General features: G+C 47.5%; 21 protein-coding genes and 2 long non-coding RNA genes across 45 annotated transcripts; 14 read left to right on the top strand and 9 right to left on the bottom strand.

Moving 5' to 3' along the window:
• The first annotated feature begins 3,936 nt into the window (after positions 1-3,936).
• LOC138807680 (MTRF1L release factor glutamine methyltransferase-like) lies at positions 3,937-14,000 on the top strand. Its single transcript, XM_069993461.1, has 11 exons — positions 3,937-3,999; positions 4,361-4,746; positions 5,356-5,447; positions 5,754-5,847; positions 9,390-9,524; positions 9,854-9,918; positions 10,465-10,514; positions 11,973-12,081; positions 13,033-13,128; positions 13,291-13,404; positions 13,593-14,000. The coding sequence occupies exons 2-11, from the start codon at positions 4,516-4,518 to the stop codon at positions 13,633-13,635; spliced, it is 1,029 nt and encodes a 342-aa protein (XP_069849562.1). The 5' UTR covers positions 3,937-3,999; positions 4,361-4,515; the 3' UTR covers positions 13,636-14,000.
• Positions 14,001-19,375: 5,375 nt separating this feature from the next.
• LOC138807679 (cytokine-inducible SH2-containing protein-like) lies at positions 19,376-26,212 on the bottom strand. The gene is made up of 3 exons (XM_069993460.1): positions 25,749-26,212; positions 21,559-21,779; positions 19,376-20,601 (listed from the first exon to the last, which is right to left on the bottom strand). The coding sequence occupies exons 1-3, from the start codon at positions 25,766-25,768 to the stop codon at positions 20,075-20,077; spliced, it is 768 nt and encodes a 255-aa protein (XP_069849561.1). The 5' UTR covers positions 25,769-26,212; the 3' UTR covers positions 19,376-20,074.
• Positions 26,213-34,325: 8,113 nt separating this feature from the next.
• LOC138807678 (MAP kinase-activated protein kinase 3) lies at positions 34,326-63,360 on the top strand. Its single transcript, XM_069993459.1, has 10 exons — positions 34,326-34,629; positions 53,004-53,143; positions 54,508-54,572; positions 55,963-56,042; positions 57,694-57,817; positions 59,146-59,221; positions 59,964-60,088; positions 60,778-60,863; positions 61,483-61,563; positions 63,084-63,360. The coding sequence occupies exons 1-10, from the start codon at positions 34,402-34,404 to the stop codon at positions 63,234-63,236; spliced, it is 1,158 nt and encodes a 385-aa protein (XP_069849560.1). The 5' UTR covers positions 34,326-34,401; the 3' UTR covers positions 63,237-63,360.
• Positions 63,361-84,132: 20,772 nt separating this feature from the next.
• LOC138807677 (dedicator of cytokinesis protein 3-like) lies at positions 84,133-271,183 on the top strand. 8 transcript variants are annotated; one of them, XM_069993454.1, is made up of 54 exons: positions 84,133-84,214; positions 108,290-108,373; positions 125,774-125,814; positions 137,365-137,420; positions 139,298-139,394; positions 156,867-157,015; positions 164,190-164,274; positions 167,095-167,136; positions 168,537-168,691; positions 177,802-177,883; positions 181,395-181,455; positions 182,795-182,942; positions 189,206-189,294; positions 192,337-192,462; positions 202,717-202,841; positions 204,685-204,847; positions 205,343-205,449; positions 205,869-206,040; positions 206,406-206,503; positions 209,157-209,240; positions 210,313-210,413; positions 213,166-213,247; positions 213,748-213,918; positions 215,173-215,365; positions 219,434-219,561; positions 222,597-222,743; positions 224,533-224,631; positions 226,850-226,944; positions 228,796-228,871; positions 229,266-229,366; positions 229,620-229,678; positions 232,440-232,588; positions 234,599-234,684; positions 237,269-237,295; positions 237,416-237,511; positions 239,378-239,438; positions 239,947-240,040; positions 240,496-240,644; positions 245,396-245,482; positions 247,058-247,162; positions 249,448-249,589; positions 250,257-250,423; positions 250,575-250,661; positions 251,099-251,278; positions 251,852-251,935; positions 252,058-252,174; positions 254,814-254,935; positions 256,177-256,315; positions 256,833-256,980; positions 262,268-262,386; positions 263,744-263,831; positions 267,390-267,512; positions 268,047-268,129; positions 269,358-271,183. In XM_069993454.1, coding segments are annotated over exons 1-54 (6,180 nt in total). In that variant the 5' UTR covers positions 84,133-84,213; the 3' UTR covers positions 269,868-271,183. The 8 variants fall into 8 exon arrangements, with proteins under 8 accessions (XP_069849555.1, XP_069849556.1, XP_069849557.1 ...); XM_069993455.1 differs by having other exon boundaries at positions 84,140-84,225; positions 222,597-222,701; XM_069993456.1 differs by having other exon boundaries at positions 84,140-84,225; positions 256,240-256,315.
• A 2,009-nt stretch (positions 271,184-273,192) lies between these two features.
• Positions 273,193-277,072, top strand: LOC138807695 (mesencephalic astrocyte-derived neurotrophic factor). The gene is made up of 4 exons (XM_069993477.1): positions 273,193-273,324; positions 273,938-274,065; positions 275,469-275,610; positions 276,636-277,072. The coding sequence occupies exons 1-4, from the start codon at positions 273,240-273,242 to the stop codon at positions 276,818-276,820; spliced, it is 540 nt and encodes a 179-aa protein (XP_069849578.1). The 5' UTR covers positions 273,193-273,239; the 3' UTR covers positions 276,821-277,072.
• Positions 277,073-278,775: 1,703 nt separating this feature from the next.
• LOC138807675 (putative RNA-binding protein 15B) lies at positions 278,776-281,775 on the top strand. Its single transcript, XM_069993450.1, has one exon. It carries the CDS (start codon positions 278,861-278,863, stop codon positions 281,624-281,626), a length of 2,766 nt encoding a protein of 921 aa, XP_069849551.1. The 5' UTR covers positions 278,776-278,860; the 3' UTR covers positions 281,627-281,775.
• A 1,188-nt stretch (positions 281,776-282,963) lies between these two features.
• Positions 282,964-342,139, bottom strand: LOC138807674 (DDB1- and CUL4-associated factor 1). Of its 4 annotated transcripts, none has more exons than XM_069993449.1 (24): positions 342,063-342,139; positions 332,283-332,400; positions 328,136-328,212; positions 326,270-326,343; positions 323,984-324,097; positions 322,889-323,026; positions 321,594-322,106; positions 321,206-321,307; positions 317,823-317,981; positions 316,478-316,657; positions 314,872-315,081; positions 312,936-313,105; positions 311,136-311,260; positions 308,987-310,250; positions 308,095-308,293; positions 306,303-306,385; positions 304,907-304,991; positions 301,318-301,551; positions 299,045-299,138; positions 298,470-298,574; positions 298,172-298,245; positions 297,603-297,704; positions 287,789-288,041; positions 282,964-284,510 (listed from the first exon to the last, which is right to left on the bottom strand). In XM_069993449.1, exons 2-24 carry the CDS (start codon positions 332,390-332,392, stop codon positions 284,452-284,454), a joined length of 4,524 nt encoding a protein of 1,507 aa, XP_069849550.1. In that variant the 5' UTR covers positions 332,393-332,400; positions 342,063-342,139; the 3' UTR covers positions 282,964-284,451. The 4 variants fall into 4 exon arrangements, with proteins under 4 accessions (XP_069849550.1, XP_069849549.1, XP_069849548.1 ...); XM_069993448.1 differs by lacking the exon at positions 342,063-342,139 and adding an exon at positions 339,140-339,224; XM_069993447.1 differs by lacking the exon at positions 342,063-342,139 and adding an exon at positions 339,073-339,155.
• On the top strand, positions 338,514-343,759 carry LOC138807676 (uncharacterized). 2 transcript variants are annotated; one of them, XR_011366232.1, is made up of 3 exons: positions 338,514-338,740; positions 339,857-339,979; positions 343,203-343,759. It is a non-coding gene; the product is annotated as an uncharacterized lncRNA (long non-coding RNA). The 2 variants fall into 2 exon arrangements; XR_011366233.1 differs by lacking the exon at positions 338,514-338,740 and adding an exon at positions 339,547-339,771.
• Positions 343,760-347,405: 3,646 nt separating this feature from the next.
• Positions 347,406-409,632, top strand: LOC138807673 (helicase ARIP4-like). Of its 2 annotated transcripts, none has more exons than XM_069993444.1 (22): positions 347,406-347,584; positions 364,615-364,863; positions 387,162-387,363; positions 388,203-388,342; positions 389,616-389,732; positions 390,603-390,829; positions 391,891-392,073; positions 392,210-392,343; positions 392,981-393,177; positions 394,382-394,724; positions 395,589-395,766; positions 396,430-396,681; positions 396,856-396,974; positions 398,433-398,551; positions 399,716-399,815; positions 400,438-400,643; positions 402,337-402,509; positions 403,422-403,618; positions 405,433-405,632; positions 406,084-406,173; positions 406,784-406,876; positions 408,570-409,632. In XM_069993444.1, exons 2-22 carry the CDS (start codon positions 364,725-364,727, stop codon positions 409,562-409,564), a joined length of 4,404 nt encoding a protein of 1,467 aa, XP_069849545.1. In that variant the 5' UTR covers positions 347,406-347,584; positions 364,615-364,724; the 3' UTR covers positions 409,565-409,632. The 2 variants fall into 2 exon arrangements, with proteins under 2 accessions (XP_069849545.1, XP_069849546.1); XM_069993445.1 differs by having other exon boundaries at positions 347,488-347,513.
• Positions 409,633-416,565: 6,933 nt separating this feature from the next.
• LOC138807672 (testis-expressed protein 264 homolog) lies at positions 416,566-450,032 on the top strand. Of its 5 annotated transcripts, none has more exons than XM_069993440.1 (7): positions 416,566-416,659; positions 417,540-417,618; positions 422,132-422,424; positions 429,468-429,689; positions 444,370-444,538; positions 449,462-449,740; positions 449,979-450,032. In XM_069993440.1, the coding sequence occupies exons 3-7, from the start codon at positions 422,167-422,169 to the stop codon at positions 450,008-450,010; spliced, it is 960 nt and encodes a 319-aa protein (XP_069849541.1). In that variant the 5' UTR covers positions 416,566-416,659; positions 417,540-417,618; positions 422,132-422,166; the 3' UTR covers positions 450,011-450,032. The 5 variants fall into 5 exon arrangements, with proteins under 5 accessions (XP_069849541.1, XP_069849543.1, XP_069849542.1 ...); XM_069993442.1 differs by lacking the exon at positions 416,566-416,659 and adding an exon at positions 417,032-417,196; XM_069993441.1 differs by lacking the exon at positions 416,566-416,659 and adding an exon at positions 417,196-417,214.
• A 2,845-nt stretch (positions 450,033-452,877) lies between these two features.
• Positions 452,878-463,934, top strand: LOC138807694 (metabotropic glutamate receptor 2). 2 transcript variants are annotated; one of them, XM_069993476.1, is made up of 6 exons: positions 452,878-452,952; positions 454,918-455,456; positions 457,858-458,695; positions 460,731-461,806; positions 463,357-463,537; positions 463,823-463,934. In XM_069993476.1, exons 2-6 carry the CDS (start codon positions 455,007-455,009, stop codon positions 463,894-463,896), a joined length of 2,619 nt encoding a protein of 872 aa, XP_069849577.1. In that variant the 5' UTR covers positions 452,878-452,952; positions 454,918-455,006; the 3' UTR covers positions 463,897-463,934. The 2 variants fall into 2 exon arrangements, with proteins under 2 accessions (XP_069849577.1, XP_069849576.1); XM_069993475.1 differs by having other exon boundaries at positions 463,357-463,576.
• Positions 463,935-470,679: 6,745 nt separating this feature from the next.
• LOC138807693 (IQ domain-containing protein F6) lies at positions 470,680-471,989 on the bottom strand. The gene is made up of 2 exons (XM_069993474.1): positions 471,902-471,989; positions 470,680-471,109 (listed from the first exon to the last, which is right to left on the bottom strand). The coding sequence occupies exons 1-2, from the start codon at positions 471,971-471,973 to the stop codon at positions 470,741-470,743; spliced, it is 441 nt and encodes a 146-aa protein (XP_069849575.1). The 5' UTR covers positions 471,974-471,989; the 3' UTR covers positions 470,680-470,740.
• A 7,398-nt stretch (positions 471,990-479,387) lies between these two features.
• On the top strand, positions 479,388-481,160 carry LOC138807692 (IQ domain-containing protein F3-like). Its single transcript, XM_069993473.1, has 3 exons — positions 479,388-479,478; positions 479,988-480,032; positions 480,704-481,160. Exons 1-3 carry the CDS (start codon positions 479,461-479,463, stop codon positions 481,097-481,099), a joined length of 459 nt encoding a protein of 152 aa, XP_069849574.1. The 5' UTR covers positions 479,388-479,460; the 3' UTR covers positions 481,100-481,160.
• A 1,971-nt stretch (positions 481,161-483,131) lies between these two features.
• On the top strand, positions 483,132-484,873 carry LOC138807691 (IQ domain-containing protein F2-like). Its single transcript, XM_069993472.1, has 3 exons — positions 483,132-483,220; positions 483,408-483,497; positions 484,440-484,873. The coding sequence occupies exons 1-3, from the start codon at positions 483,203-483,205 to the stop codon at positions 484,821-484,823; spliced, it is 492 nt and encodes a 163-aa protein (XP_069849573.1). The 5' UTR covers positions 483,132-483,202; the 3' UTR covers positions 484,824-484,873.
• A 926-nt stretch (positions 484,874-485,799) lies between these two features.
• LOC138807689 (IQ domain-containing protein F5-like) lies at positions 485,800-486,222 on the bottom strand. Its single transcript, XM_069993471.1, has one exon. It carries the CDS (start codon positions 486,220-486,222, stop codon positions 485,800-485,802), a length of 423 nt encoding a protein of 140 aa, XP_069849572.1.
• Positions 486,223-491,540: 5,318 nt separating this feature from the next.
• LOC138807690 (uncharacterized) lies at positions 491,541-492,929 on the bottom strand. The gene is made up of 3 exons (XR_011366235.1): positions 492,861-492,929; positions 492,617-492,718; positions 491,541-491,973 (listed from the first exon to the last, which is right to left on the bottom strand). It is a non-coding gene; the product is annotated as an uncharacterized lncRNA (long non-coding RNA).
• Positions 492,930-497,305: 4,376 nt separating this feature from the next.
• LOC138807671 (U3 small nucleolar RNA-interacting protein 2-like) lies at positions 497,306-503,871 on the bottom strand. The gene is made up of 14 exons (XM_069993438.1): positions 503,785-503,871; positions 503,466-503,554; positions 502,550-502,662; positions 502,055-502,122; positions 501,911-501,952; positions 501,187-501,313; positions 500,121-500,245; positions 499,936-500,028; positions 499,411-499,511; positions 499,175-499,309; positions 499,032-499,094; positions 498,392-498,617; positions 498,136-498,209; positions 497,306-497,564 (listed from the first exon to the last, which is right to left on the bottom strand). Exons 1-14 carry the CDS (start codon positions 503,869-503,871, stop codon positions 497,471-497,473), a joined length of 1,437 nt encoding a protein of 478 aa, XP_069849539.1. The 3' UTR covers positions 497,306-497,470.
• A 1,536-nt stretch (positions 503,872-505,407) lies between these two features.
• LOC138807688 (G-protein coupled receptor 62-like) lies at positions 505,408-510,274 on the top strand. The gene is made up of 5 exons (XM_069993470.1): positions 505,408-505,475; positions 507,449-507,485; positions 507,612-507,707; positions 508,251-508,337; positions 509,153-510,274. The coding sequence occupies exons 1-5, from the start codon at positions 505,408-505,410 to the stop codon at positions 510,272-510,274; spliced, it is 1,410 nt and encodes a 469-aa protein (XP_069849571.1).
• An 835-nt stretch (positions 510,275-511,109) lies between these two features.
• Positions 511,110-525,995, bottom strand: LOC138807670 (poly(rC)-binding protein 4). 2 transcript variants are annotated; one of them, XM_069993437.1, is made up of 14 exons: positions 525,977-525,995; positions 524,418-524,509; positions 517,392-517,536; positions 516,937-516,960; positions 516,814-516,846; positions 516,511-516,627; positions 515,973-516,104; positions 514,911-515,039; positions 514,609-514,683; positions 514,140-514,184; positions 513,978-514,041; positions 513,532-513,584; positions 513,247-513,416; positions 511,110-512,143 (listed from the first exon to the last, which is right to left on the bottom strand). In XM_069993437.1, exons 3-14 carry the CDS (start codon positions 517,470-517,472, stop codon positions 511,858-511,860), a joined length of 1,209 nt encoding a protein of 402 aa, XP_069849538.1. In that variant the 5' UTR covers positions 517,473-517,536; positions 524,418-524,509; positions 525,977-525,995; the 3' UTR covers positions 511,110-511,857. The 2 variants fall into 2 exon arrangements, with proteins under 2 accessions (XP_069849538.1, XP_069849537.1); XM_069993436.1 differs by lacking the exon at positions 525,977-525,995 and having other exon boundaries at positions 524,418-524,586.
• Positions 525,996-526,455: 460 nt separating this feature from the next.
• On the bottom strand, positions 526,456-531,267 carry LOC138807668 (putative protein-lysine deacylase ABHD14B). Of its 2 annotated transcripts, none has more exons than XM_069993435.1 (4): positions 531,220-531,267; positions 530,084-530,327; positions 527,762-528,003; positions 526,456-527,452 (listed from the first exon to the last, which is right to left on the bottom strand). In XM_069993435.1, the coding sequence occupies exons 2-4, from the start codon at positions 530,292-530,294 to the stop codon at positions 527,273-527,275; spliced, it is 633 nt and encodes a 210-aa protein (XP_069849536.1). In that variant the 5' UTR covers positions 530,295-530,327; positions 531,220-531,267; the 3' UTR covers positions 526,456-527,272. The 2 variants fall into 2 exon arrangements, with proteins under 2 accessions (XP_069849536.1, XP_069849535.1); XM_069993434.1 differs by having other exon boundaries at positions 530,084-530,345; positions 531,220-531,264.
• LOC138807667 (protein ABHD14A-like) lies at positions 531,086-538,141 on the top strand. 2 transcript variants are annotated; one of them, XM_069993433.1, is made up of 5 exons: positions 531,086-531,160; positions 534,726-534,925; positions 535,327-535,442; positions 536,876-537,111; positions 537,820-538,141. In XM_069993433.1, exons 2-5 carry the CDS (start codon positions 534,732-534,734, stop codon positions 538,000-538,002), a joined length of 729 nt encoding a protein of 242 aa, XP_069849534.1. In that variant the 5' UTR covers positions 531,086-531,160; positions 534,726-534,731; the 3' UTR covers positions 538,003-538,141. The 2 variants fall into 2 exon arrangements, with proteins under 2 accessions (XP_069849534.1, XP_069849533.1); XM_069993432.1 differs by lacking the exon at positions 531,086-531,160 and adding an exon at positions 533,304-533,405.
• Positions 538,142-540,038: 1,897 nt separating this feature from the next.
• LOC138807665 (aminoacylase-1A-like) lies at positions 540,039-548,214 on the top strand. 3 transcript variants are annotated; one of them, XM_069993428.1, is made up of 16 exons: positions 540,044-540,116; positions 540,965-541,184; positions 541,258-541,366; positions 542,227-542,291; positions 542,371-542,475; positions 542,732-542,826; positions 543,457-543,533; positions 543,630-543,719; positions 543,807-543,863; positions 544,801-544,874; positions 544,964-545,013; positions 545,346-545,490; positions 545,821-545,889; positions 546,577-546,656; positions 546,748-546,808; positions 547,924-548,214. In XM_069993428.1, exons 3-16 carry the CDS (start codon positions 541,273-541,275, stop codon positions 548,086-548,088), a joined length of 1,227 nt encoding a protein of 408 aa, XP_069849529.1. In that variant the 5' UTR covers positions 540,044-540,116; positions 540,965-541,184; positions 541,258-541,272; the 3' UTR covers positions 548,089-548,214. The 3 variants fall into 3 exon arrangements, with proteins under 3 accessions (XP_069849530.1, XP_069849529.1, XP_069849531.1); XM_069993429.1 differs by lacking the exon at positions 540,965-541,184 and having other exon boundaries at positions 540,039-540,116; XM_069993430.1 differs by lacking the exons at positions 540,044-540,116; positions 540,965-541,184; positions 542,227-542,291 and having other exon boundaries at positions 541,279-541,366; positions 547,924-548,212.
• Positions 548,215-549,065: 851 nt separating this feature from the next.
• On the bottom strand, positions 549,066-552,808 carry LOC138807666 (large ribosomal subunit protein eL29-like). Its single transcript, XM_069993431.1, has 4 exons — positions 552,745-552,808; positions 552,344-552,388; positions 551,633-551,697; positions 549,066-549,826 (listed from the first exon to the last, which is right to left on the bottom strand). The coding sequence occupies exons 2-4, from the start codon at positions 552,378-552,380 to the stop codon at positions 549,185-549,187; spliced, it is 744 nt and encodes a 247-aa protein (XP_069849532.1). The 5' UTR covers positions 552,381-552,388; positions 552,745-552,808; the 3' UTR covers positions 549,066-549,184.
• Positions 552,809-561,918: the final 9,110 nt, after the last annotated feature.

Below are 561,918 nucleotides of genomic sequence, written 5' to 3'. Positions count from 1 at the left end.
TACCACACTGAGTTATAGTATCACTTGCAGAGTTTAGCTGGGAGACAGAGTCTTAGGGATTTTTTAGCCCGAGCTGGCTTTGAACTGAAATCTTTGCCACAAAAGCCCTTTATTATTTTCAATTAAAGCAACAAGGAGATCAAGTAGAATAAGTAGAGCTTACCTGGTTCTTATCAAGAATTGCCAACAAATATTCTGAAATGACAAAACTCATTAGATGTGATGAAAATTTTAGCATAAATATGCCCAGTATTTAGAACCATGTAGTCAGTAGTGGAATACACAACACAAAACAAAAAAGGCAAAACTCAAAACCTAAAATTTTGACAACATTTAGACATCTTTGCTAACAAAGCACATCAGATGGTTGGGCCTCAGTTACTAGGGCCTGTGAAAACAGCAACTTGTTAGCAAGGCACCTTAGAATAGATGGAGTAGTAAACTTAGTGGAAGGTTAAGGGTCAGATGGGGCCAATCCCTTAACCCACCACGTGGCCAAGATGGCGGATTCAAGATGGCGAATTTCTGAAAGAATGCAAAGAAAGCCTGAATAGATTAAGCCTACATTGGCTAGCCTTTGAGAGGGAACCTAGAGGGGGGTCCCTGGGACCCAGCCTGCGTCGCACTCTTCAAGGCACAAGCCAAAAAGTTGTAGAAAAAAAGGGTAGAAAGTTGCCCATGAATGGCAGAGAGAGCAAAGAGCCTGAAATTAAACTTCTGACCATTTACCATTGCAGTAGCAAAAACTGTGCTTCTGAGAATGGCATAAAAATGAGGCTCTCTGGCTTTCCAGGGAGCGCGGGAGACATTTCAAAGGGGTTTCACGGCTCAGGCGTGATTCGTAGCACCCCATTAAATGAGTAGAGTCAGTCTGGTGAGTGAAGGAGAGCTGACCAGGCAGAAGCGGCGTCCCGAATTCCCCCAGAGCCCTCTAGAGAGAAATGGCCAAGCCCCCAAAGCCAAGCATCCTCAGTTTCAGAGGTGACCGCCTTTCAGCTAAAGGCCGTAGGAGCTCTCTGGCGTGGCGCCACGTCTGGACAGAGACTGAGTGACAGAGAGCCGTAGAGTAGTTTCACTCACCAGAGTAGAGAAGTGTGGACATGGATGTGAAGGCAGCAATGGTATCGATGCGTTGATTCCGCCACAGACAGACTGGTTCGCAAAAGGCCGTCAGAACTGCGGGTATTCCTCAGAGCAAAAAGGGAAGAACAAAAAAAAAAAAAAAAAAGGAGGAAAAAAACAGAGAAATCCCAGCTATCCTGACTTTAAGCCTTTATCCGAGTCACGGCACCATTTATGTTAGGTTTTTAAAAAGAGGTAACCGAGTTAGAACAGCACCAGCACGCACGTGGTATTCAGATAAGGGGTTTATTCAGTAGACCTGCTGGGACCAGGCAAGGGTGGCACTCCACGTGGCTGGGAAAGGCCTGGGAATGAGAGAGAGCTGGGAAGAGAGGAAAGAGAGAGAAAAGAGCAGAGAGAGGGGTAAGAACAGTAGCACTCACGTGGTATTCAGGTAAGGGGTAGACCTGCTGGGACCAGGCAAGGTTGGCACTCCACGTGGCTGGGAAAGAGAGAGAGCAAGAGAGCAAGAAAAGAGCAGCAAGAGCTAGAAACGAACAGAGAGAGAAAAAAGAGAGAAAGAGTCTGGGCCTGGGCTAGCCCTTATGTAGGGTATGGGTGGGGAAAGGTGTGGCCACATCAAATTCAGATGTGACCTCAGCAGATGCAGACGTGACCTCTTCCAGGTGTCCCAGTTGCCTAGGTAACGCAGGTACTGGGTGGAGACTTTGCTGCGAGGAGGGTGGAGTCTGCTCGCCATCCAGGAGAGGACCTTACAGGAAGAAGCCCATGTTATGCGTATCACAAAGAATAAATTGTTTTCAAAGGAAAAAAATAAAAGCCCCCAACAAAGATTTGTTCTTCCAAGCCGGGCGCTGGTGGCTCACGCCTGTAATCCTAGCTACTCAGGAGGCTGAGATCTGAGGATCGCGGTTCAAAGCCAGCCCGGGCAGGAGAGACCGTGAGACTCCTATCTCCAATAAACCACCAGAAAACCGGAAGTGGCGCTGTAGCTCAAGTGGTAGAGCGCTCGCCTTGAGCTGAAGAGCTGAGGGACAGCGCCCAGGCCCAGAGTTCAAGCCCCACGACCGACCAAAAAAAAAAAAAAAAAAAAAGATTTGTTCTTCCAGTCCTGGAGCTTGAACTCAGGGCCTGGCCATTGTCCCTGAGCTGTTTTTGCTCAAGGCTAGCGTTCGGCCACTTGAGCCCCAGTGCCACTTCTGGCTTTTTCTGTGTGTGTGGCGTACTGAGGAATGGAACCCAGGGCTTCCTGCATGCTAGGTGAGCGCTCTACCATGGAGCCACATTCTCAGCTAGGATGATTTCCCCCCTAAACTCACATGGCCCTTCCTCAGATAAATAGGAAGTAGGGGCTGTGGTGAAAATGAAGAACAAGTCTGGGTCACACAGAAATACTCTTCCCACACCCCTAGTTGAAGTTTCTCTTCTAGCATTCGGGGATGAGAAAGGGAGAGGGGAGTCCCGAGAAAGGAGGACCAAGAATGGAGGCCCCCTGAGCCCCACAGCCTCCCCCACACAAGTGGTCCTCCGGATTCCGATCTTACCTGACTCAACATGGAGTCTCCACTGTCTCCCCACCCCTGCAAGGCTCAGGGTCAAATAGAAGTCAGCCCTGGCCTCAGCCCATATCCAGACTGGAAGCTTCTAGTCCCAGACTGGCTTCTGCCTCTGACTGCCCCGAGTTAGGCCAAACCTACCACTCACCACTATGTCGGTGGTGATGTCCTCGGAGTCCACACGGATGGATTCCAGGAAGAAGGTCTAAGGCAAAGAGCAGAAGCAGCAGGGTAAACAGGGCGGAAGGAGGCGGGGCGATTGCTCTGGGATCTTCCTCCTTGGAGCTCTCCCGTCCAACCAGGGCCATGCTGACCCGAAGCCTTGGCCTGGGGTGATTCAAGATGGAGGAGCATGGGACTAAAGGAGGTACTGCTTTATCTTGGAGCACTTGAAAATTCCAATTATATTTGGCCCATGCCAATCCCAAACCCTACATGCAATGCCTTTTCTTGTTGCTCTCGGCCATGAGCACTATCCCTGAGCTCTTTTGCTCAGGGCTAGCTAGCTCTATACCACCTGAGCCACGGGGCCACTACTAGTTGTCTGGCCGTTCATTGAGGATAAGAGTCTCGCATGTGGGGGAAGGAGAAGGATTGGGATTGGGGGGGGGGAGGCTGGGAAGGGATGTGAAGGGTAAACAAAGGAGGAGGCTGCAATGCTTGGTAAGAAATGTATGCATTATCCTGCCCATGTAATTGTAACTCCTCTGTACAGTATGTTCACAAATAAAATTAAATTAAATTAAAAAAAAAAAAGAGTCTCGCATGCTTTCCTGCCTGGGCTGGCTTGGAACCACAATCCTCCAGATCTCAGCTTCCTGAGTAGCAGGTGCTATGTGCTGAGTCCTTGAGAAGAGAGGGTCGGGCTGTTTTTCAAAGGGTGCTGTGTGCCAAGTCTTTTACATAGGGTGCTGTCTGCTGAGTCCTTCAAAGGGTGCTGTGTGCCGAGTCCTTCAGTGGGCCCTATATGCTTAGTCCTCCACTGGGGGCATTCTGTCCTCCGGCCCGAGCTCCTCCTGACTATTCAGGGTGGCTGACGTCTGAGGCACGCGGTTCGGAGCCGGCCGGGGTGGCAAAGTCCGCGCGACCGAGAGTGGAGCCGTGGCCCCACGGGTAGAGCGCCACGCAGCCCAGCCAGGGGACACACCGCCTCCGGAACGCGGGTGCCGAGCCGCCGGGCCCGCCCGAGCCCTCTTCCCGACCGCACCGACCGGAAGTGCGGCTCAGGAGGCGCGCATCCTCGGCGGCACGCCTCCGGAAGTGGATCCTGCGGCGCCAGTTTCCCGTGGCCCGCGGTGCGAGGAGGAGGAGAAGGAGGAAGGGCGGCCGACTCCCACCTGTGTCTCCCAGCTGAGCCGTGGTGGGCGACCCCTTGAGCCACAGCGTCACTTCCGGTTTTCTGGTGGTTCATTGGAGATCTGAGTGTCACAGTCTTTCCTGCCCGGGCTGGCTTTGAACCGCGATCCTCAGATCTCAGCCTCCTGAGGAGCTGGGATGCCAGGCGTGAGCCCCGGGCGCCCGGCTGCTTTGTGTTTTTAAGCTGGCAATTTCTGCTAATGCCTGGGATTAGGGGTCCAATGAGAGGGACGATTTCAGCCGCCAAACGATGATGTTCAGAGTGGCCCAGGCAGAGCTCCCAAGCCAGATCGTCTCCTGCTCTGAACGTCGTGCCTTGACTGCCTTTCTCTGGCAGCTGCTGATTCTCCTCCAACTCTCTCTAGGGTGACCACCACGGTGGAGGACATCGTGGGGAGCAGAGATTGTGACCTCTCCCTCCCCAACCTGCCAGCTGTGTCCAGAGACGATTCCCAGCACCTGCCCTGGAATCTGGGAGATTCAGAGACCCGGGAGCCCTCCAGGATCCTCTCTCTGCAACATGAAACTTGGGGGCCGGATGTGGTGGACCCTCCTGTCTGGCCCCAGGCGGAGGAGAGGAGACCCCTTGAGCCGGGCCTTTGGCTCACAGCAGCCTCATTCACACCCGACCGGGGAATCAAGTGCCACAGAGCTGGTCCGCCGCTGGACAGAGATCTTTGAGAAGAGAGGCATCCCAGAGGCCCAGGAATCCAGCCAGTACATCGTGGCTCATGTCCTTGGAGCCAAAACAGTTAAGAGCAGTGGTATCAGGAGGGCGGGTAGAGGGAGGAGGAACTGTGGAAGAGCTATACAAGGTTTTGTCCCACCTCACTGAGGATGCTTAGCCGAATGGGACGGGACTTTTCTGCAGTACTGTCATAGACTGATGCTCATTTATTTCTCCAACAAACAGTTACGGTGTGTGCCAGGCTCCAGAGGGTCATAGACAATGAAAGGTTCCAGGGCCAGTTCCACAGCACATGAAGAAACCTTGGTTTGAGCTGGATGCCGCTGCTTCACGCCTGTCATCCTAGCTACTTAGGAGGCTGAGATCGGAGGATCGAGGCTTAAGGCCCAGACAGGAAAGCCTGTAAGACTCTTACCTCCAATCAGCTACCAAAAAGAAAAAGCCAGAAGTGGATCTGTGGCTTAAGACTTAGTCTGCTAGCCCTGAGTAAAAAGGCACAGGGACAGCACCCAGTCTCTGGGTTCAAGGCCCGGGACTGGCAAAAAGAGAGAGAGAGGAGAGGGAAGGACGGAGGGAGGAAAGGAGGAAAAGAAGGAAGAAGGGAACACGCAAGCCTTGGTTTGGAGTCCCCAGATCAAGGGAGCCAACCATTCACAGCCTCTGTGGGGACAGTTTCAGAGCCTAAAGCCAGTATGTAGGACCAAGCCACTGACCCCTTCGCAACTTCATGACATCCACGAGCTGTGTAGTCTCCGACTGCAGAGGTAAGCAGCCTCGGGTACACCCTAGAGCTCTGTGTGGGTCACAGGGTCTCAGTCTCCCCTGGCCCCACCGAGTATATATGGTCAGAGAAGAAGAAAGTGTCTGAGGGCTAGGGAGGTATGGGGTGAGGGAGTGTCGAGAGGGGGGGGGCCGAGGGATAAGTGGGAAGATGAAGAGGGAGGGCGATCCCAGATCAGGTGTCTCAGGACATCGGAGCCACGACCTGACAGCCTAGACCACGCCACACCGCTAGTAAAAGTCCTGCACCTTGGGTCCACTATTGACCACCTGGCTATGGTCCACCACAGGATGCCCGTGCAGTACATCCTTGGAGACTGGGACTTTCGTGGGCTCAATCTGAAGATGACCCCCCCGGTGTTCATTCCTCGGCCAGAGACAGAGGTAAGCATGCCCACTGGCTCAGGACAGCCTGGGAGTCAGGGGACCCGTGTTGCTCGGAGACTTCCTCTAGGGGGCGCTAGCGCCCCATGGCTGCCATTCTCAGAGACAGAGGTGGGTCTCTTTGCTGGCTCAGCCTTTTCTCTACAGGGCAGAGCTGGGATTCAGAGAGGACAGACTGAAGGTGGGGCAGGGCTGGGAAGAGGCTGGTGGGAAGATCAGAGGCACTGGGCTCTGAGCAGAATGTTCCTGGGATGGATCAGACCTTTTCACCTTCCCGATAGAGAGGGACCTACAAACTCCCCCCTCCCCCCATCTTGATAAGGTCCAGGAACCCTCAGTAGGAGATTGAATTTGAACGTCCTGACTTCATGTGTGGTGGGTCCCATCTAAGACCGCCATGATCTAGGACATAGAGTACAGAGACTCAGAGCCGGCTGGGGTATTCTGCGAGTCTCCAGTATTATGCCTGAGCTTTGAGCTCCCGTGTGCCCACCCGCTTCCCTTTCTTGGGTGGGTCTATGCTAGAAAAAGCTTGAAACTAGGGCCTGGGTCCTATCCCATGTCTGTTATGCTCCAAGCTAGCACTCTACCATTTGAGCCATTTGGTTGTTTCATTGAAGATAAGGGTCGCATGGACTTTCCTGCCAGGGCTGACAGCTGACTGCAGTCCTCAGGTCTCAGCCTCCTGAGGAGCTGGGATGGCAAGCATGGAAATACATCTTTGGCTGGGTGCCAGTGGCTCACGCCTGTCAACCTACTACTACTCAGGAGACTACTACTACTAGCTACTCAGGAGACTGAGATCTGAGGTTCACTGTTCAAAGCCAGCCTGGGCAGGAAAGTCCATGAGACTCTTTAACTCCAATAAACCACCAGAAAACCGGAAGTGGCGCTGTAGGCTCAAGCGGTAGAGCGCTCGCCTTGAACTGATGGTGCCCAGGCCCAGAGTTCAAGCCCCACGACCCATAAAGAAAAAGTAAAACATCGTTGGCTGCAAGAGATGGTGAAGGGGTTGGGGGGGTGCTGTGGTTGGGAAACCAGATGCTGGCCTCAGTGCACAGACATTTCTAAGAACTCCTCAGGTTTGCCCCAGTGTGAAGCCACAGCACAGTGGGCGGTACCTTACCAAGAACTCAAGAGGACGTGGCCTGTGGCCACGTGGCCTGTGGGCGAATGGGTGCAGGGGTGGGATCGTAGTGTCTATATTCTCTCCATCCATTGAAGGATGGTTTTGGATGCTGGGTGTCAGAGTCTGAAGTAAAGCATTGCAGGTGGTTTGTGGCCTGATGAGTCGAGTTTCCCCTGGTTCTAAGAAGGTCCCTGAAGCCGGGCGCTGGTGGCTCACGCCTGTCATCCTAGCTACTCAGGAGGCTGAGATCTGAGGATCAGGGTTCAAAGCCAGCTTGGGCAGGAAAGTCATTGAGACTTTATCTCCAGTGAACACACCAGGAAACAGGAAGTGGCGCCGTGGCTCAAGTGGTAGAACGCTCACCTTCAACTGAAGAGCTGAGGGACAGCGCCCAGGCCCAGAGTTCAAGTCCCAAGACAAACAACAAAAGGGAAAGGTGGCTGAGTGTTCCCCAGAGCAGTGTGTACAGTAGGTAATGCCATGCTGGGTCATCAGCCATTCGGGATGTGTGAGAGGCTCCGAGTAGTGTCTGCAGTCGGTGTGAGGACAGTACTACCACCCTCTCGGGGGTGGCATGTGATCCGAATGGAGGGTGTTCAGAGTGCTCAGAGACAGCTGCTCAAGGACTTGTGCTGTCCTTGTGTTTGTGTATGTGTGTGTTTAGAGGTAGAAGATCTGGGCCTTCCAACTCAGGGCCTGGGTGCTGTCTCTGAGCTTCTGTGCTCAATGCTAGTGTGTTGCAGGGGCTGGTTTTGAACCATGATCCACAGATCTCAGCCTCCTAATAGCTAGGATAACAGTGCTGGCCGTGTGTGTGTGTGTGTGTGTGTGTGTAGAAATGGGTTGTAACAAGGAGGGCCGGACCGTGTGTGTGTGTGTGTGTGTGTGTGTGTGTGTGTGTGTGTGTGTGTGTGTGTGTGTGTGTGTGTGTGTGTGTGTGTGTGTGTGTGTGTGTGTGTGTGTGTGTGTAGAAATGGGTTGTAACAAGGAGGGCCGGACCCTTTGGTAACTTCTGAGAGTATGGCCAGCACATAGACAGGATGCCAGCCCTGCTGGTATGGAGTGCACCAGGGGAGGTCAGACTCCAGGTCTTCTCATCATGATGTCTGATGGGCGAGGCCAAGCCTATTTTAAGTCTTGACCTGTGATCTTCAGATCTCAGCCTCCCGAGCAGCTAGGATTATAGGCATGAGCCTCTGACACCCGGGCCTCTGGTCCTTTTAGGTACATTAGGGTTTGAACTCAAGGCCTGATGCTCGCTAGTCAGGTATTCTACCATGCGAGCCGATCCTTTCTTTTTTTTTTTTTTTTTTTTGGTTGGTCGTGGGGCTTGAACTCTGGGCCTGGGCGCTGTCCCTCAGCTCTTCAGCTCAAGGTGAGCGCTCTACCACTTGAGCTACAGCGCCACTTCCGGTTTTCTGGTGGTTTATTGGAGATAGGAGTCTCACGTTCTCTCCTGCCGGGCTGGCTTTGAATCGGGATCCTCAGATCTCAGCCTCCTGAGTAGCTAGGATTACAGGCGTGAGCCACCAGTGCCCGGCTCAAGCCGATCCTTTCTGTCTTGGGCATTTCTGAGATAGAAACCCGATCTATGTATTTGTGACAGGTATGTGCCACCATGCCCGGCCCTCTGTAGTTGGGATGGTAGCCATGTGGTGACGTGCTCAGTCATCGATGTAGATGGATTCTCACGATCTCTTAGTCCACGGCAGCTGATTCTTGACCACAGGCGAGGCTCTGGGTTGGGCCTCGACCATTGAACCTCAGTCTCCTCTCGGGACAGTTGTGCAGAAACAAGGGATTAACATAGAGATCTCTGGCACAGAGCGGGGCGGCCATACGGTTCTCTCTCGGCAATCCTCTGAGCAGATAACGGGAAGATAACAGCTGGGGTGTATTATTTACTTAGTCATACAACACGCATGGGCTTATGAAACAAACATGGCCCTCTTTTATCCTTACCCTGTTCCCAAGAGGAAGGGGATCCTTCACTGTGTTCAGTTTTGCAGCTGGGGAAATGGGGGCACAGGGAAGCTGGGTGACCTACTCATGACCCCCAGCTGACAGGAAGCTCGGCCTGACATCTTTCCTAACACCACCTAGGACAATGGGTACCGTTAAGTCCACTTCTCTTTTTTTGGGAGTCGTGGGGCTTGAACTCTGGGCCTGGGCACTGTCCCTGTGCTCTTCAGCTCAAGTGTAGTGCTCTACCACTCGAGCCCACAGCGCCACTTCCGGTTTTCTGGTGGTGTATTAGAGAAAAGAGTCTCACAGACTTTCCTGCCCAGACTGGCTTTGAACCACAATCCTCAGATCTCAGCCTCCTGAATAACTAGGTTGACAGATGGGGGCCACTGGCGGTGCCCAGTTAAGTCCAGTTCTGAGTCTCTTCCACCCCGCTCTCCCCTCACAGGAACTGGTTGAATGGGTGCTGGAGGAGGTGGCCCAGCGTCCCCACGTGGCTGGAACCCAAGGCGGCCCCCTCATTCTGGAGGTGGGCTGTGGGTCAGGAGCTGTCTCGCTCAGCCTGTTGAACCAGCTCCCCCAGGTAAGCCTCTCTGTGCCCCGCCAAGGCCGAGACGGTTATCCATCGTCCATCCCGTGAGTCCCTCCCCACGTCCTTCCACTAGACACTCAAGGAAAGCGGATGAGGAGGCGTCACGCTGTCCCGCCCCCCCCCCCCCCCCAGCCTGGCGTGATCCCGAGACTCCAATCCTAACCTCCCCCATCTGGCCAGACCCTGGCTATGAGGGGAAAAAAGATACTCCGTGTCTTCTTACCTTTGCTGGAGTGTGTCGTTTTGGGGTGTGTGGGGGGTGCACAGAGGAATGTCCCCAGGCCTGACACCTCCCCGGGGAACATTTGTTCTTGTGACAGAGCCAAGTCATCGCCGTAGATAAGGAGGAAGCCGCCATCAGACTGACCCGGGACAATGCTCGAAGGTAGCTAGGCTGTGTCAGACCCACCCATGTCTGCTTCCCACTCCCAACAAGGGGGGTGTAGTGCGGCACTGGCCCTACTGGCTTTGGATGGTGGGGTCCAGTGCTGGCGGCTCCCGCCCATCATCCTGGCCCCAAGTCCAAGCTCTAGGACTTCCCCCCAAAAAATACTAAAATCGGGGCTGGGAAGGTGGCTCAGTGGTAGAGCGCTTGCCTTGCATGCCTGAGACCCTGGGTTCGATTCCTCAGCACCACATAAGCAAAATGAAAAAAGCCGGAAGTGGCGCTGTGGCTCAAGTGGTAGAGTGCTAGCCTTGAGCTGAAGAGCTGAGGGACAGCGCCCAGGCCCTGAGTTCAGGCCCCACGACCGGACCCAAAAAAAAAAAAAAAAAAAAAACAAAAAAATACTAAAATCAATGAATAATGGGCACTAGATATCTTACTGCCAGAAAGGATGGATTCATTCTCCTCTCTGGTCCTTGTAGCAAAAGGTAAGGGGCTTCCCTTGCTGTTCCCCTAAACCTCTCCCTCTCTCCTTTCTCTCTCCAGGCTTCGGTTGCAGGATAGAATTCAGATCATCCCCCTGGATGTGACGTCAGGTACCCTCCCCCACCCGCCTTCCTTGGGGTGGGGGGTGGAGCCTGGATGTGCTCCCCACCGGGATGATGAGGCGCCCCAGAGATGGGGGTAGGGATTCCCGACAACCACATGCGCGCACACACACACACACACACACACACACACACACACGCACACACACACACACCTTTCCCAAGGTCTCCTTGGCTTACCTAACCTAAGAGAGGATCTTTTTTTTTGGGGGGGGGGGTCTGGTAGTAGTAGGGCCTGAACTCTGGGCTTGGGCGCTGTCCTTCAGCTCAAGGCTAGCGCTCTACCTCTTGAGCCACTTCCAGCTTTTTTCTTATGTGGTGCTGAGGAATCGAACCCAGGGCCTCGAGCATGCAAGGCAAGTGCTCTACCACTGAGCCACCTTCCCAGCCCCTAAGAGAGGATCTTTATCCCCTTTAATTGATTATTTTCACTTGGGCTTGTTTGTTGACACGAGATATACAGAAGCTCAGAGGAAAGGCTTGGGTGCCCGACACCCACGGCTCAATCTCACGCCTGTCATCCCAACTACTCTGGAGGCTGAGATCCAAGGATCGCGGTGCGAAGCCAGCCGTAAGCTGGAAAGCCCATGAGACTCTTCTCTCCAAGGAACCACCAAAAAGCCAGAAGTGGAGCTGTGGCTCAAGTGGTAGAGCACCTGCCTGGAACACGAAAGCTCAGAGAGACAGCTCCCAGATCCTGAGTTCAAGCCCACACAAAGCAACGGCCCCCGTCTTGTCGCCCACAGACCGCCTGGGCCTTGTGCACGTCTCTCACGAAGAGTGATTACAGGCACAGGGTGGAATCAGGCATCAGAGCCTGCAGGAGTCGGGTGGCGGGAGCCGGGCCTTCCCCTCTGTGCGCTCTCAGTGCTCATTGGCTGGAAGGCCGAGCGCTACAAGGCTGGCGGCCTGCAGAGGAGAGAGAGGCTCCCGCCTTGCCCGGGCGATCGGAGCAGACTTCTTAGAGGCAGCACTGGAAAAGGGGTCTCGCTTCAGAGAGGATCCGACAGGAAGCAGAGCAGGGACGTCTTAGATAAAACACACCATACCAGAGCGTGTGTGTGTTTCCAGCCAGGGCTGCCAGTAAGAAACTGTGGGTACAGATCTGCAAGACCGTCCAGAGACAGGCCTGAGGTGTCACATTAGAACAGCTATCCAGGGCTGGAAACCTGGCTTAGCGGTAGAGTGCTTGCCTACCATGCCCGAAGTCCCGGGTTCGAGTCCTCATTCCGCAGACACAGAAAAAGCCGGAAGTGGCACTGTGGCTCGGGTGGTAGAGCGCTTGCCTGGAGTGAAAGAAACTCAAGGACGGTGCCCAGGCACCGAGTTCAAGCCCCACGACCGTCAAAAAACCCAGCTACCCAAGGGACCTTGGTGACAGGTGGCGGGCTATGCCCTGTAGCTCTTAGTAGATCCATCCATGCTTTGTGTCTCCTTCTTTGACAGAGGGGAACTGGACACCCCTTCTGCCCTGGGCACCCCTGGATCTGGTCGTCAGCAACCCTCCCTACGTCTTCCACCAGGATATGGAGCAACTGGCCCCAGAAATCCTCAGGTACCGGGTAGGGGTGGATACAGGGCAGGCCCGGGGAGGCCTAGCGGGTCTGATCAGCCCCGGAGGACCACGCCATCTAGAGGAGGCGGGTGGGAGCTTAGGGGTAGATCTGGAGGGGCGCTACCCACATTCCCAGCCTCCCTTTTCTTTCCCCGAGGGAGGTAGAGGAGTGTCTATCTCCTGGGTCCTAAGGAGGACTAGGTAGAAATTCTAAAGAATGAGGCACTGGAAGCCGGGCACCCGTGGCTCACGCCTGTCATCCTGGCTACTCGGGAGGCTGAGATCTGGAAGGTCATAGTTCCCAGCCTGGGAAGGAAAGTCCCTGAGACTCTCATCTCCAATCTCCAACTGGAGGTGGCGCTAGCCTTGAGGGCAGACAGACATCATGATCAGTACCCAGGCCCCGAGTTCAAGCCCCATAACCGATCAAAAAGAAAAAGTGGATGCAGTGAAGCCCTCATAGAAAGTGCTCAGTAGTCATATTACAGAAGACCGAGGCCAGGAGAGGGAAAGCGCCTCGTCTAAAGTTCCAGAAGCACTTGGCTGGAAAGCCGGGACTAAAACCCTCCTCCTCCTAGCTTTCCCACCCTTCTTTTCCACTGGGGAGAACCAGAGGTAGGTGGGCAGCTCCCCGATGGGTAAGGAGCGCCCGTGTGTTTCAGGGTGTTCGCATCCTCCTTTCTAGCCTCTCGGGAGCAGGCAGGACCCGCTCCAGACCGCCCAGGGCCCACGCACAGGAAATAGCCTGGGACTGGAGACCCCAACCCACACCCAGGAGACCTGGCCCTGCCCATAGCGGATGGCTCAATAGGAGATGTCACCATTTAGGGGATCACTTCCCTGGGTCCCCATTCTTGCCTCTCATCCCAGAATCTTAAGCTCCAGGAGGCCCTGCCTTTCTGGGCCCGTTCCTCCTTAGGGACTCTGACTGCCCGCCATCATCACATTCAGGTACGAAGACCCCGTGGCCCTGGATGGCGGGGAGGAAGGCATGGACGTCATCTCCAGCATCCTGACCCTGGCCCCCCGGATCCTGAAGGATTGTGGGTACGGATGGGATGGGTTGTTTAGATCTGTCCCCAGCAGCCTCCTCCCCTCCCAGAGCGTCCGGGGCGCGTCCTGGCCGTCTCTCTGCACCCGGCCCAGGCAAGCCAGGAGTTCAAGGCCCGCCCCTGCCCGCTTGAGCTGACCCACGTCTCCTCCACGTAGAAGCATCTTCTTGGAAGTAGACCCGAGACATCCCGAGCTGGTTGGCAACTGGCTCCAGAGCTGGCCCAACCCGTCCCTCCGTCTCATCGCCGTGCGCCAGGACTTGTGTGGGAGGTAATGTCTGCCCGGCCCTTGGTTCCCACGGCTGCCCGGGGCCTTACGCTCTCCAGCCGTTCCACCCCCTGCGCCTTCTCCCGGAGCCTGGATGCTACCCCCCCCCAAACACACACACACACACACACACACACACACACACACACACACACACACTCACACTCACACTCACACTCCCATTTCTTCAGGCCCCGGTTCCTGCACGTGCAGAAGTCCAGGCCGTATGTGTGATTGATAGTCCCATGGAGACTTCTAGGAATTCCACACGCAGTGCCCGACAGGGCTCTCCATGACTCCAGGTGCCTGTGGAGATGTCGCCTCCCGTCACTCCCCCACGTGGACTCCCCGTTTCTAGGAGACGCCTCCGTGTGTGTTTACAACTCACTTGCTGACTGGGCCTAGACCCTGAACTTTGGTTCTGGGATACGTTCGGTTCCTCATTCCCTGGAAAGGACAGGGCCAAGGGTCATTCACCCACAATCCTGGGGTTGTGCGTGACACTCACTCAACTGCAGGCTTGAGCCGGCGAGTCTACCCGAGGATCTGTGACATGGATTTGATCTGGCTCAGTCCAAAACACATTGTGATGAAATGTGGTTTTTTGTTTGTTTGTTTTTTGTCAGTTGTGGGGCTTGAACTCCAGGCCTGGGCGCTGTCCTTCAGCTCTTCAGCTCAAGGCGAGCGCTCTACCACTGGAGCCATGGTGCCACTTCCGGTTTTATGGTGGTTTCTTGGAGATTAAGAGTTTCACGGACTTTCCTGCCCAGGCTGGCTTTGAATCATGATCCTCAGTTCTCAGCCTCCTGAGTAGCTAGGATGACAGGGGTGAGCCACTGGCGCCCAGCTATGAAATGTGTTTTAAGGAAATGTGTTTTAAGTTCGGGCTGTGCTTAAGACCTGGAGTGATCTCCTTTCCTCCCCTTAGTTACTGTCATTTTATTTATGTAGATCGAGGGGCTTAAGACTCTGGGCCGGGCCGCTGTCCCTCGGCTCTTTGACTCAAGGCCGGCGCTCTACCTCTTGAGCCACAGTGCCACTTCCCGCTTTTTCTGTTTGTGTGATACTGGGGAGTCGAACCCAGGGCTTCATGCGTGCCAGGCGAGCACTCTACCACTAGGTCACATAGCACTCTCCTTGTTTGAGCCACAGCTCCACCTCTCTACCGTTTGAGCCAAAGCTTCCCTTTGGGCTTTTGGGTGGTGCCTTGGAGATAAGCCCAGGTTGGCTTTGAACTCAAATCCTCAGATTGAGATCACAGGCGAGAGCCTACTCCTGCCCCGCCGCCATGCCTGGCGAAATGTCGGTTTGAGTGGGGATGTAGGGAAACATGGCCTCGCCTTCATTTTTATTTACAAGTATGAACTCATAAGAAAAGAGGGAAATAAAAAGAAGACGAGGAAGGAGAGAGGCAGGGAGTAGGAAAAAGAGAAGGAAGGGAAAGTGGTGAAGGAGGGAGGAAGGAAAGGAAAAGGAGCCAGGCAGAGGTGGCTCATGCCCGGCATCCTAACTATGTAGGAGGCTGAGATCTGAGGATCGTGGTTCAAAGCCAGCTTGGGCAGGAACATCCATGAGACTCTGCTCCCGTGAACCATCAGAAAAACTGAAGCTGAGTTGTGGCCAAAAGCGGTAGAGTGCCAGCCTCTAGCAAAAGAGCTTGGGGACAGCGCCCTGGTCCTGAGTTCAAGCCCCATGACCGACAGAGAGGAGAACACGGGTGGGACGGAGCCGTGGATCACTGTCACACCCGCATGACCGCTTCCTCTCTGAAACCTGCGGCCCCATGGCCAGCGGCTCCTCCTCAAACCGAAGACACGGGCTCAGGGGCTACCCCAGCCCCCTTGATGGTGATTTCCCAAGGTGGGCTGACTGGGGGGGAATCTGGGCCGCTGTGAGAAGCCAGAGTTTCTCTGGTTCTGGGTACCTTCGCTTCTGGGAAGTTCGGCTATGCCTTGGAAAGAGAAAAATGAGAAGCAAAACCCTTTAAGGCATCACACACACACACACACACACACACACACTTTCTGTCTTGCGCTGACACACACACACACACACACACACACACTTTCTGTCTTGCGCTGAGTCACAGCTGAGCGCCTGGCACCTCGGCCTCCCTTGGGGCCACCTGTGTGGAGCAGAATCCAGGTCGGGTGAGGACACAGCATCTACCACACGTCATGGGTTTTCCCGCCAAGGCTGGCTTCAAACCATGATCCTCCAATCTCAGCCTCCCCAGTAGCCAGGATAACAGGCAGGAGCCCGGAAGGACAAGTTCTGATAGCGCTGACCCTGAGATCCCAGGACAGATGCTCCCAGTCACTCAGTCCGGTCCAGGCCCCAGGTCCTGTGCCTACGGCCCACCTGCAGCCTCCCCTGGGCTCCGATGAGGGTGGGGGGAATCTGGGTGGCCTGAGGCAGGGGCTGGGCTTCTGTCGTGGGGGAGGGGCCGTCTTCTTTTCCCTCAGCTTCCCTCACAGCTGACATTGGTGAATGCAGGGCACCCCACCGGCTGTGCCATGCCAGACCCATGCCTTTCCCAGACAGCAGACGGGCTGGAAAGTCTCTCCCTCTGCCCAGCTTCCAAACAGCCAGAAGCAGAAAGTGGTGATTTGAGCACAAAAAACCCCAACAGGGGGACTGAGGAGCCTAAGGAGGGGAGACACCTGCAATTGGGGAGGGCTTCCCAGGGGTGGAACCCGATCAGAGGCCTCGGCACTCCGTCCCTGACCCCCTGTGGGTCACGGGCTGTCCCCTGAGCCTCTCTCGCGGAACGGACACACGGATTCCGGGAAGCGCCCGCTCACCCTGCAGGGCCGGGGCAGCAGTGGCTTTCCCAGAACCCAGGATGCACCGTGCTGGGCGGCCTGGGACAGGGAGGAGTGACCTCAGGAGGGGGCTCTGCAGGGAGGACCCCAGGGCCAGACACGGGCTCAGGCTGCCAGGTGATCACACAAAGCTAAGGGACAAGAGATGGGGAAGGGGAAGGTGGCAGAGTCCCGATCGGCCACAGGGAATGGCCACGTGTGGACAGAAAGGAAGTTTGCAGCCCCAGCCCCACATTTCTACCGGCTGACAGTTCACGCTGCACCTCCTCACCCCATCAGCCTGCTGTCCCCAGACCCAGCGGGGACAGGAATGTCTGTGAGACTCTTATCTCCAATAAACCACCACAAGACTGGAAGTGGTGCTGTGGCTCAAGCGGTAGAGCACTCGCCTTAAGCTGAAGAGCTTAGGGACAGTGCCAAGGCCCAGAGTTCAAGCCCCACGACCAACATCAAAGTTTTTTTAAATGTCACTTGCCTGTTTATAACTGAATAAATCCCTTTCTCTCACACACACATCCACCCTCACCTCCCAGCCTTTGGAACTGGGCTTAGTGGGGGGGATGGGGGGGGAGAGGACTCCCCTTCCCTCCCCCACAATCTTCTCAAGGTCATTGGGCTTCTCCCCGGGTGTGTCTCCCACCCCCACCGAGCCGGCCCCGCCCACTTGCCTGGACCTGCCAGGGCACCGGTTGAGCAACCGGTTCCCCAGAAGCGTGGAAAGCTGTTGGGTTTAAAATTAACTCCCCCCTCCCGCCGCCCTCCTCTGATTTCTTGGAAGAGAAGCTCAGCTCTTCCTGGGAAGAGGCTTTCGGCGGTGGCGGCAGCTGCTGTAATTCTGACAAACACACCTCACCCAGGGTGGGGGCGGGGATGGTCCTGTCAAGCCTTCTTGCCCTTGCAGGGCACCCCAGATCTACTAGCCGAGATCCAGACTGGGGATGATGATCGTTAGGTTGCCGATGAGGGGTGCTGTTGTGGACCCCTCCCCACCCCGCCCTGCTCTCCCTCCCCAAGTCCACAATTCCCAGCCAGACACTGGGGATCTGAGTAGAAAGGGACAGGGTGGCCGGTCACCCTAGCTGCTCGGGAGGCTGAGATCTGTATCTCCCTGAACTCTCTCACTTTCAAGTTAATTTTGGTCAGTCCCAGGGCTTGAACTCAGGGCCCTCTTTGTGCCCAAGGCTTGGGCCAGTCTTTCTGGTCATCTATTGGAAATGAGGGCCTCAGGGGGGCTTTTCTGGCCCGGGCTGGCTTCCAATGCCATCCTTGGATCTCGGCCTCGCGGGCAGCTAGGATGACAGGTGTGAGCCACCGGCGCCCCGTTTGGGAACATTTGTCTCCAGGATTTTTCTGTCTCTCTAACTCCTCCTTTCACGATCGCCCACTGGAAAGAATGGAGGAAAACAAAGGCTCGCCAGCCAAGTAGAAAGGTCATCACGCGCGCGTGCACACACACACAGGCTGGGGGGGGCGCGGGCTGGGGGTGAAGTTACTTCCTGGGAGGGGGGTCAGGGGCATTTTTGAAAACACAGCCTGGGCCCAACCCAGATGCGAGCGAAACCCACACCTGTGGACAGAGGGAGCCCGGCGCTGCACAGACCGGCTGGCCCAGTCTGGTCTGCGGGTGGGTGCCGGATGCCAGGAGAGTCCCTGGAGACAGCCTGCGGAGAGCCTTTCCAACCACGTGGTCCGGCATCTCTGGGGGCCAGTGACTCAGCAGGTGACCCCACCATCACCTCCAATCCCCTCAACCCTGGGAAAATTGCCTCTGCCTGCTGCCACCCAGCCTGGTCCTGGAGGATCCCTCCAGCCTTTCCTCTTCTTCTTTTGGCAGTCCTGGGCCTCAAACTCAGGGCCTAGGGACCACCCCCAAGCTTCTCTGTGCTCAAGGTGGGCGCTCAGCTGGCTTCCGTGGTACTTGGGAGTTGAACCCAGGGCTTGGTGCGTGCCAGGCAAGCGCTCTACCTCACAAGGACATTCTCAGCTGCTCCAGCATTTTCCACCCATCTGGCCAGAACCAAATCAGGACTCAGACATGGGGGATTCCCCCCCCCCCCCCCCGGCCTGACAATGCCCAGGGCGACATCCGCGTCACCCCATGGAGCCATGGGCAGTGGGGTAGAAGGCTCGCTCTAGATGAAAACTGGTCTAACGGGTTGGGGTGAGAGGGCCACGTGGAAAGCCTTGGCACCCTCTGCGAGCAACCGCCCTGTACTCCAACCCAAATCTTCGGCTTCCTTAGCTCCCCCTCGGTGCTCTGCAGGTGTGCGGGACTTCAGGGAGACTGCTCCCATCCCCAGCCTATCAGTGGATGAGCGGCTTCGTGGGAGGCACACGGAAGGAGGATCGGGGCCTGGGGTTGGTCCAAGGCAAACCAGAAAACCTGACCTGAGCAGTCAATGCCCGTACCCCCTCTGCCCTCTTCGTGGTTCTGGACTCCAGAGCTGTCTCTGCCCCTCTCAGCCATGGCATGGACAGTTCCCTCCGGCTCCCATTCCTCGCTCCAGTCTTTGGGTTCCCTGCCTGGCTATCTGGGGCTCCCCCCCACCGACCCTCTCAACTGCGGGAGTGTCTTCTCTGCCGTACAACCTTGCTTTTCCTCCTTTCCCTCCCTCCCTTCTCTGCTGGTACCAGGGCTCGAACTCACACCCTTCCCAGTCTCCCTGTCAGAGATCTGATCCGCAAAACCAGGCCCCTGCGGCTCACCCGGCTACTCAGGAGGCCGCGATCTGAGGATGGCCGTTTAAAGCCAGCCAGGGCATGAGAGTCCATGAGACTCTTGGTTCCAATTCAAGACTGAAAAGAGACAAGAAGGCAGAGGTGCAGCCGTGGCCCAAGCAGCAGAGCACCAGCCTCGAGGGAAAACGCTCAAGGACAGAGTCCAGGCAGGGGCTCCAGCCCCAGGACCCGCACACCAACACAAGGCCTTTCCCGTGTGCACGTGTCTGTGTCCCGGTCCCGTGCCCGGGACTCCCATTTCCCACACACAACTGGGGATCGCGTCTCCCTCTTTCAGGGGTCGCCCGGCCGGGGAGACCAGAAGAGCGGAGCGGGCCTGGCATCCTAATGAGGCCCCACCGGAGGCTCTGTCTTACTGTGGCGACAGCAAACACACTGGCGCAGGGTGCAAGGACAGACTGGCCAGCTGGTTTGGGGGTGTCACCGTGGTTTTATGAAGTCTCCTCAGATCTGCGCCTCTCCAGCTGGCCTGGTGCCAGACGAAGACACGGATCCAGCGGCCCCCTTCCCCAAGTTGTTGGTGGTGGGCAGCCGGGGTCCTCAGGAACAACCGAAGACCCCACCACGAGTGTCTGGAGGGCCTACCCGCGGGGTGGCAGTTTGGCAGCTGGACCCGAGGGCGACCCCCAAGGAGAATAAATAAATAAATACCAGGGGCCGTGCTGGCCTGCCCAGAGCCCCTGGCCTGGCCTGTCTCTTACCCCCTCTCCCCCATGGGGGGTCTATCAAGGTGAACCCCGATTTCACATCCCCCTAGGAGCGGAGGCCAGTGGGAGGTCAGGGGCCGCCCGCCCCTGCCTGCAGGTGCAGACATCAGGACCCAGAAAGTCTCCGTTGTTTCAGGATGGCCGGGAGAAGGGGGGGGGGGGTCAGAGCCCAGCCCGCGGGGGGGGGGGGGGACACCAGGTCCCACCTCCTCTCCCCCTCCGCTGACCCGAGGTTCCTTGCGAGGGAGCCCAACGGATCCCGGGGCACCCCATTCTCCTGCTCCGATCTGGCTAGCCACCTGCGCGGAGGACGAGAGCCCCGAGTCCGGCCCGGGGTGCCTGTCCGGCTGGCCGTCTGTCTGTCCAGCTGGTGGCGTGCGGCTCCTGCGAGGCCCCGCGCAGTCAGAGGCGGAAGGGGTAGCGGCGGAGGTACTCGGTCACACGGCGGGGCAGCGGCAGGCCGTCCACGTCGCTCACCAGGCGGTGGATGAGCAGGCGGCACAGGTGCTGCAGGCTGCGGGCGCCGGCCCCGCGCACGAAGGGCCGCGCCAGTCGGAGGTGCACCGCGCCACCAGGTGGGGCTGGCTCCCCGGGCGCCACCGCCGCCGCCTCTTGTTTGGGCGCTGGTGAGGCTGGGGCGGGTGCAGCGGGGGCCGGGGCGTCAGCCGCACAGGAGGCCACATAGTGCTGCACCAGGCTGACCACGTCCGGGAAGGCCAGCAGGCGGGGCCGGGATGGACAGCTGGAGTCCAGACGGAAGCTCGAGTCGGCGTACTCGATGCGCACGTTGGTGGGGCCGCGAGCGGTCTGGACGGACAGCGTCAACAGGTAGCCCGGGTGGGCGCTGTCGCGCACCAGGAACGTCCCTTCCGGCATCTGCTGCAGGTGCTGTCGGGCCTCGCCGGCGGTGATGGGACCCCAGTACCAGCCTGGAGGAGCGAAGAGCGGGGAGGGGAGTGGTCACCATGGATGCTGGTGGAGGGCACTGGCCCGGGGCCCTTGTCTGAACTTCCCGGGAGAGGACCCCCACCCTGCCTCTCCCATCAGACTTGGGGGTGGGGTCCCAGGTCGGGCACGGGTGGCTCAGGCCTGTCGTCTCAGCTCCTCAAGAGGCTGAGATCTGAGGGGTGCGGTCGGGAGCCAACCTGGCCAGGGAAGTCTGGAGATTAACTAGCAAAAAGCCAAAAGTGGACCTGTGCCCCAAGCTGTAGCCCTGAGGAAGAAATAAAACATCCTCCACCACAAAACCCAACAATCAGGGATAGTGCCTAGGTCCTGGGTTCAAGGATCAGTGTGCACGTGCATGTGTGCACGCACGCACACGCACACGCGTGCGCGCACACACACACACACACAAGCAATGAGCCAGGCGCCAATGGCTCAGGCCTATTATCCTAGCTATTCAGGAGGCTGAGAGTTGATGATCACAGTTCAAAGCCAGCCCGGGCAAGAAAGTCCGTGAAACTCTGATCTCCAATAAATTTGTGCTGTGGCTCAAACAGTAGAGCACTCTTCTTGAGCTGAAGAGCGCAGGGGCAGCGCCCAAGCCCAGAGTTCAAGCTCATAACCGACAAAGAAAAAAAAAAAAAAAAGAAGTAACGAAAGGATTAAGCTTCTGCCAGGCACCGGTGGCTCACGCCTGTCTCAGGAGGCTGAGCTCTGAGGAACCTGGTTCAAAGTCAGTCAGGACAGGTGTGAGACTCTGATCTCCAATGAACTACCAGAAAACTAAAAGTGGAGCTGAGGTTCGGAATAGCAGAGCGCCAGCCTTGAGCGAAAGAGCTCAGGGATGGTGCCCGGGCCCCGAGTTCAAGCCCTACCACCCACTCCCCAAAAAAACAATCACCAAGCTTCCCTCATCAGACTTTCTGGGACAGGGCACTCACCAGATTCCCGGAGGTAAGAGAAGGTTTTGGCTATGCACAGCAGATCCTCTTCGGGATCCAGCACCTTTGGCTCACTCTCCGGCCGTACGGGGGTCTCCTCTGCCATCTCCTCCGGGAGGGCCCCTGCCGGCAGGGGCTGCATGGCCGGATCGGGCAGTTCTAGGGACTGGGCCCAGGGGGGCCGCCGCCCAATCCGCTCCGCAGCCAGTAAAGGACAAGATCTAGAAGAGGGAAGGTGGGCAGTGAGCAGACATCTGCTTGCCTTGTTCCCAGAGCCGACCCCCTCGATCGCTTTTCCTGGTGTACTTTTTTCCCCCCTCAGAGCTGGGATTAGAGGTGGAAGCCAGAGTATCTACGACACCCCGCTCCACTCCACTCCCGTAGACTCTCCAGAAAGACGATTTTCCCACCAGGCTCAGCAGTCAAGCCCGCCTTCCCCACTGTTCAGGAGATGGCGGTAGGAAGATCAAAGATCCAGGTTTAGGCCAGGGCCGGGAATGTGGTTCAGTGCTAGAGCACTCATCCAGCATGCACGAAGCCCTGGGTTCGATCCCTCAGTACCACATAAACGGAAAAAGCTGGCAGTGGCGCTGTGGCACCAGAGGTACAGCGCCAGCCTCGAGCAAAAGCAGCTCAGGGTCAGCGCCCAGGCCCCGAGGTCAAGCCCCAAGCAAAACCTCAGTCCCTAGCTGAAAAATAACTGAAGGAAAAAAAAGTCTGGAGGCGTGGCTCACACGGTAGAGAGGTCACCCAGCAAGCTCAAGGCCTGGCGTCCAACTCCACAACCACCGAACTAATAAGTACACAAAAATAAATTTAAAGATCCTTTTCCACTCGGTTGCCTTCATTAAATACTAATTTGTCTACTTGGTAGACACCCCTAAACACAGGCCAATCCCTGCAAGCAATTGCGTCACGGCTACAAGGATCCCAGGCATCAGCGCCAAGCGGTCTGACGTCTGTGCCCTCTGGGCCGAGGCAGGCTGATTAAATGGTGCCCATCTTGCTCCATACCTACACCATATGCTCACACCCGTCATCCTAACTAGTATCAGGAGGCTGAGTTCTGAGGATCGCGGTTCAAGGCCTGGACAGGAACTTCCATGAGACTCATCTCCAATGAACCACCAGAAGACCAGAAATAGCACTGTGGCGCTTACCTTGAGCTGAAGAGCTGAGGGACATCGCTCCAGGCCCAGAGTTCAAGCCCCACGATCGTGTGTGTGTGTGTGTGTGTGTGTGTGTGTGTGTGTGTGTGTGTGTGTGTGTGTGTGTGTGTGTGTGTGTGTGTGTGTGTGTGTGTGTGTGTGTGTGTGTGTGTGTGTGTGTGTGTGTGTGTGTGTGTGCTATCAAAGGGCAAGGTAATCCACACCCAGTCCAGATTTCCCACCCCACATCAAGCCAACATGCCAGGCTGTATGATCTTGTTTACAACTTCCTCCTCTTGGGCCCCCATCCCCTACCCCCACCCTCACACACAGAGTGAGGGGCCCACAGAGGGTTTGGCTGGGATGAGGGGAACTAAGCTGGCCAAAATCTGAGCAGTTAACTTCCTCTTAGAGGAAGCCCAACTAGCTTGTGGATCCTCAAGCTTCTTGCCTGGGAGGAAGAGGGTACTGATCTCTCGTTCACAAAATACGTTCCAGGTTCGATTTGGGGGTCTAGTCCCCCGGTGGGGCCTCAGGATGCTAAGTTATTGAAACCTCGGGCCCTGCCCACGTCGGTGGGGAAAGGCAGTACTTGAGAGCCAATCCATTCATGAGGTCAAATAATTCACGGTCAGTCTGTTCTGGAGCAGTCTGCCAGGCCAGAGGAAGAAATGACAACTCTAACACAATGGCCAGGTATCACCGTGAGGTGATAAAAGGCGGGCAGAGAAGCCAGATTGGAGATATGGCTTATGTTCAGGTCCCCACCCATCACTACTCTGAGAGAGAGAAAAAAAGAGCCACAAAAAAAGACTCCTAGCTCGCCAAGTACTTTTCCACACCTACCCTGGCTGCCCCAGGGAGCTCTGGAATCTCACACGGAGCTCAAGAATCTCCAGATGATCGCTCTGCTAGGCCACACCAATTGATGCCAAACACCTTTAGGGAGTCACCCTCCCTCCCCCGACACCCTGGGGGTGGCCGTCACCACATACGACTTCTCTGCACTTCTCTGCACACTTCTCTGCACGTGTGGGCCGATGTGGGTGTGGGCTAGCTGGATTGATCTCCACGGGCTGAGCGACTGTGTATCCCAGCATGGCTTTGTCATCCCGTGGGGGCAGAGACTGGCATATTCTGGGTCCCCACGTGTGCCCGGCCACTGAGTCCCGCCCGGGACACATGCCATCAGAGTCCACGCAGCCTGAGAGCGAGGGTGTGGGACCTCTCCACGAAGCGATCATCAGGAATCACCAGCCTCTACTCTTGGAAAGCACTAACTATTCTGTGGCTATGTGTGGGGATGTGGAGACCTTGCTGGGGGGAGGAGGAGGGTACGGCTAGTCACAGGATGGACAGATTCCGTCATCCCAGGTTTGAAAAGACAACTAGGAGCCGGGCGCTGGTGGCTCACGCCTGTAATCCTAGCTACTCAGGAGGCTGAGATCTGAGGATCGCGGTTCAAAGCCAGCCCGGGCAGGAGAGACCGTGAGACTCCTATCTCCAATAAACCACCAGAAAACCGGAAGTGGCGCTATAGCTCAAGTGGTAGAGCGCTCGCCTTGAGCTGAAGAGCTGAGGGACAGCGCCCAAGCCCAGAGTTCAAGCCCCACGACCGACAAAAAAAAAAAAAAAAAAAAAAAAAAAAAAAGAAAAGACAACTAGGAAATCTGTTGTGATGGTTTGGGGAAAGGGGTAAGGAGGAAAGAAAGAGTGACAGAAGGGGTGAATTGGCTGGCATCCCTAATATACGTGTGTGGAGATTCATAGCGAGCCCCTTCCTGTAGAACTATGTATGCTGATTTAAAAAAACATCTTTAGCTGCACACCAGTGGCTCATACATTGAATCCGAGCTACTGGACTCGGCAGGCTGAGATCTGATGATCACGGTTCAAAGCCAGCCTGGGCAGGAGGACAGTTTGTGAGACTAATCTCCAATGAACTCCCCCAAAATCTGGAAGCAGACTGTTTGTTATCTCAGGTTTTAGAGCATCAGCCTCGAGCAGGGAAAACTAAGGGACGGGCACTGTATACACACAATCTTAGAGACAATCGGGGAGAACAGGTCTTCTGGGCAACTCCACATCCTTTTCCCCTGAGTAAGGACAGTTTGGGAATTAGCACAAGGAGCGCTTGGGTCTGGCCTTACCTTCCGCTCTCCCTCAGTTGGCCCCATGCCCCGGCCAGTTCTGATAACAGCTGCCATGGGGCCGCCTGGCTCTCCTTGGGCTTAGAATACCCATCTACACCCCTCTCCCCTCTCTTTATAGACTTTTCTGAGCTCCTAGCCCATGGGTGGAAAGCCTTGGTGTTTGAATGAAGGGAAAACCAAAGTGTGGGATAAGAAAGTGAGCTAGAATCTCAGCTGGGACCAAGACTTTGTCTGAACACCACCCCACTCCTACCATGGTCTCCCCCGCCACCCGCATTCCATACTTTTGGGAAACTTGGAGAAAGGAGGCGGGAGTCAAGGTCGTGAATCACACTGGGGACCTCAGCATCTGAGAGAATCTCACTGGGTTGAAGTGAGGGCAATGGTTAGGGGGTGCTGCTCCAAGAACTGTTGACTATTGGGTGCCAGCCAGCCTCGGGGAAAAAGTCAATGATTTCGAGCTGGCTTTCTGAAGGAGAGTCTGGAACAGAGGACTGGACTCCTGGAGGGGGGGGGAGGGGAGGGGACAAGGGGCTGTCCCAAGGTTACTTAGGCTAGAGTGTCCCCCCCCCAACTCTTGCTGGTGAACCCCAGCTCTGATCTGCTCTAGGAGTGGGAGGCCGGGTGGAGAGGGAGCCCACCTTGTGTTCCTGTTACCTGCCAGCCCTCAGTTTCCCTAGGCTGTGTGTGTGTGTGTGTGTGTGATCACAGCCCTCCCCCCCCCCAGAGCCCTAGGATCTTCAGCACTCGGTGAACTGCAGCTGATCTCCGAAACCTGGCAACTTCGCACGAGGCCTGTGTTGTTTTGGGTTTTGTCTGGGGAGGGGGAGGGGAAGGGGGAGGTTTTTACTCCCCAGATCGAAAGCCGAGATAAGGGGGGGACACTTACCCCTGGACGCAAAGGACCATGTCCCGACCAGCAGCAGCTCCGAAGTCTGGGCTGGGCTGAACTGGGGCCGAAAGGAGGCCAATGGGGCGCTCGGGGGCGCGAGCCGGTCGGGGTGGCGGGGCAGCCCGGGCAGGGAGAACCGGCCTGAGGCCCGGCGCGGTCTGAGGGGAGCCCGGGCGGGAGGGCGGCCCGAGGTGGCGGGGCGCTCGGGCGGCAAGATCGGGACTGAGGTGGGGCGCGGCGCGGCCGGAGAGGGCCCGGGGTGGCGGCGGGGCGGCCCGGGGCGGCGGGAGGGCGGGGCCGGCCGCCTCCTAATCTCTTCGTCCGCGGTGTCCCAGCCTTTCCCGGAAGCGGCTTCTTCCTGGAACCGAGCGAGGAGGGGAGGGTGGGGGTTTACGCACTCGGCCCAGAAAAGTGGGGAGGGGGGGGGGGAAGAGTGGGAGCAGGGGGTGGGGCGGACGTTGGACCCAAGCCGGGGACGCCGCTGAACGCGCGCCGGGAAAGGAAAACACCTTGGACGGAGTTCCAAGAACTTTCCAGGAAAAGTGGGCGGGGCTCCGCCGAGCGACCAATAGCGACGCCGGAGGGAGGTGGAGCCCACGAGGTCAAGCGAGCCAATGGCCGCGCGCGCGCGTGGACTGACGTACTTCGCCTCCCCCGCCAGCCCCGCCCACTCCCAGAGGGGCGGGTCCTAAAAAGGACCCAGGTGGGAAGAGCCAAGTTGGGGCAAGTCAGAGGCTGCCTGCCCGTCCCGGCTCTCCGGGCGGCCTGATCGCAGGCAGCTGCCCTTCCTGGGCATTCTGCTGGGTGAGAAGTAGGGGGTGGGGTGGGGGGGAAAGGGGGATGTGGCTGGGATTATCTCACTGCCCGACGAGTGTCAGCGCGGAGGCGGGCGGCGGGGCGGCTCCTCCAAGGCGGATCTGGCTTGGGTGCCGGCGGTCCCAGCCTTGGATCTGGGACTTCTGTGTGGATGGGGTTGGCGGGAGGTGGCGTTTGGTGGGGAGACCGAGAGGGGGGAGATGCTGAATGCAGAGGGAGGGCCCCCCCCGGAAATGAGCGAGTCTATAGAGCCAAAAGGATCCAAGCGAGAACCTCCTTCTTTCCCTCCTCCCCCTCCTCCTCCTTCTTTTGTAGGTCGTGGGACTTGAACTCTGGGCCTGGGCTCTGTCCCTCAGCTCTTCAGCTCAAGGCTACAGCGCCCCTTCTGTTTTTTTTTCTGAGTGGTTTATTGGAGATCAGAGAGTCTGTCACAGACTTTTCCTTGCTGGGGCTGGCTTTGACCCTACGATCCTCAGATCTCAGCCTTCTGACAGGCTTGAGCCACCGGCGCCAGGCTAAGAACATTATTCTTTGAGAAGAGGTGGGCGAGGAGACACACCAAGCCTTTACATTCGGTGTCTGCCCCCCTTCCACCAGTGATTTGACTTAGGCAGGGATAAGTCAGCCCCCCACCCCCCAGGTTGCCCGCACTTTGATTTCGTGACTCCCCCAAAATGATGGATCCCGAGTTCCAAACGATGGGAGAGACTTTTCAGGGGTGGGGTGATAAAAGTGTGTGTGTGTGTGTGTGTGTGTGTGTGTGTGTACAGTATTTGCTACGTGTGTGTTCCTTCCTTCCCTTTCTTCCCTCCTTCCTCCCTTCCTTCCTTCTCTCCCTCCCTCTTTCCTTCCCTCCCTCCTTCCCTCTTTTTCTCTCTTTCCTTCCTTCCTTCCTTTCTCTCTTTCATACTGGGAATTGAACCGAGGATGTTGCACTTGCTAGGCAAACACTTTGCCACTGAGCTACATCCCAGCCCAATATTTACTACATTCAATCCTCAACAACTTCAGCAGACAAGATGATAGATCTGCGAGGGCCCGCTGGCTCACACCTATAACCCTAGCTACTCAGGAGTCTGAGATATGAGCATCATCATGGTCCAAAGGTAGCTGGGACACACAAGTCCATGAGACTCTTTATCTCCAATGAACTAGCAAAAAGTCAGAAGTGGAGGTCCAGCTCAAGTGGTAGAGCATCAGCTGTGAATGAAAACGCTGAGGAAGAATGCCCAGTCCCTGAGTTCAAGACCCACTACTGGCACAAAGAAGGAGGAGGAAGAAGAGGAGAAAGACCCCAGGGGCTGAATTAACTTGGTTGGAAATGGAAGAGCCAGAGTTTGATCCTAACCCTGAATTAAAGTCCACATTCCTACCCTAACCCAGTCTACCTTTTTCTTTTTCTTTTTTTGTTGGTTGTGGGGCTTGAACTCTGGGCTTGGGCGCTATCCCTGTGCTCTTCAGCTCAAGGCAAGCGCTCTACCACTTGAGCCACAGCACCACTTCCGGTTTTCTAGTGGTTAATTGGAGATAAGAGTCTCATGGACTTTTCTGCCTGGGCTGGCTTTGAACCCAGATCCTCAGAGCTCAGCCTCCTGAGTAGCTAGGATTATAGGCTTGTGCCCCCAGCACCCATCTTCTTCTTCTTCTTTTTTTTTTAAGTCGGTTGAGGAGCCTGAACTCGGGCCTGGGCGCTTCCCTCAGCTCTTCAGCTCAAGGTGAGCACGCTACCACTTGAGCCACAGCACCACTTCTGGCTTTTTCTGCTTATCTGGTGCTGAGGAATTGAACCCAGGGCCTCATGCATGCAAGGCAAGCACTCTACCACTGAGCCACCTTCCCAGCCCCAAGTCTACCTTTTCTAACACACTAGTCTTACCAGGGAGTATCTTGAAGGACTATAAGACCATGAGAGCCAAGCACTCTACCACTGAGCCACCTTCCCAGCCCCAATTTTGAGGATTTTTATGGCATCAAATCCCAAGATCTCTAGCTGGTGCTGGTGGCTCACACCTGTCATCCTAGCTACTCAGGAGGCTGAGATCTGAGGATTGCAGTTCAAAGCCAGCCCAGGCTTATCTCCAATAAACCACCAGAAAACCGGAAGTGGTGCTGTGGCTCAAGTGGTAGAGCGCTAGCCTTGAGCTGAAGAGCTGAGGGACAGCGCCCAGGCCCAGAGTTCAAGTCCCACAACTGACATTAAAAAAGCATTCCCTACAGGTTCAGTCCCAACCAATCAACCATCTTTTATGAGTCTGATAGTTCTGTGTTTCTCACTTGCATGCTGCAAATAGTGGATGCTCCTGTTTCCCCTGCTTCAGGCCCTGCAGGTCGCTAGGGCCCAGTCTCCTTCCTCTCCTGCCATGTCTACTCCATCTACTGCATTCATACTGCCACCCAGTGGTATTCCTCCTCATTACCTCACTAGCCCCAAACCATAAATTGTCCCTTGTAGATGTCCTCCTCTGAACCCTGTGATTCCAGGTGCTTTGGGATTTCTCCTGCCATTCCCCACTAAGAAAAACCACAAGAATGTGCATGAGAGCCAGAACTGGGGGCTCAGATCTATCATCCTAGCTATTCAGGAGGCTGAGATCTGAGGATCATGGTTTGAAGTTAGCCCAGGCAGATAAATCTGTGAGACTTTTTTGTTTGTTTGTTTGTTTGGCCTAAGGCTTGAAATCAGGGCCTGGGTGCTATCCCTGAGCTTTTCTGCTCAAGTAGTGCTCTACCACTTTGAGGCCCAGCTCTACTTCCAGTTTGGGGGTGGTTAATTGGAGATAAGAGACTCAGGCTTTTTGAAGTGTGATCCTCAGATCTCAGTCTCCTGAGTAGCTAGGATTATAGGTATGAACTACCATTGCCAGACTCCATGAGACTCATCTCCAGGACTGGGAGGTTGGCTCAGTGGTAGAGTGCTTGCCTTGCATGCATGAGGCCCTGGGTTCGATTTCTCAGCACCACATAAGCAGAAAAAGCCGGAAGTGGCGCTGTGGCTCAAGTGGTAGAGTGCTAACAGTGAGAAAAAGAATCTCAGGGACAGTGTTCAACCCCAAATACAAGCCCAGGACTCTCTGACCCCCCCCCCTTTACACACACACACACAAACTAATATGCATCACAGCCTTCCTCAATAGCTGGTTGATTTGGGTCTCTCTCTTGCTACCATGGACAACATGAGATACAGATGCTGCCACTCCCACCCCCAACTCAGACTCTTGATCCTTTGGTCACAGTAAGCTATTTCAAAGGTGTAACTCTCTGTATCTATGGACACGTGACTATTGGGATGTATGGCAGAGTTTGCTACCAAGAAACTACCCCACCCAGGCTCACAGCTCATGCTATATACTAGGATTACAGGCATAAACCACACAGCTGATTATATACATGGATTTTTGGTTACTGGAGATGGAGAGTTGCTAACTTTTTGTCCTGGGTTGCCTCAAATTGAGACTCTCAATCTTTACCTTCCCAGTAGCTGTGATTGTGTGAATCCCTCACTCCTAGCTAACTAGTTCTGTCTTTAAGAAAGAAGACAACTGGCCAGCACTGGTGGCTCACACTTGTAATCCTAGCTACTCAGAAGGCTGAGCTCTGAGGATCATGATTTAAAGCCAGTCCCTGAGACTGTGATGTCCAATAAAACACACGAAAACCAGAAGTGGCGCTGCAGCTCAAATGGTAGAGTGCTCGCCTTGAGCTGAAGAACTGAGGGACAGTTCCCAGGCCCAGAGTTCAAGCCCCACGACCAAGAAAGAAAGAAAGAAAGAAAAAAAAGAAAGAAAGAAAGAAAAAGAAAGAAAGGAAGGAAGGAAGGAAGGAAGGAAGGAAGGAAAGAGAGAGAAAGAAAAGAACTGGGAAAAATTGGGAGAAGGGGTGACTTTGTCTAAAAAGAAGTGTATTCTTAGCCTAATTTATGTAACTATAACCCCGTTGTTTTTTGTTTTTTTTTTTCTGTTTTTGTTTTTGTTTTTTTGTCGGTTGTGGGGCTTGAACTCTGGGCCTGGGCGTGTCCCTCAGCTCTTCAGCTCCAGGCGAGCGCTCTACCACTTGAGCTACAGCGCCACTTCTGGTTTTCTGGTGGTTTATTGGAGACAGGAGTCTCACGATCTCTCCTGCCCGGGCTGGCTTTGAACTGCGATCCTCAGATCTCAGCCTCCTGAGTAGCTAGGATTACAGGCGTGAGCCACCAATGCCCGGCACTGTAACCCCTTTGTACATCACCTTTATAATAACAAAAAATTTTAAAGAATGGGGCCGGGATAGTGGCTCAGTGGTAGAGTGCTTGCCTCAGGTGCATGAGGCCCTGGGTTTGATTCCATCAGCAGAAAAAGCCAGAAGTGGCGCTGTGGCTCAAGTGATAGAGCACTCGCCTTGAGCTGAAAGAGCTGAGGGACAGCGCCCAGGCCCAGAGTTCAGGCCCCATGACTGACAAAAAAAATAAAATGATATAAAAAGTGTACTAGTCTCCATCCAGTTGTTGCCAGAGGCCAGCTTCTTTCCCAGTCTCCATCCAAACTCTGAGATCTTGGATCTGATTCTCAGGTGAGACTAAAGGACATTGATCCTGGGTTCAGCTGGGTGTAAACGTTGTGCATATACTTGTATGTGTTGCATGTAGGTCTTTCCATGCAAATGCATGCCCAGTTATGTCTTATGAGTGTGTGTGTGTGTGTGTGTGTGTGTGTGCATGAGTGTGTGTTCATGTAGATACATGTGGGATGACAGGAAGGAACACAAGAGGAACCCCTCTCCCAGCTGGGCTGTGAGATTGTGGAATGGAATAGGGGCTCTATCCTGCTAGTTGCTGACTTTAAGCATGTCGCTTAGCCTCTCTGAGCCTGGGTGTGTCAGAAGTAAGCCTTCTCTCTCTTGGTCTTGGTGATGTCATGGGTACCCTAGTCTGGGCTGTGTGTGGAAGTGTTGGGTATGGTCAGCTGAAGCTATTGTCTGGAGAACTTTGCACCACTGAATGTAACTAGCTTAAAGGTTGTCTGAAAGAAACAAAGATTTCCCCAAATCCCTCTCAACACCCACATACAAGGGGTACCCACCAATAATTGTAGCATCTTTTTACTACTTGCAGAGGTAGTCTGTCAAGTTGCAGTCGGGAGGGCACCAATTTCCTGTCCTCCAGAAAAGACTGGACCTGCAGCCCCAGTTATTCAGGTGGGGACTGAAGCTTCAGGTTGTAGAGAAAGCCTAAACTAAGTAAATATGGCTTAAAAGAGAGCCTTTGGGTGACTATAAAGTTGAAGTGCCTGTAGTTCCTGGGCATTGCCTGTAGATGGCAGAAGAGCCCTACATAGAACTGCCACAAGTTTCTTTGTTTTGTTTTGGTTGGTCTTGGGGCTTGGTCTCTGGGCCCAGAGCACTGTCCTTGAGCTCTTTTGCTTTACCACTTTGAGCCACAGCACCACTTCCAATAAATTGGAGATGAGAGTCTCAGGGGCTTTCCTGCCTGGGCTGATTTTTGAACCGTGATCCCTCTTGAGGATTACAGGTGTATGATACCATTGCCTAGCTCACTCTTTTATCTCAAAAGAGAGAGCCACTCACCGGCTTGGGTCCCTCTGCTTTTGGGTAGGAGATGAAGATATGCTGGGAGTAGTACATTCTTGCTGGAGTAGTCAGTCATAGTCACATTTTTCATGGCTCTTCACAAACTTCATCTCTGATTGCCTCAGTGTCTTCTGTAAAGTGGTGGACGGTTGGGAAAACTGTCTCAAAAATATGTAAGGTAGCTGGGCACCGGTGGCTCATGCTGGTAATCCGAGTTACTCAGGAAGCTGAGATCTGAGGATCATGGTTCAAAACCAGCCCAGGCAAGGAAAGCCATGAGATTCTCATCTCCAATTAACCACCAGAAAATGGGAAGTGGTGCTGTGGCTCAAGTGGTAGAGCCCTTGCCTTGAGTTGAAGAACTCAGGGACAGTGCCTAAGAGCAGAGTTCAAGTCCCACAACTGAAATATATTAGGCTAAGATGGGTTTGGAATGAAGTAAACATTAAACATGAAAACTACCAAACTAGGGCTGGTAAGATGGCTCAGTGGTAGAGTGCCTGCCTTGCATGCCTGAGGCCCTGGGTTCGATTCCTCAGCACCACATAAGCAAAAAAGAAAAAAAGCCAGAAGTGGCGCTGTGGCTCAAGTGGTAGAGTGCTAGCCTTGAGCTGAAGAGCTGAGGGATAGCGCCCAGGCCCAGAGTTCAGGCCCCACTACCGGACCCCAAAAAGAAAAGAAAAGAAAAGAAAACTACCAAACTATTAGAGAAAATGGCTCTGGATCAGGGGAAGCAGATAATGTACTGTGATTATGTTTTTAAAGAGAGATCTCACTGTATGGAGGTTGTCCTGGAACTTGCTATCCACCTGACTCAACAGTACTGGGATTTCAGACTTGTACCACCACAACCATTGGAGACTTTAAAAAACACAATAGGAGTCTGGTGCCTGTGGCTCATGCCTGTCATTCTAGCTACTCTGGAGACTGAGATCTGAGGATCACCATTAGAAGTCAGCCCTGGCAGGAAAGTCCATACAATTTTTTTTTTGGTTGTTGTTGTTCTTATTTTCCATATGATTATTTCCAGTGAAACTCCAAAAAGCCAGACTTGGAGCGTTGGTAGTGCAGTAGTCTTGAGGAAAAAAAAAAAAAAAAAGCCCAAGGATAGCATCCAGGCCCTGAATTCAATCAAGCCCCGGGACTGGCACAACACAACCAACAACACCCACCCCTCCCTCCCCACACACAACATCAAAAGCCCAAACCATAGGAGAAAAATTGTCTGTTATGACCAAGGAGGGGGAAAAAATAAAAAAAAATCAAGATTTCTGACTTAGGAACACTGGATACCAAAGGGAAGGGAAGACGCACGCAGAATGTTGGCACTAGTAAGGCTCCAATGAAGCAACACCGCTATATGCCACTTCCTTTTGTACACTTGCACAATTTAAGGACTGAGTTATTTTTGGGGTGGGGTGGGGTGGGGTGGGGTGGTTGGTTATCCACCACCAGGGAAGTCCTAAGTTTACCAAGCCATACTAGAGGTCTGTCTGACAGCAGGCAAAGACGACGACACTTACTACTTAAGGGTTCAAGAGAAACGAGCTGTCTTAGGTCCGGGGTCCGGGGTAGGATTCCCGGTGGTCCTGGGCTGGCTCTACCCAAGGCGCCAGGAAGGTTCCCGCCCCCTTTTACGAGAAGCCACGCCCCCGGACAAACCACGCCCCCTTCGCTTTGCCTCCTAGCGCGGGGGCGGGGCCTGAGCCCGGCTCGCGTCTTAAGTGGCTCGGGCCTGGGCCGGGCCTGGCCCTTTAAGGTCTGCCGGTGCGGGCGGGGCGGGGCGGGGAGGAGGAGTGTCGGAGTCACGTGGGCCGCGGGGCGGGCGCGACTCCCGGGCCGGGTGCGCCCCCTCGGCTGCCGGCGCCGGCGCTCGGACGCGACCCCCCCCCCCCCCCCCCCCCCCGGTCATTCCCGCCAGGTGCGCTCCCGTCAGGTAACGCGCGGCGGGCCTCAGCCCGCGCTCGGGATCGGGGGTGCGTGTGTGTGTGTGGGGGGGGGACCGGGTCCCCTGGTTGCCCGCGACACGTGTCCGGGGTGGGACCCCCCACACTCCGCCCGAAGTTGGGGGGACGGGGTATGTGGGGAAACTCTTGAGTGAGAAGTTCTCGTTCTTTGCTCTCCCCCCCACCCCTCCTCCCCCCCCCCGCTCCCCACCCTTACCCCCCCTCCTTCCCCCCCCAGCAGGTTCCCCTGGACGTGCCAGGCTCCAAGGTGGGGGGGCGGCCCCCCCACTTCGAGCGCCCGGCGTAAGGGGGTTGCGGTGGGGGCCATGGATGGTGAGGCCGAGCCGGAGCAGGGGACCCCAGCACCCCCACCGCCGGCTGCCCACGGGGGACCCGCCTCCGGCCACGCTCCCACCCTCGGAGGGCGGCGAGAACCCAAGAAGTACGCGGTGACCGACGACTACCAGTTGTCCAAGCAGGTGCTGGGCCTGGGTGTGAACGGCAAAGTGCTGGAATGTTTCCACCGGCTCACTGGGCAGAAGTGTGCCCTCAAGGTTAGTGACCCCCCTCCCTCTCCCCACAGCCCCACACCCCTCTTTCTCTCTTGAGGCCTGGGGTGACCTGGCAGGGTCACCAGCATCCAGGGCCCCTGCTCAAGTTTCTATACTCAGCATCTTGTCTCATCGACCTCCTCCTACTCCCCTGGAAGGTCACACTCACGATCTTCCCTGCTTTTTTACATGTGGGGAAACTGAGGCTTCGCCTCACCTCAGCTACCTGGGTCCCAGGATCAGAATGGGGTGAGCTCGTGTACCCGGAAGGAGGGAGGGAGTGACTGCATGTTCTTGGTTCTGGCTGGGCCTGCAGGGGTTCACACAGCTTGGCTGCCTCCCATAAGAAGCTCCTGTCTTTGAGAGGGATCTGAACTTCTTTCTGCCAGAGACTGAGCACCCCCTCCCCCCCCACATACCCCAAAGGGTCACCTGGCTCACAAAATCTAGATTGGGTGTCTTGGAGTGGCTGATTTTAAGGCATAAAGTTCTGGTTTGGGACACACCCCATACCCAGAATCCTTTGAATGTGTAGTCACCGGGAACTTGATTTCATTTTTAGCTCCTGCTAGTGATACCTGCATGGGTGTAGGTTGTTAGTACAATAGGTCTTCCTGTTTTACAAGTTGTGATTGTGGGCCTGGGAGCAGAGTCCCAAAGATGTGTCTTAAATCTCTTTCCCGAGTTTGCCAGCTCTGGGACCTTGAACAATACCTTTCTTTTTTCTTTCTTTCTTTCTTCCTTTGTTTGTTTGTTTCTTTCTTTCTCTCCTCCTCCTCCTCCTCCTCCTCCTCCTCCTCCTCCTCCTCCTCCTCCTCCTCCTCTTCCTCCTCCTCCTCCTCCTCTTCCTCCTCCTCCTACTCCTCCTCCTCTTCCTCCTCCTCCTCCTCCTCCTCCTTCTTCTTATTTTGTTTTGTTTTTGCCAGTCCTGGGGCTTCTGAATTCAGGGCTTGGGCACTGTCCTTGAGCTTCTTTTGCCCAAGGCTAGCACTCTACCACTTGAACCACAGTTCCACTTCCAGGTTTTTCTGTGGATGTAGTACTGAAGAATCAAATCCAGGGCTGCATGCATGGGAGGCAAGCACTCTACCACTAAGCCACCTTCCCAAGCCCATATCTTGAACTCTTGAAACAAAGTTCTTACTTTTGTTCAGAGAGAAAGAACAAGGGTTGATGTGAACTTCAAATGAGACAAAGCTATGGGGCGGGGGTAGGTGTGAAGAAATCTATGGGACTTAATTAGGCCACAGGACCTACACGTTTCTGAATAAGGACAGGTGTGAGTGAACATGCACTAGCTCAGCCTAGGTAAAGGTCACAGGCTCTGGGCCTTTCTGCCTCCCCCACGCCATACCTCAGATTACCAGGCTGGCCTGTCTTTATGGCCTGCACCTTTTCAGACTATCTCTACTCCTCTTTTCTCTATGCCCATCCTCTGGCCCTCTTGCCCAGGATGGGAGATAGTGCTTAGCAGGAAGCCTGGAATTCATGAAACACATAAAACAGGAAGAATGTGGTCACTGTCTTTCTAGTTATTGCTACTCAGTGTTGGTCTAAAGGAGCTAGGCCTCTTCCCCTTCCCCTCAGCCCCTAACCACCTGCCTGCTCCATCTTGGCTTTGCCCACAGCAAAGTGTCTTTGACCAGGTCCTTTTACTGCCTTTGCAATCCTTCTGCTCTTCTAGCTATGCTAAGCACTCGTTACTGTCCTGTTAGAAGGACCTGAAGTGCTGGCCACCTCCAGGGAACACATGGCGGGGGCATGCTGTCCTCCTGCTCCTGGTAATCTCTTGCATGTGCCTCTTTTCCAGGCCTCTTGGTTAATTGGCACCCTTTAGTTTCCTTTACCTCTATCTAGCCAAAGCCTGCAGATTTATCACCCATCCATTCCCCTGACCAGCACTTGAAAACTTAGTGGAACCTAGGATGAGTGGTCAAAAGTCACCGTGGTTTGATAGGGAGAGAGATGTTGTAGTGGGGGGGGGGAGGGATGGGGGAGGGGGAGGGGGGAAGGGAGGACATCATTTCTTTCCTTCCTGACTTTTTTTTTGTCTTCTCCACTTGTAATTAATGGCCTTCTGGAAGATAGAAGTGACTATAGTACTTAGTGCCTTGAAATAAAAGTAGTAGAAGGTTCTGAAGAACCTCTATTAATGCAGAACTATAGATATATATGGGAGGAAAGTGAGTCTTCTTCCTGTCCTTGCTTCTGGATTGCAGGAGTAGGACGTTTGTCCCTCTGGTTATCACTGCCTGTTGGAAGCCCTGGTACCTCTTCTTCTACTTCTCAGCATCAGGTCCTAGTGACGTAGGTCTTTTTTTGGGGGGGGGCAGTTATGGAGCTTGAACTCAGAGCCTGAGCACTATACCTGAGCTTCTTTGGCTCCAGGTTAACACTCTTACCACTTGAGCCACACAGCACCACTTCCAGCTTTTTCTGTGTATGTGGTACTGAGGAATCGAACGTAGGGCTTCATGCATGGTAGACGAGCACTCTACCACTAAGCCACCTTCCCAGGCCCGTAACTTAGGACTTCTTATCAATGCTAGGGCTATCTTACCAAGGACAGTTTCCTTCCCCAGGGTAACATATAGCTAAGGTGTGCCAGGCTACTTTGCATACTGTCTGTAGGATTAAAATAACTTGCAGAACCACAATGTCAAAGACAGCATAGTTTCCCTGACTGGTGGGAAATGAAGCCCTGGAGATCAGATCTCACCTGAGACCACACAGAGCTGTGGAGCGCATGCACACTTCGAACCTTTAAATGTGGCATTCAAGGCTAGTGCGCTCCAGTCTGGCCCTCTTGCCTTTCCTTCCCCTAGGTGAAATCTCTTCCATCCCCTATACTGGAGAATGTGGTCCCATCTGTCAAGCTTCCTCGCCAGCTTTTCCCAGGATGCTTTCCAGAGTCTAGAATCTATGCCACTGGAGGCAATAGAATCTTCTTTGACCCCTATAGCTGTAATACTCATTTTTGACTCAAAGCTCCCTTATAGCTGTAGCACCTGGGATTATACCTGATTTAGCATTGGGATTACAACTAGTGGCTCATAAATGCTTATTAAAAAATAACCTGACTAAGCCAGGCACCGGTGGCTCATGCCTGTAATCCTGGCTATTCAGGAGGCTGACATCTGAGGATCATAGTTTGAAGCCAGCCTTGGCAGGAAAGTCCATAAGACTCATCTCCTATAAACTACAACAACAACAACAAAAAAGCCAGAAGTAGAGCTGTGACTTAAGTGGTAGAGCACTAGCCTTGAGCACAAAAGCTCAAAGACAGCACCCAGGTCCTAAGGTCAAGCCCCAGGACTGGCACCAAAGTATAAAATTAAATTTCATTCATTTTTTTTTTTTTTTTTTAGTCAGTCCTGGGGCTTGAATTCTGGGCCTGGGAGCTGTCCCTTAGCTCTTCAACTCAAAGTGAGCGCTCTACTGCTTGAGTCAGTGCCACTTCCAGTTTTTTAGTGGTTTATTGTAGATAAGAGTTTCCTGCCTAGGCTGGCTTTGAACCGTGATCCTCAGATCTCAGCCTCTGGAGTAGCTAGGATTACAGGTGTGAGCCACCGGCGCCTGGCTATAAAATTAAATTAAAAAACAACAACAACACAGACTTGGCCCCTTGGAAAGAAAGAGAGAGAGAGAGAGAGATTCCTGCTTGGTGTTATACCAGAATCACGATCCACCTACTTTAGGCTTTCTGTCATTATTGAGATCACAGTTGCTTGCTTACACACCACTGTACCCAGCTAATGGCTGAGAAAGGTTCTCTTCTACTTCTCTTCCCAAGTAGCTAGCATCACAGATGTAAGCCAGTGGTACCTGACCAGGAATAGTATTTTTTTTTCCTAGTTTCTCCAAGATATGTCATAGAGAAATAAGTCCCTGTCCTAAGGTTGGGACTTTGCTAAGGAATCCAACAGCTCTGCTGACGCAGTCCCCCCACCCCCCACCCCGCCAGAGTCCATGGGGAAAGATATAAGGAGAAAGGACATTCTCTGCCTTGAGGTCAGCAGCTGGGCCACACCTTAGTTAAGGATCTCTTCCTACCCAGAATGCCAGGAGAAAGGCAGAAAGGGAATCCTTGTAGAGAGCCAGACACCGTGGACTCTGGATGCCCCACCCTCCATTGCACTCTGGGCGAGGCCGGCCTGTTGGGGCTGGTGTGACTGAGCTGGATTTGAGGCCTAGGTGCGGTTGCCCTACCCCCCCCCCCCCCATGGTCTCCAGACCGGTCAGATCAGCCACTTGGTACTAAGTCAACAAGTCAGGAGCTTGTGGAAGCACTGGTATGCCTGGAAATGAAATAATGTCACTTCTCCTGAGCTTCTCCCAGACTTGAAGGAAAGATCTGAGAGCTTTGAGCTGCTACCATGAATTGCGAGGAGTAAGCACTTTGCCTAATGTGTTTTCATGAGAGCATAAAACATCTTACGAAGAGTGAAAGTAGAATATAGGTGCTCGATTGTTCTAAGATTCTGTTTTTTGTTTTGTTTTGGTTTTGGTTTTTCTTTTTGGCAGCATTGGGGGTTGAATCTAGGACATAGTGCTTACTAGGCAGGGACTCTACCACTTGTGCCAGTCCCCCAGCTTTTGCTTTGTGGCTGATGTTCTTCCCCCTGAGCCATGCCTCCAAGGAGGATTTAATTCTTTTTTTTTGATCAGTCATGGAGCTTGAACTTCAGGACATAGGCACTGTCTCTTCACTTTTTCACTCAAGGCTAACAGCTTCACTGCTAGCTTCTTTTTGTTGGTTAATTGGAAATAAAGAGTCTCACTGCCTAGTCTGGTTTTGAACCACAGCCCTCAGATCTCAGCTTCCTCAGTAGCTAAGATTATAGGTGTGAGCCACCAGCACCTGGCTTAGAATTTTTTTTGGGAGGTGGTGGTGGTGGTGGTCATGGGACTTGAACTCTGGGCCTGGGCACTGTCCCTCAGCTCTTCAGGCCAAAGATAGTGCTCTAGCATTTGAGCCACAGCACCACTTCTGGTTTTCTGGTGGTTCATTGGAGATAAGTATCTCATTCCTGCCCAGGCTGGCTTTAAACTGGGATCCTCAGATCTCCGCCTTCTGAGTAGCTAGGATTACTGGCCTGAGCCGCTGGTGCCCAGCATAGAGTAGGTAGGATTACAGGTGTGAGCCACCAGCACCTGGTTTAGGATTAGGTCTTGGTAGCAGTTATCTACCCTGTATTTATGCCAACAGACACTCTAGAGGTTGGAGGCTCTTCTTTTTGGATGGTACATACTGTTGTCATAAGAACTTACATGGATTCCCTCTATACCTAAGAGAGCCAGCCCTTTATGGAACAGAGGGACAACATGGAGGGAGCTGCAGTTCCTGGGGTCCCCCTCCCCCAACGCTTTTGTCCCTTTGGAACTAAGTGGATTAGGACTTGTGTGATTGTGATAGAAATCCTGCTGTGTGGGAACCTCAGAAGCTTTGCCTCAAGGAAACCATGAACTTCCAGAGGCCTTTTGAGCTCTACATCAACAGACATGTTGAGAATATTGATTTTATTGATTTTATTTTATTTTCTCGGTGGTGGGTCTTGAACTCTGGCCCAGGGCACTGTCCCTCAGCTCTTTAGCTCAAGGCGAGCGCTCTACCACTTGAGCCACAGCGCCACTTCCGGTTTTCTGGTGGTTCATAGGAGATCAGAGTCTCATGGACTTTCCTGCCCGGGCAGGCTTTGAACCACGATCCTCAAATCTCAGCCTCCTGAGTAGCTAGGGTGATTTTATTTATTTTTTAATGTGGGTTGGTATTACAGTTGCCTTTGTTTTTCTTTGTCCTTGCTTTCTGTATGCACATGGCACTGTCTTTCTGTCTGTTTCTGCTTCCTCGTCTCTCTCGTTTCTCCTTCCCTGCCTGTTTCTCCCGCGGTGGCTCAGTGTCTGCTTTCTCAGGACTCAGCACAGCCTGTCTCAAGTGTTTCAGGCTGGGCTGGATGGATTCCTTGCAACCCATCGCCAGAGGACAGGGCAAGGACGGGGAAGGGCTGAGGGATTCCTTCCGGTCAGCCTGCAACTCCTTACCCTGCCTAGGGGAGGAAGGGGCGGGACAGGAACCACAAAAAGAAATTCTGCTATCCCCATGCCATTCCCTGGGCTCCCTTCTGCTGTCAGCCTGAACCAGGTGCGGGCAGCCTTGGCAGTCAAGAGAGTGGAGTCACAGACACTTGGGCTTGGGTTGTAACCCGAGGTGTCCCCTGTGGAGTGTGAGAAAGTAACTTTAGCTGCCATCTCTGCTGTCAGGTCTCCTTTTATGGCTCAAAAGGCTGGGGCTATTACTTGGGACAACAGTGTGTGATTAGATACATTATGGCCCCTAAGGCTCCCTGGCCATAATCGGGAAAGGAAGTGCCTGGATTGTGACCTAATCCAGAGCATCAGAGCCCACAGAGGAGGTAGGAGGAATAGGACTCAAGATGTGTTCTTCCACGGGCTTGGAGTGTGGCTTAGTGGTAGAGTTCTTGCCTAGCATGCATGAAGAAGCCCTGAGTTCGATTCCTCAGTACCACATACATAGAAAGAGCAGGAAGTGGCACTTTGGCTCAAGTGGTAGAGCACTAGCCTTGAGCTAAAGAACCTCAGGGAAAAGGTCTAGGCCCTGAGTTCAAGCCTCAGGACTGGTCAAAAAAAAAAAAAGTGTTCTTCCAGCTGTGAACCAGTGGCTAATGCTTATAATCCTAGCTACTTAGGAGTCTGAGGTTGGGTGATCACAGTTCGAAGTCAACCCGGGCAGAGAAATCTCCCACTACCTACCAAAAACGCTGGAGTAGATCAAGCGGTAAAATGTTAGCCTTGAGCAAAAAAAAAACTTCAGGGAATTGCCTAGGCCCTGAGTTCAAATCCAGGACTCTCACACGCACACACACACACACACACACACACACACACACACACACACACACACACACACATATGCTTACACACACACACACACACATATGCTTCCATTTTCCACAGGGTAGAATGGAGTGTGAGCATCCCTTCACTATCTGGGATGAGCCCCAAGACTCTAGATGACCTCCAATCCCCTTACCCAGTCAAGATCAGGGTCTAAATGGCCCAGGCCAGCCAGGCACAGGTGGCTCATGCTTGTCATCCTAGCTACTCAGGATGCTGAGATCTGAGGATCATAGTTCAAAGCCAGCCTGGGCAGGAAAGTCCATGAGACTCTTATCTCCAATAAACCACCAGAAAAATGGAGGTGGTGCAGTGGCTCAAGTGGTAGAATGCTAGCCTTGAGCTGAAGAGCTGAGGGACAGCGCCCAGGCCCAGAGTTCAAGCCCCATGAGCAACAACAACATCAAAAAATGGCTCAGTCCTTGACTTGCTGCATTTATTGTCTTATTCCTAAGAGCTTAGCATCTACAGAAGATCTAGGACTTGTTTCATAAATGCTCCCCTGACACAGACAACCTCCTTCTTAGGACCTAGCAGGTGCTCTGGGGGACTAAATGCAAACAGCGGGATCTAAGAATGAGTTTTCACTTCTCGCGAGAGATGCAGACAACAAGGTTCAGAAAAGCCCAGTAACTTACTCACATAGCGGAGATGTGTCCAGGCCGGGGTGGGACCCAGGCCTGGCTGGCAGCCAATCTTGGCCCTCAGCCATCCATCCCTCTATTTTGCAAGCTCAGCTTGGACTAGGAATCACTGTCTACCCTTTTGTAAAAATGAAGGGCTGGGGTGGGGTGCTCTGCTTGGCAAGGGCTCCCTTCTGGCTTTGAAGACACTTTTGGTAGGCTGTGATCGTAAGACGTATCAGGGAAGCAGGTTGAGGAGTCAGGGATCCCTTGTTTGCTTCTAGGGGCTGTTCTCTCAAGGTGTGGAGACTGGCCAGAACCCCCTTCCCCCATGACTGTCCTTGGCCACCCAGTGAGGGGTGTTGCCAGGGAAACAGTCAGCTGAGGTGACGGATGACCAGGTTTGTGGTTAGCTAGGGATAGAAACTCTGGGGCTATGACTCAGATTTGAGGACCCATCTCTCTCTCTTTCTCTACCCCCCCCCCTCTTTCTCCACAGCCTAGTAAAATGCTTGAGTCAGAGAGCATCCTTGCTCTCTGGAACACAAGTGAGTCACCACAGTCCATTCCTTTGACACACAAATTCCTCAGTGCTACCAGGCACCGGGTCCACAGCAGGCAACATCTCCCGCTTCTCTTCCTCGTGGCTGTGGCTCTATAGCACAATACTCAGAGAAAAGGAAATTCCTCTAGAAGCTGGCTGAGTGTTGGGGCCTTGGGAACCGTCTGGTTGGATAAGAATAGAGGGAGAGCTGGATGCTGGTGGCTCATGCCTGTAATCCTGGCTACTCAGGAGGCAGAGATCTAAGGATCACGGTTCAAAGCCAGCCTGGGCAGGAAAGTCTGTTAGACTCTTATCTCCCTTTCACTGCCAGAAAACTGGAAGTGGTGCTGTGGCTCAAGCGGTAGAATGCTCACCTTGAGCTGAAGAGCTGAGGGACAGCGCCCAGGCCCATAATTCAAGCCCCATGACTGACATAAAAAGAAAAAAAAAAATAGAGGGAGAGCCGGGTGCTGGTGGTTCACACCTGTAATTCCATCTACTCAGGAGCCTGAGATTTGAGGGTTGCAGTTCAAAGCCAACTGGGTATCTCCAATGAACCACCAGAAAACCGGAAGTGGTGGTGTAGCCTTGATCTGAAAAGCTGAGGGACAGGGCCCAGGCCCAGAGTTCAAGCCCAATAGCCAACAACAACCACAACAACAAAGAATAGCGGGAGAAAGGAGCCAGAGAGCTTCCAGCTGGGAAGCTGGAAGCCTGGATGTGTCTCTGGTGCTGCTAGGGGAGGAACGCTGGTTGCTGGTGCTGGCCCTGGCCTGTGTGTGGAGCTGCAGGGACACGGATGAAACAGAGGGAAAGGGAAGACATACACAGAGTTGATGCAGGATTAAAGAATGGCAGGACGAGCCAGGCATCCGTGGCTAGTGCCTGTAATCCTAGTCACTTTGGAGGCTGAGATCTGAGGATCTCAATTCAAAGCCAGCCCAGGCAGGAAAGTCCAGTTAATTACAAATAAACAGCCAGAATAGAGCTGTAGCACAAGTGGTAGAGCACTAGCTTTGAGCAAAAAAGCTTAGGGACAGGGCTCAGACCCTGAGTTCAAGCCCTGGGAGAGAGAGAGAGAGAGAGAGAGACACACACACACACACACACACACACACACACACACACACACACACACATGGCTGACTGAGGCTAGCAACCAACCATTTAAGGCATGACACCACTTCCATCTTTTTCTGCTTATGTGGTACTGAGGAATGGAACCCAGGGCTTCATGTTGGCCAGGCAAGCACTCTACCACTGAGCCACATTCCCAGCCCAACTACAATCTGATTTAGACCCAGGTGGGATCACTGACCTCTTGCCCGGGCTGGCTTTGAACCATGACCCTCAGATTGCAGCCTCTTGGGTAGCTCGATAACAAATGTGAGCCACTAGCACCTGGCTTTTTTTTTTTTTTTGGGTCAGTCGAGGGGCTTGAACTCTGAGTCTGGGCGCTGTCCCTCAGCTCTTCAGCTCAAGGCAAGTGCTCTACCACTTGAGCCACAGTGCCACTTCCGGTTTTCTGGTGGTTCATTGGAGATAAGAGTCTCACAGAGTTTCCTTCTGGGGCTGGCTTTGAACCGTGATCCTTCGATCTCAGCCTCCTGAGTAGCTAGGGTTACAGGCATGAGCCACCAGTGCCTGGCTTTGTTTCTGTTTTTTTTTTTTAAATAAAGACAATAGAAAAATTATGACAAGCTATGACAGGAAGAAAGCACATGGCATAGACACACCATGGGGAAGAGGGTGGTTTGGTCTGTCTCCACCATCTTGAGCTATCTCTCATTGCTTTCTTTGTCACGGGCCTTGGGTTAAACAGTAGATCTCCTGTGTGTTTCCCTGGAGGCCAAAGACATGTACCACTCACTCCGTCCTCATTTCCTCATCCTCTCATCCTTTCTGCCTCCTTATTCTTCAGAAGCTCCATTTCACTTGACAGGAAGGTTTTGGGTTATCGGCTTCTCCTTGGGCCCTTCTGTGTTGTGTTCTCCAAGCTGATATTGGGACTTGTGTCCCTCTGTCCCTCGCAGGGGTGGGGGTGGGGGTGAAGCAGCTACGTGCAACCGTCTCCATTCTCTGGAAGCCAGTAAAAGATCTGGGTTTGAGTCCTGACTTGATACATTGTCGGTCAATTCGGGGCTAGTCAGTTCCCCTCAGAGAGTCAATCTCCCCATGGGGAGAAGGACCAAGTGGGTTCTTTTCTCGAGATGGTGGGTTCTATATGAGATACCCAGGACAGGTACTAGCTGGGCACCGAAGCGGGGTAGCTGCTATGGTGGGGGCTCCAACACCGATCAACCAGGGGCCTGGTGTTTGGGGAGCCAACCTTTGTGGAACTCGGCATCGGGAAGGAGAGGCGACTAGACTGGGTGAGATGGAGGACAGGCTGTGGTCAGAACCTGATGGAGCCTGGTCTAACATGACATGAGGCCGACTAGTCCACGGCTGCACAATCAGTTCAATCAGCTCCCATAATGAGCCACAGAAGCTGGGGAAATGAGTGTGTGAGAGAATCATGGCACACATTCGAGCCTCTCATCTGAGACAGTGGCTAGGAAGTTTGATTCAACACGACTGCCCACTCACCAGGAGCGCCACACTCTTGGAGGGGCCTAGGTCCATGCTGAACCTAGCACGCATGAAGCCCCAGGTTCAATTCCCCAGTACCACATACACAGAAACAAACCAGAAGTGGTGCTGTGGCTTAAGTGTAAGAGAGCTAGCCATGGGTAAAAGAAGCTCAGGGATAGTGCCCAGGCCCTGAGTTCAAGCCCCAGGACTGGCAAAAGAAAAAGAGAACAAAATCTGTGTATCTGTTCTCCTTTGCCAAGGCTTCTAGGAAGCTCAGAATTAAAATTTGTCTTTTTGAAGCTGGATCTAGTGGCTCACTCTTGTAGTTCCAATACTTGGGAGGCCGAGGCAGGAGGATTGACAGTTTGAGACTAGGCCTAGGTCTATATCGTGAAACCCTGTTTTGGAAAAAAAAAAAAAAAAAGTCTTCGTTTTTAGTTATGCACTTCAGTTGGTTTCTGGTAGTTTTACCTTTGCACTCTAAAGAGACTCAAAATGCTTTGGTTTGGTTTGGTTTCTTTCCTGTATGGGAATTACAAAAGGCCTGAGATCCTGGGCCCAATAAGCAAGGCATGTGGACATAATGGGATATGGGGTCAGAGAGAGGAGCTGGAACGGCCGGCTCTGGGACCGGAGTCCTTGGGGTCATGAGTCGGCATGCCAGCTAGAGCTTTATCTTCTTAATTCGTTTGTCTCACCGATGGGAGAGATTACACGTCAGCTCTCTTCCTCTGGCTAGACTGTATGTTCTGGCCACAGACACAGAGCAGACAGGCTGGGGTGGAAGGTAGACTGGCCTGGGGCGTAGGGGTTGGAGTTTTGGCTGTAGGGGTGGCGGATGAAGCTGCTTGTTCAGGCTGGCAGTCTCTACGCCTCCTCTGGTTGAGAAATGGGAGACACTGTGTACGCTTCTGCTTGAGGAGGGTCCTGCCTAAGCGTGAGCTAATGGGGTACTAGCTTGTACGGCTGGGTATGTGGACTTGGGTAGGAGATCTTTCCTGAGCTGATGAGGCTGGAGAAGAATGGCAGAGTGCTGCTGGGTATTGGTGGCTCACGCCGGTCATCCTAGCTACTCAGGAGGCTGAGATCTGAGGATCACAGTTCAAAGCCAGCCTAGGCAAGAAACTCCATAAGCCTCTTATCTCCAATAAACCACTCAGAAAACTGGAAGAAGTGGTTCTATGGCTCAAGTGGTAGAGCGATCGCCTTGATCTGAAGAGCTGAGGGATAGTGCCCCGGCCCAGATGCTGTTCCCTGAGCTTTTATTCCATTTCTGGCTTTTTAGTGGTTCATTGTAGGTGAGACTTTCATGAGAGTTTCCTGCCTAGGCTGACTTCGAACCACGATCTTCAGATCTCATCCTTCTGAGTAGCTAGGATGGTAGGTGTGAGCCACCAGCACCTGGCCTGCTGGTCGGTCTTTCTTTCTTTCTTTCTTTCTTTCTTTCTTTCTTTCTTTCTTTCTTTCTTTCTTTCTTTCTTTCTTTCTTCTTTCTTCCTTCCTTCCTTCCTTTCTTTCTTTCTTTCTTTTTTTTGCCGGTCGTGGGGCTTGAACTCTGGGCCTGGGCGCTGTCCCTCAGCTCTTCAGCTCAAGGCGAGCACTCTACCACTTGAGCTACAGCGCCACTTCCGGTTTTCTGGTGGTTTATTGGAGATAGAAGTCTCACAGTCTCTCCTGCCCGGGCTGGCTTTGAACCGCTATCCTCAGATCTCAGCCTCCTGAGTAGCTAGGATTACAGGCATGAGCCACCAGCGCCCGGCTCTTTCTTTCTTTCTTTCTTTCTTTCTTTCTTTCTTTCTTTCTTTCTTTCTTTCTTTCTTTCTTTCTTTCCTTCCTTCTTTCCTTCCTTCTTTCCTTCCTTCTTTCCTTCCTTCTTTCCTTCCTTCTTTCCTTCCTTCTTTCCTTCCTTCTTTCTTTCCTTCTTTCTTTCCTTCTTTCTTTCCTTCTTTCTTTCCTTCTTTCCTTCCTTCTTTCTTTCTTTCTTTCTTTCTTTCTTTCTTTCTTTCTTTCTTTCTTTCTTTCGTCAGTTGTGGGGCTTGAACTCTGGGCTTGGGCGCTGTCCCTGTGCTCTTCAGCTCAAGACGAGCGCTCTACCTCTGGAGCCACAGTGCCACTTCCGGTTTTCTAGTGGTTAATTGGAGATAAGAGTCTCATGGACTTTCCTGCCTGGGCTAGCTTTGAACAGGGATCCTCAGATCTCAGCCTCCTGAATAGCTAGGATTACCGGTGTGAGCCACCAGTGCCTGGCTCTGCCGGTCTTTCTTGAGCGTCTCCTTATGGCCAGCTGTCTGCTGGAAGAGCAGCTGGGAACATGGCTCAGCGGTAGAATACTCACCTAGCACTTGTGAAGCCCTGGGTTTGATCCCTCAGTATCGCATACACAGAAAAAGCCCAAGTGGTGCTTTGTCTCAAGTTGTAGAGTGCTAGTTTTGAGCAAAAGAAGTTCAGGGACAGTGCCCAGGTCCTGAGTTCAAGGGTCCCCCCCACCCCTGAAAAAAATAATTTGGAAGAATAAATGGATAGATAAATAAATCCTATTCTCTGGGAGTTTAAAGTCCACATCACAGAGCCCAGAGACGTGTGACCAAAGCTACCCTCTACCCCACCCAGTACTTTCTACCCACCATGCACTGCACCTCTATGCATGAATATATTATACACACTCCCACACTCCTGTGCTCACACATGCACACACACACACACACACACACACTCACACCCCAATCTCCTATGTATTTATGTCTATTCACACTTTTTTTTTTTTCTTGCCAGTCCTGGGGCTTGAACTCAGGGGCCTGGGCACTGTCCCTGAGCTTCTTTTACTCAAGGCTAATGCTCTATTACTTGTGCCACAGCAGCACTTCTGGCCTTTTCTCTTTGCGTGGTACTGAGGAATCGAACCCGGGGCATGAATTTGTGCAAGTGAGGCAAGCACTCTACCACTAAGCCACATTCCCAGCCCTACACATTGGTGCAAAAACGAGTTTCACAAGTCTTGCATGAGCTCTGGGGCTACTCCCACCTCCTTTTCTTCCTCAGGGAGGGGTTATCTAGAGTCTCTCTGAAAAGTCCAGTTCTCCTTCTCCTAGCCTCCCCACACAGCAGTGGGGGACCTGCCAGGCGATGACTTCATCCTCCTGGGCCTCTGTTTCCTCGATCTGCAAATTGGGGCTGACAGTCCCCACCCTGCTCACCTCACAGGGTGGCACCGAACATTCCCACGAGATAAAACGACCACAGGGTGTTTTGTAAACCGCAGGTCATTTTCCAAATAGGTAAATGCTGCCGGTCGTTATTCCCCGATCTAGATCTGAAGAATTCAATCCACTGTCACTCAGGTCTTTCCTTGGGTGGGAAGGGACTGAGGAGTGCCCTGCCCCCCACCTCCATTCCACTTGGTGAGGCCAGAGGGGTACAAGCAGTGTCTTGTGTGGGTCTTGGGCCCCACTGCTCTCCACTGGAGCTGGAGTTCACTGGTAAGGTGACTAGAAGTCTTCAGCGTCTGGCTGCCAACTCTGGGGGGCAGATGAGAGAATTTGGCAGAGGGTGAAAGGAGGAGGGAAGGTGGTAACCACACACACACACACACACACACACACACACGACACACACACACACACACACACACACACACACACAAATGTCCTTGGTTCAAGGTCCATGTCGCCTCAGATCCAAAGCTCCATAAGCTCCAGTGGGGTTCGTACCTCATGTTTCTATCCCATAGCCTCTTTCCTCAGGAGAATGCCAGACTTCTGCCTCAGTCTCCGTGTGTGTATCTGGAGACCTTTCGGGTTCCTCCCTGGGGGTACGGTTATGGATGTGGGAGACAGATACTTTGCAGGGAGCTTCTTAACCCCAGACCTCTTCCATTGCCTTTCTTCCCACCATCTACCATGAGCCCTGAAGCTTCTTCTCCCTGGAGAAACAGAAGCCCAGAGAGGATAGGAGTAGAGCCTGGCTCTCCCACCACGTGAGAACTTAACACCCCCCCCCCCCCCCCCGCACGCACAGAAGAGCACAGGGCTGGGGTCACGCATCTGTGTGAATGAGACCAATGGACCCTGGGGTGTGAGGTTGCTGGGGTGTTGTGTTTCCATGTGTGCCCAGTATAGCATCTTCTGGATTTGATCTTTTTTTTTTTTTGTCGGTTGTGGGACCTGAACTCTGGGCCTGGGTGCTGTCCCTCAGCTCTTCAGCTCAAGGCTAGCGCTCTACCACTTGAGCCACAGGGCCACTTCCAGCTTTTTCTGCTTCTGTGGTGCTGAGGAATCAAACCCAGGGCCTCATGCATGCAAGGCAAGCACTCTACCACTGAGCCACCTTCCCAGCCCCTGGATTAATCTTATTCTACGATGCATTGGGGGGAGTTTTTCCCTCTACGATATAGACATGTTCATATGATCTACAAATATGAGGAGTCAGTACTGGGGTCAGAACCAGTACCCCAGGACTTGAACCCAGATGACTGGACAGAATGGCGACTGACTGGGTCCACAGTTTCGTAAGGAGATGGCAGAATGTTGGCTTGGGGTGGGGGAGAAGCCATGCAAATAGGGACTGATTAATTTCCCCACTGCCCCCCTTTTGGTACCTCAATTTCTCCTCTAAAAACAATAATGAAAAGTCTCCTAATATTCATAACATACTCTGAAACAGAGCCTAGCACATAAAAAATGCAATATCTGTGTGTGTGTGTGTGTGTGTGTGTGTGTGTGTGTGTGTGTGTGTGTGTGTTTAAAGAGTTATCAAGGGAACAAGCTAATTGTAGGTTGTGAGCAAGTGCTGCATGGGAGGTAAGAAAAGGGTAACAACATGGGAGCTTTCCGTGGAGCTGGTCATGGTTCCCATCTTTATGGGGGTGTGGGTCCCCACAGAGTTTGCAACCATCAAAGCTCATTGAACTGGACCCGTGAGGCCTGGGCATTTGCCTGGATGTAAATTATACTTCAATTTATACAAATAGAGAGAAAAACAAACAAACCATAGGGGGAGAGTAAGGGAAACTCAGTGTCCTTTTTAGTGGTCCAGGAGGGCTTCTGAGTGGAGGTGATGTTCAGAGAGGTTTCCTGAAGAAGAAGGTGGCTCTAGCTAAAAAAGAGGAAGGTATGGGTTGGGAAGGTGGCTCAGTGGTAGAGTGCTTGCCTTGCATGCATGAGGCCCTGGGTTTGATTCCTCAGCATCACATAAGTAAGAAAAAAAAAATCTGTAAGTGGCTCTGTTGCTCAAGTGATAGAGCGCTAGCCTTAAGCTGAAGAGCTGAGGGACAGCGCCCAGAGGCAGAATTCAGGCCCCACAACCAACCAAAAAAAAAAAAAAAGAGGAAGGAGCTGGGCACCAGTGGCTCATCCCTGTCATCCTAGCTGCTCAGGAGGTTGAGATCTGAGGATCATGGTTTGAAGCCAGTACGAGTGGGAAAGTCCTCTCCAATGAACTGCTCAAAAACTGGAAGAGGCGCTGTGGCTCAAAGCGGTAGAACACTAGCCTTGAGCCAAAAGAACTCAGGGACAGCACCTGGCCCTGAGTTCAAGTCTCATGACTGGCAAAACAACAAAAACCCCAGGCTGTCACCCCAGTGAAAACTGCCAGAATTCATATGGCAGAGCCCCGCAGGCAGAGGCTGGGAGACTCAAGGGGGCGCCTATTTGGGAAGAGTGAGTATATCCTTCTGGCTAGAACAGATGGTGTTTGGGGCCAGGGGTAGCAGAACACAGGGGAGGCAGAAAAGGCAAGCCTGGACGCTGAGATGGAAGTGATGTTTATCTGGAGGATATGCATCTACAGGCTGGGAAGGGTCAGAGAGGACAGCCAGGCTGAACACCCCTGGATAAGAATTACACCTGTCACCCTAGCTACTTAAGAGGCTGAGATCTGAGGACTGAGGTCAAAGCCAGCCCAGACAGGAAAGCCCATGAGACCTTTTTTGTTTTTTGGTCGTGGGGCTTGAACTCTGGGCCTGGGTGCTGTCCCTGTGCTCTTCAGCTCAAAGCTAGCGCTCTACCACTTAAGCCACTGTGCCACTTCCTGTTTTCTGGTGGTTCATTGGAGATAAGGCTGGCTTTGAACTGCCATCTCAGCCTCCTGAGTAGCTAGGATGACAGGCATGAGCCACTGGCACCAGGCAAAGGACTCATTTTGTTTTTTGGTCAATGGTGGCGCTTGAACTCTGGACCTGAGCGCTGTCCTTCAGCTCTTCAGCTCAAGGCTAGCATTCTACCACTAGAGCCACAGCGCCACTTCCGGCTTTTTCTGCTTATGTGGTGCTGAGGAATCGAACCCTTGCATGTACTCTACCACTGAGCCACCTTCCCAGCCCCAAAGGATTCATTTTTTAAGAACACTTTTTTTTTAATATTTTGGTAGTGAGTTTTCCTCCTGCACCCACTGGTGGGGAATTTGGAATCTTAATTAGCTTTACTCCCGCAGGATCGTGGCCTTGTCTTCTTCCCCGCTGCAGTTGGATGCTAGATAGCTTTGTGGATGTGGGCCTCACCCCTTCCTTGGGCTCCATCCACCTCCTGCGTTATGGACAGATTTACATCTCTGCATCCCTTTCCCCCAGCCTTCCTCCAGCACTTCTTCTCCTTTCACATAGGGGAGCTGGGTGGGGAGGGGGAGCACAGGGGTCCCTGTGCACCTAGCATCTACCAGGTACTATCTGCACACACAGTCCCTATCCTGGCTTAGGAAGTGGAGCTTCTAGGTCGCTCTCTTTTCTTCTCTCTTTCTACGCTTTGTGATGATCCTAGGGCTTGAACTCAGGGCCTAGGTGCTGTCCCTGAGCTTTTTTTTTTTTTTTTTTTGCTCAAGGATAGCATTTAATCATTCAATCCACAGCTCCACTTATGGCTTTTTGGTGGTTCATTGGAGGTAAGTCTCACGGACTTCCCTGTCCATGCTGGCTTCAAACTGCAGTCCTCAGATCTCAGCCTCCTGAGTAGCTAAGATCACAGGTGTGAGCCACAAGTGCCTGGTGTGTTGTTCTCATGGGGAAAAAAACGAGATTCAAAAGCGATGTGGCCTTTGGCCTAGGATTCTGTGGCTGAGGCGATGGAAATAGAAAACCTTCTTGTGTTCCATTTGATTCATCACCCCTGAGAAGGGAAGCAGGGACTTCTCTGGCCTCCAGTCCCTCTGGCTTGCCAGCCTCCTCCTGAGGCCCCGTGGAAGCCACTAGCACTAGTGTTGACTTTCAAGTCCAGAGGCTCAATGCCACCAAAGGAAACCCAGATTTCTACCATCATTCTGATCCCATCAAAGCCTTGTTGCTTAGGGCTGGGAATGTGGCTTAGCAGTCAGAATGCCCACCTTGCACACATGAGGCCCTGGGTTCGATTCTTCGGAGCCACATGGACAAGAAAATAGTAGTAAAATTACTTCTTCCCCCTTTGGTCAATGGTGGGGTTTGAACTCTGGGCTCAAAGCAAGCACTCTACCACTTGAGCTTCAGCTCCATTTTCCATTTCCTGGCAGTTCATTGGAGATAATTGTCTTCCGGACTTTCCTGCCCAGGCTGGCTTTGAACCTTGATCCTCAGATCTTAGCCTCCTGAGTAACTAGGATAACAGGCGTGAGCCACGAGGGCCAGGCTTGTAAAATGATTTTTAAAAGAAGAGCCATGTGGTGCTGGCAAATCATGGGTCTCTGTGACTCTGCTCTTGTCTGCCAAGCAAGGACAGGGAGGCTGTGAGGCTGACCCTCTCCGTGCCCACCGCCTACAGCTCCTGTATGACAGCCCCAAGGCCCGGCAGGAGGTGGAGCACCACTGGCAGGCCTCAGGCGGGCCCCACGTCGTGCGCATCCTGGACGTGTACGAGAACATGCATCGCGGCAGACGCTGTCTCCTCATCGTCATGGAATGGTATGCAGCACGCCCCACTGCCTCGTGGGCCCCCCCCATGGGTGTTCCCTCCTCACCCCAGTCCCCCCAACATTCTCCCAGGGCTCCTCACTCTCTTCTTGGCATAGTGGCCATCATGGCCCCTGAAGGACGGTTGGATGGGTGGTCATGGGTCCCGTTCGTGGGGCTGGGCTGCCAAGGGGGCTTTGTGAAAGGCAGGGAAGAGACACCACGACTCTCGTGCGGTCTCCTGTGTGGGATCTCCACTCCATGAGAAGGTCGCCCAGCCCCATCTGTGTACAGACATGGAGATGGGGGGGGGGGGAGGAAGTGGGGACACATGCAGTCCCTTCGGCTGTCTCCTTCCGGTGGGGGCTGTGCACCTGTGGTCCCACCAATGATCGTATGTGATGGGGTCTGGAGCTCTGGGCATCTGGCCTACCTCAGACCCTGGGCGTCCCCTCCCTGTCTCCCATCTGCCTTTGAAGTCCCTCCTCCCTCCAGAGGTTCACCAGCTCTTCAGAGGTAGAATTCTAGATCCTTGGCTTTGCCACCCACTAGCCGTAGAAATGGGCTTCTTGCTAACTTTTCTGGATCTCTGCAACTCTTCTGTCAAACATGGGGGTTGACCTTCACGCAGCACTCATGCCAAGCTTGATTCCATTCAGAGTGTGTGAGGGGCATCTTATATTCGATTTGCATGACTCTCGTGAGATCGGTGCTGTTCTTTTATAACAAGGATGGCTGGGCGCCTGGGGTTCACACCTGTCATCCCAGCTGCTCGGGAGACTGAGATCTGAGGATCGTGGTTTGAGTCCAACTCACTTGGGAAAGTCCATGAGACTCTCATCTCTGATGAACCACTTGAAAACTGGAAGTGAAGCTATGGTTCAAAGTGATAGAGCACTAGCCTTGAGCAAAAAAAAAAACTCAGGGACAGTGCGTAGGCCCTGAGTTCAAGCCCCAGGACTGTATGGAACAAAAAAACATAAACATAGCTGAGACACTGAGAGGCAAAGGGTCCGTCTCAGGATCACCTAAAAGGTAAAGCCCAGAGCACAGCACACAGTAGACACTCCTGACACTGGGTTGTGAAGATGATAGATGATGACGATCTCCTTTTGCATCTGGAGAAACTGAGGCTCGGGTCGGTATAGGACTGCTCAAGGAGTCACGATCCGATAGGACAAGTACTTCTGAGAACCATTTCTCTGGAGTTCTGACAGATTAGATCCACCCACCCAACTCAACACCACAGGCCACAGCTGATAATGGCTACTCAACACCAGGGGAAGAGCGTGAGCCTCCAGTCCAGGGCAGGAAAAGGGGGAAACGATTGATTCACCCTCTCTTCCCTTTCCACTTACAGTCACCTTCTCTTGCAGCATGGAAGGCGGGGAGCTGTTCAGCAGGATTCAGGAGCGTGGAGACCAGGCTTTCACCGAGAGAGGTATATGACGCGCAGGGAGCTGGACCGTGGGGCCGTCTATGCCGTGGGATGAGGACTTGTTCCTCTCCTGAGCCTGTCTTTCCATCAGAATAAGAGGGGGCAGGTGGCTCACGCCTGTCATTCTAGCTACTCAGGAGACTGAGATCCAAGGCTCAAGGTTCAGAACCAGCCTGCACACGAAAAGTCAGTGAGACACTTATCTCCGGAAGTGCAGTTGTGGGCCCAAGTGGTAAAGCACTAGTCTTTGCTTTGTTTTTGTTTTTATTTTTTTTGGTCGGTCATGGGGCTTGAACTCTGGGCATGGGCGCTGTCCCTCAGCTCTTCAGCTCAAGGCTAGCGCTCTACCACTTGAGCCACAGCGCCACTTCTGGCTTTTTTTTCTGCTTATGTGGTGCTGAGGAATCGAACCCAGGGCCTCATGCATGCAAGACAAGCGCTCTACCACTGAGCCACCTTCCCAGCCCCTAAAACACTATTGTTGAACAATAAAACGAAGGAACAATGCCCAGGCTCTGAGTTCAGACCCTAGTATCAGCACACACCTACACACATATATCAAAACCAAAAAAGAATGAGAGGGTGGGGCATTTTGTCCCCTATGTCCATGACATGTGGTTGGAAATGGACTCTCTAGTTCTGGCATGGAGGAATTGGAGCCTCTGGGTGCTGACCCACAGGGGAGTTGGAAAGAAGCTGTCTAGGCATGAGGAAAGAAGTTCAGATGTGTTAGAAGCATCCCTAGGGGAAAAAAATGGAACCAGGCACTAGTGGCTCACGCCTGTAATCCTAGCTACTCAGGAGGCTGAGATCTGAGGATCAAGGTTCAAATCCAGCCCAGGTGGATACTTGGGCTTTTTTTTTTTTTTGCCAGCTGTGAGGCTTGAACTCTGACCCTGGGCTCTGTCCCTCAGCAATTCAGCTCAAGGTGAGCGTTCTACCATTTGAGCCACAGCGCCACTTCCGGTTTTCTGGTGGTTCATTGGAGATAAGAGTCTTAAGGACACTGGTGGCTCATGCCTATTATCCTAGCTACTCAGGAGGCTGAGATCTGGGGATTGCAGTTCAATGCCAACCCGGGGAAGGAAAGTCCATGAGACTCTTATGAACCACCAGAAAACCAGAAGTGGTGCTGTGGCTCCAGTGGTAGAGAGCTTGCCTTGAGCTGAAGAGCTGAGGGACAGCACCCAGGCCCAGAGTTCAAGTCCCACAACTGACCAAAAAAAAAGGGGGGGTATTTAGGATAGGGAGCCACGGGCCACAGGACTACCATGATCATCTCCTGCTGGCCTGCCAGATCCTATCCAGAGGCAATGATATGTGGGTGGGGGGGATGTCCCAAGTCATCAGACCTTTGGTATTTGTGACGTGTGCCCCGCCTCCTTGTCTACAGAGGCCGCAGAGATAATGCGGGATATCGGCACCGCCATCCAGTTTCTACACAGCCAGAATATCGCTCACCGAGATGTCAAGGTGAGTCACTGAGACCCGATCTAGGGGACAGAGACGGGTCTGTCCCACAGCCCTCGTTGGCTCCTGGTCCCCACTGGATGGAGGCCAAGCTCCTCAGTCAGCTTCAGCTTCTCAACCAGACTGCTTTCTCTCGGCCCTTCCTCCAGTGGTTGGGCATGCTGATTCTGGTCCCATCAGATGACCTTGTTTCCCTCGAACGCCGTGTCATCCCAATAGAATAACCAAGCATCAACCCTAGCTACTCGTGCTGATAGACACCTCATTTAATTCCACCAGCCCTATAAGAGTTGATGGCCCCCATTTTACAGACGAGCAAATTGAGACTAAGACACAGTAAGTGGCTCACCTGTGTCTGTGCCTCATGGAGACTCATCGGATTTTCCCACGTGCTCCGCGTTAGAGCCAAATTTGTCCCTCTTTGGCCCTTGGTCCCAAATCTGGAATATCATCACCTTGGCTTCCATCCTCCTGAGCCATCTCCTGGGCTGAGGAGAGCAGAGGGCCCGGCTGCGGTGTTGGGACCTTCCGCCAACCCCTGGTTACCCACTGCTGCGGAATGCGTGCAGAGCCGCCACAGAGCCACCTGCTAAATCCTTGTTATAATTTGGCTCTGGCTTCTCTCTCCCTCTCTCTCCCTCTCTTTCTCTCTCCCTCTCTCCTCTCCCTCTCCCCCTTTTCTCTCCCTCTCCCCCTTTTCTCTCCCTCTCCCTCTCTCCCCCTCTCTCCCTCTGTCCCTCTCTCTTTCCCTTTCCCCCTCTCTCCCTCTCTCTTCCTTTCTCTCCCTCTCTCTTCCCCTCTCCCTCTCCCCCTCTCTCTCTTTCTCCTGCTCTCTCTCTCTGTCCCTCCCTCTGTCTCTCCCCCCTCCCTCCCTCCCCCCTCTTTCTTTTCCTAAGGGGAACAATGCCTTCTACAAACCAGATGCCTCTGTGTTCTCTGAAACTGCCTCCCTGTGTTTATCTCGATCCAAGGTCGGATTGTCTCAAAGAGAACTGGAAAAAATAGCTCCTACTGGCACCGCAGGCGAACTCTGTCCAATACTCTGCCCTTCTTCCTCAGCCGTGCTTGGGGAAATGCCTTCTGTTACTTGACACAGGCCTAGGTCCTCCACAGTCATGAAAAACCACCTTCCTCCACACGGCTCTCCCTGCCACCCCCACCTGCCCGGTCTGTCAGTGCTTTGTACCGGGGAAGGATGGCTGGCCTCTGTGCAGTTCTTGAGGTCTGAGCTCTGGGGGGGGAGGGTGATCACAGGTGGACCTGCCCCAGCAGGTTTCCTTCTGGGCTGGTGAGAGGGGAGAGAGGGGGTGGCAGGGGCAGTCGGTCTTATACCCTCATCCAGGTTGATTGACAGCCACCTCGACAACTCAGGATCAACAGGATCAAAGATTCCCACCCCTGGGCTTTCTATGAATGTGAAGTGACCATTCATAGCCTTGGCTGAGAGCCTGCCTCATTTTCCCCTGTGAATGAAAGCATCCCCTCCCCATCATCCTTGGCTTCTCTCTATCTGGTTCATGTTCTAGATCACTAGGGCTCAGGGTTGTCTAGGAGCTGGATTGAGCTGACCTGCACCAGGACAGAGGGGAGGACTCTTATCCCGATCTCCTCCGGTAGCTAACTCCACACCCGTGCTTTTTCTCCCCTGGCTCAGCCCGAAAACCTGCTCTACACATCCAAGGAGAAAAACGCCGTGCTGAAGCTCACTGACTTCGGCTTTGCAAAGGAGACCACTCAAAATGCCCTTCAGACGCCTTGCTATACTCCCTATTACGTGGGTGCGTTTTTGGGGTATGGTACACAGACTGCTGTGGGGGTGCAGGGGTGCCAGCTGGCAGGCCGTGGAAAGCACAGAGTTAAAGCCCAGAGAGGAAGGGAGGGGTGCAACTCACTGCGTGGAGGCGGGTGTTATGGGGTGGGGTGGAGTGGGGGGGGGCCGGAGGCTGCAAAAATATTCTCCCCAACTTCAGCTTCTGCTTTTGAAAATAGATCCAGGAAAATTCCGGCTGTGGCCTGTGAGTGAAAATGACATCACGGCAGCTCTAAATATATACCTGATGAAAGGCTGCCGTCGGCTCGGAATGGAGCCCGACGGTGGTTGTCTTTATCTGTTTTTTTATTTTTTTTCTCTCCCTGGGATTCAGATCCAGAAAGCGGGCAGGCCTTTTCCTCGACATGAAAAGGACATGCGGGGTCCCAGTCACCTGCCTCGGGGTGGGGGGTGGGGATCTCTGAGTGGACACATCCACGTGGCTCCCGGGTCAGGAAAGCCCCCCTCCCCCCAATTGTAACCCTGTCCTGCATCAGAGGGTGGATCAGCAATGGACTCTTTCACGAGGGCAGGCCTGGGGTGGGGTGGGGGGGGTGGGGACAGACAGGACGTCCCCATAGAGAGCCAAAATGGAGCCTTGCTCACGAGGACACGCAGTCCACAGTATTTTGACTTAAGAGAGCTTCTGTCCTGCTGACCTCATTGCATAGATGCAAAGACAGAGGTCTGCGGGCGGTAGCTAAGCTGACCATGGAGTGTGGAGTACACACACACACACACACACACACACACACGCACGCACGCACGCACGCACGCACGCACGCACACACGCATGCATGGCGGTAGCTAAGCTGACCGTGGAGTGTAGAGTCCACACACACATGCATACACACATACACACATACACACACATGCACACACACAGTTTCTCCTTACCTGTGACCTAAGCTGCATGTTGAGCTTAGGGAAAAGGGACACCAGTCAGCTAGTTGGCTGAAGCTTTTTTTGGGGGGGAAAGGGGGGCAGGAACTCACCCAACCCTAGAGACTGGCCATTTCCCCTCCCTACCAAGTTGAGACTGTTAGGAGGGCCTAAAAAGGAGCCACAGGGCTGTCTGAAAGCAGTTTATTCCCTCCCTGCCCCTCCCCAGCCCTCCGAGCTGTCTCTTCTCTTGGAGTTTCACACACATACTGCCTTCCCAGAAGGTGCCAGACACCAGTCTACTCTGCCCTCGCTCCCAGACTGCTCCTCGCCTTGCCCGGGCTTTCAGGCTTTCTGCCTGGGTTCCCTAGAAGCTCGGGGCTCAGAACCCGTCCCTGTCCTCTGTCCTGACAGCTCCTGAAGTCTTGGGTCCAGAGAAGTACGACAAGTCATGTGACATGTGGTCTCTGGGTGTCATCATGTACATCCTGTAAGTACCACGGCTGCCTTTGGCTTGGACCTCTTGGCCCAATCCTACCATCTTCTTATTTTTTTTCTCAGTCATGGGGCTTGAACTCAGGGCCTGGGCACGCTGTCCCAGAACTCTTCCATTCAAGGCTAGATCTACCACTTGAGCCATGGCGCCATTTTCTGGTCGGTTCATTGGAGATGAGTTCTCATAGGGGCTGGGAAGGTGGCTCAGTGTTAGAGTGCTTGCCTTGCATGCATAAGGCCCTGGGTTTGATTCCTCAGCATCACATAATCAGAAAAAGCCAGAAGTGGTGCTGTGGCTCAAGTGGTAGAGCGCTAGCCTTGAGCTGAAGAGCTGAGGGACAGCGCCCAGGACCCACGACCGACCAAAAAAAAAAAAAAAGTTCTCATAGATTTTCCCTCCTGGAACTTCGATCCTCAGATCTCAGCCTCCTGAGTAGGTAGGATCACAGGCTTCCCATTGTATACTTTTAGTTCCATTTCTGCTTCTTGCCTCTGTGTCCTCAGTGAGGGGCTTTGTGTGTGTATCACCCTCTCTGGTCACAGGGCCACCATCCCTTTAGGTTACTGGAGAGTCCCCTCATGCTAAGGGCAGACGAGATGCCCAGGAGGCCAGAGAGCTGGGGTTATGGCTACAGTACCTGCCTGCCTATCTCCTTGGCTTAAGGTAGAGAAGGGGTCTGCCCCAGCACGGACCCCCCAACCCTTGTGCCAAAATGACTCCCTCCTTCCTCCCCTAGTTTGTGTGGCTTCCCACCCTTCTACTCCAACACGGGTCAGGCCATCTCTCCAGGGATGAAGAGGAGAATCCGCCTGGGCCAGTATGGCTTCCCCAATCCTGAGTGGTCAGACGTATCAGAAGATGGTGAGTCAATCTTTCTACCTGGTCCCCCAGGCTGGCTGTTATTTATTTATTTATGTATTGCCAGTTCTGGGGCTTGAACTTAGGGCCTGAGCACTGTCCCTGAGCTTCTTTTACTCAAGACTAGTACTCTACCACTTGAGCCACAGTGCTACTTCTGGCTTTTTCTATGTATGTGGGTACTGAGGATTCCAACCCAGGGCTTCATGCATGAGAGGCAAACACCCTACTGCTAAGCTACATTCCTAGCCTGTTTTGTTTTGTTTTGTTGTTGGCTGTGGGGCTTGAACTCTGGGCCTGGGCGCTGCCCCTCAGCTCTTCAGCTCAAGGTGAGCACTGTACCACTTGAGCCACTAGATTTTTTCTGCTTATATGGTGCTGAGGAATTGAACCCAGAGCCTCATGCATGCGAGGCAAGCACTCTACCACTGAGCCACCTGCCCAGCCCTAATTTTTTTTTTAATTCCTCATTGATATTTGTTTCCCTCTTCTGGAGATGGCAGGCGATCCTATCTCGTGTGTTAGCTCACAAATCCTGAACACTTAGTACCTTTGAACAAGAAAACTGTTGGGTCAGCTCATGGAATAGCAATGTGGGAGTATCTGTAGCCTAGCTTCACAGAGCTTGCGGTATGTGGGGAGAAGAGGGGGATCGCGACCTCACCGCCTCCCTCTTCCCTGGGCTTCTCTAGCCAAACAACTGATCCGCCTGCTGCTGAAGACAGACCCTACAGAGAGGCTGACCATTGCACAATTCATGAACCACCCTTGGATCAACGTAAGTACCTTTTCCCTGATGGCAGGTGGGTGTCATTCTGGAGTAGAGATGCCAGGCAGGAGGGGAGCGGCTGTGGAGGTCTGAGTGCTGGGCTGGAATGGGCTCTTGCATGGCAATGTATGGTAGCACCCCCTTTCTTTTTTTGTTGGTCATGGGGCTTGAACACTAGGCTTGGGTTCTGTCCCTCAGCTCTTCAGTCAAAGCTAATGCTCTACTACTTGAGCCACAGTGCCACTTCTGGTTTTCTTGTGGTTTATTGGAGATAAGAGTCTCCGCAGACTTTCCTGCCCAGGCTGGCTTTGAACTGTTATCCTCACATCTCAGCCTCCTGAGTAACTAGGATTATAGGTGTGAGCCACTGGTACCTGGCTCCTGAGATTCTTATCTCTGACAAACCACCAGAAAACCTGAAGTGGTGCTATGTCTCAAGTGGTAAGGTGCTCGCCTTTAGCTGAGGAGCTGAGGGACAGTGCCTAGGCCCTGAGTTCAAGCCCCACCACTGACAAAAAAAAAAAAGACTGGGAAAATAGGGGAAGGGGAGAAGAGGATAAGTAGAGGCTAGCCACTACTGTTCCACATGTCCCCAGGTGCTAACTCAGGGGCTTGGCTTTCCTTCTAGCAATCCACAGTGGTACCTCAGACCCCTCTCCACACTGCCCGAGTACTACAAGAAGACAAAGACCATTGGGATGAAGTGAAGGTAAGTCAACCCTACCTCCATCTTCCTGCAGCTTCTGGGATTCTAGGTGTATCAGTGACTCCCTCAGTGGTCCAACTGAGGCACTCTGAGCATTGGGCTCTGCTCCCCAATTCTATGTGGTGCTCTTGGCTCACTCAATATAGAAGGGACTTTGGGATGGGAAACCAGTATAAAGGTTTTGGGCTCAAGTATTGGCCATCTCAGAGAAGTCATCTGATTTGCTTTTAGTTTTTTGACAGGTCCCAAGCCTTGAATTCAGGGCCGGGGCACTGTCCCTAAGCTTTTTTGTTCACAGCTAGAGCTTTTCCACTTGAGCCATAGCTCTACTTCCAGCTTTCTGGTGGTTGGTTGAAGATAAGGGTCTCGTTGACTTTCCTGCCCATGCTGGCTTTGAAAACCTTGATCTTCAGATCTCAGCCTCCTGAGTAGCTAGGATTACAGGCATGAACCACTGGCACCCAGTATCACTAGTTTTGTTTTTTTTTAAGAGTGCTAGAGATGATCTATCCCAGGGGCTCGTGAATTCTAGGGAAGCACTCTACCACCTAACTCTAACCCAAGCTTTAATCTCTCTTATGACAAATAGCTTTTAGGAGAATGACAGCCTTGCTTTAGGCTCAGTAAAGATTAAGTTTGACTCTATGGGACATCAGCTCAAAGCCTATATCCATAGGCCAGTCTGTAGGCCCCAATCTCCTAGGTTCCCAATGAGATGGCATCTTCTACAGACTTTGTCGTTAGGCAAGTGACGTCGGTTCATTTCTCTGTCCCACTCATGCTTTCTGAGGTCCCAGGCAGTCACTACTTTCCTGTGCCCTAGAACATAAACTCAGAGTCCACCATAAACAACTACCACGGGCTGGGCACTGGTGACTCACACCTGTCATCCTGGCCACGTGGGAGGCTGAGATCTGAGGATCAGGGTTGCAGGCCAGCCTGGGCAGAAAACCCCGTGAGACTCTTACCTCCAGTTAACCATCCAAAAGGCAGAAGTGGAGCTGTGGCTCGAGCCATAGAGCGCTAGCCCTCAGCTCTTTCAGTACTCCCAGGACCCAAGTTCGAGCTCCAGGACTTGCAAATGCACACAGGGAAACAAACAAAACGTAGCAAGGATCATGTGACACAAAGTGAATGCAGTGACGGCACAGTCTGTTAAAGACTGACATGATCAAGCCGGGTGCTGGTGGCTCACACCTATCATCCTAGCTACTCAGGAGGCTGAGATCTGAGAATTATGGTTCAAAGCCAGCCCGGGCAGGAAAGTCCATGAGACTCATCTCCAATTAACCATTAGAAAACTGGAAGTGGTGCTGTGGCTCAAGTAGTAGAGTGCTCGCCTCAGCTGAAGAGCTGAGGGACAGCGCCCAGGCCCAGAGTTTAAGCTCCAGGACCAACCAAAAAAAAAAAGGAAAAAAAGACTGACATGATCAAAGGGGCTGTGTGCATGGGCAGGAGGGCGATGGCTTCTAGAAGTCAGTATGAGCCTGACCTCTCCATCTCCCTGTGCTGTGTGTCCTCAGGAGGAAATGACCAGTGCTTTAGCCACCATGCGGGTAGACTACGACCAGGTGAAGATCAAAGACCTGAAGACTTCCAACAATCGGCTCCTCAACAAGCGGAGAAAAAAGCAGGCGGGCAGTTCCTCGGCTTCCCAGGGCTGCAACAACCAGTAGCATCCCAAGCCATGTCTCAGCCTGGTAACAGACCATTTGTTGAGGCTCTCTGGCCGGGGCAGGCCAAGGGTCATTCTTTTATCAAATGGATTTTTTTTTAATTGTTTTAATTTGTCACTTGGAACTTGAGGATGAAGACTGTTTTGACCTAAAAACCTCTTTCAGAGTCCCAGGCCTCAGGCCAGGGGAAGCGGCTGACTCAGTTAAAGCACCTTTGGCCAAGCCCTGATCCTGCCCCAGCGCATCTTCTGGAGCCTTCTTGGCCACCGGGGCCTCTCCTCTACAGAGACCTCCTCCCCTGGTGTGGGCAGACAGGCCCAGCCTCCAGAAAGGCATCCGGCCATTGGTTGTCATGGTGACTGGGGATGGCGTGGCTGTTTGTGAATGCCCAGTGAGCAAAGGAGGGGAGGAGGGAGGAGGGATGGAGCGGCCACTGAGGGCGTACTCCCCGCTTCTTGAGACTCCATGAGGTCACAGGGTCCAGCCCTGTCCAGCCTGAGCGGTTCAGCCCCAGGCCAAATGATACTCGGTACTCTCTCCCCTAGAGTCCTAACCATCCTTTTACCGTCCCATACCCAAAGGGTAGCTCTTGCATCTCAGCTGAAGGTAGAGGGTATTTTTTTTTAAAACCATTTTCTACTTTGGAAAGATGTCACTGTGACACACACACACACACACACACACACACACACACACACACACACACACACACACACACACACACACACACACACACACACACACACACACACACACGCACACACACACACACACACACACGCACACACGCACACACGCACACACACACACTTCACGTGCTCACCAGATCTCAGGCAGGAAAGCCCCTGTCTATGGAGACAGCAAGGGCTGTATTTTGGTGTCCTTTTGTGAGAGGGCATGATTGGCTCCTCCTTTTTTTTTTTTTTTTTTTTGTCAGTCTTGGGGCTTGAACTCTGGGCCTGGGCACTGTCCCTCAGCTCTTCAGCTCAAGGCCAGCGCTCTACCACTTGAGCCACAGTACCACTTCCACTTCTGGTTTTCTGAGTGGTTTAGTGGAGAAAAGAGTCTCACAGACTTTCCTTCCCAAGCTGGGCTTTGAACCTCCATCCTCAGATCTCAGCCTCCTGAGTAGCTAGGATTATAGGAGTGAGCCACCACACCCGGCTTGGCTCTTCCTTAACAAGGGCTTTTCTTTATAGTTCAGGTCAGATCTGTGGTGGCAGAGACCAGCAGAGCGATGCTTAGAAGGTCTGGCCCTGGCTTCAGCCTGAGTTGAGGCAGGGAGGGGCCTTCCTGGCCCATCCAGGCCTCCCCAGTCCCACTCAGCACAGCCTCAGGGTGCTGAGTGTTTGATATGAGGCCTGTCAAGTGCCTGACACCCAGCCTAGTTCCCAGTTCTTGGCCTCTGTCTCTTACTCTCTCTGGCTGGGAAACTCTGACCATGTTGACAAGGACAATGCTGCTGGGTTTTATAGACAGTTATTAATAAACACATTTTTGACATTTCCTCCCTCCCATGCCCAGGCTTCTCTTTGTCTTGGGGTGGGGGACGATGACAAAGGGGCAGCCACTTATTCCCACTAGCGATTTCTCCCTGATTACAGAGGGTGCCTCTGACCTGGTAAACAATTCCAGGGCTGCTATGGCCTTATTCAGTGGCGACAGGTCAGAGGGGCTGAGGGACCGCAGGGCAGCCACATGCCCCCCCCCAAGCTCCGCACTGCCCCCTGCATGCCGTGCATGTGTATGACACCCACCCCCGGCTGGCTCTGCGTGCGCCCAGCCTCTGCCCACAGTGGCCGCCCCCAGCTGCGTGCCAGCCCGCTGAAGGGCGGGCAGAGTGCCTGCTGCAGCACCGAGCTATTTTCAGAAGCTGCCAGATTTCATTTGGCAGCAAGAAAAAAAAAATCAGGAGGGGAGGGAGGGAGGGAGGGAGGCAAGGGGGCCGGGGATGCTGGAAGACTTGTCTTTTCACTACTCCTATAAGATCACCCTCACCCCCTTGGGATCCCTTGCCAGTGGCCTCATGGGGACCCTCACTCTGGCTTTTCTCCCCCCCCTCCACCTTCCTGCCCCTAATTTCGATCTCCATACCTTCCCCCCCACACCATTTCCAAGAGCTCATCTGGCAGCTCACAGGCAACTTTCCTCCTCCGCCCCTCTTCCTTCAGGGCATTGGGGGGGAGGGTGCAGAGATGGTAGAAGGTAGGGGATTTGCAAGCTGGCCCCATTCTGCTGCTCTTAAACCCTGTGACCTTGGGCCGCTTTCTCAGCCTCCCCAATCTTGGTTTCCTCAGCTGTGTACTGGGTATGAGAATGGGCACCTATAGTGGTATCATCTTAAGAGATTTGAGCAGATGACATGTGAGAAGTGGTTAGTGAGGTGTGGGGTAAACAGCTCCCATTACACTCCAGTGTCTTTGTGTGTGTGTGTGTGTGTGTGTGTGTGTGTGTGTGTGTGTGTGTGTGTGTGTGTGTGTGTGCACGCACACGTGGCCCACTAGTCCTCAGGGCCTAGATGCTGTCCCTGAGCTTTTGTGCTCGAGCACTCTATGGGGCCACAGCTCCATTTCCAGCTTTTTTGGGTGGTTACTTAGAGATAAGAATCACAGGGACAGCCGGGCGCTGGTGGCTCATGCCTGTAATCCTAGCTACTCAGGATCTGAGGATCGCTGTTCAAAGCCAGCCCGGGCAGGAGAGACCATGAGACTCCTATCTCCAATAAACCACCAGAAAACCGGAAGTGGCGCTGTAGCTCAAGTGGTAGAGTGCTAGCCTTGAGCTGAAGAGCTGAGGGACAGTGCCCAGGCCCAGAGTTCAAGCCCCATGACCGACCAAAAAAAAAAAAAAAAAAAGAATCATAGGGACTGGGGATGGGAAGGTGGCTCAGTGGTAGAGCACTTGCCTTGCATGCCAGAGGCTCTGGGTTCGATTCCTCAGCACCACATAAGCAAAAAGAAAAAAGCCGGAAGTGGCGCTGTGGCTCAAGTGGTAGAGCGCTCGCCTTGAGCTGAAGAGCTGAGGGACAGCGCCCAGGCCCAGAGTTCAGGCCCCACAAGCGGACCAAAAAAAAAAAAACAAAAAAAAAAAGAATCACAGGGACTTTCTTGTCCAGGCCAGCTTCAACCCTGGATCCCCAGATCTCAGCGTCCCAAGTGGCTGGGATTACAGGCACAAGCCACCAGTGCCACTAAACTCCACTGTCCTTATGGCTGGGGGGAAAGCAGTGGAATCCCCAATTTACCTCTGGAACTTTCTGGAAAAATTCAAGTGTTCTGCACCCATGGGGCTTCACTCTCTCAAGGACTTGTTTTTTCCAAGACAGCAATGTATGGGCCTTTTTTTTTGTTTGTTTGTCGGTAGTGGGGCTTGAACTCTGGGCCTGGGCACTGTCCCTCAGCTCTTCAGCTCAAGGCGAGCACTCTACCACTTGAGCCACAGCGCCACTTCTGGCTTTTTCTGCTTATGTGGTGCTGAGGAATTGAACCCAGAGCCTCATGCATGGAAAGCAAGCACTGTACCACAGAGTCACCTTCCTAGCCCCTCATCTGCGCTTTTCACCAGGACGGCTTTAGGCTTCCGCCACATCCCTCTCCTCCACAGGTGAGATCAGAGCTTCAGGCTGGGTGCCGGCAGCTCATGCTCCATCATCCTAGCTACTCCAGAGGATGAGATCTCGAAGATCACACAGTACAGAGGGAATCCACTCGACTCCATCTCTAACGTAGTCACAGCAAACTACATGACTCAAGGGTGGGGATAGGAAGAATCTGGCTCAGTACCAAGTCTAGCCCAGGTTTGGGCCCTCTGATCTGGTCCTAGATAGAATTATTAGGCCAGAACCAGAAGGTTGGGCGCCTACCTAAGGGAAGCTGCTAGCTGGGCCTCTGAGCAACTCTCTCAGCAATGGGAGAAAATCCTAGACAATGAAATGGTATCAGGTAAGCTAAGAAACCAGGTAGGGGCTGGAAAGGTGGTTCAGTGGTAGAGTGATTGCCTTGCATGCATGAGGCCCTGGGTTCGATTCCTCAGCACCACAGAAGCAGAAAAAGCTAGAAGTGGCGCTGTGGCCCAAGTGGTAGAGTCCTCGCCTTGAGCTGAAGAGCTCAGGGACAGCGCCCAGGCCCAGAGTTCAGACCCTATAACCAACAACAACAACAAAAAAGCCAGGTGGCCACGTATGTCCATCAGCTAATCCAGATGTTCAGGCCCTTACATGGGCTCTGTCCTACTTTCCTTGAGAGCTTTCAATAGAGAGTTCAACAGAGGGTATGAACATGAGGTGTATGTCTTTATGTCTGTATGTGTGTGTGTGTGTGTGTGTGTGTGTGTCTGTGTGTGTGAGGGGCCAGGGGAGGGGGAGAGAGTGAGGACAGCCTCAGAACCTGAGTCTGGCCGCCTTCCAACAGTCCGGCTCATTGCTATTCTATCCCAGCCCCTCTCCACCCTCTCTCTCTCTACTACAGCATCGGAATTGAGCCTCAAAATGCATCCTGCTGCAGCCTCTGCATGGGGTCTCTGTGTTTTAGACCTGTTTGAAAGTCTCTCCCTAGCAGGCAAGTCTGGGAGAAGGGGAGAAGAATAGATCCCATGCATCCAGACCTGGTTACCTTAGGCTGAGCTCTACTGCCTTGGGTGGGTCCAGATGCCCTTCAACCCTGCAGCCTAAATGTCTTCTGCTATATTGAGAAAGCCTGCCTGTTTACCACTTGGAAATCAAAAGTCAGTGTGTGGGAAGTCCAAATCCTCATCACCTCCAGCCCCCCGTGTATGGGGAGGGTTGGTGATCATTTAGAAGACCTGAACTTTGGTTTATCACAACCTTGGTCAAGAGAGCTCTGATGTGTGTGTGTGTGTGTGTGTGTGTGTGTGTGTGTGTGTGTGTGTGTGTGTGTTTGGTAGGTCATGAGGCTTGAACTCTGGGCTTGGTCAAGAGAGCTCTGATGTGTGTGTGTGTGTGTGTGTGTGTGTGTGTGTGTGTGTGTGTGTGTGTGTGTGTGTTTGGTAGGTCATGAGGCTTGAACTCTGGGTCTGGGCACTGTCCCTCAGCTCTTCAGCTCAAGGCAAGTGCTCTACCCTTGAGCCACAGCGCCATTTCTGGTTTTCTGGTGGTTCATTGGAGATAAAAGTCTCACAGACATTCCTGCTGGGGCTCCCTTTGAACCGTGATCCTCAGATCTCAGCCTTCTGAGTAGCTAGGCTGACAGGCATGTGCCACCAGCGCCTGGCTCTGATGATTTTTTTTTAAATAGTGCTAGGTAGAGGTTAAACCCAGGGCCTCACACATGCTAGGCAAATGTTCTACCAGTCAAGCCATACCTTCAGTGTTTTTGTTGTTGTTCATATTTTGTTTTGTTGAGATAGGGTGTAATGTTTCCTAGGTTGACCTCACACTGCTGATTCTTCTATCTCTGCCTCCTGAGTATCTGGGATCATAGGCATGCACTGCCAGGCCCGGCTTAACTAAGTCTCATTTTTGAGGTTTCCATCTGTCAAGTAAGAGCAATAGGACCGGGTTATCCCAGCACCCTTGTTGCTATCAGGTGATGGACTGTAATGAATGTTTTGTGGTCTGTAGATCAGGTACTTTTTTAGAAGCCTTAGTTGTGTTTGTGTAGCTGGTGACTCAAGGGAATATTTCCTGGGACTCAAGAGTAGTTAATAAGGGCTGGGAACGTGGCTTGGTGGTAGAGTGCTCACCAAGCATGAATGAAGCCCTGGGTTCGATTCCCTCCGTACCACATACACAGAAAAAAATGGGAAGTGGTGCTGTGGCTCAAGTGGTCAAGCGCTAGCCTGGAGTAGAGGAGCCCAGTGATGGTGCCACACCCTGAGTACAAGCCCATGACCAACCAAAACAAGAAAAGAAAACAAAACAGAGTGGTCAGTAGGCAGGGAGACAGGTTAATCGGGGTGTGGGGCCACCTGCTGGTCACCAGGGTTAGCATTCCATGGACACCTACTGTGGGTCAGAACTAAACTGTGGGGTGAGGGGGAGAGACCACCTCAAGATCACACACAGGGGCTAGGAAGTTGGCTCAGTGGTAGAGTGCTTGCCTTGCATGCATGAGGCCCTGGGTTCAATTCCTCAGCACCACATAAGCAAAAGAAGCCAGAAGTGGTGCTGTGGCTCAAGTGGTACGGCACTTGCCTTGAGTTGAAGAGCTGAGGGACAGCGCCCAGGCCCAGAGTTCAGGCCCCATGACCAGCAAAAAAAAAGAAAAAGAAAAAAGTGATCATGCACAGCTACTATTTACAGATCGCTTTTCTCAGACAAGGAAACCAAGTCCCCAAGTCCCCATCTGTAATTCATTACCCTGTGTGCTCTAGGAGGCCAGAAGGAAATTCGACCATCAGTTGGGGCTGATTATAGAAGCTTTCCCAGAGGTGATGATCACAGGAACTCCAAGAGCAAGCCAGGTCTGGATAGATAAGATTTAGGGAGAGGGCAGGGCGGCTGGCTGGTGCTAAGGCATTCTTTTCTTGGCAGTGGTTGTGCTGAGACCAGGACTTGAACCCCGGGCCTTGTGTTCTCACATATCTTTCCCCTTATCCCTCCCCCTTGCCACTCAAAGTTGGTGCTCTACCACTTGAGTCATTCATTCCTCTACGTCTGGCCTTTTTTTTACTGGTAAATGGGAGATATCAGCCTGGCAGGCTTTTCTGCCCAGGCTGGCTTTGAACCATGATTCTCAGATCTCAGCCTCCTGAATAGCCAGGATGACAACGTATGATTCTTCTCCTGTGTGAAACACAGAGAATAAGTCTGCTAAGCAACCAAGAGGCAGCTACAACCAGAGGCCTCATTTCCCATCCATCTCTCCCCAGGAAATAGAGCACCATGCTCAGGGTTACAAAGTGATTGCCTAGAGGCAGCCAACTCCTCTTAGAGCCCCCAGATATGGGTGGCATATGCCCTGCGCCCAGCCTCACCCCCACCCTCTTGTCATATGTCTCTTCTGGAGATCCACCTACCTTTGGTGTCAGTTTGCCAAACAACCTCATCTAACTCCTCTTGCTGCTATGACATTTCCAGATCTCTCCAGAGCTGGCTATCAGAGGATGGAGCTGGATTTGGTGGGTTGTTTTGTTGTTTTTGTTTTTTGATTCCAGAGTCTCCATCATTTGGTGGAAGAATTCTAATCTCCTTCCCCACCCCACCCCCGACTCCACTTCAATGGAACTATTTTACATATTGGAATTTTTCCTGAGATTGAACTTAAACCAGAATGTATGTGCTTTAAAAAGTGTATGGATCACCAACATAGACGTTAGCAAAGATATATCTCAAATTGGGTATGAGGCAGGTGTTAGGACTCCCCTCCCCCAGGATTATATCTGAGAAATCAAGGTGCAACCGGGCGCTGGTGGCTCACATCTTAGCTACTTAAGAGGCTGAGCTCTGAAGATCACAGTTCAAGGCCAGCCCAGGCAGGAAAGTCCATGAGACTTTTATCTCTAATAAACCACCAGAAAACCAGAAATGGCGCTGTGGCTCAAGTGGTAGAGTACTAGCCTTGAGCTGAAGAGCTCAGGTCAGGGCCCAGGCCCAGAGTTCGAGCCCCACAACAGACAAAAGAAAGAAAAGAAAGAGGGGCTGGGAAGGTAGCTCAGCGGTAGAGTGCATGCCTTGCAAGCATGAGGTCCTGGGTTCGATTCCTCAGCACCACATAAACAGAAAAAGCCGGAAGTGGCGCTGTGACTCCAGTGGTAGAGCGCTAGCCTTGAGCTGAAGAGCTGAGCCCAGAGTTCAGGCCCCATGACCGGCAAAATAAAAAAAAAAAAAAGAAAGAAAGAAAGGAAGAAAGAAAGACAGGAAGGAAGGAAGAAAGAAAGGAAGGAAGAAAGACAGAAAGGAAGACAGGAAGGGAGAAAGAAGGGGAAGAATGAAAGAAAGGGAAGAAAGAAAGGAAGGAAGGAAAGAAGGAAGGAAGGAAACAAGAATGGCCGAAAGGAACAGCAAGTGTGGAAGTCCCTTAGCTCAAAACATCTTTGAGTATCTTGGGAGCAAGATCTGCACCCAGAGAGTGCTTGCAGGTCTCTACCAGCCTCTCGGAAAAGCAATGAATGTATTGGCAGCCTACTGTGATCCCAGCAAACTCACCTTTTCAGCAGTGCCTTTCTCTAGGCTCCAGCCTGACCACCAGGACAGAATCTGGTCCAGGCCTCAGGATCACCTGGCCAGATGTGAATCAGCCTCACCTGGCCTTTAACTCTACAAAGGGACCATCTGCTCCTCAAAGGCTTTAATATCTTAGGGTTGGCCATACATGGAGCTCGTCCAGGCTGTTAATGTGACCAATGACCTCCGTCTGTTTCCACAGTAAGACCCAATGAGATGTCCTTCCCTGGAGACAGATTCTATAGCAATAGGGTATGCCCTCTGGGCTAGAGAATTCCTCTCAGTGACTAAAATTCATGGAGAGGTTTGGGGGAGCAGGGATCCTCAGCGGTACTCAGATGCACAGTCATCTCGGCAGCAAGAGCCTGTGGATCATCAGGGGTCTGGGGTCTGGGCTGGAGCACTGAGAAGGGATGGAGGAGGTGGATCCCAAGGCCTTCCTCCCTAGACAGCCGCAGCCCTGCCCTCAGCCTTCAGCCAGAGATGCGACCATTCCCCCCACCTGCTGTTCTGCACATGCCCAGGTGTCACCCCAGAATCAGGGTCCTGGGAGGAAAGGGGGGACTTTCCTCCGCCTAAGGACTGAAAGTAGTTTGGAAGAAAGACATGTGACATGTAGGGAAGGTGCGAACAGAGAGGGCCCAGCCCAGCTTTGGAAAGAAAGCTGAGGAAGAAGGCAGGAACTCTTTCGAGGGTTAATTGTCCGGCCTAGAATGGAAAGCCAAACCATATATGTGCAAGATGGAGCATGGACATGGCTCCGGAAGTGGCAGGAAGTCATCAGAGACCTATGCCCTGAAATGAAGTGGTGAATTGAGTGATTTGGGGTAACATCAACTGGAGGATGGAACTCACCATGGCGGCTCCCATGTTAGCTTTTCAATTCAATCCTCTTGCTTTCGCAGGATGGAGCAGACAGACAAAAGATTGGAAGGGCTCTGCCCACCATTGTGTTCATAGCTCCCTTTGGGCTTATGCTGGATTGATTCACCCATGATCCATCATCCAAGGCATAGAGGATTAAATATTTTAGTCTAGACAGAGACTTTTTTTTGTCAGCTTGAACTCTGAGCCTGGGCGCTATCCCTGAGTTCTTCAGCTCAAGGCAAGGGCTCTACCACTTGAACCACAGCACCACTTCCAGTTTTCTGAGTGGTTTATTGGAGATAAGAGTCTCACAGCCTTTCCTGCCTGGGCTGGCTTTGAACTGTGATCCTCAGATCTCAGCCTCCTGAGTAGCTAGGATGACAGGTGTGAGCCAACGGTGCCTGGCCGGACAGAGGAATTCATGGACAGAGAGGGTTAATAAATTCCACTGCTGCACTCAACTACCGCCTTCCAGAGGATTCTGAGCCCTCCACCCAATGATGCCTGGATCCCAGAGCCGTGGGTGCGCGCGCACACATTTGCACCGGGTAGAGTCAGAAAAAGATCTCTCTAAAAATAACCACCGAGGAATATTTAATTTGATAGCAAGACTGTGACTAATCCATGAAACAGAGAGTCTGTGCGACAAGACACAGTACAATAATGGGGAGAGATTCGTGTTTGACCTTTAAGCGAGTGCAAAATGACACAGATCTGTGCTCCTGCGCGCTGAGGGCCCGAAGGCTCTAGTGAGAAGACTACGAACTGGGGAGTCAAGGGTCCTGGAGGAGAATCGATGGAACATAGAGTTCCTTAGAGTGTCATGTTTTGGAAATAGCATGGAAATCCATACCTTTCGGTGTTAAATGGAGAGGAGAGGCTGTCACTGAGCTTAGTGCTGGCTGATGAGGGGCCGGTGTGGCCGGCTCAGCTCTCTCTGCCCAGCTCAGAGGAGACACAGGCCCAGGAGGGTGGGGAGACCTGACATTTGGGTGAAGGGAAGAGCAAGGTTCCAACGTTTCATGAACATGTATCTTGTGCCAGGTTTTGTGTTGAAACTTTCGCAGGTTTTTTCTTTCTTTTCTTTTCTCATAAGCAGTCTTGGATGTGGAAGCTACGATGGTTTGTACCACATAGAGGCAGAGACTGGGTTGACAGATGTCACGTGATTTACCTGGTGTCATCCAAGGGTCTAGAGTTGGATGTGAGCCCAGTTCTGATTCTAGAACCCTTAAGTTCTATTTCCCATTGCTATGGCACTTGAGATTTTAAAAAGCCCAGTGCAGGGGGCTGGGAAGGTGGCTCAGTGGTAGAGTGCTTGCCTCGCATGCATGAGGCCCTGGGTTCGATTCCTCAGCACCACAGAAGCAGAAAAAGCTGGAAGTGGTGCTGTGGCTCAAGTGGTAGAGCGCTCGCCTTGAGCTGAAGAGCTCAGGGACAGCACCCAGGCCCAAAGTTCAGGTCCCATGACTGACAAAATAAATAGATAAATAAAGGCAAAAAGCCCAGTGCTGACAGTGGGTTGGAGTGACACGCTGGGGTGGGGGTTTAGGATGGGAGGCTGAGTATACAGGTATGGTTTTAGTAAGGGGCCAGCAGGTGATAATGAAAAATTCCCATAAAATTTGCCAAGGCTCCTGACACGGGCAGATTTCTAGATCAGAATTACTTCTCTAATTGTTTCATAATTCATGACTGCACATAATAGATTCTGATCCGTCACCCTATGCGCTAATTGGAGAATGATTTTTCATTTCTTAGACTCATTCTTTCTCAGTGGTGACAGGGTGAATACCGTTTTTGCTGCTCTCTGGGTCAGGACCTGTGTGTTCTAAAGTATGCTCTTGGGAGAGAGGTTTATTTTATTTCATTTTTTCCTTTCACACTCTCAACTAAACGTTTGTCGAGGAAGAGGTCCTAGATCAGATTCAGGGTGATCAGATTCATCACGTGTGAGATTGTTATAGTTGATGAGCAAGGGTTGAAAATACAGCTAAGGGAGTGAGACCCAGAACCCTTTCCCAGATCCTGGAGCATGGGACTGTGCAGAGAGCTGAGCTGCTCTTCCCTCTCTGAATCAGGGAGATAAGGACTGGAGCCTAGGCACTGGTGTGCCATCTTTTCTTTTTGTGCCAGTCTTGGGGCTTGAACTCAGGGCTCAGGCACTGTCATGGGCTGTTTTTTTTCTTTTCGTTGGTTGTGGGGCTTGAACTCTGGGCCTGGGCGCTGTCCCTCAGCTCTTCAGCTCAAGGCGAGCGCTCTACCACTTGAGCTACAGTGCCACTTCCGGTTTCTGGTGGTTTATTGGAGATAGGAGTCTCATGGTCTCCTGCCCAGGCTGGCTTTGAACCGCGATCCTCAGATCTCAGCCTCCTGAGTAGCTAGGATTATAGGCGTGAGCCACCAGCGCCCGGCTTGTCATGGGCTGTTTTGCTTAAGGCTAGTGTTCTACCACTTGAGCCACGGCTCCATTTCCAGCTTTTTGGTGGTGAATTGGAGACAAGACCTTCATGGACTTTCCCACCCATGCTGGCTTTGAACTTGAAAATAAAGGAAAGAGCCAGGTGCTGGTGGCTCATGCCTGTCATCCTAGCTACTCAGGAGGCTGAGATTTGAGGATCGCAGTTCAAAGGTAGCCCAGGCAGGAATATCTGTGAGGCTCTTATCTCCAAATAAACCACCAGAAAACCAGAAGTGGTGCTGTGGCTCAAGTGGTAGATAGCTAGACTTGAGCTAAAGAGATGAAGGACAGCGCCCAGGCCCAGAGTTCAAGCCCCACGACCAACAAAAAAATTTTTTTAAAAAGGTAAGATTAGCTCAATGAGGAGAGAGATGTAGTTAGCGGTGATCCTGGATGCTTTATCACAGTCTTTGTTGGTCACTCAGAGAATTGAGAGATATTCACTGGTATCTCAGCAACCAAGATGACAGAAGAACCTTTTCTAGGCTCTCAAGGAGGTCCCTGAAGGACAGGGTCTCAGAGCCTGATCTTACTCAAGTCTCTTCTCTCTGCTTCTTAGGGCCTGCTGGCAATGATTAGTCCTTGGGGTCATGTGATCTGCCTAGGCTCCAAGATGGCCCTGTCTCCCATTCTAGAAGTACCTCTCCCCATTCTCCATCTGACTCGCTCACTCATATACCATATTCTGATCAGAACAGCCTTCCCCCTCCTCCTCTTCCTCTTCCCCTTCCTCCTCCTCCTCTTCTTCTTCTGCCAGTCCTGGGGCTTGAACTCAAGGCCTGGGCACTGTCCCTGAGCTCTTTAGCTCAAGGCGAGCACTCTATCATTTGAGCCACAGTACCATTTCCAGTTTTCTGGTGGTTCACTGGAGATAGGAGTGTCAAGGACTTTCCTGCCCAGGCTGGCTTTGAACTGTGATCTTCAGATCTCAGCCTCCTGGGTAGCTAGGATGACAGGAGTGAGTGGCACTTTTTGTGCCAGTACTTGGGCTTGAACTCAGGGCCTGGATACTATCCATTAACTTTTCCTCTCTAGGCTAATTCTATACCATTTGAAGCTCAGTTCCACTATCTGGCTTTTTGGTAGTTCATTGGAGATAAGAGTCTCACAGACTTTCATGCCTAGTTGGCTTCAAACCATGATCCTCAGATCTCAGCCTCCTAAGTAGCTAAAATTACAGGCCTGAGCCACAGGTGCCTGGATATCTTAGTAAAAAGGAATAATAATAACAACAACAACAATAATGATGATGATAAGATTGTCCTCTTAGTGAAGAGGCTGATTTGTCTGCATGATCAGGTTCCACTTTAAGTGTCATTTCCTCCAGGAAGTCTTCTCTGACTTGCAAACTAGGTCAAAAGCCTCCAGGCTGACTCTCCCTTTGTATAGTGTTCTTGTGTCTCTAATTAGTTTCATTTGTAGAATAATTAGTTCAGTTTCTCTTCCCCATAAAGAGTTGGTAAACTCTACAATGGAAAAGACCATGAACATCTATTCTGAACATGTTCTGTAATAAGTACTCAATATATTTTTGGTGGAAAAAAGGATGGAAATTTCTCCTACTTCAAGATGAAAACTATAAAGAACTGGAAAACAAAACACAACAAAACTTTCCACTTCCTTCCAAGCCCTAGTCCCACACCAATTCAGTCTCAGGGTAGGTGGTGCTGTACCAAATAAGCTTCGCTTTGCACTTAACTCCAATGAATCGGTGAAGGCATTGCAATTGGTTGCTTTTTATGGGTAGAGAAATTAGCTCTGTCCTGATTTGCAATATCTATGCTATTTTGGGGTTGTTTTTCTCTTTTGGGCCTATTTGTATTAGAGCAATAATTTCACCATTTGGCTACGTAGAGACTCGATTAATATTACAAATAGGGTCCCATAAAATTTACTTCTTGACATTAGAACGTTTTGTTGCTAATTACTCTCCAAGGTTTTTAATTTCAATCCCTCCCTGGTTACTTAGTGTTGAAATTCAAGGGCACAGTTATGTCCCCCAAAGGGAAAGGAGAACTAAGTAATGCCAAGCTTTTATTACTTACTCTTCCTTTCTCTCTCTCTCTCTTTTAAATTCTATCTTCTCCTTTTTTTAACCTGGCCAGAAAACAATAAGCAGATGAAAACTTTATTGAAACAAGCATATAGATGTCTAAGGATATAAAGCCCTCAATTCAAATACTATTTACTAAATACCTGCAAGGTGTTCCATCTTGTGTGGCAGGCATTGAGTATTTAAACAAAACAAAACAAAACTGGGTGTCAGTTCATGCCCATCATCCTAGCTACTCAGGAGGCTGAGATCTGAGATTCTTGGTTCAAAGCCAGCCTGGGCAGGAAAGTCTGTAAGACTTTTATCTCCAATAAACCACTTAGAAAACCAGAAGTGGTGCTGTGTTCAATTGGCAGAGCGCTCACCTTGAGCTGAAGAGCAAAGGGATAAAACCCAGGCCCAGAGTGCAAGTCCTAAGACCAAACCAAAAAAAGAAAAAAAAATATTAAGGACTCTCAGCTAGATCTGGGGAAGTCCTTCTCATCTGATCGTATGTGGGGTTGATAGCTATAGCTCATCCAGAAGTATCAAGTTGGTCTCCAGGGATTGAAACTAGAGAACTTTGGTCATTTCTCTTTTGAAGATATTGGCTAACCGCATGAAATCTGCATTTTAATAATATTTTGAATGGGTTGATTAAATAGGAACAGATGGTTAAAGTTTGCCATTTTAGGGAAAAAAATAATGAAATATCACATTGCTTAATCTGTCTCTCTCTCTCATGCTCTTCCCAATCCCCTCCCCACCGCATAGATGCTCAAATGCGATGACACTGAAAGCCAACTATTAATAATATTAATTAGTCATTTCAGGTCTCTTCACCTAAGAGGACCCTACGTTTGTCAGCCACCTCTGTATATCTGGGTTAGTCTCTATTCCAATGTGGCCTTCTTACAAGGTGTTGGTTGGGATGAAGTGAGGGAATATAAAAAGTAGATGGGTGCTGGGTGCTGGTGGCTCACACCTGTCATCCTAGCTACTCAGGAGGCTGAGATCTGAGGATCACGGTTCAAAGCCAGCCCAGGCAGAAAAGTCTGTGAGACTCTTATCTCCAGTAAACTACTCAGAAAACCGGAAGTGGCACTGTGGCTCATGTGGTAGAGTGCTAGCCTTGAACTGCAGAAATGAGGGAGAGCACCCAGGCCCAGAGTTCAAGTTCGATGACTGACCAAAAAAAAAAAGTAGATGGGGAAATGAGACTAATTTGGGCATTTCCCTGCCATGAAAAAATGGTAATTTGTGCAAGTGCTAAACAGATACCATCCGCTCCTTGGGTATTCTGTGCTATCCAGCTGCCCCTAGGCAGCTTTGGTTACTGGCACTTCTAGCACAAGAGAAGGCAGAGAAGGTGTGTGTGTGTGTGTGTGTGTGTGTGTGTGTGTGTGTGTGTGTGTGTGTGTGTGTGTGTGTGTGTGTGTGTGTGTGTGTGTGTGTGTGTGTGTGTGTGTGTGTGTGTGTGTGTGTGTGTGTGTGTGTGTACACTGGGGCTTGTACTCAGGATCTGAGCACTGTCCTTTAGTTTTTATGTTTACATGGCACTCTAACACTTGAGTCACACCTCCACTTCTGGCTTTTTTGGTGATTCATTGGAAATAAGGATTTCATGGACTTTACTTCCTCTGGCTAGCTTTTAACCATGATTCTCAGATCTCTGCCTTCTAAGCAGCTAGAATCACTGGTTCGAGACACCAGCATTCAGTGGAGACAGAGTATTAAGTGTTATGGGTACCTTTACTTGTATCCATCTCTCTATCAAAGGCCTTTCTGTGAAGTTTTCTTTCTTTCTTTTTTTGGGGTGGGGTGGGGTGGTCATGGGGCTTGAACTCTGGGCCTGGGCGCTGTCCCTCAGCTCTTCAGCTCAAGGTGAGCGCTCTACCATTGGATTGATTGCTAGGACAGGGAAGCAAGTGCCATTTTGGTGTTGCTGCCCAGAAACTCTTGGAGAATGAGCATTGCTTGCTACTCACCCACTGCCAATTCACTACCAACTTCAGTAGCGAGAGTCTCCAGAATGCTCCGTGGATAAACATCATCTCTGTGGCCACACATTGTTTTACGAGCTGAGTCATCAGCCCGGCTGCCTCCTTCAACGCTGCCATCTGATCCTCCAGGCTTCAGAAAACAAGAAGAGATGAAGAGGAAGGGAAACTCCTCAAGTTTCTTGTTTTTGTTTTTGGTAGTCCTGGGACTTGAACTCTGGGTCTGGGTACTGTCCCTCAGCTCTTCAGCTCAAGGCGAGTGCTCTACCGCTTGAGCCACAGCATCACTTCCAGCTTTCTAGTGGTTTATTGGAGATCAGAGTCTCACGGACTTTCCTGCCTGGGCTAGCTTTGAACCCCGATCCTCAGATCTCAGCCTCCTGAGTAGTTAGGACTACAGGTGTGAGCCATCGATGCTCAACTGTCCGTATTTCTTTCTTTCCCTTTTTTTTGGTGGTGAGGGGGGAGTTTGGTCGTGGGGCTTGAACTCTAGGCCTGGGTGTCGTCCCTCAGCTCTTCAGCTCAAGCCTAGCGTTCTACCACTTGAGCCACAGTGCCACTTCTGGCCTTTTCTGTTTATGTGGTGCTGAGGAATCGAACCCAGGGCCTCATGCATGCAAAGCAAGCACTGTACCACAGAGCCACCTTCCCAGCCTCTCTCTGTATTTCTTACACATTATTTACAAAACCTTTTTGATTCTCTGCTACTTTCAGTAGTCACTCATCTGAAAGAATTTCCATAGGAAATACTGGATTTCTTCATCACTTCTCAAGTTGCAATTTATCATACATGGTAATGCAGTCTACCTAAAGAGTAACAGTGATGTGACAATTTTAAACTGTCTGTTGTCTTCTTTGTTTCTTTTTTTGTCAGTCTTGGGGCTTGAACTCTGGGCCTGAGCGCTGTCCCTCAGCTCTTCAGCTCAAGGCAAGTGCTCTTACCAGCTGAGCCACATCACGGCTTCCTGTTTTCTAGTAGTTTATTGGAGATAAGAATCTCATAGACTTTCCTGCCGTAGCTGGCTTTGAACTGCAATACTCAGATTTTTGAACCACAATCCTCAGATCTCAGCCTCTTGAGTAGCTAGAATTACAGGCGTGAGCCACCAGTGCCTGGCCTTTTTTGGTTCTTAAATAAATTGCTCCACATATTTATCTTTTATAGAGCTACTCAATAAGATGTCTCAATGAATTTTCATGTGTGTGTGTGTGTTGGTACTGAGGCTTGAACCCAAAGCCTGGGTTTATTGCTCAAGACTGGCACTCTACCATCTGAGCCACAGTTCTACTTCTGGCTTTTTGGTGGTTAATTGGAGAGAAGAGTCTCACAGACATGACCCTCAGCTTTCTCAGTAGCTGTAAGCTACCAGCACCTGACTTCAATACAATTTTAATTAAAACCAATGTATTCATATCAAGGAACTTTATTCTAATTAATGAAGTCTCTGAACTTGGAGATTTGTGAGCTGCTGTGCTAAATACCCCAGTTTTGCATTCTAGCCTATGTGATGATGGTTCTAGTAAACAGATAAGTGGATCATTCACCAGGGTATATGTTAAATTCTTGTCAAATATCAGGTTTTTTTTTTTTTTTTGTGTGTGTGTGTGTGTATCTGTGTGTGTCACAGGGCTTGAACCTGGGGCTTGGTGCCGTCCTGGAGCTCTTTTGCTCCAGGCTTTGAGTCATGGGGCGCCTCTTCCAGTCTTCTGGTGGTTTATTGAAGATAAGAGTCTCACAGACTTTCCTGTCCCGACTGGCTTTGAACCTCGATCCTCAGATCTCAGCCTCCTGGGTAGCTAGGATTATAGCTGTGAGCCACCAGCTCCCAGCTTAAATGGCAGGTATTTTATTAGTCTCTGTGTGGAGTAAAACAAAATGATCTTGCTATTGAAGAAGGAAATAAACAACTGTTTGTATATAAGGCAGACACACACACTTGATCTTCCAGAGGCAGGTAGAAGGAGTAAGGGCTACCAGGAAAAGCCTTGATGGGAGAGAAAAATCCCCTCTAACTAAGGTTAGCTAGGGTGTCTCCAAAAAAACAGTTGGGATGATGAGGATGATCTGTCAATTTCAAGGGAGGAGAGGATGCAGGCTGAGAGATATTGTTTACCAAGAGTCCTGAGAGCCAGGGAATAGATGCTCATGTCTGGAGTTGAGAAGACCCTGGAGAATTCTGGGAGAGTGGTTTTTTTTTTTTTTTTTTTTTTTTGTAGGTGACAAGCTCAGAAATGAATTGCACTGACATCAAAAAGACCCAGAGAGGATACAATTTTCCTTTGAAGTCAGATGTAGAGAAGAGGAAGAAGGAAAGAATTGATGAGGCCGGTAATAAGGTTGGTGTTCCTGGACAAGAGACTCCGTTGAGCTGGTTAGGTCAGGGCAACCATCTTGCAATGGCTTCTTGGATATCCCAAGAAGGATCAGGGTCGTGACAAGCACATGAAGAAAAGTGGGTGATCAGGTCACTTGAAGGGGTAGGTGAGGTTGGCAGAGATGGAGGAAGAGCGTTGGAAAGGTTGACATCGATCAAGATACTTATTACTCACAGACTGGCATGTTGAATTGAAATCCCTTTGTATAACTACTTAAAGATAAAGAAGCCGGGTGCTGGTGGCTCACACCTGTCATCCTAGCTATCAGGAGGCTGAGATCTGAGGATTGTGGTTCAAAGCCAGCCTGAGTAGGGAAAGTTTGTGAGACTCTTATCCCCAATAAACCACTCCGAAAACTGGAAGTGGTGCTGTGGCTCAAGTGGTAGAGTGCTCACCTTGAGCTGAAGAGCTGAGGGATAATACCTAGGCCCAGAGTTCAAGCCCCATGACCAACAAAAAAAAAAGAAAAAAGAAAAAAAGAAAACAGCAGGACAGGTCTTGCTCAAGGCCAGTGTGCTATCTTATGTCCTTCTACTTCACTTTAACAACTAAATGGAGTACAGACAGCAAGAGTCTGAGAGTCTAGGATGTATGCACTGCCCTTGTTTCTCACCTGGTGCCCTTTTCCTTTCATTGGCTGGATTAAAGACCACCTCACCCCAGAGTATGTGGTCATCCATTGGACTTCCTCTGTCTGGGAAGCTGTTGCCGAAGATGGGTTCAAACTGGATGTAAGAGTAAACTTCGGGAAATGTGGCCCTTAGGCTCTATAGATGGTCTTCATGTATATCATGTGGGTATGGAATGAGAGGATGAAAGAAGAGCTTATGATCTTTCAAAAGATCTATGGTGTTTGTCTCCCTGGCTGGTCAGAACTCCCTGGAGAGAGCTTCATCCTATGAGGTACTCCACCGCCATGATGGCCAGGGGTCTATCTTCCTGGAACAATTACCTCCGTAAATAAGAACGTCTCTTATTCTCAACTCTAACCACCCACCCTCCCCAGATAACTGTATCTGGCTATCCAGAAACAATCATTCACAGGACAGATATATTCTTGGCAGGAGTGGGGAAGAGGAGTCTATAGGGCAGGAGGTGGTGGTCATCATTTAGGTGAGCAGTCAGGCATGGGAGGGGTCACCAACCACAAAGAACACCTTGAAAGAGTAATTAAGACCTGAGGGGCTGGGAGGGTGGCTTAGTGATGGCATGCTCACCTAGCATGCATGAAGCCCTGGGTTTGATTCCTCAGTGTGCTGTGGCTCAAATGCTAGAGTGATATCCTTAAGCAGAAGAAGCTCAAGGACAGTACCTGGGTCCTGAATTCAAGCCCCAGGATGACCTGAGGATTATCAAGAAACTATTTGTGAGTCAGACTGGGTGTTTCTATGTAGCCTAGGCTGGCCTTGAACTCACAGCTAAGACTGATATGTGTGAGTGTCCCTAACAAGATACGCTAGTACCCGTCCTGATTCAATAGTCATACATCAGATGCTGGGGTGGACGCTGAGAAGTCAAGAAAGATCGCTTTAGTCTGAAGCTTGCCTACAAGCTCATAAGCTGACAGTCCTACAGGGAAATAAAGCACAAATGAACAAAGTGGGAATCCTAAGCAAAGGAGGGAAGGATTCCGTGTGCTGACAGTGGGATTAGGGCAGATGTCTTGAAGGTGAGGTGCTGAGCTGGGCTTTGATGAACGGGGGTGGGGATGGGTGCCCCAAAATGAGAGTGCGGGATGACATCTGGGGTTGGTGACAGAGAGAGAGGGATCTGTCTGGGGACACCATGGGGGTCCTGATGTAGGCAAGAAGGAGGCTGGCAGTTCCTGGGCTTAGCCAAGGGGGTGTTCACCGGAGCCAATTCATTCTTAGAGCAGAGAGGAAGGACGTGGGTTTTGGGGGGGGGACAGGATCAGCACTTAGGGTGGCTGGGAGGCGGAGGCCTGGGAACAAGAGAGGCTGCACCCCGTAGGGAAACTCTCTCTAGAGTCCCATCATCGTGGAAAGCGCGGCTGGAACAGCAGGTGCGCGGGGTCTGCGCAGGTGGTCAGGTCAGCAGAGCAGGACAAGGCCCCGGGTGTGTGTGTGCAAGGAGTCAGGGGACTCCACTTAATTCCCTCCAGATCACCACGCCCTGGCGGCTCCAAGGGTGCGTGTGCGTGGTGTGTGTTTGCACATGGGTGCGTGTGCACGTGTGTGCATGCTTCCTTTCAGAGGATGCGGCTGTGACGCGGGTGACACCGGGTCGGGTGTATAAACGGCGTCCCCCCCCAACCCCCTGCATCCCCGCCACCGCCCTCCTCTTCCGGATCTCCCGCCTCTGAGGCCCTGGAGGCGGACAGAGGTGCCGGGTCCTGGGTTGGGGCGGTGGCGGGGACGACCCCTGTCTCGCCTTGAGCCCGCGGTTCTCCGTCCGGTCCTTCTCAGCCTCCGGGGCAGTCAGACTCGTCGTCTGCCGCAGGTTTCCCTCCGCCGGGGGCGCGCGCACACGGGCGCGGGGCTGCGGCGCGCGGGCTCGCGAGCCCGGGCCAAGCGAGCTCCCAGCTCTCCTTCCCTCCTGATTCCCCACTGCCGCCTCGCGCGCGCGCGCGCGCCGGAGAACCACGCATGCGCGGGCGTCCCGCGAGCCCGGGCCTGGCGAGCTCCTCGCTCCTCCCCCGACCCCCTCCCCACGCCGCCGCCGGCGCGCGCTGGAGAGCCGCGCATGCGCGGGCGTCCCGCGAGCCCGCTGAGGCGAGCCGAGGCGCGGCGGCGGCGGCGGCGGCGCGGGGAAACCCCCGCAAGGAACGCAGCGGCAAGAGACAAGTGGCGAACCGTCGTGCAACGTCGCCAAGGGGAAAAAAAAAAAGGATTGCGACGACAAGCACCGAAACCCCCGAAGGTCGCCGGCGTCCTCTCCGGAGAGAGCCGTGCGGGGCGCGGACGCGGCCGTGGCGTCCCGGGCGGCCTGCGGGGGATGCGCCGCCCGCGGCCCCGCGCCGCCTGACCGGCCTCGCCGCGCCTCGCGGGGCGCCGCCGCCGCCGCCGGGCCCGCGGCCGTCTCCGCCGCGCTGTCTCCCGGCCTCCGCGCCCGCGGGGCCGCGCCCGGCCCGGCCATGTGGACCCGCACCGAGGAGGAGAAGTACGGCGTAGGTCGGTGCGGGGCCTGGTCGCGGTCGGGCTCGGGGTGGGCGGGGGCGCCCTCGGGGTGTGTGTGGGGGGTGGGGGCTCCATGGAGGCTCCGCCTCGTTCGGGGCTGCTGCGGTGATGTCTCCGGTCTCCTGCCCGCAGGCGGGGCGCGGGGCGGGTGCGGGGCGGCGGGGCGCGGGCGGGTGGGCGGCGGGTCCCTCGGGGCTGGGCAGGCGGTAGGGGGCGCTGGTGGCCGCGGCCTCGGCAGGTGCGGGGCCCCGCGGGCGCGGGAGAGGGGGGAAGATGGGGGGGGGGGGAAAGGAGGGTAAGGTTTACCCCCCCCCAACCTCCCCGGTAGTTGCTGGAGAGATTTTTCTGGTGCGGGTGGTGATGCGTTGCTGGGGAAGGGGTGGGGGCTGGGGGAGGGGGAGAGACAGTTGATCCAAAAGAAAAAAAAATATATATATATATAGCTAAACCTTGAGCATTTGCAATTTCTAGCATCGATTGGATTAAAAAAAGGAAAAAAAAAAAAGAGAAGTTCCTGCACCTGAGTTGATGGAGCCTCGAGGTTAAGCTGTTTTATCTGCCTCCTGGAATCTTACCAGAAAAACAACCACCACCACCAACCCAAACACCCAAAACCAAGCCGTTGACATCATTTCTTTTTCTTTTTTTTTTTTTACATCCCCCCATCCCCCCCCCCCCCCAGTTCAAAATTTTTGCAGACATCGGGGCGCAGATGGTTGGATCCGTTTTGATTTTTGTTTCACCTTCCGTATTTGAAATTACACCTTAGCATGGGAAGCATTGCTGCACGGGGTTGCCAGGGCTTGGTGTGTCTTGTAGACGTGGTTGTGTTTTTGTTTTGTTTTCAAGAAACAAAAACAAAACAACCTTGTTTTCGTGTGGGAGCCTTATCCCTCTTGGAATCTTCTCTTGAGGGTGAAGGGAAACTCCAGAAGCTAGATCATTCTTTTAATCTTGTTTTTCTCTAAATTTAAAAGGAGTGTTTTACAATATTAGTATTTGGTGGCAATTACATGATAGATTTTTGGCTCGACTGCATTATTGATAATTACCTATCATCATGTTCAATTAAGAAACATTTAAAATGTTGAGTCTATAGGTTTTCTCTTTTTCCTTTCCAAGCTTGTAATGGAAAATTTTAGGTAGAGAATCTGTCTAAACATAGATTTTGTTGCCATTTTTGCTACAGTTGAGTCAAGATTTAGTTCACAGTTCATTATGATAGAACTTTTTTTTTTACTGCAGTGCTAACAATTGTTTTGGAAGTTATGCAGATTATTGGGTAAAATTGAATTTATTGAAATTCAAGGACATGCAGACAGGTCTTCTATGCTAGGAGAAAAACCTTGTTTTGCAAGGTACCTTTTTGAAATTAAAATTAGCCACACTGAGATGGCAAGTGAAAAATGAAGTCTTAAGAGTCTCTGAAAAGGAGTTTGGAAATGATGTCAACAGCTCAGATTCACCTCTAGGGACATTATTATCCCCCCCTCTTTTTTTTTTTTTTTAAAGAGCATTCCTTGAATGCCAAATCAATAATATCAAATGATTAGTCCATGGGTTATGTTCTCCATGACTTGCTGTCAGAACTGCTGAACTAGAATAACAAATGATGGATGGGAAAGTGGTCAGCTGTCCAGTGGTACCTAATTCACTTCTTTCCTTGAGGCTGGGGAGCAACTACTGTAGTTAGTGAGTAGAGTTCAGAGGGATGGCTTCTCTTTACAGGTGCTGTGGGCAAATTACTTAGCATCGTTTTCTTAATGTGTAAATTGGGGATGATGCTTTCCTATCTTACACAGTTGTAAAAATCAAGGGAGAGCACAGCAAGTACTTCATAAATGTGAATTTCTTCTTTCCCTCACAGTACTGAGAGTATTAAGAACAAACTAGGTGTGTTAATTCTGAGATGGAGGTGATGTGAGGCAATAGATGTAGGTATACGTGAGTCCCAAAGCACTAGGATTTGGTGTGTGATTCATTAGGGCTGGATGGAAGTATTCCTAGGGCTGTGTGCTTAGCTTCAGAACAATTTCCTGTTGGAGGGGCACAGGATAGGGGACTTAAAGCTTCTTAAGCAAGTCAGTTATTCTGAATTCTGAGAGTTACTCTTTTTTTTTTTTTTTTTTTAAAGAATTTATTGTTAGTATAGAGGTGATATATAGAGGGGTTACATTTGCATGCGTCAGGTAATGAGTACATTTCCTTTCATACTGTCTCATCTGTTCCCTCATTGATAATTACTCTTACTGCAGTTGTGTGTTTTTCTGTTAAGGCAACTCACAGCTGTCATTGACTGTTCCTTCCTCAGTTATAGTTTAAAAGTTTTTGTGTAAATTGTTTGAATCTCAGGACACGTATTTTCCTTTTTCTTTTTTTTCCCCCCATAGGCAATTGAGCACTATTGCCGTAGGCTTTTTCATAAAATTCAGATCAATCTATAAAGTTGCTTCTAGATTGTACTTAGATTGAGAAAAAAAAATCAGTTAAGAATGGTAGGTATTTAGTTGTTTAATTGCTGTGAGGGCTAGCTTGAAAATTTAACTGTTATCATCGTTCCTGTGAGAAAATAAGTTTTGAGATCAGTTTTGATTTTTATGACTAATTTGGAGCACAGATTTTTTGTGTGCGTGTGTGAAGCTTTTTTTTTTTTTTTAAATTAGCATATATTAGTCGTACAAGGGGTGGAACACACATTTCTTTTTGAGCTTGCTAACCTAAAATTCCACGGGGCGGGGGAGATTAGGTGCATACTTTCCAGCAATTTGAAGAAATGTGAGGCGGACCTTCTTTTTGTTCTGATGTTGTAGCATTGCAAGGCGTTTCCACTGAAGCTATTTCACTGTACTTGGCTTTTGACATGATAATATCTTGCTGTCTTTCATTTTATTTTTTTGGTTTGAGTTCAGGACTTGAACTCCTCGATACTTGTTTTTGCTCATTGTCTGGCACTCTACCACTTGAACCATGCCTCCAGGCTGTACTTTTTTTTTTTGTCGGCTGTGGGGCTTGAACTCTGGGCCTGGGCACTGTCCCTCAGCTCTTCAGCTCAAGGCGAGCGCTCTACCACTTGAGCTACAGCGCCACTTCCGGTTTTCTGGTGGTTTATTCGAGATAGGAGTCTCACGGTCTCTCCTGCCCGGGCTGGCTTTGAACCGCGATCCTCAGATCTCAGCCTCCTGAGTAGCTAGGATAACAGGCGTGAGCCACCAGCGCCCGGCCAGGCTGTACTTTTTTGTCGGTTGTGGGGCTTGAATTCTGGGCTTGGGTGTGTTGTCTCTGAGCTCTTTTTGCTCAAGGCTAGAGCTCTACTACTTTGAGCCACAGTGCCACTCCCTGTTTTTGAGTGTTTCATTGGCGATAAGAGCCTCACCGGGAATTTTCTGCCTGGGCTGGCTTCAAACCTTGATTCTCAGATCTCAGCTTTCTCAAAATCATTTGGTTTATTCATTTTAGGTGATACTGAGCTTCCCTCCCTTTCATTGTAATATTCTGTAAAATTGAGAGGTAGGGAGAGCCATTGATTTTTTTTTTTTTTTTCCCTGAGGATCAGTGATGGGCTGGTTGGAGTCTCTCACTTCTGTTACCTTCTATAGAGCCCTAATGTTATATTTGTATTCTACAGATGAAGAAAATGGATCTCAGAGGTTGCTAGTTCTTTCTTGTCATTTAAGAATTGTCTATTCCTCTTAATGTTTTCTCTTGGCAGTGGGCTATGTTTTGTGTTAACACTGTACTGTTCTCTTTCTGTAAGGAGCAGTTGTTGACTGAGCACATTAGTCCAGGTTTTTGCTCTTCATGTCTCTTTCTCTGTTAAACAATTTCTACTTCGCATTCTGTTGCCATGATTGCTTGGAAAGTTCTGCATCCTATTTTTTTTTTTTTAACCTTTCCAAGAAGCTTCCTGCTCTGATGAGAAAAATAGTTATTTTTGTGAAACTCCTGTTTTCCTTTACACTGATTGTTCCAAAACTACCTTAAAAACTGAAAACCAAAACAATAACTCTTAACATCAATAGCAGTAACTAGCCACAACAAATACAAAACCATTAAATTCCTAGAATAGATAAGCAGCAAAAATTTGTGTGTATATGCTTTACTTTGACTTCTTCAATGTGGAAACTGCTTCAGAAGACCCATCTTGTTTTTTCCACTGTTGCCATGATGCAGATATTTTAATGGTTCAGTACAGTTATTATTCATTAAGGTTTGCTCTCAGAGCCTTGCACTTGTTAGGCAAGCACTGTACTACACCCCCAACCTTTATTGTTTCAGTTACTTTTCAGATTTTTTTTTTTTGGGTCTGGTCGTGGGGCCTGAACTCTGGGCCTGGGCGCTGTCCCTCAGCTCTTCAGCTCAAGACTAGCGCTCTACCAGTTGAGCCACAGCACCACTACTAGCTTTTTTCTTTTTGCTTATGTGGTGCTGAGGAATCGAACCCAGGGTCTCAGGCATGCAAGGCAAGCACTCTACCACTGAGCCACCTTCCCAGCCCCCAGATGGGGTTTTGCTTGAAGCCTATCTTAGACTGAAGTCCTCCTTCATATATATGCCTCCCTTATCTTTGGGACCATAGCACATAACCACCATGGCCAGTTTGTTTGTTGAGATTGGGTCTTGCATACTTTTTGCCCAGGCTGATCTTGAGCTTTGATCCTCTCAATTTCCACCTCCCAATTTACTGGGATTACAGGCATGAACCACTATGCTCCTCCAGTTTCTCTTCCTCTTTTTCTTCTTTTTGCTGGTACTAGAGTTTGAACTCAGGTCCTTGTGTTCCCATTCAGCTTGCTTGCTCATGGCTGATGTTTTGCTTCTTCCAGCCTGACTCCTTTGCTGATTTAACTGGAGATAGAGTACCCAGTTTTTGCTCAGGCTTGCTTTGAACCTTTACCCTACTCCTGAGTAGCTAGAATTATGAAGCACTTTGTGTGTGTGTGTGTGTGTGTGTGTGTGTGTGTGTGTGTGTGTGTGTGTGTTGGTTATGGGGCTTAAACTCAAGGCCTGCCTGGTGTGTGTGTGTGTGTGTGTGTGTGTGTGTGTGTGTGTGTGTGTGTGTGTGTGTGTGTGTGTGTGTGTGTGTGTGTGTGTGTGTGTGTGTGTGTGTGTGTGTTGGTTATGGGGCTTAAACTCAAGGTCTGCCTGCTGTCCCTGTGTGTTTTTTTTGCTAAGGCTAGTGCTGTACTACTTTGAGCCACAGCACCACGTCTGGTTTTCTGGTGGTTTGTTGGAGATCAGAGTCTCATGAACTTTCCTGCCCAGGCAGACTTTGAACTGTGATCTTCAGATCTCAGCCTCCTGAGTAGGTAGGATGACAGGCGTGAGCCACTGGCACCAGTTACCGCTATTTACACACACACACACACACACACACACACACACACACACACACACACACACACACACACACACACACACACACACACACACACACACACACACACACACACACACACACACACACACACACACACACACACACACACACACACACACACACACACACACACACACACACACACACCCCCCCCCCCCTGCTAGAGGGTGAGCAGTTCTCTTTGAGGTAAAGACATTCACTTGTGGTTGAGAAGGTATGATAGGTCCAGGACTTTATTTTGTTCTAAAAACCAAGGATGTACTAGATCTTTTATGATCGTGGGTCTTGTGTTTATAGGGATTGAGCATATTCAGAATTCTACTTGAACATTACACCAGAAGTAGAGGGAATGATCTAAGGTACTAACCTAGTAAGTGCTTAGTTGAAACTTGAATCCAGGGCATAAGGATTCTAAGACATAGATTTTTTATTTACTTATTTATTTATTGTCAGTCGTGGGGCTTGAACTCTGGGCCTGGGTGCTGTCCCTCAGCTCTTTAGCTCAAGGCTAGCACTCTACCACTTGAGCCACAGCTCCACTTCTGGCTTTTTCTGCTTATGTGGTGCTGAGGAATCGAACCCAGGGGCTCATGCATGCAAGGCAAGCATTTTACCACTGAGCCATCTTCCCAAGACATAGTTTTTTTTTTTTTTTTGTCGGTCGTGGGGCTTGAACTCTGGGCCTGGGCGTTGTCCCTTAGCTCTTCAGCTCAAGGCGAGCGCTCTACCACTTGAGCTACAGCGCCACTTCCGGTTTTCTGGTGGTTTTATTGGAGATAGGAGTCTCACGGTCTCTACTGCCCGGGTTGGCTTTGAACCACGATCCTCAGATCTCAGCCTCCTGAGTAGCTAGGATTACAGGCGTGAGCCACCAGCGCCCGGCAAGACATAGTTTGTTATATGATGCTATGTTGCCTCTAAATGGTATTTGTCAGCATTGTATGTCTGGCCTGAAAGTTGATGCCTACTATCTAGGTTTTCGGTTTAAACCAGATAGACATATTTAAGGAATTTTATTTCCATATTGGACATTTACTAAGATGGCTGGATATTTCTCCTTCCAAATGTTATGATTTACATGGGTAATGAGTATAGATGGGCTGGGAAGGTGGCTCAGTGGTAGAGCGCTTGCCTTGCATGCATGAGGCCCTGGGTTCGAATCCTCAGCACCACATAAGCAAAAAGAAAAAAGCCGGAAGTGGCACTGTGGCTCTATTGGTAGAACGCTAGCCTTGAGCTGAAGAACTGAAGAGCTGAGGGACAGTGCCCAGACCCAGAGTTCAGGCCCCATGACCGGACCCAAAAAAAAAAAAAAGAAAAAGAATGGTCTGTATGTGTTACTCAGGCTGGTCTTGAACTCCTGGGCTCAAGCAATAATCCCATCCTAGCCTCTTGAGTACCTGGGAATACAAGTATGTGTCAGCTACCACGTCTAGTTTCACATGTTAATTGAAAATTTAACTGGTAGCAACATTCATGGGCCTGGCAAGGTTGGCACAATCCTGTAATGGCAGTTGTATGGGAAATGTAGGTAGCAGGAGGATCATGGTCTGAGGATGGCTAGGGCAAAAACCATGAGATCCTATCTGGAAAAAACTCATTCTAAAAGGCCTGAGGGGGCTGGGAAGATAGCTCAGTGGTAGAGAGCATTTGCCTAGCCAAGTGTAAAGACCTGAGTTCAAATCCCAGTACTGCCAAAAAAAAGACAAAACAACACAGCAAGTCTTCATTATTCATGAGTTTATTACATGTATTTTTGACTAAGTGAAATCACACAATTAAAAAAAAAGCAAATTTCAAAGGTGAAAATTTCAGAATCTCATGCATACATTTCCCAGAGCAGTTGATAAGGCGGGGTTCTCAGTCAGTTCCATTTGTTATTGGTCTTTTTTTTTTTTTTTTTTGTCTTTTCTTTTTTTTTTGGTACTGGGGATCAAACCCAGGATGTTGCACTTGCTAGGCAAGCGCTTTGCCACTGAGCTACATCCCAGCCCTGTTATTGGTCTTTAAATCATTATGTGATCTGTCTAGTGTTTTTCCTGCCCTTAATTTTTAAAAGTATGCCTCCTCCAAAGCAGGCTAAATGTGAATGTGTTTAATAATAAAGTGAAAAAAATGTAGGTTTATTGCAAGGCATCTGGCTTGTCTTTAGCAGAATTTGGATAGCATTATGGGAAAAATGAATTAAGTACTTGAGCTATATGTGTCCTTAGTATTTGCTGCCCTCCCTCCCTCTCTCCCTCCTTCCCTCCCTCCCTCCCTCCCTTTCTCCTTCTCTCCCTCCCTCCCTTCTTTCCCACCTTCCTACCTTCCCTCCCCTGTCAGGGCCTTGGTGTTATCCCTTTGCAGTTTTGTAGTCTCTTTGGAACCACGTATTTGTGAACCATATACTTGGACTTTAGATTGACCGATCACTTTGCCTTTCAGTGTAAGAATATGTTTTAGAGTCATTACAACAAGTTAGAAACGTTGTACCATTTTCTTTTGAGCTTTTTAGACACATTCAAAAGCGTATGGTCTAAAGCATGGTGGTTTGAAAAGGATGGTCATTGAAACTGAAAGTACCTTATATTCCTAACCTTTTGTTACCTTGGTGCCAAATTTAATTTAATTTTTACAGTGCTGGTGATCAAATCCTAGGCCTTAAGTGTGCTAGACCAGCACTTTATCACATCCCAACCCTGAATTTTAATTTCTCATAGTTTGCATTTTGAATCTTTCTATTGAATTTTTGTTTCTTAATACTTGATTATAAGAATGATCAGAAATTATTCCCCATGTATGAGCACCAGTGAGTAGGTTGTTTCAGGGTTTAATTTCCAAATTATGCTTTTATTTTATGAATAAACATGTTTATGATTATGATTATGCTCTCAAGTCTCTTACATACCCCCTCTTGACAACTTTTGTATGTAGAAGTAAAATTTTGTAAACATTTTGCATATACAGGAGGATCTGGAAGCCTTTTTAATTTTTAAAATTCATAAAATGCATCACCATATTATTTTACCTGTGGCTCCGATACTTGCTTTTGGTTTGTTAATGTCACACATTAGGACACTTTGGTAAAAATAATGACTATGTTGGGAAATGTCATTCAGAAGCTTCCTGTTTTTCTGTTTATCTACAGTGGGATAAATTCTCAACCTCTTGATTCCATCTGTGTCTCTCTTTCCCTTCAAAAACACTCAGGAGTTCTCACTGATGAGTGAGAACCAACACTGAAAGAAAAATTAAAGCCTAATAAACACAGAACTTTAAAGATTTAGTTGTATACTTCCAACAGATGTGAATTTGACCTGTTCCCATATATATATATCTAGGCATAGTAACTCTCACCACTTTTTGAAGTAGCCCACTCGCTTGTTAGATAAATGAATTAGAACATTATTCTTTTTATTAGTGAATACAATTAATGTCTTCTTGTACATTGTTATAAATTAATTATGTCCTTTGTTTACATATAAATAACTTGGATCATAGCCCTTTTCTAATTTATGAAATTTCAGAGTTCTAAGGGCTCTTAGAGACAATGTGGTTTAATACTCCAGAGTTATGACTAGTTGGACTAGCTAGCTTTCATTAAGTCTTTACTCTGTGTCTAGCTTTAGTGTTATGATTCAAATTTGAGTTTTCAGCCTCATCTGCTGACTTCCTATTTTTGAGCAGTTGGTTGTATGAGATGGCTTTTGGCAAGTTGTCCTTCAGGAGTGTGAATGTTAGCCTACAAGCCTCCTCCCTCCTGGCTTAACATGCTCTTTCCCTAGGCAATACTAGGCCCATGCAGTAAAGGCAGCAAATGATCAACTCCTTCCCTCTTTCCCTGAGAGAGCACCCCATTGGGATGGCTATGACTATATAAGGCAATGGGATCCCCCAAATCCTGGAGGTTATAACAGGTCACCTGAGCTGATAGCCGGCACTTCTGACTTCCTCTCACCTTGTGAGAAGGGGTCTTGCAGGTCCCCTTTCTGCCAATAAACCTTTCCTTTGCTCTTCCTACCTGGATGTCTGAGTGGTTTTCTGGCTGAGTCTAATTTACTCTTAACAGTGAGGATGCTTGTTTTCTGTATTTTTGTCAGCATTGGACATTACATATTTCCTCCACAAATTTGCATATTCAAGAATTGCATGGAAGCGGCACTATGGCTCAAGTGGTAGAGTACTGGCCTTGAGCTGAAGAACCCAGGGAAGTGCCCAGGCCGAGAGTTCAAGCCCCATGACCGACCACTGAGAAAAATACATCCTGAAGCATTACAAAAGAAAAGGGGCTTAATTGATTCCACATCTTCTGCCTCAGTCATTTTTCTGAACTTTCTTATGTGTTGGCATTACTAATATAAATAAGTGATATGATGTGATACTTATTTTTTCCTCACTGAAGTCCATAGGGAAATAATTCTTTCTTTCTTTTTTTTTCCTGTTGGTCGTGGGGCCTGAACTCGGCCTGGGCTCTGTCCCTCAGCTCTTCAGCTCACGGCTAGTGCTCTACCATTTGAGCCACAGCACCACTTCTGACTTTTTCTGCTTATATGGTGCTGAGGAATCAAACACAGGGCCTCAGAAATAAATTTTTTTTTTTTTTTGTCGGTCGTGAACCTTGAACTCTGGGCCTGAGTAATGTCCCTGCTCTACCACCTGAGCTATAGCGCCACTTCCGGTTTTCTGGTCGTTTATTGGAAATAAGAGTTTCATGGACTTTCCTGCCCGGGCTGGCTTTGAACCACGATCCTCAGATCTCAGCCTCCTGAATAGCTAGGATTACAGGCGTGAGCCACCTGCGCCCGGCTCCAATAGGGAAATAATTCTAATTAGTAATTCCCTTGTTTTCTCATCTGGCTGTGATGCTCCTAGGGAATTGTGGGAGTGAGGGGCAGATATGTGGGACTCTGACTCACTACCACTGACTTGAAGTGGTAGTTTTGTTTTTCTTTCTATGTACATTTCTTTTTCTCTGTAACTACTTGGAATATCATCCTTTTCCAATTTATCAGCCACCCATTGCTGTGTGCTTTTTTCTCTAGCCTATATTTTCAAGTTAGACCTGAATTGAACTTGGTCAGTTACTTAACTGAGTAATCAAATGGAAAACTAAAGTGGCTCTTTTCCCTTCCGTTTGTATTTTTCCCCTTTCCTTTCTTCTCACTTCCCTCCCTCTTTATGTTTTCTTTCAATTCATTTCCTTTGTAATAGACTTAATAGTGATACTTTTACTCATGGTCAAGGTGGGACCCTATAGACCATGCCTATCTTTACCCTGTAGAAGTGCCAGATAAAAATTTGGTGTGTGCACCAAGGCAGTTGTCCTTCTTTTTAAATTTTTTAAATTTTTATTAGTTTATTGTTATAGAGGTGATGCAGTTACAGAGGGATTACAACTACATGAGTCAATCAGTTGCCCTTCCTGAGTTGAGTACATGTAGGTGTGACAGTTGGAAGGGCTTATAACTTTCTGTTAAAAAGAAAGTCAAAGGAGGAGAGGAGGTTTTATTTTGCTTTTTGGTATATGAATGGAAAAAGGCATGTAGGGTTTCTCGGAGCATTATTAAATGGGTGGGTTAATTAGCTGGGTGTCTGTAGGTGGCACTAGTGGCTCCCGCCTGTCATCCTAGCTACTCAGGAGGCTGAGATCTGAGGATCATGGTTCAAAGCCAGCCCTGATAGGAAAGTCCATGAGACTCTTATCTCCAATGAACCACCAGAAAACCAGAAGTGGTACTGTGGCTCAAGTGGTAGAGTGCTCACCTTGAGCTGAAGAGCTGAGGGACAGCATCCAGGCCCAGAATTCAGGACCCATGATTGATAAGAAAATAAAACAACAATAAAAACAAATGGAAAGAACCTTTTTTTTTTTGGCCAGTACTGGGTTTGAACTCAAGACATCAAATGTATTAGGCAGGCACTCTCAGAAGGAACTTTTGGAAAAGAAGAAAATTCAATGTTTAAACAAATTGAAATAGTAGGTGTTGTATATGATGGTAGGTAATTATACCATAGTTGTCCCACAAAACACTCATTTACTTATTTATTATTTTTCTAGTTACAAAAAACCCTGAAAACCTCCTGCTCTGGTCTTTTGAATACTATAACTATAGGTATGCACCTGGCAACAGTCATTTTTGTTTATTTGTTTTTCAGAAACTCACAGTTGGGCATTGATAACTCGTGTCTGTATTCCTAGATATTCAGGAAGCTGAAATCTGAGGATCATGGTTCAAAGCCAACCTGGGCAGAAAAGTCTCTGAAACTTTTATTTCCAATTAACCACCAAAAAGCTGGAAATGGACCTATGGCTTAAGTGGTAGAGTGCTGCCATTGAACAAAAAAAGCTAAGGGACATTGTGCAGACCTTGAGTGCAAACCCCAGGACCTGCATAAAACAGCAGCAAGAAGAACAGAGACCGTAGCACATTTCTGTATTTATATAGAGTAGTGATTTGTTTTAATTGGTTACTTTACACCTTACTATTTTTTTTTTTTTTTGTCGGTTGTGGGTCTTGAACTCTGGGCCTGGGCGCTGTCCCTCAGCTCTTCAGCTCAAGGCGAGCGCTCTACCACTTGAGCTACAGCGCCACTTCCGGTTTTCTGGTGATTTATTGGAGATAGGAGTCTCAGGGTCTTTCTTGCCCGGGCTGGCTTTGAACCGCGATCCTCAGATCTCAGCCTCCTGAGTAGCTAGGATTACAGGCGTGAGCCACCAGTGCCCGGCTACACCTTACTATTTTTTATTTAATTTTTTAATACAATTCATCCCATTCTGGGAATTGAACCCAGTACCTCTTGCTTGTTAGTGAAGTGCTCTACCCCTTAGCTATAACTTTAGTTATATTTTTTGGTTTTGTATGGTTGTGTGTATCTATCTATAGATACAGATATAGATATATTTCCACATATATATATATATAGAGAGAGAGAGAGAGAGAGAGCGTGCATGTGCATTTGTAGTTTGTGCATTTTGTGTGCTTAGTTCAGTAATGTCAAGTGAATTCAAAATGTTTATAATTGTTACTTTTATTTCTAGAATTTTCATCCTAGTGGTGAATAGGGAGCATTGCTCTTTATTCATTAAACAATAACTGCCCATTTCTCCTTTCCTCTCTCTCTCTAGCCCCTAGTAATTGCACGCTACTCTATTTTGAATTTTTTTTTAGGTCAGTCGTGAGGCTTGGGTGCTGTCCCTCAGCTCTTCAGCTTGAGGTGAGCGCTCTACCACTTGAGCCACAGCGCCACTTCTGGTTTTCTCGTGGTTTATTTGAGATAGGAATCTCACGGTCTTTCCTGCCCAGGCTGGCTTTGAACTGCGATCCTCAGATCACAGCCTCCTGAGTAGCTAGCATTACAGGTGTGAGCCACCGGCACCCTGCCTCTACTTTGAATTTGACTCTTCTATATACTTCACATAAGCAGATTCAAAGTTTGTCCTTTTTCGAGTAGTTATTTCATTTAACATGAGATTTTTCAAGTTTCATCTACATGTAGTAGAATATCAGAATTCCATTCCTTTTGTGATTAAATAATAATCTGTTGTATGTGTATAAGGAATATTAATTTATCCATTCATCTGTGATCCACTGTGAGTAAAGCTGCCGTGACCATTGGTATGCACACGTGAGTTCAAATTTTCACTTCCCTTGGGAATATACTTAGGATCAGAGTTACTGAAGTCGTATGGTAATTCCATTTTTAAATTTTTGAAAAAATTTTCTGTTTTCCATGACAGATGCATCATTTTACTTTTCCATCAGCTGTATATGAGAGTTCCTTTTCTCTCTCTTTTTTTTTTTTTTGGCTGGTCCTGGGGCTTGAACTCGAGGCCTGGGCTCTGTCCCTGAGCCTCTCTGTGCTCAAGGCTAATGCTCTATCACATGAACCACACAGTACTACTTCCGGCATTTTCTGTTTATGTGGTACTAAGGAATTGAACCCAGGGCTTCATGCATGTTCGGCAGGCACTCTACCACTGAGCCCCATTCCCAGCCCCCCTTTTTCTCTTTATCCTAATCTATGCTTAATTTCTTCTACTATTTTGCTAACAAGTATTTTAGTGTGAGATCATCATTATTGTCATTATAATTTTGAGTTTTATTTCACTAATTAGTGGTATAGATCATATTTTATATGCTTATTTGCCAGTAGTATATTTGTTCTTTTTTTCTTTTCTTTTTCTTTCTTTCTTTTTTTTTTTTTTTGGCCAGTCCTGAGGCTTGAACTCAGGGCCTGGGCACTGTCCCTGAGCTTCTTTTCTTCTTTTGTTCAAGGCTAGTCTCTACCACTTGAGCCACAGCTCCACTTCTGGCTTTTTCTGTTTGTGTGAGATCCTAGGCAAGCATTTTTCTACTAAGCCACATTCCTAGCCTGCTCTTTTATTCTTTAAATTGTGTTTTGATGTCAGTGCTTGAACTTATGGCCTGGGTGTTGTCACTTAGCTTTTTCATTTCAGGTTGGTTCTCTACCACTTGAGGTATGCTTCACTTTAGTGTATCTTACTTTTTTTTTTTTGGATCCGGTCGTGGGGCCTGAACTCTGGGCCTGGACGCTGTCCCTCAGCTCTTCAGTTCAAGGCTAGCACTCTACCACTTGAGCCACAGTGCCACTTCTGGGTTTTTTCTTTTTGCTTATGTGGTGCTGAGGATTCGAACCCAGGGCCTTAGGCATGCAAGGCAAGCACTCTACCACTGAGCCACCTTCCCAGCCCCTAGTGTATCTTACTTGGACAAATGTTTGTTCATGTCCTTAGCCCATTTTTCAATTTCTTCATTTTTTTGTTGATTTATAGGAGTACTTAATCTTTCCTGGATATTAATCTCCTATCAGGTAATTTAAAAATTTTTCCAGGGCTGGGAAGGTGGCTCAGTGGTAAAGTGCTTGCCTTGCATGCACTGGGTTCGATTCCTCAGCACTCATAAGCAAAAAAAACCAAAAGCCGGAAGTGGCGTTGTGGCTCAAGTGGTAGAGCGCTAGCCTTGAGCTGAAGAGCTGAGGGGCAGCGCCCAGGCTCAGAGTTCAGGCCCACAACCAGACCCCCCAAAAAATAAAATAAAATAAAAATTTTCCATTCCGTTGGTTATCTTTTTACTTTCTTGGAAGTCTAGATGTGTAATAATTGTATGTTTTGATGACGCCCAATCTTCTGGTTTTTCTTTTGTTGTCTACTTGCCATGTCATGGTCTTGAAGTTTCACGGGCTTTCTTTGGCTGGCTTTGAACTGTGAGCCTCAGATCTCAACCTCCTGGTTTAGTGGTAGAGTACTTGCCTAGCATGCATAAAGCCCTAGGTTCAATTCTTCAGTACCACATAAACAGAAAAAGCCAGAAGTGGTGCTGTGACTCAAGTGGTAGAGTGTTATCTTTGAGCAAAAAGAAGCTCAGGGACAGTGTCCAGGCCCTGAGTTCAAGCCCCAGAATTTGCAAAACAAAACAAACAAAGTATTTTTTGCTTTCATATGTATTTTATGATTGATTTTCTATTTTTGTGAAAAATGACATTGAAATTTTTATAAGGATTGCATTAAATCTAGCTTGCTTTCAGTAGTATTGCCATTTTTTTCATTATGAATTCTGATCCATGAACATGGGAAGTTCATGCCTGTAGTCCCAGCTACCAAGGAGGCAGCCAGAGATCAGGAGGATTGCAGTTTGAGCCCAACCTGGACAAAAAGTTAGTTGAGGCCTCATCTCAAACTATAAGTTGAACATGGTGATGTATGCCTATTTATTGTCCCAGTTATGAGGAAGGCATAGTCAGCAAGATCCTGGTCTGAGGAAAACGCAAGACCCTGTCTTAAAAATAACTAAAACAAGGGCTAGTGCCCAGGCCCAGAGTTCATGTCCTACAACTGATGAAAAACAAAAGAAAACAAAAAAAACAAAAACAATCAGTGCTAGGAGATGTGTCTCAGTTGATAGAACATTTGCCTAGCAAGTCTGAGGCCCTGAGGTTACATTCCAGTTCCATTAAAAAAAAAAACACCAAACTGCTTTTACTTTACACCATATGTTTTTTGTGTACTGAATTTTGTTTTAAGTGTTTGTGAAGAATGTGTATTTGCTTTTTGGATGGTTTGTGTATGTATGCTCAGTCACTCTGGTCTATAGTATTGTTACTGTCCAATGTTTCTCTCTTGATTTTCTGTCTGGATGGAATATCCATTATTGGTAATGGTGCATTGAAGTCCTGTACTGTTATTGTATTACCATATTTCTTCCTTTAGGTCATTAATATTTTCCCTAAGTATCAAGGTGCTTTGATGGATACAAGCATTTGCTATGTTACAATCTTGATGAATTCACCCCTTTTTCAGTATGTATTTTTGTCTTCTGTGAGTTTTGACTAAAGTCTGTTTTGTCTGATATAAATTTAACTATCCCTGCTCTCTTTCCATTTCCATTTCAACGGAATAGCTTTACCCATCTGTTCACTATGTTCATATACCAAGTTATGTGTATCTTTCAAATCTAAACTGAGTCTCTCCAAGCAGCATGTAGTTGGCCTTTGACTCTTGTTTTTTTTTGTGTGTATTTAATGCAGTTTTTTTTCCTATGTTGATGTTTATTCAAAACATATTTTTTTTTTTTGGACAGTCATGGGACTTGAACTCTGGGCCTGGGCGCTGTCCCTCAGCTCTTCAGCTCAAGGCTAGGGCTCTACCACTTGAGCCATAGTGCCACTCTGGCTTTTTATGTTTATGTGGTGCTGAGGAATCGAACCCAGGGCCTTATGCATATGAGGCAAGCACTCTGCCACTGAGCCACTTTCCCAGCCCTATTCAAAACATCTTAGAGCTGAATGTCAGTGGCTTATGCTTATAATTTTTGCGATTTAAGAGATGAAAATCCGAGGATTGTGGTTCAAAGCCAGGCAGGGCAGGAAATCCAGTTAAGTACCAGAAAGCCAGAAGTGGAGCTGTGGTTCAAGTGGTAGCCTGATAGCCTTGAGCAGAAAAAGCTAAGGGACAGCGCCTAGACCCTGAGTTCAACTCCCAGGACTGGCACAAAAACAAAACAAAACAAAAAAAACCCACAAACAAGAATAAAACAACCAAAACTAGACTAGCTAATCTGGTGACTGTTTCATGTTGATCATTTCACTTCCTTCCTCTGTAAGAAAGGTTTCTCTTTTGCTGCATGCATTTGGAAGATAAATGATGTTAGTGATGTGCAACTATCCTTCCTATACTCTTCAGTTTGCCTTGTCATATTCTGCATTGCATTTAGGTACTATACTCTCTTGTCTGGATATTCTTTAGCTCATGTAAAGATACTTTTGTGTTCAGAATAGTTGTTCAACTAGTTTTTTTTTTTCCTCCAGTCAGTTGTGGGGCTTAAATTCTGGGCCTGGGCACTGTCCCTGAGCTCTTCAGCTCAAGGCCAGCGCTCTACCACTTTGAGCCTCAGTGTACTTCTGGTTATGGGGAGGTTTATTGGAGATAAGAGTCTCATGGGCTTTCCTTCCCATGCTGGCTTTGAACCACAATCCTTATAGCTCAGCCTACTGAGTAGCTAGGATTACTGGCATGAGCCATGGGGCGCCCGGCTTTAACTTGATGGTTTTGAGGAGGTGAACCCTGGAAACTCCTGTGCCACATCTTTCTGACATACTCCTCCTAACTGTAGTTTTGGTTAGATGCTTTTGGAATTTAAGGTTGTAAACTTCATAGCCCAGCTATATGTTGGAGCAGGAGTGTGGCTATAACACTCTCAACCTAACAAATCTAGTAATTCATTATGAATTTCCATCATGGATTCTGGAAGACTTCTTTCTAATGTTAGTAGATTGTAAGATCTGAAGAGGTTTTCTCTATAAAGGACTATGAAGCCCTGGTTTTTTGAATGCTTTACCCAGGAATTTAATACCTGACTTTTAGTCTTTTTTAGATTGATGTTTGGTTTTCATGGCCTTGAAGAACTTACCTACATGTTTCTTACAAATGGTCTCAGTGTTCATCAAATTCTGAGGCAAGTTTCTGTGCCAGAAGTATGAGGTTAGGTTATTAAGGGAAAAAGCAAGTGATTTAGAAGCTTTATTCATTTTCCTTCACAAGTAAAGATTAAATTCCCATTTTGGCATCTCGCATTTTGAGTGTTGATTTTTTTTTTTATAGTCAGTTACAGTAAGGGACTTTTTAAATCACAATAGAAAATTACAGTTGTTTTTTCTGCTTTAAATAAAATATCACTTTATTTTTATTACTTGTTTTCAGCTTATCTGTTGTGCCTCATGAGCTCAGATTATATTACTTCTTCAGGTTTATGATTTAACATCCATAATCTTAAACTGTCAAATTTCAGATCTCAGTGTATGATTGCTACTATTTCTGGGTCATAGATTTTGCCTTTTTTTTTTTGGTCGGTCGTGGGGCTGGGCTCTGTCCCTCAGCTCTTCAGCTTAAGGCTAGCACTCTACCACATGAGCCACAGCACCACTCCTGGTTTTCTGAGTGGTTTATTGGAGATAAGAGCCTCATGGACTTTCTTGCCTGGTCTGGCTTTGAACTGTGATCCTTAGATCTCAGCCTCCTGAGTAACTAGGATTACAGGCGTGAGCCACCAGCACTCAACTGGTTTTTGCATTTCTAAGCAGAAAGAATTCTCTGTAATTATGTTACTGCATGATGATAATTTTCTTTCTTTCTTTGTTTTTTTTTTTTTTTTGGGTCTGGTCGTGGGGCCTGAACTCTGGGCCTGGGTGCTGTCCCTCAGCTCTTCAGCTCAAGGCTAGCGCTCTACCACTAGAGCCACAGCGCCACTTCTGGCTTTTTTCTTTTTGCTTATGTGGTGCTGAGGAATAGAACCCAGTGCCTCAGGCATGCAAGGCAAGCGCTCTACCACTGAGCCACCTTCCCAGCCCTGCATGATGATAATTTTCTAGCTAAGTAAACATCAGGTTAATACTGTGTGCCGTGATTTGTACCAACTTTTTGGGTTGACTTTTTGCACTTGAATTTTTTGAGGGTTTTGTTTACATTTTAGCATAATTGCTTTTTTTTTGGTTCTTAATCTAAACATTTTCTCTAAATTACTTTTTTCATCTTCTTGTATTAATGTCCTGTTTGTGTTTTGTGGGAAACAGCATAACTATTCTTTATGCTACATAGAGATTCACCCCAGAATTTCACTGAGTTATTATATTTTGAGTGAATAGTACGTCAGTAAACATGGGTGTGCATTGTATCTCTGTTATGTACTGACTTTACTGACTTGGATTCCTCCAGGAATAAACTCATTAATCATGGCATAATTATGGTAGTTCTATTTTCAGTTCTCTGAGGAACTTCTGTATTTATTTACATAGTGTAATGAATTTACAATCTGACTATGTAAAATTTCCCTTTCCTTTAGATCCACACCAACACTTTTTTTTCTTGATGATAGCCTTTATTTATTTATTTTTCTTTCTTTTTGGTTGGTCATGGAGCTTGAACTTAGGGCCTTGGGTGCTGTCCCTCAGCTCTTCAGCTCAATGCAAACTCTACCACTTGGGCCACAGTGCCATTTCCAATTTTTTTTTTTTGGGTCCGGTCGTGGGGCCTGAACTCTGGGCCTGAGTGCTGTCCCTCAGCTCTTCAGCTCAAGGCTAGCGCTCTACCACTAGAGCCACAGTGCCACTTCTGGCTTTTTTCTTTTTGCTTATGTGGTGCTGAGGAATAGAACCCAGTGCCTCAGGCATGCAAGGCAAGCGCTCTACCACTGAGCCACCTTCCCAGCCCTCCACTTCTGATTTTCTGAGTGGTTTATTGGAGATAAGAGTCTCCCGGACTTTCCTCCCCTTGCTGGCTTTGAACTGTGATCCTTAGATCTCAGCCTCCTGAGTAGCTAGGATGACAGGCGTGAGCCACCAGCACCCGGCTTTTTTTTTTTTTTTTTTTCCGTCAGTCTTGGGGCTTGAACTCTGTGTCTGGTCACTGTCCCTCAGGTCTTCAGTTTAAGGCTTGAGCCACAGTGCCACTTCTGGCTTTTTCTTTTTATGTGGGGCTGTGGAATGGAACCCAGGGCCTCATGCAAGCTAGGCAAGCCACTCTACCACTGACCTACCTTCCCAGCCCTGATAGCCATTGTTAAGATGAACTTAAGATGCAATCTTAGTGTAGTTCAGATTTATATTTCCTTGATTAAGGATGTCAAACATTTTCCCTTGAACCACAGCTGTAGCATCCTATTTATGAATGCCTCCATGGCTGAACAGGAGGGAACACTTCCTTACATGTCTATGAGAAAAATGCCCCCTGGATGAACTCTCTTCTCAAAATATTTATACATCCATTCATTTTATTTTGTCACACATGGGGCTTGGACTCTGGCCTGGGCGATATCCCTGAACTCTTCAGCTCATAGCAAATGCTCTACTACTTGAGCCACAGCACTACTTCTGGTTTTCTGGTATTTAATTGGAGATGAGTCTCATGGACTTTTCCTGCCTGGGCTGGCTGAACTGTGATCCTCAGATCTCAGCCTCCTGAGTAGCTAGGATTACAGGCGTGAGCCACTGGTGCCCAGCTTCATTCATTATAAATTAACTATTTTGTAAGCCTTTTTGAGATGGTTTTTCACTACTCTGAATCAGCCAACGTTGATTTTCAACTTGCTGTGTAGCTCAGTCTGTCCTATAGTCCTCATAGAGATTGATGAAACAATGCACATTATACTTATGAAACAATACAAAATACTTTTACAAAAGTGAAAGGCAGACTAGTGGAAGTAAAAAAGAAAAGGAAAAGAGAATAAAGGAAGATTAAAAAAATAAGAGAAAATTAGAAAGAAGAGGCCAGTCTTTTGCAAGATAAAATCTAATTAGAGGGAAAAGTAGGGCATGGCAGCACATACCTATGATCTTAGTACTTGGGAGAAGGAGGTCAGAGGATTGTGAGGTCAAGGACCGCTTGAGCTATTTGAGTAAGTTCCAGGTGGGGCCTGAGACACATAGACCCTATTTCACACACAAAAAAGGGGGTTGGGAGGAATGGGAACAAAAGTATCTTTAAGGTATGGAAAAGTAAGAGAAATGAAAAAGAGAGTAGATAAAAAGCTGGCTAAAAATTCCTCCTTGCCTGCTAACTCAGATTGGATAATGTTACATTAGAGTCCACCTGTTCTCAGTTGTGCAGCTGGTGTAGTCTGTTTCGAATGTCTCTTGTGAAAGTCTAGGAGTCAAAACTGGTTAGGGCCATATACAGTTTTCCCCTTCTGTCTCTTATTGGGTCCGTTAAGAGAATGGTGGTCAAGTTCTTGTTTTCTTAAGGAAGGCTTTTGGATGTATACTTGGAGGTGAGGTGAATGACTATGCTGCCATTCTGGGCTCTTCTTGCCTGTCTAATTTGGGTGGTGTTTAGACTGAACTGGGCGGGTGTTTACTGTCTCCTGAAGCTCTTGGTCTGTTTGGCCAGCTGTGCAGTGAAAATATGGAGCACAGCGATTCCTTTTTTTTCTGATGGTGTTTCGGGGGTGTGTGGGAAGCACTGTTTGGACATAATTTTGAGCAGGATGAGTCTAGACTGAACATATCTTTGAAAAGCTCAGAGGGTGGGGGGCTTTTCAAACACTGAGTTCTGTAGTGGGAGAAGATGCTACGAGAACCATGTAATCTGTGTCACTTGGCACAGTCACATAGGGCTATTTCTTGATGTTATATTGGTTTCCTATTTACAGAGAGCCGGACCACCCACCACTACACTTTGTAGTCTATTTCTATCATAGTCTGTGCTCTTTAGAGCCCACATATCTTGGTGAGTTTGTTTCAGATCCCCCCTTCAGCCAAGTAGTCCTCTCTTACCTAGTCAACTCATCATAATTTCTATAGGGACACTGAATTGAGATAATTCAATGCCTTCTGGTTCTTAGAGAGGTTTATTCCTTAATAGGATTCCTCTGGAGAAGGATGTAGTCTTCTGAGCAGAGCTCTGGATTTTTATTCTAATTATTTTAAAACTTAATTTTATTGTTATCATCATGGTGTTACACAGAAGGGTTACAATCCCATAAGTCAGGTAATGGGTATAGCTCTTGGACAAATCTCTAGTGTTAGCTTGTGCAGATGAGTCACTGTCAGACCAAATCCCTAAACAACCTAAAATGGTTAAGAACCATCATGGTAGGAGTGCTGGTCAACTGCCAGTATAGGGGGGTGGATTGTGCTCTTGGCATACCAAAAAGTGCATAAGATATATCTTTAAGTTCCTTGGCCCCAACAGGGGAAGCTCATACTGAAGTTACCAAATGCTTTACACTTTTCTCTGTTTTGTCCTCCTAATTCTCCATGTGATTTAGGCTTGTAGTCACTTCTGAATTAATTACCAGAGTTCTCCCTTTCTCTTCATTGGATATGGGTTCTTCTTTAAGGGTTGGCCATTTTTATTTATTTATTTATTTATTTATTTTTTGTTGGTCGTGTGGCTTGAACTCTGGGTCTGGGCTCTGTCCCTCAGCTCTTCAGCTCAAGGCTAGCACTCCACTTGAGCCAGGGCATCACTTCCAGCTTTTTTTGTTATTGTACTTGCAAGGCAAGCACTCTACCACTGAGCCATCTTCCCAGCCCCTTTTGTTTGATTTTTCTTTTTTTTTTTTTGTCGGTCGTGGGGCTTGAACTCTGGGCCTGGGCGCTGTCCCTCAGCTCTTCAGCTCAAGGCGAGCGCTCTACCACTTGAGCTACAGCGCCACTTCCGGTTTTCTGGTGGTTTATTGGAGATAGGAGTCTCACGGTCTCTCCTGCCCGGGCTGGCTTTGAACCGCGATCCTCAGATCTCAGCCTCCTGAGTAGCTAGGATTATAGGTGTGAGCCACCAGCGCCCGGCTTTTGTTTGATTTTGATAGTACATTTTTTTTTTCTTTTGTGCTGGTACTGGGACCTGAACTCAGGGCCTAGGCACTGTGGGTGAACTTTTTTGCTCAAGACAGGCGCTCTACCACTTGAATGGTTAACTAGAGATAAGAATCCCAGGGACTATCTTGCCCAGGCTTTGAACTTCCATCCTAATTTCTCAGGCTTCTGAGTAGCTAGGTGTCTAGATGTGAGCCACTGTCACCCAGCTTGGTACTAGGGTTTGAATTCAAGGCCTTAGGATTGCCACAGAGGTATTCACCTTTGAGTCACACCTCCAGCTCTTTTTTGCCTCAGTTATTTTTTCAGACTATTATCTTCTATGGCCTCTTGTGTAGTTGGGAGCCTAGCATGCTTCACTACACCTGTTAACTGAAATAGGGTCTCAATAATTTTTTGACTGAGTGAGCCTTGAACCAATCTCTGTCTCCCAAGTAGCAAAGATTATAGGCATGAACCACTAGGCCCCGATGGGTTTGACTTTTTCAGTTTCAAAGTTTAGCAAAGGCTATGGTATTAGCTCTTCATTGCTGTGACAAATACCTGAGAGAAACAATTTAAAAGGATAAAGGATCTATTTTAGCTCAGAGTTTCAGAAATTTTAGTCAAGGTCAGCTGGGTCTATTCTTTTGGGCCTGAGGTGAGGCAGAATGTTATGGCAGTAGAAGCATGTGGCAGAGGACATTGCTTTATACTATGACTGCCAGGAAGTAGAAAGTGAGATTGAGAAGAAGGGCCATAGAACAAGACACATTCTTTTTTTTTTGTTTTGTTTTGTTTTGTTTTGTTTTGTTGTTGGTCGTGGGGCCTAAACTCTGGGCTTGGGCGCTGTCCCTCACTCAGCTCTTCAGCTTAAGGCTAGCATTCTATCACTTGAGCCACAGGACCACTTCCAGCTTTTTCTGCTTATGTGGTGCTGCTGGATCGAACCCAGAGCCTCAAGCATGAGGCAAGCACTCTATTACTGAGCCCAGCCCCGACACAGTCTTAAAAAAGGAACATCCACCCAAGAGACATATTTTCTTCAACCAGGCCTCACTTCCTAATATTTCTGTCACCTTCCAAAATTACAAATACATCAGTGGATTAATTTATTGATGAAGTCAGAACCTTGAAGAACCAGACACTTTCCAAAAAGAGGCAGTCACTTTTCCAAACCTTTGATACATGAGCCTTTTGGGGTGTGGAATGCTTTATATCTAAAAAGGAACTCTCTAGTCCATCCTTTTAGCTCCTCACTCAAATATCTGATTTTGAATATCTATTTATAGTAGGTAAAAATGCTCCCATTCTAATATTTTTAAAGAAATGGATGCATACTTGCCCAAAGAGGACACAGTGAACATAGGTCCTATTGAAAGGCATGAAATGTCTGTTTACAGAAATGTTTTCATACATAACATAATGCACACACTACTCAAGAATATTAATTTTGCCATAATGAGCTTCATTGTCCTGTATATACCTTTTAAAATACATTGAAAGAGGCTGATATATTACAAAGGAGGGATTGATAGGGTAAGGAGATACTGGGTGCTGGTGACTCATGCTTGTATTCCTAGCTGCTCTAGAGGCTGAGATCTGAGGATTTGGGTTCCAAGCCAGTCTGGGAAGAAATATTCATGAGACTTTTATCCCCAATTAACTGCTAAAAAGCTGGAAGTAGAGGTGCGGTTTAAGTGGTAGAGCTTCAGCCTTGAGTGTAAAATACAGCTAAGGGAAAGAGCCCTGGTGCCCTGAGTTCAAGTCCTGGTACCACCACCAAAAAGTAAAAATAAAAAATACGTATATTGAAAATTTAGTGTTTAATTAATTGACTCTGAGCCTGAATATTTAAAAATGCTAATTGTATATTTATCCTTACTTTTCTAGTGATATGCAGTTTTCGAGGATCTGTCCCTCAAGGATTGGTTTTAGAAATAGGAGAAACAGTCCAGATTCTTGAAAAATGTGAAGGTAAGTATGGATCTACTCAACACATAAGTAGTGATAATTCTGAAAGTATTATATGTTCATTTGTTCTCATAGCTTATCAGTAATCATTTTGAAGCCATATATAATTACATTATTAAATGCTGTTATAAATCCTTCCTGATTATGTTGAGCATTGAAGATATGAGGTGTTTTTGGTTGTTTTAGAACATGAATCTTACATATTATTGTCAAATGATTGTTTTTTATTCCCTACAAATAGATAACGTACCCATGCTTTTTCATTTTTGTTTTTCTGTCAGATTGGCTAGATATCTGTAGCTATAATTTTAAGGCCAAAATTATGTTCCAGTGATGTTTGGCTTGACTATTATCCTCTTCTGCCACATAGGTGAACAATTTTACTCTTAACATTTAGGCATTCTTGAAATATATGTTCTTCAAAATTATGTAGCAAGATTTATGGGAAAATAAAGTTAGAAATTACATGGAATCAGAGCCTTCAAAGAATTGATACTATGGGATATATATTTAGCAGTCCAGTATAGCAGATTGGCATAAATAGATGCCACCTGATATTATGTAATGGCGAGAAACTGTTGTGATGTGGGTGTGGAGACAGAGTTCTAATACATTTGGACTACTATTAAGATACTGTGGCAGAAAGTATGTGATCCATGACACCATGATCCAAGATATTTGTGAGTATACTTTTCTGGAAAGGGCTCTCTGATACAGTGCCTTTTCTGAAAACAATAGTATAAATCATGATAAAAACGCTTATCAAAATAAGAATTGGACCTGACTCCAGGAATTGAAATCTCCTTGTACAACTACTTAATTAAAAATAAGGAAAAGAAGGTAATTTTCTATCTTTTTTTTTGTTGTTGTTGTTGGTTGTGGGGCTTGAACTCTGAGAGAGGTGTGTGTGTGTGTGTGTGTGTGTGTGTGTGTGTGTGTGTGTGTGTGTGTGTGTGTGTGTGTGTGTGTGTGTGTGTGTGTGTGTGTGTGTGTGTGTGTGTGTGTGTGTGTGGCTTGAGGGGTTTGAGGGGTGTGTGTGTGTGTGTGTGTGTGTGTGTGTGTGTGTGTGTGTGTGTGTGTGTGTGTGTGTGTGTGTGTGTGTGTGTGTGTGTGTGTGTGTGTGTGTGTGTGTGTGTGTGTGTGTGTGTGTGTGTGGCTTGAACTTGGCCTGGGCACTGTCCTTGAGCTTTTTTGCTCAAGGCTAGTGTTCTACCATTTTGAGCCACAGCTCTGTTTCTGATTTTCTGGTGGTTAATTGGAGATAAAGAGTGTCATGAACTTTCTTACCTGGGTTGGCTTTCAAACCTCAATCCTCAGATCTCATCTTCCTGATTAGCTAGGATTACAGGTATGAGTCACCAGAGCCCAGCTCAACCCTTCTTAATACATTCTCTTGATGATTCATTCTCTCTTTCTTCCTCCTCCTCTCTCCTCTCTCTCTCCTGTCTCTCCTCTCTCTCTCCTGTCTCCTATCTTTCCTGTCTCTCCTGTTTCTCTCCTGTCTCTCCCCCCCCCCCCCCCCCCGTTGGTCATGGGGCTTGAACTCAGGGCCTGGGCACTGTCCCTGAAGCTCTTTTGCTCAAGGCTAGTGCTGTAACACTTTGAGCCACAGAGTCACTTCTAGTTTTCTGGTGGTTAATTGGAGATAAGAGTCTCATGGACTTTTAAAACTGCAATCCTTAGATCTCACCCACTAGAGTAGTAGCTAGGATTATAGGTGTGAGGCACCAGTGCCCAGCCTTCAATGATTCTTTACATTAAATTTTTTTTTGTTGTTTGAATGGTTGACATAGTTTTTGTCTCTTGATTTTACTGCATTTGATTTTTTTTTAAAACTCTGGGCCTAGGTGCTGTACCTCAGCTCTTCAGCTCTACCACTTGAGCCACAGTACCACTTCTGGTTTTCTGGTGGTTAATTAGAGGTAAAGAGTCTTGTGGCTGGGTGCCAGTGGCTCACACCTGTAATCCTGGCTACTCAGGAGGCTGAGATCTAAGGATCAGAGTTTAAAGCCAGCCTCTGCAGGAAAGGCCTGAGACTCTTATTTCCAATAAAAACCACTAGAAAACTGGAAGTGGTGCTGTGGCTCATGGGATAGAGCATTCGCCTTGAGCTGAAGAGTATGGGGACAGCGCCCAAGCTCGAGTTCAAGCCCCACAATGGACAAAAAAAAAAAAAAAAAGAGTCTTGTGGACGTTTGTGGACGTTCCTGCCTGGGCTGACTTTGACTTGCATTCCTCAGATTTCAGCTTCCTGAGTAGCTAGGATTACAGGTGTGAGCCACTGGTGCTCAGCTTCTATTGTCAGAGTTTTCATATTAGATGATACAGCCAGATCTCTGTATAGTGAGTCATAAGGTGCATAAACTTTACCCATGCATTTGGCACTTTTAGCTAACTTTAGCTAACCTTAAATATGAGGTGACAAAGATAGAAGACATGTGAGGATGTATCTTTAAAAATGGCTACTTCTACCAAAAATAATAAAGAGGAAAAGAAAAAAATCAGTATATCAGCTGGATGTAGAGCTTCACATTTTTAATCCTAGCTACTCAGGAAGCTGAAATCAGGAGGCTTGCAATTCAAGGCTAGCTAGTCTGGGAAAAAAGTTAATGAAACCACCCTCTCAACCAATAAAAGGCTAGATATGGTGTTGTCATAGGAAGCATAAATAGGTGAATAGTGATCTAACTTGGCCTGGACAAAATGGAAGACCCTATTCAAAAGATAAGAAAAGCAAAAAAGGCTATGGGTGTGAGTCAAGTGGTGAAGTGCCTGTCTAGCAAGTTCAAGGTCCTGAGTTCAACCCCAGGACTGCCAAAAAAAGGAAAGAAAAATCAGTATCTTGAACTACATCAGTCAGGCAACGACTGTATTTCTTTTCATACAGTATCTTCTGTTCCCTCACTTTCTCCCAGTCCCTCCCACCCATCTCCACCCATGAGTTGTATAGTTGGCTTTCATCAGTATCCAGTGAGCCCCACTACTGCACTTTCTCACCCTTTTCCCTTGGGTTCTGTGTCCTCCCACAGATATTCATGTGAACGAACACACCATACATAGGTTAAGAATACAGAATCATCTGAAAAAGAAAAAACAAATTAAGAAAAAAGTCATTTGCTTCCATATCTTTGGAATTCATTTCAGCATGTATATTATTTTATATACATATAAAGAGGCATTTCAGTATTACACCTTTGTGCTTCTTTCCTAAAGCTATCTTCTTTTGGTCTCACTGTGTATGAGTATCTAGCATCCTGTATAATTGTCATATCCCTGTGTGTTTTAGATCTAACTTCCACATATCAGGGAGACCATGCACTGTTTGACTCACTGAGCTTGGCTTACCTCCCTTATCATGATTTGTTTTAGTTCCATCTATTTTCCTGCAAATGACATTGTTTCATTCTTTCTATTGGCTGTGTAAAATTCCATTGTGAATAGGTATCACATTTCTTGGAACCACTCATCTATTGTAGGGCATCTGGGTTGTTTCCATATTTTGGCTATTGTGAATAGTGCAGCAAAGAACATGGATGTTCAGGTGTCCTTATTATATCCTGGCTCATGATGTTCAGGGTAGATGCCCAGAAGTGGTATGGCTGGGTCATAGGTAAGGTCTATGTTTCGTTCTTTGAAGAACCTCCAGACTGCTTTCCAGAGTGGTTGTACTAGTTACATTCCCACCAAAAGCGCAGTAAGGTTCCTTTTCCCCCACATCCCCACCAGCATTTGTTGTGGTTTGAGTTCACAATGTTGGCCAATCTTACTGGGGTGAGGTGGAATCTTAAGGTTGTTTTGATTTGCATTTCTTTTGTGTCTAGGGATGATGAACATTTCTTCACGTATTTCTTTGCTATTCTTCCTTTGTCTGAGATATCTCTCCTTAGCTCCCTTGCCCGTTTAGTGATTGGTTTATTAGGTTTGAGAGGGGTTAGATTCTTGAGTTCCAGTATATATTGGATATTAGGCTTTTGTCTGATATATTGCTGGTAAAGATCTTTTCCCAGTTGGTTGTCTGTCTTTCTAGTTTAGTAACTATGTCCTTGGCTGTGCAGAAACTTTTTATTTTAAGTAGTTCCACTTGTGTAATCTCCCTCCTATCTGTTGTACCCTAGAACTTTATTCACGTAGTTCCTGTCTATTACTGTAAGTCTAATGCTTCTCCTACTCACTCTTGCTGTAGTTTCGGAGTTTTGGGTCGGACATTGAGGTCTTTGGTCCAACTTTAACTGATATTAGTGCATAGTGACAAGCAGGAATCTACTTTTAGTTTTCTGCATATGGCTGTCCAGTGTTCCCAACACCAATTGTTGAAGAGGCTATTTTTTCCCCCACTGTATATATTTGGCTCCCTTATCAAATATCAGATAGCTGTAAGTATATGGCTTTATTTCTGGGTCTTCTAATCTATTCCATGATCTTTCTATATAGTTTTGTGACAATAACAAGCTATTTTTGTTAATATGGCTCTGTAGTACAGTTTGAGGTCTGGTATTGTGATGCATTGCTTTTTTTTCTTTTTGCCTAGAATTGCTTTGACTATTCTAGGTCTTTTATTGTTCCATATGAATTTTTGGATTGTTTTCCCTCTCTCTCTCTTTTGCCAGTCCTGGCTTGAACTCAGGGCCTGGGCACTGTTCCTGAGCTTCTTTTGCTCAAGGATAGGACTCTACCCTTTGAGCCACAGTTCTGCATCTGGCTTTTTCTGTTTATGTGGTACTGAGGAATCAAACCTAGGGGGGTGGGGGGGTGGGGAGGGGTTCATGTATGTTAGGCAAGCACTCTACCACTAAGCCACATTCCCAGCCCTGTATTGTTTTCTCTATCTCAGTAAAAAAAGTCATTGGGATTTTGATAGGGATTACATTGAATTTGTATGTCATATTTGGAGTATGGCGATTTTCACAATATTAATTCTACTTATCCATGAAAAGGAAAGTTTTTTCATTTTCTGGTGTCCTTTTTGATTCCTTTCCCCTTTCCCCTTTCCCCTTTCCCCTTTCCCCTTTCCCCTTTCCCCTTTCCCCTTTCCCCTTTCCCCTTTCCCCTTTCCTTTCCTTTCTCTGGTCTGGTCATGGGGCCTGAACTGGGGACCTGAGCGCTGTTCGTCAGTTCTTCAGCTCAAGGCTAGCTTTCTATCACTTGAGCCACAGCGCCACTTCCCACTTTTGTTTTTTGTTTTTTGCTTATGTGGTGCTGAGGAATCGAACCCAAGGCCTCATGCATGCAAGGCAAGTGCTCTACCACTGAGCCACCTTCCCAGCCTTTCTTTGATTTATTTCTTCAGATTTTTATAGTTTTTGCTATAAACATCTTTTACATCTTTGGTTAGGCTAATTCCTAGTTTGTTTGTTTTTTTTTTTGAGGCTATTACAAATGGAGTTATTATCCTATTTCCTTTCTACTTGTACATTGTTGACATACAGAAAGGCTCCTGATTTTTGTGGGTTAATTTTATATCCTACTACTTTGCCAAAGTGGTTGATCAGTTCTAGGAGCTTGGAGATAGAGTTCTTTTGGTCCTTCAGGTATAAGATCATGTCATTTGCAAATAGGGATAGTTTGATTTCTTTCCTTATGTGAATCCCTTTTATGTTCTTTTCTTACCTTATTGCTCTGGCTAGAAATTCCGGAACTATATTGAAGAGGAGTGGAGAAAGTGGACATCGTTACATTGTTTCCGATTTTAGGAGGATAGTTTCCCCATTCAGTATAATGTTGGTCTGTCATATATAGCTTTTTTTTTTTTTTTTGGTCAGTCGTGGGGCTTGAACTCTGGGCCTGGGTACTGTCCCTCAGCTCTTCAGCTCAAAGCTAGTACTCTACCACTTGAGCCACAATGCCACTTCCGGTTTTCTGAGTAGTTTATTGGAGGTCAGAGTCTTAGGGACTTTCCTACCCGGACTGGCTTTGAACTGGGATCCTCAGATCTCAGCCTCCTGAGTAGCTAGAATTACAGATGTGAGCCACTGGGTGCCCAGTAGCCTTTGTTGTTTTAAGGAATATTCCTTCTATTCCTACCTTCTCCAAAGTTTTTTTTTTTTTTTTTGGTCGGTCCTGGGCGCTGAACTCTGGGCTAGGGCGCTGTCCCTCACCTCTTCAGCTCAAGACTAGCGCTCTGCCACTTGAGCCACAGTGCCATTTCAGGCTTTTTTCTGCTTATGTGGTGCTGAGGATTGAACCTAGGGCCTCATGCATGCGAGGCAAGTACTCTACCACTGAGCCAACTTGCCAGCTCCTCCAAAGCTTTTTTTTTTTTTGTCGGTCGTGGGGCTTGAACTCTGGGCCTGGGCGCTGTCCCTCAGCTCTTCAGCTCAAGGCGAGCGCTCTACCACTTGAGCTACAGCGCCACTTCCGGTTTTCTGGTGGTTTATTGGAGATAGGAGTCTCACGGTCTTTCTTGCCCGGGCTGGCTTTGAACCGCGATCCTCAGATCTCAGCCTCCTGAGTAGCTAGGATTACAGGCGTGAGCCACCAGCGCCCGGCTACCTCCAAAGCTTTTAACATGAATATATATTGTATTTTGCAGAAGGCTTTTTCTATATCTGTTAGGATGATCATTGGTTTTTGTCTTTGGTTCTGTTGATGTGGTGAATTACATTTATTAATTTGTGTATGTTAAACCAGCCATGCATCTGTGGGATGAAGCCTTACTTAGTCATAATGCATGATTTGTTTGATTTGTCTCTGGATTCTGTTGGCTAGTATTTTTTTTTTTTTTTTTTTTTTTTGTGGTCATGGGGCTTGAACTCTGGGCCTGGGCACTGTCTCTTAGCTCTTCAGCTCAAGGCTAGTGCTCTACCACTTGAGCTACAGTGCCACTTCCAGTTTTCTGGTGATTTATTGGAGATAAGAGTCTCACCTACTTTCCTGCCTGGGCTGGCTTTGAACCACAATCCTCAGATCTCAGTCTCCTGAATAGCTAGGATGACAGGCGTGAGCCACCAGCACTCAGCTGGCTAGTATTTTTATGTATTTATGTATTTATTTATTTATGTATTTATATATTTATTTATTTTGGTCTGTCACAGGGCCTGAACTCTGTGCCTGGGCATTGTCCCTCAGATCTTCAGCTCAAGGCTAGCGTTCTACCACTTGAGCCACAGAGCCACTTCTGGCTTTTTCCGCTTAAGTGGTGGTGAGGAATCAAACCCACGACCTCTTGCATGCAAACCAAGCACTCTACCACTCAGCCACTTTCTCAGCCCCTAGCTAGTATTTTTTTATTTGAAGAGCTTTACATCTGTTTTCAGATGTCTGTAGTTCTCTCTCTAGCTCTTTTTTTTGGTTGGATCTTTATCTTGATTCCAAACTCATTATTCCCCCTGTTTCTATTTCATGGATAAGCTTGAGGAGTATTGGTGTTAGTTCATCTTTAAATGTCTTAATAGAATTCAGCAGTGAATCCATCCAGGCCTGGGCTTTTCCTTATGGGAAGACTTCTGATTATTTCCTCAATCTCATCATGTGTTATTGGCCCGTTAAACTAGTTAAAAGTGAGTATCTTGTGGGGAACTTTAAGCCTTTAAATACAAAGTAATGATACAAAGATGGAAATAGTAACTACCCTAGGATTTTATATATATGTACACACACACACATACACACACCCTATGTGTGTATATATATATATACGTACATACACTTTATATACATATACATATATTTCTTATATATATATCCATCCATCCATATATAAACACAGACACACATTTATGCATATATCAAATCACATGGTATTTCATACATTTGTACAATTTTTTATTAAAATAAATTTAAAAAGTGAGATGTTGATAACACACTGATTGCTAGTAGCTGTGGGAGAATAGACGTAATATTTAGAGAGCAGCCACCCTCAGAGGTAGATGACTCTGGAAAAGCCGTTAAGTTGCAGTAGCAAACAGTACCATACCAAAAAAAAAAAAAAAAAAAAACCAAAACAGTAACAGCCACAAAAAAATTTGGGAAGCAGAACAGAAGGAGAAAAAGTCTATTCCAGCGGGCAGAGTGCCCACTGTGGTTGGTATGTAAAGCTGTAGGGGACAGGGTCCAAGGTGAAAGAAAGAGCAAGAGAACATACATTGTGGCCAGAATTAAAATAACCCAGATATTTGGAGAGCAGCATGGAGAAAGGGGTAGGGAAAGGGAGAGAGACAGAGCCTGAACTTGAGAGTCCCTGTGAGTTGCCTCAGCAAGTGGGCTAGGCAGAAACCTGTGACACAGGGAGGTGGCAAGAATGAAAGAAAGAACGACAAACTCACAATGAACCCTTGATTTCAGGCCAGAGGCTTGAAGTCTACATAGCATATCGGCATGGGGGAAGTTCTCTCTTCTTCTTGGCATTTGGTTGTGGCACAGTAGAGGTAGATCATTTAGAAAGGATCCTCTCTGAATCTGTGGTTTTAGGAATCCAGAGCAAGGGCCAGGCACTTAATCCACTGTTGGTCTAGTTGCAGGGAATTTAAGTCAGAACCATGGAGAGCTCCTCACATAGCAAACTGGCCAAAGTCCCACAGGACTGGAGTAAAAAAAGCCTCTTCCCTTTCATCTTAGCTAGCCATCAAGCTAGCTACCAGAGCTCCAGGGATGAGGAAGGATCAGGGATACTTTATTATGGGAAGAGGTTGTTTTGAAAAGTTGGAGACCTGGAGGGCAGAGCACATGGGGCAGAATTTGCCACCATGGAGTTAGTCACTTTGTATTAGGCTTTCCTGACCCACAGACAGACATTTGAAGGTACCAAACACCTGCCAGTAGAAGGCTTACAGTTTGTCCCAACCAGTCCCGAGAAACAGGATAGCCATGTGTATTATTTCAGGTTCAGCCTATAAACCATGCCCTTTTATTGCAAAGTAAATATTAGGAAGGAGAACAGGAAAAGCCATCTTGAGAGGAAACCTGTTTCTTCAGGCTGAACTGAACTACTGTTCTCTGGGTGGCACACATCTGAAGTGGTTGGAGGAAGAAAGCTAATTGATATTGATCAAGATTTTGTACTGCTGGTGCTGGTAATGCTAGTTGATGTCCTTAAATGACTGGAAATATGTCTTCTCTCTCTTTTATTAATAAGAGACTCATTTTTTATTTTTCTATGATTTTCTTCCTTATTTGCTTCTGTACTAAGACCTGTTATCATATACCAATCTGATTTAAATACATTCTAGTGATGGAATTTGCTGTAATAGTGACTAGCAGACTAGCACTGGAAAAGAATCATTATCATCATCATCATCATCATCTTAGAGAGCTATGCCTAGGAATCACTTTGCGAAAGAACCTGTTTCTTCAGACTGAGATACTCTGGGGACCTGAAAACAGGAACAATTATAGCTCAAGGAGCCTGGAAACACCCTGACACAGTGTCTGGGTAAAAAATGGACATGAGAGCTGGTTGTAGTTGAAGGTACAAAAAAGCGTAAACAGACCAATAATAAGACTGGAAACAGTTAAAAAAAGTCTCTCAGCAAAGAATATGCAGATTTACTGTTGAATTCTACCAGACCTATAAAGAAGAACTTAGATCAATGATCCTGAAAATATTCTGGAAAATAGAAAGAAAGGAAACATTTTCAAACTCATTCCAGTAATTCAGTATTGCCCCAAAACTTGCTGAGGACATAACAGGATATAAATGGAAAAAAGAAAACCCACCTCAATAAAACAGTTGTTAGTCAGATTCAGAAACACCTTGAAAATACCATATAGCATAATCAAATTGGTTCGCTTTTAGAATCATGAACAAGAATCAAAAATTGTCTCCATAGATGTAGAAAAAGCCTTACACAAAATATAATATTTTATTTTAAAAAAACCCACTGAAACTGGGTGCCGGTGGCTCACACCTGTAATCCTAGCTACGTATGAGGCTGAGATCTGAGAATCACAGTTCAAAGCCAGCCTGAGCAGGAAACTCTGTGAGACTCTGATCTCCAATAAACCACTAGAAGTGGTGCTGTGGCTCAAGTGGTAGAGTGCTTGCCTTGAGCTGATGAGCACAGGGAAAGTGCCCAGGCCCAGAGTACAAGCCCCACTACTGACAAAAAACAAAAAACACTGAACTTGTGGGGTTTTTTTACATTTATTATTATTATCTTTAAGTAGTACAAAGAGGTTCCCATTCTACAAAACAGTGTGAGTACAAGGTGTCTGACAATATTGTCATCTATCGCTCCTAACCCATTGTACCTGTGTTTTAAAACATGGGTTAGAGTATGCTAAGCCTTAAAATGGCCTGTCACTAAAGAAAGCTACCAATAATGATTGTAATGAGTAAGTTTTTGAGAATTTAGTCTTCCACTAATTCAAGAAGATAGAAATTAAAACATTAATTACGTTTCTATAGTACATAAGCTTTTGGATTAAAAACAAGGGGAGAAACCACCCACATAATTGGGTTTTTGCCCTGAGAGCACATACATTCTTTCTAACAGCAAGGGAAAACTCTAAAACACAAGTACCTGCACTATTTTCATGTCATATACATTACCTAAACTAATTACAGTTTTGGAGGCTGGGAGATCCAAGATCAAATCTCTAGCATCTGTTGTCTCATGAGAGTTTTGTTAACTACTTCCCAAGGACTACATTAATTAATATTATTAATTTGGGGATTAAGTTTCATCAGGAATTCCGAAGCAGACAAATGGAAGCCATAGTAATAATCACTTTCCCCATTTCAATTCAGAGGATTGTATTTTTCCATTAGTCAAGTAACTGCTTCTAGATAGAAATTTACAAAATTCTAAAATATTCTGCAGATTTTTTTTTATTCAACTGGACATGCCCCTAAGAGGATGAAATGATGAGGCTCCAGCACTAACGCAGGTTCAGTCATGACCCTGAATTGAGTGGATCATCATCCAAACAACTTGATTCTACTATGGAGCTTTCAAGAAATAAACTTTTCTTTATGTTAAACGTTGATAATTTTGAGTTGTTGCTTGTAACTGCTAACATTAATTACTTAATAGGTAATATTTAGCTTTTAGTTTTGGTTGTATTAATTTTTAGAAGGGGGGTCCTGCGTTACATATTTTTAGTTGTTTTCTTGAATGTTTTTCTCTCCCAAAAATATCTTGGAGGGGAAGTAATTTTCTGGTTTTACAACATAGATCTTTTGTGCTATTTGCTCGATAACTACTTCCTATTTGAATTACAATAGGTCTTCTGTTCCCCAAATATCCTTCTGATAAGAAGAGTTAGAACCTAACCCCCAAAACTAATTCTTTAAGTTATAATCATATGGTTACAATTTGGATTTAAAAAATCTATAATACTTCCCTAAACTGTTAACTTTATAACTACCAGAAAAATTTCATTTGTAAAATAAATTCCTACTTTTACTTCTGTGTGTATAGCTTCCTTTTAACCCTTAATGATATATTCTAAGAGTAGTGGTAGTATCATACTTGCTCTTCAGAAAAAAAGGTAAGAGCATAAAAAGAAAACTCAAAAGCAAACAGAAGTTCAAGTGATTTGACTATTGAGCTCTTCATTTGGAAAAGTAATTATAAAACAGTGAAAATCAAAACAAACAGCCTGCAGGAGTTCTAAGCCTCATTGTCTTAATTTCCAATTTGCCCTTAATTTCCCATGAGAATACAATAACTCCTGAAAAGCTGAATTTGAATCTTTTTTTTTTTTTTTTGCTGGTCTTGGGGCTTGAACCACTGTCCCTGAGCTTCTTTCACTCAAGGCTAGCACTCTACCTACCACTTGAGCCACAGCACCACTTCTGTCTTTTTCTGTTTCTGTGGTACTGAGGAATTGAACCCAGGGCTTCATGCATGTTAGGCAAGTACTCTGCCACTAAGCCACATTCCCAGCCCCTTGAATCTTTTTAATGCACACATGCGTTTATAAATACTATGGATTTGAAAATGTAATTGGCAGTCTAATTCTAATTATCCAAGGTACAAGACAGTTAAACCTTTCAGAGGTAATCTCATCTGCCTTGCATAGCAGCAAATCAGTTACCAAACACTTGAGCTAAAAGTTACAAACATGGCTATAATATAAAATAATGACTAGCATAGACACATATACAGAACAGAGAAGTGTGCTGACTCAGGGAAAGGCATGAGAAGAATAAAATATATTCCCATAGGCCACATAGAAGTTTTCTAAGCAGAAAGAAAAGAGTATCTGTCTAGGTCTAAGGTATAAAAGAAAATTATTGCCTCTCATGCTTATAATTCTTGTTATTCAGGAGGCTGAGATTGGAGGATCATAGTTCAGTCAGACAATTCATCAGACTCTTACCTCCAATTAACCAACAAGTCAGAACCAGAGTGCAGCTCCTGTGTAGAGTACAAGCCATTAAAAAAAAAAAGCACTGAAGAAAGTAGGAGTAGAAGGATCATACCTGAACACAAGGTGTAATTCAAGGTGTAATTCTAGCTACTCAGGACACTGAAATCGAAGGAGCAAGATTTGAAGCCCACGTGGACAGAAATCTACAATTAACCAGCAAAAAGCTAGATGGGGAGGTGTGGCTCAAGTGGTAGAATGCTGGCCTTGAGAGAAAAAGCCAAGAAGAGAGCAAGAGGATTTGATGAGTTCAAGTCCCAGTACTGGCATACATACCCCCCCCCCCCCAAAAAAAATTGCAAAATAAAATTGAGGAAGTTTCCTGGAAAACAATAGAAACAAACTTGTAGAACCCATTTTCAAATAGGGTCACACATTTATGCCAGTACCAGCCTTGACTGTGGAAGCCAGCCTCTTGTTTATGCTTTCCTTGTAGCTGAATGACAGACATGTGTCACCACCTCCAGCTTTAAAAGTTGTGAACTTTTTGCTTGGCCTGGCCTTGAAACCATGGTCCTCTTGATCTCTGCCTCTAGAACAGTAGGTGAGCCACTGCATCTGACTAGTAGTATTTCTTACTGTGCAGATTTGCTGTTCTTTCAGCTTGGACTTCTCATTTTTGTTTTTATTTATTTATTTTTTTGGGGGGGGATCCGGTCGTGGGGCCTGAACTCTGGGCCTGGGCGCTGTCCCTCAGCTCTTCAGCTCAAGGCTAGCGCTCTACCACTTGAGCGATAGCTCCACTTCTGGCTTTTTTCTTTTTGCTTATGTGGTGCTGAGGAATCAAACCCAGGGCCTCAGGCATGCAAGGCAAGCACTCTACCACTGAGCCAATTTCCCAGCCCGGACTTCTCATTTTTGAAGGCTATTTTCCTCTAGGCAGGACTTTCTAGGTTGATAGAAAATTTCTTAGCATTTAATTTATTTATTTTTTTTGTTGGTTGTGGGCCCTGAACTCTGGGCCTGGGTGCTGTCCCTCAGCTCTTCAGCTCAAGGCTAACACTATCTTTTGGGCCACAGCGCCACTTCCGGCTTTTTCTGCTTTATGTGGTGCTGAGGAATCAAACCTACAGCCTCATGCATGCAAGGCAAGCACTTTACCACTGGGCTACCTTCTCAGCCCCTTTCTTAGCCTTTTAATGATTTGTTATAATTATTATTTGACTACTGTATTTCTTTTTTTTTTTTGTCGGTCGTGGGGCTTGAACTCTGGGCCTGGGCGCTGTCCCTCAGCTCTTCAGCTCAAGGCGAGCGCTCTACCACTTGAGCTACAGCGCCACTTCCGGTTTTCTGGTGGTTTATTGGAGATAGGAGTCTCACGGTCTTTCCTGCCCGGGCTGGCTTTGAACCGCGATCCTCAGATCTCAGCCTCCTGTGTAGCTAGGATTACAGGCGTGAGCCACCAGCGCCCGGCTTTGACTACTGTATTTCTGATGAAAAGTCATTGAGGGTGCTGTTGTTTTCTTCTGAAGGTAAAGTGGTTCTACTCAGCTCTCCAGCCTTGCAGCTGGTGCTTCTGCTGGGTTTCTTGGAGCCCTTTCTTGTATACCAGTTTACAGATTTGGTAGTTTCAGGACTGGAGGGTCATATGCAAAATTTTTGATTTGCTATAATTCACTTCTTTAGGGATTTTTCCTTGAAGTCTATTATTTAGATAGCCCTAAATGTCAACCTTTTTAGTTTTACTGATACGTCCTTTTTTCTTGCTTGTTACTGCAGTGAAATTTGGAGGTCTGTATTTTTTCAAGTCAAAGAGAAAGACATTTTGAAAGGTTTTCAGTTTTGTTTTTGACTCATTCACAGTTGGTTACTTAATTTGTCTTTTGTGGGTTGTCACTGCAAGTCTGTCCTTCATAAAATGCTTTTTCAATGAAACTTTTAAGTCATAGGGCGCAAGGGAAATTGTGCTCTGTCTTCTCTACCTTTTTCATTGTGTTTGCCTACTACCTGTCTACTGTCTGTGCTGCTGTTAGGTAAGGTTGAGGGTCAATAAGCCTGTATTTGTTTTCATTTTGAGAATAACCTTGAAATAAAAATCTTGAAACTTCTTGTCAAAGGGTACTTTTTGTTGACCTGCAGTTGGTACTTTTGATCTTGAATGCTTTGCATCTGGAATTTTTGTAAAGGGTTACTGATTGTTGATTGTTGTGTGGCCTGGTATACACAGAGACTTCATTCTTTGGGTTAATACTGCTTACATTGTTCTTTAGTCTCTGTTAGTACAATTGCAGTGGTACTTTGAGCTAGTATAGTTTCATTTGCATTGGTTCATAATCTAAAGGATGATGCATATTTACTAACGTGATAGTCAACAGTGATTGAAATTTCAGTTTTGATAGCGTCTAGCACAGACTATGGTGGAAGGGTAGGTCATTACCTTTAACATTTTTGTGTTTTTGAGGACTGAACCTGGACTTCAAGCATGTGAGACAGTCTCAAGTTCTCCATCACTTGAGCCATGCCCTCACCCTGGTTTTTTGTTTTTTAAGTATTATGAACATTGTCAGCACTGTCTTTAAACTCTTGATCCTCTGGGCTGTGCCTTCCAAGTAGCTGGATTTTAGGCATGTACCTTGGCACTCAGCTAGGTCATTATCATTTTATTTACATATTAAAATATTCATCCCTTTTACGTTATTTAATTTTTCATAAGTTTATACTCACGACTCAACATTTTTCCAAACTTTTTTTTTGTAATTTGTGTTTCACTTGCTTGTATAACTTAAGATTAAAAGAGAAAAAATATTTTTATTTCTTACTAATTTGAAGTGATTTTTCATTTATATCTAAAATGTGCTTAGCATGTCCAATCACAGAAGATGTGATTCAGAGTTAACAAAGATAAACCTAGTTTTTCTCCTCCATTTCATTCATACAGGAACTAATACTTAGCATTGGTGATGGTAAACACACATATGTCTCTTTTCCACTTCTATCTTTTCCACTTCTATTATTTATCTAAGTGTTATCAGTGTCTTCTTTTTGTACGTTAATTACCATTAAGAGGTTTAACATTTTTCTATTTTTTGTATTAATATATGATCAATCCCTTCTTATATGATTATTTTTATTATTATTATTTTTGTCAGTTGTGGGGCTTGAACTCTGGGCCTGGGTGCTGGCCCTCAGCTCTTCAGCTCAGGGCAAATGTTCTATCACTTACGCCACAGCTCTGCTTTCCATTTTCTGGTAGTTCATTGGAGATAAGAGACTCACAGACTTTCCTGCTGAGCTTGCTTTGAACCATGATCTTCAGATCTCCTGAGTAGCTAGGATTACTGGCATGAGCCAACGGTGTCTGGCATGGTTATTATTATTTTTTTTTTAAATTTTTTTTTGGGTCCGGTTGTGGGGCCTGAACTCTGGGCCTGGGCGCTGTCCCTCAGCTTTTCAGCTCAAGACTAGAGCTCTACCACTTGAGTCACAGCTCCACTTCCGGCTTTTTTCATTTTGCTTATGTGGTGCTGAGGAATCGAACCCAGGGCCTCAGGCATGCAAGGCAAGCGCTCTACCACTGAGCCATCTTCCCAGCCCTGGCATGGTTATTTTTTAATTTAAGGAATTTCCATATTTTTATTTCTTTTGTGTGAATTTTGCCAAGTAGAATATACTTTAAACAGTTCTTACATTCTAAAATCCCTAATATAAAATAGAAATTAACATTATATCTAAGAACGTTTCATTTGTTACCTTAATTTTTAATCACATTTAGTTACAAATATTGTGTATTTAGAGCGCAAATATTTAATTTTTTAATGTGGACTTGTGAGATGTACATTATTGAATTTTTTGTCTTTACTGTGTAATGCACAGTTTATTTTAGGGAGTTTATCATTTTTAGTAACTGTAATAAATAATGTTTACATTCAAATACATGTCTCATTTTATCATTCCCAAGTGAAGGAGCATTAGTTGATTTCATCTCAGAGATACAAGGTTTTACCAAATGCAGATCAATAAAATAATTCAATACATCAACAGATTGAAAGATAAAAGTGTAGTTGTCTCAATAGAGGCCAAAAGAATATTGATAAAATTCAATATTCCTTCATAATAAAGGCTGTGGCTCTGAATATATTCTATTAGAGTGATGATACCTCATTGTAATAAAATAAAGGCTCTGTATGCCAAACTCACAGCCAACATTATGTAGAACAGGGTAAAGCTGAAATCATTTTCTCTAAGATTGGCAACAAAGAGTTGTTCACCCTCATTGGTCTTACTCAGCTTGGTATTGGAAATGTTAGCCAGAGATAATAGGCAAGAGAAAGAAATAAAACACATACAAATAAGAAGGGATGAATCAAAGCATTCTGGCTTACAAATGACATTGATCTATATTGCAAGATTCTAAAGATTCCACCTAAGGACAATATATATCTGATTTTTAAAATTCAGTCAACTATCAGGATACTAAATGAACTGTTCCTTTTTGAACAGTTGGCCTAATAAGGCCACAGTTTGTATGTTAAGGCAAGTTTTGTATACGTGTGTGTGTGTGTGTGTGTGTGTGTGTGTGTGTGTGTGTTTAATACTTCTATTAAGCTGAGTACTGGTGGCTAATGCCTGTAATCCTAGCTACTCAAGATGCTGAGATCTGGAGTATGGCAGTTCAAGTATGGGCAGAAGTCTATGAATTAACCAGTAAAGTCTCCAATTAACCAGCAAAATGATGTACTGGATACATGGCTCAAGTAATAGAGCAGTAGCTGTGAGCAAAAAAGCTGAGTAAAAATACAAGGTCCTGAGTACAAGCCCTGGTGTTGCCACACAAAAAAAGTACTATTTTTGCTGAGCACCGGTGGCTCATGCCTGTCATCCTAGCTACGCAGGAGGCTGAGATCTAGGATCATGGTTCAAAGCCAGCCTGGGCCGGAAAAGTCCATGAGACTCTTATCTCCAATAAACCACCAGAAAACTGGAAATGGCACTGTGGCTCAAGTGGTAGAGTGCTTGCCTTGAGCTGAAGAGCTGAGGAATAGTGCCCAGGCCCAAAGTCAAGTCCCAGGACCAACAAAAAACAAAACAAACTATTTTCATTTGTAGAAAACAACAACAATATGATTTTAATACTCTTTATATGCTTTGTTTTAGGTTGGTACAGAGGAGTTTCAACAAAAAAGCCAAATGTAAAGGTAAGGAAAAGTTTATCATGACTTTTTAAAAAATGTAGGTAGGACCTGTCCAGTTTGTTTACAGAAGCTATTACTGGTCCATATTTTAATATTTTGTATTACTATAGTATTTGTTTGTCTTCAAAACTGTAAGGGAGGGAGTGGGGAAAGGAAGGGATAGTGTGAGAAAAACCAAAGGAGTTGGTACCAGTGTTCAACAAGAAATGTACTCATTACCTTACTTATGTAATTGTAACCCCTCTGTATAGCAACTTTACAATAAAATTTAAAAAATGTATCAAACTCTTCTCTGTCTCATAATCATTTTTCTGTAAGGACAATTGGAAATGTACATTTTCTGAAAGCACAAAATTTGTCTTGCGGTAGCTTATTTAGGCTTAAAAAACTTATTGTTACTATAAAGGTGATATACAGAGGGATAACAGTTTTATATGTCAGGTTATAAGTATGTCTCTTTTGGAATTTCTTTCTAATATTTTATAGAAAGTAATTTGATTCAGAGGCTGAATTCTGTGGAATTAAATGAATAGCTAATTTATTTCTAAAATACAAAAATGGAAAAACATCTAATGTTCACTTGAATACTTCTTTGTTGGTTTTTTTCTCTATGTGCTGACACTGGGGCTTCATCTTTTGCTTAGCTTTTCGCTAAAGGCTGGTGCTCTACCATCTGAGGCACGCCTCCACTTCCAGCCTTTTACTAATTAGCTGGAGATAATAATCTCTTGGATTTGTTTGCCTGATCTGGCATTAAACATAATTCTCAGATCTCAGCTTCATGAGTGGCTAGGATTATAAACATGCGCCATCAGTATATGGCTCTGTTGATCTTATTATTTTTTAAAAAAATTATTGTTATTATAGAGATAATACACAGGGTTATATTTACATGCATCAAGTAATAAGTACATTTCCTTTCATACAGTTTCATCTGTTCCCTCATTCTTTCCCATTCCCTCCCTCCCATCTCTACCCATGAGTTGCATAGTTCACTTTCATCAATGTTCATTGCACTCTACTACTGTACCTTTTCATCCTTTTTCCTCAAGTTCTGTGTCCTCCTCTGACCCTCCCACAGATATGCATGTGAATACACCATATGTAGGTTAAGAATACAGAATCATCTGAAAAAGAAAAAGAGAAATTAAGAAAAAAGTCCTTTGTTTCCATATCTTTGGAATTCATTTCAGTATGTATATTATTATATATATATATATGAAAAGGTGTTTGGGTGTTACACCTTTGTGATTCTCTCCTAAAACTATCTTCTTTTGGTTTCTTTTGGTGTGTGAGTATCTACAATCCAATATAATTTGTGATATCCCAGTGTGTTTTACATCTTCCATATATCAGGGAGAACATATACTGTTTGAGTCTCTGAGCTTGGCTTACCTCCCTTACCATGATCTGTTCTAGTTCCATCCATTTTCCTGCAAATGACATTGTTTTAGTCTTTCTAATGCTGTGTAAAATTCCATTGTATATAGGTACGTTTCTTGGAACCACTCATCTATTGTAGGGCATCTGGATGAGTTCCATATTTTGGCTGTTGTGAATAGTGTGACAGAGAAAATGGATGTGCAGGTGTTCTTATCATATCCTGGGTCATGATGTTCAGGGTAGATGCCTAGAAGTGGTATGGCTGGGTTGTAGGTAAAGTCTATGTTTAGTTTTCTGAAGAATCTCCAGACTACTTTCCAGAGTGGTTGTACTAGTTTACATTCCCACCAACAGCTCAGTAGGGTTCCTTTTCTCCCACCTTCCCACCAGGATTTGTTGTTTGAGTTCACAGGTTGGCCAGTCTTCCTGGGGTGAGGTGGAATCTTAAGTTTGTTTTGATTTGCACTTCTTTTATGGCTAGGGATGATGAGCATTTCTTCATGTATTTCTTTGCTGTTCTTCCTTCTTCTGAGATATCTCTCCTTAGCTCCCTTGCCCATTTAGTAATGGGTGTATTAAGTTTGAGAAGGGTTAGTTTCTTGAGCTCCTTATATATATTGGATATTAGGCCTTTGTCTGATATATTGCTGGTAAAGATCTTTTCATAGTGGGTTGCCTGTCTTTCTAGTTTAGTAACTATGTCTTTGGCTGTGCAGAAACTTTTTATTTTAATGTAGTTCCATTTGTCCAATCTCCCTCCTATCTGTTGTGCCCCTAGGACTCTATTCAGGAAGTTCCTGCCTATAATTATAAGTTCTGTTTCTCCTCTCCTTTGCAGTAGTTTCAGAGTTTTGGATCTGACATTGAGGTCTTTGATCCACTTTGAATTGATACTAGTGCATGATAAGAAGCAGGGATCCACTTCCACTTTTAGTTTTCTGCATATAGCTACCCTGTTTCCCAACACCAATTGTTGAAGAGGCTGTTTTCCCTACTGTATGTATTTGGCTCCTTTGTCAAATATCAGATGCTTTGAGTATGTGGTTTTATTTCTGGGTCTTCTAACCTGTTCCATTGGTCTTTTTTTTTTTTTTTTGGGTCTGGTTGTGGGGCCTGAACTCTGGGCCTGGGTGCTGTCCCTCAGCTCTTCAGCTCAAGGCTAGCGCTCTACCACTTGAGCCACAGCACCACTTCTGGCTTTTTTCTTATGTGGTGCTGAGGAATCGAACCCAGGGCCTCATGCATTGCAAGGCAAGCACTCTACCACTGAGCCACCTTCCCACCCTCCATTGGTCTTTGAGTCTAATCTGTGCCAGTACCAAGCTGTTTTTGTTATTACGACTGTGTAGTAGAGTTTGAAATCTGGTATTGGGATACTGCTCTCATTGCTTTAGCAAATAGGTCTTTCGTTGTTCCATATCAATTTGTGGATTGCATTCTCTGTATCAGTAAAGAATGATGTTAGGATTTTGATGGGGAATGCATTGAATTTGTTTATAATTTTTGGAAGTATGGTCATTTTCACAATATTAATTCTACCTATTCATGAACATGGAAGGTCTTTCCATATCTTGGTATCTTCTTTGATTTCTAGTTCATTTTTTTTGTCAGTCATGGGGCTTGAATTCAGGACCTGGGTACTATCTCTTTGATTTCTTTCTTCAGATTTTTATAGTTTTGCTATAAAAACTTTTTCATCTTTGGTTAAGTTAATTCCTAGGTATTTTTTTGAGGCTATTGCAAATGGGGTTGTTTTTCCTGTTTCCCTTTTCCTCTTGTATATTGTTGGCATACAGAAAGGCTACTGATTTTTTTTTTTTTTTGTCGGTCATGGGGCTTGAACTCTGGGCCTGGGCGCTGTCCCTCAGCTCTTCAGCTCAAGGCGAGTGCTCTACCACTTGAGCTACAGCGCCACTTCCGGTTTTCTGGTGGTTTATTGGAGATAGGAGTCTCGCGGTCTTTCCTGCCCGGGCTGGCTTTGAACCGCGATCCTCAGATCTCAGCTTCCTGAGTAGCTAGGATTACAGGCGTGAGCCACCAGCGCCCGGCAAGGCTACTGATTTTTGTGGGTTAACTTTGTATCCTGCTACTTTGCCAAAGTGGTTGGTCAGCTTTAGGAGTTTGGGGTTGGAGTTTTATTGGTCCTTTAGGTATAGGATCATGTCATCTGCAAATAGGAATACTTTAATTTCTCCTTTCTCTCTCTTTTATATTATTCTCTTGCCTTATTGCTCTGGCTAGGACTTCAGAACTAAATTGAAGAGGAGTGAATTGAGTGGACATCCTTGCCTTGTTCCTGATTTTAGGAGAAATGGTTTTAGTTTTTCCCCATTCAGTATAAGTTAGCTGTGGCATCTGTCACAATCAGCCTTTGTTATTTTAAGAAATATTCCTTCTATTCCCAGCCTTTCCAAAGCTTTGAACATGAATGGATATTGTATTTTGCTAAAGGCTGTTTCTACATCTGTTGAGATGATCATGTGGTTCTTATCCTTGTCTCTGTTGATTTGGTAAATTACATTTATTGATTTGCGTATGTTACACCAGACTTGCATCTGGGGAATGAAGCCTAGTTGGTCACAATGCATGATTTATTTGATTTGTCTCTGGATTCTGTTGGCTGATATTTTATTGAAGAGCTTTGCATCTGTGTTCATCAGAGAAATTGGTCTGTAGTTCTGTTAGGACCTGTGAGTGAGAAAATCCAGAGGTATGGTTAAGGGGGACAAAGGAGTTTTATTAGTCGGTCTGCAACTACCCTATCTTAGGTTACCTCAGAACTAGGAGCAGCTGCAACCTCCAAGGGGGTGAGTTTTTTTCCTTTTTGCTTTCCCTCCTTCCTCCTTCCCACAAATCTTGCCTCTCCACAGGCCTCTCTGCGAGCCTCTGTGTTCTCTGCAGGCTTCTCTGCTCACTGAAGGTCTTTCCATGGCCCTCTCTGCTCTTTGCGAGCCTCTCGGCTTTCCACAGGTCTCTGTGCTGGCCTCTTGGCTCTCTGAAGGCCTCTGGGCTCTTCGCAGGCCTCACTGCAGGGCTCACTGTTCTCCTCAGGCTTCTCTGCTCTAGGCCTCTCCACCCTTCACAGGCCTCTCTGCTCTACACAGGTCTTTGGCCTCTGTGCAGACCTTGGCTCTGCACAGGCCTTTCCACAGGCCTCTCGGTTCTGTGCAGGCCCCTCTACCAGCCTAGGCCACCTTGGGCCTCTCTGTCAGCCCATGCTCTCCTCAAGCCCGAGGAGAGCCCAGTCACTGCTCTGCTCCAGGAGTTGCATCTCTTGCAGACTCTTGCAGTGTGTCTCCTCCTCTCTCCTTGGAACATCTAGCCTGTGTATATCGGTGCCTGGTCCCCCAGTGGCCCCGCCTGTGTGGTGGTGATGGCAGCATGGGAAAGGAAGTCCTGCCCCTCTGCTTCTCACATTCCCCACTGTTTTTTTTTTTTTTTTTTTTTTTTTTGATCCATTGTAGGGCCGAACTCTGGTCCTGGGTGCTGTACCTGAGCTCTTCAGCTCAAGGCTAGAGCTCTACTACTTGAGCCACAGCACCACTTCCAGCTTTTCTGTTTATGTGGTGCTGAAGAAGGGAACCCAGGGACTCATGCATGCAAGGCAGGCATTCTACCACTGAGCCACCGTCTCAGCCCCTCCAATCAACTCATTGATTTTTTAGGGCCAAATCCTAAACACCCCTCCCCCCCCCCAGGGGAGGAAGGAAGTCCAGCAGATAAAATAGACCATCTTTGAACTTTTTCCATACAGAATCTCCAGGTTAGAAGAGATGGGCTGGATCTGGGCTGGGCTGTGGTATTGTGTCCCAGCAGTTTCAATGGAGTGTCACACCTCCTGCATAGACTGCACACCTTTCTACATAGACTGGCTAAGGATATTTTTACATAGGGTTGATGGGCTGAGGCCCCCATTGGTTTTCAAGACAGTTTTAGGCAGAGGCCCAGGGCAATTTACCAGGGTGACAAATAACCGGATATAGACAGACACAGAAGGTTTAAGCCTGTAACCATTTTTGTAAGTGTAGTCTCTATACTTGCACACTTCTTTTTTTTTTTTTGGTCCGGTTATGGGGCCTGAACTCTGGGCCTGGGCGCTATCCCTCAGCTCTTCAGCTCAAGGCTAGTGCTCTACCACTTGAGCCACAGCGCCACTTCCGGCTTTTTTTTCTTTTTGCTTATGTGGTGCCGAGGAATCGAACCCAGGGCCTCATGATGCATGGCAAGCACTCTACCACTGAGCCACTTTCCCAGCCCTACTTGCACACTTCTTACCACAGTTTTCCATGCCTCTTCCATTTTATCCTGCCCTCATTTTTCAAAAAATGACTGTGGTCCCTTGGTCTTAAAGGGGATTTATGGGCAAAGATCATCCATCTTCTGTAACTTCTTCAAGCTGACTCAGGGGTGCTGACCCTACTTAGCCAGGAACCTATAACCTTAGACTATTTTACCAAGGGGTTGTCAGGATTAGATGGCCTTAAAAACAATATTACTCCAAACTGGAAATTATATACAACATTTAACAACTTCACAGACTTTTGACTACTTCCAGTTGGAGGAAGGCTGGATTTGGGTCTGTCCTGTTCTGTAAGTCCAAATGTATTTGTTCAGTATATTGGTGCACAGATATTGACCACTGTGGGTTTTTCATGGATCATTCCCTTTATTACTATGTGAGATGGTTCTCTTGGAGACAACAAATGGATGAATCTTGATATTTGATCCCATCTGTTGTTCTTTTTATTTTGATTGGGGAATTGAGTCTATTAATGTTTAGAGTTATTATAGAGAGAAGTGTCATGTTACCTGTTATTTTCTTGATTTCCTATATTTTGCTTCTTACTCTTTATTTTTTTTTCTTTTTTGTTGGTCATGGGGTTTGAACTCTGGGTCTGGGCACTGTCTCTGAGCTCTTCAGCTCTTCAGCACTCTACCACTTGAGCCACAGCACCACTCCTGGTTTTCTGGTGGTTTATTGGAGAGTAGAGTCTCATGGACTTTCCTGTGTGGGCTGCTTTGAACCACGATCCTCAGATCTCAGCTTCCTGAGTAGCTAGGATTACAGGCTTGAGCCACCAGCGCCCGGCTTGTGTTTTGCTTCTTTCTTCTTGGTCTTCTAGTGGTTTTTGTTTAATGTGTTTCCTTGATTTTGATTATTTTTTTCAGATTTTTATACTTCCCTTTAGTATTGTTTATAATGCTGGTTTTACTATTCATGATTTCCTTTTTTGTTTGTCTGGTTTTAGTTTTAGAAGATTTTAGTTTCGTCATCAAATGTAAATGATTGCTTTGCTGTTTGTGTTGGCAGTTGTTGATCTTCAGGGTTTGGATTATACCATTGTAGGCTCTCCTTGCAATGAGAGTTTGTGTGGAGAGATTACAGTGATTCTAATTTTCTTTCCATTGTAATATAGCTCCTTCTTTGGTTTTTCAGCATTTGAAATCAGTTCCTTGCTTTTCAAATTTAATGTTTGTACTATGTTGTCTAGAAGTGTTTCTTCTTGGATCCTGTCTACTGGGGGTTCTTGTATGCTTCTGTAAGGTGGGTGATTTTTTTTTTTTCTAGTAAGATTGAGGAAGTTCTTTGTTATTATTTTACTGAATAGGGTTTCGATGCCTTTAATATTGAATTCTTCTCCCTCATTAATCCCAATTATGGGTAAATTAGATCTCTTGGCTGAATCTTCCAATTCTTGTCTTTCTCTTTGATAGGTTCTGAGTGTTGTTTCCACCCCTTTGACCTTTTGTTCCACTTCCTGTTTTATTCTTGACTCCTGATATTCTGGTTTTCTGTTTTACTTATTCTGTTAGGCATTCCATTGTGGTTTGCAATGTAGAAATTGAACCTTTTATGCTTCCGAGATCAGTTTTCATAGTGTTAATTTTGTCTTTTAATGGGATGGATATGTTTCTGTTTTTATCTCCATATCGGTTTTGGGAGTCCTGGATCTTCTTTGTACTCTTGAAATTGTACTCTTGCATCTCCCTTTTTATTTCATTGTCCAATTCTGTCATTATATGTTTAATCGTTCTTTTGTCCTCCATCTCTTCTTCACTTTCACTGAGGTCCTTCCCTGAATTTTTTGTTGGCTTTTGGATTTGGTTTATTGTCTTGATTGTTCATGAATCTTGTAATCTTTCGTTGTGATTTACTCATTTGGGTTCAAGGATTGTCAGGGACCTGGCCCAGCTTGGCTGTTGTTGCCCAATATGTGGTGGCCCGCACTTTGCCTGGGCTAGTTCACCTAGTGTGAACTAGACTTTACTTGGCCCCTGGGCCAGCAAGCACTTGTGTGCATCCCCATGCACCAAGCACTTGTGCTTGCATACTTGCCCCTGGGCTAGCTTAGCCCCAGGCCAGTGAGCTCTCTGCAGTTGGAGGGTACTTGGTCCTGTCTGTTGTGGGGACTGGGAAGGCTAGATTTAGGCCTTTGGGATATGTGCGAGCCTCAGAGGTGTGGGCCCCCATGGGCATGTGGGAGTTTGTCTGTGCTTGGGCCCCTAGTTGGTCACCTTGTAGGTGACCAGCACTTGGCCTTCAGCTTGGACACGTGCATGGCTTGGCCCCGAGCCAGGGAACTCTCTGCTGGCAGCTGGGTCTTGTCTGTGGTGGTGGCTGGGAAGGTTAGATTAAAGCCTCTGAGATGGGTGTGAGGCTTTGGAAGGGGCAGGTTCTCATGGGTACATGGGAGTTTGTGCTGTTTCAGGTTTCCCTGCCAGTATCCAGGACAGTGGAGGACACAGTCCTGGTCTAGTGTCCACCTAGAATGAGTCCTGGTGGTGTCTCGCTGGTGGGGTGTGGGGGAGTTAGGAAGGGCTCTGGTTTCTATGTCCTCTTAAAATATGGTGCCCCTTGAATGGGAGGGAGGGGTCTGGGCCAAGGTCTGTGTGTCACCACCAGCATTGGTCTTGCCTGTGGTGGTGGTGGGGTCATTGGGAGGGTTACTCACTGATCCTTGTGTTGATTGTGGGTTGACCGGTGTGCTGTGGAAGTTCTCTGAGTCTGGATGTCTCCATCTCATGTTGCTGGTCTCTGGTGCTCTTTCTGTTGGCCAGGTCCCTGTGCTGTGGAAGTTTTCTGTGTCTGGATGTGTCTGGGTGCTGCAGTCTCACTGGTCAGGTCCTGGAGTCCTGGGCAGCCACATAGCTGTGCTGTCAGTGTGGGATGGGGGTTGGGGGACGGCTCTTCACAGGTTTTGGTCCTTCTGTGTACAAGTTATTAGTCCCCCCCCCCATCCTGTCATTCTCTATTTGTTCATATATTTGTTGTTGTTGATTTCTTGGGGGAGAAGTGTGTGTTAAGGTCCTAAATTTGTTTGAATAGAGAGAGGTAAGGTGATTCCCTATTGCTTCACTGCTATCCTCTTCTGTTGATCTTAATATTCTTAATTTTTTATTGATACTATAAAGGTGATGTTCAGAGCGGTTACAGTTATATAAGTCAGGTAAAAATTACCATTCTTTTTGGACAATGTCATCACTTCCTTTGCTTTCTCCCAGTTTTTCCCACTTGTCCTCATTCTGAATACTCTAGACAAGCTGGGCATCAGTGACTCATGTCCATAATCCTAGCTACTCAGGAGGCTGAGACCTGAGGATCAGGTTTGAAGCCTGTAGGACTCTTATCTCCAACTAACCACCAGAAAACTCCCAAGTGGAGCTGTGGTTCAAGTAGTAGGATGCTATCCTTGAGCACAAAAGCTCGGGGACAGCATCAAGGCTCAGAGTGTAAGCCCCAGGATTGAGGAAATAAAAATTTTGAACAAGATCGCTAGTGTAGAACACTAATTTTATGTACTAGGTTTTAGTCTGCTATAACTGACCTAATTTATTAAAATAAAATCTATTTTAATTAGCAGTTATAATAGTTAGAACTACGTTCTTCTCCAGTAATACATTTGTAAAACATTATTTTTGGTTACTTGATCAAATAATTAATATTGTCCAATTTTCATGTAAGTTTCTTTAGCTTAATATTTGATGTATATTATGCTTTTTCTTAAATGGGAACATAAAAAATTTCACATTATTTTCCTTAAAATTGTTTAGAGTTTAAACTATCAGTTTTGAAGCATTTTATTAATTTTTTTTTTTGGTTGGTCATGGGGCTTGAACTCTGGGCCTGGACGTTGGCCCCCAGCTCTTCAGCTCAAGGCTAGCGCTCTACCACTTGAGCCATAGCACCACTTCTGATTTTCTGGTGGTTAATTGGAGTTGAGTCTCATGGACTTTCCTGTGCAGTCTGGCTTTGAACCATGATCTTCAGATCTCAGCCTCTTGAGTAGCTAGGATTTACAGGTGTGAGCTACCAGCGCCTGGCCATTTTATTAGTTTTTTCACAAATATATTTTTTGAAGGGGGGGGGTGGATCCAGTCATGGGCCTGAACTCTGGGCCTCGTCGCTGTCCCTTAGCTCTTCAGCTCAAGGCTAGTGCTCTACAACTTGAGCCACAGCGCCACTTCTGGCTTTTTTTTCCTGCTTATGTGGTGCTGAAGAATCGAACCCAGGGCCTCAGGCATGCAAGGCAAGCGCTCTACCACTGAGCCACCTTCCCAGCCCTATTTTTTTAGTTTTTAAAGTAATAATTATTACCTTAAGGAAATAATGTCTTCACATGTTTAATTAAAACTTCTAATAGAGGGCTGGGAAGGTGGCTCAGTGGTAGAGAGCTTGCCTTGCATGCCTGAGGCCCTGGGTTCGATTCCTCAGCACCACATAAGCAAAAAGAAAAAAAAAGCCAGAAGTGGCGCTGTGGCTCAAGTGGTAGAGTGCTAGCCTTGAGCTGAAGAGCTGAGGGACAGCGCCCAGGCCCAGAGTTCAGGCCCCACGACTGGACCCCCCCAAAAAAAATTCTAATAGACATGCTTTTTTGTTCTTGACATGATTGACATTTTGAGTGTGACAGTTTTTTGGTAATAGGAACAGTTAGCATCATATAGGGTCTCTACTGGTAACTTTCTCTTTTTTTTGGGGGGGGTGGTCTGGTTGTGGGGCTTGAACTCTGGGCCTGGGCACTGTCCCTCAGCTCTTCAGCTCAAGGCTAGCGCTCTACCACTTGAGCCACAGCACCACTTCTGGCTTTTTTTCTTTTTTGCTTATTGTGGTGCTGAGGAATCGAACCCAGGCCTCATGCATTCAAGGCAAGCGCTCTACCACTGAGCCATCTTCCCAGCCCTCTACTGGTAACTTTCATCCCATGTTGTTCCAAAGAACAAGGAACTCTGGATATTGCCAAGTATGTTATGGGGACAAAACTGCCCCTAGCTGAAAACTTTTGCCCACAGATGATTATTTTCCTTTTATTTTCTAATTTTGAAACACTTCAGGTATTGCTTTTCTCTCAAGATGCTTTTATGGGAATCACTATTCTCATTGCATTTTATTTTTAAAATCTTTATTAAATTTCTAGAAAGTTAGAACTTGAATAAATTAATGTCTTATAAATGAGTGGAAAGCTGTATTTTGTGATATTACATCCTATTTATCTTAGCAATATTTGTGATCTGTGCTACCTCTCAACATTGCTCCCAGTACTTGTATTTGAGTATCCGTATGAGACTGTGCACGATAATTACCTTTAAATTTTTGAACACAATTTTTAAAATTTCATGTTACTAAATAACAAAGTACCCCCAAATATAATGGATTAAACTAACAAATCATGGCATAGCATTCATACGAATGAAGGATTTGTTTGCACCACAGGCTGCCTACTGACTAGCCACCAGGGGAAATACTCCCCTGCCTACTGAGTAGGCCAATATTCCCCTGGTGGCATGGATACAAATGGCTGAAAGGTCCTACAGAGAGAGTTTCCTGAGGCCTGATTTATCTAAGAATACTGAGGCTAGTCCAGGATATCTGGTATGGTTATAACTGAAGCATATCTTCATCTGTGGTATAGTTGTCCTCTGTATCTCCTGGAAAGTCCACAGAGTGATTGTAAAGCATCCAGAAGAGCTGAATTACCCTGAGAGCTATTCAGCTAGTTGTCTATAAAGGACTTGCTTGTCTGACAATTCCTTGCTAAGGCTGTCAGACATAAGGGAAGGAAGGAACTGTCAACTAGTCTGTCATATTTACTGTGGTTTTGTTGATCTTTTCTTATCTATGAGATGTTTGTCACAATTTACCTTTTCTAACTGGAAATCTTTTCTCTTTTACAGGGGATATTTCCTGCAAATTATATTCACTTGAAAAAGGCTATTGTCAGTAATAGGGGGTAAGTAATTGTCCTTACTAAATTTATTTATAATTATTATAGGTTGCAGAAGAATTCTATGTGTGTCTTTTTGGTTCATGGTATGAAGCATATTATTGACAAGTTTTTATATAGAAAATATGTATTCCTTATTTATAATCTTGAGGATATAAATAAAAAATACAGTATCTGGTGAAGTAACTCTTAGTTGTGAATTTTATTAAAAAGATATATATATATATATGTATATATATATAGTATGCTAAAATATATGTGTACCATTTTGGGAGTAATTGATAGATTAGCAGCTTAGCAATGATTTTGTAATGTTTCTATATATCAAAGTGAAGGAAACTTAAGATCTTTTATTTGCAAGCAGAAATTGACCAATTTAGAAAAAAATTTTTTATGAGTCTGAGCATTGAACACAAAGCCTTATGCATGCTAGACAAGCACTCTACTAATGAGTTATATCCAAGTTAATTTTTTGTTTTTTGTTTTTTTGTTTTGGTCATGGGGCTTGAACTCTGGGATTGGGCACTGTCCCTCAACTCTTCAGCTCAAGGCGAGTGCTCTACTACTTGAGCCATAGCACCACTTCCAGTGTTCTAGTGGTTTATTGAAGATAAGAGTCTCATGGACTTTCCTGCCTGGCCTGGCTTTGAACCTTGATCCTCATATCTCAGCCTCCTGATTAGCTAGGATTATAGACATGAACCACCTGCACCGGACCATTTTGTGTTTTTGGTTTCTGTTTTTTTTGGGGGAGGTCTGGTCGTGGGGCCTGAATTCTGGGCCTGGGCGCTGTCCCTCAGCTCTTCAGCTCAAGGCTAGCACTCTACCACTTGAGCCACAGCACCACTTCTGGCTTTTTTTCCCCCTGCTTATGTGGTGCTGAGGAATGGAACCCAGGGCCTCAAGCATGTAAGATAAGCGCTCTACCACTGAGCCACCTTCCTAGCACCCATTTTGTGTTTTTGATACCACAATTTATATCTTTCTTATTATATGTCTATTAACAAATTATTTTAACTGCCGTTATTTTCAATATTTTTAATTTTATTTTTTTGTTGGTCGTGGGGCTTGAATTCTGGGCCTGGGTACTGTCCCTCAACTGTTGAGCTCAAGGCAAGTGCTCTCCCACTTGAGCCCCAGTGCCACTTCTGGTTTTCTGGTGGTTCATGGGAGATCAGAGTCTCGCAGATGTTCCTGACTGGGCTGGCTTTGAACTGTGATCCTAAGATCTCAGTCTCCTGAGTAGCTTGGATTACAGGCATGAGCCACCAGCACCCTGCTATTTTCAATATTTTATTTTTCTGAATTTAGTACATTGTAAGTTTGAACATTAATTTTTATATTTTCACATCTTTTTTGTTGCCAATTAGCATTCTTTCAGTTTGACTTAAAGTGTTTTCTTTTTGCAGGACAGATTTACTAGGAATGAAGTTGCTTAGTTTTTGTTTGTCTGAGAAAGTCATTATTTTATGCTTTCATGTTAATATTTAGTGTCCTTATATCTTTAGCTTTAAGAATTTCCTATGAGGGGGAGTGTAGTTGTGGAGATGGGAGGGAAAGGATGTAGGGGAAAAACAAAGGAGGAGGCAACAATGCTTGATAAGAAATGTACTCATTACCTTGCTCATGTGATTGTAACCCTCTGTACAGTATTTTCACAATAAAAAACTTATTTAAAAAAAAAGAATTTCCTGTAGCATGTTTTGCCATGCAGAACTTTTGGTTTTCTGAGAAAGTCTTTATCTCTCTTTCTTTTGTGAAGGACAGCTTTGTGCTGTAACATTTCCTTACTTTAAAATTTCAATTAAACACACTGAAAAGTGAAACAGTATTGTGGAGTTTTATCAAAGATAATGTGGCTATTTGTGTGGCTCTGGTTCTAGGCAATATGAAACTGTGGTTCCACTTGAAGATTCTATTGTGACTGAGGTTACAGCAACTTTACAAGAATGGGCCAGTCTGTGGAAACAATTATATGTGGTAAGTAATTGATTATAGCTTAATTGACCACTAAAGTTAAGTTGTACCAAATTAAGAAAATTATCCTGTCTGTTTTGTGGTTGGAAATTTATGAGTATTTTTAGTTTTCCAAATGCATGTGCTTAGTATTAGCTGAAATGTAGTAGACTGAATTCTACAGTACTACAAAGGAACAAAAGAAAAGAATGAGTAATACTTGCATTTTCATCTCAAGGGTATCATGCTGCATAGAAATTCAACTTCATAGAGCTATATATACTATGACTTTGTTTATATAACATTCTCAGATGACAAAATTTACAGCGATGGGATAGGTCTGTGTTTACCTCACACATTATACTTTTTGCTCAGGATTGCTTTCCAATCAGATCTTTGGTGCTACCATATTAATTTTAGTACTTTTCTATGAGAATCGTACTAACAAAACATTGGCATAAAAGCAGACATATAGATCAACAAAAGAGAAGATCCAGATAGCTATAGAAGATCACACACAGCTACAGTCATCTACTAATTTTTGGTAGTATTGGGGTTTTTAACTCAACACCTTGCACTTGCTAAGCAGGTACTCTACCCTTAAGCTTTGCCCTCCTGACCCTTTTTGCTTTAATTATTTTCCAGGTAGGACTGTACACTTTTTTGCCCAAGCCAGCTTGGACTGCAGTCTTCCTACTTACGCTTCCTATGTTGCAGTCATGTTCTACTACATCCAGCTTATTGATTGTCTCAAGGTTTTCCCAGTCTTTAGCCAAACTGCTTTGAATTGTGATCCTTCTGATTGACACTTTTCCAAGTAGCTAGGATTGTAGACATTAGTCACAGTGCGTGGCTAGCATTTGAGTTTTGACAAAGGCACCAAAAAATATATATTGGAGAAAAGACAGACTCTTCAACTAGTAGTACTGGGAAAAATGGATATCCACGTATAGAAGACTGAATCTATACTGAATGAGGAAAAGCTGAAAAATGTTTCCTCTAAGAATGTTATATCCAGGTGCTGGGAAGGTGGCTTAGTGGTAGAGCACTTGCCTTGCATGCATGAGGCCCTGAGTTCGATTCCTCAGCACCACATAAGCAAAAAGAAAAAAGCCGGAAGTGGCCCTGTGGCTCAAGTGGTAGAGCGCTAGCCTTGAGCTGAAGAGCTGAGGGACAGTGCCTAGGCCCAGAGTTCAGGCCCCACGACCAGACCCCCCCCCCAAAAAAAAAAAAAAAAAAAAGAATGTTATATTCAGGTGCCGTTGGCTCATGCTTGTCATCCTAGCTACTCAGGAGGCTGAGATCTGAGGATCATGGTTATAAGACATCTCAGGCAGGAAAGTCACTGAGACTCTTATCTCCAATTAAGCACCAAAAAAAGCAGGAAGTGAAGCCAGCCTGGGCAGAAAAATCCACATGAAACTCTTAACTCCAGTTAACCACTCAAAAACCGGAAGTGGACCTGTGGCTAAAAGTGGTAGTGCGCTAGCTCTTTGGCCAAAGAGCTCAAGGACAGTGCCCAGGCCCTTGAGTTCAAGCCCCATGATCAACCAAAAGATAAATAATATAATAATATTCTTGTATTTTTCACTATATTAGTGAAAGTTAGAGCCACGAGAAAAGAGATACAAATAAAAGGCATTCAAATAGAAAAGGGAAGAGACAAAATATTCTTTATTACAGAAGATATAATTTTGTATTTAGGTAAAGCTAAAGATTCCATCAAAGATTATTAGAAGTGGGCTGGGAAGGTGGCTCAGTGGTAGAGCACTCGTCTTGCATGCTCAAGGCCCTGGGTTCAATTCCTCAGCACCACATAAGCAAAAAGAAAAAAGCCGGAAGTGGCGCTGTGGCTCAAGTGGTAGAGTGCTAGCCTTGAGCTGAAGAGCTGAGGGACAGCGCCCAGGCCCAGAGTTCAGGCCCCATGACCGGACCCAAAAAAAAAAAAAAAAAAAAAAAAAAGATTATTAGAAGTGATACATGAATAACTGTGCAGGATTCAAAATCAACATAAAAATCAGTAGCATTTTTTACCCTAATGAGTTTGTTAAAATAGAAACAATTGAAGTAATACCATTCACAATAGCTATGGAATAACAACAAAAACAAGAAAACACCTAGGGACAGTTTTATTCAAGAAAAGACCTCCATAGTAAAAATTTTGAATCACTGAAGAGAGAAATAGAAGGCACAGCAAACGAAACACTTCTTGGGTTGGAAAAATTAAAAGTTAAAATTTTCTTACTTCCCAATGATATTGACAGATACAGTGTGATCTACATCAGAAACCAAATTGCATTCTTGATAGAATTAGGATAAAACTTTCCTTAAACCCAGTGAATGTAAAAGGACGCCAAAAAGCCAAAGTAATCAGCTGGGCAGCAGTGATTCACAACTGTAATCCTAGCTACTCAAGAGGTTGAGATCTGAGGATGGCAGTTCAAAGCCAGCCTGCACAGGAAAGTCCATGAGACTCTTATCTCCAGTAAATCACCAGAAAACTGGAAGTGGTGCGGTGGCTCAAGTGGTAGAGTGTGCCAGCCTTGAGTTGAAGAGCTGAGGGAAGCTCAGTGCCCAGTGCCAGCTGAAGCGCCCAGTACCAGAGTTCAAGCCCCACAACCAGGAAAAAAAAAAGCCAAAGTAATCTTTCTTGAGTAGAAAGGACAAAACTAGAGGCATCATACCTTATTTCAAGATATATTGTTGAGACAGCATAATAGTGGCATAAAAACATACATAGAACACTGAGTTACAATAAGGATCCTACAACTAAACCCACGCATGTCCAACCACGTATGTCCATCTTAACAAAAATGCCTAAAGCACAGCCACTTTAATAAATGGTGCTAGAAAAGCAGGATATGCCAGAAGATTGAAACTTGAACCTTTCACCCTATGATTGGGTTGTATAATATGTGTATATATACATACTCTCACAAAAATGTAACAGTGAGATAAGATATAGTGCTTATTCACAAGTAATACCACTTTCTGCTTTTCACCAAAACTGAGATTTACACTTAGCCTCATTATCTCTCAGTGCCTAATGGATTTTTTTTTTTTAACAGTTCATTCAATTCTAGCCTACAAGGGTTTGATACCACTTCTAGGCAGCTCTGGCTAAGATTTGGCCTTCTGATTCACTTTGCTAAAACCCAAGACTTGTCAGGTTCCCATAGGCAAGTGTAAGCACTGCCAAATCATTATCTTTTTACTTCAGTGTACAACTTAGTTTCTAGTTTACTAACCTATCCTCTCAATCATATGTTTTGCTTTTAGTTTTTTTGTGAAATGTATCTTTCTCCACATATTGTACATAATAGGTAGCTCATGTGGATGATTCTCAACATCCACATACACTTGTAATATGCTTGGATTTAACAATAAATAAACACTGTTGGCTATTGGAAGCTCTTGTTTCTTTTTGAGACAAGGGTCTTTTCCTTTTTTTTTTTTTTTTTTTTGGTGCTGGTCCTGGGGCTTGAATTCAAGACCTGGGCACTGTGCCTGAGCTTTTGTGCTCAAGGCTAGTGCTCCAACACTTGAGCCATAGCTCCACTTCCGGATTTTTTTCTTTTGTGGTTAGTTGGAGCTGAGAGACTCAAGGACCTTCCCGATTAGGCTGACTTCCAAACCGTGATCATCATATCTTAGTGGTGTCAGCTCCGTTCCCTTTTATTAATGAAAATGGCTTACTATAAACTCATAGCCATTTTGTGTTCTCAGCCTCTTGAAGTAGGCACTGGGATCCTTGCTTAGTATTAGGAATTGTACTGTTAGGTCATCTTAATAACACACTACCAACAATGTTCTTTCTTCTACTATGAACTTTTAGTTGTTAACAGTTGATGGATGAACAATCTGGATTATTTTTGTCTGAAACATTGTTTCAAACCATCCCCAGAGTCACTAGTTTTACATTGATTAATCCTCTTCGTATCTCCACATTTGGCTTCATAGAGTTGACAAACATCTTTTATCCTTGTACCATCTAAAGTCTTTGTGGCCCATATCATGACTTTTTTGAGCCTGTGTAGATGTATTATTGGTATAAAAATAATATGAGCCAGGCACTGGTGGCTTACACCTGTAATCCTACCTACTTAGGAGACTGATATCTGAGGATCATGGTTCGAAGCCAGCTTGGGCAGGAAAGCCCATGGAACTCTTTTTTTTTTGGGGTCTGTCGTGGGGCTTGAACTCTGGGCCTGGGCACTGTCCCTCAGCTCTTCAGCTCAAGGCTAGCGCTCTACCACTTGAGCCACAGGGCCACTTCCAGCTTTTTTCTTTTTGCTTATGTGGTGCTGAGGAATCGAACCCAGGGCCTCATGCATGCAAGGCAAGCGCTCTACCACTGAGCCACATTCCCAGCCCCGCCCATGGAACTCTTATCTCCAATTAACTACCAAAAAGCCAGAAGTAAAGCTATGGCTTAATTTGTAGAACACTCGCCTTGAGGAAGCACAGCTGAGGGACCCAGCACCCAGACCCTGATTTCAAGCCCTAGCATGTGCATGAGCATACACGCACGCATGCACGTGCGTGCACACACACACATACACATACGCACACAGTATTCAGTTGTTAGTCCTCACTATGTACATCAATACAACAGGAGTCTATAGATATATGCTTGCGCCTAGCTTGCACTTAGAACATTTTCTTCATTAATGATGAGATTACTTAGATTGTTTTGGATTATTTGTTACTTTGCTAATAGTCATTGAGAATTTTAGCTAGAGCTTTTAGATTTGTTAAGCTACTTTAAGACAGTCTTGGGAAAGAATATTTGATGCAAAATAGGAAATGAAGTAATACTAAAATAACTCTAGAAAATTGATGCCTGAGACCGCACTACTCTCATGATTCCATACAACAGAGTAGATTTTGTTTCACTTGCCATTGGATATCATTATAATCCAAGGCTGTTTTATCACAATGTTCCTTTACAATATTCTGCAAAAAATGAAGTTTTGTCAGATAAATGGCATTCTCTTGAGTAAATATTGTTTGGGTTGAGTTGTTCGTCTTCTTTTAAGCACAGTTTCACCGGAAGCATATTTAATATTTTAGGCATCAGGTGATAGATTGTGTTCTTTCATACATAGTCCAAGTGGAGTTGTATATCTTCTCATATTTGTATGCAGAAAATAGGAAGAGCAAATTGTACCCCGTGGTATTCTTCCACTGGATCTTAGCACAGCTCTGAGCCTTGCTTTCTTAGTCTGAATTATGATAAAAGCATATTAAAAAAGGTCAAAATATAAGACTTTCCTAATTTCTAGGAAATGTTTTAACAACATGCAGATAGAAATTGTTTTCTAAAGCTGTATATTAAAAACATGCAAGGGCTGGGAAGGTGGCTCAGTGGTAGAGCGCTTGCCTTGCATGCATGAGGCCCTGGGTTCGATTCCTCAGCACCACATAAGCAAAAAGAAAAAAGCCGGAAGTGGCGCTGTGGCTCAAGGGGTAGAGCGCTAGCCTCGAGCTGAAGAGCTGAGGGACAGTGCCCAGGCCCAGAGTTCAGGCCCCACGACCAGTCCAAAAAAACCACAAAAAACAAAAAACAAAACATGCAAGAATATAGCAGTATTTAGAGATGGTTGAAAGGGTATACATCTTTCTGTTTCATCACCAAGAGACTAAGAAACTATATTATCTTTGTTCTCAGAAAAGAGTAGTTCCAAGAAAGCAGATGTCTGCTTCTCTTAAAATTCTATGAAGTGCCCAATTTTTACAAATTTGTTTTTAGAAACTACATATGTTTTCGTTCTTGATAAGTCCATACTTACTAATTTATTCTACATGAAAAAATTAAATAGTGCTTCTCAAGTTCTAATTTCTACCCAGGTGAATCAGCCTCACTGGCTTTCATGTCAGGTCATTCTCAGCAGACACTGATACCATTTTAGATAGATAAAGTCACTGGGAGGAGTGGAAGTACTTGAACTTCAAAATTTACAACTGGGCTTGAATTTCACATGCCTAAATTTATATCTTTGTGGCTTCATACAAAATAGTTAAACACTTTTTTCTAGTTTTCTCAACTGTAAAATTGAAGCAAGAGCCAGAATATTGGGTCATTAGAAAGATAAGTAAACACAAACAAAAAATAGTACCTAGAGCTCTTTTTAGATTATCTGTCATGTAAAAGTGCTAAAGATTAATTAAAATTAAATGATTTTTTTTTTTTTTTTTTTTTGTCGGTCGTGGGGCTTGAACTCTGGCCTGGGCGCTGTCCCTCAGCTCTTCAGCTCAAGGCGAGCGCTCTACCACTTGAGCTACAGCGCCACTTCCGGTTTTCTGGTGGTTTATTGGAGATAGGAGTTTCACGGTCTCTCCTGCCCGGGCTGGCTTTGAACCGCGATCCTCAGATCTCAGCCTCCTGAGTAGCTAGGATTACAGGCGTGAGCCACCAGCGCCCGGCTTAAATGATATTCTTAAGATGTGTCAGATGCTTATGTGACAGTTTTCTCGGTAGCTATAACAGTTCTTAAAGCTGTTCTCGGACTTCCTAATCCTTAGCTGAAATTCTTAGTTTTGTCAAGTTGATGTATTGTCCTTGAAAGTTGATTCTTTTCTTGACCAATCTTAAGAAAAACAATCATTTGAAATAAAGCAGAATCAATTTATAGGATAAAGAAAAACTCCACTTTTAAAAGACTGCGTTTACAAGTTCAGTATTTCTTTTTTAATTTAGAAATTGGCATTTGATTTCCAGGAAAATAAATGTTTGATGGATGTAGCAAATTTGCAACCACATCACAAGTGGAGAAAATAAAGTATCAATATGACTCATGCCTGATTTCTAAGAGAGTTGGAGGAAACTATTATGAATGCTTCCATTACCACTGTAAATACCCAGTTATGAAGCCATTTACACTATGATATTGGGCTGACAAATGAGAGCTCCTTTCATAGAAGCAGAAAGTAATCATTTCTAGAATGATGAGAAACTTCCACTTGAACAAATTAAAAATCTTGGCAAATTCAGAATATAAAATTCATGTGGATGATTCTCAACCTAAGAATTTATTTCCTAAACATAATAAATATCAATGTAAACCTATAGACATCAATGTATACACATAGTTAGGTTCTTCCTGAAACATTTTTGGAGGAATAAAAGAGATTATGTGTTAAAGTTAATTTGACCATTATTTTATTTGTTACTTCTCAGCTTAAATTTCATCTGCCCTACATTAATTTTTACAGAGTAAGCAAAAACAAAGGTTGCATTTGGAATTTGGAGACCATAAATTGGTAAATGCATAGTTCATTCCTTTGATGACTTATACTTAATTTCTGTCTGAACTCTACACACATTTGAATGTCCATGCTAAAGTGAAACTACATATCTACTTAGTCTTTTTATTATTGTTGTTCTTAAATATTTGTACAACAGAGTTACAGTTATATAAGTCAGGTTATGAGTATAGTGTTCCTTGGTCAATGTAACCCCTTCCTTAATTCTTACCCATTCTACTTAATCTTTTTTAACTGAAGTTTTTTGTGGTTTTATATATATATATATACATACACACATATGCATATGTATACATAAAACATAAAAATTCCCGTTTTAACCATTTTAAATGTGTCCTTTTGTGCAGTTTACATTACCATCCATCTCCAAAGTTTCTTTCACTGAAACTCATACACATTAAACATTACTCATGGAAACCATCATTTTACTCTTTTTTATGAATTTAACTTAGCACCTCATAGGAGTAGAATCATGCAATCCTTTTGTGACTGGCTTATCCCACTTAGGATTAATGTGGAAGGCGTAAGTAGAATGATTGAAGACTTGAAGCAAAATGGAGATCTTATCCTGAAGATAACTAAATCAAAAAAGGGATAAAGATGTGGCTTACCTGGTAGAGTGCTGCCTAGCAGGTACCAGGCTCTGAGTTCAAATCCCAGTACCTCCAAAAACAGCCACAAAATAACAGACAAAAAGATAAGTTTGCCGCATAATTTGAAAGCAAATAGCTAGTGTTTAAATATAGAAATAGAAACTTTTGGTCAACAAAGAGAAAACCATTTGTAGCTAAATATTGCTATTCAATTGACATTATTGATATTAACATTAAAGATAACTGTAGGGTTTTGTTTTTCTTTTTAAGTTAAGCCAGGTGCTCATGGCTCAGACCTGAATCCTAGCTACTCAGGATACTGAGATGTAAGGACTGAGGTTCAAAACCAGATTGGCAGGAAAATCCTTGAGACTCTTATCTCCAATTAATTCCCCAAAAAAGCCAGAAGTGGCCCTGTCATTAACCTTGAGGAAAAAAAACAACCACCACCACCACCACCACCATCAATGCTCAAGAACAGTGCCTAGGCCCTGAGTTCAAGCCCCAGGATTGGCACCAAAAACAACAACAACAAAAAATCCCTGACAGTGAATGTTTAGGTTTTATTTATGATTACTCTCTTAGTTTCCACAGTCTAGAATTACATAGTTGGTGACCTAAATGTTGAATGTTCTTAGGCCTGCCTTATTCTGATAATTATTCTAGTAATGTAAACAATCAAAATCACACATTGAGAAACTTTTCTGTTGGTATTGTTACCATTAAACACAAACTGCCAGCTCCTGTTTTGTGTATTCTCATTCTGTAATTTACATAGCAATACATTATTAAATTAAAACCAAACATTTCAGGGAGGGATTCTTTTTAGACAGATAGTATTTGTTTACTAAATCTGTAATACTCAGGTAAATATTTTAAGAAATGCTTACCCTATTGAATACTAGCCAAAATACCAGACACCTTCTGGTATGTTGGCAGATTGTTTGTATTATTTTTTAACAAGTGTTAGAATAATCCTATCTCTTCATTTGTTCATTGACTTCACTTGTTTGTTTAGGATGGGTTTTTAAATTGTTAACATTACCCAATGCTAAAATTTGCCACCTTTCATTTCCCATTTTATTTACATATTTGAAGGCCTTTTGCAATTTAATGTTTTTGATTTTTGTTGGCCTCCTAGTTAGTTTTTTTCCAAAAACTCCTTTTTTCATTCCTACCTTGTTGGTAATATTTTTTTTTCTTTTGGTGCCAGTCTTGGGGCTTGACACTGTCCCTGAACTTCTCTTGCTCAAGACTAGCACTCTACCACATGAGCCACAGTGCCATTTTTTTATTTTTTCTGTGTATGTGGTACTGAGGAATGGAACCCAGGGCTTCATGCATGCTAGGCAAGCATCTACCACTACACCACATTCCTAGCCTGTAATAATTTTTTTTTTTACTTATCTTTTTCACCTTCTCTGTATCTCCTGAAATTCATCCCCTCTGATAGGCTTTAATTTGTTTCTTACACCAAACTGTTAATTTCACAATTCTTTGTTATTGCTCTGTCCATAAGCCACCTTTGACTTGTTTTCTTCTGGAACAATAACTTTACGTACGTGTGTGTGTGTGTGTGTGTGTGTGTGTGTGTGTGTGTGTGTGTGTGTGTGTGTGTGTGTGTGTGTGTGTGTGTGTGTGTGTGTGTGTGTGTGTGTGTGTGTGTGTGTGTGTGTGTGTGTGTGTGTGTGTGTGTGTGTGTGTGTGTGTGTGTGTGTGTGTGTGTACACAATAACTTTGTGTGTGTGTGTGTTTTGCTGGTCCTGGCGATTCAACTTAGGGCCTGGGCTCTGTTCCTGAGCCTCTTTGTACTCAAGGTTAGCGCTCTACCACTTGAGTCACAGTGTCACTTCCAGCTTTTTCTGTTTATGTGGTACTGAAGACTCAAACCCAGGGCTTCATGTATGCTAGGCAAGCACTCTATCACTAAACCACATTTTCAATCCCACCTTCTATTTTTTTTAACATCATTTTTGTTCACTCGGTCTGTGGTTTCACAAAAACGATGCTTCCCAAGTATAAGCCATATCACTTGACTTAAAGCAGCATGCTCCTATTTCTAATGCTTATTTTCTTGTTAGTCCTATCTGCCAGAAGTAGTTTAGTTGACTCAACTAGCCTCTGTGCTCTCATACAGGTTCTTACAAGAATTGATGACAATAATACTGCAGAGATAATTCTTGAATAATTGTTACTTGGGATACACTTGTAGAAGGGCATGTCATTAGTGGTAAACAGGCCTGAGCAGAGCATATATCAAGTTTGTATTCTCATCAGAGTAAAATGATAAATCACTCACTCATTCAACAAATACTGAGTGCTTACAATGTTTATTCAGTATATTACAGCATGCCCCACATTGTTTCTGGGGATATAGCAGTAAATAAAGGTAAAAATCTTGTGCTCTTGGAATTGACTTTCTAATGCATGAAAACTGATAATGCATTTAATATATTTTGACATATATAGTGCTTCATATTTATGACTTACATCCAACATTAGGAAGCTTGTGTGTATATGTATGGGTTGGTAGGCCCTGGAGATTGAACTCAGGACCTGATATTGTCTCTGAGCTTTTGTGCTCAAGTCTGGTGCTCTACTACTTGACTTATAGCTCCACATCTGGCTTTTCTTGCTGGGTAATTGGAGATAAGAGTCTCTTGGGCTTTTCTGCTCGATCTTTCTTCAAACTGTGGTCCTTAGATCTCAACCTCCTTAGTAGCTAGGATTACAGATGTGAAACTTATCCAGGCCTGGTGGGAAGCTTCATTTTAAAAGCAGTTTTATAATTGGCATACAAAATTTCATCCATTCAAGTATAAAATTAAATGACTTTGTAAACTTACATTCTAGTGCCAATACAATTATGAACTTATTTTTCCATTTGTATATCCTCTTTGCTGAAGTATTTGTTCAAATTGTTTGTCTATTTGGTAAAACTAGTTTGTTTATTGAGATTTGAGAATTCTTTCTATATTTTGTGTGGTTTTAAAGAAAAACTAACTTTAAAAAATTCAAAGTAGCCCATTCTTTAAAAGTAAAAATCAGTTCATCAATAATATAGAAAATTTCTTCATATAAAGTTATTTTTAAGACAGATAAGCCTAAGCCATATTATTTAAGGAATACATACATAATAGTTAAAATATAAGGAGAGACTAGTAGGGTATGACTGAAGTATTATTCGTTTGACAGGTTTGCTTACGGTAAGAAATAAGAACAGAGAACAAAGATGTAGTATCCTAATAAGGTTCTTGGCAGTCATTGTTCTGAAGCATATCTAGAAGAATAGGTAATGATTAGAACCAAGTCCAGAGCAGAGTAACTGTTGGAGGGAGGGCAATGAAAGAGGTATGGTAATAGCCACAGTTACGATCCTTACCAGATTAAGTTAACTAGTATAATAGCCCTAGATTCATTCTCATCATCCCCCTACGTACTCTCATTTTCTTTCCTCTTGATATCCTTCCTTCTTTCCTTCCTCCCTCCAGCTAATAGGGTATATTGTCTGTACCTAAAAGAAATGTGAAACACCAGAGCAAGAATCAGTAGTAGAAAGGCAGGAAACGTTCTCATAATTTTTGATAGTGATAAACCTGAGGTGCGCTTGGAAAGTGCACTTTTACTTAAAAATTCCCCAGCTTTCTCCCCAGTAGGTGAACTGAGAACTAAAGTAAACTAAACCAGAAGTAGGATTTAGTAAGAAACTCCTGGTGCCCTTGGAATCATGGCCCTATGTGAAAGGACTGCTCCTGCTGTGTTTCCAGACAACCTGCACATAAATGTGTACTTTCTGTCTGTCTTCTTTCCTTTGCTGCAGCAGGATGACTCACATCCTAAAGGAGCTTGGTTGGCAGGGTAGCTGCTATCATTGCTGCCCTGTATGTATTGTCACCAGTGTGTGAAAGCGATCAATGGACAGATGCTATGCTGTAGTCAAGAGAAAAAGCTTTCTCCAGGGCTGCCTTTTACTGTGGAATGTTTCATTTCCCATCTGCTCTGAAAATGAGACATATAAATGATCTGGCTTTTGTGTTGATGCTGACAGGGGATCGTTACACTAAAGCAGGGTTTACTAGTCTCATTTATTAATATTTAAATTAGTAAGCATCAGTGAAGGCTGGATTCAGATTCTTCTTACCTTTGTGATTCATAACAATCCCATTTGCGGTGGGGAGTGAAGAAAAGCCTTTTATAGTAGTGATCATTGAAATTCAACTTTTTTTTTTTTTTTTTTGCCAGTCCTGGGGTTTGAACTCAGGACCTGGGCACTGTTCCTGTCCCTGAGTTTCTTTTGCTCAGTGCTAGCACTCTGTCATGTAAGCCACAGTACCACTTCCGGCTATTTCTGTTTACGTGGTACTGAGAAATTGAACCCAGGACTTCATGCATGCTAGGCAGGCACTCTACCACCAAGCCGCATTCCCAGTCCTTGTTTTTATTTTTATTTTTTGTCAGTACTGGGGCTTGAACTCAAGGCCTAGACACTGTCCCTGAGCTTCTTTTGTTCAAAGTTAGCACTCTACCACTTAAGCCACAGCACCACTTCTGGCTTTTGTCTGTGTATGTGGTACTGAGGAATCGAATCCAGAGCTTCATGCTTCTAGGCAACACTAAGCCACATTCCCAGCCTGTTTTTAATTTTTAAAAGTATCTTTTAAGTGGTTGTGCAGAGGTTTCAATCAACATACCAGTTTATGAGTATAGTACATCTTGATCAATGTCACCCATTCCAGTGTTCTCCCCTAAACATATTTTGAAATTAAATAGGCTACTGGACATTTAATGAAAAATATCAGGTTCAATCCCCCTATTGCCTATTCCTAGTCCACACTTATTTTTATAGCTCTTTTAGCTGGTTCATTCTTTCTCTCTCTCTCTCTCTCCTTTCTCTCTCTCTCCTTTCTCTCTCTCTCCTTTCTCTCTTTCTCTCTTTCTCTCTTTCTTGTCGGTCCTGGGGCCTGAACTCAGGGCCTGGGCGCTGTCCCTGAGCTCTTCAGCTCAAGGCTAGCTCTCTACCACTTTAGCTACAGCGCCACTTCCGGCCTTTTCTGCTTATGTGGTGCTGAGGAATCAAACCCAGGGCCTCATGCATTCAAGGAAAGCACTCTACCACTGAGCCATCTTTCCAGCCCTTAGCTAGTTCTTTAATATTTAATATTCCTAAATGATATTCTCTTAATAGGTATTTTTTCTAGTTCTGGCCACGTTTAATTATCTTTCTGTCTTTGAAGACAAGCATTAAACTCTGAATGTTCATGCCCTAAAATATATATTCTTCTCCTCCATCCATACTTGTATCAGCATTTTAAAAATGCATGCCTGTATAACTATTCTCACATGTACTTGCTTGCATTTCCTTTCATGTATAAGTTTTCTCATAATGAGTATTCCTCTTTTTCAATTTACCTTGTTTTCCTTGTTCTCTATGTCCCAACGCTGTGGCAAAAATAAAATCCTTTCAATATGTTCAAACATTCTAAAGTATTTTATCGGGTTAATTTTTTTCTAGTTATACCTGTATGGAGCTCTACCACCTCCTTTGTTAATATAGCTGAGAATGATTTAAAAATTTTTTTTTGTTATTTTGGTCAGTGATGGGGCTTGAACCCTGGGCTGGGCACTGTTCCTCAGTTTTTCAGCTCAAGGCAAATGCTCTACCACTTGAACCACAACACCACTTCCAGTTTTCTGTTGGTTTATTGGAGATAAGAGTCTACAGACATTCCTGCCTGGGCTGGCTTTGAACCATGAGCCTCAGATCTCAGCTTTCTGAATAGCTAAGATTACAGGCATGAGCCACTGGCACCCGGCTCTTTTTTGCTTCTCTCATAGGTCCCTTCCTCTCTTGGTTGGATCATTATTACCTTAATTTTTATTTATTTCCTTATTCTTTCTCTGTTCCTTCCTGCAGACAATATGTGATAGAAAATATTGCTAAGGGCTGGGAAGGTGGCTCAGTGGTAGAGCACGTGCCTTGCATACTCGAGGCCCTGGGTTCGATTCCTCAGCACCACCTAAGAAAAAAGCCGGAAGTGGTGCTGTGGCTCAAGTGGTAGAGAGCTAGCCTTCAGCTGAAGAGCTGAGGGACAGCACCCAGGCCCAGAGTTCAGGCCCCAGGACCGGACCCAAAAAAAAAAAAAAAAAAAGAAAATATTGCTAAGTATTTTGCATATTTTTAATGTATTTAGTTTACTTTTACCTTTGATTGGTAGTTTGACTGGACATAAAATTATTTGTTATAAGTAAGATACAGACTTTGGCCAAGTATGTTGATATACTCAAGAGGCTGGAGCAAAAGGATTGAGGGTTTGAGTCCAGGTCTGGGCTCAAATACAGTAGCAATACAATACAATAGCAAATTCTAGGCCAACCTGATACTGCCACAAATTAACCATCCAACTCACCCACCCACTCATACCAGAATTGCTTCGTAATTTTCCAGCTTCTGATGTTAAGATATTTCTGGCATGTCACTAGAATGTCATTCTGTTGTAAATCATATATAACTCATTTTCCATGAAAAAGTTTAGGATCACCTCTTTGTCATCAGTGTTCTAAATTTTTGCAAAGATGTGCATTAACTGTTTATTTTTTTTTTTCCTCATTGGCTAGCACTTTCAATCAGGACCAGTGAACAAAGTGCCTATTTGTGGCTTCCACATGTTGTTTGGGTTTTTGGTAGTATGCTTGTTGGTTCTAAGAGAGAACCTCCATTTCTTCATGTATTCCAAGAGGCACCAAACAGAAATAGCCTGACTAGTTAAGGGCTAAGAACTGACCTAGCTCAATGATGTCACATTCTTTTTTTGTTTTTGTTTTTGTTTTTGATTGGTGGTGGGGCTTGAACTCTGGGCCTGGGTGCTGTCCCTGCGCTCCTCAGCTCAAGGCGAGCGCTCTACTGCTTGAGCCATAGCACCACTTCTAGTTTTCTAGTGGTTTATTGGAGATAAGCGTCTCTGGATTTTCCTGCCCGGGCTGGCTTTGAACCGTGATCCTCAGATCTCAGCCTCCTGAGTTGCTAGAATAACAGGCATGAGCCACCGGTGCCCAGCTGATGTCACATTCTTTTGATCAGAACCATCTCAAGGTTTGTACAGATTGAAGTACATGGATAAATAAACTGTATTCCATGCTAAAGGACTGTCAATGTCATACTATTGGGAAAGAGCACTAGGAGCTGTTGTAGTCATCTTTGAAAAATAGAATTTGAATTTGTGAATTTCTAATTTTAAAAATGATTATAAGCTGGGTGCAGGTGGTTGATACCTATAATCCTAGCTACTTAGAGTGAAACTTGAAGATAATAGTTTGAGGCCAGCCCAGACAAGTCTGAGAGACTCTTATATGTGGTGCTTTAGTATCAGTACACTTGGCTATCAGTATACTTAGATAGAAAAAGCCAACAACCTTTTTTTATAATTAGTGTTTACAAATCTCAAAGCTACCCAGCAATTAAACTACCTTTCCCCTGTCAATTTAACTTACTGTTATCAGAGGGGGGAAACCATATTACATCTTTTCCTCAATTCTCAAACCTCAGAACACCCTTTCCCACTCCATTCACGACGTTGTTGATCTTGTTTTTTATTCTCTGAGAATGAAGCAGAGGAAAAAATTTAGTCCTTTCATCAAATCTTAGAACTCTGTGCCACTGCTCACATTCTATGACTTTCCCGTCCTGTGATAGTACAGTATCCATGAGTTCAAGCAACTTAAATAATCTAGAGATTATAATTATAAAGTATATAGGAGGATATAGATAGGTTATATGCAAATGTGATGCCTTTTTATGTAAATTGTAGCACATGCTAGGGTTTTGATATCTGTGAGGATGCTGGGGCAAGTCCTGTTCAAATAAGAAAAGAACAATTGTATCTCTAAGCCAAACCCTCTCCTTTTGTCCTAGGGGCTATCTCCTCCTTTCTACTGAAGAATTTAACACTCGGGATCATCAATTTTTCTCTCTTACTTGGTCATTTACTTCATCAGACAAATAAATAGTCTGAATTTAGCTTCATTAAAAAAAAATCCTCCCTTAAACACACAACCCCATTTTACTATACCCCTTTCTCAGCTTCCAGTTAACAGCTAATTCTTAAGAGTTATATGGGATCTTCTTTCTCTACTTCTTTCTCTCACATTCTCTCTCGAACTCCAACTATTTTATCAAAATTATTTTTGTAGAGTCATTGATGGCTGTTACAATACCAACTTTCTTGGGCAGTTCTCATTCTTTATTTAACCTGCATTTGACAAAGTCCTTCTTAAATTCTAATTTTCATTTGGCTTTCAGGACATATTTCCCTACTACTTTTCTTCTTACCTCACTGCTTACTCTTTCTTAGTTTCCTCTACTTAGCTACCCCTTACTTTCCTGACCTCTAAGTGTTGGAACCTAAGTCAGACTTACCACATTCAAAGTTGAACCTATTTTTCCTTTTTCAGACATGTTTCCCAGGCCATAAAAATGATCCTTGAATCCATACCTAATCTGCATCTAATCTGTCAGTAGATTCTGGTACGTCTATGTACAGAAACTCTGAGCCCCTAAACTGAACATGGTGGTGTACACCTGTCATCCAAGCATTCAGGAGACTGAGTGAGGAAGATTGCAAGTTTGAGGGTAGCCCTTAGTTACATGAGAACCCATCCTGCTTAGAGAAAAACAACCCTCTATTATCACCATCATTAGATCATTTTAGTAACTACTACATACGAGTTTTACTTATCCTGTAGTGCGTATTTATCTGTCTTCAAAAATAATCATTGGTTGGTTATTGGCCAAGATTTTTCCAAGAATTTTAATTATGCAAAATTAAACTTCTAACAGAAACAAAATCCTAGATATTCAAAAGTCAAGATTTTGCTTATGAGCAAATAGACTTTGGTTTAGCAATCTCTTCTGAAGCATCTGCTCTCAGGGCACTTAGATTTTTACTTGTAAGGTAATAACCACTATAATGTCTGTAATTATGTTCAGTATGATGTTTCTACTTAACTCTCGTAAAGGTGATACTTTTTATTAAACTGAGAAGACTAGAAATCTCTGGCTCTAGGGACATAGACTGTTTAGAAAGGCTAATTAAAAAGCTAGAATGAGGCCTAGAAACCAAGAAATTAGTCTTACTCCAGAGACTGGCTTTATTTTGAAACCTCAGTTACTTCAAAATAGGGCAGATGATTCACCCTCCCCTCTTTCAGCTTGGTTGCCGGGTGGTTGAAGTCTTTGCTCTTGAGAGCATTGTAGCTTCTGCTAGAGAAAACACTTTTGTCTCCTGTGTAAGGTATCATTCTGATTAAGCTTAGTAACTTTGATTTACTGTGAAATGAGAGGCAGCGATCATACTTTTGCATGATGCAGATCCATTCTGTTAATTTGTTAGATGTCATGATGTACAAATTTTAGATAGTAGGAACTTAAGAGTTTTAAGACTTTCTGTGGCTAAAGATGTTATAGATGTATTCTTGTGCTTAATTTTCCATAGACTAAGATTTTTAACTTAGCTCCTCTTTACATTGCCTTTATGGTTCAGGAAATGAACACTTTTCATAGTTTAACTATTTTTCTTTCTCTTTTCATTCTCTTTCCATATCCCTTATTATATTTCACTCAACAACAAAAATGCCCTTTCAGAAACACAAAGTAGATCTTTTCTACAAGCTACGTCATGTGATGAATGAACTTATTGACCTTCGAAGGCAGCTACTGTCTGGTCATTTGACTCAGGATCAGGTGCGGGAGGTTAAACGGCACATCACGGTGCGCCTGGACTGGGGTAATGAGTAAGTATAAATATTACTTGGGCATCTCTCAGTTTTACTTATGATAATGCAGTCCTCAGGGAATTTAAACTTGATCAATGCTTTGCTTTAATGATTAATAGATAATGGTAGATTCTCCCCTAAGGGTTTTATTTTTTTAGTTTGCTCTAGGTATAGAGGTTGGTTCTAGTTAGCAAAGGACATTCCTGTTTCTAGTCATAAACTATCTCAGCTTCTGTTTTCACTTCTAGAAAAAAGAATTAATGAATTGGGGCTGGGTGCTAATGAGTCATGCCTACAATCCTACTTATTTAGGACACTGAGATCCTAAGGACTTAGATTCAAAGCCAGTTGGAGCAGAAAACTTTTTACTAAACTCTAGCTCCAATTAACCAGCAAAAAAGCTGGATGGGAGGCATGGCTTCAGTGGTAGCATACCAGCTTTGAGCAGAAAAGGCCAAGGTGCAAACCCAGTGCAAGGCTCTGGGCATAGAGGAAATGACCTATCCCCAGAGAGTAGAAATTTGTAAAGAACTTTAAAAAATTAAACAGAATCCTCAAATATCCACAAAGAGAATCTAGAACGGTCCACTTTGAGAATAAGATTCTAAGATAAAGAAAGAATATGACTTCCAAAATGAAGCATTCAGAATAAGAAGATAAATTTTATGTAATCAGATGCAAATAAAACAAAAAGGTGAGAAATAATTGAGCAAGTTTAATATAAAGGTTGACAAAGCAAGATTCTGCATCAAATATTGTAACTTCCATTATAAAGAACAAAGTCAATAAAGAGAAAAAAAAATCTCACCCCCCACCCCTCTTCCCATCCTGAGGCTTGAAGTTGGCCTGAGCTGCTCTGTCCCTGTGCTGCTTTTGCTCAAAGCGAGCGCTCTTGAGCCACAGTGTCATCTCTGGCTTTTCCTGAATAGTTTATTGGAGATAAGAGTATTCATGGACTTCCCCACCCAGGAACTGCAATCCTCAGATCTAAGCCTCCTGAGTAACTAGAATTAGAGGCATGAGCCACTAGTCCCTGGCTAAAGAGAAAATTTTGTAAAAATAAGGAGAATTTCCTAGAACCAGAAAATATAGGAGCAAAAGAGCCCAACATACATTTAATGAATGGAGGAAGAAACAAAACCAAAACTTCCACAAAGAGGCACATTAACATATTCTGGGGATGAATCTTTAACGATGGCTCCTTTCTATTTTTTTTTTTTGGGGGGGGGTCCGGTCGTGGGGCCTGAACTCTGGGCCTGGGTGCTGTCCTTCAGCTCTTCAGCTCAAGGCTAGTGCTCTACCACTTGAGCCACAGTGCCACTTCCGGCTTTTTTCTTTTTGCTAATGTGGTGCTGAGGAATTGAACCCAGGGCCTCTTGCATGGAAGGCAAGCGCTCTACCACTGAGCCAACTTCCCAGCCCGCTCCTTTCTATTTTTATAGGGACTTGAGGTTCTCTTGAAAAGTGGAAGACTGTTTCAGGAAAAAGGAAAGAAACATGGGCTATTACAAGTCTGAATGGATCTGGTCCATAGTCATTAGTAGAAATCAGAAAAAAATGCAACCCTAAATTTTTAGTTTGTAAACTTTTTGACTAGAAGCTTCTAATCCTTGCTATTTTTGTTTAATTATATCCTTTCTTGATTCTGAACAGATTTGCTTGGTATAGGCTACAGCGTACTTGTATACTAATGACTTTGAGTAGTAAAAATTACTACTGATTCTGCTTTCTTCTTAGCCCCAAACACTACTATGTTATAGAAAAAGGCTGAATATTTCCCCACTTACGTGTGACTTATCACCATTGAGTTATTCCAATAATTCAAGAATAAATATTTATTAGAGCCTACAACATGTACTGGGATCATTCTGGGCTTAGAAAAATAGCTGTGAGGGGCACTCGCCTTGAACTGAAGAGCTGAGGAACAGCACCCAGAGTTCAGGCCCCACGACCAACCAAAAAAATAAATAAGTGGGAAACTCCAAACCCCAGTACTGCAAAAAAAAAGAAAAGAAAAAAAAAGTTGTGACTCAGGATTGACTCAAAATTCTTTCTGATGAAGCCCTCTAAGCTTTGAATCTCTATATGAAATTCTTTAAATTTTATGCTTCATTATAATGTTCTAATTTTATTCTATTTTCTATGTTTTTTTCATGGGCTTCATCATCTGAATCACAGGTATAGTGATCACAGAAAATAGTTTTAATTTAGTTAATGACAAAATAACTAACCTGTTAATTAAATATATTCACATAGTGGCTACCAAGGAAAGGTATTATGCTAAGTCCTAGGTATAGAGATCATAGACAAGAAAAAGAAGAGGGGGAAAGGAAAAGAGAGGGAAAGAGGGAATGAAGGTGGGAAGGAAGAAAAGGAGAGAGAGAGAGATTTGACAGCAAAATTTAAAGGATTTTGACCAAGGACTGGTGAGTACAATATCAGACAGTGAGAGAACTCTGATAAGCAACTGGAAATTGATACAAATTTCAAATATCATGAAAGGGAAAATGCTGAGCCATAAACCTTTCTGCCACTACCTATAAAGTTACATGGAGAAAACTTATTGGGAAAGACTTCCTGCAGATTACAAACTAAACTTGTATTGCTTAGTTTCAACAACAATTACCTTAATGAGAGACATAATTGAAAAGAAAGTGGTAACATGGATGAGTTGTTATAAATGAAAATTCGAGAAAGGAAGAAGGAAAGGAAGAAGAAAAATTATAGAGGGGGGAGTAAGGAAAAGGAAGGACAAAATGCAAGGCATGGTGGTTCATAACTATACCATCAGCAGTTCCAAGCCTGAAGCAGGAAGCATTATCACTTTGAGGCAAGCCTGGACCACACAGAGAATTCAAACTTGAAGCTATATTTTAGCTAATGATATAACACATAGTAGTAGTGATTGTAATAGCAGCAGCAGTCACACTTTCCAGGCACAGTACTGAGTGCTTTACATGGATTAATGCTGAGAATAGCATTACAGTAGATCAGATAGTGAGACTTGGTGGAAGAGGCAGCAAAGCAATCTGACACCAGAGCCATGCTCCTGATGACTCTTCTGCATTACCTTCCTTTATTGTGACAAAAGGGAAGAGACCACGTTGACCATTCCCTGCATGTACCAGTCTCTGTTCTTGAAGTTACCCATGGGGAAAAAATACAGAGCCACTTTTGCAGGGTGAAATGTGTAGTGAATATTACATTGCTTTTTTCTGTGTACTCTCTCTCTGCCTCCTCTCAATAAGGATAGTCACCAGTTTAACTTTTACCATTCTTCATTAAAAATAGTCTGATTGAAGATAGTACATGTAATTTAGTTTTAGTTTTTGCCATATCATCCGTTATCATTCTCTGATTTCCAAAGATAATGAAAGTTACTGTGTTCAAGCTACTTACCTGAACAGGGTAGTGCTCTATTAACAGGAGAGAAATCATGATGAATAAGAGCATGTGCTTGACTTAAAAGCAGTATATTCCCAGTATCCAACACTATTGGTTTGGTACATTATAAGACCTCAGAGACTGTTTGTGGGATGTGTGGATGGGCAGTTGACTGGACAAGCAAGTTAAGGGTGTCACAATACTAAGGTGAGAGTTTGCATAGATTCCAGACAGGCCCATCACTATGTGTCTTAACAGCATATACACTCACTTCTAGCCCTACCAACTAGATGCCATGTGAAGCTTTCTTCAGTTGTTGTATCTAAAATGGCTCTTTTGATTGTATTATATATTCAATCCCCTTTTGTGTATGGGTCCTAAGAATAAGGTTATTCTATATTTGTAAGTTCTGTGCCTGTGGTTTCTGCATGTAGGGATTCAACCAATTATGGATGTAAAGCGTTTTTTTTAAGTTGCCACTGTTTTTTCCCCCCTAGACCATGTAGTATTACATCTGTTTACATAGCATTTACATTGTATTAGGTATTACAAATAATATACAGATGGTGAAAAGAACAAAGATTATGTAGATTATATACAAATACAATGCAATTTCATGTAAGGGACTTGAGCTTCCTTGGATTGAAAGTGAGTGAGTGAGAGAGAGAGAGAGAGAGAGAGAGTGTGTGTGTGTGTGTGTGTGTGTGTGTTCAGTTGTCAGGGGACAACTATACATTTTGGACCTCTGATGAAGAAAGAATATGTATGAAATACTGTCTTATTTCCCGTCTCCCCTTACTCCTCTCCTTTCTTTTTTCATGGACTCACTGTCTAGCCCAGGCTAGCCTTGCATTTGCTATGTAGTTCAACTTGGACTCAAATTCATAATCCTTTTGCAAGTGTTGGGATTATAGGTGTGTAACTTCACACTCCGTTTCTTTGTTCTTGTTTTTGAAAACTTAAAATGATAATGATATACAAGAGGTTCAGAATATATTTTAAAAGGCTAAATTTATAATTATGTTTTCTAATACAAAAATGAATACTTTATATTTCTGCTGTTTTCTATATGCAGGTGATATATTTTAAATATTTGAGACTATACCTGCAAAAATTTTAGCTTTTTTTTTTTTTTGTCGGTCGTGGGGCTTGAACTCTGGGCCTGGGCGTTGTCCCTCAGCTCTTCAGCTCAAGGCGAGCGCTCTACCACTTGAGCTACAGCGCCACTTCCGGTTTTCTGGTGGTTTATTGGAGATAGGAGTCTCACGGTCTCTCCTGCCCGGGCTGGCTTTGAACCACGATCCTCAGATCTCAGCCTCCTGAGTAGCTAGGATTACAGGCGTGAGCCACCAGCACCCAGCTTGTAAATTGTTTTTTATGAGGGATAAAATGATGTGTTGTAGCTTTCTTTTGTTGTCCATGGACACTACTGCGGTGGCATGTCTGTGTTAGAAGCTAGAGGTTGGAATTGTTTTAGAGAAATTAAATGACTAATAAAAGGTAATGGAATTGAGTCTCTCGTATAAGAAGGCAGAATACCAGTAGAAACAAAATCTCCTATAAATATTGAAATATGTTCACTTCAGTTGTCAGATTCACTGGGATAGTATTATCATTAAACCAGAAACTGAAAAAGCTAAGGCTAATATATACCACTGATCTCAGATCATGAACTTAAAAAAAAATCATTTAGTGCAAAAATGTTTTTATCTTTAAAAACTCAGGTTTTTTAAAAAGGATAATGCAAATTATAATATAGATATGATAGAGGTTTGTAATCCTTTCACAAGGATAACGTGTTACCTTTTAATAGAAAAATGTGTTTAATTTCTAAATAGAAAAATGTGTTTTTTCTTTTTTCTTGCATGCTTAAAAAATACACATATAGTTTTAAATTCTTAATTATCATTTTAGTGTAGGCTAATATATTTTACCTCTTCATATACGTACATAGATTTTTCTATTTTTTTCCATCTTGTTACAATATGTTTAACCTCAGATATTTTCCTGTAAACAGTTTGTAAATTACAAGTAAAATAAACCTGTAATTTGGATGTATATCTGACTTAATTTTAAACACATGGGAATTTTATGTACAGAGTCTACAGTGTTATTTTTTCTAATATGTTATAAAACTACCTTATAATCTAGTTGCAAGAAAAAATATTTTCCTTCTAAAGTTCCATATAATACTTTTGCCAGACACAATAATTTTTTTTTTAATTTATTTTTTGGGTCCAGTCATGGGGCCTGAACTCTGGGCCTGGGCACTGTCCCTCAGCTCTTCAGCTCAAGGCTAGCGCTCTACCACTTGAGCCACAGCGCCACTTCTGGCTTTTTTTTCTTTTTGCTTATGTGGTGCTGAGGAATCGAACTCAGGGCCTCAGGCATGCAAGGCAAGCGCTCTACCACTGAGCCACCTTCCCAGCCCCAGACACAATAATTTATAACCCTTGTTTTAGAGTTAAGTATCTGATATAGATCTTCTCAGATAAAAATTGAGAAATGAACACACACATCTAGTACCATATTTCGGTTTTACATGTCTATAATCCTGTAGGTCCACTGAGCTCCAGGTTTAAGTTATTATCTTAAAGTGTGAACTTTCATTGAATTAAATTATGTATAGTGTTGTTGTTGTTGTTGTTTTGTCGGTTGTGGGACCTGAACTCTGGACCTGGGTGCTGTCCCTCAGCTCTTCAGCTCAAGGCTGGTGCTCTACCACTTGAGCCATAGCACAACTTCCAGCTTTTTTTGCTTATGTGGTGCTGAGGAATCGAACTCAGGGCCTCATGCATACAAGGCAAACATTCTACCACTTATGTATAGTTTTTAAACCCAAAAGTTGTGGCTATGTATAGAGTTATTTTCACTGCTTAATACTACCAGCCAGTCAACCACTAATTACCAGTACATTTTTCTTCCTGTTCACAATTATGCTAGAGCTTCTAAATACTATTATATTTAAGTAATGATATTCTTTGATTAAAGTTCTAATCTAGCCAGGAGCCAGTAGTTCACAACTATAATCCTAGCTACTCAGGAGGCTGAGATCTGAGGATCAAGGTTCTGAGCCAGCCCAGCTTTCAGAGCCAGGAAAATCCATGAGACTCTTATCTCCAATAAACCACCAGAAAACTGGAATGGCGCTGTGCTCAAGTGGTACAGTGCTTGCCTTGAGCAGAAGAGCTGAGGGACAGTGCCCAGGTCCAGAGTTCAAGCCCCATGACAGACAAAAAAAAAAAAAAAAAAGTTCTAATGTTCCTTAAGGTATTAGTGCTAACATCTATTTAGGCCTTTACCAATATCAGTACTAATTAACTTGAAAATAAAGCAACCAAAGTAGACACCTCTTCAGGTTTAGCAGCTTTAAGGAGGTGATTTTTACTGTTGTCTTTGAATTGAGACCTGAATAATTTTTTTATCCTAATACAAAAGTGTACTTACTTTTTTAATTGGATATACTAATAGACTAGGAGAAATAGAAAAATAAGCATGGCTTATTAATGATCTGAAGAAATCCATTCTTAATGAAATCAAATACTGTTATACATACAATACTAAATGAAACCCTTTTGTTACTGATAACTGGAATTATGTTAACCTTTAACTTTAGCCTCATTTATCCAAATTGAATCTAGCTACATTTAACAATTAGATATTGTTGAATAGAAGCATATCCCTACAGGGCCAGCGTCTGAACCTCTCTGTTCTCATTATTATTTCAGGTACAGGTTCCTAGGCACAAAAAGAGAGAAGTCAGTAATCTGAGGACATACATGCTAATTGTGGTCTTTCTCTTTACTAGACATTTAGGCCTGGACCTGGTGCCCCGGAAGGACTTTGAAATAGTAGATTCCGACCAGATTAGTGTCTCCGACCTCTATAAGATGGTAAGAAATCAAACATGGAGTAGCTTGTTCCTGTATACCTCATTTTTTTTCCTTGATAATATTATAGCTTATAATTCTCTGATTATGTTTTAGAAATGGTATTTTTGAAGTGGATCCTTGGCCTCTGTCTCAGTAGACTCTTCCTTATTCTGTTGGTGTATTTCTCTACTGCATTTTCTTATATATGTGCCATTACTGGGCTTGAATTCAGTGCCCTTGGCTTGGCTTTTGCATTCATAGCTGACCCTCCATCAGTTGAGCCATGTCTCCAGTCCATAGAACACTATACTGTCTAGGGGATAGTATACTATATACCATATATACTGTCTAGGGGACAGATCTCTGTTTACTCTGCTGGTTTTCCTTCAGCCTGCAATATACTAACATTTGCCTACACTTTCCACACACCTGTTAAGAAGCTACAAAGAGCCAATTGTTAATGTAGTCATTGAACCTGGAAATAATGTACCAAACTTTCTAAAGGCATGCCGTTTTTACAAGACATCCTCTGTAGGATGCTCAAAAGGGGTCTATATACACAATTGTAAGAAAGCTCTCAAGAGTGATTTGGAAACAAAGAAAAGCAGCAGAGTACTCCTAACATTAAGAACAGTAAAAAACATTGTAGATGACAAAGCTTTTAAGCATCTGATATTAGAGGTCTATTGATTATTATAAAAATCTGTTGGATTGATTGATGACCAAGATTACATTTTACAGGCTAGTTAAAAGGTAAACAAAAGAAATGTAAAACATTTTAAAGTAGAACAAATAGAGTATAGAATCCTAAGAGAGAGTTAAGCTTAGACTAAGGGACTAGATATACTTCACTTTGGAGAAGCATATATTCAGTGAATGTATACTGAATTGAAAGTTTTAGAATGTCTTTAAGCAAATTATTATGGAACATGCTTCTAATCCCTGTACTCAGGAAGCTGAGGAAGGATGATTGTAGTTCAAGGCCAGCCTGAACCACATAGTGAGACCTTGTTTTAAGACAAAAATACATCTTTCAAAAAATGGAATACTTTTAGATACCATACAGGATACCAAGGATGCTGCCTGGTTGAGGACCTAAGGAAATTTTCCTAAGTAATATACAAATATTGTCTGTTTCAGTATATTTCCTTATTTATATTTACTGATGTGCACAGCATTTGCTTTATACATGATCTATGAAGTTTTAGAGGTATGAGGTACAGAGATTAAAGATGAACAACACTTAACCTCTCCCTCAAATATCTAACCATCTAGAATGTTGGTTTCTAACCCTTCCTGAGTCGTAGATGGTCATTTGAAAGTTCCTCCCATATGCAAGTATGGATAGGATACAAACTTTTTTCAATCAGTTTTAGTATTCCTAGTGCTTTGTTTCTATTCATGGATACCATGTTAGAAACTCTGCTCTATGGACTAGAGGCATGGCTCTGCTGGTAGAGGGTCAGCTGTGAGTGCAGAAGCCAAGCCAAGGGCACTGAGTGCAAGCCCAGTAATGGCACATGTACAAAAAACTCAGTTTTTAAAACCAATTTTATATATAAACTTTTCTTTTGTGTATATACATTATATTCAATAATTTGCCTACCTGTTGGGGACTTTATTTTATATTTAATATGTCTTAGAGGTACATACAGTTCCATGAATGAACACTCAATTATTGTTAGTGATACACATATAATAATATTGCTAATAATAAACATAAGTATTAATACTAAATATAGCTAGGACATTTCAGTTAGTATTTTTCATTTTATTTAGGGTTAAATGTTATGTGAATTTGGAAATGAAACCATCCCACTGTAGCAGTCATTCTTTTCACCCAGGTGATGTGAAGCAGTTCACCAAATAAGTTGATCCACTCCTCTAGCATCCAGAAGGAAGCAGGGTTGAAATGCTGACTGTTGAGTTCACCAGCACTAGGCACTAAATATATGTGAACTCAGTCTTCTTGGCCAGGATTTACTTCTAAATGGGAATGAATTTTCTATAACTAATTATGAAGAAAGATACCAATTGTGGTATCTATACTAGTTATATAGAATACATAGAATAACTATCACTGTTTATAATAGATGAAGTTGAATTAGGCACAGCATTTTATCTCTGCTTTAAAGGTGAAAAATACACAGCTGGTAAATGTGAGTCAGAATTCAAAACCAGGTAAGTCTCTAATCAGGTTCCTAGTAGCTATTGTATCAAACTGATTCCCATTATTGGCTTGAATTCCCAATGACCTCCTGGAGAAGACAAAACAGGCACTTACCTCAGTTTTACAATTGAGAAAAGATCTCTTAGCCAGGATAAATCACTTGATTAAAGTCTCATAGCCTATGAGTGACATAGCTGGAATTGGAATCTACTTCGTCTAAATTTAGTCAAAGAAATATCATGGCGAAATGGTTGAGAGAGAGAGAGCGCGTGCCTTTTCTTTAAGGGCTCTATGTAGAAAACTTGAAGAGGCTGTATATGACAGCTCAGAAAATAGTACAGTGTGAGAAGACATTGCCAAATCAATAGTGCAGGAGCAAATATTCACCGGTGACTTGGCTAATATCTAGAAATAGAGAGGCAAGAGTTTGAATTCAAACTTCACCACCTTCTTACTATGTGACCTTCAACAGATCACTCCTTCACTCTCAGCTTTAGTTGTCTCCATCAAGTATGAATAAAATTTTCCAACAAAATTATCCGAATTAAATGAGCGTCTGAATACTAAAGCCATCATAGGCTACCTAGCATGAAGGTTTTTTTTTTCTTAAATAAACATTAGTTTTCTTCCCAGTGGAGTGAGTCTCTTCTTTTTTTTTTTTCTTTTCATAGCATTTGTCTAGCCGGCAAAGTGTACAACAAAGCACATCCCAGGTAAGCAGTTGACCCAGGCCTCCCAGTATTTTCCCTTAATACTTTCTTCTAAGAGATCATAACAAATTAAAGTACCAAGAAACAATACATACCACTGACTTCTTGACTATGTGTTGCCTTTCTTCTAAGGAGCTTTGACCTCCAAGGAGTTTTTTGACAGTTTCCATACCTCTGTGCAAATTTTCTTAAACACGGTTAAAAGGAAATTGATAGACTAAAATGAATCTACTTGGGAAAAAAAATTAAAATGTTAAGAATGGCAATAACCTCCTAACAGTATAAACCAAGTGGGTCACAGTCACAACAACATCTTGAAGAAATGGCTTTGAGCCAGGAATGGTGACCCATGCATATAAGCCAAGCTGCTTGAGTGGTAGAAATCGGGAAGATTAGAGGTTGAGACCAGCCTGGGCAATAAGTTAGTAATTCAGCCAGTAGGCTGGGCATCAGTGACACATACCTATTGTCCCAGCTATGCAAGGATAAATAAGGGAGGAATAAATAAGAGCATTGTAGTTCAGGCTAGCCTGGGCAAGAACATGAGACCCAATTTTTTTTTTTTTTTTGGTCCGGTCATGGGGCTTGAACTCTGGGCCTGGGCATTGTCCCTCAGCTCTTCAGCTCAAGGCCAACGCTCTGCCACTTTGAGCCCAGCGCCACTTCCGGCTTTTTTCTTTTTGCTTATGTGGTGCTGAGGAATTGAACCCAGGGCCTCAGATATGCAAGGCAAACGCTCTACCACTGAGCCACCTTCCCAGCCCTGAGACCCTATTTTTTAAGTAACTAAAGCAAAAAGTGCTGGAGGCTTGTCCAAAGTGGCAGAATATTTGTTTAGAAAGTGCAAGACCCTAAGTTCAGACATCAGTATTGCTTTTAAAAAAGAAAAGGACTGATAGTTGATCCCTGGAGAATTTAGATTTGTGACCTGGTGGAGAGTTTTTTTTTTTTGTCAGTCCTGTGGCTTGAACTCAGGACCTGGGCACTGTCCCTGAGCTTATTTTTTGCTTAAGACTAGCACTTTACCACTTGAACCACAGCGTCACTTCCAACTTTTTCTGTTTATGTGGTACTAAGGAATCGAACCCAGGGCTTCATGCATGCAAGGCAAGCACTCTACCACTGAGCCACCTTCCCCTCCCCCCTGGAGGAGATTTTTGTTCACTTGTAAGTTGAAATTTCAGTTCCCAAATTACCCTTACTTACTGTATTGTCTCCTCACAGCTGCTTGCCTGCTTGCCTACTTCACTTTAGGTCTATTGACATAACATCCCTTACTGGCACAGAAAACTGGCAGATTGAATACATCAGTCTCTCTTAAATAATTTCCTTCAGTTGTATATGACACTTAGTAACTTAGTTTTTTAATAGAATGCATCACTGCTTTTTACTTACCTTCTTAGGTAGATACAATGCGCCCACGCCATGGTGAAACCTGTCGGATGCCAGTGCCACACCACTTCTTCCTCAGCCTGAAGAGTTTCACCTATAATACCATTGGGGAAGATACTGATGTCTTCTTTTCTCTATACGACATGAGAGAAGGCAAGCAGATCAGGTAAGAGTCAGTAGTAAGTTTCAGTGAGAATGAATCTGTATATTAGAATGGCAACTCTGACTTTCAGAGAAGATGGATGCACAGACCAAGAAACTAACTATCTTATTAGCTGTTGAGTTTGGTCTCAGTTCCTAGTGCATCCAAAGTCATCTAAACCATCCTGTGTTGTGTTAGCTTTCCATCTCTGTGATAGAAGACCTGATATAAACAACTTACAAAGAAGACAACTTATTTTGACTCATGCTTTCATTCCATGGTCAGCGTGTCCATTGTTTTATGACCTGTGGCAAGATAGAACATCATGACATGGAGAATGTGATGGGGCAAAACCACTCACCACCTGGTAGCCAGGAAGCAGAGAGACACAGACAAGGGCCTAGGATCCCAGTATACCCTTCAATAGTATGACTCAGGAACCTACTTCCTCCAACTAGACCTCATTTCCCAAAGGTGCTGAAGATTATGTCTTCAATACATAAACCTCTGAGAGAAACTCCATATCCAAATTATAGTATATACATTCATATATACCCCCCTTTAAAAGTATTTGCCTATTTTTACATAGAAGTTTAAAATTGTGTTTCAGGGAGAGAAAAAAATAGCTTTTGTTTAGAGTCAGAGAAAATGCCGAAGAGAAACAGAGAAAAACAAAGTTATCAGAGACAACTGGGCCCAGAATGCAGAAAACCTTGGGCCTTGACTAGCTGTATATGAGTGAGAGAGTCCAGAGAGAAAAGGGCTATTAGTTTCCTGTCTTGAGGACAGCCCCACCTTTCAATGCTATTCCATCCCTGTGATGAGGAGAGAATCTTCTTGGCAGAAGAGAAGGAAGATAACATACTTTTGTCATTTCGGTATATACTTGTAATTCTAGTTTCACAGGTGGACAAAGGAAGGACGATCATGATCTGAGGCTGGGCCTAGGTAAAACCAGAAGATCCTATCTGAAAAATTACAAGGGAGGGCTTGGTTCAAGTTAGTACTGTGCCTGCCTGGCAAGTACAAAGCCCTGAGTTGAGTACCAAATAAGGGAAGGAGGATGGGCCCCATAGAGTTAGAGAAAATGTTTTTAAATTGTGTGTGTGTGTGTGTGTGTATATACATACATACATATAATAAGGTTCTAGTATTCATATTACTTGTAAAGAATTCTTACTACTCAATAAGACAAAAATGGAGGAAGAAACTGGGCATAATGGTTCAAACTTATAAATCCTAGCAACTTGGGAGGCAGAGATCTAGACATTTCACTTCAGGGCCAGCCTGGGCATAAGAGTTCTGGATTCCTTTGCAACCAATGGCTGGACATGGTGATACATGCCTGGTATCCCAGCTAATGGAGAAACACAGTGGAATGTGCCTATTATCTCCAGTGATGCAAAAAGTCCAACTAGGAAGGTCACAGCCTAGATCACAAAACTTTACCTCAAAAATAACCAAGACAGAGAGACTGGAGATCTCTTGATGTAGTAGGAGCACGTGCAAGGCCCTGAGTTCAATCCCAAGTACTACACATAAAAAAGGACAAAAATCTGAATAGACATTTTTCTAATGGAATATACAAATGGAAATCAAGCACATGATATAGCCATTTCAAAAAATTGAAAGTAGAATATGCTTCAGCCATTCTATTTCTGAGTATAAAATACACAAGAACTGATACAAAGATCTTAGAGAGTATTGTACACTCATTTTCATAGCAGCATTATTCATAGTAGCCCAAAAGAATAGAAGCAACCAAGGATCAATCAGCAAGTGAATGGATAAACGTAGTATGGTGTGTATATATACATAATGGGGTATTGTTTAACCTTGAAAAAAGAAGGAAATTCTGACACATGTTAAACATCGATGAATTTTGAGGCCATGAATGAAGTAAGCTGGTCACAAAAGAACAACTGCTATATAATTTTTCTTATAGAGATGTACTTGATCATTAGATCTGTAGACACAGAAAGTAGAATGGAAGTTGCAAGCAGCTAAGGAGAGAGAGAAATGGGAAGTTGCTTAATGGGCACAGGGTTTTATTTCTCTTAATATGAAAAGAAATCTGGAGATGAATTAATAACTGTGAATGTATCTGATAGTACTGAACTATATGCTTCAGAATAATTAGGTAGGAAATTTTATATGGTCTGTGTTTTACCATAATTTCTTTTAAAGGTGCAATGAAGATTTTATCAGTTAGAACAGGTGGAACAGGGATAAATGAGGGTGATGAAAGTAGGCACCAGTGGCTCCTTCCTGTAATCCTAACTACTCAGGAGACCAAAATCTGAAGATTTCAGTTCAAAGCTGGCTTAGGCAAGAGAGTCCATTAGACTCATTATCTCCGTTAACCATTAGAAAGTCAAAAGTGGAGCTATGACTCAAGTAGAACACTAGCTTTGAGGGAAAAGTGTAAGGAAGCGCACCCAGGACCCGAGTTCAAGCTTTAGTACCAGCACAGAGACATGGAGACAGAGAGAGATAGAGAATAATCCAAGTACATTGTATATATGTATAAAAATGTCATGCACCCTCTTATTTTTTAATATTTATATATGCTAATAAAAAGCTTTAAAGCTTTTTCTAAGTTAAGCAAAGACTGAAAAGTTAAATACTAGTAGACCTTCTTTATAAGAAATACTAAAGGAAGTCCTATTAAAGTCCTCCTTTAGTAGGAGCACAGAAACTAAAAAGAAATCAGATATTAACCTGAATTTATATCCTTGAAAAGAAAGAATAGGATGTCATGCAGAGGACCTTTTAGAGAATAACAAGGGCTCTTTAAATGAAAACACTATGGATAAAATGAAAATCTCAGTTGAAAGGTTAATAAAGTACAACAGAGAATACAGAGGAAACAATGAAAAAGGAAATGAGTAATTAGAGTAAAGTCCAGGAAATCCAGGCTTTTTAAATAGGAGTCTAGAGTAGGAAACAAAGCAAATAAGGGAAATTCTCAGTGAAGTAATTAGGGAAACTTTGTTTAGATTTTTAAAACAAATTTCCAATTCAGAAGGACCATTTAGTATGCAGACAGTGGATAAAATACATTTACAACAAGATACAAAGCATATTATTTTAAATCACTGTGACAAATACCTCAAAGGCTTCAAAATGAAAACAAAAATGAAAAAAAAAGTTCATACCAAAGATCAAGAATAAAAAGCCTAGCTGGGTGTTTGTGGCTCACGCTTATAATCCTAGCTAACTCTGGAGTCTGAGATCTGAGGATTATGGTTCAAAGCCAGGCTGGGCAGGAAAGTGGCTCAGTGGTAGAGTGCTTGCCTTGCATGCGTGAGGTCCTGAGTTCAATTCCTCAGGACCACATAAAAAAGGCTGGAAGTGGCACTGTGACTCAAGTGGTAGAGTGCTAGCCTTGAGCCTAAGAGCTCAGGGACGGCGCCCAGGCCCACGGTTCAAGCCCTATAACCAGCACCCCCCCAAAAAAAAATCCTGAGGGAATTCCTCCTCCCTCCCATTCCCCTCCCCCCCACCCCCCCCAGTTTAAAGTTCTTTACGGGCATCATTTATGTAGGAAGGTAAAGGTATTTCCAAATGTACAAGGTTTTTTTTCCCCTTCTGATTCCTGATTTTATTGTTGTTTCTTTTTTTCCATTTAAGGTGCTGGGAAGCCTGGCCTCCCAGGGCCAGAGTTAGTTGGAGCTGGTTATCCTAGGAAGGGCCTAGGTTAGTGGTCTAAGATGGGGTTAGCACGACGTTCCACTCTGTTCAGTTGTTTGGTTGGGTTTGTGGATTCCATTTGGCCTAGTGTGGTCCTGTCCAGTCTATCAATCATAGGTCAAGAAGTTAAAGTAGTATACCTCACAAAGTCTGAGCTGTGGTAGGAAGGGGATAAGGTAGGAACAGTAGACTGGGGAAATGGGCCATAGCCAGTTCCCTAGTTCATTCTTTACTAATATTCCTCAGTGGTGGCATTCTCTGCAGTCCTAGACACCCTTCTTTTTCTTTTAAAACTATTTCTCAAGCACTGTTTTTTAAGGAGCTGCTTCAATATGTGATCCATCAAATAAAGGGAATAAGTAAAGGAAGAGAATAACTTAGGATCTAAGGAAAAAGGGTATATAACACAGAAGAAAGAAAAGGAATATCTCAGATGTTGATAACAAGAAATATCAAGATGTCTGCTTAGTAGCAGATCACCTGGTTAGTATTTGAACAGGTCAAAAAGGCTCTAGGAGAAATTTTTTCCTTTTAGAAAAATTTGCTTTGTTGTTGGTATAAAAGTGATGTACAGTGGGGCTACAGTTATGTAAGTCAGGTAATGAGTGTACATTTCTTTTTGGACAATGTCACCCCTTCCCTTGAGCTCTCCCAGTTTTTCCTTCTGTCCCCACCCACAAGTTGTATAGTTCATTTAGAGTCTAGTTTGTAGCACTGCTGCATTTGTTCACCCTATGTTAGGAGAGATTTCCTTTAAAAGATGAAAGCAAAGGGCTGAAGATGCAGCTCAGGGGTAGAGCATGTAGTGCTAAGTACTGGGGGAAAAAGATGAATCTAGAAATAATACCTGGCTTATTGGATATGTTGAAAGGAAGAGGAATTCACATGACTAAAGGAATGTGGGAGTTGAATTAGTGAAGAGTACCTTTCTAGACAAATGATTTTCCCAGTAGTCTTTATTATTAGTAGTCTTAATTATTAGTAGTAGTCTTTATTAGTAGTCTTAATTCATGCTTCTATAATAGAATGGGGCCCAGAGGTGGAGCTCAAGTGGTAAAGTGCTTGCCTAGAATGCACAGAGCCCAAAATCCAGTTCTCAGTACTTGAGCTCTGCCGCTGATTCTTTTAGCTTTAGCTGTTTTTTTTGAGATTGGAAACAGCATTTTCCCAGGCTGATCTCTGACCAGTCTTCCTTTCTTAGTCTCCCAAGTAGCTAGGACTATAGACATGCACCCCAATGCTCAACTTGCTCTGTGCAATAATGCCTTTTTTGCTTAGACTGGTCTCCACCTCCAGTCTTTTCCTCAGCCTTCTAAGTAGCTAGTATTTACAGGTGTAAGCTAATACTCCCAGTTCTGGCCACTATATTTTTTGTTGTATAAATTTCCTTATTCACAAAAGTGTCATTGTTTAACTTACTGTCTGTATACTATTGGGAGACAGTGTTAATATTCCTGGATCTCTCGCTGGACTTCTGCAAATTTTGCAGTCTTCTAAAACCTCGGGATGTCAAGTGTTTTATTTCATCACTCACCTGACTTTGTGTACACAATGCTTGCCTTCAGAAACTTTCCTCTTTTGATGATAACATGGATGTATAAACACCTCACTAGCCACTTTTGTATGGATGCTGTGCAAAGCAAGCTGCAAAGTCCTTATGTTCTCCTCCTGGAATTTACTCAGCATTCAAAATACCCTTGTGTAGAGTAAACTTTTTCTTGAAAATCAGCTGCTTCTATAATTGAAATAGAGGACTCTGCTTGATAGTTAAGCATTCTACCTAAATGAGATAATTTGACTCAGAAGATCTCAGGAGCCCCTGGGGAGAAATTTTCATTTAAAATGATCAGTGAGCACTCTGTTTATTAAAGTTAACAGTTTTGTTTCCCTCTGCGAATGAGGTCAGATCTTGTAATGCAACTAGAGCTTACCTACAGGAACTCAGGCTGTGAATTATAGACCTGCAGTAAGTATTGTTATAGTCGGACCTGTTTTAGCTTGGTCTGAGACGTAGACTATTGCTGACTACTCCACATCCCCACAAGGATTTCCTGTAAGTCCCAGCAGAGATAGAGATAAACTAGTACCCTGAAGACTGTCACCATCACTTTTGTTTTTTGGTTGGTCATGGGGCTTGGGTGCTGTCCCTCAGCTCTTCAGCTCAAGGCGAGCACTCTCCCGCTTGAGCCACAGCGCCACTTCCGGTTTTCTAGTGCTTTATTGGAGATAAGAGTCTGATGGACTTTCTCTGCCTGGGCTGGCTTTGAACCGTGGTCCTCAGATCTCAGCCTCCTGAGTAGCTAGGATTACAGGTGTGAGCCACCAGCGCCCAGCGTCACCACCACTTTTTATCTCTGCCCTGCTCTCTGGTCTGACATTGTCAATATGTGCACCTTTACTAAAAATTACAAGGGTATAGAGAAACCAATGGTTCTCTCTTTCCTTCCCTTTCAACCTCTATCTTCTTCCTTCCCCACACACAGGCACACCATAAACTAGAGCTCTGTGCCTTCTCGATGAGGAATTAGTAAAGAAATAGGTATTTATATGAACAACAAATAGATATTTATATGAAATTATTTGTAATCCCATCATTTTGATAAGTTTAATTTCTAATATAACTCAAAACAAAAGTTTAGAGAGAATGAATGCAAATTAGGGTTTAAAGCTAATGTATCTCAAACCAGTGGCCATGCTATCCGAACATGCTTCTGCTTATATATCCAGGTGGATCAACTCTTACTCAAAGGCACTAAAATGAAAGTCTTCCATGCTAGCAGAGAAAGCAGTCAAATATATACATATTTATACCTACTTAATAACTAAATAAATTCTACAGTATATTTGAAAAGATAAGTATTATAGAATAGCAAAGCAAAATATAAGAGAGATTTTTACCATCTTAATCAGAGTAGGTCTTACTAAGAAGGAGAACATACACACAATGGATTGTCTTTCAGAACTCTTCTCCCACCCTTTCATCCTTTGATCTCAAGATGAGATCTCTTGGTACTTAAAATATGATTTGTGAAAGCTGAAATGTTACACAATGTGAGTTAAGTTATTATACTAGACTAAAATAGACTTTCAACAGTAACTCTGTAGTTGAAAAAATGACTGAAAAATCTGGCTGGATTCATATATATATATATATATATATATATATATATATATATATATAATTTTTTTTTTGAACTCTGGGCCTGGGCGCTGTCCCTCAGCTCTTCAGCACAAGGTGAGCGCTCTACCACTTGAGCTACAGCACCACTTCCGGTTTTCTGGTGTTTTATTGGAGATAGGAGTCTCACGGTCTCACCTGCCTAGGCTGGCTTTGAACCACGATCCTCAAATCTCAGCCTCCTGAGTAGCTAGTATTACAGGCGTGAGCCACCAGCGCCCTGGCTTATATATAATTTTTTTGTGTTGAGTCACAGGGCTTGAACTTGGCCTGGGTGTTGCCCCTAAGCTATTTTGTTCAAGGCTGTTGCTCTACCACTTGAGCCACAGCCACCTCCAGCTTTTTTCTGAATAGTTTATTGGAGATTAGATTCTCATAGACTTTCCTGCCCAGGCTGGCTTTGAACTGTGATCCTCAGGTCTTAGCCTCCTGAGTAGCTAGGATTACAGGCATGAGCCACTGGTACACAAATGGATTCATATTAATTTGTGTTCATATTCTATACTTTTCTCATTTGTACCCTTGCCTAAAACCAGTGATAGAGTGACTCTCAAGGGGCTGGGAAGGTGGCTCAGTGGTAGAGCGCTTGCCTTGCATGCTTGAGGCCCTGGGTTTGATTCCTTAGCACCACATAAACAAAAAGAAAAAAGCCCGAAGTGGCGCTGTGGCTCAAGTGGTAGAGAGCTGAAGAGCTGAGGGACAGTGCCCAGGCCCAGAGTTCAGGCCCCACGACCGGACCCCCCCCAAAAAAAGAAAGAGTGACTCTCAAATTGGTAGTCACTTCTTCCCTTATTCCTAGTGTCCATTTGGCAAAACCTCAAAGTTACAACTAATACCTGTTCCATAGTAGTGAATGAAGAGAAGTATCAGGAGATCAAGAAAAATTCAGATTAAAAGTTTGTGAATTTTTATTTTCAAAAAGATTTTGTTAGGCTGGGAAGGTGGCTCAGTGGTGCCTTGCATTCATGAGGCCTTGGGTTTGATTCCTCAGCACCACATACTGTGGTTTAACTGGTAGAGCGCTAGCCTTGAGCTGAAGAGCTGAGGGATAGTACCCAGGCCCAGAGTTCAGGCCCCACGACTGACAAAAAAAAAAAAAAAAAAAGATTTTGTTAGCTGGGTACCGGTGGCTCACGCCTGTAATCCTAGCTACTCAGAAGGCTGAGATCTGAGGATCCATTCAAAGCCAGCCCAGAAAGGAAAGTCTGAGAAAATCAGAAGTAGTGCTGTAGCTCAAGTGGTAGAGCACTCACCTTCATCTGAAGAGTTGAGGGACAGAGCCCAGGCCCAGAGTTCAAGCCTCATGACGGACAGAAAAAAAAAAACAACAAGACTTTGTTTTAAAGTCTATTTTGAGCTGGGCGCCAGTGGCTCATGCCTGTGATCCTAGCTACTCAGGAGACTGAGATCTGAGGACCACAGTTCAAAGCCAGCCCAGGCAGGAAAGTCCATGAGACACTTATCTCCATTAAACCACCAGAAAACTGGAAGTGAGGCTGTGGCTCAGTTGGTAAAGCACTTGCCTTGAGCTGAAGAGCTGAGGGACAGCGCCCAGGCCCAGAGTTCAAGCCCCACAACCAACAAAAAGAAAAAAAAAAGCCTATTTTGCTAGGAGAGTAGTATAGCCTTGAGACCTCTTGCCTGTTGTCAGAGCACCAACTGGCAAATTGTCACAAGAGAAATGCTAAGTAGTTGATGTCCATCTCTGGGGAAGACCAAATGGGAAGCAAAAAATTAAATTGAAAGAGTTGGAGGAATTCCTCTGATTTTATTTGAGAAAATGGCTTTTATTAGCAAGACACTGTTGTTACAAAAGACTGGCCTTGAGGATAAAGACTTTGCTTATTCTGGTTCATGGCAGATACCAAACATGCTCAGAGGGTACATGAATCACCCTTATGAAGTGTGTCAAAATGTAGTGTAATGCAGGGATTATAATGCTCATAAAAACAAGTGATCTTAAAATTAGGCTTGTCACAAATGCAAATTATGGAATTAAGTTTTAAAAAGTCTTTGTTCACTGTATGTCCGTAGTTCATCATTATAAAGACAACTAAACGTTGTGTACTTACAGCTTATTAAAGAGGAATGTCTGTCAATCATCTTTCTCTATAGAAAAGATCAAACAGTTCGTTAGACACAGTTTCTCACTCAAATGACTTAGAAAGAATGGATTGTGGCTCTCTGATCAGGGTTTTTTCTGCATCTGCCCTTTTTAGTTTGAACATACAGTTCCCTTACATTTCTCTGTCCTGCATTTCAGTGAGCGGTTTCTGGTGAGACTGAACAAGAATGGTGGGCCACGGAACCCAGAGAAGATAGAACGAATGTGTGCCCTTTTTACAGTATGTGCAAATTCTCTTTCCCTTTTATGTTATTGACTGTAACCAGGGACTTGCTGTGTGGATATTGTTACCCAGGCAATGAGCATTTATTCTTATTTTCCAAACATTGATGCGAATGGGCCTTGATTTATGTTCTGTCAGGTTTTAGTGAAATATTTATAGAGAACTTAAATTAGCGATGATTTTTAGCTGGGTTTTTGTTAAAGAAATGTGATCATATGACTTTTACTAAAATAGATTTTTTATCAACTATTTTACAGAAGGCCTCCGATGTATATAACTGCTCTTAAAGGCATTCACCCCAATCTGCAGCTTAGTCTGTAAGTTCATATGAAGAAAGACTAAATAGTCTTCTTCCAAATACAAGAGGGTCTTTTTCTGCTCTGATCTACACTTCAGTTTTTTTCTGAATAGCAATACAATTGTCTGTGGTCTCTGTAATCATGAAGCTATCAACTCAGCAGGCTTGGTAGTCTGCTTATTGAAAAAACTAAACCTTACAGTACCACACTGCTTTTTGTATTGTATACTCTAGATAAATTCAGCCTTATTAACTTTCTCACCCAACTAAAGTACTTAATTTTTAACTACATGGATCAGTATATTTCCTAAAGCAGGAAACAAAACTTTAGAATTAGAAACCATTTTAAAATTTTTACTGTTATTATAAAGATGATGTACAGAGGGATTATAGTTACATAAGTCAGGTAAAGAGTACATTTCTTTTTGGACAGTGTCACCCCTTTTTAAGCCATTTTTGACTGTTGTGGATTCTTTTATCTCTTTCATTGATAAAGAGATACATTGAATATCATTGGTCAGATGTGGCTAACCAGAGCAACTTAGCCAGATCCTATTTCAATATAAAAACAAAACTAACAGGAATCATACTGGGCTTAGGAATGCATGATAGTCTCACATTATCACTGATCCATCTGGGGATCCTGATATGTGACTTTCTTTGAAAGCTAAAAACGGATTTGTTTACTTCATTCACAACTGCATTTTTCAAAATGTTAATGTACTATCAGAAACCACGTTTACAAGTATAATTTTCACTGAGAATATTCCAGATATACAGAAAGATTTATAAATCTGGATGAGCTAAATATTTTGTTCTACTTTGAACTCAGCATGCAACACTTAGGAGATAATTCAAGGGGAAAAAAGAACAAGAAAAGCAGACCCATGAGGAACAACAGAAGATGGTAAAGGGAGTTACAATGGTTTAGTTTGGGAAGATCAGTGCTCTCTCTTCTCTTCCATAGAAAAAGAGCAAAGGAAAGAATCTAGACTATAGTTAATGGGATTTAGGTTAAATTACTGGTTGAGAGCTCTGGATTGACAGTGCCTGACCACTGAGGTCTCTGAGACCTTTCTGAAACAGAACTAGGAGATGAGACTAATCTAGAATGTCTGAGTAACCTTAGGAATTTTTTTTTAAGATCCTGATTCCCTACTATTATCTAGTAAAAGAGCAAGAATAATTGTTTATGCCTTGTTTGGATTTGTGGGGATGGAATTTATTTGTGTGTGTGTGTGTGTGTGTGTGTGTTCGTGTTCCTTGAATTCTTAAATATGGTGAGTTTAGTCCTTGACTCTTGAAAAACCAACTTAATTATGATGATTTTTGAATGTAATTACAGTGAATCAAAATTTTCACTTCACATTTTAATTATCTATATGGGCCCAGGAGCCAAAGCTGTTACTTCAATTTTAAAAACCAAAGATGCACATAACATTTAGGATGTGCTCCTATTCTGCCACAATAGAAAGATGCAAAGGTGCTCAATATATCCCTTTGTAGTACAGCCCTGATTTTTTTTTTTAAAGTCTGAAACAGGGCTGGGCATGGTGATGAATGTCCTATAATCCCAATCACATAGGAGGCAGACACAGAAAGACTGATTGATGTTCACAGCCCACCTGGGCAAAAGTTAACAAGACCCTATCTCAAAATCATGCTGGACATACTGGTTTATTACTGAAAGTCCAACTAGGATGGAAGCAGTGGTAGGAAGTTTATTTTCTAAAACTGGCCCTGTGCATAAAAAAGACCCTATCTGAAAAATAAACTAAAGCCAAAAAGGGTTGGAGGTTCTTTTTAGCTCAAGTGATAAAATACTTACCTAGTGGGGACAAAGCGCTGAGTTCAGGCTCCAGTACATACATACATACATACATACATACATATTTGGTACACCAGTATACCGACATATATATATATATTTGGTCGGTTGTGGGGCTTGAATTCTGGACCTGGCGCTGTCCTTCAGCTCTTCAGTTCAAGGTGAGTGTTCTACCACTTGAGCCACAGTGCCACTTCCAGTTTTCTGGGATTATAGGTGTGAGCCACCGGCGTCTGGCCCAAAAATATTTTAAAAGTTAAAAATTTGAGTCACTAATGAGCTTTTGATATTTTATAATTTTCTGCACTTAACATTGATTCTTTTTGTTAAAAATGTTTTTGCATGATGGTACAATAAGTTAATGGATTAATGAGGAAGTTTTAGTAGATACTTGATTTATTAGGTGGTGTAAATTAGGACTGAGAAATACTGCCAATAAATATACTTCTAGGGGCTGGGAAGGTGGCTCAGTGGTAGAGCACTTGCTTTGCATGCATGAGGCCCTGGGTTCGATTCCTCAGCACCACATAAGCAAAAAGAAAAAAGCTGGAAGTGGCGCTGTGGCTCAAGTGATAGAACGCTAGCCTTGAGCTGAAGAGCTAAGGGACAGCGCCCAGGCCCAGAGTTCAGGCCCCATGACTGGACCCCCCCCCAAAAAAAAAATATATATATGCATACACACACTTCTATCTGGGCATGTAGGCAGAAAAGCCTCTGAGACTCCATTTCCAGTTAACCTGAAAAATACTGGACTGGCGATGTGAGAGGTAGAGCACCAGCCATGAGCAAGCAAGCTGAGCAAGTGTGAGAGGCCCTGACTACCCACACCCATACACAAAATAAAAAATTAAAAGAAGTGTTGGAGAGTTAGTGGAGTATAATGACTCCCTAGCAAGCTTGGGAGCCTGAGTTCAAATGCCAATATCACCCCCACACACACACATGCACGCACGCGTGCACACACACACACACACACACACACACACACTCTAGACTCACATCATAAATCTTGGGAGCCTGAGTTCAAATGCCAATATCACAACACACACACACACACACACACACACACACACACACACACACACACACACACACACACACACACACACACACACACACACACACACACACACACACACACACACACACACACACACACACACACACACACACACACACACACACACACACACACACACACACACACACACACACACGACTCACGTCATAAATCTTAGAAACATTAAATTGTTGTATATTGCAGTATTGCAGTCTCTATTCTCCTACATACAAATATACTAAAAGGAAACTATTTTGAGACTCATAATGAAATTTTGTGTTCTATATATTCCTTGCCTGAATTTACTTTTTTTTAATTTTAGGATCTGAGCAGCAAAGACATGAAGAGAGACTTATATATTGTTGCCCATGTGATCCGAATAGGTACTGTTCATCTAATCTATTCACCTGTTCAAGACTAGCCCAACTTTTTTTTTTTTTTTTTTTTGCCAGTCCTGGGGCTTGAACTCAGGGCATAAGCACTATCCCTGAGCTTCTTTGGCTCAAGGCTAGCACTCTAACCCTTGAGCCACAGTGCCACTTTTGGCTTTTTCTGTGTATGTGGTACTGAGGAATCGAACCCAGGGCTTCATTCATGTGATCCAAGCACTCTATCACTAAGCCACCCTCTCAGCCACTAGCCCAACTTTTTGGGATAAGTATGTCCTAAGTGTGAGCTTTGTTTTTTCCCCCAGCTCTTTTAAGACTCAAACTTAGAATCTAGCTCTTTCTTTTTTTACACTCCCTTAAGGTCATCTGCTGGAATAGTTGGGTTTGATATAAAGGAATGAATTTTTCTCACTTTTATTTTAAATTTTTTTACTTCTTTAAGTCACATTGCATTCCCCCTCAGAGATCTTATAGAAAGTTGCCAGATTGCTGATATAACAGATGGCAATGCCCCTTGCTGTAGTTTGTGTCCAAAATTATGTATCTATGCCATTTTCCACAAAATCGGAGCTATTGTCATCACTCTAGAAAATAGGTAGCATCTCATTTCTACACAAATGGAAATGGAAGAAATAACTTTTATCATTTATTATTGGCTAGTTCATCCTTATTTCAAATTTCACATATAACTTTTGGGTATATGACTAACCACATTTTCCTTTATAGTTCGTACCTGTTGTGTACATCTTATCCCTTGCTAACAATAAAAAAGCTATTTTGTTGTGACTGAGAAAGCATTTATTAAGGTTCTAACATTTGCAAGACCTCTTGCAACTGTTGACATGACCATAGTAAATGAGAAAAGTAAGCAAACATCCACTTCTCAGTGTACCCTGCTCCTACAGTGGTTCTGGAGCATCTTTGGCAGTAGATTTTGGTTGGAGGAAACATGCAGCATTCTCCTTATCTTTGTATAGTTTATACCTGGAAACTTATGCTGAACCTAATGTTAATATGCCTGTCAGGTTTAAATCTGTTAATAGTTTTTCTAAGAAATTTAGAAAGCCACTCTTTTTTTTCTCATTTGACTAATAAATGGACTAATCATGTTGAATTAGAGATAGGTAGTAAGACTGAATGTGGTATAGGAGAAGAGGCTTGGCTAGAGGCCTGTTTGATAAATATCATTGGATGACTCCCTTTAGCTCTACACTTCCAACTTGAAGGATCTCTTAGGTACCTGTCACTCTGGCATCATTGCATGACAGACAGGAGATACTGGAAAGGAGTATGGAGTTCTATCTGCTGACTAGTGTGTTCTGTTTTGCTCAAGGCCGGATGCTCCTGAATGACTCCAAGAAGGGCCCTGCTCACCTGCACTACAGGCGACCATATGGGTGTGCAGTGCTTAGCATCTTGGATGTCCTACAATCACTCACAGAATTAAAGGAAGAAAAGGATTTTGTTCTCAAGGTTTACACGTGAGTAATGAGCATCAGTAATCTTAATGATTTGAAACATAAGGCATTCCAGCACTACCCTGACAGTAGCAGTTCTGAAGTCTCATGATTACTGAGTCACCAAGATGTAGAATAGTTTTTTGAAAATGTATAAAATTTGATCTAAGGTTTGGGGTGGGGCTCAGGCATCTTTATTTTTAATACGCTTCGCAGATGATTCTGTAACATCTGAATTTAGAACCTTCTCTACGAAAGTGAACGTCTAATAATATGTATTTCCCTTTTTCTCCAAAATACTCACTTCTTCTCCAAAATGAGCCAACCTTATTGTACACTTTTCCGAAAAGCTAGAAATATAGTTTCTTACATGTCTTGGATATACCTAATACCCAATAGCTATTATAACTGATTTAGCTAACAATGTAGATTGCTTAAAAAAATGTCTAGTAATAATGTTTTCCTGTCTCTGAAGAAAACCAATTTTTCTGAGAAGACAAGATCATCTTAATCTTTATTTCTGTTATTACAGATCCCTAAGTCATATTCAACAGGCATGACTTTTTTTTTTTTTTTGGCCAGTCCTGGGGCTTGAACTCTGGGTCTGAGCTTCTTTTTACTCAAGGCTAATACTCTATCATTTGAGCCACAGTGCTATTTCTGGCTTTTTTCTGTGTATGTGGTAATGAGGACTCAAACCCAGGGCTTCATGCATGCAAGGCAAGCATTCTACCACTGAGCCACATTCCCAGCCAGACATGACATTATTTTTAGTGTTACTTAGTCAAGAAGCAATCCCATCTTGTCATGACTCTTGTTAAGCAATAGAAAAACATAACTAAGAAAGCAAACAAAGAATTTGGGCATATAGTCTGTCTTGGTTTATAGACATTTAGAAGCAAATAGCAAAATTAAAATGATCAGTGGTGAGGTAGGTTTCCTTCCTTCCTTCCTTCCTTCCTTCCTTCCTTCCTTCCTTCCTTCCTTCCTTCCTTCCTTCCTTCCTTCCTTCCTTCCTTCCTTCCTTCCTTCCTTCCTTCTTCCCTTTCCCTTTCCCTTTCCCTTTCCTTCCTTCCCTTTTTCCTTTCTTTTCGTTGATTGTAAGGCTTGAACTCTGGACCTGTGCGCTGTCCCTGCGTTCTTCAGCTCAAGGCAAGTGCTTTACCGCTTGAGCCATAGCACCACTTTAGGTTTTCTGGTGGTTTATTGGAGATAAGAGTCTCACAGACTTTCCTGCCCAGGCTGGCTTTGAACTGTGATCCTCAGATCTGAACCTCCTGAGTAGCTAAGATTATAGGCGTGAACCAACATTACTCAGCCCAATAAAATTTTTTACAAATTAAGTTAAATACTTTTAATTACTATATTAATATATCTTCACCATATTGTATGGATATTTTTCTGCATTGTTATTCTATCCATTTTTCTCAGACATGAACTTACAATTGTATTTTGGGGTTTTTACAATCAGTCACATTTGATTAATTTCTAATAAAAGCCCAAGTATTTTCATAACATGATTTTCATTACGCTCTCTTCTGTTAAGAGTTGTATATTTTATGGGGGGAAGATCTTCCTTTAAAGCAGTAACTAAAGTAGTAACTTGCAAAGAAAATTTGGCAAGTTTTTCTTCAGGGCCTCATTTACATATTTTTCTCTATATACTGAGTTTCTTTTTTGATAGGTGGTAGAATCTCTTTTTTTTTTTTTTTGTCGGTTGTGGGGCCTGAATACTGGGCCTGGGTGCTGTCCCTCAGCTCTTCAGCGCTTTACCACTTGAGCCACAGTGCCAGTTCCAGCTTTTTCTACTTACGTAGTGCTGAGGAATTGAACCCAGGGCGTCGTGCATACAAGGCAAGCACTTTACCACTGAGCCACCTTCCCAGCCCATAGAATCTGTTTTTTCAAATGTTTTTCTCCCTTTGAAAAGGACCAAATAGAAATCCAAAATCATCTTTATTCTCATCTCACTCCATTGTATCCTTTTCAAGAGACTTAGGGCAATGCTCTTGACTTTTGTCACTTTGCATGTATCAACCACCTTACTTCAGTACAAATTATCATTGCAGATTAGGGACATGCACAGCATCCCTTCTAAAATCAGGCTGTCAGGCTTAATTTGCCTAATTGCCTCTAAAACAACAGCTTTCTGTACTAGTGTGCCACTTTGCAAGAAGTGGGATTCATGTATGGTATTTTCTTAGCTCCTTCCTACAGGTTTGGCAATTCTAAAAAGCCAAAGATATGTTTATAGGAAAGATAGCTTTTGATTTTTTTCTTTTGAAAGACTAATAGAGTTAAAAACATAGGACAATTTTTCTACTTAAAATTTTAACAGACTTTCAAACAGATGTCCAAATACATAAAGCCCTGATTTTGACACCAGCACCACAAAAAAAAGAGAAAGTAATAGAAAAGCAACTGATAAAATGGGCTGTCATATATGAAAATAGTACTTCAACTATGTTGAACAGATTCTGCATTCAGCCTAAGAAAGCTAAGGCAGGAGGATCTTGAGTTCCAACTGCTCTGATGCTTCTGAATACTTAGTTTTAAAACTAAAACTCTCTTGTACTCCCTGAGTAAATCCCTGGGCAAATAGTGATTGAAATGCTACTTCACTGCGTATGCTTTTATTTCCTCCATGGGAAAAGTGGGCTCCCCACAGAAGTACACAGATCTCATTTAAATCCCTCATGCATCTTAGGATTAATGACAAACTAACAACATCAGTAATCATACTGTACATGTTAATTTGATTGGGGATAACATAACCATGTTTCATTATAATCATGACTCATTTGATTATTTAATAAATGTTCACATAGTTTTTCCTGCAAAATATACAAGTGATTGGATAAAATATGCTGATGAAGCCACATTTACCTAATTTCAGAGTATTTGAGTAGCTTATCTTTAGACTTGGTCTAAGCTCATTGTTCATCAGATCCTCCTACTCACACTTAACAAAGAAAATAGTAGTACCTTCTTTCTGTACAATCATTCCTCATTCAACTGGCCTCTGATCTTTGAGTCATGGAAATAATAAATATCTCCAGACATGACAGATGTCTGGGCAAGATCTCCCCAGTGAAGAACCACCTCTATCAGTATGTTCAAATGGAAGGGCTTGAACTCAGGGCCTGAGCACTGTCTCTGAGCTTCTTTTTGCTCAAGGCTAGCACTCTACTTGAGCCACAGCGCCACTTCTGGCTTTTTTGTTTATGTGGTACTGAGGAATCACACTCAGGGCTTTGTGCATGCTAGGCAAGCACACTACCACCACTAAGCCACTTTCCCAGTCGGAAGTTTTTGGGGTTATTTTGCGGGTCAAGGGGCTTGAACTCTGGGCCTGGGTGCTATAGAGAGCTCTCTACCACTGGAGCCACAGCACCACTTCTGGTTTTCTGGTGGTTCATTGGATATCAGAGTCTCAAAGACTTTTCTGCCCGGGCTTTGAACCACAATCCTCAGATCTCAGACTCTGGATTAGCTAAGTATTACAGGCATGAGCCACTGATGCCCAGCATAAATTTTTTAATGCAGTATATATTTTTTTTTTGGTGGCAGTCTTAGGGCTTGAGCTTATTATGTCCCTGACCTTTTGCTCATGGCTATCACTCTACCACTTGAGCCACAGCTACACTTTCAGCTTTTTTTTTTTTTTTTTTGTAGTTAATTGGAGATAAGAGTTTCACAAACTTTTCTGCCTGGGCTGGCTCTGAACTGTGATCCTCAAATCTCAGCCGCCTGAATAGTTCAGATTATAGGTGTGAGCCACCAGCACCCAACTAATCCAGTAACTATTATTTCATAGTATGTTTAAACTTATGTCCTTAGTGTATATATTTCTGATCACAACACTATTTTAGTCTGTTTTGGTTCTTTGTCCTTTGTTTGGGTCTTCAGGTGACTTGACATCAGTATAGGTTAATTTAGCTTAATACAGACACAGGAGGTTATATTATAAATATATATCCATAGATTAATACATATATATTCTCTTGTTCTGTCAGCCAAGGAGAATGAGAAGTAACAATACCCCAATATCCACATCTAGAAGCACAGGTCTTGATTTTTTTTTGTTTTTTTTTGGGTCCAGTTATGGGGCCTGAACTCTGGGCCTGGGTGCTGTCCCTCAGCTCTTCAGCTCAAGGCTAGCGCTCTACCACTTGAGCCACAGCGCCACTTCTGGCTTTTTTCTTTTTTTGCTTATGTGGTGCTGAGGAATCGAACCCAGGGCCTCATGCATGCAAGGCAAGCGCTCTAACACTGAGCCACCTTCCCAGCCCCACAGGTCTTGATTTCTAATATCATTCTGTAATAAAAGGAACCAGGACTCCAATCTAGAACTGGAACCAGAAGTGTATATGTGTGTATGCATATATCTACATATACATGTACATTTATATTTAAAATATGTACATACATATGTAAAATGTAAAGGGTATATGCCAAAGAAATGGGGAACAAATTGAATACGCTCCCAGTGGCTAGAGTTATAACCATTTGAATGGATAACGGTAGTGCTAGACGATATATGCTGTAATTTTTTTTTTTTTTTGGGGGGTCTGGTCGTGGGGCCTGAACTCTGGGCCTGGGCGCTGTCCCTCAGCTCTTCAGCTCAAGGCTAGCACTCTACCACTTGAGCCACAGCGCCACTTCCGGCTTTTTTCTTTTTGCTTATGTGGTGCTGAGGAATCGAACCCAGGGCCTCATGCATGCAAGGCAAGTGCTCTATCACTGAGCCACCTTCCCAGCCCCATGCTGTAACTCTTATATTGATATTTCCTCCTGGAAGTGGTCATGCTGACTGGGTACATCTGACTAAAAAGTGAAAATATGCTTTTCTTTGCTCCTGGGTCCTGTTTTCTATAGTTGGAATGGATCCATGTTTCTTTGAGTGTCAAATGGAATTGTGGGTGTCAAATGGAATTTTCAAGAGATTACCTTATTAATGTTCTCAGTGTTGCATCAAAATGCCTGCATCAAAATAAAGAATTTCTAGGCACTTTTAAGCTTTGTTCCAGTTGGCTAACTGGTTACACTTTGAGTTCCCCTTTACAGAACAGAGTAAGATACTGAAACATCAGGACACAAACTTGAATTGTGGTGTTTTTTTTGTAGGGCCAGTGCAATGCCAGTTGGATGAAAATGTAAAGTCAATGTCATGGCAGTTTCTAAACAGTAGTACTTGTTGAGAGAAATGATACTTTTTAAATTAGGAATTTCGTGTGTGTGTGTGTGTGTGTGTGTGTGTGTGTGTGTGTGTGTGTGTGTGTGTGTGTGTGTGTGTGTGTGTGTGTGTGTGTGTGTGTGTGTGTGTGTGTGTGTGTGTGTGTGTACATGGCTAGCAAAGAACTTGTCACTTCAACAGTGCTACTTCAGTGAGGTGGGTATTTTGCCACTTAAATTATTGTGTGTGTGTGTGTGTATGTGTGTACACATGGCTAGCAAAGAACTTGTCACTTCAACAGTGCTACTTCAGTGAGGTGGTTATTTTGCCACTTAAAAATATGTGCCAGGCACTGGTGACTCATACCTGTAATCCTAGCTACTCAGAATGCTGAGAGATCTGAGGATTGCTGTTTGAAGTCATCCTGGGCAGAAAATTCCCTGTGAGACTCTCATCTGCAATTAACCACTCAAAAACCAGAAGTGTACTACGGCTCAAGTGGTAGAGCATTAGTCTTGAGCACAAAGAGGCTCAGGGGCAGTGCTTAGGCTGAGTTCAAGTCCCACAACTGATCAAAAAAAAAAGTGTATCTGAAAATATAGCTTGGTGGTAAAGCATGTGTTAAGCATGCACAAGGTCCAAGGTTTAATCCTTAGCACTACCAAAACGATCAAATGTATATGTATATTATATGTGTATATATGTATATATTGTTGACAATCATTTTGTTTCTAGCTCACATATTATCTATATTTGTGTACATGTAACATTTATCTGTTCCATATATGTATGAATAGTGTATGTGTGTGTGTATATATATATATATATATATGTGTGTATATATATATATATGTGTGTGTGTGTGTATATATATATATATATATATATATATATATATATATATATATATATATAGCGATTTTAGAATATCTACACTTTCCCCAAATGTGAATCTTCTACATAAAAAAAAAAGAGCCTGTCTAATTTAGCAAAACATATATTCATTTGTTTAGGAAAATAATTATCATTTTCCTTCCAAATTTTTTGTTACCCATTAAGACATCAGACCAGATATATTTAGGGAGCCATAAAGCCTGTCCTTCTGTTGTAGTTGCAACAATGAGAGTGAGTGGGCCCAAATCCACGAGAACATCATCCGAAAGTCCAGTGCCAAGTACTCTGCCCCCAGCGCCAGCCATGGTAATGTATTTCTTAAGCTAGATTTCATGTTGCATTTGTATTTGTTGATCACATAACACCTCAGTTGGTTGGTTACTGTTGACTGGCTACTGTATATAAAGCTTAATTTCCTGCATATATCTATTCTCTTCCTAGGAGCATTCTTTCTCCCAAGTATCTGGGACTACAGACATGAATACCACTCCCAGATATTTCCCAATCATGAACAGTTAATTATGGTGGTGGTTCTGTTTCAGAAGTCATAGTGCTTTCCTTCTAGTCAAGTTGTCAATTCCTTTTATAGAAATTTGAGGTCTTTCCTGACCCAAATACATTTTTAAATTCTTTTTATGAATAGATTCCATAACTTTTTTTTTTTTAGTGTTGGTCCTGAGGCTTGAACTTAGAGCCTGGGCACTGTCCTTGAGCTTCTTTTGCGCAAGAATAGCATTCTGTTACTTGAGCCACAGCTTTACTTCAGGCTTTTTCGGTAGTTTAATGAAGAGTCTCACAGACTTTCCTACTTGGGCTGGCTTTGAACTGTGATCCTTAGATTTCAGCCTCCTGAGTAGCTAGGATTACAGGCATGAGCCACCAGTACCCAGCTGGTATTCTATGACTTTTATGATAGATTTTATAACTTTAGTTCCAGTTTAAGTCCACAGTGAGCAAGTGTTTAGGGTTTGTCACAATGTGGTCTGTGTTTTTTCAAACAAAAATCACACACCCAGACAAAACTAAAAATGCAAAAGACAAGTATTAATATAAATTATCTTTCTGTTCTGGTTCAGCATTCATATCATCACAAGAACCTTACATTACTGCCAGTCAATGATTAGTTTGCTATTATGAGTCATTCTGGAACTAGAATACAAAATACTTATTTCAAAGCAGCTTATTTCCTCTTTAAATCTGTTTAAATAATTTCTGTTTAAATCTGTGTCACTCTACACATTTGATATCTTTTCTAAGTTAAACATTGTTTGATTACTTTAGAAACACCATTTGAAAGGCTAAGCATTTTTATCTATCCTTACAAATAGTGCTCTAATATACATAGAACCATGTTTGTCTTGATTTTTTTTTTTTTTTTTTTTTTTGGGTCCGGTTATGGAGCCTGAACTCTGGGCCTGGGCGCTGTCCCTCAGCTCTTCAGCTCAAGGCTAGCGCTCTACCACTTGAGCCACAGCACCACTTCCGGCTTTTTTCTTTTTGCTTATGTGGTGCTGAGGAATCGAACCCAGGGCCTCAGGCATGCAAGGCAAGCGCTCTACCACTGAGCCACCTTCCCAGCCCCTGTCTTGATTTTTTTACAGCATTTCATAACCACTTTGATATAACTTTTTTTAAACTTTCATAGACCTTGTTGGGTATTAAAAATGAACCATAAATGACAATACAAAGCCACTGAAAGGCATGGCAGCACTTACTGATAGAACTTTTATTTCTATATCAGTGCCAATTATGCATGATTTGTACTTTACAATCAATTTTGTTACTGTCAGACAGTAATTTGGGACACCTTGACCCAGGTTCTTATTGGTCACACTTGTTTCTACTCTGTAGATTTTTTTTCTGAGTTTCTGAATGTACAAATTTAGATAGTCCAACCCTCTTATTCAGTGTTTTCTAGGGGCAAGAGAGGCCCTGGTGCTAGCGAACAGAGAGGAAGGCAAACCTATTTCTTAAGATACCATTGTGTGGGATATTGAAATCCCTTACTTAAATTCCTTCTTCAAAATAACTTATACTTTGAGCATCAAAAATTTTCTTGGGCTGGGTGTTGGTGGCTTACTCCTGTAATCCTAGCTACTCAGCAGGTTGAGATCTGAGGATCACCACTGAAAGCCAGCCCAGGCAAGAAAGGCCATGAAACTCTTATCTCCTATAAACCACTCAGAAAACTGGAAGTGGCATTGTGGCTCGAGTGGTAGCGTACTAGTCTTGAGCTGAAGAGCTCAGGGACATTGCCCAGGCCCAGAGTTCAAGCCCCACGACCAACAACAACAACAAAGTTTTCAGTAAGCCAGGCGCCCGTGCCTCACGCCTGTAATCCTAGCTACTCAGGGGCTGAGATCTAAGGATCATGGTTTAAAGCCAGGTCGGGCAGGAAATCCATGAGACTTATCTCCAGTTAACCACCAGAAAACCAGAAGTGGCACTGTGGCTCAAGTGGTAGAGTGCTAGCCTTGAGCAAAAGAGGCTCAGGGACAGTGCCCAGACCCTGAGTTCAAGCCCTAGGATTGGCAACAAACAAACAAACAAACAAAACTTCCTGTATGCTGGTGGCTCTTGCCTATTATCCTAGCTACATAAGAGACTGAACCCAGGAAGATGACAGTTTGAGGCCAGCAAGAACATACATATGAAATCCCTTCTTAATAGCTGTGCACAGTGGCATGTACCTGTGTCATCCAGCTGTAGGAGAAGTTGAAGTCAAGAGGATCATAGTTGCAGGCCAACTTAGGCGAAAAAGTTAACAAAATTCTATCTCAGTAGAAGAAAGCTGGTTTTGGTTATATATCTCAGCTTTGATGAGAAACTTATAATAGGCTGATTGTGGTCCAGGCACAGACCTGGACAAAAAGTGAGAATAACTAAAGGACTGGAAAGGTGTCTCAGTGGTAAATTGCTTGCCTAGGAAATCCAGGGAGTTCAAACCTCAGTATCACCAAAAGTTCCCTGCCCCCCCTCAGGAAAAATAGTGGCAAAGAAGAAAGAAAGAAGGGGCGAATGCAGTCATAATACTCAATGCATATTCTGTTAAGCTAGGAAAATTGAAATGAAGGGTTGGGTTAGGAGGGATGGGGGAGAACAGTGAAAAGAGGTGCATTGTACTTATAAACTGATTTGTTGAATGGTAATTCCTTTGTACAACTATTCAAAATTAATAAGAATATAATTTAAAAGAAAGGAAAAGAATAAGAGTGGGCTATAGATCAATGGCAGAGCACTTCTCTAGCATGTTTATGGCACTGAAAAAAGAAAAAAAATACAAAACTTTTCTATCTTTTCTAGTTTTATATAACAATGATTCTGAATAAGGAAATATTTTTTTTGTAGGTCTTATTATTTCTTTGCAACTTCTTCGCGGAGACATGGAACAGATTCGGAGAGAAAATCCCATGATATTTAATAGGGGATTGGCCTTTACAAGAAAATTGGGATTTCCTGATGTCATCATGCCAGGTATGCAGAACTTCTTGGGGATAGGAAGGAGATGGGTTAGAGTCCATTGCTCCACTCCTGAGCAGGTGGTGAGTTATGGTATAGAAGAGTCTGCCTCCACATCTGTGCATCCAATGTCTATTTACTCTCTTTTAAGCCTCTTTCCAGAAGCCCCACATCATGCTGTTAATGCAACCTGATACTCCAGTAGATTGGCTTTGTAAAAGCTATATTTTAGGAACCCAAACACAATCCTTCACAGAGCTGCCTTTTGTGCCCTTTTTTCCTGTCAAATTCCTTAGAAAAGGATTGCCTCACAAGAACTTCCTGCTTACTAGAAAGAATGTTACCAAAAAAAGTGCTGCAGTTTCAGTGAGTCCTATTTGTATATAAATCATCTATATATTTTAATGTATCAGAAAAATGACTTAGGCAAATGGTAAATAGGAACTGTAAATAATAATACCTGACCAGTTTGTCTGTCATTGTCTTACCCTGCTCCCTTATACCTAATCAAGATCAGGGATAAAAGTAGGAATGCATTGATTTTCTGTCATGGTTCCAGTGGACCAGTGCCACACTTATATTTCCTAGGCAGGTAGACAGAGATAGTTCTAAAGAAGTGGATAAAAATGGGCCATCAGAGCCAATAGGGCTGTTGGAAGTAAAGGAGAAATAGAGGCATGGTTCAGGTGGATGGCTGGTGATCTGATAACCAAGAAGATGAGAACAAAGAAAGGGAGATCAGACTCTAAATACCTGGTTGTCTAGATAGATTTCCAGAAGTCAACTTACTATTTCATTGGAGGTTTCTCACTCTATTAAAAAAGAAGTTTATTTGCTACCCAAGTAACTCATGCCTCTAATCCTAGCTAAGTCAGGAGGCTGAAATCTGAAGATCAAGGTTCAAAGCCAGTCAGGCAGTAAAGTCTTGTGACTCCAATTAACCAGCAAAAAGCTGAGAATGGAAGGAAGTGTGGCTCAAATTGGGAGTGTTATCCTTGAGCAAAATACCTCAGGGACAGCGCCCATTCCCTCAGTTTAAGCCTCAGGACTGGCACATACACAAAAAGAAGCTTATTTGCTTTTGTTTAGTGTGAGACCAGGCCAAGGTAGACTAAAATGATTATGATGATTTTAGGTATCACTTATTAAGCAGTACTTCACTAAATTCTCTTGTTGGAAACATTTCCAGTACATCCCCGAAGAGGAACATGGCTTGAGTATAGAGAACCCCATGCCGTGTGTTCCAGATGCCTTCCAGCTACTCTGAATGTGTCCAGATTTATTTCCATCACTCTCATTTTCTCTCCATGGACACTGAATGCAGAGCAAGCTGCTGCACACTGCTTTCATTTCCTACTCATAAACACAGGAGAGTCTTTTAAGTGGGAAATTTAGGCCACTAGATCAATTATGTTTATTTCTAAATGCCAAGAAGACTTCATGCTTATGAAAGACCCCATCTGGCTGTTGTAGAGGTGATTGCTCCATTTCTTTCATGCTTCAGTTCTCTTTGGACCTGGTAATCAAAGAGAGGAGCCAAAGCAGTCCCTGCCTTCTTGTCAATATTGCTTTGATAAAAAGAATAGTTAACAAAATTGATGTAGTTACTTTTTCTGACTTAGATATCCACACTGACAGAGTAAAGTGATATATTCTAAGACACAGCCAGGTACCAGTGGCTCATGAGTATAATCCTCAGTACTCAGGAATGTAAGACCTGGAGGATTGCAGTTTGAAACTAGCTGGGGAAGAAAAGTCTACAATATTCTATCTCCAGTTAACCAGCAAAATTCTGGACTGGAGACATGGCTCACATGGTAGAGTACCAGCCATAAACTAGAAAAGCTGAGAGAGAGCACAAGTACTCTGCTACACCAGATATAAATATATACGTATATATAGGGGCAACATACGTGCGCGTGCGCGCGCGCGCGCGCACACACACACACACACTCACACTCTCACTTCTTAGACATACTTTAAGTCCCTCTCTCCCTTTTTTTTTTTTTTTGGTTGGTCTTGGGGCTTGAACTCTGGGCGTGGGCTCTGTCCCTTAGCTCTTCAGCTCAAGGTGAGTGCTCTACCATTGAACCACAGTGCCACTTTTGGTTTTCTGAGTGGTTTATTGGAGATAAGAGTCTCACAGACTTTCTTGCCAGGTCTGGCTTTTAACCATCATCCTCAGATCTCAACCTCCTGAATAGCTAGGATTACAGTTGTGAGCCAGCTGCGCCTGGCCCTTCTCTCCTTTTGAGAATTTCTAAGCTGGGCACCGGTGGCTCACGCCTGTAATCCTACCTACTCAGGAGGCTGAGATCTGAGGATCGCAGTTCAAAGCCAGCATGGGCGGGAAAGTCCGTGAGACTCTTATTTCCAATAAACCACTAGAAAACCAGAAGTGGCACTGTGGCTCAAGCAGTAGAGTGCTCGCCTTGAGCTGAAGAGGGGAGGGAAAGTGCCCAAGCCCAGAGCTCAAGCCCCACAACCGACCAAAAAAAAAAAAGAATTTCTAGCTCACCAGGTTAAAACCAATTAAAAATGAAAAACATTTTGCTGAAAAATGTATTTAGGGACTGGGAAGGTGGCTCAGTGGTAGAGTGCTTGCCTTGCATGCATAAGGCCCTGAGTTCAAATCCTCAGCACCACATAAGCAGAAAAAGCCGGAAGTGGCATTGTGGCTCAAGTGGTAGAGCGCAAACCTTGAGCTGAAGAGCTGAGGGACAGCACCCAGGCCCAGAGTTCAGGCCCCATGACCGACCAAAAAAAAAAAAAAAAGTATTCAGTCTAATAGCCAATGTATAAGCTAAAAAATTAATAAATAATCCCTGATTTTAAAAATTAGTTAACAATATATGAAAATATATTTGATTCTAAGTTTCATAGAAAAAGATTTATGGAAAGAGATCTTTCATGGAGTATTCTATATCTTTTTGTATCTTTGGCATCAGACTTACAAAAATTTCTGTCTATGCTGAATATAACTGTAAATACAAATACCAAGCACTGGTGAGCCAAGCTATAGGTAAAGGAATTTCCCCTCTTGTGGGTAGCTAAAAGACCATATGGCCAGGCACTGATTGCTCATACCTGAAATCCTAGGTACTTAGAATGCTGAGATCTGAGGATCACGGTTTGAAGCCAACCTGGGCAAGAAAGTCCATGAGACTCTTATCTCCAGATAACCACCAGAAAACGAGAAGCAGAGTTGAGGCTCAAAGTGGTAGAGCAGAAAATCTCAGAGACAGTGCCCAGGCCTAGAGTTCAAGCCCATGACTGACAAAAAAAAAAAAAAAAAAAAAAATCATTATATCACTATGTGATTTATCCTACAAGTAAGATGAGAGCACTTCTGGGAAGTCTCAAACAGGGCATTAAATGGGCTACTTTCTGCATTTGTCTTTTAATTACTTAGTATTTACTGTAGCTGAAAGTTAGCAGTCATTTTTACATACTCTGTTTCCTTCTCTAACCTTTTTCCGTCCTTAGGGAAGAGCTTTTTGCACAGATGGCCACTCTTGTGCCTATGGGCTGTTAACAACTGCTAACTCTCATGATGTGCCCCAATATGCTGTTAGAACCGGTTTTTTATCTTTGGGCAAGGTGATGGGGCTTCACTTGCTGGTCCTGTTAGAGCAACAGGAATATGTATTTTTCATTGTGATAACCTTAATTTAGGAAGCAATGACCATAGCAAGTGAATTCCAAACTCTGGTCATCACCTGCTCCTGCAGAAGATTGTAGCTAGGCTGTGACAGTCCCTCAGCTTCACAGTACTGGTTTGGCCACGTTACAAAAACATACAACTTCATCTTCTTGATACACGGACACATGGAGAACAAGAAAAGAAATCATGTCAGTAACTGTGAGCACTTCAGCACTTAAATCTAAGAAATTATAGTAAATGAAAAATTAGAATTACTTATAAACTGTGATCTTTATTCCAAAACTACCCAGCATTTGGCAGAAGTTCCCAAAAACTCATATGGAGAGGTCTTTTTTTGTCAGACTGGCCCAGATCTGTCCTTATCAAAATATATTAACTATATAGCCACACTTGTATCTAGCACAGCAATTTTACAAAGATCTTTCTGGCATTCTGTTGCTTTCCATTGGAATATATATACACACCAGGTAGATAGTGTGAGGAGATGGTATTTTCCCCTACCCCATAACTGAATTCTTGACAGTAGAGCCATCCAACTCTGCTTATGGCTCATAGTGAAAGGGAAGAGGCATCACATGATTCTGGAAGCCATCACCTTCATCAAAGAAAGGCATGCTAACCCAGAAAATTACCATCTTAATTAGAAAAGAAAAAAGAAATAGTGAAATTTAACCTTTTGTTGGTTGATCACTGTATTTTCTGGGTTCTTCCTTTTTCCATCCAGACTCATTTTAGTCCAGTACAAGGTTAGTAACTTTATAGAACACTTTCAGTTCCTTCCTAGATTTTTTTAAAAGATGATGATTAGAGAAACGAGAATAGTAACATTGTTGCCTGTGACTCACCTGTCAGTTAGCCATAATAATATTTTAAAGATGGTCCTGATCATCTCCACTTCTGCAGCTGAGTCACCCTTCATGTGTGAAAATATTGTACCTGGACTGCAGTATAGCCAAAAGACTTATAAATAACCTAAAAAGAATGATCTGAAACCTCTTGTTCAAGAAGGAACTGTATTGTTTTCTAGACCATGACTTAAGTCTGCAGAGATGTGCCTATAGTACCTGTATCTTTCTGTTATTTCTTATCTTGGAAATTCTGTGCCATGGCAGTGGAATTTCAGAGCTTTATTATGGCTCTTGGGAAATAAACATTTAACCTGTTTTCTAAGTCTTAAATTTCTAAGGTTGTTATTAACTGTTATGATTTGGTCAAGTTTCATGTAAAAGAGTCTTCTGTCTTGTCATAAGCAGTTCACCTTTATTAGTATGTTTGCCTCTAAACCAGTGGTCTTTAATTTTAGTGTACATTGAGATCACCTACAAGGCTTGGGAAACCCTATATTTCTGAGATCATCTCAAGACTTTCTAAGTCAGTAGCATTGAGTGGGCCCAACACAAGTTCTCAAGTAATGTTAATACTGCTGATCTGGGAATCCATTTGAGAGCCATGTCCTAGAAAGTATTCTACTTTTGGGATGTTTTACACTTCCCGAGCCAGATCTGAGGCAAACACTGCTCCTTTCCAGGTTGCCCTAGACTTGCCCATTAGAAAACAGCTATGCATATATGCGTCCCTCAAGAAGGCCCTTTGATTTAGTCCTTGTGCTCAGAAATACACTTTTTCTTTGATACCTGTTTTAAAAAGTGCATGCTTCATCACTGACCTGCAAGTGATGTTTCTTTCTTTTCCTGTTTGTCTTAAATTGTTCTTGTTTCTTTCTGTGCTGTCCGCTTATTCTCGCCCCTTTATTTCTGATGCAGAGATGAAGATAGTTGGGTGTAAGTTCCTGGTTTTTTGTGTCTTGTCTGCTCATGGCCTGCTTTGTTCCCATCTTCATTTGTTTCATGGAATGTTACAATACTGGGAATGGATCATGTGCATTATTAATCCTTCATCAGCCTCACCTTCCTGTGTAACTGACAAGACCTTAAAAAAAAGCCACCAGCCCACCTTCAATCACTGTGTATATTGGAATATTTAGTAAGGCATAACACTGAGTTATGTAGATACAGGAAAGAATTTTTATGAGATAGATAAGTTACTCTACAAGAAAACGAGTAGTGTTTGTCCCAAGCTATGGAGTATCATAAAGGTGCAGAAAGTTTTATTTTTTCAGCTCTGCTAGGACATTTTTGATAAGAAGGACAGACACAGACAGCTCTTCTTAAGAAGAATAATGAAATTATTTACTACTACTCGGTGGATAGTACTGTGGTCAGTCTGAAACTTTGGCTGCTTGAGACTTGGGACTGCTTGAACTGATGGCATTTTTTTCTTCTTCTTTTTCTTTTTTTTTTTTTTTTGTGTGTGGGGGGCTTGAACTCGGCGTGGGCGCTGTCCCTCAGTTCCTCAGCTCTTTAGCTCTTCAGCTCAAGGCTAGTGTTTTACCACTTGAGCCACAATGCCACTTCCAGTTTTCTGAGTGGTTTATTGGAGATAAGAGTTTCACAGAGTTTCCTGCCTCGGCTGGCTTTGAACTGAGATCCTCAGATTTCAGCCTCCTGAGTAGCTAGGATTACACCAGTGTGAGCCACCGGCGGCTGGCTGGCTTTTTTTTTTTTTTTTTTTTGTCGGTCGTGGGACTTGAACTCTGGGCCTGAGCGCTGTCCCTCAGCTCTTCAGCTCAAGGTGAGCACTCTATCACTTGAGCTACAGTGCCACTTGTGGTTTTCTGGTGGTTTATCGGAGATAAGAGTTTCACAGACTTGCCTGCCCAGCCTGGCTTTGAACCGTGATCCTCAGATCTGAGCCTCCTAAGTAGCTAGGATTACAGGCGTGAGCCAGCAGTGCCCAGCATGGCATTTTTATTTTTTTTTGTTTGTTTGGGTTTTTTTTTTTAACTGTATTTTTTTTGTGTGTGTCTTTTCTTTTTTGGTACTGGGGATCGAACCCAGGACGTTGCACTTGCTAGGCAAGCGCTTTGCCACTGAGCTACATCCCAGCCCGGCATTTTTATTTTTAATGAGGCTTTGGCATTATCTCTGAGCAACAGTTTGGCAGTGATCACTACTGGTCTCAGAAGAAGTTGGAATGTCATCACATTCCTGACCCCCCTCAAAAGATTAACTATATACAGTGATGTCACCCTTTGCCCCTCTTGTCATCCTGTTAGAGCAGAGGGTATCACTAGTTTTGCAGTGGTATAATCCAGGAACTAGAGACATTGTAAGGAAAATAGAGCCCATCTTTTCTGAGTAATTTAATGTTCTTCCAAGAAGTCTTCTACCCTCCAAAATAAGAACTGCAAAGCAATTCCTCAATAAAGCAATATCTATTACAAAATAAAATATATCTGAAATTCCTCATGGTGGCAGCTATCTCCATATCTTGATGATTGCTGATACTAGCCTTCTTCCTTTTTTGACAAGAGATAGGATTGGTGTAATCCCAATTGCCTGTGTCTTCTGGAAGGAAGTTAGTTCTTGTTTTCTGGGAGAAAGAAATCACATCTGAAGTGCCCTGACAATCATATCTATAAAAAAGTATAAGTCATATAGTATTAAGTACTATTTTCACTTGAATACAGAACTTCCTAATTTGTGGTAGGAATAATTTATACAGGAGAGCTAAATATAATAATACAAACCAGAGTGAGTGCCCACCCTTGTGTGGGACTTATAGACCATTTCTACTGAGATGGAATTTCACATAGGCTGGATCCTTTTTTTTTCCCTGGTCATGGGCCTTGAACTGTGGGCTTGGGCTCAGTCCCTGAGCTCTTCAGCTCAAGGCGAGTGCTCTTCCACTTGAGCCACAGCACCACTTCCAGTTTTCTGGTAGTTAATTGGAGATAAGAGTCTCACGGATTTTCCTGCCCTGGCTGGCTTTGAACTATGATCTCAGATCTCAGCCTCCTGAGTAGCAAGGATTATAGACATGAGTCACTAGGGCCTGGCTGGGCTGGAATGTTGTAAAACATAAGGCCTTAAATTCCCAGACCAGGCTGAATTTTCGATCAAGAGATTGCTTTACTAAAAGAAAATGTTCTGTTGCTTAAGCTACACCTCAAGGTTCCGAGACCTCTAAATAGACTGCTCTCAGAATAAACCTACAAGATATGTCATGAGCTCTGATTCTCTAGAATCATGCTAGTATAGGATGCATGTCTTTGGAAGGTCAAACCTATTTACTGGATCCTTGGCATATAACCCCACTGTCAACAGTGCTCCAGTACCTAAGATTTCTTCTTAGACCTTTTTTTCCATAAGGACCTCAAGAGTATTTCAGGCCAATCACGATGTGATGAGGTGGCTTCAGCCTCATTTTTTTGGTCTCCAGCAGCTACTGGTGTAGGATCACAAAAATAGGATTTTTTAATGTATAGTTGAAATGTAGTGTAGCTATTTTTATATACAAATATTTCAAGCAAGGAATTGGCAAATGATATCTAGTCAACAATCTGCTTTTGTACTGATTCCCAGCTGAGAGAGCGGGGGGAGAAGAGAGACAGAGAGAGAGAAACAGAGAGAGACAGAGAGAGCACACAAGAGTGTGCGCATGTTGTTATCCCTTCCACTTACGATTATCCCGTTATGATTATCCATTAAAGTTCCAAAACATTTTATTTAAGGGCATATTTATGTAGCATGGTCAGTTTTCATTGAGAGACATAGAAATAAATAGTGCTTATAGAAGAATAGTGATAATAGCTAACAGATAATCTCTCTTTTTAAAAGCCACAAGGGCCAGGCACTGGTGGCTCACACCTGTAATCCTAGCTACTTAGCGGGCTGAGATGTGAGGATCATGGTGCAAAGGCAGCCTGTGCAGGAAAGTCCTTGAGACTCATCTCCAATTAACCACTGAAAAAAATCCAGAAATGGAACTGTGGCTCAAGTGGTAGTGTCTTGAGCAAGAAAGCTCAAAGACTGTACTGAGGCCCTGAGTTCAAGCCCCAGGACTCACAGAAAGCCACAGCTGTTAATCTTTAGAATAAAGGTTCTCCAGGAAGTGATAACAGCCGTAATATTTAAACCAAGCATCTAGTCTCTAGACATTAAAACCTCTAGATTATTTCCTGTTAAGTAAATTTTTCTAGAAACTGAATAGTTACTTAATTTCCATATGGAAGCTAATGCGCAACTAGTAAATTTTTGTTTCCCCAGATGATGGCTCTGTTACAGTTTAAAAATTCAGGTGTATAGCTTGGAGGCATGGCTCAAATAAATGGTAAAGCACCTGCCTAGCAAGTGGGAGGCCCTGAGTTCAAACTCCAGAACCATCTGAAACAAAAAACCAGATGTAACCAATTCTATTCCAATGTATTCTAACCAGTGTAATTCCATTATAGTAGCAAGGGCCCATGAGGTTGCTAATTAGGTTTGAATTTTGAACTTTGAGGATTTTCAGTACTTTTAGAACTCTTTTTATGCAGCCTGTATTCTCACAGTAGCAAATATGAATTCTGTGATTTTCTCCTCTTTCTTCCTGCTTTTCCACCCCTTCTACATACCTGAGCGTTGTTAATGGTACACTAGGAGGAGCCCAAGAAAGATGTCCAAAGAAAGTGGATTAATGTTTCAAATTCATCAACATTCCAAATAGAGGATCTACCCAACCTAGGAGGAAACTCTAAACAGATTGTAAGGATGGACAACTTCAGTGCATGCACCACATATACATAACAGCTGAATTTTCAGAATTCATTTCCCTCTTCCCTTCATGGTAGCTCTGGAAGTGTTTGTTTGGAAAGCAGGATGCTATTCACGGATTACAGAAATTTCCCAGGGTTCTCACAGAAAGAATAATTAATTGTCTTGGACTACTCTTCTTCACTTGAGCCCAAGTATTTTGAAAAACTTGATTATGCGTCCAAATAACTATGATAAGGTTGCCCTCCAAGACAAGAGAGGTGATGTGTAGAAGGAAAGGACTAATCATGAAGACTCTAGAAGAAAGCTGATTTTTTATCAGTCTTGTTTATTCTTGTTTCATGCATGAGAGACATTCAGATGTTTCCACAATTAGACATTGGTACAGAAAAAGGCATTATCATACTCCTCTGAACAAACCCAAAAACTCACTTACCAACCAAAACCAAATCTTGTTTCTGTCATTGTGATTCTAGATAGTGAATGTATTTTAGTGTGCCAGTTTTTCTAAGAACTGAAGTAGAAAGAATATCTGGCTTCTGAATTGGCTTGCTTTGTAAGTGAATTATGTGGTCACTTTTCAGTTGGTTGCTGTAGGCTGCTAACACATACTCTCTTTGGTTTTACATGTTTTTCTTAGCCATTTTCTGCCTTTGCATATCCCCCCACCCCCCTGCTTCTACTATGTTTTTGAAAGTCAAAAACATCCATTGTAAAAGCATCCATCATTGAGGGACTTAGTTTACAATCATTGTTCTAGAGAAGAAAGAGACTAAGAAGTCTGAATAAACTAACAGTATAAGACATGACTACCCTCAATAAACTTTGGTGAACTTTAGCCCTTAGACACGTGACTAACCTTCCCAGTACTGCTGCACTGAGATTGATAGAATGTTCATTGTTATTAACCAAGCTTGGAATGATCACCTACCTGAGCCCCTGAAGATCCAAATGCCAACGGGGCAGTGTGAATTCTGTGGTTATGAGAACATGGCATCTCTTTTCTCACAGGTGATATCCGCAATGACCTGTACCTAACCCTGGAGAAGGGGGATTTTGAGAGAGGAGGAAAGAGTGTACAAAAGAATATTGAAGTGACCATGTATGTGCTTTATGCAGATGGAGAGATCTTGAAGGTAAGGCTTACTAGTCAGTCATTTGTAATGGAAGCTAATGTAGTAGTTCTAATATTTTGGTGGACATTGTCCAGAGACTCAGTCCCTTCAATCAGGACTGAATCCATCCTGCGTGTATTTTTTCTCTGCCTTTTCCTCTCTTCAAGGAAACCTTACAGTGTGTTTCAATAAAGACTTCCAATATCAGATAACCTTTGCAGAAGTTCTTACTAATGTCTGCCCTGAATGCCTTCTGCTCCAGTTTAGACCTATTCCCTCTAGTTCTGTCCTACATGTTACTTCTTCTGCCATTCTGCCTAAGCATAGAGCTGCCTACTTTTGGTAATGGATATGAGATCTCACTTCATCTTTTATTCCTTAAGCTGACACAGAAAATTATACTTATATTTTGATCAAGGTGGGACTTTGATGTTTACTTGATGGTAGCAAGTTATGGGTAAAAGAATATCACACTCAGCTCTGGGTTCAAGTCATTTTAACACAATGATCCTTTGCCACTCTTCACTGAGAATGGAGACCTGGAAGTGTTGTTTTTCTGTTGTCACTGTGTTTGTTTTTTCCTCTAGCATGTCATGGTAGTGAACATGGGAATATTAAGTCACAACTTGCAGAAAGCAAACCTCACCTCTTTGTATTGGCAGCAGCCAATTATCCCCCCAAGCAAGACAGAAATGTTGAAATAGCTTGAACTCTGGGTATGGGTACTGTCCCTCAGCTCTTCAGCTCAAGGCGAGTGCTCTACCACTTGAGCCACAGTGCCACTTCGTGTTTTCTGGTAGTTTATTAGAGATGAGAGTCTCACGGACTTTCTGGCCTGGGTTGGCTTTGAATCGCGATCCTCAGATCTCAGCCTCCTGAGTAACTAGGATTAACAGGCCTGAGCCACCAGTGCCCGGCCGATTGATTGATTGATTGATTGATATTAAAAGCCCAACTCAAAGTCATAGACTTTCCCAGCATTTGGATGAAGAGTGCTAAGATGAGCAGCACTGTCAACTATTTATGTCACCCATGTGTGGACATTAGATGCTCCTGATTGTCCAGAGCTTCCTATCCTCCAAGGAAGGATCATTCCCCCAAGACTGCATCTTTGTGGCAACATTCAGGAGCTGGGTTAAATCTGTCCTATTTTGTTTATCTCCAATGAAAATTAGTAAAGAGTGACCTACAATGCTAGTCCAGCATTGCACTGAGGAAAATTAGAAAACAAGGTCTCTTCTTTTTAACATTTAGTACTTCTTGATCTAGTGAAATAGTACGAGTTTTAGTATTTCTTCCTGATCTAGTGAAATGTTATGTCTATTTGACTCTGTCATGAACCTCATTATTTCATTTTTCAATGTTGATGAAGAGTGTGCCTTAGTAATAAGGACTAAGGGCAGAAGTAACTGCAAAATCCTTATACCATCCATACAACTGTTTTCAAAAGTATCAGCTTTAGCCAGGCGCTGGTGGCTCACGCCTGTAATCCTAGCTACTCAGGAGGCTGAGATCTGAGGATTGCGGTTCAAAGCCAGCCCGGGCAGGAGAGACCGTGAGACTCCTATCTCCAATAAACCACCAGAAAACCGGAAGTGGCGCTGTAGCTCAAGTGGTAGAGCGCTAGCCTTGAGCTGAAGAGCTGAGGGACAGCGCCCAGGCCCAGAGTTCAAGCCCCACGGCCGACCAAAAAAAAAAAAAAAAAAAAAAAAGTATCAGCTTTAAGTCAAATGCATTCTCATCTTAGATTTGGCCTGGTGCAAAATAAAATATTTACATTGGAGAAAGGGAAGTGTTGACAACCCAGAGAAATTGAGATGTTCCTTTTATGAAGATAACATGATATTTTGCTTCTTTCTTCCAGGATTGCATCAGCTTGGGTTCAGGAGAGCCCAATAGGAGTTCCTATCACTCTTTTGTCCTCTACCACAGCAATAGTCCTCGTTGGGGAGAAATTATCAAATTGCCTATCCCCATTGACAGATTCCGGGGCTCCCATCTGCGCTTCGAGTTCAGACATTGTTCCAGTGAGTGAAACTTCCCTTCACATTCCCTTGAGGACATGAATATAGTACTCCTCTCTGGAATGAAATTAAAAGGATTCTTATGAAAGAAAAAAAAAATGAGGAGTTGAGAATAAATGGATCCTTAGAAATCAGATGCCATCAGAGGCTATACTGTGGACTGTAAAAGCAAAGGTTCAAAGCTGTAAGATCTAGTATTGACCCTTTTTACTGTCTGGAATAGCCATCATCATTCTCCTTTGGGTGTTACCCTTAAACCTATTAAACTGCTTCTTAAAAGAACCCTTCTTAAAGGCCAGTTTTGTTTGGATTCTGGTAGTCTGTATATATCAGAGTATAAATAGCAACTCATTCCAGCATACTTATCATTCCTGCAGTTAGCTTGTTTTATCTAGTTAATGAAAGAAAAGAGGGACAAAAGAATGTGACAAGGGCCAGGGGAATTTCTACGAAGAAGAGTGGAGAGCAAAAGCAAATAACACTTTTCTCTGATTGTAGCAAAGGACAAAGGGGAAAAGAAACTCTTTGGCTTTGCATTCTCACCCTTGATGCGTGATGATGGCACCACCCTCTCTGATGATATTCACGAGCTTTATGTGTACAAGGTATGGGATTTGGCTGTCTTCATCCCCACCTTTTCCCTGTGGCCACTGGTTCTCAGGTGGTTTTCATTGGATTGGATTGAGTTTTCCAAGTATACTGAACTTCCTCCCTAACTAACTAACACTGATAAACCCTTTGTGTCCCACCTCCCACTTAGCAGGGTGGAAATCCATTCCTAACTCCTCTATTCTATTATGGTCTTAGCTAGTACCTTATGAGACATGCTATTTGTAATTATGGCACTGTCAGCTGTTACCACATGTTCTATTTAAAAGGCATGCTGATTGTTCTGGAAAGTTTCTAAACAGAAAGCACTCTTCTGAGAGGACTTGAGGCCCAAGGTCCAGCAAGTAGTAACTTATATATTCTTAGGAACGTAGTTTTTGTTCTTTGTCAATTGTCTAATTTTTATTCCCTACAGTGTGATGAGAATAGCACATTTAACAATCATGCTTTGTACCTGGGCCTGCCCTGCTGCAAAGAAGATTACAACGGCTGCCCCAATATCCCCTCTAGCCTCATCTTCCAGCGCAGCACAAAAGAATCTTTCTACATTTCTACACAACTCTCTTCTACCAAACTCACCCAGAATGGTAGGTAATGATGCCTGTAGGGTAATGTCCTCCATTGACTACTGTCATTGGTTCCCTGTTGCTAGTGCATGTTAAGGGAAACAGATCAATACTTCAGGACTCAGTAAGGGTCTTTTTTTCCATTTCAAGTTAAAGGAATGCTCAATAATAGCAACCTACAAGCTTTCCCATGGTTTTAGTAGCTCCACAGTTTAAGGTAAACAAATATGTCTTTGACCTTGATCTCAGCACTGAAGAGTATATTGTGATGCTCACAGCTAGTTCTCTTCATTTAGATCCCTTGTGTCCTTTTTGTAAGAGAGTGCCTGGGCCTCGCTTAATCATAGAAGACTAAGGGTTCACCATCTTTTGGACTTGCTTTCTAGTGGACCTCCTTGCTCTATTGAAATGGAAGGCCTTTCCAGATCGGATCATGGACATCCTAGGGCGGCTGCGGCATGTCAGTGGGGAGGAAATTGTTAAGGTATGTCTTCCATAATTTCAAACACATTTCCTAAGAGAGAATCTTGGCAGAAGACTTCTTACTTCTTCATTATTTTTCCCAGTAAGTGCCTTAAGACCATTTCTCCAGATACATAACAGTAAATAGGAATATTTTGGGAAGTTTTTCTTGATAGTTGTTTTGTTGTTAGCTGCCTTATTTAAAGTTACACACACACACACACACTCTCTCTCTCTCTCTCTGTCTGTCTGTCTCTCTCTCTTTCTGTCTCTCTCTCTTATCAGGCTTATTATGTTGTAAAAACTCTATTTAAAGCTATATTTAAGGTGATGCTTTATAGCTGTAATAGCAGCTCTTGGGATGCAGAGACAGGAGGATCACAAATTCAAGGTTGGGAACAAACAACAACAAAAACCATTTTAAAGTTATAAATCCAACTTTATTTCCAGTAGGCAAAATGGGTAGTAGGAAAAGTATTTTCAAGAACTAATCCCAGTGTTTTGGGCTGTATGAATTTGTTCCTTTGATTCTCCTTTCTCTTCTTTTGGTCTCTTCCATATTTCCCTTATTTTGTAACTATTTTGCCACAAACTTAGCCTAATGTCTTTCTGGCAGCTCTGTTCTCCTAATTATAATAACTCTGAGTGCTGCACACTAAGGAATCTGTTAATTTTGCTCCATCTCTCACTTTTAATACATGCCAAGGTAGCTTCTTTACCTCAACTGCTTTCTATAGATACCTATGTGATATTTTCCATCTATTACCCATAAATGGGCTGCCAGAAACACTTTCAGTCCTCAGTTGCCTGCATAGGGATTCTCTGGGCAGATTGCTTGCCTACCTGCTTTTAGCTGAAGAGTACCCCAAGTACTTCTTAGTGGTGAAAGGCCATCAGAAAAATCCTACATGATGATCTGAACTCTGCTGAAAAAAGTGGAGGAGCCTTCACTCATCAGGAAGAAAACATAGAATATAAGCTACAGATTAAATCTCAAGAAACCATCCTGTCCGTATGAGTATTTTTAGCTCTGCATCACAAGTACAGATAATTTAGCATGGCTGCTTTCATTTTGTTGCTCCATTGACTTGGTAAAATACAATAAAGTATCTTCAAATAAGCAATGGTTTTAAAGTATGTGTGCCCTTATTAAGTTACTGTATTAATTTTGTTTTAATCAAATTATGATTTTTAATAATCATAGACAAGGCAATACTAGTTTTGAAGGTTAAGATAAAAATCATTTGTATTTTTAGCATATTTAAAATAACAATCACTACACAGACAGGAGTCTGTAGGTTTGTTTTCAATGGTAAGTTGTCATTTTCCTGACAGGAGAACATCTGCCAAAGTATCTAGTTTAGCATCTGTGTCAGTTTAGCCAGAAGAGTATATGCTGACATTTTGTTATTGTTATTATTTTACTTTTTCTTGGAAAAATTTTAAGTATACCTATAGTAGCAGCAGTAAGAAAAAGTCTACATGTATCCCTCACCTGGTTTCAACAACCTTTAAACTAATCTTGATCCATCAATACCCTAATCTATACTTTTACCTCATGTTGTTTTGAAGTGAATTGTAAATGTTGTCATTAAATGGGATTTGACTAGCAGATTTGAATTTTCCAGACTCAAAATATTCATTAGCACTTATTTACTCCTTTTAATTTTGCAATGCACATGCTCCAAAACAGCAAAAAACTCTGCCAGATTTCTTACCCATGTTCACAGCTCTCTTTGGTTGTATTCTCCCTTGCCCTGCAATACTAATTCCCAAGCCAAAAAAAAAAAAAGTTTCTCTAGGTAAATCTTAGCTTTCCATATAATTAATAAAGAGAAAAAGACTACTAGTAGAACACTTTGAGTTCCCAATAAAGAGAATTCTTTTTCTCAAAATGAACTTGGCATCAGAATAACTGGTTCTTTTATGTCAAAATTAATATTCTACCGTAGTATACTACTTTTTTAAGGTAATTGCTCTTTACTTAGAAGTTCAACACCTTGGGCTGGGAAGGTGGCTCAGCAGTAGAGTGCTTGCCTTGCATGCATGAGGCCCTGGGTTCAATTCCTCAGCACCACATAAGCATAAAAAGCCGGAAGTGGCACTGTGGCTTAAGTGGCAGAGGGCTAGCCTTGAGCTGAAGAGCTGAGGGACCATGCCCAGGCCCAGAGTTCAGGCCCCATGACCGACCCCCCCCCAAAAAAAAAAAAAAAAGTTCAGCACCTCTTCCAAAAGGAAGAGCCTTTCTGTGTCTCTCTCATGATCCTTTGATCATAAGAAAACACCCCAAATCTCTGTAGTTATCCCTTAACCTGGTGGAAACAGCATATTAGATTATTTATTTATTTATTTATTTTTTGGCGGTTGTGGGGCCTGAACTCTGGGCCTGGGCACTGTCCCTCAGCTCTTTAGCTCAAAGCTAGTGCTCTACCACTTGAGCCACTGCCACTTCCGACATTTTCTGCTTATGTGGTGCTGAGGAATCGAACCTAGGACCTCGTGCATACAAGGCAAGCACTCTACCACTGAGCCACCTTCCCAGCCCGATTTTGTTATTTTTTTAAGGTTCTATGAGGTCTTTCACTTCATTTACTGGGAGCTAAATTGATTGGTGTGTAAAGTTTGATCATGTATTCAAGACCTGAGACTTGAATCCTTTTCTTATATCGTTTCAGTTTCTGCAGGATATTTTAGACACACTGTTTGTGATTTTGGATGATAATACAGAGAAATATGGCCTGTTGGTTTTTCAGTCTCTGGTAAGTCACTTCCTGACAATTCATTTTTTACTAATTATTCCTGTCACATGCTTCAATAGAGTTTAAGGGAAGCAGTTCATTAGAGTGAATCAGCAGAAGGTGCAGAAAAGAGACTGAAGAATGTCACCCAAGGAAGACTGCAAATTAACCTCTGCCAGGCAGGTCTCTCTAAGATGTTATGTTGAATTCAGCTTGGTCACATTGAGACCTAGGCTTTATAGTTCTGGATTATCAGTCTCATTGCTATTTACAAGATTGCTTGGACCCTGAAATAGTGACTTACACTAGCAATCAGTTCAGAGACTAATAGAGGAAACCAGATGGCCCATTCCTCTTATCCGATAAAGTAGAATAGAGCTACTGGGAAAAGAAGAAACTCAGGCTAGTCTTTAGAGACCTGTACAGTTCCAGAAGTCTCTAAAGACTCTCTCCCTCTATGCATTTGTTTCAGAGCCAGAGTTTCAGATTATCTTAGTGAGACTGAACATTGAATAAATGTTTAGTACATTTTGCTTTATAGCCAGTCTCACAAGAGGGCTTTATATTGAAGAAGAATCAGGTAGTCCAATTTACCTGATAGAGAACTGAGGCCAGTGTGGAAAATAGGCACTTATCCTTCTGGATTTTCTTCTTCTTTGTTTCCCTGACTACCAGCCCTGTTCATAAAGTGCACAGTCTTTCATAGCCTGATTTATCTCAAAGAACAGTCTTTTCCCCTCATTTTTCTAAGTTTTTGGAAACACTTGGTTGTTTATGCACCTGTGCATTTATCTTTTGCCTATCCCTGGTCCATATTATACCACTCATCATCACTGTGAACTAAGAGGTTCAGATTAACATACATATGAACCATGGGGTTTCAGATTTGGATCAAGAGGCTGAGGGGTGTGAGAAAGAGAAGAAGCAAACAACAATGCAGACATAACAGAAGTCATGTTTACTACCCATGAAGAACATTTAGAGAAAACACTGAAAGTTACTCTTCCTAGAAGATGTAAGAATCTCTTTTCTGCTAGGGACAGGTCTGAGGCCTCCTGTGAACTCCAGGTGACTTACTTTCCATTTCTCCCAGGTTTTTATCATCAACCTGCTCCGAGACATCAAATACTTCCATTTCCGACCTGTGATGGACACATATATCCAGAAGCACTTTGCTGGAGCCCTGGCATACAAGTAAGTTGCATTTGTGGTCATTATTAGCAAAAAGACACTTTTAAAAAGTTAAGCTGCACCCCCATCCACCACCCCCTGCCAATTGTGGCAAAATGCCTGCAACATAAAATTTACCCTCTGAACCATTTTCTAAGCTTATAGTTCAATGAAATTAAATTCACTCACTCGTATTGTGAATATATTGTGCAGCTATGACTAGAACTAGAAATATTTTCATCTTATAAAGCTGAAATCTATAGCAATTAATTTCTTTCAGCACATTGTAGTTTCCAAATAGTGTATAAGTCTTATTCCAAAGAATTTTTATTATTTATTTTATTTATATTTTGGTGCTGGTCCTGGGGTTTGAACTCAGGGCCTGAGCTCCGTCTCTGAGCTTCTTTTTGCTTTGGAGTAGTACTCTACCACTTGATCCATGGTGCCACTTCTGGCGCTTTGTGAGTAGTTTAATGGAGATAAGAGTCTCATGGACCTTCATGCCTTGGCTGGCTTCAAACCACAATCCTCAAATCTCAGCCTCTTAAGGAGCTAGGATTACAGATGTGATCCACAAGCATCTGGCAAAAGTACTTTGTTTTTCTTTCTTTTTTTTTTTTGTCGGTCGTGGGGCCTGAACTCTTGGCCTGGGCACTGTCCCTCAGCTCTTCAGCTTAAGGCTAGCACCCTACCACTTGAGTCACAGCGCCACTTCTGGCTTTTTCTGCTTCTGTGGTGCTGAGGAATTGAACCCAGGGCCTCATGCATGCAAGGCAAGCACTGCACTCTGCCACTGAGCCACCTTCCCAGACCAGTGTTTTGTTTTGACACTATTTATTTATTTATTTATTTATTTATTTATTTATTTATTTATTTATGCATGCCAGTCGTGGGGCCTGAACTCTGGGCCTGGGTGCTATCCCTCAGCTCTTCAGCTCAAGACTAGCACTCTACCACTTGAGCCATGGTGCCACTTCCAGCTTTTTTTTTTTCTGCTTATGTGGTGCTGAGGAATCGAACCCAGGGCCTCATGCATGCAAGGCAAGCTCTCTTCCACTGAGCCACTTTCCCAGCCCTTTTGACACTATTTAAATGGAAGTTTTTTTCCTAATTTTCTTTTAGATTGTTCATTGTTAGGGTATATAAATATGATTGATTTTTGTGTTGATTTTATATCCTACAACTGTTAGTGTTTTGTGTGTGTGTGTAAAAACACACACACATACACAATCATGTCACTTGAAAACAGAGGTAACATTGCTTTTTCCCTTTCTAGATTGGATGCTTTTTCTTTCCTTTTCCTTCCTACTTGCTCTGGGTAGAACTTCTAACATGTTTTGGGAAAACAGTGGCAGAAATGAGTATTCTCTTCTTTTTCCTAATCTTAGAAGAAAAGCTTCAGTCTTTTGCTATTGAATATGATATTATCTATGGGCTTTCAGCTGAAATTTGAAACTACAGTTTATTACATAATTGCCATACTTTCCTTTCTGAGAAATGATGATGGCCAAGCATAGTAGCCTACTCAGGAGGTGGAGATGGGGAGGATTGTGATTTGAGGAAAGCCTAGGCAACAAATTCTCCAGACTTCATCTCAGTCAGTAAAATCTAGATGTGATGGTTTCCACCTGTCATCTCAATTATTCAGTAGGACAATGCAGTCTAGGTTGGCAGGGCATAAAAAACACAAGACCTGTCTGGAAAAATAAAAAGTGCTGAGGGTATGGCTCAAACAGTATATCACTTGTCTATCAAGTATAAGGCCTTGTTCAGATGTCAAGATGATAAACAAAGGAGGGAAAGGAAAGGGATGGGGAGAGAAGAAGGAAGGGAGGGTAGGTGAGAGAAAGGAGAGAATGAGAAAAAAAGAATGGTAAAGCTACTAAAAATAAGTCTTGTTTCTTGTGAAACATGAATAGGAAAAATACCACTCAAATTTCAGAGAAAAATGATTTTATAACTAGTAAATGAGAGAATACATGGTATCTAACACTGTTAAAAAATGTTAAACACTTAGAAAATGTTCTTTCATGAAGTGAGCACAGTTTTTTTTAAACAAAACCTAACAGCAGCAAAATACTGGCATTAGAACTCTGATACTTATAGGTCACTTTAGAGATCATACACTATTCTATGTGTTTGCATGTCATCCTATTAATATTCTCAATAACTTTGAGATGTACTATTTCCTCCATATTTTAAATAAAAAGAATGAGGCACAGTGGGATTAAATAACTTAGCTAAGGATACAGAGATAGATACTATAGGCCCCAGATCTGAACACAGCCTTTACTTGGATTTCTGTGATCTCTTGCCATGTAAATTTATAAACCTTCTGAGCCATTAATCCCATTCCTCTCAGATGACTTGCTCCTCAGAAGACAAGGTTAGGATGGATGACACATGGAAATAAACACTTATTGAGAATTTTCTTTTCACAAGTCAGGGTTGTATGTTCTGGACATAGCAATTTAAGACAAAACAAAACACATATCCAATCTAGGTTTCTGGGAAAAGAACTATGGGAAAGAGAGATTGTACTTGCTGATCAAAATAGGGCAACTCCATTTGAACAAGGAAGTCTGTCTGTCTGTCTCATATGGTATGAAAATTCCACAGTTCTAATGGATTCCTTACTCCATTCTAGCTCATCAGCAGAATATTATTTCCTATTTGACTAATTGTTTCTGAGTTTCTTACTTGACTAAACATTTTGCACTGAATGCCTTAAAAGGAACTTTAAATATGGGCTTTCTTTAACTGTTCTCTTTCCCAGGGAGCTCATCCGCTGTTTGAAGTGGTATATGGACTGCTCAGCAGAACTGATTAGGCAAGATCACATTCAGGAAGCCATGCGGGTAATGTCCTAAGCTCACTGTACATATGGGGGGGAGGGAGGGGTTGGGTCACTCTTTAATGTTCCGTTCACCTCTCCTCATAACAACCTGTGACTCTTTAATTCAGAAAACAGTTGTAAAATTATTTTTATTAGTATCAGTAAAGACAGTGGTTCCTTAGTTGGAGTTTTTTGTTTTTGTTTTTTGGTCCAGTTGTGGGGCCTGAACTCTGGGCCTGGCCGCTCTCCCTCAGCTCTTCAGCTCAAGGCTAGTGCTCTACCACTTGAGCCACAGCACCACTTCTGGCTTTTTTCTTTTTGCTTATGTGGTGCTGAGGAATCGAATCCAGGGCCTCATGCATGCAAGGCAAGCGCTCTACCACTGAGCCACCTTCCAAGCCCCCTTAGTTGGAGTTTTGAGAAAAAGGTTTTCAAAAAAATAAAATAAACTTATCCAAGTTGGAATTGCCTGTCACCTGATTTTCATTCCTAGACTGTATTACTTTCCTTTCACATTTCTAGGCCTTGGAGTACCTTTTCAAGTTCATTGTACAGTCTCGAATCTTGTACTCTCGAGCTACATGTGGGATGGAAGAGGAGCAATTTCGGTCCAGCATTCAAGAACTTTTCCAGTCTATCCGGTTTGTGCTCAGTCTGGACAGCAGAAACTCAGAAACACTCCTTTTCACTCAGGTCTGTGAGCTGCAGAGTTTGGCTACTAAATTCCTTGTCTGTCTTAGCAAATGGTTTCTTTGTCCTCTGACTTGCAGAAGCCCTACTAGAATCTTACATGTTGGATAAAAGGTAATTTACAAGGAAACATCTGATAGAACAAAATGCCACTTTTATTTTGAAGTTAACTTTACCTCATCTACCAGGTATGAAACAGTTTAGTGACTTAATGTTGGAGAAATAACACAAATTTGTTGTTGGGAACCCTCTTTTCATACAAATCAGCAACCATTCTCTAGGTTTTTAAAAAAATGAATACCTTATAGAGGATATTCAGGATTCCCTATTTATGGGAATTTCATTTCCTAGTTAGCCAGTGTTAATTTTTTTTTTTTTGTTTTGTTGGTCATGGGCCTTGAACATAGGGCCTGGGCACTATCCCTGAGCTTTTTTTTAACTAAAGGCTAGTCCTCTACTATTTGGAGCCACAGTGCCACTTTTTTATAGTACTTTTCCATTCTTAGTTAAGAGTGAAATAATGGAAAACTAATAGGAATAACTGGAAAACACTGGCTAAAAAAGTAGGATTAGATTCTGTTAGAAATATCAGTATTGAATGGGCCAGGCAATTGGAAGGTAGAGATCAGAAGAAAAAGTAAGAGGACTGGGAAGTTGGCTCAGTGGTAGAGTGCTTGCCTTGCATGCATAAGGCCCTGGGTTTGATTCCTCAGGACCACATAAGTAGGAAAGGCTGGAAGTGGTGCTGTGGCTCAAGAGGTAGGGCACTAGCCCTGAGCTGAAGAGCTGAGGGACCTATACCCACAGTTCAGGTTGGTGCCAGTTATTCACCCTATACTCTTAGCTACTCAGGAAGCTGAAATCTAAGAATATTGGTTCGAAGACAGCCAGGGAAGACAAAACCAAGAAACTCTTATCCCCAGTTAACCATAAAAAAATGCACTTAATTTTTTTCTTTATACCAATTAAAAGATGAGTAATAGCATAATTTGAATTCCTTCCTTCTCTTGCCAGCAAATGGCTTGGCAAATTATAAAAACTTCAAGTAACCTGAGCCTCCAGTGAATTCTGTTGTTTTGGTTTCCTTTTTAGTTCTCCTTACTTCACGCCCATGTTGAGTCAAGGACTTGGGAAGAGTCTGCTCAAGGGAAAGATATGCAATGCCTTTTGAGCCTCTCTTTTCACTCGTACCATTGAGCATGCAAGACAGATGCAGACTTAACTCTGAGCTAACCACAGCTTCACTTGCTTCTGCAGGCTGCACTCCTGAATTCTTTCCCAACTATCTTTGATGAGCTGTTGCAAATGTTCACTGTGCAAGAGGTGGCAGAGTTTGTGAGAGGGACTCTGGGGAGCATGCCCAGTACTGTGCACATTGGGCAGTCAATGGATGTGGTGAAGCTGCAGTCTATTGCCAGGACAGTGGACAGTCGCCTGTTTTCTTTTTCAGGTAAATCAAGTTGGGGTAAGAGTCAGGCTCTTGTTTCTCCCCTTCCAAGATAATAGTCAGGTGGTTCTCAAAGGATTGGTTATTATCAACCATCAAGCAATAAACAATGACCCCTCTTCTTAAACTGTTAGGAAAAGCAGCTAAGACCCAGCCAGGCCTCCTGCTTCCCTCACAATTGGTTCATAGAAGCCGGGTGCTACTCAGGAGGCTGAGATCTGAGGATCGCGGTTCAAAGCCAGCCTGGGCAGGAGAGACCGTGAGACTCCTATCTCCAATAAACCACCAGAAAACCGGAAGTGGCGCTGTAGCTCAAGTGGTAGAGCCCTTGCCTTGAGCTGAAGAGCTGAGGGACAGCGCCCAAGCCCAGAATTCAAGCCCCACGACTGACAAAAAAAAAAAAAAAAAACCAAAAAAAACAATTGGTTCATAGAGATCTATTTCCTAGGGCATGCCTACGGGGTATTATCTTAGTCTGGTTTTGCTTGTATTGTAGAATATCATAAACTAGGTAACTTAAGACAGTTACTTTTCACAGTTCTAGCATCTGAAAAGTTCAACATCAAAGTGCCAGTGTAGTTGGTATTTAGTGAGGACCCCTTCCTGTTTCATAGATAAGCTATCTTCTTTCTGTGCTGAAAGGAACAAGGGCGCTTTCTGGGGTCTCTTTTTAAAGGGTACTAATCCCATTCATAAAGTCCCTGCCCTCATGACCTAATCACTAGCCAAGGACTCATTTCCAAATGCTGTCTCACAGGTGGTTAGGTTTCATTGTATGAATTTGGAGGGGACACAACATTCAATGTATAGCAGGTGGGGCTCTTGTCCTCAGGTTGGCCACAAGTCTAGCCAGTTGCTAGTAATGGAGTCTGCCTTCCACATTTCTAGAAGAATAAGAAGACAAAGGGGGAGGAGAGAGAGCAAAAGAAAAGGGTCCAGCCAAGCACTGGTGCCTTATCCGTAATCCTAGCTACTCATGAGGCTGAGATCTGAGGATTGTAGTTTGAAGCCAACCCCGGCTGGAAAGTCCCTGTGACTTTTATCTCTAATTAAACACCAGAAAGCCAGATGTGGAGCTGTGTGGCTCTTATGGTAGAGCACTAACCTTGAGCAAAAAGCTCAGGGACAGAAGCCAGGCCCTGAGTTCAAGCCCCAGGACCAGCACTAAACAAAACAAAACAGAAACAGCAGGGGGGTGGGTCTAGTCCAAGAAGATGAGCATAAACCAAAGAAATAAAAGAGGCCTCCAAAGGAGGCCCTGAAAACTCTGTGCTTGCTTATTTTCTTGTGTCTCCAGTTAGATTCCTTTTTCTTTCTTTGGAAGAACCACAAGGATTAGAGAAAGAAATAGACAAGGGTCCCTTTGTTCTCTCTAAGTGGTCAGAACAGCCTAATAAGTCAGCAACCCAGGCTGCCTCTCAGAATGAATATTTGGACTAATTTCTGAAACATAATGCTTGTGATCAAAGTTCAGCCTTGCAGGGCCATCAGATACTCAATGTTTAAATGTTAAGATCAATAGGAGAGGGGCTGGGAAGGTGGCTCAGTGGTAGAGTGCTTGCCTTGCATGCCGGAGGCCCTGGGTTCGATTCCTCAGCACCACATAAGCAAAAAGAAAAAAGCCGGAAGTGGCGCTGTGGCTCAAGTGGTAGAGCGCTAGCCTTGAGCTGAAGAGCTGAGGGATAGCGCCCAGGCCCAGAGTTCAGGCCCCACGACCGGACCCAAAAAAAAAAAAAAAAAAAGATCAATAGGAGAATAGTACGTTAAGTAGAATGTTACTATTATAGAATAAACTGGGGCACAGGAATAAATTTGGAACATTAGCAAAACAATGACTATTCGAATTTTATAGTCAGAATTTTGTGCTTAATTTTTAAAATCTGACTTTAAGACATAAGAACAATTTCTCATTTCAATGCTACACATATTTGCAATACTAAATAGATGTTCCCTTTGACTTAGCTCTGCCAGGGTAGAGTATTGCTGATGGTAAAGCTGTCACCAAGAAATTCAGCCCTTCTCCACCAGTAAGTGTTTGTGGTAAACACTTTTCTCTGTTCCACTTCTTGGAATGAAAATTTTATCAGTGATTTAAACACTGTCACTAAATCCACTCCAGTTTTGTGCACTGCCTCAAGAAGATTCTTTCAGAATGTATAGGAAGCCCTCACTGAGATACTTTATTTCTAGTATTCTTGCATGTGCTCAACAGTTGTATACAATGGCTTAAGAATTTTTTTTTCTTAAAATTGATGTGGCATTGGACCATGGAATTGGATTTTATGGCAAGTCACCAACTTTTCATTTGCATTCCACTCTCACTGAATGTCCACACCATGGTATCTTTCTCAAAGCAAGAGATTCCATACTAGTGATATCATTTAACCAAACTGGTATCTTCTCCAGCAGGATCTGTTAACACACTATCACTTTGTCTAGAAGCAGCTGTTAGTTGTTACAAATCCTACTCTGTATTTTGATCTGGTACAAAATACAGTAGCAACTTTTTCTTTACCTAAGCAACCTTTTAAATAGAACGTCTGTTACTCTGTTTTGTTTGAACTTTTTTTTTTTTTTTTTGGTCATAGGGCTTGAACTCTGGGCCTGGGTGCTCAAGGCAAGCACTCTACCACTTGAGCCACAGCACCACTTCTCGTTTTCTGGTGGTTTATGGGAGATAACAGTCTCATGGGGACTTTACTGCCTGGGCTGGCTTTGAACTGTGATCCTCAGATCTCAGCCTCCTTAGTAGCTAGGATTACAGGCATGAGCCGCCGGTGCCTGGTTGTTTGGACATATTTTTTAGTGTTGACACTACAGTGTCATATTTCATGTAATTTATGTTTGGCTTAAAAATTTTTTTCCTTGCTGGGTGCTGGTGACTCATGCTTGTAATCCTAGCTATTCAGGAGGCTGAGATCTGAAGATCATGGTTTGAAGCCAGCCCTGGCAGAAAAGTCCATGAGGCACTGATCTCCAATAAACTACTCAGAAAAAGCTGGAAGAGGAGCTGTGGATCAAGTAGTAGACCACTACCCTTGAGCACAAAGAGGCTTAGGAATAGCACTGAGATGTTGAGTTCAGGCCCCAGGACCAGAAAAAGAAACTCTTCTTTGAATGCATACAAAACACTTAACCTATGATCAGATATAAATAATAAATTCAAATGCCATAGTTCATGTTATTGATAATCTCACTGAAGCTTGCTGGCCAGGTATGATGGGATCTACAGGGTCACATAATACAGTGTGCCAGAAACATATTCACACTTGCATTTCATTTTGTCTGTGAAGTAAACATAGAAGAAGCCATAACACCCATCTTACAGATAAGGAAAAGCAAGCCAGTGGGAGAAGGAGTTAACTGCCTAAGTGTTCCAAATGATTTAGTAAGGGTATTTAAAATGTAGAGCTTAGTCTTCCTCAATTCAGAGTTCTAAAATGTTATTCTGATAACATTAGGCAGAAAAGAGAAAAATACATTCAAATACATTCAAGTATGCAGTAGGATTGGCAATAAGCATTGTCTAGTTATCAAAGGCTATGACAAGGCAAAGATTATACTTCTGTTGTATCCAATGCTGTGTATATACCTAACAGCAGCTCTAGTGGTTTGCCAACATAAATGATTCCCAGAATGCCAGATTACTTAGCCAGATTGTGAATAGAGGTGAAGTTAGTAATACAAATCAAGCCTTCAAATCTGGTCATTGTAGTTGATGCTAGATGTGACATTTACTTTAAGTTTTCAATGTAAACTATACTTTTAATTTGGAGTTTAGTCATTAAAGAGATTTCATTTGGAAGCAGACTCTAGTCATTCAACCTGCATAAAATGCCATGAATACAGGGACTCTAATTGAGAAGGAAGGAAAAGACGAAAGAACGATTTATAATTTCCAGACATGAAGCTTCTAGACTCTTCTAAGGGAGGAGAGTGACCTCCACCTTTGCTCCAGTTTCCACCCCACCTTCTTTGAAACCAGTTAAGTCTCACAATACCACCACTATCTTCTGGTAGTAACTAGTCCTCCTCTAAAGGGCTTCCTCATCTTTGTGTTTTCTCTGCCAGAATCCCGCCGCATCCTGCTTCCTGTGGTTCTCCATCACATTCACCTTCACTTGAGGCAACAGAAAGAGCTGCTAATCTGTTCAGGGATTCTCGGCAGCATCTTCTCCATCATCAAGACCAGCTCTCTGGTAGTGGCCCAACACCCACTCCACCCTGCAGTTCTACCATAGTCTTGTATTAACTGTAACCAGAAACAGACCAACAAGTATGCTTTGTATACTTCTCAGTCAGACATGCTGATAATGACAGGAGGTACCTGAGTAAATAGAAGTTTGTATGGGCTCAGCAGATTTCAGCCTTACTATTTCAAAAATGTTTCACTATCATAAAAACCTAGAAATACAGTTACCTCTAGAACTAAAAGCCCAGTTTTATGCCATGCATAGTTTCTGTCAAAAGCTATTCTGGATTTCTAGAAGTTTTCTTAGAATACTAGGTATTCTAAGAGCACAGACTAAGAATAGCTTTCTCATCATACTTTTGTTTGAACTTTCCAACAGCTTGATTTCACCCATAAGGTATTTCTACCCCATGCCAGATGAGATTAGATATATAAGAAGTAATGTTGTTGCCCACAAAAGCTCTGAGCCTATTAGATGAAAGAAATCAGGTTTCAATCAACAAAATTGTTGCCTTTTTTTTTCTTTTAAAAGAAATATGTAGTAGGAGGGGAGGGATTAAAGAAGGGAACAAAGAAAAAAAAGAGACACAGATGAATAGAAACTTATTTTGTATTCTCTATTTCATATAATTTTGATACTAAAAAATACACTTACAGAAGATTCAGAGCACATAAAAAGAATGAAGAACAGGATGGGATTTATTATACTATTTTAAAAATTAAGATTCCAAGAGTATAAATTTTAGTGCATTTAAAATGAAGGCCAAGAGCCAGGCGCTGGTGGCTCACGCCTGTAATCCTAGCTACTCAGGAGGCTGAGATCTGAGGATCGCGGTTCAAAGCCAGCCCGGGCAGGAGAGACCATGAGACTCCTATCTTCAATAAACCACCAGAAAACCGGAAGTGGCGCTGTAGCTCAAGTGGTGGAGCGCTCACCTTGAGCTGAAGAGCTGAGGGACAGCGCCCAGGCCCAGAGTTCAAGCCCCACGACCGACAAAAAAAAGAATCCAGGGGCTGGGAAGGTGGCTCAGTAGTAGAGCACTTGCCTTGCATGCATGAGGCCCTGGGTTCAATTCCTCAGCACCACATAAGCAAAAAGAAAAAAGCTGGAAGTAGCGCTGTGGCTCAAGTAGTAGAGTGCTAGCCTTGAACTGAAGAGCTGAGGGACAGCGCCCAGGCCCAGAGTTCAGGCCCTATGACCGGACCCAAAAAAAACAAAAACAAAAAAGAATCCAGCTGGGCGCTGGTGGCTCACACCTTTAATCCTAGCTACTCAGGAGGCTGAGATCTGAGGATCAAGGTTCAAAGCCAGCCTGGGCGGGAAAGTCCTTGAGACTCCTATCTCCAATTATCAGAAAACCAGAAATGGCACTATAGCTCAAGTGGTAGAGCACTCACCTTGAGCTGAAAAGCTCAGGGACAGTCCCCAGCCCAGAGTTCAAACCCCACAATGGACCAAAAAAAAAAAAAAAAAAGAAGGAGGAATCCAGAGCTGGGAATGTGGCTTAGTGATAAAGTGCTTGCCTAGGACACATGAAGCCCTGGGTTTGATTTCCCAGTACCACATAAACAGAAAAAGCCGGAAGTGGCACAGTGGTAGAGCGCTAGCCTTGAGCAAAAGAAGCTGAGTGACAGTGTCCAAGCCCCAGGACTGGCAAACAAAACAAAACAAAGCAAAAAAAAAAGAATCCAGTAGGGATTTCTGAGGTCTAAAGTTAAAGTACCATCTGGTCACAAGTACCTAACTTCTTGATGGTTGAAGTAACCCCATTGTTTGCTCTTGGTTACAGACAAGACTTGGCAGCCCTCCTCGCCAATCTTCAGAGAAGTCAGACAAGAGATAAGGTTTACTAGTAACCCAAGCTTGTCTCTCAGGGAAGCTTATTGCTAAAAGAGGGGCATAAATTGAAGCAAAGAGAGAGAGAGCAAGAGAAAGAAAAACATGGAACTGATGAAAACTTGAAGGACATGGTATTTTTAGTTGTATTTTAAGAGGACAGAAAGTTGAGTATAATTGCCTACAACTGCTTAAAGATTGGTCACAGGAAAGAGTATTACAATGACTTTGGACAGGAAAAATGACTTAAGCCCCAAGAGTCATTCAGATTTCTCATGTGGAATGGGGAAAAGTATAGTTATACTGGATGGATGGATGGATAAAAGATGAAATTTAATGTTCAGTTCTCTGTATTTAGGTTCTCAGTGACTGGCCCATGGTAAAAGTTTAATAACTGATAGGTGGATGAACATTAGGACCAGTAGTAGTATAAAGATCTTGGAGAAAAAGCAATGGGAAACTCTTTGGGAGATATTTTAGATCAAGACTAGAGTCTGAAATGAATGTGAGAAGTCTATAAAAGGAAAACAGATTCTTCCAAAAGTTTGATGGCCAGGAGACAGATTGTAGTGAGAAGACATGTGCTGTTATTTCTGTGAAGCTGCCAAGGAATGATAGATTGAGACTAGAGTCCTTCAGATGGACCAGGAGCAAGAGCAAGAGAGCTGAAGAGGTAGAAATGGCACCTAAGTATAATTAGACAGCATTCAGGGCTTGCAAGATTGAGAGCAGCCAAAGAGGAAACCTCAGGATGAAATGTGCACTACTATGTGCATTACTAGCAAAAGAACTGCTGCCACACTCTAGGATGTCACTTTACCATTTGTCAAACTGTTCTCGAAGTGTTAGTCAGCAGGGTTATGCTTTCTCTTGACTATACTGGGGAAGTCGGAGAAAATCTTTTAACTCAGGACATTCACTTATGTCTTATATGTTAAAATTAACGTGTCTGTCTAAGATTGAGAATTGTGGCTAGTGTGGTAAGGGTGAGCCCCACTACCAGGCCAGGGCAACAATGGCTGATGTTTTTTGCCTCCTCACAGCCCTTATTCTGAGTTCCTTTCATGCACATTGGTGAGGCTGAAAGCTCAGTATTGAAAGTCCCGCCAGAAAACTGTTCCTGACATGGCTGACTTAGTACTGCAGGCAAAAGCATCCATTTGGCCTGGTGCTTTAACAGTATACTCTCTCACTGCTCACTCCAGGAAGCAGATGTCATAGAAGAGGTAGAGATGATGGTGGAGAGCCTCCTGGACGTGCTCTTGCAGACTCTACTCACCATCATGAGTAAATCGCACGCTCAGGAGGCGGTAAGAGGGCAGCGGTGCCCGCAGTGCACAGCCGAGATCACTGTTAGTAACTAACATTCAGGTTTTCTTGTTTTTTTCTCTAACCTGGGGCTCCTCCATATTACTCACCTCTCACCATCCCACCACCTCTATCTCAGCCTGCCTCCTGCATGGTAGTCAGCATGCTACCCTCTTCCTGAATCTGACTTCCCTCTTTACTCTGAAAGCTCTAATTTCATGCTTCAAAAATACTTCTAGGAGTCTACTGTAGGGCAGATTCAGAGAATTCTTCTTAATCTTGTTTTTCTTCTCAGTTTGTTGTTGTTTTTGGCTGTTAAGCCAAGTCACTTTCTATGAATTGTAATGAAGCAAGGAAATAGATGTAGTAAGAGGTTGAAGGTGGCAAGTAGATATTCCTTCTAGGAATCCCCTTATACAGATTCTCCTAAATGATTTGAAGGAGAGAATAATTTTCTCAGAATTTTCTTGTACCTACAAACTAGTTGTTTTTATCTGTAGTGTTTGTATCTAAATTTATAGTACCAGGAAAAATGTAATGAGATACAATTACTTAGGCATTGCAGTTAAAGCACTGATGACTGTATAAATGATGATTTTGTATGATCTAATCAGGAAAGAGATAACCTGAAAAAGGCCTCTCTCAGAAGGGATAGAGATAACGCCATGGATCCCTGCCTTCACCATACCTAGAGGAGATTTCTCAACCCTGATATGGTAACATGATAAACAATTTGTGTGAAATCTTTCCGTTGGCAGATGAGATATTACAGAGCTCTCTTTGAAGAAAACCCTCTATGGGAGCAAGCCAAGCTCCAGCCATAATAGGGAGAACAAATAGAGTGCCTGGAGCAGGCATGTGTTGTGGAGCATTGGGCTTGGAAAGAGTGCTCCTTTAATGAGTCCCTGTTGGAAGCACTCTTGCTGTAGGTAAAAACATGTACCCTACATGTCCTGGTAACCAACTATCTAACCAGCACTTAATGCAGTGCTTACTGGTTTAAGTATTTGAATAATTACTAATGACGTGATTCACTTTAAGTTATAACAAAGATAATAATAATTTATTGGATTAACCCATCTGTTCCTCACAAATGAATTATGGCTTCTTATGCCCAATTATCAGATATAACTGAAGTTCATATACATGTACATAATCTGCATACATATATGTGTAGAGATTTTAGGGTTTTAAAAAGGTTTGAGAGACTAAAAAAAAATTGTCTGATTCTCATGAATTTGGGAGGATTTAAAAATCCTCCAAGTGAAGTACTTTTTTCTCCTTTCCTCTTGAGAAGGCAGCCTGCTAGGAAGAAGCCACACTTGGCTGGCCATTTAAAAATTGCCATAAGATCATCCTTGGAGTCCTTAAAGCAAGGTTTGTTCCATGTACCCCAAATTAGCAACTTGAAGAAATTTAAGATACACAAATATCCTTAAAGGTCCTATTTGCCTTAAAGATCATAACTTGTCCCCTCTACATAGTCAATTTGGAACCTTTGCTTTTCAACTGTGGTGATCTGCTCTGTTCCATTTGTCAACTGCAGTTTCCCATGTGCAAACTCTAGGAGGCAACCTAGGAGGTCCTTGCAGAAGGTCTAAAACTGCTTTGTTGTAAGTTAAGGCTTTCAGTAGCCCCAGGGTGCAGAAGACCTTACTAAAACTCTGAAATTCTCCAGAAAAGAAAGTTCATTTTCAGAGCCAGAGTTGTCACCTTTCTTCCATGATCATTGGGGGCCATTTCAAACCCTCCCTTCTCTCCTTGCCCTCTGTGTACTGTGGCAATGGAACCTTAATGATTAGCTACACTGTCTTTTTTTGGGTTGTTCCCCAGGGCGAATATGTATCCTGCCTTCTCTCATTGCTTCGTCAGATGTGTGATACCCATTACCAACACCTTCTGGACAACTTCCAGAGCAAAGATGAACTCAAGGTAGGAACAAAGCATTAGCTTTTCTCCCAGGAAAAGAAGTGTGCAGCCAAGACTGCCACAGACTCTTTCTTCCCTATCAGGGAAATGAGTTCATGTGACCTTCAACTGCCAGGAGTGTAGGATTCACCAGCTCCAGTTTATAGCTGAATGAGTATATGGCCTCCAGAAGCTAAAAGCCAGCCATTTCCCTACACAAGCAGATCCCAGAAAATTGGCACATTTTCTCTGACAGCTAGCAGCCCTGCAATTATATGCCTGTATTTGGGGCTACTCTGGGACATATTGGTTTGATTAGTCAGTATTCCTTCCTTGCTTGGGACTTTGGCAAACCAAGGTTTGGTTATTTAAATAACAATAGTAATAATTCTGACAACTTGTCTTGATTTAAATATATTTCTGAGGCTGGGCACTGGTGGCTCACACCTGTAATCCTAGCTACTCAGGAGGCTGAGATTTGAGGATCATAGTTCAGTGCCAGCCTAGGCAGGAAAGTCCATGAGACTCTTGTCTCCCAATTAACCACCAGAAAACCAGAAGTAGGGCTGTAGCCCAAAGTGGTAGAGTACTAGCCTCGAGCACAGGCTCTGAATTCAAGCCCTAGGTCTGGTACCAAAAACAACAACAACAATAACAACAACAACAAAACCCCCCAAAACGAACAAAAACCATGCCTCTAATCTTAAAACTATGGGCTGGGAAGGTGGCTCAGTGGTAGAGCGCTTGCCTTGCAAGCATGATGTCCTGGGTTCGATTCCTCAGCACCAAATAAGCAAAAAGAAAAATGCCGGAAGTGGCGCTGGCTCAAAGTGGTAGAGCTGAAGAGCTGAGGGACAGTGCCCAGGCCCAGAGTTCAGGCCCTACAACTGGACCAAAAACAAAAACAAAAACAAAAAAACTATCTGGTTTGGATTAATTGAAGTTCAAATGGAATAATTTATATAAACTTTGCTCAAGTATAATTCTCTAGTATTTCCCTTTGTGTTGTTATACAAATTACAGTTTCTCAAAACACTTTTATGTGCATTCTTATTTCTTATTCAAGTTATTGTTCTTTTATTATAATTTAAGGAACTCCCTAGAGTCTTTTTTACAGGGTTTTGTTTATCTGAGAAGGTGTTAATTTCTTCTTTTTCTTTTTCTTTTTCTTTTTTTTTGGAATAACAGTTTTAATAGATACAGCATTCTTGATTGACAGTCTTCTTTTAGCACTCTGATTATATCTGCCTTCTGGCCACCATTATGTCTGCTGATAATGAGACAAGATAGCTAGGGCAAGAGGATAAAGAAGTTAGAAAATACATAAAAAATTAAACTAGGTTCAGGAGCTGAGATAGAAGCAGGAAATAAGGCTGAAAAATCACTAGAACCACAGTATATTGAGTCCACTATTCAAGAATGTACAGACATGTGCATTCTTTTCATTATCCTCCCTTCTCTTTTAGGCGTTAAATGAGAAACACCACCCCAGAAGGGTAATTAGGTCTGGGAATAGAAAATTCCTGTTTTTTTGTAAGTCTGTTACCTAGGAAGAATGCCTTAAAAAAGGGGCCATGAAGAACAGAATTTCTTTTAATTATAAGGCCGAGCCAGGCCCTATGTTTCTGGGCTTGAGTGATAATGTTAAAACAAGGTAATTGGGCAGTTGCTAGGTAACCATACATCAAGATAGCAAGTTTTGAACTAGAACTTTTGCCCAATTTTGATCTAAATATCCTGGATGAATACCTCCCATTGCACCTTACGCTCTTATCTTTAACATCCCAGCCAGCTAATTTGCCCTCCTTCCTTGAATCCTGCCTTGTCTTCTACATTAAATAAATCTTTATATGGCCTGCTACTTGTATACCTCTTTCATGGATTACTTAAAAATTAATTTCATCCTTATTCAGAGTTTCTGGGAAGTCAGTGGGCTTGGAAAATTCCCCTCTTCTATTAAAGATCTTTTCCAAATATCCTTTCAGTGGCAGTACCACTGAACAGGCAGTACCTGTTAATCTTGCTGAAAACATCTGTACATGAGGTATTTGGTTGTTTTGGTTTGGTTTGGTTTGGTTTGTTGTCCTGTTTTGTTTTGGTGGGATTTGGGTTTGGGGTTTTTGGTTTTTGGTTTTGATAGTATGGGAGATTGAACCCAAAGGCCTCATACATACTAGGCATGCTGTCTAACATGATGAAGTTTATCATGTTGATTTCAAGATTCTCTTTCCCTTGTGGTCAGGAATTCTTGCTGAAGATTTTCTGTGTATTCCGAAACCTGATGAAGATGAGCGTCTTCCCTCGGGACTGGATGGTAATGCGGCTGCTTACTAGCAAGTGAGTAAAGAAGGTCCCTATAATGGCAGAGCTCTTCTCAGATTAAGAAGAGTATATATGAGAAAAACCAAGAAAAGGATAAAGGCAAAGACCAGGAAGAAAGAGGATTTGGCAAAAGGAAAAAAAATATTTAGAGGTACATTCAGTAAGACTTGACCATTGGCCATTGACTCTAAAGATAAGAAAAGGATAAAGTTTTTTGTTGTTTTACAAATGGAGCCGAAGTGCCTGGTAGATATTTTGTATAGTGAAAATAGAAAAAAAATCAAATGTTAAGGGTATAAAATACGCCCAAGAAAGGGTTCTTGCTAGAAGAAGGCCTCTCCAGGAACTAGTGACCTTTGTTCTTCTATAACTTTGGACAGTTTCCTAAGCTCTCAATTTGAGTTGTTTTGTTTGCCAGACAGTGCTTGTTTCCAATGACTAATGCTAATACTCACCTGAGAGCTGACTGCAAAGACCTGGACACAGACTCCATTCTAAGTTTATCCTTAATATATCCATGCCCATTGCCCATTCATATTCCTAGCCTGTGCTTCCTCTTGACAAACCAGATGAGTGATGTATGTGGTAAGGAGCTGGCTTATTTTCTCACCTCAAAGCTACGTGGCTTCCACTCTATTTTATAGACTACTACTGCCTGCTCCCACTGACCCTTATTTTATGTTGGCATTATACAAAATGTAGTAAAATTACTTACATTAGATATATTAGCAAACCAGCATGATATTTCCACTTGGTACCTTTTGTAGAGCACTTTCCCCTCAAAAAACTATAACGAGTGTTTTGTCTAGAACATAACAAAAGAATGCCTACATAGGGCTGGGAAGGTGGCTCAGTGGTAGAGTGCTTGCCTTGCATGCATTAGGCCCTGGGTTCGATTCCTCAGCACCACATAAGCAAAAAGAAAAAAGCTGGAAGTGGCACTGTGGCTCAAGTGGTAGAGTGCTTGCCTTGAGCTGAAGAGCTGAGGGACAGCGCCCAGGCCCAGAGTTCAGGCCCCACGACCAGACCAAAAAAAAAAAAAAAAAAAAAAAGAATGCCTACATAGTTGTACGGATACTTGCTCAAATACTAGATTTTTTCCTTCTGAATTCTTTATCTCTGTTTCTACTTCCACTCATAGCACTTTAGGCTTCCACTCATAGTCCTTTAGGAAAAGCCTCTTTCAGAGCGTTTACCTTTAAATTTTGTCACCCCTCTGCTAGGTCTAGTCTCTCTAATGCACTGTCTTGTCTTTGTCCCTTTTCTGCACTAAAGCTCAGGTGGCCTTTTTCAGACTGTTTAGCTAAGGCCCTCTGCAATCAAACCCTCACTGTGCATACCACTTTCTTTTCTACTCCAACCAGTGATCTCAATTACAGCAGAGTAGTCCTCCATTGCCTTTTATATATGTCAGGGGTAAGATTAGGAGGAATAATCTAGATCAAGGCCTAAAGTCAAATGACTTATAGATAAAAATGCTAGTTATATGGCAAAGGAAGTTAAGATCCTGTTATCAAGTAAAATAATAAAATTATGTATGTCCCAAATCCTACAATCTGTATTGATTATCCACAGGTCCCAAAATATTAGAAATTAATCTTTGAGGTAGAAGAAATAAAAGTGAATTTAACAGTCCAAGGAGAAGTAGTATAAAAGACACACTGAAATCCTATGCTATTTTACTATGGAGCATTTCTCCAAGACTGGTTTTCTGTGGAGTATATACTATCTTCTCTGTCCTTTATAGTCACGTCTTACATAGGAGCAAGTTGTCTTGGTATTTTGCTGACAATCCATAGATGCTAAGCAATCAGATGCCATTATTTAGTCTTTTAATTTTGCCAATGCTTTGTTGACTTGTTTCAGTATTATAGTCACTACTGTCCAGTACCTGTCTTCTGCACTACACAAGAATTTCACAGAGACAGATTTTGACTTCAAGGTAGGAGCTCACAAAATCCATCAATACTATGATACCCCTAGCAAGTTAAAAAATGCTCATTGCTTTTTGCTTCACTAATATATTCATAGTATCAAATGGCTTCTGCACCTGATAGTAATTAGAATATGACCTAGGTGCCTTCCTTGTTGAAGTGTTGAGAGCTAGACATTTATGAGTATGCTTTCTAGTTCAGATCCAACACTCTTGTCTTCTGAAGGAGTCAAGAAAGAAAAAAAGATCAAAGCCCTGTTTGCAAAGATACTTAAAAGGGAAAGCAGATTAGGATCTTAAGGTTATAAAACAGAATCTGTGCTACATGGATGTATTTAATAACTCTATTTACAAGTTTAAGGACTTAGGCTATCACATGATTATTCTTTCTTTGTCTCTCTAGGTGTGGAATTCTTACTTTAGCCTGGCAGTTCTGTTCATAAATCAGCCAAGCCTTCAGCTAGAAATCATCACCCCAGCCAAGAGGAAGAAGATTCTAGATAAGTAAGTCAGACGTCTCCTATTCATCTTCCTGTCACTTGGCCATATGGGACTATTTTTCCATGACAAGATCCTTCAGAAGTTTACAAGGTTCTCAATTGGTGTTAGTTTTCCAATGTGAGAAATTCATTCGATAGCCAAAGAGTTTAATATTTTGAGATGCATTAGAAACGACTAGTGCTCAAGTATTGGCCCTATTGGCCTGTCTTTCTGAACTTTCTTCCACTAACAATTGACTCCTGTGTCACTATTCTAGGTATGGGGACATGCGTGTGATGATGGCTTATGAACTGTTCAGCATGTGGCAGAATTTGGGTAAGTCTTTTCTCCCTATTGCTCTCTCCCACATACTGCAGAGTTAAAAAAAAAAAGACTAATAACTTCCACTTAAGTTAATTCAATCTTCAAAATCCTTATATAACTTTTAACATAACACCTCAGATGGATGATGTAGCACATGTGCATAAAGCTCTTGGCAGAGAGTGTTTGGCTGAGAGATAAGACCCCAGTACTACATATGTACAGTCTCTGTTTTGAGAACTAAAAGCAAAGGAAAAAAAAGAAGGATCCAGTACATTTTTTCCAGTTTGAGAATCCAGGCTTACAAGATACTCTGTTTTTCATGTCCAAGTCTAGATGCTACAGGCTTAAATGTGTATTGTGACGATACCTAACACATGAACAATGACTGCTATGAACTTTAGTAGAGGTTGAAATACTTCTTGGATTTCTGGTATTCATATATCCACATCATATACTTGACACTAATTGCATGAAGGAACATGTAAGAAGGGGGTTACAACCTAAGGATAAGATTGATTTTGATTTTCCCCCTTTCCACACCTTCTAAAATAACCACCACTTTGGATCTAAAGTTGCCAGATTAAAGTTGTCAGGCACTGGTGGCTTGTGCCTATAATACTAGTTACTCAAGAGGCTGAGATCTGAAGTTCAGAGTTTGAAGCTAGCCCAGGCAGGAAAGTCCATGAGGCTCTTGTCTCCAATTAGCTGTCAAAAAGCCAGAAGTAGAGTTGTGACTCGAGTAGAAGAGCACTAGCCTTCAGCACAAAAAGGGACAGCACCAGGCTCAGAGTTGAAGCCCTAGGACAGGCACAAAAGAAAAACTTGTCAGATCAGTGTGTCCAGTAGAATCCTTAAGTTGCCTTAATGGCTAACATACTTATGTCAAACTGATAGCCCGGCGTGGTGGCTCACACCTGTAATCTGAGCTACTCAGGAGGCTGAGATCTGAGGATCGCGGTTCAAAGCCAGCCTGGGCAGGAAGCCAGCCTGGGCAGGAAAGTCTGTGAGACTCTTATCTCCAATAAACCACTGGAAAACTGGAAGTGGCACTGTGGCTCAAGTGGTAGAGCACTCGCCTTGAGCTGAAGAGCACAGGGACAGCACCCAAGCCCAGAGTTCAAGCCCCACGACTGACTAAAAAAAAACTGATATGGGCCAGCCCATGATACTATAGGTATCTGAACACTCTCTAAGGAAGCAAGAGAAGATGTTACTGTTTCGTGTGAAATATGCTATTTCTATCTGAAATAGGTTTTCAAAATGGAAGAAATAAAAACACTAGATTTGCCTCTATGAAGTCACTATTGACTTACTGTTTTTAATTCCTAAGAATTGATTTTATTTGGCTGTAGCAATTATTGCACTGGTCCACAGTTTATCTTTTTTTTTTTTTTTTTTTTTTTTGAGTCTGCTGCCCGCTGGCTTTGAACTGTGATCCTCAGATCTCAGCCTCCTGAGTAGCTAGGATGACAGGCGTGAGACACCAGTGCCCAGCCAGCCACAGTTTATCTTCTCCTTAATCTCCCTCTCTCTCTCTTTTTTTTTTTTTGTCTGTCGTGGGGCCTGAACTGTGGGCCTGGGCGCTGTCCATCAGCTCTTCAGCTCAAGGCTAGCACTCTACCATTTGAGCCACAGCACCACTTCCAGCTTTTTCTGCTTATGTGGTGCTGAGGAATCAAACCCAGGACCTTATACATGCAAGATAAGCACTCTACCACTGAGCCACCTTCCCAGCCCCTTCCTTAGTCTCTAAAGTGACTAAAGCAGAGCTCTAATGCTGGTTCTCTCTGCCTCATGATTGCAACAAGAAATACTGTCCCATGGTTCTTGAGGGCTGTCGTACTCTAGCCAGATGATAGGCCAATTAGAGTAGAACCCACATCACTCACTTTCCGTGGGAAAGCCTTATAAAAGAAGTTGGAGAATTAACTGATACAATCTTAATATATGTAGTGTCACCATCAGAAATATAATATGAAGACAGGCTGAGTTAGGGGTAGACAGAGACACTCCAAGCTAGCCAGTCTGGGTAAGATTGTGCCATAGGTTCTTAGCACATCAGAAAGAAAAAAATTTTTGATACACATGAGCACAGGCATTGAAGAGGCCCACATACTTCAGATGTTATACCTGAATGTATAGGTATATATACATACTTTAGATGTATATCAGATGTACCTGGTAGACTGAACCAGGGACTAGATAGTCTTATCAATTAAATTTCTCAAAGCTAGAGGTTGAATCTCTAGAGAAAATAATACTGTGTTTAAGCAGAAATATATGGATTTTCCTTGCTCAATAAATGCTGTAAATAGACCATCTGAAACTTAGTGCATGGTCTCAGAAGTCTTATTCTGTATAGAATAGCAAACAGTGTTTCTTGAATTTAGAAATTTTTAGGTGGTTTATGGAATTTTCCAGATTATTTGGAAAAACAATTTCATAAATGTTGAACATCTGCTTTAACTTGGCCAGACTAGTTTTACCCATGAATTCTAAAAAGCTGAGGAGTACTCAGAAAACAGCAGAATATAGCTGACTTTACTCTTAGAAGTTTCAAGAATAAACTAGCAATGTTGAGGGTTCAGGGATTTTGTTCAGTGCTGAAACTCAGAGACAGTGATCAAACCCATAGCTATGCTAGGCAAACACTATACCACTAAGCTATTCCAGCCCTAGAATAAATCATACCATGTGCTGTGGCCCACCTGGAAATCTTCCATGGAAGATTAGTACAGACATGCACTGATACCTGTTTGATTTTTTGGTACAGGTGAACATAAGATACACTTTATTCCTGGAATGATTGGTCCTTTCTTGGGTGTAACCCTGGTCCCTCAGCCAGAAGTGCGGAATATTATGATCCCCATCTTTCATGACATGATGGACTGGGAGCAGAGGAAAAACGGCAACTTCAAACAGGTAAAAGGATGCCTGGCTGTGTTCAGGATGTTATTCAGGATGTTATGGACCCATTCTTCTCAGGCAGGTGGCCCAAATGGTCAGGTTGTGGTTCCAGTAGTGATGAGCTGTACTGTGGTCATTGAACTTTGTTCAAGGGTTTTCTCTTACTTGCTGGCCATAATTGATTTATTGATTTATCTTCATCAAGTTAGAAGCAAGAAAAAAATTAGAGGAAATCCAGAATGCTGGATCACACTTGTAATCCTAGTTACTGGGGAAGCTAAGATTGGGAGGATCACTATTTGAGACCAGCCTAGGCAAAAAGTAAGACCACTGTCTTAACCAATAAAAGCTGGGCATGGTGGTGCATGGGTGTCATTCCAGCTAAATGGGATGTGTATATTGGAGGATTGATGTCCATGCCAGCTTGAACATAAATGTGAAAATTATACAAAAAGGTCTAGGACATGGCTCAAAGTGTTAGAGCACTTCCCTAGCAAGCACAAGATTCTGAGTTCAAACCCCAGAACTACCTCAAACACACAAACACACACACACACACACAGAATCAGAGGAAAGGGACTAACATCACATGAAAGGAACTTTTGATGAAGTAAAGAATAACAAAGCTTGTACCCTCCTAGTTTCACTCAGGAGATGGCCCTGGGAGCATGTTACCTTCCTCCACTGTATGGTCCTGACATTTTTTTTTTAAGGAAAGTAAGTTGGCAATTTATTTTTTTTTCTCTTTTTTATTAGTGTATATTAATTGCACAAAGGAGTATCATTGTGGTATTTCCACCCATGCAATACTTTGATCAAATTTGCCCCTCCTATTACTCTTTTTTCATGTCCCCTCTCACCTAGTGCAGGCATTTCTAAGGCTGGAGCCAGACCAGGTAAAGTAGTCCAGGATTTCCCAGTCTGTGATCTAGGAGACAGTTCTGACTGAGCGCTTTATGCTTTCCCTTGTGCAATTCTTCTGCCACCACTGAAGTGGTGAAGATGATTCCTGCCTCTTTATGTATGTAGCTCCAGGGAAAAGTACTAGGTTCAATACAGACCATTGTTAGGGAGGTTAGTCTTAACTTAGAAAAGAAATAATTTGGTAGCAGCATGAAGTGTCCACTTTGATTTGTTCTGCTTTGAGAGGAGAATTTCTCTTTGCTGGTCTGAGCAGTTAGAGCTGTCTGATTCTTGAAAATGAAAACAAAAACATGCATATAAGAAGGAAAACTGGATATCCTGTATATGATCCTACTCTGTATAAAAATTAACTGTGAATGGATCAGAGACCTAACATGTAAGACCTGAAACTTGAAAAGTATTGAGGAAAACATAGGAGAAATACTTCAAGATGAAGGCATCCACAATAAGACTCTAGTAACCTAGGAAAGAAGAACAATAATTGAAAGATTCTATCAAATTGAGAGGCTTTTGTAAGCCAGGTACAGTGGTTCAAGCCTGCAATCCTAGTTGCTTGGTATGTTTTCCTCAAGGATCAAAGTTTGAGACCAACCCAGGCAAAAAGTTTGTGAGACTTCATCTCAACCAGTGGTTGGGCATGTTGGCACATGCCTGTTATGCCATCTACAGGAAGCACAATATCTGAACACAGTGGCATGTTCCTGGCATACACAGTGATGTGGGGAAGCATAAACAGGAGAATTGAAAGCCCAGGCTGGCTTGCGCATAAAGTGAGTCCCTACCTTGGAGGGAAAAAAATGGAAAAAGAGCCTAGAGGCATTCCTCAAATGATAGAAGCATCGGCACTTAGTACCTTAAAGAGTACCTTAAAATTTTAAGTCCTGTGTCCTATTTAAACCATTAGGGTGGGAGGCCTTGCTAATTAGAGACAGGTGGTGGTTTCTTGGCGCTGCAAAGAAGATCTTGTTTTCCTTAGAATTAATTTGGAGCAAGAATAAAATGTGAAAAAGTTTCCCATGATCTTTACCCAGCAAAGAGACTAGAGATTTCTCATTCTTTTTCTGAGTTCAGTTTGTGTTTATGAAGTCTGTTTTCTTCTAGGTGGAGGCGGAGCTGATTGACAAGCTGGACAGCATGGTTTCAGAAGGGAAAGGTGATGAGAGCTACAGGGAGCTCTTCGGCCTGCTGTAAGCTGCCCCAGTCCCAGGAATCCCAAATCTGGGGAGTGGGTCAAATGGGCCAATGAAGGTTCAAAGCCTGTCTGTGCTAGGCAGGTGGAAGAGGTTGGGTATGAGAAGAGACCTAGCACTTGCTAGTAGCAGTGTTGCTGCTTTCTGTCAAGAAAGCAGGCTCTTTCAGGGTATGGCCATAGTTGCCTAAGAAGAGAAAATATCTCAGCTAGTTGACAGGAAGAGGCTCATTGTTTATCTTTACCACATGCAATGCATCCAGTTAGGCCAATCACTCATGGAGATTTAGGTTACTGCTCCATACTGACATTTAAAGAATTGGAATTCTCCTCTAAAAGAGGGGCTCCTGTTTGTCCTGCTTTGCAAGACATTGTAATCAGCTTAGAAAACATTACAGTGGGCTCGTCAATTATTTACACTGTCTCGACAAGCCATTTTCTATTCTGTGAAATGAAATAGTATTAGCTGATGTCAGGGTTCCCCTTGGACCACCGTTTTGTGGTTTCCTTCTTGAGTTGATGGAAGGTAACAGCCTTGAGGCAGGTCTTGTAAGGCTGGAGTCCAAAAGAGGGCCTTAGAGAAACTGTGGCCTCCCATGTTGCTCTTTTATCTTTCTAAAAATGCAATCTCAAGCTCTAAAAATGAAATCTCAAGTTCTAGAGTATCTTCATTTCCAGCATTGATGTTGTTTTCTGTTTGAATTCCATTTTGAAGACAAATCTCTATTTTTTCAGTACAAATACTGAGTGTTTGCTTAGAACATACCTGCAAGGGGAGCAGAGTAAAGATACCATCCTTCCCACTTTAGCCGGGGCTCAGGGAAGTACTTGCAAGCCATCAGTTACCTGGCCAGTAAAAGGTAACTCCTGAAAGGATGGCCCAGATCGTCTAGTTTCAAGAGGAAAATTATTAATTTATCTTACTTTTAAATATTTACTTAATGAATTTTTGACATTTAAATAATTATAATTTATGAAAATGAGTCTATCCTTTAGTGTTTCTTTTAACTGAAGATGATTCTAATTATAGAAATAAGGAACAAGTAAATAACTTCACTACAAAGGAAAACATTTTTTAAAAAAAGAACCCATTCTGGGTGTGGTGGCTCACACCTATAATTCTAGCTATTCAGGAGGCTAAGATCTGAGGATCACAGGTCAAAGCCAGCCTGGGCAAGAAAGTCCCTGAGACTCTTAGCTACAATGAACCACTCAGAAAACCAGAAGTGGTGCCTTGAGCTGAAGAGCTGAGGGACAGCACCCAGGCCCAGAGTTCAAGCCCTGCGACCAACCAAAAAACAAACAAGAAAAAGAACCCACAATTACTAATTATATGAACAAATACTATTTGCAACACCTTTTGTGTATGTGGTGCTGGAGCTTGAACTCAGGGCTTCCCACTTGCTAGGCAGGTACTCCACCACTTGAACCATGCCTCTAGCCCTATAAACCCTTTTAAAGTCATCCTGAGAACTGAAGACCACTGACATTTTCCAATTTATATCTTCAGAAGACATTTATAGAAACACTGAAAGAGAATCCTGGACTAATTAAATTAGATTAGAAAAGACTGAGTTAAACAAAATTAAACAAGCTGCTGTATTGAAGGGCATCTCATAGCCCTTAACATGCAAAATGGTATAAAAACACTGCAAAACAAGAGTGTGACCAGCATTTCCCATGCTCACTGTCATCCAGGACCAAAGAACTCTATAGATCAGCTTAAGACATGCTAGTACAGTGGCCTCTTCTGTGCAGGTTAGAGACCGGAGTTGATGTCATTCCTTCTCTCCCCAGCAAAATAGATCCCATGGGAAAACCTCATTTCCCCTGAAACTTTGACCTTAGTGTATGGTCTGTGCAAGGAAATGAATGTCACAGAAAAAGTATTAGTATCAGCCTTATGTTTGACTCCTCAGTGATTGCCTCTGGTTGGGCCAGTCACTCTAGGCCACTCTCAACTTTAGAGAGCAAGAAGCAGTGTAGAATGGAATTAGGAGTAGTTTGTGGAGTGAGACCTGGACCTGAGCTCATTATCAGAGCAAGCAGAAATAGGTCATCATCCCCTTGAAGAGACCAAAAGACCTCAAAAGCCAGGTTTTATGATGAAGCCAGAGACTTGCTCCAAGGTGACAGGGGCATGTGACTGGCAGATTAAAATTTTAAAAAATGCCATTGTGCTGGTTTGTTTGGCACTATCCCTTGAGAGTGTGTTTGGCTGAGTGTAACTCCTGGACTTGCTCTTTGTCCCTCATGCTATGCAGCAGAGGCTGGTGACAACCTTCCCTTGATTTACATGAAGAGCTTGGTTTGACTGTTCGCTGAAGCTGCCTCTGGGCCATAGAGGCAGTTAGGCAATTGGCAAAGCCAGACATGTTCTTCTGTGACCCCTGTCCCTTATCTTACTCCATTGTTCCTTGAAAACAGACTTCCATGTGTATGTCTGAAGAGGTTGGGGCTTTGAACCACACACGGCTCCACCTCAGAGGTATCCTTAGGGACCTGTATAGAGAAACAGGAGATGTGTTTGTTACTTCCAGTCCAGTAACCTCCTTGTCTTTGCTTTCTGCTTCATGGAGTAGAACCCAGCTGTTTGGGCCATACCCCAGGTAAGAATGCAGTGTGGCAAATCTGTCTCCAGATTGATCACAGCCCCCACAGGCTCTTACATCTTACTCTTGTGTTCAGAAATAGCTCATGAATTGAATTTGCTTCATCTTTTTCAATAGCCTGCTGGAGAAGGTTGAACAGGAAACATGGCGTGAGACGGGTATTTCCTTTGTTACCTCAGTCACCCGCCTCATGGAACGCCTTCTTGACTACAGGTAATTTTTTTCAGGAACCTAACCACTCTCTTCACTAGTATGATAACCTCTCCTGCAAAGGTATTCCATTGACCTTAAAACAAGGCACATGGCCGGGCGCTGGTGGCTCATGCCTGTAATCCTAGCTACTTAGAGGCTGAGATCTGAGAATCGAAGTTCAAAGCCAGCTTGAGCAGGAAAGTCCATGAGACTCTTATATCCAACAAACCACCAGAAAACCTGAAGTGGTACTGTGGCTCAAGTGGTAGAGCGTTAGCCATGAGCTGCAGAGCTGAGGGACAGCACCCAGGCCCAGAGTTCAAGCCCTACGATTGACAAAAACAAACAACAACAACAAAAAAAACAGGCCACATGAGATACGCCTCTAATCCTAGCATGGGGAAGGCTGAAGCAGGAGAATCTTGAGTTCAAGGCTAGCATGGGCTGCCTAGAAAGATCATGTCCTTCATACAGAGAGAACTGTTCTGTTCTAGATATTACCAGTCATTAGAAGTCAGCCAATGATCAGGGACAAAGCACCTTTCCTCAAGGGCAGACCAAGGCTTCCAGGATCCCCCAAGATGTGGACACATGCACTCAGGAGGCCTCCCCGGAACATATAATCATCAGATCTTCTACCTGTAATAGCTAAGGCTCAGAGGAATGGGCACAGCAAGAGAGTAGAGAAAGCTATCTCTAGAACAAGACCGGAAGCACCTGTCATTCTTCAGTGCAGACCTTTCTCAGAGCCATGTGGCAGATAGGCAGGGTCAGCTATACAAAAATATGACCAGGGAGGACCTTTTGGTCACCCATTTTTCATGATTTATCCTTTGCTTAAATTCTATTTCTGTCCCCCCAAATGAGCAGATTAGATGAAACAGTCCATGAGTGGGAAGTCTTTCCAGTTTGAGACCTCATGTGGAATTAGAAAATTTTTCATGAACACTTGTCATTCCAGTCATGGCTTTTGAAGTTGTCCAAAAGTTTAACAATGAATCAACCACAGAAGCTCTAATTATTCTCAGCAGCATTCAGGTGGTGGCTAAGGGTGCCTTTTAGGAGCCAAGAAAAAGGTGAAAAAGAGCAAATAGGAAGGACAGACTTGAAACCTACCTCCAAGCAATAATGCTCTATCATATACAAATGCCAAAGGGTTTTAAGAAATACTAATTATTTGGTGAGCCCATCAACTGTGCCATGGTTGCTATGGCTACAGGATTCTGAAGCGAGGGCCTTTGAGTAGAGGGTCTTAGCTACTATTCGATGGTTTCCCATGAAATGCCCTTTAGCTGGGCTCCAGTGGCTCATGCCTATAATCCTAGCTACTCAGAAGGCTGAGATCTGAAGATCACAGTTCAAAGTGAGCCTGGGCAGGAAAATCCTTGAGACTCTTATCTCCAATAAACCACCAGAAAATCATAAGTGGCACTGTGGCTCAAGTGGTAGAGCACTCGCCTTGAGCTCAAGAGCTGAGGGACAGTGCCCAGGCCCAGAGTTCAAGCCCAACAACCAACAAAAAAAAGCAAAAAGCCCTTTAAAAAGATCTTTGTGCCTTCATTTTTTATTTTTATTTTTTGCCTTCTACTTTAGTGACACATTCTCCTGTGCTAAGGATATTGTTATAAGGTTAATGCCCTGATTTATCAGCTGGGCTTTGCACTCTGCCACCAGAACAAGTAAATTAAATTAAACATGAAAATGGAGACCCTAGAGCCCCAGGAATGAATAGGTACAAAGTTCCCAAAGCACTCAATACGATCCTCATCTATAGAGGTACTTTCTGTTAGAGAGCATCTTATCTAAAATTTGATCAGTATTGTTCTTTGTATTGCCCCAGGAGTACCACTTCATATCCCAAGCACTAATCTGTGTTTTCTCTCCTAGGGACTGCATGAAAGGAGAGGAAACAGAGAACAAGAAGATTGGCTGCACTGTTAACCTAATGGTGAGAGGACATGGCCTCTTCCTTCTGTCTACCCAAGGGAATAGTTCACCCTGCATGGATTGGCTTGGCCTTTCCACGTATAGGTTACATGGTTTAAAATTTTGAGTCAGGATATCAACTTGATTACTGGTATCTTGGAGAATTGAGCCTTATCAGAAACATTCCCACCTGAGACAAGAATAAAGGAGCTTTTCTTTGTAGCAGTGTTTTAGCCTCGCCTCTTGGAAAGGTACCACCAATCCCGACATACCCTGATTTATAGCCTTCCTTGATCCCCAATCTCTGATGCACTTCCTCTTTAATATCACTTAGGACTCCCACAGACCCACCCGTGGCTCAACCCCAGCAAGTGTCCTATCTGACTGGTCCATTTTCTGATGCCTCCAGGACCTCCCCTCCTCTTCCTGCTTAGCACATCCAGAGCTTTGGCAGGCTCAAAGTAGGCTCAAACGTGGCCTCCAAAGGTGGCAGACTTTCTCATCTTATGTGTATATTTTCTCTCACACAGAACTTTTACAAATCTGAAATTAATAAAGAAGAAATGTATATCCGATACATCCATAAGCTTTGTGACATGCATTTACAGGCTGAAAACTATACAGGTAAGTGTTCTTGAAGATAGAATGATGGATATGTACAGCTGGCAGAGAAAGGCTCCAAATTGGTGCTTATCAGATCTCAACAGTGTTGGACCCATCTTATCCCTTTACCTTGCTCCTTCTCCTCAGCTTCTTTGTGGTAAATGGAGAAAGAGCAGGCAAAACTCCACCTTCTGCTATGTCCTCCATCGTCTTAGGCTGTTTCACTCTCCTTCCATCCTACCCACCCCTCTGAGGACTCAAAGATGACCTACATTCTGGTGCACCAGGTTCAGAGCATCCTCAATTCGGTGTCACTCCTCATGGGCAGTTTTTCGTAAATCTCCCAAAGCCTGGCCGATGCATATCTTGCCCTGGTATTCTGCTTAGCCTGGACCAGGTCCTGCTTAGCCTGAGATCAGGCTATTCCTGGGCCCCTGAAAAGAAGCCCTAGGCCTCCATGCTATCTATCCTCACAGAGGCTGCATTCACCCTGCTCCTTTATTGTGAGCTGCTTCAGTGGGAGGATCGGCCACTGCGGGAGTTCCTGCATTACCCATCCCAGACAGAGTGGCAGCGGAAAGAGGGGCTATGCCGGAAGATCATCCACTACTTCAACAAGGGCAAGGTAGGTGTCATGGGCAGCCCTCAGCTGCTGCTGTAGTGCATGACATCTTGACATTGTATAGTTGGCAGCAGCTGTAGAGGGTGGTGTGTGGGGAGGCAAGTAGGTGGGTGCCCATATGTATGTATCAGATTTAGAGGCAGCGTAATTTTCTCCCAGTGTTTTAAAAAAAAAAAAAAAAGAAAGAAAGCTTAATTCTATGGCTTGAAAGCTGATTCCAGATTGGAAGAGCCTCAAATGCCAGCTTTGTGCATCTAAAAATGATAACTGCTAAAGCTCCTATTACGGGCTTCTGGGACCCTGTCTGTATTAGATATACTTAAAGAATCTTTTCTGGGTGACATTGCTCAAGATGCCTTATACTTACAAACTGATTTGTTGAATGGTAACTCCTTGAACTACTTGAAGATAATAAAAATATAATTTAAAGGCTGGGAAGGTGGCTCAATGGTAGAGCGCTTGCCTTGCATGCATGAGGCCCTGGGTTTGATTCCTCAGCACCACATAAGCAGAAAAAAATGCCGGAAGTGGCACTCTGGCTCAAGTGGTGGTAGAGTGCTGGCCTTGAGCTAAAGAGCTGAGGGACAGTGCCCAAGCCCAGAGTTCAGACCCCATGACCGACAAAAAATAAATAAATAGATAATTAGATAGATAGATAGATAGATAGATAGATAGATAGATAGATAGATAGATAGATAGATAGATAAAAATATAAAAAATGCTTTCTGTAGAAAAAATAATTGGTAAGATCAAATGGATTGTAATCATAGCCAAAGCAGGTCTACACTGCCTGTTATTAACATACGTAGACATATAAAGTGATTAGAGATGAGATTCTTCATTGTCTTCATTCTTATTTTGTATTTCTTTTACAGAGTAGTCTCGGCTTCTCTATCAGTGTGGTTATTCTAAGACAGACTTGCTTCTGTGGGATTGTCAGTGCTGGTTCAGGTTTCCTGGGGGTTTCTCAGCCATCTTGTTCCCATCTCTGGAGAGCTCCTCCTAGATCCTCTGGAACCTACCATAGCATGTGTCCTATGCACTAGAAAGATTAGAGTATATATATAACCTTTTTAAACTGTTCTCTCAGCCAGATGCTGGTGGCTCACACCTGTAATCCTAGATGGCTGAGATCTGAAGATCGTGTTTCAAAGCCAGTCTGGGCAGGAAAGTCCATGAGACTCTTATCTCCATTAAACCACCAGAAAACTGAAAATGGAGTTGTGGCTGAAAGTGATAGAGTACTAGCCTTGAGCAGTAAGCTCAGGGACAGTGGCTAAACTGATATTCCATTAGTATCAGCTTAGCTTAGCAATGTGACATCCTGAGTTTAAACCGCAGTATTGCCAGGAAAAAAAAACAACAACAACCAAAACTATTCACTTAGAAAAGAAAACATTGACCTATGCAGAGGATATACTAGAGAGGCACAAAAGCCTTTCTAAAACTGCGAAAGCTTTCCTGTAGCCTAGTTTACAAGAGAGGTTCTTGTTCTTCTCTCATCCAGCCCAAGTAACAGATCCACAGTGCTGTCCCAGAGCCTCTACCCCTTCTGGTCCAGAGCCTGAGTTAGGGCCTCTCACTAGTCTGGTTTTAGGCCTGTCTTCCTGGCTTTAGTTGACCTGGAGCTGCTGCTATCCACAGGCCCAGCAAGCTTGCCCATAACAAAGAGATGTAAGCATACTGTCCATCTGTATGAGTAGTTTTGTACATTAGTTTCTTTCCACAGATGCACAGGGCAGAGTTAAAGAGTAATCCTGATCTGACTGCTGGTAGAACATATAATAATAATGACCATCTCTTCATCCCACACTATAGTAATGCATAGAAAATATTAAACCTTAATATGGACTAGGAAGTAATGTGCAAAAGCATGATAGAAAATTATAGTTCAGAAAGGAGAGAGAGACCAGTAGGCTTCATAAGTCAGCTTCCTGTATATCTTTTCACTTCTTCCAGAAACTCTACCTTGATTTTACAAATTGCTTGGTAAACCCCTTCATGAGGGACATTTCAAGTCTCAACTCCTAGTCTGCCACATCCTGTCCCTGAAGTTTTTTTTTTTTTTTTTTGGGTCCGGTTGTGGGGCCTGAACTCTGGGCCTGGGCGCTGTCCCTCAGCTCTTCAGTTCAAGGCTAGCGCTCTACCACTTGAGCCACAGTGCCACTTCCGGCTTTTACCTTTTTGCTTATGTGGTGCTGAGGAATCGAACCCAGGGCCTCAGGCATGCAAGGCAAGCGCTCTACCACTGAGCCACCTTCCCAGCCCCTGTCCCTGAAGTTTTCCTCTCTTGTCTAGTGTGTGAGAGCTGGCCCTCTGTGGAAAGCTAAGGCAGCGTCCTGGGTTACGATGCATTAAAAAAATCTCTCTCTCTCTCACACACACACACAATCTTCCAGAGTTGGTAGAAGTGAATGGATTTTATAGTTAGCTTGTGTCCTGCCAGAAGGAGAGATGCAAAAAAGAAGTAGCAAAGGATGTATTATACTTGCAGTACATTCATTACCTGTGTCCAGAGACAGCTCTTAAAGCCCTTACACACCCTAAAGACTAGCAGAATGTCTTTAAACTCTTGGGCAGCTCCTGACAGACTGGCCAGAAAGAAGTAGCTAAGCTACCCCGTAGAACTCCCTTTCAGGCATGCTGTTAGAGGTCCTTGGCTGTAGCCTGCTCAAGTAGCACCTGGAGCTGGAAAGAGGACTGATGCGATGCCATGGTGCAAGGGGTTTTCTTAGCTTCCTGAGGCAGAGGCAATGTATTGGGCAGAGAGCCAGGCTCTATTTAAAATCCTGCATGTCTATTTGTCTTTTTAATTGGACCAGCAGTTTTAGTCCATCTGGCATTGATTTCTTCAAAGAATAGAAATAATATGCTCTTTTAGAAAAATACAATCTCAAAGGAGATTGGTTTCCTTCTCCTTGATGCTGTTTCAGATAGTATTATTAAAAATACAGTCTTGACCTGGTATTTATTGGTAGAATTATATGATACCTAAAATTTGCTTGGGAAACTATGGGGAGGAGTAAGTAGATAAGAGTATACACGATGTTTGGTCTTGAGTTGGTCTTTTTTTTTTTTTGGTCCGGTCGTGCGGCCTGAACTCTAGGCCTGGGTGCTGTCCCTCAGCTCTTCAGCTCAAGCCTAGCACTCTACCACTTGAGCCACAGCACCACTTCCGGCTTTTTTTTGCTTATGTGGTGCTGAGGAATCGAACCCAGGGCCTCATGCATGCAAGGCAAGCACTCTACCACTGAGCCATCTTCCCAGCCCCGAGTTGGTCATTACTGAAGCTAGATGCCAGGTACCCTCTACTTTACATGAAAGTTGTAAATAGATTTAAATATGTATTTAGAAATTAGGACAAGAGTCTGGGTAAAATCAAGTCAACTGATGATTCCAAGTCTAACCAAGAGAAAGAAAACACTGTATTAAGAATGGGGAAGAGGGTCTGGGAAGGTAGCTCAGTGGTAGAGCGCTTGCCTTGCATGCATGAGGCCCTGGGTTCAATTCCTCAGCACCACATAAGCAGAAAAAAAAAGCCGGAAGTGGTGCTGTGGCTCAAGTGGTAGAGTGCTAGCCTTGAGCTGAAGAGCTGAGGGACAGTGCCTAGGCCCAGAGTTCAGGCCCCATGACCAGACCCCCCAAAAAAAAAAAAAGAGTGGGAAGATAGAACTATAACTCAGCGGTGTTTGAGTGCTGGGCTAGCAGGTTATAGCCCTGAATTTAATCCTTAGTAACACACACACACACACACACACACACACACGCACACGCACGCACGCACGCACGCACGCACGCACGCACGCGCGGATGCACACACAGGTACACACACGTGCTAATGGACAATATTGCATCTTAATGAATTCCACTGAAGCCTTCCTCAGGCATTTTTTGATGGGGCTATTGCTGTAACTGGAGCCACTCACAGAAACAGCCTGAAATCTGGCAGGGTCAAATATCATTTACATCTTAATTTAAACTTCAAGTCTTTCCATAAAGGAAGTTGTCAGGCCTACTACCAAGTTTTTGTTAGCTTCTTTCCTTTTGATTTCCTTACTTGTTTCTAAACTTAAATGATACTAATGTTATCAGTGATCCCTTTAACTCATTAAATAAATACTGTGTGTGTGGCATCATTCTAGAGTCTGAAGCTAGGCTGGGGAGTTGGCTTAGTGATAGAGTGCTTGCCTTACACGCATGAGACCCTGAGTTCGATTCCTCAGCACTACATAAGCAGAAAAAAGCCAGAAGTGGTGCTGTGGCTCAAGTGGTAGGGCACTAGCCTTGAGCTGAAGAGCTGAGGGACAGCGCCCAGGCCCAGAGTTCAGCTCCCACGACTGACAAAAATAAATAATAAAATTTTTAAAAACTAAAAAAAAGCTGAAGCTAAAGTAAATAGTTTCTGCTCCCATGCAGTTTATCATCTAATAGAGACTAATACAAGAAACAAAGTTTTTAAGTAAATACGACTAACAGAAAACAGGTACAGAAAAGTACCCATTCATGAAAGGATAGTCCGGGAAAGCCTGGAAGCAGCAACAACATCTAAGTAGAGACCAGAAAACTGTGCTTTATCTAGAAAGCCACAGTGCTGTGTGTCATGCTCCATAAGTTGTTTTTGAAGCCTATGTTCCTTTGTATGAGTTGGAGCTAGCAGGAGGCCTTTTGTTGTGTTGCCTGGTATGTTTGATATGGGCTTAGGCCATTCTGAGGATGCCTAACATGCTGATTCACTGTTTCTATTTCTGATGCAGAGCTGGGAGTTTGGGATCCCACTATGCAGAGAGCTGGCATGTCAGTATGAGAGCCTCTACGATTATCAGAGCCTCAGCTGGATTCGGGTGAGCTTTATCCCATCTTCCACCCCAAGTTGTGTCCAAAGGTGCCTGGGACTCTCATGGCATGAGTTTGAGCAAGCATTCTGAGTGAAATGGGCCCCTGATTTAGTGCCTTGGACAGTACAGGAGAAGCAGAAGCCAAGATTCCTGCCCTCAAGGTATTTTCAGTCTGACAAGGGAACCAAAACACACCTGGTAAATGATTTTTTTTATGGTCTGGATTCTAAGGGTTATTCTGAGAAGAGCAGCATAGGCACGATAAGCTAAGAGGTTTCAAGATGGCAGCTCACTTTCCTGAAGAAGATTTTCTTGAAATAATTTGAACAAGAATGCTTTATCTAAAAGCTGTGTTACTAGATCTTTCCCCATGACTTGTAACTTTTTTTTTTACACGGGGGTCCAGTCGTGGGGCCTGAACTCTGGGCCTGGGCGCTGTCCCTCAGCTCTTCAGCTCAAGGCTAGCGCTCTACCGCTTGAGCCACAGTGCCACTTCCGGCTTTTTTCTTTTTGCTTATGTGGTGCTGAGGAATCGGCTTCAGGCATGCAAGACAAGCGCTCTACCACTGAGCCACCTTCCCAGCCCATGACTTGTAACTTTTAAGCACTTTGTCCTTCTTCCTTTGTTTTGAAGCAAAATAGTCAAAAATTAAGTCTAATGCCCATGATTGTTGTAGGTCTGCACACATTTTTCCTGATTGCTTATACTAGTTTTTGAATCATAACAGTGGTTGATTTCTTCAGCAAAAAGAAAGTAGCATTCTCAGTTTATATTCCCTGCACCCTCGTCCCGGGGCTAACTCTGCTCAATTCCCTGATCCAAATTGGGATTTGGAAATGGTTCCTTACAAGTAATTTCTTCACTGATTGTTGAAGGCCATTGTTCTCCAGTAGGCTGAATTCATTAGTGCTATTCTCCCCAGTTTCAGTTACTTTTACCTTAATGTGAAGCCAGGTCAGCCAGACTTAAATATTTACCATGAATCAATCAGTCGATTGACTGACTGAAGTTTAAAATCTCCTAAATTGGAACCAGTATCGGTGATGCTCACAAATGAGCCTTTTTTTAAAACCATGGTTATTAGTACTGTTAGTTAAGTGATAGATGAATGAGAAGATACAGTTGTACTGACAAGAAAAGATAGTAGCTATAAGCAACCCTAGTTCGGGATCAAAACTAATACAATGACTATCAGTCAGAAATGTAAATCACAGGATGGAAATACAGCCTAAGTGGTAAAGCATCAGCCAAACAAGCAAAGCTGAGTAAGGGTGAGAGGCCTTACATTGTTAAAAACAAACAAAACAAAAAATCCCCACAAAGTCAGAAGTCTCTGGACAGAAAGAATCCATATTAAATACATTCTCCTGCCCTACCTATCAGGTGGTGATGAAGGAGGATTTCCTCTTTCATAATGCAGTTCCCTGAAGGAAGACTGGTCATACCTAGGCACTTATTTTCTTACGTAGAGTTGCCTTAATCCCTTTCCAGAAGACAGTCTCAGATGGGTCTAGGAGAAGTTTCTTTGGATACCAACAACAGTCAGACAACCTGAAGGCAATCACCTTTCTTGTTCACAGAAAATGGAAGCCAGCTACTATGATAACATTATAGAGCAGCAGCGCCTGGAGCCTGAGTTCTTTCGGGTTGGCTTCTATGGCAGGAAGTTTCCGTTCTTCCTTCGGGTGAGTCCAATCAGGTGGTCACAAGAACTCTTACTCATAATTCACTTATAACTTACACTCTTCCTTTTAGCCTAGTCTACTGAATACATCTTTTCAAAGGATTGGCCCATATAGCTTGATCACAAAAGATGCCAACAGAGAGACCACTCCTGGGATAGGACAATAGTACTGGCTTGTAAGAGCCCAAACAGTTTTAGACTGAATGAGATTATAATCAGTTCTTCTCAAGAAGGACATAAGTTTGGGAATCAGAACAAGCTAGATAATGTTTATCATGGGGCAGGGCTATTTTTCCTTAGAAAATAAGTTTCTTGGCAGCGTCAGTAGCTTGAAACTGGCTTTCCAAATTGTTCCTATTTATGCCTTTCACAATGCCATCATCAGACCAATTCACTGTGCCCTGACTATGGAAGTTTTCCTACAGTGAAAAATGGCCTGCATTCTCAGGAAGGAAACTTGTGTTTCCTCTTCAGTACCTGGACATCCTTAGCATTCTTCATCCCCACATTAATTTCTGTTCAATGCCACTCCATTCTTTATTCTTTTCCCTTGTTTTTGAATCTAAGACAAGCTGCTGGTGAAAACAATGTCAGTTGGTGCTTGCAGGTATTAGAAAAAGAGAGAACACTGCACGTAGGGATCATGGTTTCATAGGAAATGGTGCAGAACACAGGCCGTAGATCGGCCGCCCTCAGAATGACCATCATGGCTCAATCCAGAGGCAGCATGTGATTTTATTTATTTAGCACAACCCAGAAGCTCAAACAGTAGTTATCTTGAGCCCATAAGCTATATACCATAAACATTTAGCTGTCCTTAGGAATGAGCCATAGATCTGCAGCTTTGACCTAGGTTGGGGCTAGAGGTATGGCTCAGTGGCAAAAATGCCTGCCTTCCTGGCAAACTTGAGACCCTGAGTTCAAACTCTAGCACTACTTTAAAAAAAAATGCTGAGTGCCTGTGGCTCAGACTTGTAATCCTAGCTCTGCAGGAGGCTGAGATCTGGGGATTGTGGTTCAAAGCCAGCTTGGGCAGGAAAGTCTGTGAGACTCTTACCTCCAGTCAACCACCAGAAAACCGGAAGTGGTGCTGTGGTTCAAGTGGTAGAGCGCTCGCCTTGAGCTGAAGAACTGAGGGACAGAGCCCAGGCCCAGAGTTCAAGCCCCACCACCAACAAAAAAAACAAAAAAACCTAAGATTAGTTCTGATTGTCTGATTGTTCCAATTCAAATATCTTACTGAAGTTCAGTGTCCGCAAATCTCAGCAAACAACTTGGAAAGTTCACAGAAGCCACGGAAGTCCAAGATAATCAATTTCAGATACAAAGCAAGTTAGCCTATGTTTTTCCCAGAAGCAATCATTCTAGGGTAAAAGGAAGAATAACCCATGTGAGAATGTAAATACAACAGGGACAACATGCCAGGAAGAGCTGCCAGTGTCTCTGACCACTTGTTGAAATAGGTCTGGTAAGGCAGCTGCGTAGGCAGTCTCAGCAGCGGCCTCAGTGGGACCTCTTCCTCTCATCATGCATGACCAGCTGTGAGGCAGGCAAAGTAGCAGGGCTTGGAGTATCTTGTCCACAAGAAGACTTCGCCACAAAAAGCAAACTAACCCAAACCCAATATGACATAACAAAAAGTTTTAAGAAACGTATAGGTAGAATGACAGTGATTCATTCCACTCACTTATTTGCAAAGGAATTTGTTACCAACGGAGTTTATCAATGCAATAAACAATGACTGAATATTATCTGGGTACCAGTAAGTGTTCAGGTTTCTTTTCCTAGCTGACAAAGTGTCATTGAAAAGCATACAATGATCTTCCCCAATTTATTTGGCATTACCCATAGCAATCATTCCTTGGCACATAGTTGGCTCTGGTAGTTACCACAAATTGCCTTCCCCACTCCTCTCTAGCAGGCTACTGTAGGTGGGCCTTCTAGGACTTTAAAAACAAAGAAAAAAAACTTTGGTTTTGCATTTGATTTTGTTTTCTAAAATCCCAGGCCCTACTTTGCTCCCTTGCCCAATAACCCCAAGTAAGGTATTCCTCTTTCCTCCAAGCTCCTACTGCTTGTGCCTCATCCCCAGAGCTGCCACACCACAGTGCATTTCTCCTTTCATCTTCCCTCTTCAACTGTTATTTTTCTTAAGACAGGGACTGAGTGTTGTGCCCTGTACCTGTCTCCAGCCTGGTATAGAGGAGGCTCCTAGGACATGATTGTGAGATGAATAACTCCTAACTCCCATGTACAGACAAGGCATAGAGTATGCTATTTTGGCAGAACAAAGAATATGTGTGCCGGGGCCATGACTACGAGAGGCTTGAGGCCTTCCAGCAAAGGATGCTCAGCGAGTTTCCACAGGCTGTCGCCATGCAGCACCCCAACCATCCGGACGATACCATCCTACAGTGTGATGCCCAGTGTATCTTTTGACCCGTGGTGGAGGGGGGATTGCTGGGATCCTGGGTGGTGAGTCTAACCAAAGCTCCTCAACCCCACAGTTGGCATTCAGCCTACCCACATGGCCCAAGTCCTCAATCTGAGCTATGTCCTCCACATAGAGGCCTCAGAACAGGCAGTGAAGTGGTACACCTTTAGCCACAGGTGGCTATATAGTGGTCATCAGCAAGAAATGAGGTAGCTTCTCAAGCTAGCTCCTATCAGCAGTTTAGTCTTCACCCTGCCCTATGAGGAGCCTGCCAAGATTGTTAGGGGTGATTATTATACAGTGTAACTGGGATCCTGTTAGGGCTTTTGTTATGAGCTGGCCCAAACCCTTGTAACATTCTCCCTGCATTCTTCTAACCTCTTTCCCCTATTTTTTAAAGAGGAAGCAGATAATACGTAGCTCTTACAATCTCATGTTGGCTGAGTGCTGCTAAGACTACTTGCTGATCAGGGAAAAGAAGATAATTTGTCTGACTCTGATTAGGCCTCATCTGGCCCAAATATGTTAACTGCTTCCAACACTGCTGCCAGTAGAGAACAGGGGCTATAGTGCATCTTCTTTCAGATACTAACAGGGGTCAGTTACTCAGGTCTTTCTCTTTGATAAGTCTGGATTTCCCTTCACTCCATACCACGCCCAGACTTGCAGATCTATGCAGTGACACCCATTCCAGATTATGTGGATGTTCTGCAGATGGATAGAGTACCAGATCGTGTCAAGAGCTTCTATCGAGTCAACAATGTGAGGAAGTTCCGCTATGACAGGCCTTTTCACAAAGGTCCCAAGGACAAGGAGAATGAGTTCAAGGTGAACAAATAAAGGAAAGCAGGGGCTGTGCTTACAAGTGCAAGCGCTAGCCTGATTTTGTTGGGAAATCAGCACTGTTGCATCTCTTGGGTCAGGCAGGTGGTGCAAAACTTGCCTAACTGCATGCTATTTGACTGTGCCCTCCCTGCAGAGCCTGTGGATTGAGCGTACCACACTGACTCTGACCCACAGCTTGCCTGGCATCTCTCGGTGGTTTGAAGTGGAAAGGAGGGAACTGGTGAGTTACGCTTTACAGCCATTCCCTCATGACTCTGGGGAGCTTTCTCTCTAAGTACTGAAGGAAGAAAGAATTTGGGCCATCTGCCTAGCCTCAGCTTCCCATGTCAATCCTGTGATGGGAGCTTTGGGTGCCTTCTCTCAACTAAACCACACAGCCCACCTTAGTACACCTTAACCTCCCAGTTTACAAATTAGAAAACAGTCTCTCAGTGAAACCAGAGCTCTCTGGTTTCCGTGAGCTTAGTGCTCTTACTGCTTGCTGAATTTCCAAGTACCTATAAGGACCTATCAGAAGAAAAAAGTAGAAAGGGCCCAGGAAGTCCTGAGGCCATGGGACAAAGGAAATCAGCGTTACAGGGGTAGAATGCTGCTCTCAGAAATGTAATGTGGGACTATCAAAGTTCCTGGGAGAACTCTGTGCTCTTGTGTCCTCAGGTGGAGGTGAGCCCTCTGGAGAATGCCATCCAGGTTGTTGAGAATAAGAACCAGGAGCTTCGAGCCCTGATTAGCCAGTATCAACACAAGCAGGTGCATGGCAATATCAACCTGCTCAGCATGTGCCTGAATGGTGTCATTGATGCAGCTGTCAATGGAGGCATTGCACGCTACCAGGAGGTAAGCTGGGACCCTGGATCAGACCCACATAGGCAACATGGCTAAGAAGACCATTCAGAAGCTCCTTTTCTCAAAATTGCAGCCATCCTGGGAAGCTTTCCCAGCTAACCCTCTTCTGATTAAGCTAGCATGAGATAGTTCTAAGGTGAAGCTATAAGCTCTTGACGTGACACAGCTTTCTAATGGGGCCTGTTCTTCATTTCTATTCCCTGAGCTCTGTCATGTGGTTAATCCATCTGATTATGGGAGAAAGTTAAGTGGCCTCCCAGGGCCATCTCTTTATGAAAAAATGATGCTAGTCCCCAAACCCAGGCCATCATTCCTGCCTGCCCGATTCAGATCACGCAGGCTCTGTGAGGCACTGAGGCCAGCATCCCAGTTAAGGTGACTTGGTCACCACCAATCCTGCTCAGGAATGAAAAAAATAATAATAATAAATCCCAATTACCAGAGCTTCAAGTCAGAGTTACTAGTGAGGAGGCAGCCTAGCTGCCTTTTAGGGTCACCTTTGAACTCATGTCTCTGGGGCCCCATCTTAGAAAATAATTTCTTATCTGGCCTTTCTCTTCACAGGCCTTCTTTGATAAAGATTACATCACCAAACACCCAGGAGACGCAGAGAAGATTGCCCAACTCAAAGAGCTAATGCAGGAGCAGGTATAGCTTGCAGGATTTTGAGGCCTGCCACCAGTGGGAAAGGCCAAATATTTCAGGATGACTGTAGTTCTTAAGTCTGTTTCCCTGCTTAACACAGAGGCCTTGTTTGGCACCCTGTATAGGTCCATGTCCTTGGAATTGGGCTAGCAGTCCATGAAAAGTTTGTACACCCAGAAATGAGGCCTTTGCATAAGAAGTTGATCGATCAGTTCCAAATGATGCGGGCCAGTCTGTACCATGTAAGTTGATCCCTGACCTGCCCCTGCGGTACTGCCTCCAGACCCATGCCACAAGCTAAAGAAAGCTAGGAGGGAGGGTGAGAGTGAGAAGCTGTCCCAACCACAGTGATGCAGGAGTCAGGTGTGGGTGCTCTACTCAGGGCAAAGGTGATCAGGATCCTCTCATTCCCAAATGAGGAGTCAGAGTCAAGGACAAACAGCAACAACAAAACAAAAACTTCTTTTAGGATACCAGGCTAGTGAATAGAGATTTGCATATGTAGATGAAGAGTTATTAAAGTATGTGGCCTACATGAAGGGGTCTATTTGGAGATTATTTTCTTTGCAAGAGCCTAAAAGATTTAAAATATGACCTAAGGCTGCTCTCTTTCTCCTCTCTCTCCCTCTCCTCCTATCTTTTCTTCTCCTCTGACTCCCTTCTCTCCTTCCCTCTCCCCTCCATCTCAACTTCTATGATGTCTAGTGACCCAGGCTCACCACTCTTCCTTTCTTTTCTTCTCCTCTGACTCCCTTCTCTCCTTCCCTCTCCCCTCCATCTCAACTTCTATGATGTCTAGTGACCCAGGCTCATATCTCAGAAAGTCTTAGCACCCAGTACTTTCCTCTTGGCTGCTTTTAGAACTATCAGGCAGATTCTGTGGCTAGACCTGGCCCTAGAGGCCTCCCAAACTCTGGCCTTGGCCCTTTGGCCTGATGGACACAGGCAGGACCTATATTCCAAGATCAGTTTTCCTTGGCAGGGTCTTTACAGGAAATTCTAGTTGGCTAAGGATAGGGCTCAGATAGTCCTGAGTCTCCTATTCACATACTTTTACCCAATTTTTTAACCATGGGGCTGTTTCTATATGTATTCTAGAGAAGCCTTCCTGCGTAGGAAGTTTAAGGCTGGCTCCCAGACCTCAAAGGTTATGATCCCAAACCCCCTGCTATACTATCCCATTCTCAGTCAAGCTCTTCTTCTGCCACCTGTTAATATTATCTATTACTAGGCAGAAGTAGAACTGTTAGATGCTGAGCCAGGCTGTTATGGACAAGAAGTTACTCTTTAGGAATGACCCCTAGCCACAGAGGCTATAGATGGACCACTCAGATTCAGTGGGCCTGCTCCTTGTGGACCTACTATGTTCTTGGATGCTATAAGTCATCTTAGTCCCGCCAGTCTCCAGTGCAAGTCTTAGCCTGTTTCTGTACAAATAAGGACAGAATGAAAAGTAAAAGTGGAAAAGAATAATGTCATATTTTAAATGAAGACCATACTTTTCAGAGGAAAGCCTCTAGAGCCTAAAATTTCTCCTTCCTGTCAGGATTCTCCCATGGTGTTTCAAGGTGAAATGTGAAGAAAATTAATACCCTCCCCTTAAAACTATGAACTGACTACTTAAAAAAGAACTTGAGTAGTATCACTCCATGATAGATATTCTATTACCTGTAACTGTGTCTCCTGATAGCTTGGCTTGTCTCTACTGTATGCAGACTTCCTCATCACAGCAGGTGGACCAGGCAACCTAGAGCCTAGCCACAGGAGTTGTGCTCTGTCATCTGGGCAGCCCAGTTACTGTGTCAGAAAGCACAAAATGCTTGTGCATACACAGCAAGTGCAGCCATGTGCACACATGGAAGTGTCCTCTCAGACTGCATAAGTATATTTCATCCTTAGGCACAACACTTTGGAAGTGAGGACAACCTGCTGCTTCTTCAGACCAAGCTCAGAAACATCTGTAGACTTAGAACCCTGTCGACTATGGATTGTGAAGGACTTGAGGAAGTCATGCTTTGTTTCTTGAGTCACAAACAGACAGACTAATATGCCTTTACCCAGGAGGGTTTAAGATTAGAAGTTGCTGCCATGAAGTCTACATACTTAGTAAGAATTTAATTATGCCAAAATCGAACTGTGCTGTTTTTCAATTACGTCAGGACTTTGTTTCCTGTTTCCCCATAGACCATGTCACAGGCAACTTAACTCAGCTCACTAAGAACTGGTCCATTTAGCAATCCAATAAAACACAGCCCCAATCCTTATATAAGATCTTCTCACTAACAACTTAAAATAAGTTTTTCCTCTTCTCTAAGCTCCTCTCTAGCCCTGTAGCACTTTATTTTATATTAAGAGAAGGTCATTAACATAGTCCTTTATGCACAAACCAACCTCAGCTTATTTCCAGGTATGCTTTCTATTAGCAGAGTCCACCCAGGGTTTCATGGCTTCTGGTATAGCCTCTAGTATAGTTAGGGGAGTGTTTAATCATCACCTAAAAGAAATCAGCAGAGCCGGGCACTAGTGGCTCACGCCTGTAATCCTAGCTACTCAGGAGGCTGAGATCTGAGGATCACGGTTCAAAGCCAGCCCGGGCAGGAGAAACTGTGAGACTCCTATCTCCAATAAACCACCAGAAAACTGGAAGTGGCACTGTAGCTCAAGTGGTAGAGCACTCGCCTTGAGCTGAAGAGCTTAGGGACAGGGCCTAGGCCCAGAGTTCAAGCCCCACAACCAACAAAAAAAAAAAAAAAAAGAAAGAAATCAGCAGTTCAGATGATGGTTCTTGTTTTTACATTTTTAACCACCAGCCAGCACATCCCTCTTACCCTTTGCAGATCGATTCTTTACTCTCTGTGAACACACATGCGTTTCTCAACAGGAGTTTCCAGGTTTGGATAAACTAAGTCCTGCATGTTCAGGCTCCAGCACTCCCCGGGGAAATGTTTTGGCATCACATAGTCCAATGAGCCCTGAAAACATCAAGATGACCCACCGGCACAGGTACGGCCTTAGGACTGGGGAAGGCTCCTTCCAGACAGGTAAGTCTGGAGGATAAGCATCAGAGAAAAAAGAGTTCTAGAGAGTGCTTGTGTATTCTTGAATTCCCTGTTACCTCCCCCCTGTACTCCCTCACAGCCCTGCCACGCAGCTCTTGTCACAGGACCCAGGCTGCATCCAGTCAGCCACTGTCCTGGGTGTACACATGCTATTGTGGGAATACAGAGGAAGTAGCATCAGGTCAAATCCTGAAGGACAAGAAACTTGCTATGCAGAAAAAAGGTTAAGAAAACAATGTGATGAGATATAGGCAAAGTAATGGACACATGCAGAACCCTTAAGGTGTGAACAAGCCACTTTGATCAGTACTTCATAAAGCCAAGTGGCTGGAGTAAAGGACTGTAGGGCATGGAAGCCAGGGCAGAGTCAGCTCTGCATGGGCCTCTTCATGTGGATCTTTGGGGCTTAACCCCAAGGCAAATGAGGATTAGCAGTTGGTTTTATGGAAGAGAATGAATGTGGACATTCAAAGTGTGACTGTTTGAAAATCAAGAGTTCTGGCCTGGCTGAGCTCGGCTAAGGATATTCAGTCTGTAGGATAGGAGGACAAGGTTTGGGGAGAGACCAATGAGAGATCTATTGCTTAGATTTGTTTTCCACCATGAGCAGCAGCCCAAAACAAGAGTGGCCACTCAGTGAATGAGTAAGAACAAATCAATGAAGGGCTTCCTGGTATTGATAGAGCAAAACTGTTGACATGCCTATGGAGTCTGGTGTGGAAGGAAACCCACAGATAGTTTGTTGCCAATTATTTTGATAGGGTCTCAATACCAGGAAGACATCTCTGACAGGAGAAGATCTCATCATGGTTGTGGATAGGGATAGGCAACTGCTCAGACTAGCAAACCCATAGCAAGAGGGAGGTGAAATCCTTACCTGAGTATCATTCCTCTCGATAAACTGTGAATGCCACTAGACTGAGTGGCCATAATCCATTGAGCTCTATGTAGAACTGTGCCAGTCCATTATAGTCCTTCCCAGGACAGGGGCTCCTGAGCAGCAGAGTGAAGCCCAGGACTGCTCCAAGCCTCAGGTGGATGTCAACCTTGGCTACAGCACACTCCCAATCAATGATGGCCAAGGCCTGGGATGACCATTTGCACATCCCTCCGCTGTCCCTACTACCCAGCATGCTTTCTCAGCCATGGCCTGATTCCTCCCTATTTCCCCACTCTTGCTCACAGCCCCATGAACTTGATGGGCACAGGCCGCCATTCATCATCCTCTCTCTCCTCACATGCGTCTAGTGAAGCGGGAAACATGGTGATGATGGGCGACAGCTCCATGGGCGAGGCTCCTGAGGACCTGTACCACCACATGCAGGTACCAGAGCTGTCCAAGGAGAATGGGCAGGGTACCATGCCTAGAGGACTCACTTTTCTGTGGAGGATCTGGTCTGAGGGCTGGCAACGCTGCCTAGTTCTCTAGTTTCTGACTTTGTAAACCCCCTCACCAGAACTAGCAAAGCTGCCTTCTTTCTACATACCATTCCCAAGTCTCAGTCCTCGAGCCTTATTTTCCAAGAAGGAATTCCAGTCAGTCCTGGCTGCTCTCACTGATGAGAAAGATCCTCTGCCAGCTTACTTTCTAGCTTGATGTTCCTGATGGCTAGGTTCTGCATCCTCTATGGGTACCTCGTAGAACCAACCCAAGTTTTCCTCCATGTGGGTGGTTTGGGTAGTTCTTAGTTCTAGCCATCAGCCTGGCCTCCCTCAGGGTCCAGGATACCACATCAGGCACTGGGTCTAGATACTTCAGGGCATGAAGAAGCCAACTCTGGGCCTGTCCCTCAGTCCTGGACATTCAGAACTCTGTCTTGCTGATTTCTCTCCCTTTGCAGCTCACGTATCACAACCCCAGGTACCAGGGCTCAGTCACCAACGTCTCTGTTCTGTCCTCGTCCCAGGCAAGCCCTTCTTCCTCCAGCCTGAGTTCCACTCACTCAGCACCATCCCAGATGATTACCTCTGCTCCTTCCAGTGCCCGAGGTAAGATGGTAGGGAGCTGCTTTGAAGAGAGGGCTTCACGATCTCTACTCATCCTTTGTCTTCTGTGAGAGTGCTCTGTGTCTTGGAGAATGTTTGTTTGCGCTTTTAGCATCAAGGATTCAAGGGTTCCTGCCTCCAGACCCTTGTCTCTAGTTGGCAAGCCAACTAGAGACATTGCTGTGGCAGTGTCTACTGCTATGGCTACTGTGCTGCCCTGGCTAGCCAGCACTGCCTTTCTACCTCAGTAATGACGTGGCCCAGGAGAAAGCTCAGTTCTTTCCCACTGAAATGTTTGCAAGAATTAGCATCCAGTCAAGGCAAAAAGTAAGTCTTTTGCTAGGTATAATCCTAGCTATAATCCTTGATCTGAGGATCAAGGTTCAAAGCCAGCCTGGGAAGGAACGTCCATGAGACTCATTTCCAATTAACCACCCGAAAACCAGAAGTGGCACTGTGGCTCAAGTGGTAGAGCTCTCGCCTTGAGCTGAAGAGCTCAGGGATAAGCGCCCAGGCCCAGAGTTCAAGACCCATGACTGACCAAAAAAAAAAAAAAAAAAAGGAACGAAAAATGGTATAAATTTACATTTTGGAAGATTACTATAGCAAGATTCTCTTCAAAGTACACAAACCTTGAAGAGATTTGAAGATTGGAAATAGTATGACACAGTGGAATGTCAGTGACCAACTGAAAAGCTGTGACAGTGTGGAGGAAGGAAATGTGAGTTACAACAGCGCAGTCACCTGCTTCCACCTTTATCTAGCTGCACATTTACATAGGGGAACAGGTCCAGTGAAGGCAGAAGCTGAATGTGAAATACAAGTCTTTATACACACCAGCCCTCAGTCTGATGCCATTCTATCATTCATGCTGCCTTCCTCGTAGGAACTATGGGCTCCAGATAAGGGGAGCCAACATTTGGGAGCAGTCCTCTCAAGTGTTAAACCAATGAACCAACAAATTGGTACATTTGTCAGTCTGTTAAGATTGCAAAAATAAAGAAGAGACAGAACACTGAAGGATGGCTTTGGGAATAAAAAGGAAGAAAACCTTGGAAGTAGATGTGAACATTTACTAGGAGGTCAGCATTTAGTGTCTTGCAGAAAACACTCCTGATTAAAGCTGTAGAAACAAACTTAGTTACCACCCCCTCCTCCCAGTTGAGTTTTGTTGTTGTTTTCCTTAACCTGAAATTATCCTTAACCTGATTTTATCTGGCTATTCTTAAGAAAGATCTCTGAGTCATGATTGTTGTTAAAGATTGTATTACTTTGGCATTGCTTAGATATTCTTCGGAGCTACGGTTGCTGTCAGGGAAGTTATATGCTGGCTCTTACTACCTTTGTCCTTCTAGCTTACTAGTTACTGGTCTCTTCATAATACCAAGATCTTCCCAAGTGCTTACTGGGGAATTTGCATCGATCTTGCCTTAAGTAAAGCACTACATCAGACTAGAAGAGGAATTATTTTCTCCTCCTTTGGAAATAACTTTTAATTTCAAATGGCTTAGTTATTTGTTGTGCACAGTTGGCCAAACTCAAAATACAAGGGTCTTAAAATAATTCATTACCATCTCTCACCAGGCTATGACTTAACAGGGCTCACTGAATCAGATGTCACCTAGGGCTCATTTGAGTTTGATGTCCAAGATGGCTTACTTACATCACTTTCCGTTAGTGATGGCTGTCAACAGGGAGCTGAGCTCGGACTGTCAACTTGAGCTCCTACATAAGACTTTCCAAGTGACCCTAGGCTTCTCTCAGCATGGCTACTGATTTTCCCCAGAGCAAGCAAGCATTCCAAGAAACCCAGGCAGAAGCTGCCTGGCCATATTTCTATTGACCAGTGAAATCACTAAGGTCCCCTCCCCTCAGGAAAGTGAATAGGGTTCTACCTCATTTTGCTTATCCCCATGTTGTGAGAAGTGGCATGGGAGTTTTGGGAAGAAAAGCATTAATAGACATTTTTTAGAGACACTCAGGGAAGGTTGAGAAAAGTCTTCTCCCTTTCTGGGGTAGATATTATGTGCAAATGTAAACAAAACAACTACATACAACTGGGCCCTACTGGCAAAAGTAAACAAAATGACTAAATCGAACAAAGAAGGATGGCAAGGGTAGATGCAACCAGAATGAGAGGAAGACAGCTGAGTATGGCGCCATACCAACTATTCACTGAAGAGACGGAAGGATCTTGAGTTTGAGGCCAGTCTGGACAAAGTTAGCAAAACTCTCAACAAGAGAAAAATGAAAGCTGTGCCCTGGTGGCTCATGCCTGCAATCCTAGCTACTCAGGAGGCTAAGATCCGAGGATTGAGGTTCAAAGCCAGCCCAGGCAGGAAAGCCCGTGCAACTCTTACCTCCACTGAATCACCAGAAAGCTGGAAGTGGCGCTGTGGCTCAAGTGGTAGAGCACTTGCCTTGAGCTGAAGAGCTGAGGGACAGCACCCAGGCCCACAGTTCAAGCCCCATGACCAACAGAAAGAAAAAAAAAAAAGAGAGAGAGCTGGAAATGTGGCTTAGTGGTAGACAGCTTTGCCTAACATGCATGAAACCCTAGGTTTGATTCCTCAGTACCACATACACAGCTGGAAGTAGTTCTGTGTGGCTCAAGTGGTAGTGCGCTAGCCTTGAGCAGAGAGAGAGGTTCTGGGACAGGTCCCAGGCCCTGAGTTCAAGCCCCAGGATTGGCAAAAAAAAAAAGCTGGGCCCAGGTGGCTCACTCCAGTAATCCTAGCTACTCAGGAGGCTGAGATCTGAGGATTAGAGTTTGAAACCAGCCTGTGCAGAAACGTCCTCATGAAACCCATCTCCAACTAACCACTCAAAAACCAGAAGTGGTGCTGTGGATCAAGTGGTAGAGCACTAGCCTTGAGCACAAGGAGACTCAGGAACAGCACCCAGGCCCTGAGTTCAAGCCCCATAACCGACAAAAAAGAAAAAAGATTTCTGAGATATAGTTCAAGCAAGTGCTTACTAGATAGACCCCAGGGTAGGAGGGAGCTGAGGACTGAAGTGACCTCTACACCACAGTATTAATCTAACCCATATTGCATGCAGGTCCGAAATCTGTCAGGCACAGTGTTAATAAGCCCTATGAGAAGTTGGGTGCTGGTAGCTCACGCCTGTCATCCTAGCTACTCAGGAGGCTGAGATCTGAGGATCACGGCTTAAAGCCAGCCTGGGCAGGAAAGTCCAACAAACCACCAGAAAACAGGGAGTGGTGCTGTGGCTCAAGTTGGTAGAGTGCTTGCCTTGAGCTGAAGAGCTGAGGGACAGCACCCAGGCCCACAGTTCAAGCCCTATGACTGACCAAAAACAAACAAAAAAAACAAGTACAGTACCCCTTTACTAAGCACCAGAAAAGCCACTGTAACATGAATCCAAATCCTCAGCAGAGCACCTGAGCCCTGCCTGGACCTGCACACTGATGTCCCCCCACCTGCACTTGAATCAGGAATAGTGAGTACACAGATGTGGGGCTGGCTTCCTGAGCCAAACTGAGCGCATGAGCTGCAATAACATGGACAGCCTGAAGAGGTAGTTTCAACACATGCCTGGTGTGGAATGGGTATGAGGTAGGAGTTTGATGTGACTGAGTTGATGTAAAGGTGCTGTGAGGAGGTTTGGGGGGTTTGTTGTTCGTTGTTTCATGCTTGCTAAATGGAAAGCAAGCCCTGTCCAAAGGTGTTCTGAATTTCTCACTGGGAAGCCCCTAGACAGATCAACAGGATATGGAGCTTTTTTCCCTTTTTCTTTACATAGCCATCTTCTTGTGGTTGCCTAAAAGCACTTGTTTAAAAAAAAAAACAAACCTGCAAGTCAGTAAAATTCAAGCCAAGTTTTCCAGTTATACTTTAATAACTCCTTTATCAAATGAAGGTTATTTTCAAAGACTTAAGTCTTCAAGCTAGTCCTGAGGTTCTGCAGATTCTACAGCTCAACAATGGAAGAAGTTGTGGGGAAAGTTATGTTACTGATACTATTGATTTCTTGGACTAAAATGAATAGAGAGACTTCTCAAGGAAACCTGAGGCAAGCTGGCTGCAGAACCTTTTTTTTTTTGGGTCCAGTCATGGGGCCTGAACTCTGGGCCTGGGTGCTGTCTCTCAGCTCTTCAGCTCAAGGCGAGCGCTCTACCACTTGAGCCACAGCGCCACTTCTGGCTTTTTTCTTTTTGCTTATGTGGTGCTGAGGAGTCGAACCCAGGGCCTTGTGCATGCAAGGCAAGCGCTCTACCACTGAGCCACCTTCCCAGCCCATGCAGAACTTTTTTTAGCTGTGTCCTGATATGTTGGCACTGCCCGCCCCAGGAAGACCCCAGAGACCCCAGGCACAGCCTGTAGGAGCTGGTGAGCTATGCCCAAGGGCTGGTCCCAACTGTCTAGGTTCTAAGAGCATATTACAGAGGGGGTTTCGCCACCTGAGCCAGCCAGAGGCACCAGCATTCTCCACAAATGGACTGGTGCACTCTTGGCTTCTTATTAGATGTGCTGGTATCTAGCAGTGAACATTTGGAGAACTATCATAATTACCCACACCCCAAGAAATCCACCAAGTCATTCTTACTGCTTCTATGCAAGTTCTCTACCTGCACCTATAATCTGAATCTGATGACAGTCGCCTCACAACAGGTATAGTGTGGCCTTCAGAGGATAAAACACGAAGTAACTTACCTCTGGAGCCTGGGTTAAAGCAGGGTTCCATGCTTCTGAGCTCTCTGAAGGGAATATCAGAGCCACTCTACACAGGGTCACAGGTTCCCAGACAGCCTCGTTCTAGGGCTGCAGTAGGATTAGCAGCAGAAAGGCAGAGGCCAGGTGCTGGAGATCTCTGGCAGATGGTCCGGGGAGCTATGTGTCACTGGTATTGGGAGAAGGTAAGTATGTAGAGACCCAGTGTGATGTCAAAATGATGTGGCTGTTCCTTAAGTGTCTGTCTCTGTGTGATGATTCCATCACAAACCGGCCCACACCTGTGCTTGGGATTCCTAGCAGAGCCAAGCATCCAGGCCACACCCTGAGCTGCAGAGACCTTAACTTTCTCTGCTCCAGTTGTCAACTGTCCTAACCTTCTGCCTCTGAACACAGTGTATGGCGGGGGGAGGGGGCTTCCCAGCAGGAATGCCTTGGCTGGGTGACAGGTGCAGTCCCCACAACCACCTAACTACCAGATTTGCTTCATTCCTTTATATCTGCTGAGCTCACCCCAACTGTACGGCGACGTTTGACCACTGAGTCCTCCATCTGTGGTTTGTCATCTGTGCGTGATTGTTCTCACTTGGTTACAGGCTCTCCCTCTCTGCCAGATAAGTACCGCCATGCTCGGGAAATGATGTTGCTGCTGCCTACACACCGGGACCGCCCAAGCAGTGCCATGTATCCAGCAGCCATCCTGGAGAACGGACAGGTAGCAGCCCCTGCCTGCTGACTGCCCTCTGCTATAATTGTGTTGGCCTGAGTTCCCCTCGTTGCATTTGATGGATCTTCTGTGTTGTCTTGTATGCCTCCTGTGTTGTGACATAATAAAGCTGCTGAGCTCCTGAATGGAGGCAAGCCCCCCCCCCCAGGGCATGCAGTGTACCTGACACACACACACACACACACACAGTACAGGTGTAGGTAGGATGGCAGCAAGGTTGGACATGCAGTGTACCACACACACACACACACCCAGACACAGACACCCAGACACACACACAGACCCAGACCCAGTACGGGTGTAGGTAGGCTAGCAGCAAGGTTGGAACCAGTACTGCTTGAATCTGTTCCTCTGGCGAGCTTCCTGGACTACTCATTGCATCTGGCAGATGAAATCAGTTCTTTGCAACCCATCCTGAAGTGGCTGTGAAGAAGACAGGTCAGGAGGATGTCCTTGCTGTGTGTAGGGCATCCTCACTGGACAGGTCTGTCTCTTAACTGTCCAGCCTCACTGTTTGCTGGGACTCAACTCTATACCTTTTACAACAGCTCCCCAAACACCCTGCCTAGAGGCCTGAACCAGGTGGGGCTTGAACTCAGCTCTTCAGCTCAAGGCTAGCGTTCTACCATTTGAGCCACTGAACCACTTCTGGTTTTCTGAGTGGTTTATTGGAGGTTTATTGGACTTTCCTTCTCGGGCTGGCTTTGAACCTCGATCCTCAGATCTCAGCCTCCTGAGTAGCTAGGATGACAGGCGTGAGCCACTGGCGCCCGGCTGCACCTACCCTTCTGAGTACATCAAACTCACCTTCAAATAAGCACCGCCAAGTGCCAGGATTTTCTCAGTGGCACCTCTCTGTTCCCGATCAGCCCTCCCAAGGAGATTTGCCAAGCTCCCACTAGAACAGCATGTGATTCCAGGCTTAGTGGCTGCCTTCCCCTCCCCTTGGTGCTGACATGGAGTTCACATAGCCTCTCTAGGAGGTGACATCTATCAGTGCTCATTGGGAAAAAGGGATCTTCCAGTCCTTTCTATAAGGAGATCTCCCTGGTAGACAGGTGGATGTGTGCACAGGTAGAAGGCCCAAGGTGCCTGAGTCCTGCACAAGACAGCTTGGGATGGTGCCTCAAATGTCCATTGAAGTGCTCAGAACCAGTCTGTCCTGCAAGTCTTCCCAAGGGCTGGCATCAGCTTCTCAGTGCATCTCAAGCATGAGCCTCCCACTGCTTTGGGCTCATCTGATCTTGGAAGATCCTGACTCCTGCAACCCACCCTACTACTTCCCAAGATGTAGCTGGTTATTTTCACACAATGATGGGTGTTTCTCTCTCTCTCTCTCTCTCAGCCACCAAACTTCCAGAGGGCCCTGTTCCAGCAAGTAGTTGGAGCCTGCAAACCCTGCAGTGACCCCAATCTGTCCATGGCTGAAAAAGGTATTATTCCCCTTCTCCAGGACTGCCTACATGCTGATCACCACACTGAATGTCTGTCTTGTCCCTCCAGCTGACAAGGGATGAACCATACCCCAACGAGACTATTCATTAATGCTAACCAATTCCTAAGCTCACCCTTTTACCCACATGTGGTTTGGATCTTGTTTTGTCTGTATTTCTCCCTTTCGCCCAGTCCCTTCCTCTGAGAAGCCTCAGCTACCCTTAACCCAACTTGATGCAAACTCAGGCTGCGGTGGTAACCTCCCCCCAGGCTCTTCTTAACCAGCCCCCAGAATTCAACAAGCCCTTTGATCCCTTTGGTCTCTCAGAAACCTCTCCTAGGAGTTCAGAACAAGCCCATAAAAGCCCTAACAGGAATGAAAAGGACACACCAAAATGAATTTCCCAAAGCTCAGGTTCTCCATAAGCAGTCAGTGCTCCAGAAGAGTCCCGTTGAACAGCTGCCATGAGTATACCTAAATTACAAGGCCTTCACTCACCCATTCCACAAGACTGAGAAGTCCTCCTCAGAACTGCAGCTCTTTAGAGCACATGGCATTTTACCCCATGTTCTGCTTCTGTGTGCCTGTATGACCCTTATAACTGGCCTAAAGCAAGCCCTAGACACTTGATAGAATTTAACACAGAACAGTACCGAAATGGGAACAGTGGTGAGTTTCCTGCCACCCAGAAACTTTGTCCCCTGGATTCTTTTCCATCTGTTGGAGTTTATAGCATACTCCAGGGGGCTGTCCCCTGTCCTGTCAGAACAGGTCCCTCCCAGGTTTCCATCCTGACGTCATACCTGCTGACCTCACTGTTCCTGGTCCTCGCTTGATCATCCTGGAGGACAAGGACCTCTGTGTCGTATTTAAGGAGACGAAACACTTGGTTTCACACCCTCAGTGCCTGGTGGGCATATTGATGCCAGACGATGAGCCAAAAGGGGTTGCTGAAGCTGCCTTCCCAGACTCAAGGCTCCGCATTATGAAAACAAACCACTCCTTGGGCTCCTGCACCTATGAGCCAAGACAGGGTTCATTTTTTGGCTTTGAGGACCAGAATTCACAGTGGCTTTTCTTCAGTCTGGAGTACAGAGCAGTTAAGAACTAGCCAAGAGCTCACATAGTCTCAGAGCTCAAATGAGTGTTAGTGGCCAGACCAGGATGCTACGCCAACTGGACAGAGAAAAGCCTCAGCCTCAGGCACACTGTAGCAAGAAGCTAGATAAGCCTACCCTGGGTATTGGAGGAAAGGCAGAGTGTCCCAGACCACAGGATACACCAAGAGCAACCATGTCCACACCACAACAAATTAGGTATTTGCCTGGTAGCAACACATCTGCCCTAGATTCCTAACTGAAAATTCCAGAAACTGTGCATATGGTGGCTATTCTCTTGTCAGTTAAAATCTTGGGTTCCATAAGGACCCTACCTCTCACTTGCATAGACCTTTTGGTTAATGTCTTTTCCACCAGGAAAGCCTGCCTCTGCTAGAAGGTGTGCACTGGGGGCCCTAGGCCAGTGCTGGCCAGATAATGCTAGAGGATACAGGGGGATTGCTATTCAACTACGATAAGTCATCCTGTCTTAGCCCCTGTACATGGTAAAGGTCCACAGGCCTCACTGCTCACAAACAGCAGGCTAAGGCCCCACTTGATGGCTTCTGGTTCACATGGAACAGCTCAGGTAGACACCCTTTGTACACCATTACATCCTTGCCAGCGTCCTTCCTCCACATTCTTCCTTTTGCAGCCCTACAGTTCTTCCAGGGGCTGTAATACATTAGAGATCCTGATCCATCAGATCCCTCAGATCCATGACTTTTTTTTTTTAATGGGTATGAAGCAGTTCTTTTGGAGGGAAGATTGCCTCACTACTTAAGAACATGTAGCTCCTGCCATGTCTTGGAAGGAGCATGAACAGGAATAGTTCTGCTCTTGGGGTGGCTCAAGCCAGTGATGCCATGTGCAGAAACTTGCTTGATGCTCATCAGCCTTGGGATTCTTTCCTCCCTGCGTGAGAAACAGCTGGGCTGCCACAGCTCTCCTTCCTCATGTTAGACAGCACCTGGCTGAGCCAGCCTTGGAACTCAGGCTGTTTGGATAGTAACATTTTCTCTTACGCTGCTGTCCCTGAGAAAGAAGGAAAAGGACCTATCAGCTCCTTATTCCTGGATCACGATGGGCCCATCCCCTTTAGCCATTCTCCTCAAAGTCCAGACTCTTATCTCCAGCAGGCCTTGGAATCCTCAACTCAGTGACTGATCCAGGAAAACCAAAGCCTCTGGTGACTCTAGTTTCCCTTTAGCTCCTGCTGCCCTCCCCTGCTGCTAATAGCCCATAAGGCTCCAGAGAAAGGGCATGTTTCTTCTTGCTGACATTAGTTCTCCAGGAGGAATTAACCTTTCCTATGCCTGCAGAGTGATCCCCTAAGTTCTTTTTTTTTTTTTTTTTTTTTTTTTTTGTCGGTCGTGGGGCTTGAATTCTGGGCCTGGGCGCTGTCCCTCAGCTCTTCAGCTCAAGGCGAGCACTCTACCACTTGAGCTACAGCGCCACTTCCGGTTTTCTGGTGGTTTATTGGAGATAGGAGTCTCACGGTCTCTCCTGCCCGGGCTGGCTTTGAACTGCGATCCTCAGGTCTCAGCCTCCTGAGTAGTTAGGATTACAGGCGTGAGCCACCAGCGCCCAGCTGATCCCCTAAGTTCTAACCATTGTTCTTCTCCCTCTCTCTCCTACATCTGTTGCTGAGGGTGGCACTGGGCTTCTTCCTTAGTCTGGAGCCCACTCTATTTTGTATCTGTGGCCAGTGGGCACTTCTCTAGATGTCCCAAAGCATCCACAAGCTCCACAGCCTCTCTTACCTCTCAGGAAGCAATGGATCCGACAGGCTGGGTTCGCTACTTTTCTGAAACAGTTGCATCGCATACCTCTCCTTGCCTAGACAAACTCTGTGTCATCCCCAAACCCAGCCAGTGGGCATAAGAGCAACAGGGATAGGTCAATTTCAGTGTCACCACAGGTCCCCTGTGGGGCCAGTTTAAGAGACAAGTCATATATATTCCCTGGCTGTGCTCTGGAAGCCCTGGAAGGGATAGTCTTATCACCTGGCTTGCTCCCTGCTTTCCCCCTGGGGCCTGGGTAGAAGAGCCCTGACCTTTGATTGGTAAGGAGCTCTGTGACCTGCCTTATGTATTCTCAGTCTCTTCAGCCTCTTCTGTGGTCTTCTGTCCTTCTCTGCCTTCTCTTCTCCTGCCAGATCTGAGACTGCAGATGTTCGCTTCTTGCATTTACTGTCAGCTTGCCACATCCTGAGCACTCTTCAGACATCATCTTACTCTGCTGCCATCCTCTGGGCCAGCTTCCATTCCTTGCCCTTGCCTCTGTGGGCTGTTGTGCCTCGTTTGGCCAGTCTTTAGTTCCCAGAGCTGGCACGCCACTCCCATGTGTACTGGACATACAGTGCACACTTGGAGAAGCCACAGATCATAGGACAGGCTTCTCCTGGACAGTGGCTCAAGAAGTAACCTCCATTCATGCCATCTCTTTCCGCCCTTCAGCGGTGCCAGCAGCCCCCAGCAGCTGGAGTCTGGATAGCGGAGCCCACGAGGCCCAGCCCTTCCTGTCTGCCCACATGGGGCACATCCTGGCTCCCCCAGTGCCTCCCCGAAGCCTGCTGCATGGTAAGGAGACCTCCAGTGGGTCCCTAAAATAGTCCTTGGTCTCAGACACTGCTCAAGAGCCAGATCAACAGCCACGTAAGATGAGAAGATAAGGCAGTCTCTGGGCCAGCACAGGCAAGGAGAACACATCAGGAAAGATCTTGCAAGGCTTTGGGGTCAGTAAATTTCTGAGTCCAGCAGGTTAGCTCAGTAAGGTCGCACCAGCCAGGGAGGCTGAAGACTGCAGAATTCACCTCTGTCAGGTACGCCACTCATCAGCTGTCATCCACCAGCCAATTAGGCTGCTGCTGCTGCATGCAGCCCATTGTCCCATAGGGTTGAAGCACGTACTCTTCATGGCCTCCTGTGTGCAGTGAAAGCTATTTGCACCAGCAGCCTGTGTTTTCAAGAACATCAATGTAAAAAGTTCTTTCTCAATGCAGAGAGATCCACAAGGGACTCCTCCCACACCTGCCCAGTTGGCTCAGCAAAATGGTGCTGGTGTACAGCTTAGCAGGGTTCCCAGCTGAAACTCTGGTTCTGTTCCCTTTGCAGGTCATTATTCCCTACACTTTGATGCCTTCCACCATCCTCTGGGTGATAACCCCCCAGCCCTCCCTGCCAGAACCCTGCGCAAGGTAACGTACTGAAGAGCCACTTCCATGGCTTTATCTGCTGTAGAGTCACCCTGGGGTCTACAAGAGGAACTTGAGCCCTTCCCTGCTCACTTGTCCCTCAGAATCCAGCTGGCAGAAGCTGGTGGTGCTAGAGCCATACTTGAGCCTCAGGTAACCGATAAACTTTGCAACAAAACTGATGAGGACAGGGAGATCAGAGGATCTTGGAAACAAAAGACAGTACCAAGAGTACGTGGACACAGAGCTCTAAGGAACTTGGGAGCTGAATACCACAGGCTCTCGAAAGTAGCTACGTAAACATCTCATTGGTTGCTCATACAGCCTTTTAAACTAGCATGCGGTGAAAGTGAGAAGCACCAGGCACCAAAGCTTTATGGAGCTAAGCTTCATAAAGTCAAACTTCTAGGGTTAAGTTCAGCCTTGGTGTTAAATCTTTCTGCAGGCGCTCGGAAGGTGGCTCAGTGGTACAGCTCTTGCCTTGCATGCATGAGGCCCTGGGTTCGATTCCTCAGCACCACATAAGCAAAAAAATGCTGGAAGTGGCGCTGTGGCTCAAGTGGTAGAGCACTAGCCTTGAGCTGAAGAGCTGAGGGACAGTGCTCAGGCTCAGAGTTCAGGCCCCACGACTGGACCCCCCCCCAAAAAAAAAAAAATCTTTCTGCAAATGAGAAGACTGGGTCAAAGAATTTAGTAATAGGGCTGGGAATGTGGCTAGTGGTAGAGTGCTTGCCTAGCATGCACAAAGCCCTGGATTGTATTCCTAAATACCACATACACAGAAAAAGCCAGAAGTGGCGCTATGGCTCAAGAGTGCTAGCTTTGAGCAAAAGAAGCTCAGGGACAGTGCCCAGACCCTGAGTTCAAGCCCCAGGACTGGGAGGCCGTGGGGGGGGGGGAGAGACACTATTTAGTAACAGAACCATGACTCCAGGGTCTTCTCTGCCCTCCCCAACTAGCCTGATAACTCAGCCTTCTGTCAATAACTGAAACCACAGACAGCCTAGAACTTGGCCCCAGGGTGCACCCAGCCAGGGCAAAGAAGTGCAAGGATTCTGGGGCTTCTTGGTTTGCTTGGGTGGGACAAGGGTTGCTGAAGAAATAAACTGATAGTTGATGAGGTTAAAGTTTACATTGTAAACACTGTAACGTAGACTCTTATCTCCACGTGGCTGGCCAGTCAGCCTGTCTAGAGAGGGATTCTAACGTGCCCACCCTTTCCTTCGCACAGTCACCTCTCCATCCCATCCCAGCCTCCCCCACAAGCCCTCAATCAGGCCTGGATGGCAGCAACTCTACACTGTCTGGCAGTGCCAGCAGTGGTGTGTCATCCTTGAGTGAGAGTAACTTTGGGCACTCCTCCGAGGCCCCACCTCGAACCGACACCATGGACTCCATGCCAAGCCAGGCCTGGAATGGCGATGAAGACCTTGAGCCACCCTACCTCCCTGTCCACTACAGCCTCTCCGAGTCGGCTGTCCTGGACTCCATCAAGGTCCAACCATGCAGAAGCCACTCAGCCCCGGGGTGCGTCATCCCTCAGGACCCCATGGACCCGCCTGCGCTGCCACCCAAGCCCTATCACCCCCGCTTGCCAGCCCTGGAGCATGACGAAGGCATGCTGCTGCGTGAAGAGACCGAGAGGCCGCGAGGCCTGCATCGCAAGGCCTCACTGCCTCCTGGGAGCACCAAGGAGGAGCAGGCCCGCATGGCCTGGGAGCACGGCCGGGGGGAGCAGTGAAGGGCTAGGAGGCAGCTGCCACCTTCTGTGAGCAGCTGACCCAGCACTCCAGGTCCGGAAAGCAAATCCCTCCCAGGGAGCTGGCGAGGCTTGGCACTCAGGAGAGAAAACGCCTCGAGTCTGTTCTACTGCCGTGAACTCACGGGCTGCCATGTTCAGAGGCCACAGCAGCATGAAGGGTTGTGGTATCTTTTTCTTTTTCTTTCTTTCTTTTTTTTCTTCCCCCGCTTTCCATTTCTATGAATTTTCCTTTCTTTTCCTTTATGCAGTAGATGCTTTCTTCCTCCTGCAGTTCCAGACTCCGTGGAGCTAAACAGAGATATTGCACAGATGAATTGCTTTACAGCATTGCAGGGCCCGGGAGCAGGAGCGCAGGCTCTCCCTCCAGGGCTGAGATGCACAGAAGAATGGAAATTGCACTAGGGACCTCTTCCTTTGCTGTGTGGACAGGAAAGTTCATGGTTGCATTCAGGGATTGCGAGGACCACATGGGCTACAGGTCACAGGTGGACACAAAGGGGCCACAAGCTGTTTTTGCACAAATGCTTGTCCGCCTGCCCACTCTTCCATCCAGGAGCGTGCAACTGAGGGGCTGGTCAGGCCAACCTGCCAACTCAGGCACGTGACTAGCCTAACTGCATGCCCAGGGCACACTGCCAGGCTTCCATGGGCCAGCCTCGTCTCCTGTTCCACCTTGGACTTGTCTCATCATTTGTATTTGACTGGTTGTTCCCTTCCAATCAGAACACCTCCAGAAGCCTACCCGGTGAATGGATCTGCAGGGTCGTCTCCCACCCGCCGAGGCTTGGAGCCCTGGAGGAGCAGAGCCAGAAGGGCTCTCGCTCCTAGAGGCTAGGCCCCTTCTCATGTGCTAGAGAGAGATGGTGTAAGAGTGAGGCTTGTGTGTGGCAGGGGCCAGAAAGCTCTACTAAGCTTTCCCAGGTGGCTAGAACGCCTGCCATGAGCTCCTGAATCAGGGATTTTCAGCACTCCCTCTGAGCCATGGGGTTGGCTGCCCAGCCAGGCTTCCAGGCCCTGAGGACGTGCGTGGGTCACATGCAGTAAACTCTTGGGTAAAAGGGGTGGGAGGAAACTTCTCCCTTTGGAAGTAGCCAAACAGAATTGTCATCTTCCAAGTAGCCAAGTAACAGCACCCCGCACTAGGCCCATGGGGACCACCACTCAGGGTTCGTTTGGGGCGGGCAGGATGATAGTTTCTCCAGCCTCCCCAGTCTGTTGGGCAGGGTGCAGTGTTGTCTTTATACGAAACTCTTTCAGGTCAGGGCACTGATTTTTCCTCTTGGTGTATTATTTGGGGGGGGGGACAGGGTGGGGTGGGTATAGTACTATTTTACCAGGGTGCTTCTAAGTTACTTAAAAAAAAAAAAAGCTGTCTTTAAGACAAATTTCTTCTTTCATTTGCTTGAGTTCACATTACTACTGACGGTCATGATTGCCTTCTTATTGCACAGGTGTGTTGCTGCCAGTTCCTTTGGCCTCTATGGCCAGGCCCTGGACCCTAATCCTTCATCCCTTCCCCACAACCCCTTTCCAAACAGAAAAGGCCATCCATCAAGGTGTTTTGCTCTTGTAAGCAAATGCCGACTTGTTTTACAGCAATGCCAGCAAGTAACCTATGGGGAAGGACGGAGGTGTCTGTCTGGGGGTTATGACCAGCGGGGGGGCTTTTCTCATCCAATCAGGATTACTCCACGCTGCGTGGGACAGGGGCTACTCAGGAGTGGACAGTCAAGGCAGCTCCAAGCTCGAAGGGCAGACCTGTTCCTCAGCCTAGATTCACTTGCAGTCTTGTGTCTAGGGACCATCTGGGGTTCACATAGGTCAGAGGGTCAGGGGTTAGCTTTGCATTTGATTCTTAGATAGGACAGCTTTAGATTTTTTCAGGCACTTCTGACCCTCACGTCCCCAGATCAGGCAGTTACATGGAAGACACCTTACCTTGCTCTGCGTTGGTGGCCCAAGAGTAAGAGAGGAGTGTAGATTCCTTGGCCTTGTTTTTCCAAGGTGAAACAAACTTGTGTTTTTTCCTCCCCATTTTCCCTAACTGGATGAAATGGACACCTTCTGATACCCTTTTGTTGGAGAATCAGCCAGTTGGAGGGAAAATAGGAGGCCGGAGATAAGAATCCTTTGAAAAGATTGTGAAATACTGATTTTCATTCTTTCAAGCTTATTTGTAAATACCTATTTGAATGCTGTGTATTTGTACAGGAATTTGAGCAAAAAATGTATAGAGTGTGATGTCCAATTGGTAATCAGCCCTATAAATGTGTTTTTAACCTCTGGCATTCTGTGCTTATTTAAACAAGAAGACTAACCACTTCCTTTGTGTATTCATGTCTGAAGAAAAAGTGGTTTAATTTACCTGTGCCAGAAAAGTTAAACAAAAACCCTTTGTACCAATGTCCCGAGAGATTCTCTGCTGTATATATTGTGGTAGCATGTTCGAACTCCAGCCAGTGATGTGAATTTTAGATGTAAATATCTGCCCCTGGACTCTGCTCCCCGCTCCCTGGATGCTGTGATGTGAATTAAAGATCATACCTGATACCCGAACACTGATTCGTGAGTGGGGCGGCGCAGTGCCTTTCCCTCTCTGGCTCCGGCCCGTGGACGGGACCCGCTCCGCTCGGGAGGCGGGGGGGGGGGGGGGGGGGCGGCCGGGAGCGCCGGGGACGGCCGGGGACGGGCACCGGGGGCACCGGGGCCTCGACGCCCTTCCCGAGCTGTCGAGCGCTGCGGCGCGCATGCGCGGGGGGGGGCGGTCCGCCGGCCGACAGCCCCGCCCTCGACCCCTGACCACGTGACTGCTGGCGGCCAGGGATTGGCCCCCTCGCCACGTGGCTTTTCAAAACAAGGAGGCAGAAGAATCCCCACGAGCTTTGCCCACCAGCCGCTACTCCCCGTGCCCGGCGTCACACGAGACCCAGAGCTCCTGGCCTGCGCCGGAAGCCGGGGGTCACGGCGGAGGGTGTCCGGGCCCCAGGCTGGGGGCGGGGACGCTGGACGACTCGGCACGTGCCGGAAGGACGGCCACCACCTGAGCCGGAGCAGCCGACACCTGCCCCTATCCAAGATGGCGGTTCCGCCGCTTCCGGCCGGCCGTCCCGGTTCAATCAGCGGCCGACAACTGTCGAGGGCCGTCACGCCGCCAGCCAATGGGGAAGGGCAGCGTGGAGCGGTAGGTCTGCACTCCGGCGCATGTAGACCAATGAGGCGGCGGTATGTGGGCGGGCTCAGAGGCCCTCCACCAATGGGGAGCCCTGGCGTGCAGCCTGGGTCCCGGACGCGGCGCGGCGCGGCGGGTGCGGTTCAGTCGGTGTTTGGCGGCGGCGGCGGCGGCGGAGGAGGATGTGGGCCACGCACGGGCTGGCGGTAGCGCTGGCTCTGAGCGTGCTGCCGGGCGGCCGGTCGCTGAGGCCCGGCGACTGCGAAGGTGCGGGGGGCGCGGGCGCGGGTCCGCTCTCGAAGGCCGGCCCGACGGCGGCCTTCACCCCACGAAACCAGACCGGGCCAGAAGGGGGCCCGGGGGCCGCCGGTGGGAGGGCCCAGAATAACATTGCTTCGATGGCGGGGGGGGGGGGGTCGTGCTGAGAGGCGGCTTGGCCTGACACGCACCTCATCCCGGGCCCCCCGGACCCCCCCGGGCCCGGACGGCCTTGGAGGCGGGGGGGGGGGGGCTCGCAGTTTGTAAGCGCAGGTGAGCAGCATTGTGAGCGTTCTCAGACTCGGGTCGGTTTGCGAGGTCACTGTGAGTCCCTGGCTCAAGGACACGGTCTCGTTTGGGGTTTTTAAGCCCAAGTGGAACAGGATGTTGGGGGGGGGGGTGGATCATGGGGTGATTTCCCCTTCCTCCCCCCTACCCCCCCCACACAGACACATCCCCTGATGAGGGATCCCGGAGCCGAATTTGGACATCCGTGGGCACCTGCGGTGATTGGAAAAGCCACTGATTCTGTAGCCCAAATGGCTACGGTTTTAAGGGTCGAGAGTGCCTATCTGGTTACTGTTGAGCTTCTCCAATTCCTTTTCTCTCTTTGTTTTTCCAGTCTGTATTTCATATCTGGGAAGATTTTACCAGGACCTCAAAGACAGAGATGTCACATTCTCACCAGCTACTATTGAAAAAGAACTTACAAAGTTTTGCCGGGAAGCAAGAGGCAAAGAGAATCGGTTGGTGAGTAGCTAGTGACCCCAGCTGACCCCTGGCACCTGTCTGCTCTCCACGATGGGGCCGTAGGTCTGGTTCTGAGGCCCTGCATCAGGTACTCTGCGTGGTGATGGTTCTGTTTGGTAGTTATTACGCGCCTATTGTGAGTTGAATGCTTGGAAGATCAGAAGAGAAAAATGACAGACAGACATCTAGCCCCAGGAAGAAGAGAGCCCTAGATCGTTCAGAGGGTAGACCGTGTCAGAAGGGGGTCAGTTAAAGAAAGGTCATTGAAGTGGGAGTAAGGGAATCCTCACATAACCTTACCTGGGCAGAAGAGGCAGGGAGTGTGACTACTCAGGTACCAGAGAGAGCTTGGTGTGTGAGGGCCTCAGATTTACACTGACTGGATCTGACTGCCAGTCTGTGCCAAGGCTCAAAAAAAGAGAGAGAGAAATGTTTTGACTTTTTGCAGGGGAGGGAAGGAGGCTTAAACTCAGAGCCTCTAGCTCAGCTTTTTTTTTTTTTTTTTTATGGCCATGAGGCTTGAACTCTGGGCCTGGGCGCTGTCCCTCAACTGTTCAGCTCAAGGCTAGTGCTGTACCATTTGAGCCTCTGCCCCACTAAATGGTTTTCTGAGTGGTTTGTTGGAGATAAGAGTCTCTCGGACTTTCCTGCCCGGGCTGGCTTTGAACCGAGATCCTCAGATCTCAGCCTCTTGAGTAGCTAGGATGACAGGCGTGAGCCACTGGTGCCCGGCTAGCTCAGCTTTTTCACTGGTAGGCACTCTATGCCATTTGAGACACGCCTCTACTTCCAGCTTTGTGCTGGTTGATTTGTCTTGAATTTTTTCTGCCCCAGCTGATCAGCATTGTTAGTAACTCGGATTACAGGTGAGCTGCAGGCGCTTGTCTGAGATGCATGGCATGCATATGCCAGTCCTGGAGTTTGAACTCAGGGTCTGGTCACTGTCCCTGAGCTTATTTTTTGTCGGTTGTGGGGCTTGAACTCTGGGCTTGGGTGCTCGCTGTCCTTGCGCTCTACTGCTTGAGCCACAGCACCACCTCTGGTTTTCTAGCAGTTTATTGGAGATAAGAGTCTCAAGGAGTTTCCTGCCCCGGCTGGCTTTGAACCATGATCCTCAGATCTCAGCCTCCTGGGGTAGCTAGGATTACCGACGTGAGCCACCGACGCCTGGCTGTCCCTGAGCTTTTTGCTCAAAATTAGCACTCTGCCACTTAGGCCACAGTTCCAATTCTGATTTATTTATTTACTTATTGGTGGCTAATTGGAGATGAGAGCCTGGTCAGACCAGCATTGAACCATGATCCTCAGTTCTCAGCCTCCTGAGTAGCGAGGATTATAAGCACGAGTCACTGGTGCCCAGCTAAGATGACTTTAGAAAAAGCTGTTGTCCGTTCTTGCTGCAGTGCTACTACATTGGGGCCACAGATGATGCAGCCACCAAGATCATCAACGAGGTGTCAAAGCCCCTGGCCGCCCACATCCCTGTGGAGAAGATCTGTGAGAAGCTGAAGAAGAAGGACAGTCAGATCTGTGAGCTGAAGTATGGTGAGTCTGAGGTCAACAAACATGTCTGGTGGAGCTTGCTCTCTAGGTGGAAGAAGGTGGTAACGGCCATTGTGAGTGTGTTGTGGGGTGCGATAGGTGGTACTCAGAGTGAGGGGATGCCGGGGAACTTGGCGTTGAAGCGCCACTGGGAAGGTATGTGCCAGCACACTGCAGGCGGCTAGTGAAGCACCTGCAGCTGACAGGAATGTGGTCAGGCCCCAGAGCTCCTTACAAGTTGATGAGAACTTTAAATTTGATCTGAATGAAGCTGAGGAGCTTTCGAAGTTTTGTTTTTTGTTTTTGTCTGTTCATGGGGCTTGAACTCTGGGCCTGGGCACTGTCCCTCAGCTCTTCCGCTCAAGGAGAGCATTCTACCACTTGAGCCATAGCACCACTTCCGGTTTTCCAGTGGTTTATTAGAGATAAGAGTCTCATGGCCTTTCCTGCCAGGGCTGGCTTTGAACCATGATCCCAACCTCCTGAGTAGCTAGGATGACAGGCGTGAGTCATCGGTGCCAGGCTGCATTAAAAGTTTTTGAGCAGAGAAGCAATATAATCAGACTTGAGTTTTTCAAGCTTGTCGGTGCTGTACCTCCAAAGACCCAAACATGTTTAGCCCAAGAGGGACCAGGCCACCACAGCTGGGTGACTGAGCCCATCTCTGGCTGGACAAACATAGGCAAAGTCTAAGGCCATTGTTTTTGTGGTGACTGAAATGTCCAAGGCCCTGTGTTTTCCCACTTGTGTCAAGGATTCTTGCTATTCTTCTAAGAGTGTTCCGGGCACAGGTTAACTGACTCCACGTTACTCTGAGCTTATGTTTGGTCCTCCTGTGAAGAATGGCTGGGGGGGGGGCACCGGGGGGCGGCTCTGTGCTACACGCCCTGCGGTGGGCGCTGTCATAAAGGGCACTGACCCCACAGCCAGTAGAGTTGGTGGTTTTAAGGAAGGGTTTGGCCCTTAGGAGTGACATCTTAGCTCCACGGGAAGCTGCCACCACTCTTCATTTCCCACTCTCCCTGCAGACAAGCAGATTGACCTGAGCACCGTGGACCTGAAGAAACTCCGGGTGAAAGAGCTGAAGAAGATTCTGGATGACTGGGGGGAGATGTGCAAAGGCTGTGCGGAAAAGTCTGACTACATCCGGAAGATAAACGAACTGATGCCTAAATATGCCCCCAAGGCAGCCAGCGCTCGGACTGATTTGTAGTCTACCCAATCTCTGCTGCACCTGAGGGGGACAACAGCTGGCTCCCCCCGCCCCCCCCCCCCAAAAAAAAAAAAGCCTTTTTGTAATTTATTTTTTAAGCGGGCTCCTGACAATACAGATGTGAAGCCTAGAGTGTTCCTGATCATGCTGACTCGACAGAGTCACCTTGAGGGGTCACTTCCTCTGTTGCTGGTTGCTCTTGGACTTCAAGAAACATGTGTGGGATTTTTTTATTAAAGGGGGAAAAAAAAATTCTAGCTGTCCTTGGAGAGTTAACTGTGAGTGCTCACACAGCTCCTGCAGCCGAGGAAGCTTACTCATTTGCCCCACAGCCCAGCAGTGCTAACTGCCAGGGCCAGGACATAGGCTCAAGGCCTGACATCTCAGCCTGGGGAGGGGTTGGGCTTGACACCATGATCCAGGATGAGGGCCTGGAAGTTCCAGGTTCAGCTGAGTGCACCCAGACCGCAGGCAGCTGGAGTGTGCTTAGTGTTAACATTGCTATAGATATGCCTGGTCGTGGGGGCCTGAACTCTGGGCCTGGGCACTGTCCCTCAGCTCTTCAGCTCAAGGCTAGCGCTCTACCACTTGAGCCACAGCGCCACGTGCGGCTTTTTTCCTTATGTGGTGCTGAGGAATCGAACCCAGGGCCTCAGGCATGCAAGGCAAGCGCTCATACCACTGAGCCACCTTCCCAGCCCATGGTTTTTAGCTACTCTACTTGGTGGTCAGGCTGGGCTGCAGCTCAGTGGAGGCACCTGTCCACAGACTAAGGGGAGGTTTTGCTTTGCTTATGTGGTGCTGAGGAATCGAACCCAGGGCCTCAGGCATGCAAGGCAAGCGCTCTACCACTGAGCCAACCTCCCAGCCCATGGTTTTTAGCTACTCTACTTGGTGGTAAGTGTGGGCTGCAGCTCAGTGGAGGCACCTGCCCACAGACTAGGAGGGATTAAGAGTTAATCTTGCTTTCTAAAGAGCTGGCCTTCCCTCAGATCGCTTCAGTTGTGTAGTTCCTCAGTTCACTTTGTAATGGCCATTAGGACCTGCCATGGAGCTCGGCTATCTTCCTCCAAGACCATTTCTGCGTCTACGCAACTGCTGCTTATGTGTGGGAAGAGGAAAAAGTTGGGTGCACTCCCCATCCTACAAGTTCTCTGAAGTTGGGCCAGGTACATCTTGTCTGATCGAAAAACACCCAATAGGCTTCACCTGGCCTCTGGAGGAGGACAGGCCAGCGAGCAGTCAGTGTGGCAAGAAGTGGTAACTTTGCCACGGGCCCTGCTTTGTGCCTGCTCTGGCTGGACACCAAGGAGTCCGTCTCTCCTAAGCGACAGGTGTGCGGTCTGTATTTGCTGTGGCTGGATCCGACCAGGCGCGTGACCCTTCTGGGACAGGAACTGGTGACCCTGGATGCAAAGGACGTGCAGGAAGCGGACGGGGCCGGGGCGTCTGTGCGCAGTGCTGAGGCCTGCGAGTCCCAGTTTGGACGCCGCTCGGTGGCAGGTGTGGGAGGTCGAGTTGGAACCTCTGCACTTACTGGCTACTAAGTCGCTGCTCCGTTCAGCGCTGGCCCCAGGAGCATAGAGGTCAGCCCCGCCGGCTGGGGTTCCGCACAGAACCCACTCCTGGCCGCCAGCGCCGGCTGCTGCGCGCAGTGCCGCAGGCTGACCACGCGGTGGCGCCCGAGTCCGCGGCTGTTGCTGCGCGCAGTGCCGCACGCTGACCACGCGGTGGCGCCCGAGTCCGCGGCCCGGCGCGCGCCGCGGGGGGGGGTCACGTGACGCAGGCCCGCGCAGCCGGATGAGGTGTTCCGGAGGCGACGGCTGCCCCGCCCCGCCGCGGTCACGTGACGCACACCGCGGCGCAGGCAAACCACGCAACGCCGCGCCCCTCGGCGCCGCCCCCGCCCCGCCCCGCCGCCGCCGCCGCGCCGAGCCCTTTTGTCCAAGATGGCGGCGCCGGGGGCGCTGCCTCCTGGGCCGTCAGCGCCGCCGCTGTGAGGGGCCCGCGGGCCGCCCGCCCGCCCGCCCCGCCGGCGCCATGAAGCGGCAGAGCGAACGCGAGTCGAGCCCGGGCGGGCGCAGCTCGTCCTCGTCCGCCAAGCGGCCGCGGGAGCGCGAGCGGGAGGCGGAGGCGGGCGGGCGGCGGGCGGCGCACAAGGCCTCCGGCGGCGGCGCCAAGCACCCGGCGGCGGCCCGGGCCCGTGACAAGCCCCGCGGCAGCGGCAGCGGCGGCGGCGGCGGCGGCGGGCACCGGGACGGCCGCGGCGCGGGGGACGCGAACCACCGCGCGGGCAGCGGGCGCTCCTCGGGCTCGGGCTCGGGCGGCGGCGGGGGCCGGGCCGGCAAGGCCTCGGGGGACCCGGGCGCGTCGCCCCGCGCGTCGCCGCTGCCGCCGCCGCCGCCGCCGCCCCCGCCGCCGCCGCCGCCGGGCGCCGAGCCCGCGGGCCCCGGCTCGGCCGGCGCGCCCGAGTACAAGACGCTGCTCATCAGCAGCCTGAGCCCCGCGCTGCCCGCCGAGCACCTGGAGGACCGGCTCTTCCACCAGTTCAAGCGCTTCGGCGAGATCAGCCTGCGCCTGTCGCACACGCCCGAGCTGGGCCGCGTGGCCTACGTGAACTTCCGGCACCCGCAGGACGCGCGCGAGGCGCGGCAGCACGCGCTGGCCCGCCAGCTGCTGCTCTACGACCGGCCGCTCAAGGTGGAGCCGGTGTACCTGCGCGGCGGCGGCGGCGGCGGCGGCGGGGGCCGGCGGAGCGGGAGCAGCAGCAGCGCCGCCGCCGCCTCCACGCCGCCCCCCGGGCCGCCCGCGCCCGCCGACCCGCTGGGCTACCTGCCGCTGCACGGCGGCGGCGGCGGCGGCGGCTACGCCTACAAGCAGCGCTCGCTGTCGCCCGTGGCCGCGCCGCCCCTGCGCGAGCCCCGCGCGCGCCACGCCGCCGCCGCCGCCGCCGCCGCCGCCGCCGCCTTCGCCCTGGACGCCGCGGCCGCCGCCGCCGCCGCCGGCCTGTCCCGCGAGCGCGCCCTCGACTACTACGGGCTGTACGACGAGCGCGGCCGCCCCTACGGCTACCCGGCCGTGTGCGAGGAGGACCTGATGCCCGAGGACGACCAGCGCGCCACGCGCAACCTCTTCATCGGGAACCTGGACCACAGCGTGTCGGAGGTGGAGCTGCGGCGCGCCTTCGAGAAGTACGGCATCATCGAGGAGGTGGTGATCAAGAGGCCGGCGCGCGGCCAGGGCGGCGCCTACGCCTTCCTCAAGTTCCAGAACCTGGACATGGCCCACCGCGCCAAGGTGGCCATGTCCGGCCGGGTGATCGGCAGGAACCCCATCAAGATCGGCTACGGCAAGGCCAACCCCACCACCCGCCTCTGGGTGGGCGGCCTGGGGCCCAACACCTCCCTGGCCGCGCTGGCCCGCGAGTTCGACCGCTTCGGCAGCATCCGCACCATCGACCACGTCAAGGGCGACAGCTTCGCCTACATCCAGTACGAGAGCCTGGACGCGGCCCAGGCGGCCTGCGCCAAGATGCGGGGCTTCCCGCTCGGCGGGCCCGACCGCCGGCTGCGCGTGGACTTCGCCAAGGCGGAGGAGACGCGCTACCCGCCGCAGTACGCGCCCGCGCCGCTGCCCGTGCACTACGAGCTGCTGGCCGACGGCTACGCGCGCCACCGCGGCCTGGACGCCGACCTGCGCGTGCGCGACCGGACCCCGCCGCACCTGCTCTACTCGGACCGGGACCGGACCTTCCTGGAGGGCGACTGGCCGGGCCTGGGCAAGGGCTCGGACCGCAGGACCAGCCTGGAGGGCTACGGGCGCTCGGCGCGCAGCCGCAGCGGGGAGCGCTGGGGCGCCGACGGCGAGCGCGCGCCGCCCAAGCCCTGGGAGGAGCGGCGCAAGCGCCGCAGCCTGTCGGGCGAGCGCGCGCGGGCCGCCCACTCCCCCTACGAGGAGCGCGGCAGGACCAAGGGCGGGGGCCCGCCCGAGCGCGAGCGCGCCGAGCGCACGCCCGAGCGCGGCCGCAGGGAGAACCACGCGGGCGACGCCGCCAAGGACGGCGCGGGCGGCGGCGGCGGCGGCGGCGGCGGCGCGCTGAGCAACAGCCGGCACGCGGCCGACGAGCGCGGCGGCCACCACCACCACGGCGACGCGGCCGCCGCCGCCGCCCCGGACGGCAAGAAGGCGCGCGAGGCCGAGCGCAACCACCGGACCGCGGAGGCGGCCGAGGAGCCGCGGCGCGAGGCGCGGAGGCCCGCCACGCTGGGCGAGTTCGCGCAGACGCTGCCGCTGGGCTGGCGCGGGCTGCTGGTGCTCAAGAACAGCTGCTTCCCCACCTGCATGCACGTGCTGGAGGGCGACCCCGCCGTGCTGGGCGCGCTGCTCCGCGACCACGCGTCCGGCGGCAAGCTCACGCAGCTCAAGATCGCGCAGCGCCTGCGGCTGGACCAGCCCAAGCTGGACGAGGTGACGCGCCGCATCCGCCAGGGCAGCCCGCACGGCTACGCGGTGCTGCTGGCCACGCAGGCGCCGGCGGCCGGCGCGGAGCCCGGCGCGGGGCCCGCCGTGGAGCCCGGCCTGCAGCGCCGCCTGCTGCGCAACCTCGTCTCCTACTTGAAGCAGAAGCAGGCGGCCGGCGTCATCAGCCTGCCGGTGGGCGGCTCCAAGGGCCGCGACGGCACGGGCATGCTCTACGCCTTCCCGCCCTGCGACTTCTCGCAGCAGTACCTGCAGGCCGCCCTGCGGACGCTGGGCAAGCTGGAGGAGGAGCACATGGTGATCGTGATCGTGCGGGACGCGGCCTAGCGCGGCGCCCGGACACTTCCCGGGCTGACCCTGGGGCGGGAGGGGGCGCGGGGACTTTGAGGAGGAGGGGGGACCCTGCCCGGCGGCGGCCGTCCGCTGTCGTGTCTGTACTGGACTGCGGGAGCTGTCAGTAAAGCCTGGTCGGAGGACGCGCTTGCAAGCTGGTGCGAGTCCTGGCGTCGCGCAGGTTCTCGGCCTCCCCGCTGGGGAGAGGTGAGGGGGAAGGCGGCCTGGGCGCCTTGGCAGGCGGAGCAGACGGTGATCGGGGAGCAGGCAGGAAAGCCATGGCTGTGGGTGTCATTCCGAAGGCCGGCACGCATGCACCATCACAAACGGCCGGGAAATAAATGCAGGTTCAGGCGGTGCTTGTTGGAGCCAGGGCAAAGCCGTCTTCCAGGCCCTGGGAAAGTGAACCTTGCGCTGGGAGTGGAGGCGGCGGCGCCTCGCCAGTGTCCACTGGCCCCCGGCTGTGCGCACACAGGAACGGCGCGTGCATAGCGAGGCGCAGGCGCGGGGGGGCCAGCACCCCCAGCGGCAGGCGCGAGCCTTGTGTGGTGGTGTCGGCGCATTAGTGTTCCCTGCAGATCTGCGCATCAGAGCGAGGCTGCTGCACCTCAGCACACACCAAGAAAAGGAGGCGCCCCCGCCAGTCAGTGCCTACGCACACACACCTCTTCAAAGAAGGGGCCTCAGGCCCCGACTGTCACAGCCAAGTTTGGGTAAAGAGACCCCCCCATGGCGTGGCTCCTTCCTGCCTTCCCAGCCCCGGGGCTCCAGGGAGAAGCCGGGTTCACCCGCTCCATCTGAATTGTTGGTGAAGCTGCTCCCTCCCTTCCTCGGTGGCATGTGCCGTCTTCTCCCGAGTGGCTTGGGTTTGAGCGCAGGTGGAGTAAGGAAAGCCGGCAGGTGTTGCTCTATAGTCTCCTAGGGCTCTTTCCTGAGAGAAGTGTTGTCATGTCAACCAGAAACACCCGTCTGAGACCTGCGGGTGCTCCCTGGAGCCCCCTCCCCGCAGTCCAGGCAGGAAGCCTGGGCTCAGCTGTCATCATGGAGCTCGGTGCTCTTGCTGCTCCTTGGCCTGTAGCTGCTCTCCTCGGCCGTGCTTGGCTGGTGTCAGTGGCCCGTGGCATCGGTGTAGCACCCCCCCTCCCCGCCCCCTGCGTGTATGATGAAGTGTGCGTCCTTTTGGGCCCAACAGACTTTACCTGCCCCTGGAGAGTTTTAGGCGTCCTGTGTTGCTTGTTTACTTCATAAGCAATGTGTCCCTTCTTCTCTCAGTAAAGGGAGAAAAGCCTCTTTAGCTGTGTAATACCTATACAACAGAAACCAAGAAGCTGTCATTTGGACAAAAAAAAAAAAAAAAGCGAGAGCGAGAGAGACTAGCATCTTCTATTTATTGTGGGAAGGAAAGGAGGTAGGGTGCGTGAAAAGGTAGAGACTCCAACCACCAAGACTGGAAAAGAACTCCTGTCCCTCCTGCGCCCCCAGCTGGTCAGGAGCTTCCCTGCTCCGGAATGATCTGGGCTCTGGCAGCACCACAGATCCATCAGATCTGTGCTGGGGGGCGGGGGGTGACATGTGTCCACAGGGGCGCTGCCTGGAAGGCTCCTCCCCCCCCCCAAGCACCACAGACTATTCTGTTTCTTCTTCCAGCAGGCCTTTCCCCCCAGAACTGCAGGCCAGGCTCAGGAGGACTGAGCCAAGGTCCTTCCTCCCTGGGGTCGGGGTCGGGGGTGGGGGGATGGGAATGCTTCTAAACCAGGCGTCCACCACTACCTTGCTCTGCTTCCTTTAGAAGTGTCTTCGGTATGAATGGCTAGGGCTGCAAGGAAAGGGACACCTCACTCTGATGAAAGAGAACAGGGAAAGGCCATAAACAAAGACAGACTTGTTGTTTATTTTGTATTTTTTTAAATAAATACACTTTACATGAAAGAAAAAAGGCCTTTGATTTGTAATTTCCACATTGGGGAGAAAGGGAGGTGGGGGGAAAGATGTTGGAAAACTGAGTCACAAAGGAAAATAAGAGGGAGGGAACTTGCATCCTAAGTTCGCTCGACCCCACGAAACCAAGAGCCACAGTGACCACGCTGCCCAAGCCACGGCGGGAATGAGATTAGGCATTTACTCGGCAAACAAGCGGCATCTTTCCCTCCGCTTCTGGCACAGAGGTAAATGAACCTGGCAGCGTATGAGGCAACAAAATAGGTTTAAAAAAAATCATATATTATATTTATAATAAAATATTCTTAATCCTCATCAATTTATGAAACCACGATTTTCCTTTTCATTTAAATACGTATGTAAAAATGCCTCTAGATTGTTCTTTAGACTTCATTTTCTAGAAGTGTAGGGACAGGAGACTGTGGATATAAGTTCATACCCTCGGTTATAAATGCCTGGGGGTTTGTTTGGGTTTTTTGTGGGGTTTTTTTTTTTTGTTTTTTTTTGTTTTTTTTTTTTTAAGTTTTATAAAAAACTATTTGTTCTTTTAAGTAAAGAACATTATACAAAGAAAATATATTGTGAAATAACCCCAGAGACATGTTTGCTTGGTTTTTCTGTTTGTTTTTTTTTTCCCTTAAGGGAAGGTATGTCCATCCCAGGAAAAGGGGGCGGGGGTAGAATAGGGCCTAATCCCTGTTGTCTTTTGTGGTTGTTATTTTTAGAAGGACCTCAGACTCCGGTGAGACTAAACCGTAGTCCTCTGAATGCCGGACGTGCGGTTCCTTAACGGCCCTGGGACAGAGGGAAGGGAAGGTGTTCGGAATTCATCTGCCTCCATTCTCGCCTGCCAAGAATCGCTTCCAAGTGGGGACAGCACCTCACTCATTCAGAGATAAGATGATGTCATCTTCCAAATCAGAGTTATCTGAGCTGTCAGCTGCAAGGTAAGAGAAGAGAGAACGATTTACACACTAGAGCGACAGGGAAGCTCTGCTTTCACACATACCCACGCCTCAGCACGGTTAATTACCAGTTTCCAGAAAAAGAAAGACACACACACACATAACACCAATTAACTCCTTGGAGCTGGAGCTAGCTCTGGAGAAAAGCACCTGTTGCTGACAACTGTCACCCTGGGACCTGTTGCTCGCTTACCTTTCACAGCACCCGGACATCTCAGAAGCTCTGCTTCCTATCTGGGAAGCCTGGAAGGGATCGGGCGAGCACCCTCTGGAGCCTCTACCTGAGTCACTCGGGCTGCGGTGGGGCTGAGCTGAAGCCCCCCAGCCCCAGGCCTCTAGCAGCATCCATGCCTGTCTCCCAAAGCCCGTGAACGAGGCAGGCTGAATCTAAGCCATGCATTTCACCTTCTTGGCCACTCCCTTCCCCAGTCCTCAGAAGACAACACCATGGCAAGAAACATCATGCTAGTCTCAATTCTGTCATTTCTGAATCAGACTCTGAGGAGAGCAAATTCCCAGAGAACAGAGCTTGCCAAGCTACCAAAGAAGGAACAATGAGTGGATCTACAAATAAGGCAGGGCGGCCGCAGCAGGGAGCGAGGGTGGCGTCGGCACTCAAGCTGGCTCCGGGTTCTGGGCCTGCACACCCACACTCCCCACCTGCTAGGCGGCCGTGGGACTCCTTTCTCCACTTTCCTGCGCGTTTTTTCCCTCATTGAGGTCACTGAAATGACCCAATCCCAGACACTGTTTGGGACCTCCCATTCTGGAAGGATGGAGAAGCAAAAGCAGATGAACGATAAAGCACCCCCCCGTAGCAGGGCACCCGGTGGCTCACGCCTGCCATCCTAGCTACTCAGGAGGCCGAGATCTGAGGATCCCGATTCAAAAGCCAGCCCAGGCAGGAAAATCCCTGAGATGCTTATCTCCAATTAACTGCCAGAAAACCAGAAGTGGCACTATGGCTCAAGTGGTAGAGTGCTCGCTTTGAGTTGAAGAGCACAGGGACAGCGCCCAGGACCAGAGTTCAAGCCCATGACTAACCAAAACAAAAACACCCCTGCAGTGTTAAATTTGCTACGTTTGTTGTCAGGGGTGTGTGGGGGGGGGTGAGGTGGAAGGGGTTAGGAACGCAAGACAGGAGGCAAGGAATGCAAGCAGAGGCAAACAAAGACCCCAGAATCAGGTGCTTCTCCCTCTTCCTTTGCACCCCTGTATCTGGGACCCTTGCAGGAGCAGTGCCAGTGGCTTGTGCCTATAATCCTGGCTACTCAAAGAGGTTGAGATTTGGGGGATTGTGGTTCAAGGTCAGCCTGGCAGGAAAATCCCTGAGACTTAAACTCCAATTAACCAACAAAAGTCCAGAAGAAGCTGGGCGCTGATAGCTCACACCTGTTATCCTAGCTACTCAGGAGACTGAGATCTGAGGATCAAAACCAGCCCAGGCAGGAAAGCCTGTGAGACTCTTATCTCCAATAAACCACCAGAAAATCGGAAGTGGTGCTGTGGCTCAAGTGGTAGAACACTCGCCTGAGCTGAGGGACAGCGCCCAGGCCCAGAGTTCAAGCCCCATGGCTGAGAAAAAAAAAAAAAAAGCCCAGAAGTGGAGGTGTGGTTCAAATGGTAGAGGTAAAAACAAACAAACAAAAAAAAAACAGGACAATACCCAGGCCCCAAGAGGTCAAGTCCCAGTAAGAACACCAACCTCCCCCTCCCCCCAACAAAAAAGGCAAGATGGAGACCCACTGGTGACACTTCCTATATTCTCTCTATGGCTTCTGCCATACCTTCAAAGAACTCCAGAACATCAAAAAAGCTAAGAGCTGCTGCTCCTGCTGTGGTCTGGCTGCCCCGCTGAAAGCTGCTGGGGCGGGGGAGTGTCTCCCAGAGCCCCAGGCAAATGCAGACGGGGCCTGGGCACCTTGCAAATGCCACCTCCACATCTGCACCTCCTGGCTGAAATGTCTGCTATTAAACCATAGTCACACCCCAGCCAACGGCAGACACAAGTTTCTCAGATCATCTTTGCTTTGAGAGAAGGAATTTTCCAAACAGCAAAAGGAGGGGGCCATCTTGCTAACTACAACTGGAGAGGCTCAATAATCAAATGAAGAGTGGAAAGCCTGGAGCTGGGCCTGGTGGCACATGTCTGTGACATCAGCACTAGAGAGCGGGGCTGAGAGGCCAGCTGGGAGCGCCCCCCCACCCCACCCCACCCCCCCCCCCCCCCCCGCCGGAGCTGATCCACAAGCTGAAGGCAAGACATGCTAACGCCATGTGCTCGCCGCTAGCTCCACAACTCCCCCTTTCAGAGACGGACTTTTTAAAACCTGAACTATTCTTTCCAGAAGAATAATATCTGATGGCAGCACCGAAAGTATGTCTCATGATCAAAACTTAATTCTACCGTACACAAGTTAGGAACCATGTGTTCCGATATTTGGAAGAGTAAGTGGTCCCAGCACTGCACATCTACACAGAATTGCTTATAGACCCAGCTGGGGTAGGCGCTCCTGACCCCAGACCACCCATTAGCAGGCGATGGAGTGGGAGACAGAACAGTCGGAACACAGGACACAACCTTAAGAAACATTACACAATAAAAGAGCTGGGTGCCAGCGGTTCACACCTGTCATCCTAGCTACTCAGCAGGCTGAGAACTGAGAATCATGGTTTAAAGCCAGCCCAGGCAGGAAAGTCCATGAGACTCTTATCTCCAATGAACCCGCAAAAAGCTAGCAGTGGAGTTATGGCTCAAGTGGTAAAGTGCTAGCCTTGAGTGAAGACCTAACGGTCAGCACCTAGGCCCTGAGTTCAAGCCCTAGTACTGGCACAAAAATAAATAAATACATAGATGGATGGAGCAGCACCCTAGGCCGAGCTGCTTCTGACAAACCCAGAGGAGGGCTATGCTGCGGGGCCTCTCAGTCTAAGGAAAGGGTTGACAAACTCCAAGCCTACCACTTGGTTTTGTAAATAAGTTTTATTAGAACACAGCCATAAGCATTCATTTACGTGTTTGTCTATGACTGCTTGCGCATTAAAGCAGCAGAGCTCTGGTGTGGTTACACAGGCTGGTGAGAGAGAACAAGGGACGAGTGACGTCATTAGTTTTTTTCTGAAGAAACCCGAGTGGTGGTGGATCAGCAGAGCCCAGAACCCAGGGACAGCTGCCCCCTGGGCTGGGTGTGCACCGGAGAGAGGGCTTTGCCCTGGGTACCAAGGCTCGGCCCCAAGTGGGCCCTATACTTACTGTCACCCAGGATGAGCTCCACTTCCTCATCGGCATCGGAGTCCTCGTCCTCCCCGTCCTCGCCCTCCTCCAGCAGGTTGGCTAGCTCCTCGTCCGAGGGGGAGAAGTCGTTGTCCCCATCCTCCCCGGTGTTCTCATTGTTGTCGTCCTCCTCCAGCTCTGCCTCCAGCAACTGGTCGGTGTCAAGTTCATCTAGGTCATCAGTGTCATCATCATCTTCATCATCGTCCTCTTCCTCCTGCTCCTCCTCTTCCTGAGAAGAAAGCACGGGAGCCATTAGGAGGGACAGAGACGTAACCGAGGGAGCTACGCGGACTCCTGCCAGCACTGTGCCCGGGAGAACCCACACTGCAGAGTCGGCCAGACCTGTCAGTGGGGGCTCTGGCAGGCGCCTCCACCACCCCACGGCCCTCGAAGCACCTCTCAAACGAGGGGTGCGGCTCACCCCACAAAGGCATTCTGGTTGTGGACACTGACATCAGCAAGCAGACAACCTGTTTCACGGAATTCTCAGCCATGACTATTCCGGGAGCCCAAGGGACCCTTTCTTTCTCTCCTAATCAACCAAAGCAAATGGCACTGAGTTAAGGCATCACAGCGCTAACATAAAAGGACCCATTCTCTCTCCACACGCCACTAACTATCGCAGGCTCACATGACAGACCCACCTTTCCTGTGACCAACCGAAGAGTACACTCCAGAAACCATCCATCCTTCCCTCCATCCTTAAGACAACTTCCCAAAGGCAAGAAAACCACCAGAAATCATGGAACTATTTTCCTCTAGGCACTGGAGTTAAGTGGGTTGGTTAAACTGTTCAGAAAGGCATCAGCCAGCAAATTCAGGAAGACAATTCTCCATGCTTTTGTTTCTTAAGAACATCGAGCTTGGCTGAACCAGAAGAACTGAGAAACAGTTTCCACATCAAAAGCGATGCCGGGAGGTCGGGCAGCCAGGGGCTACGCTTTAACACCACAAATACCAGTCGCCATGGTTTGCTGGCCAGCCACAGACCACATCGCCTCTTAAACCTCGTAGAAGGCTTATTTATTCTTCCTGGAAGGCTGTGCGGACATCAGGTGTGATGAGGGAGAGGAAGGGCATGGGAAGGGGAGAGACGCCACTGCCCTGGTCTCTGCTTCGTGTTTAATGATCAGAGCTACTTCAGCACACCCTTTATCACATAGCGCTATGGCCACCAACGCTAAAGCTTAAATGGCCACTTTCGACATCTTAAAATCTGAAGGCTAGCTCATGAAGCAAAGGCTCACAGACCCACCCAAAATGGAACCTGGGGTGGAACCCGGGTGGTGCCGGGAAGCAGCTTTAGGCACGTGCTCTGCTTGCCATTTTCCTGGCCCTCTAAACGGTGCTTCAAATGGAGCTAGAAATCCTGTCTTTTGGTTAGGTTTGGTTTTGGCTCGTCTAATTGGGTCCGAGTGCTTTTATCGCTTAGAAGCAGAATGTTCACAGGGAGTGGCTGAGCTCTGGTGCTGGCCTGTGGTGTTCGGCTGCCGACTCTCTCTTCCTCTCACGCAGGGCAGTGCGGCTGCGCCCGCACCAATCCACACGGGGCTGGCTAATGGTGTCTGTTCTGGAGCCGGGCTGCCTCTACCAAACCCCAAGTCCATCAGCGTGATTATCAACTTCAGGCAAATCACTTACCTTCGTAGAGCTGTTAGAATTTAAGTTTTTGTTTTTGTTTGAGTGTATGGGTATATAAGCTCTCCTGGGAAAGTGCCTGACATAAACAAAATAACTCCATTGAAAGTTTGGTTGCTTGGTTGTTATACAGACACCAACCATGGAGCCCTCCTCTACAGTGAATGACCAATGACCAGTCCCGGACTCCAACCTGGGCTGCCTGCCTGAAAACTTCGCCGGTCTCCACCAGAGCTCCCTTCCCCAGGCACAAGGACTCCTCCAACTTGTAATATTTCTACATTCCTATAGCCTGTCATTTAAAAACCTGAAACACTCATTCGCTATCAGTACCACTTAAACTTAAACACTCCTAGAATTCTACAACTGCACTCCAACCACCACGGGGGCTAGCAGCTTCTCTACTCCTCTCTCTGTTACCAGAGTCCTAAATCTCAAACACAGCTCTTCCTCCTTGTCCAGTCCTCTGGTTTTGGTTCCAGTTGATTTCTGCTTCTCAGAATCTGGAGTGTGCAGCATCTGCCTTCTACCCACACCACATTCAGTTACTGTGCCCTCTCCCCCAGCCTCTCCATCTCCCTAAATCCTTCCATGACCCAAACCTCCCAAGGGCGTGGGATACATCCCCATACAGAATGACAACAGAAACAATGACCATTTACTGAACATCTATTAAATGGCAACGTCTCTGAACTGCAGTTTCTGCTTACATGAGCTGTTTTGATTCCATCACAGGCTTATTCAGGTGTGACAATCACAATTGCCGGAGAACTTTTTCCAAACGTACACTGCCTAACCCCGCAACAACGGTGCAGGACCAGAGTTGGTCTTGCTAAATCAAGCTTGTACAAGTGGATTGTGGAGAGGCTGTCGGGAATTTGAAGTGTACCCCTAATTAAGAACCAGTACCAGGATGACAGGTGGAGTGCCCTTCCCTGTATAAACCCAGGTGGAGTCCAGGTGTTCCCCTGCTAGTCTGCTACATCTTTAGGACTTCAACAGCATTTGATATAATTTGTTAGCTGTTTAGTGCAGCGTTTGTCTTTGGGTCATTCAAAACTCTTCTTGAATGCCCATTTTTTTCAAAGGGGAATCAATCTGCATTTTCTGCCAAGCTGTAACCAAGTCTGTTAGAAACCAAACTTCTCGCCACACTTGAAGAACAACGAATCTAAAAACTAGGATATCTGCCAGGCAAGAGTGGCTCACGCCTGTCATCCTAGCTACTCAGGAGGCTGAGACCTGAGGATCATAGTTTGAAGCCACTAGGAGCAAGAAAGTCCCTGAAACTCTTATCTCCAATGAACCACCAGAAAACCAGAAGTAGCGCTGTGGCTCAAGTGGCAGAGCACTCGCCTTGAGCTGATGAGCGTAGGAACAGCACCCAGGACTGGAGTCAAGCCCCACAACTGACCAAAAAACAAAACAAAACAAACACCTAGATTATCTTTTAAAAATGTAATTCAAACCGAATCTTACCATCTTGACTCTTCCCTCTGTCCTATTTTGAAGAATTTACACTCCTACTTTTTTTAACACTTGCTCCTGATATTAACTATCCTTAAAAGCTACAAAGCTACATAGTTGTTTCAAGGTCACCATGAGTTTGTTTTTCTTTCCTTGCTGGAAGGATCTAACTCAAGAACATTTTCGTTTTTGTTAGTAAATGGAAAAAAGACCCTCTCAGGATTCAGGATATTGAGCAATGGCTTGGGCAGCGTAGGGTGTGGGGTCAGTAAAGACTCTTACCATCCGCTTCTAGGCAGTGAAAAACATACAGCAAGCACAGCACACAGTGAGTCCCAGATCCCAAAAGGAGTGGAAAAAAGACAGCATTATTCCCTTGTTCTTGCTTTATAGATTTAACGTTAACTACAATTAAGTGTATATACTGTTCAAAATCTACAAACAGCGATCAATTGCAAATATGTGACTTTATAATCTGCCTCAAAACCAACAATACAGTTGACTGAAGTGGTTTTTATTTATTTATTTCTTGGTTGGTCTGAACTCTGGGCCTGGGCGCTGTCCCTCAGCTCTTTAGCTCAAGGCTAGCGCTCTACCACTTGAGCCACAGCACCACTTCTGGCTTTTTTTTTTTTTTTTTTTTTTGCTTATGTGGTTGCTGAGGAATCAAACCCAGAGCCTCTCCAATGCAAGGCAAAGACTCTACCACTAAGCCACCTTCCCAGCCCTTGAAGTGATTTTTTAAAAAAAACAGGCACCAAGCCAGGCACTGGTGGCTCAGGCCTATAATCCTAGCTACTTAGGAGACTGAGATCTGAGGATGGGAGGTTCGAAGCCAGGCTGGGCAGGAAAGGCTGTGAGACTCCTATCTCCAACAACCTAATCAGAAAAAGCTGGAAGTGGCGCTGTGGCTCGAGTGGTGGAGCACTAGCTTTGAGCAAAAGAAGCTAAAGGAAAGGGGAAAAAAAGCAGCAGCTACAGTTCACAGACAACAGCACCCAAACCCTGAGTTCAAGCCCTGGGGCCAGCACGTGTGTACACACTGGCATGTGTGTGCACACACATGCGTGCGCGCGGACACACACACACACACACCACACCACACAAAGACCACACACCAAACCTTCCATGACTGGCATGAGCTCTAATGGGCAAGTGGTTCACCTGTGCCAGCCTTAGAACCAAGTGTGTATAGCTAGCGTGGCTTCTTCTGTACCTGCTCATTCAACACAGGGTATAGCTCATCCCCTCTTGTTAAAACTCCAAACTTCATGAGTCCCAATGCCTGAACTATTTCTTTTTCTTTTCTTTTCTTTTTTTTTTTTGGTTGGTTGTGGGGCTTGAACTCTGGGCGCTGTCCCTCAGCTCTTCAGCTCAAGGTGAGCGCTCTACCAGATGAGCCACAGCACCACTTCCAGTTTTCTGGTGGTTTGTTGGAGATAAGAGTCTTAAGGGCTTTCCTACCCTGGCTGGCTTTGAACCGAGATCCTCAGATCTCAGCCTCCTGAGTAGCTAGGATGACAGGCGTGGGCCACCAGCACCTGGCTTGAACTCACTATTTCTATGGGATGTAAATTCTGTCTTTACAAAGCTCTTTAATAGTTGTTTATAATAGGCACTTTATGCCACACCATTTTAGCACAAGGGAGCTTGCCACACACCCTTGTGAGTTTGTTTCATTAAGGAGAAAAGGCAAATTCAAAGGTGTCAGTCACAGGTATTTGCATCCCTAAGCCATGAATGTCATACCCGGAACATCTGCCAAGACTAGAGAACACATGACCCTCATCTAGGACACACTTTGAATAGCAAATGGCTCATATGAAAACCAAAACTCTCTAGTTTTAAAATCAGGTGAGGCATATAAAGGAAAATAACTGAAAAAAATAATAAACTGGCAAACAAAGAGGCAGTGAGGAGAAATGCAATGAGGAAGTAAATGTGGCCAAACATCACTCACTATAGGATTCTACTAGCCAGGCGCTGGTGGCTCACGCCTGTAATCCCAGCTACTCAGGAGGCTGAGATCTGAGGATCAAGGTTCAAACCAGCCTGGGCAGGAAAGACCATGAGACTCTTATCTCCAATAAACACCAGAAAACTGGAAGTGGCGCTGTGGCTCAAGTGGTAGAGTGCTCGCCTTGAGCTGAAGAGCTAAGAGACAGCATTCAGGCCCAGAGTTCAAGCCCCATTACCGACAAAACAAAAACAAAAACAAAACTCTATCTATGCAGTAAACAGGCCAACACAGGTAAGCGTACAAAGAACTTAAGCATGTTATCCCATCCAAGACATGTGACCTGAGTCTCCTTTGACGGGAAATACATCACATGACCAATAAAGACCACTAGAGCCTGAGAAATCCTGAAGCAATGCTAACTACCCACGTCACACGGCTATGCCCAGGCTTGCTCCCCTCAGTGCTCCGGACCTCTCTAACTTTCCTACAAACTGGGTCCCTGTGGAGGCCATATGTCTAGACCTTGCCAGCCTGTGCTGAGTGAGACACAGTGTCTTTCTGCCTGCAGGGGCAGAAGGTCCGAAGTCCCTGCCGTGGATCTCTTCCCTTTCTATTTCTAGTGGGAGGATGGAGGTTTTTCCCTGTCCCACCAACCTGAAGGGAACAGAGTGAGGAAAAGGAATGCTCAGGCTGGTCCTTCAGGGTGTTCTTGCTTCACAGTCAGCCATCTCTCTCTAGAGCCTTACTACTCCATGCATGCAAAATGAAGCCAACACAGAACATTCACATTCCCCCGCCCCCCCCCCCTGCAGTTCCCAGAGTGCCTTGGGAAATGGTAGCTTCCCTCTGAACTTGACCTTCCCCCTCAAAGATACACTAGACCTCCCAGGAACCCAGGGATGATCCCCAGAAGAGAACACAGTCCACCCACTGCCTTCCATGGCAAAGACGTGGGAGGGTAGGGATGATGGAGATGAATAAACCACTTGGGGAAGCAGCCTCAGGGCAGAGCTGACAGCCGGTGGCTGAAGGAGCACGTGGGAGCAGGAGGGCCTGGGCTGCCCCTGCCTCGTCTGCAGACTCACCACACACGGTTCTGGCCAAGGAATTTCAACAGCAAAATTTGTCAGAAATGTTGCATTCCTGTGCACACACTATGCGACTCAGCAGATGCAGAGATGCTCCCGTCTAGCATTACCGTGGGCTGTGTTTAAATCATTGTGTAAATTTGCAGAGGATTTCCTGCCCTTAATTCTGTGAAAGCCAGTCTCCAGAAAGCAAAAATGGTGCCCCAAAAGCCAAGTCAAAACTTACGGTAGCTGGGAGCCAGTGGCTCACACCTGTCATTCTAGCTTCTCAGAAAGCTGAGATCTGAGGATCCTGGTTCAAAGCCAGCCTGGGCAGGAAAGCCCATGAGACTCTTATCTCCAATAAACCACCAGAAAACCGGAAGTGGCGCTATGGCTCAAGTGGTAGAGTGCTCACCTTGAGTGAAGAGCTCAGGGACAGCACTCAGGCCCACAGTTCAAGCCCCATGACCAACAACCACAACAACAAAAACAAAAAAGCAAAACAAAAAACCTCAACCAAGGCATCAAAACAAAGGGGGTAGGGATTGGTCAGGATCCTGAAGGATCTATTATCACTTATAATCTCTATTACCAAGAAAGACTAGCTACCTGTCTAAGTTCAATAGTACAGCACTCAAGAAAACGTAAAAATCTATGTCACCAATGAATTAGAAATCTCACATAACCACAGTTCAATAACTCACTTGCACTTTAAACACTGTGACTCCCGCCAGGCATGAAACCAAGACCCTTACGGACAATGCAGCTGCAAAGCATTAAAGAAAATCCTTTCTATACTGGGAAACTCCTGGCAGCATTTGGAGCCTTATTGTCCTTCATAATATGGTATTTGAAAAAACTATGGCTCAACAAAGCTGTCTGGGCCAAAGGAGTAAGGAATGTCCCCTATCAGATCTGTGTGTGGTTATCTACAAAACACAATATGGATGAAGGCTCGCCAAACAGGCTCTATACTCCAGTAACCTATGTTCCTGTGACCATGTTCAAAAATCTACAGACAAGCCAGGTGCCGGTGGCTCACGCCTGTAATCCCAGCTACTCAGGAGGCTGAGATCTGAGGATCACCATTCAAAGCCAGCCCAGGCAGGAAAGTCTGTGAGACTCTTGTCTCCAATAAACCACTAGAAAGCCGGAAGTACCGCTGTAGCTCAAGCGACAGAGCATTTGCCTTGAGCTGAAGAGCGCAGGGAAAGTGCCCAGGCCCAGAGTTCAAGCCCCATGACTGACAAAAAAAAAAAAAATCTACGGACAGTCAATGTGGATGAGAACTAACTAGTGAGTGTTAAATAATGCTATAAAATTGCAAAAAAAAAAAAAAAAAAAAAAAAAAAAAAAAAGAAAAAGCTATGGTACTGGCTAGGCACAGTAGCTCATGTATGAAATCCTATCTGCTCAGGAGGTAGAAAACAAGAGAATCACTGAGGCAAGTCAGGATAAAAAGTAAGTGTGGGGCCGGGAAGGTGGCTCAGTGGTAGAGTGCTTGCCTTGCATGCATGAGGCCCTGGGTTCGATTCCTCAGCACCATATAAGCAGAAAAAGCCAGAAATGGCGCTGTGGCTCAAGTGGTAGAGTGCTAGCCTTGAGTTGAAGAGCTGAGGGACAGCGCCCAGGCCCAGAGTTCAGGCCCCATGACTGGCCAAAACAAAAAAAAAAAGTAAGTGTGACCTTAGTGTAAGCTCCGTGTGGAGACGTGCCCTTGTACTCCTAGCTATGTGGAAGGCCTAACAAGGAGGATCACAGTCCAAGGCTGGTCCTAGGCAAAAACAAGATCCTATCTCACAAATAACTAAAGCCAGAAGGGTTGGGGGAATGTCTCAAGTGGCAGAGCACCTGCGTAACAAGCACTAGGCTATGGTTCAAACTTATTTTTTCTTTTAAGTCAATCAGGGGGCTTGAACTCAAGGCCTGGGTGCTGTCCCTGAACTGCTTTTGCTCAAGACCATCACTCTAGGTTTTCTGGTGGTTAACTGGAGATAAAGAGTCTCACAGACTTTCTTGCCTGGACTGGCTTTGAACCACAATCTTCAGATCTCAGCCTCCTGAGTAACTAGGATTACAGGTGCGACCCACCAGCGCCTTGCTGGGTCAAACTTGGTTTACTTTTTTTTTTTCTTTTTTTTTAAGATAAGGTCTTCTGTAACTTTGACTTTGTCCAGACTAGTCTCTCAGAATTTTCCTATATTGATGGGAGTGGTCAAGATTACTGACATATGAAGCCACACCCTGCTAGGTAATTTTTCTTTATTATAAAGGTGATACACAAAGCACTGAAGTTATAAATTTATTTTTTTGGCCAGAAATATCAAGATTTTTTTTGGGGGGGGGGTCCAATTGTGGGGCCTGAACTCTGGGCCTGGGCGCTGTCCCTCAGCTCTTCAGCTCAAGGCTAGCGCTCTACCACGTGAGCCACAGTGCCACTTCCAGCACTGAAGTTACAGAAGTCAGGTAATGAGTACATTTCGCTACGGACAATGTGGCTCCTTCCCTCGCTGTCTCCCAGTTTCCCCCTCCCACTCCTACCCATGAGTTGCACAGTTTGTTTTCCACATGTCTACTGAGTGTCATGGCTGCATTTGTTCACCCTTTGTCCCTCCATGTCTGTGCCCCTCTTTTCCCCTCCCAGACCGATAAAGAAACAAGCAAGACAAAAAGAAAACAAAAACAACAAAGAAAAACCCTTGTTTCCATTTCCTGGAGTTCCTTTCAATAAATATTATTTTATATCATCAGAAGCACATAAGCATTGTAGCGTTGTGTTCCTCTCCTAAGACTTTCCTCCATGGGTCTCACTGTGTGCCAAATGCCTATGGTCCTGTGTAATTTGTCACGATTCAGTGTAATTCAGATCTACCTTCCCCGTATGAGAGAGAACATACACTGCTGGTCTTCCTGGGCTTGGCTTCCTCACTTAACGTACTTTGTTCTAGGTGGGGAGATATATTTTAAAGCCAGAAAAGGGCACTGAAAGCAAGGATGGAACAAGGGAATTTCCAACATAAAAACCAAGAGATTACTAGGCTCTAAATTACAAATGGAATTCAGGATCATCAAATACTGATGAATTATTTTTCTTTTTTGTTTGTTTATTTATTTTAGTGTCTGTCCTGGGGCTTGAACTCAGGGCCTGCACCCTGTCCTTGAGCTTCTTTTGCTCAAGGCAACGACTCTACCACTTGAGCCACAGCACCACTTCTGGCTTTTTCTGTTTATGTGGTACTGAGGCAGTGAACCCAGAGCTTCATGCAAACTAGGCAAGCACTGTACCACTGAGCCACATTCCCAGTCATTTGTTTGTTTGTTTATTTATGAGTCAGTTCTCACACCATATGGTCCAGGATGACCTCACACCTGTGATCCTTCTGACTCTACCTCCTGAATGCTAAGCTTATAGGTACATACAACCCCTTGGCTAAATGACAGTCTTATAAGCAAAGCTCTGCTCCCTTCTAAGCATCAAACACCTGATAAGCCTTCTTCTAAGTATGACAGCAGAGCTCCATATTTGGAGTGTTTAGTTAAGAGTGAGTATCCATATTTAGAGTCAATTTGGAAGCTCAGCCTTTGCTAGCAAAAAGCAAAAGAACATAATCACTAGGAAGCTGTGTTTAGTAGAAAGAACTCTGAGGTCACTGACCTGGTCCTCTTCTTCGTCCTCATCCTCGGCCAGCCGCTGTCTGCCTACTTCATAAAGTCTGCATACCGTGTCCATGTTTAGAGCATCCATGCTGCCTTGATTCTGGAAGGAAACGCACAGCCCTTGAAAAGCAGTGATACACCTCAGTTCTCACGCGGGCCCAGGAACCTGACCCTACCCTGTCAAAGCCACTGATAGCTGAAGTTCTTAGCTACCTCTAAGAATGTTGCCCCTAGGACACACTAGGAGATGGGAAGACGGGATTCGAAGGCTTAAGACAGCGGAGGCCACTACCCTTGGAACAAGCCCCCCGTGACTCCTCTGAAGAGGAATGACTATGTGACTCTGGTACACAGAACTGTGTGTTATCTTATGTTGAAACCACCTTATGATTTCTCTAGTACTGACTATGCCCCAAACCTTATTAATTGAGGCAGTTATCAATGATCTACCATCAGGAACACCACTGTCTATGACACATCTGATACAAAAAGTATGCAACGTAACTTGAAAATGACCCTGAGCATCAGAACAAAAGTGCAGGGCCTCCCCCAAAGGAGGCCTCTCACCTCGATGACGGCTAGATAGCAGTCTTTGGTGTCTGTGCACAGGTCAAAGATGTTCCGCTTCACATCAATGGTTGCTGAAAAACACAAGGTGACAAGATTCAGGATTGCACTATTACCCTTTTTTAACCTGTTTTTCTTCCAAAGGAAATCAAAATGATTGATCTGCAAGTACTTCCAGAACTCCTCTGCTGATCAAAAAAAAAAAAGTGATGGACCTATTGGAATGTAGCGCTTCAAAAAGGAACAAACATGAAAAGAAAAAAAAAAAAAAAGTCCACGCCTGCCCCTTGGAGCTTACCTATAGGCTTATAATCAGTTGCGTTAAACGTTCGGAAGGATGACCCAAAAGGGCTTTTCATCCTCTCTTCCATTAAGTCATCTTCATCATCTGCCTGCAACATAGCTAGTAGGGGTGAAACACTTATTTAAAATCAGAAACATCTGGTATGTACTAGCGCAAGAAACTTTAACGGCCAATCAAGATTCAGTGAGTTTCCTTGTAAACAAACTGTCTCCTGGCTATTCCCCTTCGTCCCCTAGCTCAGTCCCCCTGCACCTCACCTCCTATGACAATAACATCCACGACCTTGCATCTGCCGCCCGACGTGTGCTTACACAGTGGACGTCTTGGGTCAGCCCAAGACGACAAATGTACAGGTTTTTAAGTGCGTGATTACTACCTAGTACTTCTTCCTATACAAGATTTGTCATCTGCAAAATTTTTGCCTTCCCTTTGGTCTCCATTTGTACTATTATGTTCTTTCGGGTTACATCTTCCATGTCCCCACAAGCGAGAGCTTGTTTCCCCCCATAAATATCCAGGTGTACCAGGGGCAGGATAAAGGGAGAAGAACCAGGAACATGGCTTAGTACCTCCATACATCACTGTTCCCGTGTGGTTGAACACCACGCGACACTGATCCAGAGCAGGAACCGTGTGTAACAGGTGGAAAGTTCGGAGGTCCCACTGGGAGAGGAGTTAAGAAAAACAATTTCACAAGCCAGGTGCCTGTGGCTCACACCTACATAGTCCAATCTCTTTGGGAGGTTGAGATTGAGAGGACAGAGGCCAAGCTGTTGTGTCTTGTGCACAAGACTAATAGCTGGGCACAAAAATACGTGCCTGTCACCCGAGCCATATGGGAGGCAGAAAGAGTCTCTCCGTTCTAGGACAGGCTGAGCAGAAATATTTTCAAGACTCTATCTCCATGGAAGATGCTCCTGCCATCATAGTTACGTTAGGAAGCCTAAAATAGGAGGATTGTGGTCTGGGCACGAGAAGGAAGATCCTATCTCAAAATTAACCAAAAGGGGTCCAGTAGCAGAATGTCAGCCTCTCAAGTGCAAGGCTCTGAGTTCAAGCCCTACTACCAATGCGTGCGTACACACACACACACACACACACACACACACACACACACACACACACACACACACACACACACACACACACACACACACACACACACACACACACACACACACACACACACACACACACACACACACAGAGTTTTTGTGTTTATTTTTCAGTTTTGCAGGGTTAGGATAGGAACCCAGGGCATTATGCATTCTAGGCAAGCACTCCAGCCACTAAGCTACATTCCCAGTCTTCCAAGGCTCTCACCTAAATTCATGGAAATGCTGAAATAGCACTTTTTAAACTCCTACTAGATATTTGTATTTTAAAAGTCAACTGATGGGGCTGGGAAGGTGGCTCAGTGGTAGAGTGCTTGCCTTGCATGCATGAGGTCCTGGTTCGATTCCTCAGCACCACATAAGCTGAAAAAGCCCGAAGTGGCGCTGTGGCTTAAGTGGTAGAGCGCTCGCCTTGAGCTGAAGAACTCAGGGACAGCACCTAGGCCCAGAGTTCAGGTCCCATGACCGACAAAAAAAAAGTTAACTGATGTCTCTAAAAATAATGTATGGGACAGGCACTGGTGGCTCACGCCCGTAATCCTAGCTTCTCAGGAGGCTGAGATCTGAGGATCAAGGTTTGAAACCAGCTAGGGCAGGAAAGGCAACGAGACTCTTATCTCCAATTAACCATGAAGAAAACCAGAAGTGGTGCTGTGGCTCAAAACACTAGCCTTCAGCAAAAACAGCTCAAGGACAGCACCCAGGCCCTGAGTTCAAGCCTCACGACTGACAAAAATAAAAATATAAATGTTATACAGTATCTCAGTACATATAAGAGCTACATGAAACAACAACAACAAAAGACCTGAAAAGCTACGTAAGTTCATTCCCCCACAAAACAAGTATTTCATTTTCCTCTTATATGTCAGCAACCAGTTTCTATAGAGCAAAAATAAAAGTGCTTCCAAAAGCCTTTAAGTCAGTTCAAAGCTGGGCACAGAGACTCATGCCTAGCATGCCTAGCATGAGTCAGAGACTCATCCTAGCTACCCAAGCTGGAAATCAGGAGGATTACAGTTCCAGGTTTGCCCAGGGAAATAGTTCACATGACTCTACCTCAACCAATAAAAAAGCTGGATATGGTAGCATATGCCCATCATCCCAGCTACACAGAAAATGTAAATGGGAGAATCATCATCCAGACCATCCTACGCATACATATCCCCAAGTAACTAAGGCAAAAAGGGCTGTAAGCATGGCTCAAGTGGTGGAACAGATGCCTACCAAACACAAGGCCCTCTTTCCCAGCTCTCTCTCCTTCCCAGCTCTCTCTCTCTCCCAGCTCTCTTTTTCCTAGCTCTTTTTCCCAGCTCTCTCTCTCTCCCAGCTCTCTCTCTTTCCCAGGTCTCTTTCCCAGCTTTTTCCCAGGTCTTTCTCAGGCTTTTCCCCGCCTTTCCCCGTGAAGGGCCAACATGGCCTGGTGCCAGCCAGAACGATGGATAAACCTACCCCTAGATAAAACACTTTATAATATATTATCTAATAAAAACAAATAAGATAAACACAGGGCCCTGAGTTCTAACCCCAATAATGCCAATAAGAAAGAAAGAAAGAAAGAAAGAAAGAAAGAAAGAAAGAAAGAAAGAAAGAAAGAAAGAAAGAAAGAGAGAAAGAGAGAGAGAAAGAGAGAGAAAGAGAGAAAGAGACAGAAAGACAACTCAATACTTAAAATACTTTTTGCATAGCACGCCAGATGACAAATGGCAAGTAGGATGTGTAAAGGATACAATCTCAGTATTGATGATGACCTCAAGCCCATTCGGATGGAAAACACCGCTGATGTTCATGTTGAACTTGTCAAACTTGTGGATGGCCTGTGCAGAGCGGACATCCCAGAGGACGCCATCATTTAACACAAGATCATCTGTAGGGTTAAAGGTGGCACAGTTCCTCTTGTAGTTGTTGGCAAGATCTGGGTTAAACAGAGTCAACAGCTTGTTGCCAGTCTGAATATCATAAATCTTTAGAGAAGAAGGGGCGGGAAAAGAAAATCAGACCAAGCCATTCATTGACAAATGTAAAGAAAATCTGTGTGTAAAAATACGTCTCCCAAACTTTCCCTGGATTATGAAAGCCCTGACATTATAAAGTAATAATGGAATGTAATTTAAAGTAATGGAAAGCTAGGTTTAAGTGCTTTCCAGTTTCCCATTCAACGTTTCAAAAATCCCTCTTCTTTAAGTAAGAAACAAATGAAATTATATTAGGAATCTCAATAAAACAATTCCTAATAATTCCCCCTTTAAGAAACAAAAAAGAAGGGCTTGGAGGCATAGCTCAGGTAGTAGAGCAACAGCCAATGAGCAAAAGCAAGCCTCAGATATTGAGTTCAAGTCCTGGTCTCCAACAAAAAAAGAAACAAAGTTTATAACATTAAAACTGAGAAATTCTTCACATGGGATCAATCAATGATGATCCATAGAATACTCCTTAAAGTTTACTGTTTGGAGAGAACCATCAAGGTCATAAAACTTTACTCCTTAAAAATCTCCCCATGAGGACTGGGAAGGTGGCTCAGTGGTAGAGCGCTTGCCTTGCATGCATGAAGCCCTGGGTTCGATTCCTCAGCACTACATAAGCAAAAAGAAAAAAGCCAGAAGTGGCGATGTGGCTCAAGCGGTAGAGCACTTGCTTTGAGCTAAAGAGCTGAGGGACAGTGCCCAAACCCAGAGCTCAAGCCCCACAACTGACCAAAAAAAAAAAAAATCTCCCCATGGAAACATACTCTAGCCCTACTCATACTAGAAATTTTTAAAGTCTACAGTGTGTAATCCATGCAGAGACCAGATCTTTCAGTTTACAAACATGTTGTCAAAGGGCCAAGCTTTAGTTTTCAAAAAAAAAATAAAATTTTAATCCTTTGATCTAGAAACAACTGAGACATCATAAGGAAACAAACACATTCAGTCATGGGACACACTAGCCTGGTCTCTTCAAGAATCAATGTCATGAAACCTGGAGAATTGGTTCTTGGCTTTAAAACATTAATAAGACATACAATCAAATGCAATGTGAGTCTTTGGCTGGATGCTGGTTCAAAACAATGACAACAATAACAACAATTGAAACAAGTTACATCAAGATGGAACAGTTAAGAAAACTGAGTGTAGAATGGATATTAGATGAGATTACTATAATACTTTAAAATTTGGCAAGAGTGATTATGTAATAAAACATATTGTTAGGAGATGCTTTAAGACTTAGAAAGCCATGATGTCTGCAATTTACTTTAAGTGACTCACTAAAGCATACACATTTACGCAGAAAATATGCAAAATATTAAATTGACAAATCTAGTGTGTGTGCATATATATGTATATATGTATACACACACACACACACACACACACACACACACACACACACACACACACACACACTCTATTCTTTCAGTTTTTCTGTTTTAACATTTACAAGGGAAAAGTTGAGGGGAAAGTTCTAATTTTGTCATCCCATATCCTCCCCCAAAATTCTATACTATTTCTCTACTTAGGTTTTTCAGCAAAAATCCTTCAAAAGAATTGTCTAGGGGGGGCAGGGGGAGGATGGGAAGAGATGGGAAGGGGAAACAAAGGAGGAGGCTACAATACTTGATAAGAAATGTACTCATTATCTTGCCCATGTAATTGTAACCCCTCTGTAGTATTATCACAATTAAAAAAAAAAAAAAGAATTGTCTAAACTGAGTGCTGGTAGCTCACGCCTGTCATCCTAGATACTCAGGAGGCTGAGATCTGAGGATCACCATTCAAAGCCAGCCTGGGAAGGAATGTCTATGAACGCTTATCTCCAATTAACCATCAGAAAACCGGAAGTAGCGCTGTAGCTCAAGTGGTAGAGCATTCGCCTTGAGCTGAAGAGGTCAGGGACAGTGCCCAGGCCCAGAATTCAAGACCCACAACCAACAACAACAACAAAAAATTGTCTAGAGGGAGGGGGTAACACTGCTTGAAATGAAATGCACTCATTACCTTACTTTTGTAACTGTAACCCCTGTACATTACCTTTATAATAAAACTTCAAAATAAACAGCCTCAAAACTACTTCAATTAAAAGGGCTGGGAAGGTGGCTCAGTAGTAAAGCGCTTGTCTTGCATGCATGAGGCCCTGGGTTCGATTCCTCAGCACCACATAAGCAAAAAAGAAAAAAGCCGGAAGTGGCGCTGTGGCTCAAGTGGTAGAGCGTTAGCCTTGAGCTGAAGAGCTGAGGGACAGCGCCCAGGCCCAGAGTTCAGACCCCACGACTGGATCAAAAAAAAAAAGGTAAGTAACCAGGTTCCAGGCTCACGCCTATAATCTTAGCTACTCAGGAGGTTGAGATCTGAGGATTGCAGTTTGAAGCCAGCCCAGGCAGGAGAATCTGTGGGATTTTTATCTCCAATTAACCACCAGAAAACCAGAAGTGGCATTGTGACTCAAAGTGGTAGAGTACTAGCCTTGAGTGAAAAAGCTCTGGGACAGCGCCCGGGCCCTAAGTTTAATTAAAAATTAAAAAATTTTAAAAAGAGACGAGTACAAAGTCCCAAGTTCAAACACTATTACAGACATGAAAATCCAAGAGTTCAAGGCCAGCCTGGGCTATACAGTGAGACCCTGTCCCAAGATACAAAAGATCTACTGTGCTAGTATCTTTCTCAAATTGTCAGATTAAGCTCATGTTCAGCTCGTACACATTTCTCCCATATAGCTTAGAACTACTTAATAGGAAGGAATATCTTCTGGTGGTTTTGTTATTTTTGAGGTGTTGGGGATAGTAGCCAGTGTGCTAGGCAAATGCTCTATAAATGAGCTATAGTATCAATAGCCCTAGCCACATTCCTTTTTAAAATTTATATTGGAGTAGAATCTAAGTTGCTAAAACTTACCTCAAACTTGCCATTTTCCTGCCTTAATCTCCCAAATATCTAGGATATAGGCATGAGCCACCATATTCAGCTCATTTGAATATTTTCTCACTTACCACTCTCCCCCTCCAAGACAGGGTCTCAATATTATAGCCCAGGCTGGCCTCAAATGCAAGATCTCCCTGCCTCAGCCTCTAAGTGCTGGTTAAAGATATAAATCACCATGCCCAGCTCCCTGGGACATACTCACTCTGTGTGTGTGTGCATGCGTGTGTGTTTATTTTTAGGGAATCCTGTGCATGCTACACAGGCACTCTACTTCTGAGGCATAACAGAAGGTAGCCCCAGTCTTCAGTAAATAGTTTCTAGCTGCTAACCGAACCTATGCACACAGTCCCCACATTCCATCTGTAAGATTTCAATGAACACATGGGAAAATCACCTGGAAGCCAATGGATGCTTAAGTACTTACATGGGCAATGTCTCCTTTTGTGCCTATAACCCGATCCTGAGAGTGCTTACTGAACTCAACATAGTGATCTTCCGTGAAGGAATGCCTATGGAAAACAACACAAGTACTTAAGTGACAGATCTTCAGGAAATATCCTTTCAACCAATTAAAGAGTTATTTCCATCTTAATGTAAAACCATCCACATGAGTCCATCCAAAAAGACCATAAATAATTAACAAAATCTCCTGGTTAGAGAAATGGCTAATATTAATATTGCACAGATGCCTTTGAAAATGTACCAGCAAGTGTGTCATATATAAATAAAAGTATGTACACAGGTTTTTTTGGAGGGTTGTGAAAGGTCTGTTGAATAATGGAAATGTAGAAACTTTATATGAGAATTGGAATTGAGAAAGATAAAAACCTAACTAGATCTGGGCACTGGTAGTTCACACCTATAATCCTAGCTACTCAGAAGGCTGAGATCTGAAAATAGCAGTTCAAAGCCATCTTGGCCGAGAAAGTCTACAAAACTGTCATCTCCACTTTATCTACCAGTAAGCCAGAAGTAGAACTGTGGCTCAAGTGGAAGAGCACCAGCCTTGAGCAAAAAAAAAAATATCAGGGACAGTACCCAAACCCTGAGTTCAAACCCAGGACTGAAACAACAACAACAAAAAAACCTAGCCAGGTAGAAAGCAATCCGTGATTCATACCTGTAATCCTAGCTACTTGGAAGGCTGAAAATAGTAGCATCACCATTTGTCAGCCCAGGCAAAAAGTCTGCAAGAATCCTTCTCATCCCATTGCTAGGTATAGTGGTGTGTACCAAGCTATGTGGTAGGCTGAGAATAGGAGGATCATAGAAACCACATCCATGAACACATCAAGCGACAAGAAGTAGACTGCAGCTCAGACACATGCATGCCTGGATAGAAAGCCAGGTCCTATCCTAAAAACACAGTTGTTTTGAAAACAGCTCAACTACACAGTGGCAAGCGGTCCCTGAGTTCAAATCCCAATATTACCAAAAACAGATATAAAAATCTTAATTCAGGGCTGGGAATGTGGCTAAGAGGCAGAGTACTTGCCTAGCATGCATGAAGCCTTAGGTTTGATTCCTCAGTACCACATACACAGAAAAAACGGGAAGTGGCACTGTGGCTCAAGTGGTAGAGTGCTAGCCTTTTGCAAAAGAAGCTCAGGGGCAGAGCCCAGGCCCTGAGTTCAAGCTTCAGGACTGGCAAAGAAAAACAGAATCTTAATTCAACATGATTGGAATGAGGAAGAAAGTTGGCGACAGCTCACACATCATTTCTTTTTTCCTAAAAGGCTTGTAGCTTAAAAAAAATCAGTTGAACAGGGATAAAAATTAAGTAAACATAGAGAAACTGGGCTGCAAAAACAAATACATACTTCATATCAAATACTGATTTCATTCCCCAAAGTGCGGACAAGGGCTGGCTCCACGTAGCAGACGTCAGCAGCAAGGACCCATCCTGAAAGGAGGAGACTAAAGTGAGTAAGTGTGTGTGTGTATATATATATAAATGCAGGTATTAGCGTCTGTCACTAACATCTGAAAACAGATGAATAAAATCAAGCATGACAGGCACACCTGTAATACCAGCAATTGGAAGCTATAGAAGGAAGAACATGAATTAAAGGCCACGTTGGGCTATATAGCAAGACTATCTCACAAAACTGCCAAAGAATTACTCAGTGGTAAATCACTAGTTAAGTACACACAAGGCCTGGGTCCAACCCCTGGCACTCAAAGAAAAAAATTAAAATACACTATAGCTTAACTGTAAAGCACTTGCCTAGCAAGCCAAAGCCCCAAGTTCATACCCCAGAACCACCAAATTAATTTTTAAAAATATGTATCAGAGCCGGGCGCTGGTGGCTCACGCCTGTAATCCTAGCTACTCAGGAGGCTGAGATCTGAAGATGGAGTTTAAGCCATCCCAGGTAGGAAAGTCTATGAGACTCTTATCTCCAGTTAACCACCAGAAAACCGGAAGTGGTGCTGTGCCTCAAGCAGTAGAATGCTAGCTATGAACTGAAGAGCTGAGGGACAGCACCCAGGCCCAGAGTTCAAGCCCCACAACAGACAGAAAAAAAAAAAAAGTATCAGACTAGGCACTGGTGGCTCACACCTATATTAATCCTAGACTTGTATCTCTTAACCAGTAGAGAAGTAATTCACACAGTTGAGCACCAGCCATGAGTAAAAAAGTTGAGCAAGAGGTCCTAAGTTCAAGCACCAGTACTGGGGTAAAAAAAGAAGAGGAAAAAAAACTCTGTATAAGCCAGGCAGTGGTGGCTCATGCCTATAATCCTAGCTATACATAAGGCAGAGATCTGAGGATCATGGTTCAAAGCCAGTCTAGGTAGGTAGGAAAGTCCATGAGATTCTTATCTCCAATTACCACCAGAAAACTGGAACTGGAGTGCTGATTTTGTGTGCCTTACTCACAAAAGTTCAGGGATACACCCAGACCCTGAGTTCAAGCCTCAGGTGCAGCATACACACACATGCAAGCACACACCCAACCCTCACTGCACCACTAACTGTTACTTTGAAAAAAAAGTACAAACACTCCTGGAACAATATTGAGAAAGGACTAGGATTTAAATATATGGACCTATAGTGTGGTAGCAAATAATTAAATTTGTAGCCAGGCGCTGATGGCTCACAGCAATCCTAGCTACTCAGGATGCTGAGATCTGAGGATCACAGTTCAAAGCCAGCCCAGGCAGAAAAGTCCCTGAGACTGTTATCTACAATTAACCACCAGAAAACCGAAAATGGTGCTGTGGCTCAAGTGGTAGAGTGCTCACCTTGAGCTACAGAGCTCAGGGACAGTACCCAGGTCTAGAGTTCAAGCCCTCACAAAAAAAAAAAAAAAAAGAGAGAATTAAATTTGAGAGAACACTGGGTCTTCCTAAACTGGTAAAAAAAAAAAAAAAAAAAAGACAAACATACAGTAACAGTTTGAAAGGGGAGGAAAAAACTTGGGAAGACACCAAAGATGGTTTCTCTTAAAACTTGGCAATATTCTTCAGTTTCCCTCTGAAATATGAGTCAAACTCAACTAGACTCTGAAAACTTCTCCTCAAATAGAAAGTCCCATAAAGGAGCATTAACCCCAACGTACCAGTCCATGTGAGGATGACTTAGAATGTCCAGGAAAGGAACCCTTACCCTGGAAGGCTCAAGGTGTGTGATGGCCGAATTGTGGCAGTTGTAGCTGGCTTCCTCCTGTCCGCTGAACACATTGTAGAGCTTCAGCTGCCCTGTGCAGGTCCCCAGCATCAGGAACCGCTCCCGTGCTGAGAACGCGCAGCATGTGAAACCACTCTCATCTTCATTAGCTTCCCGGAATACTGAAATGGGACGAAACCTAAGCAGAAACACAAAGAGGTGACAATCAAACACAGGATGTGTAGGATCGCTGAAAAAGCAATTTTACTAGAAGGAATAAAAGAACATAACCATTACATTTCAAAAAGTGACTTGTTGGGGCTGGGAAGGTGGCTCAGTGGTACAGTGCTTGCCTTGGAAACATAAGGCCCTGGGTTCGATTCTTCAGCAACCACATAAGCAGAAAAAGCCAGAAGTGGCGCTGTGACTCAAGTGGTAGAGAGCTAGCCTTGAGCTGAAGAGCTGAGGGACAGGCCCAGAGTTCAGGCCCCATGACCACCACCAATACCAGCAACAACAAAAAGTAACTTGTTAAGGAAAAAAGTGTTTTGAAACATTACGGTGACCTCCAGTGGTTCCTTTTAAATAACTTACAAATCGAAACAACAAAAATGTCTGTGATCCCACGACCTACATCTGAGACTTGTGAAGGATCAGAATGGAAGGAAACCTGAATTAGCAGAGCCAACATACTGGAGGCATCAGCACCTCGGTATACTGCTGTCACAATGAACCCAGGGTGGGTAAAAGGGGCACATTTACATTTTCCACGTATCACATGAGGTAACAGTTGTATTTCAAGCCAACAAACGGCCTTCTTATCATGCTCCCAACGGTTTTAAGTAGAGGAAGCATTCCAGTTTCCAGGGGATGTGGGAGGCACCTTCCTTACCTGCTGAAGATCAGATGCCTATCAAAGCAGCCACCATCCACCCCTCCGTATTTTGGAAATGATGCCCTGCGGTTTAGCCTCGAGGTAAAGTTTATTGGCGCTTGCCGCCTCTGTTTTGGCTCGGGACATTGGTGAGGAGTAAAAAGAGAGAAAGGTGGGCAGGTGGCAACTGGGTTCTTGCAGCGAGCATGTTGCTCTCTAAGATATTCTGTGATGATACTGTCCAGCGTAGGTGGGGAAGGAAGGTGTCTATCCAACTGCTTTTTGATGGCTGGGCTTTGGCTGTAGGCACCATGGTCCGACTTCTGCCGCAGCACACGGATTTTCCTCCCATTGCAAGGTGACGGTCTCTCTCTGATAAAACTGATCCTACCAATCAAAGGGGAGTTGCCTGCATAAGACGGGCCAGGCAGAGCGAGTGAACCCTGGGGGGGCCGTGGCTGAGGGTGGGCAATGGGGGCGGAAGGGGCCGTGGCGCCCACGGCGGCATGACTACCCAGTCGAGTTGCAATGCCATTAGCAATGCGAGGGGTTCGGGGAAGAGAGACAGGAGAAGCAGTAGCAGTTACTGGGGTGAAGGCAGAAGAATGGGAGGCCGCGGTCATGGGCAGGTCAGCCTCTTTCGTCAGCACAGTTGCTGTCTCTCCAAGCCCTTTAGAAATAAGATGGTTTCTTATCAACAGAAGCAGCTCTTTCTCGGGGAAGGAGATCCGTGACTGGGCAACAACATCTGCTTTCTGTAGCCGTGCCAGTGACACATCCGTGCCAATGAGAAGAGGCTTTCCTGACACCCGCTCTATGAGTTCAGCAGCATACTTGCAGAATTTGACATGGTCACTGCGTTTGTCCTGCAGCACGGGCTCCTTCATCAACTGCTGGATCTGGCAGCTGCTGAAAAGGGGCAGTTTGCTGATGATCTGCCGTACCGTGCTACTGCGAGACAGGCCCACCAGGGCCTTGCAGGCCAGAGCCCTGATCTGGTCTGCATCTGTGATGGGCATCTTGATGGACAGTAAGGACAGAAGCACCTTGATGCCGTTGTTGGACTGGACCACATTCCACATCTTGGCCAGGGTATGCTCACTGCTCTTGGGGGTCTGAGGCAGCTTTCTCCGAGGCGTTCCGGAGATAAACTTGCCAATACTGGATATTCGGTTATCCGGGCCACACACACAATTGATGATAATTTGAAGTGCTGACTTCTGAATTTCAGCATCATGGATAAAGAACTCACCCTCAGCCACTCCCAATATAATGCTGATACCTATGAAGGGGGAAAAAAGTTATAGTATTCCTCATAAAACTAATGGCTAACTTCAGTGGTGGTGACAGTTTCAAATTTTGGAGTTTTATCTTTTGTTTTGTTTTTTTTAAATACTACCCCCCCCCTTTTTTTAAAGTGCAAAGAATAAATACAAGCAGTTCTCCTACAATGTATCTTTACAATGCAATACCTCATGTATAATAATCAGAATGAAGACAGTATTATGGGGCAGTCACCAAGACTCATGTGCAATGTTTCCTAGGTAAATAGAGCATAACTAGCGAGAATGAATGAAAACCTTCTGTGGGAAAGCAAAAAGCCCTCAGCTAAGCTGTCGCCATGGCGGCGGGGACTTTGTTCCCATCCCTTATTAAGGAAATTAAAAACAAGTGCCTGAACCTTGGACTTATACCTCAGTGTGGCACAAGCCGAAGACTCGCAGATAGTCACACAGCTACAGACTCACCTAAGCACCAACCTCCTGAGCCTACTTGGAATAAGGGAGATTTTCAAAAGGGGCTATTTACTTGAGTCGTAGAGCTAACTACCCACTAACTACCCACTACTAATTCTTTCCAGTGTTACAAGTTACAAATCTCCTTAAGTCTCTTAGTGTTCGCCTCAACCTGCTAGTCCCATAAACTTAGTTTTACTGCAAGATTCTACAGTACAACGTTTTCACAAAGTACTATTATACCAAAAATGCTTCAACTGTTCACAAACTTTGAGTTTATTGGCATGATTCCCACCTAGGAAACTGCATGATCTTCTTACAGGGCACAGACACAGAATCTTCCTCTAATATCCCCAAATTCTAAGGCAAGTAACGGGCACAACAAAGGAAAACAAATCCACATCCAACAACAATGGTGAGCTGCAACTTACCTACAGTGGAGATGGTAGAGCCAGCTTCATCCAACACATCCACTGACTCTGCCAACTGGAGTTGGATCTTTGGCACCACAGTGAGAATAGCCAAGACATCCAAAGCAAAGCGCACGGTGTCATTCCTGGACAGGAAGAAAAATTAGTCAACAGGAAATTATAATACAAAACATTAATTGCTTAAAAAGAAAGAGATACAACAGATTGGATCATCTGTGTGACTCTTCAATCTTTACCCGTGGAGAAGATACTAGACAGTTTATCTAGAAGATAATCTGGAATATGAAACCTGATTCTTAAAACATTCAGAACCTGGAGCTGGGAAGGTGGCTCGGTGGTAAAATGCTTGCCTCGCGTGCATGAAGCCCTGGGTTCAATTCCTCAGTACCACATAAATAGAAAAGCTGGAAGTGGCACTGTGGCTCAGGTGGTAGGAGTGCTAACCTTGAGCAAAAGAAGCTCAGGGACAGTGCCCAGACCCTGAGGTCAAGCCCAGGACTGGCAAAAAAAAAAAAAAAAAATCATAACCTTTGGCTCAGGAATTTCACCTACACCAATTTGTCTTAAGAAAATAATCAGGGCTGGGAAGGTGGCTCAGTGGTAGAGCGCTTGCCTTGCATACCTGAGGCCCTGGGTTCGATTCCTCAGCACCACATAAGCAAAAAGAAAAAAAAATCTGGAAGTGGTGCTGTGGCTCAAGTGGTAGAGCGCTAGCCTTAAGCTGAAGAGCTGAGGGACAGCACCCAGGCCCAGAGTTCAGGCCCCATGACCGGACCCAAAAAAAAAAAAAAAAAGAAAATAATCAGATGTGCAGACAAGAATATCTGATAAGTATACCTTATCAATACTTGGGACCATAAATATTTCAGAATTCAGTGGGAGCTTTTTGGATTTTGAAATAACATGCATAGATTTTATCTGCTGCCTAATAACAAAATCCAGAATCCAAAATGCTCCAAATTCTTATTTCCAATTAGCCAGCAAAAAAACAAACTGGAGGTATGGTTCAAGAGGTACAGCTCCAGCTATGAGAATAAAAAAAAGTGACAGTTTCAGGCCCTGAATTCAAGCCCCAATACTAGCACACATACATATGTGTACGTACGTGTACACACATACACACACACACACACACACACACACACGAAGGAAGAAAATGGCTTCCACAGTTAGAAATATTCCAGAGTTAATAGTCTAAAAGTAATGTTTTTAAAAATCCAAACTTAGTACCAATAGTACAAAAGCTGCCTTTTCTACACATTATTCATTGTTTCCCCAGAAAATTATTTTAAGAGTTTAAAAAAGCAGGTTAAATATCTATATCTATCTATCTATCTATCTATCTATCTATCTATATATTCAGTTTGTTCTAATTTTTTTTTTTGCTTTTGGTGCCAGCCTAGGGACTGAACTCAAGGCCAGGGTACTGTTTCAGAACTTTTTAATGTGACAGTAAAATAAACATTATACATAGTTTCAAGCAGAAGCAAGATATTTAATGTCCAAGCACAAAAAATAGGACTGCAATCTCAAGACAGGACTTCATCCCCAGCTCTACAGCTAAAACAAGTAAAATACCTAACTTCTCAAGTTAGATCCTCCTTACTGTGCAAAGTTTACATTCACTAACACCATATATAGGAACAAATACCTTACAAATTAAAAACTACATTTCCATGTTTAACTAGTTTCTCAGATTCAATTCAATAAAACTTTATTGCCTATACCATACACAAACCACCCAACATCAATTTTAAGCAAAAGTCAGCATCATATTTCATTGAGTCTCTCTGGTCCCACCTTGCATAATAGGTCTTCCAATTGCAGGCAATAGAAATAAGCTGCAACAAGAGTTGTACACAGGAAAGTTTGAGGAAGACTTCAGCTGGTTCCCAATAGAGTTGTGCCGGGCCATATTCTATCAAAAACTCCATCATTTCCACAATCTGTTCATGAGTGTAGGAACAAGCCTACATGGAGAAATAGAAGTTATTATACATAACTATCATCTGCCTTCTTAAGCACAGCTCACTAGCCAACAAGTTTTGGGGGACTGTTTTTAGCAGTTTTGGGGTTTAAAAGACCAACAGATTTTAAAAATAGCTTTCCATAACAACTCAGATGTCCCATCACAGATGAATGGATCAAAAAATTGTGGTATCTATGCACAATGGAATATTATGCAGCCATTAGAAAGGACACAATAATGGCATTTGCAGGGAAATGGATGGAGCTAGAAGAAATCATATTGAGCGAGGTAAGCCAATAGCAAAGAGACAAACGGCATATGGTCTCCCTGATAAGTGGATGTTAAATCCAAAATGTAAGGTGATACGACAAAATTAACAAGACTTAAGAAACAAAGGACTTCCACTCATCTGATCAAATCACTACTAAATAACCCCATGCTGCTGATCACATATATGGTATATATGTGCACACCGGAGGGAAACCAGGAGAATGACACAGAACTAGAGGTAATCAGGGAAAAACATACAACAGTGGAACCCATCAGCTGCACTGGACATTGATCAAAATGAACTAAGCAACTCAATGGCAGCGATGGGAGGGAGGGAACAAGTGGGAAAGAGGGAACAGCTGATGCTATGCAAAACAAAAGCAAAGTACATATCACCCAATCTGGAAGAAATAACTGTACTGCAAAGCTCATAGAACTCATAAATGTTATAGATCATGATAGACAATTTGTCCTATGAAAGTTAGAATGTGTTTGTGACTTTAAGCATCACTATCCCACAATACTGTGAAATTTGGGAAATTATATAATCACTTAATCACAATAAAGAATTTGAAAAAAAATAGCTTTTCGTAATTCTTCAATGATCCATGTGACTTCTAACTAAACAATAAGTTTTTCCCTCCAAAATAACAAAATATCTTCTGCATACATTTCACAGCTTAAGAGGAGAAAGCACAAAGAAATTGTGATTTTTTTTTTTAAACATGCAGATACTGCCAGGTCTGGTAGCTCACACCTGTAATCCTAGCTACTCAGGAGGCTAAGATCTGAGGATTATGGCTCAAAGCTAGCCCAAGCAAGAAAGCCCTCAAGAGTATCTCCAATAAACTACTCAGAATAAGCCGGAAATGGTGCTAATGCTCAAGTGGTAGACTGCTAGCCTTGAGAAAAAGAATCTCAGGGACAGCACCTAGTCCAGAGTTCAAGCCCCAGGACCAGCAAAAAAAAAAAGAAAAGAAAAAAGGAAAAACAAAACAAAACAACAAAAACAACAAAAAAAAAACACAGACACTGATTGTGGTCCCAAAATAAAACAGATTCCAAAATGAAAGAGAAGAGATTATAGATACATACTATCCCAAAAGAAATTCTCAGGATATTTAATACTTTTTGCAAAAGAAAGCTCTTTTAGAAATAGTTCAGGTATTCGGTTAGTTCTAATTATCTCAGAAAAACAGTAATTTCCAAGTGGGAGCAAAAACAGTCCTTGGAATTCATCTGTTGCATCCATTTTCAGTTGTTCTATTTCCATCTAGGGCAAATAACAAATTCAACCCAGAGTCCTATTGAGATTCCACTGATATGAATTTGAGCTTCAGGCTCTTTGGTTGGGAGAGATGAAGGAAAACAATGGAAGTGGTGACACTGATCAAGATGCATTGTACTCATAAACATGTTGAATTGAAACCCCTTTGTATATTACTTAAATACATTAATTAAAAAAAAAAGAAAACCAAACCACCTACATCTGCTTACCTTGTATGGGGGTTGAGGGTGAACAAGAATACCACCCTCAGTCCTCTGAAGTGATTGCTTCACTTGTTCCAATTTAATGGCCAGATGAGCCTCAAAATACTTGCGCAAGGCCATGCAGGTATGTTTCCCAGTTTGGCGGCTAGCGAATATTTCATCATCACTTAGAAGTGCACCCTGATCTTCCAAATTTAGAATTTCCAAAGTACTGATCTATTAGTCAGAAATTATAAGACAGGAGAAAAAGGGAAAGGAAAAATGATATGAATAAACACTCGTATGCTTGAAAGACTGACAAATATTAAAGTTTCCATATTCATGCAACATACTGAGTAGTCACAGAAAAGCAAAATGTTAAACCTTTATCAAAAAGATGACATGGCTTTTAATGGGCTAAAGGACATGTAGGGGGCCAGGTGCGGTGTTTTAACTTTCCCATACTCCTGGCACTTTGAAGGCAGAGGCAGGAGGACTGTTAGTTCAAGGCCTACTTGGCCTACATAGCAAGCTCCCAACCAATCGGGGCTACCTAACGAGATTCTGTCGCAAAAATTTAAAAACTACATGTACCTGTAAAGCTGTTGCTTTTGGGAAGATGAAAACTACCAGCAGTAATTCCTCCTGTAAGATGATTCTGTATCTAAGGACACAGTAAGTCCTCAGACCATATAAAGAGCAAAGGAATGGGACTGGGTTATGGCTCAGTGATTAAAAACAAAAACAAGGGGCTGGGAAGTTGTCACAGTGGTAGAGGCTTGCCTCACATGCATGAGGCCCTGGGTTCGATTCCTGAAGACCACATAAGCAGAAAAAAGCCAGAAGTGGCACTGTGGCTCAACTGGCAGGGTGCTAGCCTTGAGCTGAAGGACAGCACCCAGGCCCAGAGTGTACACACACACACACACACACACACACACACACACACACACACACACACACACACACACACACACACACACACACACACACACACACACACACACACACACACACACACACACACACACACACACACACACACACACACACACACACACACGGAGAGAGACAGAGAGACAGAGAGACAGAGAGACAGAGACAGAGAGACAGAGAGACAGAGAGACAGAGAGACAGAGAGACAGAGAGACAGAGAGACAGAGAAAGCCAGGGGCCAGTGTCTCACGCCTGTAATCCTAGCTACTCAGGAGGCTGAGATCTGAGGATCACGGTTCAAAGCCAGCCCAGGCAGGAAAGACCGTGAGACTCCTATCTCCAATAAACCACTAGAAAACTGGAAGTGGCACTGTAGCTCAAGTGGTAGAGCACTCGCCTTGAGCTGAAGAGCTAAGGGACAGTGCCCAGGCCCAGAGTTCAAGTTCCACAACTGACAAAAAAAGAAAAAGAAAATGGGCTGGGAAGGTGGCTCAGTGGTAAGAGCGCTTGCCTTGCATGCCTGAGGCCCTGGGTTCAATTCCTCAGCACCACATAAGCAAAAAGAAAAAAGCCAGAAGTGGCGCTGTGGCTCAAGTGGTAGAGTGCTTGCCTTGAGCTGAAGAGCTGAGGGACAGCACCCAGGCCCAGAGTTCAGGCCCCACAACCGGACCAAAAAAAAAAAAAAAAAAAAGCTCACCAAGTTCACCAGACGACGAAGACCATCATACCGGTCAAAGAGTTCCAAGACAGCCCGGAAGGAGAAGCAAATTGAGAAGAACATGGTAGCATGGCAGCATCCGGATGCGTGAGAACATTCCATCAACCACAGGGTATAGTTCACGACATCAGAGAGAACATTGTGGGGATGCATGCAAACCTGTACGAAAATAAAAATTTTTTAATTGAAAAACAAAAAAACAAAAAACAACCAAAAACAGAGCAAAGGAGTCTGAAGCAATGAAAATTTCACCAATGTAGACAGTATCTTTACAGAACACAATGATCATTCTAAGCTAAAGTTACAATTCCAATTTTAGAACTAGAATCCATTCCAAAGCTGAAAATATTTAAATCCAATCCATACTGGGTTCCAAAAAATATTGCTCCCAAAGGTTCTTTAATATTGGTGCCAAATTCTCTCCTAACAGATGAGAAAGAGGTTAACTCAGAAGTTAAGTCCTTCCCACAGATGTCACTAAGTCCAGAGGCTTACTACTTTTTGCCTCACTGACTCATTCAAGATATTGCTTTGGAGCTGGGAAGGTGGCCTGTGGTAGAGTGCTTGTCTAGCATGCATGAAGCCCCGGGTTTGATTCCTCAGAAAAAGCTGGAAATGGCTCTGTGGCTCAAGGCTAGTGTTCTACCACTTAAGCTCAGGAGAGTTCAAGCCCTACAACCAACAACAACAACAACAATGTTGCTTTGTACTCTTCCTTGGGTTTGCTTTGTAGCCTTGCCTATATATATTTGAGCCATAATTCACAGATTAATTTACTATTCTTTTTTTTTTTTTTGTCAGTCGTGGGGCCTAGACACTGTCTCTGAGCTCTTCAACTCAAGGCTAGTGCTCAACCACTTGAGCCACAGAGCACTTTCAGTTTTCTGGTGGTTCACTGGAGATAAGAGTCTCATGGACTTTCCTGTAGTGGCTGGCTTTGAACTGTGATCCTCAGATCTCAGCCGCCTGAATAGCTAGGATTACAGGCATGAGCCACCAGCGCCCAGCAAATATGTCTCTTATTTAGTCATTGGGCTTAAACTGAGGGCCTGGGCACTGTCTCTGAGCCTTTTTGTTCAAGGCTAGCGCTCTACTAATTGAGCTACAATGCTACTTAATTTACTATTATTAAAAGAGTAGCAATCTTTGCATGATGCTCACCTCAAGAAGAAAAAAAAAATTGGAGGGTGAACAGAACTAGGGCTTACAACTTAAGCTCCTACTTGCTTTTTCTTTTGTTTTCCTCATAGCTGGGCATTCTACCACTTAAGGCATACCTCCACTTCTGAATCTGTGCTAGTTAACTGGAGACAAGAAGACTTACTCTTTCCATAGCATCCTGGTTGTAGGACAGGTAATACAAACACATGGATACACCAGTTGCCGCCATAGAAGGACGAGGAATTTCCAGTAATTTCTGTACCCCACCATGCGCAACAAATTCTGTGGCAAATTTGTTATGCAGCAGGAGAGACGCTAGGTGCTAAAACAAGGACACACGTTACCATAGAACAGTCTAAAAGAAAAACTACAAAATCTCTTCATATAATACTAAGTGACACTGATCAATACTCCCTCTAAGTAGAAGATTCCCCATTTTAACAAAAGAAAAAATACCATTTAACAGGGAATGGGGACAGAGGGAATAGGGAAGGGGGAGGGGGGAGACAATAAATTCCATGACATTCCCCCTTATCTTTTTTTTTTTTTTTTTTGCTGGTCATGGGGCCTGAACTCTGGGCCTGGGCGCTATCCCTCAACTCTTCAGCTCAAGGCTAGCACTCTACCACTTGAGCCACAGTGCCACTTCCAGCTTTTTCTACTTTATGTGGTGCTGAGGAATTGAACCCAGGGCCTCATGCATACAAGGCAAGCACTCTACCACTGAGCCACCTTCCCAGTCCTTCCCCACCCTCCCCTTATCTTTCTAATATCAAAGGCTTTTGTTTGGAGGCACTTTTGGTTCAACCCCTAGCTCCACAAAAAAGAAAGAAAGAAAGAAAAGCGGGTGCAGTGCTCTTGCTTAGCCTGCACAAGACCCTAGGTTTAATCTCTAGTAACAATTCACAAAACACACACAAGGGGGAGGGGGGAGGTTGGGAAGGGAGGTGAAGGGTAAACAAAGGAGGAGGCTGCAATGCTTGGTAAGAAATGTATGCATTATCCTGCCCATGTAATTGTAACCCCTCTGTACAGTATGTTCTCAAATAAAATAAAATTAAATTAAAAAAAAAACACACACACACACAAGACACACACACACACACAGTTAAAAATACTTTTATAGGTGCTGGGAATGTGGCTTAGTGGTAGAGTGCTTGCCTAACATGCATGAAACCCTGGGTTAGATTCCTCAGTACCACATAAACAGAAAGAGTCAGAGTGGCACCATGGCTCAAGTGGTAGAGTTGCTAGCCTTGAGCCAAAAAAGCCCAGGGACAATGCCCAGACCCTGAGTTCAAGCCCCAGGACTGGCAAAAAAATAAATACTGGGCTGGGAAGGTGGCTCAGTGGTAGAGCACTTGCCTTGCACACATGAGGCCCTGGGTTCAATTCCTCAGCACCACATAAGCAAAAAGAAAAAAGCCGGAAGTGGTGCTGTGGAAGGGGTAGAGCGCTAGCCTTGAGCTGAAGAGCTGAGGGACAGCGCCCAGGCCCAGAGTTCAGGCCCCACGACTGGACCCCAATAAATAAATAAATAAATAAATACTTCTATAGCCAAGTACCAGTGACTCACATCTGTAATCCTAGCTACTCAGGATGCTAAGATCTGAGGATTACAATTTGAAGTCAGCCCAGGAAGAAAAGTCCCCATGAGACTCTTATCTCTAATTAACCACTCAAAAACTAGAAATGGTGCCATGGCTCAAGTGGTAAAGCACTAGTCTTGAGCACAAAGAGGCTCAAGGACAGCGCCCAGGCCCTGAGTTCAAGCCCAACAACCAAAAAACAACAACAAAACCTTATATAAATATCTTATAAACACTTATCACCTTATTAGTATATTGCTTTCTGAAACAGACTTTTGCTTAACTTTCCAATTTATTTATTTTCGTGTTCCAATTACATTCCAACTTCAATTAATTAAATCTGAAATTCTGCTTTTCGATAGTCCTGGGGCTTAAACTCAGGACCTCCTGCTCTTCCTCACATTATTCTCTTGCTCATGGCTGACATTCTACCTCTTGAGCCATTTTTGCAGGTTAACTGGAGAGGGAGTCTCATGAACTTTTTCTGCTTGGCTTCTGACCTCTGTCCTCAAGGTCTCAGGCTGCTGAGTAGCTAGGATTACAGGCATGAATATTAGTACCCAATTTAAAAATCAGCCTCTTTTAAGATGACCCTTCATATCTCCTCAACTAAGAATCTTGAACAAAGCATCAAAACTGGTAATTTTGTCTTATAAGTTTTGTTAATTTGGGCTGGGAAGGTGGCTCAGTGGTAGAGCGCTTGCCTTGCAAATGAGGCCCTGGGTTCGATTCCTCAGCACCACATAAGCAAAAAGAAAAAAGCCGGAAGTGGTGCTGTGGCTCAAGTGGTAGAGCGCTAGCCTTGAGCTGAAGAGCTGAGGACATTGCCCAGGTCCAGAGTTCAGGCCCCACGACCGGACCCCCCCCCCAAAAAAAAAAAAAAAGTTTTGTTCATTTCCTATTCAACTGCCACTAGTCTCTCTGGGTGGACTTGACCACCTGCATCTATCTATCTATCTATCTATCTATCTATCTATCTATCTATCTATCTATCTATCTATTTACATCATGGGACTTGAACTCAGGGCCTGAGTGCTGTCCCCTGAGCTCTTTCACTCAAGGTTAGTGCTCTACCACTTTTGAGCCACAGTACCTTTTCTGGCTTTCTGGTAGTCAACTGGAGATGGGAGTCTCTTGGACTTTCCTGCCCAGACTAGCTTCGAATCATGATCCTCAGATCTCAACCTTCTGAGTAGTTAGGATTACAGGTGGGAGCCACCGGTGCCCTGCTCTCTGGGGCTGCTTTATGACTCTAAACCCAGGCCAACATGGTTAGGACCTCAGAAGAGCTAGAGCTCCCCCTCCTGTTTTCAGTAACAAGACTAGCCAACACCAATTTGCAATTACATGATTTTATATCTTGCCAAGATTAATAGCAAAAACAACATGCACATACTCTCTAGTAGTCCTCTCAACACCTAGCTGATCTTTATTAATCATCTAAACCCCTCCCCTCTTCATCCTATTCATTACACAAGCTTCTTCCATGCTTCCATTCAATTTTGCCCTCAAGACACTAACACTTCTGACAGGAGTGGTTTTCTCATGTCACTCCTATCTATCATGGTAATTTATCCCTTTGCCACAACTGGTATATTGTTTTCTTTGATCCCTATAAGACTTGGCATATAAACAAGTGAATGTTGACACACAATATCATTTCCCACACAAATACCTTCAGATACAGCAAATGTCCCAACTCTTGTCTTCCACTGAATCCTATTCCAAATGATAGTATATCTGAAAGCAAAACCTTCAGACCTGCATAGGCAATCCTGTTCTCCACTACTCAAAGTATAACTATTAGTTCACATTTTATACACACAAACACACACGCGCACGCACAGACACCAGTGTGGCTGGTCCATTGTAATCACCATATTGAACCTCACAAATACAAAACACCTATTGATATAATACTCAATACTGTAATACTGTAATTTTATAAGAACATTACCTTGAGTGCTTCAAATGTAAGCAGGACATCATTAGTCTGTTTCAGATCAATATAAAACATCATCAACTCTCGTGATCCAAGTTGCATAAATATGGGAAGTAGCTGAAATGAAGACCAAAATAAGTCTTAGATTTGATTTTGTTTTTCACACATTTCCCATTACATTCCATGAAAAGATCAAAACTAGGCACCTTGCCCCCATAAACTGTAAACATATGAATATACTTCATTCAAACAGACTTTATCAAATGACCTATGTAAGTCCTTATCAGTTTGGAATGAAGATTTTTCTAGAGTAAAGAACACATCAGTGTATGAGTGCAACCATAAAATACCTCAGAAATAAACACTCCCAAAAGCTGAACAGTGCACTTCCCAGGAAACTTACCTCCTGATACTCTCCTAGAGGGGTCAAATATTGGAGGATGAGCCGCTGCTCAATAGCAGGAGTCATAGGGTAAAGGGTATAATTGGTGCCAATCACCCAGGGGGACATTTCCGACCAGCTGCTATTAGACAGCTCAACAAACACACGGTCTGGTTCAGAAGACGAGAAACCCAACTTCTGTTTGGCTTTCCTAAAGCTCTCTCTGTCTCCCTGTTTCGCCAACTTATTTTTCTTCAATGCTCCTTCCTCAGGTTTGGTTGCTGAGTTCACTCTACTGCTCGTCTTGTGGCTTGAGTCAAGGTGAAAGGAGATCTCCATGTCTCCAGAAGCTTCCTCATGCTCTCCATCTACCACATCCACTGCCATATCACCATAGTCCATATCCACAGCTTCCTCGTCCAGAGGTAAAAGGGGTTCAGAGAAGAGCTTCCGTGGGCTAGGACGCTTGTTTTCCTGCCGCAGAGCCACTTCTTGGAGCTGGAGCTCCCTCAGCCTTCGAAGCACTATAGCCACCTATCAACAAATAGGTCAGTAAAAGAAATAGATCTCTTGATCTCTTCTGCATCTTACATGATTCTTATTAATGTATTTTGCTCTTGGTTTGGGTTTTTTGAGACAAGAGTTGCCCCATGTAGTCCAGACTAGCTTTGAACTCTTTTTTTTTTTTTTTGGTCAGTCATGGGGTTTGAACTCTGGGTCTGGGCATTGTCCCTCAGCTCTTCAGCTCAACACCAGTGCTCTACCACTAGAGCCACAACGCCACTTCCAGTTTTCTGGTGGTTCGGACTTTCCTGCCCTGGCTGGCTTTGAACCTAGATCCTAGAATCTCAGCCTCCTTAGTAGCTAGGATTACAGGCAGAAGCCACTGGCATCCAGCATTGGCTTTGAACTCTTAATCCTGTCTCCTCCTGCCAAGTGGATTAGAGCTATGTGTCACCATGCTTAGCTTATTAAAGAATTCTCATTTCTGCTTTAAAAGAACTAGATATTCATGCAATAAACCACCAGAAAACCAGAAGTACCACTGTGCCTCAAGCGGTAGAATGCTTGCCTTGAGCAGAAGAGCTGAGGAACAGCGCCCAGGCCTAGGCCTAGAGTTCAAGCCCCAGGACTGACAAAAAAAAAAAGAAAACTCAAAACTCTTAACATACTCAGTGAGGTTGAAATGTTGATAATATACCTCTACTCAAGCACAAGGTAATAAATAAAATCTATCTACCTACATTCAGACAGTAATTAACAACTTATAAGTGCATTCCTTTGTATGTAATAATTCATTCTCAGATGGTCCTTACCAGCTGGGAATTTTCATCCCTGTAGTTAGCAGCAATGTCTTGATTTTCCATAGCACCTCCTAACAACCCAGTAGAATATGTCCTCAATGGTTGATCAGCCTCTCGGGCCCATTTGAAAAGATTCTCAACAATTCCTTCCTGTAGTAAAAGAAACAGTACAATTTAGAAGTATCCACTTTCATGACTAAAAATGTAAGCCAAGATTTCTGCCTTATTGTAAGAATTTAAAATGTAAGCTAGGAGCCACTGGCTGGTAATCCTAGCTACTCAGGAGGCTGAGTAGTAGGAGGTTAAGGATTATGGTGGTTCAAAGCCAGGCAAGGCAGGAAAGTGCCCGTGAGACTCTTATCTCCAATTAACCCCTCAAAAAGTGGAAGTGGCACTGTGGCTCAAGTGGCAGAACACTAGCCTTGAAAACCAAGACTCAGGGGCAGCACCTAGGCCCTGATTTCAAGCCCCACAATGGACAAAAACAACAACAACAAAAGAATTAAAAATGTGCAAGGCACTAGTGGCTCAGACCTGTAGTTCTAGTTACTTGGGAGGCTGAGATCTGATGATTATGGTTCGAAGCCACGGGCAGGAAATTCCATGAGACCCTAATCTCTAATTACTCACTCAAAACGCCAGGAATGGCCCTGTGGCCCAAGTGATAGAGTACTACCCTTGAGCAAAAAAGGAGCTCAGGGACAGCACCCAGGCCCAGAATCTAATCATATATAATCATTCATTTAAAAATAATAAAAACATGATGTTAAGATTTTTCAACATTCCAGTGCACTCATGTAAGCAGGTATTTATCCCCACAGCTACTTTTTAAATTGTCTACTGCAAAGGGAGGTGAAGGGTAAACAAAGGAGGAGGCTGCAATGCTTGGTAAGAAATGTATGCATTATCCTGCCCATGTAATTGTAGCCCCTCTGTACAGTATGTTCTCAAATAAAATAAAATTAAATTAAAAAAATAAATTAATAAATTGTCTACTGCATGTTTGAAGAAGAAAAATATATACAATTACTTTAACAACAAAGACAAATCTAACAGATTACCATTCAGTTAAGAGACACAATTATCACTTTTGTTTTCACTAAGTACCTTTTCCTGAAAAACAACAGCAGTTTCCAGGCCTGGCATGATGTCCAGCAGCAGCCTGCAAGCTGCAGTGTTTAAAGGGGGCTCTCGGCTTGTCATCACATAGGCATTCACCAACTAGAAAGCACAGGGGGCCAGAAGGGAGGAGGAGAAAGGAGGAAGAAAGTGTGGAAGAAAGGTGATTAATATATGACATATGCAGGACATACCCTATTACCTTGTATAAGCAGTCTGTGTTGAATTTTCCCTATTATTGTCTGAAATTCAACCTAGTCAAACTAAAGAAATGTAAAAAAAATCCTAAATAAATAAAGTACTAGCCTCGTTACTTTCTTTTTCAGATTTGTTGGGTTGTTATTTTGGCTTTGTTTTTATTGAGCTTTGATGGGTGGGCTTGCTTTTTTTTTTTTTTTTGGTCGGTCGTGGGGCTTGAACTCTGGGCCTGCGCGCTGTCCCTCAGGTCTTCAGCTCAAGGCGAGCTCTCTACCACCTGAGCTACAGCGCCACTTCCGGTTTTCTGGTGGTTTATTGGAGATAGGAGTCTCACGGTCTCTCCTGCCCGGGCTGGCTTTGAACCACGATCCTCAGATCTCAGCCTCCTGAGTAGCTAGGATTACAGGTGTGAGCCACCAGCGCCCGGCTTGGGCTTGCTTTTTGATTGTTTCGTTGTGGTTTTTTTGAGAGAGTATCAATATATAGCCCAGGCTGGCCCAGAACCCTCTATTCTCCAGATGCAGCCTCCCAAATGCTCGGATTACAAATGTCTTTTGTTACAAGACATGAAAGAAGTTGTCAGCTACAGACCTTGACAAGTGTTCATTAAACCTTTAATTATAATTATGATCTTCCTTAGCAAAAATGGTATGTATAATTTCTCCTGTAGGTTTAAAAATGCCAAAATCTTATCTCCGATTGCCAAAAAAAAAAGCCAAACTAGGGCTGGGAATGTAGCTCAGTAGTAGAGTGCTTACCTAGCATGCATGAAGCCCTGGGTTCAATTCCTTAGTACCACACAAACAGAAAAAAATGGAAATGGTGCTGTGGTTCAAGTGGTAGAATGCTAGCCTTGAGCAAAAGAAGCTCAGGGACAGTTAAAGCCCAAGTTAAAGCCCAAGAACTGGCAAAAAAAAAAAAAGCCAAACTGGGGGATGTGTCTCAAGTGGTACAGCACCAGTATAAGCCTAAGAGCATAGTGAAAGTGCAAGACCCTGAGTTCAAGTCCCAGAAACAGCATGCATGCACATGTACGCACGCACGCACACACACACACACACACACACACACACACACACACACACACACACACAGCTTAAGTGTAAATATAATATAGCTGCTAAAAATAATACCTAAAATTTATCAGGCTCTCGTTAAGGACTTTACATGTTAACTTCATTTAAGAATTATGAACCGGGCGCCGGTGGCTCATGCCTATAATCCTAGCTACTCAGGAGGCTGAGATCACTGTTCAAAGCCAGCCTGAGCAGGAAAGTCTGTGAGACTCTTATCTCCAATAAAGCACTAAAAAACCAGAAGTGACGCTGTGGCTCAAGCAGTAGAGCGTTCACCTTGAGCTGAAGAGCTGAGGGCCCAAGCCCAGAGTTCAAGCCCCATGACTGACAAAAAAAGAAAAGAATTATGATACCACTTCCATTACAAAATAGCAAAATGAGACTTAGGAGAAAATAATGAAGGAAGAGCCTGAAGTCACTTGTCCAAAGAACCAACTGCCCATGAACAGTATAGCTGAATTTGAACCCATAACCTAAACCCTAAAGCCCACTAGATCTACAAACAAAACTACTAATAGCCACAATTTACTAGCTATCACTAACTTCAGTAGTTACAAGCAAAGTATCTATTTATTTCATTTACTCTTCGTATCAGCCCTGAGTTTGAGAAAGGACCTTCCTATCCACCCAAATGTCCCAGGTACACACCACAGCTTAAGTGCAGAATCAGATAATGTACACACTCATTCTCATTTTTCCATTCAGGAACCCCAATGATCTCCTAAATTTCCTAACTCAAAATCATCTTGCCCAAGAATGTGCACAGGTATCTTGGGAACCCTGCCAACACTTGACTAAACAAATTATACATGAAAGAGAAAATAATCTTGTCACAACTAGCTCATGATTATTACCACTACCAAATAAGGTGAGTAGAGTCCACCTCCTCTACTCCCAAACTTTGCCCAGCTGCTAGGTGAAAGCAAACTATACAAGCAAACACACAAAACACAGCATCTGCTGATGACAGTCACTGGAGAAAAGTAAGAAGCAAACCTACTGCATTCATGAAATCATCGTTCTTGAAGAGTATTCTCAGCAAGTGGCCCAGCATACACTCTGGATCAGCTCGACCTACCAAAAGAAGAGGGGAAGGAACAAACAAAAGAAAGAGTAAGTCATCCCAGTCAAGCATCTCAGACCTCTAGAATGCCATCTGAGTTGTTACTAGTAAAATGTCAGCAGAACTAAATGGAAGCATAGACAAGATTCCTGTGATGAATTATAGTTAGTAATTTAAAATTTTTTTTCTTTAAAATTAAAAGCAATCCTATAAGAACTGGAGACACTACACTCTAAACTTTCCACTTCCCAGGATACTATCAATACAGCAATGCTGAATTAAATCATGGTCTCAATCAGCATCACCAACATTATAGCATATGTCTACAAAGGAATCAAAAAGGAGCCTAAGAGCTGGGCGCCAATGGCTCACGCCTGCAATCCTAGCTACTCAGGAGGCTGAGATCAGAGGATCACAGTTCAAAGCCAGCCCAGGGCAGGAAAGACCATGAAACTCTTATCTCCAATAAAGCACTAGAAAACCGGAAGTGGCACTGTGGCTTAAGAGGTAGAGCGCTCACCTTGAACTGAAGAGTGTAGGGACAGGGTTCAGGCCCAGAGTTCAAGCCCCACAATGGGGGGGGGGGGGGAGGGCGCCAGGGGGGCAGGCATAAAAAAAAAAGGAGCCTAAGAGAAAGAAAACCCTTAAATTCACAACTGCAGAAAAGCAGGAAGATTGTTCTTTCAACAGGTGGCCAGAGAAGATGGGCTCTAAGTTAATCTCTCCAACTACAATGACAACAGTAGCATGCAGCCTCAAATACATAAGGACACTCTAGGTGGGGATGAGGCAAGGAAATCCCACTAAGCAATCAACAATCCTAAAGATGTAAGACCTTGACCACCTTAACTTTCTAGCTCCTAGGGAGAAGAGGTAAATGACCTAGGTACCACGCAGTGTACAGTCTAAGGCAAAACAATTAGCTAAGGACTGGAAGGATGGATGGTTGAACTTTTAAAACGGAAACCATCTATTTTATTTCATTTTGTCTCAGGGCATTAGAATTATAGATTTAGTCAAAGGCTACAATAGAGAATGAAGACAAGATGTGAGCTGCTGATACAAAGATTTTATCAAACTGTAAGTAGTAACTCAAAGTAACTCACAGAAAGAAAATATATGGAATGGAATCATAAAGTACAAACAGCCTATAATCCTAGCTACTTAGGAGGCTAAAACTCTGAGGTTCAAAGCCAGCCAGGGAAGGAAAGCCCATGAGATTCTTATCTCCAATTAACCATCAAAGAGCTGGAAGTAGAGGTGTGGCTCAAGTGGTAGAGTGCTATCCCTGAGCAAAAAAGCTCAGGGACAGTGTCCACACTCTGAGTTCAAGCCCCAGGACCAGGGGGAAAAAAATTGAGGCCTAGCAGGGCATTGGCGGCTCACACCTGTAATCCTAGCTACTTAGGAAGGTGAGATCTGAGGATCGTGGTTCAAAGCCAGCCAGGGCAGGAAAGTCCAAGAAACTCTGATCTCCAATTAACCACCAGAAAACTGGAAGGGGTGTTGTGGTTCAAATGGTAGAGTGCTTTTCTTGAGCTGAAGAGCTTAGGGAAAGTACCCAGGCCCAGAGTTCAAGCCCCATGACTGATCCAAAAAAAAAAAAAAAAAAAAATGAGGCCTGCCTATGCAATATAAGGCCCTCTCTCTCAAAACAAAAAGAAAGAGCAAGAAATATGGCTCAAGTGATAGAGTACCTGACTAAGCAAGCATGCAGCCATGAGTTCAATCTCCAGTACTATACTGTAAGGGGAAAAAAAACAAAACAAAACAAAACCTAAACTTAAAGAGAATATATCATACCAGGATGTCGATCATCAAATGGGTCTGGATCTCCTTTACGATATTCTTCAGTTTCTTTTTCAATTAATTCAGACATCCTACACAAAAATAAGAAAGGAATCATGTCTGAACAAGAGTACCAAAAAATACACCAACACCATTGGTCAGTTAAACAGTAAGTGTTTAAAATAAAAGCAAAGAGTTTAAGCCATAGTACCAGAACAAACTTAAGAGGGGGTGGGGAGAGAGGGAGAGGGGAGAGGGCAAGGGAGAGGGAGAGGGGGGTAGGGAGAAGGAGAGGGAGAAAGAGAGAAAGAGCCAGGCACTGGTGACTCACACTTGTAATCCTAGCTACTCAGGAGGCTGAGATCTGAGGATCGTGGATCAAATCCAGCCCCAGAAGGAAAAGTCTCTGAGTCTCTCATCTCTTAATTAAGCACCAGAAAACGAAGTAATGCTGTAGCTCAAAGTAGTACAGCTCTAGCCTTGAGCAAAAAGAGCTCAGGGACAGCATCCAGGCCCCGAGTTCAAGCCCTAGGTCTGTGAGCAAAAAAAGGTGGGGGAGAACAATATTTAGGATGTATACTAAGTGGGATAGGGCAAGAGTAAGTCATCTGGAGATGGTACCCAAGTTCTCTAAACTTCAACAATGGGTTTGAGGTGAGAGGGTTGCTTTTGAGTGTTTTTTGTTTTGTTTTGTTTTGTGGGGGGGGGGGGGGTCCGGTTGTGGGGCCTGAACTCTGGGCCTGGGCGCTGTCCCTCAGCTTTTCAGCTCAAGGCTAGCGCTCTACCACTTGAGCCACCTAAAACACAAAAGAAAACAAAAACTGAAAAAAGCTGAGCCCTAGTGATATAGGCCTATAATTCCTACACTCTAGCAGCTCAGGCAGTAGGATTTTGAGTTCAGGGCTAGCCTAGGCTACACAGTAAAGCTATCTTTATTAAAGAAAAAAAAAAAAAGATCCTCTACTTTCTTTTTTCTTTTTTTGGGGTCCGGTCGTGGGGCCTGAACTCTGGGCCTGGGTGCTGTCCCTCAGCTCTTCAGCTCAAGGCGAGCGCTCTACCACTTGAGCCACAGCACCACTTCCGGCCTTTTTTCTTTTTGCTTATGTGGTGCTGAGGAATCGAACTCAGGGTCTCATGCATGGAAGGCAAGCGCTCTACCACTGAGCCACCTTCCCAGCCCCAAGATCCTCTACTTTAGTTTGACCCATGTCACAAAAACCTTATCCCTTTATGCATTTCTATGAAAACTTTTCAAGTAGCTCTGCAGATGACTAACAATGAAGCTCTCAGTAATGCTTGTAATGAAAGTAAGGAAAATGGATTCATAGAAAACAAATACTTGATGCTTATTTAACTTGTTTTCATTACATCTATCATATTTAACCATACTGCCTGATTAAGCACTTCTACACATACTACTTTGTAATACTTTGCATTGTTTCTTATCTCTTAGGCTCAGTGGTTATCTCCTTAAGAATAATAGCCCTTTACTTTGTGTCACTGAACACTGTAGCAAAGTGAAAAAGTTGAAGATCAAATATGATAATGAAAGCAAAATACCCTTGAGGGGCTGGGAAGGTGGCTCAGTGGTAGAGAGCTTGCCTTGCATGCATGAGGCCCTGGGTTCAATTCCTCAGCACCACATAAGCAGAAAAAGCAGGAAGTGGTGCTGTGGCTGGAGTGGTAGACTAGCCTTGAGCTGAAGAGCTAAGGGACAGCGCCCAGGCCCAGAGTTCACCCTCCACAACCAACAAAAAGAAAAAAAAAGAAAGCAAAATACCCTTGAAAACGAAAGTCAGAACTTTTAGCAAAAAGTAGAATTCACAGCTAACAGTATTTCCCATTAATTACTCTCCTCCCTTCATATGCAACCAACATATGTGAACTTCACAATATTTAGAATTTTTAAGTCTTCTGACTTTTCTCAGCATCAATATCTTATTCAATAGGCTTTTTAGTGAGTTTTAAATTTAATATTTAATATTTCAACAAATTAAAATCCAGTTTTCATCAGCCAGCAATAATCCTATTCCTAAAATCAAAAAACCAAAAGCCTGTTAAGACTTCAGGATTCATACCTGAATTCCTACTCAGGAGGCAGAGAACTGAGGATCACAGTTCAAAGCCCAGCCCAGGCAGGAAAGTCCGTGAGACATTTAACTCCAGTTAACCACCTCCTCCCCCCCCTGCCAAAAAAAAAAGAGCAAGAAGTGGAACTGTGCCTTAAGTGATAAAGTGTTAGCCATAAAGGAAAAAAGCTAAAGGAAAGACCCATGCCCTGAGTTCAAATCCAGGACTCACACACTCTCTCTTTCTCTTGCTCTCTCTTGCTCTCTCACACACATAAACCAAAAAGAAAAAGAAAAAAAGAAAAAAGCCGGTTCTGTCACAAGTTCCCCATTTATCAAGAGAAATGGGAACAAAGCATTTAATCCTGGTTAAACTTTCAGAAGACTATATTCTTCAGACCAGCATGGTGATATAATCCTAGACTAGGAAGGCTGAAACAGCAAGATTTCCAAAGTTAAAAAAAAAAAAAAAAAGGAAGAAAAATAAAACAGAGACGAACCTACAAAAACTGAGAACACAGGGCTGGAAATTAGAAGAAAAAAGCAAAAGAAAAACTTTGATTCAGAATTCAGTAAAGGTTAAAAAAAAAAGTTCCTATAATTTCTCCATATCCATTTTTGCTATTTAAATATAATTGGGGGCTGAAGGCATGTCTCAACAGTAGACCACCTATCTAATTGTGCTTGAGTTCACCTTTTTTTTTTTGGGGGGGGGAGAGCCTGAACTCTCTGGGCCTAGGCACTGTCCCTCAGCTCTTCAGCTCAAGGCTAGTGCTCTACCACTTGAGCCACAGTGCCATTTCCAGCTTTTCCTGCAATGTGGTGCTGAGGAATGGAACCCAGGGCCTCATGCATGCAAGGCAAGCACTCTACCACTGAGCCACCTTCCCAATCCCTACTGCAACCTTTAAGAAGTGATTATGGCCGGGCACCAGTGGCTCATGCCTGTCATCCTAGCTACTCAGGAGGCTGAGACCCAAGGATCACGGTTCAAAGCCAGCCTGGGCAAAAATGTCCCTGAGAGACTCTTATCTCCTATAAACCACTAGAAAATGGGAAGTGGCATTGTAGCTCAAGTGGTAGAGCACTCGCCTTGAGCTGAAGAGCTGAGTGCCCAGGCCCAGAGTTCAAGCCCCACAACCAACAAAAAAAAAAAAAAAAGTGATTATGCCATGAGATCTCTACCCTAAAAAAATCAGAAGGAGAAGTAAAGGAAGGAATGACATATTCTCATTAGCTGACTTATGAAATGGCAGCACCTCTGTTCAACACCTTAATAACAATAAACCATTTCTAAAAATAAATAATGTTGGGCTGGGAAGGTGGCTCAGTGGTAGAGTGCTTGCCTTGCATGCAGAGGCCCTGGGTTCGATTCCTCAGCACCACTAAGTAGAAAAAGCCAGAAGTGGTATTGTGGTTCAAGTGGTAGAGTGCTAGCCTTGAGCTGAGGAGCTCAGGGACAGAGCCCAGTCCCAGAGTCCAGGACCCAGGACAAATAAAATAAACAAACAAATAAATAAAATAAATAAATTAGTCGGGCACCAGTAGCTCACACTTGTAACTCTAGCTAATCAGGAGGCTGAGACCTAAGGATCACAGTTCAAAGCCAACCAGGGCAAGAAAGCCCGTGAGACTTTTATCTCCAATTAACCACCAGAAAACTGGAAGTGGTACTGTGGCCCAAGTGGTAGAGCTCAGGGACTGTGCCAGGCCCAGAGTTCAAGCCCCACGACTAACCAAAAAAGTAAATAAATAAATAAATAAATAATTTGATTAAAGAAAGGGGATTTGGGGCTTCCTCTTCAATACATTAAAAATGTAGGGCTGGGAAGTTGGCTCAGTGGTAGAGTGCTTGCCTTGCATGCTTGAGGGTTCAATTCCTCAGTGCCACATACGCAGAAAAAAGCTGGAAGTGGCACTGTGGCTCAAGTGGTAGGGTACTAGTCTTCAGCTGAAGAGCTGAGGGACAGCACCCAGGCCCAGAGTTCAGCCCCCATGCCCATTAAAAAAAAAAAAAGCTTTTTTTTTTAATGCATCTAGAAAAAGACTAGTATATTAAATTGTATATGAAAAGCTACCTTAATTATTCATACCTGGTAAGGATAGGTACCATGTCTTGCCCACTGCCATGTTCTTTTTCCCATTGTTCCAACAAGGTAGTGAGCTCAGCTTTGGAGTCCACATGTACTGCTACTGTAGTCATGGCTTGGCCTAAGGAAGCCAAAACAACAATAAATAACACAGACAAATAAACCTGGTATACTTCCAACAAAAGGAAAAGTGAGAAGGAGTTATAGAATGGGCAACCAAGAGAAATAATTTTAAAACCAAGGGAAATTTAATCCTTCAGCCCTTCAGATAGTTGTATTTGTGGTACAGTAGGGGAAACTCTGTGTTAACTATCATGTTTAAGTCTTCTGACTTTTCTCAGCCAGTTTCCTCAATTTTTGGCAAATGAGACAGGAGACTGGATCCAACAAAGTGTGTGAGTGTGAGGTGTGTCTGTTCTATGTAACCTAAGATAGCCTCAAACTCTCCACATGTAGTCCAGGCTGGCCTCAAACTCACAATCCTACCTCAGCCTTCCAAGTACTGGGATTACAGATATGTATGATGCTATCCATCAAATGTTTCTTAACCCTTTTTTCCCCCTTTAGGCCTTTCTAAGAACCCCACTGAAAATCAGACAAGACCCATGGTCCCTTTCTTATATCCAGTCATATAACACCCACAAAAACTTCTCAAGTCTAGACCTCTGAAGTCCAAAATTGAAGTTATTTTCTTTTAATACTACATGTAAACAGGCACTACTCTACAAAAGATAGATACATTCCTGTTCAAGGAGTAAAGTGGATGTTGTTTCCAGCAGGAAAGATGCAAACAACAGTCCTTCAGGGCTGCCAACCTCAAACACAGCTGGATTTCTTAAAAGGAATAAGGTTGGAAAACAGGTATAAAGGTTGCTGGGTTAACTAGGAAACCCAGAAATACAGAAGCTGCGATGGCCTTTGGAGAAACCAAATAGAATGACCACATGGGAGAATTTTATGAGGCATCCCAAGAGGAGTGCTGTAAATGAGACACAAATATTTAGCATAGTCTTTTCTGCCAGGTAGTCATTAGGATCAAAAGTCAGACCCTGTCATTCAAAGTGTGTATTTTCATAGAAATAGCAACCATTCTATAAAAACTTCCATATCAGAAGGGATTACTAGCTGATGTAAAATAGATTTTTGTGGGAGGGGAGGGGAATGGAAAAAGCAGATTGGTCTGAAAATGTAGCCCTAAATTCAAACCTCAGTCCTAGCACGCACACACACACGCGCGCACACACACACACTCTCTCTCTCTCTCTCTCTCTCTCTCTCACACACACACACACACACACACACACACAAAAAGGATTGCAAGAGTTCACTATAAGAAAACAATCAGCCGGGTGCCAGTGGCTCAGTCCTGTAATCCTGGCTACTCAGGATGCTGACATCTGAGAACCGTGGTTCAAAGCCAGCCCAGGCAGGAAAGTCCATGAGACTCTCTCCAATAAATTATACAGAAAAAGCCACAAGTTGCACTGTGGCTCAAGTGGAAGAGTGCTAGCTAACCTTGTGCAAAAAGAAGGTCGAGGATAGGTGCTGAGTTCAAGTCTCAGGACTGGCACAAAAAAGAAAGACTGCATAGTCTTCTGAAAACTTAAAATAACATATCTATAGTAACAAATATGTAAACATTAATTTTTATCTGGGCATCAGTGACTCACACCTGTAATCCTAGCTACTTAGGAGGCTGAGATCTAAGGATTGTGGTTTGAAGCCAGAATGGGAAGAAAATTCCCTGAGATTCTTATTTCCAATTAACCACTCAAAAGTCAGGAGTGGTGCTGTGGCTCAAGTGGTAGAGTGTTAACCTTGAGCACAAAGAAGCTCTCAGACAGCGCCCAGGCCCTGAGTTCAAGCCCCATAACCAGCAACAACAACACAAATTTAATACTCAATAAACTAAGCTCAGGGCTGGAAATGTGGCTTAGTGGTAGAGTGCTTGCCTAGCATGCATGAAGCACTGGGTTTGACTCCTCAGTACCACAGAAACAGAAAAAGCTGGAAGTGGCTCAAATGGTAGAGTGCTAGTCTTGAGCAAAAGAAGCTCAGGGGCAGTGCCCAGGCCCTGAGTTCAAGCCCCAGGATTGGCAAAAATAATAAACAAAAATGAGAAGAGAATGTCCACAAAAAGGTAAAGGATAAGAACCTAGAACTGGCCAGGCACCAATGGCTCTCGCCTGTAATCCTGTAATCCGGAGATAGCAATTTGAGAATCAACAGTTCACAGCCAGCCTGAGAAAGAAAGTTCATAGGACTCTTATCTCCAACCAACCAGGAGGAAAAAAAAGAAACACCCAACAAGAAAGTGGAGGTGTGGCTAAAGTATTAGAACACCAGCCTTGAGTAGAAAACGCTAAGGCTCTGATATCAAGTCTCAGTACCAGCACACACATTTTTAAAGCTAATAAGCAAATTCAACAAAGTTACAGGGTAATTACTTGTTTAATGCTATCAATCAACAATCATAATTGTATTTTTGTGACAAGATCTGGTTATATAGTCCAAACTGAATTTGAACTCATGATCCTTCTGAGCCTCCCAAAAGCTGGAGTCACCGGCATTTACCATAAACCAAGCTTCAATTTCATTCACCAGCGCACCAAAAAGAATACTTAGAAATAAATGAACCAAAAAGGTACAAGACTTACCCACTGACAACTATAAAACATTTCTGAAACCTAAATTTAAAAAACCTAAATAAATGAAAAGACAATTTGTGTTCACAAAGTAGATTTAGTATTAAGAAAATAACTTTTGGGTTTTGATGTCTAAGAATGTGTAAAAGTTTTATAGTTTAAGCTCTTATACTTAGATCTTTAATCCATTCTGAGTTTATCTTTACATATAGTATGTGATACTGATCTACTTCATTCTTTTGATTGAGGTTATCCAAATATTTCAGCAGCACTTGTTAGAAAACCTTTATTTTCACTATTGGGTCCTACCACCAACAGTGTATACTGATTAGCTGTAAGTGTGAGAGCTTATTCCTGGACTTTCAGTTTTACTGTATTTTTCTGTATATATTGATCCTTATACCAGTAACACATTGTTTTGATTAGTTTTGTGGTAGGTTTTGAAATCAGAACTGTGCTTTATCCAACTGTGCCTATTTTCTCAAGACTAGTGTAGCTATTTACAGCTCCTTGTAATTATATACTAATTTTATCTTTCTCAGTGCTAAGGACTGAACCCAAGACCTTGACTATATTAGGCAAGTGCTCTACCACTGAGGTACATACCCAGCCCTAGTTTCCATTTCTGGGGAAAAGATCGTTGGAAGATCCATAGATAGCACTAGCTATAAGCAAAAAAACTAAGCCAAGAGCGTGAGTCCTGGAGTACAAGCCCCAGCACAAGGAGAGAGAGAGACAGACAGACACAGAGAAGGAAGGAAGGAAGGAAGGAAGGAAGGAAGGAAGGAAGGAAGGAAGGAAGGAAGGAAGGAAGGAAGGAAGGATGGAAGGGAGAAAGAGGGAAAGAGGGAAGGCGATTCTGATTTTAGGGGGAAAACTTTCAGCCTTTTTTTTTTTTTTTTTTTGGTCGGTGTGGGGCCTGAACTCTAGGCCTGGGCGCTGTCCCTCAGCTCTTCAGCTCAAGGCTAGCACTCTACTACTTAAGCCACAGCGCCACTTTGGGCTTTTCCTGAGTCACCACTGAGTCACCTTCCCAGCCCCTCAGCCTTCTTATCATGGAGCAATGAACTGGAGATATAGCAGAGATCCAGGTTCTACCAACACCAAAAAACAAAACTGGAAAAAGTTGAGGTTTTTTTTTTTATTGCACAACTCTCAAAAATATATTATCCAGTAAGAAAAACAAAGTGCAAAACTTTGTGCATAACATGCTACCTATTGTGAATTTTAAAAGTTGCTGATACAGGGGCTGGGAATGTGGCTTAGTGGTAGATTGCTTGCCTAGCATGAATGAAGCCCTGGGTTTGGTTCCTCAGTACCACATACACAGATGAGGACAGAAGTGACACTGTAGCTCAAGTGGTAAGGTTAGTACATAATGATTGCAGAAAGAAAGAAAGGAAGGAAGGAAGGAAGGAAGGAAGAAAGAAAGAAAGAAAGAAAGAAAGAAAGAAAGAAAGAAAGAAAGAAAGAGGGGGAGGGAGGGAGGGAGGGAGGGAAGGAGGGAGGGAGGGAAGGAAAAGGAAAGGAAAAGGAAAAGGAAAAGGAAAAGGAAAAGGAAAAGGAAAAGGAAAAGGAAAAGGAAAGGAAAGGAAAGGAGCAGAGCTGAGCACTGATGGCTCACGCCTATAATCCTAGCTGAGTTACTCAGGAGGCTGAGTTCTGAGGATCACAGTTCAAAGGCAGCCCCAGCAAGAAAGTCCATGACATTCTATCTCCAATAAACCACCAGAAAACCAGAAGTGGCGCTGTGGGTCAAATGATAGAGTGCTCACCTTGAGCTGAAGAGCTGAGGGACAGCGCCCAGGCCCAGAGTTCAAGCCCCACAACCGACAGAAAAAAAAAAAGTTACTGAGTTTGTTCACACACTCCTGTAATACCAGCACTCAGTAGCCTGGGTAATGTTAACACCCTGGAGTGGGTGTTAATGTTTTCTTTTGTTTTGTTTAAAAAAAAAAAAAAGCTGGCTCCTAGCTACTCAGGAGGCTGGCATCTGAGGAACGCTGTTGGAAGCCAGCCCAGTTCCAGTGATGAACCACCAGAAAACCTGGAGCAAAAAGATGCTTAGGGACAGTGCCCAGGCCCTGGGTTCAAGCCCCAGGACTGGCAAAAAAAAAAAAAAAAAAAAGGAAACATTCTTACACATTACTAGGGTTGTAACTTTCCTAATAAATTTTTGTTTCTGTCCTAGATTTTGTTTTGTTTTGTTTTTGTTTTTGGTCAGTTGTGGGACTTGAACTCAGGGAACTGGGCACCACCGTCCCTAAGTCATGGGGCTTGAACTCTGTGCCTGGGTGCTGTCCCTCAGCTCTTCAGCTCAAGGTGAATGCTCTACCACTTGGGCCACAGCACCACTTCTGGCTTTTTCTGTTTATGTGCTACTGAGGAATGGAACCCAGGGCTTCATGTATGCTAGGCAAGCACTCCATCACTAAGCCACATTCCCCGTTTCCTTATTTTAAAGGGGGTGGGGCATGTGAAAAGATGGTAGAATCAGTGATAGAATCTATGATAGACTCTAAGCCAATCTCCATACAAGACTAAAAATGAAAATTCCAATTTTAGAGCTTCAAGTAAACATACTTATTACCTGACATCATGTATAACTTTATTACTTTCCACAACTATCTTCTCCACCAAATCAACTCACCTGGTAATATAAACCAACTCCAATCACTACATGTTGGTTCATTCATTCTACCGCAGTCCTCCTGTATTAAGTTTAACAATTAGAGTAGAAAGTAAAAACACTATGCTAACTAAACTATCGCTAAAATGTTGAGTACATAATGATTTCCCTATTCTCAACATCCAAAAATATACCACCACGCGAGAATGCGTAATGAAGAATTGCTACATGCAAAACCCAAATCTTGACATCAAGCAAAAAATAGACTAAGTTCCTATTAAAGTCGCACACGCTTAGATAAACCTTAGAAGCAAACCAGTAAACTGGAAAACGGAAGCGCTAGATGACACTTATCAGTAAACCTCTCTTTCGATGCACTAGCAAAGCGCTGGAACAGAAGGACACTTGCTACATGTACACGAGTCAATCATGCGGACGGATTAAAAGGCTTCGGGGTCTGGGCCATGCGTGTGTGGGTGGGTGACTGCAAAACTACTTCCTCAATAAACTAGATGACCAGAAGAAGAACACTACCACTGCAATAAAGAGGAAGCGGACTGTCCAGGAAAAAAGACGGAGTTCAGACTGCTGACATCCCGACTGGAAACTATACCGCTCTCCCTTCTCCAGCGCCCCCACCGACCCAAACCAGGGCTCCGGGGAAGCTGGGCGGGGCAATCTAGGCTTGGACTCCGCGTTGTTTTAACCAACGCACACCCCCCTCCCTCCTCCTCCTCCTCCTCCTCCTCCTCCTCCACTCCCAAATCCGCCGTAGTGGAGGGCGGAGTGCCCGGAAAGCTCCGCCCCCCTCGCCCAGTCCCAGGGCCCGGCGAATGCAGGGAGGTGGTGGCACGAGGCGGGCCCGGAGGGAGGGAGCGAGCGAGGGAGGGAGGGAGGGAAGGAAGGAAGGAGGGAGGGGAAAGCCCGCCCAGGTGACTTGAGGCTAGAGGCGGAGACACCGACCGGGAAGGGGGTCCACACGGGGCACGGCGGGAAGATGGAGACTCCCCGCCCTCCCTCTCTCTCTCTCCACACACCCCCCCCCCCCCGCGACGCCCAACAAGTACGGAACGGAGAACTGAGAGGAAAGGCGGGTTAGCAAGAGAAATGAAAGTCGCCTCTCTCCTCCAAGGAGGGGCGGGGGGGTGGGGGGGTTCCCCTGCAACTCCGGGCGGAAGTTACTCACGGTAAGCTTCTTTTGGCTGGGGGTGGGGGGTGGGGGCGCGGGGGGGGGGGTGGGTGGGAACTGGAGAGACACTGAGGCCCCGCCCCCCCCGGGCCCAGGTATCCGGAGGAGAAGTCCTGTCAGGCCGTCCAGGCCCAGCCTCCCCGGAGGCCCCAACCCGCTCCCTCCCCACCCCCCGCCCCCGGCCTGGTCCCCGCCGGTGGCCCGAGCAGGTGCCGCCCCTCCCCCAGCCCGGCGCCCACTCTCCCGCCCGGCCAGCCCCGCGTCCTGCCTCCTCGCCGGCTCCTTCCTCTCCCTCCCCGCCAGAGCCGTCTCCCTCCTTTTCCCGCTCACCTTCACCAGCGGCTCCACCGCTTCCCCCCCCCCCCGGACCCCGCCAGCGGCCACAGTTCACACACACCCCGCTTTCAGGTCCCGCACTCTCCCTCTCTCTCTCACACACACAGCGCGACCACGGCTCCAGAGCGGCCCACATATTATGCGTCACTCGCCAGGGCCTACGTACCTTCGTGAGCGCGCGCGCGCGCCTGCGCGCAAGCGCGCCCGCCTTGGCGCAAGGATGGCGGCCAAGAGAGAAAGCCAGCGCCAAGGGGAGGGGAGGGGGAGGGAGGAGAAAAATAATAAATAAATAAATAAATAAAGCCCCGAGGGTGCCTGGGAAGTGAAGTTCCGTATGCTGATTGGCTTATACTCTCCGCGTCCCTGCGCGTGGACTCCTGGGATATGTAGTTTTCCCCTCTAGGAACAGGGAACTGCTGTGTGTTTATTGGCTGCTTGGGAAGGCGGAAGCGAAAAGTGAGGGACTCCATGACTCAAAGCCGACTGATACTTTCTCAGTACTTTATTCTGACTGTGTGTCAAGCAGAGGACGTTCTGTGGTGGTCTATTTGTCCCATCCTCCCTAGAATACACCTGGATCAGAGGAAGTATTCCCACAAGCATATCAGACACCAAATTACTCATTAAACAGAATTCACCGTTTTGTTTTTCTTTGTCTTTCCATTCAAGATGTCATCTGTTATAGACTGGCAGGTATTCTATGTGAAGGCAGAGAATTAAAAGTCCAAGACTCACAGATGAATTCAGGAGGTTTTAAATTCCGTCTTTTTTTTTTTAGATAGTAAATGATGTGCTGAATATCACCAACCAGTGAGCAAGAAAAGCGGAAGACTGACTCACCCAAGAATCCTTTGTGGGGACATTGAAGATTTAAAATAAAACAAAAAACAAAACACCGCAGGTGAGTAGGATGTTTCTCCACTTTACCACCTGATGTAACTTCTTATCTGTCTTGAAGCCTGCCGGTTTCTGTTCATTTCTATGGGGTGCTTACCGCCATTATTTGCAGAAGACCAGACACAAGCCTGTTACCATGATCAGATTATACAACTCACTTCATAAGAAGCCTGAGTGCTGAGTCTCTTTATTCTATTCCCCATGGATTTTCATTGTCCTCTTTCTTAAGAGATCTTCCTCCTTAAAGTAAATCTTAGAGAAGCAGCTGTGCACGGCACAAGTTCTAGAATGTGTGATGGCAGTTCATCAATGTGTCAACTTTCCACAATCCCTTCTCCTGTGACACAAAACACTTAACCTGTTTGTCTGGTCCTTTCCTGTAACAATAATGAGTTATTGCTGTTTACTTTGACTTGTATTTTAGTCACAACCCCTCTTGTCACCACCACCCTCACAGGATGGGCATGAGAGTTATGAATCCTTAGAGTTGGACCAAAAAAGGAAGTCCAAGCCAGGTGTGGTAGTGCATGCCTATAATGCCGGCACTTAGGAGGCTGAGACAGAAGGATTGATTGCTAGTTCTAGGCCAGCTTGGTCTATAATAGGGAGACCTTGTCTCAAAAAGAGAGAGAAAGAAATTGGAATTTTCCTGCTGGGAACAAAATGAGTAGGAAGAGAATACTCAAGCCTTTAGGTATCTTCTCTGTGTTTAGAGTCTAGCCATCTAGAATAGAAGTCACTCCCAAGTCCTCCACTGCCTAAAGCCTTTTGAAGTGCCCTTAAAGGAAATCAGAGCAGGAGTCACTGCCTCAGCCTGTCACCAGATGGCACTGCTTCTCTTTGGAAGCCTACCCAGGGCCCCCATGTAGGTGATAGGAGTTGGGGCATCAGGGAGACCTCAGGAATCAAAGCAGGAGACACACTGCCTTTCCACAGCAACTCCCTTAAGAATCTCCATCATATAACTCCTGCAGCCCTCTCTCCCTGTCAAAATCCCCCACACAGCCACACACACCTTGGAAAGGGGAAGGGACAACACTCAAGCTTTCCCTGTTGCCCATACATCCCAGGTGAGTTCATTAACACATTTCACAAGACAGGCACATGCCAGATACAGAGACACACACATCTGTACATTAGGTATCAATCCTCACAGCCAACACTCACTTTTAAGCATGTGTAAAAGATAGGTACGGGGGGGGGGGGGTTGGGAAGGTGGCTCAATGGTAGAGTGCTTGCATGCATGAGGCCTTGGGTTGGATTCCTCAGCACCACATAAGCAGAAAAAGCTGGAAGTGGCGCTTTGGCTCAAGTGGTAGAGTGCTAGCCTTGGGCTGAAGTGCTGAGGGACAGTGCCCAGGCCCAGAGTTCAGGCCCCATGACCAGCAAAAAAGAGAGAGAGAGAGAGAAAGAGAGAGAAATTTCTTGGCCTCATGATAGAGTATCTCTGGAATCTATCCTACCATATGCACTCTATTCTTTCCTCTCGTGGTATAACCTGAGAAAGAAATTGCCCCCATTTGAAAAGGTGAGCTGTCATACTTTCAGGGCTTTCCAGAAGCAGAAAAAGGATGAATGGCCAAGCCCTGACCCCCAGAACTTTGCCTCAGATTTCTTTGGGAAGACACAACAATGGAGTTGGCATTGGATAATGTCTTCACTGGCCTTGCCTTCAAACTTCCAAAAGCCTCTGGGGTTTTGGCATTGTCTTATTTGCAGTTACATTTCTACAGAATTTGGAGATCTCTGACCTGACCCCATTTGGAGGTACTCTGAGAACTACTGGGCAGATTTTAATGAAGATGCCAGTCAGATCAAGTTTCTCATTTCATCAGTTATTTCACTTTGAAAGATCCCAGAGAAGAATAGGTTTGTCTAATAGGAAGTGGCTGGTTTAAAGTCCCTCCCTCTCCATTCAGTGATCCAGCACCACTAGCACCTGGAGTAACCACTTCCTACCCCTCTACAAGCCTGGTTGCCATGGGCCTGGACCTCTGAGATAGTGTCTGGAGTACTCACATAGGCCTAGAAACCAGAGCTATCAAGGAGAGGCATTTCTAGGTACAGAGGGTATCCTGGGCTCTTACCGTTGAGCAGCTATTCTGCATTCCCTTAGAGCTGGGAGTGAAACTCTATGGAAAGTCACATGATGTTCCTGAGAGGAGCCTCCGGCACCTAGCTCCTGCTCCACCAGGTCCAGACTAGTCATAAAATAGGTTTTTGTGAAGTCACAAAGCTGGCTGCCTCCCCACAGGGCCAGAACTACCAGGACAACCAGTTAGTATTGGGCAGGACTTGTTATGATCACTGATAGAAAAGGGAGTTTATTTTGGAGATGGAGTACTAGTAGGAGAAGGGAGAGTAAAAGGAGAAGGTGAAGGAAGGTGAATGTTGAAATTGCCTGGAGAAGGGGGGCACTGAATGAGCGAGAGTGACGGAGGGGTGGGTGAGTGAGCCCAAGATACACTGTATGCATATATGTGGACGTGTCAAAATAAAACTCCCTATCCATCTAATCGATGCTAATAAAGGAAGATTTTTCTAAAAGAATATCATTGCCGGGTACCAATGAACCACTAGAAAACGGGAAATGGCGCTGTGGGTCAAGTGGTAGAGCGCTAGCCTTGAGCTGAAGAGCTCAGGCCCAGAGTTCAAGCCTCACAACTGGCCAAAAAAAATCTATAGCATTTTCTCCTCTCTCTCTCTCTCTCTCTCTCTCTCTTTCTCTCTCTCTCTCTCTCTCTCCCTCTTCCACTCCCCCCCCCTCTCTTGTGCCTGTCCTAGAGCTTGAACTCAGGGCCTAGGAAACTGTCCCTGAGCTTTTGTGCTCTAAGCCCAGCACTTTACCACTTGCCCTATGGCTCCACTTCTGGCTTTTTTTTGGGGGGAGGGGAGTCCTTAATTGGCAATGAGTCTCATGGACTTTCCTGCTCCATCTGACTTTGAACAGTGAACCTCAAATCCCAGCCTCCTGAGTCACTTGGATATTTGGGAGGTGATAAATGGGACCAGGTTGGTAAAGGTGAGAGGGGATGTGTTTGTGGGAAATGTATCTCATCCTGGCCTTTCCGGTTCTGGCTCCATTCTGCGTCCTGATTGCTGTATGTGGAACAGCTCTGGCCTAGCCACAACGGGCCAGTACTTCCCAAGTCAAGAGCTAAAATCCAGTCCTGGATTCCTGTCCAAGAGTGAGCAAAGTCTGACTAAACACACCTTTGGTATTACAGATAAAAAAGATGATTGGCAATCTCAGTGTCGAAGGTGTGGCCACCCTGAGGCTGAAGATTACAGAAGACACTCCTCTACCCCTGAGGCTACAAAGGAGGAAAAGAGACTCTGGGCCTGACATCTGTGGCTCCTGCCTGTGTCATCCTCTCTTCTCTGGAGGCTGAGATCTGAGGATCACAGTTTGAAGCCAACCTGGGTAGAGAAGTCCAAGAAACTCTTACCTCCAATTAATTATCCAAAAGCCAGAAGTGGAGCTGTGGCTCTTGTTAGTAGAGCACTAACCTTGAGCACAAAAGCTCAGGGATAGAACCCAGGCTCAGTTCTAGTCCTGGGACTGACAACAACAAAAAAAGACACTGGGTTGTCCAAATAACATTTTTGTGTTTATGCTGAAACTTTAGAAGTTGCATATGAACTTTGATGCAAAAAAAGATTGTAGCATAGTGGTATACACCTGTGATCCCAGCACTCCAAAGGCTGAGTCAGGATTGTGAGTTGAAGGCTAACTTAGGTTATAGAGACAGAGACCTTATCTCGAAAATAAAAAAATATTATATGGAAGAGTGAAACATTTGTGTGAAATTCATAAGAAGTTGGCCACTCTGTGACCCTTTTTTTTTTTTTTTTTTTTTGGTCGGTCGTGGGGCTTGAACTCTGGGCCTGGGCGCTGTCCCTCAGCTCTTCAGCTCAAGGCGAGCGCTCTACCACTTGAGCTACAGCACCACTTCCGGTTTTCTGGTGGTTTATTGGAGATAGGAGTCTCGCAGTCTTTCCTGCCCGGGTTGGCTTTGAACCGCGATCCTCAGATCTCAGCCTCCTGAGTAGCTAGGATTACAGGCGTGAGCCACCAGCGCCCGGCTGCACTCTGTGACCCTTAATGTAGACTATAGACTTTTGAGTAATAGTGCTGTGTGGATGGAGACTCACCAATTGTAACAAATGTATCAGAGCCAGGGAGGGGGTATAGTCAATCTCAGAATGGAGTTTGCTCAGCATCTGCAGTTTGATCCCCAGAACCAATTCCCTTTTAAAAAGATACTTTCTTTTGTACTTGTCCTGGGCTTGAACTCAAAGAATCTGAGTGCTGCTCCTGAGCTGTTTTGCTCAAGGCTAGGACTCTTAACATTAGAGCTACATCTCCACTTTCAGCTTTCTGGTGGTTTACTGGAGATAATCATTTTACAGAGACTGGGTGCTGGAGGCTCATGCCTGTAGTCCTAGCTACTCCGGAGATCTCAGGATTACCGTTCGAAGCCAGCCTGGGCAAGAAAGTCAGTGAGACTCATCACCACTGAACCACCAGAAAACTGGAAGTGGTGCTGTGGTTCAAGGTAGAGTGCTAGTCTTAAACAAAAGAAGCTCAGGGACAGTGCCCAGGCCCTGAGTTCAAGCACCACTACTGGCCAAAAAAAAAAAAAAAAGAGAGAGAGTCTCATTATACTACCTAATCTGGCTTCAAACTGCTGAGTTCCAGTGATCCTCTAATCCCAACCTTCCAAGTAGCTGTGACTAACACACACACACACACACACACACACACACACACACACACACACGTGCACAGCCTTTATCTCAGTGTGCTGAAGCGTCAGAGGTTTTGTCACGAGGTCAGCCACAGGGCTTAACTCGTTACACAGCAAGCCAGTCCTGACAATGATAAATGCTTGTTGGGGCCAGAACTCTTCACTCAACCCAGACCTCTGACAGGAACTGAGTTACTACTTTGTGCCAGATCCTAGGCTCAGCCTTCAAAATGTTCTCTCCAGCAAGTGGGAGAAGGGAGGAAGATGAAGAGTTCAAAGCCAGCCGGGCTACATAGTGAGACAGCATTCTTTGAAGAGTCCAAGGAGGTAGGCATCATGCTCTGTTTCAACAGTAAGGTGAAGCTCAGAGAACTTAACACATCCAAGACCACTTAGCCAGAACAAAAGTCCAGACAAAGCCTCTCTTCCTCCCACCCACCCCCAAAAAATATATGCATTTGGAAGGGCTTGGGGGTGGGGGATAGGGTTGTGGCTGAATAGTAGCATAGCTCAGCAAGGGTGGCTCAGACTGAGATCTGAGGATCACGGTTCAAAGCCAGCCCAGGCAGGAAAGTCCATGAGACTCTTGTTTCCAGTAAACCACTCAGAAAACCAGACGGGGTACTGTGGCTCCACTGGTGGAGCACTACAAATGTGAGCCAACAGTGCTAGATTTTAAGCCTTTTTTTCTTTTTAAATAAAGAATCCTTCTTTGGGAGGTTAAATGAATTGCCCAAGGTTATACAGTAGGAGAGAAGCATTGGTCCCTCCCTACTATTCATTCCTGAAAATCCTTTCATTGCTTAGAGGGTGTTACTAAGTCTCCTAGACAGCCTAAAATTCTCTCCTGATCTTTGAACCCCAGAAGACTATTCCTTCAGAAAAACTATCTACTGGAAGGTCTCCTCCCTCATTGAAATCTCTGAAAAAAAAACACCAAACAGCAGTCACTTAATGAAGTAAATGCACCTACTTTCTCTTGTGTAACCAATACTTTCTGTAAATTGGTAGATCTAGCTTCAAAATCTGGTTCTACCAGAATTTCATTTATAACAATTCAACCTCTCTTAATTATTTTAGTATTGGACTTGAACTCAGGCCCTGGACTCTGTTTCCCTTAGCTTTTTCACCAAAAGCTGGTACTTTACCACCTGAGCCACAACTCTATTTCTGGCTTTTTGCCGGTTAATTGGAGATAAGAATCTCATGGACTTTCCTGCCAAGTCTGGCTTCAAACCACAATCCTCAGATCTCAGCCTATCGAATAGCTAGCTGATTTTCTGTGTGTGTGTGGGGAGAGAGAGGGGGGGGGGAGAGAGAGAGAGAGAGAGAGTGTGTTACTGATAGTTTAATTTAGGGCCTAGAATCTTATTACTTGAACCATACATAGACACTTTTGCTTTAGTTATTTGGGGGATAGGGTCTTACATATTTAGGCTGGCCAGCACTTCAATTTTCCTAAAATATGCAGTTCCTATCTGTGGCTTTTACAACTTCTGAGATTGGTGAATATACATGTGATCCTGTCAGTTGAGCAACTCTTGAACCTTAGGAACTGGCTTGGAGTTGATAAGATGGGTGGGACCTATCCCAATTTGCCAACAAACCTTTCTTTCTTGTTTTTTCTTTTTCTTTTTCTTTTTTTTGTCCAGTGCTGGGGATTGAACTCAAGGAGCCTGGGCTCTGTCCCTCAGCTTCTTTTACTCAGAGCTAGCACTCTACCACTTGAGCAACAGTGCCATTTCTAGCTTTTTCTGTGTATGTGGTACTGAGGAATCAAACCTAGCGCTTCATGCATGCTAGACAAGCACTGTACTACTAAGCCACATTCACAGCACCTTTTTCTTTTCTTTCTCTCCTTCTCTTCCCTCCCTCCGTCCCTCCCTGTTCTTTTTCTTTCCTTTCTTCCTTTTCTTTTTCTTTCCTTCTTCCTTCCTCCCTCCCTCCCCATCTCTTTCTTTCTTCCTTTCCTTTCTTTCTTTCTTCCTTCCTTTCTTTTTCTTCTGGGGATTGAGCCCAGGACATTGCACTTGGTAGCCAAACACTTTGCCACTGAGCTACATCCCATCCCATGCCTTTCATTCTGTATCCGTCTACTTATAAAAATTTCCAAGTTTTTTTTTTTATCATGTTAAAGGAGAAGACAGATTTAGATAGCCCCTCCTATATCTTCTAATCTTACAATTTACCACCCAGAAGTAATTGTGAAGAGAGAGGACCTTTTCATGGTGTGTGTGTGTGTGTGTGTGTGTGTGTGTGTGTGTGTGTGTGTGTGTGTGTGTGTGCTTGTACTGAGACTTGAACTCAGGACCTGGGCACTGTCTGGGCTTCTTTTGCCCATGACTCTCCACCACTGAAGTCCCAGCTCCACTTCTGGCTTTTTTGTTTTTTTTTTTTAGTCTCTTGAACTTTCCTGCTCGGGCTCCCTCCAAACCACAACCCTTAGATCTTAACCTCTCACCGGCTCCCCGCCCTAGGCTCTTTCTTATCTCGGGAAGAACTTCCAGAGGCCAGGAGAGAGGATCTTCTAAACCAGTGTATCCACAGCGGAACTTTCCTCTCGGGGGACAGGTGGTTTCCATCCGGAAGTGCGTGTGCACGGACCAGGAGGCGGGGCGGGGGGGAACGCTTTCTAGCGCGGACCTCCAGCGGAGGCTGTTAGCGCCGCCGCCGGAGAAGACCGACGCTGGGCTTAGCCAGCCAGCCTGAGGCGTCCGGGGCCTGGCTGGCGGCTTTCCCGCCTCAGCCGCCGTCGGGGCCTCCGCCGCCGCCTCCGACATCATCCAGGTGGGCGCGGCGGAACGTGAGGGCCCTCGGTCCTGCGGGGGCCGGTGCGGCCCGGATCGGGGGAACGGAAGGTGAGAGAGCCGGTGCCGGCCCCTTGTCTCTCCTCCCCGCCCCCCCCCACCACACACACACACACACGCGCACACACGCACACGCGCGCACACAAGCACAGGGCCGCAGGGACCCCGCAACCATGGGGACACCCGGCCCCCCCCCTGGGGTGCATCGGACTTAGGGCAGCAAGATGCGGGGAAGGGGGGGGTGTCTGGGGGACTTGGGCCTTCAGGGGCTTCGGTTCTGATCTGGAAAGCTCTAGTGGTCGGTGGGTTGCGGGAGGGAGGGAGGGACGGAGGGAGGGGGGTGTCTTAGCCTCGACCTCGGTGTGAAGCGGGGTTAGGGGCGGGGAGGGGTGGGGGGGGGAAGCTTACAGATTTAGGGACGAGAGAGTCCGGGAAGAGAGTCCGAGCGGCCCCCGAGAATTCTCCAGTGTCTGTGCGCTTCTCGGCGCTTTTCATAACAACGGGCAACCCCAGAGCTTGATCCTGAAGCGGGGTTGGAGTGGGGTGGTTGGGGGGGGGGGAGTGGGAGACTGGGGTTGGGAATTGGCGAGGCCTCCTCTGGGTGCCTGGTCCCAAGTCCGTCCGTTCCCCCTTCCCCACCCCCCCTTACTAAGCACACACACACACACACACACACACGAATTTGTCAAACTTAAGGTGAGGGGTGGGGAGGGGGGTGTGTGTGGGGGGGATGTCGGACTTGGTTGGGGAAAAGAAAGCTGGAAAGAGTTTGAGCAATTCCCTGAAAGTCTCTTTAGGTGTGAAGAGTTCCCGAGTAGCCTGCAAAGCGCGTAGATTTCCCCCCCCCCCCCCCCACACACACACCGTGAAGTAGCAACGTGCAGGGATTTAGTGTGGGCTGTGTCAGGCCGGTGTGGGAGTTGTGATTTTTGGGGGGGATTTTTAGAAGAGGGTTTTTGGGGTGGCCCGGTGAGGTTAGAACAACAAAAAAAAAAAAATCAGTTCTCGGTGGGTTGTCGAAGTGCCCATCTGGGACGTGAATGAACTTGGTGGAGTGGGCTTCTTAATAGAAGAGTGACCTCTTCCTGCGGGGGAGTGGGTGACTCAGAATTCCTGTCGTTGGCTGGCAGATTTTAGCTAACTATTTGTGCCTGGACTTTTGAGGGAGATGAGGCTCTTGGAGGAGGTGTGGGGGGGGGGGAGCTGCTTGTTCCTGAGTGGCAGATAAGGTGGACCTTGCTTTGTGTGTGTGTATGCGCGCCAGTGGTTGTCATGAACAACATTTTAAGAAAGGAACGTCTTCAGATTCAAAGCTTTCTTTCTTTCTTTTTTTTTTTTCCTTTCCTCCCTTGTTTTTGAATTGTGACTCATACGTTCTTTTTAGCACTGTGGCTACTGTTTGTATTGGTAGGCAAACTTAGACACTGTAATTATATGTATATTTTATATATATATATATATATAATATATATATATTCTAGAGGTGTCCTGTCCAATTCTTATAAATCTAAAGTAATTTTAAAAGGCTTCAGTAGTTTGCCTGCCATTGTTTTAATGCGTGTGACTCCAGAAAACAGTGGATTGTTGAATACCAGGCAGTGATTAATTCAGATCTATTAAAACTTAGTGACTGTCATCTCTGCCTCCCTGTTATCTCAAGGGACATTATGATCACTAAAAGTGTCACTCAGCTCCAGTGAACTTGGTCTGTACAAACTGTCATCTTGTGACAATTGGAAGCCTTGAAAAGCAGTGTGCAAACTCCCAATTCTGATGGCTTCAGCTGCATGCCACAACCCTGTGTATATTATTCAGGCAAAAGTTGGTGTGCTGTGAAATTAAAGGGAAACCCACATGAAGAAAACCAATGTCAGAATCATTGTATCTCTTGAGTTCACTTAGAATTTATTTTAGGTGTTTAGGAAGTGCTGCCTAACTGGAGATTATTATACATTTTCTGGTGAGATAGGAGGTAATTTCTTAATTTACTTGTACTAATATTCTAGTTATTTTAGGGATTCTTTTCCCTTTAAGCTTTAAACACTATTTCTCTCCAGAGATTTTTCTCTTTTAAAAGTTTTCTACCTTAAGTCATTTCGTTTTGTTTTTCAAAGTCCAGGGTTTGAATTCAGGACTTCATGCTTGCAAGAAAAGTGCTCTACCCCTTGAGCCACAGCATCACTTCTGGTTTTCTGATGGTTCATTGGACATAAGAGCCTCACAGACTTTCCTCCCTCGCTGGCTTTGAACTACAGTCCTCAGATCACAGCCTCCTGAGTAGCTGGGACTACAGGTGTGAGCCACTGGCGCCCGCTGTTCCAGTCCTTTTTGCTCTACTTGTTTTTGAGATTACGTCTCACTTGATGACCCCACCCAGCCTGGATTGAGGTCCTAGTGTTTATGCTTCCTGCTGTAGCTTTTTGTCATTGAGTGGGGGGTATGGGGCTGTCTCATGAACTTAATTTTTTTTCCTCAGGCTGGGCTGGAACCTTGATTCTCCTTATCTCAGTTTCTCACTTAGCTTGGGTGGTAGGTATATGCTACCATATTGATATATTGATTGAAAAGAGGATATCAAAAAAAATTCTTTTGCCCAGGGTAGCTAGGATTGTCAGTGTATGAGACACTACTGTTCAGTGTTACTGGGATTTGAGCTGGGACTTTGTACTTGCTAGGAAGTTGCTTTACCACTTGAGCTACACCTCCAGTCCCATTGCTTCTTTCTTAAACTTGTATGTGTTGCCTTATGCCAGGTACTGTTAGGTCTCTTGTTAATGGTGATATTTTTGACATTTTAGTCCTGCATAGTTTTGAAGTAGCCATATACCTGTGAAGGAAAGTGATACATGCATAGCACACTTTTAAGTAAAGCCATTAAGTATGCTCATTTTGATGAGTGACAATTGCTTATCTTCACATTTCCAGGTAAAGAGCTGGTTTTTATTGATACGGTATTGTTTTGTAGAATTTCATTTAATAAACCTGTTAAGTATCTAAATTCTGTTTGTAGAAAAGCACAGGGTAGGGGAGGGAATATCTTGATTATATGTGTGCTTCAGTGAGCAGTGATTTACAAATAATATGGATGTGTTCAGGTTTTTTTGGAGGGGGGACTGGTACTAGGACTTGAACTCAGGGTCTTGCTCTCACTTGGCTTTTTTGCTCAAGGCTGGCACTCTACCACTTGAGCCACACTCTACTTCCATCATTTTTTTTATCTGCGATATCGGTTTGGGCAAAGAAAGTAAAAACTGGTTCATGTGCTGCTTTTAAGGCAAAATGATTACTAGAAAGTGGTTTTAAGTGCTTCTTTGTGTCTGTGTTTCTGGGTGTGTATGTGTGCGTGCGCACAGGCATGCACATGTGCCTGTTCTGGGACTTGAACTCAAATTCTTATCCTCAAGGCTAGCACTCTTACCACTTGAGCCACAAAACACTTTCAGCTTTTTCTGAGTAGTTTATTGAAGATAAGAGTCTCACAACAGGGCAAGAGTCTCACAACAGGGCTGGGAAGGTGGCTCAGTGGTAGGGTGTTTGCCTTGCATGCATGAGGTCCTGGGTTTGATTCCTCAGCACCACATAAGCAGAAAAAGCCAGAAGTGGCGCTGTGGCTCAAGTGGTAGAGTACTAGCCTTGAGCTGAAGAGCTGAGGGACAGCACCCAGGGTTCAGGCCCCACTACTGGCAAAAAAAAAAAAAAAAAAAAAAGTCTCACAATAGACTTCCAGACTGATCTAGCTTCAAACCACAATCCTCAGATATCAGCCTCCTGAGTAGCTAGGATTATAGCATGAGCCACCAGCACCTGGCTTTTGACTGCTTCTTAGTCAAATGGGTCAGCTTCAAAAAAATCTGGAAAGGGCTGGGAATGTAGCTTAGTGGTAGAGTGCTTGCCTAGCATGCATGAAGCCCTGGGTTTGATCCCTCATTATCACAGAAACGGAAAAATCCCAAAGTGGTGCTGTGGCTCAAGTGGTAGAGTGCTAGCCTTGAGCAAAAAAAGCTCAGGGACGGTGCCCAGGCCCTGAGTTCAAGACCCATGACTGGCTAAAATAAAAAACAAAAAATCTTTGAAAGACATGGGGGGGGGTTAGAAAAAATCTATGAGTTTGATACACATGTGGAACTGTCACAGTGAAGCTTCTCTCATAGAAGAGTTGCCCTGCTCAGTGGAAAGAGCATGGTCTTTGCGCTTAATCTACTTTTGCCTTTCACCTTTTCTGTTTTCCTTCCTTCCTTCCTTCCTTCCTTCCTTCCTTCCTTCCTTCCTTCCTTCCTTCCTTCCTTCCTTCCTTCCTAACTCTTTTTCTTTCTCTTTCTCTCTTTCTTTTGGAGGAAGTTTTGCACTATACAGTCTAGGCCAGCCTTGAACTCTTGGTCTTCCTCTGCCTCCAGAGTGCTGGGATTATAAGCTTCGTTACCACATCTGGTCCATTTTGCTCAGATTTTGTCTCTGTGGGTAGGCTCTGAGCTTTTTTTTTTTTTTTCTTCCCCCATCTATAAAAGGGTTTAGTGTACCTTTTTTTGTAAGTTGTAATGAGGACTGGGTATGAGGGCCTAGTTCTTTGTGAACAGTTATTACTGGCTATTTATCGTTAGTGTGTATTACTATACAAAAGCCACTATTCTCTAGGGTTCTAATAGTAGGAATGTAGTTGGGTGCTAGGTGGGTTAGTAGTTTTTGTTTTGTCGGTCATCGGGCTTGAACTCTGGGCCTGGGCACTATCCTTCCAGTTTTCTGGTGGTTCACTGGAGATAAGAGTCTCACAGACTTTCCTTACCTGGGCTGGCTTTGAACTGGTTCCTCAAATCTCAGCCTCCTAAGTAGCTAGGATTACAGGCATGAGCCACCAGTGCCTACCTAGGTGGGTTAGTAGTTTTTGTTTTGTCGGTCATCGGGCTTGAACTCTGGGCCCGAGCACTGTCCCTTAGCTCTTCAGTTCAAGGTGAGCACTCTACCACTTGAGCCACAGCACCACATCTGGTTTTCTGGTGGTTCATTAGAGATGAGTCTCACAGACTTTCCTGCCCATGCTGGCTTTCAACCATGATCCTTAGATCTCAGCCTCCTGAGTACTAGGATTACAGGCGTGTCTTTCTTTGGGCACAGTGAACATTCCCAGTGACATAGCATTGGATTATGGCAGGCAGCTTTGTGTTCTGTGAGATGAAGACATCTCTGTAGCCGGGCACCGGTGGCTCACACTTGTGATCCTAGTTACTCAGGAGGCTGAGATCTAAGAATTGTGGTTTGAAGCCAGCCCAGGAAAAAAAGTCCCCATGAGACTCTTATTTCCCATTAATCACTCAAAAACCAGAGGTAGCACTTGGGGCTCAAGTGGCAGAACACTAGCCTTGAGCACATAGAGGCTCAATTTCAGTGCTCAGATCCTGAGTTCAAGCCTCATGACTGACCCCCCCCAAAAAAAAAAAAGTTTATGTAGTTCTGATGGCATTAGAGACCTAATCCAGGAGAAATTGGTTGTTTCTTTTCTTCTTTTTTCTATTTTGTTTATTATGCTGGGCCTGGACTTGAACTCAGGACCTAGGCACTATCCCTGAGCTTTTTGTGCTCAAGGTAGTACCCTACCATTCTGAGCCACAGCTCTACTTCTGACATTCTTTCTTGGTAGTGAATTGGAAATCAGAGTCTTTGGGGCTTTCCTGCCCAGATCTTGGCCTCCTGAGTAGCTAGGATTGCAGGCATACGCCACCAGTGCCCCGCTATCTGAATGTAGTGAGAACAGCCAAAACTGGGTCTTTGACCTCCCTCTACTGTCATTCTCAGCCCCTCTGTTCAAACTGGAAAAAACCTGGACCACAAATAAGAAAGAACTTGGAGGGCTGGGAAAGTGGCTCAGTGGTAGAGCACTTGCCTTGCATGCATGAGGTTCTGGGTTCGATTCCTCAGCACCACAGAAGCAAAAAAAGCTGGAAGTGGTGCTGTGGCTTAAGTGGTAGAGTGCTAGCCTTGAGCTGAAGAGCTGAAGGACAGCGCCCAGGCCCAGAGTTCAGGCCCCATGATGGAACGAGAGAGAGAGAGAGAGAGAGAGAGAGAGAGAGAGAGAGAGAGAGAGAGAGAGAACTTGGACTGAGGAGTTAGAGTTCAAAGTTAGGATTAAATTCTAAGACTCTTTAGTTAGGTATAATCTGGAAAGGTCACTTACCTCTTTAAACTTTCGATTCCTTATCTGTGTAATAAGGACATAACCTTCAGAAAATAGGATGTTATCTTGAAGATGCCTGGAGAAAATAGATAAGCCACTTAGCCATTGTCTCTTTCCGTCTAGAGCCCTCCCTAGGTGACAGGTGCGTGGCTGCGGGGAAGTGAGCGGAGTTCTTGTGGGGTCTCCAATTGGCTATTGAAGTCTTACTAGTTTATCTTCTTAAATTCTACCATTCTTTTCTTTCTTCTCATTACCACTATTATAGTTGAAATTCTTATTACCTTCTGCCCTAAACAGCTTCTTCTATCTGATCTTTTAAAATTATTTTTAAGGGTTACTATAAAGATGATGAGGGATTACAGTTATATAAATCAGGTAATGAGTAGATTTCTTTTTGGACGATGTCATCCTTTCCCTCACCCTTTCCCTCGGTCTCTCTCAGTTCTTTCCCTTCCCCAGCCACAAGTTGTATAGTTCATTTTCCACATGGTGTCTGCTGGGTGTATCTGATTCTCACCAGACTACTACTACTACTACTACTTCTTCTCCTCTTCCTCCTCCTCCTCCACTTCCTCCTCCTCCTCCTCCTCCTCCTCCTCCTCCTCCTCCTCCTCCTTCTCTTTCTCCTTTTTCTTCTTTTTCTTTGTCAGTTATAGGGCTTGAACTCTGGGCCTGGGCACTGTCCTGTGCTCTCCAGCTCAAGGCGAGCTCTCTACCACTTGAGCCACAGCAACCACTTCTGGTTTTCTGGTGGTTTATTGCAGTCTCAGGGACTTTCCTGCCCGGGCTGGCTTTGAACTGAGATCCCGAGGTCTCAGCCTCCTGAGTAGCTAGGATGACAGGCATGAGCCACTGATGTCTGGCCAGATTTCCAGTTTTTTTTTTTTTTTTTTTTTTTGTCAGTCATGGGGCCTGAACTCTGAGCCTGGGCGCTGTCCCTCAGCTCTTCAGCTCAAGGCAAGCGCTCTACCCCTTGAGCCACAGCGCCACTTCTGGCTTTTTCTGCTTATGTGGTGCTGAGGAATCGAACCCAGGGCGTCATACGTGCAAGGCAAGCGCTCTACCACTGAGCCACCTTCCCAGCCCCAGGGTTCTTTTTTAAAATGAAAATTTAGATGATGCCATTTTCCTGTTTGAGATTCTACAGTGTCTCCCAATGGGAGCAGAGGGTCCTAGGGAAGATTTTTGTGGAGACAGACATGAAAAGAGCTCAGCACGTCTCAGTGGTATAATTGTTATGCCTGCCAACGTTGTAGACAGACAGTGGTGTTAAGTGCCACATATTTGCCAATCTTTGCTTAGGACAAAGTTCAGATTCCTTTGCAAGTCCCCAGGACACTGCATGATCAAGATCTGGCCTATCCACTTTTCATCGCTTACATTCTCTTCATTTGCTCCCTCTTCCCAGCCTCCAGCCCCATTTAACTGAATGACTTCATCTCTCTCTTTTTTAAGGCGCTCTGTTGTTTCTTCTTTTCTTTTTCTTTTTCTTTTTCTTTTTTTTTTTTTTTTTTTTGGGTCCGGTCGTGGGGCCTGAACTCTGGGCCTGGGCGCTGCCCCTCTGCTCTTCAGCTCAAGGCGAGCGCTCTACCACTTGAGCCACAGCGCCACTTCTGGCTTTTTTCTTATGTGGTGCTGAGGAATTGAACCCAGGGCCTCAGGCATGCAAGGCAAGCTCTCTACCACTGAGCCACCTTCCCAGCCCCTGGTCAAGGGTCTTGAACTTGGGCCTAGGCGCTGTCCCTGAGCTCTTCAGTTCAAGGTGAGCACTCTACCACTTGAGCCATAGTATCACTTCCGGTTTTTTGGTGGTTAATTGGAGATTGGAGTTTCATGGACTTTACTGCCCAGGTTGGCTTTGAACTGTGATCCTCAGATCTCAGCCTCCTAAGTAGCTAGAATGACAGGTGTGAGCCACTAGTGCCTGGCTGAGCTTTTTTTTTTTCAGTCATGGGCCTGAATTCTGGGCCTGAGCGCTGTCCCTCAGCTCTTCAGCTCAAGACTAGCTAGCTGAGCTTTTTCTTAATGCAAGAATTACAAGGGCTGGGAAGGTGGGCTCAGTGGTAGAGTGCTTGCCTTGCATGCATGAGGTCCTAGGTTCGAATCCTCAGCACCACATGAGCAGCAAAAGCTGGAAATGGTGTTATGGCTCAAATGGTAGAGCATTAGCCTTGAGCTGAAGAGCTGAGGGACAGGGCCTAGGCCCAGAGTTCAGGCCCCACGACTGACAAAAAAAAAAGTGGTGCTCTACCAATTGAGCCACAGCTTTTTGCTAGTTACTTGGAGATAAGAGTTTCATAGACCTTCCTGCCCAGGTTGGCTTTGAACTGCAATCCTCAGTTCTCAGCCTCCTGAGTAGTTAGGATGACAGGCATGAACCACCAGCACCTAGCTAAGGATCTCTTGACAATGTGGTCCTTGTGTGAACTATTTTAGCCTTTATACTTTCCATTTGCTGTAATGAAGTTTGGCCTTGTCTCCATTGGATATATTGAAGGGTGGGGTGGTGGTAGGATATGTACGGTGGGTATGTATACACACACATAGGTTAGTTTTCTGTCTTTCATATTATTTTCTACCTACAGAAATGGGGTTTTCCTGCAACAGAGGGTTTTCCTCTTAGTTGCAAAATCTGTAGCTTGGGCTTTACCCAAACTGCATATACTTTTCTCCAGAGAAACTATAGCAGTATTAGTTTGAGGAAAAAACAAAACAAAACTTTTTTTTCCCCTTACTTCACTGTATTGGCTCTAGGTCAAGTATGCACTTTGCTGCCAAACTTATTTTTTGCTGATATTCAGATGTTGCTCTTGTCTCCAGTATTTATGTCCAATGTTAAACTTACAGGGAAGGTTTATATAACTGATTCAAAGTGCTTTGAATCTTATGCTCCCTTATTTCTACAATACCGACAAGGGGTGTGAGGAGGAAAAGATGGAGAGGGGGGAGATACATAGCATCCTAGACCTAGCCCCCAGAGCCAAACAGAGGTTGCAGTAACTTGGGTCATAAGGTGACAGTGACATTTGTAATCTAAATAGATTGCATAAGTCTCCTTAGAAGATTCTCAGAACTGGGTCACATCCTCACCTAGAAGGGCAAGCTGGTGAGTCCAATTCGCCTGCTTGTAGAATGCCATTTGTTTATGACCCTGGTGCTGTCTAGAGCCTTCCAGAGACAGCCCACGTGAGATTTACCCAGCGCCTGCTGGGCTCAGGGGAACAGGGAAAGACATCCACCCCTTAGCCAGAGACCAACCAGCCTGTCTGCCTTGGGGATGCTTTGGGAGGCTTAATTAGCCTTTTTAACCTGAAGTCATTGTGTCTGAAAGGAGAGGATGTGTGTTACCACCTTGTCTGATTAACAATAGGCAACAGTCAGATAGTATTTTAAAGCTGAACTTTGAAACAAGTTATTTTTTATACTTGTAAATGTTTACATCTTTGGAACATTAAGAAGAGAAAAACCACTGTCTTCCTTAGTACTTTTAGCAAGTTACTTTGCCAGGTGTGGTGACCTATACCTATAATCCCAGCACTGGGGAGACTGAGGCAGAAAGATAGTAAGTTGGAGCTCAGTCTGGGCTACAAAGCAGTACTCTTGTGGGGGATGTTATTTTCTAACAACTAAGCTCTTCATCACAAATATCCTAAGGACATTCTCTTACATAATCACAGCTCAATTCAAAGTCAGGAACTTTAGTATTGATACTAAACTGTTATCATTCTGCATCTATATTCACTTGTATCAGTCATCTCCAGAATTAACCTTTATAACTGTTTAACTGTTTTTTTTTTTTTTACCAAGTCCAAGATCTCACAACTGCTTTTCTGCTTTTAGTCTCTGTCTCTGTCTCTCTGTCTCTGTCTCTCTCTGTGTGTCTCTCTGTCTCTGTGTCTTCTCTCTCTCTCTCCTTTTTTTTTTTTGTCAGTCGTGGAGCTTGAACTCTGGGCCTGAGTGCTCTCCCTCAGCTGTTTAGCTCAAAGCTAGAGCTCTACCACTTGAGCCACAGCACCACTTCTGGTTTTTCTGGTGGTTTATTGGAGATAAGAGTCTCATAGACTTCCCTGCCCAGCCTGGCCTTGAAGGCTGTCCTCAGATCTCAGCCTTCTAAGTAGCTACCATTACAGGCGTGAGCCACCAGTGCCCGGCTTCTCTGTCTCTATTTCTCTCTCTCTAGTAGTAGGGCTAGAACTTAGGGCCTCATGTTCCCACTTAAAAGAGCTTTGATTTGTGAAATACTGCTTTCATAAAGCTTTTAAGATTTTGTCCAGCAGGTAGATTAACTAGATACAGAGAAGTCTGCCCCAGAATGTTCACAGCTGTTAAGGATAAACCATTATATCCTCTGTACACAGCGTTTTTTTCTGAGTTTGATTACTAAACTGAGCTGAGGGCCTTACACTCTTGACTGCTGTTTTCCACTCAAGGCTGGCACTCTTATCCACTGAGCCACACTTCCACTTCTGGGTTCTTTTTTGCTGGTTAATTGGAGATGAGTCTGCGTTAGTTGGCTTCAAACGTGGTCCTCAGATCTCAACCTCCTGAGAAGCTAGAATTCCAGACTGAGCTGTGTGTGATAGCACTCTCAGGAGAGGGTGGAACATCAGAAGACTCTTGTCTTTTGGGAGTGGGGGGGAATTGGTGATAGGGAACTTGAAGGGTACACTGAGCATGAATTTGGCTTCGCTCTAAACTTCTTCATCGAATGGTACAGCAGCAGTTAAAACTGATGTGTTTTTAGGCAGTTCTAGACTCATGGCTGGCTTAGGATCAAACAAGCCTGGGAAAGTGAGCTACTGTGTAGATACTTGTCTTTGTAATCTCCATTCTAGGAAGTTAAAGCTGGGACTCAGTTTCCCTAAGTGCTGTGATAGAGCTTGTGCTTAGCGTGTGCAAGGCTCTGGGTTGCGTAGTGAGAAGGATGTAAGTCCGTGTGCTCACAGACTGAATGGTAACAGGATTTCTTCTTTGTGTGCTTTCTCCCTTCCCCATATTTTGTAGGCAAGGGCTGGCCAATAACCTCAGCCTTCCCAATGCAGCCATCATGCTTATCTAGGGTACAGATTTCTTGACTGCATTTTGTAAACATGTCTCCAGTGCCCCTAATGCTTGGTGCTGATTCCCTGGGTTAAGTTCCACTCTATTGCTTTTTGGAAAGAGTTGTCTATAGTGGTCCAGTGCCTTAAAGTCTTGAATGTGCTTGTTTACTCTTGCTTTTTTTTTTTTTTTTTGTCTTACATTGCAGCATGCCAAGAGTGTCATTCTATTTCCAAATAAAATATGTTGAACTGTGTCAGTTTAGTTCTGTTTGTACCTCTGTGATTTAGGTTATGACAAATACAAGCCATTTGGGCACTGGATGTTTGAAGTGCACATTCAGTGTTGTTGGAACAATGTCTTCATCTTGTACAAGAAACATTATTAAACTTTCAGCAATACTCAGTGACTTTCTACCAGACTGCAAGAGTTATATGACTATTCAGTGGCTCAGTACTGTATGTGACTGAACTGTATTTTTTCCTTGTCTTTGAATTATATAAATTCAAGCTAGTAATTTTCCTTGGAGAGGTACTGCTCAAAGCTTTGGATTGAATGTTTTTTTTTTTCTTTCTTTCTTTCTTTCTTTTTTTTCTTGTCAGTTGTGGGGCTTCAACTCTGGGCCTGGGTGCTGTCCTTTAGCTGTTCAGCTCAAAGTGAGTGCTCTACCACTGAGCCACAGTGCCACTTCTGGTTTTCCTGGGCTGGCTTTGAGCCTCAATCCTCAGATCTCAGCCTCGTGAGTAGCTAGGATTATAGGTGTGAGTCACCAACGCCCAGCTCCATTTCTAAAACCATTTTCCCTTATAAGTTACATCAAGTCTGGGGTTATATTTATATTCTTCATGGAAAAAAAACTAATCTGTACTTGCTGTGGAATTGCTTTGAAGTCATTTTAGGAATTTAATACTACTCAAGTCACCAGAATTAATAAGGTCATGCAGCTTGGAAAAGGATTTTTTTTTTCTTTCTGAGACAGGGTATGGCTGTATAGCCCAGACTGGCTTCGAAGTTACCCTCTTTTAGATTGCACGAGCCGTCCTGTAGTGATGAGATCATTTGTGTGCACCTGCAGTCTTAGAATTTCAGTTGGACTATCCAGAATGGTTGTGTGTATGTGTGTGTATGTGCTTTCTGTGTGTGCTCTCCACCTCCCTCGTCCTTAAAGGCTCTGTCTGTATGACTGATTCCACTGACTCTTGGCCAAGCACTGCTCTGTAGGCAGGTGTCTTTAAATTTAGCAGGGCAAAATGACCTTTTTCCTTTACTCTCAAGACTGCTGTGAGAAACTGGGCTGGGATTAGCTGTGGGTTTCTTCGTAATTATAGCCTCCTTTTTAGCAAAGCCAGTATATTAAAGTAGACTTACCAACTTGCTTAGGGGTTGAAATTTTGCTTTTCATACTCATTATCTTTAGAGTTCTTTTAAATAGCTAGTTCTCCAGTTTCATTAAAATAGAATTTGATTCCCAGAATTTGCCTTCTGGGATCCCAGGTCCTTAGTAAGGTAGAGTGCAACCTATAATCACTTTCTAGTTTCTCTGTGTATCAGAGGCAGAGATTCCTCATTGCAAATTGAAGCCGTATTTCACATGGAATAGGGAGGAGATGAATGTTTTCCTCTTTTCCCCTTATGGCTACTAAGAGCTAAGCAGAGACTACGGTTCCAAATAGCTGGAAAGATACATTGTAACATCTTTGTAAATAAATTTAGTGACCTATTGCAGGCAGGGTAAGAGAAAAATCAAACTTGATGAAATTGAAGAACTTCCTTGTTATAGTTTTTTTTTGTTGTTTTGTTTTGTTTTGTATTGTTGGTTTGGGGTTTTTTTTTGGTTGTGGGGCTTGAACTCTGGGCCTGGGCGCTGTCCCTCAGCACTTCAGCTCAAGGCAAGCACTCTACCACTTGAACCACAGTGCCACTTCTGGTTTTCTAGTGGTTTATTGGAGATAAGAATCTCACAGACTTTCCTGCCCGGGTTGGCTTTGAACCATGATCCTTAAGTCTCAGCCTCCTGAGTAGGTAGGATTATAGGTGTGAGCTACCCGAGCCTGGTTTGTTACAATCTTTTAATTAATACATAGTAATTGCACATATTTATAGGGTATAATGTGATAATTATACTGTGTAGAATGTACAGTAAGTTATCTTTAAATATTTATCATTTTCATATTATGAGCTTTGAAATCTTTTAGTATTCTGTACCAAATTGCTGTGAACAGTAATTACCTTGCTGCACTGTAAAGCATTAGAACTTTCTATTAGAACTATATTCTGTTACTTGTTATATACATTCCTTCCTCTCCATCCAACCTGCATCCTGTTTTAATTATCTGCTTTCAAAACTTTTTTTTTTGTGCCAGTCCTAGGGCTTGAACTCAGGGCCTGAGCTCTGTCCCTGAGCCTTTGTGTGCTCAAGACTAGTGCTGTACAAATTGAGCCCCACAGTGCCACTTCCAGCTTTTTCTGTTTATGTAGTACTGAGGAATCAAACCCAAGGCTTCATGCATGGTAGGCAAATACTCTACCACTAAGCTATATTCCCAACCCTTTCAAAACATTTTGAGTAAGGGGATGGATCAATATCTCTCAATTTCATAGTAAATGGGATAGTTGAATGTTAGTTGAATGTTTAATTGACACTTCTCAGGAGTTTGGGCTGAATTTATTTTGAAGCAGTTTGTTAACTTAGGTTACATAAAAGGCTTTTACTGTTTAAGTAATTGTCATTCTACTATCACATTTTCTTCTCTAGAATGACAGGCATTCAGATTACCTGAAGATGTCTGCTAATTATAAACTGTTCCCCAGAAGTGGAGCCTTTTCACTCCAGACTAGTAGTCTATCACTTTGAGCCACAGCACCACTTCCAGTTTTCTGGTGGTTTATTGGAGATGAGAGTCTGATAGACTTTCTTGCTTGGGCTGGTTTTGAACCATGATACTCAAATCTCAGCCTCCTGAGTAGCTAGGATGACAGGAGTGAGCCACCAGTGCCCAGCTATGAATCTATGAATGCTCACTTCATATGCTAACCTTCAGTTATAGTTAGCTCCCTATAAATGGTGAGAAATAAACTTCACTTTTTTTTGGTTGGTCATAGGACTTGAACTCAGAGCCAGGGCCCTATCCCTGAGCTTTTTCACTCTACCACTTTTAGGCCCAGCGTGGCTTCCAGTTTTCTGATGGCTAATTGTACGTCTCATGGACATACCCAGACTGGCTTTGTACTGTGATCCTCAGATCTCAGCCTCCTAAGTAGCTAGGATTACAGGTGTGAGCCACCAGCACCTTGTTAGCTAGACTCAATTTCTATTAACTCCAAGCAGTCCTGAACTGATTTACCAAAACCTTTCAGTTTGCTTATTCTTCCTTTGAGCTTTTATTCAGAAGATAGATTTGTTTCAAACCATGTAAAAATTTTAGTAAGAGAGTTCAGTTCTGGAATAGTTTTTGTTAGAGAATTATACATGGATTATTTATTTATTTATTTACTTATTTATTTATTGCCAGTCACGGGGCCTGAACTCTGGGCTGGGCGCTGCCCCTTGGCTCTTCAGCTCAAGGCTAGTGCTCTACCACTTGAGCCACAACGCCACTTCCAGCTTTTTCTGCTTATGTGGTGCTGGGGAATTGAACCCCAGGGCCTCATGCATGCAAGGCAAGCACTCTACCACTGAGCCACCTTCCCAGCCCCATTGATATTTATTTTGTGATAATGGAGAAATTTAAGTATGACCTGCTTGTTGGTGTGTTTTAATGGCAGTGTTTATTGTGAAATAGTGACTCTTTTCTTCCCCTTTTATTATAAAAAAAAATAATGAAACATACAGAAGAATGGGAAGAATTTCTCAGTGAATCTGCAAGTTAAGATTTTGCTGTATTTATCACAGAACTCATCTAGCCATGTTTTTGCCTTGGGATGGAGGCTCCCCTAAAAAGAAATAATCTCTATAGCTAATGGCAAAGTGAGGCGAAAGAGGGTAGGAGGGGAGGGCGAGAGGGGGCTGTGCATAGTTCCTGATAGAGAACACTCAGTGGAGCCTGAGGGCTCGAATGAGAAGGAGCAAATAACCTGGGTGCAGGACTTGCTTCTGCTTCTACACTAGGAGGACCGTTCCCATCTACGTTCCTGCCCTTACAGGTTTGCTGTTGGGTCAGGAAGTAAGACCAAATAAGGTAAACTTCTTTACTAGGCAAGCCATATAGGCCATTTAAAGCTTGAAGATTCATAGCGTGATTGGTGTGGTTAAGGGAGTTCAGAAGAGGAAATAGGATTCCTGATGTCTAGAGCAGTTGAAGAACTGGAGTTGGAACTGGACCATTGCTAGGGCTGAGGCAGACCCTGACAACAGACATGACCATAGGGACCATTGGGGCCTGCACCTGAGACTCTGCATGCTTATGGAGAGCAACCGTGTTCGTGTGTGTGTGTGTGTGTGTGTGTGTGTGTGTGTGTGTGTGTGTGTGTGTGTGTGTGTGTGTGTGTGTGTGTGTGTGTGTGTGTGTGTGTGTGTGTGTGTGTGTGTGTGTGTGTGTGTGGTAAAGAGCCAACTTAGTATTATGCTCACCTTGGGTCCTCAGCTCCATCCAGGCCTGGGCCCCCTTGCATTCCTGGAGTTCCCTCCATACAGCTGGCCCCTCCCTCTCTCTGCCCAGACCCACCTGAGCTCCCATCTACCTCACTTCCTATCCTCCAGACCCTGCTGCTACCTGGATGATGACGGAGGCCACGTGCTCCCCCTTGGGGGAAATATGGCCCCTCTAATAAAAATCTTATAATAATCTTTCTCCTGAAACTACCTGCCCCTGTGTGGTCCCCTGGGATGGATGTGTCCGATCCTCTTTCACCTATTTTTTATTGTTATTATGAAGATGATATACAGAGGACTTAAAGTCTCATAAGTCAGGTAAAGACTTTTTTTTTTTTGATGGTGGTGGGGCTTGAACTCTGGGCTTGGGCGCTGTCCCTGAGCTCTTCAGTTCGTGAGTGCTCTACCACTTGAGCCACAGTGCCACCTCCAGCTTTTTCTGTGTATGTGGTACTGAGGAATCGAACCCAGGGCTTCATGCATGTTAGGCAAGCACTCTACCACTGAGCCACACTCCCAGCCCAAGAGTACATTTCTTTTTAGACAATTTCACTCTTCCCTAGCTTCTCTTAGAACCTATTTCTTTTTTTTTTTTTTTTTTGGGGGGGGGTCCGGTCGTGGGGCCTGAACTCTGGGCCTGGGCGCTGTCCCTCAGCTCTTCAGCTCAAGGCTAGCGCTCTACCACTTGAGCCACAGCGCCACTTCCAGCTTTTTTCTTTTTGCTTATGTGGTGCTGAGGAATTGAACCCAGGGCCTCATGCATGCAAGGCAAGCGCTCTACCACTGAGCCACCTTCCCAGCCCTAGAACCTATTTCTTATACTCTTGAGTCCTCTCAGTCATTCCCCTTCTAGAACTCCACCCTTGATACTCAGATTCTGCCCAAACCACAGTCCTCCAAGAAAAATATGTGGGCTCCTTCCTTCCTTCTGGCTTTTGCTCATTGAGAACATCCCTGATAACCTCTGTCTAAAATAGCAGCTCTTCTCCACACTAACCTCTCTCTCACACACTGTATGTGTTTCTCTTCTTCCTGTCCAGCCTAAAATAGTGTGTGTGATTGTAAATACATATACCTGTATGGCTAAATGTGTACGTAGATAAGGGTACAGGGAGATGATGTTCAGAAGCAGGAAGAACTGAACAAATATTTGAGAATTCTTAGGTGTATGTCTCCAGGGAGCATACTTATAGAAGTTGATACTTGGATACAGTTAACTTGCTTTGTGTATATAAAAAAAAAATCCCCAGGAAATTCATCATAAGTATCTTTTTCCTTTGAAAGATTTGGGTTTCTAAGTGAAACCTTGGCGATTCCAATGCCTCTTGTCCTCCATCTGGGACCCCTGCAGTGGACCATGAGTCGGTAATGCCCAGTGAAGACTTCTGGGAGCCATGTCAGACGAATCTGCCTCAGGGAGCGATCCAGACCTGGACCCGGACGTGGAGCTGGAGGATGCGGAAGAGGAGGAGGAGGAGGAGGAGGTGGCAGAGGAGGAACATGACAGGGATGACGAGGAAGACCTGCTGGATGGTGAGTATCTCTACCAAGTGACAGAGGTGACCTTACCTTTCCTTCCCATGGAACTTCAAGGGTGTGGTGTTGGGTTTCCTAGATCATCCATAGTGAGAAGATGCTGAGTAAGAACTTAGCGACATTGAACTCATTATATGCTCATTTCTAAGAAGTGGATGACTGTTGACAGAAACCTTGTTTCAGTGTTGGGAGGGTCTTTAGTATTTAGCTCATCTTTGACAGTTTTACAGATTCAGTCCAGTGGTTTAAAAGTGGTGTCACACAAATAAATTTTGTGTGTGTGTGTCTGTGTGTGTGTGTATCTGTGTGTGTGTGTGTGTGTGTGTGTGTGTGTGTGTGTGTGTGTGTGTGTGTGTGTGTGTGTGTGTGTGTGTGTAGATATATATCTATATATCTACATATCCGGGTGCCGGTGGCTCACACCTGTAATCCTAACTACTCAGGAAGCTAAGATCTGAGGATCACAGTTCAAAGCCAGCCTGGGCAGGAAAGTCCATGAGACTCTTATCTCCAAAAAGCCAGAAGTGGTGCTATGGCTCAAGTGGTAGGGCACTCAACTTGAACTGAAGAGCTGAGGGACAATGCCCAGACCCGGAGTTCAAGATCCATGACCAAGAAAAAGTAAAATAATACAAATAAAAGTGCTGTTGACATTCCCAGATTAAGGAGGAGTCAAGGCTAAGAATACAGCCTGGAGTATGGACCCTCCAGGTAGATATAAGGGTGACTGAGTGGCCTGTGAGTCTTCTAAAATTATACTTATAATCCTGGGCAGAGATTTTGTTTTTTCGAGACAGGTTTATAGCCCCAGAGAGAGCTAAATATCTTCAGTGCTGCCCTGCTTCCTGGCCAGTTGTGGTGATGGTTAAACTGCCCCTACGGGGCAGGGCCTGCCGCTCCAAAGCTAGAAGGCATCCTCTCGACGCCCCTTATGTAGTTTGCTCAACTTATGCCTTCCTTTGACAGATTTTTGCCCCCATCCTCTTCCTTTCATTCACTAGATAGCACTGGGATTTGAACTCAGAAACCTGTGCTTGCTAAGCAAGTGATCTACCAGCTCAGACTGTTGTACCTCGGCCCCTTTTTAGCTTTCAGTTTATTTTTTCAGATAGGGTCACATGTTTTTCCTAGGACCAGCTTGGGATGGTAATCCTTTACCTCCTATGTACCTAGGATTATAGGCATACAATACCATGCCAGACAATTTTTTTTTCTTGGTGCCAGTACTAGGGTTTGAACTCAGGGCCACATGCGCACTCAGCATCTCAGCTTTTTTGCGCAAGGCTGGTGCTCTACTACTTGAGGCACACCTCCAGTTCCAATTCCTACTTCTTTGTTTTTGTTTGCTTTGTCATTTGTGGGGCTTGGTCTCAGGGCATGGGCACTATCCCTGAGCTTTTTTCACTCAAGACTAGTGCACTACCACTTGGAGCCACAGCTCCACTTCCAGTTTTTCTGGTGGTTAATTGGAGATAAGAGTCCTACTGACTTTTTGCCTAGGCTAGCTTTGAACTGTGATCTTTAGATCTCAGCCTCCTGAGTAGTTAGGATTACAGACATGAGCTAACAGCGCCCAGCTTTTACTTCTTGAAGTGGTATTTAACCTTTTATTTTAATCTTCAGTATAATATTAGGTTATCTAATATCTGAAAAGCCGTCGGTGCTTCTCAATTCTGGCTTTTCATGGCATAGGATCTAGTTGTTTTCAATGCTGAGTAAGGAATGGGATTTTATTCGTAATACCACTGACCCCATTGCATTGGACCTTGACCATTAGCACTTGATCTGAAGAAGCCTAGTGTGTATGTGTTGTAGTAACCCAGTGGTTTTTTTCATTCCTTGATAACCCCCACTTCTAATCCTGAATCTCTGGCCTTTAGAATGTTGTCTCCCTGGTCCTGACCACAGCAGAGAAATATTCCCACCCCAGTGATCTTTGAGCATCTGTAAACCACGACTATGTGTGGTTCTGACCTATACAAACTCTGCCCCACTGTAGGTCAGGGCTGCTCTCGGTCCTCCCAGGGCAAGGCAGTCACGGCCAGCCAAATCTCCTTGTCACCTTCATGCCTCCATGGATTTTCCCACCTCCAAGGTCATTACATTGGTTCCCTGACCATGCAACTCCCTTTGGATGGAACCGGACCTTGGCCAGAAATTCCCTTGTTAGGTGAGTGCCTCGACCCTCGGGGGAAGGCTGCTGAGAGATCTTCTTCAGTCCCGACGTTCCCCAAGTCTCCCCTTGAGCATCTGTTTCCTGAGACAGGAGTGTATTGGCGGGGGCTTCCTTGCGATGCCATATGGGACTTTTTTTCTTTCTGTCATTTGTAGAGATTGGACTCAGGGCATGAGCAGCACTGTCCCTTAGTTTTTTCACTCAAGGCTAGTGTTCTCTCACTCAAGGCTAGTGTTCTATCACTTTGAGCCACAGTTCCACTTCCCAGTTTTCTGGTGGTTGGTTGGAAATAAGAGTCTCACAGACTTTCCTGCCTGGGCTGGCTTTGAACCGTGATCCTCAGACCCAAGCCTCCTGAGTATCTAGAATTCGAGGCGTGAACCACCAGCACCTGGCCATCTGGGACTTCTTTAGGAATCATGTGGGTTAAGCGTTTGTGGCCACTTATCTATCTTACCTGTCTTTGGGTGTTCGCCTCTTGTTCTTTTTGCCTAATTTTTACCAACATGGGTCAGACATCTGGGTTCCTTACAGCCACTGGTGGATGGCCTCAGCGGGCTGGCTGCTGGGTGGACAACCCCTCCCCCCCCCCACACACACACACAGGGGAGGCGCCCTGAGGTGTTTCAGTGCCCTGTGGTCTTCCCGCCACTTTGACAGCCTGCTCGTGGATGCTGAGCATGCCATGAATCTTTATAGAGTTACTCAGAAATCTTCCAGAAGTAAGTCTCTGTCTTGTCTTCGGTCCACGTGTTTTCTGTATTCTAGGGATCGATCCATCTGAAACAGAAATCTGTTCTGTAGGGCCGGCATCTCATAGGCCATGTGGTTAGACACTGCCCAGCATTTGGTGGGCTAAGGTAGGGTTACAAACTGCCAGGCATAGGCAGTAGGGAGATTGGCTTGCTGAGTGGGAGTGGCAGGCCCGCTCATCAGACTTAAGAGATGAACTGGGGACTCACTAGGCCCTAACTCATCCTTTGGTTTTTGTCTTGTTCTGTTTTTAAAATTGGTACCAGTTCTAAATGTGGATTCTTGTTTTCTGTAGTTTCTGTTGTCTATTTGGACATCTCTGGAGGAATAAAAAGTTCCAGCCTCTAGTTGGGCCCAGTATGTCCCCCTATCTTTGTGGCAGCTGGGGCATGGATGGTTGCAGGCCTGGTTCGGTCCTCTAGCAATCCAGCAAAAGAGACTGCTGCTGTAAGCTTGGTCCGGACATTTGCCTGATCCTGGCAACGTAAAAATAGTTGTAAAGCGCTCTTGTCTAAAATTGGATAAAATATAAAGTCAGACCAGATTAGTTCCAGGTGACCCCTACTCAGCCTTCCTCCAACTGAACACATTCAAAAGGCCAATTGTTAAAATGCCTTATTAAACAAACAGGTCTTGGAGAAATAAGGCCCAGCTAAAGTTCATTGTTATGCTAATGCTTAGAGAAATGAAGCCCAGCTAAAGTTCTAGTTAAAAAGTTTTGTCTTATTCATTTTTGTGAGCTTTAAGATCTTTGTGCACAACTGTGTTTATATGAGTCTGTATATGTGTGTGAACGTGTTCAAAAAACTCTCAGCATGCTACAAAAAAAAAAAAGGTGAAAAAATTGGGTGGGTTTATACCTACCAAAAGGTAAAAGGTATGAGTTTAAACTCCAAAAAGAAAATCAGGTTTGGGCATTTGAAAGCTCTTTTAAGGATCCTCTAAGTTTAAATCAAGAAAATCTGGTATTTTAATGCAGAAGGCTGTATAATCAAAAAGGCATTGAAACTTGGAATTCATTTCCTTCCTGCTAAGTGAGGAATAAGGAGGGGATAAGTGTTAGAAATTTAAATGTAAAGGTTTATCACTGCCAAAGACTTTGTTCTGTCTAGAAAACTGCTTGGGTTTCTCAGTAAAAAGGACAGGAGCCAAGTGCCAGTGGCTCATGCCTGTAATCCTAGCTACTAAGGAGGCTGAGATTTGAGGATCTCGGGTGAAAGCCAGCCTGGGCAGAAAAGTCTGTGAGACTGTTATACCCAATAAACCATGCAGAAAACCAGAAGGGGAGCTGTGGCTCAAGTGGTAGAGTGCTTGCCTGGAGCTGAAGAGCTGAGGGACAGTGCCCAGGCCCAGAATTCAAGTCCCATGACTGACCAAAAAAAAAAAAAAAAAAAGACAGGAAAACAGGTCAGTGGGCCTGTCTTGGGGGCGGGGGGGGGGGGGGGGGCGGTAAGGAGATGCAGCTCAGCCAGTCCACGCATGATGGCACAGGGCCTGGGGGAAGTCTGTGCATGGTGGAAGAGGGTAAGCTGGCACAAAGGCAGTTCATCTAACCTTTAGGAATGGGATGGGTATATGCCCGTTTAGTAGGAAGGGCTGGGTATCTATCTTCAGCCTATTTTCCCTGCCTATGGACATTGGATTGGTATTTCTAAAACTGCCCCTTGGGATATAAAGGAAGGTTTAAAAAGGTTTATCTGTGTACTGTAAGTTGGTTTCAGTGCCATTTTGTCATTGATGCAGTTTAGAAAAAGCAAAAAGATGTTCTGAGATTCCGTTTTTTGTTTTGTTTTTGTCAGTTGTGGGGCCTGAACTCTGGGCCTGGGTGCCGACCCTGAGCTCTTCAGCTCAAGGCGAGTGCTCTACTACTTCAGCCACAGCACCACTTCTGGCCTTTTCTGATTATGTGGTACTGAGGAATGGAACCCAGGGCCTCATGCATGCAAGACAAGCACTCTACCACTGAGCCACCTTCCCAGCCCTTGTAATTCTTGCATTAAGAAAAAGTGCAGCCAGGCACCAGTAGCTCACATCTGTAATCCTAGCTACTCAGGTGGCTGAGATCTGAAGATCATAGCTCAAAGCCAGCCTGGGCAGGAAATTCCGTGAGACTCTTATCTCCAATTAACCACCAGAAAACCCGAAGTGGTACTGTGGCTCAAGTGATAGAACACTTGTGTTGAGCTAAAGAACTGAGGGACAGCGTTCAGGCCCAGAGTTCAAGCCCACAACCTACAAAAAAAAAAAAAAAAAAAAAAAAAAACGATAAAAAGAAAAAGCTCATTTGAGTTCAGAGGTTTTCTAAGGTAGTAACTCATACTGCAGGGGGGAAAAATGGCTATTTTAAACAGGGTGGAGAAAGGTTAAGGTGTAACCCAGTATTTCAAAAGATTATTTTAATACAAATTAAAGTGGCTTTGAGAGAAGGGAAAATTGGTGTCCTCTGGGTAAAATTTAGGAGGTACAGGAGAGTGGCTGCCTTCTTAGACAAAGGGAACTTAAAAGTAAAATTGTCGCCGGGTGCTGGTGGCTCATGCCTGTAATCCTAGCTACTCAGGAGGCTGAGATCTGAGGATCGCGGTTCAAAGCCAGCCCCGGCAGGAGAGACCGTGAGAATCCTATCTCCAATAAACCACCAGAAAACTGGAAGTGGTGCTGTAGCTCAAGTGGTAGAGTGCTAGCCTTGAGCTGAAGAGCTGAGGGACAGCGCCCAGGCCCAGAGTTCAAGCCCCACGACCGACAAAAAAAAAAAAAAAGTAAAATTGTCCTGTTTGTTTCAAAAGTAAAGAAAGGAAAAAAATTAGGACTACCAAAATGATTGTTTAATTGCTATTCCAGTTTGCCTTGCAGGATCATTGTAACAATTACAGGCAGGCCTACAGAGGACAGATGATTTTTACAAGTTTGTCAGATGTAACTTTGGTCCTTAATAAGTTCCAGGTAAGACCATGCTTACTTAATGACCGCCTTGTTGCTTTTAATTGGAGTAAAGTGGCCTTTTTGTACAGACTCATTGATCTGAGAATTGTGGTGCAAAGTCAGCCTGGGCAGAGAAAGTCCTTGTGAGACTGGTCAGATCAGAGTGCTGGAAGGAAGAGGTACTAGAGCTTAAAGTGGCAGAGCCCTAGCCTTGAGCTGGAGAGCTTAGAGACAGTGCTCAGGTCCTGGTTCAAGTCCAGCAACTGACCAAAGGAAACGCCAGTGAGACATCTTCTCCAGTGTGGAGAAGATGCTCTTGGGACCCTGACAGTGATAGAGAGCATCCAGAGTCAATTAAAAGCCCCTGCTCAGATGGTGGAAATGGTGTCAGGTCCTGGAGTCACATGTTTGGCCCTTCAAAAAGTAATCAGAGCTGGGTACCAGTGGCTCATGTTTGTAATCCTAGCTACTCTGGAGGCTAAGATCTGAGAGGATCGCAGTTCAAAGCCAGCCCAGAGAGGAAAGTCTGTGAGACTTATCTCCAATTAACCACCAGAAAACTGGAAGTGGCTCAAGTTGTAGAGGGCTTTCCTGGAGCTGAAGAGCTATGGGACAGTGACCAGGCCCAGAGTTCAAGCCCCACGACCAACCAATAAAAAATTCAGAGCCAGGAGGGCATACGAAGCATGTCTTTCCAATGCCCATGTCTGCCTACTTTGTAATTGGGCAGGAACTTGCCAGTCGTCTGCAATTGTGAGTTATAAAAACTTAAGGTTGTCAAATATGGGGGATAATTTAAGAATCTTAGTCCTCTGTATCTGTTCAAAACCCTAACTGGCAATAATTTTGGCCGATACCAGCTACATTTGTTCAGGAAAGGAAGTTTGTAAACTTTAGATTGTACCTCTATTGAGATCTTTTTAAAGGCCTGTACAGGTAACTTAAGTATTGTAATAGTCACAAGAGGTCAGTTCCCCAAGTAGTCAGAAAACAGGTTACACACACACAAAAAAAGTCTGTACAGTTGTTAAAAGTTAAATACTGTATATAATTTCCAGTTTGGAGTAAAATATTGCTTGTAATGACATCTGATCCTGGCGACCTCTTTTGTGAAATAGGTAAGGTAAGAGTTCCTGGCTAGGTAGGGTCAGCAGCCCTGAGTCAGCCTGAAGAAATTAGAAGATGCATCTTCGCCCATCAACACCTTTAAGATCAAGGGACCAGAGTCATTTTTAGAAAAATGAGGCAGGATAATATTAAAGGAAAATAATGATAACAAGTGTGTGAGTCTGGAAAAGTATCTGGTTAATTGTCACCCTGTTAAATTACCCAGAGGCCACTGCCTCAAACTGCCTTAAAAGCCAGTGGGGCCTCAGCCTGCCAAGCCTTTGTAAAGCATCCTTAACCAGTCTGTGTAGAAATCTGCAGGCAACCTAGTAGGAGGTGTGACAATCCATCGAAGCCACTGGGAGACACTGCCGCAGCCCAGTTCAGATCCAGCCCATCTCTTCCAACCTGGAGATCCCATTTGGAGCAAGCGCAAGGACAGTCATCTGGAGAAGACTACATCCATCATTTTGTGTTTCCTACAAGGCAGCTTCCTACAGTGGCTGTAAATTCTTTGCTATTTTGGCTTTGAGTGGGTCAGTCTAGCTGCTCTAGAACTCTTAAGGGGAAGTAATAGAAATATTAACTAGAAGACTTTTAGAGACATTTAGAAAAAGTTAACAGTTGTAACTTGAACTAGAAGGATAATGAAGAGCGATGGTTGGATTTGAGGAATAAGACCAGTAGATTTTTCTTACAGATGGAAGGGACGTGAGAAAAAAAGAAAAATAAGAATCACAGGTTTTTGGTCTGAGGAACTGTATGCATAATGGGGCTAAAATGAGGAGAGATAAGTGTATTTTATTAGTAAAAATGAAGAGTTTTGTTAGCACTTGTAATATCTGAGAATGCCCATCAGATATGTAAGGTAGGCAGTTGGATAAATGTAAATCTAAAGTTTCAGTAAAGAGGATAGTGTGAGGATTTACATTTGGGAATTTATTTATTTATTTATTTATTTATTTATTTATTTATTTTTGTCAGTCGTGGGACTTGAATTCTGGGCCTAGGCTCTGTCCCTGAGCTCTTCAGCTCAAGGCTAGTGCTCTACCACTTGAGCCACAGCACCACTTCCAGCTTTTTCTGCTTATGTGGTACTGAGGAATCGAACCCAGTGCTTTGTGCATGCAAGGCAAGCCCTCTACCACTGAGCCACCTTACCAGCCCAGAGAGTCTTTTCTTTTTTTTTTCCAGGCCTGGAGCTGAACTCAAGGGCTGGGTACTGACCCTGAGCCTCAGTGCTCAAGGCTAGCACTCTACCACTTGAGCCACAGTACCCTTCCAGCTTTCTCTGTGTATGTGGTACTGAGGAAATGCATGCTAGGCAAGCACTCTACCACTAAGCCACATTCCCAGCCACATATGGGAATCATTTTATAGTTTAAATATGTAGGAATAGATGATACTACCTTGGGAAAACATAGTACATGAAACTGTTAGAGAATATTGTCTAGAGCAATTTGATATTTTTTTTGGGGGGGGAGGGGAGGGTCCGTTCATGGGGCCTGAACTCTGGGCCTGGGCGCTGTCCCTCATCTCTTCAGCTCAAGGCTAGCACTCTACCACTTGAGCCACAGCTCCACTTCCGGCTTTTTTTCTTTTTTTTTGCTTATGTGGTGCTGGGGAATCGAACCCGGGCCTCATGCATGTAAGGCAAGCACTGTACCACTGAGCCACCTTCCCAGCCCCAAAAGGGTTTTTGTTTTTTACCAGACCTGGGGCTTGAACTCAGGGCCGTGGCACTGTCCCTGAGCTTCTTTTGATCAAGGATAGCACTCTACCATTTGAACCACATCACTACTTCTAGCATTGGAAATTTGTAAGAACTTGCTTTGCATTTAAATCAGTTGGAAGGTAATAAAGAAAAGTTTGAAAAACAATTGAATAAAAAAATCTGAGCCAGGTTCCTGTGGCTCACACCTGTCATCCTAGCTACTCAGGAGGCTGAAATCTGAGGATCATGGTTCAAAGCCAGCCCAGGCAGGAAAGTCTGTTGAGACTATCTCCAGTGAACCACCAGAAAACCAGAAGTGGCCCTATGGGTTAAGAGGTAGAACACTCACCTTGAGCTGAAGAGTTGAGGGACAGCGCCTAGGCCCAGAGTTCAAGCCCCAACAAAACAAAATAAAATCTGAAGAGGTATATATTGTTTGCAGGAAGAGCTAAAGATAAGGAATCACTGTCTTCAGCAGACTACTCAGCAAAATGTCATTCTGTAAGATATTCTTCAGCAACAGCAGCAAATGTTAATAGTGGGAGACAATTGAAAATGAAAAGTTAGAAGATATTTAGACTAAACTTGAAAAACAGGTATCCAAACCAAAACTAGCTTCAGAAACAATGGGAAGATTCCTCTGAAAAGCTAAGAAAAATGGAAGAGAAACCAGAAGCAGCTGCCCATGACACAGATTTGAAAAGACAAGAAGTCATTGAGCTTACTAGTACTGCCAGACAAGTGAAAATTGAGATGGATCAATACAAAGAAAAGCTGTGGGAAATGAAGGGAAGGAAAAAAAAAAAAAAGCAATGCATCTGAAAACACATGCTGTGAAAGAGAAAAGTTACAACACTACCCCGAAACTGAACTAACAGAAACCTTGCAGAAACGGGAGGCATTGAAGAATGAACTACAGAATGCTCATGGAGAATTAAAAGCTGCAGGAATTGAGAGATGTATTGCAGAAGGCTCAATTATCACTGGAGGAAAAATATACTACTATAAAGGATCCTAACAGCTGAATTTAGAAAATGCAGGTTGTAGATTGAAGACATAAAGCAAGAACTCCATGGAATGGATCAAGCCCTTAAAGAGAAAAATTGGGAAATAAAACAGAGCAACTCAGGTTACATATTTGGATATGACTATTCATGAACATAGAGGAGAAATGGAACAAAAAAACTAGAGGGTACTCTGGAAACATCAAAATTAGAACTTAAAAGAGTACACCAAACAAAATTTAAGTGAAAAATTGCCAAATGCCAAAGAACCACTTCAAGAAAATATGATACTACAAAATGAGCAAGAGATAAGTCAACTATAAAAGGAAAGTAAAAGAACACATAGCAAAGACTGAAAGAAAAATGTCCACAATTACTTGGATCACTCAGCTAACAGTAAGATAGATGAGATGTTGAATAATTGTGTTGTTTTACCTGGTATTGTCTATTCTTTCAATATGGTTCTATTTGCTTTTTGACTATAATTGTTTAAAATCTTTATCAGTGGAAATAGTAATAAGACCCCCACCGTGCAGGAGATAAGTCTAAAATCTAGTGAATTGCTCTGTTCTGTAACCTGCTGGATGTAATCAGTTAATCACCTTGAGAGAGTTTGGAGATAATCTGATTTCACAAGCCAAAGGAGGAAAAGTAGACAGTTTTAAATTCAGATTGCACAGAAGCCCCTAAAAGGAAAGTTAGAAGAAGGAAAAAAAAAAAAAACCCTTGGGAAAAGAATTGAGAAATTTAACAATGGTTTCTTCTGGATAAGGAGCATTAGAAAAGTAAGAATATTCTTAAAATGTTTGTTCCAGAATTGAAAAAGGGAGAAAGACAAACCTCAGGAAGTCTGAGTATATAGCGAAGGATAGATACGAGTATGTCTTAAAAATGGATCTTAGGGCTGGACGCTGGTGGCTCACGCCTGTAATCCTAGCTACTCAGGAGGCTGAGATCTGAGGATCGCGGTTCAAAGCCAGCCCGGGCAGGAGAGACTGTGAGACTCCTATCTCCAATAAACCACCAGAAAACCTGAAGTGGCACTGTAGCTCAAGTGGTAGAGCGCTCGCCTTGAGCTGAAGAGCTGAGGGACAGCGCCCAGGCCCAGAGTTCAAGCCCCACGACTGAAAAAAAAAAAAAAAAAAGGATCTTAGGAGTGAAGTTGGTATGTAATTAAGTTGGCTATATCCATTAATAGGGCCAGGATTGGTGCACTGATGTGAATTTTTTTTTGGGGGGGGGGTGTCTGTTGTGGGGCTTGGTCTCTGGGCCTGGGCGCTGTCCCTCAGCTCTTCAGCTCAAAGCAAGCACTCTGCCACTTGAGCCACAGCACCACCTCTGGTTTTCCAAGTGGTTTATTGGAGATAAGAATCTCAGGGTCTTTACTGTCCAGGCTGGCTTTGGACTACGATCCTCAGATCTCTGCCTCTTGAGTAGCTAGGATTACAGGCCTGAGCCACCACACCCAGCTTGTGAATTATTTATATCCATCTGAGGGTGATTTGTGTATCACTGATTTTTGTTTTTTTTTTTTTTTTTTGGGTCCGGTCATGGGGCCTGAACTCTGGGCTTGGGCACTGTCCCTCAGCTCTTCAGCTCAAAGCTAGTGCTCTACCACTTGAGCCACAGCGCCACTTCCGGCTTTTTTCTTTTTGCTTATGTGGTGCTGAGGAATCGAACCCAGGGCCTCAGGCATGCAAGGCAAGCGCTTTAACCACTGAGCCACCTTCCCAGCCCCATGTATCACTGATTTTTGATGTGGACATAAAGGCAGTAGGGAAATGTAGTAACCCAGCTCTTTTTCATTCCTTGATAACTCCTACTTCTAATCCTGAATCTCTGGCCTCCAGACATGGTCCTGACCACAGTTGAAAAATATTCCCACCCCAATGATCTTTGAGCATCTATCTGTAAACCACCAACTGTGTGACCATACCAAGTGTCCCACTGTAGGTCGGGGCTGCGCTCAGTCCTCCCAGGACAAACAGTCACAGCCAGCCAAATCTCCCTGTCACCTTTGCCTATACCTCTCTGTATTTTCTCAATTCTGAGGTCATTACAGTGGGAGGGGGGATATGTGTGGGGGGTAGTGTCCAGGGGTCCCCTCCTCTTCCCAATTCCAGAATAAGCAGCAATCTTCTTTCTTTACTGATGTTAACTTAATATCCAATCCTAACATCTGCTAAGATCCATTTTCCTTTTATATTGCCTAAATCTCTGCCCCATTACTACTTTATCTCTGACAAGGAAATGGCTATCTTAGTTTTGTTTTTCTCTGACAGCAGTACTTTTGTCCATTGTTGGTTCATTTAATTGGACTCCTGTCACTTGTTTTTATAAAGTAGAACAAGTAAAAGCGACAGAAGACTGATGATATGAGGGTACACTGTGTTGCTTAGCCATTATTTATTGTTCCTGAGGTGGCTTTAGAGACACAATGTATCTATGTCCCTTTTTTGCTTTTCATTGTCTGGATTCTTAGAATTGTATTTCTAGACACCCATACAAATCTTGTCAGATTCACATTGGCTGTTGGTTGCTACTAGTAAGGATAATGGATATACATACTGTCTTCCCTCTTGGCTTCTTGGCTTCTTAACAGATTTTTTTTTCTTTTTTTTTGTCAGTCGTGGGTCTTGAATTCTGGGCGTGGGCACTGTCCCTCAGCTTTTCAGCTCAAGTTGGGTGCTCTACCACTTGAGCCACAATGCTACTTCTGGTTTTCTGGTGGTTAATTGGAGATAAGAGTCTCATGGAAGGGGCTGGGAACGTGGTTCAGTGGTAGAGTGCTTGCCTTGCATGCTCGAGGCCCTGGGTTCGATTCCTTAGCACCACATAAGCGAAAAAAGCCGGAAGTGGCGCTCTGGCTCAAGTGGTAGAACGCTAGCCTTGAGCTGAAGAGCTGAGGGACAGCGCCCAGGCCCAGAGTTCAAGCCCCATGACCGGACCCAAAAAAAAAAAAAAAGAGTCTCATGGAAGGGGCTGGGAACGTGGTTCAGTGGTAGAGTGCTTGCCTTGCATGCTTGAGGCCCTGGGTTCGATTCCTTAGCACCACATAAGCGAAAAAAGCCGGAAGTGGCGCTGTGGCTCAAGTGGTAGAACGCTAGCCTTGAGCTGAAGAGCTGAGGGACAGCGCCCAGGCCCAGAGTTCAGGCCCCACGACCGGACCCACCCACCCCCCCCCAAAAAAAAAAAGAGTCTCATGGAAGGGGCTGGGAAGGTGGCTCAGTGGTAGAGTGCTTGCCTTGCATGCATGAGGCTTTGGGTTTGATTCCTCAGCATCACATAAACAGAAAAAGCCGAAAGTGGCACTGTGACTCAAGTGGTAGAGCGCTAGCCTTGAGCTGAAGAGCTGAGGGACAGCGCCCACACCCACAGTTCAGGCTCCACTACTGGCAAGAAAGAAAGAAAAAGAAAGAAAGAAAAAGAAAGAAAGAAAATCTCATGGAATTTCCTGCCTGGGCTGGCTTTGAACTATGATCCTCAGATCTCAGCCACCTGAGTAGCTAGGATTACAGGTGTGAGCCACAGGTGCCTGGCAGGTTTTGTTTTATTTTTTGAGACAAGGTTTTGCTATATAATCCAAGTTGACCTAGAACTATAGATCTTCCTGCCTCTGCCTCCTGATTCCTGGGGTTGTAGGCCTGGACACCACAACTGGCTTTAACTATGACATTTTGTATATGAGGTCTGAGCATCTGTGGATTTTGACAGCTTCAGGGAGTCCAGTAACCAAACTCGCATAAATACCAAAGGATGGCTATTAAAAGGGTTAAATGGCCAAGTGCCAAAAGCTCATACCTGTAATCCTAGCTACTCAGGAAGCTGAGGTCTGGGGATTGTGGTTCAAAGCCAGCCTGAGCAAGAAAGTCAGTGAAATTCTTATCTCCAGTTATCCACTAGAGAACCAGAAATGGCACTGTGGATCAAAGTGGTAGAGCACTAGCTTTGAGCCAAAGAGCTCAGGGATAGCGCCCAGGCCTAGAGTTCAAGCCCCAGACCTACCTCACCCCACCCCACCCCCCCAAAAAAATTATATGCTTTTTGCTAGGCACTGCATGCTTAGAATACTAAGTATTCAGAAACTAAGACCTAGAGGATCACGATTCAGAGTTGGCCTGGGCAGAAATAGTTGTGCGGTTTTTTATTTTGCCAATCCTGGGACTTGAACTCAGAGCCTGGGCACTGTCCTTGAGCTTCTTTTGCTCAAGGCTAGCACTCTACCACTCAGCCACATTCCCAGCCCATCTGTGAGATTTTAATCTTCAAAATAACCACCAAAAAGCCAGACTGGAGGCATGGCTAAAGTGGTAGGTAGAGGGTTGGCCAAGCAAGCTTCCAGTACCATCCCAAAATAATGTGTGTTGTTTTTTTTTAATGTAATATTTTTTTTTCTTTTTTAGATTTTGGGTGGTACAAGGTTTGAACTTAGGGCTTCACAGTTGCTAGGCAAGCACATGCTCAACTGCTTGAGCCAAGCTTCCAGTATCCCCCCCCTCCCTTTTTTTATGTGCCAGAGATTGAACCCATGGCCTTATGCTTTCTAGGTACACACTCTGCCATTGAAGCCGCATCCCCAGCCTGCAACCTTTTGTTTCTTTGTTTTGAGATGGAATCTGGTTATGTAGCCAAGGGCTGGCCTTGAACTCACTCTGTAGCCAGGCTAGCCTCCAAAATCACAATCTTCCTTTCCAAGGTCTAAGAATTGGAGGTATGCATCCAATGGGTTTGTTTTCCTTAAAAAAGTATAGTTATTCAACTCTTAGCCTCAGTAACTTTTAATTTAAAATTATTTCCCTCACTTAAGAGATGCAGTGATAAACTTTCCACTAGATACAATCCCCTATCCTTGACCAAGACAGCCATTTTAGCTATTCTAAAATTAGGAATGGCTGTGGTTAATGTAGTTTTCGCTGGTGTCCTTTGATGTGGCCCTTTTGATTTTTTTTTTAATTTTTTTTTTTTTTTTTGAGAGTGGTGGTTCTCATCCTGGGATTATTTCTTCCGTAAGGGTACAGTTTATAATGACATTTTACAAAGACATTTTTGGTTGTCATGACTTTTGGGGGTAGGGGGTTGGCATGCTCTTGGTGTCTTCTGGGTGGGGACCAGGGAAGCCACTAAATATCCTGAATTGTGTAGGACAGCCCCCGTGCCCACCCCAACAATTAATGTGGCTCAGATCTTTTCCCAAAGATTTGAGAAACCTTTTCAAAAAAGGAAACAGTTCCTTTAACCCCTTTTTATTTGTAGCTTCATCCCCTATTGGATAATAACAGCTTACTTTTATATTGGTTTTCATAGGTTACCCAAACATCTGAACAATATTATTATCCTTTCTAAAGAACTGTGTTTTGGTTGGGTAACCGCCACTGTTATCTTTTTTTTTTTTTAAGTTTCTACTTTATAATTTTTTTTTTCCTTTGCTTCTGGGTTTACTTAGGCTCTCTTCCAAACTTTTTTTTTTTCCTCTCCTCAGTTCTGGGGATTGAACCCAAAGCCTCTTCAATGCTGGCAAGTTCTCTACCTCTGAGCTGAGTTATATTCCCAACCTTCAAATAGCTTCTCCTTTTCTCCCCCCGCCCCACCCCTTCTTCTTCCTCTTCTCCTCCTTTCTTCCTTTCTTTCTCTTCCTCCTCCTCTTCCTCCCTTCCTCAGTATTTGGAGGTCTTTTTGTTTCTTTGGTTTTGTTTCATTTTCTTGCCAATGGTGGGGCTTGAACTCCCGGCCTAGGCACTCTTCCGGAGCTGCTTTTGCTCAATCCTACCATTCTACCACTTGAGCCATAATGCCACTTCCGGCTTTTTCTTTGTATGTGGTACTGAGGAATTGAACCCAGGGCTTCATGTGTGCTAGGCAAGCACTCTACCACTAAGCCACATTCCCAGCCCTTCCTTCAGTATTTCGGATTGATATCAGGCCCTTGCTTGCACTTTTACCACTTGAGTCACAGCTTGGTCCCACTTTTTATTTTTTTAGACAGAGTGCTGAATTCATTGTGTTGTGGAGAGACTCTGCATTCTAGTATTCTTCTTTAAAGATTGTTCCTTGAGGACTGAGAAGTTGGCTCATTGGTAGAGCACTTGCCTTGCATGCATGTGGCCCTGGGTTCAATTCCTCAGCACCACCCACATAAGCAGAAAAGGCTGGAAGTGGCACTGTGGCCCAAGTGGTAGAGCGCTAGCCTGGAGCTGAAGAGCTGAGGGACAGCACCCAGGTCCAGAGTTCAGGCCCCATGACTGACAAAAAAAAAAAAAAGATTGTTCCTTGATTTTAGCAGAGCAGTTATTGACTGATCCATCTTAATGAGCTTTGGTTTTGTTTGTCTGTTTTGTCATCCTGGGGCCTGAACTCTGGGCCTGGGCACTGTCCCTCAGCTCTTCAGCTCCAGGCTAGCACTCTACCATTTGAGCCACAACGCCACTTCCGGCTTTTTTTACCTATGTGGTGCTGAGAAATCTAATCCAGGGCCTCATACATGCAAAACAAGCGCTCTACCACAGAGCCACCTTCCCAGCCCCTGAGCTTTGTGTGTTTTTTTGGTTGTTGTTTATTTGTTTTTTGTCAATCATGGGGCTTGAACTCTGGGCCTGGGCGCTGTCCCTCAGTTCTTCAGCTCAAGGCTAGTGCTCTACCACTTCAGCCATAGTGCCACTTCCGGTTTTCTGAGTGGTTTATTGGAGAGTCTCACAGACTTTTCCTACCCAGGCTGGCTTTGAACCATGATCCTCATATCTCAGCCTCCTGGGTAGCTAGAATCACAGGCGTGAGCCACCAACCAGCTCCCAGCTGAGCTTTGGTTTTACACTGCTTTTTATTTTTAATATATTATTTATCAAAAAGCATGAGGTATTTAATCAAGCTCTATTTGTAGATGATGGGAGGCTGTGATTTAAGGCTTTATTAGGGAGAGCAGTATAAGGACTTACTCCCAAGCACTCCGCTGGGATGATCTTTCTGTTGTCTCAGCTGTATGGAAGAAGTGTTAATAAGGTGTTAATGAGATCTTACCACACTGGCAGGTTGGAAACTCCCCAATTCCCATGGCACTGCTCTTCCCGAGCATTGTTAAACATCGAGTTGCTTCTGCTCTCAACCCTGTAACTGATATTAAGAAGAGCCTTACTTGGGATTACTCCCAACCTTCCCCCTCTCCCCCCTCAGTTCTCTTCCCTTCAATATATTCTTCAAAACTACTCCAGCATTTATCTGTTCTGAAGTCTGACCTCGGCCTCTTCAGTTTAATAGTTCGTTGGCTGAACTCAAGGCTGTTCATGCTGTACCAAGAAATTGTCCCTGGGCAGAGTTGCTGAGCAGTTGAGCATCTCCATTTTCAAAGCTTGCAGTCTTACACTGAGAATTTGACATTGCTTTCAAAAAGTACCTTCTCGGATCTGGGAAGGTGACTCAGTAGTAGAATGCTTGCCTAGCATGCATGAAGCCCTGGGTTCAATTCCTCAGTACCATATACACAGAAAAAGCCAGGAGTGGTGCTGTGGCTCAAGTGGTAGAGTGCTCACCTTGAGCAAAAAGAAGCTCAGGGACAGTGCCCAGGCCCTGAGTTCAAGCCCCAGGAATGGCCAAAGAAGAAGAAGGAAGTACCTTCTTGGGTCTGAGCTTGGTGGTATATGCCCATAATCCAGGCATTGGGAGGCTGAGGATGTTGAGTTCCAGACCCGCCTGTATAGCAAGCAAGACCCCCATCTCACAAAGCAAACAAGCAAAACAAATGAAAAGCCCACTTTCCTCTAATTTTACTGGTTATGAGTCCACCAGAACTGGAGGTACTAATTCTAGCTCTCATAAGATGAGACAGATCTTTTTATTCTATTTTCAGGTCGGTTGTGGGGCTTGAACTCTGGGCCTGGGCGCTGTCCCTTAGCTCTTCAGCTCAAGGCGAGCACTCTACCACTTGAGCCACAGCACCACTTCCAGCTTTTTCTGCTTATGTGGTGCTGAGGAATTGAACCCAGGACCTCATGCATGCAAGACAAGCGCTCTGCCACTGAGCCACCTTCCTAGCCAAGACAGATCATTTTGAAACCCTTAAAAAAATAAAATCGAATCTCCTCAGCCAGGCATGCTGGCACATAACCTATAACAGCACTTGGGAGGCTGAAGCAGGAGGATTTCAAGTTTGAAGGCATCCTGGGCTGTGTCCTCATTATCCACATTGCAAAACTACATAGAACAAAAGGACCTCAAAGGGCTAGTTCAGGAGGAGTTGCTCCATCTGGCCCAGAGTGAAAGTTGAAGCCCTTGGCTTCTATAATGTTATATGGTTACTTTGTCATTTCAATTGACATTTCCTTTTCCACTTTTTTCTTACTCCCTTTCCTCCCCCACTATTTTGGGTAGTGCTGGGGGTCAAACCCAGGCCCTCACTCTCTACCATTGAGCTGCCATGCCTGGCCTACTTCTTTTAGAAGTATGTGCACATTTAAAAGTGTATACAGGGGCTGGGAAGGTAGCTCAGTGGTAGAGTGCTCGCCTTGCATGCATGAGACCCTGGGTTGGATTCCTCAGCACCACATAAGCAGAAAAAGCCGGAAGTAGTGCTGTGGCTCAAGTGGTAGAGTTCTAGCCTTGAGCTGAAGAGCTGAGGAACAGCGCCCAGGCCCAGAGTTCAGTTCCCACGACTGACCCCCCCCCAAAAAAAGTGGAAAATTGCTAGATTTTTTGTTTTGTGGTGTTTTTTGTCATGGGGCTTGAATTCAGAGCCTAGGCACTGGTATCTGTAGAAATGGTTTCCCTTTCCTCTTCTTGGAAGGTAGAGTGAAGCTGATATACTTTATCTCTGGTTGGACAGTGCTGAATGAAAGACTGGATTGTAGATTGCAAGGTGTTGTCTACTTCTGGCACACTGGTGTTTATTCTGCTCTGGTGGGTTCAAAGGCCTAATCTTCTGCCTCCCCTGTACTAGAGATTTCAGAAGTAGCTGTTCTGCTTTATGTGACTTTGTTTAGCTTCTCAGCTTCCTAGCTCAGGCAGCTTTAGGATACGGTAAATGACTTCAGCAGAAAATGGACAAAGATTTTGGCTCAGACCTGCCATTCCATCTTACCAGAATCTTGGCTTCTCACGTCTCTAATTTTTGCTTTTTATGGCTCTATGAAACTGTCAAAAGTTCTCATGATTTCTTTGGTGTTTAGTAACATTTCTTGTGCTTGGGTGGCTTCATTTCTAAGCTGCTTGTCCCAGCATTTCAACTTGTCAAAAAGCAGCAAGCCAAGCAGAGGCACACGCCTGTCATCCTAGCTACTCAGGAGGCTGAGATCTGAGGATCATACAGTTCAAAGTCAACCCAGACAGAAACGTCTGTGAGACTCCTATCTTCAACTAGCCACTAGAAAACTGGAAGTGGCCCTGGGGCTGGGAAGGTGGCTCAGTGGTAGAGCGCATGCCTTGCATGCCAGAGGCCCTGGGTTTGATTCCTCAGCACCACATAAGCAAAAAGAAAAAAGCCGGAAGTGGTGCTGTGGCTCAAGTGGTAGAGCGCTAGCCTTTTTTTTTTTTTTTTGGGTCCGGTTGTGGGGCCTGAACTCTGGGCCTGGGAGCTGTCCCTCAGCTCTTCAGCTCAAGGCTAGCGCTCTACCACTTGAGCCACAGTGCCACTTCCGGCTTTTTTTTTGCTTATGTGGTGCTGGGGAATCGAACCCAGGGCCTCAGGCATGCAAGGCAAGTGCTCTACCACTGAGCCACCTTCCCAGCCCCAGAGCGCTAGCCTTGAGCTGAAGAGCTGAGGGACAGCGCCCAGGCCCAGAGTTCAGGCCCCATGACCGGACCAAACAACAAACAAACAAACAAACAATCAAGTAGTAGAGTGCTAGGTTTGAGCAAAAAGAGCTCAGGGACAGCGCCCTGGCCCTTAGTTCAAGTCAAGCCCCATGACCGAACGCCCCCCCAAACAAACAAACAAATAAACAACCTGCTAGTTGTGGGTTCACTGCATCTTAATTTTTTTCTTCTCTGGAATCATGCCACTTCCACTCAATGACTTTTAAGTTAAAATTTTTTTAATGTGAAAATGAATTTCTAGTTGTTCTTAATAAAAGTATTGTCTCAAACTATATTATTTTAGCTAGAAGCAGTAGCTCTGTGTCAGCTACCAGAAAAAATCATTTCTCATAAGCAATCACTCCTGTTACCCCTTTCCTCTAATCCCTGGTAACAACCAATCAACTCTTTATCTCTATAGATTGTCTGTTAGCTAAAATATATATATTCCTTAGTGCAAATATACTACAGTTTCTATGTCCATTCATCTATTGTTGCTGGCTAAAGAGCAAGCAGTTGTAGTTGATCCCAGAAACTGAGGCTTCATTCAGAGAATACTGGGTGAGAAGGAATACAGAGAAAAAGAAGTTTGTATGTGAACTGAATGTGCTTAGAAATAGTCTATACTATGTCTGACTGTTAAATTGCTATCGCATTTGGCTCTGTTCAGCTCCTTGCCAGACAGGAAGTTGACAACCAGGCCTCATAACTTGGAAAGAATGTTTGATACAGAATCTGTCTATGTTACTGGAAGATCAGCAGGTTCTATTTTTGCTTATATTTTATTTTATTTTTTTGGTTTTCTCCTCTTAGGAGCAGTCTACTCAGGGAGCTAGAAGCCAGAAGGAAATACATTTCCAAAAGAAAAGGCAACAGCAACAAATTCCTACAACCCAACAGATCAGTTTCAGACCTTTTGATCTGACCTTCACGACCTGCCCTCTGTGCTCTGATTTTGTCCTATCTGCCTACTTTATAGCCTCGCTGCCAAGTATTTTCCAAATGGTTGCTCAATAAATTTGCTTGTGAAATAAAACCATAACAAAACAAGACCAGGAAAATATCAAAGGTCATTATCAGGGATTGGAGCATATATAGCTCAGTAAAAATGAAACCAAATAAAAACAAAATAAGACTGTTATCAAAACAAGGCCAGAGAAGCCAGCAAAAAAACAAAAAAAAAAACAACAACTTAGTGGCGCTGTAGCTCAAGTGGTAGAGCGCTCGCCTTGAGTTGAAGAGCTGAGGGACAGCGCCCAGGCCCAGAGTTCAAGCCCCACGACCGACAAAAAAAAAAAAAACTATATAAAAAAAAAACTTAATTTGAAGTGTGTCAGCTCAGCCCCAAATATAGTTGGTGAGTAGGGGAAGCTATAGTGGTGGTGGAAATGGCCATTTACATTTGCTATTTCCTTCTGAAGAAATGCTGTCCAAACAGAATATTCATTTAGCAATGAATGAATGAAACAGCTATTCATTTGGGAAGAAGAAGAAGAGCTGTGAGTTAGGACAAATGTGGAAATGCTGTGGAAGCATTTGTCCTTTGAGAAGGAGGAGTTCCTCCCAGAAAGAGTTCTTTTAAAGGAAAACAGACTTTGCTGGAGTGTTTCAAGTGGAAATTGAAGAGGACTGTTTGAAGGGTGTAGTGAATTTGGGAGAGCAGCTAGTCAGACTTGGAGCTTTATTTTGATCTCTCTCTCTCTCTCTATCAAAAAATGATTTTTTTTATGATGCTGAGGATCTAACCACAGTGCTAGGCAAGTTCACCAAGCTGCATCCCCCAGCCTCTTAGTTCTTGTGTCAGGTTGCATACATGAGCAGTTGGACCTGGCTTCCTCTCAGTAGAACATGACTATGAGCCAAGGCTCACACTAGTTGATCAAGGCTCATTAGTACTCCCTGCCACTCTTGAGCTCTTCTAGGGTAGTGCTCACCATGTTGTAAGCCCTCATTAAATAGTTGACAAGTAGAATGGGCGAATACTTCAAGGACAAAAGGCAAAGGGGCTTTATCTGAGAGTCACACACAAGTGAACATGAGCTGTATTTGGAGCCCAATTTCTTTCTTTTCTTTTTTTCTTTGTCAGTTGTGAAGCTTCAACTCAGGGCTTGGGCGCTGTCCCCAAATCTCTTTGTGCTCAAGGATTAACAAAACTTCCGGTTTTTTCATGGCTAATTGGAGATCAGAGTCTCATGGAGGCCAGCACTGGTAGCTCATGCCTGTCATCCTAGCTACTAATGAGGTTGAGATCTGAGGATCACAGTTCAAAGCCAGCCCAGGCAGGAAAGGCCATGAGACTCTTATCTCCAATAAACTACCAGAAAACAAAGTGGTGCTTTGGCTCAAGTGGTAGAGCTCTCACCTTGAGCTGAAGAGCTGAGGGACAGCGCCCAGGCCCAGAGTTCAAGCCCCAAGATGGACAGACCAAAAAAAAAAAAAAAAAAAGACTCATGGGACTTTTCTGCCCAGGCCGGCTTTGAACTGAAATCCTCAGATCTCAGCCTCCTGAGTAACTAAGACAGGTGTGAGCCACTGGTGCCTGTCTGGAACCTGATTTCTAAGGTTTTGTGCCTGAGTCTCCTAAGACCATGAAACCTCCTAATTCTTATCATCCCACTAAATCATATTAAGAGTGATGGGGAAAATGAGGTAGAGCAAAGGAAGGGGTGACATCATCATCCAAGAAGCATGGTACTCATTACCTGACTTACGGGATTCTAACACCTTTGTATAACTCCTTAATGATAACCATTTTTTCCAAGTAAAAACTAAAATAATTAATAATAATAATAATAATTTCCCTCAGTAAAGCCACCTCTTTCTTTCTCCTTGTTTTTCCCTCCAGACACATCTCTAGAAGGCATGTGTGACACTGACCATGCCCAGCTGGAGGAAGATGGGCAGCGGCCACCGCGGTGCACTTCAACTACCTCATCTCAGTCTGAGCCTTCAGAGCAGCTTAGGCACCATCAAGACAAAATCCTTGCCTCCGAGGACCCCAAAAAGAAGAGAGCTCAGAAGCCCTCTCATATGAGGAGAAATATACGGTGAGCTTTGCTCAGGGTAAGGAGAAAGGGGAGGGAAGAGGGATACAAGACCTTTATCATAAGCCTGGCAGTGGCAGAACTGGTTAGGGCAAGAGAATTCGCTAACGGCAAAAAATGCCCATCTGTGTACCTTCATTATAACAGTAAAAGGTGCCAGGTCCGATGAAGCAACCTGTAACCTCAGTACTCAAGAAACTTTTAACACAAGGAGGGTCCAGGTAGACTGAGTTCCAGGTCACCCTGGACTAAATAGTGAGATTTGTCCTCAAACAAAACCCCAATAGTGAAGGTACAACTCAGGTCCAGTGGACTTGGCTACAGAGAATGGATGAAGAAAGGCCTTCACCACCATCAAGGAGCCCTCAGTGTGGCCCAAGGGGAAAAAGATGCTAGGAACTCGTCTTCCCACTTTTTTCCTGTGTTTTTTCATTTGTCTCCCAGTGTCCACAAAGCTGAAAACCAGCAGCAGCTGTTGTACTCTCCATCTTTTATATGTGCTACGTAGAGAAAACGGGGACCAAGAGCTGGGAATGTGGCTTAGTGGTAGTGTTCTTGCCCAGCATGCATGAAGTCCTGGGTTCGATTCCTCCTCACTACCACATACACAGAAAAAAGGCCAGATGTGGCACTGTGGCTCAGGAGGTAGATCGCTAGCCTTGAGCAAAAGAAGCTCAGGGACAGTGCCCAGGCCCTGAGTTCAAGCCCCAGGACTGGCAAAAATTTTAAAAAATAAAATTAATGTTAGCGTTGTTTTTTTCTTTTATTTACCTATAAGTACGCCTAAATTTTGTTTTTAAAAAATCTTAAGTGGACCCAAACACTCTCCTTTAAATGTTCAGAAAGCTACTCCGGGAGGATCAATTGGAGCCCGTTACCAAAGCAGCACAGCAGGAAGAATTGGAAAGAAGGAAGCGTCTGGAGCAGCAGAGGAAAGATTATGCAGCCCCCATTCCCACTGTTCCCCTGGAGTTCCTACCTGGTAAGCAATGTTTGCCGCAGGAAGGGCCCTTACCTCTAGGGAGAAGAGAGATGTAAGCTTCCACAGAGGTTAGAGATAGGTCTGGAATATTATTGTGAGTTCTTAGGTATCTTTTAAAGTCCTTTAGTGGGGCCAGGAACACATTCCTGGCTCAGTGGTAGAGTGCTTGCCTAGCATTCATGAAGCCCTGGGTTCAATTCCTTGGTACCACATAAACAGAAAAAGGCAGAAGTGGTGCTGTGGCTCAACTGGTAGAGCGCTAGCCTTGTCCAAAAGAAGCTCAGGGACAGTGCCAGGGCCCCAAGTTCAAGCCCCAGGACTGGCAAAAATAAATAAAAATAAAGTCCTTTAGCTTCTTGAAAGCACACAGTCAGAATTGTCACTGGAAAAAGTAAATAGATCCAGGCACCAGTGGTGGTTTACACCTATCATCTTAGCTACTCAGGAGACTGAGCTCTGAGGATCACAGTTTGAAGCCAGCCCAGGCAGGGAAGTCCATGAGATTCTTATCTCCAATGAACCACTGAGAGGCTAGAAGTAGAGATGTGGCTCAAGAAGAGTAAAGCATTAGCCTTGAGCCAAAAATAATAATAATAAGCAGGAAAATCCGTGAGACTCTTATCTCTAATAAACCACTAGAAAACCGGAAGTGGTGCTGTGGCTCAAGTGGTAGAGTGCTCGCCTTGAGCTGAAGAGTGCAGGGACCAGCACCCAAGCCCAGAGTTCAAGCCCCACAACCGACTGGAAAAAAAAAAGATGTATAAATATGGGTTCCTCACATTGATTTCACTAAGATCCCCCCCCCCATGGAATTTAACATACCATGGACTAGGACCTTTGCTGGTTGTGGGGTGGAAACAGGAAGTAAGATTCAGTTCAGAAAGAGGACTGAGGTTTTAAAACACCCTTTACTCCGTTCCCCCTGGAAATTCCACCAGAACAGCATGGGAGCCGGGTGCCAGGCTTATGCCTGCCATCCTAGCTACTCAGGAGGCTGAGATCGGAGGATCACGGTTCAGAGCCAGCCCCCGCAGAAAGTCTGTGAAACTCATATCCAGTGAACCACCAGAAAACCGAAAGTGGCGCTGTGACTCAAGCGGTAGAGCACTTGCCTTGAGCTGAAGATCTGAGGGACGGCGCCCAAGCCAAGTTCAAGCCCCACAACTGACCAAAACAAACAAACAAAAACCAGCATGGGGAAAGGGTGGTAGATCATTCTGGGAAATATGCTTGAGCTAACTGCAGCTTGACATTCACTTCCATCTTTTCCTAGAGGAAATTGTCTTACGTGCGAGTGAAGGTCCCCAGCTGCCTCCTCGGGTCTTGGCCCAGGAAGTCATTTGTCTGGACAGTAGCAGCGGCAGTGAGGATGAGAAAGGCAGTCGAGATGGTAAGATTCCTCCCCTGCCCCCGATTGGTGTTCCTCCTGAGACTGGCTATGCTTCTCAGGACGTTTAGTCCTTTTCCCTCCTTTGGTTTGGAACCTACTCTTGACCAACTTCCCTTAATCATATATAATGTGAGTTCTTCCTCATCAGGTTCTGTGTTCTTCTCCTCTAACAACTGGCAGTAAATTTCTCTCTGCTCCCTGGGTTTGTTTCTACTTATGTTATTTATACTGGGGGAGATTTCATTGTTAATTGTTACACACCACATGTTTGCACCGGATTCCAATCCATCTGACCCTCTCTATCAGACCCCCTGAAAGATAGTATCTCCACAAAATTTTCCTTGTTTTGTTTTGTTTTCTTTTTTTTTTTTTTTTTGTGGGGGGGGTCCGGTCGTGGGGCCTGAACTCTGGGCCTGGGCGCTGTCCCTCAGCTCTTCAGCTCAAGGCTAGCGCTCTACCACTTGAGCCACAGCACAACTTCCGGCTTTTTTCTTTTTGCTTATGTGGTGCTGAGGAATCGAACCCAGGACCTCAGGCATGCAAGGCAAGCACTCTACCACTGAGCCACCTTCCCAGCCCCCTTGTTTTGTTTTCATATGTGCAAATAATCGATTTTGACAGTATTCCACCTCCCAGATCTTCCCTACCAGCCCATCCCCCTCCTGCTAGTCCCCACCCTCCCTGTGTCCATTTCTCCCCCAACCCCCTTACTGATCGACAGCTTTCCGAGTTTCTCTGTGCTGCCCTCCTATTTACTTGCAATGGATTACCAAGTTATTCACCCACTTGCTATTTTCATTCTTCTCCACCTTCTCCTTTTGAGTGGTGTCTTAGTTTGATTTTTCCCCCCCGCCCCCTTTCCTTTCTCAGAGGTGATTGAACTGAGCTCTGGGGAGGAGGACACTCTGCACATTGTAGACAGCAGCGAGTCCGTCAGTGAGGAGGACGAGGAAGAGGAGAAGGGTGGCACCCACGTGAATGACGCCTTAAATCAGCATGATGCTCTTGGGCGGGTCCTTGTCAACCTGAACCACCCTCCAGAGGAGGAGAATGTCTTCCTGGCCCCACAGTTGGCACGGGCCGTGAAACCTCATCAGGTACAGCAAATGTTCACCCTCTTATGCTTGCCTTGCTGGGAACGTTTGTCTGCTTGCTGGTGATAATTAGCATCATAGCCTTCAAAGTACTAGTCTGATCCCATAATCAGCTATTAGGCTCTATCTTTCTTCCCAGCAGTTCCATGCTTCAAGATTCTTCTGGCGGGCTGGGAAGGTGGCTTAGTAGTAGAGTGTTTGCCTAGCATGCATGAAGCCATGGGTTGGATTTCTTAGTACCACATACACAGGAGAGAAAAAAAAGCCAGAAATGGCACTGTGGCTCAAGTGGTATGGTGCTAGCCAAGAAGCTCAGGCCCTGAGTTCAAGCCCCAGGACTGGCAAAAGAGAGAGAGGGGGGAGAGACAGAGAGACACTGACTGACTTTCCTGGAGAGCGGGGCTTTGATTAAGAAGGTGTGATCCAAAAGACACAGTAGAGACATTCTGATAGGAGCAGAACAGTTTGTGTTGATCCAGGGCCTGGAACCAGGACTAATGAATGAAAGTCTCATGAAGTCAAGAGATTTACTCAGCATAAGACCCACTTCTTACGGACAGATCACCTAGAGGAGATACCCTCCCCCAGGCCCAGGCAGTCCGAATGAGAGACCCTGTCAGGAATTTGGTGCTGTGGACTCTTATAGAGAAGGGACATTGGGCTGGAAAGATGGCTCAGTGGTAGGGGGCTTGCCTTGCATGCCTGAGGCCCTGGGTTCGATTCCTCAGCACCACATAAGCAAAAAGAAAAAAGCGCTGTGTCTCAAGTGGTAGAGTGCTAGCCTTGAGCTGAAGAGCTGAGGGACAGCGCCCAGGCCCAGAGTTCAGGCCCCACAACCAGACCCAAAAAAAAAAAACAAGGGACATTATTCCTAGGCAATGCTTTATTCTGTATTTTGTATAAAACTAACATCAGGATACAGGGAAATTTCTCTGACTGTTCTAGCTAACTGTGAGAATAGCTACTCACTTGCTTAATTCTGATGCAGTTTCAAAGTGAGTAGAACTAGAGGCCAGGTCTTTCCTGAGGTCCTCTGACATTTATCTTGTTTTTGTTTTTGTCAGATTGGCGGGATCCGGTTCCTATATGATAACCTAGTTGAGTCCCTGGAAAGGTTTAAGACCAGCAGTGGCTTTGGCTGTATCCTGGCTCACAGCATGGGTTTAGGGAAAACTCTGCAAGTTATCTCCTTTGTTGACGTCCTCTTCCGCCACACACCAGCCAAAACAGTCCTTGCCATTGTGCCGGTAAGAGTTTGGGGGAAGGCTTCACCTAGTGACCCTGCTGAGAAGAATTCTGGGTTACTGAGCCCTGTAAAGCTTCATGTGAAGTCAGCTTTGAGCTTACTCCTTAAATCTCTTTTTGGACTTGGCTTTCTGACAGGTTAATACTCTCCAGAATTGGCTGGCAGAGTTCAACATGTGGCTTCCGGCTCCTGAAACCCTTCCAGCTGACAACAAGCCTGAAGAAGTCCAGCCTCGCTTCTTTAAGGTTCACATCTTGAATGATGAGCACAAGTAGGTCGTCTGTTCTCTGCTCTGTGGCCCTTCATCCCTTTTAGATTTCCCCCTAGGACCTGGATGTCAGAACAGTATGTTTTAAGTGTGTGTGGTGTCTTCCTAGATTCTTTCTGCCTTCTTTGGTTGAGTTATTGTTTGTTTCTTGCTGTTTCACCACCATCAGTGATCCAGTACAAGTACCTCTGGGATGCAAGGAGGTTCTTGGGCAACTGGCCAGTTCTGTGCTTGTCATATGAAATCTTTGGCAATCAGAGTCTCAGGGAACATCAACATAGCTTTGATTGTAAGGAATTCTTCCTGAGAGGTAGCAAAAAACAATACTTTATCCCTGTTCACCTTAAAAAAATAAATAAATAGAAGAAACCGGGCACCAGTGGCTCACATCTGTCATCCTAGCTACTCAGGAGGCTGATATCTGAGGATTGCGGTTCAAAGCCAGCCTGGGCAGGAAAGAGTGTGAGACTCTTATCTTCAGTGAACCACCAGGAAACTGGAAGTGGTGCTGTGGCTCAAGTGGTAGAGAGCTCACCTTGAGCTGAAGAGCTGAGAGACAGTGCCCAGGCCCAGATCAATCCCCACAACTGGACCAAAAAAAAACCAACTTTGCAGAAATTCTCTCTCTTTACTCTTGTAGGACAATGGCATCTCGTGCTAAAGTGATGGCCGACTGGGTGTCAGAAGGTGGGGTGATGCTGATGGGGTACGAAATGTACAGACTCCTCACTTTGAAGAAATCCTTTGCCACGGGCCGACCAAAGAAAACCAAGAAACGATCTCATCCAATCATCATTGACCTAGATGAAGAAGATCGACAGCAGGAGTTTCGGAAAGGTGGGCAGCCCCTGTTGGAAATTACTCCTGAGAAAAAAAGAATTTGTGTCTGTAATGGCACCTAGCTGGGTATTCAAGGAAGTCTTGAAATTAATTATGGTTAAGAACTAGAAATCCTGATCCTCCAGGATTGTTTGGGCAACCTCCAGTGGCTTACAAAAGGTGGTGATTTCTCTACAGGACACACTCTGGCCCAGGGGAAACGCCCCTGTTCATATTTCTCCCACAGAACAGTTGAGAAGGTAACTGCTTTTACCACTCCGCTGGAGATTTTCTGAGAAAGCATTAAAATATTTACAAAGTGGCTAAATTAATTCATCTAAAGTCAGAAGAGTAGGGCTAGGAACGTGGCTCAGTGGTAGAGTGCTTGCCTTGCATGCATGAGGCCCTGGGTTCAATTCTTCAGCACCACATAAGCAGAAAAAGCAGGAAGTGGTACTGTGGCTCAAGTGGTAGAGAGCTAGGCTTGAGCTGAAAAAAAAAAAAAAAAAGGTCAGAAGAGGAATAACGCCTGAATTTATAAAAGCAGTTTATCTCAGTTGCATTTAGTGAAAACTATTCTGTTTGTAGTTGTAGCCAATTCCTCTTAAAAAGGGCCTTTGCTCCTTTGAGGAAGAAAGTTTCTAAAGATTCAAAGAGCATGTATTTTGAGGGTCTTTTTTTTTTCTAGATTTGCTTCTGTGGTAGAGCTGGGGCGAGTGTTGCCATTTAGCAATGACTGGTAAACAACTGCCGGAGACTAGCTAGCTCCTCCCAGCCAGCCTCCAGAGATGAGAGCACTCTGACATGCCCAGATTATTCATTGCTCACCAGACACATTTGTAATCCCAGGCTGGTACTTTATGAAGTGACTCAAGCAAATCAGTTTTACTCTTAAGCCTAAAAAAATAGTAGGTGGGCGCCAGTAGTTCACGCCTGTAATCCTAGCTACTCCGGAGGATGAGATCTGAGGATCTCAGTTCAAAGCTAGCCTGGGCAGGAAAGTCCCTGAGACTCTCACCTCCAATGAACCACCAGAAAACCGGAAGTGGTGCCTTGAGCTGAGTGGCCAGGTTAGCATCCTGTCAAACCAATGGGGGCTGACACTTGCTTTCCTGCTTCCTTCATTTCTTCTGTCTCTTCCAGGGTGCTCCCCTGCCTCTCATGTAATTGAGTAAGGGCAGGCCCTCTCACCCTCTGACCCCGGATCCTCTTCCCTCCCTAGAGTTTGAGAAGGCCTTATGCCGCCCTGGCCCTGATGTGGTCATCTGTGACGAAGGGCACCGCATCAAAAACTGCCAGGCCAGCACCTCACAGGCCCTGAAGAACATACGTTCTCGCCGCCGGGTCGTGCTGACGGGGTACCCGCTGCAGAACAACCTTATCGAGTACTGGTGCATGGTGGACTTTGTGCGCCCAGATTTCCTTGGCACCCGGCAGGAGTTCAGCAACATGTTTGAGCGCCCTATCCTGAACGGGCAGTGCATTGATAGCACACCACAGGACGTCCGCCTCATGCGGTACCGCAGCCACGTGCTGCATAGCCTCCTGGAGGGCTTTGTGCAGAGGTAAGCTGGGCGCAAGGCCCCATTCTCTAAATGCTCAGAGGAGCCGCTCGGGAGCATCGGGCATGCTGAAACTCAAGAGAGCCGATATCTAGGAGGGCCCTCCCTACCAGTATAACTCCTTTGTGTAAATAACTAGCACATGATGGGTATCTATTTTATCCATTCTCCTCAAGTTTGACCTTCAAATACTCCACTCATAAGTTCACTTTAAAGTTACTCCAGTAACTGGGATGGTGGCTTAGTGGTAAGTGGTAGAGTGCTTGCCTAGCATGCATGAAGCCCTGGCTTCCATTCCTCAGTATCACATCCACAGGAAAAAAAAAGCCAGAAATGGCACTGTAGCTCAAGTGGTAACTTGCTAGCCTTGAGCAACAGAACCTCAGGGACAGTGCCCAGACCCTAGTTCAAACCCCAGGACTGGTAAAAATAAATAAACTTGCTGAAGACACCTGCCTTCATGTGCAGAGAGAAGCAAGAGAGAGCCAACATTCTACTGACCTGGGGTAAATGTGCATCGGTGGTTCTGCAGCATGACCTTAGCAGTTTTAGCATCCCAGTGGGTAAAGCTTAGGTACTCTGAGGCGATCGGTCACTTCCTCATTAAGATGGCCTATGTAAAAGAAAGCTCAGAGGCAGCCCTGAATTGCCACAAGAACCTGGAGTTCATACCTCTGCTCTCAGTCACCCAGTCAAGTCATGACTGGTGCTATGCCTGGTTCATCCTTCAGATAACTTTCTTCACAGTGCTCTTACAGCAATGTGTTTGTTGTGGTCCTCAAGAAGGAGGTATGGCAAAAGTGCTAGGTCCTGGTTTTATCTTGCACTGACTGTTGCTGGCTACTTGTGATCTCTTTGCCTCTGTAGGAGAGGCCACACAGTGTTGAAGATTCATCTTCCTGCCAAGGAAGAGAATGTGATTCTGGTGCGGCTGTCTAAGATCCAGCGAGATTTGTACACACAGTTCATGGACCGCTTCCGGGACTGTGGTAACAGTGGCTGGCTGGGGCTGAACCCCCTAAAGGCTTTCTGCGTGTGCTGCAAGGTGAGTTGGGACCTTTGGGAAGATGGTCGGAGAGAGTAAGGACATCCATAATCCCTAGGGAGTCACTCCCACTTGGCTGGGGGTTGGGGGAGGGGAGGATCCTTGATAAAGGGAGGAAAAAGTGGGAGAGGCCACCTTAGAGATGCCTAGCGCACTACCACTTACTTGGTCCACAGCTCCACTTCTGGCTTTTTTTTTGGTGGTTAATTGGTGATAAGAGTCTCACAGACTTTCCTGCCTGGGCTGGCTTTGGTTTGCAGTCCTCAGATCTCAAGCTTCCTGAGTAGGTAGCTAAGATTATCGACATGTGAGCCACCACTCAACCTGATGCAGTCTTTTGGATTAAAGAATTCTTGGTATGGGCTGGGAAGGAGGCTCAGTGGTAGAGTGCTTGCCTTGCATGCCAGAGGCCCTGGGTTCGATTCCTCAGCACCACATAAGCAAAAAGAAAAAAGCCGGAAGTGGCGCTGTGGCTCAAGTGGTAGAGCACTAGCCTTGAGCTGAAGAGCTGAGGGACAGCGCCCAGGCCCAGAGTTCAGGCCCCATACCCAAAAAAAAAAAAAAAAGAATTCTTGGTATGAGCAAGAGCACATCTCCAGGCTCCTTGGGACCCTCTTGGAGTATTCTCTGTCCTCTACCTCTCCCCACTCGCTTTAACCTCAGATCTGGAACCACCCTGATGTACTGTATGAAGCCCTTCAGAAGGAAAACCTGGCCAATGAACAGGACCTAGATGTGGAAGAGCTTGGCTCAGCAGGAACCAGTGCCCGCTGCCCACCCCAGGGGATAAAATGCAAGGGAGAGGACAGCACCCTGGCTTCCTCAATGGGAGAGACAGCCAATAGCAAGTTTTTACAGGGGGTTGGCTTCAACCCTTTCCAGGAGCGTGGCAACAACATCGTCACATACGAATGGGTAAGTCCAGCAGATCCTTCAGTAGCCATAAAGCGCGGAGAAGGGAGCATGCATAGCCTGCCTGGGAGGGGGCTGGGGTGTGCAGTGTGTCACTGCCAAGATCTGCAGTGGGCTGCTGCCTCCAAGGGAGAGAATTTCATTTATATTCCAGACTCTCTCATTTCTTTCTTACAGGCCAAAGAGCTTCTGACCAATTATCAGACTGGAGTCTTGGAAAACTCACCTAAGATGGTATTGCTTTTCCACCTGATTGAGGAAAGTGTAAAGCTTGGGGACAAGATCCTTGTGTTCAGGTAGGAAGAGACAGTTCTAGTTGGGACTAATGCATCTCTGGGAAGGATTAGCACAGTGCCTACAAGAGTAAAAGCCCCAGTCCCTCTGTTCCCCTTAAACCAAGCACTTAGTGTGAGGACTGTCATACATTTTCCCCCATTTCTTTCTTTCCTTCTCCCTCTACCCCTCAGTTTTTAGGGGTTTTGATTATTCTTTCTTTCTTTGTTCTCCACAGAGAACAGTTAGAACCTTAGGCTAATGATTGGAGATCACAGTATAATCTTTAAACTGTGGCTAAAGTTTTGTGACTAGAAAGTGTATATGGTCAACCAGATCTAAAATGTTCGCTCTTTGGCCCTTTATAGAAAATGTTTAGCCAGGTGCCAGTGGCCCACACCTGTAATCCTAGCTACTTAGGAGGCTGAGATCTGAGGATCACGCTTCAAAGCCAGCCTGGGCAGAAAAGTTCGTGAGACTCATCCCCAATAAATCACCAGAAAACCGAAAGTGGTGCTGTGGCTCAAGTGGTAGAACGCTAGCCTGGAGCTGAAGAACTGAGGGACAGTGCCCAGGCCCAGAGTTCAAGCCCCACAAACAACCAAAAAAAAAAAAAGAAAAGATCTTTTTCTAGTCAGATCTCTTTTTCTGTTTTTCTTTTTCCTCTGGTACTGGAGCTTGAACTCAGAGCCTGGCACTGTCCCTTAGCTTTTTCATTCAAGGTTGGCACTCTACCACTTGAGCCACATCTCCACTTCTGGCTTTTCAGAGATCGAAGTCTCACGGACTTTCCTGCTTAGCCTGACTTCAAACCATGATTCTCAGATCTCAGCCTCCTGAGTAGCTACGATTATATACGTGAGCAACCGGTGCCTGGCTCTAGTCTGTTTCTATCCCTCCCCAGTCTTTTTGTTTGTTTTGGGGGGGGGGGGAATGGGGTGATACTGATGCTCGAACTCTGGTCCTCCTGCTTGCCACCCTATTGAGCCACACCTCCAGCCATCCCAACCTTTTGTATCTAAGGCCAAAAGAAATGATGGGATTTGTACCAGAGTCAGATTCTCTACAAGCCTAGTGTTCCCTTGGCTTGAAGGATCACTTTGAAGAGACTGTCTGCATTTTTTGAAAGCAGCTGAGTGGTTCTCCCTAGTAAGATCCCTAGGGCTGCCTGTGGTCCTCAGTCCGTTTCAGTGTTTAGTCATTAGGTACTGGTATGTAATGCTGAATCCTAGTTGAGCATTGAGCTTTAAACCCCTAGATTTTTCTCAAGGGTGGAAGGTAGGGGCTGGAGAATCTTGGTAATAAGTATGCGGATATCTCTGCCCCCATTAAGACTTAGGAGGAATACCCTCGAGTAACCTTTAGGAGGGTTACTTCTTACGGGGAGAAGGCTGTGGGAGTTCCTTCTCACTATGAGAACGTTACACATTAGTAGGGGTCTTTGGGTTTGGGAGCCATCTGAATCACATCTTCCCTTTCAGCCAGAGCCTTTCCACCTTGGCTCTGATCGAGGAGTTCCTAGGGAAACGAGAGGTGCCCTGTCTGCCTGGTGCCGAGGGGCAAGGAGCGCAGAAGTGGGTTCGAAATGTCAGCTACTTCCGTGAGTGTTGGCTTGCTTTTGTTCCTGAAGCGTGCAGGATCTGCTTAAGGAGTCTTTTCTTTGTCTTTCTCTTCTCTTTCTCTACTCTCCAAGTGCAAACTATCTGTGACTTGTATCTGTGACTTGCCAAGGAGCATATAGATAATACCGCAAGAGCCAGGTGTGTATGAATCACTTGTACTAGGGGCTGGCAGGCTTGGGAGGGATGGAAGAGTGTAGAGAAGTAGAAAGCAAAGGCCTTATCTTCATTTGAGAGAGAACTCAAGGAAAATGCTTAACAGAATCAATGGCGTGCCCAAAGTGAGTTCCAAGGAGGACAGAATCACTATGGTAAGCCTTCAAGACAAGATCATTCCAGGCGGAAAAAGCAAAGTGAGCATAGGGTCTAAATCATGCTTTTTCCTCAAGGGGCTAGAAAGTGTGTGTGTGTGTGTGTGTGTGTGTGTGTGTGTGTGTGTGTGTGTGTGTGTGTGTGTGTGTGTGTGTGTGTGTGTGTGTGTGTGTGTGTGTGTGTGTGTGTGTGTGTGTGTGTGTGTGTGTGTGTGTGTGTGTGTGTGTGTGTGTGTGTGTGTGTGTGTGAAACCTGAAGAAATATCTTAAGTCACAGGTACACATACAGTCATGGCACATAAGCAAAATATACAGTATATCTGTGGTATTCAGATTTCATTAACACATGATGTGTGGCTCAGTGCTAGTGCCTCATTCCTGTAATCCTAGCTGCTCAAGAGGCTGAGATCTGAGGATCATGTTTTGAAAAGCCAGCTCTGGCAAGAAAATCCCTGAGAATATTAACTCCAAGTAATCAGCACATAGCTAGAAGTAGAGCTATGGCTCAATTGGTAGAGTACCAACTTTGAGTAAAAAAAGCCAAATGTGAGTGTGAACTCCTGAGTTCAAGCCCCAGTACCGACACAGATACAAGAAAACATGGTGTGATCTGAATACAAATATCAAACAATTCTCCATAGGTGGAACAGTACTGATAAAACGTTGGGAAATTATTACTGTAGTTCTAGGGTCTGTCTGTCCTGGATGGTGGAAGATGTATGGCAGCATCCCTGGCCTCTGCTTACTAGATGTCAGTAATACATTTGTTCAATGATTTTTTGGGGTTATCCTGCCCTCATTTGTCCACTACTTGTGTTTTTCCTTCCTTCCTAGGGCTAGATGGTAGCACCCCTGCCTTTGAGAGAGAAAGGCTCATTAATCAGTTCAATGATCCCAGCAACCTCACCACCTGGCTGTTCCTTCTCTCTACAAGGTGAGTGGAGCCTGAGACAGGAGGGTCAAAGGATTGTGTCCAAGCAATTGACCACCTGGAGTAGGGGCCCCAAAGGCTCCTCCACGTCTGTCAGAAGAGATCTGCTTAGGTTTATAACTTGATTTTGAGGTCAGACGGGGGATCCCCAAAAGGAAATTGTATTAGAAAAGAGTTGTCACTGTCATATCATATATATATATATATATATATATATATATATATATATATATATATATATATATATATATTAGTAACAATTGACATAATTAAGCTTTTCTCAGTCAAGTGTGCTAAGACTTACAATATGATGAGTGTGAAAATGCTTTAAAAATTGAAAAGCAGCCAAGTAGGTGGTGCACACTTGGCAATCCCAGCACTTGTATAGGGACCTTCTTTTGGTACAGAGGGGTGGAGAGCTATTGGCTCTATCCTGGATTTCAGGTCATGCTTTTCAGTGCTGCTTGAGGTTCTTACATATTAGTAATCAGAAGACAGCAAATTTCCTTTCTATTGTGCTCAAGACAAAGAATGATATTGTGGTAAAGCTCACCAGAGGGGAGAGCTGATTTGAAACCCATCTTTAAGACTAAGGACTTTGTAAATGTTGGCTTATGATTTAAAGGGCCGGATGCTTGGGCGTGAATCTGATTGGTGCCAATCGAGTGGTGGTCTTTGATGCTTCCTGGAACCCTTGCCATGATGCCCAGGCAGTATGTCGGGTGTACCGTTACGGCCAGAAAAAGCCCTGTCACATCTATCGCCTCGTGGCTGATTATACCCTTGAAAAGAAAATCTACGACCGGCAGATTTCCAAGCAGGGCATGTCAGGTGGGCCAGAGACTCTTCTACACAGGTTGTCATCCTAATAGTAACAAGGCAGAATGAGGTGTAAAACCCAGGCAGGCTTTGAGGAATAGAAAGTTGGCTGTTCTTCTCATCTTCCTGATTCAGATCGTTGCTTAAAAGTTAATTGAAGGGCTGGGAAGTTGGCTCAGTGGTAGAGTGCTTGCCTTGCATGCATGAGGCCTTGGGTTCGATTCCTCAGCACCACATAAGCAAAAAGAAAAAAAAACCAGAAGTGGCGCTGTGGCTCAAGTGGTAGAGTGCTAGCCTTGAGCTGAAGAGCTGAGGGACAGCGCTCAGGCCCCACGACTAGACCCCCCCCAAAAAAAAAAAATTAATTGAAGCTAGACATCAGTGGCTCATGCCTGTCATCCTAGCTACTCAGGAGGCTGAGATCTGAGGATCACAGTTCAAAGCCAGCCTGGGCAGGAAAGTGTCAGACTCATCGCCAATTAAAACAAAACAAAAAAACACCAGAAAACGGGAAGTGGTGCTGTGCCTCAAGTGATAGCTAGCCTTGAGCTGAAGAGCTGAGGGACAGCACCCAGGCCCAGAGTTCAAGCCCCATGACCAACCAAAAAAAAAAGTGAATTGAAGCTGGGTGCCGGTGGCTCACGCCTGTAATACTAGCTACTCTGGAGGCTGAGATCTAAGGATCATGGTTGGAAGCCATCCCAGGCAGAAAAATCCACGTGAGACTCTTATCTCCATTTAACCACTCAAAAACAGAAGTGGCACTGTGGCTCAAATAGTAGAGCCCTAGCCTTGAGCACAAAAAGGCTCAGGTCCTCCATTCAAGCGCTACAACTGACAAAAAAGTGAGTTGAACTGGGTGCCTGTGGTTCACACCTGTAATCCTAGCTACTGTTATCTGAGGATCTCAGTTTGAAGCAGGCCTGGGCAGAAAAGTTCCTGTGAGCTCTTATCTCCAATTAACTCCTCAAAAACTGGAGAGCTGTGGCTCTGCTTCAGGTGGTAGAGTGCTAGCCTTGAGCAAAAGAGCTGAGAGAGAATACTCAGGACCTAAGTTCAAGCCTCAAGACAGGCAAAAATAAATAAACAGTGAGTTGAGTTTAATATGTAAGTGAGATTTAATAGTAAAGTCCAATGTAGTTACGTAATTACCAGGGCCTCAGACATTTGACTTTGGGATGTGAGATGAGTTCATTTTTCAGTTATGCCAGTCATCATCATAACCCTTTATTCAGCTGATCTTTATTCTTGCGGTTATTTTGTTGTTTGGGGTTGTTTTTTTTTTTTTTGTGCTTGACCTTGGGCTAGAATTTAGGGCCTGGACACTGCCCCAAAGCTTTTTTGTGCAAGGCTAGTACTCTACCACTTGAGCTATACCTCCACATTTGGATGTTTTGGGGGGTTTTTTTTGTTTGTTCATTTTTGTAAGTTGTAGGGCTTGAACTCTGGGCCTGGGTGCTGCCTGAGCTCTTCGGCTCAAGGCAAACACTCTACCACTTGAGTCTCAGCACCACTTCTGGTTTTCTGGTGGTTCATTGGAGAGAAGAGTCTCACAGATTTTCCTGTCCGGTCTGGCTTTGAACCATGATCTTCAGATCTCAGGCCTCCTGCATGGCTATGATTACAGGTGTGATTACAGCACCCAGCTTGTACTTGAGTTATGAGCCTTCTTTGCCATGTGCTGACTTTGCCTTTTCCCCTTTAGATCGGGTGGTAGATGATCTAAACCCAATGTTGAACTTCACCCGAAAGGAGGTGGAAAACCTACTGCACTTTGTTGAGAAGGAGCCAGCTCCCCAGACATCCTTGAATATAAAGGGCATCAAGGAGTCAGTCCTGCAACTTGCCTGTCTGAAATTCCCTCACCTCATCACCAAGGTACAAACCTGGGATGCTCAAGAGTCCCCAGCATGGCAGTCTTAGTCACGGAAGGTTTGTCTGGCCATCTTGCTTCCAAAGATGAAATGGCATTTCATGCAGACAGCTTGGGCTTCACACAAGTCCCCTTTGCATTTCCAACTACCTGCCTCCACCTCTGATCCTAGAAATGCTCAGCCATGTGAAATAATTTGAATATTGTGTTCCACAGTGGAAAGAGAAGGCAGAGTTCTGAAAAATGATGATTTTTTTATTCTCTGAACTCCCCCAGCCTTTCTAAGAGTATTAGGAATCTACAGATGGTGTTCTGTTAGATTTATAGAGTACATTCTTATTGTTGTTGTTGTTGGGCATGGGGCTTGAATGCTGGGCCTGGGTGCTGTCCTTGAGCTCTTAGCTCAAGGTGAGCACTCTACCACTTGAGCCTCAGCTCCACGTCTGGTTTTCTGGTGGTTTATTGGAGATAAGAGTCTCACGGACTTTCCGGCCTGGCCTGACTTTGAACCATGATCCTCATATCTCAGCCTCCTGAGTAACTAGGATTAAAATTACAGGACTGAGCCACCTGACTTTTTTTTTTGTAATGCCAGTCCTGGGTCTTAAACTCAGGGCCTGGGTGCTGTAACTGAGCTTCTTTGGCTTATCACTTGAACAATAACACCACTTCCAGCCTTTTCTGAATAGTTTATTGGAGATAAGATAAAGTCTGTAGACTTTCTTGCCTGGGCTGGCTTTGAACCGCAAACCTCAGGTCTCAGCCTCCTGAGTAGCTAGGATGACAGGCACGAGCCACTGGCACCCAGCTTGAAGCACATTCTTGAAGACCGTTGCCTGTGTATCTGTGAGCAGCCCCTTCCTAATTCCAAAGGAAGGCCCAATGTTAATTAAATTCCACACCCCTCATGTCCCCAGGAGCCTTTTGAGCACGAGTCACTGCTCCTCAACCGAAAGGATCACAAGCTGACCAAGGCTGAGAAGAAGGCAGCAAAGAAAAGCTATGAGGAGGACAAACGCACGTCAGTGCCCTATACCCGCCCATCCTACGCGCAATATTACCCCGCCAGCGACCAGAGCCTGACCAGCATCCCCGCCTTTAGTCAGAGAAACTGGTAGGTGTCTGAAAGGAAAAGGCCTGCGGGTTAGGCCTGACCCAAACACCTTTCGATTAATTTCCATCGGGCTGCTGTAAGCTGGTAAGTTGTGCTCTAGGGTCAGGTGTCAAAACACTCCAGTAGTCCTGGTGTTTTAGGTGACTGTATTTTTTTTTTTTTTTTTGTCAGCTGTGGGGCTTGAACTCTGGGCCTGGGCGCTGTCCCTGAGCTCTTCAGCTCAAGACTAACACTCTACCACTTGAGCCACAGCACCACTTCCTGTTTTCTGAGTGTTTTATTGGAGATAAGAGTCTCATGGTCTTTCCTGCCCGGGCTGGCTTTGACCCAGGGTCCTTAGATCTCCGCCTCCTGAGTAGCTAGGATGACAGGTGTGAGCCACCTGCAACTGTACTTCTGACTACTTGTCTGTAAAGTGAGGTGCTTGCTTTGACAAAACTCAGGTGAGCCCTTCTGAATTCCTGGGTGGTAGGGGGAGTGTAGCTTCGCACACTGCAGAAGCTCAGCCCTTCCACACAGCTGCATTCCTACCATGGCACCGTGGCCCTAGCCCTCAACTGGCAGTGAAGTTCAAGGTTAAAGGCCGTATTTTCCTATTGTCTTAGATTGCAGTTGGGGAACTTGCTGCTCCTTCATGGGATTTCATTCTGTGACTGCTGCAACGAAGCTCTAAAAAACAAAAACAAAAAAAAGGTTCTGATGGCTTACGCCTGTCATCCTAGCTAGCTACTCAGGAGGCTGAGATCTGAGGATCACAGTTCAAAGCCAACCCAAGCAGAAAAGTCCATGAGACTCTTAGTTCCAGTAAACTACTCAGAAAAGGCCTGAAGTGGTGCTGTGGCTCAAGGGGTAGAACACTAACCTTCAGCAAAAAACCTCAGGGAGCCAGGTGATGGTGGCTCACACCTCTAATCCTAGTTACTGTGGAGGCTGAGATCTGAGGATTACGGTTCAAAGCCAGCCCGGGCAGGAAGGTTCAAAGCCAGCCCGGGCAGGAAAGTCAGTGAGACTTATTTTTTTTTATTTTTATTTTTTTTTGGTTGATCGTGAAGCCTGAACTCTGGGCCTGGGCGCTGTCCCTCAGCTCTTCAGCTCAAGGCTAGTGTTCTACCACTTGAGCCACAGCACCACTTCTGTTTTCTGAGTGGTTATTGGAGATAAGAGTCTCACGGTCTTTCCTGTTCCGGATGGCTTTGAACCGGAATCCTAAGATCTCAGCCTCCTGAGTAGCTAGGATTACAATCATGAGCCACCAGCGAGCGCCCAGCCTCGGTGAGACTCTTATCTCCAGTTAACCACCAGAAAAACGGGAGGGGAGGCTGTGTGGCTCAAGTGGTAGAGCACTCACCTTGAGCTGAAGAGCTCAGGGACAGGGTCCAGACCCAGAGTTCAAGCTCCAGGACTGGCCAACAAAAACAAAACTTTTTTGAGTTAGGTTTCTAGCACTATTGAGCACATGAGCAGTGTAGAAACCAGCCACTAAAAGGAAAGGGAGGCCCCTAGATATCTATGTGACACACAGGGTATTTCTTGATGTAGATGGCCTGAATGCTGTAACAACACATGGTGCCCTTCTTCTCCAGGAAAGTGTTATTCTATTGACAACTGCTGTTACCTTCTGAGAGCCTGTAGCCTGTCTCTCTCTGCCACTGTGTCTCAGTTCCTGCCTTTGCTCTGTGCTTGAGTTGAGCACAGAACCTGGCGGCTCCTCCCAGGCTTCTCTTAGCAGCAGCCAAAGGTATAGAATGGGGCAATCTTGAGCAGCTCTGAAGTGGTGCTGCCGACTCTTTAAGTGTGCTTTCTTTCTCCCACAGGCAGCCAACCCTGAAGGGTGACGAAAAGCCCGTGGCCAGTGTTCGCCCTGTACAATCCACCCCCATCCCCATGATGCCCCGACATGTCCCACTTGGGGGCGCCGTAAGCTCCGCCTCTAGCACAAATCCATCCATGAACTTCCCCATCAACTACCTGCAACGGGCAGGAGTCCTCGTGCAGAAGGTGGTCACCACAACAGGTTGGCAACTCCTGGGTTCTGTTCTGGGGAGTGTTTTCCCTTTTGGCATGACTTTGTTCACTCTTGAAGTGAGTGGGCTGGGGAGGTGGCTTAGTGGTAGAGCGCTTGCCTAGCATGCATGAATCCCTGGGTTCAGTTCCTCAGCACCACCTACACAGAAAAAGCTCAGCGAGGTGTGAGGTGTGAAAAGGTGGCTGCCATTTTCCCTACACAACTGCGAGGCCCAAATGTCAGAAAGATGGTCACGTTTCTAAAAAGATTCCTATTGTAGATCTGAGAGGATTGTAGAAGATTCTGCTTCCATCACCCTTGGTTCTGACTCTCTGCTCCACAGAGAGGCGTGTGGAGGAAACCAGTGGGAACCCAGGATGGCTGTGAAGCGTTGCATTTTCTTCGCCTCCTTCAGTCACACTCTGTGTGATCTAATTGTGAGATTGTTTTCTCTCCCTAGATATTGTTATTCCTGGGCTCAACAGCTCCACAGATGTTCAGGCAAGAATTAATGCTGGTGAGAGCATCCATATCATCCGGGGGACAAAAGGTAAGAGCCTGGGCTGGGAAGGTGGCTCAGTGGTAAAGTGCTTGCCTTGCATGCATGAGGCCCTGGGTTCGATTCCTTAGCACCACATAAGCAGAAAAAGCCGCAAGTAGTGCTGTGGCTCAAGTGGCAGAGTGCTAGCCCTGAGCAAAAGAAGGTTATGGACGGTGCCCACGCCCTGAGTTCAAGCCCCAGGACTGGCAAAAAAAAAGGGGGGGGGTGATAAGGGAATTGGTGTTCCTGGGGGGAATCTGGGGAGAGCAGAATTGGGACAGTGGTATTACGTTGCTTATACACACTTGCTTAGAGCACCGTGGGAGTCTCCGACTAGGAAATGTGTTGTGTGAATGAATTAGTACACCTGGGCAACATGACACAATTTTCGATTGTAGTCGTTTCCAAAGTGCACACATCCATTTCTGGCCCCTGGATAGAGGGAAATAAAATTGCTAGAGTGAAAAATGTTGGCTAAACAAGGCCCCTACTTCAGGAGCCTTGAGAAGGGATTTGAGACCCAGTGTCATTGCTGTTTCTCAGCCCATGCTGCCTAGGCCTGGAGTTTCTCAGTTATGTTGCATGTCTACTTCTAACAGCCTGCCCCCTGTCTCCTCAGGGACGTACATCCGCACCAGCGATGGGCGGATCTTTGCTGTCCGGGCGACGGGCAAACCAAAGGTCCCCGAAGACGGTCGGATAGCTGCCTCAGGTCTGGTGGCTTTTTCTTTGCTTTGACTTATGCAAATGTGATTTGGTTTGTAACTCATGACTTTTTCCATAGAAAATCAGTACATAGTTCACAATTCTAAAGACACCCAAAGTGGGTAAAGTGAAGAGTAAGGCTTTGTTCTTCCATACCCTTCATTAGCCATTTCTCCTTGAAGGTGCTGTTCTTTTTTTTTTTTTTTTTTGGTCCAGTCGTGGGCCTGAACTCTGGGCCTGGGCGCTGTCCCTCAGCTCTTCAGCTCAAGGCTAGCGCTGTACCACTTGAACCACATCACCACTTCTGGCTTTTTTTTTTTTCTACTTATGTGGTGCTGAAGAATCGAAGCCAGGGCCTCATGCATGCAAGGCAAGCGCTCTACCACTGAGCCACCTTCCAAGCCCGAAGGTTCTTATTTAAAAATTTTTTAATGTTAATAAAGGTGACATACAGAGGAGTTACAGTTATTACATACATCAGGTAAAAAGTACATTTCTTTTTTTGTGTGTGTGTAGTCATGGAGCCTCAACTCAAGGCCTGGACTTTGTCCCTGAGCTTTTTTGCTCAGCTGGGATTACAGACATGAGCCACCAGCACCTGGCTTCCTCGTTTACTGTTTGTTGTTTGTTTATTGTCAGTTGTAAGACTTGAACTTGGGACCTGGGTCTCATTTATTTTTAGTCAGAGATATTTGGTACATGTTACAAGAGTGTGGTTGCATGTATAAGTACATATGACTGTGTGTATAAAATACATAATACATATATAAATCTTTTTTTTTTGGTCGGTCGTGGGGCTTGAACTCTGGGCCTGGGAGCTGTCCCTCAGCTCTTCAGCTCAAGGCGAGCGCTCTACCACTTGAGCTACAGCGCCACTTCCGGTTTTCTGGTGGTTTATTGGAGATAGGAGTCTCACGGTCTCTCCTGCCCGGGCTGGCTTTGAACCGCGATCCTCAGATCTCAGCCTCCTGAGTAGCTAGGATTACAGGCGTGAGCCACCAGCGCCCGGCAATATAAATCTTTTTAAAACAGGCTAACATACTAGTTTTTTTTTTTTTTCTTTTGTTTTGTTGTTCGTGGGTCTTGAGCTCTGGGCCTGGGCGCTGTCCCTCAGCTCTTCAGCTCAAGGCGAGCACTCTACCACTTGAGACACAGGTCCGTTTCTGGTTTTCTGTTGGTTACTTGGAGATAAGAATCTCACAGCCTTTCCTGCCCAGGCTGGCTTTGAACCGTGATCCTCAGATTCTCAGCCTCCTCAGTAGCTAGCATGACAGGCGTGAGCCACAGGCGCCCTGCCAGGATTGGCTATTTTTTAATTTTACTTTTCTCTCCCAGAAAAAGTCTAGAATAAGAATGAACCCCTAAGTGTTTCTTTCTCACTGTATCATGGAACTCACTTTGGTAGAATTTTAGAGGTAGGGGAAACTGACGTGCAGAAGCGTTGCCTGCGCTTTCGTGAATAGACGTGCTTGTGACCCAAGGATTTCTTTCCTGCTCAGGAGGCTGAGATCTGAGGATCGTGGTTTCAAATGAGCCTGAGCAAGGAAAGTGCACGAGCCTCTTATTTCCAGGTCACCAGCAAGACGCCCTGAAGTACAAGTGGGGCTCCCGTGATTCATCCCCACTTTGAGTGAGAAAGCAGCCCTCATCCTTCTCTCCTTTGCTATTCTGCTCTCAGTTCCTTGTGTTTTTGTCCTCAGGTTCTCAGGGGCCTTCTCTTGCGTCCACAAGCAACGGCAGACACAGTGCCTCTTCACCCAAAGCCCCTGACCCCGAGGGGCTGGCCAGGCCTGTCTCTCCTGACAGCCCAGAGATCATCAGTGAGCTCCAGCAGTATGCCGACGTAGCCGCCGCCCGGGAATCCCGTCAGAGCTCCCCAAGCATCAGTGCCGCCCTGCCTGGCCCCCCGGCCCAACTCGTGGACAACAGTACTGTGTCCGGGCCGGCTCTTGGAACTGAGCCACGCCTTGGGGGTCATTGCCTCAACAGTTCCCTCTTGGTGACTGGCCAGCCTTGTGGTAGCAGACATCCAGTGCTGGACTTAAGGGGCCACAAGCGAAAGTTGGCCACTCCCTCTGCCCCCCAGGAGTCTGCCCGCCGGCGGTCCAGGAAGGGCCATCTGCCAGCCCCCGTGCAGCCGTACGAACACGGGTATCCTATCTCTGGCGGGTTTGCCATGCCACCCGTCTCCTTAAACCATAACCTCACCCCTCCCTTCACCTCCCAGGCTGGGGAGAACTCCCTGTTTATGGGCAGTCCCCCATCCTACTACCAGCTGTCCAATTTGCTGGCAGATGCCCGCCTGGTGTTCCCAGTGACTACTGACCCTCTGGTGCCGGCAGGCCCCGTCAGTTCCTCTTCCACGGCTACCTCAGTCACTGCCAGCAACCCTTCCTTCCTGCTCAACCCTTCCGTGCCAGGGATCCTGCCCAGCTACTCACTCCCGTTCTCACAGCCACTCCTGTCCGAGCCAAGGATGTTTGCGCCTTTTCCTTCCCCTGTCTTGCCCAGCAACCTCTCGCGGGGCATGTCTGTCTACCCTGGCTATATGTCCCCACAGGCAGGCTACCCAGCTGCTGGCCTTCTCCGGTCCCAGGTGCCTCCGTTTGACTCGCACGAGGTTGCCGAGGTGGGGTTCAGTTCTAACGATGACGAGGATAAGGACGACGATGTGATAGAGGTCACTGGGAAATAGCTGGGGAGACTCCTCACCCCCTTGCCACACACACACACACACACACACACACACACACACCCCTACACCTACACCTACACCTCAATTGGCGCCCCTCGCAGGCTGCCCACCAAGATGGAAGGCAGCAGTTTGAGCTTTCTGAGAATATAGGGTACTTGTCTGTCCAGGGGAAAAGGTAAAATATACATTAGACCCGGCTGGCCAGCGTGGCAGGGCTGTGTTGCTGTGTTAACAGGAGAGGCAAAAGGAAAAAAAAATAAAGCAAAATAAAACAAAAACAGCAACAAGAGCAGGAAATCAGGGACCTAAAAAAACGAGGGATAGAGGAGCCGGGAAGCCTGTCTCCCCCCCCCTCCCTCCTTGCTTCTGCTGTCTGCTAGCTTGCCCATCTGAGTGTAAAAAGCTCACATCCTATTTGGGGAACATTCTCTCCCAAGAGAGCTGCCTTACTGAGGAGGGGAAAGGGAGGGAGAGGGGGAGAGAGAGAGAGAGAGAGAGAATTAGGGTAGGATCAGGGAAAGAGATTGAGATCCTATGTGAAGTAGAGGGATGGGAAGGCCGCAGAGCAGGTGTGTATGTTCATGAGTGCGTGTGGGTGCGGGCATGCTATGTACACGTGTGTAGCAGAGAAGGGATGAAAGGGGGGAGGGGAGGGGGGGAGGGACCAAGGAGGAAACTTAAAACAAAAGCTAGCTTTTTTAAATGGAAACTCAAGAGTGTGGTGGGTCATAGGAACTGTTTAGTTCAACATCAGGGTGAGCCCAGGAGAAGAGCCATGGGGGGGGGGGGGGAGAGGAGGGAATAATATGTTTCCTTGTATTCCTTGGGTACAGAGAAGGCACCCCTGGTTTTTCAGAGCTTAGAATGTGTGGGGACTCGTGCGAGAAAACGGGCATTACCAGTCTCTGTCTCTTTTTTTTCCCCCCCAGTAGCAGATCTCTCTCTTTTGAGTGGAATCGAAAAGCTCTGTGGTGTGAGCGAGGTGGCTGGGAAAGATCCACTTCACCAGCTGCCTGACTCTCGTGGTAGCCTTCCCCCTTCTTTTCCTTCCCTGTTTTGAGAGCTCCATGTTAATTTATTTCTTATGGACGATTATTTATTGTTTGGACTTTCCATGTGTCCTATTTGGGTGGGGGGGCAGGGGTGTTGGGTGGGAGAGAGGTTAAGGGGGGGGGGTAAGGAGAATAAGAGATAGAAAGGGAAATTTTCTGATAGCCCAGGCTCCATAGGTGTTGCTCGTGAGGAAAGTTCTGGGTAGATGATGAATTGACCAGAAGACAGACAGGTTTGACTATCTAGAAATTGCTTAAATGACTTAAAATTATTGTTATCGGAAGATCAGGAAATCCCGAGAGACTGGGTAGTTCCTTGTACAGAGACGAAACCTTGGGATCATGGCACCTGTGTACTGGGGAAGGAAACGACCTCCACAATTGGAACGGTATCTTGTGTTTGGGTACCAGTTGTTGTATATTGCATAGTGAAGCTATGGATAGGCACCTGCTGGGCTGAGCTAAGGGGCTCATTTCCTGTGAGGAAATGTCATGAAATCCCTAGCCTGTCAGGTGATCATCAATCACAGGTCTGGTCTCCAGTTTCTCCCATCTTCTTTGAACGCGGCGCGATGGAGGAGCCCTTCCTCCCCGTGGGAGCCTTAAGTCTGGCCGTGTCTTAAAAGAACAAGAACACACTAGTTATCCTAGTCATTCTCCCCTTCCTTGTATCCAATAACCAGGGAAGAAGCATCTAGTCCTTAAGCATGAATGCTGGCTGTCTTCTCTTAGTGCTGTGTCCTGTGTCTTCTTGCCTTTCTTCTCTCCCCCCCAGCATTGTTAGGCAGTTCTTCATGAGCAGATCTTGTCTGGCCATCAAGCCTTGCCATCTCCTCCGCCCCAACTCCTGCCTGACTGGGCAGCTGCAGATCCACTTCCCAGCCTAGGTGAGCCACACAGCCTCCTGTGATTCTTCTGCCCAGCCCGTTTCCTCTGTTGGAGGGCCTTAGAAGACTCTGAGGAATTGCTCCCAGAGAAGAGCTGAGGAGATGGCTGGTAGAATCCATGCTTGTGTGTGTGTGCGCGCGCGCGCTCGCGAGTGCGTGCACGCGTGTAAGTATATGTTTGTGCACTATTAACACCGAAAGTGGAACTTAAGGCGCTTTCTTTCTGTTTTCATAAGGACCTTGTTAGACACTTAACTCTCCTACTCTTAGAAGCCTTAGATGTACAATTTAGCTATGCAAATTATTTTCATAATTTTAAAACCGCAGCTCCAACCAGTTGCTTTCTCTTGTTAGAGGCAAGAATGGATTGTGAAAATTGTGAAGTTAGCAGGAGTGCTCAACTTTGAGGCTGGTGCAGTAGGAGCAAACTAGTCTTGATCTCCAGTTGCAGAATCCACTCTAGAATACTGGATTATTCTAGAATACTGGGGTCTCAGAGACTCTGTGTATGTATATGTGTGTGTGTGCGTGTGTGCATGCGTGCGTGCGCACAGGCATGCACACGTGCATGTGTGTGTGTGCGTGCGTGTGTGTGCGGGCATGCATGTGTGTGGGAAGGGGGAGAGAGATCGAGGAAAAGGGGGTATTTCTGTGTTCACTCACAGGAAATCACTACAGCAGTCTTGAGAAGCTAGAGCTCATTTCAGTAGGGAACCAAAATCAGTTACTGAAGGAGACAGGTGGCCATAACAAAGTACATGGGTCTTTTGAGAGGCAGCAACTTAAAGACTCTCTACCCAGTGTTTCCAGGACCTGAGTCTTTGCCCAGTAGAGGCCATGATTCTACAAGGCTGACACTTGGTTTTTCTCTCATGATGTTCAGGAGTTAGGGAAGAGATCATGGGAAATTTAAATGCAACCAGTTCTATGGTTTTGATTTTTTTTTTTTAAGTGAACTTGAAAACACTTTCTGATTTTTTTTTTTTCTGTTGTCTGTGTGTGCTAGTGGGCAGAAGGGCATGTGCACCAAACATGAGCACGTGTATAAGGGAAGCAGGAAGTCTTGGAGCTTATGAACTATGTTATATGAACTCCTTTGTATCGTTTCTTTAATCAGAAATAACTTGGTAAGCCAAAGCCAGGCATTCATGGTACTATGCCTGTCATCCCAGCAGTTGGGAAGCTGAGACGATCTTGAGTTTGAAGCCAGATACGCTTAGATAATAAGACCTTGTCTCCAACAAAACAAAACACCCTCCCCTAAAGAAAAAACAGTTAGTGGTAGCTTCTACCTATCACCCAGGCCTGGACGGCCTAGGCAGGCACTTTCCCTCAATATTGTCTTCCATGAAAAGTCTGTAAGGATCTCTTGAGTCCTGAAATGCTTATCCTAGAGAACACAGTACCAAACGATTCCAGGTTACCTTTTTGTAGTAACACTTTCTTAATCTCTTCATGGCTAAAAAAAAAAACTTTTCGCCAAGAACATAGTAGTAGTTTAAGAAAGGAAGCGGGTGAGCCATGTAGGGTCAGCTTTTCTTCTTCCCATTTTGTTACCTCTGAAGATCTCACCCCACTGAGTTGTGCTGCTTAAGCAAATCTGTCACCTCCTGGCTTAAGGATAACTGTCAGGTCCTCGGAACTCTCTTCCCTAGAAATTTGTGTGTAGGTGATACATTTGTGGTTTAAATTGGAAATGAAATTTCCCACTCTGGGAGTGTGAAGCAGAGCCAAGGGGGTTCGTGTCGTTGCTCATTGGTGGAAACGCAACCAAATATCAACCATGTGGTTGAGACTGTGGCTAGCAGTCAGCAGAGCAAGCCTCTCAGTTGGGTCGGTATGGTTAAGCCTAGCATCCTTTGCTCTGAAACGAAGTCCTCCACTCATCTGGGAGAGTCTTTTGGAGGCCTTACATTCCTCACTTCTAGTGTTCTGGTAGGACTTCCCGCTTTTCATTACTCAGATGCCCTGAGCCATGCGTCCTGTGAGCTCAACTGAATTGCTCTCTCCTCTCTCCCCCCCAAAAAAACTCCTGAGAGAAGCTGAATTCCCCCCCCCCCCAAAGAGCTATAGAACACCTGTGGCCCTCGGCTGACTTTCCAGGAAATGAACACCTCACAGCCTGTGTAAGAATGCTGCACTGTCCATTGCTTTGCCTACAGACTCAGCTCCCCCCCTACCAACCCTTCTGTGCCCCCCCCCTCACACCCTCCGTTCTGCCTCAGTGTCTGTTCTGTGCCACCAGCTCGGCCGGCCCTAGGCTTTTCATGAATACCTGAGTCTTACAACGATGAATTTCCTGAGCAGACAAGTGTTCACCTTCTTTGCTCTTCAGGGACCCGAGCCTGCTTTTCCCTCCCTCACAGGTCTGTCTGATCGTCATCTAGTGTGGTGGAGAGAGAGCTTGCTGGGCCAGCTGCAGAGTCTGCACTACAGACGGCTGGTGGCGGGGGAGGTTTGGGTACTCTCTGCTACCACTACTGGAATGTTAATCAGACAAGAGAGGACCTTATTACTGTGACCTGTCCCAGGAACAACCAACCCACCCGCCCCCCCCCCCCTTCCAAGAGAGCTCAGCCCAGCTGTGTTTGACTGAGTATGTGTGAGACTGTGTACATGGTGTACTCATGTGCACTTTGGTGTAAAGTGACTGTTATCTGGTTATGTTAACTCAGGGTGGGCTGGGGGGGGGGAGTCTCACTAGAATAATCCCCTCCCCCAAGTCTGCCCAAGACAGGTTTTGTGTGTATGTTTTCTTTGTATCCTCTTCAGAGGGAGCAGAGGGTCCAGATGGATGGAGGGGGTTACTTTGGATAACCACTAAGGCCACAGTGCTGCCACAGGGGAGGGGAAGAGTAAGTGGCCCCAGGGCTTGGCATCTGGCTTTGGTTTTCCGACTTTCCTCAGGATGCCCCTGAGGCCTGGGACCTTGCGCCTAGTTTAGAGGAACATCTGTAGCTGGGTGATCCAGCTGCTGGTGTGATCATGGGCTTCCCTCCTCTCTCGGCAGGCAGGCGCTTCTGTCCCAGAGATTGGGCAACTGGCTGTTTCTATGACGTATTTATTTTTACTTGTGTTTCATGTCACTTTTTTTAAGAAAAAAAAAAAAAAGCAAACAGAACAATTGTAAGTCAGTATAACTGCCTATCGGTTTTTTTTTTCTTTCTCTTTTTGTAAAATAAAATTTAAACTGAAGAAGAAAGTGTTACTTACTTAAGATACTGTCTGCACACTGTTTAAGCTGAGTGGTGGCAAGAATATAATTCAGAGACTAGGAGGCACTGAGCATTTGGGGTGAGACAGAACAGGCACTTTGCCACTTCACCTTTGAAGTGTATCACTGCATTTCTAGTCTCTGCAGAATTAGCTCCCCAAATGTTTTTGTGTTTTTTGCTTTATTTCTTTTTGTCAGATGTGGAGCTTGAACTCAGGGCCTAGGCACTGTCCCTGAGCTCTTCAGCTCAAGGAGAGCGTTACGCCACTTGGAGCCACAACGCCACTTTGGGTTTTCTGTTGGTTCATTGGAGATGAAGAATCGCAGACTTTCCTGCCCAGGCTGGCTTCGAACTGGCAGTCCTCAAGATATCAGCCTCCTGAATAGCTAGGATGACAGGCACCAACACCCCAAGTTTTACTTAATCTTTAAGGAGAGGATCCACAGAGAAATATTCTCTGGAAATTTACAAAGGGAGAATTAAGGAGCCTCTGAGAATTCATTGGATTTAGGAAGGTAAGAAAGAGACCAAAGCCACGTGTGAGCTCACAACAGGAATATGAGTTAGTGGGAGGTTAAGACTGGAATTGAAGGGCAAATAGGATGGAAGGCCAGGTGAGCAAGTCTACTAAGACCTGTTGCAAAGGAGTTGAACAAAGTGTCTTACAGAGGAGGCTACTGCCCCCATGTGGCCAGATAAAGCCTTGCAGGAATCCTGCCAAAGGTAGATAAGAACTTGCCCTGTAGGATCAAAGCCTAGCAGCTGGCTGCTGGCCACTTCTTCCACAATAGAAAGCCCTAAGTCATACCCTGAACTCTTGATATGGGGCTCTTAGAATTCCCCAACCGGGCTAAAGGAAGTAAACCGGGAGGAGAAGATAATGAGGAAAGAGTAGTTGCAGACAATGATTTCCTGAGAAAAGCTGCCTAACTTCTGACAAGCAGGAAAAAGTGACTTCACACATGACAGGAAGAGGCTGTCAGTGACCCAGTGCGTACACCCCCTGCTTGTGGCACAGGAAATGTGTGCAAGTGTACAACCCATCTGCCTGCAGCACCAGATCACCATTGTGGCTGATGTTCACAGGTAAAACCGCACCCTGCTGGCCCAGCCCTGAGTGTCCTTGAGGGCCCAGCTGCCCATTCTGGCAGTTTCTCATCTTGACAGCTCTAGCAAAGTGCTTGTGTGGGTTGTAAGTCCTCAGAGATGGAAGATTCGCACCTGTCCTATACAGGTCTTGCAACCTACCAGGTTTAATGCAGTCAGTCAGGGCAGAGAGAGTGGGTGGGGCTGGGCAGGTGGCTCAGTGATAGAGTGCTTGCTTTGCATGCATGAGGCCCTGGGTTCGATTCCTCATGCACCCCATAAGCAGAAAAAGCCAGAAGTGTGGCTCAAGTGGTAGAGCGCTCGCCTGGAGCTGAAGAGCTGAGGGACAGCGCCCAGGCCCTGAGTTCAAGACCCAGGACTGACCAAACAACGAAGTGATTTGTTTTCCTGATCCCAGACCCTGGGGATCCCAGTCCTGTCGGTGAGAGCCTCAGGGGTGGGGTGGGGGGGCCTGGGGAAGCTGGCATTACTGGTGCCACACCTCCCTCACTGGGCACGGGAGGGTGTGTGTGTGTCCTGATCACCTTCCAGCCTCAGTCCAGGTAAGTCCATGAGGGGAGGGGGGGGGCGGAGGAGGAGGAGGAGGGAATCGGCCTGGCGCGCGTTGCCATGGAGACGCGGCGTGGTGGGCGTGGCGAGCCTCTGCCTGCGGGATCTTCCCCTGGCACGCCCCCCTCCACCGCTACCACACACACGGTGCGCACGCGCGCGCGCACGGCCACGTCCCCCGCCGCGAGAGGGGGCGGAGCCACAGCGTGAGCGTCGGGCGCGCGCGCGCGCCGGCTTGGCCACCGCGGGTCGCGGCGCGTCCACGGGGCCCCAGCTGCCCGGAAGGTGAGGGGGTGGGGAGGGAGGGAGGGAGGAGGGGGGCGGAGGCGCGGCGGCCTCCGTCAGCTGAGGAGGGCAGAGGGGGTGGGGGGGCAGAGGGGGGTCCCCCTCCCCTTCTTCATCCCGCGTCCTCCCTCCCGGCCCCCCCTCGCACACCCCCTCTGCATCGCCCCCCCCCCTCCAGCTGGGGTCTAAAGGGCCTCGAATGTTCCGGCTGTGGGGCCTCCTCCGGCCTCTCACCCGCTCCGTGAAAACTGTGAGGGGCGGGGAGGGAAACTGAGGCAGGAGTCACTCCCCCCCCTTTCTCCCCGTGACCGGCCTCTTTCCCCCCACACACACACTCATCATCACCATTCCCCCCCTCCCTCCTCATCCTCCAACCCGGGGGACCCCCCCCCCCGGCCCCTGGAGGCCCGGAGAGGCTGCGTCCTCCTCCTCCTCACGGGCCTCAGTTTCCCTGCTGCGTCCTCCCCGCACCCCGTTACTACACCGCCCAAGTTTTGCCCGCGCGGGGCCCCTTTAAGGACCCGGCCCTCCTCCAAGGCGAGGCCACTTGAGCACGTGAGGCCGCTTCAGGAAGCAGACAGACAGACCAGACAGACAGACAGGGAGGGGGGAGGGGGAATGTGCTGTGGCCCGCCCTGGGGTTCTCTGATCTGAGGGGAAACTGAGGCTAGAGAGAGAGAGAGAGAGAGCAAAGCCTGATGGGGGGATTTGAGGCACTCCGTGTGGTATGGTGGGGTTCGCTTGGGGGATCTGAAGGTAGGTGGGATGGAGGGGGGGTATTTGTAGACACACACACACACACACACACACAGTGGGAGCTTTCTGTGGACCTGGCCCACTGATTGGCTGAGCTGGAGTGACTGTTGTGTTCTGTCCACAGCCCCTGGAGGATCTGCCCCGCTCCACTCCACTCCGACACCCCTGCCATGAGTGGCTGAAAGTATAGCCTGCCTCTTCAGGTGAGAGTCTCCCTCCTTCCCTTTCCCTCCCTCCCCTCCTCCTCTTCTCTCTCTGTCTCTCCCCCCCCCACACACACACCTTTTCCATCTTTGGAGTTAGGAGGGAAATTTGTATTTCTCTCTCTTCCTCCCCTCTCCAACTTTTCTGGAACTGAATGAATTCTCTTGCAACAGGAAGTGTGTCGCTGGAAGCAGAGGTATGAGTGTGAGGGTTTGTCATGGGCGGTGGTGGTTTCCGTTGCTAAGTTTCCAGCCTTAGGGGCAGTAAGAGCCAACGTGGATTGAATCCTTGGGCCTTCTCTGGAAACCAATCACCCAGCTAGAAAGTGGAAATGGGCTGGAACCAGACAGTTGCTCCTTTGCTTGCTCGCTTGCTTGCTTGCTTGTGGTTTGAACTCAGGAGCCTGGATCTGTCCCTTAGCTTTTTCTTGCAAGCATTTTCTCTCTACCACTTGAGTCATAGCTCCACTTCTGGATTCTGTGTGTGTGTGTGTGTGTGTGTGTGTGTGTGAGAGAGAGAGAGAGAGAGAGAGAGAGAGAGAGAGAGAGAGAGAGAGAGTGTGTGATGGTTTAATTGGAGTTAAAAGTCTCACAGACTTTCCTGTCTGGGCTGGCCTCCAACCAAGATCCTCCCATCTCAGCCTCCTGAGGGATGACAGGCTTAAGCCGCCAGTGCCCAGCTACTTGGCTCTATTATAGTCCAGGTGGCTGACTCTGACAGGTGTCTTTACCTCCAGCCTGATGCATGCATACCTCTCTTGTTGGATTGTTTGGGGGATTAATGAAGTAGCTGTGTATTAACACTTGTTGATAGTTCCTGGCATATAAGTACTCAGTGAAGATTTTGTTATGATCAAAGGACAGAGGAATGAACATAGGTGGAGCACAGAGTAGGAGAAGACAATGAAACCCACAGACCAGGAGCACGGGTGGGTCAGAAGACCTGTGGGAAGCACCTCAATGTCATGTCACCAGAGTTTAGAAATTTCCTTGGCCTCTTTACAAAGCAGCTTCAACTTGGCCTGGACCCACGGGTAACAAATAATTCCATAAAAGTTTTCCATAGGGGGCTGGGAAGGTGGCTCAGTGGTAGAGCGCTTGCCTTGCATGCTCGAGGCCCTGGGTTCGATTCCTCAGTACCACATAAGCAAAAAGAAAAAAGCCGGAAGTGGCGCTGTGGCTCAAGTGGTAGAGCGCTAGCCTTGAGCTGAAGAGCTGAGGGACAGTGCCCAGGCCCAGAGTTCAGGCCCCACGACTGGACCCAAAAAAAAAAAAAAAAAAAGTTTTCCATAGGGCTGAAGCACTACCTTTTCAGATTAAAGTCTATTCACTTTTAGCCTGGTATACTGGCTAAAAGGCTCAAGCCTGTAATCCTAGCTTACTTAAGGAAGCTGAGATCTGAGGCTCACAGTTCAAAGCCAACACATGTAGAAAAGCCTACAAGATTCCCATTGCCAGTTAAGTAACAAAATGCCAGAAGTGGCTGGGTGCTGGTGGCTCATGCCTGTCATCCTCGCTACTCAGGAAACTGAGATCTGAGAATCACAGTTCAAAGCCAACCTGGAGGCTGTGAGATTCTTGACCTCCAGTGAACCACCAGGAAACCAGAAATGGGGCTATGGCTCAAAGTGGTAGAGCACTAACCTTCAGCAAAAGAGCTCAGGGACAGTGTCCAGGCCCTGAAGTGGAGGTATGATTTAAGTGCTAGAATGCTGGCCTTGAATTTGAAAAAGCTAAGCAAGAGTGTAAGGCCCCAAGTTCAGGCCCCAATACTCTCTCTCTCTCTCTCTCTCTCTCTCTCTCTCTCTCTCTCTCTCTCTCTCTCACACACACACACACACACACACACACACACGTCTGTTAATTTTTGTTGTTGTTGTTGGTCATGGGGCCTGAACTCAGGCTGGGCACTGTCCCTCAGCTCTTCAGCTCAAGAATAGTGCTCTACCATTTGAGCTACAGCGCCACTTCTGGTTTTTCTGCTTTTGTGGTACTGAGGAATGGAACCCAGGGCCTCATGCATGCATGGCAAGCACTCTACCACTGAGCTGCCTTCCCAGCCCAAAGTCTGTTTAGTTTTTAATACTAAATTTTTTTAAATACTAAACTTTAATACTAATTTTTAAATAATTGGAGTAGGACTATTCCCCTAGTAAGTTCTGTACTTTTCTGAGGTTTCTAGCTCTAAGCTGTCTGGATGCCTAGAAGTTCTGCCTAAAATAGAATGGTTGACACTGTGACTGTTTCTGAATAGCTTTTCCTTGACTTTTTTTTTTTTTTTCTATTTTTTGACCAGTCATGGGGTTTGAACTCTGGGTCTGGGCACTGTCCCTCAGCCCTTCAGCTCAAGAGGAGCGCTCTACCACTTGAGCCACAGCGCCACTTCTGGTTTTCTAGTGGTTAATTGGAGATTAAGACCTCATGCTTGCTAGGCAGGCTCTCTACCAGTTTGTTTTGCTTTAGTTATTTTTCAGGGGTTTTGCCCAGGGGTGGAGGGGTGTTTGGTTTTGTGTTTTTGTTTGTCCAGGGCATTTTCAGACCAAAATTCTCCCACCTATAGCCTCCTGAACAGCTGGGACCACAGACATAGCTTATTGATTAAGATGGGCTTACAACTTTCTGCCTGAGCTGGCCTGGAACCAATATCCTTTTATCCTCCTCCCCCCCCTCCCCCGTCTCTCTCTCTCTCTCTCTCTCTCTCTCTCTCTCTCTCTCTCTCTCTCTCTCTCTCTCTCTCTCTCTCTCTCTCTCTCTCTCTCGTGTGTGTGTGTGTGTGTGTATGTGTGTGTGTGTGTGTTGTTGTGTATGTGTATGTGCGTGTGCGGGCGCGCACATGTCAGTCCTGAGACTTGAACTCAAAGCCTGAGTGCTGTGTTCCTGAGCTTTTTTGCTCAAGCGTAGGGCTCTATCATTTGAGCCACAGTTCCAGTTCTGGCTTTTTGGTGGTTCATTGGAGATAAAGGTCTCATGGGACTTGCCTGCCTGGGCTGGCTTTGAACCACGATCCTCAGATCTCAGCCTCCAGAGAAGCTAGTTAGTATTATAGGTGTGAACCATCAGCACCTGGCTTTCTTTGCTACCCCTGAGTAGCTGGGATTACAGGCCATAGTGGTGCCTAGTCTCAAACTGTTTCTTACCATTTTTTTTTTTTTTTTTTTTTTGGTCTCGTCATGGGGCTTGAACTCTGGGCCTGGGCGCTGTCCCTCAGCTCTTCAGCTCAAGGCTAGCACTCTACCACTTGAGCCACAGCGCCATTTCCGGCTTTTTTCTTTTTCTTTTTTTTTTCTTTTTTTTTGGGGGGGGTCTGGTTGTGGGGCTTGAACTCTGGGCCTGGGCGCTGTCCCTCAGCTCTTCAGCTCAAGGCTAGTGCTCTACCACTTGAGCCACAGCGCCACTTCTGGCTTTTTTCTTTTTGCTTATGTGGTGCTGAGGAATCGAACCCAGGGCCTCATGTATGCAAGGCAAGCGCTCTACCACTGAGCCACCTTCCCAGCCCCCCATTTTTTTTTCTATGCCAGTCCTGGGACGGCTTGGGGCCGTCCTTTAGCTTTTTTGTTCAAGGCTAGCACTCAACAACTTGAGCCACAGATCCCCCTCTGCGGTTTTGCTTGTTAATTGGAGAAAAGTGTCTGGAGTTTGTCTGCCTGGGTTGGCTTTGAACCACGATCTTCAGATCTCAGCCTTCTGAACAGCTAGAATGACAAGCGTGAACCCACAACAAGCCAGGGCCACCAGGCTTGTCTCTTACCTTCTTTGAACTGGGAAAGCGGAATGAAGCTTGTTAGCATTGGCAGGTCCTGTCTGAGACACTTTGGCTGGACTTTGTTCTGACTGCTCAGGCTGTATTGCTCTATTCTCTCTTTTTGGTTCTGGATGGGTGAGCTGTGGGAAAGCAAGGTCCCTTGCAGGCCAAATGTACCCAGAAAAGGAAAGCTTCAGATAATAAGCCTTTCCCTGTTGCATCTTTTCTCTCTGAGGTTTTGTTTCTCTCGGTTTTCCTACTTGTTAATAAATGTGTAGACCTGACACTTTGTCTGTCTCCTGCTGACAACAGAGCATGAGGTTGGGAAGGCTGGGCTGGCAGTTCGGCTCAGCGGTAAGAAAGAAGAGGCAATGTAGGGACAAGGCAGGCTGTTGGCAGCTCCCTCTCTTGGGAAGAGACTCATCAGGGCCAGATGTCCCTAGCTGACTCATTGCCCCCCTCGATGACTCAGTTTCCCCAGGTGTGACCAGAGCTGCCAGCTGCCTCTCAGAGGTACTCCAAGAGCTTCGACGAGGACAACGACTGTGATTAAGAAATAAAGAAGCTTGTGGCTTCAGTCATCCTTTGTAGCTCCCTTCTAGGTCATTCTGTGTGTGTAAACACTTCTTAGCCCCTCCCCCTGTGGGTTGGAGCACCCAGGGAAGGTTCAGGTTGGACCACAAACTGGCCGGCAGGAAGGCAGGGAACATCAGAGCAGGCTACCAGCCTCCTCTCTCTCTCTCTTTCTCTCTCTCTCTCTCTCTCTTGCAGCTGCCTTGGGGTGCTGTGGGAGGGGCCCAAGAGTCATGTCAGACCTATTACTACTGGGCCTGATCGGGGGCCTGACTCTGCTACTTCTGATGACGCTGCTGGCCTTCGTCGGGTACTCAGGGCTGCTGGCCGAGGTGTCCGTGAGTGCGGGCTCGCCCCCCATCCGCAACATCACCATGGCCTACAAGTTCCACGTGGGACCCTATAGTGACACAGGGCAGCTTTTCACCGAGAGCTGCAGCATCTCCCCCAAGCTCCGCTCCATTGCTGTGTACTACGACAATCCCCACACGGTAAGGACCCTCCTCGTGTGGAGGCTGGGCCTGGGCTTGGTGTGGACGAAGAGAACTTGAGTTTCAAAGGAAAAGGGTGGGAAAATCTTGGTCCTGGTTCTCCAGACCACTTCCTCTCGGAGCTTAAAGCCACTTTGAACTTTAGTTCAGATTACCAGCTCCATGACTGCTTTAGGTACCCAGTAGCTTAGCTTAGCTTAGCTTTCTACTTGCCCCTACATTTGGTTACCCTTGCTCATGGATGTTTGAGTGTCATGGGCCAGAGCACTGTGAGTCTTTCCCTTCTGCCTGGACCTTGGTCTCCTCTTGATGTCCCTGTCTTATTCATCCCCATTTGGGGCCATGCTCAACAAGCCAGGCCAATCAGATTCTGCCCAATCTAGGGATACACTGCCCCCCTCCGCCCCCCCAGTCCTGGGGCTTGAACTCAGGGCCCAGGCACTGTCTCTGAGCTTCTGTTTGCTCAAGACCAGCACTCTACCACTTGAGCCACAGCAGAACTTACAGCTTCTTCTGAGTAGTTTATTGGAGATAGGAGTCTCACAGACTTTCCTACCTGGGTTGGCCTCAAAACTAAACTCTCACATCTCAGACTCCTGAGTAGCTAGGATTACAGGTATGGGTCCAAGGTACACTGCCTGTAGGGTTATATCTTTTTTTGTTTTTGGTGGGTTGTGGGGCTTGAACTCTGGGCCTGGGCTCTGTCCTTGAGCTCTTCAGCTCAAGGTGAGCGCTCTATCACTTAAGCCACAATGCCACCTCTGCTGGTTAATTGGAGATAAGAGTCTCAGGGACTTTCCTGCCCTGTGGCTGGCTTTGAACCGTGATCCTCAGATCTTCAGCCTCCTGAGTAGCTAGGATTATAGACATGAGCCACTGGCACCCCGTGAAGGGTTCCATCTTGCTGCTCCTCTTTCCTTTCCTCAGCTCTCTTGCTGAGAGTGTAGGCCCTTAAAGGCTGGAGAAGACAGTTCCCCTGGCTTGGAGCCTTGGGAATCACACCTCTGTGGCCATTCTGGAGCCACCTGCCCCAATGGCAGGAGATTGCCTTAAACGTGGAGTTGCCTGGTTGGGACAGGGCCAAGTGGAGCCAAATGAGCTGCTTAGAATGTCCAGGATGCTAAGGTCCAAGACTAATCCAGCAACACCAGCACCCTGTGGGTGTATGCCTGTACTTATAGCCTCTAGTGAGTCAGGGCTTGCCAATGTAGACTCTTGCCATGCAGTGGGGTGGTGCTGCCCACAGCTGTATGGGCCAGCAGCTCCACCAAGGATCTTCTTTTTTTTTGGTCGGCTGTGGGGCTTGAACTCTGGGCCTGGGCGCTGTCCCTCAGCTCTTCAGCTCAAGGCGAGCGCTCTACCACTTGAGCTACAGCGCCACTTCCGGTTTTCTGGTGGTTTATTGGAGATAGGAGTCTCACGGTCTCTCCTGCCCGGGCTGGCTTTGAACCGTGATCCTCAGATCTCAGCCTCCTGAGTAGCTAAGATTACAGGCGTGAGCCACCAGCGCCTGGCTTCCACCAAGGATCTTAAGGAACTTTTTTTTTTTTTTTTTTTGATGGGCTTGAACTCTGGGCCTGGGCACTGTCCTTCAGCTCTTCAGCTCAAGGCTAGCACTCTACGACTTGAGCCACAGCACCACTTCCGGTTTTCTGGTGGTTCACTAGAGATGAGTCTCTCAGGGACTTTCCTGCCTGGGCTGGCTTTGACCTGCAATCCTCAGATCTCAGCCTCCTGAGTAGGCTAGGATGACAGGCATGAGCCACTGGCACCTGGCTTCTGCCCAGAATCTTCCAGCCTTCATTTCCGAGTGTCATCAACCAGATATTTGGAATTACCAGCCCTGATTTCCTTGCCTGGGAAACTCAAGTGGATGAGGCCTGGAACCTCCCCACTGTCTGCCAACCAGAGCTCTCCAGGCCCCTCATTGGAGCCCTGTTTCAACTGAAGGCTGACTCCCTCTCTAGATCCTGATTCCATTGTCGGTCCTGCTGTAGACCTGTATTCCTGCCCTGCCCTCAGAAAAACTGTGGATTGGCATACAAGCCTCCCACACAATGATTTTCACACAAAACACTAGGCCCCACTCTCTCCAGGAGTTGGAGCTGAGAAAGAGGGTCTCAGGCTTAGAGAAGAGTTAGATTTCAGCTGACTCTTCTCACTTGAGCAGAATTTGGCTCAGCCCTGAAGAGCTATTTGGCTCAGAACGCTGTAAGAACAGAAGCCTAGGGACACGGGACGAAGGGCTTGGCGAATAGAGAAGGAGGTAGATAGGTTCTCTCTGAGCTAGGCAGGAGGGAGTTACAGCAGGTGGCAACGATGGGTGTGTTGGCATCTTCATTTTAGGAAGCTAACTGGATGGCTGGTGGAGGAGGGAAGACGAGGCCCTTGAAGATACTGGGCTGGGCCTGGGTGAGAGGCAGGTGACCTGGGTTGTTGTGGGTTGGCTGAGGGATGAGTAGACATTGTCTGAGGGTTGGGTTTTTGTTTTGTTTTTTTTGGTCACATGGCTGGGAGATGACACTGAGTGACATCAGAAGCACTGGGGCTCAGCATATGATCTCTACTTCCAGGATAGGAAAGGCCAGGGTAACCTGGGCTTCCTGCTGGAGGTGAGCAGGGGAAAATGAGGTAAGGATACTCAACCCCCGGTCTGGCCACTGCTTCTAGGGAGCCCACAATACAGCTCTCCCAGAGATGGGATGGGTCTTAGGTATCCAAGGTTGGCTTGGATGCTAGCTTACCTTAGCGGGTCACATGGCCGGAGAGCAGGCAGTTGCTGGGTTCTGATTTTTCTCCCATCATGAGTTGCTGTGTGACCTTGGGCCTACTCCATAACTCTTCTGAGCTTCTATCATTCTCTGCAGAATAGCGAGCGCAAAATACCCGGCCTTATAAATACAGACAGCCAAGGGTTCACATAAATGATCTAGAGGAGGCATTCACCCCAACACCTGGTCCTCAATCGATGGTTAACAACGAAGAAAAGGGTAGAGCCTAACATCTGTCTATGCCGAAGGGTCAGGCTGAGCACTGCCACCTGGGCCCAGGCCACTCGGGACAGTCCCTTCTCTGCCTAGCGGAGGTTGTAAAAGGTCTGTCTGGCAAAACCTCTCACTTGAGTTCCCAGAAATGTCTGCTACCGAGGGGGAAAGGAGCAGGCAGATGGCAGCTCCCGCAGATCAAGATGGATGGACACTCCTACACACATACCTGCTGGCCCCTTCACAACCCAGTAGATCATTCTTCTGTGGTTTGGCCCCAGCATTCCTTTGAGAGCAGGAAACATTTTCCTGGCTACTGGATCACTCCCTGGATTTTTTTTTTTTTTGAGGGGGGCAGTCGGTCATGGGGCTTGAACTCTGGGCCTGGGCACTGTCCTTGAGCTCTTCAGCTCTACCACTTGAGCCATAGTGCCACTTCTGATTTTTTTGGTGGTTCATTGGAGGTAAGAGTCTCATGGACATTCCTTCCCCGGGCTGGCCTTGAACCGTGATCCTCAGATCTCAGCCTCCTGAGTAAGCTAGGATTATAGGCGGGAGCCACCAGCTGCCCGGCTCCCTGGATTATCTTAATGGCTGTTTCCTTGCAGTGCCTGGTCCATTCTGTTTCCCATGGCTAGCTTGACATGTCTCTGCTTAGCAGAGGGTGGGCTTGCTGGGGGGCCTTCTGGGCTTCCCTTTGGCCACTGTGTCCTGACTTATAGGACCGGGGAGTCACTCAGGCAGAAAGATACTCCTGTATTCCAGATATTTCAGAATCCTGGAAGCCCTATGCCTTCTTAGCTACTTCTGTCCACTGGTTGGAGCTCTTCCCTTTCTCCAGTTGGAAGAAGAGGATGTTTGAGTTTGCTAGAGGGCCTGTGTGTGTGTGTGTATATGTGTGCACGCACGCACGCGTGCATAAACCATCGCTAAGCACGCTTGAAGAACTTTTGTGTGTGGGAAATATCCTGGACCTTTTTGCCTTAAGGCCAAGAGAGAGAGGGAGGGCTGGGGAGGTCTTAGTGTATTAAGCACAGGACCTGCTGGGTGGTGGGGGGGAGGGGAGGGGGAAAGGACAGGCATTTGGGGTTGGAGAGGAGGGCCAGCTTAGTGGGGAACAATACAGGGCTCTGAGGAGGGAGAATTGAACTGAACCTTACAAAGGGACCAGGAATTTCCCAGGCCAAAGGGATGAAAAGGGACGTGTCAGGCAGAGGAAGTAGCTTATGCAAAGACAGGCAGTTTGGCTGCCAAGGACGTGGCATGTTTGGCTGCAAATAGTTCCATGTGGGTGTGTTTTCAAGGGGTGTGGTGGCCAGAGCCTAGATTCTGCCCCTCCTTCTGCCACGTAAATGCAGCACGTAAATGCATGCTGGGCCGGGCTCCCGCCTCTGCTGGGCTAGCTAGGGCTGCTGGGTGTGAGGTGAACAGAGACAGATCCAGCCCATATCAAGTGGACTCAGGAGCTAAACTGGGAGTTATTGAGAAGATCAAGTGTTCCAGTGCCTGGGAGGTGGGATAGGGTAGGGGGGACTTATAAAGAAGCTTCTGAGCTGGGAAGACCCTGGGATTCCAACCCCGACAAACTGGCAGTGAAGAAGAGAGATCAAGTAACCTAACCATTTCACCCTTTAACCTATATTAGTTTTTTTTTGTTTTTTTTTTGCCAGTCCTGGGGCTTGAACTCAGGGCCTGGGCACTGTCCCTGAGCTTCTTTTGCTCAAGGCTAGCGATCTACCACTTGAGCCACAGCACCACTTCTGGCTTTTTCTGTATATTGTGGTACTGAGGAATCAAACCCAGGGCTTCATGTACGCTAGGCAAGCCCTCTACCACTGAGCCACCTTCCCAGCCCCCCTATATTAGAATTTAAAAAAAAAAAAAGTTTTTATCCAGCCTAGGTTGCTAGGATCAGAGATTTGAAGACTGACTTTTAGCTCTGTCCAGCTGGCCATTCCAAAGTCTCTATAAATAGTGCAGAGGCGCCATCTAGAGATAAGAGGTAGTACTGCAGCAATCTCCTGTGTGCTGTCTGGGTGGAGTGGGAAGGGCTTTAGGCCAGGAGAGGTGACTGCTGCGAGTTGATCTGATGTGGGTAAGAGAGTGGGCAGGGGAGAGAAGTGTTGCCTAAGAACACCCCCAGGGGATTGCTGACAGCGCTAAGAAAGGGCTCACGCCTGTGATCCTAGCTGCTCAGGAAGCTGAGAGCTGAAGATCATGGTTCAAAGCCAGCTGGGGCAGATGAGACTCTTATCTCTAATTAACCACTCAAAAGACCAGAAGTGGGGCTGGGAAGGTGGCTCAGTGGTAGAGCGCTTGCCTTGCATGCATGAAGCCCTGGGTTCGATTCCTCAGCACCACATAAGCAGAAAAAGCCGGAAATGGCGCTGTGGCTCACGTGGTAGAGTGCTCACCTTGAGCTGAAGAGCTGAGGGACAGCGCCCAGGCCCAGAGTTCAAGCCCCATGACCGACCCTCCCCCCAAAAAAGGACCAAAAGTGGTGGATCAAAGTAGTAGGTGGGGGCTGGGAAGGTGGCTCAGCTGAGGGACAGCGCCCAGGCCCAGAGTTCAAGCCCCACGACCGACAAAAAAAAAAAAAAAGACCACAAGTGGTGCTGTGGCTCAAAGTAGTAGAGCACTAACCTTGAACAAGGGTAGCACCCAGGCCCTGAGTTCGAGCCCCCATGATCAGCACAAAACAAAGCCAAAAAATCAAAATAAAAAAGACAGGCAGACAGCAAATGACCTCACAGTACTGAGAGAATAAGTGGATATAGAGGTAGTTGACTATTTATTACATTTAGGAGTCGGTAGGCCCTGGGTAGGGGGAAAAAAGCTTGAGCCTTCAGATCAAGCACATTAAGAGTACAAAATCTACACTGTCATCCTAGCGACTCAGCAGACTGAGATCTGATGATCACGGTTCAAAGCCAGCTGGGGCAGGAAAGTCCATGAGACTCTTATCTCCAATAAACCACCAGAAAACCGGAAGTGGCTCTATGGCTCAAGTGGTAGAGCACTCGCCTTGAGCTAAAGAGCTGAGGGACAGCGCCCAGGCCCAGAGTGCAGAATCTGTGTGGGGAGAGTTCCTGTGACTATTCCTGAATACAGGAACACTTGCTTCCTATGTGTCCAGCATGGGTCAGTACAGACTTAGGTAGCAGAAAAGTCAACGGGAGAAGCAGGAAGAAGAAGGTGAAGCAAACGGGGGCTGCCTAAAACAGGTAGAGCCAACCACTATCACAAGGCCTCCAGACTTCCTCTCTTAGGCCCTCTCAGTCCCTAATATCTGCATGTCCTGCCCTGCTCCCCTTTCTCACCCACCATTTCTCCACCAGTGAGGCTTACTCCTCAGGAGATGAGGGAAATGAGCTATGGGGCTGTGCGGGATCCATACCTCTGGATCAGCGGGACTACAGTCCTGTCTGGGCTCCCGGAAGTTGGGGGCTGACAGAAGGTCCCATCCAGAAATGGCAGTTCCCCTTAATGTTGTTGTTGATAGGCCTTGCAATTGGTGACAGTTCAGAGATCATTCACTCTCCTGGGCCCACTGTTGTTTTTGTTTTTGTTTTTGTCAGTTGTGGGCCTTGAACTCTGGGCCTGGACGCTGTCCCTCAGCTCTTCAGCCCCCAAGGCAAGCACTCTACCACTTGAGCCACAGTGCCACTTCCAATTTTCTGAGTGGTTTATTCAATATAAGAGTCTCACGGACTTTTCTGGCCCCGGCTGGCTTTGAACCATGATCCTCCGATCTCAGCCTCCTGAGTAGCTAGGATGACAGGCGTGAGCCACCAGCACCTGGCTGGTCTCTTCACTCTTGACTCCTGGATGTCAACGTGGCATATTTATTAAACTGAGGGACCAATGAGAGTCCTCCCCAAGATGAACAGAGGAGGGCCACATTTATTTTAGCAGGAAAAAAATGTCTGGCTCCATCCTGGTACCTGTGTGTCCTGTCAGAAGTAGCTCTCAGGCCTGAGCCAGCGCAGACATGGAGGGGGGGACCCCAAGGGCTCCCCTCCTCCGCCCAACTTTGAAACTCTTGCTCTGACTCCACAGGTTCCCCCTGGGAAGTGCCGCTGCGCGGTGGGCAGCATCCTGAGCGAAGGGGAGGAGTCACCCTCTCCTGAGCTCATCCAGCTCTACCAGAAATATGGCTTCAAGATATTCTCTTTCCCCGCACCCAGCCATGTCGTGACAGCCACCTTCCCTTATACCACCACGCTGTCCATCTGGCTGGCTGCCCGCCAAGTTCATCCTGCCTTAGACACCTACATCAAGGTAAGGTGTCGTAAGTCTGACCTGTGGAGGGTGGAAGTGGTTTGGGGAGACCAGGGGCCCCTGGAGCAGGTGCCAAGGAAACTAGAAAGATGGGCAAAGATTGTTGGGCCCCACCCCCTTAAATTCAGGGCCTCACACTCTTACTTAGGTCTTTTTTTCTTTTTGTTTTTGTTTTGGCCAGTCCTGGGCTTGACCTCAGGGCCTGAGCACTGTCCCTGAGCCTCTCTGTGCTCAAGGCTAGCCCTCTACCACATGAGCCTCAGCGCCACTTCCTGCTTTATCTGTGTATGTGGTACTGAGGGCTTCATGCATGTTAGGCAAGCATTCTACCACCAAGACACATTCCCAGCCCTCTTGCTTAGCTTTTTATGCTCATATTGTTGCTCTACTACTGGAATCAAGCCTTCACTAAGGGCTTTTTGCTGGTTAATCAAGAGATCAATGTCTCTTGGTTTGTCTGCCTGGATTGGTTTGGAACCTCAGTCCCCAGATCTCAGGCCTCTTGATTAGTTAGTAATACTGGAGTGAGCCACCATCATGCATTTCTGCTAGCATCTCTTTTATTATTTTATTGTTTATCAATCTGTCTATTTATTTACTTACTTTGTGCCAGTACTGGGCCTTGAACTCAGAGCCTGGATACTATCCATTAGCTTTTTCACTTAAGGCTAGCACTCTACCACTTGAGCCACACCCCTACTTCTAGCTTTCTGGAGGTTGACTGAAGATAAAGAGTCTCACAGCCAGGCAATGATGGCTCAGGCCTGTCATCCTAGCTACTCAGGAGGCTGAGATCGGAGGATCATGGTTCAAAGCCAGTCCAGGCAGGAAAGTTCATGAGACTCTCATCTCCAATTAATCACCAGAAAATCGGAAGTGGTGCTGTGGCTCAAGTGGTAGAGCCCTGACCTCAAGTGGTAGAGCTGAGAGACTGTGCCCAGGCCCCTCGAGTTCAAGCCCCACGACTGACCAAAAAAAAAAAAAAAAGCTCAGGGACAATGCCCAAGCCCTGAGTTCAAGCCCCAGGACTGGCACACACATAAATAGTCACACACAAAAACCAAAAACTTGCTGTTAGGTACATTCCCCCCACCCTCCTCTAAATACTTCATAATAAGTTTGGGTGCTAGGTACTCTGCAGCATGATATAAATAGTTGTGCACTAAAGATGAGTAATCAATGTCAGATTAAGAATGGCATATGTGCCAGGAATGAACAGAGTACTAAAGTCAGGGGACCCACTTGAATAGCAGTAGGATAGCAGCCTCAGGGAGGAAGTCATCTCAAGGTCAGAGGAAAGAATGTTCCAGGCAAATAAGGATGAGGAGCACAGGTTTGATGGAAATGCACTGATTTGAGGGGAGGGGGGGGTGAGTAACAGCGTGAGACGCGTTGATCCCAGCAATGACGAAAGCATCACAAGTTTGAGGTCAGCCTTGGCTCTATAGTGAGAGACCCTGGCTCAAAAACAGAAACAACAACCACAGGGGGTCTGGAAGTGTAGATCAGTGATAGAGCAGGTGCCTAGAGCTTCTAGGTTCAGTCTCCACCTCCTCTCCCCCTGCCCCCAGCCAATCAACGTGAAGTCACTTTACAGACTATACAAGGCAGACTTCCCCGTGCCTGAGCAGGGTGGGCTGGATCGTGGCTGGAGGGACAGGCCGCTATTCTCGGGAGGCTGTCGTGAATCACGGCGTAAAAGGCAGCAGTATGAGCCAGGCAGGGGCCATGAAGACACAGACTCCGTATGGAGATTTGTGATCTCCTTTGGGGGTGGAACTGATGGGCTTTGGGGGTAGGTTGGCTACTATTGGGGGAGAATGGGAAGAGGGCTATCACAGAGGGCTCTGCCTCTCTCTCTCTCTCTCTCTCTCTCTGGCCTGAGCCACAGGATGAGTGCCCAGTGAAGAACTGAGGGAGGACCTGGTTTGGGGGTGTATGTGGGGGGACAGACGCCGTGGGCCGTATCAGTTGAGCTGCCTTAAGAGGCATCTGGGTGGGGGTGTGGAGACAGCTGATGGTAGTGCCGTGTGTAAAAGAGAGAGTTCAGAGAGGCCTGGGCTGAAGGATATTGGGGGGAGAGGAATGGCGGGGGAGGAATGGCAGGGGGGAGGGGGATGGATCAGCATGGATGGATGGTGACAGCATTTGGCCCAGGAAGCTGCTTTTTTTAAAAATTATTATTATTTAGTTATTTCATCAGCCCTGGGACTTGAACTCAGGGCCTGGCCACAGTCCCTGAGCTTCTTTGGCTCAAGCCTAGCGCTCTTACCACGTGAGCCACAGCGCCATTTCCGGCTCTTTTTTTTTTTTTCTGTGTATGTGGTACCGAGGAATCGAACCCAGGGCTTCCTGCGTGCCAAGCAGAGACATCTGTGCCCACTCAGCCTGTCCCCCTCAGGGCGGGGGGTGGGGGTCCCCCACCCATCATCTCAGTCAAGGGGAGGCTGGCCAGCCTCACCCCCAAGGCCTAATCACTGTGAAGAGACACCCTGGGTTCCAGACCTCAGCACCCCGGCGCATGGCATGTGGTGTGGTGGCAGGCAGCAGCTCCAGCTCACCAAAGCCTTTTCCTGGCTTCAGGCATTTATTTTTAGACACCTTTGTCCAAATTTCCCCGGCCCCTGACAGCTTCACAAGTTGCCTGGTTTTTTGACGTCACCCCTTAGATGAAAGCCCTCCCTTCTTACTCCCCCTCTCGTGGGAGTTCGTCAGCTGTGTGCTCTGGGCTCCCATTTTCCCCGGGGTGGGGGCAGGGGACAGGAAGCCAGGGCTATGGAAAGGGGCCGGGGGGGGGGTGGTAGGTAGAGTAAGGGTCTTCTAGAGATGTCTGGGAGGCAAGTTTTGGGTGAGTGTGACCACGAGAGAGCTCCACAGCCAAAGGCCCAGCCTGAAGTCCTCCCAGCTTGTTTCCATGGGATGGGGGGGGCCAGGTCCCTTTTTGCTCCTATATTTCACCTGACCTTATGCCCTAGGGGGACTTTAGGATGAAGGAGAGATGGGGGAGAAGCTGTCTGCTGGTCATAACCTGTGGTGGATGGGTGGACCCTGTGTCTCTCAGCCCAGAAGACAACAATTTAAATACGAAGCTGCCTCCCACTCCCGCCTTCCCCACTGCCCTTCGGTCAGAGAAAGGAAGCTACTAATGAGACTCTAGGTGCTTCTGACAGCCCTGGCTGCCTTTAAGAAGCGGGGGTGGAGGGAAGAGATAGTTTACCTTGTTGGGAGAGGAGCCAGGCATGTCTGTAACACACACACATACACACACACACACACACACACACACACACACACACACACACACACACACACACACACACACACACACACACACACACACACACACACACACACACACACACACACACACACACACACTCTTTTCATTTTCCCCTGTGGACCTTTACCTTGTTGGGAGAGGAGCCAGGCATGTCTGTAACACACACACATACACACACACACACACACACACACACACACACACACACACACACACACACACACACACACACACACACACACACACACACACACACACACACACACACACTCTTTTCATTTTCCCCTGTGGACCTGGGCCTGCTGTGAAGGTTCTTCGGATGGAATGACAGCACAAGCCGTCAGCATTCTGTTCCAGGAGGAACGAAGGAGGCCCAGGGTCCCGGCTGCCAGGAGGAGAGGAAACAAAAAAGAACTTGGCGAGACTCAACCTGCCTCGCCAGAGGCCGGGGTGAGAGGGTGCACAGGGTCTCAAAGAGAGAGAGAGAGAGAGAGAGAGAGAGAGAGAGAGAGAGAGAGAGAGAGAGAGAGAGCGAGAGAGAGCGCATGCTCTGGGCACAGCTGCCTTCCTGCCTGCTTACAGATGTGCTGGGGGAGCCTGAGGCGGGATCGGTCTCCTGGGACAGAAAGGGACCCGGGGTGGGGGTGGGGGGTGGGGGGGTCACTGTGAGAAGCTCAGAAAGATGCATTTGTCAGGTCCCTTGGGGTTCTGGAAGGAATGGCCCGATCGTGGCTTTGTGATCTACGTGCCAGCCGCTGGCTCTGTCTGTGGTCAAGCGTCCTCAGCTTAGAAGCCTGGCAAACCGAGATGCTTTCTTTTTTCGTTTTTCTTTCTCTTTTCTTTTTTTCCACATGAACTACTAGAGGTCCCCAGGCTGAGCACTGTGAGACGGCGTGTATGCAGGATTCCTGGGCACTGGGTGACCCATTTCCGTAGACAGAGATGGACCCCCTAGGAAAGTTGGTCCAGGGCAGGAGGCTTGACTCCCAAGAACGGGGTGTTTGCTTGCAGCGAGGAGAGGGGACTTCCTTGAACTTGAAAGCTGCCTGCCGAACCCAGAGAAATGGGCAAAGACCCCCTAAATGCACTTCAGGATCGAACCAGTCTCAGTAATTGTCAAGGAAGGCTTTAAGCACGTGGAGCGCCCAGGACTGACTGAAGGGACCAAGGGGTCCCTGGTGTAGGTTGTGTGTGAAAGCCGTGGAACTTGGCTCAAAGTTGTCCATGGCAATTGATGCAGATCCTTGAGTGCCCGACCAGCCTAGCCCAATCTCCCCCTGCCTGGCTTCACTTCCTAATGAAGTCCTGAATCTTCTCCATAAACCCCATTCTCCTGGATCTTGTGATCTCTGGGAATGCTCTGAGGGAGGTTCTTCATACCTTTCTATTCTTTTTTTCTTTTTTTTTCTTTTGTTGGTCACGGGGTTTGAACTCTGGACTTAAACACTATGCCTCAGCTCTTCAGCTCAAGTCTAGCACTCTGCCACTTGAGCCACAGCGCCACTTTTGGTTTTCTAAGTGGTTTATTCGAGATACGAGTCCCATGGACTTTTCCTGCCCGGGCTGGCTTTGAACCTCGCTCCTCCGATCTCAGCCTCCTGAGTAGCTAGGATGACAGGCGTGAGCCACCAGCACCTGGCTCTTCATAAAAATTCTTGAGCATCTTCTCCCAAGCTTAGGAAGACAGAGCATTGCGTGGCTAAGTGGCGTGGGCCCTGGTAGTCCTTGGTGGTCAGACTTGGCCCTTTCTCCATAGAATTAGAGAGAAGGTCTGTGGGAGGTGTTATCAAAGTGAGCCTTGGTGTTCCAGTTCTGAGAAAGTGAGATTGGTATTGTCCTGCTAGGTGGGGCATAAAGGGGAAGGGAATCTCAAGTCCATACTTCTCAGACCACTCTGAGGGAGCAGTCTAAGGGCTGTTCTGAGGTTGATGAGGCCCAGCGAAACGGACAGACCTCTGTACTTGTTGATATGTAGCCCTGGCCAGACAGCTCACTACCCCTATGTCTGTCCCGAGTTGGCGCAAATGCTGTGGCAGCCGTAGTGGGAGTGAAGCTGGGAGGAGGGACCCTGCTCATCCTCTTGCAGGTCAAGGGGAACCTTCCAGAAAAGGCAGGTGCTGGGGGGAACTGTCACTCCAATTAGAAGCAGGACCTGAAAAGCAGCAGGGGCAAGGGAGGGGGGGAGGGAGGGGGGATGGGAGAGAGGAAGCCTTGCAGAGCTGTGTGTTGGAGATCACTTTGGGGAGGCAACTGAATTCTCAAGTGGCGGGTGACAACATGGCAGCCATCTGGGAAGGCGGGCAGAGCAGGATCCCCAGCAGGAGGTTTGTGAGTCAGCTCAGTGAGCCTTGGACTAAGGAGGAAACTCACAGCAGCCTGGTCAGAAGCTGTCTCCTAGGCTTCTGAATCCTATGTTTTGTTTTCATGGACTTTTGAGAGAGTCATTGGGGTGCCAGGGGGGGCGGTGGGGGTGGGGGAGGGGGATGGGAGATCCAAGACTATGCTAGGACTCAGAGCAATAGTGAAGACCAGCAGGGCACCCTGGCAGCAGGAATCCAGGTAACGGATTGGAGTTGGGAGGATGGGCAATTCGCCGTGCGCGTGTGTGATCATCTCCCTCTCCCTGCCTGCCACCTTTGCTGGGCTCAGAGGGGAAGGTTCCAAGCTTTACTCAGGGTGGTTAGTCTGGGGTGGAGTTCAGGGATAAAGCATGTACAAGAGCTGCTCCCCAGCACCAGCAAAGAAAAAAAAGAAGAAACGTTGGGCACCACAGCTCAGTCCCTTACTCAAGACTTCTTTACTAAGTCCTCCATTGTGTGGCACTGATCTGAGCACGAGGACCGGAGAGGAGCCTCACTAAAGGGTCCTAATTAAAGCCAGCATCCTCATGTAACAGGAAGTCAGAGACCTAGAGAGAGGAGGTCACCAAAGGATAAAATAGCTGAATCCAAACTGGGTACCTTAGGCCCGGGATCAGCCCTAGGCTCCAGGCACAGGAAGCCGCTGCTCCGGGCACTTCCTGGCGCTTCGTGTCCTCTAGGCTGTTGGATTGCCACTCTTCCTTCTCCAGATCTCCGCGGCCAGGTGACCTGCCAAAACTGCCAGCTGCTAATTGGCCTGCCTCCGCAGAGAAGAGGGCACTCACAGCCACCCAGGACCTAGGGCTGAGCGGCCATCCCTTCCCCCAGCCACCCCTTCACTGTCTCCTAGCCCCAAGCTGAACCAGGCCGAGGGTGGAGGAAGGGGAGGGTGGGAAGGGATGGAATCGGTGGCGAAAGCAAAACATCCCTTGAGGAATAATGGCATCGAACTGCACCTAGAAGGATGGGCATGATTCCTTAGACCCTCATAGGTCCAGAAGAGGCCTTAGAATCTGGGAAGACCAGAATCAAGGAGGAAGAAGAGTTGGGGCCCAAGAAGTTAGTCTGGATCCTGGGGGTTCATGAGAACCACTAACGATGGGGGACAGCGTCCAAGCCTGACCTTAGAGCAGGGCTCTTGAGCATGGGGGAGCTAGCGGGGGGGGGGGGGGGGGAAGCCAGCAGCCCTGGCCAAGCTCTGAAAGAGGGAATCAGAAGTTAGCTGGGAGTAGATACCCCCAAGCCACCACCTTACCCTCCTACTATGCAATGCAAGGGCTTGGCTCCCCCAGATTCTTCTAGGGGGTTGAAGTAGGGGAGGGGCCACAGGGACCATAGTTCTTTCCCCCCACCCCTGTTGCCCGAGTCATGGAAACGGGATCTTTAGCCTCTCTTGCTTCACCCCTTTTCTCCTCCCCTCCCCCAGGACTGAAAGCACAAAGCCAGCCTTTGCTGGGGCGGGCGTGGGAGCCACCACTCTCAAAATACCCAGCTCAGATATTGTAGCTTGGCAGCCCCGCAAGACCCAGGGGGCTGAAGCTTGTCTGGGTAGCGCTGTGTGGGGTTGGGCCACCATCGCCAGTCCTGAGGGAGCCGCCGCCTTCCTTAGGCAGATGGAACTTAACCAGAAAAGAGTGTCTGGTGTTCTTCTCCAGCAACCTGCAGGTGTGGGACGCGGGGGGGGGGGGGGGGGGGGATTCGAGGCGGAGAGAATGACTCTGCTTGTTGGCAGAGCCCTAAAAGCAAAAGACAGTCATCTAGTGATGCAGACAGGAAACCCAAGGCCCCCAAAGGGGAAGGACTTCCTTGAGACAGGAGTGATTGGAGCACCAATTGGAGCTGGCCTTTTCCCTGCTTGCCTCTTTTCCCCTTGCATCCTGCCTGCCCCTCTCACCCGTCCTAACCCCTCTGGCATTTCCCAGCTCCTCCTGCTCCCAGGTGCTTGGTTTCAAGACTCTCATCTGCTCCGAGCAGCCTTCCTGCTGCTGGTTAATCAGTCTGCAAGGTCTTCATCAACTTGTGAGTCCCAACAGAACACAAGGTCCTTGGTCTGGGAAGGTAGCTCAGTGGTAGAGCGCTTGCCTTGCATGCATGAGGCCCTGGGTTCGATTCCTCGGTACCACACACACAGAGGAAAAAGCCGGAAGTGGCGCTGTGGCTCCAGGGGTAGAGTGCCAGCCTTGAGTCGAAGAAGCCTAAGGACAGTGCCCAGGCCCTAAGTTCAAGCCCCAGGACTGACCAAACAAACAAAAAACAACAACAACCCATAACAGTCCATTCTTCAGTCCCCCATAAGTGGAAAAAGCAGGAAGTGGTGCTGTGGCTCTCAAGTGGTAGAGTGCTAACCTTGAGCAAAAGAAGCTCAGTAACCAGCCCTGAATTTAAATCCCAGGACTGACAATCAATCAATCAATCAACCAATACCACAACAGAACTCAAGACTTTACAGATACTGCCAAGAACCGCTGGGTTTTGGGAAGGAGATATGATAAAAGGGCCATTATCTAGTAGTCTCTGGATGTGGAAGGCATCTTCTTTCTTTCTTTCTTTCTTTCTTTTTTTTTTTTTTGGTTGGTCATGGAGCTTGAACTCTGGGCCTGGGCGCTGTCCCTCAGCTCTTCAGCTCAAGGCGAGCACTCTACCCCTGAGCCACAGCACCACTTCTGGTTTTCTGGTGGTTCATTGGAGATCAGAGTCTCTCGGACTTAGTCCTGACTAGGCTGGCCTTGAACTGAGATCCTCAGATCTCAGCCTCCTGAGTAGCGAGGATGACAGGCGTGAGCCACCCGTGCCCAGCGGAAGGCGTCTTGACCAACCCAGAGCTCAGGCTGACTGTCCCCCGGGCTACTCAAAACTGTCCTTCCCAGCCCTATGATCCCACTCTACAAGAAGACCAGAGCATGGCTAGGATGGGGTAGTGTGGGGGGCCATCTGGGCTCCAGGGAGAGGAAAGGGCGTGGCTAGTTCATTCAGGAACGAGGGCGTGTGGGGCCCCCCCCCCACGCCATGTCCCAATGCCTGTTTATAGGGGGAAATCATCCTTTCTCTGCTCCTCGGTGCCCCAGCCCACCCTAAATGCTTTGACTGCCGCTGGGGCCCCCCTCCATGCGCTGCCCAGGAAGCCAGGGCCTCTGTGGCACCAGGGAGATGAGCAGAGGTGTAAATTGTGTGGCAAGCTGCCGGCTCTGAGGTGAAAATGAAAAGTCTTCAGGCAGCGGTGGCGGCAGGCACAGCAAGCTGGGGGTGCCAGGCCCCGCGCCTCACCCCCCCCCCTCGCTCCCTCACACCTTCTCCCTTCTCCAGTCTTTTCCCCCTGGCTCCCGCCTGGGCCTGGCCCTGCCTGCCTGGCTTTCCTGCTATCCCTGGCCATTTAGGGGGCTCCCAAATGAGCCCCCAGCTAGATCTGATTCCAAGAAGCCCTTGGTTGCTTATGTCCATTGTGTTTTCTAACTGGCTGCCTGATATGAAACAAAATGGATTATCTTACCTTGGAGACTTAATTTTTTTTTTTTTTTTTTTTTGGTCGTGGGGCCTGAACTCTGGGCCTGGGCACTGTCCCTCAGCTCTTCAGCTCAAGGCAAGCGCTCTACCACTTGGGACACAGTGCCAGGTTTTCTGAGTGGTTCATTGGAGATCTGAGTCTCTCGGACTTTCCTGCCCAGGGCTGGCTTGGAACCGTGATCCTCAGATCTCAGCCTCCTGACTAGGATTTCAGGTGTGAGCCACCAGCGCCAGGCTTTCAAGACTTCGTTTTTATGGTAGTCCCATTATGGATTCTTTTAGGGGTTTTCCAAGGTACACATTTACCTCATTTTTGGGGAGTTCCTTACTTTGGAGATCTGTTCTCATCTTCTTCCCTCCCCCCTCTTTTTTTTTTTTTTTTCCAGTCCCAGGGCTTGAACTCAGGGCCTGGGCACTGTCCCTGAGTTTCTTTGGCTCAAAGCTAGCACTCTACCACTTGAGGCACAACACCGGTTTTTTTTTTTCTGTGTATGTGGGTGCTGAGGAATCAAACCCAGGACTTCATGCATGCCAGGCAAGCGCTCTACCACTTCCCAGCCCCAATCCCTTTCATTCATAGTTTGGGAAACTGAGGTTTACAGGGAAGCTACCCATGTGTCCACAGCTCAACTAAGGGCTGGCTCTCTATACCACGTCCTCCACCTCTCTCCCCTCCCTCACAGTCTTGTTTCCTTCGCATCACAGTTCCAGAGCTTTGGGCTTTCCTGAAGACATTCCTTACCCCCCCCCCCCCATCACCCCACAGACAGGGCCTAGGTTCTGACCAGAGGCCTGGGGGGCGAGGGGCGGGGTGCATGGATGAGAGGGAATCAGGGAGAGAGGGAAGTTGACGGAAGTTCCCAGGCAGAATAATAACAACGTGCAGTGATCTAGCCACAGCTTGCCTGCTGGGCCTCCTCACCGTCCCCCCCGCCCCTCCCCAAACACTTTGCACATGCCATGCAGGCCGGCTGCCTAAGGGGCCTCCGAGGTCTGAGCCCCCCCCCCCCCCACTCGCCGGGACTGCTGTGTGCAGGCGGGCGCGCTCATCGGCGTCTATGTAATTAAAAATGAGCATGCACCACTTCCCCCCAGTGAGGAGATCCCACCACCTCGGGTAGGACGCAGCAGCAGCTGCTGCTTACCGACTCCCTGGCCGCCTGGCTGTTCAGCTTGGCATGAAGGAATGTGTAGGACTGGGCCACAAAGGATGACCAGGGAGGCCCAAGGCCCCTCGCTCCAGTGAGACCAGAGGGAAAGGGCCACGGACAGGAGCCAGGCACCGGTGGCTCACGCCTGTCATCCTAGCTACTCAGGAGGCTGAGATCTCAGGATCAGAGTTCAAAGCCAGCCCCGGGCAGGAAAGTCTGTGAGACTCTGATCTCCAATGAACCACCAGAAAAGGCCAGAAGTGGCGCTGTGGCTCAAGTGGTAGAGCGCTCGCCTTGAGCTGAAGAGCTGAGGGACAGCATCCAGGCCCAGAGTTCAAGCCCCAGACCAACCAAAACAAAAAATCTTTGCCCAACATACCAGTCCAGCTTTTTTTTTTTTCTTCCTCTCTGGTCATAGGGCTTGAACTCTGGGCCTGGGTGCTGTCCCTCAGCTCTTCAGCTCAAGGCCAGCGCTCTATCACTTGAGCCACAGCGCCACTTTCGGTTTTCTGGTGGTTCATTGGAAATAAGGGAGGGACTCACAGACTTTTTCCTGCCTGGGGCTGGCTCTGATCCGCAATCCTCAGATCTCAGCCTCCTGAGTAACTAGGATGACAGGCGTGAGCCACCGGCGCCTGGCCAATCCGGCTCTTTGCGGGAGCCCTGAGCAGCTAGGTTGATGCTTGGCCCTGCCTGGAAGTCAAGCTCAGCTGGAGGTGAGGAGAAGTGAATCTGTGGTGTGTTCTCCAGGTGGCCTTTCATGAGCTGGTTAGCTGCTCATTCTCATCCCCTGGCTCTCCTGTGTCAGTGTTGGTGTAGGGTGTGCTGATGATCGAGGTCTCTCGTGTGTGTGTGTGTGTGTGTGTGTGTGTGTGTGCGTGCGTGCGTGTGTGTGTGTGCGCGTGCGCCCATGCTCTGGTTTGTAGGCTTGTGAGTTGGCCAATGGTGTCATGGCTGGGCAGGATCCTCTGTGCTAGCAGTACTTATAGGTTTTTTTGGAGGACTTCAGGCCCATACCTGCTCCTTTCCCCAGCCGTACCAGCCCCAAATGGCATTGAGTGGTGTCCTTGGCCACTGACAGTCTGCCCTCCCTCTCCCAGGGCTCCCTGGGGCTAGCTGACGAAGAGGCAGCTGGCCTAGCCTCCCTCCAATGCTTTTCCAATATTCACTGGCTCATCGACATGTTACACAGGCTGGGGCTCCTGCTGTGTCGTGAGGACCCAAGAGCCATCCCATGGCTGTCCTGTCCCATCCCCCATCCCCCCCCCAACCCCCAGAGGCCGCACCTGGCCCGAAGAGAAAGGGCTTGTCCTTCACTGCCCCATCTCTCGGGGACAAAGCATATGGCCAGTCTTGCTGCTTCACTTTCCATCCTCGGCTCCCCATGAGATTCATTCTTGCTCAGTGGACATGAGACTCATTCTTGCTCAGTGGACAGAGCACAGGGCTGGAGGAGGGTGGGGGGGGTAAGGGGTGGGATTGGGGTGCCAGGGCTCACCCAGAAAGGACCACTTTAGTCTAGTGACTAAGCCCCTTCACAGCCTACAGGCTGAGATGGGAAACTCACCCCTTTCCTTCCTTCCTTCCTTCCTTCCTTCCTTCCTTCCTTCCTTCCTTCCTTCCTTCCTTCCCTCTCCATTTGCCCCCACCCCAAGCCCGAATTTTGACAGGATCTGGCATGTGTTTTTAATGCTGTGGGGTTGAGCAGTCAATGAGATTTTAATTAGCTCCAAATTCCCCCCCCCTCCCCAGCCCTCCCCCCTCCCCTCCCCAGTAGGGAGGACCAGAAGCCTCCAGGTGGCAGGGGGTGGGTTCAAGCTGGCTCGGAGCGAGGCAGGCCTGGGCAGCTGTGGAGTTGTCTGTGTAGGAGGCTAGGAGACAAGCGAGATGAGCAGAAAAGGAAGAGTTGTGTGTCGCCAGGCCACAGCTTTTTCTCTCCATCCTCTCTGTCTCTTCCCCCCATGTCTCTGTTCTCCCCCCCCCCCCATGGCTTTGAGATGAAGGCAGTAGCAAGGATGGAGGATGCAGTTTCCATAGCAACGGGGCTGTCCACAGCCAGGCAACTTCAGAGCCGGGCTCTCTGGAGGAGGCAGATGCACTGAGAAGCCACGGAGCTGCCTCCCGCCTGCCAGCGAGGGGGCTGGCAGAGCAGGTGGCACAGGGTGGCTCCTTGATACTGCCCACCCTGATGCCCAGGGTGGAAAGATCACTGTTCACTCCCCCCCCTCCTGTTCCTGCCAGCATTTCCTCCAGAAGAAGAGTTAGGGAGATGACCAGAGTTGTCGGCGAGGGGCTGTTGGAGGGCTTAGAGTTCTCGTCATTCCTGGAATCTCCAGGTAGACATAGGATTTAATTTCTCGGAACATCCCCTCTGCCCTCCCAGCTTTCTTTACTTCTCTCCCCCGCTCCCTACCATCTTTGATGACCCAGACAGCAACCAGATTGACACAGAATATTAGACTCAGAAGTGGTGCTGTGGCCCAAGCGGTAGAGCGCTCGCCTTGAGCTGAAGAGCTGAGGGACAGCGCCCAGGCCCAGAGTCCAAGCCCCTTCACCCACACACACAAAAAGATTTGGTCTTAAAGTCTATTTTGAGCCAGGCACCAGTGGCTCACGCCTGTCATCCTAGCTACTCAGGAGGCTGAGATCTGAGGATCGTGGTTCAAAGCCAGTCCCAGGCAGGAAAGTCTGTGAGATGCTGATCTCCAAATGAACGCACCAGAAAACCGGAAGTGGCGCTGTGGCTCAAGTGGTAGAGCACTCACCTTGAGCTGAAGAGCTGAGGGACGGCGCCCAGGCCCAGAGTTCAAGCCTCATGACCGACAAAACCCCCCTCAAAAAAAAAAACCAACAAAAAAATTAATAGACTCAATCTAATGGCTTCATTTCACTGACCTAGCAAGCTAAGGTGTTGCCCTCACCATTGGGAAGGAAGCTCAGGATCAAAGGCTTTGCCCGGGTCACCTGTGGAGTTTGTGGCTGAGCTCACAGCTGAGGGGGCCCAGGCCACTCACCCCCAGGGTGGCCCCCCTGGATGCTCCCTTCCTCCCGCGGGCACGAGGGTCTGGCTGGATCTTGTCTTTCCGGCAGCCTTCCTCCTCCATCCTCCCCTCCCCTTGCCACCGTGGGTTCATTTTACATCCCTCCCTCCCCCCCCCCCATTTGTTGTCAACCGTGCTGGATCGGTCAGGCAAGCAGACAAGTGGAGTCCTGGAGTGGCTTCTTCCCGCCAGGCGATAAGTCTCTCATTACTGTTAAGTGGAAAGGCTCATTGCAGAGTTCGTGGTGAGAGCCAGTGGGTGCTATAAATAGCCACGTTGTGAAGGTTGGCGGGTGAGCGGTGACAGGGCAGGGGCCTCGCAGTTGTCTTGGTGGGTAATTGTGCTCTATCACAGGAAAGGGGGAGGGGGAGGCTGCCCTCCTCAGGGCAGCTCTGGAATGTGTCACATACTCAGAGAGAGAGAAGACGTGTGTGTGGGGGGGGGCATGCATGGTATGCCTCACACAGCTTAAGGCCTTAGAAGCTGATACTTTAGCCCTCTGGGTCATAGCCAGTGCTAGACCTGCATGTCTTGCCTGCTCATTCCGCTCAGGCTCTGCCTCCTCCTCCTCTTCAGGAAGGCGCATTGGAGAGTCTCAAAGACAGACCTAAATGGAGCAAGGGGAAAAAGAGTAGAAGTGGGGCAGGACGCCGGTGGCTCACGCCTGTCATCCTAGCTATTCAGGAGGCTGAGATCTGAGGATCACGGTTCAAAGCCAGCCCGGGGCAGGAAAGGCCGTGAGATTCTGATCTCCAGTAAACCACTCAGAAAACCAGATGTGGTGCTGTGGCTCAAGTGGTAGAGCACTCACCTTGAGCTGAAGAGTGCAGGGACAGCGCCCAAGCCCAGAGTTCAAGCCCCACGACCAACAAAATAAAAAGAGTGGAAGTGGGGACTGTGGGCAGGGACTAGGGGCCCTAGGGTCAGGGGCACTGGCTTCACCTAATACCACTGTATAGGTCAGCATTGTCCAGGAGAAAGAGGATATCCGAGCCAGAGAGTTGTGGGATGGGAAGTCTGACAACCCGGCCATCCTGTCAGCTCTGGATAGTTGGGGTGTCATGGTTCTGAAACCAGTCTTTTGGTCTCAGACATCCATGTCTGAGAATCAACTCCAGAGTCTTAGGATCACCTCAACTTGACATTTGGGGGGGGGGGATCCTACTCTGAGGTACTTTTCATCTCTCTCTCCATAGGGGTTTGAACGTTGAGAGAGTTACAAGGTGGGGAACACAGCCAACCCCACTGAAAGGAGTGAGCGGCGAACCGTCTCCCGAGGCTGCGGGAACAAGTTGGCGAGGAGCCCTAATTTAGGCTTATTTCCATCCCCTTGCCACTCTGCCTTAGGAGCGGAAGCTGTGTGCCCATCCTCGGCTGGAGATTTACCAGCAAGACCAGATCCATTTCGTGTGCCCATTGGCACGGCAGGGAGATTTCTATGTGCCTGAAGTGAAGGAGACAGAGCGGAAATGCAGAGGACTTGTGGAGAGCTGTGATCCCCAGACGGACGGCACAGGTACGGAAAGAAGGGGGGCCGAGGATGGGGTCTGGCCTGGAGCCCCTCTCCTGGCAACCAGGACATTGAAGGGGCTCCTCTGTCTGGGCCAGCCCCTTATGGTGTCAGCCTGGGTGCTCATGGGCCCTCCCAGAATTCCTCCCTCCCCCAAACCAGAGCAAGGTCATGCACCTGCTAGCAGCCATAATGACCCAGGGCCAGGCCAGCAAGCTGCTTGCTCAACTCCAAGGCCACCCCCACCCCTGCTACGACTTCTTCTGATCCCAGGCTATCCCAAAGGACCCAATCGTACACTGTCTTGGTAGATCCTTGTGTGACGCTGAACTCCACAACTTCTACCCCAGTCATGGGGCTTGAACTCTGGGCCTGGGAGCGGTCCCTGAGCTCTTCAGCTCAAGGCGAGCACTCTACCACTTGAGCCACAGCGCCACTTCCGGTTTTCTGGTGGTTCACTGGAGTTAAGAGTCTCACAGACACTGGGCACCGGTGGCTCACGCCTGTCATCCTAGCTACTCAGGAGGCTGAGATCTGAGGATCGCTATTCAAAGCCAGCCCAGGCAGAAAAGTTTGTGTGACTCTTTTTTTTTTTTTAATTTTATTTTATTTTATTTGTGAACATACTGTACAGAGGGGTTACAATTACATGGGCAGGATAATGCATACATTTCTTACCAAGCATTGCACCCTCCTCCTTTGGTTTACCCTTCACATCCCTTCCCAGCCTCCCCTCTCCCCCCTTGTGTGACTCTTTTGGGGGGGGTCCGGTCATGGGGCCTGAACTCTGGGCCTGGGCACTGTCCCTCAGCTCTTCAGCTCAAGGCTAGCGCTCTACCACTTGAGCCACAGCACCACTTCCGGCTTTTTTTTTCTTTTTGCTTATGTGGTGCTGAGGAATCAAACCCAAGGCCCCAGGCATGCAAGGCAAGCACTCTACCACTGAGCCACCTTCCCAGCCCCCTTGTGTGACTCTTATCTCTAATAAAGCACCAGAAAATTGGAAGTGGTTCTGTGGCTCAAGTGGTAGAGAGCTGGCCTTGAGCTAAAAAGCTCTGGGACAGCACTCAGACCCAGAGTTCAGGCCTCACAACTGACCAAAAAGCAAAAGAACAACAAAAGAAGAGTCTTACGAACATTCTTGCCTGGGCTGGCTTTTGAACCTCGATCCTCAGATCTCAGCCTTCTGAGTAGCTAGGATTATAGGCATGAGCCACCAGCTGCTAGTCCTCTTCCCTGCTTCTTCTGTTTTTTGTTTTATTTTGTGGATTTTTTTTTAGTTTTGGGGGGATTTTTTTTGCGTTTGGTTTTTTTTTTTTTTTTTGTCAGTTGTGGGGTTTGAACTTGGCCTGGGCGCTGTCCCTGCGCTCTTCAGCCCAGGGCGAGCGCTCTACCACTTGAGCCACAGCGCCACTTCCCGTTTTCTGGTAGTTCATTGGAGATAAGTGTCTTACGGACATCACTGCCTGGGGTTGGTTTTGAACCTTGATCCTCAGAGCTCAGCCTCCTGAGTAGCTCGGATGACAAGCGCGAGCTGCCACGGGCTCCCAGCCCCCTTCCCTTCTTGCGCACACTGCCCACTCCAGCCTCGAATAGCCAAGGTCACCCTTGAGAGCCGAGTGTTTGGCGGGGGCTGATGGGGAGCAGGCTACTGGGAGGCAGTCATCATTCCCTAGGGGCTCGTGTCCAACACAGTTAACTTCATCTGCCACTTAATTACCTCCATGGGGTACTGCTCCCTTCTGCCTTGTGGTGCCCAGCAGGAACTCTTCATGCCCCTACTGTGGGGCATGGGACATGGCACAAGGTCAGCAAACCCAAGCGGTCCCCCCTCCACCCCCCCCGCAGGAAGGAGGAGCACCTTGACCTTCCTGTGACCTCCCACTTCCGCCCTCAGTGGCCCAACCCTTCCCACCCGGCTCCCTTGGCTCTCAAACACTGCCTGCCAATGGTGGTAAAAAAGACTCCTTGGCACCCGCTGCAGCTGGCTCTCCCAACCCTCCCTCCGCTCCCCGGCCTGTCCTCCCCCCCTGCCTGCTCCCCAATGTGGGGGCACAGGGGGTCTGCCCACCTCCGACAGGACTTGGCCCCGACGCCCCAGGGCGGACTCTGCACCCAGCTGCCAGGTGCGGTGCCAACTTACACAGCAGGGCCCTAGCGGGTGCCCGGCCACCCCAAGCCATGGCTTGTCCCCGCCTGCCTCCCTGCCGGCGCCCCGGCTTGGGCTGAGAGGTGAAAGGGGATGATTAGCTGCCTTCTGCCTGTTATTACATTGATGTATTATTTAGCTCCGGAGAAGCGATGCATATTTGATCCTGCATTGGCTGTGGGCAGGAGGAGGAGGAGGAGGAGGAGGAGGGAGGTGATTGTGGTAAGCTTCCTTCACATCCCCTGCCCCGTGGCGGCAGCCCTGGGGATTCAGGTGCCGCGCTGGTTTTTGCCCCACCTCTTCTCCCCAGGGACCCCGGGAGACCCTCCTCCCGTGCAGATCTTGGGGAGGATGGTTAGGGACGTCATTTTCAGGGGCACACTGGTCTGGGCTGCACCCCTGGACTCAGTCTTCGGAGCAGTCCTCGCCTATCAGGGAGAAAAGAGGAGTCAGGCTGTTAGAAAACAGGTTAGCTTCCGTCCGGTCTGGAGAGAGCCAGTGAATGGAAAACCAAACCGCAGTGTGTATCTATCTGCTCTGCAGCCTCCGGAGACACTGGTCACCGCTTTTAAGAGTAAGGGACAGGGGCTGGGCAGGTGGCTCAGTGGTAGAGAGTTTACCTAGCATGCATGAAGCCCTGGGTTCGATTCTTCAGTACCACATACGCAGAAAAAAAGCCAGAAGTGGCGCTGTGGCTAAAGCGATAGAGCACTAGCCTTGAGCCAAAGAAGCTCAGAAGCCAGGTGCTGGTGGCTTAGACCTGTCATCCTAGCTACTCAAGAGGCTGAGATCTGAGAATCGCTCTTCAAAGCCAGCCCAGGCAAGGAAGTCTGTGAGACTCTTTATCTCCAATGAACCACCAGAAAACTGGTGCTGCCGCTCAAGTGGTGGAGCACTCACCTGGAGCTGAGGGACAGCGCCCAGGCCCAGAGTTCAAGCCCCACGACCGACATCCCCCAAAAAAGAAGCAGCTCAGAGACAGTAGCCAGGCCCTGAGATCAAGCCCCAGGGCTAGGGGAAAAAAAGAGTAAGGAACTAGAGCTCTCTTCCCCTGTCAGCAAGAAACATCTACAAAGCCCGGGGGAGCCCTCCCAGGGACCCAAAGCAAGAGGAGGACCCCCCAGACCAGCAGTCTGGCCTTCCCCGGGGCTCACTCCACCTCTGCCAGTAAAGACCTCAGTGGGCATCTTTTTTGGTTTTTTTGTTGGTCATGGGGATTGAACTCTGGGCATGGGCGCTGCCCCTCAGCTCTTCAGCTCAAGACGAGCACCCTACCACTTGAGCCACAGCGCCACTTCTGGTTTTCTGGTGGTTCATTGGACATAAGAGTCTCACAGACTTTCCTGCCCAAGCTGGCTTTGAACTGTGATCCTCAGCTCTCAGCTTCCCGAGTAGCTAGGATGACAGGCGTGAGCCGCCGGCACCTGGCTCTCAGTGGGCATCTTCTGGGGGGGCATAGTAGATTGAGGGAGAAGACCCCAAATCCTTCTACACTCATCACCCCAGGCACCAGCTGAGGCTCAGGGACAGCTCCAGGCTCGCCCAATGGCCAAGCAGCTCCCAGCTGCCCCTGGCTCAGAGTTCTATCACCATGGAGACAGAGCCGGGGAAAGCCCACCCCTCACCTGCCATGATGTTCAACAGCTGTTTCCCTTCACCTTAAACTAGAAAGGTGACATGTCAGGGCCAGAGACCTTTGCCTTCTCCATTTTACCTCCCACCTGTGCTCACTGCCTCTGATCTGAGATGGAACTGGACATAGATGCAGGGTCCCTTGCTTGGAGGGTGGCCTGGGCCTGGGCATGGCAGCTTAGGCGTGTCCTGGGCCATCAGCCAGCTCAATACTGTGTCAGCTTCCCCGCCCCTCAGTCATCAGGAGATGATGTCCTCATGGGGTGTGGCATAGAAAACACCAGTGGTCGCTGGGTGCCAGCGGCTCCCGCCTGTCATCCTAGCTACTCAGGAGGCTGAGATCTGAGGATCGCAGCTCAAAGCCAGCCCGGGCAGGAAAAGCTGTGAAACTCTTCATCTCCAGTAAACCACCAGAAAACCAGAAGTAGTGCTGCAGCTCAAGTGGTAGAGCACTCGCCTTGAGCTGAAATGCTATGGGACAGCGCCCAGGCCCAGAGTTCAAGCCCCACGACCACCACCACCACCAACAAAAAGTGGCCAGGGGCTGGGGTCAGCTGGCTTCCTGGATACGGCTGTTCCCTAGGGAGGCCTTTCTGAGGGGAGGGGGGAGGAGGAAGAGCAGGGGGTGGGGGGGGGTGACCCTTGAGAGTGGGCTTCCTGGTCCATTCTTCATTCCTCATGCCTCATGGGCAATGTTCTGTCATTTGGACCAACCTTTCTCTGAGCCTGAAGTGAAAGATTGTGTGTGTGTGTGGGGGGGGGGGGGGACGCTGAAGCATCACTTGTATTTCTTTGTTCCACCCCTAGCTCTTCACCCTAAGGCTTGGTGGCCCTTAATGGATGTGGGGGTGGGGGCCAGCTTTGTGGGAGCGCAGGGAGCTGCGGCTAATTCAGGGGAGGGAGAGGAGCGCATACCAGCTGCGCCCTCTCCCCCTCTGCCCCCCCCCCCCGCCCCCTCTCTTAGCCCGGTCAGGACAGAGGGCAGAGAGCAGGCAGCATGGGTCTCCTGAGCCCCAGGATGGCTGTATTATTTATGAGCCCCTGGCCCCACCCCCCCTGCCCCCAACCAGGGGAGGAGGTGTGTGTGTTGGGGGGTGGAGGTCATGGTGGTGGTCATGCTAACCCCTGCTCCCTTGTCCTGGCCACAGAAGCCGACATGATGAGTGATTCAAGTTCTCTAAGCCTGGAGGCCAGCCCTGGCAGCCGGGAGACCTCCGCCACAACCCTGTCTCCCGGGGTGAGCAGCAGCCGAGGCTGGGAGGACGGCGATAACCGGAGTGAACACAGTTACAGCGAATCAGGGGCCAGCGGCTCATCCTTCGAAGAGCTGGACCTGGAGGGTGAGGGGCCCTTCTTCGGGGAACCGCGGCCGAGCCCCGAGGCCAAGCCTCTGGGGGCCACTCGCCAGCCCAGCACCTCTGAGAAGGGTGAGGAATAATACAGCCTGGCCCACACCTTCCCACGGTGCAGGTGCTTCAGCCCTCTTCCCCCTTCCCCACTCCAGATCCTGGCGGAGGGCACCCCAGGGGACCTGACTTTGCCCACCCCAGGCCTCTGGTCAAAGCTCTTCACTGCCCTTTTGTCTCCCATGGCCAAAGGAGACTGTTAATCCTCAGCCAGCCCGGCTGCAGGCTGCCACCCATAGTGTCTTTTTGTTTTTTTCAGACTCATATCGGAGCTTCCACAACCCAGAATAAAGCAAATGATTTCCTTGTTTCACCTTGGAGTTCCAACTGTGCCTTTGTTTCTTTCTCCCTTGGGTGGGGTGTAGAGCGGGGGAACCCTGTGCATATCAGCTGGAAATGGGCAGGACCCCACCACCACCACACACACACACTGCCCATCCCCAGCACAAGTGAGGGAGAAGAATATGGAAGACCGTTCGTGTCCTGTGCTGTGACCCCCATTGGACAGCCCCCCACCACCACCTCAGGACACCCCAAGCTACTGGAGAACACAGCAAGGAGCGCTCACCAGGACTCAGGAGGGGACACTCGGCAGCCGGCCATTGTCTACTTCCAAGGGGTGCCTTTGTGTCTAGGCCTCCAGTGTGCCTAGCTCACACTGGGAGCTCCCCAGCAGGAAAAGATACACCTGCTGGGCCTGGGTGTGCGCATGCGCAGCACCAAGGACGGCGCCGATGGTCAAGCATCAGGACGTGATTGTGGCTCTATGTGAATGGCGGTGTGGCTTCGTGCACGGTGTGGTGTGTGTGACTTAATGGTATCTCATGGCCTTGTGGGGATGTGTGAGGCTGGCTTGGTGCAGACGCAGAAAGCATCTTCATATACAGCTACCCACCCGTGATAGGGTGCCTGTGTAGCTGCGTGTGGTTGTGTGTCCATGCTACACTCGGTTTTACTGTGTGCCGGTGTAGAAAGCCATGGATCACGGGCTGGGAAGGCGGCTCCGTGGTAGAGTGCTTGCCTTGCATGCACGAGGCCCTGGGTTCAATTCCCCAGCACCACATAAGCAGAAAAAGCTTGAAGTGGCGCTGTGGCTCAAGGGGTAGAGCGCTGGCCTTGAGCTGAAGAGCTGAGGGACAGCGCCCAGGCCCACAACCAATCAGAAGAAGAACAGGCATGGATCTCTGCAGCTATGATCACATGTATGGGAAGGCCTGTCTGGCCATACCCAAAGGTTTGTGCTACTGTGGGTGTGTGGCCACGTCTTGAGCCACGTTTTATATGCGTGGCTCTGTGAGGGCATCCCATGGACTTCCGGTGTTGTCCCTGCGTACCATTACGTATTATGACTACCTCTGCCTGTGCAGCCATATGCATGACTGTGTTCTTGCATACAGGCCTGCAGGTAAGACTGTCTGTGTCTGACGGTCGGGCAGCCGTACAGCTGCTGAGGAGCAAGTGGCTCACTGCAGGCCACGTGACGGGTTTCTTGTGCTGTTACGGTGCGTGTAGCAAGCCCTAGGCCTTGGCGAGTGGGTTGAACGTGTGGCTGGCATCCCCGTACCAGCTTCTCTTAACCTTAGCATCCTCCTGCTGCCAACCCCTCTGCCCTAGGAGCCCGGCTCATCGCTCACCTACCCCAGGGAGCAGTCACTCTGAGCCAGCCAGCGTGTGAGAGCAGCCGGCAGAGCTGGAAGACAGCGTGTGTCTGTCTCCCCAGCCTCTTGTCTGGCAGCTCGGAACCCTCATCCTGATGCCACCTTGCCTCCCATTAGGGATCAGCTCTGTTTGTTTGGGTTTGATGTGTCTGTTTGGGTCCAAAGCTCTGCTCTTTCCAAAGCAGTAGGACGTTGAGTTTCAATGTCCAGCCAGGCTTGTCCTTGTCCTTGTGATTTCCCCCCCCCCCAACCATTGTACACACACACACACACACACACACACACACACACACACACACACACACCTGTGGCAGAAAGGACAACAGGATCTGGGCATAGGGCTTCGCTCCAGATAGGACAGGCACACAGTCTGGCACTTGCTAGGGTGTGGCACCATCCCCCTTACTCAGGGGCGTCCCTCCCCATGGTGCTATGGGAGGAAAGAGTCCAGAGCAGCCTCTCTCGGAGCGGTCCTCTCTGTCTGGGCTCTGGCTCTGGCTTCCTCCTACACAGCCAGTTCCAGGAGCCTTTCCTCACCCCCTCCCCCTTTTATTTCTCTTCCTCTCTCCCACCATCATGGGACCCCCCAGTCCCTAGCTCCCAAATACTACCACTACCACCACAGGTTGGTATCTCTGCCATCTCTGCCTGTACATAGCCAGGGAGCCATGGGGAACAGGGTAGCCGCCATAAAGGTCATCTCTAGGAAGGAAGAGGAAGCCCCCTTCCTCTGATCCCCCCCCATCCCTCCCCCGGCACCTACCACCCAATCTTTTCCACATAGATAGTGACTCAGGACTTACACACACACACACACACACACACACACACACACACACACACACACACACACAGAGGGGGCCTGGGATGTGCACGGAGCAGAATCAGTCACTGGATGGGTAGAACAGATGTGACGGACAGACTTATGTCAACAGGTCGAGATGGTTACCTACGCCTCTCCCCACCCCACCCCTACCATGTGCACCCCTTCCCGGCCCCTCCCTAATCCCACCCCATCCCCAAGGTGGCCACCTCCTCTTTTCCACTCCATAGGATGCTCACCTCTCCAGATCAGTGGCCCTTTTTGCTTATCCAAGTGCACCGCACCCCCCCTACTCCCCCCCACCACACCCTGCTCCTGCCTGCCTGGAGGGTGGGCAGGCTGCGGGACACCTGCTGTAGTACCCGGCTGGATTCAGCACCACGCAGCCGGCGGACAGCTCCCGGGGAGGGGAGGGGGGTGTGGAGGCCCCCAGGGTTAGGTTCAAGAGCTGGGGATGAGGTGAGAGGGGCTGGGATCCCAGGGAGGGAGGTGGAGGATGGATGTTTGGGGGAGACCCAGAGTAAGGAGAGCCCTGGAGGTGGGGCTGGGGGCGGGCCCCGGGGAAGGGAGGGGGGTTGGTGGTGGTGGTGGTGGTGGTGGTGGTGGGCGGGGCAGGCTGCGATTGAAAGCAGCTGGGCGGGCTGCACGGAGAGCACAGAACCCTGCGTGCACCGAGAGCCGGGCAGCCAGGGAACCGGAGCCCCGTGCACCGCCTCCCCGCACCAGAAGAGCCAGAGAGCTGGGCGCGCCAGGTAGGGTGAGCCGGTGATGCTTCGCTCCCACGATCGCCCGGGCCCTCTGCCTACCTTGTCTGACCCCCTTACCCCACGTCCCCCTCCACATCCTGCAGAGGGGGTGGGGGAGGCCAGGGGGGAGTACCTGAGCCCCGGAACATCCAGAAGAATAGTCTCCAGGGGGGAGAGATGCTCATCCTGTCTTGTTCCCCCCCCTCTCCTCTTCCCCCCCCCCCCAGGTCCTCCTGCTCCTCCAACATCCTCGGGTCCTTCTGTCTGTGCGTCTGTCTTTGTCTCAGCCTCTCCAGCTGGCTGGTCCCCCAGCCCAGATCTTTATTTATTTAGTTAGTTTAAAATCCCTTAAGCTATCAAACCCCACCTTGGGCTGCCCAGCCTCCTTCCCCCTGGGTCTCTGGTTCCATCTAGGCCTTCCCTGGCTGAAATCCTCACCTGAGTCCCTTGCCTCTCTCCTGTTTGCCCGGTTAAGCCGAGATATTTCTTTCGGGGTTCCCTCTCCCCCCCCCACCTCCAACACACACACACACACACAGAATCTCAGTCTCCTTGTCTTGTCACCAGTGAGGATCTCCTGTCTTCAGTGGCCAAGACCTGGGAGAGGAAGGGACCCGTGGGTCCTTCAACTACTTGCTGTCTTCTTCAGCCTCAATTTCCTCTTCTGCTCTGAGGACACGCGTCTATCCCTCTCCCAACCTTCCTAAGCCTGCATGAACCCAAAAGCCTGTGTGGGGTGGGTATTTGCAGTGGCACCTGGGGTTGTAGAGACTAGAATGCAAAGTGGAAGAAGGAGGAAAAGGAGGGTCTCGTAAGGGGACAATGGGTACAGGTGACAGAGTGGCAGAGTGGAAGAGGAAGGAAGGAGGTCTCTAAGGGTTAAGGAGGGACGGTCTGGAGGCTGAGGTTGAAGAGGCTTGGAAATGCTGACTTTTCTCTGCAAAGTCGCAAACATCATCCTACTTAGAGGTAGAGGTTCCAAAATTCACCTCAGCACTGTTGGCCGATTCTAACCCAACCAAGTATTCCCACCCGCTCACCCGGGGTACACACACACCTTCCTATCTATTGTCCCTGTTGTGTTAGAACCTGTGGTTACTTGGCCATCCCCCCCCTTTTTTTTTGCCAGTCCTGGGGTTTGAACTCAGGGCCTGGGCGCTGTCCCTGAGATTCTCTGGCTCAAGGCTAGCGCTCTATCATTTGAGCCACAGCACCACCTCGGGCTTTTTTCTGTGTAGGTCATACTGAGGAATTGAACCCAGGGCTTCATGCATGCTAGGTGAGCATGCTAACCACTAAGCCACCTTCCCAGCCCTTACAACCCTTTTCTAGAGTCCACCTCTTTCCAGATCTTAGAATCTCCATTCCTTTTGCAGTCAGGAAACTCTGGTTCTTTTACAGACCAGAGGCTGGCACTGTTGAGTGTCCACCCGGGCTCCAATCTTCCCAGAGTTAGAAACAGTCCCTGGGAGACTCCTTCTTTTTCCCTGGCAGGTCCCCCAAGCATCAATGCCTACCTCTTCCACTTCCCTAGATCCTTAAGTTTGTAACTCTTGACATCGGACCTCAGGCTCCTTGGAGGCTTGTGGAAGAATCCTGGGCAGACTTGGGTTTCCTTTGGCATCCACTGGGATTCCCTGGCCTCTAAATCTGTCTTAGGCCTCCACTTCCTACTTTTCTTCACCCCTCTGCTGAGTTTGGACGCACCACGAGCTCAGATCAGGGCAGGGCTGAGAGGCAGGTTCAAAAGGGGATGATCTAGGAAGTTCTGAGCCTGTTTAGTGACACCATCGTCTGCCAAGTTCCTGACTACCTGTGGGGAGGGGCAGAGTCCCAACAGGAAGCTGGAAAGAAAAGCCACTCGGGTCTCAGGTTCCATTTCTGTCTGTCTGTCTGTCTGTCTGTCTGTCTGTCTCTTTCTGCAGGAGCTGAGTCCTTTCTCATCTCTCTTCTTGTCTGTCCTTTGCCCAGCTCCTGCTCCCTCTTCTCTCTGCCTTTGCTGCTTCTGCCTGCCTATCCATCCCCTGAAGACCCAGGTCTCCTTTGTGGGGAGGGAGGCCATGGGATCCCTGCTTGGGCTCCTGGCCCTGCTGCTGCTCTGGGGTGCTATGGCTGAAGGCCCGACCAAGAAAGTGCTGACCCTGGAAGGGGACCTGGTGCTGGGTGGGCTGTTTCCAGTGCACCAGAAAGGTGGACCGGCTGAGGAATGCGGTCCGGTCAATGAGCATCGGGGCATCCAGCGTCTGGAAGCCATGCTTTTCGCCCTGGATCGCATCAACCGGGACCCCCACCTGCTACCTGGGGTGCGTCTGGGCGCCCACATCCTGGACAGCTGCTCCAAGGACACGCACGCCCTGGAGCAGGCACTGGACTTCGTGCGTGCCTCCCTCAGCCGTGGGGCGGATGGCTCCCGCCACATCTGCCCCGACGGCTCCTACGCCACCCACGGGGACGCCCCCACCGCCATCACCGGGGTCATCGGTGGCTCCTACAGTGACGTTTCCATCCAGGTATGTGGAAGTGGCGACCCACACGAGGGTAAGAGAGGGAGGGAAGTTTGAGGTGACCCAGAATTCTTGCTGAGCTGGGGGTTCCTTCCAGGCTGGGATCAGCAGCTTTTTAGGAGTTTTAGAATAGAAGGAAAAGCAAGTTCCCTAGTAAGCCAGGCACCAGTGGCTCTGGTGCTGGGAAGGTGGCTCAGTGGTAGAGCGCTTGCCTCGCATGCATGAGGCCCTGGGTTCAATTCCTCAGCACCACAGAAGCAGAAAAAGCCAGAAGTGGTGCTGTGGCGCAAGTGGTAGAGCGCTCGCCTTGAGCTGAAGAGCTGAGGGACAGCGCCCAGGCCCTGAGTTCAGGCTCCAGGACTGGCAGCAAAAAGAAAAAAAAATGTCATATTTGGGGTCAAGATTGTCATACAATTTTAGAGATTATGTAAGATAAAAATAAAATAAAATAAATGGAACTGGGCACCGGTGGCTCACACCTGTAACCCTAAAAACTCAGAAGGTTGAGATCTGAGGATCGCTGTTCAAAACCAGCTCAGGCAAGAAAGTCCAGGAGACTCCAAAAAGCTACCAAAAAAAAAAGCCAGGCGCCGTTGGCTCACACCTGTCAGCTACTCAGGAGGCTGAGATCTGAAAATCAGGGTTTGAAGCCAGCCCAGGCAAGGAAAGTCTGTGAGACTCTTATCTCCAGTGAACCACCAGAAAACTGGAAGTGTCACCATGGCTCAAGTGGTAGAGTGCTCACCTTGAACTGAAGAGCTCAGGGACAGGGCCCAGGCCTAGAGTTGAAGCTCCTTGACTGACCAAAAACAAAAAACAAAAGCAAAACAAAACAAACAAACAAAACCAAAGCCAAAGCCAAAAACTGCTGTGGCTCCGAATACTAGAGTGCTAACCCTGAGCGCGCGCGCGCACACACACACACACACACACACACACACACACACAGCTCAGGGACAGTAGCCAGGCTCTGAGTTCAAGCCCCAAGACACACACACACACACACACACACACACACACACACACACACACACACACACACACACACACTAAACAAATAAATAAAGTCAGAGTTCTCAGTTCAACCTGTCAGATTGTCTCACCCAGGATTGGAGAGGGGGTGGCCACATCTTCACTGCCCATACCTAGTCTAGCCTATCGGAAGCTGAGGCCAGAACTGAGATCTGGGAACCATCAGAGGGGCTGTGGCTAGGGCCTCCACTTCTTTTAGGAAACTGGAAGAGGATCTTGCCATGGGAAGGCCAGGACCCCTTTCTTGGTGGCACTAATTGAGGAGAAATGAAGCAGAAGTAAGAATCCCTCAGGGGCTGGGAAGGTGGCTCAGTGGTTAGAGTGCTCGCCTAGCATGCATGAAGCCCTGGGTTCGATTCCTCAGTACCACATACACAGAAAAAGCCAGAAGTGGCGCTGTGGCTCAAGTGGTAGAGTGCTAGCCTTGAGCCAAAGAAGCTCAGGGACAGTGCCCAGGTCTTGAGTTCAAGCCTTAGGACTGACAAAATTTAAAAAAAAAATCCCTTGGCAAGGGGAGACCTGAATTATCCTGCTGGTACAAACTAGTAGAGATGGCTGGGTAGCAGCATGGACAAGCATGTCTGTGGCAGCATTTACATCGGTAGCCTGGCTGGCCCAGGGATGCGTGTTCAGGTACCTCTGGGGTGCTTTCCAGTACCCCTCCATTCACAGTTCTATTCAGGAAACCAATGCCTTCCTTCCTGTGTTAGAACCCCTCCCTCAACAGCAGCTTGGTTTTGTTTGCGGTTTTGTTTTAGTTTTCCTTGTCTGGATCCATGAGAGGCTCAACCCTGTCTTCTTAGACTATACCTGTCTATTAATGATTTCTCTTCCTTCCTGTCCTCTCTCCCCGCCCCCCCCCTTTTCTCCTCTCCACCTTAGAAACAGAAATTCCCTTCTACTGGTGGACAGAGGCAATATAAGACTCTGTGTGTGTGTGTGTGTGTGTGTGTGTGTGTGTGTGTGTGTGTGTGTGTGTGTGTGTGTGTGTGTGTGTGTGTGTGTGTATGTGTGTTTCAACTCAGGGCCTGGATTCAATCCCTAATCTTCTTTTGCTCAAGGAAACGCTCTATCACTTTGATCCACAGCTCCATTTCCAGGTTTTGGTGTGTGTGTGGGGTAGTACATTGGAGATAAGAGTCTCATAGACATTCTTTCCCAGGCTGGCTTTGAACCACGATCCTCAGGCTCTCAGCCTCCTGACTAGCTTGGATGCCAGATGCTGAGCCACCAGCTCCCAGTTCCCAAAGACTCTTGAAAGAGAGAACCCTCAGAGCTGTCCTGGGGGGGGGGGGGGTCGGGGAGCGGGACCATAATGTGGGTGGCTTCTTCGGCCTCTGGACTCTGATCCTCACTCTCTCTCCCTCTATTCTAGGTGGCCAACCTCCTTCGGCTGTTTCAGATCCCACAGATCAGCTACGCCTCCACCAGTGCCAAGCTGAGCGACAAGTCCCGCTATGACTACTTCGCCCGCACGGTGCCCCCAGACTTCTTCCAAGCCAAGGCCATGGCTGAGATTCTCCGCTTCTTCAACTGGACTTACGTATCCACGGTGGCATCCGAGGGGGACTACGGGGAGACGGGCATCGAGGCCTTCGAATTGGAGGCCCGGGCCCGGAACATCTGCGTGGCCACGTCGGAGAAAGTCGGCCGGGCCATGAACAGAGCTGCCTTTGAGGGTGTCGTTCGGGCTCTGTTGCACAAACCCAGCGCCCGGGTGGCCGTCCTGTTCACCCGATCTGAGGATGCCCGTGAACTCCTGGCTGCTACCCAGCGCCTCAACACCAGCTTCATCTGGGTGGCCAGCGACGGCTGGGGGGCCCTGGAAAGTGTGGTGGCCGGCAGCGAGAAGGCCGCCGAAGGGGCGATCACCATAGAACTGGCCTCCTACCCCATCGGTGACTTCGCCTCCTATTTCCAGAGCCTAGATCCCTGGAATAACACTCGGAACCCCTGGTTCCGGGAATTCTGGGAACAGAGATTCCACTGTAGTTTCCGCCAGCGAGATTGCGCCACGCACTCGCTGAGGGCCGTGCCCTTCGAACAAGAGTCCAAGATCATGTTCGTGGTCAACGCCGTGTACGCCATGGCGCATGCATTACACAACATGCACCAGGCTCTGTGTCCCAACACCACCGGCCTCTGCCAGGCCATGAGGCCCGTCAACGGGCGTCGACTCTATAAGGACTTCGTGCTCAATGTCAAGTTTGACGGTAATGGCGCTGGCGGGGGACATCAGTCCGCTGGCCTTCACAGGTCCATAGGTGCCATTATGTGACTAAGAAAATAGGATACTTTACGTGGACAGATGGGCTGGGAAGGTGGCTTAGGGGGTAGAGCGCTTGCCTAGCATGCATGAAGCCCCGGGTTCGATTCCTCAGTACCACGTACATGGAAAAAGCCAGAAGGGGCACTGTGGCTCAAGGGATAGAGCGCTAGCTATGAGTAAAAGCAGCTCAGGGACAGCGCCCAGGCCTTGAGTTCAAGCCCCAGAACTGGCAAAACAAAACAAAAAACCCACAAAAAAACAAAGGTGGAGCTGTTTACCCCTTACATAAAAGATGAGGTAGTGTTTGCCAGCAACCTGCACCTGTCTCCCTGTTGACTTCAAATCAATTGTAGATTACTTATACCTAATATAATGCAAAAAGCAGTGTATTTGCAAATGCAAATATTCTATGGTTCTTATATATGTTATATATTATATATTTTTATTATACTGTATCATTAGTAATAACAAGAAAATAAGTCTATGCTTATTAGGTATGGCTACAACCATTGCAGGCCTAATCACTCATCTACATCTATCTCTAGCTCTATCTCTCTCTATATAGATATAGCTCCACATATCTATAGAGAGATTGAAATGTATAAAGCTAGATAGATCTCTATATTGACATATAGATCTGTCTAGATATAGCTATATATACATATTCAGACATTTTTATGTATGTATATATATTCATGTATACATATACAGATATTTCTGTATATAGACATCTATAAATACATAGATATACAGATATGTATACAATGAGTATGTATGTAGTGCAGTATTGGATTTGAACTCGGGGCTTCATGCTGTAGACAGGTGCTCTACCATGTAAATCATGCACCGGCCCTGTTTGGTTTCATTATTTTTTTAATTTTTTTTTTTTGGTCGGTCGTGGGGTCGGGCCTGGGCACTGTCCCTCAGCTCTTCAGCTCAAGGCTAGCGCTCTACCACTTGAGCCACAGCACCACTTCTGGCTTTTTTTCTGCTTATGTGGTGCTGAGGAATCGAACCCAGGGCCTCATATATGCAAGGCAAGCGCTCTACCACTGAGCCACCTTCCCAGACCCTTGGCTTATCGAGTGAGATGGGGTCTCTTACTGTAATCTTCCTGAGTAGCTGAGATTATAGGATTTTTTTTAAAGGCTATTTAATTTGGCTCTATAACTGTGGCACCTGTGATGGATGTAATTCCACTAAGATCTACACTTGACGTTATACTAGGATTAATGTCAGGATTAGGGTTGACACCTGGCATCTGAGCAGATGTCAGAGCAAATCCATAGTCAGCCTGCTGAGTTTGAGCTTGATACAGACATAGGGTCTAGAAAAACTTAGGCTTAAGCTGGGAAGGTGGCTCAGTGGTAGAGTGCTTGCCCAGTATGCATGAAGCCCTGAGTTCGATTCCTCAGTACCACATACACAGAAAAAGTTGGAAATGGCGCTGTGGCTGAAGTGGTAGAGCGCTAGCCTTGAGCCAAAGACGCTCAGGGACAGTGCCCAGGTCCTGAGTTCAAGCCCTAGGACTGGCCAAAAAAAAAACAACAAAAACTCAAGTTTGATATTGGATTTGGATTCAATAATTAGTGGTGATGTCTTTTGAATAAAAACAGCTGGAGTTGCTGGGTGCTGGTAGCTCACACCTGGAATCCTAGCTACTCAGGAGACTGAGCTCTGAGGATAATGGTTCAAAGCCAGCCCAGGCAGGAAAGTCTGCGAGACTCATGTCTCCAATTAGGAAGGTGGCCTAGTGGTAGAGTGCTTGCCTAGCATGCATGAAGCCCCGGGTTCGATTCCTCAGTACCACAGACACAGAGAAAGGCAGAAGTGGCGCTGTGGTTCAAATCAAAATGTGTTTGAGTCAGTTGCTCTGGACAGGGGGCTGGGCTGTGGGGTCTCATGGAAGAGGCAGAATTAAAATTCCCTCATGCCAATCCCACCCATCCAACCCCTTTCTTCCTTCCCTCTCCCATCAGCCCCCTTCCGCCCGGCTGACACTCACAGCGAAGTCCGCTTTGACCGCTTTGGGGATGGCATTGGCCGCTATAACATCTTCACCTATCTGCGGGCCGGCAGCGGGCGCTACCGTTACCAAAAGGTGGGCTATTGGGCGGAAGGCCTGACTCTGGACACCAGCCTCATCCCGTGGGCCTCCGCCTCATCCGGGCCTCTGCCTGCCTCTCGCTGCAGTGAGCCCTGTCTCCCCAATGAGGTGAAGAGCGTGCAGCCGGGCGAGGTATGCTGCTGGCTTTGCATCCCTTGCCAACCCTATGAATACCGCGTGGACGAGTTCACCTGTGCCGACTGCGGACTGGGCTATTGGCCCAATGCCACCCTGACTGGCTGTTTCGAGCTGCCCCAGGAATATATCCGCTGGGGGGATGCTTGGGCCGTGGGACCTGTCACCATTGCCTGTCTGGGTGCCCTGGCCACCCTGTTCGTGTTGGGTGTCTTCGTGAGACACAATACCACCCCTGTGGTAAAAGCATCCGGCCGAGAGCTGTGCTACATCCTGTTAGGGGGCGTTTTCCTGTGCTATTGTATGACCTTCATCTTCATTGCCAAACCGTCTACCGCAGTGTGCACCTTGCGCCGCCTTGGTTTAGGCACGGCCTTCTCCGTCTGCTACTCAGCCCTGCTCACCAAGACCAATCGGATTGCTCGTATTTTCGGGGGGGCCCGGGAGGGGACCCAGAGACCCAGGTTCATCAGCCCAGCGTCCCAGGTAGCCATCTGCCTTGGCTTGATCTCGGGCCAGCTGCTCATCGTGACCGCCTGGCTGGTGGTGGAGGCTCCAGGCACCGGGAAGGAGACGGCGCCCGAACGGAGAGAGGTGGTCACGCTGCGGTGTAACCACCGGGATGCCAGCATGCTGGGCTCCCTGGCCTACAACGTGCTGCTCATTGCCCTCTGCACGCTCTACGCCTTCAAGACGCGCAAGTGTCCCGAGAACTTCAACGAGGCCAAATTCATCGGCTTTACCATGTACACGACCTGCATCATCTGGCTGGCGTTCCTGCCCATCTTCTACGTCACCTCCAGTGACTATCGGGTAAGCCGCCTGCTGCGGGGGGAAAGGAGGGAGGGGGAGATGGGGAGGAGATCCCAGAGCCTGGCCTCAGTTTCCTTTGAGGCTCTAAAGAAGTGAAATGCTGCCAGGCGCCAGGGGCTCACGCCTGTCATCCTGGCTACTCAGGAGGCTGCGATCTGAGGATCGCAGTTCAAAGCCAGCCCAAGGCAGGAAAGTCTGTGAGACTCTGATCTCCAATAAACCACCAGAAAACTGGAAGTGGTGCTGTGGTTCAAGTGGTAGAGCGCTCGCCTTGAGCTGAAGAGCTGAGGGACAGCGCCCAGGCCCAGAATTCAGGCCCCATGACTGACAAAAAGAAAAAAGAAAGAAAGAAAAAGCCCAAGGCCATTTAGTCTAGAGTGCAGAACAGAGTCTAAAGAGACAGCCTAAATAATTAAAAGAGCAAAAGGGTTGCGGCACAAACCCTGGTGCAGGGGTGTGTTGGCAAAGCGCTGAGGGTGGCTGGGCTTGGCCGCCCTGCCTGCACCTGCTCGGGCCACCTGCTAGGGTTGAGGAAGGAATCTGCTCCAACTCAGCCTGCATTTGCATCTGATTTGCATTTCCATGCCAATCATAGGCCGCTGAGGGCTCACTGGAGACACAGCCAATACACAGTATGCAACCACACGTGTACATACACCCGAGCATGAACACCTACACCTGCATACCTGGAAACACACACATATACCAGTATACACACACTTCTGTCTATACACGCATCCAAACTTACACTCACCACCCAAATACTTGCACACCTATCTGGACACACTTCTACATACATGCTTGGATCTAGATGCGCTCCAGTCCTACACACACATACACACACACTTTTTTTTTTTCTGTCATTCATGGGTCTTGAACTCTGGGCCTGGGCGCTGTCCCTCAGCTCTTCAGCTCAAGGCGAGCGCTCTACCACTTGAGCCACAGCACCACTTCCGGTTTTCTGGTGGTTTATTGGAGATCAGAGTCTCACAGACTGAGAGTCTCACAGACTTTCTTGCCCGGGCTGGCATTGGACTATGATCCTCAGATCTCAGCCACCTGAGTAGCTAGGATGACAAGTGTCAGCCACCAGTGCCCAGCTACACTACACACACACTCTTACACACGTGAGTGTTCACTCCACAGCTGATATCCTAGGAAAATGGTTCACTGGGCCTGATGCTTGGAACTATGTTCAACCTTTCTAGAAATTGCTTGGACTTTGTCATATATACCAGGACTCAAAGGATGTTTCCTGGCCAGGCATCGGTGGCTTAATGCCTATCATCCCAGCTACTCAGGAGGCTGAGATCTGAGGATCATGGTTCAAAGCCAGCCTGGGCAGGAAACTCCATGAGACTCTTATCTCCAATAAACTACTTAGAAAACAAAGTGGCGCTGTGGCTCAGGTGGTAGAGCGCTCGCCTGGAGCTGAAGAGCTGAGGGACAGCGCCCAGGCCCAGAGTTCAAGTCCCAGGATCTGCACAAACAACAATCAGCGTATTACCATCCCTGACTTGGGCCTGCTCTTCCTCCCCGGCCCCCCACAGGTGCAGACCACAACCATGTGTGTGTCGGTCAGTCTCAGTGGCTCCGTTGTGCTCGGCTGCCTCTTTGCTCCCAAACTCCACATCATCCTCTTCCAGCCACAGAAGAACGTGGTGAGCCACCGGACCCCCACCAGCCGCTTCAGCACCGCTGCCCCCCGGGGCAGCTCCAGCCACGGCCAAGGTCAGCACCCCACACAACCATCCCCACCCACATCTTCAGGTACGGTGGCCGCTCCCCAGGTTGCTCAGATTGCTTTCTGTGCGGGGAGGGGGGAGGGATGGCGGGAAAGGGGGGGGTCCGGTAAAGGGGTACCCATCAGATGATTCTGGGCACAGAGGGAGATATAGGAGGGGAAGGGGGAGGGCCAGATGTCTTCTCCCCAGACCTCTACTTCCCTCCATGGGAAAACCTCCCCTCCCGCGGCCCCCCCCTCACCCCCAGAAATCTCTGCCTTTCTTCCCCTAGGCACTGGCTCCCAGTTTGTCCCGACGGTGTGCAACGGCCGAGAGGTAGTGGATTCTACCACGTCATCACTTTGAACACCCCTCTTTCTCTCCCCCACCCCCACTCCCTCCCCTATTCCTGCCCTGACATGGCTGCTCCCCTAAACCCAGTGTAGACCCATCATCATCCACGGCCAAGGAGGAAGTCAGCTGGAATTCTGCAATAATGCCCCGCTCCCCTATTTCCTACTGACCCATCTCTTTGCAATGCCCCCCACTCTCAACCCCTTTTAGAGTCAGAGGCTTGGGTCCAAACATTGGGGGAGCATCTATCTTCAATGGTCATCAACTACCCTTTGTAAGCTATGTCTCCGGCTTCTCAGGCCCAGGGTTGGGGAGACAAGGGAGAGGAAAGCCAGGGTCTCCCCACACCCCCCACAACACACACACACATGCCCTGGAACAAAGGTGATTGAGAACTTGCAGGTCCCAGGTTCTCAATGGGCACAGGTGCTTCCAAGCCCAGCCCCTCCCCCACAGTCCCCTCCCCCCTCTCCCTCCCCCATCAGGCCTTTTTATTTATTTATTTATTTTATAATCAGTGACTCTGGGATGGAGAGAATGGATCTGATCACGCCCATTTCCTCCTCTCTCTCTTGACACAGTAGTTTGGTCCTGTGGTTTCTTTTGTATTCTCTGTAAATAAAGTGTCTTTGTTTAAAAAAAATAAATAAATAAAAGAACAACCCACTCTTTGTGGTTGGTCCTACAGCCTCACACCTTGCCGAACTTCCCAAACCGAATGTTTTTGGTTCGTCTTTTTTATTGGTGTTATGAAGGTGGTAGACAGAGTTTCAGAATATATTCAGAGTATACTTGGGGGGGGGAGCGGGCATAATGTCGCTAATTCCCTTGCTCACTCTGTTTTTCTCCCATCCTCACCCACTGGTTATACAGTTTTTTTTGTTTTTTGTTTTTGTCAGTCCTGGGGCTTGAACTCTGGGCCTGGGCGCTGTCCCTCAGCTCTTCAGTTCAAGGCGAGCACTCTACCACTTGAGCCTCAGCGCCACTTCCGGCTTTTTTCTATTTATGTGGTGTTGAGGAATCGAACCCAGGGCCTCATGCATGCAAGGCAAGCGCTCTACCACTGAGCCACCTTCCCAGCCCCTATACAGTTCATTTTCCACCTAGTATCTAGTGAGCACTACCGCTGCATTCGTTCACCCTTTGCCTCTCTATTTCTGGGCCCCCATTACCCTCCCAAAGACAGACAAATGAACAAGACAAAAAGGAGGGGCTGGGAAGGTGGCTCAGTGGTAGAGTGCTTGCCTTGCATGCCTGAGGCCCTGGGTTCGATTCTCCAGCACCACATAAGCAAAAAGAAAAAAAGCCAGAAGTGGCGCTGTGGCTCAAGTGGTAGAGCGCTAGCCTTGAACTGAAGAACTGAGGGACAGCGCCCAGGCCCAGAGTTCAGGCCCCATGACCAACAACAAAAAAAAAAAAGAAAGAAAGAAAGACAAAAAGGAAAGAAAGCTGGGTACTGGTGGCTCACACCTGTCATCCTAGCTACTCAGGAGGCTGAGATCTGAGGATCACAGTTCAAAGCCAGCCCAGGCAGGAAAGTCTGAGACTCTTATCTCCAATAAACCACCAGAAAAAGAAAAGAAAAGAAAAAAACAGCAAGAAAGAAAAAAAAAAACCCTCTTGTTTCTATTTCCTGGATCAAACCTAATATTTATTGATTCTGCTCTGGACCTTTTTTTTTTTTTTTTTTTTTTTTTTTTTGTCAGTCGTGGGGCTTGAACTCTGGGCCTGGGCGCTGTCCCTCAGCTCTTCACCTCAAGGCTAGCGAGTGCTCTACCACTTGAGCCACAGCGCCACTTCTGGTTTTCTGGTGGTTCATTGGAGATCAGAGTCTCATAGATTTTCCTGCCCTGGCTGGCTTTGAACTTCGAGCCTTAGATCTCAGCCTCCTGAGTAGCTAGGATGACAGGCAACAGGTGTGAGACTCTGGTACCCAGCTATGCATTGTGCCTTTTACTAGGGAATGTCAGCGACCAGGACCAACCTAATGCTGCTTCCTTGGGTCTGTTTTCCAAATTTGCCATCTGGGGATCACCAGCAGAGGGCACCAATGCCCAGCCACGGCCTTGGGACTCAGGGTAAACCGTGGCTGCCCTCAAGTGGTCCAGAGGGTAATGAGTACTGAACCAGAAGAATGTGGTAACTTGAGGGCCTGCGATATAGCACGTGAGTGTGTGTGTGTGTGTGTGTGTGTGTGTGTGTGTGTGTGTGTGTGCATCCTGGGACTTGAACTCAGGGTCTGGGTGCTGTCCCTGAGCTAGAGCTCTACTGTTTGAGCCACAACTCCACTTCTAGCTTTTTCTTTTTCTTTTTTTCCTTTGTGTCAGTCGTGGGGCTTGAACTCAGGGCCTGGGAGCTGTCCCTCAGCTCTTCAGCTCAAGGCAAGCGCTCTACCACTTGAGCCACAGCGCCACTTCTGGCTTCTTCTGCTTATGTGGTGCTGAGGAATCGAACCCAGGGCCTTGTGCATGCAAGGCAAGCACTCTACCACTGAGCCAGCTTCTAGCTCTTCTACTTCTAGCTTTTTTTGTCATTAATTTGAGATCTCATGGACTTTCTTGCCCATACTGGCTTTGAACTTGAATCCTCAGATCTCAGCCTCCTGAGTTAGCTAGGATGACAGGCATAAGACACCGGCGCCCAGTGACATTTGTTATTTTTGAGTGAGTTCATTTGCATGCACAGGAGGCTGGTGAGGCTGTGGAAATTTGGGTTGACAATTTTAAAAAATGGAAACAAAAAAAAAAAAGGAAATGAAAGTAACAAGAATGGCCTCTCCCTCCCTCAACCAACATGTTGGGATGCAGGAATGAAAGCTAAAATGTTGAATGCTTAGTTAACTATGAAGGTCATAACCAATGAATATCTTTTTGTCAATCGTGGGGCTTGAACTCTGGGCCTGGGCGCTGTCCCTCAGCTCAAGGCAAGCGCTCTACCTCTGGTTTTCTAGTAGTTCATTGGAGATAAGAGTCTCACAGACTTTTCTGCCCGGGCTGGCTTTGAACTGTGATCCTCAGATCTCAGCCAGTCATGATGCTTGAACTCAGGGCCTGGGCACTATCCCTGAGCTTCTTTTGCTCAAGACTGGGACTCTACCACTTGAGCCACAGTGCCACTTCTGGCTTTTTCTGTTTATGTGGTGCTGAGGAATTGAACCCAGGGCCTCATGCATGCTAGACAAGCACTTTACCGCTGAGCCACCTTCCCAGCCGATCACGCTATATTTTCATCTGCTCATTTCACCCAGAATCCCCTGAGTGAATGTTGACCAGACCAATACTCACTCCCTCCTGCCACGCTCTGCCTTTACCTCTGCTCTCTGGCCTCTTCCTCAGATGTAAGGGATCATGGGAGGGAATGGAAGAGAGGAAGAAATCACCCAGGGTCTTATAGCCCTCTAAAGATGTCCCCACCCCAAGTTCCAGGCAAACAAAAAAAAGAGGGGAATCTATTGCTCTTGCTCCCATGGTTCAGTATGGAAGTTAACACAAAGAACTGAGAACCTCTGCTGAGATCTGACAATCCAGTTCAAAGCCAGCCTGGGTAAGAAATAAAGTCCATGAAACTCTTAGCTCCAATGAATCACCAGGAAACCGGAAGTGGTGCTGTGGCTCAACGTGGTAGAATGGTAGCCTTGAGCTGAAGAGCTCTGGGACAGGGCAGAGAGAGAGAGAGAAATAGGAACTTCTGAACCTTTGGAAGAAAGTTGTTTTGGGGACCCCCAAAAGATAAAGCTGAGAAATAGGAACCGAGGATGGGGGGGGGGGAAGGTGATGTCAGACCCAAGAAGAACAAGGAAACCAATCTTGAAACCCTTAAAATGCTTGCCAAGAGGTTGAGTTGTTTTTCAATTCACATGAATTAGTGGTTTAGTACTGTTATTGAGGCTTGGATTCAGGGCCTCTTGCTCTTGTCTTTTTCCACCATACCTCCACTCTGGCCCCTTTTCCTTTTTCTTTTTGCTGGTTAATTAGAGAAAAGTGTTTCACAGACTTTTCTACCCAGACTAGCTTTGAATGTCGATCTTCAAATCTCAGCCTTTTAAATAGTTCAGATTCCAAGCATGAGCCACCAGTTCCTGGCTCCGATTTTTTTTTTTTTTTAAGAAAAGTTACTTAATTCTTTCTGGGGGAAAAAAAAATAGTATATGCTCCCTTTAAACAGTTGGGGCTTTGCAGAGAAGCACCAAAAAGAAAATCAAAGTATTGCCTCAAGTTTCAGGATACAAATTTAACCATCATTAACATTTCTGGTACAGCATGCTAGACATATTTCTATGCATTTTTTTACAGATAGAAAGATAGAAATATACCATATGTCTATTTTTTTAAGTGAAGGTTTAATTTTACTTGAGTCTAATTGAAGAATATGCATCTGAAGTAAAAACGGAAGTTCTAGAACTTTACATATATATATCCTCACCAAAAAAAAAGATATATGTATATATATACTTATTTTTCACCCTCTTGGAAGATCCTTCTAAGTTTAGGAAAAATGGAGGGTGACATTTAGAAGTAAATAGCCTTTAATCTCAGGGAATCTGGAGAGAGTTTGCAATCTATTGCTATTTGGGGGGGCTGGGAAGGTGGCTCAGTGGTAGAGCGCTTGCCTTGCATGCATGAGGCCCTGGGTTCGATTCCTCAGCACCACATAAGCAAAAAGAAAAAAAGCCAGAAGTGGCGCTGTGGCTCAAGTGGTAGAGCACTAGCCTTGAGCTGAAGAGCTGAGAGACAGCGCCCAGGTCAAGAGTTCAGGCCCCATGACCGACAAAAATTAATAAAAATGTTATTTTGGGATGTGTGTGTGTGTGTGTGTGTGTGTGTGTGTGTGTGTGTGTGTGTGTGCGCGCGTGCGTGTGCGTGTGTGTGTGTGTGTGTGTGTGTGTGCTGGTTACTGGGGCTTGAATTCAGATCCTTAGCGTTTTCACTCCAGACAGACACTCTACCACTTGAACCACGGCTCCACTTCCGGCTTTTTGCTGCTTACTGGGAGACAAGAGTCTCATGGACTCATCTGTCCTCGCTCGCTTAGAACTTAAGTTCCTCAGATTTCAGCCTCTTAAGTAGCTAGGATTACAGGTGTGACCCACCCGCACTGCATTTTTCCAAAACATTTCATTCAATCTCTCCCCACTCTACCCTCCCGTCCTAAGGAGGAGAAATGACACCCTGCAGTATTCCTCCCGAACAGGTTTACTCAGGAGAACACAAATTGGCTTAGACAGGAGAGCCAGCAAGGCAGAAGCCTGCTAGCCCCACTGAGGCAGGCCCAGCAGAGGGGAGGAGCCTGTGGCAGAGCCCCGCCCACCCCCACCCCATCTCTGGTTCCCCAGGGAGGGGAACTTCCAGGTGAGGGAGACACAGCTACAGCTCTTTCCTTCCAATTCTGCTCTGGCCTTCCCCAGGGAGGCTGGCTGGGGCCTCCTCCTCCTCCTCCTCCTCCTCCCTTTCCTCCCTACCCATGAGGCAGTGCGTCTCTTCTGCTGCTCTTCAGTGGAGGAGCCCTGGGCTCCCTGTCAGCACTTCATTGGCCCTCAGGGCCCTGGGGCCCAGGCTGTGGGTGGAATCCCCACACCTTCCCAGCTGGCTTTGGCCACAGCCCAGACTCCCTGGAGTTCTGTCCTGAAAGGAGATGAGCCACAGAAACATAAAATCAAGTTCTCCTAACACCGTGAAGGGCCCCCAAAATGAGGCCGACTGAGGGGTTATAACTTGACCTGGGCCCTGGAATCTTTCTTGTTTAATCAATCATGGGGCTTGAACTCTGGGGCCTGGGTGCTGTCCCTGAGCTCTTCAGCTCAAGGCGAGTGCTCTACCACTTGAGCCACAGCACCACTTCCGGTTTTCTGGTGGTTCACTGGAGAGAAGCATCTCAAAGAACTTTCCTTGCCCAGGCTGGCTTTGAACTGCCATCCTCGGATATCAGCCTCCTGAGTATCTAGGATGACAGGTTTGAGTCCCCACCGGTGCCTGGCTTGGAATCTCTCTTGACTGATCATTTATGTCTAGCGATGGTGCTCACACCTGTCATCCTAGCTACCCAGAAAGCTGAGATCTGAAGACTGAGGTTCAAAGCCAGCCCAGGAAGCAAAGTCTACGAGACTCTAATTGCTAATCAGCCGCCGAAAAGCTAGAAGTGGAGCTGTGGCTCAAGTGGTAGAGTGCTAGCTTAAGTGGTAGAGTGTTAGCCTTGAGCACAAAAGCTCAGGGACGGTACCCAGATCCTGTGGATCTGGACCAAAAGAAAAACAAACAAACAAAAAGACTAATTATGACATTAGGAGCAGGGACCCAGAATGGATCCCTGGGTCCAGGAACTAATAGACTATGCTAAAGGAACTTTCTGGGGAAAGACAGAAATGTGAAGGCCTGAAGCTTCCTCCATAAATGGGGCTTGAACTCAGGTCCTGGGCACTGTCCCCAAACTTCTTTTTGCTCAAGGCTAGCACTCTACCACCTGAGCCCCAGCACCATGTCCGGCTTTTTCTTTTTCTGCTCTTCAGCTCAAGGCGAGTGCTCTACCACTTGAGCCCCAGCACCACTTCTGGTTTTCTGGTGGTTCATTGGAGATGAGTCTCTCAGACTTTCCTTTCCTGGGCTGGCTTTGAACCACGATCCTGATATCAGCCTCCCGAGTGGCAGGCGTGAGCCACTGGTGCCTGGCTACTTCTAGCTTTTTCTGTGTATGTACCACCGAGGAATCGAACCCAGGGCTTTAGGCCTACACTGTCCCCCAATGAACCACCTTCCCTCCGGGGGGGCCCCCGTAAACGAAATCTCCAATCTGTGATCAGTAGGGTCTTTATTGGGAGAGAGATCCAGTCTCCTCAGCTGCGCCAGCACCCCTCACACCTCCTTTAGGTCATAAGGATTTCAATGTCCAGCTCCAGCCGGCTGGCTTTGACCTCGTAGCGGCCCTGGATGAGGCCCCGGGTCTGGCGGCTGTACCATCTCCAGTGAGACTGGATGACGCAGGCCGCCTGGCGAACTTGGAGGAACCACCTGCGGGCCTGCCACATCCGAACCTGAGCCTGCATCTTCACCACGGCCCACTCCTGGCAAGAGTAGAGTCTTAAGGCTAGGCGGCGTCTTTGCTCCATCGCCTTGGCCTGCAGGGATCTCCACCAGCATTGGATCACCCAAGCCCTGAGGGCCGCGTGTAACAGTGTCCGGCGTACCACGATACCTCGCCACCATGACTGGATCTTGATGGCTGTCTTCTCTAACTGATGAAGAGCGGGAGGAAGAATATGGAGACTCTCAGCAGGGCTATTCTGTTTTGTGGGTGCCCGTCCTGGGGCTTGAACTCAGGGCCTAGGCACCGTCCTTGAGCTTTTTACTCCAGGCTAGCTGCTCTACCATTTGAGCCACAGCGCCATTTCCAGTCTTCTGAGTGGTTTATTGGAGATCAGAGTCTCATGGATTTTCCTGCCCTGGCTGGCTTTGAACCATGATCCTTCGATCTCAGCCTCCTGAGTAGCTAGGATGACAGGTGTGAGCCATCGGTGCCTGGCCCCTGAGCTTCTCTGTCGCAAGGCTAGCACTCTACCACTTGAGCCACGGCACCACTTCTGGCTTTTTCTGTGTATGTGGAGCTGAGGAATTGAACCCAGAGCTTCATGCGTGCTAGGCAAGCGCTCTACCACTAAGTCACATTCCTAGGCTGGCTTTTTTTTCCTTCTTCTTAATTAGAGATAAGAGTTTCACGGCCTTTCCTGTCTGGGCTAGCTTTGAACCACAATCCTCAGATCTCAGCCTCCTGAGTAGCTGGGATTACAGGCATGGCCATTGGTACCTACCTCGCTCAATGTTTTTGTTCAAGGTCAGCACTCTACTACATGAGCCACAGTTCCACTTGTGGCTTTTTAGTAGTTCACTGACGATAAGATTTTCCCAGCCTTTCCTGCCCCTGATGGGCTTCGAACCATCATCCTCAGATCTCAGCCAGGATCTCAGCTAGGATCATAGATGTGAACCACCAGCACTCAGGGGCTCCATTTATTTCCGCTTCCACTCACCTTTAAATATTGCTCATCATCTGTTGGGTGGGCCTCTTCTGCAATGGTCGTACTCACAATGTTCGTGGTCATGGCCCTGGTCTTTGGAGTCCACTCATTTATCAGGTTGGACAGCTTAGTCTTCAGCCCCGCCTTCAACTGTTAGCCACACCCCCCATCTTTGGACTCCGCCCACTGGCACTCAGGATCCACCTTCCCAGGCCCTGTCTGTCCTTTATAGCCTGTGCTGTGTCTCCATAGGGATTAACAGCTGCTGACCACTAAATTCCCATCAGGCCTCGGGGTGGACTACAGTTATATCCCTTGATTTCTGTTTATTTCTCAGGCCCAAGGGTCATCTGAAACCTTGCTCTTTCTTTTATTTTTGTTGGTCGTGAGGCTTGAACTCTGGGCCTGGGCACTGTCCTGAGCTGAGGCTCTTCAGCTCAAGGCAAGCGCTCTACCACTTGAGCCACAGCGCCACTTCCAGCTTTTGCTGCTTGTGTGGTGCTGAGGAATCAAACCCAGGGCCTCTTGAATGAAAGGCAAGCGCTCTACCACTGAGCCACCTTTCTGGCCCCTTAAACTTTGCTCTTTCTACACTTTGTCATTATTTAATTCTGTTCCTCCTGGTGGCATTGGAGGGTCACACAAGAAATAAAGAGTCTTATTTGGAGCTGGGAAGGTGGCTCAGGGACTGGGAAGGTGGCTCAGTGGTAGAGCGCTTGCCTTGCATGCATGAGGCTCTGGGTTCGATTCCTCAGCACCACATAAGTAGAAAAAGCCGGAAGTGGCACTGAGGCTCAAGTAGTAGAGCACTAGCTGAAGATCTGAGAGACAGCGCCCAGGCCCAGAGTTCAATACCCACTACTGACACACAAAAAAGGTCTTATTTATTTATTTGTTTTGCCATTCCTAGACCTGAATTCAGGGCCTGAGTGCTGTCCTTGAGCTTTTATGTTCAAGGCTGGTGCTCTACTACTTGAGCCACAGCTCCAATTCTGCCTTTTTGGTGGTTCATTAGAGATCAGAGCCTTACGGACTTTCCTGCTCTAGCTGGCTTTGAACTGCGATCCTCAGATCTCAGCCTTCTGAGTAGCTAGGATGACAGGTGTCTGGCATTCTCTTTTCTTTTATTCTCTCTCTCTCTCTCTCTCTCTCTCTCTTTATATATATATATATATAATTTGTTAATTTGCTAATCCTGTCAGTTGACTTTTTTTCTTTCTCTCGACATTGTCATTTTCATCTCTTGGAAGTTCAATATGGGTCCGTTTTAAATATCTTCCATACCTCTATATTTAACTTTTGACCATATGGATTTCCGTTACAGTAACTACTTCAGTGTCCTTGTCTTGTGAGTCTTGATATTTGGGTCAGTTTTGATTGACTGCTTTCCACCCACGCCACACATGCAGTGGCACTTGGCATCCTTCTATCTCTTTGTAGGTCTGGGAATTTTTGAGTAGATGCCAGACACAGAATTGTATTTTGTGGGATGCCAGATATTCTGGCGTTCCTATAAATAGTCCTGTCCCTGTCCCTCTGTACCTAGAAGACCACAGTTGAGTTATTTGAAAACTGTTGGACCAGCCCGGTGCTGGTGGCTCATACCTGTCATCCTAGCTACTCAGGAAGCTGAGATCTGAGAATCACGGTTCAAAGCCAGCCCTGGCAAGGTAAGTCCATGAGACTCTTATCTTGAATAAACCACCAGAAAACCAGAAGTGGCGCTGTGGCTCAAGTGGTAGAGCGCTCACCTTGAGGTGAAGAGTTGAGGGACAGCACCCAGGCCTATGACCCTCCCGCCCCCCCAAAAAAAGACAAATGGAGTTGTAGCTCAAATGGTATGGCACCAGCCTTGAGTCAAAAAGCTAAAGGATAGGCCCAGGCACTGAATTCAGCCCTAGTACCTGCACACACACACACACACACACACACACACACACACACACACACACACACACACATACGTACATGTACACACGTATATGCACACACACACAATTATGTATTTCCTGTAAACAGGATTTTTTTGTGTGTGGTTTTGGTTGTTGTAGAAATTTGAGTCAAATTTGGTTCAGCCTAGATCCAGTTATTGTTTGAGATGGAGTCTTTCTTTTTGTCTGGGATTATAGGCATGAACCACTATACCCAGCCTGCCTTCCTTTTTATATCTGGCAGAGTCTCACTGTGTTTTCTAGGCTGGCTTTGAATTCTACATCCTTTCCCTACCCCAAATAGCTAGGATTATAGGCATGCACAACCATGCCAGGCTGGGAATAATTCTGTAGGGGGAAAAAAAACCCCACAGAATTGCTAAAGCAAAGGGGCTGTGCATTTTCAGTTTTGGTAGGTATTGCCAAATTGCTATCCAAGAAATTTTTGCCGATTTACATTCTATTATCATATAGTACTATTTTTCTCCTCACTTGCCAGTACAAATGACCTGTCACCAATATGTTCATTTATTCTTTTATGTATAAGTTCAGGCAAGTGTGCATATGTTCAGAATATTTTTCTCCAGCTGTTTTCTTTTTCTTTCTTCTGCTCAAAGCAAGTGCTCTACCACTTGAGCCACAATTCCACTTCCACTTTTCTAGTCGTTAACTGGAGATCAGAGTCTCATGAACTTTCCTGCCCAGGCTGGCTTTGAACTGCAATCCTCAGATCTCAGCCTCCTGAGTAGCTAGGATTACAGGCGTGAACCTGGTGTGCCCAGCTTCTACTCTGAAGCTGTGTGCTCATGTTTATTGAATAAAAGGGTGGTTTTTCTTCTGTTTTGTGCTAATTTGAGATGTCTTGGTTGAATCTTTTGCCCTACAGTGATCTTGTGGTGTGGAGTTTTAACTCAGTTGCCTTAGTTATTAATTTCAATGGCTGCTGAAACTTCAAAAGGCTCTTATTAAGGCCTGAAACGGGACTTGAACACTGGTAGCTAGTACTCCTAGCTACTGAGAAGGCTGAGATCTGAGGATCATGGCTCAAAGCCAAGTCTGGGCAGAAAAGTCCATAGAGACTCTTGTCATCAATAAACCAGTTAAAAAAAAAAAAAAACAACCAGCAGTAGCCAGGCACTGGTGACTGATGCCTGTAAACCTAGCTACTCAGGAGGAGATCTAAAGGATTGAGGTTCAATCCTTAGATTGAACCTGCCTAGTCCCCAGGAGACTCATCTCCAATGAACCACTCAAAAACCAGAAGTGGTGCTATGGCTCAAGTGGTAGAGCGCTCGCCCTGATCATGAAGAGGCTCAGGGACAGCACTCAGGGCCTGACAATGGACAAAGAAACTTCCACAAGTGGAGGTATGCCTCAAATGGTAGAGCACCAGCCTTGAACAAAAAAAGCCAAGCAAAAGCACAAGGCCCTGAGTTCAAGTCCCACTACCAACACGCTAAAATAAAAAATAATACCTGCAACTTGGAGGGAAGGCAATTTGATTGGTTTCTTCATTCAAGACATTTACTTTCCAGTCACATTCTTCACTTCCTGCCTAGGCTGCCTGGAAATCAGGATCCTCAGATCTCATCCTCCTGAGTAGCTAGGATTACAGGCGGGAGTCCAGGGTACCGAGTAACCTTTAGGTTTTTTTAATAAGTGGATTTTTTTAAGCAGTGAAAGGATTATATTTCCTACATTTTAGGTCTTCAGCTATGGGAATTTTTTATGAGTGAAACCACATTCCTCTCAGCCACAAAATTACAGAAAGAAGGAAATGTTTCAAAAAAAAAACAGCTGTTTTCTGAAAACCTTTTCCCCCAGTTACCTAAATTCGGCTGACCGCGCCCGCCCTCTAGTGGAGAGAATATATCAGCTGCAGAGTTTCTTCTGGTTGCTTGTGCTGTGTGTGTGTGTGTGTGTGTGTGTGTGTGTGTGTGTGTGTGTGTGTGTGTGTGTGTGTGTGTGTGTGTGTGTGTGTGTGTGTGTGTATACATGCACCACACCTGGGGCTTGAAATTCAAGGCCTGGGCACTGTCCCTGAGCTTCCTTTGCTCAAGGCTAGCACTCTACCATTTGAGCCAGAAAGCTACTTCCGGCTTTTTCTGTGTGTGTGGTACTGAGGAATCGAACCCCCCAGGGCTTCATGCATGCTAGGCAAGCACTCTACCACTAAGCCACCTTCCCAGTCCTAGAATTGTCTTATTCTTGGTTTTAACACATGCCTACCACAGTACTTTGATACACAGGGGTTTTATCCTTTTTTTGGGGGGGGGTTGTGGGGCTTGAACTCTGGGCCTGGGTGCTGTTCCTCAGCTCTTCAGCTCAAGGTGGGCGCTCTACCACTTGAGCCACAGCGCCACTTCCAGTTTTGAGTGGTTTATTGGAGATAAGAATCTCACGGACTTTCCTGCCCAGGCTGGCTTTGAACCTCGATCCTCAGATCTCAGCCTCCTGAGTAGCTAGGATGACAGGTGTGAGCCACCAGCGCCCAGCCTTATCCTATTTTATGTGTGTACCAGTCCTGGGGCTTGAACTCAGGGCCTGGACTCTGTGTCTGAGCTTGTGTGCTTAAGGCTAGTGCTCTACCACTCAAGCCAACACCTCTACTTTTGGCCTTTTGGTGATTCGTTGGAGATGAGTCTCATAGACTTCTCTGCCTGGGCTGGCTTCAAGCCACGATCCTCAGATCTCAGCCTTCCAGATGAGTGTGTGCCTAGATGCAGTTCTCTTTTGCATATGGTACTTTGGTGCCAACCTCTGCCAAGTGTTGTGGGGCTTTGATCCAGGACCATGTTGGTACTGTATCTTCCAGATGGTTAGCCTTTTCCAGGAGAAATAAGAAACCATCTCCAACTAGAAGCTGGGTTCCACACTGAAATCCTGGTGAGAAAGAACTCCAGTGTGAGGGAGTGAGGAGGGGAGGGGAAAGGGGGACACTCTGGCTCTTTCCCCAGAAAGATCTGGATGGGTTTGTGTGTGTGTGTGTGTGTCAAACTTCCAAGTCTTCCCTTCTGCACGCCACCTTTCTGATATCAACAAAACAAGAACCCAATAAGCCAGGTAGCCGGTGGCTCACACCTGTCATCCTAGCTACTCAGGACACTGAGATCTGAGGATCCTGGTTCAAAGCCAGCCCGAGCAAGGAAAGTCCGTGAGACTCTTCTCTCCAATGAACCACTCAGAAAAACCGGAAGTGGCGCTGTGGCTCAAGTGGTAGAGTGCTTGCCTTGAGCTGAAGAGCTGAGGGACGGCACCCAGGCCCAGAGTTCAAGGCTTTATGTTGGACCTCGTCCAGCCCTTCACCCTCTGGGGCTGTAGAGCTCAGCTTCTTGCTCCTGCATCTCCTTTCAGGACAGAACTCCAGGGAGTCTGGGCTGTAGCCAAAGCCAGCTGGGAAGGTGTGGGGATTCCACCCACAGCCTGGGCCCCAGGGCCCTGAGGGCCAATGAAGTGCGTAGCAGGGAGCCCAGGGCTCCTCCACTGAAGAGCAGCAGAATAGACGCACTGCCTCATGGGTAGGGAGGAAAGGGTGGAGGAGGAGGAGGAGGAGGCCCCAGCCAGGCTCCCTGGGGAAGGCCAGAGCAGAATTGGAAGGAAAGAGCTGTAGCTGTGTCTCCCTCACCTGGAAGTTCCCCTCCCTGGGGAACCAGAGATGGGGGTGGGGGTGGGCGGGGCTCTGCCACAGGCTCCTCCCCTCTGCTGGGCCTGCCTCAGTGGGGCTAGCAGGCCTCTGCCTTGCTGGCTTTCCTGTCTCTCCGTCGCTGTGGCTCCCTACCTCTCAGTGGGTTCTTAGAGTCCGTGCTGGCTTCAAGTCCCAGGTCTGAGGCCTGGGGAAGGGGCTATATTCTCTAGGAGGGATACAGGAGGGTCTCTGTAGGCCTCGGGTCAGGAGATGATTTCCTCCCCACTCCCAACCCCCCGAGTGAGCCTGGAGGATTTTTGTTTTTGCCAGTCCTGGGACTTGAACTCTGGGCCTGGGCGCTGTCCCTCAGCTCTTCAGCTCAAGGTGAGCGCTCTACCACTTGAGCCACAGTGCCACTTCCGGTTGTCTGGTGCTTCATTGGAGATCAGAGTCTCAGGGACTTAACTTCCCCGGGCTGGCTTTGAACCACGATCCTCCTATCTCAGCCTCCTAAGTAGCTGGGATGAGAGGCATGAGCTACCAGCCCCCACCTGGCTGGCCGGGCATTCTTCAAGCTCTGTGGATAGAAGATCTCACCAAGGTGCGGCGGACAACTCTGGGCTCTGAGGGGTTAAGTGAAGCACTGGGTGGTCTCCAGGGAGTCATTCTTTCTGCTCTATAAATGATCCAAAGATGCACTGGAAATGAAATCAGACTCTAAAGGGGGTGGGGCCGTGGAGCATCTGCCAGGCCTGGGGTTTTAGATGGGAAGCCTGGAGGGGGGGGAGGGGAGGGGAGGAGGGGCAGGGCAGGGGCTCCACTTGGCAAAGCCACCTCCCAGGTAGATGGCGCCTGCCAGAGGAGTCACAGAGCAGGTGACAAGAAGAGACAGGAAGTCACCCCCCCCATGTTTTCCCATGATCCTCAAAGCCTGTTAGACCTGCCACAGGGCAGGTAAAGGTGGTCTGTGGTCAGCCTGGGTTTGGGATGATTTAACTGGGAACAAGGTACACCCAGACTGGCTGGGAAGGTGGCTCAGTGGTAGAGTGCTTGCCTAGCATGCATGAAGCTCCAGGTTCCATTCCTCAGTACCACATCCACAGAAAAAGGCCACACAAGTTGGGCTGGGAAGGTGGCTCAGTGGTAGAGTGCTTGCCTTGCATGCATGAGGCCCTGGGTTCGATTCCTCAGCACCACAGAAGCAGAAAAGGCCGGAAGTGGCGCTGTGGCTCAAGGGGTAGAGCGCTCACCTTGAGCTGCAGAGCTGAGGGACAGCACCCAGGCCCTAAGTTCAAACCCCATGATGGAAAAAATAAAAGTCAGCATAATCGTCTCCTCATTTTTTTCTCCTCCTGGGGCATTTTTGGCCATGGTGCTGTTCTTTCAGCAGGATAATCCTTTTTTGGTTTGTGTCTCTACAAGGGCTTGAATTCAACGCCTGAGGTTTTTTTTTTTCCCTCAAAGCACCCTCTACCACTTGAACCCCTGCTGCATTTCTGCCTGGTTCATTGGAGGCTGGGAAAGGGTCTTATGAACTTTCCTACCCAGGCTGGCTTTGAACTGGAATCCTCAGATCTCAGCCTCCTGAGTAGCTAGGAGGACAGACATCCAGCATTTTTGTTTGTTTGTGTCGGTTGTGGGGCTTGAACTCTGGGCCTGGGCACTGTCCCTCAGCTCTTCAGCTCATGGCGAGCGCTCTACCACGTGAGCCACAGTGCCACTTCCGGTTTTCTGGTCGTTTATTGGAGATAAAGAGTCTCCCGGACTTTCCTGCCCAAGTTGGCTTTGAACTACGATCCTCAGATCTCAGCCTCCTGAGTAGCTAGGATGACAGGCGTGAGCCACCAGCACACGCTGGCACCCAGCTTTATCTCATACCTTTGAGCTTGGAACAGAGTCATAACCAGCCTTATGACATCATAGCCCTCGCCTTTGTCACCACCAGCGCTATCCTCGAAAGAGGACAAGGAGCAGAACCGAGAGGCCAATGATCCCTGAGCCACAACCCTCCCACTATGGGCAATGTGTTTCACGTAAGATTTTTTACTCCTCAGGGGTGGCAAGCTGTCAGTGTGTCAATCGAAGCTCAATGGACTCAGGCAGGGTGGGGAAAACTTTACCCAGAAGTCAGTCCTCATTTCTTTTTTATTTTTTGTCAGTCCTGGGGCTTAAACTCAGGGCCTGGGCGCTGTCCCTCAGCTCTTCAGCTCAAGGCGAGCACTCTACCACTGGAGCCACAGCGCCACTTCTGGTTTTCGGGTGGTTCATGGAAGATAAAAGTCCCACAAACTTTTCCTGCCCAGGGCTAGCTTTGAACTGTGATCCTCAGCCCTCAGCCTCCTGAGTAGCTTGGAGAACAGGTGTGAGCCACCAGCACCCAGCTTTGTTGTTGTTTGTTGGGTTTTTTTTTTTTTTAACTTCTTTGGTATTTGGGATGGAACCCAGGATGTTGAATTTGCTAGGCAAGCACTTTGCCACTGAGTTACATCCCAGTTCAGTCCTCATTTCTGACATGTCTGTCTTCGCCCCATTGTTCTTACAGAAGCCTAGCCCAAAAAAAGAGCCGGAAAGAATGGAGATAATAAAGGTAGGTAAGAAAACAGAGACCCTGGAGCAGGGAAGGTGGCTCAGTGGTAGAGCGCTTGCCTTGCATGCATGAGGCCCTGGGTTCGATTCCTCAGCACCACAAAAGCAAAAAGAAAAAAGCTGGAAGTGGCGCTGTGGCTCAAGTGGTAGAGCGCTAGCCTTGAGCTGAAGAGCTGAGGGACAGCGCCCAGGCCCAGAGTTCAGGCCCCACAACCGGACCCAAAAAAAAAAAAAAAAAAAGAAAACAGAGACCCTATCTTTATGATCACAGAATCCTTGGCAACGGAGCAATCATCTTTAGCTTACATGCCTGTCATCCTAGCTACTCAGGAGGCTGAGATCTGAAGATCACAGTTCAAAGCCAGCCCAGTCAGGAAACTCCATGAGACTCTGATCTCCCCTGAACCACTAGAAAACAGAACATGGTTCCAAATGGAAGAACTCTAGCTTTGAGCCGGAAAAAGCTCAGGGACAGCGCCCAAGGCCTGAGTGCAAGCCCCATGATTGATAAAGTCTTACAGACTTTATTGTCCTATTGGCCTCAAACTGTGATCCTCAGATCTCAGCCTCCTAAGACCTGAGCTGGGATTACAGGCGTGAACTCCTGGTGCGTGCCTCACCTTGCGTGAATGATGACCCATTCTCTGGCTGCCCTCTGCTTTTCTCGCTCAGTTGCCACCTGTAACAATAATCCCCCAAAAGATCGTGGCAGCTAGGAAGATTCAGGCCTGGTGGAGGGGCGTGTTGGTGCGTCGGGTGCTGCTGGTCGCAGCCCTCAGAGCTTGGATGATCCAATCCTGGTGGAGGGCAGCCAAGCACAGACAGATAAGCAAGTGCCGGCAGAATCTGCTGAGAGAGTACGCCATCCAGGAAACGGCAGCCGTGAAACTGCAGGCCTGTGTCCGTATGTGGCTGTGTCGACACTATTTCAGCCACCTGTGTACCACCATGTATGTGTTCCAGTCCACCAACGAAAGGCTCATCTGCCAGAAGGATGACTCTTGGCCCGTCCAATACAACGCGGTGGCCAGACCACCGGAGTTCCACATCGAGATCCTGTGCGTCTAGAATAAACAGGGCCTGCCATGATCATTGGCCCCAGTAACTCAATAAAAAAAAAAAAAATGTCTGGCCTGGATGGATTGTGTGCACACGTGAGCCTCCATGATTGTCTCAGAGATGTCAGCCTTCTGGGCTGGGAAGGTGGCTTAGTGGTAGAGTCCTGGCCTCGCATGCCTGAGGCCCTAGGTTCGATTCCTCAGCACCACATAAAGCAGAAAAAGCCACCAGTGGCGCTGTGGTTCAAGTGGTTGACTGCCAGCCTTGAGCCAAAGAAGCTCAGGGACAGTGCGCAGGCCCTGAGTTCAAGCCCCAGGACTGGCAATAAATAAATAGCCAGGTGCCGGTGGCTCATGCCTGTCATCCTAGCTACTCAGGAGGCTGAGATCTGAGGATCGAGGTTCAAAGCCAGCCTGGGCAGGAAAGTCTGTGAGACTCCTATCTCCAATAAACCTCCAGAAAACCAGACGTGGCGTGGCGCTGTGGCTCAAGCGGTAGAGTGCGCGCCTTGAGCTGAAGAGCTGAGGGACAGCGCCCAGGCCCAGAGTTCAAGCCCCGTAACTGACCAAAAAAAAAAAAAAAAAAAGGAAGAAAGAAATGTCAGTCTTGTCCCTCCTATTCTATTGGGAGCAGAGGTATCTTTTAAGTCCACCCTGGAAAATGGCCCCTTCTCTCTGGGCAAAGATGCAGTAGATCCTTCCCCCCTAGAAGTGTGCCCAACACCTGTGTTACCCAGGTGACTGGCACACCGGGAGCAGTTACCCGCCCTTTCCTCTGAGGTCACATCCTGGACTGCCCTGGCCATACCCCCTTTGGCCTGTGGGAGGTTCCAATGCTCTGAGATCACTTTCCAATCTGCTGTGGCCACTCCTCCTTCCTGCCCTCTCCCTATATATACTACCACCACCACCACCACCACCACCACTGTTCACAGTGCTTCCCGAGTCTTGCTTGGCCTGCCTTGTGTTCATAGGCATTCTTCATTATAGGCACAGTCCAGCCTGCCATTATGCAGACCCAACACCAGGTCTCCATTTTGTGTGTGTGTGTGTGTGAGTGTGTGTGTGTGTGTGTGTGTGTGTTTCAGGGCTCTGGGCTGTCCCTGAGCTCTTTGTACTCAAGGCTAGTGCTCTACCCGGTTGAGCCATAGCATCATTTCTAGTTTTTGAGTAGTTCATTGGAGATTAGAGTCTCACAGACTTTCCTGCCTGGGCTGGCTTTGAACCGCGATCCTCAGATCTCAGCCTCCTGAGTAGCTAGGATGACAGGCGTGAGCCACCAGTGCGTGGCTTCAGTGTCTGATTTTGTATGTGTGTAGCCTTCTGTCTTCTAGGAGGAAGATGAGAAAACATTAATGATGCACCTGTGGCTTCCTTGGCAAAGCCAGATTTTGCTGGATGCGATCTTACTACCCCTGTAATTACTTCATCCTGACTGGTTAACACCAGTGGCTCATGCCTGTCATCCTAGCTACTCAGGAGGCTGAGATCTGAGAATCTTGGTTTAAAGCCAGACTCAGCAGGAAAATCTATAAGACTTTTATCTCCAATTAATGAGAAAAAATAATATAGAAGGGCTGGGAAGGTGGCTCAGTGGTAGAGCGCTTGCCTTGCATGCCTGAGGCCCTGGGTTCCATTCCTCAGCACCACATAAGCAAAAAATAAAAAGCCGGAAGTGGCGCTGTGGCTCAAGTGGTAGAGCGCTAGCCTTGAGCTGAAGAGCTGAGGGACAGCGCCCCAGGCCCAGAGTTCAGGCCCTACGACCGGACCTCCCCCAAAAATAATAATACAGAAGTAGAGCTGTGGCTCAAGTGGTAGAGAGCTAGCCTTAAGCAAATAGATCAAGGGACAGAACTCAGGCCGAGTTCAAGCCCCAGGACCAGTACATACACACACACACACACACACACACACACACACACACACACACACACACACACACACACATACACACACACACACACACATATACACACACACACACAAACCCCATCCTAACCCTTATGTCATAATGAGATTATGAATTCATAGTTTTCCCTTCACTTATACTGGCCTCATGCCAGGCTCTGGGAAGCAAAGAAAGCAGGAGTAATGAACCATCTAGAAATAAGCCATGAGGCTTCGATTTTGCGTAAGAGATATAGCTGGGTGTACCTGGTGGGCATGGGGGGGATGTGCTGGGTGGCACCCCAAATATCACCACAGGTCTGGGAGATGGGGGAGCTAGCAATACAAAAGCAGTACGTGCCTTTGTACAGAATCCTACCAAGAACCGACGGTCAACTCATTTATGCACTTCTTGTTACATCTAATGACAGACCAAGAACACTTTAATTTTAGTTATACTCCATGATGAAGAAGAAAAAATAGGTCCAGAAAATCAGCCTATACAAAAGAAGAAAGCAAAGGTGAGTGGAAGTCCATATGGTTAAGAGCACTTGAGCCCTGTCATTCACACAGGTTTTCCTGGGTCTCTTTCTAATCCCTGGTTCTCTGGATCTGTTTTGGTTTGGTTTGTAGCATAAACAAAAATGGTTGAGCCTGGTGCTGATGGCTCACGCCTGTCATCCTAGCTGCTCAGGAGGCTGAGATCTGAGGATCCTAGTTCAAAGCCAGCCCGGGCAAGGAAAGTCCATGAGACTCCTATCTCCAATGAACCACCAGAAAACCGGAAGTGGCGCTGTGGCTCAAGTGGTAGAGCGCTCGCCTTGAGCTGAAGAGCTGAGGGACAGCGCCCAGGCCCAGAGTTGAAGCCCCACAACCGACAAAAAAATAAATAAATAAAAAAGAGCCATCCTTGAGCACCAAGGCTGAGGGAGACCTTGGCCCTGAATTCAATTATTTTGTATTATCTTTAGGAGGTTTCAATTCAACATGCCAATATAATATCTCTGTATGTGGGGGAGGGGGTGGAGATACTGGGACTTGAACTTAGAATCTAAGAGCTGTCCCATATATATATATATATAATATATATTATATATATAATATATATAATATATATTATATATTATATATTATATATATTATATATATATATTTTATATATATATATATATATATATATTATTGGCCAGGGCCTGGGCACTGTCCCTAAGTTTCTTTTTTGCTCAAGGCTGGTATTCTACCCCTTGAGCCACAGCACCATTTGCAGCTTTTTCTGTGTCTGTGGTACTGAGGAATCGAACCCAGGGCCTCATGCATGCAAGGCAAGCACTCTACCACTGAGCCACCTTCCCAGCCCTTCCAGATCATCCCTTCTAGCATTCTCTCCCAACCCCATCCATTGCCCTCCACATCCCCGCTCCCACGTTCTCCTGTGTACATGGAAGATTCTGACTCTGTTCCAGAAAAATCTTAAGAAGGAAAGAAATGCAGCCATTCAGATCCAAGCCTGGTGGCGGGGCACCCTGGTGCGCCGGGCCCTGCTGCACGCGGCCCTCAGGGCTTGGGTCATTCAATGCTGGTGGAGGCTGATTCTCCTGAGGATGCTGGAGAAGAAGCGGCGGGAGAACCTCATTTCCTACGCCAGCCAGGAGAGGGCGATAGTGAAGCTCCAGTCTCTGGTCCGCATGTGGCGCGTGCACTGGAGATACTGCCAGGTGCTCAACGCCATCTATGTCATCCGAGGCCACTGGCAATGCCACAATTGCCAGATGTGTTCTTTCCTCCGTGCTCACTGCGTGATCACCGCCACTCACTTGCAGTTCCACATCGAGATCGTCAACAACTAAGGGCTGGCAAGAAGGAGGCCATTGGGCCTTCCATCCCCAGTAAAGGTCTAAGCTGGTCTTCTGGGTTTTGTTTGGTGTGTGTGTGTGTGTGTGTGTGTGTGTGTGTGTGGTGCACACACCAGTCCTGGGGCTGAAACTCAGGGTCTGAACAATGTCCCTCAACTTCTTTTTTTTTTCTAGGTCGTGGGGCTTGATCTCTGGGCCTGGGCGCTGTCCCTCAGCTCTTCAGCTCAAGGCGAGTGCTCTACCACTTGAGCCACAGCGCCACTTCTGGCTTTTTCTGCTTATGTGGTGCTGAGGAATTGAACCCAAGCAAGCACTCTACCACGGAGTCACCTTCCCAGCCCCTCCATGAGACTCTTATCTCCAGTAAACCACTAGAAAACTAGAAGTGGCACTGTGGCTCAAAGTGGTAGAGTGCTAGCCTTCAGTAAGAGCACCAGGACAGAGCCCAGACCCCTGAGTTCAAGCCCCAGGACCAATCAAAAGAAAAGTTTTACAGACATTTCTGCCCAGGCTGGCTTTGAACGGTGATCCTCATATCCCAGCTTCCTCAGTAGCTAAGAATACAGGCGTGAGCCACCAGTGCCCTGCAAACCTAGTCTTCCGTATCATGTTGATCTCAGGCTGGGGGCTAATCCTTCTCTTTTAGAGGGAACTTTGGGGAGATTTCCCACTGTTTCCAGGGGACCCCCAGATCGGACTGACAATGACCATATGTCACTCAGTTGTCAAAACAGAGACTGCAGCTGGACACTGGTGACTCACGCCTGTCATCCTAGCTACTCAGGAGGCTGAGATCTGAGGATCTCCGTTCAAAGCCAGCCCAGGGAAAGGAAAGTCAGTGAGACTCTGATCTCCAATGAACCACCAGAAAACCGGAAGTGGCACTGTGTCCCAAAGTGGTAGAGAGAGAGAGAGAGAGAGAGAGAGAGAGAGAGAGAGAGAGAGAGAGACCGATAGGTAGCAGACCTGATTACTCCTTTATTGGAAGGGCTACGCATTGTTGTACTTTGCAAGCCTGGGCACCCAAAGAGATTTGCAATTGAATACTCAAGCGGTTTTCTTTGATCTCATAGTTGCCTTGAATAAAGCCCCGGCTGTGGCAGTTATGCCAGCGCCAGTACACCTGAATGATGCGGACTGCATTCAGCAGGCGGCAGTAGCGCTGACGGATACGCCACATTCGAACCCAGGACTGCAGCTTCACCGCCGCCCATTCTTTCCACGTGTAGATCTCCAGCTCCATCCTCATCCTTTGGGTTATCATTTTGGACAGGGTTAACCTCCACCAGGACTGGATGATCCAAGCCCTGAGGGCCGCGTGCAACAGTGTACGCCGTACCAGGGTGCCCCGCCACCATGCCTGGAGGGCCACAGCTGCAGAGTCTTTGGTCATGATGGTCCTCTCTGGTGGGAATTTGACTTGCAAGAGAGAAAAACAACATTGGAATAATGCTGAGGGTGCAGGAAACTCAGGGTGATGTCCGCTAGGATCCCTGATCGAGGAGCAGGAAACCCTTTCCTCGCTCAGCTTAGCTCTGAGCAAACCCCAAACTCCAGGAGGCCCAGCATTGGTAGCTCACATCTTTGTCATCCCAGAAAGCCGAGATCTCTGAGATATAAAAGTCTGGGTATAAAAGTCCGTGAGACTCTTCTCTCCAAATGACCACCAAAAAGTAGAAGTGGAGCTGTGGCTGAAGTGGGAGAGCACCAGTCTTGAGCAAAAAAAAAAAAAATTGAAATTAAAAATTAAAACAAAAAAAGCCTAAGGGAGAGCACCCAGGATGAGTTCAAGCCCCGGTAGTGGCACAAAAAACAAACAGAGGCCGGGTGCCGTTGGCTCACGCCTGTCATCCTAGCTACTCAGGAGGCTGAGATCTGAGGATCGCGGTTCAAAGCCAGCCTGGGCAGGGAAAGTTTGTGAGACTCTTATCTCCAATCAACCACTAGAAAACCAGAAGTGGCGCTGTGGCTCAAGTGGTAAAGCGCTCGCCTTGAGACAGCACTCAGGCCCAGAGTTCAAGCCCCACGACCAACAACAAAACAAAACAAAAACAAAAACCAGCAGGCTTCCAGGAAACACACGTGAACCCACTAAGATATGGTTTAGAACCTGGTTTAGAACCAGCATTCATTACTTCATTATTTCTGTGTGTGTGTGTGTGTGTGTGTGTGTGTGTGTGTGTGTGTGTGGTGTGTGTGTGTGTGTGTGTGTGTGTGTGTGTGTGTACGTGCATAGAGGCTTAAACTGAGGACTTCACCCTCTTGCGTTTTCACTCAATGCTGGTGCTCTACCACTTGAGTCACAACCCCACTTTCAGCTTTTTTTTTGCTAGTTCATTGGAGATAAGACCCTCACAGTTTGGTCTGTTTTTGGGCTGGCTTTGAATAGCAAGTGTCAAATCTCAGCCTCTTGAATAGCTGAAATGCCACCAAGTACACGACCCTCATTTTCTTGGATGATAGAAGAGTTCTTCCCCGTCTTTCAGCACTTCAAGTTCATGAAGAAAAGTATCATAGGAGAAGGCAAGAGTGCTCAGCCTAGCCAGGCGCCGGTGACTCACGCCTGTCATCCTAGCTACTCAGGAGGCTGAGATCTGAGGATCACGATTCAAAGCCAGCCTGCGCAGGAAAAGCTGAGAGACTCTTATCTAACAATGAACCACCAGAAAAACGAAGTGGAGCTGTGGTTCAAGCGGCAGGGCATTCTCCTTGAGCTGAAGAGCTCAGGGACAACACCCAAGCCTGGAGTTCAAGCCCCACGACCAACAACAAAAAGGAGTACTCAGCCTAGCACTAGCTGTGGGATTGAGACACCTTTCTGGCCTTTTCTAGGTGGGGGAATCCCCACTCCCAGTTACTAGGGGAAACTTATTCTTTCTCGAAGATGGTTTCTTTTGGGGGGGAGGGACGGAGAGGTCAGTCACGGGGCTTGAACTCAGGGCCTGGGTGCTGTCCCTGAACTTTTTCTACCACTTTGAGCCACAGCTCCACCGTCTACTTTTCTGGTGGTTCATTGGAGATCAGAGTCTCACGGACTTTCCTGCCTGGGCTGGCTTTGAACAAGGATCCTCAGATCTCAGCCTCCTGAGTAGCTAGGATGACAGGCGTGAACCAATGGGGCCTGGTTTCTTGGCCAATTTTAAAAAGTATGGGACATTCTTGAGTTGATAGGTTAGTATGGAACTCCCCAATTACCCATAGTTACAGCCTAGATGTTCACATCACCCTTCGGTCTTCTGGTCTCCTCTCCCACAGAACCAGTGGGCAGGGGAAAGTGGTGACATCATAAGAGCACTTATGATGTAGGAACTAGGCTGTCTTCCAAGTCAAGGCTGGCACTCTATCCTTTGAGCCACGCCTCTAATTCTAGCTTTTGCGTGGTTGGAGAATCGCACACAGATTCCTGTCCCAGGCTGGCTTTGAACCTGAATCCTCAGTTCTCAGCCTCCCTGAGCAGCTAGGTTGACAGGTGTGAGCCACCGGCGCCCGGCCTACCACAGCTTTTGAGAGTGCTGGAATTACAGGTATGCATTGCCACACCTGGCTCAGCCTTGTTTAACGTGATGTGTAAATGAACCTCTAATCTGTCTGACTTCTATGAGCTATCTATTGGAACTTCTGTGACAATATCTCTCTTCTTCCTTGAGTACTTCTATTTAAATTGTAGCAGATATTTTTGCAGGCTGAACAAATAAGTATCCCTAATGCCCCAAGCCAGGCCCCCCCACAAAAAAAATCTTAAGCCAAATTTCCTTTTCCCTACCTGTTGCTTCCAGCAACTTTCTATATTGCTATCATCTGAGATAGGATGTATATTTTATGGAAATATTCCTATTTGGGGAGGGAAAATAATCTTGGTTATGACAATAAATTTCAGTGGAATCTGTTTGCATTTGTACACATTACTGCTTGGTTATGCTCTTGGATTTTTTTTGGGGGGGAGGGGGTCTGGTCGTGGGGCCTGAACTCTGGGCCTGGGCGCTGTCCCTCAGCTCTTCAGCTCAAGGCTAGTGCTCTACCACTTGAGCCACAGCACCACTTCTGGCTTTTTTCTTTTTGCTTATGTGGTGCTGAGGAATCAAACCCAGGGCCTCATGCATGCAAGGCAAGTGCTCTACCACTGATCCACCTTCCCAGCCCTCTTGGATTTTTTTTTGAGTAGAGATTATATAAATACCATATTATAGCAACATGGAAACCTATTTCTTTTCTACTTTTGTACAGTATTTTAAGAGTTTTATATTTGTACTTATTTGTGATGGTGGTAGATCTTGAACTCAGTCCCATAGCTTTTTAGTGCTCTACCACTTGAGCCACACATCTATTTCCAGCTTTCTGGCCAGGCTGGTTTTGAACCTTGGTTCTCAAATCTCAGCCTCTTAAGCAGCTAGGATTACATATAGGAGCCACCAGTGCTGACATGGTTTTGTTTGCTTATTGTCATGGAGTTAACTTCCCAGAAACACTCTCAGACAAAGCTTAGAATTCATAAAAACATCTTCTCCTTGGCCCAGGTAACCTGGATGACATATTATTTTAAAATGTAGTCCAGGCACCCATGGCTCACACCTGTCATCCTAGCTACTCAGGAGGCTGAGATCTGAGAATCAATGTTCAAAGCCAGCCTGGACAGGAAAGTCCATGAGACTCTTATCTCCAATGAACCACCAGAAAACCAGAAGTGGGCACTGTGGCTCAAGGAGTAGAGCACACACCTTGAGCTGAAGAGCTGAGGGACAGCGCCCAGGCCCAGAGTTCAAGCTCCATGACTGACAAAAAAAAAAAAAGTAACTAACTATTGGGGCTCAGATTTTATTTTCAGAAGCTGGGGTGTTTCCCTGTTCTTGTTCACAGTGGTGAAAAGGTGGATGTCAACTTATTCCCTTGTATGTAATTTGTTGATTTCGTTTCCTCTTGAACTGCCTAAGTATTTGATCAGTTATGACATTGTGCTGTGATCTGTGGCACCCTATCTGGTTTTCTTCATCTTCTGAGGTCACATGAGTCCCCTTAGGCTCTGGGAAATTCATTCATGCTTTAAACCCAGTGGCTGGTTGCCTTCATCTTTGTCAAGGACACTTTTTTTGTCAGTTGTGGGGCTTGAACTCTGGGCCTGGGCGCTGTCCCTCAGCTCTTCAGCTCAAGGTGAGCACTCTACCACTTGAGCCACAGCGCCACTTCCGGTTTTCTGGTGGTTCATTGGAGATCAGAGTCTCATGGAATTTCCTGCCCAGGCTGGCTTTGAACCTCGATCCTCAGATCTCAGCCTGCTGAGCAGCTAGGATGACAGGCGTGAGCCACGGGAGCCTGGCTTCATGCACACTTTGAATGTTCTATCTGCTAGTCACTGCATCTATTTGTATTATTTTTGTGTGTGTGTCTGTCCTTGGGCTTGAACTCAGAGCCTGTGTATTGTCTCCGCACTTCTTTTGCTCAAGGTTAGCACTTTACCATTTTGAGCCAACAGCGCCTTTTGTCTTTGTGGAGGATTAGTTAGAAACAAGTGTGGCTAATTAGCGCAAGTGTATCGTGGACTTTCCTGCTTAGGCTGGCTTCGAACCACAATCCTCAGAATCTCAGCCTCCTGAGTAGCTAGGATGACAGCAGTGAGACCGATTGGGAGCTCATTTTTGTTGACGACTTCTCCCTTAGTCTACTGGTGAGCACCACAATCCTTACCCATAGATTTCAGAGTGGGGGGGGGGCAAGAGAGCGGGGAGGAGGAGGACGGGTCTCAGTGCGTCAGCAATATCTTAGTAGGAGTGTAACAGGCCCTGTTACTCCTGCCTAAGACATCTCTGAAAATCAAACAAGAAAATGTATACAGGAAGCCAGGCACTGGTGGTTCATACCTCCAATCCTTGCTACTCAGGAGGCTGAGATCTGAGGATGGAAGTTCAAAGTCAGCCTGGGCTGAAAACTCTGAGAGGATTCTTCTCTCCAATTAACCAGCAGACAAAAAATCAGAAGTGGGGGCTGGGAAGGTGGCTCAGTGGTAGAGCGCTTGCCTTGCATGCATGAGGCCCTGGGTTCGATTCCTCAGCACCACATAAGCAGAAAAAGCCAGAAGTGGCGCTGTGGCTCAAGTGGTAGAGCGTTCTCACCTTGAGCAGAAGAGCTGAGGGACAGCACCCAGGCCCAGAGTTCAAGCCTCATGACTGACAAAAAATCAGAGTGGAAATGTGGCTCAAGTGGTAGAGCACCAGCCTTAAGGGGGGGGAAAAACCCAAAGGAAAATTCTAAATCCTTCGTACTAGCACAAAAAGGAAGATAGAGGTTGATAGCTCATGCCTATAGTCTTGGCTACACAGAAAGCTGAGCTCTAAGGATCTTGGTTCAAAGCCAGCCTGGGCAGGAAAGGCGGTGAGACTCTCATCTCCAATGAACCACTAGAAAACCGGAAGTGGCGCTGTGACTCAAAGCGGTAGAGCGCTAGCTTTGAGCAGAAGAGCTGAGGGACAGCGCCCAGAGTTCAAGCCCCACAACCAACAGCAGCAGCAAAGAAAAAAAGGGGCAGGGGAGAATAGGAAGAAGGAAGAAAGGAACAGGAGGAGAAGCAAAGGAGGAAGATTTAGCCCTAGCAGGGCAAGAAGATAGAATCCCAGCGTGGCCCAGTTCCTCAGAGCTGGTACTGCGCGGGATGCTAAGTCTTTCCTATGACTTACTCTGCCTTGACACTTGTGAAACAAAAGTCTACAAAATGCCCCCTTCACTGCTTTATGGGGAGGGGAATACACTCAGACACCATGCAAGACCCCGAACCCAGCAAGATCTCCAACTTGAGCTGCAGATGATTGTCCGAGATCCGATAGTGACCTTTGATGGCACCCCGAGATGCATAGGCATGACACCTCCAATAGGCCTGGATGATGCGTACAGCCTGGAGCAGCCGACGATAGCGCTGGCAGACACTCCACATGCGGACCCACGACTGTAGCTTGACCGCTGCCCACTCCTCCCGAGAGAATGTCCTCAGGATCACCTGTCGCCTCTTCTCCGTGAGTTTCAACAGCACCATCCGCCACCAGCTCTGGATAATCCAGGCCCTGAGTGCTGCATGTAGTAGCGTCCGGCAGACCAGGACCCCCCTCCACCAAGCCTGAATCTTTACCACTGGTGTATTTTCTTCCTGCTCCTCTGGGTACTTGCAAGAAGAAGAAGAGAGAGAGAGAGAGAGAGACAAGCCCAGCGCCGGTGGCTCACGCCTGTCATCCTAGCGACTCAGGAGGCTGAGATCTGAGGATCATGGTTCAAAGCCAGCCCCACAGGGATGGAAAGCCCATGAGACTCTTCTCTCCAATGAAGCAGCAAGAAAAAGGTGGAAATGAAGCTGTGACTCACGTGATAGAGCTCTAGGCTTGAGCATAAGAGCTCAGGGACAGTGCCGAGGCTCCTGAGTTCAAGCCCCCAGGACTGCCACCAAAAAGAAAAAGAAGAAAGAAACATACCTGGGGTATTTCTTTTTCATTTGGTCAGTTGTGGGGCTTGAACTCTGGGCCTGGGCGCTGTCCCTCAGCTCTTCAGCTCAAGCTTAGCGCTCTACCACTTGAGCCACAGCGCCACTTCCAGTTTTCTGGTGGTTCATTGGAGATCAGAGTCTCACAGACTTTCCTGCCCGGACTGGCTTTGAACCGTGATCCTCAGATCTCAGCCTCCTGAGTAACTAGATTGACAGATGTGAGCCACCAGCGCCCAGCCTGTGTTTGTTTATTTCTGTTGTTAGCTCAGGACCATGCAAAGGGCATCAGGCACAAACTCCACGGCCCCAGAGCCATGGCTCCTCCTACCTTCAACTGCTTCTCTGAGGCTTTGGGTATGGAGGGTAGACCAGTTGACTCTTCCTGCTGAGAAGGTTCATTAACATCTTTTCTTTCAAGTTGACCTACCCCCTACAATCAATAGTTGTGTGTGTGTGGGGGGAATAGTGAGGCCATTGTCTACCTCCATCACATCCCCAGCTCCCTCCCAGGGCTTCACAAAGCCCTCTCTCTCTCTCCCCAAAGCTGCTAAGTCTGCCTCTCCCTCACTCACCATTGGTCACACGTGTAATGGGCATAGATGGTTCAAATCCCCTCGGGTTTCTGTTCCTTTAGTCTTGGCACGGGACGGAGAGAGAGGAGAGCAAGGAGACCCATGATGTCATAAGAACAACTATGACACAGAACACCAAGACGGGGGCTCTGGGAAGGTGGCTCAGTGGTAGAGCGCTTGCCTTGCATGCCTGAGGCCCTGGGTTCCATTCCCCAGCACCACATAAGCAAAAAAGAAAAAAAGCCAGAAGTGGCGCTGTGGCTCAAGGGGTAGAGCGCTAGCCTTGAGCTGAAGAGCTGAGGGACAGCGCCCAGGCCCAGAGTTCAGGCCCCACGACTGGACCAAACAAACAAAAAAAAAAAGAACATCAAGATGGCTCCCAAGGGGGGAAAAATAACAATTACTCATTCTTTTCTACCATAAATGGGCAAAGATTTGGCCTGAAAGCCAAGTTACCAGAAGTATCAGTCCATTGAGTTGAAGGTATATAAAGATAGCCAGGGCTGGGAATGTGGCTCAATGGTAGAGTGCTTGCCTAGCATGCATGAAGCCCTGTGTTCAATTCCTCAGTACATATACACAGAAAAACCAGAAGTGGTGCTGTGGCTCAAGTGGTAGAGTTCTAGTCTTGAGTAAAAGAAGTTCAAAGGCCAGGGGCCAGTGGCTCACACCTGTCATCCTAGCTACTCAGGAGGCTGAGATCTGAGGATCATGGTTCAAAGCCAGCCCAGGCAGGAAAGTCCGTGGGACTCTGATCTCCAATGAACCACCAGAAAGCCAGAAGTAGCACTGTTGCTCAAGTGGTACAGCACTCACCTTGGGCTGAAACGCTCAGGGATAGCACCCAGAGTTCAAGCCCCATGATCGACAAGGAAATAAATAAAAGCAGCCCAGGCCCTGAGTTCAAGTCTCAGAACTGACAAAAGAAAAAAAAAAAAGGTAGCCAGTCATTGGTAATAGCTTTTAATGGCAAAATTTTAATATCCATTAATAGGGAATTGATTTAGTGATGTTCAGTGCCTTTATAACTTAGATATTACATAATTACATTAAGATATTACATAATATTACTATTAAAAATAATAACATATTACTGATAAGGAAGTATATCCAAGATATTTTTTCCCCTCTAGCATTACTGTGTTTGAACTCAAGGCCTCATGACTGATAGGCAGGTACTCTTCTGCAGTAATACTAGTAGTGCTAGTACTGGGGTATGGACTCAAGGACTGGACACTGTCCCTTTTTTTTTTTTTTGCCAGTCCTAGGGTTTGAACTCAGGGCCTGGGCGCTGTCCCTGAGCTTCTTTTGCTCAAGGCTAGTGCTCTACTACTTGGAGCCACAGCACCACTTCCAGCTTTTTCTGGGATTAGTAAGAGTCTCACAGACTTTCCTGCCTGGGCTGGCTTTGAACCTCAATCCTCAGATCTCAGCTCCTGAGTAGCTAGAATTCCAGGTGTGAGCCCATAAGGACCAGTTTGTCCCTTAAACTTTTTTGCTAATGCTGGCACTCTTCCACTTGAGCCATATTTCCAGTCCTGATTTTCCTCATTCTTGTCTCTACAAGTTAAACTCTGCACCTAGCAAACACTAAAAGAACTGCTCACTGAATGAACGGATGGATTTGATTATGTAAAATTGAGCCAGATTGCTTCCCTAGAGATTTCTAAAGACCATTCCCCCATTCCTTGGGGGCAGGGCCTGTCTTTATTTACTCTTACAGTGCCCAATGTCCCCGTACAAGGTGGGGGGGGGGAAGGGGGAGAGGTGAGCAGGAAGTGACTGGGCTTTGTAGAGATGGAGTTCAGCACTAAGAACTGGACAGCAACCAGATAGAGGGTTGGGGAAATTAAAGAGGGGAGGGGCCTGGAAATGCAACAGAACTGTGATTGGTGAATTAGACCGGAAGAGGCGGGACAAAGGAGCTGATGGAGAAGAGCTAGCAGCTGTCCCAAGTGTCACCATACATGATCAGCTCCGGGTCAGGTGGAGAGGAGGGTCCCAGGCCCTCTGTCAGCCTCTAGCTAAGCTCTGGCGGTTCAAAGCCAGCCTGGGCAGCCAAGTCCATTGAGATTCTTTTTTTTTTTTTTTTTTTTTTGGAGGGGGTCCAGTTATGGGGCTTGAACTCTGGGCCTGGGCGCTGTCCCTGAGCCTCCTTTTGCTCAAGACTAGTGCTCTAAATTATTTTGAGCCAAGTAAGCCAAGAACAAAGAGACAAACAGGGGGCTGGGAAGGTGGCTCAGTGGTAGAGCGCTTGCCTTGCATGCCTGAGGCCCTGGGTTCCATTCCTCAGCACCACATAAGCAGAAAAAGCCAGAAATGGCGCTATGGCTCAAGTGGTAGAGCGCTAGCCTTAAGCTAAAGAGCTGAGGGACAGTGCCTAGGCCCAGAGTTCAGGCCCCAGGACTGGCAAAAAAAAAAAAAGAAACAAACAGCATATGGTCTCCCTGATATGTGCATGCTAAAGCCAAAATGCACGAAGATATGACAAACAGGACTCAAGAAACAAAGGACAGCCATTCGTTTTGTCGTATCATTGCTAAATGACTCCATGTTCTTGACCCATAAATATATATATATATATATATATATATATATATATATATATATATGGTAGAGAAATGCACGCAAAGAAGAAGAAACAGAATAAGTGGGAAACAGAATTACACACAACAAAGGGGCCCAACAGCTGCACTGGACATAGAAGGAAAAGAACTAAGCAACCCAAAGACAGCGATGGGAAGGGAGGAATGAGAGGAAAAAACGGAACAGACTACACTAAGCAAAAGGAAAGAAATGGAAACATCACCTGATGGGGAAGAAATAATTAGTATTGTCAAAGCTTATAGAAGTCACCAACTGTGTAGAACATGATAATGACAATTTGCCTTGTGAAGGTTAAAATGTGTTTGTGACTTTAAGTATGACCATTCCACTGTGAAATTAAAGAAAAAAAGTGAGAGAAGGGATGGGTTAGGAGAGGTGGATAACAATGTTGTCAGACACCTTGTACTCATATACTGTTTTAAAGACTAGCGCTCTTACCGCTTGAGCCACAGCACCACTTCAGCTTTTTCTGTGTGTGGGACTGAGGAACTGAACCCAGGGCTTCATGCATGCTAGACAAGCACTGTACCACTAAGCCACATTCCCAGTTGTTTGTTTTTTTACATTCCTAGTCCAGTTTTTTTTTTTTTTTTTTACGGGAAATCTCACATTGGCTTAGTGGTAGAGTGCTTGCCTAGCATAAATGAAACCTTGAGTTTGATTCCTCAGTACTATATAAACAGAAAAAGCCAAGCTGGGCACCGGTGGCTCATGCCTGTCATCCTAGCTACTCAGGAAGCTGAAAACTGAGGATCTTGGTTCAAAGTCAGCCTGGGCAGCAAAGTCTGTGAGACTCTTATTGCCAATAAACCACAAGAAAACCAAAAGTAGTGTTCAAGGCTCAAGTGGTAGAGCTACTAGTCTTGAGCAAAAGCTCAGGAACAGTGCCCAGGCCCTGAGTTCAAGCCCCAGGACCAGCATGCATGCATGTGCGAACATGAACACATACACACACACACACACACACACACACACCCCTATTCATTGTCCTGAGTTCAAGCCCCAGGACCAGCATGCATGCATGTGCGAACATGAACACAGACACACACACACACACCCTGTTCATTGTCTCCTCTCCCTCCACACACACACAACCTGCTCATTGTCCCACAGAAACCAAAGAGCCTCAGCCCACCCCTCCTCTCCCTCCTCTCTGGGGCTTTACCCTACATCAGGAGTGACTGCCTAACTGGTGGTCAGGAGGAAAGCATTTCTCTGACACATTTTCTAAGCAGGGTCCTTGGCTCTGATCTAGGATTCACCCTGGCTGTCATTCAGTATTAGGACAGGGAACTTCCCAATTCTGACCTTGTCCCCACACAGTGAACCCCACCAGACTCTCACCTTGGGGGGGGGGGAGGTAGGGGTGAGGAAGGGAGCAGTTCCCTAGGTAGACCAGTTGTCATCAGCTTGATCCCATGGGCACCCTCTGCCCACCCCCCCCTGCCCTGTGAGGTGCCAGCTGTGACACAAACAATTGTGGCTTCTTGGCTGGGGGAATGGAAGGACAAGCACTGAGGGGGGACAGGAAGCTGGGAGGAGCCAGCTGAGAGATCACCCCGAGTTCCTTTTTGTCTATCATGGGGCTTGAACTCTGGGCCTGGGCGCTGTCCCTCAGCTCTTCAGCTCAAGGAGAGCGCTCTACCACTTGGGCCCCAGCGCCACTTCTGGTCTTCTGGTGGTAGATAAGAGTCTCACTGGCTTTCCTTGCCCGGGCTGGCTTTGAACTGCGATCCTCAGATCTCAGCCTCCTGAGTAGCTAGGATGACAGGTGTGGGCCACCAGCGCCTGGCCACCGCAAGTGCTTTTGGAAAAGACTAAAGGCCCGGAGACTAGCAGAGGGCTGAAAATCTATTAGAGCTCTGCCCTTCCCCAACGCAATTCACCTGCTACCACCTCTCCCTTCCAGAAGCTTCAAGAGACAAGGCCTCAGAATGGGAGGCGTTTAATACAAACAGTAGGGGCAGGGCCTGGGCAGGACTTAAATAAGGAGGTACAGGGTGTCAGGAGCCGGCGGCTGGGGGCACGGAGGTCCTGCGGAGGGGGATGATGCACACTGAGTTCCGGGCTTCTTTGAGTCGCCACCATCGGCCAAGCCTGCAGGAGGTGAAAGGGATAGGTAAGCTGGACAGCAGCAGCTCAGGCCTGTCATCCTAGCTACTTGGGAGGCTGAGATCTGAGGATCATGGTTTGAGTCCAGCCTGGGCAGGAAAAGTTTCTGAGCCTTTTTTTTTTTTTTTGCCAGTCCTAGGGCTTGAACTCAGGGCCCATGTACTATCCCTAAGCTGCTTTTTGCTCCAGGCTAGCCCTCTACCACTTGAGCCACAGCACCACTTCCGGCTTTTTTTCTGTGTCAAACCCAGGGCTTCATGCATGCTGGGTGAGCACTCTTACCACGGAGCCACCTTCCCAGCCCGGTTTGGGAGACTCTTATCCCAATAAATAACCAAAGAGCCAAAAGTGACGCTGTGGCTCAAGTGGTAGAGTGCTAGCCTTGAGCAAAAAGCAGCTCAGGGACAGTGCCCAGGCCCTGAGTTCAAGCCCCAGGACTATCCCAACTCCTACCCAATGCCAACGATCTTTTCTCTTCCTATTCCATGGGCTGCCCAGCCTTGAACCCCCAATCCAGGGTCAGGAGCAGAGAAGGAAGGAGGGAAAAATCACAAACCTGTGTTCCTGGCCCACTCCAGCCACCAAAAAGTCCCCAGTGCTGGAAAACTTGAGGCTGTTGATAAAGCCCACCTATGGGGGAAAAATAAAAAAGGATGGGGTGAGATATCCCAACACCCCAATCCACCAGTGTCCCCCAACATCGCCCACCGTCCAAGATCTTGGTCGTCCAAAATCCCTGTCAGGGCTCCCAGGGCGGGGGGGGGGGGGGGGGGGGGGGGCGGTACCAAGAGGTCAGATCAAGGCCTGCTCACCAATGGGATGTCACACACGTGGTCCAATCGCCGGAAGCCTTCCCCGCACTGCCAAAGACGCACACGGGAGTCATGGGAGCCTGTAGCTACGAGGTCTGTGTTGAGCAGCGCAGTCACTGAAGACACCCAGTAGGGCTGCTCCAGCCCAGGCTCACCCCGTATCCCGTGAGCTTCCCGCTGCAGGGCGAGCGGCCGCTTCTTGGAGAGACCCCACAGGGCCACAGAGCTGGGGGTGGGAGGGCGATCAGTGGGTGGCGGAGGAGGGACAGGACAGAGAGAGAGGCACGGAGCGAGAGAGATCAAACTACTCATGCTCCCACAGTGGGGAAATGACACAAAGCAAGTTCAGGACTAACCCAAGTGGTCAGACATCCAAGAGCCAGTTTGGTTGTGTTTTTTGTCGGTTGTAGGGCTTGAACTCTGGGCCTGGGCGCTGTCCCTGAGCTCTTCAGCTCAAAGCAAGCGCTCTACCACTTGAGCCACAGCGCCACTTCTTTTCTTGTGGTTTATTGGAGATCAGAGTCTCACGGACTTTCCTGCCTAGGCTGGCTTTAAACCACGATCCTCAGATCTCAGCCTCCTGAGTAGCTAGGATGACAGGCGTGAGCGGCCGGTGCCCTACCCAAAAGCCAGCCCTTACCCATCATCAGCGCCCGACACCATATGCTCCTCGTTGATCAGGTGGACACAGTCGATGGAGCCCCTGGGGAAGAGAGGCCGTTGAGGGGGCGTGGCCCAGCCCTGCACCCCCAAGAACCCATCTGGTGCGGCAGGCCACCTTACTGGTGGCCATAAAAGACGAGTTGCGACTCTTCGGGGATCTTCCACACGCGCACGGTCCCATCCCGGCCCCCGGCGGTCACGCAGCATTCCCGGCTCAAGGCGTCCAGTGCGGCCACGGCATCCTGGTGCCCGAAGCTGGGGAGCAGGGAGGGCAGAGGAGGAGAGGTCATGCTGCTGAGACCCAGGCCCGCCCAGCCACGCTCCCTCTGCCCCCCCCCCCCCGGCCCTGCACGCACAGCGTCTCCACGTAGGAGTTCTCGGCCACATTCCACACCTTCACCGAGCGGTCGTGGGACGTGCTGTAGAGCTGGTGGGTGCCCCTGCGGAACGCCAGACCCTGGGGGAGTGGGGACAAAGGAATGACAGAAGGGGCCAGTGTGGCTCACACCTGTCATCCTAGCTACTCAGGAGGCCGAGATCTGAGGATCGCGGTTCAAAGCCAGCCTAAGCCAGGCACCAGTGGCTCACGCCTTGTCATCCTAGCTACTCAGGAGGCTGAGATCTGAGGATCGTGGTTCAAAGCCAGTCTGGGCAGGAAAGTCCATGAGTCTCTGATCTCCAATGAACCACTCAGAAAACCAGACGTGGCGCTGTGGCTCAAGTGGCAGAGCGCTCTCCCTGAGCTGAAGAGCTGAGGGACAGCGCCCAGGCCCAGAGTTCAAGAACCCACAACCAACAAGAAGTTACAAAAACCCTCAGAGAATGGGAACCGAAGTCTGTCCCCCACTAAACACCCTCCAAGCAAGGCCCCAGATCCTCACCGACACAGCGTCCCGGTGCCCTGTGAAGGTATACAGGTGACGACAGCTCTGGGCCTCCCAAATGAAGATGAGTTTGCTGCGGTCACCAGAAGCCTGTGGGGATCAGGACAAAATGGCCACAGGTACATAGCACCCCTCTCCCCACCTGGCCCCCCCCCACATGCCCAGTGCCAACTCAGCCTTACCAGGTACTTGCCATCGGAGGAGATGGCCATACACAGGACATGGGTACTGTGCCCAGTTGGCTGCCCTTCTGTACCCTTCTTGGCTCGAGGTATCACGTGCAACTTCCGTCCACTCTCCACGCTCCCTAACAACCCAGAGGAGAGACAGAGAGAGAGAGAGAGAGAGATGGGAAATCTGGGAGAGCAAGAAGGGATGGTGGAAAAAGCTCTATCCCTTTATCAAGGGATAAATGTAGAAATTGGATTATAGAAAATGCTCTACACTGGGCTGGGAAGGTGGCCTAGTGGTAGAGTGCTTGCCTAGCATGCCTGAAGCCCTGGGTTCGATTACCTCAGCGCCACTTAAAACAGAAAAAGCTGCAAGTGAGCGCTGTGGCTCAAGTGGTAAAGTGCTAGCCTTGAGCAAAAAGAAAGCTTAGGAGTAGGGCGCCGGTGACTCACACCTGTCATCCTAGCTACTAAGGAGGCTGAGATCTGAAGATCACAGTTCAAAGCCAGCCCAGGCAGGAAAGTTCATGAGACTCTGATCTCCAATGAACCACCAAAAAACCCATAAGTAGCGCTTTGGCTCAAGTGGTAGAGCACACTCTCCACTCTTGAGAAGGGAAAAAAAAGAGAAGGGGAAGAAAAACAAAAGGGAAAAGTTAAAAAGAAAATGAAGCTGCTCTTATCATTCTAGTTACTCAGGAGGCTGAAATCTGAGGATCAAGGTTAGAAGCCAGCCTGGGCAGGACATGAACATGGGGCATGGGTGCTGTTCCTCAGCTCTTCAGCTCAAGGAGAGCGCTCTACCACTTTGAGCCACAGTGCCATTTCTGGTTTTCTGGTGGATCATTGGAGATAAGAGTCTCATGGGGCCTTTTCTGCCTGGGCTGGCTTTGAACCATGATCCTCACATCTCAGCCTCCTGAGTAGCTAGGGTGACAGGTGTAAGCCACCACGGCTCTTTTGGTAGCAAATCTACCTCTACATGCTTTCCTTATCACAGTTCAGTGTGTCAAGACGAGGCCCCCTCTCCTCAGACCAACCCCCCCCCTCCAGATACCCCACACAAGCCGTCACTCACACTTAATGATGGTGCAGTCTTTGGCAGCAGAGAAGATGGCCGAGTCATCAGGGGTAACCACCAAACACGTAATGGAGAGCTGGTGACCTCGCAGCACTCGAATGGCAGCAGGGTCTGGGGTCTGGATCTGGATAGGTATAAAGGATGGGTGGCTGGGGCTGGGAAGGTGGCTCAGTGGTAGAGTGCTTGCCTAGCATGCGTGGAGCTCTGGGTTCGATTCCTCAGTGCCACATAACACAGAAAAAGCTGGAAGTGACGCTGTGGCTCAAGTAGTAGAGTGCTAACCTAGGCCCTGAGTTCAAGCCCCAGGACTGGTTAAAAAAAAAGGGGGGGGGAGGCTACTGCATATGGCTCTTAAACCCTGTTAGGAGCTGGTGGCTCACGCCTGTCATCCTAGCTACTCAGGAGGCTGAGATCTGAGGATCCAGATTTGAAGCCAGCCCAGGCCAGGGAAGTCCGTGAGACTTATCTTCAAGGAACCCTCAAAAAGCCAGAAGCGAAGGTGTGGCTCAAGTGGTAGAGCACCAGCCTTGAGTGAATAAGGGATAGGGCCCTAGCCCTGAGTTCAAGTCCTAATGCTAGCCACGCTCCCTCTCCCTACGTGCAAAAACACACACATAAAAAATGACCTTTAACTCCACCATATCTGCTCATGCGTTTGCTGTGTAGCAGAGCAAAGACCCCATAAGCCCAGTGTCCCCTACCAAGCTCTTCCCTCTCTTACCTCCCGTGCCACGCACTTCTGCAGTCTTCCTCTCTGTTCAAGCTACATGGAGAGAGACGAGGAGTTGAGGTCCAGGAGAGTGGGACCAAGCCCCTCTCCCAACCTTCCCCAACCTATCCTCCCTTCCGCCCCCCCAACACTTACCACATCCTCCTTCAGACGCCCAGCCACCTGGTCCTCCTCAAACTCCCGGGCCTCGGCCTTCTCCTCCTCTGTGCAAATACACACCAGTCTATGTAATCCAAGGCTGGAGGGGGGGGGGTCTCTCTTGCCTTTCTTAACCCCACCCCAGGCTGGGTCTCAAATACATGGCTGTGGCATGCAGGAAGTTCAGGCTACTGTGGTAAAGGGGAAGGATTTTTTTAACTAGGGCTTGAACTCAGGGTGTAGGCACTGTCCCTTAGCTTTATTTTTGGAGATAAAAGAGGCTCACAGACTTGGAACCTCCATTCTCAGATCTCAGCCTCCTGAGTAGCTAGGATGACAGGTCTGAGCCACCAGCCTCCAGCTTCCCTTAGCCTTTTTGTTCAAGTCTAGCACTATCTGAACTTGAGCCTTTTGCTGGTTTAATGGCAAATAAAGAGTCTCTTTATGGAATGGGCGGGTTTCAAACCAGGATCCTCAGTTCTCAGGACTCACCTTGCTGCCTGAGCTGTTCAAGGTAGAGTTTGGCCAAGCGCAGCTTCTTCTCCTGTGCGGTCTCCTCCAGCTCCTCCTCCTCCTCCTCCTCCTCTGTCCTCTTCGGAGCCAGGCTTTAGGCAGGGAGGGAGAGGGGAGTTTAAGGGGCTCATCCAGCAATTCTCACCACTAGGATTACAGGTGGGAGTTACCGGAGCCCAGCCAACACATTTCCTCTTCATGTGTCTGTTCATCTCTGTTCCCAATAGTAAAGCCAGTGCCTGGCATGGGAAAGGGCAGAAAGGATGCAATGGACAATGTCACATTCCCCTATTTTCACCTATTTAGGAAGCTGATGTGGGAAGATGACTTCATCCAGGTCTCCAGGCCATTCAGGATAACACAGCTGAGACCCTGTCTCAACAACCCAAGAATCGCTAGACATGGTGGTTGCTACCTATCATCCCAGCCTGGGGGAAGCTAAGACAGGAAGCTCATGAATGTAAAGGCAGCCTAGGCTACAGAACAAGACCCTGTCTAAAAGAAAAGAGAGAGACACACACACAAAAACCTAGGAATTGTGCCACTTCAGGAAAACAACAAAAGGGTTGCGAAGGTGGCTTAGTGGTAGAGTGCTTGCGTAGTACCACATACACAGAAAAAGCCAGAAGTGGCTCTGGGGCTCAAGCCGTCGAGTGCCAGCCCTGAGCCAAAGAAGCTCAGGGACTGCGCCCCCAGGTCCTGAGTTCAAGTCCCGGGACTGGATGTATGTGTAGGAAGGGGAGATTTAAAAAAAATAAATAACAAGAGCCACACTCTGGACACTATAAAGGCCAGAGAGAATCCCACACTCTGCCCAGCTCTGTCCCGCCTCACCATTTCACCATCCTGGGCCTCAGTTTCCCCTGGCACCAGGTGACAAACAGCAGCAGCTCACCTCTCGGTCTCGGAGTCGCTGGAGATCTCTTCATTCATCCTGCCGCCACCCTTGGCCTTGGCTTTGCCCCGGTCCCCGGCAGACTCGGCCTGGGAAATTACATGCGTCCCTGTCGTGGGCCACCCCGGAATCGACCCAGGGACCCCCCCCCCAAAGCCATGGCTGCTCATGACTGTGATCCCCAAGATCACAGTTCCAAGATCGGGCCCGGGGCCAAGTGAGGCCAACAGGAGGAGGCCCCGACCCCAAGGCCAGCAGCCTGCCCCGGGAAACGAGATCCAAGATCCACACCAGCCCTAGGAGAGCATCGGATGCTCACCTTTCTCCGCCGTTTGCCGGCCCCCGCAGCGGCCCCCACCCCCGAGCCCGACCGTCCCCGCTTCCGAGCTGCAGCCGCCGCAGACATGATGCGCCCAGCCTCAGCGCGCCGCCGCCACTGCCAGAGCACTCACGCGGCCGCTGCGCGTCGGGCCGCATGGCAAGACCCCGCGCCCTGATTGGCTCCCACGCTCCATCGGGTCCCGCCTCCTTCATCTCCATTGGGTCTTCCAGCCGATTCGGCCACACCCCCAGCTCTCATAGGACAGACGCGTGAGGCCACGCCCACCGGCGTTCTGATAGGCTCCCTGGAAAGCCTCTCCCCAAGCGCTTCCGTCTGGAGCCCCGAGGCGCATGCGTGGTGCGTCTGCCTGACTTGGCAGCCTGGATCCAGACTCTCTTCTCTTGCGCCCTGCGGCCGCTGGGAGGCCGCAGAGATGCGGGTTTCCAAGTTTCCAAGTGTTGTAGGGCGGGGACCAGGGAAAAGGGGGGGACGGGATGGGGGGGGCAGGGGGATGGGGGGGGATGGAGATCCAGGGAATGAGGCCACCCAGAATCCCTACCTGAAGGCCAAGGTCATTGGGAAATGATTGCTACGCAGTGGACTGACCAGCAACATCAGGAGCGGCCCTGGGCCTTGGAGATGTCCACGCTGTGTCCCTTCATCTGTGGACCAGGCCACCAACTTGGGCCTGGCTGCCTGGGCCTCTGACTCACCCCACTAGTGGCCAAATAGCTGGAATTCTACACCCTGGTCATTGTCCCTCTCAAGCTCTTCCTCTCCTTCTCCTGATCCTCCTCCTGATCCTCTTCCTCCCCATTCTGGGGAACTCCCTCTTTGAGCCCAGCCTCAAAAAGTTGGGTGGGAAGTTGCTAGAGAAGGATTTCAGACCCTTTGGGAGGTGCACACAGCAGTTTCTCCCCGCCCCCCCCGTGTCTCTTTCTCTCTCTCTCTCTCTCTCTCTCTCTCTCTCTCTCTCTCTCTCTCTCTCTCTCTCTCTCTCTCTCTCTCTCTCTCTCTCTCTCTCCCAGTGAGTTGTCCTGTGAGATTGTCCATAGCCATTCTGCAGGACCAAGCCAACACACTGGAACCTTGCCCGGCACCCCAGATCTCTTAAGTAGGTTAGGAAAAGGCGATCTGACCCAGAAGTACTGCCTATCTCCCCATGGCTGGCATGACTCAGCCCAGCAACCAAGCCAGGTCCCCAAGCTTTCCTGACAAAAGAGGGAGTGTCTGGCTGGAACAGGGAGGAGGAGGTAGTGCCTAGGGAAGATTCTCCTTTCACTTTTCCTCCCATTTCAGGGCACCCTGGAAATCTGGAGGAGGAGAAGGGAGACAGCCTCTTCTTTCTTGATTGAATGGGAAGACTGGATGGGTCCTGACCTGATGCTTCTGACTTGGAGAAAGGAGTAGATCTGGGGCACAGAGGGCTGGAAAAGGGGTGGATCTAGGTAGCAGGAAGTAGAGAAAACTCTTCTCCACACACACACCTGCTACCCCCCCCCAAAAAAGGGCAAGGCTGGGGTGGGTCAAGTTGGTGGTAGCTTCATGAAGAGGCCCCTCTCCCCCACCCCCTCATCACCCCCAATCTAAGGGAAAGCCATGGCTCCAAAACAGAAGGCCATGGGGCAGCAGCAGCAGCAGCAGCAGCAGCAGCAGCAGCAGCAGCAGCAGCAGCAGCAGCAGCAGCAGCAGAAGAAGAAGAAGAAGAAGAAGAAGAAGAAGAAGAAGAAGAAGAAGAAGAAGAAGAAGAAAAGAGAAGGAGGAGGAGGAGGAGGAGGAGAAGAAGAAGAGAGGAGGAGGAGGAAGGGGAGGGGGACGGGGAGGAGGAGGAGGAGGAGGAGGAGGAGGAGGAGGAGGAGGAGGAGGAGAAGAAGAAGAAGAAGAAGAAGAAGAAGAAGAAGAAGAAGAAGAAGAAGAAGAAGAAGAAGAAGAAGAAGAAGAAGAAGAAAAGAGAAGGAGGAGGAGGAGGAGAAGAAGAAGAGAGGAGGAGGAGGAAGGGGAGGGGGACGGGGAGGGGGAGGAGGAGGAGGAGGGGGAGGAGGAGGAGGAGGGGGAGGAGGAGGAGGAGGAAGAGGCAATGGGGGGGAGGACAATTTCTGCTCCACTGTCAAGGGCCTTCGGACTGCACCTGCCAAGAACCGTACAATCCACGTGGACTCCCTCTGTCCATTCAACCAAAACCCTAACACCCAGGTGAGCTACAGCCCTATTTATGCCCAAGCCTCCCCCCACCCCCACCACACACACACACACACACACACACACACACACACACACACACACACACACACACACACACACACACACACACCTTAGGAGCCCAGCTCTAGTCAGGGGAGCTCAGGATCTCCAAGTAAACTCCACAGACCTACCACAGAGATGGGGGTCTAGCCATGCATCAATGCCTGTAATCCCAGCTACTCAGGGGGCTGAGATCTGAGGACCACACTGCAAAAAGCCAGTTGGGGAAGGAAAATTCTGTGGGATTCTTATCTCCAGAGAACCATTAAAAAAAAGCAGAAGTAGAGATGTGGCTCAAGTGGTAGAGCACCAGCCAGCCTTGAGCAGAAAAAAAAAAAACAAAACAAAACCAAGTGCCCGGGCCCTGAGTTCAAGCCCCAGTACCAGCACCAAAAAACAAAAACAAAAACCATCTCATCAGATGCAAATGAGTTGGGCTTGGTCCAGGCAGACTTTCTCCACTGGAGGGAGGGGCCTGACTTTCTGCTACCCCCTTTCCACCCCCAAAGGCTCACCACCACATGAGACTCCTCAAATTAGCACCCTTCCCCATCCCAAGGCAGAATTCTGTTCTTCCAGAATCCCTGCCCTCCGACCCTTCTGCTAGATCTTAGCCACGTCCTTGACAATGAAGATCCTCAGCCTTCCTGACTCACCTCGCTTCTGTACAATTATACGATGGTACCTTGAACCAATCCAACAGCAGACGCCACAATCATAAGTTCTAGCTGGGCGTGGTGGCTCACACCTTTCATCCTAGCTACTCAGGAGGCTGAGATCTGAGGTTCACAGTTCAAAGCCAGCCCTGGGCAGGAAAGGCCATGAGACTCTTAGCTCCAGAAAACTGGAAGTGGCACTGTGGCTCAAGTGGTAGAGCGCTAGCATTGAGCTGAAGAGCTGAGGGACAGAGCCCAGGCCCTGAGTTCAAGCCCCACACCAGAAGGAGGAAGAGAAGGAGGAGGAGGAAGAGGAGGAGGAGGAGGAAGAGGAGGAGGAGGAGCAGGAGGAGGAGGAGGAGGAGGAGGAGAAGAAGGAGGAGAAGAAGGAGAAGAAGGAGAAGAGGAGGAGGAGGAGGAGGAGGAGGAAGAGGAGGAGGAGGAGCAGGAGGAGGAGGAGGAGGAGGAGGAGGAGGAGGAGGAGGAGGAGAAAGAAGAAGGAGAAGAAGGAGGAGAAGAAGGAGGAGAAGAAGGAGAAGAAGGAGAAGAGGAGGAGGAGGAGGAGGAGGAGGAGAAAGAAGAAGGAGAAGAAGGAGAAGGAGGAGAAGAAGGAGAAGAAGGAGAAGAGGAGGAGGAGGAGGAGGAGGAAGAGGAGGAGGAGGAGGAGGAGCTAGTTCAAGTAGTAGCATCCTCTCCCCTACCCTCCCCCCCACACCAGGATAATGGGGCGCTAGATCTAAAGCCCGATTTCTTCATCCGTCTAGACATGAAGAAGATGCCCTTGGGAAAACTGAGCAGGCAGTAGATCACAAAGGGCTTGAGGCCTTAGATGCCCTTTGAAAAGCCTCCCTCCCCGCAACCAAGGCCTGGACAAGCTCTCCTCCCATTTCTACACGGTCATCCCACTTTGGCCAAACCTGACCTCAGCCCATCAACTCCCTGGAGATTCCGCAGGCCAAGAAGGACATGCTGCTGGTGAAGACACCACTCCGATCCCGGGCCAAGATGGAAGACCTGGGGTGGGTAACTGGTCCAGAGCTGGTAGCTCATGCCTGTAATTCCCAGCTACTCAGGAGGCTGAGATCTGAAGATCACAGTTGGAAGCCAACCTTGGCAGGAAAGTCTGTGAGATTCTTGTCTCCAATGAACCACCCAGAAAACCAGAAATGGCGCTGTGGCTCTCAAGTGGTAGAGTGCTCACCTTGAGCTGAAGAGCTGAGGGACAGTGCCCAGGCCCAGAGTTCAAGCACACACACACACACACACACACACACACACACACACACACACACACACACACACACACACACACACACACACACACACACACACGGAGCCAAGGGCAGATGTGAGGGAAGGGTATCTGGGCAGAGGGAACACAGAATATGCACAGACCCTGGAACATGGTTTCCACAGGTGAGACGAACAGCAAACTATGGCTAGACGTCCTATGGACAAGGAAGAAGATGGAAGCTTCAGGAGGGAATCTCAGGGAAGGCCAACGAAGGGGGTCACAGCCCCCCTCAACAGATTACAATACGTGCAGGGTTATGTGTCGTTCAACAGCCAAGCAGAAAGGGCACTGCAGAGAGGTCTAGCAAGAACAACAACACAGGGAAAGAATCTGAAAAGATGCAACTGGATACTCGGAAGGTAAGCGACCTTAGGGAGTTCCCTCCACCCTCAGGCTGTGGAACTAATGGCCGGAAACAGAATTCTGAGGCCTGTAAGTAAGGATCACTCTGCAGAACCCAGTTCCATGCCTGCTAGGCCCTTTCCCTAGGCTAGAGTCTCCAGCTGCCAGCTGCCTAGGACCCGTGGGCTTGGTGGTAGGCCGCCCTCCTCCCTCCCTTCCTCCCTCCCTCCCTGCTGCTCTCTGTGTCTCCAGAGGCCACCATCAGAGTGACAGCCAGTACCATCTCCACAGACGCTGAGCTCTTAGAGCTGGGCTGGGGCAAGGGGAAGAGACACTCAGCAGATTGAGCCTTGTATTTTTCCATCCGGGCCTCCACGGGCCCCCTCCCCGCTCTTCCCCACACACCCCCCCTCCAAAAACCAAAAGGGGATGACAGCCTGGAAATATGGAAGCCACCTTCCCGGATAGCCGATGAGGTGAGGAAGAGCTAGAAGAGCAAAGGGACAGGTGATGGAAATTTCCTTTTCTCTCTCGCTCTTGGGTTTTTTTTTTTGTTTTTTTTTTTTTGGTGCCAGTCTTGGGACTTGAACTCGGGGCCTGGGCACTGTCCTTGGGTTTTCTTCCAGGCTGGTTGTTCTACCACTTTGGGACTTTTTTTTTTTTTTTTGGTGGTTCATCGGAGATAAGCGTCTGCTGGACTTTTCTGCCCCAGCATTGAGCTTGGAACCGTGATCCTCAGATCTCAAGTCTGCTTGAGTAGCTAGGATTACAGGCGTGAGCCACGGCGCCCGGCTTTCTGTATGCGTGCATGCTTTCTGCAATCTTGGACCAGGCAGCTGAGCAGCTGGCTCTGATGGCCAACAGCACGGTACTGCTGCTGAGGATCACCCCTGCGGGAAGCGAGGGGGGCTCCATGGGGTTCATCCTGGCCGTGCTGGTGGAGGTGGGTACACTGCTGGGCAACGGGGCCCTGCTGATCGTGGTGGTGCGAACCCCAGGATTACAAGACGGTCTCTATCTCGTGCACCTGTGCGTGGTGGATCTCCTGGCCGCTGCGTCCATCATGCCATTGGGCTTGCTGGCAGCACCACCGTCTGGACTGGGCCGGATGCCCCTGGGCCCTGCATGGTGCCGGGCTGCGCGCTTCCTCTCTGCAGCTCTGCTCCCCGCATGCACGTTGGGTGTGGCCGCCCTGGCCTTGGCACGCTACCGATTCATTGCACACCCATTGCATCCGGGTATCCGACCCCGGCCCGGGCTGGTGCTCACCACCGTGTGGACCTCAGCCGGGATCCTGGGTGTCCTGTCTTTGCTGGGCCCCCCTCCCGGCCCGCCCCCTGCACCAGCCCGGTGTTCAGTGTTGGCTGGGGGGCTTGGACCCTTCCGGCCACTCTGGGCACTGCTGGCATTCGCATTGCCAGCCTTCTTGCTGCTGGGGGCCTATGGCAGTATTTTCCTGGTGGCTCGGCGCGCTGCCACCCTGAGACCTCCGGGACCCAGGCCTGGGGGTGCCCGACTCCGCTCTGACTCCTTGGACAGCCGGCTCTCCTTCTTGCCACCTCTCCGATCGCGCCTGCCCGGGGGGAAAGCGGCTCTGGCTCCCAGCCTAGCCATAGGCCAATTCGCAGCCTGTTGGTTGCCTTATGGTTTTGCGTGCCTGGCACCCGTCACCAGGGCTGCAGAGGCCGAGACAGCCGTCACCTGGCTGGCCTATTCCGCCTTCGCCGTCCACCCATTCCTCTACGGGCTCCTCCAACGCCCTGTGCGCCTAGCACTGTGCCGCCTGACCCGCCAGGCCCTGCCAAGACCCTGCGCGGCGCAAGCCTGGCACCCCGGGACCCTCCTACATCGCCTCCAGAGACCCCCTGTTCTAGCCCCTTGCCAGGCACCAGATCACATCAGCCAGCTGGCAGAAGGGCAGAGCCCTGTCAGCAGCACGCCACAGGCCACCTGAGACCCTCTTGCTCCTTCTGCTCTGGATAAAAGATGATGCCCAAGGGCCCAGCCCTGTCCCCCCCCCAGCCCCTGCCCCAGCTCAGGCCTCTGAAAATCTCCTGCCTCAACTTTTGGCTCTGTGGCAGGTAGTAAAAGTGGACTGGAGGGCTGGTGTGATCCCCAAGTTTCTCAGGACTCTGTGCTGGGCCTAACCTTAGCTGGCAGCCTTGGACACAAAACCTCCTTTATTTATTTATTTTTTTCTCCTGAGCCCTGTTTTACTCATCTCCCCTAAAGGCTCCTTCTGTGTTAACTGTTGGAAACTTACAGACAGTCCCTGGCCCAGGGAGAACAAAAAAGTGGGGCAGGATGACTAAGAGAGCCCTAAGGTACCACCAGGCCCTAAAGTTCAGCCAACCCAGGAGGCACCAGAGGACAGACTTCCAGCAGGACTTCCCAGAAAACCAGCAGCAGAGACAAGCTGAGGAAAAGCCACGGGAAAGCGCCATCTGCTTCTAACACATTCAGACCACCACTGGATCTCTTTTGACACAAGAAGCAAGAGGTTGGATAAGACACCTCTAAACTGGCACCCCTAAACTGGCATTAGGGATGGGGCTGCAACCTAAGAGGGAGCTGGAGGATTTTTGTGGTTGGTTTTGCGTGTGTGTGTGTGTGTGTGTGTGTGTGTGTGTGTGTGTGTGTTTCCCCACCCCAACATTAGCACCGTCCACAGTCTTCTGGTCGCTGAGAATATTTATTCAAAAAACAGGGATTGAAAAAAACTGTACAGAGAGTGTCTGCTGCTGAGAACGGGGCCCTCGTCCCCCACCCCCACCCCCTGCCCAGACCATGTCACCCCCTTCCCCTCCCCCAAACTCCAAACTCCAACACAGAGCCCTTGCTTTGGGGGTATAAATCCCTGACAAAGTCCACCTAGTCCTTTTCCAGTCGAAAGGGTTATCAGTGAAAGCAGCCGGAAAATGCAGGGGTGCGGAGGGGGGAGCAGGAGGGGAGCAGAGAGGTTTGTTTCCCCCTCAGCCCACCCCCTCAAGCCCTCCTCCTCCTCCTCCTCCTCCTCCTTCTCCTCCTCCCTGATTCCCCACCAGGGCAACCAAACCAGAAGCCCCCGGGGGGAACTGTTGATCTCCTAGTTTATTCGCTTGCCCTAGGAAGGTGATTGGAAAGTGATCGAAGGTGATCGGAAGCTCTAGGACTCGCTGGCAACTCAGGCTATTGATCTATATAGCCAAAGAGAGTTGGTGGGTCTCCCAAGTGGCCTTCCTGCCCAGAAACCCTGGGCTGGAAACCAACTCCTTTTCTCTGAGAGGACAAACTCTAGAAAGCCCTGGGGGCCTGGGGTAAAAGTAGGGGGGATGCATCCATGCGTCTGGCATTCGGGGGGGGGCGCTTGGGATGTCCCCCATGTAGACCTCCCCTGCCCCCACCCCACACACACACCAAAAGTAGAGTTTCCATGGGGAGCAGGCAGGATACATTGGCAGCTCCTGCCTGGGGAGAGGGCGGTGGGGAGGGGTGGGGGTGAGGTGGGGGGTCCTGCCTGTCCCCCACCCCCCTTCATCGTCTGTGCCTCAGCCGGCCTCAGTAGGGGGAGAATTTCTGCCGCTCAGCTTTCTTGCTGCCATTGGCTGCTGCCATCTTGGCCGTGTAAGCCGCCAGGCCTGGCGGTGGCCCCGGCGAAGCAGGTGGTAGAGCCAAGAAGGGTACGGGTTTGAGGCCGATGAAGTTGGAGAGGGAGATATAGGGTGTGCCCAGTAAGCCCGGGGGAGCCGTGGGCAGGGCAGTCAAGGGCGGTGAGAAGGGGGTGGGCAGGTCTGCGGGGGCTGAGCCCGGTGTACCCCCAGAGGTAGACTTGGCCGTCTCTAGACTGGAGAGAGGAATACAGAGGGGGAGAGGAGGGGAAAGAGAGGGTGAGATGACGTAGCCAGACGAAGGATCTAGTGCTGCTGTGTTTGGGGGGGGGGGCGGGGGGAAGGTGGAAGGGCGAGGAGGGGAGACCAGACAGGTGAATCTAGCAGTAGTGGGGAAGAAACAGGGGTTCGGGAAAACAAACGAACAAAAATCAGGAAAAAGAGCCAGCAATGGGCCTGGTGCTGGTGGCTCACGCCTGTCACCCTAGCTACTCAGGAGGCTGAGATCGGAGGATCGTGGTTCAAAGCCAGCCCGGGCAAGAAAGTCTGTGAGACTCTGATCGCCAAAGAACCACCAGAAAACAGGAAGTGTGCTGTGGCTCAAGTGGTAGTGTGTTTGCCTTGAGCTGAAGAGCTGAGGGACAGCGCCCAGGCCCAGAGTTTAAGCCCCATGACTGACAAAAAAAAAAAGAGAAAGGAAGGAAGGAAGGAAAGAAGGAAGGAAGGAAGGAGGGAGGGAGGGAGGGAGGGAGGGAGGGAGGGAAGGGAGAGAAGGAAGGAAGGAAGGAAGGGAGGAAAGAAGGAAGGAAGGGGAAAAAAAAAAAAAGAGCCAGGCGCCAGTGGCTCACACCTGTCATCCTAGCTGAGATTAGGTCAGGTACTAGTGAATCATGTTTATATAATCCTCAGCTACTCAGGAGGCTAAGATCTGAGGATCACAGTTTGAAGCCAGCCCAGGCACGAAAATCCATGAGACTCTTTACCTCCAATGAACCACCAATTAAAAAAAAAAAAAAAAAAAAACAAAGCTAAGGGACAGTGTCCAGTCCCTGAGTTCAAACCTCAGTACTGGCGAGCACACACACACACACACACACACACACACACACACACACACACACACACACACACACACACACACACACACACACACACACACACACACACACACACACACACAGAGGCAGCAATGGGCAGTGGGGACATGAGCAATGGACACAGAGGAGGAAGCTGGGTAGAATGTCACAGTAGGACAGTAGGAGGGGCTTAGGGGAAGCAGAGGACCAATCCAGAGAGAAAGGAGGTGGGCCCTCCCCTCCTGCAGCCACTCCGTGCTCACCAGGCAGTGATGAGGTACTGGGCCAGGGCGATGGAGACCGGGGAGCCGGTGATGGTCACGTGTCGCTCCCCAGCACCCTCTGCTTGGTTCCCGATCTTGATATGCGCCCCTGACATCTGCCTGATCTCACTGATCTTGCTACCTTGGCGTCCGATCACGCAGCCGATCAGCTGGAGGGAAGGCAGCGTTCAACACTTGGATATAAGGCCCACCTTCCCACCCCCACCCCCAATACCCTGGGTCCCCCTACCCACCCTTCCTACCACCCCATCTTCCCATGCTCACGTCATTGGGAACCAAGAATTCCTGGGAGCTGGTCTGTGCACCAGGATCCAGTCCTGAGGTGGAGAAGAGAGACTTGAATGAGGTGGGTGAGGTGGGGGGGGAGGGAGAGGGGTGTCTAGGTCTGTCTGTTCAAGGGGGGGGGCTGCCCAGAGCCACGCCCATCATCCCAGCTACTCAGGAGGCTGAGATCTGAGGATCACAGTTCAAAGCCAGCCTGGGACAGGAAAACCTATATATAAGATTCTCTTATCTCCAATGAACCAACAAAAACAAGCCGGAAGTGTGGAGCTGTGGCTCAAGTGGTAGAGTGCTAGCCTTGAGGGAAAAAATAAAAAAAAGCTCAGGGACAGAGCCCTAAGGCCTTGAGTTCAAGCCCCAGGGCTGGCATACCTAAAATGACTAAGAAGGAAGGCTGCCCCACCTCCTCCTGCCGGGAGTAAACTCACCTGGCACCACACTGGGTGAGGCGAAGGGGACTGCGTGGCCTGAGAGCTGCTGGAGCTTAGTGACCTGTGGGGGGTCAGAGGTCAGAGGTCAAATGGTAAAGGTCAGAGGTCAGGCAGTTCAAGAAGAGAAGCCTTGGGTTGGTGGAGCAGGGGTCGACTCACCTCAGCAGGGGTCACTGCTCCATATTGACCCTGGACAGAGAAGCCCTGTAGGGACAATAGTGGGGAAGAAGCCGGAGAGGAGTTTGGGGGGGGGGGGTCACTGTGGCAGGTCGGGACACATCAGCCAAGGTCACGCCTGGCCTCACCCCCTAATTTTTATTTTGGTCGGTCGTGGGGCTTGAACTCTGGGCCTGGGCGCTGTCCCTGAGCTCTTCAGCGCAAGGCTGGCGCTCTACCACTTGAACCACAGCACCATTTCTGGTCTTCTGGTGGTTCATTAGAGTTAAGAGTCTCACGGACTTTCCTGCCCGGGCTGGCTTTGAACCATGATCCTCAGATCTCAGCCTCCTGAGTAGCTAGGATGACAGGCGTGAGCCACGGGCGCCCGGCTCCCCCCACCATCCCCATTCTTCCTGCTAGCCCCCTCCAATCATGCTTCCTTGCTCTCCTCTTGGGTCATTTCCCTCACCTGGTTGGCAGAGAGAAGGACAGAACCTAGGGAGAGGCTGGGGTGATAGGGGATGGTGGCTCCTTTGGGTGGGGACTGAAAGACACAAAGTACTCACTCAGCTTCTATTACCACACACACACACACACACACACACACACACACACACACGAACCCAATAGCCTTAAAGCCCCCCCCCCAATGCCCTGGAGTTCAGAATCCACCCCTGCAACACTCCCCTACCCCCACTCCAGTGTCACTGGCATCAACAGGACTAGGGGGCTCCCCTCTCCCCCCGCCTCTGCCCTTCCCCAGGCCAGCACCTCCAGGATAACAGCACAGATCTGGCGCACACACAGGATGATGGCATCCGGCACCCCAGACACGGTGACAGCACGCTCTGTGGAATTCGGGAGCAGGTCCCCTGCCACCTGCACCTGGGCTCCCGTGGTCTACGAAGAGAAAAAAAAATCAACAGCTACAGCCGAGCATGGTAGTACACACCTATGATCCCCACACTAGGGAGGAGGCTGGACAGGAGAAGTGAGAGTTTCAGGCCAGGCGAAGGCTGTAAGAGTGGCAGGAAGAGAGAGAAGAGGAGAGGGAAGGAAGAGAGGGAGAGAGGAAAGAAGCAGAGAGAGAGAGAGAGGAGAAAGGAAATACAGAGAAGCAGAAAGATAAATATAAGAGAAAGGAGAGAGCTAGATTGGAGAAAGGAAATACAGAGATAGATAGATAGATAGATTGATTGATTAGATAGATAGATAGATAGATAGATAGATAGATAGATAGATAGATAGATAGATAGATAGGGCCATGGCTCACGCCTGTCAGCTACTCAGGAGGCTGAGATCTGAGGATCATGGTTCAAAGCCAACCCAGGCAGGAAAGTCCTTGAGACATTTATCTCCAATAAATCACCAGAAAACCAGAAGTGGCGCTGGGCTCAAGTGGTAGAGCGCTAGCCTTGAGCTGAAGAGCTGAGGGACAGCACCCAGGTCCAGAGTTCAAGACCCATGACCAACCAAAAACAGAAAGAGAGAGAGAGAGAGAGAGAGAGAGAGAGAGAGAGAGAGAGAGAGAGGAAGAAGAAGAAGAAGAAGAAGAAGAAGAAGAAGAAGAAGAAGAAGAAGAAGAAGAAGAAGAAGAAGAAGAAGAAGAAGAAGACGACGACAGAGGGGCAGGGGGGCAGGGGGGCAGTGGGAAAGGAGAGGGAGAGTAGAAAAAAAAAAAAAAATAAGGCCAAGGCCAAAGCAAAGTGACTCCATCTGGCAATTCTAATGGTCTAAAAGCAGCAGGACTGGCAGGCTCGGAGCTCCACCCTGGGGTTCAAGCCACAAGCCCAGTTTCCCCTCTTACCACTAGGCAGTGCCCCTGCTCCTCACCTCCCGGATCTCTTTGATCTTAGTGCCAGCCTTCCCGATCAGTGAGCCACACTGGCTGGCAGGGATAACAAGGCGTAGGGTCACAGGAGGCCTAGAGACATTGCCACCGTTTGTCGGAGCAGCACAAAGGTCCTGTGGCAGGAAGATGGGGCGAAGGGGGGGGGGTTGGCTATGCACGCTTCTTCGTTAACTCTCTTCTCAAGTGCCACACCTGTCATCCATCCTGGTTACTCGGGACGCTTGGGATCTGAGGATCATGGTTCAAAGCCAGCCCCTGGGGTAAGGAACGTCCAGGAGCCTCTGATCTCCAATGAGCTATGGCTCAAAGTGGTAGAGCACTAGCTTTGAGCAAAAAGAGCTCAAGGACAGCACCTAAGTCCTGAGCTTAAGCCCTATGACTGACCAATAGAAACAAAAAGGGGGGGACATACTGGCCAGGGTTGGACGCCCCCTCCTACCCACAGCCATTCTATGCAGCTGGAGTTCTTCCCAGACTACCTCCCTTAGGCTTTCTCCAGGCCCCGGCCTGCCCACGGACCTCATCCAACTTGAACGCGATCATAGAGACGGCGTGGAAGACAGCAGCTGTGGAGCCGGTGATGGTGGTGATGCGTTCTGGGCACGACCCCTCGGAGATGGTGATCCGGGCACTGCTCTGTGGATAGAGAAGGAGCCGCAGGGCAGCAGGGCCGCCTTCCCCTACCTCGATTGCCAGCAAGCCCACCGGGCCTTCCCGACGGGCCCAGGGCAGGGATGCGGTAGTGGGGAAGCTCCTTCTGCACACCCCCATCCACACACCCTGGGGCTCCCTCCCTTCCCACCCTCTCTGCCCCATCCTCACCTGCTCCCGGATTCGTTTGACAGTCTCTCCCTTCTGTGGGATGGATACGAAACAAACAACGGGCTCTTTTAGCTTCCATGGCTAATCACCTCTGAACCCTGACTTCACCCACAAGCACCTTACCTTCCCAATGATGCTGCCCACTTCCTGCAAACAAGACCAAGGGTGCAGTCAGATGGGGACCAGCCCCTTCCCTTCACTCAGGCAGGGACTCTTGTAGGAAGCCTAAGCCTTGGCCTGTCACGGAGGCCCCGCCCATGCACCTGCCAGACCACGCCCCCTCATACATGCCAGACCACTCACCATGCCAGGCCACGCCCACCACTCTGCCCAACCATGCCACCATGGCCCATCACGCCCCCTCATACATACCAGGCCACTCACCATGCCAGGCCACGCCCACTGATCTACCTAACCACGCCCCTCATCATGCCAGGCCACGCCCACTGCTCTGCCCATCACATCCCCTCATACATACCACGCCCCTCACCATGCCAGGCCACGCCCACCGCTCTGCCTAACCACGCCCCTCACCATGCCAGGCCACGCCCATTGCGCTGCCCGACCACGCCCCTCACCTTGCCATGCATCAGCATCCTCAGCGTGAGGGTGATGCTGAGCTCCGGCTCCTCCTCCAGCCCCGCATCTGAGCCACTCATCGTGTCGGGCGGGGCTGGGGCCGCAGTGGCCTAGGAGTGTGTCCACGCTGTGACCTGCTCGACTCTGGCAAGGGACAGGAGAAAACACACCCAGTGTATTAGCACTGGAGACAAGTGCTGGGATCATCCCCAGCTCCTGGAACCTATGCCGGCCCCAAGTTATTCCCATCGGTAATAAAAGGGCTATACCAAAATGCTACCCCATTCCCCCCAAAAAAGTTATGCGAATTAAAATGAGACACATTGAAATCAGGCACAGGAGGCTCACGCCTGTCATCCTAGCTACTCAGGAGGCTGAGATCTGAGGATCGCCGGTTCAAAGACAGCCCCAGGTAGTAAAGTCAGTAAGACTCTTCTGTCCAATTAACCATCCAAGTGGAGCTGTGGCTCAAGTGGTTCAACACCAGCTTTGAATGGGAAAAAGCTAAAGGACAGTACCCGGGCCCTGAGTTCAAGTCTCAGGACCAGCACACATGCATGTAGTCTGCACACACACACACACACACACACACACACACACACACATACACACAAGTACTCAGCCATTCTGAATTACCATCCCTTCTTCATCACAGATATCTGTGTATCTAGAAAGAGTGGGGATATAGCTCAGTTCGGTGGTACCCTAGGTTTGAACCCCAGCACAAGAAGAAGGTAAAAGCTAGGCACCGGTGGCTCATGCCTGTCATCCTAGCTATTCAAGAGGCTAAGATCTGAGGATCATCGGATCAAAGCCAGCCCAGGGCAGGACAGTTCTTAAGACTCTTATCTCCAGTGAATCACCAGAAGGCCGGAAGTGGCGCAGAGTGCTAGCCTTGACCAAAAGCAGCTCAGGGGCAGTAGCCAGGCCCTGAGTTCAAGCCCCAGGACCGGCAAAGGTGGGGGGGGGGTCGGATCTTTCTTTCACCTGCTGCCTGGTAAAAGCTTAGCAATCCCCAGAAGAGGCTCCCTGAAACCAGCCAGCATTCAATACTGGACTCGGGGTTCAACATGGGAGAAAGGTCAAGAATCCACCCAGTGTTGGTTCCCTCCACCCCAACACAGGAAAGAGGTAAGAAGCTTCCAAGGCTAGCTACATTCTCTACCCAAACAGTCACTTAAGCTTGTGGGTCTCAAGTCCTGGGTGGTGGGCAAGAGAGCGATTTGGTGGGCTGAAGGAATGGCAGGGCCATGAATGCCGAAGGGAGTCGGAGCCTGAGATTAGCTTCTAGGATTAGCTGGCTACCAACCCTCCCCACCCAACCCTTTTATACACCCCTTAATCCCAAACCTTAATCCTTCTCAGAAATCCTCCTCCACCAGGTTTTCAGGCTGGATGGAGCTGGGCTAGAAGACCATAATTCAAGAAGGGCAGGGTGTGGGACTAATCAGGGAGGGGCAGGTTGGGGGCAACTGTGGGCCTAGACTAAGTTCCAGCTCTCCAGATTCCTCCTGCCAGAGACAGGAGATGTGGTTTCAAATGCTTCAGTGTGCTTGCATTTGGGGGCACTTTAGAGGCCTCTGGTGACATTTTTCCTCAGCCCCCCTAAGCTTTCTTTGACATCTTGCTAACCAGCTTGGGAGAGGAAAGGGGGCTCCCTGGCCTGGCTTGATTTTGATTTGGGTGCCAGTCCTTTGGGACTTGAACTCAGGGACTGGACACTGTCCCTGAGCTGTGTGTGTGTGTGTGTGTGTGTGTGTGTCTGTCAGTGGTGGGGCCTGAACTCAGGGCCTGGGCACTTCCCCTCAGCTCTTCAGCTCAAGGCTAGTGCTCTACCACTTGAGCCACCGTGCCACTTCCGGTCTTCTGATGGGTCATTGGAAATAAGAGTCTCACAGACTTTCCTGCCCAGAGCTGGCTTTGAACCACAATCTTCAGATCGCGCTAGGATAACAGGAGTGAGCCACTGCCCCCATCTGTCCTTGAACTATACCTCCACTGCTGACTTTTCTTTCCCCCTGATCCTCAGATCTCAGCCTCCCAAGTAGCCAAGGATTACAGGTGTGACTCACAGGGCACTGGGCTTGCCTGGCATTTTTATAGAAGTCTGCGTATGTCATGGAGGTGACAGCCCTTCCCTCCCCCCACACCATGCCATTTTCCCCCAGCAACCTGCTCCTCCTTTGATTTGACTTCTACCATAGGCATCTGCCAAAGGGTGGAGGCCAGCAGTAGATTTCAGAGCCTGTGGCTCTGGGTATCCCAGCCAAACTCATGCTGGCTGCCCTTGCTAGACATTTCTCTGGCTGCCTGCACTTCCCCCAGCAAAGCATTTGGTGATGACGTGTTTGGTTGTGTCCCTGTGGACAGCCAGCCCCAGAGCACCTTAGAGCAGCGGGGGACAGCCTTGTCACTTTCTCCTTGTGTCCCCAGGGCTCTCAGTTCACAGCGAGGCCACCGTGAACACTGCTCAGACATAGAAGGGGAAAATAAATCTACACAGACACAATCTATCATCTGATCAAGGTCACAGCCCTGCTTGCTAGTGCAGGCCAAGAGCAAACTCTCATCTGTGTCTCCTTTTGGGGGGGGGGTGTGGGGGGGACAGGCAGGGGAGAAGGAGATGGATCCTAGGGCTTGAACTCAGGGCTTGGGCGCTGTCCCTGAGCTTTTATCCTCAAGGCTAGTGCTCTACCACTTGAGCCACAATTCCACTTTCTGGCTTTGGGAAGGGTTCGTCGGAGGTGAGTCTTATGGATTTTCCCTGCCTAGGTTGGCTTCGAACCATGATCCTCCCGAGTAGCTAGGATGACAGGCATGAGCCACCGGTGGTGGCTCTGTACCACCTTTGGACATGCTTCAGTGTGGATCTATTTGTCTCTTTGTCTTTTCGCTGCCCTGGGAGACCCTTTGCCTGGTGAACAGATGGAATGGCAGCTTATCCAGAGCTAGACCCTTAAGCTCCCAGATTTTTGGGGTGTGTGTGGGGGGGTTGTCCAGGGACACCTAGAAGGCAAAAAGTCACCAGCGGGAAATGTGATCACCCCCACACCCGCAGTGCCCCCTCTACCCACATACCACCTCATTTATTCTGTGGTACCAGGAGAAATGGGGAGCCGATCGGAACTGGAGTTCTTGCCGAGGAAAAAAGTAGACCCCCCCCCCAATTGCGCTCAATCCCTACCAGGCCTTCTTCCGCCCTGAGCCTTGCTGTGATCCACCTGGGGCGAGCGAACGAGGAGCCCCGAGACTCTGCCAGGCCACATTGTGCCACACTGACCTCCAGCTCACCTCTGAGGGTGCCTGGCACCCTCCCCTTCCTCTCCCCCCCCCCCCGCCCCCCCAGCTCCGGTCAGCAGGCTTTCCCTGGCAGGGCATCACCAGCTCAAACCAAGGTTCCTAACCTCGGCCTGCCCTTCCCGCTTGTTCTCCAAGACCCCTTCCCCAGACCCAGTACCCACTTTCTTTCTGTGGCTGGCTTCTTGCCACTCAGGCTGGAAAGTGGGGGGGGGGGGGAGAGAAAAGACAGCTGTGTAAGCAATAGAGGCTAGAGAGTCTACCCTCTTCCTGCCCCTCCCCCCCAGCTGTCTCTCTCTCTCTCTCTCTCTCCTGACAGCTGCCCAATCAAAGAGGGGGGGGCTTAGCCAGATTCCCCCTCCCCCCCCCCACTACACACACATACAGGGATCAAGTGTCCAACCCTGGCTTTGTTCTGGAGTAAGAACAATCCTGGGAGGGGGGGAGGGGGAGGGGAGGAGGGGGGAGGAGGGGAGGGCTCTTGGGAGCCAGCAACTCAAGTAGACTGGGCCACCCCCTCCCCCGGGGGATGCCCTGTTCTCTTGGCCCAGTGTCTGGACCAGTCAGAGCTCTCTGCACACCTACCTGAATTCAGAAGAGAGGGGAGATACAGGCTCCGCCCATATCACCCCTACCTGATATCATAACCCCCCCCCCTACACACACACAGTGATCCCAGCCTTCTGTACCTGATGGGCTGGACCACACCCAATGAGGCTAGTTTAAGAGCCACAGGCCAGGCACAGGGTGTGGCAGGAGGGTGGGGGTGAGGGGTAGGGGGGAGTAGAGGCGGGGGGACTTGGCATTGAAGGCTGCCTAGGCGTCTGCCCATCCTCTACTCTGATGCTGCTAGTCTGGCCTCCACCAAAACAAAAACAAAAACATAGCCCAGCATCTTCTGGCCCAAGGCCTGGCCTCTTGGGCTTTTAGCCTCTCAGAATGACCGATCAGACCTAGTTTGGGGGTGGAAGGGGGGCACTGGGAAGTAGCCCAGGGTCTACTTCTCCTCTAGCTTCCTGCTTCTTGATTCCCATTCCATTTCGTGAAAGTGCCAGAAGAGCAAACTGGCAGGGAGCTGCAATGCTACATGGGAGTATCATTAACCAGCACCGCCCCCCCCCAAAAAAACAGTCTTCATTGCCAAGGGAAATCAAGGCAGGCCCAGGCCTCAACTGGACTCTAGGAAGAAGACCACAGCCTCACTCCCTGAGGGTCACTCCAACTGGGAAGAATCTCTTGCTTCCATTCTCCATGCCGAAGACTTGCATGTTCACGCCGCGGCTGCTCCACAACCATCTTGGGGCTCCCCAGTGCCCCCCAAGAATGGAAAGAGGGAAGCCTGAGCTCCATGACCAGGCAATCAAGGCCTTTCCTTGTCCAGCTCCTGTCAGCTTTTCTTGTCTTCCCTTTTACGCCCGTTTTCCTCCCTGACCACGCCGTGCACGCCAGGCCTAGCTCTTCCAAAACCTCTTAGGTCTTCACCAGCTCACCCCAGCTTGAAATGCATGCCTAAATCCACCTTCCAGAAGCTTCCAAAATCAGATGTAAAGCCCTCTTAGGCCTCTGTGTCCCCCCCCCCACCGCCACCAAAAAGATGACTACTCAAAAGTCACAAGATTCCCAATAGGGACCTTTGGAGTCTGTCTTTCTGCTAAACAGAGGGGAAATCTGAGACAGGCCCAGGTTCTTTCTGTGCATAAGGAGAAGTTAGGGTACCTAGTAGTCCCTGGGGGGAAAAGTGTTAAGAGATCCTTTAGGCACAGAATCCTGGCGTACACACACACACACACACACACACACACACCCCTTCACAGGGGCAGACAAGATCTTTCCACACACACACACACACACACACACACACACACACACACACACACACACACACACACACACACACACACACACACACACACACACCTTCACAGGGGCAGACAAGATCTTTCCAGATCCTTCCTCCACATCACAGCCCATTTGCATTCTTTCTCCCAAGCCCAGGGGCATTACTGCTATGAGTTTCTAGGGGACCATAGTGGGAATCTTCTCCCCGAATCTGATGAAGGCTTTCAAAGAGTTGGGGGAAATGTGAGCCCGAGTTGAAGAGACTTAAGTGAAATGATTCTCAATGCCCAGGAGGCCAGGGACAAGCCGGGAGAAACCTCTCCCTCTCCCTCTATCTGCACCAGCCCGACCAGACTCTCTCCTTAAGAGCTGAGCACCGAGTTCTGCTGATGGAGGCTGGGGGAGGGAGGCAGTCACCGGAGGAGGGAAAGTGGATAGAGCCCCGAGTCTGGGGATTCAGGGTGGGGCAGGCCAGACTTCACTGCAGCCTCTGGGCCTGCCAGGGTGTGTGGGCCGCCTGCTCCCAGCCCCCCACCCCCGAGTGTGCTAATAGAACAATCCCCTTGTGTTTGGACAGCCTGAGACTGAATGCTGATGAAGGCTGGAGGGGGGGGGGGGGAGAAGCTGGGGATGGGGGCGGTTTGGAAGTTGATGATGGTGGTGATGGGAAGGCGGGGGGAGAATGTTCCAGGACTTGGGAGAGATCAAATCTTCCACTAGGGAAGACAATAAAGCTCCAGGAGCTGGACCTGAGACCATAAAGTTGACCCACAGGGGAAAGCAGAAGGCCAGAACTCAGCTTCTCAGGGTCTTACCCCAGCTTTGTGAGAGTGGGGGGGGGGGGAGAGGTGGTGGGGGGGAGGGGAAGAAGAGTCACATGTTCTGTGTGTCCAGCATGAGGGTGATCATGGGGGAGGGGAGCTTGATGGAGGAATCCAGTCTCTCCCCCCTCCCCACATCCTGAGGGAAGGGCCAAGCAGCCCAGAGTGCATCCATCCCTATGGATGACCATTTCTCTGGGTGCCAGGGTGGGGTGGGGCCTTGGGTGCCACAGGTCTCAAGATGGCAGTGCGGGGGGGGGGGGGGGGGGGAAGGGAGGGCCTGGGATAGGAAGGTGGGTACCTCCCTTTCTCTTCTGCACGAGGCCCAGGCAAAGCCCCCCCTTCCCCACCCTAAGACCCCCCCCAGGCCCACCCCCTGCCTTCCACCACCACCCCCAGTGCGGAAGCTAGGTCACCACTGGGGAGGTAAAGAAATCACAGGGCAGGAAGGGGTCGGTTGGGTTTGCCTCTCTCTCCCATCTTTCCCCTTTTATTACCCCCTGGCTGGCCTAGCTGGAGGTTTGAGTCTGTGTCTGGCTCTCTTGGGAAGGACTGCAGGGTTGGGGGGGGGGGACAGATGGAAAAAAAGGGGTGTGTGTATGTGAGAGAAAAAGAGAGAGCGTGCGCCAGGGGGTGCAGAAAGGAAGCTAGGAACCACAACCTGCTTGTGTGTGTGTGCATGTGTGGATATGCAGGGGAAGGGGGTGCAAATCTGGTACCCTAAAGACCCAGCACCCCCCCACCCCCACGTCCTCAGCTCCTCTAGCCAAAAACCAGTGGTTTCCCCACTTACCCCCCAACTTCTCCCACACCTGTGCAGGCCTTGGAGGGATGGGACAAGGACCCCCCCATCAGTCTCCTAGGACCCCTCTACCACCATCATCATCATGATCATCATCATCACCCCATCCTCATCACCACCTCTTGAGAAAGCAGGGGGGGACCCCTGCACGCAGGCCCGGCCTCCCCGCACCCCCCTTGAGTCCCACTCCCCCCCACCCCATCCCCCCCAAACTTCCCAGCCTCCTCCCCCCCCGCCCCGGCCCCCAGGCTCACCCCGCACCCTACCTCTCCGGGGCTGTCCTGCGGCGGCGGCGGGGCCGCTCAGAGCCACATTGTCCCCCGGAGAGGCGGCCGCTCACAACTGCGGGTGACATCAGCTGCGAACAATGAGGGGTTTGACAGGCGCGGCGCGCGGAGGAGCCCGGGCCCGGCCCGGAGCCCGGCTCCGCGCCCCCCCACCCCGCCCGCCCGCCCGCGGCCCCCTCCCCCCCACCCGCCTCCTCCCCCTCCTCCCTTCCCCGGATCCGATTACAGCGCGCGGCCCGGCCCGCCCCGGACGCCCCAGTGCCGCAGCCGCGCGTGCGCGCGCGCCCCGCCCCGCCCGTCCCCCCCCCCCCTCCGCCCCGGCTCCTCAATCGCCTCACTGCGCGTGCGCGCGCGCTCCGCCCCGCCCGTCCTCTCCCCCGTCCCCCTCTCTCCTCACTGCGCGTGCGCGCGCGCCCCGCCCGTCCTACCCCCCCTCCTCATTGCGTGCGCGCGCGCGCCCCACCCCGCCCCGTCCTCTCCCCCGCCCCTCTCTCTCCCCATCGCGCGTGCGCGCGCCCCGCCCTCTCCCCCGCCCCTCTCTCTCTCCTCATTGCGTGCGCGCACGCACCCCACCCCGCCCCTGTCCTCTCCCCCGCCTCTCTCCTCACCGCGCGTGCGCGCGCACCCCGCCCCGCCCTCTCCCCCGCCCCTCTCTCTCCCCATCGCGCGTGCGCGCACCCCGCCCCGCCCCGCCCTCTCTCCCGCCCCTCTCTCTCCCCATCGCGCGTGCGCGCACCCCGCCCCGCCCCGTTCTCTCCCCCCCCCCGCCCCTCTCTCTCCTCACCGCGCGTGCGCACCCCTCCACGGCCCCCCCCTGCGCCTGCGGCTTCCGGGAGGGGAGGGCTGCGGCGACCCCTCCTGCCCCCAGCCCGGCCCTGCACACCTTCCCAGCTGCACCATCTCACCCCCCACCTTCTCTGTCTGTGTTTCAGGATTGGGGAGGGTGAGGTCCGGATCTTCCCCCCTTCCCCTCCCCTGTTCAGCTTCTGATCCCCCCCCCCCACACACACACACCCCGCCCTGGCTGCCAGGCTGGGTTCGAATCCCGGGCTCCCTGGGCCTTTGCTGCTGCTGCACCCGGACTCCCCCCCCCCTGCACCCCACCCTCCCTCCCTCCCTCCCTCCCCGCGCCCATGTCAGCTCCTGACCCCGGGGCCCTGCTGCCCCCCCACGCCTGATGCCCCCCCACCCCTGCACCCCGCCTCATCTCAGCTCCAGTGCTGACCCCGGGCCCCTGATGCCCCCCCACCCCTGCACCCCGCCTCATCTCAGCTCCAGTGCTGACCCCGGGCCCCTGATGCCCCCCCACCCCTGCACCCTGCCTCATCTCAGCCCCACCTGGGTCCCAGTGCCGGCCCCGACCCCCCCCACCTCCCCAGCCCTGGGCTGGGGGGGGGCCTTGCGTGCCCCAGGAACTGGGGTTCTCCTGACCAAGCTGGAGTGAGGAAAGCGGGGAGGCCTGAAGGCCCTGCTGGCACCCCCCTCCGCTGGATGAGTCCATACACACACACACCCCAAAAAAGAAGAAAGAAGTCTACCTCCAGAATTCCTTTTGGGGCGCTAAGGTCGCTATAGGGATGGGGCACCGCCAGGCCAGGCCTCCACGGGGAAGGGATGAGGGGGGAGGAGGGGCGGGGAGCTGAGCTGTTTCCAAGTCCTCTGCCCCTCCTCCCCCCCCTTTGTTCCCCCCTCTGTAATCGGCTCAGCCTGGTCCCCCTGACCTCCCCTCCCCCTCCCCCTGCCCTCCCCTTCCCTCCCCCCCCTCTTCTTCCAGCTGAGTCTCTTGGCACCTGAGCCTCTGTGTGTGGGGGTGGGAGGGGAACCCAATCTCTCTTTTCCCTCCATCTGGCCTGGTGGACAAAGGGCAGTTGGAGGAGGGGAGGGGGGGGAAACCATCTGGTCCTGCCAGGGTGGGGGAGGGGCCTCCCTCTCAGGCAGTCCCCAAGGGGCAGGGGGTGGGGAGGGGAGAGAAGAAGAGAGGGGAGGGGAGGGGCTCAGGACACAGCCACAGTTGGTGTGTAGGGGGGGGAGGGTGGCTTCACTTTATTTCCACTGATTTCCATAATCTGTTAATGTACACACACACACACATCCCTTCCATCACAACCACTACCAAAATCAAACCTCAGTAGGAAACAGGTTTATCTGAGAAAGATCCAAGACTTGGTAACCTAAGGGAAATAGGGGTACCCCCCCACACACACTCTACCCCCAGGAAGAGGAAAAGCAGAGATCTGAGAGACAGAGGTGTATGTGTATAGAGCTTGTCTGTCCTTCCCTTTAGGGCTGAGACCTGTTGCAAACTATGGGTGGGTGGGGCCTTGGTTGGCCACACCCCTTCAAAGTCTGACAAGGTAAAGGGTCAGGTTCTAGGAAATTTCCCCATTCCCCCCCACACAACCTTCCTGGAAGGCTGGCTTATGCAAATGAGGCAAGCCCTTCTGTAAGGTACAGAGGATATACCTGTGTACCTCCCCAGGTGAGGGATGGGTATTTATCTATGGTCTACATAAGAGAGGAAGGCAGGGCAGAGAAGGAGAAAGCCAAGCAAGAAAGTGAATGGGAAAAACAATTCCTGAATTACCCTCCACCAGATGACTTCCTTGAGTTCCTGAGTATTGGTTTAGTTTCTTTTTTTCCACTTGATTTTTTTTTTTTTTACCTCCTTTAGTCTCTGCAAGAGAAAGAAGCACCCAGAGACTAAGAACCCAGAGAGACACAGACAGATGCACCTGCTGCATGGACATGATTGAGCCAGAAGTAAAGGAATGAGAGAGAGAGAGAGAGAGAGCCCAAGGCAGGCTGGCAGCCCACCCCATCAGCAGGGCTGAGTCTCAAGCTAGTCCCTGCAGGAAATCCAGCAGCCCTTGATGCCACTGTTCAGGTTTGTCCAGGTAGCAGGGGTGCCCTGCTCCCTCCATCACCAACACCCTGTGGTTAGGCAGCTGCTTCAGGTGTTCAAAGCTGCTGGATCCCATCGGGTCCTGATCACCATATACAATCAGAGTCGGTGTCTAAGAGAAGGGAAAAGAAGGAAGATTCAGCAGGGATCCAGCCTCTTCAAGGCCGAGACAAGCCTTGGGGGGGGGGCACCCCAGGACACAGCTGGACACAGGGGCTTGCGGCACAGTAGTTTGCTAAGTGAACCAAAAGGCTGGGGGCGGGGGGGGGGTCAGTTCCTCCCAATAAAGTCACCCCCTTGGTTTCCCTGCCCCAAGATGTGAATGATGAAGACTCGGAGATCAAACCTTCCTTGCCACCGTTGCCGCCTTTCCCCTCCCCGCCCCCAAACAGGAACATCTCAGCTTTCTAACACAAGGTACCTTCACTCTGGCATAGTCAACAGCACTGATCTTGTCTGTGCAGATAGGAGCCACCGGCACATAGCCCCGGATCTGGGAGCCAGGGGTGGTGAGGAAGGGCAGAGAGTACATGCCACTTAAAGAGGGGCTAATAACAACGGACGGGCCCAGTTCCAAGGCATCCACCACAGCCATCAGAAAGCTGCCAGGGGCCAGCTCCCCAATAGGGGCAGGAGCCGTTGCTTCCTTAGAACGCCCCAGACCTGCAAGAATATATGGGTATGGGAGAGATGAAAACAGGAGTCATGAGTGGGAAAACATGGAGTCTCTTCCTCCAGGAAGCCCTCTTAGATTAACCTCTCTGTGCTCAGCTTTCTTTCTTTTGTGGGACTTGAACTCAGGGCCTGGGCACTGTCTTTGCATGTTTTCACTCCAGGCTAATTAATGCTCTACCAGTTTGAGTCACAAGTCTGTGAGACTCTTATCTCTACTGAACCACCAGAAAACTGGAAGTGGTGCTGTGGTTCAAGTGGTAGAGTGCTTGCCTTGAGCTGAAGAGCTGTGGGACAGCGCCTAGGCCCAGAGTTCAAGACCCACACATGGAAGAAAAAAAAAAGGAATTAAAGAGCTTGTCATTTAGGACTATTGTAAAAACAAAGTTAACTGCTTACAAAGGGACTTGGCCCTGAATTGGCACAGGGTGTTGATCCCAGAGGACTGTGGCCAAGTTAGGGAGGGGAAGGGGAGGTGTGCTTAGCAATCCAACTTCCTCCTTACCTTAAACAACAACCTTAGCTCCCAACCTTTGCCCTGAGGTCCAGCCCATCCCACTGTGGGAACCAATCAGGCTAGGATGACAAGGCCTGTTCTTGAGGCCTGGCATCATAGCAGCCCTGGTATGATTTGGCCCAGGAGGGGATCAGATCAGCCATCAGCCAAATCACCCCTTCCACACTGGATACCAAGGGCTTTGGGCCTGGACGGATTGGGTTATAGATAGACAGTCAAGGCCTATGCATGTGAGACGCTGACTAGGAGCCAACCCCAAGGTGTCAGGAGACTGGAATCTCACCTCTCAGGCTTTCCAATAGATTGCCAATTGAATATGTTTCGGTCCAGTCAGCTGAGCAACCATTACTGCCTGCCATGTACTACCGTGTATATGGCATGTATCATGTAGGATGTGTATTACACAGCGTAGTCTCACACAAATAATCTCACTCCAGCTTCCCCAGGGCCAACCCCAAATGTGAATGTAGCACTTTCCCTTGTAGATAAGGAAACGGTGGCCAGGGGACAGTGGCTCACACCTGTCATCCTAGCTACTCAGGAGGCTGAGATCTAGAGGATCATGGTTCAAAGCCAGACCGGGCAAGGAAAGTTCATGAGACTCTGATCTACAGTGAGTCACCAGAAAACCAGAAGTAACACTGTGGTTCAAAGTGGTAGAGTGCTAGTCTTGAGCAAAAAGCAGCTCAGGGACAGTGCCCAGGCTCTGAGTTCAAGCCCCAGGACCGACAAATATATAAATAAATAAATAAATAAATAAATAAATAAATAAATGAAACAGAGGCTCAGAGACACAAGAGCTACCTTCCATACGCCAACAGTACACGAAGCAGAGCTTGCTCTGTGCACTGGTGGCCTGTCATCCTAGCTACTCAGGAGGCTGAGATTGGAGGATTGAAACCCAAAGCCAGAAAAGGCTGAGAGATTTTTATCTTTGGTTTGACCACCAAAAAAAAAAACTCCCAAAAAACAAAAAACGCAAAATGTAGGTTTGGTTAAGTGGTAGAGCACCAGCCTTGAGGGGGAAAAAGGGATAGCACCCAAGCCCTGAGTTCAAGCCCCCATAACAGCACAAATAATAATAACAGTAAAACACTAATAATAATAGTAATAATAATAATAGCAAAGCCAGGTACCAGTGGCTCACACCTGTCATCCTAGCTACTCAGGAGATCTGAGGTTCACAGTTCAAACCCAGCCTGGGCAGGAAAGACCATGAGACTCTTCTCTCCAATAAAAACCATCAGAAAACCAGAAGTGGTGCTGTGGCTCAAGTGGTAGAGTGCTCACCTTGAGCTGAAGAGCTGTGGGATAGCGCCCAGGCCCAGAGTTCAAGACCCACCACTGACAATAATAATAATAATAGCAATAATAAGCTGAACACTGTCCTACAGTGTCCTAGGCAGAGATCAGAGAAGCTCAAAGTTCTCTTGCAATAGTAGGCATCCAACTCTGCAGCTCAGGGCCTACGCCTGGCTTGGTCCTCCATTCTCCCAGCCCCCCCGGCCCTGAGTCTGCAAACCCTGACCCAGTACCTGCCTTCGATGCACCTACCTGGCAGGTCAATCGCCACAGCCCGGTAGCCAGCCTCCGCCAGCTTGTGGAGAGTACCCAGGTTCTGCCAAGTCTCCGAGGAGAAACGAATACCATGCAATAGTAACACAGAGAAACAAGCAGCCTGTCCATTGCCCGGCTGGGCCTCTCGGTAAAACAGCGCCTGCTCCTGTACCTGGACGGTACCATCTCGCTGCTGTATGTGGGACATGCCTGCCGCAGCCTCTGTCCTTGATCGGAGAACCTGTAGTTCAAAGCCAGGCTGATGAGGGAAGGACCACGCTGAGTATATTGTTCTGATGGAGCCAAGAGGCAGAACCAGGAGGCCTCTAGGGACCGTCTTTAGGCACCTGTACCATGCAGGTGTTCTATCCGCCTCGGGCCGCTCAACTGAGTAACCTCCCCCTCAGCTTCCTCAATAGCACAATCAAGGAAGGATATAATTGTGAGTTGGAGAAAAGTGAACTCAAGAGGTGGGTCTCCCCTTCCAGCTGATCGGGCCCTGATCCTTTTCTAGAAAGGAGGCAATTCAATTGAATTAGTTCTGAGGCACTGGATAGGATTAAATGGGGCCACCAACAAACAGGCCCACGCCTGTCATCCTAGCTATTCAGGAGGTTGAATCTGAGGATCACGGTTCAAAGGTGGCAGCCCCAGGCAGGAAAGTCCATGAAACTCTTATCTCCAGGGAGCCACCAGAAAGCTGCAAGTGGCGCTGTGGCTCAAGTGGTAGAGCGCTCGCCTTGAGCTGAAGAGCTGAGGGACAGCGCCCAGGCCCAGAGTTCAAGACCCACGACTGACAACAAACAAACCAACACCTCTGACACTATGCTTAGGATATAGTAAGTGCTCCATCATGGACTGTAATGTCTGGCCTATGGACCTCATCTAGCCCAATCAGGCTGGTCCAGGGTGGGCGGGAGGAAGCCCAAGCGTAGGGTATTAAAGGGCCCACAGGCCCAAAGGTGGAAATCCAAGCAAACAGCAGGGCAGGCCAAGACCTCTGGGGATTCCAGCCTGCAAGAACACAAGAAGAAGGACAGCTCCAAGGGAAGGAAGGGGAAGCCCAGGGGGAAGGTGAGAGTGGGTCCTGATTGGAGAGAGGAAGAGATGATCAGGGGGTGCAAGGTGGGTACCTGTGGAGCGCAGAAAAGCAGGCGAAAGGCCGGTGTGGATGGGGCAGGAAGGGCAAGGAAGGAAGAGGTTGTTCCAGAGGGTGGGGTAAGGGGTGGGACAGGGGAGCCATGCGCCCGCGTGCGCCATCTTGTGGCATCAAGCTGCTACTGCATGCGTCCTCACCTCCAAACTTCTTAGAGCAGCCTCAGTTTCCCCAAGCCATTCTGTCTCACGTGACCCAAGAGCAGGAACTCTCAGTGACCAGCTCCCTCTGCTACGTCGTGGTCCGTCCCCAACTTTGAGTAGAAGAGTTCTTTGGGATCCAGATGTTCTCTTTTTTGGGGTGCACCTGCTGTACTGTCATCATCAATCAGGTTAAGAGCGCAAGGCTAGCTGGGGCACTGGTGGCTCACGCCTGTCATCCTAGCTACTCAAGAGGCTGAGATCTGAGGATCACGGTTCAAAGCCAGCCCAGGCAGGAAAGTCCACTCAGAAAACCAGAAGTGGCGCTGAGGTTCAAGTGGTAGAGCACTAGCCTTCAGGTGAAGAGCTGAGGAACAGCACTCAGGCCCAGAGTTCAAGGCCAATGACCGACCCCCCAAAAAAAAGCAAAGCTCAGTGTCTCGCACCTGTAATCCTATTCAGGAGGTTAAGAACTGAGGAGCATGGTTCGAAGCCAGCCCCAGCAGGATAAGCTGTGAGACTCTAACTTCCGATTCATCATGTAAAAGCTAGAAGTGGAACTGTGGTTCAAGTGGGTAGAGCAATAATAGCTTTGAGCACCAAAGCTCAGGGAAAGCGCCCAGGTGCTAAGTTCAAACCCCAAGACTAAGCCGGGCACTGGTGGCTCACGCCTGTAATCCTAGCTACTCAGGAGGCTGAGATCTGAGGATCGCGGTTCAAAGCCAGCCCGGGCAGGAGAGACCGTGAGACTCCTATCTCCAATAAACCACCAGAAAACCGGAAGTGGCGCTGTAGCTCAAGTGGTAGAGCGCTCACCTTGAGCTGAAGAGCTTAGGGACAGCGCCCAGGCCCAGAGTTCAAGCCCCACGACCGACAAAAAAAAAACACAAAAACAAAAAAAAACCCAAGACTAGCACCAAATTAAAAATATATATATATAAGAGTACAAGGCTCAGCCAAAATCCAGCCAAAGATGCTGAGCCTGTTTTTCTGCTGGTAGGATTGCCAACTTCTGCAAAAGAGGTGAGCTGGGTGGGCTATTCACTGCTGAGCCTGGAGGTACAGCCCTTTTTCTAGACACACCAGAATTTGGTACCCACCTCAGTTCTGACTCTGTGTGTGTGTGTGTGTGTGTGTGTGTGTGTGTGTGTCTGACTGTAGAGTGTAGATCCAACACTTAATATTTAGCCTTCACACAGTTTCTGAGTCTTTTTTTTTTTTTTTTGGTTGGTCATGGGGCTTGAACACAGGGCCTGGGCGCTGTCCCTCAGCTCTTCAAGCTCAAGGCGAGCGCTCTACCACTTGAGCCACAGCGCCACTTCTGGTTTTCTGGTCCTTTATTGGAGATGAGAGGCTCATGGTCTTTCCTGCCCAGGCTGGTTTTGAACCGTGACCCTCAGATCTCAGCCTCCTGAGTAGCTGGGATGACAGGTGTGAGTCACCTGTGCCCGGCTAAGTTCTGAGTCTTGGACGACTACCCTAAGTGCTGTGATGATCCAATGAACCGAGAGTTTTCCTGTATTTCACAGAAAATAGAGGCCTGATGTCAGTGGCTCACACCTGTCATCCTAGCAACGCAGGAGGCTGAGATCTGAGGATCTCTGTTTGAAGCTCAGCCTGGGTAGGAAAGTCTATGAGATTCTTACCTCCAGTGAACCACCCAAAAGACACACACATAGGAATCTGGATGATTCTTTTGCCAGCTATTGGGCCAAAAACAATCTGAAAACAAAACAAAACAAAAGTTGTGGATGCAGCAGGAGAGATCACGATGCTCTTTTGGGGGGAGCCTCCCCTGGGCCCCCCTCCTGTGTGGGCATTGTTTAGTAACCCAGCCACTAGGCGGGCAGAGGACTGCGCAGGCGCAATTCATTCCCCGCCCACTCCCTCCCCACACACACCTAGCAGCCAATCAGAACCCTGATGCTGCTCTGAGGGCCCGCAGGACTCAGCTGGGCAGGGCCCAGGCCTGTCCCGAGGTAGCCAGCCTGAGCACCCCACACCCCCACACCTCCATCGGCTGGTGAGTACCCCCAGAAAGAGGACCTGCAGGTTGCGTGGAGGACGGGCCATCCTGTAGCTGGCCTGGAGCAGGGGCAGGAAGAGTCTGTGTTTATGTGTGTGCTTGTGTCTTGGTGGTGTGTATGTGTGTGTGTGTAAGACTGGGTCTTGATTGTGCAGATCAGGCTGGTGAATCAGCCCTCCCAGCCCTTACCCGTGTCCCTTACCCATGTGTGTTTGTTTCTAAACATTTATTCGGGGGGGGGCAGTATTTTCCTTTATCTGTCCACTGGTGTCAGTGTCTGTCTGTCTGCAGTGCCTGTCTGTGTACGCGCATGTGCATGTGTGTGTATGTATATTTCTGAAGGTTTCATCTATCTTCTGTATGTTTCTTGTGTGTGTCACTGTATGCGCATGTGCGTGCACACCTAGTAGTGACTGGGGCTTGGGCTCAGGGCCTTGCACGCTTGTACCCACTCTTAGCTTTTTTGTTTTTTTGCCAGTCCTGGGCGCTGTCCCTGAGCTGCTTTTGCTCAAGGCTAGCACTCTACCACTTGAGCCACAGTGCCATTTCCAGCCTTTTCTGTGTATGTGGTACTGAGGACTCGAACCTAGGGCTTCATGCATGCTAGGCGAGCACTCTACCACTGAGCCACAGATCCAGCCTCACTCCTGGCTTTTTTTTTTGTAAACTCAGGCTGGCGTTTCTATCCTTTGAGCTACACTGCCACTTTTGGCTTTTTTACTGATCACTTGCAGATATGAGTGTCTTCGACTTTTCTTCCTGGGCTTGGCTTGTTTAAAACTGCCCATCTTCAGATCTCAGCCTCCAGAGTAGCTAAAATTACAGGTATAAGCCCAGCTATTCACTGTTCTTTCGAGGCTCCTGAGTCCTGGATATGGAGCCTACTGTCATAAATGCTTCACGAGCAAAAGTGCCCCAGTTTAGGTGGCCCAGTGATAATGGCAAAGATGACTCTTTGCCCAGATCTGGGTGCTAGTGGCTCTCGCCTGTCAGCCTAGCTACTCAGGAGGCTGAGATGTGAGGATCGCAGTTCAAAGCCAGCTCGGGCAGAAAAGTCTGTGACACTCTTATCTCCAAGAAACAAGCTGGAAGTGGAGCTGTGGCTAGCTTTGAGCAAAAAGAAAAAAAAAAAGCTCAGAGACAACATCCAGGTCCTGAGTTCAAGCCCCAGGATTGGCGTGTGCGCACACACACACACACACACACACACACACACACACACACACACACACACGTCTTTGCCCAAAGCAATGGTAGGAGCCACAGATCTGGCCGGCTTCGGCTTCTTCGTCTCTCTTCCTCCTGACTATGTTGTAGGCTTCCATGAGCCGGTACCAGGCGGCAGTGCTGGGCCTTGGCCTGCTCTTCTTGCTGCTACTGTATGTGGGATTGTCGAGACCCCCTGAACAGGCTTCCTGGCTCTGGAGAGACCCCAATGTCACAATCCTGGCTGGCGTCACCCCAGGCAGCTCTCCTATCTTTTACCGAGAAGTGCTTCCTCTCCACCACGCACGCAGGTGGGTGCTGATCTAAGTAAGGGTCTAGTGAAGGCACCCCAGTCTGATTTGGGGGTGGGAGGAGACCCTGGAAGGACAGTGGAGAAGCCTAGAAAGAAAGGAAAAGGGAAGCCGGGCGCTGGTGGCTCACGCCTGTCATCCTGGCTACTCAGGAGGCTGAGATCTGAGGATCGCGGTTCAAAGCCAGCCCTGGCAGGAAAGTCTATGAGACTCTGATCTCCAATGAACCACCCGAAGTGGCGCCGTGGCTCAAGTGGTAGAGCGCTTGCCTTGAGCTGAAGAGCTCTGGGATAGCACCCAGGCTCAGAGTTCAAGTCCCACGATGGACAAAAATTGAAGGAAGGAAGAAATGGGGAGCCTTTGTAGGTCCCACACCCCACGTTTTCCCCTTATCCCCATAGGTCGGAGGTGGTTTTGCTCCATGGAAAGGCCTTCAGCTCCCACACGTGGGAGAGGCTCGGGACCCTGAAGCTTTTGTCCCAGCGGGGCTACAGGACCATAGCCCTTGACCTTCCAGGTGAGTACCCTATCCCTGTGGCTAGGAGATCAGGCTGCTTCAGGAACTTTCCAGAAGGAGGACATTGGAAGAGGAGGGAAACCCTAAGGTTTGATAGTAAGATGTATACTGGTGTTTCACAGCACAAGATGGTACCATGGAAAAGGTCTTGTATTCTATTTGAGTGTGTGTGTGTGTGTGTGTGTGTGTGTGTGTGTGTGTGTGTGTGTGTGTGTGTGTGTGTGTGTGTGTGTGTTGGTTCTGGGGTTGGAACTCAGGGCCTAGGCTTTCGCTTAGCTTTGTTGTATAAGGCTGGCACTCTACCACTTGAGCCACACTTCTGGCTTTTTGGCAATTGGATGTAAGAGTCTCACCTGGACTTTACTGCTGGGGATGGATTTGAACTGTGATCCTCTGATCTCCGCCTCCTGGGTTGCTAGGATTACAGGTGTGAGCCACTTGGTACCTGGCAGCTTCCCCCGCCCCTTCCCCATTGGTTACTTTGGAAGTGGAATCTAATGAGGTGGTTTTTTTGTTTTGTTTTTTGTTTGTTTGTTTATCAGTCGTGGGGCTTGAACTCTGGGCCTGGGCACTGTCCCTCAGTTCTTCAGCTCAACGTGAGCGCTCTACCACTGAGCCACAGCGCCACTTCTGGCTTTTTTTGAGTAGCTTTATTGGGGATAAGAGTGGCAGTTTCCTGCTTGAACTAGCTTTGAACTGTGATCCTCAGATCTCAGCCTCCTGTGTAGCTAGGATTATAGGCATAAGCCACTGGCTCCCAGCTTAAGAGTAAATGAATTAATATATACTACCTTACCTTCCATAAAGAGGGTATAGATTTATCCTTCCGTGACTGATGTATGAAAGGGTCTATTTTCCCACATCTTCTAACATTGGGAATCTTTTTTTTTAATATTATCCCCTCCCCCCCAAAAAAAGTTTCTGGGCTGGGAATGTGGCCCAGTAGTAGAGTGCTTACCTAGCATATATGAAGCCCTGGGTTCAATTCCTCAGTACCATAGACACAGAGAAAGCTGGAAGTGGCGCTGTGGCTCAAGTGGTAGAGTAGAGCAAAAGAAGCTCAGGGAAAGCTGGGCGTTGGTGGTTCATGCCTATAATCCTAGCTACTCAGGAGGCTGAGATCTGAGAATCGCAGTTCAAAGCCAGCCAGGTTAGGAAAAATCTGTGAGACTCTTTTCTCCAATAAACCACCAGAAAACTGGAAATGGCGCTGTGGCTCAAGTGGTAGAGCGCTCGCCTTGAGCTGAAGAGCTGAGGGACAGCGCCCAGGTCCTGAGTTCAAGCCCCAGAACTGGCAAAAAAAAATAAATAAAAGTGTTTCTGGGAGATTTGGGGGTCTCATATGCCATGTGGCATTGCTCCCCGCCGAGGTAGTGATCAGGAAGTGCTGGGCATTTCCTAACTCCTCTGTGGGCATCTGCTTTTCCTGCCAGGCTTTGGGAACTCTGCAGCTTCCAGGGAGGCCAGCACCGAGGCCGGGCGGGCGAGGTTGCTAGAGCGTGTGCTGCGGGACCTCAAGGTGCACAACGCGGTGCTGGTGAGCCCCTCGCTGAGCGGCCTCTACGCCCTGCCGTTCCTCATGCAAGGCCATCTCCAGCTACGAGGATTCGTGCCCATTGCACCCACCTCCACCCAGAACTACTCCCAGGAACAATTCTGGGCTGTGAAGGTACTAGAACCTTCACCCTGGTATGCACCATGGTGGGGGTGGGGGTGAAGGGTGGATTTAAGTCTTCCATGGAGGGGGGGACAAGGCTCTTGGATGAAAGAGATGGGGTGAGCCAGGAGCTAGTGGCTTCTGCCTGTCATCCTAGCTATTCAGGAGGCTGAGATGGGAGGATCACACGGTTCAAAGCCAGCCCGGGTGGGAAAGTCTGTGAGACTCTTTTTATTTGTTTCTGTCGGCCGTGGGGCTTGAACTCTGGGCCTGGGCGCTGTCCCTCAGCTCTTCAGGTCAAGGTGAGAACGCTCTACCACTTGAGCCACAGCGCCACTTCCAGATTTCTGAGTAGTTTATTGGAGATAAGAGTCTCATGGAGTTTCCTGCCCGGGCTGGCTTTGAACCATGGTCCTCTGATCTCAGCCTCCTGAGTAGCTAGGATGACAAGTGTGAGCTACCGGCACACGGCTTCCTTGAGATTCTTATCTCCGATGAACCACCAGAAAACCAGAAGTGGTGCTGTGGCTCAAGTGGTAGAGCGCTCACCTTGAGCTGAAGAGCTCAGGGACAGCGCCCAGCCCTGCGTTCAAGCCCCAGGAACCAACAATAAAAAATAAGGAGATGGGGGATTGGGGAAAGGCTCCCTACAGACTTAGCTTGGGGGTCAGGTGATCATCAGACCTTCCCCTAAATCATGACCTTTACTTTGTCCTACAGACTCCAACCCTCATTCTGTACGGGGAACTGGACCATATCCTGGCCCCTGAGTCTCTGCAGCAGCTCCGCCACTTGCCCAACCACTCCGTGGTAAAGCTGCCTAACGCAGGCCACGCCTGCTACCTCCACAGGCCGAGAGACTTCCATCTTGTCCTCCTTGACTTCCTGGACCATTTGCCTTGAACGGATGACCCGGTTCTCATCCAGGGAGACAGTCCTGAGCCTCCAAGGACCGAGGGCTGAAGGGCTCAGACTCAGTCCGGACTTGTTCACATCATTTCTCGGTCCCAATAAAGGAAAGCTTATTTGTCTCACCTGGAAAGTTGGCAGGGGTCGTTTCCTTGTGTGTTTTGGGAAAGGTGGGGATGGAAGCAAAGTCTGGGATTGGAGGAGGTGCTCCAGGAAGCTGCAAGTCTAAGAATACGCCTCGTTCTTTCTGATCGTCTCCGTGCCTCCATTTTCTTCTCTGTCAAATGGGCATGATGGGCTGGGCAGTGAAGGTTTACAGCTGTTGCATGGCCAGGGGCCTGGTGTGGGGGGGTCTGAGAAGCTGAATGGAGTGGGTAAGCAATGAAGATCGTTGTGGGATGCTGCTGGTTAAGGCCTGTCAGCTACTCGAGGCTGAGATCTGAGGATCAGAATTTGAAGTCTGTCCAGGCAGAAAAAAAATGCTGGAGATGCTTATCTCCAGTTAACCAGAAAAAAAAAAAAAAAGGCAGAAATGGAACTATGGCTCAAGGGATAGAGTACCACACCAGTCTTGAGGGAAAAAAAAAAAAAAAAACGAAGCAAGAACATGAGACCCTTAGTTCAGGGCAGTCCTGGAACAAAAATAGAAGCTCAAATGTGTATTTGTGGCTAGTTTTGTCCTCTGTTCCAAGGACTGAGCTAGCCTGGGCAGTGACAGGGCTCACAGACTTCAACCCCTAGCAACAAGAAGGCAGGTTAGGAGTGTGAAGGAGGGGTCTGACACTCCGCATTCCTGGGGTCGAAGTCCCTGACCGATCATTCATTTCTAATGAGAGAGCAACTCAGCAGGGTGTTTCCCCATCCCCACATTTACATGCTTGGCTCTGTGTGTGTGTGTGTGTGTGTGTGTGTGTGTGTGTACTGGGAGCTTCCACTCTCTTCTTGGTTGTATCACTCAGACTGTGCAGGAGGCTGAAATCTGAGGATCACAGTGGAAAGCCAGGCCTGACACGAACTGTCTTTGAGGACTCTTAGCTCCTATGAACCATCAAAAAACTGGAAGTGGAGCTATGGTTCAAGGGGTAGAGTGCTAGTCTTGAGTCAAAAATAAAATAAAGGGATACAAACAAAAAGGTGCAATGCCTGTGAGCATCTGATCGTGTACAATAATATCTATTGAAATTAACTCTAGGGAAAAAAAATTAACAACAGCAGCTAAAAGGTCAGGGACAATGCCTGGGCTTTGAGTTCACGCCCAGGACCTCACAAAAGAAAGAAAGGAAAGAAAGAGAAAGGAAGAAAGAAAGAAAGAAAAAAGAAAGGATAGAAAAATCCAAGGCAGGTGCTGGTGGCTCAAACCTATTATGCTAGCTACTCAGGAGGCTGAGATCTGAGCATCATGGTTCAAAGCCAGCCTGGCCAGGAAAGTCTGTGAATAAAGCAGGAAGTGGCGCCGTGGCTCAAATGGTAGAGAAGATCAAGAAATAAAACCCACAGCAACTGTTGCCACTTTGAACCACAGGGCACGCCCCTTTCCCTCTCGCCCTATCAGGAAGCTGGAGGAGAAAGGTGGAGTCGTTTGAGGGCGGGACTATCCTGAGCTCACGGTTCACTACCTCGGACAGGAGCGCGGGGCGTGGCCTGCGGGGAGGTTCTATGGGCGTGGCCCGCGGGGAGGTTCTGTGGGCGTGGCCTGCGGGGAGGTTCTGTGGGCGTGGCCCGCGGGGAGGTTCTATGGGCGTGGCCTGCAGCGGCTCTCTGGGAGTGGCCCGCGGGGGTCCGTAGGCGTGGCCTCGCAGGAAGGGGCGTGGCCATCCCTGAGCTCGTCCCTTTCGGGGGCGGGATCCCGGATCGCGGGTTGCAGTGATCCAGTGGAGGCCTCGCGCCAGGGGCGGGCGGAGACGTCGGCGCGCGGACAGGCGGGCGGGGGAAGGCGGGGGACGGGCGGGGACGGCCCTCTTCGGTCCCCGCCCAGCGGCTGGGGCCACGTGGTGGGGCCGATCGCCGCTGATTTGAGCTTTAGACCTCGGTGGACCCGGAGTTCAGGCCACAGTCCGGGGCGGGCGGGCGTCGGAAGGCCAGCGCGGGTCGGGGCCGCGAGACGCCAGGTGAGGGGTCTCCGGGGAGGACGGGGGATTCTGGGGGGGTTGACTGCGGGGGGAGGGGGACTGGGGAGGAAGGGGGGGAGGACGGGGGAGGACGGGGGAAGGACTGAGGGTCCTGGGGAGGACTGGGGGGACTGGGGAGGACGGGGGGGGAGTCTGGGGGCCTGGGGAGGACTGGGGGGCTGGGGAGGACTGGGGGGCTGGGGAGGACCGGGAGAGGAGGATCTGGGGGGTTGGGGGCCTGGGGAGTACTGGGGAGGGTCTTGGGGTCCTGGGGAGGACTGGGGAGGGTCTTGGGGTCCTGGGGAGGACTGGGAGAGCGGGATCTGGGGGGAGGGGGTTAACATTGAAAGCCAGGCAGTGGGAGGAACGGTTTGCAGAGAGTGGGGAGTCAGTACCGGGATTCAAACCAGGCTCACCCCCACATCTCTCAGGGTCTCAGCTTGCCTCTCTCTAAAACGGGTATTTGGCAGTAGGACCTTCTGCTGGGCCCCCGCGTGGGGGCGCAGGGGGCTCACGCCTGGAATCCTAGCTATTCTGGAGGCTGAGATCTGAGGATCGAGGGTTGGAAACCAGCCCAGGCAGGAAAGACTATGAGACTCTTATCTCCAATGAATTACTAAAGACACAACAAGACAAAAAGAACCCCAACAATCTGGAAGCAGATCTGTGGCTCAAGTGGTTCACTGCCAGCTTTGAGCAAGGGGGGAGACCTCATGGACTTTGAGATCAAGTCCAAACAAAATTTAATAATAAGTGGAACACTTTACTCGTGTTGAAAGTGGCCGGACACGAATAGAAGCTTCAAAGCCTGGTGCCGGTGGCTCACACCTGTCATCCTAACTACTCAGGAGGCTGAGATCTGAGGATCACAGTACCAAGCCAGCCTGGGCAGGAAAGTCCTTGAGACACTTATCTCCAATGAACCACCAGAAAACCAGAAGTGGCATTGTGGCTCAAGTGGTAGAGCGCTCGTCTTGAGCTGAAGAGCTCAGGGACAGCACCTAGGCCCAGAGTTCAAGCCTCACCCATGACCAGAAGAAAAAAAGAATAGAGGCTTCAAAACCCGGGGTAAGCTTGTCTTAACAGCAGGTGTGGGGGGGGTCTTCCTGGTCATTACTTATTCCCCACCCTCATCCCCCAGCTCATCTCCAGCACAATGGCCAACCAAGGTCCTGAGGGCGAGCACCCATCTGTGACGCTCTTCCGCCAGTATCTGCGCATCTGCACTGTCCAGCCCAAGCCGGATTATGGTGAGAAGGCTGGGCTGCAGAGACCCGGATGGGCCTTTGACATCCAGCTGTACTCTACCTTTGCTTCCCTTCCCTCCCTCCCCCAGTGGCTCAGCCACATCTGTAGCCATTTACTGAGTCAAAGACAGCCCTTAGGGGCAGTGGATGAGCATTATAGAGGCTGTGATGGAGACAAATGGTTTATACCCCACAACTAGTTAAAAGATCACCTTACCCCTCGGGGTAGGAGTGGCATAAAGGTACTGGGGTAGTTACTGAGACACCCCTCCACACACACACACACACACACACACACACACACACACACACACACTCACACACCCAGCCAGGAGTGTACAAAGGCCATAGTTCTTAAGGAACCTAGATTAACGACTGGGAATTGTATACGTGCTCTAAATCCCTGCTGTGAGATTTAGCAACTTTTTCTTATCTTGGGGTTCTCATTCTCACACACACACCCCAATTTAAGGAAGATAATAATAACCAGCCGCACACAGGTGGGTCATGCCTATAATCCTAACTACTCAGGAGACTGACAGCTGGAAGATCTCAGTTCCAAGTTAGCCCGGGCAGAAAAGTCCAAGAGACTCCATCTCTACATAGCAAAAAAAAAAAAAGCCAGACTAGCAGCATGGTTCAAGTAGTCAAGCACCAGCAAGCTGTACTTTCTCCAGCGGGTCACTGATGCCCCAAATAGCTTGTTCCTTGGTGACAGCAATACCAAATGTCTCTGAAGGAATGTCACCTTGTACTGGGGGGAGGGGGTGGGCAACACCTCATTTCTTTGGGCTGTGGGAGTCATGGGTAGACAGAAGCAGTCCCCTCTCCCCCAAAAGCCCTCTGTACCCCCACCCCCCCAGGGGCTGCTGTGGCCTTCCTTGAGGATAGAGCCCACCAGCTGGGACTGAGCTGTCAGAAAGTGGAGGTGAGCCTGGCACCCCACATGGAGAAGGGGCTGGTGCTTACCCAGCCCTGACCAGCAACCTTGCTGATGCTCTCTCTAGGTAGCCCCGGGCTATGTGGTCACAGTGCTTACCTGGGTGGGCACCAACCCCGCCTTACCTTCCATTTTGCTTAACTCCCACACGGATGTGGTCCCCGTCTTCAAGGTAGGTACAAGGGGGGGCGGGGCTTGTGCCAACCTGGAGAAGAGAGAGAGCTTATTATGTAGATTACAGGATGGATTTCCCATCCCACGTGCATGCTGGTCCCATCTCTACCCATTCCTCCACTCCAGCAGGTGTGCTGGGTGCCAGGGTTCGGGGTGGAGATCGAGGTGGGGGAAGGGTGCTCTCTGGTCCCCCTCACGACCCCGCCCATCACCCCGACTCCGCAGTGTCCCCCTCTTTCCATCCCCACCCTCAGGAACACTGGAGTCACGACCCCTTCGAAGCCTTCAAGGATTCTAAGGGCTACATCTATGCCAGGGGTTCCCAGGACATGAAGTGCGTCAGTATCCAGTGAGTGGGCCTCCATCCCCGCAGCCCAAGGACCCCACGGACTCCCCTGGAATGTAGGGACATGACTGGAGACCCTGGAGGCCAAGGAAAAGCTTGTTTTTATTTTTGTCGGTCGTGGGGCTTGAACTCTGGGCCTGGGCGCTGTCCCTCAGCTCTTCAGCTCAAGGCGAGCGCTCTACCACTTGAGCCACTGCGCCACTTGTGGCTTTGGCTGTGTCTGTGGTGCTGAGGAATCGAACCCAGGGCTTCATGCGTGCTAGGCAAGCACTCTACCACTGGGCCACCTTCCCAGCTCTTTCTTTTTCTTTTTTCCTTAAAGCTAGAACTCTACCACTTGAAACACAGCTCTAATCTTAGCTGTTTTTTTTGGTGGTGCACTGGAAATACGAGTCTCACCGACTTTTCCTGCCCGGGACTGGCTTCCAACCACGATCCTCAAATCTCCACTTCCTGACTAGCTGGGACTACAGGCGTGAGCCACCAGCACCCAGCTCAGGATCTTAACTCTTGCTATTGGGCAGGAATGACTACCATATCCATTGCATAGAGGGGGAGACTGAGACCCAGAGAGAGGAGCAGGGACTTTTCTAGAACCAGCCTGAGCAAGCCCTGGCTTCTGGTCTCCTACAGGTACCTGGAGGCTGTAAGGAGACTGAAGGCTGAGGGCCGCCACTTCCCTAGAACCATCCATATGACCTTTGTGCCTGGTAGGGGTGTCGCGGGCAGGGGCATCTTCGGGAAGGGGGAGGGTTTGCGGGGAGACAGCCCCAAGCGGTCATCTCCCCTCCCTGCCCCTTTTACAGACGAGGAGGTGGGAGGACACAAGGGCATGGAGCTGTTCGTGCATCGGCCTGAGTTCCAGGCGCTGAGGGCGGGCTTTGCCTTGGATGAGGGTAAGCTGGTTGGTTGGAGCCCGGGTCAGGGTGGCTTGTTGATAGCAGTTGGATCATTCCATCCCATCAACCTCCTTTCTCCATCAGGCCTGGCCAACCCCACCGATGCCTTCACTGTGTTTTACAGTGAACGGAGCCCTTGGTGTGAGTATAAACTTGGAGGATGGGATCATGACAAATAGGAGACTAGACCAGAGGAGGACGGGGATTAAAGCAAGATTTGAACCCAGAGCTCTACCTTCCTTTCCTACATAGACGTGTGTGTGTGTGTGTGTGTGTGTGTGTGTGTGTGTGTGTGTGTCCCTGAGCTGCTTTGTGCTCAAGGTGAGTGCTCTACCACTTGAGCCACAGCACCACTTCCAGCTTTTTCTGAGTAGTTTGTTGGAGGTAAGAGCCTCATGGACTTTCCTGCCCAGGCTGGCCTTGAACCATGATCCTCAGATCTCAGCCTCCTGAGTAGCTAGGATGACAGGCGTGAGCCACCAGCACCTGGCTTGTATGTGTTACTTTTTAACCATGGTTTTTGTTTTGTTTTGTTTTGGTTTGGTTTGTTTTTTTTTTTTTTTTTTTTTTTGGTTTTGGTACTGGAGATCAAACCTAGGACTTTGAACTTGCTAAGCAAGAGTTTTGCCGCTGAGCTACATCCCAGCCCTGTGTTCTTGTTCTTTTTTTTTTTTTTCTTTTAATGCCAGTTTTGTAGTTTGAACTCAGTACCTTGGTTGGCATTGTCCAAGACAGGTGCTTTACTACTTGAACCACCGCTCTGCTTCTGGGGTTTTTTTTGGCTGATTATGGGGCTTGAACTCTGGGTCTGGGCACTGTCCATGAGCTCTTCAGCTCAAGGAGAATGCTTTACCACTTGAACCACAGTGCCATTTTCCAGTTTTTCTGGTGGTTCATTGGAGATCAGAGTCTCATGGACTTTCCTGCCCGGGCTGGCCTTGAACCATGATCCTCAGATCTCAGCCTCCTGAGTAGCTGGGATTTCTTCCAGAGCTGGGAAGGAAGGGGACTTCTGGGTGCCCCAGGTTGCTTGTCTGTGCAGCCCTCCTCTCCCCTCACATCGCCCCAATCTCTCCAGGGGTGCGGGTCACCAGCACAGGGAGACCAGGCCATGGATCCCGCTTCATGGAGGACACAGCAGCGGAGAAATTGGTGGGTGGGGAATGTGGGGGTACCCCAGAGGACGGGATGCTCAGGAGGCCCTGGGCCTCGCTTACATCTTCCCCTCACACCCCTTCTAGCACAAGGTTGTGAGTTCTTTCCTGGCATTCCGGGAGAAGGAAAGGCAGCGGTAAGACGGCACCCCCAAGAAGGGGCTGGGGGTGGGGGTGGGGGCTGTGGAAGCTGAACTTCCTTATTTTTGCTGGTCGTGGGGCTTGAACTCTGGGCCTGGGCGCTGTCCCTCAGCTCTTCAGCTCAAGGTGAGCGCTCTACCACTTGAGCCACAGCGCCACTTCCGGTTTTCTGGTGGTTCATTGGAAATCAGTCTCCCGGATTTTCCTGCCCGGGCTGGCCTTGAACCATGATACTCAGATCTCAGCCTCCTGAGTAGCTAGGATCCCAGGCGTGAGTCACCGGTGCCCGGCTGAACCCCCTTCTTTTATCCGCTGCTCCCCACTGCAGGCTGCAGTCCAACCCTCACCTGAAAGAGGGGGCAGTGACTTGCGTGAACCTGACTAAGCTGGAGGGGGGCGTGGCCTATAACGTGGTACCTGCCACCATGAGCGCCTGCTTCGACATCCGTGTGGCTCCGGATGTGGACCTCAAGGTACCACTTCCAGCTGGGGTTGAGGGGGGCAGGAAGGAGCAGTCTGGGGCCTGGGGCCTGTCTTGCTCTAAGGGTTCCAGGAAAGCCTGGGGAGGGGCAGGCTTATCTCTTTTTGTTGTTGGTCCTGGTAAGATTTGAACTCAGAGCCCGGGCACTGTCCCTGCGCTCTTCAGCTCAAGGCTAGCGCTCTACTACTTGAGCCACAGGGCCACTTCTGGCTTTTTCTGCTTCTGTGGTGCTGAAGAATCGAACCCAGGGCCTCATGCATCCAAGGCAAGCGCTCTACCACTGAGCCACCTTCCCAGCCTCTTAACTCATCTCTTTTTTTAGGCTTTTGAGAAGCAGCTACAGAGCTGGTGCCAGGAGGCTGGTGAGGGGGTCACGTTCGAGTTTTCCCAGGTATGGACTTGGACCTCTGATGGCCAGAGGTGTGACATGTTGGGAGTGTTTGGTGTATCTGCATTACATCCAGGTTTTCTTTAGCTTTGATAGACATTAGATGCAACCAATCAATGGTCATTAGCTGTGGAGACCAGGAGGATGCTGGGGAATGAATGCAGTTAAGGAGTAAAAGTAGGCTCAGGACCCACCTGCATGCACCCTAGAGCATGAAGTGGAGAGACATATTAAATATTGAGATAATTACTCTTTTTTTTTTTTTTGCCGGTCTTGGGGCTTGAACTCAGGGCCTGGGAACTGTCCCTGAGCTGCTTTCTCCCTATCGAGTTCAGGCTGATTTCTCAATTCTGCTGGGTGTTTCCTGAAGGCTGGAATTACAGGAGGGAACCACCATACCTAGCTCTGTGATATTACTCAGATATGAGTTATACACACAGGAAAGAATGGGTCTTTGTAATGTGAGCACATGTAATCAGGTAATCCCACTACCTATCTAAGAGGCCTGAGGAGCAATCTTAAAGCAAGGGCGCTTGGGGTAGGAGGGAAATAGGTTGGTGGGCTTGTAGGTGCCCTGGCTACCTGGATGTCTGATGGAGGGGTGAGTGAAGGTGGGGTGGGTGGGGTATGAGAAATACAGGACAAAAGAGCCCCTTGTGTCCTGAGCCTGTCATTCTTTGCCTCCCCCAGAAATGGACCCAACCCCAAATGACACCCACTGATAGCACAGACCCCTGGTGGGCAGCCTTCAGTGGGGTCTTCAAGGACATGTGAGTGTGGACAGCCCTTCTCCGGTAGCCCAGCGCCCCCCCCCCCCCTTTGCTCTCCCCTCTTCACTAACTGCTTCTGATTCCCCTGCAGGAATCTCACTTTGGAGCCCGAGATCTTTCCAGCTGCCACTGACAGCCGCTACATCCGGGCGGTGAGCTGTGGGCGGGGCGGTGGGTGGGCTTTTCTCAGCTGTCACTTTTTTTTTGTTGGTCCTGGGGCTTGAACTCTGGGCCTGGGCTCTGTCCCTGAGCTCCTTAGCTCAAGGCTAGTGCTCTGCCATTTGAGCCATAGCGCCACTTCCTCTTTTTGTGGTGATTAGAGATAAAAGTCTCAAACTTTGCTGCCCAGGCTGGCTTTGAACTTTGATCCTCAGATCTCAGCCTCCTGTGTAGCTAGGAAGACAGGTGTGAGCCACCAGCACCAGCTCGTTTGTTTCTGCTGGTTAATTGAACAGAAGAATCTCTTGGGGCTGGGAAGGGGGCTCAGTGGTAAGAGTGCTTGCCTTGCATGTATGAGGCCCTGGGTTCGATTCCTCAGCACCACATAAGCAGAAAAAGCCAGAAGTGGCAGTGTGGCTCAAGTGGTAGAGCACTCGCCTTGAGCTGAAGAGCTGAGGAGCAGCGCCCAGGCCCAGAGTTCAGGCCTCATGACCAACAACAACAAAACACCTCTTGAGCAGAGCACTGGTGGTTCACACCTGTCATCCTAGCTACTCAGGAGGCTGAGATCTGAGGATCTGTTTGAAGTCAACCCAGGTAGGAAAGTTCATGAGATTCTTCTAATGAACTACTCAGAAAAGGCTGGAAATGGCACAGTGGCCTAAGTGGTAGAGTGCTAGTCAAGCAAAAGCAGGAGCAGCACCCAGGCCCTGATTTCAAGCCCCAGGACAGGCAGAGAGAACAGAATAGAGCCAGGCGCTGGTGGCTCACGCCTGTCATCCTAGCTACTCAGAAGGCTGAGATCTGAGGATCACAGTTCAAAGCCAGCCCGTGAGACCCTTCCATCTCCAATAAACAACTAGACAACTGGAAGTGGTGCTGTGGCTCAAATGCTACAGCGCTCGCCTTGAGTTGAAGAGCACAGGGAGAGCACCCAGGCCCAGAGTTCAAGCCCCACAGCCGACAGAAAGATTGATTAGTTAAAAAAAAAAAAAAAGCCTGGGCTGGTTTGGAACTGCAGTCCTCAGATCTCCGCCTCCCGAGTAGCAAAGGATGACAGGCGTGAGCGCCGACGCCCGGCTTGGTGGCAGCTTTTCTGTCTTTGCAGGTGGGGATCCCAGCTCTGGGCTTCTCCCCCATGAACCACACCCCTGTGCTACTGCATGACCACGATGAACGCCTCCACGAAGCCGTGTTCCTCCGCGGGATTGACATCTACACACGCCTGCTGCCTGCCCTGGCCAGCGTGCCTGCCCTGCCCAACGGCAGCTGAGCCGCAGGCTCCCTCCCTGCGCCCCTGGAGCTTCCCATGCAGCCGGCACGGCCGGCGGTGCCGGTGTCTCCTCTTCCCTCTGCCCACTAATAAAGCCTGTGAGGGAAGGGATACTTCAGCGTTCCCATTAACTACAGACACCGAGGGCAGGGGGCATGCATGGCTCAAGTGGTAGAGAACCTGCTTGCTAGCAAGTTCAAAGCCCTGTGTTCAAAACCCCAGTATTTCAAATTCAACACACACACACACATAGCCAGGTACCGGTGGCTCACACCTGTCCGGATAGTTACTCAGGAGGCTGAGATCTGAGGATCGCGGTTCAAAACCAGCCCAGGCAGGAAGTCCCGTGAGACTCTCATCTCCAATGAACTCCCAGAAAACCGGAAGTTGGGCGCTGTAGGCTCAAGTGGTACAGCACTAGCTTTAAGCTTAAGAGCTGAGGGACAGTGCCCAGGCCCAGAGTTCAAGCCCTAAGACAGGGGAAAAAAAAATCAAAACCAAACCAGCCGATTAAGCGCCTTGGGGATCCTGGGTCAAACTCAGAAGGCTCTGAGATGCAATCATTTGCTTTAAGAGCAGAGGCCTAACAGTTGGGCTGTAGTTGTGTCAGCCCTCCACGGGTTCCGGGCTGATGTATTAAAAAGTGTTACAACCATCCTCGTTCTGACCACTTTTACCCAGCAAGTGGCTCACCATGCATTGGAAATTACAGGCACAGGCATAAAGGAGTCAGGCTGGTAGCTGATGCCTGAAATCCCAGTTACTCAGGAGGCTGAGATCCGAGAGCGGCTGCCTGAAGCCAGCCTGGGCAGGAAAGCCGGGGAAAAGTCAGGGAGACTCATCTCCAGTGAACCACCAGAAAACCGGAAGTGATGCTGGGTGGCTCAAAGTGCTAAGAGCGCTAGCCTTGAGCAAGAGCTCCACTTGCCAGGTTGTGACGGACGCCCCACCCTAGGCATGGGACAACAGACATGGGCCACCAGAGCCTGCTTCAGGTTTATTGGTAGAAACGACAGAGGCCACCGGCCCACCCTGAAGATGGCGGCCAGGGAGCCACAGCAGTCCATCCGTGCTCAGGCTGGCAGACAAAAGGTCTTCATTGTGGGGCCTTCCCGGGGCCCTGGGCTCCTTTGGAGGCTGGAGCCTGGGCACCCTTGGGAGCTGCAGCCTGGGCACTTTTGGGGGCTGGAGCCTGGGCACCCTTGGGGGCTGGAGCCTGGGCACCCTTGGGGGCTGGAGCCTGGGCACCCTTAGGGGCTGCGGCCTGGGCACCCTTAGGGGCTGCGGCCTGGGCCTGAGCTGGAGTAGTGGCTGCAGCCTGGGCCTTGGTTTGTGCCTTGGCCTTGGCCTGTGCCTTGGCCTGCAACTTGGCCTTCGCTTTGGCTTTGGCCTTGGCCTTGGCCTCGGCCTGGGCCTTAGCCTTGGCCTCGGCCTTAGCCTGAGGCTGGGCCTGCGCCTGCGCCCTGGCCTTTGGGGTGGTGAGCCTGCGCCCCTTGGCAATGTAGGCCCGAATGCGCTTGCCCAGCTTGGGGTGGGCGATGTAGGCGAGTCGCTGGAGCTTGCGGGTGGCCTGCTCGGGGAGCTTGCGTTTGTTGTTCACTGCTTTGGGTTTTACCAGGGTCTTGATGGCCTCGGCCCGCGCGCTCATGGCCTTGGCGTTGTTCGCCTGCATCTTCTTAAAGCCCTTCTTGTTGTGCTTCTTGGCAAAACGCATGTTCCTCAGGAACTTGGGGTCCACCTGGAGAGCAGGAAGGGATTAAGTGACGAGCAAAAAGGCTCCTGAAGCCATCACTTCCCCCTAAGTCACGGGCATTCTACCAACAGCAGAGCCGGGTGCTGGTGGCTCACACCTATAATCCTAGCTACTTGCAAGGTTGAGATCTGGGGATCGAGGTTTGAAGCCAGCCTGAGCAGAAGTCTCCATGAGACTCTATCTCCAATTAACCACTCAAACCCAGAAATGGGTAGAGTGCCAGCTTGGAGCACCAAGAGGCTCAGGGAATCACACACCCAGGCCTGAGTTCAAGCCCCACAACTGGTCAAAATATAAAGCCAGGCATTCGGGTGGTGGTTCACGCCTGTCATCCTAGCTACTCAGGAGGCTGAGATCTGAGGATCACGATTCAAAGCCAGCCGGGGCAGGAACGTCTGTGAGACTCATCTCCAATGAATCACCAGAAAACCAAAAGTGGCACTGTGGCTCAAGTGTTAGAGTGCTCACATTGAGCTGAAGAGCTGAGGGACAGCGCCCAGGGTTCAAGCCAGCAGCCAATGGCTAATGTCCATAATCCTAGCTACTCAGGAGGCTGAGATCTGAGGATCATAGTTCAAAGCCAGCCAGGGCAGTAAACTCTTGAGACTCAGATCGCCAATAAACTACTCAAAAGCCAGAGGTGGCACTGTGGTTTAAGTGGTAGAGGGCTTGTCTTGAGCAGAAAAAAAAAGAGGAAGAGTACAAAGCTGAATTCAAGCCCCTAGTACCAGCACAAACAAAACAGCACACGATCTTACATCTAACTGTCCAACCCTGGAAAATTATTTCCAGAGACACACCAGCATGAACCCCAATAAGCCAACATTCCACTTGGCTAAGTGGGGTACTGACCACTTTCAGAGTCTCTGGCTCTGGTAGGGTTGCATGTGAATGTCCTATAGCAAGTCAGCTGAATAGTTTGTACTCTGAAATCTTTCAGGGCTGACATCTGAGGATTGCAGCTTGAAGCCAGCCCAGGGCAGGGAAGTCTGTGAGACTCTTATCTCCAATGAGCCACCAGAAAGCTGCAAGCAGAAGAGTAGCCCAGGTGGTAGAGTGCACTAGCACTGAGCAAAAAAAGCTCAAGGACAGCACCCAGGCCCTGAGTTCGAGGCCCAGGACTGACAAAACAAAATAAACCCCAAACCCAAGCAACTATGCTTTCCCTGTGGGGCTCTGGCAAAGCAAGGAAGGTGGTAATCTGGTCATACCACAGGTTGGGGGGGGGGGGGAAGCCAAGGAAAACTGCTATGAGTTTGCAGCATGGAGCAAGAAAACCATAGGCTTTGGGAGACCAAATTAAGTCATGAAGTAGTTAACAGCATTCAGGCAGACTGGAGGGGAGGGAGAGGAAGACGATGACACAGAAGATTCTGGATAGGAAGAAGTGACATTGAGCAAGATGCGTTACCTCCATAATCTAACTTTTGAGTCAAAAGTCCTTTGTACAGCAATTAGAAAAAAGAAACTCACTGATAGTACTCAAACCCCCAGGTTCAAACCCGAGGACACTAAAAAATAAAATTAAAATTAGACAACACACCTTAGACCAAAGATCTTTTTTTTTTTTTTGGTCGTGGGGCCTGAATTCTGGGGCCTGGGCGCTGTCCCTCAGCTCAAGGCGAGCGCTCTACCACTGGAGCCACAGCGCCATTTCTGGCTTTTTCTGCTTATGTGGTGCTGAGGAATCGAACCCAGTGCCTCATGCACGCAAGGCAAGTGCTCTACCACTGAGCCACCTTCCCAGCCCCAACCCAAGGATCATTTTTATGGTTTGGCCAGCACACTTACCCCCTTCAGCGATTCGTATCTTTGTGATCTGGGTTTCTTGATACCATTTCTGTGCCATTTCCGGGCTGTGGAAAGGGAAAACAGGAATTAACTTATTGAAGAAAACAAAACCCACAAGTAACTACATCCTCTAATAAGAACCCCATGCGCGCCCAGGTAAATAAACCATTTACATCCCAGCCTGGCTGCCTGGAAGCTGAGAAACATCGAAGGCAAAAACACTGTGAGCTTCTTAATTAGATCCTCATCCCCTCCCCACCCCCCATTACAGCTTCAAGACAATGGCCAAAAAGAAAATGGCCAAGCTGAGTCGCCTAGGGCTCATACCTATAAACCCTAGCTACTAAAGAGGCTTGAGAACTGAGGATCAGAGGTTCGAAGCCAGCCTGGATTGGGGAGGGGGGGTAATTCTACCGAAACTCTTATTTCCAATCAACCAGCCCCCATGCCCCCGCCCCCAAAAGAAGCCGGAAGTGGAGCTGTAGGGTTGTGGGTAGACGGCTAGCCTGGAGCCAAAAGAAAATTCAGGGACGGCATATTCAGGCCCTGAGTTCAAGCCCCAGGACTGGGGGGGTCTAAGAAAGAAAAAGCAATAGGAGGGGAATGTGTCCACTCTGCTCTCTAGTACGATGCTCATCACTCAATCCTCTCCAGGCAGAGGGGTGCAAGGTGGACCCTAAAAACAGACAGACACACAGACACACAACTTACACTGGTTGTGCGTGGTGTGGTTCTTGGACTTAGCCATGTCTGAACCTGCAAGACAAGAAGTGTAAGATGAGGGTTGAGGGGTGCTGGAAAGGCCCGGGCTACCTCTGATGACACCCCCACCCCACCCCTCAGCCCCCCCCCCCAGATCCGGTGGTTATCCAGGCCAGAGGCCTAAATACACAGATGTGCCAGCTGCACCGGCCATCTCTGCCCAGGCAATGACTGAACGAACGACACCCCCCCCCCATCCCCGTCACGTCTGGCTTCCGCAGCCCCCCCAACTCCCCACAGCCCCACAGCCGGCTGCTCTGTCTTCCCCGAGGCCGCAGGCCCACGCTTCGTGTCCCGCCACAGCCCACGGGGGGAGGATGGCATCGGATACCACGCGCGCAAACACTCACCGCCACCCCGCGGGAGCCGACGCGCCTGGAGCCGGAAAAGGAAGGGCAAGGCTGCAGTGCAGCATGGGAAATACGGTCGATGACACCGGAAGGTGCAACTGGAAAAGGCTTCCCTCAGTACCGCGAAGAAAGGTTCCTAGGCCTCGAAGGGCGCCAGGGGTGGGCTGGCTAATTGAAGGTAAGAGTCTCATAGACTTTCCTATCTGGGTTGGCTTTGAACCTTTGATCCTCACAGATCTCAGCCTCTCGCATAGCTAGGATGACAGATAGGAGCCACCAGTACCAGGCTTCTGGGTTGCTTTTGTTTTTTTGGTGGTTGTAGGACTTGAACTCAGAGCCTGGGTGCTATCCCTGAGCTCTTTTTTGCTCAAGGCTAGTGCTCTACCACTTTGAACCATGGCGCTACTTCCAATTTTCTGGTGGTTCATTGGAGATCAGAGTCTCTCACAGCGGCTGGGAATGTGGCTTAGTGGTAGAGTGCTTGCCTAGCATGCATGAAACCCCGGGGTTTGATTCCCCAGTACCACATCCACAGGAAAAGCCAGAAGTGGCGCTGTGGCTCAAGTGGTAGAGTGCTAGCCTTGAGCCAAAGAAGCTCAGGGACAGCACCCAGGCCCTGAGTTCAAACCCCAGGACTGACACACACAAAAAAATAAGTCTCATGGATGCTCCTGCCCGGGCTGGCTTTGAACCACAAATCTCAGGTCTCAGCCTCTTGAGTAGATAGGATTACAGGTGTGAGCCTTGAGTACTCAGTTTTTTGTTTTTATTTTTGTTTTTTTTTTCCAGTCCTGAGGCTTGAACTCGGCCTGGATGCTGTCCCTGAGCTCTTTTTGCTCAAGGCTAGCACTCTACCACTTGAACTACAATGCCAATTCTGGCTTTTTCTGTGTATGTGGTACTGAGGAGTCGAACCCAGGGCTTCATGCATGCTAGGCGAGCACTCTACCACTAAGCTACCTTTGATATTTCTTGAAACAGGGTTTTATGTATCCCAGTCAGGCCTTACAACTGGCTATCCAACCAGTCTCAGACTCCCCAGGGCTGGGATTACAGGGATAAGCAACCATTCTGGTTTGCCCTCACCCCTCGTCTATCTTCTGTTCCTCTAGTACCTGGATCACTGAGCTATGTGTCATTAAATCAAGATCCCTTTCAGGATCTTGTAGCCCTGCCACCATGGAGCATGGCTATAATCCTAGCTACCCAGGAGGCTGAGATCTGAGGATCACAGTTCAAAGCCAGCTTGAGCAAGAAAGCCTGTGAGACTCTTATCTCCAATAAACCACTCAGAAAACCAGAAGTGGCGCTGTGGCTCAAGTGGTAGAGCACTCGCCTTGAGCTGAAGAGCTGAGGGACAGCGCCAAGGCCCTGAGTTCAAGACCCACGACCAACCACGAAAAAAAAGAAAGAAAGATACAGAGAAAGAAAAGGAAGGAAGGATGATAGAGACAAAGAAAGAGAGAGGAAAAAAAGGAGAATTCCTTCCAAGAGTTCACAGAGTTAGTGAGCTCTGGAACCTGGCATTTACAAGCAGCACTTACATAACTGAGTTTGTGGTTGCAAAAGGGACTAAAGGGCTGGAAAAAAATAAATTCTTTTTTTTTTTTGTGGGAGGGACAGGTGAAAGGTACTAGGAGTTGAGCCCAGAGTCTTGTAAGTACTAGGTAAACATTATACCACTGAATTAGATCACCAAAACCCTTCTCCCCTCCAATCAGGATCTCACTAAGTTGCCCAGGCTGGCCTTGAACTTACAATCCTCCTGTCTCTGCCACCTTCTATAGTTGAAATTGCAGGTGTGCGCCATGGCTGGAAAATAAAAACCCTTGAATTCCCTTCCAAGAGTCTAGGATTCAAAGCTTCTGGGAGAAGAAAATGTGTCCAGGGCAGTGTGCGGTGCCAAAAATGGGGTTGGGGCTCAAGATCTGTCCGTTCCAACAGTGGTTGAACAGGAAAGGGCAGCCCCTAGCTCAGTCACGAAGCCAATCCAGCCCTCTAGCCCCAGACATCTGACTTTTCCCTCTTGGGAGAGGAAATGCAGTAGCCAGAGCTGGGAAGGATCTCCTGGGTCCACCAGGGGGCAGCATGGGACCACAGACAGACTACTGAATTTACAGAGGGCACACAAGTCACTCTCCCCCACCCCCCCTTTCTGTCTTCCAGATTCATTCCCAGTGGGATCTCCATGATTGATCTGGTCGGCCTGGCATCTGAGCTTCTGGGTGGTACTGTAGTAAGATGTCTTCCTTCAGAGAAAGTGTCTGGGAAGCCGGGCACCAGTAACTCAACACCTATCATCCTTGCTACTCAGGAGGCTGAGATCTGAGGATCACGGTTCAAAGCTAGCCTGGGCCAGGAAAGTCCATGAGATTCTGATCTCCAATGAACCACTCAGAAAACCGAAGGTGGCACTGTGGCTCAAGTGGTAGAATGCTGCTCCCCTTGGGCTGAAGAGCTGAGGGACAGCGCCCAGGCCCTGAGTTCAAGTCCCACCATTGACCACAAAAAAAAAACTGAGAGAGAAGGGACAGAATTAGGTGGGCAAGAAAGAGGGCCCCCCAAAAGCCCTGTAACTCCCTGCTCCCCCCCCTCCCCAGCTACAAAATAATGCTAAGGGGAACCTTTAAAAGCAAATTAACAAAGAGCCTGTGATCAGGAAGAATGAAGCAGAGGCTTGAGAAGGATGGCCCTCTCCCTTCCCTCCCCAGCAGCCTCTTCTGGCCCCAACAGGCTGTTGCCTTGGCAACCTCAATCCCCCCTTCCAACGCCCCCCCCCCCACTGGTCTCCTTTAACCCTTTCCTGCCCGGGCTGCCCCTTGAGCCTGAGCCCTTCCCAGGCCCACACTAGAGAGATGGAGAGGAGGTGAACAGTTGGGGAGGGGGGGTGGGCGGCTGAATCCTTGGCTGAATCCCAGAGCTCCCCCTTTCTGGAAATCTAGATGAAGGGGAAAGATGGGTGAGCTTTGAAAGAATTCCTCTGAATGAACAAGGAAGGGGGTGATCCTCTTCCAGGTCCCAAGTTTCCAAGGAGACAGGCTGTGACCCCCCCCCACACACACACACACACTCCTACTCACCCATAAGAACCCTGGAATAAGACTTGAAAGTCATCTTGTTGCTCATTACTTTCCCAAGTGGATGAGAAGGGAAACTGAGGGCTGGTGGGACAAAGGGCAAGATCAAGGGCAAGCCAGGTGTCGGTGGCTCACACCTGTCATCCTAGCTGCTTAGGAGGCTGAGATCTGAGGATCTCGGTTCAAAGCCAGCCTGGGCAGGAAAGTCCCTGAGACTCCTATCTCCAATAAACCACCAGAAAACCGGAAGTGGCGCTGTGGCTCAAGTGGTAGAGCGCTCGCCTTGAGCTGAAGAGCTGAGGGACGGCGCCCAGGCCCAGAGTTCAAGTCCCAAAGGCATCCAAGCAGGGGACAGATAGATAGACTGGTCATGAGAATTACAGGAGGTCTGCCATGACTCCTTTCTGGGTTCTGGGGGAGCTCTTGCCCTGTCTTTGTTTGTATTGCTTTGCTTTGCCAGTCCTGGGACTCGAACTCAGGACCTGTGCGCTGTCTCTGATTGGTCGAGCACTCTGCCACTTGAGCCACCGCGCCACTTCCAGTTCTCCAGTGGTTCATGGGAGATCAGAGTCTCATGGAGTTTCCTGCCCAGGCTGGCTTCAAACCACAATCCTCAGATCTCAGCCTCCCCCTGAGTAGCTAGGATGACAGGCGCAGCAGGCTCTGATTCATGAGAAGCAGCAGTGAGGGTTACCTGGAGATCCTCCTCTCCCCGCCCCCCTCATTCTAATCCCTCATCAGCACCCCAGGACCAACCAGCTGGGCAAGGAGCGGCTTCTCCTCCCCCTCTGCCTGTCTGGATACCCACTGCCAGCCTGGCAGCAAGCCCTCTCCTACCTCCTGGTTTTAATCGATTGCTTTCCACCAGGGCGCGGGGGTGGCTTCCCCTTCCTTGAATCTCGGGGCTAAAAATAACTGGAATTACTGCGCTCTCCAGGCCTGCCAGCCCTAGCACAGAGGCCTGATGGGGTGGGAATGTGGGAGGGGGGGACGGTGCGGGGGTGGCACCCCAGGAAAAGTGGCATCAGCCAGAAGTGGGGAGATCCCTGAGAGGAAATGGAGCCGACGTGTGGGCTGGCAGGTGGGAAGGGGATGTCGTTAGTGGAAAGGAAGTTTGGTCCTTTCTTCTCCTCCACACACACCCTCCCCCCCCCCCCATTTATTTTTAGATTTCCAGGGCATTCTGGATGGTTCTAGAAACAGGGCTGAGGGGTAGGGGTAGGGGGACAGGATAGCCCCTTAGATCTCTGCTCATCCCTCACTAAGGGGACCAACAGAGAGAGGTACAACAAAAGAGACGGAGGGGGGGTCCAGACACCACTTCCGGCTTTTTCTGCATATGTGGTACTGAGGAATCGAACCCAGGGCCTCATGCATGCAAGGCAAGCGCTCTACCACTGAGCCACCTTCCCAGCCCCGAAACGTCTTGAAAGTAGAAAAGCAGGGAAGTAGTTAGTCTGGGAAATTTTAGACTAGAGATGATGATGTACTCCATTCACAAATACATTTGTGGCTGGGCGCCGGTGGCTCACGCCTGTCATCCCAGCTACTCAGGAGGCTGAGATCTGAGGATCGCAGTTCAAAGCCAGCCTGGAAAGTCTATGAGACTCGTATCTCTACGAAACCACTCAGAAAACCAGAAGTGGCGCTGTGGCTCAAGTGGTAGAGCGCTGGCCTTGAGCTGAAGAGCTGAGGGACAGCACCCAAGCCTTGACGCGCCCGGCTGGAGCTCAGGCAGAATGGAATCTCAGGGCAACCAGGTCCCACTGGCCCAGGAGCTTGTGGGCACTGTCCCCACCGAAGCCAAGCTCGTGTTACAATCTTTCAGGAACAGCCAGTCCTTGAGGGAGCAGTGAACTAAGAGCCAAGGAGGCGTTGACCACCCTGGCGCTACCTCCCGCAAAGCGGGACGTGTGAATGCTCACATTCAAAGGCTCCCAGTCAAGCCAAGGGCTGGGCCCAGGAGAGTTTCTGGGCAGCTGGCTCCAGGCTTAGCGGTGGGGAGGAGAGGGCAAGTTTGGCATAGACAAGGAACAGCTAAAAAAAAAAGGTGGCAGGGGAAAAGGGAGGCTGGGAAGGTGGCTCAGTGGTAGAGTGCTTGCCTCGCATGCATGAGGCCCTGGGTTCGATTCCTCAACACCCCATAAGCAGAAAAAGCCAGAAGTGGCGCTGTGGCTCAAGGGGTAGAGCGCTCGCCTTGAGCTGAAGAGCTGAGGGACAGCGCCCAGGCCCAGAGTTCAAGCCCCACAACCGACAAAACAAACAGACGTGATGCGGTGGCTCAAGTGGTAGAATGCTAGCCTTAAACACAAAGAGGCTCAGAGACAAGGCCCAGGCCCCTGAGTTCAAACTCCACAAAAGCTAAAAGACAGTGCCCAGGCTTTGGGTTCAAACCTCAGTACTGGCATTCTTCCATCCATGCATCCACCCATCCATCCACCCACCCATCCACCCATCCATCCATCCATCCATCCATCCATCCATCCATCCATCCATCCATCCATTCATCCATCCTCCCTTCCCATCCATTGAATAAGCATTGACAGAACCTTCCCTCTGTGTGTTAACCATTAAAAGAGGCTGACACAGAGCCCGGCCCAGGGCCTGCCCTTGGAGATCACGGGTGTGACCATGTGGTCAACAGAACTGGTGGGGATGGTATCTATAATAGTAGTGCCCCGGAAGTGATCAGGACGCCATCCACGTCACTGAATAATAATAATGCAGCGAGGCAGCTGGATAGTCAGAACTTATGGATAGGGTATACGCATGCGTGTGTGTATACAGGTGATTGTGTGCATATATGTGTGTGTGTGTGTGTGTGTGTGTGTGTCACAGAGCTCCAACACTCTAGGGAGCAGTTGGACAAACCCTAAAGGCGCTGCCATTTTTATAATAATGGCAACATGGCAAAGTAATGTGTTGGGTGGGAAATCTCTGGGACCTGAGCAGTTAGGAGGTCTGGGAATTGACAGAGGAAAGGAGATTCACGGCTGGATTTCTCCCAGGCTCCTCCAAGCTCCCAGCCTCCAGCTACATTTAATCTAAGAGATTCCAGCATCTAGCCAGGGATGAGGACCTTTGGATTCTTCCAAAAGCCATTTGGGATATGTTACAGTCTCATTCATGGGCTGTATGAAATAATCAATGCCCGCCAGGCGCTGGTGGCTCACACCTGTCATCCCAGCTACTCCGGAGGCTGAGATCTGAGGATCATGGTTCAAAGCCAGCCAGGGCAGGAAAGCCTATTGAGACTTTTTTTTTTTTTTTGGTCAGTCGTGGGGCTTGAACTCTAGGCCTGGGTGCTGTCTCTGAGCTCTTCAGCTCAAGGTGAGTGCTCTACCCCTTGAGCCACAGTGCCACCTTCTGGTCTTTTCTGTTTATATGGTGCTGGGGAATCAAACCCAGGGCCTCATGCATGCAAGGCAAGCGCTCTACCAATGAGCCACCTTCCCAGCCCCTCCATTGAGACTCTTATCTCCAGTTAACCAGCAAAAAGCCAGAAGTGTATGCATGTCTTAAGTGGTAGAGTGTTAGCCTTGAGCAAAACAATCTAAGGGACAGCACCTAGGTCCTGAGTTCAAGTCCTGGTACTGGCACATGCACGCATACCACACACACACACACACACACACACACACACACACAGATATAGGCAGTACAGCTTGGGACAAACCCTTCAGAGGCCACCCTAGAGTTGAACCTAGGGTCCAGGATTGGCATGACTCCGTGTGTGTGTGTGTGTGTGTGTGTGTGTGTGTGTGTGTGTGTGTGTGTGTAAGGGCTTAGAGCCTAAAAAGGGAGAGCTGGGAAGGTAGCTCAGTGGTAGAGCGCTTGCCTTGCATGCCTGAGGCCCTGGGTTCGATTCCTCAGCACCACATACACAGAAAAAGCCAGAAGTGGCGCTGTGGCTCAAGTGGTAGAGCGCTTACCATGAGCTGAAGAGCTGAGGGACAGCGCCCAGGCCCAGAGTTCAAGCCCCAGGGCTAGAGGTTGGGGCAGGGGGTGGTAGAGACCCTATTCTAAGTCTCTTGTCTTTGCAGCTTGTACCAAGGTAGGAGTGGAGGGTGGAGGAGATGGCAGAGACTGGTCCTCTCTCCAAATCCAGGTCATTCCCAGACTGCTAGGCAGCAGTTCGGTAATTAGGGGACAGCAGGACGTGGGCAGGCGGGTGGCAGTAGGCCTAATTGTCTGATTTTTCAGGTAATTAACGGGCGGCTGTCTGGCCTGCCCCACGGGGCTCAGCATCCACCCCCCCACCCCCCTGGGCAGCTCTAGCTGTCTAATGAGACCAATTACTGAATGGGCCTATACCTCCTTACACACTTGGAAATGTCATAGGAGACTGGCACTAAGGGGATTGGACTTAGTCAGCCACGGTGGAGGCTAGACCTTGGGAGATTGGGGTACACAGACTGGGGGGGGGGGTGTGCCAGTCTTTGCTACTGCTCATTTGAGAAATAGGCCATCTGAAGGCTAGGATCTGACTTCTCACCTCTCTTCCTGTGGGGTGTGTGTGTGTGTGTGTGTGTGTGTGTGTGTGTGTGTGTGTGTGTGTGTGTTGGTGGTAACTGGGACTTGAACTCAGGACCTGGGTGCTGTCCCTTACCTCTTGTTTTTTTTTTTTTTTTTTTTTTCTGCTTCTGGGTGGCGCCTTGCCACTTGATCCACAGTTCCACTTCCAGGGTTTGGGTTTTGTTTTGTTTTTGTTTTTTTTTTTGGTGGCTAATTAGAGATAAGACTTTTTTGACCAGGCTGGTTCAGAACCGTGATCCTCAGATCTCAGCCACCTGGATAGCTAGGATGACAGACATGAGCCACCCCTGCCTGGCCTTACCTCTCTTCCCAAGAGGCTAACTTTCGGTTAAATATTCTCCCTGGCCTTCGATTTCTGGGCACCAGTAGCTCACCCCGGTCATCCTAGCTCCTCAGGAGGCTGAGATTGGAGGATCGCAGTTTGAGGCCAACCTAGGGAAATGAAATTCTCTGAGACTCTTATGTCCAATTAACCAGCAAAAAGCTGGAAGTGCAGGTGTGGTTCAAGTGGCAGAGTGCAAGCCTTGAGTGAAACACAGCTCAGCTGCAGGCTGCCAGTGGCTCACGCCTGTCATCCTAGCTACTCAGGAGGCTGAGATCTGAGGATCACGGTTCAAAGCCAGCCTGGGCAGCAAAGTCCGTGAAACTCTGATCTCCAATGAACCACCAGAAAACCAGAAGTGGCGCTGTGACTCAAGTGGTAGAGCGCTCGCCTTGAGCTGAAGAGCTGAGGGGCAGCGCCCAGGCCCAGAGTTCAAGCCCCAGGACCGCCCCCAAAATAAAAGAATCTCGCAGACTTTCCTGCTGGGGCTGGCTTTGAATTGTGACCCCTTAGATCTCAGCCTCCTGAGTAGCTAGGATGCTGGGCGTGAGCCACCAGTGAGTGTGTAGCTTTCCCGCGTCTTTTCCATGCTGGGCCTGATGTAGCCAGACTTGCAAGACTGAGGTCATGGCCCCAGTGGAGAGGCTGGACTACATAAGTCACGCAGGAATGAGGGGTCAGGGCTGCAGCGGGAGACTTTTATCACAGGCTCCTCTGTTCTCAGCTCCCACAGGGCCTAGTCACAAACCAGCCCCAGGCACCAGCCCAGCAGAGCCTGGACTCAAGACTTCTCTCTCTCCAGCGGGGACGGACTCACCCTGTCCAACCTAGGCTGGAAGCAAGACCTCTGGAGTTTGGCTGTGAAAATCCTTGTCACCTCCTCCAGCTGAGCTATTAATACCGGGCAGGACCCACGCACTCTTCTTGGGAGGACGCCAAGTTCCCGGGGTGGGAAGGAGGGGAGGATGGGGGGAGAGGGGGGGAAGGGGGGGGCTAAAAACAGGTCTGGGATGGGGGTGGTTAGCCTTCCTCCCTCTTTTCTTGTCATAGTTGCTGGGCCCCAAAGCTAAGCTAGCCTGGAAAGGCGGGTGGGGGTGCACGGGGTAGAAGATAGTAGAGAACTAGAGGCTGATTTCTGAGGGTGGATTTTAGGGGGGACACCATGCCATTGTGAAGAGGGATTTGCAGGTGTTCCCAACCCCAGGAAAGCTTTTCGGTCCCCATCACGGCTTTCTCTTC

This window comes from Dipodomys merriami, unplaced genomic scaffold (assembly GCF_024711535.1).
Source record: "Dipodomys merriami isolate MVZ:Mamm:240054 unplaced genomic scaffold, mDipMer1.0.p SCAF_427, whole genome shotgun sequence".
Taxonomy (NCBI): Eukaryota; Metazoa; Chordata; class Mammalia; order Rodentia; family Heteromyidae; genus Dipodomys; species Dipodomys merriami.
The sequence above is the reverse complement of the archived record's forward strand: the minus strand, read 5'-3'. Positions and strand labels throughout refer to the sequence as shown.

What these genes read in the sequence shown, in the direction of transcription:
- LOC138807680 (XM_069993461.1), top strand. Translation starts at nt 4,516, where the DNA reads ATGAAACTTGGGGGCCGGATGTGGTGGACCCTCCTGTCTGGCCCCAGG. An exon ending in TGTTGAACCAGCTCCCCCAG is followed by an intron (nt 9,525 to 9,853) that starts GTAAGCCTCTCT and finishes TTCTTGTGACAG; the next exon opens with AGCCAAGTCATCGCCGTAGA. An exon ending in ACCCGGGACAATGCTCGAAG is followed by an intron (nt 9,919 to 10,464) that starts GTAGCTAGGCTG and finishes TTCTCTCTCCAG; the next exon opens with GCTTCGGTTGCAGGATAGAA.
- LOC138807679 (XM_069993460.1), bottom strand. Translation starts at nt 25,768, where the DNA reads ATGGTCCTTTGCGTCCAGGG. An exon ending in ATGGTCCTTTGCGTCCAGGG is followed by an intron (nt 21,780 to 25,748) that starts GTAAGTGTCCCC and finishes TCCCTCTTCTAG; the next exon opens with ATCTTGTCCTTTACTGGCTG. An exon ending in CTCTTACCTCCGGGAATCTG is followed by an intron (nt 20,602 to 21,558) that starts GTGAGTGCCCTG and finishes TCGCTCCTCCAG; the next exon opens with GCTGGTACTGGGGTCCCATC.
- LOC138807678 (XM_069993459.1), top strand. Translation starts at nt 34,402, where the DNA reads ATGGATGGTGAGGCCGAGCCGGAGCAGGGGACCCCAGCACCCCCACCG. An exon ending in TCGCTCACCGAGATGTCAAG is followed by an intron (nt 56,043 to 57,693) that starts GTGAGTCACTGA and finishes CCCCTGGCTCAG; the next exon opens with CCCGAAAACCTGCTCTACAC. An exon ending in GTCAGACGTATCAGAAGATG is followed by an intron (nt 60,089 to 60,777) that starts GTGAGTCAATCT and finishes GGGCTTCTCTAG; the next exon opens with CCAAACAACTGATCCGCCTG.
- LOC138807677 (XM_069993451.1), top strand. Translation starts at nt 84,189, where the DNA reads ATGTGGACCCGCACCGAGGAGGAGAAGTACGGCGTAG. An exon ending in CAGCATGTGGCAGAATTTGG is followed by an intron (nt 229,679 to 232,439) that starts GTAAGTCTTTTC and finishes TTTTTGGTACAG; the next exon opens with GTGAACATAAGATACACTTT. An exon ending in ACAGGCTGAAAACTATACAG is followed by an intron (nt 240,041 to 240,495) that starts GTAAGTGTTCTT and finishes CTATCCTCACAG; the next exon opens with AGGCTGCATTCACCCTGCTC.
- LOC138807695 (XM_069993477.1), top strand. Translation starts at nt 273,240, where the DNA reads ATGTGGGCCACGCACGGGCTGGCGGTAGCGCTGGCTCTGAGCGTGCTG. An exon ending in GAGGCAAAGAGAATCGGTTG is followed by an intron (nt 274,066 to 275,468) that starts GTGAGTAGCTAG and finishes TTCTTGCTGCAG; the next exon opens with TGCTACTACATTGGGGCCAC. An exon ending in GATCTGTGAGCTGAAGTATG is followed by an intron (nt 275,611 to 276,635) that starts GTGAGTCTGAGG and finishes CTCTCCCTGCAG; the next exon opens with ACAAGCAGATTGACCTGAGC.
- LOC138807675 (XM_069993450.1), top strand. Translation starts at nt 278,861, where the DNA reads ATGAAGCGGCAGAGCGAACGCGAGTCGAGCCCGGGCGGGCGCAGCTCG.
- LOC138807674 (XM_069993446.1), bottom strand. Translation starts at nt 337,620, where the DNA reads ATGAATGAACCAACATGTAGTGATTGGAGTTGGTTTATATTACCAG. An exon ending in CAAAAGGAGACATTGCCCAT is followed by an intron (nt 301,552 to 304,906) that starts GTAAGTACTTAA and finishes TCTTCTCTAAAG; the next exon opens with ATTTATGATATTCAGACTGG. An exon ending in AGGACGAAGAAGAGGACCAG is followed by an intron (nt 288,042 to 297,602) that starts GTCAGTGACCTC and finishes CTTTCTTCTCAG; the next exon opens with GAAGAGGAGGAGCAGGAGGA.
- LOC138807673 (XM_069993444.1), top strand. Translation starts at nt 364,725, where the DNA reads ATGTCAGACGAATCTGCCTCAGGGAGCGATCCAGACCTGGACCCGGAC. An exon ending in CATATGAGGAGAAATATACG is followed by an intron (nt 387,364 to 388,202) that starts GTGAGCTTTGCT and finishes TTAAATGTTCAG; the next exon opens with AAAGCTACTCCGGGAGGATC. An exon ending in TTCCAAGCAGGGCATGTCAG is followed by an intron (nt 400,644 to 402,336) that starts GTGGGCCAGAGA and finishes TTTCCCCTTTAG; the next exon opens with ATCGGGTGGTAGATGATCTA.
- LOC138807672 (XM_069993440.1), top strand. Translation starts at nt 422,167, where the DNA reads ATGTCAGACCTATTACTACTGGGCCTGATCGGGGGCCTGACTCTGCTA. An exon ending in CCTTAGACACCTACATCAAG is followed by an intron (nt 429,690 to 444,369) that starts GTAAGGTGTCGT and finishes ACTCTGCCTTAG; the next exon opens with GAGCGGAAGCTGTGTGCCCA. An exon ending in GCCCAGCACCTCTGAGAAGG is followed by an intron (nt 449,741 to 449,978) that starts GTGAGGAATAAT and finishes TGTTTTTTTCAG; the next exon opens with ACTCATATCGGAGCTTCCAC.
- LOC138807694 (XM_069993475.1), top strand. Translation starts at nt 455,007, where the DNA reads ATGGGATCCCTGCTTGGGCTCCTGGCCCTGCTGCTGCTCTGGGGTGCT. An exon ending in ACAGTGACGTTTCCATCCAG is followed by an intron (nt 455,457 to 457,857) that starts GTATGTGGAAGT and finishes CCTCTATTCTAG; the next exon opens with GTGGCCAACCTCCTTCGGCT. An exon ending in TCACCTCCAGTGACTATCGG is followed by an intron (nt 461,807 to 463,356) that starts GTAAGCCGCCTG and finishes GGCCCCCCACAG; the next exon opens with GTGCAGACCACAACCATGTG.
- LOC138807693 (XM_069993474.1), bottom strand. Translation starts at nt 471,973, where the DNA reads ATGACCACGAACATTGTGAGTACGACCATTGCAGAAGAGGCCCACCCA. An exon ending in ATGATGAGCAATATTTAAAG is followed by an intron (nt 471,110 to 471,901) that starts GTGAGTGGAAGC and finishes GCTCTTCATCAG; the next exon opens with TTAGAGAAGACAGCCATCAA.
- LOC138807692 (XM_069993473.1), top strand. An exon ending in AAAGAATGGAGATAATAAAG is followed by an intron (nt 480,033 to 480,703) that starts GTAGGTAAGAAA and finishes TTTCTCGCTCAG; the next exon opens with TTGCCACCTGTAACAATAAT.
- LOC138807691 (XM_069993472.1), top strand. An exon ending in TACAAAAGAAGAAAGCAAAG is followed by an intron (nt 483,498 to 484,439) that starts GTGAGTGGAAGT and finishes ACTCTGTTCCAG; the next exon opens with AAAAATCTTAAGAAGGAAAG.
- LOC138807689 (XM_069993471.1), bottom strand. Translation starts at nt 486,222, where the DNA reads ATGACCAAAGACTCTGCAGCTGTGGCCCTCCAGGCATGGTGGCGGGGC.
- LOC138807671 (XM_069993438.1), bottom strand. Translation starts at nt 503,871, where the DNA reads ATGTCTGCGGCGGCTGCAGCTCGGAAGCGGGGACGGTCGGGCTCGGGG. An exon ending in GGCACCGGGACGCTGTGTCG is followed by an intron (nt 499,512 to 499,935) that starts GTGAGGATCTGG and finishes CCACTCCCCCAG; the next exon opens with GGTCTGGCGTTCCGCAGGGG. An exon ending in GTGTCGGGCGCTGATGATGG is followed by an intron (nt 498,618 to 499,031) that starts GTAAGGGCTGGC and finishes TCCCACCCCCAG; the next exon opens with CTCTGTGGCCCTGTGGGGTC.
- LOC138807688 (XM_069993470.1), top strand. Translation starts at nt 505,408, where the DNA reads ATGGGGCAGCAGCAGCAGCAGCAGCAGCAGCAGCAGCAGCAGCAGCAG. An exon ending in TTGGGAAAACTGAGCAGGCA is followed by an intron (nt 507,486 to 507,611) that starts GTAGATCACAAA and finishes ACCTGACCTCAG; the next exon opens with CCCATCAACTCCCTGGAGAT. An exon ending in AGATGGAAGACCTGGGGTGG is followed by an intron (nt 507,708 to 508,250) that starts GTAACTGGTCCA and finishes GTCGTTCAACAG; the next exon opens with CCAAGCAGAAAGGGCACTGC.
- LOC138807670 (XM_069993437.1), bottom strand. Translation starts at nt 517,472, where the DNA reads ATGAGTGGCTCAGATGCGGGGCTGGAGGAGGAGCCGGAGCTCAGCATC. An exon ending in GGATGCTGATGCATGGCAAG is followed by an intron (nt 516,961 to 517,391) that starts GTGAGGGGCGTG and finishes TCTTGTTTGCAG; the next exon opens with GAAGTGGGCAGCATCATTGG. An exon ending in AATTCTTGGTTCCCAATGAC is followed by an intron (nt 513,417 to 513,531) that starts GTGAGCATGGGA and finishes CCTTCCCTCCAG; the next exon opens with CTGATCGGCTGCGTGATCGG.
- LOC138807668 (XM_069993435.1), bottom strand. Translation starts at nt 530,294, where the DNA reads ATGTCCCACATACAGCAGCGAGATGGTACCGTCCAGGTACAGGAGCAG. An exon ending in TGTGGCGATTGACCTGCCAG is followed by an intron (nt 528,004 to 530,083) that starts GTAGGTGCATCG and finishes ATATTCTTGCAG; the next exon opens with GTCTGGGGCGTTCTAAGGAA. An exon ending in TTGACTATGCCAGAGTGAAG is followed by an intron (nt 527,453 to 527,761) that starts GTACCTTGTGTT and finishes CCCTTCTCTTAG; the next exon opens with ACACCGACTCTGATTGTATA.
- LOC138807667 (XM_069993433.1), top strand. Translation starts at nt 534,732, where the DNA reads ATGAGCCGGTACCAGGCGGCAGTGCTGGGCCTTGGCCTGCTCTTCTTG. An exon ending in CCTCTCCACCACGCACGCAG is followed by an intron (nt 534,926 to 535,326) that starts GTGGGTGCTGAT and finishes TTATCCCCATAG; the next exon opens with GTCGGAGGTGGTTTTGCTCC. An exon ending in CATAGCCCTTGACCTTCCAG is followed by an intron (nt 535,443 to 536,875) that starts GTGAGTACCCTA and finishes TTTTCCTGCCAG; the next exon opens with GCTTTGGGAACTCTGCAGCT.
- LOC138807665 (XM_069993429.1), top strand. Translation starts at nt 541,273, where the DNA reads ATGGCCAACCAAGGTCCTGAGGGCGAGCACCCATCTGTGACGCTCTTC. An exon ending in TGAGCTGTCAGAAAGTGGAG is followed by an intron (nt 542,292 to 542,370) that starts GTGAGCCTGGCA and finishes TGCTCTCTCTAG; the next exon opens with GTAGCCCCGGGCTATGTGGT. An exon ending in ATGAAGTGCGTCAGTATCCA is followed by an intron (nt 542,827 to 543,456) that starts GTGAGTGGGCCT and finishes GGTCTCCTACAG; the next exon opens with GTACCTGGAGGCTGTAAGGA.
- LOC138807666 (XM_069993431.1), bottom strand. Translation starts at nt 552,380, where the DNA reads ATGGCTAAGTCCAAGAACCACACCACGCACAACCAGT. An exon ending in CCACACCACGCACAACCAGT is followed by an intron (nt 551,698 to 552,343) that starts GTAAGTTGTGTG and finishes CCCTTTCCACAG; the next exon opens with CCCGGAAATGGCACAGAAAT. An exon ending in GATACGAATCGCTGAAGGGG is followed by an intron (nt 549,827 to 551,632) that starts GTAAGTGTGCTG and finishes CCTGCTCTCCAG; the next exon opens with GTGGACCCCAAGTTCCTGAG.